This window comes from Pristis pectinata, chromosome 39 (assembly GCF_009764475.1).
Source record: "Pristis pectinata isolate sPriPec2 chromosome 39, sPriPec2.1.pri, whole genome shotgun sequence".
NCBI lineage: Eukaryota > Metazoa > Chordata > Chondrichthyes > Rhinopristiformes > Pristidae > Pristis > Pristis pectinata.
Window position 1 is genome coordinate 5,683,370 of NC_067442.1, and position 576,716 is coordinate 6,260,085.

The following is a 576,716-nucleotide window of genomic DNA, read 5'->3' on the forward strand; positions in this document are numbered from 1 at the left end:
ACAGAGGGCTGTGGAGGACAAGCCATTGGGTGTATTTAAGGCAGAGATTGATAGTTTCTTGATTGGTAAAGGGGTTAAGGGTTATGGGGAGAAGGCAGGAGAATGGGGTTGAGAAAAAAAAATCAGCCATGATTTCCAATGACAAAGTAGACTTGATGGGCCAAATGGCTTAATTCTGCTCCTATATCTTATGGGGAGGTTCTACAGTGTCATCAAAAATCGGCAAGTGGCAGCACTGGCGGCAAGCGATCTGACACTCATGGGCAGGTGTCTAAATCCACGAACTGGCCCATGATGTTTATTATCTCAATAGATGGCCTGAGGTCTGGTAAATCAAGGCCAAGATTATCACTGCATAGAAACAAAGGCCTAGGTTTATACAGGATTTTTCATACCACAGGTCATCCTGCAGCAATGCGTAGCCAGTGAAGTGTCCCCAGGTAAAACACAGGAACACACTGACCAACTTGCACACAATGGGATTACACAGCAATGTGATAATGATGCAGAGAGTCTGTTTCTAGTCACTTTAGCTGATGGATAAATTTGGCCAATGACCATCACGCCCTGGTCACAGGTAAAGACCATAAAGGAAAAAAAGACTGCCCCAAAGCAAGACAGGAGCGTGAACTCCACCCTGCTTCATGAAGTCAATGACCAGCTCCTTCGTTTCGCTGACATTTCGTGGGTGTATTTACAGTATTCAGTTTTTATTTCCCACTTTTTTAGCATTTCAAATTTTATTCACCACCACCTATTTATCCTCCCCAGACATATCTTTTGTTACTCATTAGCCTTTACCACCCTACTTAAGCTGGCCCCACCACCACCACTGCCATTCGATATCTCCTGGTCTCCACTCGAACACAGACCTCCCTTTTGACCTGTCTCTTCTACCCTTTCACTGGAACTTTTCTTCGTTCTGATGAAAGATCATTGATTTAAAATTACTTCTTTTTCCATGGATGCTGTCTGTCCTGCTGAGTACTTCCATCCTCTATCTTTGGTCATGGCGAAACCGATCTTGATTTCAATTCTACATTTCTGCCTGATCCTCATTACCCTCAATTCCCCTGCAATCCAAAAATCTATCTCAGCTTTAAATACAGTATTCGATATAATTGTCTTTCAAGTACGGAATGTAATAGTGTGATCCACTTAAGAAAATTAAGATAGTTAAATAATTTGATAGTGTAGACAGAGGGTGACAACATCGGATATGTAAAAATTGTGTATAATTTATGTTTAACATGCCTTTCTTGTGAATGCTGCTTATATGATGCTCTGTGCCTGTGATGCTACTGCAAGTAAGCTTTTCATTGCACCTGCGCATACATGTACTTGTGCATATGACAAAAAACTTGACTTTTTATGTAAGGAACCCGGACAAGTTGGAAGGAAGAATGTTAAAATTACAGTTAAGTTGTTCAGGACTGATGTCAGAAAGAACCTCTTTACCCACAGGGAGATTTCTCCCCCAACAAAAAGCTGGAGCTGGCAATGGAACCTTTCACAACTGAGATTGGTAGAATTCCATAACTCTGGAGGAGTGAGATTGCAAAGCCAAAGGACACACTGTTTGATCCTACACTGAAGTGTGGGTACAATAGACTGCCTGTTACAAAAACTGCCTATCTCAACTCATAGCTCAGCTCTCCTGCTGCTGAAATCATTGTCTAGGTCTTTATCATATCAGACTGCCTTTTGGTGCTCCCACTGAAGTCCTTGTGGGGGCAGAATCTCTGTGTATATTTGAGGCTGAGACAGATGGATTTCTAATCAGCAAGTTATGGGGAAAGGGCAGGAAAATTAAATTGGTAAATTGGTTTATTATTGTCACATACCGAGGTACAGTGAAAAACTTTGTTCAGCATGCCATCCTACAGATTATTTCATCACCTCAGTGCATTGACATTGAGGAATGTCAGTGCAATTGATGAGGAATGTCGGATCAGCTAGGATCCTATTGAAAGGCAGAGCAGGCCTGAGGGACTGTAAGACTTACTCCTCTTCCTACTTAGAGTCAGGGTCACAGAGCACAGAAACAGGCCCTTTGGCCCAACTAGTCCATGATGACCAAGACTCCTACCACCACATTTGGCCCATGTCCTTCTAAACCTTTCCTATCCACATACCTGTCCAAATGTCTTTTACACATTGTAACTGTACCTGCCTCTCTGCAACTCCCTCTGGCAGCTTGTTGCATATACCAACCACCCTCAGTATGAAAAAATTGCCCCTCAGATCCCCTTTTAACCTAACCTTAAACCTATGTCTTCTGGTTTTGGACTTCCCTATCCTGGGCAAAAGACTGTGATGATCCACCTTACCTGTACCCGTGATCTTATAAACCAAAATAAGATCATCCCTCAGCCTCGTTTGCTGCAAGGTTTTGAATTCCACATCTTGGCCTGAGGTTTCGTCTGTCGTCTACTACCCTTAAAAATGGCCCCCACCCCCTGCCCAGTGTGCCATGAGCCGCGTTGGCTTGGCTGCATCTCTGAGGCTTCTGAGAGAAATCGCCCAACACAAACACTGCCAGTTGTTGTTCTTCCTCACTGCCTCTTAACAAGTCACTGAGTGCCTGCAATTGTACAAAAGGGAATTGTTTTTTTCCAACATTTTTATGCCTCTGTGCAAATACTCACTTTCATGCCAGGTTGCATGTTGTTTTATGCCATGGAAATGCACTCCCGAGGAATGAGGATGGTTGCTGCATGTTGGACTTTTCAAACCCACAGATAACAAGGGTTCACTTCACTTGTCAGAATGCCCCAAAAATCACCCAGAGAAGCAACATCCATCAATAAGCCCACGGAAGAAGGAAAACACATTGTTTCTAAGAGAAAAGAACGGAAAACCACGAAGGATGTGGTTGAGATCATTGTTAGACTAAACCCAGGAGCATGGTGCATGCTTTGTCTGCACAGTGCTGGTGCAAAGGATTTACAAGAACTGAGAAGTCAAGGCACATTGAACAGGCAGTAGTTATTTGGGAGTGAAGACAGAAAGGTGCAGGGTGGACTTCATAGTCTTTGAGATTACGTTATGGAATAGTTCAACAGAACTCCTCCCTGAAAGTGGCCGCACAAGTCGATAGGGCGGTGAAGAAGGTGTGTGACACGCTTGCCTTTATTAGTCAAGGCACTGAATTCAGGAGTTGGGAAGTTATGTTGTAGCTGTATAAAACTCTGGTTAGATTGTATCTGGAGTATTGCGTTCAGTTCTGGTCGCCCCATTGTAGGAAAGATGTAGAGGCTTTGAAGCAGGTGCAGAAGAGGTTCACCAGGACGCTGCCTGGATTAGAGGGCATGTGCTATAAGGAGAGGTTGGACAAACTTGAGTTGTTTTCTCTGGAGTGGCAGAGGCTGAGGGGAAACCTGAGAGAAGTTTATAAGATTATGAGAGGCATAGATAGACAGCTGGTACCTTTTTTCCTCCCAGTGTTGAAATGTCTAATACTAGAGGGTGTGCAGTTAAGGTGGAAGGGGGAAAGTTCAAAGGAGATGTGTGGGGCAAATTGCCCCATGAGTGGTGGGTGCCTGGGATGTGCTGCAAGGGGTGGTGGTGGAGGCAAATATAGTAGAGGTCTTTAAGAGGCTTATAGATAGGCATATGATTATTCAGAGAAAGGAGGGATATGGACCACGTGCAGGCAGAAGGGATTAGACATCATTAGCTTAATTTGTTCAGCACAACATCCTGGGCCAAAGGGCCTGATCCTATGTTCTATGTTCTAATAAGCACAGAGAAAACATTCCTACTTGTGGGAAAGCCAACAGATAGTCACAAATACAGGATGACCATTCTATCTTATTCTTGAAAATAGTTATAAGTAATATGCTAACTCTATTTGAGGAGTTTAAGGTAGTTACTGAAATGAAAGGATGGATGGATGGAGAGAAACAATCTCCTCTGCTTCTGGGAGTCCTGATTAAGGAGAAAGAGCCTTAAAATTGTAGGTAGGTCTTCAGGAATGATGTCAGGAACCACATCCTCACCCGGGGGAAATCTCTCTCCTGAAAAACTGGGGACATCAAACATAGAATATAGAACGTAGAACAGTGCAGCACCCGAACAGGCCTTTCAGTCCATGATGTCTGCGCTGATCATGATGCCAAATTAAACTAATTCCATCTGCCTACACATTCCTTGCTTGTTCATGTGCCTGTCTCAATGCCTCTTAAACATTGCTTTTGTACCTGCTTGTAACACCTCCCATGGCAGCCCGTTCCAGGTATCTACCACTCTGGAAAAAAATTTGCCCCACACATCTCCTTCAAACATTCCTTCTCTCACCTTAAACCATTTCCATCCTGGAAAAAAAGACCCTATCTACCACATCTATGCCTCTCATAAACATCTATTAGGTTACCCCTCATCCACCGATGCTCCAGAGTAAACAATCCAAGTTTGTCCAACCTCTCCTTATCTAATCCAGGCAACATCCTGGTGAACCTATTCTGCACCTTCTCCAAAGCCTCCACACCTTTTCTGTAATGCGAGGGCCAGAACTGCATACAATACTGCCATGTGGCCTAACCAAAGTTTTATACAGCTGCAATGTAACTTGCCAACTTTAATACTCAATACCTCAACTGATGAAGCATGCCGTATGCCTTCTTTGCCATCCTATCCACGTGTTGTCATTTTCAGGGAGCTATGGACTTGCACCCCAAGATCCCTCTGTCCAGCAGTGCTCCTAAAGGTCCTGCTAATCTTGAATTTGTCTTGAGAAGACGGTAGTAATCTACCTTCTTAAACTGCTGCAGTCTTTCTGCCAGAAGACCTTCCAACAAATGCTGTTGAGTCAGGAGTACCAGGATTTACACCAAGTGATGAGAAAGGATTGACTACATTTTCTTAATTCTGGAGGGTTTATGGAGGGGGAACAGACAGAAGTTGTTCTTCTTGGTGCTACTGGAGTAGTCAAAGCAAGCAACTTCAGTGCATTTCATAGATAGTAGGCATCACAGTCATAATGTGCTGGTGGTGAAGGGAAATAATCAAAGGGTTGGCCTGGATGTCTGATGGTTTTGGCCTGGATGGTGTTCAATTTCAGGAGTAGTATGGGAGCTGTGGAAAAGTGGAGAGTATTCCATTACATCCCTGACACATGCAGTGTAGCTGCTGGAAAAGCTTTAGGGTGTTAAGAGGGTGTTACTCCCCACAGGCTTCAAAGCCATTGACCAGTACTTTGAGCCACATTATTTATGTGGCTTGACCACTGGTCATTGTTGATCCTTAGGCTGTTGGAAGTGGAACAGAGAGACCTAGGGGTACAAGTACACAGTTCTTCGAAAGTGACGACACAGGTAGACAGGTGAAGAAGGCATTTGGCATGCTTGCCTTCATTGGTCAGGGCACTAAGTACAACAGTTGGGACACCATGTTACAGCTGTACAAAAAGTCGGTGAGACCACACTTGTGTTCAGTTTTGGTTGCCTAGCTATAGGAAGGATGATCATTAAGCTGGAAAGGTTACAAAAGAGATTCACAAGGGTTTTAACAGGATTGAAGGGCTTGAGTTACAAGGAGAGCCTGGATAGGCTGGGGCTTTTTTCCTTGGAGTGTAGGAGGCTGAGGGGTGACCTTATACAGGTATACGAAATGGTGAAGGGCATAGAAAAGGTTGATGGTAAGTCTTTTTCTCAGGGTAGGGGAAGCTAAAACCAGAGGACATCAGTTTAAAGTGAGAGGGAAAAGATTTAAAGGGGACCCAAGGGGCAAGTTTTTCCATGCAGAAGGTGGTGAGTTCATGGAGATATGGGCCAAACGCAGGCAAATGGGATTAGCTCAGGTGGGCAAATTGGTCGGTATGGACGAGTTGGGCTGAAGGGCCTGTTTCCATGCTGTATAACTTAATGACTAACTTAGCAATGATAATGCCATTGAATATCACAGGCAGATTGCTAGTATGTCTTTTATTAGAGATGGTCATTGCCTGGCACTTCCATGGGGAAAATAGTCCAAAATTCCACCCAGATGTTGAAAACTTTCAACGACAGCCTCTCCAGCTCTGTGGAGTGAAGGATTTCAAAGATTCAGGGCTCTTTGATAGAAAATGTTTCTCCTCATCTTAATCTTAAAAATGTGAATTATTTTAAAATGATGCATCCTGTTTCTAGATTCCCTCAGAAGGCAGAACATCCTCTTAGCATCCATCCTGTCAAGAATTCTCAGAACCTTGTGTTTCAATAAAATCACCTGTCGTTCTTCTGAACGTCAGTGAGAATAGGCCCATCGTGCTGAACTATTCCTTCTATGACAACTGCGTTGGAATCACCAAGTGGTAACGGCAAGCAAGGAAATATTTTGGCTCATTTATTTGGTGCTAGTTCTTTACAAGAGCTGACTTCCTCTTTTCCAATAACTCCAGCTCTTGACCCTTCCGACAATGGTCCCTTCATGATTTCAAATACCTGTCAGACTCCCCTCTCACCTCAGCTCTTGGTTCAGTCTGGGGAACGTTCTCCAAACTGCCCTCAAGGCAAATGCAAGAAAACCAAAAATGTATACAGAAAATGCATATCGTCAAAGATCCCCATCATCCAGACCGTGCCATCTTTTCACAGCTCCCATCGGGCAGGAGGTACAGAAGCCTTAAGTCCCACACCACCAGGTTCAAGAACAGCTACTTCCCTTCAACCATTTGGTTCTTGAACCAACTGGCAAAACCTTAATCACCACGTTAGTTTGGCAACACAGTTACTACTCTGATCACTTTGCACTAAAATGGACTTTGTTTATTTTCTTGTAAAAATTGTGTATAATTTATGCTTAATGTTTTTCTTGTGAATGCTGCTTATATGATGCTATGTGCCTGTGATGCTGCTGCAAGATTTTCATTGCACCTGTGCATACAGGTACTTGCGCATATGACATTAATCTCAACTTTCAGTTCTGCCCACGTGGTCTTACCAAGCAAGCACTGTACAGAAAGAGCGAGACTTCTACTCTGATGGCCCAGCAATAAAGACCTACAATCCATTTGCTTTTCTAATTACTTGCTGTTGCTGCACACCAGCTTTTCTAGGTTTGACGTAACAATGAAGTTTCCAGAGCACCTCAGACTTCCTGCCCACCCTAATAATGTTCCCTCTTCATGGAAACTCCGTGATGGCGTGAGATCCATTTTAAGAGGGTATTTCCACTGAGCGCAGCAGATTCCAGGACTTGTTGTTCCTTGCTCTCAGTGAGCAGGGGATCACACAGGCACTTCAGCTCGAGTCTGAGCAGGAGGAAAGCTGTCAGGGATACGCATGACAGCACAGAGGAGGGATATAAGTCCAACAGTCAGAGGTTTGGGTTCAGCTCTCACGATTGCAGCACCTCCGAAGATGCAGCTTTTTATCTGGCTGTTTGTCTTTGCCTTGATCACAACTTCTGCCTTTCCAGGAGGTAAGACCGCCAACCTTTAGTAATTTCTCATTTAATCCCACGCTTAGGAAGAAAAAAAAATGGTGTCTATTCAGCTGCAAAGTTTTAAAACTGAAATTTCTGTTCATCTGTGGGACGTGGGCATCATTAGGAAAGTGAGAAATCATTTCCCCTTCCCTTGGTGTATTTGCAGGGCTCATTTAGCCCCAGTGGAAAGCAGTCAAATGTGCACACCTGGGCAAAGTGGGATAGGCTGTAGATCTTTCCCCAAGGACATTTATGAATCAGTTGGCTGTTATGGGAATCCAACAGCCTCAGGATCACCTTCTGGCACTTTATTTTTTTTAACTGAGAGGCTCAGTAAATTGAATTCAATTTACCAATTTGCTATCCCTCTATATTGGGCTTCCCCTTTTCCTATCTTCAGTCCTGAAGAAGGGTCCTGACCTGAAATGTTGACTGCCTGCTTTTCTCCACGGATGCTGCCTGGCCTGCTGAGTTCCTCCAGCATCGTCGTGTTTTTTATCCAGATTCCAGCACCTGCAGTCCTTTATTTCTCTGTTATCGCAGGAGTTAAGCTCAACATCCACAGATCCCTGAAAGTTGCCTCACAGGTGGATAGGGTAGTTAAGAAAGCTTATGGGATGTTAGCTTTCATAAGTCGTGGGATCGAGTTTAAGAGCCGCGAGGTAATGATGCAGCTCTATTAAACTCTGGTTAGACCACATTTAAAGAGTACTGTGTCCAGTTCTGGTCGCCTCATTATAGGAAGGATGTGGAAGCGTTGGAAAGGGTGCAGAGGAAATTTACCAGGATGCTGCCTGAATTAGAGAGTATGCATTATGAGGAGAGGCTAGGGCTTTACTCTTTGGAGAGAAGGAGAATGAGAGGAGACATGATAGAGGTGTATAAAATATTAAGAGGAATAGATAGAGTGGACAGCTAGTGCCTCTTTCTCAGGGCACCAATGCTCAATACAAGAGGGCATGGCTTTAAAGTAATGGGTGGGAAGTTCAAGGGAGATATCAGAGGAAGGTTTTTTGCCCAGAGAGTGGTTGGGGTGTGGAATGCGCAGCCTGGGGCAGTGGTGGAGTCGGGTACATTGGTCAAATTCAAGAGATTGCTAGATTGGAGGAATTTAAAATAGAGGGAATATGTGGGAGGAAGGGGTTAGATAGTCTTAGGTGAGGTTTAAAGGTTGGCACAACATGGTGGGCCGAAGGGCCTGTATTGTGCTGTACTGTTCTATGTTCTAACTTCTCTGAGTTACTCATCCAGTGACGATGAACTAGTAACGAAGATTTATATTTGTTTAGTGATTTTCATGAGTTCAGGGCATTACAACCAATGAAATAGTTTTTGTAAACCAAGTCACTGAAGCAATGCAGGAAGTATCAGAACCAACTTATGTCAAGTAAGTTCCCACAGCAGCAATGTGGCAATGAACTGGCACTGTGGGACAAATATTAGATGAAACACTGGGGAGAACTCCCCTGCTCTTCTTTCCAGTGGCAATTGTGGGATCTGTCGTGGTCACCCAGGGGGAAATGGCGTCTCTTACCAATATCTGAAATTGACATTCCCTCAGACTGTCAGATAGCTTCTCCTGGTCCAACCATGTAGATGCCACGGCCAAGAAAGCACACCTGTACTTCTACTTCCTCAGGAGGGCAAAGATATTTGGCATATCTCCATTGACCCCTCACCAATTTTTATAGATGCACCATAGAAAGCATCCTATCCGGTTCGGCAACTGCTCTGCCTGAGACCACAAGAAACTGCAGAGTTGTGGACACATCTCAGTGCCTCATGAAAACAGCCTCCCCTCCATGGACTCTTTCGACACTTTTTGCTGCCTTGGTAAAGTGGCCAACATAATCAAAGACCCCTCATGCCCCAGACACTCCCTCTTCTCCCCCCTCCCACCAGGCAGAAGATACAAAAGCCTGAAAGCACGTACCACCAGACTCAAGGACAGCTTCTACCCTGCTATTATAAGACTATTGAATGGACCCCTCGTACGATAAGATGGACTCTTGATCTCACAATCTACCTCGTCGTGGCCCTTGCACCTTATTGTCTGCCTGCACTGCATTTTCTCTGTAACTATACCACTCTATTCTGCATTCAGTTATTTATTTTCCCTTGTACTACCTCGATGTACTGATGTAATGAAATGATGTGTATGAATGGCGTGCAAAACAAAGTTTTTCAGTCCATGTGACAATAATAAATCAATTTACCCTCAGTTGCACCCCTCAAACAATACAGCACTTCCTCAGTACTTTCCCTCTGACACTGCAGTGCTCCCTCTGTACTGCCCCTAAAGTGTGGCACTCTCTCATTGCTGTTCTTCTAATACTGCACCAACCTTTTTAGTACAACACCACTGATATGAGCACTCCCTCAGTACCACCCCCTCTGAAAGTGCTACGTCCCCTCAGTTTTGTACCACTGACGGTGAAGCTACCCTTCATACTGGTCCTGTTCGTGCATGCTCCCTCTTTGCCCAGTGACACCATGGCACTCTCTCAGTTCTGCGTCTCCCAAGTCCCTCAGTATTGCACCTGTGAGTGTGACATACCCTCAGTACTGCAGCCCTAACAGTGCAGCATTGCCTGAGAAATGGTGGAAGCAGGTGCTCTCACAACATTTAAGAATTGTCACTACATGCACATGAACCACCAGGGTAGAGTAGTTTACAGATCAAGTGCTGGTCAGTAGGGAAAATACAGATGAGTACTCGATGGTCGGCATATACAGTGGGCTGAAGGGCCTGTTTCTGCTATTTCTGTGGTGTATGAGGATGATTCTGTTCCCTTTCAACTGATTTCTGACAAGTGTGGCACTCCCTCAAGGCAAGACTGAAATGTTCCTTTCATTTTTGTAGTTTCTAGATTGGAGGCCAAATCCAAAACATTTGACTTGGAGCTCTCTCTGAACCCTGTCTGTCTGCCCAGACACTGTCATCTGGCCTGGTCCACAAACCTTGAAAATTCGTTTTGCAGATTCAAATTGAGTTGCAGGAAGCAGAGAATGCTGACAAGTCAGCGAATTCTGCTTAATTATAATAACTCACCTTCCTGTCGTAAGGGGTTCTGTGGGACTAAAGCTTTTTCCTGGACAGAGGAGTCTTAGCCAAGACAGGTAGTGAGGGGCTTTGACAAAATAGGGGAGGTGAATCTGCCTTCAGTGACAGGCAAAGACCAAAGCCACATGGATTTACAACAAATGGCAACAGATCCAGAGGAAATGCTTTTTATACAGCAAACGAGTTTCCACAATGTACTTACTGCCCAAGGTGGGAGTCAAAACAGATTCAGAGTACATTCAAAGAGAACTAGCTATAAACAGTGTTAGGATAGAGCTTGCAGGGCTACGGAGGGAAAGCTCATAACTGATTACTGTAGGTAGCCCATTCAAAGAGACAGCACAAGCATAAAATGCTAAATATCTCCTACAAATGGGGTACAATCCTTAAAGGCTGACCTCGTGTAGAGTTTCAAACTACTTAATCTGATTTTGTTACAGGCCCAAGAATTATCTAGATAAAGGACCACAAACTCAGCACCTACCTGGGGTCAAACCTGGCACGTTGGGCACTCTGTGGTAAACTGAGACCTTTCAGCTTTTGATAATGAATTCCAAAGGCTCTCCTAGAACAAAGGACTGATGAATGAAACCATGAAGATCAGGGAAATTCTTACGTCCACCTCCCCAAACAATGACATAGGGATACATTTCCACCACAAAAGACCACCCCACTCCCCCAACCCTTTCACCAGTGTGACAACACAATCAAAAAGAAAGAAGTATGGCAAGGAACAGATTTTGAAGTTTTACAAATAAATCTCGTGTTTCAGATGCGGCAGAACAGGAGAACAAGAAAAAGACCAGCAGGGGGGAGTCCATGAATGATGAGAACGGCTGCGTTTGTAAAGGTAAAGACACATTATGTAATACTTAATGACACAGAAAGAAAGCAAACGTGGAAGCAGTTAAACCAGGGATTATCAAAATAGATAGCAAACCAGGGTAACAAACAATCTGCTGGAAGAACTCAGTGGGAGTTTAAGGAATTGCAGGGTCCTAATGCAGGGTTCCAACCTGAAATGTTAACAATTCCTTTCCTCCCCAAGATGTTGCCTTGCCCGCTGAGTTCTTCCAGCAGATTGCTTGTTGCTGCAGATTCCAGCATCTGCAGTCTCTTGTGTCTCCAATATCTAACCAGGTACTGGTTAAACATTGGAACTGTCAAAATAAGGTCAAACAGGGGAACTGTCAAACCAGAGGTAGATAGGCAAATAGGGGAACTATCAAAACTCTGACAAGGTGTAGACAGACACACACACACACACACACTCAAACCAGGCACAGGCAAACAAAAAAAACAAAGGAGGGACAGGACAAACCAGGGATTAGATAAGCATCGGAGCTATCAAACTAGCCATGCAGCAAACATGGGAATAATGGAACCAGGGCTGAGGTACCCACCAGGTGCACTCAAAATGGATAAACATGGAGAACGTCATACGGCATGGAAACAGGGCTGTTGGCCACCAAGTCCAGGCCGACCATCAAACACCCATAATCACGTTTTATTCGCCCCACATTTCCATCAACTCCCTGCAGATTCTCACCTACACGAGTCTGAAACTAGAGGGAATGGGTTTAAGGTGATGGGGAAAGATTTATAGGGTCCTGAGGGGCAAGGTTTTCCACATTGGTGGGTATATGGAACAAGCTAAGTGTTAGAGACAGGTACAATTACAACAATTAGATGACATTTAAACAGGTATGTGGATAGGAAAGGTTTAGAGGAATATGGTCGTAACACAGGCAAATGGGACTAGCTCAGATAGACACTTTGGTCAGCATGGAGGAGTTGGGTTGAGTGGCCTGTTTCAGTGCTGTATAACTTTATACATTAGGGCAATTTACAACCACCAACTAGGCTGCCAATCCACATGCTTTTGGAATGTGTGAGAAATAGAACCATAAAACACTACAAGCACAGAAAACAGGCCACTCGGCCCTTCTAGCCTGTGCCAAAACTTTATTCCACTAGTCCCATTGACCTGCACCCAGTCCATAACCCTCCAGACCTCTCCCATCCATGTATCTATCCAATTTATTCTTAAAACTTAAGAATGAGCCCACATTTACCACGTCAGGTGGCAGCTTGTTCCACACTCCTACCACTTTCTGAGTGAAGAAGTTCCCCCTAATCTTCCCCCAAAACCTTTCCCCTTTCACCATAAAGCCATGTCCTCTCACACTTATCTCTCCTAATCTAGGTGGAAAGAGCCTACTCACATTTACTTTGTCTATACCCCTCATAATTTTGTAAACCTCTATCAAATCTCCCCTCATTCTTCTACGCTCCAAGGAATAAAGTCCTAACCTGTTCAATCTTTCCCTGTAACTCAACTCCTGAAGACCCAGCAACATTCTAGTAAATCTTCTCTGCACTCTTTCAATCTTACTGATATCCTTCCTATAGTTAGGTGAACAGAACTGCACACAATACTCCAAATTTGGCCTCACCAATGTCTTATACAACCTCACCATAACATCCCAACTCCTATACTCAATACTTTGATTTATGAATGCCAGGATGCCAAAAGCTTTCTTTACAACCCTGTCTACCTGAAAGCTGAAGAACCTGGAAGAAACCCATGTGGTCACTGGGAGAACATGCAAACTCCACACAGACAGGAAGGTTAGATTGAACCTAGGTTGCTGGAGTTATAAGGCAGCAGCTCTATGAGGGATAGGGCAGACATGGGAACAGTCAAGCCAGGGGCAGGCAAACAAAGGATTCGTCAAAACAGGTATTGGCTAAACAAGGGAACAGTCAAATTAGAGACAAGGCAAACCGAGGATGGAAAAGTACAGAAACTGTTAAACCAAAGAAAGAGGAAACACAGCAGACTAATATCCCACTGCGATGCAGGTGTGTGGTCACTGGTTTTTTCTTCACCACTTCAATATTTCCCCATCACTGCATCACTTATTAATGGAAATAATCTGGTTCCATGCAGACGTTCATTTTGAGCCTGGATTGAAGTTACAGCAACTCCAGGATGGAATTGGGAAAAAGTGTGACTGTCAGACGGCTAAAGGGGTCATCAAGAAGAAATGGAGTGCAGGTAACTTAGAAAATCATGATCACACTCTGGAAATCAGTGGAGACACAACAAGGGTGAGCAGGAGGGATTTCTGATTTTGGACTTAAAGTTTCCAAAGTTCTCTATGTCTGGAATTATCTTCACTGTGATCGGTATTGTTTTACTATTGTCACAGGCACCTACAAATGAATGAGCTCCCATATTATTATTAAAGTCAACAAGTCCAACGTATGAATGACAGAACTATTGGTTTGGTTACAGTAAACAATTAACCTAACAGCACTTCTTTAGGATGGGGGAAGAAACTGGCATACCTGCTTTAAATCTACACGGTCACGGAGAGGCTGGTGGGAGAGTTCGGGGTCGGGGAGGGGGAGAAACATTGGAAGAAGTTGAGGGGAATGAGAGAGGAAAAGTGGGATTGGTGTAGGTTGGTGCTTGGTGTTGATCGGCACATCCATGCTGTTCGACCCTATATCTCTTGTGATCTCTGGAGTGGTCAACCAAATGAGGTAGTTTCCATTGGGTTTTCAGGGGAAATAGAACAGGGTCAAATGCACCCTCACGAGTTTCTTCTACATTCTGAGTCTGGATACATCTAGTGTAACAGATTGGACTAGATACAGGACCACTGCCATTTTATCTACAAATTAAATGGTGATATCATGGGGACAAACAAATAACAAAACTCTCTCATGCCGGTTAGCTTAATATCTGTCGGGGGGAAAAAGTTAGAAGCTATTGTGAAAGATATTCTAGTGGCATACGAAGCAATAACTGAAATCAATCAGGCAAAGTCAACACAGTTTTGTGAAAGTATAATCAAGTTTGAAAAAATTATTGGAGTTATAAAGTCAAGTTCTTTGAAAAAATAACATCTGGTGTGAATAAAGGGAAACAGGTGGATGTACAAGATTTCCAGATAAGATGTCGTTTTAAAAAGTTACTGCCTGAAGTGAAAGCTCATGGTATAGGAGGTAACGAATGTATTGGAATGGAGAGAACATTGGCTGGCCTGACAGAAAACAAGGTACATAAATGTATTTTTTCTGGTTGGCAAGATATAATGAGCGGTGTGTCAGAGAGATTGGTATGGAACTTCAGTTTTTCATAATTCACATAAATGAGAAAATAGAACTTATGGTTGTTAAATTATCTGGGGACCCGAAAGGCAGGAAAGTAGGTTGTGAAGAGGCTACAAAGATATATAACTTGGTCGAGTGTGTAGGCAAGGACCTAGCAAATACAGTATGATGTGGGAAAATGTGAAATTGTCCATTTTGCTAGGAACACTAACAAAAAAAAATTCTAATTGGCAAATGATTATAGAACTCTGAAAAACAAAGGAGTTTGGGTTCCTAGTATAAGAGTCACGTAAGGCTAATATGCAGGAGAAGCAAGTAGTTAGGAAAGCTAACAGAATGGTGTTTTTTGTGGCTAGGGCAACTGAATACAAACGTAGGGAGGTTATATTTTGGATATGTACGAAGCCACATCTGGGCATCGTGCACAGCATTCATGTCATTGTTTAAGGAAGTATGTTCATGTGTTGGAAACCGTCAGAGGTTTACTCAACTAATACCTGGAATGAATGGTTTGCCTTATGAGTAAAGCTTGGACAGACGAGTGTTGTACCTATTGGACTTTAGAAGAGAGGTGATTTTAGTGAAACATGCGAAATCCTGAGGGGTTTTGACAGGGTGGGTGTGGAGAGGATGTTTCTTCTTGTTGGAGAATCCAGAGCTAGGTGTCCTTGTTTTAAGAGGTCAACCATTTAAGATGGAGATGAGGTGAATTTCTTTGAATTTCATTCAAACTCTCTTCCTCAAAGGGCAATGGATACAGAGTCTGAATATTTTTAAGGCAGGGGTAGATAGTATTTGATAAACAAGGGGGTGAAAGTTTACCGTGGGTGGATGAGAATGCAGAGTTGAGGTTACAATCACATTGGCCATGATTTTATTAAGAGGTGAAGCAAGTTTGGTGGGCTGGGTGGCCTATTCCTGCACTTAATTTATGAGCAAGGTTTTGCATTTATGCTGTGCTTTTTCTCCTCTGTAGCTCATCCCAAAGCATTTGATAATAAATGATGCACAATTGCTGTAATGCAAGAAACACCAAAGCTAATTTCCACACAGCAAGATCCCATAAAGAGCAAGTGAAAAGGATCAGATGATTTAGTTATGATGTAAACCAAGAGTCAAATATTGCCCAGGTTACCATAGAATCATAGAACAGTACATTTCTACCCATTACTTTAAAGCCATGCGCTATTGTATTGAGCATTGGTGCCCCGGGAAAGAGGTGCTGGCTGTCTACTGTATCTATTCCTCTTAATATTTTGTACACCTCTATCATGTCTCCTCTTATCCTCCTTCTCTCCAAAGAGTAAAGCCCTAGCTCCCTTATCAGTTATCAGGGAAAACTTCCCTGCTCTTCTTTGAGCCACTGGGGAGGGATCTTTTACCACAGACAGATCCTCAGGACAACCTGAAGGAGGCCTTCTGATAGCACAACAGTTGGTGTTTAATGAGAGTTTTGGAGCTCAACATTTCAAGAAATAAATGCTAATTATATGGGGTTTAAATTTGAGAATGATCAGTCCCACTTGCTGCACTTTACTCTTTCACTGAATATTTACACTGGCTTTCTTTATTACAGCCGCTGCTGGGAGGAAGCGAAGCAGGCCCAATTACATTCCGAGGACACATTACTGTCTGAAGCCAGGGAGGGCCATATGGAGAGGGGAAAGACGTTTCTACTGCATACAGACACGATTCCAGCTCAAGAACTGTAAACCCTGCAATCCTGTCACATTTATCCCAACCCCACTTTAAACAGAATTCATGCCCCTGTGCCTCACACCCCTCCCACCTGGTCAAAGAATTAAACAAGGAGCTTCAGCCACTGGCTAAATTATCCCTGTTGAAAGCATCAATATTGCTGGAAATTCACTCTACTCGCGCCAGGAGAGTCCTCCTGGTATCAGCCATGCCCCAACTCAAACTCAAGGGTCCAAGGCTCCGCTCCAGTACTTAACTGCCATAATCCAAGCATTAGTGTGGAGTGCTGTACTGGCAAAAGCACTAAGTTTTGGATGAGACAATAAACCGAGGTCCCGTTTGCCCTCCAAAGGTGATGTGAAATGTCCCATGGCCAGTTTGGAGGAAGGAGATTGTCCCTAGTATCACAGACCAACATTCACCTTTTAAATGTCACTGAAACAAAACAGAAAATGTTGGAAGAACTCAGCCAATCAAACAGCATCTGTGGAAAGAGAAACCAGCCAGGTTTCGGGTCAGGAACACTTCCACTTTCCGCAGATGCTGTTTGATTAGTTCGAGTTCTTCTAGCATTTTCTGTTTTTATTTTAGATTCCAGCATCTGCAGTTTTATTTGTTTGACATTATTGAAAGAGAGCTTACCACTTCAGTTATTGCACTGCTACTTGTGAGATCTTAATGCATATATTTTGACTGAGATGCTATCTTCCAGCTATGATCCCACCACAATTCTCTCGGAGTAACCAACACCCTCTTGTGTTTAAAGTAAGGGAAGTGTAATACAAGGCATAGGAGCAGGTCTTCCAGCTCTTTGAGCCTGCTCCACCATTCATCATGGCCGATCTTCTATCTCAAGAACCATTTTCCAGCACTATCCCCATATCCCATGAGCATCTAATGTCTAGAACTCTAACACAATTTGAATAATCACAACAATTCAGCTTCTATAGCATTCCGACATAGAAAAATCTAAAGGTTTACTACCATCTGAGTGAAGAATTCTCTCCTCCTTTCAGTCTTAAGCAGCCCATCCCTTATTCTCAAACTGTGCCTTCCAGTCCAAGACTCTTCAATCAGGGGAAACATCCTCTCTGCATCAAGCCTAATCGTGCCCTTTAAGAATCTGGCAAATTTTAATGAGATTTCCTATCATCCTTCTAAAACCAGGAATACAGTGCCAGTCTACTCAACCTCCCCTAAAACTGTCCTGAAGCTAGTCTACTGAACGTTCAGTGCACTCCCTCTACGCAAGTACATCCTTTCTTAGGTAAGGATACCAAAATTGCACACAAATGCCTTGTGCAGTCTCTTCAAGATCCTAAACATTTGCCATTAGTTTTTTTTCTGCTTTCTATATGCTTATGAAGGAAGTGTTATCCACAGAATCACAGATGATTATTTCCCATCTATTCAATGCTTCACCATTCACTGTGACTCTATTTCAGAATATGTACAGCAGTATTAATTGGAATCGTAGAGTCATACAGCATAGAAACAAACCCTTGATTCCACCATGTCCACGACAACCATTTACACTCATCCATTTTCCCTCCTGCATCCAATTACGTCCCCACCGCCACCTTATTCCACTGACACCCACCTACACAAGAGCAATTTACAGTCGTCAATTAACCGATCAACTGGCACATCGTTGGCAAGTGGGAAGAACCCGAAGCATCCAAGGGGAATGCACAGTCACAGGTAGAGCTTACAAACTCCACAAGTCAGGATTGAACACGGATCACTGCACCTGACAGGCATTAGTGCTAACCGCTGCTCCATTGTGCCACCCAGGATCCAAGTTTTGAATTCACCCAAGAATTTCCTCCCAGAGCTCCTATCCAAAAAAACTAATTTACAAAGACTGTCACAGCAATGTCTTACTGATTCACAGGGAGATAGGCATGTGGAGTGCAACAGATGGGGCCAGATTTATCACCTGGGCAATAAATATTGACTAGGCAGTACAAAAAGATGGAAGTAGTTCTTAGCTCCTATCACTGATTTCTTTTCCACTCATATAGTCCATCTCATACTCAAAACACCAACTTTTGTAACCCATTCCTATTTATCTGCAAGATGGTGATGGTGAGATGACATCTTAAATTGCGTAAGGCTTTCTCTAACAATATATCCTTGGAAACTGAATGTGTGTTCCTTGTTTCCTTGTGCTGAAAATATTAATGTATCCACAGCCGCTCAAATGCCATTATTAATTAAAAGATACTTTGATTAATAAGTTGCAAAATGTGAAATCGTTAATGGATTGTTTGTTCATGATGTTTACAGCATGACATATGACCATCTGACGTATTGGGTCCATGCTAATTGAAAAATGGCTTTCCAATCTAATCCCAACTGCCAGCACTTGCTCCCTAGACATGCAGCTGGAGGTCCTGCAAATGCACACACCTACTTTATAAACATGAAAGCCAGAGCGCTCGTGGAGAAAGTGGAGGGATTGAGGGGAAGACAGAGGTTAGGTGAAGCAAGTATGAAAGAAAGGACAGGCAGAGCCAGGTAATGAAGTCTCTTTGGGCTGAAGTGTATTTATTTCAATGTAAGGAGTATAATGGGTAAGGCAGATGGATTCGGAGCCTTGATTAGTGCATAGAACTGCAATGTTGTGGCTATTACAGAGACTTGGTTGAGAGAAGGGCAGGACTGACAGCACAACGTTCCAGCGCAATAGTGGCAGATGTAAAAGAGTTGGAGAAGTTGCAGGGAGAATGTCACAGCTGTGCTTAGAGAGGACATCATGGAGGGCTCATCCAGTGAGGTAATAGGGGGAGAGCGCAGGAATAAGAAAAGTGCAATCACTATGATTGGGCTGTCCTAATAGGCCTCCCAATAGCCAGCAGGAGATAGAGGAAAAGGTATGTTGGCAGATTATGGAAAGATGTGAAAACAACAGGATTGTTGCAATGGGTGACTTTGATTTCCCCAACATTGACTTGGACCTCCTTATTTCCAGAGGCTTAGGTGGGGCAGAATTTGATAGGTACATCCAGGAGGGCTTCTTGACACAGTATGTCAATAGTCCAAACAGGGAAAGGGCCATATTAGACCTTGTATTGGGAAATGAGCCTGACCAGGTGATTAGTGTTTCAGATTGTTACAGATAAGCACAAAGCTGAGGTTTAGGGGAAAGTGCTAAATTGGGGGAAGGCTAATTATAACAGTATTCGGCAGGAGGTGGGGAGAATAGATTAGGAGCGACTGTTATTGGGCAAATCCACATCTGGCATGTTGGAGTCATTTAACAGCCAGATGGTCAGAATTCAGGACCAACATGTTCCTGTGAGGAAGAAAGACAAGGATGGCAACCTTGGATGATGAGAAATATTGTAAATTTAGTCAAAAAGGAAGCATATGTAAGGTTTAGGAAGTTGAAATTGGAAAGGGCCCTTGAGAAATATAAAGGAAGCAAGAGTGGACTCAAGCAGGGAATCAGGACTGTTAGAAGGGCCATGAAATGTCCTTGGCAAGTAGGATTAAGGAAAATCCAAAGGCACTTTACATATACATTAAAAACAAGATAGTAGCTAATGAGTAGGACCACTCCAAGACAAAGGAAGGAATTTATGCCTGGAGCCAGGAAGTGGGTAAAATAGTAAATGAGTACTTTGAATTGGCATTCACCAAGAAGGACATAGGAGATAATGTGATCAGGGAGGAGTATGCTGATATTCTTGGGCATGTTGATATCAAGAAGGAGGTGGCGTTGGGTCTTTTGAGGGACACTAGGGTGAGTAAGTCCCCAGGGCCTGATGGGATCTATTCCAGGTTATTGAGAGAGGCAAGAGAGGAGATTGCTGGGGCCTTGACAGAGATCTTTGTATCAGATAAGTTCCCAGAAGACTGGAGACATTGTTTCAGAAAGGCAACAGGGACAAACCAGGCAAGTACAGGCCATGGAGCCTTCCATCAGTGGTAAGAAAATTAACAGAGAAGGTCTTAGGGATGGGGTTTACACATATTTGGAAAAGCATGGACTTTTTAGGGGATAGTCAGCATGGCTTTTTGTGGGAGAAGTCATGTCTTACAAACTTGATTTACTGAGGAGGTGGTGAAGATGATTGATGAGGCTACGGCAGTTGTCCACTTGGACTTTAATAAGCATTTGACAAAATCCCTCATGGTAGGCTGATCCAGAAGATTTAGGCACACAGCATCCACAATGATTTGGTAGACTGGTTTTAAAATTGCCTTGGCCATAGAAGACAGAAGATAGTTGTGCAGGGGTGTTATTCTGACCAGTGACCAGTGGTGTTCCACAGCGCTTGGGGCCTCTGTTGTTTGTGATCTATACAAATGAACTGCATGAAAATGTAGTTGGGCTGATTAGTAACTTTGCAGATGACCCAAAAATTGGCAGAGTTGTCGATACTGAAGAAGGATGCAGCAGGATACAGATCAATTGGAAATATGGGTGGAGAAATGTCAGATGGAGTTTGATCTGGACAAGTCTGAGGTGTTGCACTTTGGGAAGTCAAATGTAAGAGGACAGTATACAGTAAATGGCAGGACCCTTTGCAGCATTGAAGGACAGAGATCTTGGGTTGCAAGTCCATAGCTCCCTGAATGTGCTAATACAAGAGATAGGGTGGTAAAGAAGGCGTTCAGTATCCTGGTCTTCATCAGTCAGGCATGGAGTATAAAAGTTGGAAAGTCACACTGCAACTTTGGTTGGGCCACATTTGGAGTATTGTGTGCAGTTCTTGTCACCGCTTTACAGGAAGGATGTGGATTCTTTGGAAAGGGTGCAGAAGAGGTATATTGGTATTGGTTTATCATTGTCACGTACCGAGGTACAGTGAAAAACTTGTCCTGCATACTGATCATACAGGTCAATTCATTACACAATGCAGTTACATTGGGTTAGTACAGAGTGCATTGAGGTATTACAGGTAAAAACAATAATAGTACAGAGCAAAATGTCACAGCTACAGGGAAAGTGCAGTGCAATAAGGTGCAAGGTCACAACAAGATAGATCGTGAGGTCACAGTCCATCTCATCGTATAAAGGAACCGTTCAATAGTCTTATCACAATGGGGTAGAAGCTGTCCTTAAGTCTGGTGGTACGTGCCCTCAGGCTCCTGTATCTTCTACCCGATGGAAGAGGAGAGAAGAGAAAATGGCCCGGGTGGGTGGGGTCTTTGATTATGCTGGCTGCTTCACCAATGCAGCGAGAGTCCAAGGAGGGGAGGCTGGTGTCTGTGATGCGCTGGGCTGTGTCCACAATTCTCTGCAGCTTTGTGCAGTCCTGGGCAGAGCAGTTGCCATACCAAGCCGTGATACATCCAGATAGGAAGCTTTCTATGGTGCATCGATAAAAGTTGGTGAGAGTCAAAGGGGACAAACCCAATGTTGCCAAGTTTAGGAAGTATTAATTTTAAGTAGAGTTTGAACAAAGTTGAATTTTTTTTCCTCTTAGAGGGTTGGAGACTGAGGGATAACCTGATGAAAGTATATATGGGGTAGGTAGTCAGAGTCTTTTCTCCAGGGTGGAAATGTCAAAAACTAGAAAACATAGATTTAATGTGAGAAGAGAAAAGTTTATTTGCCAGACAAGTTTTTCTTCATTCAGAGAGTGGTAGGTGCCTAGAATGTGCTGCCAGGAAAGGTGGTGGAAGCAGCAACGTTTAAAGAGGCATTTAGACAGACACATGAACAGGCAAGGAACGGAGAGATAGGGACCATGTGCAGACAGATGAGATTGGTTCAAATTGGCATCATGGTCGGCACAGACATAGCGGGCTAGATGGTCTGTTCCTGTGCTGTACTCTTCTATTTTCTATGTTCTCATCCATCTTACTTTCAACCAACGAGTTCCAGACCTTAACCACCCTCCTCTTCACCACCCACCTGACTCATCTCATCTTTAATCCTTTGGCAAATTACCCCAAATCTGTCCCTTGCTTTCTGAACCTGCTACTCACGAAAACAGCCCCCTCTCCACCATTTACACTGCTCCATCTGGTCTCCTTATAAACACCTCTCACACCCCCTTCCCCAAACACAGGGCGTCCTGTTCCACCCCCTGCCCCTCCATAGCTCCACACTTCTGGATTCAATGCCCCTCCGACCTCACCAACACAACCGCCCTTCCATTGGACCCCACGATTCAATGCCCCCTGGTCCACACTCCCCGAATCCATTGTCCCCTACTCGGATCAAACCCCCACCCCAATGATACAAGGTCACCAGCCCACCCCAAACCAACACCCATCCCTATTGGACCGAAACCCCCAATCCAAGCCCACCCCCCGACCAACCCACCTATTTAAACTTCCCTGCTGAACCCCCCATCCCTGTCTAACGCCCGCTTCCTGCTGACCCCACCGTCCAACGCCAGCTCCCTGCTGACCCCCGTCCAATGCCCGCTCCCTGCTGACCCCACCATCCAATGCCCGCTCCCTGCTGAAACCCGCCCCCCCCACCGGCTCCGTCCAATGCCCGCTCCCTGCTGAACCCCCCGATCCAACGTTCCCTCCCCCCTCAGATCTGACCCCAACCTGACTCAATGCCCCCCACTTCTTCTGAATTCCCCCCAACCACCCATCCAACAGACCCCACTGCAACACCCCACAAAAACTCCCTCTTCACCGGAACCGCCCCCCAACCGTTCCAACCCCCCTTCACCGCTATCCGCCAGGGCCAACCCCACCCCAACTTCACCGGAACCCCCCACATCCAATGTCCTCCCACCACCCACCGAGCCAAACCCCACTTCACTGACCCCACCGATTCAAACCCCCTTCAACGACCCCACCGCTCCAACCCCACCACCGAACCCACCGATCCAACCCCCTTCACCTACCCCACTGATCAAACCCCTCCCCTACACCACCGATCCAACCTCCCCTTCACCTACCCCACCGATCCAACTCCACCTTCACCGACCCCTCGATCCAACCCCCGCCTTCACCGACCCCACCGATTCAAACCGCCCCCCACCGACCCCACCCCACCTTCACCTACCCCACCGATCCAACCCCAGCTTCACCTACCCCAACGGTCCAACCCCCGCTTCACCTACCCTACCCCCGCTTCAGCTACCCCAATGATCCAACCCCCTTCACCTACCCCACCCCCCCTTCACTGACCCCACCGACCCAACCCCCTTCACCTACCCCACCCCCCTTCACCTACCCCACCGATCCAACCCCCCCTTCACCTCCCACTGATCCAACCCCACCGACCCCTCGATCCAACCCCCACTTCACCTACCGCACCGATCCAATCCCCCCTTCACCTACCCCACCGATCCAATCTCCCCTTCACCTACCCCACCCCCCTTCACCGACCCCACTGATCCTACCCCGCTTCACCGACCCCACCGACCCAACCCCGCTTCACCGACCCCACCCCCCTTCACCGACCCCACCGACCCAACCCCACTTCACCGACCCCACCCCCTTCACCGACCCCACATCCAATCCCCCTTCACCTACCCCACCCCCCTTCACTGACCCCACCCCCCTTCACCGACCCCACCCCCACTTCACCGACCCCACCAATGCAACCCCCCTTCACCTACCCCACGCCCCTTCATCGACCCCACCGATCCAACCCCCCTTCACCAACCCCACATCCAATCCCCCCTTCACCGACCCCACCCCCTTCACCGACCCCACGGACTCCACCCCCACTTCACCGACCCCACCCCCTTCACCGACCCCACGGACCCCACCCCCACTTCACCGACCCCACCAATGCAACCCCCCTTCACCGACCCCACCCCCACTTCACCGACCCCACCGATCCAACCCACCTTCACCGACCCTTCGATCCAACCCTCCCACATCGATGCCCCCCTTCACCCCGATCGAACCCCCCCCCACTTCATCGGACCACCCAGATCCAACCCCCCCCCACCTCCCCGCTCGGACTCCACGGTCCCACCCCCGCTCCCCATTTACCTCAGGGCGCGGCTCCCCGCCAACGCGGCGGGGACGTCAGTCCGATCGGGCGCCTCGAACTCCCCGGCGCGGGAAGCCGCGGTGACGGCACCGGACGGCGGCACGCATGCGCTCCTCCGGTCCGGCTACCCAGCCGTTGCGCCTGCGTGGCTCGGAGGGCGGGGCCGGGGAGACCGGTGGCCCTCGCGCTCGGGCGGGAGGAGCTTTTCGCGCCCTTTTCTCCCCCGCGGCTCGAGGGCGCTCAACGGCGGCCGCTGCGTTCCGATTGGACCGGCTTCGGTCACGTGAGGGACGCCGGCCGTATATATACTGGCGGCGGGGAGCTAGAGAGTCTCTGGGGTGTCCGAGCTCATGGAAGGTTGCGTCTGGGAGGCAGGGATGGTGGGGTGAGGTGGGGTGGGGTGGGGTGAGGTGAGATCCCTGTGGGCTTGGACGTGGTAAGATAAGATTTCTTTATTAGTCTCATGTACATCGAAACACACAGTGAAATGCATCTTTTGCGTGGAGTGTTCTGGCGGCAGAAGGTGCCGGATAAATGTCCCCTTGAGACCGGGAAGATGCTGCTGGTCCTTCTCAGACCATCCCAGTCCCATTAATTCCCATCAGTGGATGAGTCCCCCCGGGCTTTAGATCGGATCACTGACGTTAATATTGGTCTGAGGCCATTCAGGCCATCTACCTCATCCTTCTAGTTATTTGTCTCTCCCAGTTGTGAGGAACAAATATTAACCAGAAACATTCGCTTAGGTTCTCCTTCTACAGATGTTGCCTGACTTGCTGTAACATTTTGTTTTTTTTTTAAATAGTGCTGTTTCTGATGTTGGTGTTGGACAAGCCCATGATGATCATCGTCTCCATAAATAAATTTAGGTACTGATGTCTTGGCTAGAAGGAACATTAACTATACCAGAGCCCTGTTTGTGTTCTTAGATTGGAAATGTCATGGTTGCTATTCTAAGACCTTGTCTATTTGTGAAATCCCTTAAGAATTTGTATTGCTAGTGGGCTATCCATTATTTCCTGTTTTCTTCCTGGTGCTGTGGACTCTAATTCATGCATGTGCTTGAGAGAAACACAATCTCCAAAGTTTCTTCCTTTAGCCACAGCTTTACTAGTTTAAAAACAAAATGTTGGAAATACTCACCAGGTCATCCTGCATCTGGAAAGAGAAACAGTATGAATCTAGTGATTCGGATGAGGATTGGATGCTTAAACTTTGTAGAAAGAAAGCCTGCATTGTAATTTGAATATGTATTAAAATATTTAATACAGATTTTATTTTAAATATTATCGGTTTAGTCAAGAGCCAATGGAATCGGTTGTTGAGGAGAGTTTATTTTTGGGGGAGTTACTGCTAATTTTTGGGGGAGTTACTTCCATGGTATGTGGCTTCCACTCTAGGCCAGAGTACAGGAGATATTTAAGAATCTGAGGGGCAACTTTTTAACTCGGTGTGGTTAGTATATGAAATGGGCTGCCAGAGGAAGTGGTTGAGGCAGGTACATCACAACATTTAGAAGGCACAGACTGGTACACAGATAGGAAAGGTTTAGAGGGATATGGGCCAAACGTGGACACATAGGACAAGCTTAGATGGGAATCTTGATTGGAGTGGACCAGTTAGGCTGAAGTCTGTTTCTCTGCAGTATGACACAAAATGTTGAAATACCCAGCAGGTCATTCTGCATCTGCATGGAGAAACAGTTGATGTATTAGTTTGAAGTCTTTTTGTCAGAACTGGGAAGGAGACAAAAAGCTTGTTAAATAGATAGGGTAGACAGAATCTTTTCCCCAGGGTAGAAATGTCAAACACCAGAGGATGTGCTTTTAAGGTTAGAGGGGGGAAGTTTAATGGTGATGTGAGGGGCAAGTTTTTTACACGGTGCCTGGAATGAGTAACCAGGGTAGTACTGGAAGCAGACAGTTCAGTGGAGTTTAAGTGGCTTTTAGATAGACACATGAATATGGAGGGCTATGGATTTAGTATAAATTGGCATCAAGGTTGGCACAACATAGTGGGCTGAATGGGCTGTCCAGTACTGTGCTGTTCTATGTTTAAACTGCAGTGAAGGGAGATGTCTTTGACGGGAAGAGCTAGGGTGACAAATGGGGATAAATTGTCAACAAGGATATCTGGTTGTAGAATGAATGGGAGCAGTTAGAGAGTGAGGACATGGACAAAATATGTAGGAGTTGCAAAATGCAGTGTAGGAAAGACATGCCCGGCGTTTCCAACTGGGCACATCTTCCAGTCCCAGAGGAAAGAAAGTGGTGGTGGGGTGGGGGAAGACACAACAAACAAGCTGAGCCAATATTACTGATGAGTGACTGATACGGGCAGAAATCAACTTGCCTGACGTTGCAGAATTCAATACAGGCACTCCCTGGGTTATGTAGGAGTCTTATTACTGCAAACTGTGTACATTAGTGTTGTGAGAAAGGTTCTTTTGGTATCTTAAAGATAAAGGTCTGGACACAGTCTTTGTAATTTAAAAAATGGTTTATTAACAATGACAAACGTGGGGACAGAATGAATGGGAACAGATACGCAGTCGCACGCTCTCAAGCAGGAGATCATGAATGTGGAAGAAAACTGCTACAGATGGTGAGGTACGTACAGACACACACAATAACTGGGTACAAATGATCAAGGAATAAACAATACAATGTTTGGACACCCTGATTCTGGACAAACATTGGCTCTTTGGTCTCGGGAGTCCTTAATTGACTGCCCTGAAGTAGTGCACAGCTTACCTCAACATCCTTGGAGAGACAAAGAAAGAAAAACCAAACATGCAGCACTTTTATGCTGCTGGGGGGCTGGGTAGCCCAGCAAGGACAAAGGTGTTTTAAATGTGTCAATAGTAGATGTGCCCAGGAACAAAGGTGCTCGCACAGACCAATCCAAGTGGTCCAGCAAGACCAAGGTGTTTACCTAATGCGGCAGAGCCGGACCCCTGATAGCCAGTGGTATGGCTTCTGACCTGATAGGCAATGCTATCATCCGACCCTGGGGGTCAGTAGTGTTGTCACTGTCATCTGACCCCTGGCCTTTCATACTACAATGTCAAATTTGCCATCAATCAGAAACAAACAATCAAACAACTTCTGGTTTGTGAGGGGAAAAATAATTTTGTCCTTTTTAGGCTGCAGTGATTTTTCTTTCAAAAGGATGAACGGTAGCCAAACTGACGTTGGAGAATTTGTGTAAAGTCAGGTCTTCTGTAACCTGGAGACTACCTGTATTAATCTTAGTGGGCTGGATTGTCACCAGACAGAAGATGAGTTGTTCCTCAAGCTTGCCTTGGGCCTCATTGTAACAGTACAGGAGGCCACAGACAGATTGGAGAAAGAGTGGGATGGAGAATTAAGCTGGAGGAATAGAGAAAGGAATGCTGATGAATAAAATGGAAATAATAATGATTTTCTTCTCTGAAAGAATAGTCTTCTTGGTCATTCTTCATGCTTGTTGTTTTTCATTAAATCACAAATCTCACTTCAGTTAGTGTTATTCTAATTGTCAGGCAGGCAGAAACACCAACACTATCTCCAGAAATGCTGTCTGACTGGCGGAGAGTTTCCTTTGTATTTCAGGTTCCCCATGTATACAACAAATAGTTACTTGCTTATTGCTTCCAAAGAAAACTGATAAGGTTAATGTGGCTATTGTGTTTTTTTCTGCTGAATCACTGAATCCTTGTTTTAACTAGTATATGAAGAATTCTTTTCTTTTTCAATCTTTTTTATTAGTTTTCAAATTAATACAGATTAATATATAGCATCAATATTTATACATGTAAAACAAAGAGATCAGGATAACAATCAGCATATAATCATAAAGAACAATAAAATATAAAAAATCTGTAGATCCAATGATCTGTTAGTAAATTAATATAATATAAAAGAAAGGAAAGAAAGATTTATTACATAAATTAAAAAAAACCAAATCAATAAAAAAATTATAAACAATATAAACTAAACAAAAAAAACTTCTTAAAAAAACAAACAAAAAAAAAAGAAAATTGGGCTAAAATTTCTCAGTAGAAACAGAGCAATATTATGACATCAAGTCCGTTCCTCCAAGTTGGAAAGTTATTGAAAGGGGATCTACATCATGTGAAAATATTGAATAAATGGACTCCAAATTTCTTCAAATTTAAGCGAAGGATCAATAGTACCACTCCTAATTTTTTCCAGATTTAAACATGATATAGTTTGAGAAAACCATTGAAAAGTAGTAGGGAGTATTGGATCCTTCCATTTAAGCAAAATGGATCGTTTGGCCATTAATGTAACAAAAGCAATCATACGGTTAGCGGAAGGAGATAAATGGCCAGACTCTATCCTTGGTAATCCAAAAATTGCAGTGATAGGGTGAGGTTGTAAATCAATCTTCAATACGTTTGAAATAATGTTAAAAATGTCTTTCCAATATTTTTCCAGAAGAAGACGGGACCAAAACATATGTGTCAAAGAAGCCACATTTGATTTACATCTATCACATATAGGATTTATATGGTTATAAAAACGAGCTAACTTATCTTTGGACATATGGGTCCTGTGGACTACCTTAAACTGTATCAACGAGTGTCTGGCACACATTGAAGATGTATTAACTAAATGAAGAATTTTCTTCCATTTCTCTGTAGGTATAGATGTCTGGAGTTCACCTTCCCATTCATTCTTAATTTTGTCTAATGATTCTAGATGTATTTTCATAATTAAATCATAAATTATTGCTATCAAGCACTTCTGATAAGGATTAGACCTAAAATTTTTTCCGTAGTTTCAATTTTGTAAGGTGTCGGAAAAGAGAGTATAGTAGTTTTTAAAAAAATTTCTAATCTGCAAATATCGTAAAAAGTGTGATCTAGGCAAATTATATTTATTAGACAATTGTTCAAAAGATGAAAAACAGTTATCAATGAATAGATCCCGAAAACATACTATTTCCTTCCTTTTCCATATGGAAAAAGCTGAGTCAACTCTGGATGGATGAAAGAAAAAATTAGATTGAATGGGACTTGACAAATTAAATTTATTCAATCCAAAAAATTTACAAAATTGAAACCATATTCGTATTGTATGTTTAACAATTGGGTTAGTCGTATGTTTACTTAACTTGGTAAGTGCAAAAGGTAGTATGAAGAATTAAAATGTTTTTCTAATAGAGGTGAACTCTTGCTTCTCAAGACCCACCACTGCCCTGCCTTTGGTTTGGTCCTGAGAGTGACCATTAGCTGTCGCAGATGTAAACACTTTCCTTTGGACTGTCCAATGGGTGCGGTAGAGATCAGTGAGGTACTCGTGAAGAACAAGTGGAATAATAATGCTCCTGGTGGTCATTGATCAGGGTACCTTGGTGCCAGAACCAAGTAAACCATAAAAACACCTTTTCAACACACAAAATGCTGGAGGAACTCAGCAGATCAGGCAGCATCTACGGAGGGAAATAAACAGTCAACATTTCGGGTGGAGACCCTTCATCAGGACTGGACAGGAAGAGGGTGAAAGCCAGAATAAAATGGGAGGGGGAAGAGCACAAGCTGGCAGGTGAGGTGGGGTAGGTAGTAGATGGGTGGGGGAAGGGGGTATGAAAGAGAATGATGTGAGAAGCTGGGAGGTGATAGGTAGAAGAAGCAGAGGGCTGAAGGACAGTAGACCATGGAAAAAGGAAAGGAAGTCACCTTTTCTTCTGCTTCTTTGGGACTGGATTTCAATCCAGTTGGTATTAATAAAATATTTTTTCACCGTTACTCAATTTTGCAAAGTGTCGGTTCCACAGATATCTTCTACCAGTAACTTTATGATATTAAATACTGACAATGGCAGCAATAGATGATTAACATATTTTGCTCTTCACAGGATTGGGTATACCGAATGCGTGGCAAGGTGGAGGAGAGGATGTATGAATCTAGTGATTCAGATGAGGATTGGACGCTTTAAGCTTTGTACAAAAAGCCCACATCATAATTTGAATATGTATTAAAATATTTAATGCAGTTTTTCTTTTAAATATTATCAGTTTAGTCAAGAGCCAATGAAATCTGTTGTTGAGGAGAGTTAATTACAATTTTTGGAGAGATGTGAAGATTCATAAATTGCCTGTACATAATTTTCCTATTGCACTACTGTGCAAATTTCCTTTCCCTAGTTTTTAGTTCCATGGTATGTTGCTTCCACTTTTGGTCAGAGTACAGGAGATATTTAAGAATCTGAGGGGCAACTTTTTCACTCAGGGTGGTCAGTATATGGAATGGGCTGCCAGAGGAAGTGTTGAGGCAGGTACATCAACAGCATTTAGTAGGCACAGACTGGTACATGGATAGGAAAGGTTTAGAGGGATATGGGCCAAACATGAACAAATGGGACAAGCTTAGATGGGAATCTTGTTTGGAGTCGACCAGTTAGGCTGAAGAGTCTGTTTCTGTGCTGCATGACTCTATTTCCAGAACTCTTTCGTTGAAATAAAATCTGTGCTTTTCTAAATAAGCGTTGATGTATCACTTTTCCTTTCCAAGGTGTAAGGATCTTAAGGCCTCCTCTAAGAATGAAAATACCAAGAAAACCAAGGAAAAGCACTTCATAAAGGTACAAACAGAAATTATTCCCGGGATAAAATTCAAGAGACATCAAACTGTTAAATATTCACAGTAGTCCAATCAGCCCAACACAAACCTATTATTCTGTCAGACCCGAATTGATCCATTCAATGCATCAACAAATTTCTGTCTGTCTTAGATTTCTAGCAATTAATATCATATTCCATAAAATGGTCATCTTTATCACCATTGCTTTTTATGCAAGGTGGAACAGACTCTTGAGGGGCCAGCAAGCAGTGCATTCCCCTATTCCTGTTGTCAAAACACTGAGTTATTTGAGGACTGAACAGCATTAGAATTGTTCTCCTTAAAGGAAGTAAGATGGCCGATTTGAACAATCATAGTTCATTTTTTTGGATTTTCCTTCTGTTATACCTGTTTACAGCCTTCAAAATGAGTGCTATTGTTATTGTGTAGTCATTATGAAGGTTGTAAACAGATAAAGTCAACAAAGATTATTGTGTTCAGAGAAGGAAAATTGTTATTCCCCATTTCTTATGCACATTAGCTGGAATTTAATGTTTTACATGTCATTGTGAAATGTTACCACTTTCCACCTGCTCTAAGGATTGGATGTAATGAGAGAAGATCAGATAAACAAGTATTGAGAACATGTCAAATCTCCTCCTGTCATTTTCCAAAAGTCACTGATTTATGAGCAGATAAATTTCTTTAATCTGTGCTGGTATAATGGGCAGTTCTGTTGGCACTTTCTAAACAACTCCCTCATGTGTTCGACCCTTCATTGTTGAATGTCTGTCCTGCATTCTGGTATTACAGGTGCATATTACATAATTGGCGATCATTGGGAAAACTTGGCTAATTATAATTCATCCTGAGAAGTTATTGCATCTGAATTCCTGCATTTGCTGACATCAAATTCCATTTAAGAATACATGAAGCACTGGAGCCTGCTGAAATGTAGCACTTCATCTAAAACTGGGGAACGACTGCTTTTATTGGTTGGTTAGGTGCACTGTCTGAAGGAGAGGTTTCAAATGCAGCAGCTGCTGGCAGAGGGTATTCATGGGTAAGTTATCTTCATAGTTATTGACAGAAAATGCCTGGCAGGTTTGGTAGCAGTTGCTGATGAAGGATTATCGACCTGAAGTGTGAGGTGTTTTACTTCCTCCACAAAGGCTGCCGGAATTGCTGATTCTCTTCTGTATTTTCTGCTTTTATTTCAGATTTTCAGTAGCTGAATATTTTTATTTAAGCATGGTTATCAGGTTTCTTATAAAGAAATGTTCAGGACTAACTGAAATTAATTTCCAAAAGTTAGTCATAATCATATGTTCCCATTCCCATTTGGTTGTCAGTGTAAATAGACTGAAGATATTTGGTCTCTGCTGTGCTATGATGTCTCTTTCCCTCTCACCTGACACATTCACAAATTGAGACTAGGTGGTGAGGTGTGTTGAGTCCTGATGAAGGGTCTTATCTGAAACGTTGACTGTTCATTTCCCTCCATAGATGCTGCCTGACCTGCTGAGTTCCTCCAGCACTTTTTGTGTATTGCTCCAGATTTCAGCATCTGCAGAATTTCTTGTCTGTGTTTTATTACAAGACTGGGTGGTAACCACCAAAACTTCTCAAATGTCTACGCCCTCTCTAATTGCATGCTAGTGCAGTGGTTAGTGTAATGCTATTACAGCACCTGCAACCCAGGTTAGATTCCGGCCGCTGTCTGTAAGGAGTTTGTACGTTCTCCCTATGACTGTGTGGGTTTACTCCGGGTACTCCGGTTTCCTTCCACATTCTAAAGACATACGGGTTAGGAAGTTGTGGACATGCTATGTTGGCGCTGGAAGTGTGGTGACACTTGCGGGCTTCCCCCAGAACATTCTACGCAAAAGAGGCATTTCACTGTGTTTCAATGTACATGTGACTAATAAAGATATCTTATCAAAATGTACTCTTGTATCCCTTGTATTCCTCAAGGGATTCACTTATTCCCAGCTCACATATGCCTCCTTTTTCCTGACCAGAACCTCAATATCCCTTGTCAACCATGGTTCACTAATCCTACCTGCCTTGCCCTTCACTCTAACAGGAACATACTATCCCTGAACTCTCCCCATCTCACTTTTCAAAAAAAAAACTCCCCACATTTCCAGATGTCCCTTTACCTCCAAACAGCCTCTCCCACTGAACCTCTGCAAGTTCCTAAAGCCATCAAAATTAGCCTTTCCCCAGTTTTGGACTTTTAACTGCTGGACCAGTACGATCTCTTTCCATAACTATTTTAAAACTAATACAATTATGGTCACTGGTCCCAAATCCAAGGCACTTGCCCAGCCATCTTCCCACAAGTAGAACCTAGAACAGCACAGGAACAGGCTGTTTGGCCCACAATGTTGTGCTGAACTAATTAAATTAAACCAACTAAACTAATCCCTTCTGCCTACACAATGTCCATATCCTTCCATTTCCTGCACATTCATGTGCCTAAAAAAAAAGCCTCTTGAACATTTCTATCATGTCTGCCTCCACCACCCCTGCAGTGCATTCCAGGCACCCACCGTTCTGTGTAGTTTTAAAAAAAAACTTGGCCCACACATCTCCTTTGAACTTGCCCCCTCTCACCTTAAATGCATGCCCCCTGGTATTAGACATTTCAACCCTGGGAAAAAGATACCGGCTGTCTACTCTATGCCTCTCATAATCTTTTAAACCTCCATCAGATCTCTTCTCAGCCTCTGCCGCTCCAGAGAAAACAACCCAATCCATCTATATTTGCTTGAGAAAACTTTCCTGGACTCAACAAATTCCACACCATCCAAGCCCTTTGCACTATAGCAGTCCCAGTCAATATTAAGGAAGTTTAAAATCACCTACTATTAAAACCCTATTATTTTTTTTCAGCTACAGGCAAGCCTGCATATTTGCTCCTCTGACTTTGACTGATATTGTGGGGCCTGTAGTAAAAAATCACGTCAAAGTGATCACCCCCTCTTTCGTTTCTGAGTTCCATCCATATAGCCTTGCTGGACAATCCTCCAGAAATATCACAGCAGTACTTCGAGTGGATGTTCCCCCTAATCATAAATGCAACCCCTTCTCTTGCCTTCATCTTTATCACACTTATAACATCTCTACCTTGAAACATTCAGCTACCAGTCCTGCCCATCCCTCAACCATATTTCTGTAACAGCTGTGATATTCCAGTCCCAAGTACCTACCACACCGAGTTCATCTGCCATCCCTATCAGACTTCTTGCATTAAAATAAACACAGTTTAGTAATATCAGACCACCCTCACTCCCTGCCTGTCCTGTCTACTGAACTTGCTCACATTAACTTGTATTTTTGCCTCAACTTCCTCATCTGCTGCACTACTGCTTTGGATTCCACCCCTTTGCCAGACTAGTTTAAACCCTCCTGAGTAGCAGTAACAAATCTCCCTGCCAGGATATTGGTCCCCTTCCAGGTCAGGTGCAACCTGTCCCTCTTGTACAAGTCACCTCTGCCCCAGAAGAGATCCCAATGGTCCAAGAACTGAGTCCCTCCTATTCCTACCCTCATTAGCATGTGGCACTGGGAGTAATCCAGAGATTACAGCCCTTGAGGTCCTACTTCTTAACCTTCTGCCTAACTCCCTATGTTCATTCTAGAGGACCTCATCCTTTTCTCTACCTATGTCATTGGTACAATGTACACACTGGTGCTTGCCCTCCCCCTTGAGAAGATTTCTTTATTAGGCATGTGAACATCAAAACACACAGTGAAATGAATCTTTTGTGTAGTGTTCTGGAGGCAGCCCACCAGTGTTGCCATGCTTATGGTGCCAACATAGCATGCCCACAACCCGTACATTTTTGGAACGTGGGAGAAAACTGGAGCACCCAGAGGAAACCCACGCAGACACTGGGAGAATTTACAAAATCCTTACAAACAGTGACCGGAATTGAACCTGGGTTGCTGGCGCTATGATAATGTTACTCTAACCGCTATGCTACTGTGCTGTATGATGAGGGCTAGAGAATGTCCTGCAACTGCTCAGACATCCTTGACCCTAGCATCCTGAGGCAACACACCATCCTGGAGTCTTGTTCGTAGCCACAGAATATCTTGTCTGTCCCCCCAACTACTTAGTCTCCTATCACTACAGCTCTTCTTGTCTCCGCCCTCTCTGCTGTGAATCAGACTCTGTTGTTGTGCCTCAGACTGGTTGTTTTGCTGCTCTTCTCCGAAAGGCCATACCCCCAAAATTATTCAAAACGAGATGCTTGTTAATGAGGTGAACCCTGCATTGCTTTCCCCCTCTAACTTTCCTGGTCATTGCCCGACTACCTGGTGCTTGTTCCTCCAGTGTGACCACCTCACTAAAACTCCTGTCTATGATGTGCTCACAATATTGTGGATACTCCTGACTGAGTGAGTGATCTGCAGCTGGACACACTTCCCACAGGTATAGTCACCAAAGACACTGGGAGCTTCCCTGATCTCCCATGTCCTGCAGGAGGTGCAAACAACTGCTCTGAATGTCATTGTGAAACCACAAGACTACAGAGGAAGTAACAGATCATGCCTTGCCCACTGTTCAGTGTCCTTGCTGAAGCTGTGAGCCTCATCACTTGCACCTCAAACACAGCATTTCCACCTCAACAACAGCCACTCTCTCAATGACCACTCTGCTATAGCTAATTTCTTTTTAAATTCTCTGGGGTCTGCTCGCTACACCTGTTGGGACCAAAAAGCTTGCCTGAAACCAACTAAACACCACCACGGAGAACAGTGACAAGGCAGCATGTTAACAAAATGTTCCCCACAGCTGATAATTTTCAATGCTGAAAGAAAAACTACACAGCCTGCTGAGACCAAACTAGTCTTCCAACTTAACATTATTTTAACACTGCTAAACTCTAGCCTTGAGGGAAGCCCCATTGGAAGTGGAGAACCAGCTGGAGGCAAAGTCTCTCAAAAGAATTCCTCTCCCCAATCAGCTGAGAGAAATATTGAACTCTTGTGCCCTTAAATCCCTCTCTTCCCACTCCACTGATTCTCACTTTACTCCTCAGATTGGCATCCATCCTTCTCACCCATTCCCTGAGCTGATTCAGCACCCCCTCTCCTTCCTGCTTTGCTGCCCCTCTTTCAGACCAATATCTTCAACCCGTAATTTAAAGATGCATTGAACATTTGTGGCCAGTAAGAAATCCTTAGAGCTGTGATGTTACAGTATTTAAAGGACCTATTACAGCCTGACATAATATTGTAAAATGGCACAGAACCTTCATGTTCTTGTAGTTTATTTGCCACATGAGCTCGTTCTCAGGAAGTTTTTTATTGGAGTGGTTTAAGTCCCAGGAGTCTCAGCAGCAGAGAGAAGGAGCCAGATCACTTTAAAAGCTCATTGGCTGGTAAGAACTTCCTTTTTGTTTAAAAAAGATGGTAGGCATTATTAAGTAAGAGCTAGAATTAAATGAAAGGGAGGCAGGCTCCAGTGGAGTGGCCATTTTAGAGCAGCCAGTTTAAGAGTAGCTGTGTGTGAGTCCTAAATGCTGCATTTGTGGTCAGAGTGCTCAGGGTTTGGCTATGAGGCTTCAGTAAAGAGGTGGAGCAGAGGTAAGGTCTTTCAACTTTAATCTTCAGACTTGGTGCAATCAGATGGCAGTAGTATGCTCATGCAGGACGTGAGATTGGGGAGACTTCCAGTGCCCCCAGTGACGACACCTGTGGGAAGTGTGCCCAGATGAAGCTCCTGACTGACGGTGTCAAGGAGCTGGAGTTGGACACGCTCAGGATCATTGAGAGCACTGTAGATTGGAGTTCTAGTGAGGTGGTCGCACCTGAGGTGCAAGCTGAATAACCACCAGGAAAGGTAGAGAGAGTAGGCAGTGCAGGATTGCCTGTGGCTGTTCCCCTCAAACAAGTATACTGTTTTGAATACTGTTGGGCAATCTCCATTCAGGAGAAAGCAACGGAAGCAGCCAGGTTTGTGGCACCAAGACTGGCTCTGAGGCACAGCAGGAAAGGGTGAAGTCAGACAGGACTACAGTGATAGGAGGCTCGACTGGTGGGGGGTGTCACATGGAGATTCTGTATCTGCAAGAGGGACTCCAGGATGTGGTTGCCTCCCTGGTGCCAGGGTTGAGGATGTCTGAGTGGTTGCAGAACATTCTCAAGAGGGAGGGTGAGCAGCCAGAAGTCATTGTGCACATTGGCACAAATGACATGGGTAGAACAAGGGATGAGGTCCAGCACAGTGAATAAGTGAATACAGGGAGTTAGGAAAGAGGCTAAAAAGCAGGACCCTGAGGGTAGTGATCTCGGGATTACTCCCAGTGCTAGTGAGGGTCAGAATAGGCAGATGAATGTGTGGCTGGTGCAAGGATTCAGATTTTTGGATCATTGGGATCTTTTCTGGAGCAGAGGTGACCTGTACAAGAGAGATGGGTTGTATCTGAACTGGAGGGGGAACCAATATCCTGGTGGGCAGATTTTCCAGTGCTACTAGGGAGGGTTTAACTATATTGGCAGAGGGGTAGGATCCAAAGCAGCAGTGAGGCTGGAATTCAATGACAATATGACAACGGGCAGCAGCATGGCAGGGAACGAGGAAAAATGTTGGATTAAATTGCATTGTATTTCAATGCTAAAAGCCAGAAGGGCAAGAAGGATTAACTCGGGGCATGCAGAGCTATCTGGGACTGGGATATTATAGCCATTACAGAAACGTGCAAAGGAGGGACAGGACTATAGGTGCTATAGGTGGGTTTTTTAGTTGAGTCTTTCAAGAAGTAGTGAAGAAGGTTGATGAGGACAGGCTGGTAAACATGGTCCACGTGGACTTCAGTAAGGCCTTAAATAAGGTTCTGTTGGTAGGCTGCTCTAGAATGTTGTATTGCATGGGATCCAGTGAGAGCTTGGTAATTGGATATACAATTGGCTTGATGGCAGGAAGCAGAGGGTGATGGTGGCAGTTTGTTTCTTGGACTGGAGTTCCGTTACTTGTGGTGTGCTTTGGGTTAGTGCGACACCCACTGCTATTTGTCATTGCTGTCAACGATTTGGATGAGAATGTACAAGGCATGGTTGGTAAGTTTGCAGCTGACAGTAAAATAGATGGTGCAGTAGACAGTAAACATGTTTGTCAATTACAGGGAGATCTTGATCAGCAGGGTAAGTTGACTGAGGAATGACAAATGGAGTTTAATTCAGATACGTGATGTATTACATTTTAGGAAGACAAATCAATGAATTTTAACAGTGAACAGAGGGATCTAGGAATACAGATATATCGTTCCCTAAAAGTGGTGTTACAGGAAGACAAGGTGGCTTTTGGCACCTGTCTTTCATCAGTCAGGGCATCAAGTTGGAATGTTATGTTGCAGTTGTGTGTTGGTGAGGTCGCATTTGGAAAATTGCGTTCAGTTTCGGTCACCCTACTATAGGAAAGATGCCATTAATCTGGAAAGGCACAGAAAAAATTTATAAACATTAGCAGGACTCAAGGGACTGAGTTATAGAGACGTTGGGACTTTATTTATTAGAGCATAGGAGAATAAGGGGTAAATATTAGAGGTGTATAAAATTGCAAGGGGCATAGATAGGATGCAATCTTTTTCTCAGGGTTGGGGAATCAAGAACTGGAGGGCTTAGGTTTAAGTTGAGAAGGTAGCAATCGAGCAGGCATCTGAGGGGTGATCTTTTCACCTGGAGGGTGGTCCATATATGGAAATGAGCTGCCAGAGGAAGTGGTTGAGGCAGGTACACTATCAACATTTAAAAAGCACATGGACAGGAAAGATGTAGGGGGATATGGGCCAAACATGGGCAAATTGGACTAGATTAGATGGGCATCTTGTTGGCATGGACTGGCTGGACTGATGGGCCTTTTCCTGTGATATGACTCTTTTGATGTAAAAGTAAAATCACAAGAAACTGGTATAATTAATTGATACCAATGAACCAGAAACTAAAATTTTGTTATTTTTCTTTATATCGTCCTTTCATCAAAGTATCTTTCTATAGATTAGTAAGGCAAACAAGAACATTGAATACATTGCACAGGATGAATCTAAGTCAAACTGGATGACGTAAGGAAAGCTTGATGTGACTAATCAGGATTGCAAGGTGGTAAATGATAGGCAACATTCCATCTTAAGTCATTGATCTAGAAGGAATCGACAATCTAAGAGATGCCTCCTTTGGCTAAACTGACTTTTTTCCTAGGGCCACCCCATGACCCAAAGCCACCATTACAAACCTCATGCTCAATTACTGTCATCTAGTGATTCTTAAGCTGCTGAATAATCAGGCTGTCATGTGTTGATCTGTAGCTGTGATAAGGGGAGCACAGATCTTGATGTTAAAATAGGAAGGATCTCCATGAAACAATTATTCTGAAGAAAATATAACTCATAACCGCATCTCACCACTCCCACTGCTGTCTTTGCCTCCCTGTAAATAATACAAACAGCATCTTTTTTCTAAACTGCAAGTTTTTTTTCCATGTTATGCACTCTGGTCAACATATTTAAGGTTGTTCAGCCATGGCTGAAGATATCTCTTGCTGTTCAACGCACTGTACATTCTATATTCACTTTACAATGTTAAGTGACTGTTGTCCACCTTGTATTTGATTGTTGTGTTTCAGGTTTGAACTGTGCCAGAAGGGAGAACCAGAACCACGTCGTCTTCTGGCACTGTGGGAAAAATTTATTACAGGACCTGCAAGCCAGTTCTTCCTCACTGTGAGTTGCTGATCTGGTGTGGTATGACTATGCCAAGGAACTGGGAATCACTTGGATCACAATGTGGATGTCAAATCAAGAACCAAAATGTGAGGATTCTGACAAATCAGGGTACTTCAGCTAAACTTCAATTTGTGTTCTGTGAATACATGTCAGGTTTTTAAAGTGACCTGTAACATTATTTTCAAAACTGAAGGAGTAGCAGCATGGATATGTTATTGGCAAAGAGATAAAAAGCAAAGAATAGTGCTGAATAAGTTTGTTTCATACTTTGTGGATGAATTAATGTTATTATAAAGCATAAATGGAGTAGCTCAGGCTGAATCGCAGCATTTACAAAGACAGTAAGCTCCATTGCCCTGCTGTGGTCATTAGCAATTTCTGTCTGTTTGGCTTGTGCTTTTACTTAACTTTAACTTTCTCCCATTTTAACAAATTGGTTACCACAACCAGGTTAGAAAAGTCCTTGGGTGATTTCAAAGGCAGATTCCATCACCCTTGAATCTTTTTTGGAAATGTGCTGCTGTATTGGTAACTCCTTCCTCCCCACAATTTTGCACCAGATGAGTCTCCGGATTCTTAGAATTATGATCTCTAGGCAGTCATCCACACTAAAGCAATTTCTAATTTGACCTTGGAATCAGAATTTTGATTCTTTGCTAGAAGTGGTCAATTTTGTTGTTGTTCTTCTCCAGCAGTACACCGAGTGCCCCAAGATGAGTCATCTGTGCCCTCACTGCAAGTTACATTTACCACAGCAGATAACCTTTCAAAGGCACCGTGAAGCATCCAGGTGAACATGAACTGGGCAAACTTCTTTCTCCGATGTAAACCATGATTTGCAATGCAAAAGTGGGCAGAGTCCATTCACACCATCTGACAGAAGGAGGGCAATTGTAAAGTCAGGTGGTCTTCAAGTATGCATAGGAGAAGTTGCATCAATGTGTGAACTGTGAGGAAAGTTTTACACAGGCAGGAAACCTCCATGTACAACAGTGGATCTACACTGACCATATAAATGCATAGACTGGGCAGATTTTCCTTGGGTGCAGAGCATTACCAGCGGATCCACGTGGAGAGAAGCAATATAAATGCAGACTGTGGGAAGAGTTTCACACAGGTAAATCACTTCCAGTGATGACATCAGACCACACTGGAGAGCAACCATATAAATGCAGAGATTGTGGGCAGAGTTTTTCGCAAGCAGGGCATCTCTGCTTACACCAGCGGATCCACACCAGAGATGTGCCAGAAATGTTCAGACTATGGGAAGGGTTTCAAATGGGCAGAGCACCTCCATTGACACCAGTGGATCCAAACTGGAGAGAAGCCAAAAATTCACATACTGTGGGAAGTTTCACACTGGTAGATCACATCCAGTGACACTGGTAGACCCAGACCAGAGAGAGGCAATATACTGTAAGTGCACAGAGTTTGGACAGTCTTATTATAAACAAGGCACCTTCAGTGGACCTATACTGAAGAAAGGCTGTATAAATGCATTGACTGAAGAGTTTAACACATGCCAGGACTCTCCAACCCCAGTGCTCCTGACACTAATTGCACAAACTAATCAGCTTTATCTTCAGTGGAAAGCTCACACTTGCTTTGAAACATGTCTCTCTGGGAATGTCTAAGGATTCAGTTTGCAAAGCTCATGTTAGAGAATGTGTTGAACAATAACAGAATGGTAACTAATCCCTAATTTTATTTATTTTAGATAATTGTTTTTTTAAATAAACTCAAGTCACTAGTTTACAAATGATACGAATTGCCACTTCCTATACTCTGTTTTATGATCTAATTGTGTGGAGAAATATGGAAATAAGGGACAGGTTCTATGGTCTCTCTCTGAATTGGAGATTTGGGGCAATTAACATTGCCACTGGTACAACACACATTTCTGAGACTGCATCTTCCACTGGGATATTCTGACTGTAGGGTCAGTGCTTTCACGATGCAGTCTGGTTATCACAAAACTCCACTAATCTGGCACACTTAGGATTTTGGTGCCATAAAAGTAGACTTTGTCATATTGGATGTTGTTCTTATTCCTCAACATGTATTTAAGTTAATTAACAGCATGTCATGCCCTGACATTTCAGTTAACTCAGTATGTTTTAGGGGAGTACAGGAAACAACCAGGTGAAGTTGCATGGGAGTGTTGCCAACAAAACCTTGCAAGTTTCAAGGGAGCACAGGAACTAGGGCCTCAGTGAGCGCAGTGAATCCAGGAACTGGGGTCCAGGAAAGTTTCCAGGGAGCACTGTAACACAAGCCCCAGCAAGTGGTCGTGGAGTGCACGAAGTTGCTTCTCCGTGAGGTGCAATTGCAAAATTGCCTGGTGAGCCAAATGTTGAACCATCAGGATTTCCAAATGGTCATGTTTCTCCTGGTTGAGGAGTCTAGAATCACTGCCTCATTAAGGGGTAGGCTGATTAGGAATGAGATGAGAAACCTCTTCAGGGGTAATGGATGGACCCATTTGGCTGACCTTGTATTTCTGCCTTCATCTGTTTGTCTTTCTATCTACTGATCTCTACCATTGTTCTCCACTTTTCTTTCTACATCTGACTGTCCCTTTGTGTCTTTCCCCACTCTCAATACACAGAAATTCTATTCTGCTGTTCAATGTTAGAAGAAATGTGGAAATTTGAAGTAGGGAGAGGTGTGCCACTTGGTATTTTGCAGGGTATATACAGGTTCAACAGATAAGTAACAATTATGCCTGCCACTGGCCATTCCCTTTCCTCTTCACTACCTTCTGGGAGAAAATAGAGCTTAAGTCCAGGCAACCAGACTCAAAACTTTCCCTCTGAACCAAGCATCCCTTTCACATAACCTTCCCAGTGGTGCTGCCATGTCCTCAGACTCTTAATTCTACCTCTCTCAGTTACTCTTATTGTCACTTTAGCAGTTTTTTTGTACTACTTCAGATTGCACTAGTATCATGTGTTCTACACTTGCTGTATTGTTATATTTATTACCATTGGACAGTTTACTCTGAGCATCACACAAGCAAGGAATTACATTGCACTCTGGGATACATGACAAGCTATTCTGAATTTTTTAATCATAAACATAACTGAAGCAAATCTTTAAAACCAACAAAAGGGTGATTTTAATTGGGGTAATAGTATAGTTTAAGGAAAATACCTGCCCTTTTATATTTTCCCTTCCCACCATTCAGGGACTTACTTTTTCCAGGTGAAGTAGTGATTTGCTTAAACTTCCGCCAATTTAAGTGCAGTGAATACTTGCAATGTGGTCTAGTTAACACTGTAGAAACTAAGCACTTTACAGAACACCTGTGTTCAGTGTGTAGAGGTGACTTTGGCTCCTTTTGCCTATCACTTTGATTCCCATTCTGACCAGTCTTTCAACCACCTACAATTCCAATGAAGCCTACAAAAGCTAGTGGATCAGACTGTCCAAGCACAGTACAGCCCTTGAATTTGTTGTTGAATTAAGCAATTTCAGATAGACAGCCTTGCCAGTTTGTCTTGCGCTAGATAGCTTGTGTAACTTTTTCCAGTTCTGTTGAAAGATTATTGATCTGAAACATTAAATCTGTTTCTTTCTCCACATGATGCTGCCTGACTAGCTGAGTATTTCTAGCATTTTTAGTCATTTTTGTTCTATCTTTTAATCATCATTCAGAACCTAGTTTGTTTAAAATACCATATCATCAACTTTATGGATTTAATACTTGTTCTGTCCCAGGCTGTGTGCTTCCAACATAGCACCACAGTTTCACTGTCAAAACTGGTGCTCTAACTTTCACATTCAAGTTAAGTTCTTTCAGCATAATCTTGCCTTTCAACACTTAATACATTGTACTTGCCTTATCTTTCTCTATCAATTGTTACACCATTCCACTTCACCAACAATATTTAAACATTAAGAAACCCCATTTTAAAGAATTAAACATTTGAATGTTTTACAATGTTCAAACTACCTTGTATTTCACTGACTTACTGGAAATTGGTTCATACTTTGAGGAAACACCTTCCAGAAGATGGGTAGTGATAGGTTGCATGGCATATTGTGAAAGATTGATTGATTACAAACTTTGCTTATCCTGTTGAGATTCATTTCAGGAAAATCAGTTGTCCTAACTTGCTGTTTCCTGCTAGATTACTGTTCTGAGCAGGTAAAATGGGTCCTACGTACCAGACTAGACATGACCTTTCCATTGAAATGCCATTATTGTTGACTTGAATCCAAGCAGATCACAATACCCTGTATTTGATTTGATGGATGACAGATCATGGGGTGAACATAAACTTATGAAGCAAAGAACTGCAGATGCCGAAAATCCAAAAACAAAATGCTGGAAACACCCAGCAGGTGAGGTGGCATTTGTAGAAAAAGAAAGTTATTGTTTCAGATCCAAGACCCTTGAAACAAAGAGGAAAGGTTGTGGGTGATGACAAAGCTACAGCCATCAAGGTAAGGACAACTATTTATTATAACTCAAAATACCTGGAGGGTGATTCCATTAGAGGTGGCAACATCGGAAGGAAAAAACAACAAGAGACTGTCACGGTAGTAGTAAATAATATCTGTATCCCTTTTACCACTGAGAAGTGCCCTGTTGAAGGTTGCAGCAAGATTTATAACATTATGGGAGTGCTGTGCAACCATCTTAAGATACCACCAAATCCAGTCCATGAAGGCAACCTGTATACAATGTGGTCAGATCAGCGAACTTCACTCGATGGCCTGCCATGTAGGTAAATGTAAAGGTTCATTGAACCAGGACAGTGTAAAACCCTTTGCGTGTACTATCTGCAGAGAGGCATTTCAGATGAAGTGTGGTCTCAGCATGAGCATCATCGTCATGTTGCGGTAAGAAATGCAAAAAGAGCTGAGGCACTCTTGGAGAAGAAAAAAGGCAGGAAAGAGCTCTGGACAGAGGAAGAGGTTAAACTCCTCTGAGTTGGAGGAGGGATTTAAAGGGACACATTTTATCAATGTCAAGATTGCGAAAATCTTGACTACTAAGACGAATAAACAGATTTGACAAAAGACATCTACTAATAAGAAATCAGGTAGCCACCAGAGTGTCCAGTAGTGAAGTGAATCCATCTGCAGTGGTGGATGTTGATATGGATTTAGAGGAAGATCAGGTTGCTGACTCACTGGTGAAGGCAAAGTTAAAGGCCAGTGTGACTAACATCAGGCAGATATCCCAAGATATGGATGAGAACCTAAACCAGGCAGAACATCTTCTCAGGAATAGGATAAATAAGACTAATTTTGCCACGGGAGTCAGTCTGGTGGAGAGCATTACCTTGTAAGGCACTTCAACAGAGTAAGAGTACATCATGAAGTAGATAGTAGGAGGACTGATGAGAAATCAACAAACTCCAGAAATAAAGAGACAGACCGCCCAGAAGGTGGCCAAAAAGACTGTAAGCACCTCCGGTGTCAATTGATGGGGGCACCAGTGCAGAGCGAATGCCCCCTGAAGATTGAGTAAGTCTACCAGTGCTTCCAGGAGAAGCTGTGTACTGCAAATAATAGAGCAGATCTCAGGAAATTAAAAGACCATAATGCTGACTTCGATGAAGAGAACCTCCTCAGAAAGATCGAGGGGACTGAGGTGAAAAAAGCTCTTAACAGAATAAAGGAGGATAGTGCTGCAGGTCCTGATGGAATTAAAAAGAGGGACATTAAAGAACTAGTGGCCAATGAGGAAGATTTACTGCCACATCTTTTTACACTGTGGCTTAGATCGGGGACCATACCCGAATGTCTCAAGCAGAGTAGAACAGTGTTAATCCCTAAGACGGACAATAAAGACCTTCTGAAGAACCTAGACAACTGGAGACCTATTACAATAGGCCCAATGGTTCTTGGGTTGTTCACTAAAATATTAGCCACATGACTGAGTGAGTCCATCAAGAGTAGTCATAGACAGAAGGGATTCCTGTTAAATACTTCAGATTGTAATGAAAATATTACAATCCTCAAAAATATTATAAGGGGAGCAAAGAAAGGTGGCAAGGAACTCTGTTCTTTTTGTGGACCTGGCGAAGGCATTTGATTCAATAGGACACATTCATTATGAAATATTTGCAGAGTGGGCGTGCCAAAGATCTTTATCAACCTGGCAATAGATCTGTATAACAACACGTCAACGGTTGAAGTTGGTGCGAAGAATACTAGTAAAATTGACATTAGGAGGGGGGTGAAGCAGGGCGATCCCCTATCTCCAATTATCTTTAAGATCTTTATTAGGCAGTGGAGTTGAAATTATAACCAGAAGATCTAGATGCATGGTGCTTGCGTTTGACGTGGCCATCTTAAGTAACTCCTACGAGGGTATGGTTAGGAACATCAACATACTGAGTGACTTTTACAGAGGTACTGGTCTGGAGGTCAACGTAAAGAAGACTAAGGGCTTTCACTTCATCAGCATGAGGAAGGCATTTGTGTACAACTGTAAAGAACAATGGCAGTTCGGACGAGAATTGATTATCTATATACCATCTGGAGAAGTTGAAAAATGCTTAGGGGCGAAGGTGGATCCAATGGTGTGGGATCTTAATAGAAGACTCGAGGTCTAAATTAGGAACATGGTTTGATAAGTTAAAAAGAACAAAACTAAAACCCATGCAAAAGGCCGAACTGCTAAAGACCTACATTGTACCAAGAATCTATTTCCACCTTATTTTGACAGAGGCCTCCCAGAACATGCTGAGGGAGCTGGACTGACTAATAAAGACTGTCAAAGAAATACTCCACCTCCATGATACAACAGATGGGATTTTATATTCCAGAACAAGAGACTGAGGTCTGTGCATGCCCAAGCTGGAAGTACAAGTACCACTGGCGATTATCAGGAAATGCCAGTCCTTAGAACCATCAGAAGACATCACGATCAAGCATTTGTTCGAGATGGCCTGACAGGACAATGTTGCCACGATTAATAAATTTAAAAATCTGTCAGTGATACAAGATATAGTTAGTGCTCAAGGTATGTCTAGGCAAACTAGAGTAACTGAAAGACCATCAGACAGCTTCTACGAACAACTAAAGCCGAATATGGGCAAAAAAAACAGAAATTGTGCTAGACAAGAGAAATTTAATATCGACTGGCGGTCAGTCAAATTCGAGAGACGGGCAGCGCAAAGTTACCAGGGATCGGGAGTGAAGGAGTTTAAGAATGAAGTGATCTCAAATATGTGGCTGAGAAGACATCAGACCTGGAAGGGGTACCAGGTCATCAATGCCATATTAAGGTGTGGACAGTACCCCATGAGGTGTACACACAGTTATGGCATTGCTGATGCTGTGAAAACCTACCAGAGATGTGGATTTGCAAATGGAAACCCTTGCACGTATCTCAGGAAGATGTCTGGCAGTTAAACAGATGTGAATTAAAATAAGATAGTCAAAAAACTGAAGTCCAAGGCGGTTCAACACCACTCTGATTTCTTTACAGAACCTCACTTAAGGGATGGGGATGGCACACTATGGAAGCCAGATGTTGTACTTGTGAAAGGAAACAAGGCAGTCGTAGTTGATATCACCATAAGATACAAAGATAATAATGCTATCACGAAAGCCAGGACAGAAAAAAGGAAAATATCGTCATTTAATAGCACAAATTAAGGAGTTGACAAACGCACAGATTGTGGAGTTCTGTTTTGTAATCAGAGCTTGCGGTTTGTGGGCCAAAGAAAATGATGCCCTTTTAAAGTTCTCAGGCATTAACAAATTTAAGACATTTGCACATAATATCTGTAGCTTAACCATCAGATTAACAATAGATTTGTTACGGATATTTATGGACTTTTGACCCTAGAAGCTGCGAACAACTTGGCCTAAGTGACTGCCATTCCATCTAGCTTTCTGTTCCCTTATGAGGGTGGGACCTGGTCTCGTTCCAGATTATATTGGGTGGACGCGACACCTAAAACCGTGAAAAATACACTAGATCAATCTTATGGATTGATGTGTTTCAAGTAATTTTCACAGAAACACAATTACTTCAGTTTAAGAAAGGGGTGGATTGGTAGAACAACAGGACAAGAACAAATTAACTAATATGGTAGTCGGAGTAGCAGTTAGAAATAAGATGTGTAATGTGTTGCTGATTACAAGGTTGTGGGAATGTATAGCCTGGCCTGCTGTGTACTAATAGAAAAAACTGAGCCAAAATAAAAATGGGCAGAAATGGCCAGTTCTGATACAGGCAGAAAGCACAAGTTTCCTGAAGTTGGGAAGATTCAAGAGCTTACAATGTTAGATTTGATGCCATGACTATGAAAGCCACATCTTTTGTTGACATGGAGTTTCCTTTTAAATCCAAGGGAGCTGTAGACCTTGTTGATTTACTCCTTTGCGTTCAAACTGAGAAAATGCTGACACAGAGATGATAGTGATTTATTCCAGTGCCTGTTCTCTCAGTGTGATTTACTGCATTGTGGCCAGCTCAGTCTGTGATGATGCTTCCAAATAACTCCTAGTGATGGACATTAAAGTCCCCGCTCAAAGGACACTCAGTGCTGTTGCTACTTTGTGCTTCTTCAAAGTGCTCATCAGCTGATGGAAGGTAGGAGATGGTAATCAGGAGAAGGTTTCCTTGTTGATGATTGACTTGGTACCATGAGACTTCCTGGGGCTTGGAGTCAATGTTGAGGACTGCAAGGGCTACTCTCCCATTTGTAGACACTTTGCTGTCACTTCTGGTGGATCTACCCCGCTGATGCTACAGGACGTACTCAGACGCGGTGGGTGAGTCTGGTACATTGTCTGCAAGAGATTAATCTGTGAATATAACTAAGTTAGGAAGTTGCTTGACACTGAGAGAGCTCTCCCAATTTAGATACTAGTCCCCAATGTTTATGAAGTGGACTTTGCAAGGTCAACTGAGCTACACTGAACACAATGCCAAATTAAACTAATTCTCCTCTGCCTGTACATGATCCATATCCCTCTATTCCTTGCATATTCATGTCTATCTAACAGCCTCTTAAATGCCATTATCATATCAGCTTCACCACTTCCTCTGGCAGCACCTTCCAGGTACCCACCACTCTTTAATAAAATAAAAACTTGCTCCACATCTCCTTTAAACTTTCACCCTCTCACCTTGCATGCATGTCCTCTAGTACTTGATATTTCTACCCTGGGGGGGAAAAAAGATTCTGTCTACCCTATCTATGCCTCTCATAATCTTAAATTACTAGAGACACCAGGATGGTATGTTACCTCCTGGGTGCCAGGATAAAGGATGTCTCTAAGTTAAGGGTCTATGATTGATGGTGCCATGAGGCTTGGAGTCAATGTTGAGGACTGCAAGTGCTATTCTCCCATTGTAGACACTTTGCTGTCACCTCTGGAGGATCTATTCTGTTGATGTAACAGGACCAAGGGTAATGATCTCCAGATTACTTCCGGTGCCATGTGCAAGTGAGGTCAGAAATAGAAAAATAGGCCAGATGAAATTTATGGTTGAGGAGCCGGTGCAGGGGGCAGCGATTCAGGCTCTTGGAGTGGCAACCTGTACAAGTGGGAAGAGTTGCAATTGAACCAGTGAGGGACCAATATCCTTGCAGGGAAGTTTGCTGGTGCTACATGGGAGGTTTTAAACTAGATTGGCAGAGAGGTGGGACTCTGAGCAAGAGCAAGTCAGAGGATAAAGCAGTAGTCTGTGAGAGCATGTTTAGTAATCAGGATAGCCAGGGACATTGTAAAGGGAGGGAAAGGAATACTCAGTTAAAGTGCATTTATTTCAATGCATGAAGCTTAACAGGCAAGGTGGATGAACTCAGAGCTTGGATTGGCTCTGAGGACTGGGATGTTATAGCCATAACAGAAACATGGCTGAGAGAAGGGCAGGACTGGCAGCTCAATGTTCCAAGATACAGATGCTACAGGTGTGACAGTAGTACTGTGAGGATGGGGTGTTGCCTTTTTGATAAGGGAGAACATAACAGCAGTGCTTAGAGACAACATTCTTGGAGGACAGTCCAGTGAGGCCATGCGGGTTTAATTTCAGAACAAGAAGGGGAATGTCACTCGAGTGGGGCTGTATTATATACTCAATAGTCAGTGGCAATTTAAGGAGCAGATGTGAAGAGAAGTTGCTCATAGTTGTAAGAATAACAGGGTTGTATTAGTGAGAGATTTTAATTTCCCCTGTATTGACTGGGCCACACATCATTAAGGGCCTGGATAGGGTGGAATTTGTGAAATGTGACCAGGAAGCTTTAAATCAATATATAGAGCGACCTACTCAGGAGGGTGCAATACTGGATGACTTGGAGAACAAGGCAGGGCAAGTAACTGAGGTGGCATCAGGGAGCACTTTGGCTCTCGTGACCATAATTCTATTAGTTTTAAGATAGTGATGGAAGAGGATAGGACAGGTCCGTGGGTTAGGGTCCTAAACTGCAACAGGGCTAATTTTGAGGGAATCAGGTAGGATCGAGTACAGGTAGATTGGGAGAGCTTGTTTGAAGGGAAAGGAACGAATGGCAAGTAGGAGGCTTTAAAGAGTGAGATATCAAGGGTCCAGGGACAGTGTTCCTGTTAGGGTGAACCTGGCAAGTTTAGGGAACCATGACTGAGATATTAAGGCTCTGGTCAAGAAAAAGAAGGAAGCATACATTGGGTTGAGGAGGTCAGCGACGAGTGAATCCCATGAGTAAAAAAAGTTAAGAATACACAAGGGAAATAAGGAGGGCAAAGAGAGGGTGTGAGATGGATCTGGCAGATAAGGTTAAGGAAAATCCCAAGAGATTCTGTAGATATATTAAGTGGCTAGGGAGAGAGTAGGTCCCCTTAGATCAGCAGGGCTGTCTGTCTCGAGCCGCAGGAGATGGGTGGGAGTTTTAACATTGCTCAAGAGATGAGGGAAACAAATGGCGATGTTTTGTATAACATTCATATCACCAGGGAGGAGGTATTTGCAGCCTTACAGTATATTAAGGCAGATAAATCCCCAGGGTCTGACAGAGTACATCCTCTGACTTTGTGGGAGGATGGAGAAGGAATTGCAGAGGCCCTTGTGGAGATATTTGCTTCATCATTAACCAGTGGTGAAGTTTCCAAAGATTGAAAGGTGGCAAATTTTGTTCTGTTGTTCAAGAAAGGTAGCAAGGACAAGCCAGGGAACTACAGGCCGGCCAGCCTGACATCAGCAGTGGGGAAGTTACTGGATCTACCAGCATTTGGATGGACAGAGGCTGAGTAGGAGGAGCCAGCACAGCTTTGTGCATGCGCAGTAGTGTTTGATGAATCTTTTAGAGTTCTTTGAAGAGGTAACCAAAAGGGTGGATGAGGGTAGGGTAGTGGATGTTGTCTATTTAGACTTTAGGAAGGCCTATGACAAGGTCCCACATTGTCAGGCTGGTCTGGAAGATTAGGTCCCATGAAATCCAGGGAGAGCTAGTTAGGTGGATTCAAAATTGGATCGGAGGTAGGAAGCAGAGGGTGGTGGTTGAAGGTTATTTCTCAGAACAGAGATCAGTGACTAGTGTTATTCATCTAAATGATTTGAATGTGGCTTGATCAGCATGTTTGCAGATGACACAAAATTAGGTGGTGCTGTTGACAGTGAGAAGATTATCGTAGATTACAGGGGGATCTTGATCAGTAAGTGAAGTGGGCAGAGGAGAAGCAAATGGATTTCAATTCAGGTGTGAGGTGATGCACTAGGGAGTGTAATGGAACAGAGGGACCAGAGTACAAGTGCATAGTTCATTGAAAGTGGGGTCATGGGTAGACTGGGTGGTGGAAAAGGGTGCTTAGCATGCTGGCCTTCATCAGTCAGGGCCTTGAGTATAGGCGTTGGGACATTATGTTGCCTGAGTTATAGGGAGGGATTGGCCAGGCTTGGTCTTTACTCTTGGAACAGAGGAAAATGAAGGGCAACCTTATAGAAGTGTTTGAAATTATGAGAGGCATCGATAAGGTGGATGGTAAGTCTTTTCCTCAGGGTAGGAGAGTCCAAAACTAGGGGCACAGATTTGGGGTGAGAGGGGAAAGATTTAAAAAGGGACCTGAGGGGCAACTTTTTCCACAGAGGATGGTGAGTATATGGAACGAGCTGCCAGAGGAAGTGGTTGAGGCAGGTACAATTGCATAATTTAAGCAGCACTTGGAGAGTACATGGAGGGGTGGGGCTTAGAGGGATATGGGCTGAACAGAGGAAATTGGGACTAGCTGGGTGCACAATGTGGTCGGTGTGGGTCGCAGGGCCTGAATCTGTGGTGGGTTGCTCCATGACTATTAGGTCTCCCCTTGGCATCTTACAGTCCAGAGAAGAAAACCAAAGTTAGTCCAACCTCCCCTTATAGCACATACCCTCTAATCCAGCATCCTGGTGAACCTCTTCTGCACCCCTTCCAAAGCCTCCACATCCTTCCTTAATGGGGTGTGTAGAATTGTACACAATACTGAGTGTGCCCTAACCAATGTTTTATATGGCTGATTTTTGTTTTGTAGTTTCTATCAAATTCCAGATTTTTAAACTGAGTTTCACTCCTGACATACTCAGCAGTGAGTTGGAGGAGCAGGAGGATTTTAAAACATCTGTTACAGGTGAGAAATTGCCAGCTTCATTCCCAACAGACTTGGCAGCAAATAAGTGAGGCAGGCTCTAGCGGAGCAGCCATTTTGATAGGAGCTGCTTTGAGACTGAAGTGCAGGCTTTGGTGCTCACTGAGCATTGGTAAGCAGCAATAAGGCAAGGTTTCAATCTCAAGGGTGGTAATCTCAGGTTTACTCAATGCCACATGCTAGCAAGGCAAGAAATAAGAGGAACAGTTAAATACATGGTTAAGGGGCTGGAGCAGGAGGGAGGGCTTCAAGTAGGTGAAACATTGGGCTCTCTACTAAGGAAGGTAGGACCTGTACAAGGAGGAAGGATTGCACCTAAACTGGAGAGGCACCAATGTCTTTGTAGGGAGGTTTGCTAATGCTGCAGGAGTGGCAAGGGTATGGGAACCAGAGCAATGGTGGAGGGATTGAGGGGAAGGTAGTGGTTAGGACAAGTAAGCCAGAAAGGGAAAGTAGACAGTGCCAGGTAAATGAACACAGTGGGACTGATGGGCTAAAGTGTTCATTTCAGTGCAAAGATTATTATGGGTAAGGCAGATGACAGAGCCTGGATGAGTGCTGAGAAATCAGTGACCTTTGACTCACCAACTTTTATCGATACACCATAGAAAGCATCCTATCTGGATGCATTACTGCTTGGTACGGCAACTGCTCTGCCCAGGACCGCAAGAAACTGCACAAGAGTTGGGGACACAGCCCAGCACATCAGAGACATCAGCCTCCCCTCCTTGGGCTCTGTCTTTACCTCTCGCTGCCTTGGTGTAACAGCCAGCATAACCAAAGGCCCCACCCACCTGGGTCATTCTCTATTCTCTCCTCTTCCATCGGGTAGAAGATACAGGAGCTTGAGGGCACATATCACCAGACTTAAGGACAGCTTCTACCCCACTGTGATAAGACTTTTGAACTGTTCCCTTATACAATGAGATGGACTCTGACCTCATGATCTACCTTGTTGTGACCTTGCACCTTATTGCACTGCACTTTCTCTGTAGCTGTGACACTTTACTCTGTACTGTTATTGTTTTTACCTGTACTACATCAATGCACCCTGTACTAACCCAATGTAACTGCACTGTGTAATGAATTGATCTGTACGATCGGTATGCAAGACAAGTTTTTCCACTGTACCTCAGTATAAGTGACAATAATAAACCAATACCAAATGTGATGTTGTGGCCATTAGAGACTTGGTTGAGAAAGACAAAACTGGCAGCTCCAGAGTTTTGATGTGATAGAGAGGAAATTATAGGAAGTGGAGGAGTTGCAGGGAAAATGTCAAGGCTGCACTTAAGAGTACATCCTGGAAGACTCATCTAGTGAGTCAATGAGTAGAGCTCAAAAGCAAAGGTGCAATCGCTCTGATGGGTTTCTACTACAAGCTTCCCAACAGCCAGTGACAGATATATGAACAGACATGTAGATAGATGATGGAAAGATGTAAAACAACAGGGTTGTCATAATGGGTGAGTTTCACTTTCCCAATATTGGCTAGGACTTTGTTTTTGCAAGAGGATTAGATAGGGGTAAATTCAAGACTAGTTCTCGGAACAGTATGTAGATTGTCCATCTAGAGGGGCCATACTAGACCTTGTATTGGGAAACAAGCCTGGTCAAGTGATTGGGGTTTCAGAGGGAGAACATTTAGGGAACAGTGATCATAACTCAAGTTTTAAGATTGTTATTAATTAGGATAGGTCAGGAATACCTTCACTGGGAAAAGACAAGTTACAACATTATTAGGCAGGAGTTAGGGGGAGTAGATTGGGAGAAGCCAAAAGAAAACCTCAGAATTCAGGACTGGCACATTCCAGTAAGGAGGAAAGATGAGGATGGCAAGAGCTGGAAACCTTGGATGATGAGGGATGTTATAAATTTAGTCAAACAGAAAAAGGAAGCATATGTAAGGTTTAGGAAGCTGAAATCAGACAGAGCCGTCAAGGAATATAAAGGAAATGGGAAAGAACTCAAGGAGGGTATTAGGAGGGCCAAAAGGGACCATGAAATGTGTTTGGCAAGTAGGATTAAGAAAAATTTAAACATGCATTAAAAACAAGAGGGCAGTTAGAGAGGGAATCAGATAAAGGAGGGAATTTATGCCTTGTGGCAGAGGCACTAAAAGTGTACTTTGCATTGGTATTCACCAACGACATGGAGGAATATAGTGAGATCTGTGTGGGGTATGCTAATAATCTAGGGCATTTTGAGATCAAGCAGAAGGCAGTGATGGGTCTTTTGAAGAACATTGAGGTGGATAAGTCCCCAGGGCTTGATGGGTTCTATCCCAGGTTATTGAGAGCGGCAAGAAGAGATTGCTGGGCCTTGACAAAGATCCTCGTATCCTCTCTAGTGACAGCTGAGGTCCCAGATCAGTGGAGAGTAGCCAAAGTTGTTCCTTAAGAGGGGCAATAGGGATAATCCAGGAAATTATAGACCGGTAAACCTCTCAGCAGTGGTAGGGAAGCTACTGGAGAGGATTCTTAGGGATAGGATTTAGTCATATTTGGAAAAGTATGACCTTATTAGGGATAGTCATCATGGCTTTGTGCAGGGCAGGTCATATCTCACAAACTTGAATGAGTTTTGTTTTGAGGTGACAAAAGACGAGTGAGGGAAGGGCAGTGGTTGTTGTCTACACAGTCTATAGCAAGGCATTTGACAAGGGCCCTCATGGTAGACTGATCCAGATTAAGATGCATGGGATCCATGGTGACTTGCTAGATTGGATTCAGAATTAGCTTGGTCACATTCTGACTGACAGTCTGTGGTCAGTGGAGTTCTACTGAGATCAGTATTGGGACTTCTTTTGTTTGATGTATGTAAATTACTTGAACGAAAATGTAGATGGGCTAATTAGTAAGGTTCCAGGTGACATAAAAACTGGTGGAGTTGTGGATGGTGAAGAAGGTCAAAGGATACAGCAGGATATAGTTGTAGATATAGGCAGAAAAATGGTAGGTGGGGCTTAACCCAGGCAAGTGCAAGGTGTTGCATTTTGGAAAGTCAAATGCATGGGGAATGTACACAGTAAATGGCAGGACCCTTAAGAGCATTGACGTACAGAGGGATCATGGGGTGCAAGTCTGAAAGTGCTTCCTGAAAGTGGCAACACAAGTGGATAGGGTAGTAAAGGAGTATGGCATGCTTGCCTTCATAGGTCAGGACATCAAGTATAGGAGTCAGGAAGTCATGTTACAGCTGTATAAAGCTTTGGTTTGGAGTATTGCGTTCAGTTCTGTTTGCCCCATCACAGGAAGGATGTGGAAGCTTTGGAGAGAGTGCCGAGGAGGCTCACCAGGATGCTGCCCGGAATAGAGAGTATTAGCTATAAGGAAAGGTTGGACAAACTTGGATTGTTTTCCCTGAAGTGTCGGAGGCTGAGGGAAACTGAAAGAAGTTTATAAAATTATGAGAGGCATAGATAAGGGACAGACAGTCTCTCCCAGGGTAGGAATGTCACAAACTAGAGGACATAGGTTTTCGATGAGAGGGGGAGGTCTAAGGGAGAAGTGTGGGGGCAAGTTATTTTTGTTTTAATACAGAGTGCTAGGTCCTGGAATGTGCTGACAGGGGTAGTGGTGGAAACAGACATAAAAGTGGCATCTGGACAGACATGAACATGAAGGGAATGCAGGGAGATGGGATTGGTTTCATTTGACATCATGGTCAGCACAGACATCGTGGGCTGAAGGGCTTGTTCCTGCACTGTACTATGAAATTGGGGCTCTGGGTTGCTTGTCTGGTAATTTAACTCCTCCAGCACCAACAGTCTAGATACAGTGCTAGATATTCACTTCGTCAGCTAGCATTTGAAAGATGTATTGATGCAGGGACCCACTCAGACTTTCTCCTTCAAACCAAAACCGACTTGTCAGATGATACATTTTTGTCCCTATCTCAGATTTCCAGTCATTAGTATCATACTCTTCGGAATTATTATCATCGCCACCATTTACATGTTTATCGGGGCAACTCAGTGTTTTATTTTTGAGACTTAAATATCATGTTTGATTACTTTTGCTGTCTATTCAAGGAGCTGGGGAGTGATGGCTTTTATCTGTTGGTTAGTTTAGTATCCTAGGTTAACTAAGTTATTACAAAAATTGGCATAGTGGCACAGCTCAAAGCTGCAGCCTCACAGCACCAGAGACCTGGATTCAATCCTGATCTCTTGTGTGTCTCTGTGGAGTTTGTACATTCTTCATGTGACTGCATGGGTTTTTCCTGGGTGCTCTGGTTTCCACCACGTCCCAAAGATGTGCGGGTCAGTAGGTTAAACGGCCCCTGGAAATTGTCCCTAGTGTGTAGGTGAACGGTAGAATCTGGAGGAAGTTGATAATATGTAGGGAGAATGGGATTAATGGAGGTTTAGTGTAAATGGGGGGTTGACAGTTGGTGCAGACTTTGAGCCAAAGGGCCTGTTACTATGAGGCATCTCTCTGACTATGACTAATGGAAAGGAAGAATAAACAAACTTTTACTTATCCTTATACTATTGGAGCATCACATCTTGCATTGGGGAATCAAGAAGCCTCATCATAGATTGTATCCTACTCAGAAGAGAATAAAAGAAGGTTTGAGACGCTTCACAGAGAACTGTCTCAGCTACAGAAGACACAGCTTTGGTTTAACAAATCAAAATCATCCACAAGAGCCTTGGTTTGTGAAACCAAAGTTCACGGTAAATTTAAAAAATATCTTGGCATGTAGAATTACACAATAAAATTTAACATCTCAATTATTTAATAATGTGACTACTGCGTTCAAGTTAGATCAAGGTAGTGAATGTGTTGGTCACAGCTACACTAACCTTTCATGGCAATGTGGCTCCCAACAACCTGCAAGGATTGTAGCTGCAGTTGTCCCACGAGGTGAAGCTGTCTGATAACAGTCTCATGCTGCTGAAAGTTTTCATTCTTTCAATTTCTGATGATAAAGGATCTTTAGAAACAGAAGTAATTCCTTTTGTTCAACATCTGCTAAACTCATTTGCAAGAATACCAAAATTTCAGTTCATGATCCTTTGGATTCATTATAATGTTGCATATTTAGGAATGATTTCTGGCTTTGCAAGGAAAGCAAATAGACTGAAAACAGAAGGTACCGATAGCTTGGGGAATAGAAGTCTACACCAAAGAAAAGGGACATTACAATGACTATTATCTGGGTATGTGCAAAGTAACTGATCCATTTCCTCAGGGCAGAAATAATTTACTGGGAATATCAAAAACACAACATGTTTGATAATGACCAAAAGCCAACTGCCATAGTTGCTCTGCTTTGCATCTGAGAGAGCAGATTTAATTAAAAGGTACAAACATCATGCAGACAAATGTTAGCAGGACAATTTTCTCCCACAAAGGTGTAAAATATGAGAGGGGACCATTCAATGCTGACCAATAAAGGGAATTTATAAAGTCAGGTCATCCTCCTCCACACCACTAACACCACATAGGAGAAAGCAGACACTTGATAAATGTGGGGAGAGTTTCACATATCTGGGGAATTTTCATCAACATCAGCTGGTCAACATGGGAGAGAGGCCATATAAATGCACTGGCTCTATCAACAATGGCAAATGGAAGTTAATCCTGGAAGTGCATGGTGATACACTGTGGGACCACTGATAAGGATAGGACATAATGAATGGTAGATCCCCAGGGAGCACTGAGGAATAGAGGGACCTCAGTGTACAGGTCCAGGGATCCCTGAAGGTGGCAGCACAGGTAGACTCTATCAACAATGGCAAATGGAAGTTGTCTTTATGATAACATTTTTGTGAATAAGAATTGAATAAGAGGAAAAATTTCCATGTTTTTCACACTCACTATGACACCTGGAGAATTGGAGCTTTGTTGTTACCAAACGGCTGATCCTTTCACTCTGTGACTGTATCTTCTGACTGGAATTTCAAAATGTTCCCTCTGACAAACTTCAGCCTCTGCAGATTGCTTGGAATCTAGTCCCACCGAGCCGTCACTGCCCTTTATGCTGAATGTGTGACATTGCTGGGATGATGCTGTCTTGAAGTTCAGTTATCACTTCATTGGAAAAGGTACCTATCACACAATGTACTGAGTTAAAACATATAGTGACTGAAAAGTGAACCACTTATTTTTGCTGCAAGTCAAAGAACCACCGCTGTGGACTTATTGCACTGATGACTTTGCCCAGACTTCTGAATTCACAGGTGAATTCCATTTTATTACCAAGAGATTCCTTGATCAGTAAAATCCTGTCTTTGGAGTTTACAGTGTCCAAGGAAGTGGTGTCAGAATTTTAAGCACAAGCCAGATTTGAAAATGAAAATGTTTAAGTGTGAATTGCATGATTTGTTTATCATACACCCAAGAGACCAGAATATTCTTTAATCTTATTTTATTTACAATATCTTGTTCCATGCTGAACTCTTAACACTTTACTTGGACAATGTTATTTGAAATGTAGATTAATTGAAGAAATGCTTGTTTCCCTTCCTTCCATATACATTATGCCAGTTTCCTGAGCAAATACTGATGCAAAAAAACTGTTTAAGATCTCATGAGACAAGATGTGTGAAGGGAGATGAAACAACTGAATCAGCAGGTACCCCACTGGATCAGTCTCTACTGAGACTGTTATCATTGATTAAAGAGGGAAGAGTTTTCTTTTACCTGCTGCCGCAACACACCCTCATAACAAAAATAACTGCATCCCATCCACATTCCGTGTGGGAATTTCACAATACAGTGAGCAGCTCTCAATCTTCTACTGAAGGGAAGAGATTTTTTTTGCAGAAATTACGGTTCATGTAATTTTAGTTTTCTTTCAATTGGCATCTGTATGGAAAGTTCCCCAGGTACACCCTGTTCACAAAAAAAGGTCAGACTTAATCCCACTAATTACCATCAATCAGTTCACTTTCAATCAATAATAAAAAAAGTGTCACCCATAGTGCTATCAAGCAGAACTTACACAGCAATAACTTAATAACCTGCTCCTGATTTCTCAGTTTGGATTTTGTCGGGAGCATTTGGCTGCAGACCTCATCACAGCTTTTTCCCCAGTCAGAGGCCAAAGATTTGATATCCAAAGTTGTTTACAGTGATTGTCCTTGACAAGAAGGAAGCATTTGACCCAGTGCAGCAACAAGGAGTCCCTGTAAAACTGATATCAACGAGTAAAAGCTTCAGTGAAGACACAAGGGACTGCAGATGCTGGAATTTGGAGCAACAAACAATCTGCTAGTGGAATCCTGAACCAGGGTTCCTTCCAGCCCCACGGATGCTGCTCAACCCACTGAGTTCCTCCAGCAGTTTGTTTGTTGGTGCAAAGACTGCAGCAGTTAGTGTTATATGTCAGATACAGAAAAATAGTTGTTGCTGCTGGAGGTGGATCATTGCACCCTATGGCATTATTGCAGGAGTTCCTCAGGGCACTGTGTAGGGCCAACCATCATCTGCTATTTTATCAATGACCTGCCTTCCACCAGAAGAACACAAGTGGGGATGTTCACTGATAACTGCACAATGTTCAATTGCATTCACAGTTCCTTGGTGGATGAGCCAAACTGAACCAGCATGGAGCAAGACCAAGACAACATTTAGATATAGTATGATATGTGGCAAGGAAAATCCAGGCAATCATCTTCTCTATTGAGGAAAAGTATAACCACCTGCTCTGGAAACTTAATGGAATCACTGTCAACAAGTCTCTCACCATCAAAATCGTGAGGCTGACCAGAAACTCAACCAAAGCAGCTACATAAATATTAGAGCTGCAAGTGTCAGATCAGAGTCTGGATATCCTACATCCTGACACCCTGATGCACCTCAGCAACACAACATTCTCCCCACTTGCCTGGATCAGTGCAGCTCCAACAGCTCTGAAGAAGGTTAACATCAGCCAGGACAAAGTGGACTACTTGATTGGCATCCACCGATCATGCCATTAATTTATTCCCTCCGCCACTGGCACACAGCAGGGTCAGGGAATATATTGTTTACAAAATCCAGTGCACAGACTGCATCAACTCCACTTCCCAGCTACTGTGCAATGCCATCTCCCCTCCCCGGCACAACTGCAAAACCCCCATTTGTCCACAATGGGACAGAGAACAGAAGTAATTCTACTGCAGTAGAAATCAGGTTGTTTAATGGGTGTTTAATGGGCCAATGTATTAGTTATTAATATGCAAAACATTGCCTGTGGTTGCATGCAATGTAACATGCACAGAATTATCACCCATGCAATGAAGGATCTTTGCACAGAGAAATGCAGCGGGCACTTTAGGGGCTGAGGGAAACTGTCTAGAACCCAAGCAGGGAGTGTAACCAGGCTCTTCAATGAAAGGTCCCGCAAACAGGAGCGCCCAATCCGCCCTGCCCGAGCAAGGACGTGTACACACAAACACACACACGGACAGGACAACAGCGGGTGTCCGGACAACTGGGTGCAACTGGGAGCATCCAACCAGGGCTGGACACCTGATCCCGGGATTCAACCCGCCGCCAGTTCCCTCCACCCATCACTCCTCCCCCCACCCTCCCCTCCTCCCCCCCCTCCCTCCCTCCCCTCCTCCCCCCCCTCCCTCCCTCCCCTCCTCCCCCCCTCCCTCCCCCCATCCCCTCCCTCCCCCCCCTCCCCCCCTCCCCTCCCCCTCCTCTCCCCCCTCCCCTCCCCCTCCATCCCCCCCTCCTCTCCCCCCTCCCCTCCCCCTCCATCCCCCCCTCCCTCCCCCTCCATCCCCCCTCCCTCCCCCTCCATCCCCCCCCTCCCCCATCCCCCCTCCCTCCCCCTCCCCCCCCCCCTCCCCCTCCTCTCCCCCCTCCCCTCCCCCTCCATCCCCCCCTCCCTCCCCCTCCATCCCCCCCCTCCCCCATCCCCCCCTCCCTCCCCCTCCCACCCCTCCCCTCCCCCCTCCCACCCCTCCCTCCCTCCCCTCCCTCCATCCCCCCTCCCCCCCTCCATCCCCCCCTCCCCCCCCTCCATCCCCCCCTCCCCTCCCTCCCCCTCCCCCCCTCCCACCCCTCCCTCCATCCCCCCCTCTCCCCCCCTCCCACCCCTCCCTCCATCCCCCCTCCCTTCCCTCCCTCCCCCTCCCCCCTCCCACCCCTCCCCTCCCCCCCTCTCCCCCCCCTCCCCCCTCTCCCCTCCCCTCCCCCCCTCTCCCCTCCCCCCTCCCCTCCCCCCCTCCCCCCCCTCCCCTCCCCCCCTCTCCCCTCCCCCCTCCCCTCCCCCCCCTCTCCCCTCCCCCCTCCCCTCCCCCCCTCCCCCCCCTCTCCCCCTCCCCTCCCCCCCCTCTCCCCTCCCCTCTCCCCCCTCCCCTCCCCCCCCTCTCCCCCCTCCCCTCCCCCCCCTCTCCCCTCCCCCCTCCCCCCCCTCTCCCCTCCCCCCCCTCTCCCCCCTCCCCTCCCCCCCCTCTCCCCTCCCCCCTCCCCCCCCTCTCCCCTCCCCCCCTCCCCCCCCTCTCCCCTCCCCCCCCTCTCCCCTCCCCCCCTCCCCCCCCTCTCCCCTCCCCCCCTCCCCCCCCCCCCTCTCCCCCCCTCTCCCCCCTCTCCCCCCCTCCCTCCCCCCCTCTCCCCTCCCCCCTCTCCCCCCCCTCTCCCCTCCCCCCTCTCCCCTCCCCTCTCCCCTCCCCCCTCTCCCCTCCCCCCTCTCCCTCCCCTCCCCTCCCCCCCTCTCCCCTCCCCCCCCTCTCCCCTCTCCCTCCCCCCTCCCCCCTCTCCCCTCCCCCCTCTCCCTCCCCTCCCCCCTCTCCCTCCCCCTCCCCCCCCTCTCCCCTCCCCCCCTCTCCCTCCCCTCCCTCCCCCTCTCCCCCCCTCCCCACCCTCCCCCTCTCCCTCCCCCTCCCCCCCTCCTCCCCTCTCCCCCCTCCCCCCCTCTCCTCTCCCTCCCCTCTCCTCCCCCTCCTCTCCTCTCCCCCTCTCCTCCTCTCCCTCCTCTCCCTCCTCTCCCCCCCTCTCCCTCCTCTCCCCCCCCCTCCCTCCTCTCCTCCCCTCTCCCTCCTCCTCCCCTCTCCCTCCCTCCTCCCTCTCCCCTCCCTCCCCCTCCTCCCTCCCCCCTCCCCTCTTCCCCTCCCTCCCCCCTCCCCTCTTCCCCTCCCTCCCCCCTCCCCTCTTCCCCTCCCCTCTCCCCTCTTCCCCTCCCCTCTTCCCCTCCCCCGATGCAGCGCAGCCCCTCGCCCCACACTCGCCTCAGGACGATGCGGTACAACCCCCAGCACCGAGCCGAGGAAGGATTCCCGCCGCCCGGAGCCTCCAGCCGCTATTTCAAAAATCCAACCGCCCCTGCCGTCACCGCGCATGCGCGCCTCTCCTCCCTCGCCACCATGCCGGGCAGTGCGCCTGCGCCACTCTCAGCCGCCCGCCCGCCGTTCTTGGCGGGAAAGCGGCGACGGCGGGAGACCCGCGAGGCTTTTGGCGCCTTTTTTTTCCACCGAGCTCGAGCTCCCCACGCGCGGGGACGGACGCCGCTGCCTGATTGGAGCAGCCCCGCTCACGTGAGGGGGGCGGTCTATAAATAGCGGCGGGCGGGTGGAGGGAGTGGCTGAGGGAAGTCCTCCTCCTCCTCGGGGTGCAGGGGACCGGAGCTGGTGATCCAGAGCGTCAGTGAGGGAGAGGGGTGGCCAGTCACCTCACAAACCGGAGGGCGAGCCTGGAGGGAGGAGCGGCTCCCCGTTCAGTCCCGGGAGAGACTCCAACTCCGCCGCCCTGGGATCGGACTGTGCGCCGCCCCGGCAGCCGGTGGAGCGGGAAATAATAGGACCTGAGGGGGAGTGTTTGGGAGGGCAGAGTCCCCGGGACGGAAGAGGGAGCGGGAAGGGTCAGTGGGGGGAATCGGGTGTCCGAGCTCAGGAAGGGAGGCCGAGGCGCTGCTGGAGGAGGCGAGGCCATGTCTGGGAGGCAGGGATCGGAGGTGAGACCCCCTTGGAGCTTGGACACCGAAAGCGGGCAGAAGGTGCCTGATAAATGTCCCCTTGAAACGGGGACGATGCTGCTGGTCCTTCTCAGACCATCCCAGTCCCATTAATTCCCGTCAGTGGATGAGTTCCCCCGGGCTTTGGATCGGATCACTGACATTAATATTGGTCTGTGAGGCCATTCAGACCATCTACCTCATCCTTCCAGTTGCCTGTCTCCGTCTGGTGACTTTCTCCAGTTGTGAGGGAAGAATATTAACCAGAATCGTTCCCTTAGTTTCTGCTTCCACAGATTGTGCCTGACTTTCTGACCATCTAACAATTTTTTCCCCCAATAGTGGGTTTGCAGTAGTCACTGTGTGCTGCTCCTGACACTAGTGTTGGACAAGCCCATGATGATCATTGTCTCCGACTTAAATTTAGACACTGATGTCTGTTGGTGGAAGGAACATTTATTATACCGGAGCTCTGTTTTTTAGACTGCAAATGTGTTATTCTAAGTGATTCTATTCATGACACTCCTGCAGAAGGAATTCTATTGCCAGAGGCCATTCATTTGTATCCAGTGTTCTCCTTAGTTGGGCACAGTCATCTCTCTAATTTGTGTGCAGTTGGAGAAAAAATAGAATCTAAAGTTGCCTCCTTTAAGTGCATCCTTCTGACTTGATACTGGAGATGGATGGTTCTCTACTGAAGACAACTTAAAGCTCGTCTCGTTATCTGAACTGTCTTTCACTCAATTATTTCCTTAAGACCTTGCCTAAAGGACTGACGACTAATTTTTAATTACAAGACATGTGAATTGTGTAAAGTGAACTGGTGGTTGGGTTTGTCCAGCTTTTTTTCTAGTGTGCTGTGGTTCAGATGCCATCTGGACGGCAGCAGCGTTACTGGAATATTGAAGAAATTATAGTGAAAATATAGTTTCCCTGTCCTGTAACCAGATATGAATACAAATGTACTTTAAGGACGTTAAGCCACTCAAGCTTTCAAGCCTTCTCCATCATTCAACAAGATGATGGACGATTTGCACCTGAAGAGTATTTCTCTCCCCTATTGTGGTCTAGTTTAATTCCTTTAAATTTGGAAATGATTTAATCTAGGCTGAATGAATGGCTGATCTTCCAAAACCCTTGGATATAAAGTCCAAGGTTTCACCACCCACTGAATGAAGAAGATTCTCCTCACTTCCAACCCAAGAGCCTACCCTTTAATTTGAAGTTGTGATCCCTTGTCCTGGTTTTCTCCATTTCAGGAACTATCCTTCCACACAAAATAAGTTCTAAGCTGTTTTTGAACTGTAGTTTATGGAGATTACTTATTTTAATACCTTGCTGTCTTGACCCATGTCTATCTTTGCAGGATGCAGACAAGTTTAAAGACATCGATGGTTACTTTTCCAAAGAAGAATGGGCAGAGCTGAGTGACTGGGAGAAGCTCCGTTATAAGAATGTGAAGCGGAACTATGAAGCCATGCTTGTCATTGGTTTGTAGAAAATATTACTTTCCTTTTATTTTGCTCTTAGCTGTTTTCTGATGACACATGTTGACATGATTTTTCCCGTATGACAACTGAGTAGACATGTTCTTTGAGGCATGTTGGTTCGTACATTCCATTTCAGTCTACTGATATGTTTTAAGAATGTGTACAAGGACATTTAACGTCCCTGTTCTGTGATAACATAAACTCTATTAGCTTCCTCATGAAGTCCTTGCAATCACAGTGGCCTGTTTACAACCAAGTTTATTCACTCTGTTATCAAGAAGGAGCTGATAATAGCAGAGAAAGAAAAAGCTATGGAGCAACATAGCCACCGCTGTGTTACTGAAAACTTGAGCCCAGAATAATCCAAGCTTTAGTCATGCTGTTAATTCACTGGCATGTGCCTAATGTTGGAAAATTGTCCCAGTATTATCCTGTCCACACCAGAAGGACAAATACAATTGGCTACTTACTGCTCCATCAATCAAGTTACCGACAGGTCTATCAAATCATTACTACTCACCAATAACATGTTCAGTTTTGCCAGGACCACTTGTCTATGATCTGCATTTCCACCTCGGTTCTGCGGGCGTGAGTTTTGACTGCTTTTGACAGGAAAACAACTGTTTTGCAAGTAAGAATGAAGTCAATATGGTTTAAGAAGCAGACTCTAGTGGATATCAGAACTCAAATCCAGGAAGATGCTTGTGGTCATTGAAGATGAAATGCCTGAACTCCAAGAGATGGTATAGTACCTCCTGAGGGTAGGGTCTTATTCTGTACATTTTCAACTTTAACAGCATCCTCCTTCCATAGCAGGCTTGGAAGTTGGGATGTTTGCCATGATTGCAAAAAAAGTTCAGTGGAACTTGGAATGACGTAGAGTGAAGGTGTCTTTGCCTATATGCACTCAGCTATAGATAGCATTATGCATGCCCTATGAAAGGTCACTTCTTTTCTGTCTGTCCACTAACTTCAACTGCAAGCCAACTGAGAGGGATTGTAGGAAGGCCTTCTGAAAGTTGGTTGGCCAAATGCTCCATTCTACATCTGCATGATGACATTCAAGCCATGATTTAAGCAAACTTGTCCACCACACAAACCAAATCCCAGCATAGATTGGGATCAAGGAAGGTTGCATCATCACTCGTCCTTTCCTGATGATCTTGCCTGGCTTCTGCCAGGCTTTCACTGGTGCAGCACTAATCTATAGAATGAACCTGAAGTTGCCAATCTTTGTTGCTTCCATTCTAGAAACAAGGTCACTGCAATCTCAGTCAAGAGGCAGCAGCATGCAGTTGATGCTTGCGTTTACACACTGGGAATCGAAGTTCTGAGTTGTTCACACACGCACTGAAATATACAAGAGAATTGGCCAACATTAAACCTCCTTAAGAAAGGTCCTCTGAACACTACAGCAGCAAAGAATGTCCACAAAGAGATGCTGAAAAATGTGAATATATTTCCATATGTCTGGAGAGATCTCATGGCAAAGACAGGCAGTGATTTCTTTTGTCTGAAGAAATGAGTAATTATAGATCAAAATTCCAACCTGTCACTTAGTGCATGGTGTATTATGCAGCAGTAATTCCTGCTCTTTTGTATCACCCGGAGGCATGTACTACTTGTAATAGGCTCCTGAACCTGCCGTAGATGTTTAATCAATGCTTCCTCTGAAAATTCTTGCAAATTCCTTAACAGAATCAAGTAAACCACTGCCGGTGTTTTGTCCCAGATTAATAACCAACATTAAAGGTTGAGATCTTGTGGAGAAACAGAAAATGCTTTAAGGTTGTATACAAAGCTGCCTTGTGAAAATCTAACAGGCTCATTGACTCGTGGCAGTCGCTGGTCTGTGACTGTTCAAGATGGTGGAGCACAATTTGCGAAGGCACTGAGTACCTGATGTAAAATATCCAGTTCAGCAACCCTATCAGGCACCCATGCCCTTTCAGCAGCAGGAACTGCAGATTCCTCTTGGATCTCATCTGTATCCTCAAAATGCACAGAACCAGAATGAAGGAAGCTGTTATTCCCTACATGAGAGTCAGACAAAAAGCCTTATATCAAAGTGAAAAATGGAATATTCCTAAAGCTCCCCGGATGAGGGCAACTGCAATGCTCGAGGCTTGATGCTCTCCAGACTAAATCATACTGCTTGATTGCGAGTGCTCTCACCACCCTAAACAGGCACTGCCCCTGCAGTTTATACTTGAGAGCTTCAAGTTCCTGGGAGTGAACATCACCAACAGCCTGTCCTGTTCAAATCACGTAGATGCCACGGCCAAGAAAGTTCACCAGTGCCTCTAATTCCTCAGGACGCTAAAGAAATTTGGTTTGTCCCCTTTGACTCTCAGCAACCTTTACCGATGCACCATGGAGAGCATCCTAGCTGGATGTATCACGGCTTGGTATGGCAACTGCTCTGCCCAGGACCACAAGAAGCTGCAGAGAGTTATGGACACAGCCCAGCGCATCACGGACACCAGCCTCCCTTCCTTGGGCTCTCTCTTTACCTCTCATTGTCTTCGTGTAGCAGCCAGCATAATCAAAGACCCCACCCACCTGGGACATTCTCTCTCCTCTTCCATCGGGTAGAAGATACAGGAGCTTGAAGGCACGTACCACCAGACTTAAAGACAGCTTCTACCCCACTGTGATAAGACTACAGAACGGGTCCCTTATACAATGAGATGAACTATGACCTCACGATCTACCTTGTTGTGACCTTGCACCTTATTACTCTGTACTGTTATTGTTTTTACCTGTACTACCTCAATGCACTCTGTACTAACTCAATGTAACAGCACTGTGTAATGAATTGACTTGTACGATGGGTTTGTAAGACAAGCTTTTGACTGTACCTCAGTACAAGTGACAATAATATACCAGTACTGTTTCCAAAATGCATTGGAATCTTTCTGGCAAGACTTCTCCAGCAGCATATGCTAAACCTGTAACCTGTGACCTCTGCACCATAAAGGACAGGGGTGCCAGGTGGATGGATGCACTACACTCTCCAAGTTCTGCTCTACCATACATAGAGCAATTTGGAAAGCATGGTAAATGGCTAGCCTGCTGGTGATGCCCTCACCCTCTAAATTAATAAATTAATGTATGTGAAAACATGTGATTAGAATTAAATGGTGCCACACACACACCAGCACCACCACCAGAAAACTGGACTGTGTCCAAGAGTCAAAATCCTGCCTAATATGTTAATCTTCCGAAAAGTCAAGTGTGGTCACTTATAAGATTTCTGTTGTCACTGTGGATGAAATGAACACACCAACAGTCTTGGGATTAGTCCAAAATTCCTTGAACAGTTTTGCTTGTTTTATTCATTTGCTCAGGGAGAGAATTTCCTAACCAATGCTACAACAATATTTCCATTATCAGACACAATGTTCTTGGCCCTCCGCTCATCTCTGGGGCAGCTGGACAGTAAAGACACCCATGTTAGACTATTGTTTATTGACCACAGCTTTGCGTTGAATACTATAATTCCGTGCAAACTCGTCTCCAGAATCCTAGATCTGGGACTCAATCCCAGACCTGAATCATTGACTTCCTGACCAACAGAGAGCAATCAATAAGATAAAGCAGCAACACCTCTGCCTCCATTATTATCCACAATGCGGCTGCTCACAAGGCTGCGTCCTCAGGGCCCTACTTTACTCCCTATACACTCACAACTGCATGGCTAGATTCTGCTCTAACTCCATCTACAAGTTTGTAGATGACACCACTACAGTGGGCTGAATCTCAAATAACAATGAGTCGGCATATAGGAAGGAGATCGAGAGCCTGGTGGCATGGTGTCATGACAACGACCTTCCCTTCGATGTCAGCAAAACGGAAGAGCTGGTCGTTGACTGCAGGAAGTAAGGGTTGCACATCCTCCTATTTACATCAATGGCACTGATGTTGACAGCTTCAAGTTCCTTGGAGTGAACATCACCAATAGCCTGCCCTGGTCCAACCACATAGAAGCCATGGCCAAGAAAACGCACCACTGCATCTACTTCCTCAGGAGGCTAAAAAAATTTGGCATGTCCCCTTTGACCCTCACCAATTTTTATAGATGCAACACAGAAAACATCCTTTCTGGGTACATCACGCCCTGGTGTGGCAGCTGCTGTACCTGAGGCCGCAAGAAACTGCAGAGAGTTGTGGACACATCTCAGCACATCACGGAATCCACCATCCCCTCTCTGGATTCAGTCTACACTTCTTGCTGCTTCGGTAAAGTAGCCAACGTAATCAAAGACCCTTCCCACCCCCCCTCTCCCATCAGGCAGAAAATATGAAAGCATGTACCACCAGACTCAAGGACAGCTTTTATCCCTCTGTTAAAAGATTATTGAATGGTCCCCTAGTACGATGAGATGAACTCTTCCCGTTGCAATCTATCTCATCATGGCCTTGCACCTTGTGTTCTGTCTGCATTGCACTTACTCTGTAACTGTAATACTCTTCCTGCATTTTGTTACTGTTTTCCCTTGTACTAAATGCACTGTTGTCATGAAACGATCTATATGGATGGCATGCAAAACAAAGTTTTTCACTGTACCTCGGTACATGTGACAATAATAAACCAATTTACCAGTTTTATCAGTGATTTCAAATTGGACTTTACAACGCAAAGCAAAGCCCATTCAGATGGTGTATGCGGCTAGCTCAAAACGATATTCAGTGGTCCCCATTTACGATTCTTTCTCTAACATTACAACTGGTTCTCAGTCACAGCTCTGAATACAGAAAGTAGCCAGAGGCCAATGGTCCGATTGATGAAGAGAAGGATTGCCCTGGTTGGCACATTTTCCTTTTCTCTTAAGCATTGTATGCACATTGTTCAATCCATTTACCCAAACATTGCACAGAATGTCAATGTCTGTACAGGCAGCAAGAATTAGTCATTATTTTAAACCAGGAAGAATGGAAAGCAGGATTCTGATCTCTTTCATTTATTGAGGAGACTCCTCAGTCATAATCTCACTCATATTCTTCATGCTTGTTATTTTTCATGATATGATGTCTTGGTTCAATGCATTTTATTGTAATTGCCAAGAAGACATAAGACCACTCTGATGAAATGCCAACGACCTGAAATGCCAACATTCCTTACTCTGTCCAGAAATGCTGTCTGACTAGTGAAGTCTTTCCGGCATTATTTCAGATTCCCAGCACTTGCAACATGTTGTTATTTGTTTATTCTCTTCACGGAAATCTGATGGGGTCAGTGTGGCTATTCCCCTGTTCTTCCGCAGTACCACTATACTTCGTTTAAAGTACTAAAGGAAGAATAAAGACAATAGATCTTCATCTAATGGAGGTGAACTCTCGGTTCTCAAGACTTATCATTGCCTTGCCTTTCACTATGTGAAGCTCTTTCCTTTGTCCTTTCCAATGGGCGCAGTAGGGATCAGTGAGAAGCTGATGCAGGGAAAGTGGGAGAATAAGGCCCTTAGTGGTCATTCTTCAGGGTACCATGAAACGTGAACCCAAGAAAAACATAATAACTTTTTTATCTGCTTCCTTGGGACTGTATTTCAATCCAGTTGCCCTTGATGAAAGAAAAAGATCTACTGTTTTTTCTTGATAATATTGCAAAGTGTTGCTTCCACAGATATCTTGCACTAGTAAGTTTAGTGAAATTAAATACTGGCATTGTCATCAATAGATGATGAACGTGTTTTACTTTTCACAGGATTAGATGTACCAAAGCCGGAATTCATGGGTAGACGAAGCAGAGGGCGTCAACCCCATTTGTATGAATCTAGCGATTCCGATGAGGACTGGATGCCCAAGCTTCTTACAAAAAATCCACAACGTAATTTGAATGTTTTATTTATTGAAATATTCAATGTAGTGTTTACAAAAATGATTCAAAACGTTTGATCCGGAGCCCGTGGAACTTATTGTCAGAGAGAATTCATTCTAATTTTTAGAGAAATGGGAAGGCTTGTAAATTGAATATATTTTCCCTACTGCAATACTTAAATGGTGCAACTTTACTTTTCCCAATTTTTACCTTCATGATATGTTGCTTTTACTTTAGGCTCAAATACAAAAGTCAAAGTTGAGTTTATTGTCATATGCACTAGTAAATGTATGCTCAGGTGGAAGGAATCACAGGCATCACAGGCACATAGTGTCATATAAGCAGCATTCACAGGAAAAAACATAAATCTTATGCAATTTTTACAAGAAAGAACACAATTAGAACAAAAACACAGTCCATTTTCGCACAAAGTGGTCATAGTGTTGCTAAACTGTAGTAATTAGGGTATGCACGAGATATTTCCTGAACTGCCAACCAGTTGTAATAAAATCTGTGATTTTCTAAACCAGAACTGATATATCATTTTCTTGTTTCTAAGGGATGAGAACCTTTAGACCTCCTTTTAAAAATGAAAATAGCAAGAAGGCTAAGAGAAAGACTGCCGTAAAGGTATGAACAGAAAATAGTCTCCGAATATAAAACATCCTGCTCTTGAGTATTTACAGAATAGTTATCTTTATCACCATTTCTTTTTCTACAAGAAGGAACTGATTGAATTTTTAGAGACTTCATAATCACTGCTGTTGAAGTAATGTGCCATAGCAAAAATATTACGATATTCACAGAAGGTCAATTGTAATGCCAAATTTGTGAGGTACATCAGCTGGAGTTTAAAGTTAATTTTGATTTCATTGTGGAATGTTACTTTGCACCTTCTATAAGGATTGGATAAGGAAGATCATCGGACAACAAATGTTAAGAAGACATGTCAAATCTCCTCTCATTTTCCAAAAGTCTCTGATTCTAAAGAAGATAGGCTTCTTGTTGTCTGTGATGCCTTTATGGCAGGTCTGTTGGTAATTTCTAAACAACTTCTTCATGTGTTGGACATTTCACTGTTAAATGTCTGTCCGGCGTTCTTGCATTAGAAATACATTTTCCTTTAATTGGTGATTAGTTGGTGATCATCAGAATTTTGGCTAATTATACATCAAAAAGAACACTAATATTTATTGTATTTACTTGTTGTTATCTGCTGATATCATCAAACATCATTTCAGCGTATGGCATGACAGATGGGGGCTTACAGAAATGTAGCACCACGTCCAACCCTGGTCAGTCATTGCTTTTATTCTTTGGTTCGTTGGGTACTTCAGTTAATAAAACAGTGGATGAACCAATAGAAAGGAAGAATAAACAAAACTTTGTTGTGCCATTGTGAAGCATTGTTTGAACATCACACTTTGCACCAAACTGTCTCGTCACAGGTCACAGCTCATTCGGACAAGGACAAAAGTGAAGATTTGAAAGGAGTCACTGAGCAACCTGGCTTTATGAAGGAAGATACAGTTTTAGTTAAAAGAATCAAAATAACAGCAGATAACTTGGTTTGTGATGGAACTCAAAGAAGAGGCCAAAAAGGTAATTGCACTTTCTGTAAGTGATTCTTGTGTATTAAGGTAAATAACGAAGATAAGATGATGGCCATCTGAGTACCACCATAGTCATTTGTGTTAGATCTCAATAATGTATTGCATATTATGTAACTGTCTTCAGTTTTTACTATTCAAACTGACGAATCAATAATGGGACATAATGGACGGCTCATCCAATGGGTAGAAATCAAAAATAAGAAAGGTGCAATAAGAAAGGTGCAATCACTCTGGGGTTATACGATAGATTCCCCCAATAGCCACGGGACATTGAAGAACAGATATGCAGGCAGATGATGGAAAAATGTAAAACAAAACAACAGGATTGTTGTCATGGGTGACTTCAACTTCCCCAGTATAGACTGGGACCTCCTTAGTGCAAGTGGTTTAATTGGGGCAACATTTGTCAGGTGCATCCAAGAGGGCTTCTTAAATCAGTATGTAGATAGTCCAATGAGAGGCGGGGCCATACTGGACATGCGTGTTGGGAAATCAGACTGGCTAGATAAGTGACTTTTCAGTGGGAGAACATTTAGGGAACAGTAACCACAACTCCTTAAGTTTTAAGATAGCTATAAATAAGGATAAGTATGGACCTTGCAGGGGAGTATTACAATTGGAGCACGGAAATTAGAAGAGTATTAAGCAGGAACTAGGGAGAGTTTATTGGGAACAGTTGTTTTTGGGCAAGTCTACATCTGACCTGAGGAGGGTGTTTAAAGACCAACTGCACAGAGTATAGGACAGGTATGTTCCAGTAAGAAGGATGGCGAGATGAAGGAACTTTGGATGTCGAGAGATGTGGTGAATTTAGTCAAGATAAAGGAAGCATATCCAAGGTTTAGGAATTTAAAATCAAACAGAGCCTTCAAGGATTTTAAAGAAGCTAGAAGGGAACTCAAGAAGGGAATTAGGAGAGCCAGGACGGGCCACGAGAAGTCTTTGGGAAATAAGATTAAAGAGGATTCCATGGCATTCTATACATACATCAAAAGCAAGAGGATAACTAGAGGGAGGGTAGGACCACTCAAGGATAAAGGAAGGAACATGTGCTTGGAGGCGGAGGATGTGGTCGAGGTCCTAAATGAGTACTTTCCGTTGGTATATACCATGGAGAAAGACGTGGAGGATAGTGCGATCAGTGTGGGGCGTGCTAATATGCTCGGGCTCTTTGAGATGAAGAAAGAGTGTTGGGTCTCTTAAAGTATATTAAGGTGGATAACTCCTCAGGGCCTGATGGGATATACTACCCCAGGTTCCTGAGAGGCAAGAGATGAGATTGTTTGGGCCGTGACCAAGATCTTCGTGTCCACTCTAGCTCCAGGTGAGGTCTCGGAGGTAAGTTCCTAATGCTGTTCCATTATTCAAGAAGGTAAATAGAGATAATCCTGGAAACTATAGACCAGTGAGTCTCACGTCAATGGGAGAGAAGCTATTAGAGGGGACTTATAGGATAGGATTTATGAGTATTTGGAATAGCATGGCCTTATTATTGAAAATCAGCATAGCTTGTGTGGGGGCAAGTCATGTCTTAATAACGATTGAGTTTTTTGAGGAGGTAATGAAGGTGATTTTTGAAGGTAGAGCTGTGGATGTTGTAAAGCATTTGACAAGGTCCCTCATGGGAGGCTAACCCAGAAGATTAAGATGCATGGGATCCACAGTAACTTGGCCGTTTGGGTTCAGAATTGGCGAGGGTATCGAAGTCTATGCCTCGTGATGTTCCACAGGGATCCATACTGGGATCTCTGCTGTTCGTTATAGAAATAAATGAGCTAAATGAAAATGTGAATGGGTGGGTTATTAAGTTCACAGATGATACAAAGATTGGTGGTGTTGTTGGTAGTGTAGAAGATTGCCAAAGGATACAGCAGGATATAGATCAATTGCAGATACAGGCAGAGAAATGGCATATGGAGTTAAATCCTGCCAAATGTGCAGTGATTTGGAAGATCAAATGTAAAGGGACAGTACACTGTCAATGGTAGGACCCTTAACAGCATTGATATACACAGGGACCTTGTGGTCCAAGTCCACTGCTACCTGAAATTGGCTGCACAGGGTTGATCGAATGGTAAAGAAGGCATACTAGCCTTTATGAGTCAAGGCATTGAGCTCAAGAGTTCGGAAGTTGCTTTATATAAAACTGGTTAGGTCACATCTGGAGTATTGCATTCAGTTCTGGTTGCCCCATTATAGGAAGGATGTGGAGGCTTTGGAGAAAGTACAGAAGATCCAGGATGCCTCCTGGATTAGAGGGCATGTGCTATGAGGAGAGGTTGGATAAACTTGGTTTGTTTTGTCTGGAGTGGCAGCGGCTGAGGGGGGACCTGATAGAAGATAATGAGAGGTATAGATTAGAATAGATAGCCGGTATCTTTTGCCCAGCATCAAAATGTCCAATACTAGAGGGCATGCATTTAAGGTGAGAGGGGATAAGTTCAAAAGAGATGTGTGGGGCAAGTTTTTTTTCACGCAGAGAGTGGTTGGTGCTGAAATGTGCAGCCATCGGTGGTCCCTGGAATGACAGAGGCTTTTAAGAGGCTCTTAACAGGCACATGAATGTTCAGGGAATGGAGTGACATGGACTTTGTATGGGCAGAAGGGATTAGTTTAGATAGACGTTTAATTAGTTCAGCACAGCATTGTGAGCCGGAGGCCTGTTGCTGTGCTGTACTGTTCTATGTTCTATTAATAGAATTCATTTAATTTTTGCTCTTCTTTTTTTACTAATTCCAGCTGTCTCGACCAGAAAGACGTTGGGATCAACAAGTGACAAATCAACCAAAGAGACCGAGAAGAGAAGATATAATTTAAGAAATAGAGAGAGGAAAAATTACACTGAAGAACGGGAGCTTTGCGATGATGATTACCTTTGTATGTCCAAAGTATTGATTTATTTCTTTAAGGCAACCATAATTTATTGGGACTATTGTAGTGATGATACAGTGCACTGGTCGGCCAGAGCAATGATGGAACAATGCAACGTGCCAGAATTTTTGGGAAAAGAGTGCAGTCTTGTGTTTGCTCACAGACTATGATTTGTCTTTAACATTAAAGACAAGTAATCACACGATTATCCCTTGATGATTCTTCTGGAATATAGTAAGACATTGCAATCTGACCTTAATTACTTGTAAACTCAGAGTGCCCGTTTTTAAAGAAGAATGGTTGCATGTCTGGTTTGGGCAATGCATTTTGCTGCATATAATTAGACACTGTAAACAGCTGTGTGGAAGTGAGAGTGTGGTTTCTTTGAGTATTGCTAAAGTACAATTATGACAGTATAACCAATTTTAATCATATGAACATTTAAACAAAACATCATGGGGCATTGCAGTGAGGAAGAATGAAGTGAGGTCTGCATCTTTTTGGCTACTGGCTTCTCTATATTATTTTGCAGATTTCTGATGGGTTATTTTGCCACCTACTGTTGTATCATCAGCATGCTGGGAAAAATTACATCTGTGCCTTCCTCTAAACTATTAACTTCAACTGAACCTTGTGGCACCCAAAGGAACAGGATGAAATAATTTCACTGTACCTCGGTACATGTGACAATAATAAACCAATTTACCAAATACTACCATGGGTTTATTATTGTCACTTGTACTGAGGTACAATGAAAAACTTGTCTTGCATACCTTCCATACAGATCAATTCATTACACAGTGCACAGTGCCATTGTTAACCAATTGTTGTACCGTTTCATCCAATTTCCAAATCATAGCAATCTGGTCTTAATATGCGTATAAATGATTTGATTTAAAGCTTGTTTCTGATTTAATTTCATCATTATTATCTCATTGCACATTTCTATCATTTAATTATCGTTCCCCAAAGGATTCCTTATTGTGATGTCTAACATAACCTGCGGAGGGAGAAACACAAGTAATGTTTCAGGTGGTACTCCCAAGATCAGAACTTAAGCTTGAAATGTTAATGCAGTTTTACTTTTCACAGGTATTGACTGATTTGCTGAGCGTTTCCAGAATTTTCAGCTTTCATTTAAGATTTCCAGCACCTGTAGTTATGTGATTTTCATCTTGGGTAACCAGTTTCCTGTTGGGTTTCAATTGCAAACTGATTCCCCAACTAATTCAGCATTCTTTCCCTTTTTATAAGAAGATTAAAGTTGGCCACAATTATTTGATTACCTTTCATAAAGTGCTACATTTCTTCCTGCTTTGCTGTCCCTGACCTCCATCACTCTTATTCTACTTCATGATTTCTACTTCATATTTCTTATTCTACTTCAAGGCAATTTCCCTTATGTAAATATATCAGGACTAAGCCTAACTCATCGGTAAAGTATCGCTCTGTTACGCACTTTTCTGCATCGAACACTTCATCAAATTTCATCATTCTTTGCTTGGTCTTAATTCATCCACCTTGTTACAAATGCTTCTTAAGTTCAAATTATGTAATTTTGCTTTAACCCTTTTAAAACTCTTTTGTTGACGTTTGCCCTATTTGCCACGGCATTGTTACCTCGAAAAAATTCTCTGCACTTCATCCTGCCTATCAGTACACAATTATGCTCGATAGTCATGATTTTTCCCCTCAACTGTTTAAGTGAACACTCGGCTGTATTCAACTGGCCTTTGGAATTAAACAGTCCCATATTAACCCAGGTTAATAATGGTGACCCACTGTTGACCTAATGAAATGACTCTTTACATGTCTGCCATTGTTAATCTGTCACACAGGAATGCCTACCCATACAGGTCATAACAATGGAAAAGATAACTTTTCCCAGGTGGACAGCAGTTGGGTCAGTATATTATATTTTGAAAAACATACAGTAAAATCAAATCTATTGTGGATCATATGGCCTTTCTCAGCACTAGCTCCCACCACCTACAGGAACAGCAACATCTTGATTAGTTCTTAATTTTGTATTTGTGTTTTAGTTTGTGAAGCCTGCGAGACATTTTTTATTGAAGAATGCCCAGTGCATGGCCCACCAATCTTTATGAAGGACACTGTTGTGGATTCCAATCAACCAGACAGAGCACGTTTAACTCTTCCAGAGGGTCTCAGCATAGCCACGTCAAAAATTCAGAAAGCTGGTCTTGGTGTCTGGAATGAAGGGAAGGTTATTCCCAGGGGCATTCATTTTGGACCCTATGAAGGAGAGGTTTCAAATGAAGATGCAGCTGCTGTCAGTGGGTATTCATGGGTGGTAAGTGACTCTCATAGTTATCGGCAAGAAATGCTCAACAGGTTAGGTGGCATCTGCTGATGAACCTGAAGTGTGAGCTGTTTTACTTCCTCCACAAATGCTGTTTGACTTGCTGAGTTTCTCCTTTATTTCAGATTTTCAGTAGCTGAGTTTTTTTTGCCATCCCGGGAACTTTCCACTGCCCCCGCCATAGGTGCAACACCTGCCCCTACACCACCTCTGTCACCTCCAACCAGGGACCAAACAGTCCTTTCAGTTGAGACAGAGATTCACCCGCACCTCCCTTAATATCATCTACTGCATTTGGTGCTCCAAATGTGGCCTCTACATTGGCGAGACCAAATGCAGACTAGGTGACCGTTTCGCAGAACACCTGAGCTCCGTCCGTAACCGCGATCTGTATCTACCCGTTGCCAGTCACTACATCTGCCCCTCCCACTCCATCACAGATATGTCAGTCTTCGACCTCCTCCACTGTCAGGAGAATTCCAGGGGCAAACTGGAGGAACAGCACCTCATTTTCCATCTTGGAACATTGCAGCCTGACGGCATGAACATTGAATTCTCTCACTCTAAGTAATCCCCTCCCTCCTCCCACCGCCTCCCCAACACCCACCTCCAACCATGCCCCTCCTTTTCCTAGACGATCTTTCTATTTTCCACACTTTTTTCTCCATGAAAAAATACCCTTTGACCCATCGCCCGGTGGATCTGGTCTCCCTTCTTCCCCGCATCTGCCTATCACTATCTCTTACATGCATCTGCCTATCTCTATCTCTTACCTGCATCCACCTTTCACCACCTTGTGCCCATGCCTCCTCTCCTCTTTTGTCCACCTATCACTTCTCTGCTTTTACCTCCTACATACTGGGCTTTCCCTTTTCCTATCCTCAGTTCTGAAGAAGGGTCCTGACCCGAAACGTTGACCACCTGCTTTTTTCCATGTATGCTTCCCCGGCCTGCTGAGTTCCTCCACCACCATCATGTTTTTCATTTAGATTCCAGCATCTGCAGTGTTTCTCTAGAAAAAGTTCGAGACCAACTGAAATTATTTTCTGAAATAACACACAAAAACTGGAGGAACTTGTGTCTGGCAGTATCTCTGGAGAGAAATGGATAAGCTATGGACTTCAGATTCATCTGAATTAGAGAACCAACTGGAGACAAAGTCTCTCACAAGAAGTCCTCTCCTCCGTCAGCTGAGAAAAAAATATTGAACTCTGCGCCCTTAATCTCTCTCTTCTCCTGTTCCAGAGATTCTCACTTCAGTGCTTAAACTGACATCCCTCTGTCTCACCCGTTCCCTGAGCTAAATCAATACTCCACCTTCTTCCTGCTTTTGTTAACCTCCCTTTCACCCTGATTTCTGCACTCCTGGTTTGAGAATGTATTGAACTTTTGTGACCAATAAGAAATCATCAGAGCTGTGACTTTATGGTATTTAGAGAATCTTTTACAAGCTGGCGAAGCTTCTTGAAATTGTACAGAACCCATTATATATTGTTGTAGTTCTTTTGCCACATGATTTCAATCCCAGGAATTTTGTTGACTGGAGTGCTCTGATATCAAAGTATAAACTCATTAAACAGGTTAAGTGATAATTAGTTGAAGCCATAGAAGCAGAGGCTGTGTAAACTTTATGTTTACTTTCGTTATTAATCTGGTCTTTTTACAAAAATATCTTTCTGTAGATCAGTAAGGCAAACAACAATGTTGAATACATTGATGCACAGGATGAATCTAAATCAAACTGGATGAGGTAAGGAAAGATTGATGCAATTGCAAGATAATAATGGGGAAGTGATGCTCCATTTTCAGAGATTATTCCAGAAGAATCATCACTCTATCTCAGAGATGTGTTCTTTGGCTAAAGTAACCTTTCTCCTTCGACCATCCCATGACCCACAACACAGCTCCTATCTCAAACCTCATGCTCCTCGGCTGACACCTGATACTGCAAAACTTTGCTTCAAATAATCAACCTGCCATGTTAGATGTGTGACTGGGATACTGAGACCACAGTTTCAAATCAGGTCTTGATGTTAAAATCTGTGAGACCTTCATGAAACACACTACACATCACACTGCATCACACCTGCTCCGTCTTTACCTCCCTGTAAATAACACAGCCAGTATATTCTAAACTGTGTGAGATTTCTTCATTGTATGCCCTCTCTGGACATCTGATTTAAAGTTGAACATCTAAAAAACTGTTGACGCTCCGTTGGAAATCTAAAATAAAAACAGGAAGTGCTGAAAATATTCAGGAGGACAGGCCACATCTGTGGGAGGAGAAACTGAGTTAAAGTTTCCTGTCACACAATAGACTTTACTAACATACCTTACATTCTGTGTTCACTTTACAATTTCAAATGACTTTTGCCCACTTTATATTTGCTTGTTGTGTTCCAGGTTCGTGAACTGTGCCAGGAAGGAGGAGGAACAGAACCTCGTCGCCTTCCAGCACTGTGGAAGCATTTACTACAGGACCTGCAAGGCAGTTCCTCCTCACTGCGAGTTGCTGGTCTGGTATGGCGATGACTATGCCAAGGAGTTGGGAATCACTTGGACCTCCATGTGGATGGCAAATCAAGAACCAAAGTGTGAGCATTCTGACCAAATCGGGGAACTTCAGGCAAACTTTAATTTGTTTGTAATATTTGTAAAAATATTACGGGTGTTTAAAAGTGGTATGTTAGAACATTATCAAAAACAGAGCAGCAGTAGTTCTGAAGATGAGAAATTTGCTAAAAGGTAAAGTGCAGAGAATTGTGCTGAATGAGGTAATCGATGTGAACAACATGTAGATTTTGTGGATGCATTGATTTCATTCAAAAACAACCTTGGAGCAACTCTGACTGAATCACTGAGCATTTACACAGATTCAGTGAGCTCCTTTGCCCTGCTGTAGTTTTCAGCAACTCCCAGCTTGTGATTTTATTTCCTTCGCCTATTCTAACAGACTGGTTATCACACTGGTTAGAGGAATTCTTAAAAGATTATTTCTTTCAGGATATCAGAGACAGATTACATCACCCTTCGATGTTGAAGAGAAACTTCAAGTGATTGATAAACCCCTGCTCCCCGCTATCTTTCACCAGACAAGTCTGCAAATTCTTTCAATTAATATCTCTGGGCAGCTCCAGTAACACTGAAGCAATTACTAATTGCACTTCTAAATCAAATCTTGTATTCTTTGCTGAAAGTTATTTTCTGTGTTTCCTTCTCCAGCACAACACCAAGTGACCAAGAGTGACTGTCATCCTTGCCCTCACTGCAGCATTGCATTTACCACAGCAGATTTTCTTAAACGGCATATACAAAGGCATCCTGAAGCATCCAGACCAACGTCAGCTGCACAACCTTCTTCCTGCAATGTAAACCAAGATAGATGGAGTCCAGAGACCAAGAGTGGGCAGAGTCCATTCACATCATCAGATGGAAGGAGGGCATTTGCCAAATACGATGATCTCCAAGAGCACACAAAGGAGAGATGGCACGAATACACAGACTGTGGGAAGAGTTTCACAGACTCAGGCATCCTCTATCAACACCAGAGGACTCACACCGGAGAGAGGCCGTATAAATGTTCAGACTGTGGGAAGAGTTTCACCCAGGCAGGGAATCTCCACCGACACCAGCGGACCCACACCGGAGAGAGGCCGTATAAATGTTCAGACTGTGGGAAGAGTTTCACCCGGGCATGGAATCTCCACGGACACCAGCGGACCCACACCGGAGAGAGGCCGTATAAATGTTCAGACTGTGGGAAGAGTTTTACCCAGGCAGGGAATCTCCACGGACACCGGCGGACCCACACCGGAGAGAGGCCGTATAAATGTTCAGACTGTGGGAAGAGTTTTACCCGGGCACGGAATCTCCACGGACACCAGCGGACCCACACCGGAGAGAGGCCGTATAAATGTTCAGACTGTGGGAAGAGTTTCACCCAGGCAGGGCATTGCCACAGACACCAGCGGACCCACACCGGAGAGAGGCCGCATAAGTGTTCAGACTGTGGGCAGAGCTTTGCTTATCACCACCAGCAGAAATCTCACACTTGCCTTGAAACCTGTCACCTGTGCGGGAATGCCTTTAAGGATTCAGCAGCTTTCACAGTTCATGTGAGACGATGTGTTGAACAATAAAGGTAATCAATTCCCAATTTTATTAAATTTCACTAATTCTTTCTTTCTGAACGGCCGTGAATAACTTGTTTTCTCAAACTGTATTAATGTTAGCACGCTGTATTTTCCGCTTTTGGTGATATATTTGTGTGGCAAGTCTGGAATACAATGGATAAGTCCCCTGGTTTCCCACTCCCTGCATGAATTGGAGATGGGGTGACGTTATCATTTCCACATGTCCCACCTTCTATCTCGGGACGGCATCTTCCGACTGGGATAAACTGCCCCACTGGGATATTCTCACTGTGCGGGGTCGCTGTGATCGGCGCTGTTGTGATGGAGTCTGGTTCTCACTGCGTTCATACACACAGCGACTGAGAGATCCACCACTTTTATTGTTGCCACAAGTCAGGAGAACTGTTCTGTGCTGTGGACTCATTGCCCCGGTTACTTTGATCAAACCACTGGTCCCTGAAGGTTTCACTTGATTCCTGTGAGATTTCTTGAACCGGTGATCAATAAAATGCTGATAGTGGAGTTTGCAACATTTAAGCAAGTGTACCCAGTATAAGCAGAGGTTGAGTTTGAACCTTGAGAGGTTGGAGGTGTTGATCCTTGTAATTTATTTAACCTGAGTTCGAGAGGCGAAACGTGTTTTAATTTGTATCATACTGAATTGTATTTAAAATATTTCTGAGCAGTGATTGGCCAGCTCCCACGTTGTGCGGGTAATATCTGTTAATGTTACTCTAATGTTGTTAAACACATTGTGATTGAAATAAATGTGAGTGAACAGTATTTTTAGTGGCGGTTGCATAAAACCCTGGGTCCCTTCGTGTATTGTTTCAGCTGTTTTTGCTGGAGGGAAGTGCATCCTGCTCACAGGTCGCTGGGTGATCCAAACCTTTCCAGCGCACCGCACTCCATCCTTGCCCATTGCAGTCCGTGCACGCATGTGTTCAGTGTCCATGCTCTTATTTGTTCTGCCGGCAGTCGTCAAACTTCCCCGGCGCTACACCAATGCGCAACCGGCAACCTGCCGGTGTCCCAGATCCATGTCCGGTGCGCTTGCTCCATGTTCGCTGGTCATCCGGCAGCCACGAAGTTCCCCATGGTGGGCGACGGGAATCCGGCGAGTGCAGGAGGGAGTACGAGGGTAGCGTCGGGAAGTGCGGACAATTCGTTTAAGCTGCCTTCAAGATGAGGAAGGAATTCCTATGGTAGGTTGGAAGAGAAAATATAAATAATAAAAGTTTTATAAAAATAGAAGTTGAAGCATTTTGCACTGAGGATTCCCACTCTCAGTTAGGGTATCGCGAGTTTGACGGAGTGTTTCTGACGCCTGCTACCCACCACCTGCTGTATGTGTGTAATGCTCCTCAAGTTCCGTTTCAAATCTTTCCTTTCTCACCTTAAAATCATGATCTCTAGTTTTAGACTCCACAACACTGGGAAAATGACTGACCACACTCACCTTATCTTTGCCCCTCACTACATTACAAACCTTTATAAGGTCATCCCTCGTTCCCTGTAGTGTAGCGGTTAGCGTAATGCTATTACAATGCCAGCAACCTGGGTTCAGTTCCGCTGCTGTCTGTAAGGAGCTTTTACGCTCTCCCCATGTCTGCATGGGTCTCCTCTGGGTTCTCCGGTTTCCTCCCACATTCTAAAGACCTACAGGTTGGGAGCTGTGGGCATGCTATGTTGGTGCCGGAAGAGTGGCGACACGCAGACTGCCCCGCCTCCCCAGCACATTGTCAGTAACGCAAAAAGATGCATTTCACTATGTGTTTCAATAGTAAATAAATAACGAAAATCTATCTAAAATAGCCCCAGTCTATATAGTCTCTCCTCATAACTCAAGCCCTCCAGTCCCGGTAACATCCTTGTGAATCTTTTCCGCACCCTTTCCAGCCTAATGACATCTTCCTATAGCTAGTCAAGCATAACTGCGCAAAATACTCTGTGTGGTCTCACCAATGTTTTGTACAGCTGTAACAGGACGTCCCAACTATTGTACTCCATAGAACCATAGAACACTACAGCACAGAAAACAGTCCATTCGGCCCTTCTAGTCTGTGCCAAAACTTTATTCCGTTAGTCCCATTGACCTTCACCCAGTCCATCACCCTCCGGACCTCTCCCATCCATGTATCTATCCAATTTATTCTTAAAACTTAAGAATAAGCCCGTATTTACCACGTCAGGTGGCAGCCCATTCCACACTCCCACTACTCTGAGTGAAGAAGTTCCCCCCAAACCTTTCCCCTTTCACCCGAAAGCCATATCCTCTCACACTTCTCTCCTAATCTAGGTGGAAAGAGCCTACTCGCATTTACTCTGTCTATACACCTCAATTTTGTAAACCTCTATCAAATCTCCACTCATTCTTCTACGCTCCAAGGAATAAAGTCCTAACCTGTTCACTTTCCCTGTAACTCAACTCCTGAAGACCCAGCAACATTCTAGTAAATCTTCTCTGCACTCTTTCAATCTTACTGATATCCTTCCTATAGTTAGTGACCAGAACTGCACACAATACTCCAAATTTGGCCTCACCAATGTCTTACACAACCTCACCATAACATCCCAACTCCTACACTCAATACTTTGACTTATGAATGCCAGGATGCCAAAAGCTTTCTTTGCAACTCTGTCTACCTGTGACGCCACTTGCAGGAAATTCTGTATCTGAACTCCCAGATCCCTTTGTTCCTCCGGACTCCTCAGTGCCCTACCATTTACTGTGTATGTCCTACCTTGATTTGTCCATCGAAAATGCAACACCTGACACTTGTCTGCGTTAAATTCCATCTGCCATTTTCTGGCCCATTTTTCCAGTTGGTCCAGATCCCTCTGCAAGCTTTGAAAGCCTTCCTTGCTGTCCACAACGCCCTCACTTTTAGTGTCATCAGCAAACTTGCTGATCCAATTCACCACATTGTCATCTAGATCATTGATATAGACAACAAACAACAATGGTCCCAGCACAGATCCCTGAGGCACACCACTAGTCACAGGCCTCCAGTCCGAGAAACAATCATCCACTACCACTCTGTCTTCTCCCACACAGCCAGTTTCTAATCCAGTTTACAACCTCTCCATGGATACCTAGTGTCTGAACTTTCTGAACTAATCTCCCATGTGGGACTTTGTGAAAGGCATCACTAAAGTCCATGTAGACAACATCCACAGCCTTTCCATCATCTACCTTCTTGGTAACCTCCTCGAAAAACTACAAGATTCGTTAAACACGATCTACCACGCACAAAGCCATACTGACTATCATTAAGCAGCCCTTGGCTGTCCAAATACTTGTATATCCAATCTCTTAGAACACGTTCCAATAATTTACCTGCTACTGACGTCAGGCTCACCGGCCTGTAATTACCTGGTTTACTTTTAGAGCCTTTTTAAAACAACAGGACATGAGCTACCCTCTAGTCCTCTGGCACCACACCAGTGGCTTAAGGACATTTTAAATATATCTGCCAGGGCCCCTGAAATTTCTACACTAGTCTCTCTCAAGGTCCGAGGAAATATCTTGTCAGGCCTGGGGGATTTATCTACCTTTATTTGCTGTAAGGCAGCAAGCACCTCCTCCTCTTTAATCTCTCTGTTACATGACACTACTGCTTGTTTCCCTTCCATATACACTATGCCAGTTTCCTGAATAAATACTGATGCAAAAAAACTGTTTAAGATCTCCCCCATCTCCTGCGGCTCCACACATAGATGACCACTCTGATCTTCTAGGGGACCAATTTTGTCCCTTACTATCCTTTTAATATACTTGTGAAACCCTTTGGGTTTAAATTCACGTTATTTGCCAAAGCTACCTCATGTCTTTTTGCCTTCCTGATTTCCTTTTTTTAGTATTGTCTTACATTTTCTATACTCTTCAAGTACCTCATTTGTTCCTAGTTGCCTATACCTCTTTCTTAACCAGATCGCTAATATCCCTTGAAAACCAACATTACCTATGCTTGTTAACTTTGCCTTTAATCCTCGCAGGAACATGCAAACTCTACACTCTCAAAATTTCGTCTTTGAAGACCTTCCACTTACTGAACACATCCTTGCCAGAAAACAACTTACCCCAATCCACTTCTCATTTCCACAAAATTGGCCTTTCTCCAATTTAGAATCTCAACTCAAGGACCAGACCTATCCTTATCCATAATTAACTTGAAACTAATGACATTATGGTCACTGGACCCAAAATGTTCATCGACACATACTTCTGTCACCTCACCTGTCTGGTTCCCTAATAGGAGATCAAGTATTGTATTCTCTCTCGTTGGTACCTCTATATATTGATCTAGAAAAAGTTCCTGAACACATTTGACAAATTCCAAGCTATTCAGCCCTTTCACAGTGTGGGAGACCCAGTCAATATGTGGAAAGTTAAAATCCCCTATTATTACAACTGTTTCTCACATCAGTCTGCTATCTCACTACAGATTTGTTCCTCCAATTCTGACTATTGGGTGGTCTATAACACAACCCTATTAGTGTGGCCACATCTTTCCTGTTCCTCAGCTCCACCCATATGGCCTCCGTAGACGAGCTCTCTAGGCTGTCCTGTCTACGCACAGCTGTGATATTTTCCCTGACTGGTAATGCCACTCCTCCCCCTTTCGTCCCTCCCCCTCTATCACATCTGAAACAATGGAACCCCGGAACATTCAGCTGCCAGTCCTGCCCCTCCTGCAACCAAGTCTCACTAATAGCAATAATGGCGTAATCCCACGTGCCAATCCATGACCTAAGCTCATCTGCCTTACCTACAATATTCCGTATTGAAATAGATGCACCTGAGAACATTTCTATCCCGTACAAACCTTTTCCCTGACCGATGAAGGCAAGTGTACCAAACGCCTCCTTCACTATTCTGTCTCCCTGTTTTGATGACATTAGACAGGAACTTGCAAAGGTTCATTGGGAGAGGCTGCTTGCAGGTGAAGGAACATCTGGCAAGCCTTGAACCTGCCAGATCTCCATTTACCAGCAAACAACCTTTCCAAATCAACCTTTGCAAGTTCCTATCTAATACCATCAAAACTCTATGAATAAAATTAGCCTTGTCCCAATTTAGGATTAATTTATGGACCACTTCTATCTGTTTCCGTCACTATTTTAAAACCAGTGGAATCATGGTCACTAATCTCAAAGTGCTCCACCAATGACATTCATTTCCCAACAGAAGGTCACATTTTACCCCGTCTCTAGTCAGACCATCTGCATATTGCATGCGAAAACTTTCCTGGACACTTTTGCCCCATCCAAATTATGACCCATCCAACCTCTCCATACTATGGCAGTCCCAGTTAATATCAGGGAAGTTAAAGTCACCTACCATTACAACCCTATTATTCCTACAGGTATCTGATCTCCCTACATATTTGCCCTCTACATATTCCCACTGATTATGGGAGGTGAGGGGGGAGCTGTAGTACAATCCCAACAAAGTGATCACCGCCTTCTTACTTGGAAGTTCCACCCACATCGCCTGTTGACCCTTACCTAAGTCAAGCTGACTTAGGTGAGTTGAATAACCACACAAGTCCTAGTTAATTCAAAACTCGCATTTTATTGTATCAACAGAAACATGTTGACCCAGGAAAATTATGTTGACCCCACGTCAACAGTTCCCGAATGTTATTGTTTTTTTTGTACCAGTACTTACCCAAACTACTGTTCACTTATACCACCAAAATAGGGGATCTCCCATTGACCAAATGATTGATCCTTCTCCCTGCCCCAGGCAAGGGGCTCTTCCTTGCGATAGTTAGTCTCAGGAGTTGTCATTGCTTTACACCCAAAATCCTTCGTAATTATTCTTTTATCATCAGTTCTTCACTGTTATACTTTGATTCTGTTGTTTCTGACATCGGGTTAGGCTGTGTCAACCTTTCATTGGTTCTGGACCAAGACTACAGGTAGTATTACTTCATTGCTCTTCTTCCAGATAAGGACTTACCTCTGATGTCATTCCCTCACTTTCCCCTGAGTCAGGCCATTTTAAACCAGTTACAGCAAAATACTTGATAATTGGAAATGATTTCTGATTTAGCAGATTATCTGCAGGGGTCTCGTTGTGTCCACTTACGATTACTTTAATCAACAGTAGTTCATTCACAAAACAATTCACAAAATGGTGGTTACAAGAACAGTCTCACAAAATGGCTGCCTCCGTTTCTTCTCCCACATGGCAAAACAAAAATATCTGCTTTGTCTACTTCCACTGTCCTTGACTTTTCTCAGCTAGTTGCTTTGGAGATTTTTAATTCCTTCCAGCCAAGAGGCTGGATGATTCCCCCCGGGAATATCCTCTCCAAGTACAGCCTTGATGGTCTCCCTCATCAAAAACCCAACTTCTCCCTCCATTCTTAACTCCACCTTTATCACACCTGCAGCATCTGTCCCCCAGAATACTGAGCTGCCAGCCTTGCCCATACTTCAATCATATTTCTGTAATGACTGTAATATCTTCATTTCGTTAAAATAAATTAACTTTAGTCTATCAGACATACATTGCTCCCTGTCTTACCTGTTGTGAAACCGATTCAGGGTCTGAAAAGGCAAGGACTCTGAACACACCGGCAGTAAATGATTTATTTACAAAAGACGAGCATTGGAAAATGGTAACAGGAATAACACACAAATACTGTTTATAGCGAGCATGGGAAAATCACAGCCCGGCTAAAATACACACACGCACACAACAAACTACATACATACAATCAAGGAAAAACAATTTGATACCTGCCACCCCTTGACTCATTGCAGGCACAGCTCTATGCTACTTGGGACACTAACTAAAACGCTCACAACCCTTTAACAGTGCACATCTTACCAACAATTTCTCCAGCACCGTTCCACAGTACTCAGCCTGAAGTGAAGCAGGGTGTTCCCTCAAAGATCGCAAAGAGGAAGAGCCAAGCACATATGGTGCTCTTGAAAGTGCTGGAGGGCTGGGGTGTCCAGCCCTGGTAATTTACAGATGCCAATGGCTCGGTGCCAGCAAGGACGAATCGATTACAAAGGCCAATGGCCCAAGGCCAACTACAAAGGTACTTAAAGGGACCAATAGTCGGGTGTGTGCTGATGGGTGGGGTGGGGTGGGGGCCAAACCTTGATTGGCAGTGGTGTGTCTTCCCACAAGGTAATGGGCAGTCCTGTCATGTGACAGCCACGACCCTCCACAATACAATCCACCCCCCGGAGGACACACCACTTGCCAATCATGGTAACAACTATTTCTAAGCCTGAAGCTATATGTCAGCATACAGCACTAATGAAAGGCAGACGTGCTCTTGATAATCTGGCAAGCACAACATAATTCACAGACAGCTACAACAACAAGAATGAGAGCAGTTGCGCAGAGGATGACAGTTGCCCACCATCCCCACCAGAGACCCAAACCACCACCAGCTGCACCATGAGATGTCGTGCTGGACACTCGCTTTTTGAATTTTAGCCACCGAGTCCCGAATGTGAGCGGCCAAGTGGGTGATGTTCCTTGACTTATCAGGGCTAAATGTGCAGCACTCCTGACCAATCACTGCACAGGTACCACCATCAGCAGTGAGTAGATAATCCAGGGCGATTCGATTCTGTAGGGCGACCATTCTGACGGCCATCAGTTCTGTCGCCTTCTGCATAAGGGCTTCTTTGGTGTGTTGCAGTGCCACTGGCATTTCGTTGGCCAGCGTCTCGAGCACGATGTTCATGCCGATGACCTCACGGAACAATTGGGCCGTGCCAGACGTGGGAAAGGTTATCATCCATAACGGCCCTCTTGTCCCGGTGGCAGCTGTATGCCAGGTGCTCCCCAAGGTCGACTAGGCCGTGGATGTAGGGCACCACAAAAGCTGAAAAGCAGCAACCGTACCAGCTCACAGGGAGCCACGGATAGGCACGGTGGCCTCAAATCCAGTGGGTCCCATTCAAAGTCCAGGGAGCCCCCAGTTTAGTGGCACCATCGGCAGTGGTCACTGGGGCACCTGGATACCAGTCTCGCTCGCAGTTACTGTGACTGCCCGAAAGGGTAGAACCATGCTTATTCAGGAGCCTGCACCAGCAGTCCTTGGGTCTGCTCATTGGCTGTGGAATGACCCTGAGAGTCGGGACTCGGGTGGAGGTCAAATTGTAGGGAGGGAAATACCAGTTCCTGAAACACCCACCCCACTGGGGATCGCTGGAAGAGACGTTATGTAGTGGTGAGGGGGGTGGTGGGGGGCGGCCGTTCGCCCCCCCCCCCAAACAGATATGCCAAAACCCACAGGAGCGAAAAGTCTATGCACACAGTTCTTCTGAAAGTAATCCAGCAGGATCGGTGTAAGTGGCAGAGCTTTGGTCAGAGATTTGGTCCAGAAACCGAGCTGGACTCTGCGCCCTTGGATCTTCTGCCAGAGGCTCCATTCGTCGACAATCTCACTGGCCGAGACCTGTAATTCTAAAGGGACACCTGCCTGGCGGGGAGCAAGTGGCAGTACTTGTTCAACAGCTTGCTTTTCTGTTTCAAAAGCAGCCTGTTGTTCGGGTCTCCATAAGAATATGCCTTTCTTACGGGAGATTAAACCGTGGCAGATAGTGGGGCTATGAATATCTAAATCCACCACTGCATACCAAGGCTTGTCCGGGCGCCCTGCAATGTCCTCCACTAGGATGACTATGTCGGGCACGGTGGCAGCGAGAGAGGGGGCAGACTTGTTGAGGGGTCTGCAGTCCATTGTCATGCGCCACGTTCCATTCCTTTTGCGGACGGGCCAGACAGGGCTGTTGAAGGGAAAGGCTGCGGGTCTAATGACGCCCTCCCGCAGTAGGGCTTGGACGGCCTCAGTGATATATTGGTGTCCCCCCCCCCCCGGTGCTCTGTACTGTCGGCTACAGTCGACCTTGGGGGCGGGGGGGGTGGCGGGGAGGAACAACAACTGCTTCTTGTTTGGCTACCCCAACTATTACAGTAGCCCCTGTGACCCCGAACTTAAACTTGCCCCTGTTAGTATGGAGGGACTGTCCCTCTAAGACATTGATTCCAAGAACGCACTCAGGCGAAGCCGTTATCAAAACTGTTACGGGTCGAGGAGGTTGGTTCCCAATGGCCATGCGGATCATGACTTCCCTCGGAGGTAAAAGGGAACTCCCTAACCCCTCTATTTGCATCTGTGTCCCTTTCCACGGCGGGGTTGCCCGGGATGATGGTGTGTTGGGCACCCGTGTCGACGAGTGCCATCCACCTCTTTATGTTGTCCCTTCCCCAATGTACAGGTGTATATGGACTCAGGTCTCCTGGGCGGGCGAGGGCAATGGAATAAATGCGCCGGGGGCCCTGGCCTTCATCCTGTGGAAGTGGGGTGGAGGTCTGCCACCCTGTGGGTGAAGGTTCCTGCTGGTGGAGATGGGACATTTCCTGTCTCAGCAGGTCCCGGAGGGCAGGAGAGGCTCTTTTGAGTGGGGGAGGGACAGAGGCAGTGTCGGCGGGGGCAGCCCATGTGGTCCGGATGTTGGGGGCGCCCCCTGTGTCGGGCTTGATCCCAGGGTGGTTGTGGGTTTTCCCCTGGCCGGATGTCCCCCTGCAACGTTCTTTCTAGATCGCGTAAATGGCAGAGTTCGGGATCCCATCTATGTTGATGTGGTCCACCCCTGCGCGCAGCGGGTCCAAGTATAGCCAAATGATGTTCACCAGCACCCACTCCAGAATGACCCTAGTGCCCTCACTTACCGTGTTCCATTGCGGACGCCCCTGTAAGTCCCACTTGAGAAGGGTAGGGTACCGGACCCTCACGGCAGTCACTACCTGATCCCACAGGGAAGCGCCGTCCCAGATCCCTTCCTGTAGCTCCCATAGGGCATTGTTGACACTCTGCTGGTCGGACAAGCTCCCCAGGGATCTCGCTTCCTGGTGAGAGGGGATCAGGTTGGGGCCCCCTCATCCCACAGTCGAAGCAGCCATGCGGCCAGGTGATCGCCAGGCCGCTGGCGGTACCGATCCGCTGGGTCAGCTCTTTGGCTGAGAAATCCCGGGTCTCCGTGGTCTCAGGGTGACCACGAGCACGTTCCCCTGCAGCCTTCTCATCCTAACCCCACTCCCCTCTGTGGCGGACCTGGGACCGGGTGGTGACAGGTCGAGCATGCAGGGGTTCAGGTACGTAGGGGGAGGGCGTGTGTGATGGGACCCAGGCTCCTCGGGCACATGTCCTCATCATTATCCATCCATATATCCCCATCCCCCAGCCATGCATCCAGCTTGTCGCTGCACTGGACCAAGGTTCAGATTTTGAGCGGGTCCGGCTGCCAGCCAGAGCGGAGGGCAGCCTGCGCCTGCTGCATTTGGATCAGCCTGCCAGTGACCTCGGTACCCCTGGCCTCGAGGTTGTTGGCTCAGGTCTGGGCAGCCTGGACTGCTTCCTGCAGCATACAGCAGCGCTGCTGGAGCAGCTTGTCTCTTTGGCGACACATATCTTGTATCTGGCCAGTAATCCTGACCTGGCGTCTCAGGAGGGACGCAAACAACCAGAAGGCACCCCTTTGACTCCCCTTAGTCTTGGGGAACCCCGACTTCTTAAGGAGGGAGACTACGTGGTGCCCCATGTTCTCACCATACGGGTCTAACTGCTCGGCCCAGTCCACTTGTTTACCGTGGTCCGCCAGCATGCTGGCCAAGCTCCCAAATCCCTCCCTGTCGTCGGTCCACCCGGGAATCCTATCCTCGGTGCCTGCATTGGCTTTCTTGCCCCTGTTCCAGAACATCCCTCCCCGTGTCTGTGTTCAGCCAAGACCTTTGAGACACTGCTCACAGCGCCAAATGTTGTGAAACAGATTCGGGGTGGCAGACGGCAAGGACTCTGAACACAGTCTGGCTGTAAATGATTTATTTACAAAAGACGAGCATTGATTGGAAAATGGTAACAGGAATAACACACAAACACTGTTTATAGCGAGCATGGGAAAATCACAACCCGGCTAAAATACACACACGCACACAACAAACTACATACATACAATCAAGGAAAACAATACGATACCCGCCACCCCTTGACTCGGTGCAGGCACGGCTGTTTGTCTTCGAGGGATCACCCTGCTTCAGTCCAGGCCGAGTACCGTGGAACGGCCCTGGAAAAAAATCGTTGGTGAAGTGTGCACTGTTAAAGGGTTGGGAGCATTTTAGTTAGTGTCCCTGGTAGCATCGAGCCGCGCCTGCACGGAGTCAAGGGGTGGCGGATATCGTATTGCTTTTCCTTGATTGTATGTACCTAGTCTGTTGTTCGTGTGTGTGTGTGTGTGTGTGTGTGTGTGTATTTTACCCCCGGTGCAATTTTCGCACTCTCGCTATAAACTATGCGCGTATGTTTGTGTCATTCCCATTCCCATTTTCCAATGCTCGTCTTTTGTAAATAAATCATTTACTGCCAGACTGTGTTCAGAATCCTTGCCTTCTGAGACCCCGAATCTGTTTCACAACATAATCCTACCAGTGTCAAGGAACCACACCTCATCCAGCACAAGGCTGCCTTCAGAGTCGATGTTGAGTTCAGCAGTTTCAGATCACCAGCCTTTCTGTTCTGTATCAGAACTGGCCAGTTGATGTAACTTTCTCCCGTTCTGATGACAGATGATCGATCTGAAATGTTAATTGTTCTTTTCTCCACGAGATGCTGCCCGGCCTGTTGAGTTTTTCAGGATTTTGTGTTATTATTTCACAAGCTAAAGTATCACAATTAAAGACCATTTTAATGCAAATCTTGTACATTATATTGTCTACTTTACTGCCTGTGCCGTGAGCTAGCAAGTATGTAAATCGGCTAATGCAGATGATTGCATAGCCGCACACAGGATTCAGAACAGAATTCTTTAGATTTCTGGGACAATGGGCTAATTCTGAGGGAGCTTGAATAGTCAGATGCGCTGAACCTCAATGGAACTAGTACCCATATCTTTGCAGACAGGTACATGTGTGTAGAGAGTCAGTCGAGTTTATTGTCAAATGCACAATTCATGGATGTACAGCTGGAATTAAAAACTTACTTGGAGCGGCATCACAGTTACATAGCATCATATTAGCACCATTCTCAAGAAAAACATAAATTAAACAATTTTTACAAGAAAGAACACAATTAAAACAAAAGAAAGTTCATTTTGATGCAAAGTGATCAAAGTGATCATCGTGTTGCTGAACTCTAGCGATCAGAGTTGGTTGAAGAACTGAACAGTTGGTTCAAGAACTGAATGAACCGTAGAACCATAGAACAATACAGCAAAATACAGGCCCTTCTGCCCACCATGCTGTGCCGACCTTCAAACCACACCTAAGACTATCTAACCCCTTCCTACCAAATATCCCTCTATTTTAAATGGTTGAAGGGGAGTAGCTGTTCCTGAAACTGTGGTGTGGGGACTTCAGGTTCCTGTACCTCCTGCCCGATGGGAGCTGCGAGAAGACGGCACAGCCCGGGTGGTGGAGGTGAAATATTTCATTAAAAGGTTTAAGAGAATTAGCTGTTCCTGAACCTGGTGTTGTGGGACTTCAGGCCTTTGCACCTCCTATCCGGTGGTGTTTGCGAAAAGACGGCACGGCCCGGATGGTGGGGGGATCTTTGACGACGGACGTTGCCTTCTTGAGGCAGCGCCTCCTGTAGATACCACCGACGGTGGGGAGGGATGTGCCCGTGATGTATTGAGGCTGAGTCCACTACTCCCTGCATCTTCTTACGTTCCTGTGCGTTCGAATCGCCGTCCCAGACCGTGATGCAACCGGTCAGGATACTGAGTAGGTCCTCTGACCGAATACTGTCTATATTGTGTTAGAAATGCCTTTTGTGGCTGAAAGGTTTTTTGTTGTAATCTTGGATAATTGTTGTAAACCATGTATTAATTATTTAAATGTTACCAATGTTCATTTGTTATCATCCATTTAAACGCAGTTTCCAATCTTCCAGAGCCAGTTCACACCTGATATCCTCATAGTTCACTGCTCTGTGTTAAGACACTGATTTCAGATGGAAATAAGTTTCTTTCAATCTTTATGTAAAATTCTATCTCACTGTGAGCACTCTTCCCTAAAGGCTCCTTATCTTCCAGATTATTAATCTTTTTCATTGCACAATGCTGTATTAAAAATGGCCTATTCTCTAATTGTTTCCTCACCGTACTGATCTGCTTGCTTTGGTAACGTGGCCTTTCAGATACATCAACGCCTGCTTTGCCCGATCTTTAGTTTCTCATCAGTGTTCTGGCCCCATTTTTTATGTGTCTAGGTACATACATCACAATCATCATTTTCATGGATTTATTACCACAATCCATTTTGACTGATTCCAACATAACAGCACAGTATTACAGTTGTCACGAACCAGCAACAAAAGAAACACACTGAGCATGATTTAGTGTTAAAAACTATTTTATTAATCACTACTTATGATAATAAGTAAAATAAAAGTAAAATTGTTAGTATGTTAGAATTCAAAAATGTTAAACCTTGAACGTTAACCCCAAAACTAAACTCTTCGTGTGTGTGTGTGTGGGGCAAAGTCCAAAACTCCCAGTTCCGGAATGGTTCTTAAAGTTCAGTTCCGCAAGCCATAAGGTGAAACATGAGCAAGGGCTTCTTCAACAACCACCGTTGTCTGAAGATAAGACGTAGATGTAGAAAAACAGAGAGAGAGTACATACGAAATCCAAATGTTCCATGATGGAACCCAAACGACACTTCAGTGTTTACTCGGTAGTGACTTCCTCACCCCGAAAGCATCCGAACCGTGGTCGTCCACACACAAATACCTGTTTCCCTCTACAGGTCAGCAACAAAGTGAACTCCACCGGATTACTTCCAACTTCCATACATGGATTTCAGTGGCAAACACAGTTATTGTTTCTCATCCATCGATAGAGAAAACAAGCAGGCTGGTGTCTCTCTCCCTTCTCTCTCTCTCTCCTTTTTCTGACTTCTTCAACAACGTCATTACGTCCTTTATCTTCTATTGACGTAAGCACGCCCCACACACACATACACACACACTCTCTATCTTAAAGGGACTTTCACTGAGTCCGTAACACAGTCCAAATTAATGCCCTTTCACATTCTGCAAGTTTTAAACATAACAGTTTCAGCACATTCTTTGCAGTTGGAATTCATTTGTTACTTAACCGACCACCTCACTGTGAAATAAAACAGTTTGTTGACTCACAGAAGCAGTCAGACAGCTTCCACAGAGTGGAGGTACTGCAGAGAGGAGCCTGTCAGACTTGTCTACCTCATTACTTTAATACTGTTGATAAAAGTTGTAAAAATAAACTGCTGGAGGGACTCAGCGAGTCAAGCAGCATCACTGGAGGCAAAGGGATGGTCAATATTTCGGGTCAAGACTCTGCATCAGAACTGAGTGCAGACTGGTCACTTTCTGTCACCAGTGAGGATGCAAAGATCATCGCCAAAGGTGCAGCAATCTCTTCCCTCGCTTCCCGTAATAACCTTGGATGTATCCTGTCCGGCCTCGGTGACTTATCTATCCTAAAGTCTTTCAAAAGGCGCGGATTCACCTGGACTGGAAGGTAAGTGACTGCTTGTGAACACACTTTGAAGACCTGGAGCGGATTCATCTGGCCTGGGAGGTAATCTGTTGTTCCCATACAGGTGTGGAACGGGAGTGGACTGCCCCAGCAGGTAAGTGGGGACGTCTAGGGGGGGACTCGGCGTCAGGACTTGGCCTCCGCATGACGGGCCCCGCGTCGCATCAGGTCTCAGTGGTGGGGACTCCGTGGGGTCGGCTTTTCACCCTGCGAAGGCTTCCACGTGGACGGCCCTTCCTCGACCTCGCTGGTCGTTCCTGGAGGTGAAAAGATCTCCAACCCTGCAAGAAGATTTAAAAGAATATTATTAGTCATAATTAGTGACATAGAATTTAAATTTAAAAGAGTAGAGCGATTATAGTAAAAGTAACGAGTAGATCTGCAATGATTAGATTTTGTTGTTCTAATTGTGTGCTTTCTTGTTAATAAAATGTTTATGTTTTTCTTGTGAAAGTTGGTCGTATGTGCCTCTGATGCTGCTGCAAGTAAGTTTTTCATTGCACCTGTGCACACATGGACTTGTGCAGATGACAATAAACTCGACTTTGACTTTGAGTTCCAGTATTTGGTGCTACTAAAAACATTCTCCACAATCAACAAGGACATATTCTCATTGACACACCCACCTGGAATTGGGATATTAAGTAAAATAACTATCATAATATTCCATTGATCATTCTGCCTCGGTGGATACGTCAGCTTCCGACTCATCCACCGTGGATTTAAGGGTCATCTATTTTCTGCACCAAATTGGGAAATGCAGTTTAACCGAAATGAATCCAACAGTGTTCGTTGGAAATCAAATAGTGAAGGTGTGAGAAGGGGTCGATCAAAAGGCAGATATAGGAAATTAAGGGACACTGAGTCCTTGAAAGTGAGGTGTTCTACCTGGCGTCCCGTCTCTGTCTAAGGGCCGAGATCGCCACCCTGTGGACGGCGTCCAACGCGGAGAAGGATGCACTGGGGGACCTGAGGTTCATTGAACCCGAGACGCAGAGGTGAGGTTGTAGATCTGGATCTTGCAACATTTAGTCCTTACCTTTCTTTAATTCATTGGGACGTGGCAGGGGATCCGTGAGACGCTCCGGTTGATGAAAGGTCATCTTGTGATGGACTTGTGGGAAGAGAAGACTCGGTCAGCTCTTTTTACAGCACTCTCCTTTCCGGATCTGGATAGCAAGGACCTTCACAGAGCATTGTATGTGTGTAGCTGGCAACAAAATGGCAGATCCTGTGGGGAAACTGGATGGAATGTGTGGGGTTGCGGGAAGTATGGAAAAGGCTGTCACCAACGTGATTGGTCACGTTTAACTAATTGTCCTAAGCCTCTCCTGGGAATTAACTTTGATTTTTGACCCATGTAGTTGCAACATCAGGCAACTGGGTGCCAGCGCGTCACCATCAAGCTGAAATTGATAAATTGGTTTATTATCGTCACATGTCCCGAGGTACAGTGAAAAACTTTGCATGCCATCCCTGCAAATTATTTCATTAGATCAGCATATTGAGGTAGTACAAGGGAAGAGCAATGACAGAATGCAGAATAAAGTGCTACAGTTACAGAGAAAGTGTGTTGCAAGCAGACAATAATTGATAGAAATGGGGCCTTTTCCCGAGCTGCACATGAAATTTAACACTAGATCTGGCACGCACCTAACCCGTGACACTGCGTTCCTTCCAGGGCATGCACTGTTGCGATGCCATTTTTGGATGAAGTTACAGAGAGCAGACTTTGGTCAGGTATTTTACAATCGACGAAGGAATTTAACAGAATGTGGTGTCAGGAGGCAAAGAGCAGAATGAGTTGATGCTGGCTTCAACGCAGAAATCAGAAGCTGGCGGTGGAAGATGAGCGGGGTGTTTCTGTTTGATAGAATAACTGGTATTGCTATTGGTTGTTTGTCACTTGTACCGAGGTACAGTGAAAAATTTGTCTTGCATACCGTTCGTACAGACCAATTAATTACACAGTGCGGATACATTGAGTTAGTACAGAGCGCATTGAGGTAGTAGAGGGTGAAAACAATAACAGAATACAGAGTAAAGTGTCACAGCTACAGAGGAAGTGCAGTGCAGGTAGGCAATAAGGTGCAAGGTCATAACAACGTAGATTGTGAAGTCAAGAGTCCATCTCATTGTATAAGGGAACCGTTCAATTGTCTTATAATAGCGGGATAGAAGCTGTCCTGAAACCTGGCGGTAAGTGTTTTCAGGTTTTTGTATCTTCTGCCCAACAGGAGGGAGGAAAAGAGAGAATGTCCGGGGTGGGAGGCGAGGGGGAGGAAGGGAAAGCATTAGAAGGGTGAGAATTTCCTTGCAGTTTTCCCTCTCTGCTGTTGCAACATCAGCAGAAATTCCAAACATCATCTCGGCTGATTGTCCTTTTCTCGCTAAGTTATGAGTGAATCAAGAGAATCCCTGGCAAAAATATTTCATTAAAAGCTTGCAGAACACGGAAGTCATAGGGAGTTTACTCAGGGAAGAAGACCCTCTGGCTCATGAGGTTAACGCCAACATTCAACGACCCATTTATACTAATCCTACATTAATCCCATTAAAAAAAAACTCCCATATTTCCATCAACTGCCCACAGTTTTACCACTCATCTACATACTGGGGGCAATTGATAGCGTCCAATTGACTACCCAACTGCACTAAGTGTGATTTTGGAGCGAAGTGGAGCACCCAGAGGAAATCCACGTGGTTTACGGGGAGAAGGTGCAAACTCCACACAGACACTGTCCGAGGTCTCTGGCACTGCGAGGCAGTGGTCTCCTAGCACGCAAATGCAGGCGAAGTAAAAAAGATCAATTAACTGTCAGGAGATAAACTGATGGTAAAAGTCCAACAGCGTTGGCATGAATAGAAATTCACCTAACGGTGCATTAAAACAACACCGGGGATGGCAGGATAGGTCGTGTATTATACTTGCAAAATGTGGGAGGTGGTGGATCAGGGGGGTGGCTGAGAATAGTGTTTGCAGTAAGAATGGATAACTGGAGGAACTGCAAGAGTTGCTGGGCTGCAGTCTGAGCTCCGGATATCGGACGGTGCCCGGTACGATAGGATGGACTCTGGATCTTCAATAAAGAATGTCTCGCGTGCTTCACAAAATAAAACACAAAGTACAAAATTAAGAACGAGTCAGGTTGTTGCTCTTCCTGTAGGTGGTGGGAACTAGTCCAATCTACCTCGTTTTAACCTTGCACCTTATTGTCTGCCTGCACTGCACTTTCTCTGTAACTGTAACACTTTATTCTGCATTCTGTTATTGTTTTCCCTTGTACTAACTCAATGCACTGTTGTAATGAAATGATCTGTATGGATGGCATGCAAAACAAAGTTTTTCACTGTACCTCGGTACATGCGACAATAGTAAGCCAATTTACCATTCACGATGCTAAATCAGAAGCTAATTGCCTGTAATTACCACGTTTCTCCTCAGGGCGGCACCTCTACCTCACAGTTCCAGAGACTCCGGGTTTAATCCCGACCTCAGTTTGCACGTTTTCTCTCGGTGGTCCGGTTTCCTCCCACATCCGGACGACATGCATTGGTTGCTGTAAACTGTACCTGGTGTCGGTGGGATAACATGAGATTAGTTAATGGGGGGATGAAGGAGAAAATGGAATTGATGGAGATGGGGGGGGGGGGGGGGGGGTGGTATGGTCGTTGGAGTAGGCACCGTGGACCTCAGGGCCTTTTCCCAAGCTGCACGTGAAATTTAACACTAGATCTGGCACGCACCTAACCCGTGACAATGCGTTCCTTCCAGGGTGCACACTGTAGCGATGCCATCTTTGTAACATTTTTGGGTGAAGTTACAGAGAGCAGACTTTGGTCAGGTATTCTACAATCGACGAAGGATCTTCACAGAATGTGGTGTCAGGAGCCAAGGAGCAGAATGAGTTCATGCTGGCTTCAACACAGGAATCAGAAGCCGGCGGTGGAAGATGAGCGGGGTGTTTCTTTTTGATGGAATGACTGATATTGGTTTATTATTGTCACTTGTACCGAGGTAAGGTGAAAATCTTGTCTTGCATACCGTCCGTACAGATCAATTCAATACACAGTGTATTGAGGTAGTACAGGGTAAAAACAATAACAGAATACAGAGTAAAGTGTCACAGCTACAGGGAAGTGCATTGCAGGTAGCTAATAAGGTACAAAGTCATCACAAGTCAGATTGTGAGTCCATCTCATCATATAAGGGAACCGTTTAATAGTCTTATTACCGTGGGATAGAAGCTGTCCTTGAGACTGCTGGTACGTGCCCTCAGCCTCCTGTATGTTCTGCCTGATGAGAGAGGGGAGAAGCGAGAATGACCAGGGTGGGTGGGGTCTTTGATTATGCTGGCTGCTTCACCAAGACAGCGAGAGGTATAGACAAACGAGTCCATGGAGGGGAGGCTGGTTTTCGTTATGCGCTGGGCTGTGTCCACAATGCTCTGCAGTTTCTTGCGGTCCTGGGCAGAGCATTTACCATACCAAGCTGTGATGCATCCAGATAGGATGCTTTCTATGTTGCATCTATAAAAGTTGGCGATTGTCAAAGGGGACATGTCAAATTTCTTTAGCTTCCTGGTGAGCTTCCTTGGCCATGGCACCCACGTGGTTGGACCAGGACAGGCTATTGGTGCTCTAAGCTCCCCTCGTTCTCCTACCTCACCCCAAATCGCACCTTCCAAGTAATAAGTGAGTTCTCTATGCTAATACACAATTTCACTTTTATCTCTGTTGAAATTCATTGGCCAATTATTTCCCAATGCTGCGGGTTAATGATGTCCTCTTGTACCTTGATACCTCCTCAGCATGAATTATCCCCTCCAAATAAAGCATGGTCCGTAAATTTAGAAATTACTCATTGATGCACATTGTAAGCAGCAGTTGGTGCTGAGGTCAAGAAGCCTGATACAACAGGGACGTTTAAAAGACTCTTTGATAGGCACATGGATGTAAGAAAAATGAAGGGTTACGGGCTGTGCAGGAGGGAAGGGTTAGATGGATCAGGAAATATGTATTTATATAGGTTGGCACAACATTGTGGGCCGAAGGGCCCGTACTGTGCAGTATTGTTCTATGTTTTCCCCGAAGCGAAGGAGGCTGAGGGGTGACTTTATAAAGTAATTAGGGTCACAGATAAGTTCAAAGCTCACAGTCCTTTTCCCAGGGCAGGAGAGTCTAAAACCTAGAGGGCATGTGTTTAAGATGAGAGGGGAAGGATTTACAGCAGACCAGAGGGGCAAGTTTTTCACACAGAGGGTGGTGAGTGCGTGGAACGAGCTGCCAGAGGAAGTGGTAGAAGCGGGTACAGTTACGATGCTTAAGTGACATTTGGGCAGGTCCATGGATGGTAAATGTTCAGGGGGATAAGGGGGCAAACCTCGGCAAATGGGACAGGCTCAGATAGGCGCCTTGGTCGACATGGATGAGTTGGGCCAAAGGGCCTGTATCCGTTAGGTATAACTTCCAACTTCTCCAACGAATCGTGTAATTTTTATAAAATCTCAGTCCATCACGTTGCCATAGCATTAATTGATTAAATAAACTAAATACAAATCCAACTAACTTAACAATAAAGCATCATGTGGTTATTTGATAAATGTCTGGCTGGAATGCCACTGTTCATGATTCCTCTAAAATGATACAATGGGCCCTTTATAACAGTGTACACCTGCAGTATCCACAAGACTATGATCCTGGTCCACAAAACCTTACTGTCAGCCTTTCGTTTCCTATCCTGTATTATTTTCCATGCTGTAACGTAATATGCGGCTGTAATGATATGTGGCTACGTAGATCTTCCTCTGCCGTGGCCAACTCTGACAAGGGGATCAAATTTCACAATTTGATATTTTTTCCCCCATATTTTTGAAATTTAAAAAAAACCTTGGTTCGGCAGCACTTGGAGTATTGCATGCAGTTCTGCTCATCCCATTACAGGAAGGGTGTGGAGGCTTTGGAGAGGGTTCAGGAGATGTTCACCGAGATGCTGCCTGGATTAGAGGGCATGAGTTATAAGGAAAGGTTGGACAGACGGGTTGTTTTCTCTGGAGCGGCAGAGGCTGAGGGGAGACCTGATAAAAGTTTATAAGATTATAAGAGGCATAGATAGGATAGACAGAATCTTTTACCCAGGGTAGAAATGTCAAATACTGGAGGGCGTGCATTTAAGGTGAGAGGGGTTAAATTCAAAGGAGATGTGTGGGGCCAGTTTATTCCCATAAAGACTGGACGGTGCCTGGAGTAGAAGTAGTGCTGGGAGCAGATACGATAGTGGCGTTAACAAGATGTTAGGCAGACCCCTGAATGTGCAGGGAATGGAGGGATATAGATCAGGTGCAGGCAAAGGGATCTAGTTTAATTCGGCATCGTGTTGGGAGCAGCAAGTCTGAAGGGCCTGTTCCTGTGCTGCGTTCTATAATGCCAAGTATGATGAGAACATGAAACAAAGTGGGGAAGTGAGTTGTGCTGAGCTGTGTCCACAACTCTCTGCGGTTTCTCGTAGTCTCGGGCAGAGCAGTTGCCGTGCCGAGCCGTGATACATCCCGACAGGGTGCGAGACAAAGATCTGGCAAATGCGACGTGAGAAAAATATGAATTTGCCCATTTTGACAAGATAAAAAAAGTAAACATACCTAAACGGTGAGAGACTGTGGAGTGCTGGCGTGCATGCAGATCCAGGTGTCCCAGTGAATGATTTGGTATTGGTATTGGTATTGGTTTATTATTGTCACTTGTACAGAGGTACAGCGAAAAGCTTGTCTTACAACCCGATCGTACAGGTCAATTCATTACAGAGTGCAGTTACATTGAGTTAGTACAAAGTGAATTGATGTAGTACAGGTAAAAACAATAACAATACAGAATGAAGTGTCACAGCTACAGAGAAAGTGCAGTGCAATAAGGTGAGAGGTGACAACAAGGTAGATCGTGAGGTCAGAGTCCATCTCATTGTATAAGGGAACCGTTCAATAGTCTTATCACAGTGGGGTAGAAGCTGGATTCTACAGTGGATTCACAGTGGGGTAGAAGAATGATTTGCAAATGTCACAGCAAATACTGAGGAAAACTGACAGAATGATATTGTTTATCGCTGGTAGAATTGAACACAAACGTTATGCTTCCAATATACGGAGCTTCTGATACCACAGTTCTTGCTGCATTCAGGAAGAGTGTCAGTGCAATTGGCACAGCTCAGCGAAGTTTTGTCGGACCATTACCTAGAATGGGCGGATAGTCTAACGGGGCAAGGCTGGTATCCGCTGGAGTTCAGGGAAGTGACTGAAAGACGATATCCTGATGGATCTTGAAATGGTAGACGTTGAGAGATTTCCTTGTAGGAGAACCTATAACTGGGGGGGGGGGGGGGGGGGTGTCACCGTCACTGCAAAACTCTGCCTCAAAGGGGGCCGGAAGTAGAGTCTTTGGACATTCTGAAGAAAGTCGCAGGTGGATTCCTAATGAGATGTCACTGAGGGAAAGTGGGAAAGCAGAGGTGAAACTAAAATCAGATCACCCATGATCTAACTGAATGCCAGAGGAGGCCGATGTTGCTACTCCTGATCCTAATTCGTATGTGGTTGTAAATAGGCCAATACAAACAAAAGCCGCTGGAGGAACTCGGCAGGTCAAGCAGCGTCTGTGGAGACAATGGGATGGTCAACATTTCAGTCTGAGACCCCGACATTTCAGATCGAGACCTTGCATCTGGACCGATTGTGTAGAAGGGGGGATGGCTGGTATTGGTGGAGATAGCCTGTAATCTCATAGCCAGGAACACCAGAAGACACGAAATCGGTGGTATAGAAGGCAATGAAGATGGTTGCCTAAAATTAGATCAAGTAGGAAGGTGTGCAAGGAGAGAGCTGGTGGCATTTAACTCGGACAGGTACGAAATGATGCACGTTGGGAAGTTTAACCCAAGCCAGGACATACAGAGTGAATGGCGGGGCCCTGGGTAGTGTTGTAGAATACACAGTGAATAGCGGGGCCCTGGGGAGTGTTGTAGAATACACAGTGAATGGCGGGGCTCTGGCGGGTGTTGTAGAATACACAGTGAACGGTGGGGCTCTGGGGGGGGGGGGATGTTGTAGAATACACAGTGAATGGCGGGGCCCTGGGGAGTGTTGTAGAATACACAGTGAACGGCGGGGCCCTGGGGGGTGTTGTAGAATACACAGTGAACGGCGGGGCCCTGGGGAGTGTTGTAGAATACACAGTGAACGGTGGGGCTCTGGGGGGTGTTGTAGAATACACAGTAAACGGTAGGGGCGTTGGGGAGTGTGGTAGAATACACAGTAAATGGCGGGGCCCTGGGGAATGCAAAATGGTGCCAGAGTGTCGCGACTCTTTGCAAGCTGCTCTCTACAGATCTACTCATTACCCTTACTATAATCATTCTACACTTTTAAATTTAAACTCTATGTCACTAACTATTACTAATAACGTCCTTTTAAATCTTCTTACAGGGCTGGCGATCTTCCGACCTCCAGGAACCACAACGAAGCGGACCCATCTCCCGGACCTCACCGGAGTGCCCGACGCCGAGAACCGACCTGTGCGGGACGAGTCCCGAGGCCCGAACCGATGAGATCGACTATCGAGGCCCGACCCAAAGCGAGGCACTACGAGCCGGGGCACGACACCAGGCCCCCCCCCCCCGGCTGGTAAACCAGACCCAACGGAGCAGCCGGGGCCGAGTCCATAGAACCATAGAACCATAGAACCATACAGCACAAAACAGGCCCTTCGGCCCACCATGTTGTGCCGTCCATCAAACCACCCTCACACTACCTAACCCCTTCCTCCCGCATATCCCCTCATCCCACACTCCTCTATATGCCTATACAACAAGCTCTTGAACCTGTTCAATGTATCTGCCTCCACCACCACCCCAGGCAGTGCATTCCATGCACCAACCACTCTCTGGGTGAAAAACCTCCCCCTGACATCTCCCCTGAACCTCCCACCCATAACCTTAAAGCCATGACCTCTCGTCTTGAGCATTGATGCCCTGGGAAGGAGGCGCTGACTGTCTACTCTATCTATTCCTCTCAGTATTTATATACCTCTATCATGTCTCCCCTCATCCTAGCACCTTAAGCCTCTCCTCATATTCAATACTCTCTAATCCAGACAGCATCCTGGTAAATCTCATCTGCAACCTCTCCAACGTCTTCACATCCTTCCTATAATGAGGCGACCAGAACTGAACACAGTACTCTAAGTGTGGCCTAACTAGAGTTTTGTAAATGTGCATCATCACCTCGCGGCTCTTAAACTCAATCCTGCGATTTATGAAAGCCAACATCCCATTGGCCTTCTTAACAGCTCTTTCCACCTGTGAGTCAACTTTCAATGAACTGTGAAGATGAATCCCCACATCCCTCTGCTCCTCCACACTGCCAAGTACCTTGCCATTCACCCAGTACTCTGCCCTGGAGTTTGTCCTTCCAAAGTGTACCACCTCACACTTCTCCGGATTGAACTCCATCTGCCACTTGTCAGCCCAGCTCTGCATCCTATCAATATCCCTCTGTAAGCTCCGACAGCCCTCCACACTATCCACAACACCGCCTATCTCAGTGTCGTCCGCAAACTTACTAACCCAGCCCTCCACCCCCTCATCTAAGTCATCTATAAATATCACAAAAACTAGAGGTCCCAGAACCGATCCCTGCGGGACACCACTAGTCACTGCCTTCCAATCCGAGGGCACTCCTTCCACCACAACCCTCTGCTTTCTACATGCAAGCCAATTCCTAATCCACACAGCCAAGCTTCCTTGGATCCCTTGGCCTCTGACCTTCTGAAGAAGCCTACCATGAGGAACCTTATCAAACGCCTTACTAAAATCCATGTAAACCACATCCACCGCACTGCTCTCATCAATCTTCCTGGTCACCTTCTCAAAGAACTCTTATCAGGCTTGTGAGGCAAGATCTTCCCTTCACAAAGCCATGATGGCTGTCCCTAATCAGTCCATGATTCTCTCGGTGTTCATAAATCCTGTCTTCTAAGGATTCTTCCTTTCTAACAGCTTACCCACCACAGACGTGAGACTCACCGGTCTATAATTCCCTGGCCTATCCCTATTACCTTTTTTGAACAAGGGGACAACATTCGGAACCTTCCAATCCTCTGGCACCATCCCCGTGGACAACGAGGACTCAAAGATCCTTACCAGCCGTTCAACAATCTCCTCCCTAGCCTCTCGAAGCAGCCTGGGGAAAATCCCGTCAGGCCCCGGAGATTTATCTGTCTTAATATTATTTAACAACTTCAACACATCCTCTCTCTTGATATATACAACCTCGAGAACACTACCCCTACCAGCACTCCCTTCCGCGTCATCAAGACCGCTCTCCCTGGTGAATACCGAAGAGAAGTACTCTTTGAGAACTTCTCCCACTTCCGCCGCCTCCAGGCAAATTCTCCCACCTTTGTTCTTAATCGGACCTACCTTTACCCTAGCCATCCTCCGACCTTTCACGTACTTGAAAAAGGCCTTGGGATTTTCCTTAACCCTACTAGCCAAAGCCTTTTCATGTCCCTTTCTAGCTCTCCTCAGTCCTTTCTTAAGTTCCTTCCTCGCTACTCTATATTCCTCACGGGCCCTGTCTGAACCTTGCTGCTTATACCTCATGTATACTACCTTCCTCTCCCTAACAAGTCGTTCCACCTTTCTCGTCACCCACGGTTCCTTCACCCTGCCATTCCTTCTCTGCCTCACCGGGACATATTTATCCCTAACATCCTGCATAAGATACCTGAACATCAATACACAATAGGAGCAGAAGTAGAACATTCGGCCCTTCGAGTCTGCACCGCCATTTTGAGATCATGGTTGATCCTCAACAATCAATATCCTGTTCCTGCCTTGTCCCCATATCCCTTGATTCCCCTATCTATAAGAAACCTATCTAGCTCCTTATTTAAAGTGCCCAGAGAATTGGCCTCCACTGCCCTCTGAGGCAGTGCATTCCACAAATTCACAACCCTCTGGGAGAAGAAGTTTTTCCTCACTTCTGTCCTAAATGGCCTAGCCCTTATTCTTAAATCATGCCCCCTGGTCCTGGACTTCCCCAACATCTGGAACATATTTCCTGTCTCTATCTTGTCCAATCCCTTAATAATCCTGTATGTTTCAATCAGATCCCCCTCAATCTTCTCAATTCCAGCTTGTACAATCCCAGTCTCTCCAACCTCTCAGCATAAGACAATCCCGACATCCCCGGAATTAACCTCGTAAACCTACGCTGCACGCCCTCTATAGCCAGGATATCCTTCCTTAACCCTGGAGACCAAAACTGTACACAATACTCCAGGAGTGGTCTCACCAGGGCCCTGTACAAATGCAAAAGAATCTCTTTGCTTTTGTACTCAATTCCCCTTGTAATACAGGCCAACATTTCATTAGCCTTCATCACTGCCTGCTGCACTTGCTCATTCACTTTCAGTGACTGATGAACAAGGACTCCTAGATCCCTTTGTATTTCCCCCTTACCTAACCCCACACCATTCAGATAATAACCCGCCTTCCTGTTCCTGCTCCCAAAGTGGAGAACCTCACACTTATCCACATTAAACTTCATCTGCCAAGTATCTGCCCACTTACCCAACCTATACAAATCACCTTGAATTCTCCTAACTTCCTCTACACATGTCGCACTACCACCCAACTTTGTATCATCAGCAAACTTGCTAATGTTATTCACAATGCCTTCATCTAAATCACCAACATAGATCGTAAACAGCTGCCGTCCCAGCACCGAGCCCTGCGGCACCCCACTAGTCACAGCCTGCCATTCTGAGAAACATCCATTCACCCCTACCCTTTGTTTCCTATCCGCCAACCAGTTTTCTATCCATGTTAATATCTGCCCCCCAATTCCATGAGCCCTAATTTTACCCACCAATCTCCTGTGCGGCACCTTATCAAATGCCTTCTGAAAGTCGAGGTATACAACATCCACTGAATCTCCCTCGTCTATTTTCCTGGTTACATCCTCAAAAAACTCCAGAGATTAGTCAAGCAAATCCATGTTGACTCGACACAATCCTATCATTGCTATCCAAATATGCCGCTATTTCATCCTTAATAATGGACTCTAGCATCTTCCTCACCACAGATGTTAGGCTAACTGGACGATAGTTCCCCGTTTCCTCCCTCCCTCCTTTCTTAAAAAGTGGGATAACATTAGCCATTCTCCAATCCTCAGGAACTGACCCCGAATCTAAGGAACATCGGAAAATGATCACCAATGCATCCACAATTTCTAGAGCCACCTCCTTTAGTACCTTGGGATGCAGACCATCTGGACCTGGGGATTTGTCAGTCTTCAGCCCCATTAGTCTACCCATCACCATTTCTTTCCTAATGTCAATCCACTTTAGTTCCTCTGTCACCCTCTGCCTTTTGTCCATCCTTACCTCTGGGAGATTTCTTACGTCTTCCCCCGTGAAGACAGATCCAAAGTACATATTAAATTCGACTGCCATCTCCCTGTTTCCTGCAATAATTTCACCTGATTCGGCCTTCAAGGGCCCAACATTGTTCCTAACTAACTTCTTTCCCTTCACATACCTAAAAAAGCTTTTGCTATCCTCCTTAATATTCCTGGCTAGCTTGCCTTCATACCTCATTTTTTTCTTCCCGAATTACCTTTTTAGTTAAATTCTGCTGCATCTTAAAAATTTCCCAATCTTCTATCTTCCCACTCAGCTTGGCACTGCCATACTTCTTCCTTTTTAACACAATGCTATCTCTGAATTCCTTCGTCAGCCACGGTGGCCCCTTCCGCCTCTTTGAGTCTTTCCTTCTCTGGGGAATAAACTGATCCTGCACCTTGTGCATTATTCCCAAGAATACCTGCCATTACTGTTCCACTGACAATTCTGCTAGGATGCCAGCCCAGTCAACTTTAGCCAGCTCCTCCCTCATGGCTCCATAGTCTCCTTTGTTCAACTGCAAAATTGACCCTTCTGATTTGCCCTTTTCCCTCTCCAATTGCAGATAAAAACTTATCATGTTATGGTTAATACCTCCCAATGGCTACTTTACTTCGAGTTCTCTTATCAAATCCTGCTCATTACACAGCACTAAATCCAGAATAGCCCTCTCCCTGGTCGGCTCTCGTACCATCTGCTCCAAGAATGCATCCCGAAGGCACTCTATAAACTCCCTTTCCTGGGGTCCAGTACCAGCCTGATTTTCCCAGTCCACTTGCATAATGGAATCCCCCATAACTACTGTGACATTACCCTTGCCACATGCCAACATTAACTCACTATTCAGCTTGCACCCAATATCCATGCCACCGTTCGGAGGCCTGTAGATAACACCCATTAGGGTCTTTTTGCCCTTAAAGTTCCTCAGCTCTATCCACACTGACTCTACTTCTCCTGATTCAATGTCCCCCCTTGCAAGGGACTGAATCTCATTCCTCACCAACAGGGCCACCCCACCCCCTCTGCCCACCTTCCTGTCCTTACGATAGCATGTATACCCTTGAAAATTCATTTCCCAGGTCTGATCTCCCTGAAGCCATGTCTCCGTTATCCCAACAACATCATACTTACCCATTCGTATCTGAGCTTCAAGCTCGACTACCTTATTCCTGACACCCGGTGCATTCAGACATAGGATTTTTAACCCATTTCTCCTCTCTCCATTCGTATTAATGTTCCGAAATTGTGCAGTTCCTACCTGTCTTCTACCCTCCATCTCGCTATCCTCTCTCTCATTCTGGATCCCCTCCCCCTGAAAATTTAGTTTAAACCCCCCCGAGCAGCATTAGCAAACCTTCCTGCAAGGATGTCAGTACCCCTCCAGTTCAGGTGTAAACCGTCCCGTTGGAACAGATCCCATCTTCCCTGGAACAAATCCCAATTATCCATAAACCTGAAGCCCTCCCTCTCGCACCATCCCCTCAGCCACGTATTAATCTGCCTAATCTTCCTATTCCTCTCCTCACTCGCATGTGGCACAGGTAGCAATCCTGAGATTGTTACCCTGGATGTCCTGCCCCTTAACTTAGCACCTAACTCCCTGAACTCTTTAAGCAGGACACCCTCTCTTTTCCTTCCCACGTCGTTAGCCCCTACATGGATCACAACATCTGGGTTCACGCCCTCCCTCCTGAGAATAAACTGAACCCAATTGGAGATATCCCGGACCCTGGCACCAGGGAGGCAACAGACCATCCGGAATTCCCGATCATCCCCACAGAATATCCCATCTATCCCCCTGACTATAGAATCCCCTATCACTACCGATCTCCTCTCTTCCTTCTTCCCCTTCTGAGTTGAGGGTCCACTCTCGGTGCCAGAGACCAGACCTCCGCAACTAGGTCCTGGTAGGTCATCCCCACATCTCCATGGTACATTTTCCTTCAAAAAGGACATCCCAATTTACACTCTCAAGTTCTCTCCTTATAGCCTCATAGTTCGCCCTTCCCCAATTAAAAATCCTCTTCTCCTCTCTGCACCTGTCCCTGTCCATGCCAATTTTAAAGGTTATGGAGCAATGTTCACTGTCCCCCAAATGCTCACCCACCAATAGATCCATCACCTGTCCAGGTTCATTTCCTAAAACTAGATCTAACATGGCATTCCCTCTAGTTGGCCTGTCGACATACTGCGTCAGGAATCCCTCCTGGACACATTTAACAAATTCCGTCCCATCTAAACCTTTGGCACTAAGCAGGTTCCAGTCTATATTTGGGAAGTTGAAGTCTCCCATTATAACAACCCTGTTATTTTTGCTTCTCTCCAAACACTGCCTGCCAATATGCTCCTCTATATCTCTACTGCTACCGGCTGGCCTATAGAATACTCCTAGTAGAGTAACTGCTCCTTTCTTGTTCCTTAATTCCACCCATACGGACTCTCTAATGATCCTTCTACAACATCCATCTTTTTCACAGCCGTAACAGTGTCCCTGACCAGTATCGCCACCCCTCCTCCTCTTCTACCCCCATCCCTCTTAAAACACCTAAAAGCAGGAATGTTCAATATCCACTCCTCTCCTGACGTCAGCCACGTCTCAGTAATAGCCACGATATCATAGTCCCCCATACTTATCCAAACCCTCAGTTCATCCCCCTAATACCTGACACTTCTTGCATTTAAGTAAACAGACTTCAGTCCATCTACCTTACTACTTTTATAGCCCTCCCGATGCAGAGGCCCTCCTAGACGACCCCACTTACCTCATTCCTCTTCAGGACACTGAAACCTGTGTGGAAGCAAGAACTTACCTCACAAGACCGCCGAATCCACTCCAGGTCTTCCAAGCTTACCTCCCAGTCCAGGTAGCCCACTCCAGGTCTTCCAAGCTTTCCTCCCAGTCCAGGTGGATCCATTCCAGGTCGTCCAAGTCTGTTCACTGGCAGTCATTTACCTTCCAGTCCAGGTTAATCGGCTCTAGGTTTTCAAAGTCTAGCAAGGAGAAGTTACTTACCATCCAGTCCAGGGGAATCCACTCCAGGTCTTACAGGTCTGACCCTAAACAATAACTTACCTGGTGGCTCCACTTCAGGATTGAGGAGTCGCCGATGCGTATCTCGGAAATGTGGCAAAAGGGCTGGGCTGCAGGCGAGGCTGAAACAACGTGAATACAAGGCGCTCCTCCCCAGCATACTGCTAGCTAATGTCCAGTCCATTGAGAACAAAGTTGATGAACTAAGGGCAAGACTGACCTACCAAAGAGAACTGAGAGACTGCTGTGTGTTCTGTCTCACTGAAACGTGGCTCACACCTGCCTCACCTGACTGTGCTATTCAACCTGAGCGCTCCTCAATTCATCGAATGAACCGTACAGCGTCCTCAGGCAAAGTTAAAAGGCGGAGGTGTCTGCTTCTTAATCAATACATGGTGCTCGGATGTGACGGTCCTGGTGAACTCCTGCTCACCCGGCCTGGAATATCTAACGGTGAAGTGTCGACCATTCTATCTGCTAAGGGATTTCACTTCAGCTATCTTGATGGCAGTTTACATCCCACCACAGACAGAAATGAAGCCTGCAATCAATGAGCTATACTCCGTGGTCAATAACCTTGAGACAAGATACCCTGAGGCCCTCTTCATTATCGCAGGTGACTTCAATCAGGCCAACCTCAAGAGTGTGTTACCAAAGTACTATCAGCACATCTCCTGCTCCACCAGGGGCGCCAACACCCTTGACAACTGCTACACAACCATCAAAGATGCCTTCCGAGCCACACCTCGTCCTCACTTTGGGAAATCAGACCACCAGGCGATGCTCCTTCTCCCTGCATACAAACAGAAACTTAAACGGGAGGATCCAGTACGGAGAGTCGTGCAGTACTGGTCTGAGGAAGCAGATGAGCTCCTACATGACTGCTTTGAGACAGTGGACTGGTCCATGTTCGAAGACTCAGCTGCCAGCCTTGATGAGTATGCCACCACCATCACAGATTTTATCAGCAAGTGTGTGGAGGACTGTGTACCAAGGAGGATAGTACGGGTGTTCCCAAACAGGAAACCATAGATGAACCGGGAGGCCCCCTCCCTACTGAAGGAGAGGACTGCGGCACACAAATCTGGTGATCCTGATCTGTACAAGAAATCAAGATATGACCTCCAGAAAGCTATCAGGGATGTCAAGAGACAATACTGACTCAAAATAGAGTCCCAGACCAGCCGTCAGTTATGGCAGGGCTTACATGCCATAGCAGGCTACAAGACGAAGACGGGCTGCCTAGTTAACAGCAACGCATCCTTTCCTGATGGGCTTAACGCATTCTATGCGCGTTTTGAACAGAAGGGGAGTGGATTGTCACCACCCACCCTGACAGACTCCAATGCAACTGAACCTGTGGTCACCGTTGAGGACGTAAGATCAGTCTTCAGGAGTGTGAACACGAGGAAAGCATCTGGCCCAGATGGTGTCCCTGGCCATGTGCTCAGATCTTGTGCTGATCAACTGGCAGAAGTATTTGAGGACATATTTAACCTCTCCCTGCTTCAATTTCAGGTTCCCCTATGTTTTAAGAAGACCACTCTCATACCGGTACCGAAGAAAAACAAGGTATCGTGCCTCAATGACTACCGACCAATGGCTCTGACATCCACCATCATGAAGTGCTTTGAGAGGATGGTCATGGCTCGCATCAACTCCAGCCTCCCAGACAACCTTGACCCACTGCAATTCGCTTATTGCCGAAACAGGTCTACAGCGGACGCCATCTCCTTGGCCCAACACTCAGCTCTGGAGCATCTGGTCAGTAAAGACACTTCCGTTAGACTATTATTTATTGACTACAGCTCTACCTTCAATACAATAGTCCCAAACAAACTTGTCACCAAACTCCGAGACCTAGGATTCAACACCTCCCTCTGTAACTGGATCCTTGACTTTCTAACCAACAGTGCAATCAGTGAGGATAGGCAACAACACCTCCGGCACGATTATTCTCAACACCGGTGCCTCACGAGGCTGCGTCCTCAGCCCTCTACTCAACTCCCTATATACTCATGACTGTGTGGCCGGATTCAGTTCTAACTCCATCTACAAGTTTACAGATGATACCACCGTTGTAGGCCGTATCTCAAACAACGATGAGTCAGAGTACAGGAAGGAGATAGAGAGCTTAGTGGAATGGTGTCATGACAACAACCTTTCCCTCAATGTCAACAAAAGAAAAGAGCTGGTTATTGACTTTAGGACAGGGGACGGTGGACATGCACCTGTCTACATCAACGGTGCTGAGGTTGAGAGGGTTGAGAGCTTTAAGTTCCTGGGAGTGAACATCACGAACAGCCTGCCCTGGTCAAATCACTTAGATGCCACGGCCAAAAAAGCTCACCGACGCCTCTACTTCCTCAGGAGGCTAAATAAATTTAGTTTGTCCCCTTTGACTCTCACCAACTTTTATCGATGCACCATAGAAAGCATCACGGCTTGGTATGGCAACTGCTCTGCCCAGGATCGCAACAAACTGAAGAGACTTGTGGACACAGCCCAGCGCAACACCGACACCAGCCTCCCCTTCTTGGACTCTTGCTGTCTAGGTGAAGCAGCCAGCATAATCAAAGACCCCACCCACCCGGATCATTCTCTCTTCTCTCCTCTTCCATCAGGCATAAGATACAGGAGCCTGAGAGCATGTACCAGCAGACTTAGGGACAGCTTCTACCCCACTGTGATAAGACTATTGAACGGTTCCCTTATACGATGAGATGGACTATGACCTCACGATCTACCTTGTTGTGACCTTGCACCTTATTGCACTGCACTTTCTCTGTAGCTGTGATACTTTACTCTGTACTCTGTACTGTTATTGTTTCTACCTGTACTTCATCAATGCACTCTGTACTAATCCAATGTAACTACACTGCGTAATGAATTGACCTGTATGATTAGTATGCAAGACAAGTTTTTCACTGTACAACAGTAAACCTATACCAAGAATGGTGGGGCCCTGGGGAGTGTTGTAGAACAGAGAGACCTTGGGGTACAAGTACATAGTTTCTGAAAGTGGCGACACATTTAGACAGGGCGGAGAAGAAGGCATACGAGGAATTGAGTATTAAATGTAAAAGCTATACAAACCGTTGGCTCGACCGCACTTGGAATATTGTATGCAGTTCTAGTCGCCACGGGGATGACCTTGTAGCGGTTCATAAAATCATGAGGGTTTAGATAGAGTAGACGGTCACAGTTCTTTTCCCGGTGTTGGGGACTCTAAAACTAGAGGGCGTCGGTTTAAGGTGAGAGGGGTAGGACTTAAAAGGTGATCTGAGGGACAAGTTTTTCACACAGTGGTTGGTGGGTATTTGCAACGAGCTCCCAGAGGAGGTGGTAGAGGCAGGTACAATTACGACGTTGAAGAGACGTGGACAAGTACATAGATGGGAAAGGTTTAGAGAGATAGGGTCTAAATGCGGGCAAATGGGATTGGCGCGGATATGCACCTTGGTCAGCATGGACGAGTTGGGCCGAAGGCCTCATCCGATGCAGTAACTCTATGAATGTGTCTATGAATCTTAAATCTATGATATGAGTTTTCTGGGGTAGAAGATCTGTCCAGCACGACTGAACGACAGATCCACGCCACCTTCTCAAATTACCGAAGAGAAAAGGAGAATAACTCGGTTGAGCAGAAAGCAATGCACGAGTTCGGTCATGGGTGGGTTTGTTTTGGAGACCGAGATTAATTCGCGTTGACGGAATACAGGATCATTGGATGACGTGGGAGTGCGCCTGGGCAGTTCCAACGCCCCACATTGGAGGTGTGAATTGTACACGGCCACTGGAACTTCAAGCCAGTTCACCGCGGAACAGGCAGCGGAACAGACAGATTTCTGCTTGTCGTATGATCGCTTTTGTCACATTAATGGCAAAGCGATCCATTTTGTTCAAACGGAAGGATCTAATGCCTCCCACTACTTTTCAGTGGTTTTCTCAAACTATAACATGTTTAAACTCAGAAAAAAATAGGAGTGGTACTGTTGATCCTTCGCTTAACTTTGAGGAAGTTTGGAATCCATTTATTCAATATTTCCATATGATGTAAGCAGACCTTTTTAAGATCCCCTTCAATAACCCTTGAATGCAGAGGAGTGGAGTTGACATAGTAATGTTTCCTTTTATTTTTAATTGATGAAATATCAGTCCAGTTTTTTTTGAAGTTTTTGGTTTTTTTGGTTTATTATCATTATTTTTTTTGATTTGGGCGTTCTTTCATATAATTAAATTTCATTTATATTCAATCCTGTATTTGTTCATTTAATAAGAGAACGGGAGGTCTAGATTACTTTTTTTTAAAACTCCTTGTGATTATGTATATATGTTGGCGGAATATAGTCTTAATGGTAGGACTCTTGGCAGTGTGGAGGATCAGAGGGATCTTGGGGTCTGAGTCCATAGGACGCTCAAAGGGGCTGCGCAGGTTGACTCTGTGGTTAAGAAGACATACGGTGTATTGTCCTTCATCAATCGGGGAAATTAATTTAGGAGTCGAGAGGTAATGTTGCAGCTGTATAGGACCCTGGTCGGACCCCACTTGGAGCACTGTGCTCAGTTCTGGTTGCCTCACTGCAGGAAGGATGTGGAAGCCATAGAGAGGGTACAGAGGAGATTTACAAGGATGCTGCCTGGGATGCGGAGCATGCCTTATGAAAGCAGGTTGAGGGAACTCGGTCTTTTCTCCTTGGAGAGACGGAGGATGGGTGGGGGTGACCTGATTGAGGTGTATAAGATGATGAGAGGTATTGATAGGGTAGGTAGTCAGAGGCTTTCCCCAGGGCTGAATTGGTGAACACAAGAGGACATAGGTTTAAGGTGCTGGGGAGTAGATATAGAGGAGATGTCAGGGGTAAGTTGTTTACTCAGAGAGTGGTGAGTGCGTGGAATGGGTTGCGGGAAATGGTGGTGGAGGCTGATACGATAGGATCTTTCAAGAGACTGTTAGATAGGTATATGGAGCTGAGTAAAATAGAGGGCTATGGGTAAGCCTAGTAATTTCTAATCTAGGGACATGTTCGGCACAGCTGTGTGGGCCGAAGGGCCTGAATTGTGCTGTAATTGTTCTATGTTCTAACTGTTATGATTGCTATCCTGATCTCTTAGCACCATATGTATAATTACTAATGTTACACATTCTATTTTGTACTAATATGAAAATTAATGAAAATATTGAAAAAGAAAAAGGAACAGACAGCTCGAATCTTCTTGCGTCTGGCTTCAACGGAGAGGAAAATGAGTCACGGTGCACACGGGGCCGACTGTTCAATATCACTTGTTACAAGGCTTTGTAGCAAATTTAGCTGTACCTGCGCCTCCGGATACGAATCTCTCACGGACCAAGAGGAAGATGTGGTAATAATCGCAAGAACATCTCATTTCCCTTGGTTGTTGTGGTTATCTGTTTTTATATATTTTGCAACGGTGGAAACTTCAGAAGAGGAACTCATACATAGAATGTGTTCAAAATTGTTCTCGGCTGAGGTCCTGCACGACAGAAGAGTTGGGACCGCACATATTTATTCCCGCTGTCAATGGGATTCGCTTTATAGAAACATAGAAAACACAATTCAGGACATTCGTGTGTCGAACGTGTTCCTGCCTTAGAGACCCACAGCCCTCTATTTTTCCCAGCTCAATGTACCTATCCAAAAGACTCTTAAAAGACACTAGAGTATCCGCCACCACCACCGTTGCCGGCAGCCCATTCCACGCACTATTATGTGATAAAAACACATTGTTGGGAATATCCAGCGGTCGGGCAGCACCTGTGGAGAGAGGAACACAAAAGTCGAAGACGTTACATCAGATGGTTCTCATGTTCTGATGGAAGGCCACAGACCGCAAACATTAACGCTGTTTTTATCTCTGCCATTGCGACCTGAGCTTGTGAAATCGCTGGCATTTTCCATGTTTTTATTATTTCAGATTCTTTGGCACCTTCGTTTTCACGTGTGGCTTTTATTTTGCTTTTAGGAACATTGTCTCTCTCATTTTATAATTCGCGTCATTGGAAGAACGGGGGAAAGAAATGCAACAAGCATGTACGATTCATTCTCCGGACACTGCATTGTAATGTATAAAATTCCCCCACCGTGTAACACATTGAGCACAATCCTTATAATCTACGCATAGTTAATCGTAGGCACATTATCTTGAGCTAAGAATTAAACCCCTCAGCTCTACTTGGCTATATTATACCTGTGATTAAACCTTACAAGAAACTCTTCCAGTTTATTTCATTTAAACCTGCTTATGTCCCCTTGTGTACTGATCCAGAGCTCTCAATCAAACGCCGCCATTCACCTTTCAGTAGGGAGTTCCGCCCTGACACGGCTCTCTACAAAATGTTCCATTCTCCTGAATTTCCCATTACATTTCCTGGTGGCAAATCGTATTTCAGACGCCTATCTGCTCAGCATTTACGCCTTGTAGACATGGAAACATCATTTCTACATCTATTTGGAATATTTTCGTTATCTGGAGTGCGTACATTAGATTATTTCTTCGACGAAAAACATGATGACGCTGGAGGAACTCAGCAGGCCAGGCAGCATCCGTGGAGAAAAGCAGGCGGTCAATGTTTCGGGTCAGAACCCTTCTTCAGGACTGAAGATAGGAAAAGGGGAAGCCCGATATATAGGAGGGAAAAGCAGAGCAGTGATAGGTGGACAAAAGAGGGGAGGCGGGGTTGGCACAAGGTAGATGCAGGTAAGAGATGGTGATGGGCAGGTGTGGGGGAGGAGGGGAGAGCAGATCCACTGGGGGATGGGTAAAAGGTAAGAATAGAAAGGAAAAAAGGCGAGCAAAAGGAAGAAGAGAAGAAGCCTTGTGGTGGTGGTGGTGGGGGGGGGGGGTGGTGTTATGGGGAAGGGAGCTGGGGATTACCTAAAGTGGGAGAATTCAATATTCATGCATTGGTCGCGGTTATGGACAGAGCGCAGGTGTTCTGCGAGACAGTCACCTAGTCTGCGTTTGGTCTCACCAATGTAGAGGAGGCCACACTTGGAGCACCGAATGCAGTAGATGATATTAAGGGAGGTGAAGGTGAATCTCTGTCTCACCTGAAAGGACTATTTTGGTCCCTGGATGGAGGGGGTATTGGAGCAGGTATTGCGCCTATGGCAGGAGCAGTGGAAAGTTCCCGGGGTGGGAGCGGCATGGGTGGGGGGTGGGGTGGAGGAGTGAACGAGGGAGTGGCGGAGAGAGCGGTCCCTGCGAAAGGCAGAAAGGGATGGGGAGGGGAAGATACGCTTGGTGGCGGGGTCCCGTTGGAGATGGAGGAAGTGGCAGTGAATGATGTGTTGGATACGTAGGCTGGTCGGATGAAATATGAGGACAAGGGGGACCCTATCCCTGTTGGGTCTGGGAGGGGTGCGGGTGAGAGCGGAGATGCGGGAAATGGCAGAGATAGGAGTGCGAGCTCTCTCGACCACGGTCGGGGAGAAGCCCAGGTTAGAAAAGAAGTTGGACATCTCGGATATCTTGGAGTGGATATCCTGCTCATGGGAGCAGATGCGGTGGGGACGGAGAAACTGAGAAATCTCTCTAGCATTACTGCTCTTTGTTTCTCTAGATGATTTATTAGACTTTCCTTTTGAGAAGGCCTGGCCTGAATTTTTTTTTTGGTTTTATATCAGGTTTTTGGATCTGCTCTGCCCCAGGCGCCTCCATATCCCTCCAGTGACATGCAGGTCAGAACTATGACACTGTGAGGCCGAACCTGGAGCACTGTGTTCAGTTTTGGTCGCTCTGCTATAGGAAAGATGTGATTAAACTGGAGTGCAGTAAAGGTTTACAAGGATTTTGCCAGGACTTGAGGGATTGAGTTATAGGGAGAGGTTGGACAGGCTGGGACTTTATTTCTTACAGCGTAGGATAATGACATCTTATAGAGGTGTATAAAATCATGAGGGGCAGAGACAGAGTGAATGCACCCAGTCTTTTTCCCAGGGTTGGGGAATCAAGAACTAGGGCACAGGTTTAAGTGAGGGGGAGAGATTTAAGAGGAATTTGAAGAGCATTTTATCTCACAAAGGGTAGCATCTATGTGGAATCAGCTGCCAGAGGAAGTGGTTGAGGCAGGTATAATAACAAGTTTTAAAAGACAGTTGGACGGGTACATGGATTGGTTATGGGCCAAACGCTTTCAAATGGGGCTAGCTTGGATGGGGTAACTTGGTCGGCATGGACCAGTTGGGCCGAAGGGCCTATTTCTGTGCTGTACGACTCTATGACTATGACTGGTAGAATACAAGCAGAAAATGCTGGGGGAACTCAGCGGGTCAGGCAGTATCTACGATAGAGAAAGGGGTATATCCTGGTGGTGATTTTGTTTCATTTTCACGGGTTTGCAGTTCTGTTGGTACAACTTTGATTATTGTAGTTCTATTGGCATTGGTATTGGAATTGGTTTTTTATTGTCACTTGTACCGAGGTACAGTGAAAAACTTGTCTTGCATATCGTTCGTACAGGTCAATTCATTACACAGTGCATTGAGGTAGTACAAGGTAAAATCAACAGCAGAATACAGAGTAAAGTCACAGCTACAGGGAAGTGCATTGCAGGTAGACAATAAGGTGTAAGGTCATAACAAGGTTGGTTCTGAGGTCAAGAGTCCATCTCATCTTATAAGGGAACCGTTCAATAGTCTTATCCCAATGGGATAGAAGCTGTCCTTGAGCCTTGTGGTATGTGCCCTCAGGCTGCTGTATGTTCTGCCTGATGGGAGAGGAGAGAAGAGAGAATGACTCGGTTGGGTGGGGTCTTTGATCTTGCTGGCTGCTTCACCAAGTCAGAGAGAGGTATGGACAGAGTCCATGGGGGGAAGGCTGGTTTCCGTGATGTGCTGAGCTGTGTCCACAACTCTCTGCAGTTTCTTTCAGTCTCAGGCAGAGCAGTTGCCCATTGCCACCTGGGGAAAAGGTACTGGCTGTTCACTCTATCTATGCTCCTCATAATCTTATACACCTCTATCAAGCCGACTGTCATCCTGTGTCTCTCCAGTGAGAAAAGCCCCAACTTGCTCAACCTTTCCCCATGAGACATGTTCTGTAACCTCTCTAAAGCTTCAATTTCCTTCCTATAATGAGGTGACTAGAACTGAATACAATACTCCCAAGTGCGGTCTGACCAGAGTTCTATTGAGCTACGACATTACCTCGCGGCTCTTGAACTCAATCCCCTGACTAATGAAGGTCAACACTCCATACGCCTTCTTAACAACCTTATCGGCCTAAGCGGCAATCTTGAGGGATCTATGTACGTGGACCCCAAGATCTCTCTGTTCCTCCACACTGCTAAGCATCCTGCGATTAACCTTGTACTCCGCCTTCAAGTTCGATTTTGCGAAGTGTATCACTTCACAGTCGTCCGGATTGAACTCCAACTGCCACATCTCTACCCAGCTCTGCATCCTGTCTATATCCTGTTGTAACCTACAACAACCTTCTACACTATCCACAACACCTTCAACTTTCGTGTCATCTGCAAACTTACTAACCCATCCTTCCACTTCCTCATACGTCATTCATAAACGTCACAAAGAGCAGGGCTCCCAGAACAGATCCCTGCGGAACACTACTAGTCACCGACCTCCAGGCAGAATACTCTCCATCTACTACGACCCTCTGCCTTCTGTGGGCGAGCCAATTCCGAATCCACGCAGCCAAGTCGCCATGGATCCTATGCCTCATGACGTCCTGGATGAATCTACCATGGGGAACCTTGTCAAATGCCTTACTAAAGTCCATATACACCACATCCACCGCTCTGCCTTCATCTATTTGATTTGTCACCTCCTCGAAAAACTCAGTTACGCTTGTGAGGCACGACCTGCCCCTCGGAACTATCCCTAATAAGACTATGCTTCTCTAAATGCTCGTAAGTCCTGTCCCTAAATCCCATTTTAACCAATCTCTCATTATAACTGAAGCCCTCTAGTCCCAGCAGCATACGTGTGAAACTTTTCTGCATCCTCTCTGGCCTAATCGCATCCTTCCTACAGTATGGCGATCAGAAATACGCACAATATTCCAAATTATAGTCATAGAGTCACACAGCATGGAACCAGGACCGTGGGCACAACTCGACCATACTGACTGTGTTGCCCAGCGAGCTAGTCCCACCTGCCCGCGTTTGGCCCATAGCCCTCTAAACCTCTCCTATCCATGGAATTATGGCTTTTAAACATTGCTAATGTGCCCGCCTCAACAGCTATTTCTGGCAGCTCATTCCAAATATGTACCAAGAAGCTGCCCCTGATGTCCCTTTTAAATCTCTCGCCTCTGATCTTTAAACCATGCCGTCTTGTTTTTATCTCCCTGGGAAAACATACTCTGTGCTTTCACCCTGTCTATGCCCCTCATGATCGTATACACCTTTATCAGGTCACCCCTCAATCTCCTACATTCCAGGGAATGAAGTCCTAGTCTACATAACCTCTCCTTGTAACTCAGGCCTTCAAGTCCAGGCAACATCCTTGTAAATCTCTTCTACACTCTTTCCAGTTTAATAACATCTTTCCTGTAACAGGGTGACCAAAACTGTACAGGATACTCCAAGTGCGGCCTCACCAACGCAACTGCAACACAACTTCCCCAATGCCCTGACTGAAGGCCAGAGTGCCAAACACCTTGTTCACCACCCTATCTACCAGTGACGCTGCTTGCAGGAACTAGGCACTTGTACCCATAGGTTCCTCTATTCCTGAAGATTCAGTAGCCCTCTCCCCCATTGGTGTACAACAGTAAAGCTTTGACGATCAGACGGACCTGTGTGTCAAGTGATTCATTGTTAGAAAACAAAACGGATGCGTAAGATGCAGAATACAGCAGTTTCTGACAACGGGAAATTCGGAGGAATGTTTGAAATACCCAGAAGGTCAGGCAGCATCTGTGGAGAGAGCAAAACTGAGTTAATTTTCCAAGCTGACGACCTTTCATCTGAATTGGCTGTTTCTGATATCAATTGGAAAGACTGGTTCTCTGAGGTAAGAAACTGAAAAATATACAATGCATAATGTGTTGTTAGGCTCTACCTTAAGGGAGTCAGGTCGGCTTGTCTGTGTCCACAAAGGAGACACCAGGATGGTATGTTGTCTCCCTGGTGCTGAGGTCAAGGTCATCTCGGAGTAGCTGCAAGACATTCTGGGGGGGGGGCGGTGAACAGTCAGTGGGTGTGGTACAACGACATGGTATGAGAAGGGATGAGGTCTTGCACCATGAGTTTAGGGAACAAGGTCGCTGTTTAAAGAGCAGGACCTCGAAGATGGTAATCTCCGCATTTCTTCCGGTGTCACGGGCTAGTGTACAGGGATAGAAGAAAGGTCAGGTGAAGGTGTGACTGATGAGATCGTGCAGGAGTATGTGATTTAGGTTGATGGATCAGTGGGACCCATTCTGGGGAATATGGGACCTTTTCAAGGCATGGGTTCCATTTAAACCGGAATGGGACCAACATCCTTGAGGCGAGCTGTTGGGGAAGGTTTAAACTGAGTTGACAGGGGAATGGGAGTCAGAGTAGATGTTCAGATGGGAACCAAGAGGAGAAAATGAGATCAGAAGTCCATCGGGCCGAGGAAGCGAGTAAGTGCACAGTAGGGGGAAACGAAGCTAGATTGTATCTATTTTAATGCAAGGAGTCTAATTAGTAAGGTAGATGAACTCAAAACATTAAGTAACAAGGGAGACTACGATATTGTTGCCATCACTAAGCCGTGTTTGAAAGATGGGCAAGACTTGCATCTCATTGTCCCGGGGTATGGAATCTCGTCAAATGAGGCCCCGTGGGTAGAAATTAGAAACCAAAATGTGGTCACAGGTTTCCATGAGATGCATTACAGATCCCCCAACCGTCAACTGTTCAGCAAGGTCTTCCAGAGGAGCAGCTATGCAGGCAAATAGCCGAGAGATGTAACAAGTTGAGTTATAGTACCAGAGGACTTCAGTTTCTGAAATATTAACTGGCATTGCCTTAGAAAAACGTGTTCGGATGGGGTGGAATTATTGAGTTGTGTCCAGGAGAGTTGTTTTACACAGCGTGTAAATAGACCGGCGAGGGAAGGAGAATTACTGGACTTGGGGGATGTAACCGGTCAAGTGGAAGGAGATAGTGACGATAACTCCGTATCTTTCAAAGCGGTTTTGGAAAAGGATAAGGATGGACCAGGAAAAAACAATTTCACTAAAGTAAGACAGAAAGGTAAACTAAGGTCATCTACCAGTTAATTCTACATCTGCACAGTGTTCAGAGACAACGTGCTCCCGTCAGAGTGAAATCCAAGGGTAAAAAGGTCAAGGAACCTCCGATGTGGAAGGATGTGTAAGACTGGATAAAACAAAAAAGGAAGGAAGCGTAACGCCAGGTATAGAGAACTAAGGAAAGGGGAGGCTTTTTCATCTGCATTCCCAAAGTAATCGGAGGCGTATCGAAGAGGTCCGTGAAATTCCTTGTGTCATAAAGAGAAGGTTCACGATGTGACGGCAGGCTTAAGGATCTGTAAATCCCCAGGGTCAGATGAGAATTATCCCAGGGATCTATTGGAGGCAAGAGAAGAGATTGTTGGGGCTCTGGCTCAGATTTTAAACCTTTACTGGGTCCAAGGGTGAGATACCGGATGACTGGAGGCCGGCAAAGCCCCTTATACGATGAGATGGACTCTGATCTCATCATCTACCTTGTTGTGACCTTGCACCTTATTGCACTGCACTTTTTCTGTAGCTGTGACACTTTGTACTGTTATTGCTTTTACCTGTACTACCTCAATGCACTCTGTACTAACCCAATGTAACTGCACTGTGTAATGAATTGACCTGTACGGTCAGTATGCAAGACAAGTGTTTCACTGTACCTCGGTACAAGTGACAATAATAAACCAATACCAATACCCCTTCTCAAGAATATCCTGGTAATAACAGACCTGTGAGCCAAACATCACTATCAGGGAAGTTATTGGGAAAAAATCTGAGGGACAGGATTCATGATCACTTGGAAAGGCAGGGACAAATCAGAGGTAGCCAGCACGGCTTTCTCAAGGGCAGAACCTGTGTGGCCAATCTGATTGATTTTCCTGATGCTGTAGCAAAGTATACCGATGACGCCAGTCCAGTAGATATTGTTTCCATGGATCTAGCGAGGCCTTTGAAAAAGTCCCCATGGTCGAGAAGGTGAAGGCCATGATATACAAGGCAAGATGGCAAATTGGATCCAGAAAATTGCCTTGGCAACAGGAGAGTATAGAAGAGGGTTGATTTTGTGACTGTATGCCTGTGACTGGTGGTGTTACACCGGGATCGGTGGTGGGACCCTTGAATGATTTGGATGTGGGAAAACACGATCAGCAAGTTCACAGATGCTAGGAAGATTGGCAGGGATGTTGACAGTGTGGGGGTTGTCTTGGGAATGATATCAATGCGTTGGTAAAATGGGCTGAGAAATGACAGATGGAGTTTAATCCTGATAAATGTGAGGTGATGCACTTTGGGACTACGAGTGAGGCTAGGACATACAATGCGAATGATGGAGTTATTGGTAGTAGTGAGAAGCAGAGGGAAGTCCAAAGAATCTTGAAGGTGGCAGCGCAGGTAGATAACGTGGTTAAGAAGGTGGATGGGATAGGGGCCTTCACGAGTCGGGGTGCTGAATACAAGAGCAGGGAAGTTATGCTCCAACCTTATAAATCACTGGACAGACCTCAACTGGACTGCTGTGTGCAGTTTCGGTCACCACACTATAGAATAAACTAACATGACATCGATGGGGAGGGTGCAGGGGATGTTGCCTGGGACGGAGTATTTCAGTTATGAGGAGAGACTGAAGAGGCCGGGTGTGTTTTCCCTTGAACGGAGGGGGTTAAGAGAAGACATGACTGAGGTATATAAAATTATGAGGGGTATAGATCAGGTAGACTATAGGAAACTTTTCCACATAGATAAAGCCAGAAAACATGGATTTAGTGAAAGGGATATAAGACTTCAGAGGGATCTGAAGGGGGTCTTTCTTCACCCAACTGAGTGCTGAGTACCTGGTCTACACTGCCTGAGCATTTACGATGTGACAAAGTTTAAATTGTGTCCGGACGAGCACTAGAATCGCCGAGGCATAGAGCGCTACGGGCCAACGGCTGGAAGATGGAATTAATATGGATGGGTGCCCAATAGCTAGCACGGGCGTGGTGGGATGAACGTCTTGTTGTTGTGCTCTGTGACTCTATGACACGACATGTTTCTAACCGTGAGCCTAAATGTCCCAGTGACCCATCTGGTCTCACCCTATCAGAGATATTCCCTGCGTTCCAGCCATCCCTGCACCATCTCCTCTGCCACTTAAAACTAACTAGTTTTCTCTTTCCCATTTCTAACCGGTATCCTTTCCTATCCAAGTAACTGTCCAAATGCCTTTTAAACGTTGTAATAGTATCTGCCCCGACTACCTCGTCTGGAAGCTCGTTCCACATATTCACCGCACTCCATTTGAAAACAATGCCCTTCCTCCCGAGTCTCCCCTCCAAACTTAAACCAGTGCCTTCTAGGTACAGACTTCTGGGAGGAAAGGATTCTGATTATTCACTGAAGGTTTAAAAAAAAAACTGCAGGTGCTGGAAATCTAAAACAAAACCGGAAAATGTTGGAAATAGAGAAACAAAGGACTGCAGATGCTAGGATCCAGGTGAAAGACACGACGATGCTGGAGAAACTCAGCAGGCCAGGCAGCATCCGTGGAGAAAAGCAGACGGTCAACGTTTCGGGTCAGGACCCTTCCTCAGGACACAAATGCTGGAAATATTCAGCAAGTCAGGCTGCATATAGAACATAGAACATTACAGAACAGTACAGGCCCTTCGGCCCACGTTATTATGCCGATATTGTATCCTGCTCTAAGATCTATCTAACCCTTCCCTCCCATATAGCCCTCAATTTTTCTGTCATTCATGTGGCTATCTAAGAGTCTCTTAAATGTCCCTAATGTATCTGCCCCCACAACCTCTGCCGGCAGTGCTTTCCAAGCACCCACCACTCTCTGTGTAAAAAACCTACCTCTGACATCCCCCTTATACCTCCCTCCAATCACCTTAAAATTATGTCCCCTCGTGTTGGCCATTTTCGCCCTGGGAAAAACTCTCTGACTGTCCACTCGATCTATGCCTCTTATCATCTTCTACACCTCTATCAAGTCATCTCTCATCCTCCTCCTCTCCAAAGAGAAAAGCCCTAGCTCACTCACCTATCCTCATAAGACATACTCTCCAGTCCAGGCAGCATCCTGGTAAATCTCCTCTGCACCCTCTCTAAAACTTTCACATCCTTCCTATAATGAGGAGACCAGAACCGAACACAACACTCCACGTATGGTCTAACCAGAGATCTATAGAGCTGCAACATTACTTCGCGGCTCTTGAACTCAATACTCCGACTAATGAGGCCAACACACCATACGCCTTCTTAACAACCCTATCGACCTGCGCGGCAACCTTGAAGGATCTATGGACCTGGACCCCAAGATCTCTCTGTTCCTCCACACGGCTAAGAGTCCTGCCATTAACCTTGTATTCTGCCTTCAAATTCGATCTTCCAAGGTGCATAACTTCACACTTTCCCGGGTTGAACTCCATCTGCCACTTCTCAGCCCAGCTCTGCATCCTGTCAATCTCCTGTTGTGAACTGTAGCAATCTGCTACACTTATCCACAACACCACTAACCTTCGTGTCATCAGCAAACTTACTAACCCAACCCACCTTTCCACATCTGTTTCAATAACAGTTCTAACAAAGGATCTCCGACATGAAACGTTGACACTCTTGACTCTATTCCTCTTTCTACAGATGCTGAGTATTTCCAACATTTTCGATGTTTGTTTTGACTATATATCCATCTACGTCCCTCCTGATTTTATAAACCTCTATAAGGTCACCCCTCCGTCTCCTACGCACAGTGTCAACAACCCCAAGCCTACCCAATCTCTCCTTATAAACACAGCCCTCCATTCCAGGAACATCCTGGTGAATCTTTTCTGCGCTCTCTCTATTGCTTCCACGTCGGAATGGCAGTAGGCGATTTCCAGCTTTTAATACATATTTTCTCATTCCCACATTTCTTTCGTGTGTTCTTCACGGTGATGCCCATGGATATTGTTCAAAAAAATGTCTGTTTGCGAGATCTTTGCATTGATAGACTGCTTCTATTTTTTAACGTTCGGAACGGCGGTTTTCATTACCAAATGCCTATCTCCAAGGTCAATGCATGAACAAAGGAGACAATTCTACTCGGCGTGTTCTCACACGTTTATTTATTGCAGCATATTATAATGGAATACATTTGTTTTCCCAAGTTCATAAATAGCAAATGCCTAAATGACTTAAAAAGCCTCAAGTCTGTCCATACCATAGTAGTAACAGATCACTTGGCTCGGCACTTTCCGTTCAATCCCACACCCTTGTATAATATTTATGGGTAAACTGGTGACCACCTCTCTCTCCCAGCAGTGTTCTCGTAAGAACGAATTTCTGACCAGCGCAGTACTGCAGGACTACTGGATAACAGCTTCTATCCCGATGTAAGTAGGCCATTGAACGGTTCCCTAGTACGATAAGGTGGACTCCTGATCTCACATTCTACCTCGTCGTGGCCCTTGCACCTTATTGTCTGCCTGAACTGCACTTTCTCTGTAACTGTGACGCTATATTTTGCATTCTGTTATTGTTTTTCCCTTGTACTACCTCGGTGCACTGATGTGGTAAAATGATCTGTATGGATGGCATGCGAAACAAGGTTTTTCACTGTACCTCGGTACATGTGACGGTAATAACACAATAACCAATTATCAAATGTCAGTTAAGTATATCTGGACAAGACTTTCAAGCCGAAGGTCTTGTCTCCTACCGAGGGTGTTAAGGAGAATGCACAAGGTGGTGAGGAGAACTGCAACTAAAATCAATTTCCCAATGCAAATCTCCACCGCGATATAGCCTAAGGTCACACTGGACCATATTCGGCCGTACCAGGAGTGGCGTGACGTTTGAAGGACCTAAACTCATTTGACCATCTCATTTAGATCTTCAGCACTGAGGTATACTTTCACCACCCCACCAGCAGCTTCCACCAAACAGATGAGATTAATACTATAGACGCAATTCCAAGAACCCGATCGTTGAGCATCTGGCATACCAGGTGATGTTTCCTGCTCTTCCCTTGAATTTTTCCGGGGGTTGGGGGCGGTGCGGTTCCCTCGTTCCCCTGACATCTACCGGGGCCCCGGTTGCCGCACTTCCCTGAAATTCGCCAGGGCCCCGGTTGCCGCACTTCCCTGAAATTCACCAGGACCCCAGTTGCCGCACTTCCATGAAATTCAGCAGGGCCCCAATTTCTAAGCACCATTGAAACATACTGGGTTGAGTGGAAACTATAATACTGCGTTAAAAAATAAACGCGTGTCGGGAATACTCCGGAGAACCAGGCAGCCCAGCACCACCAAAGTCCAGGAGTGCCGGATTATCGGAGTTCCATTCCTGCCAGACAGAAGGAACAGGATGACATCATAGTGCCCAGGGAAATTCTACCAACTTATCACCGCCCATTATTCTCCGGCTATCATTTTATTTTCCGTTGCGACCGCTTCCAATCGTCGCATGTCAGGCAGTTGTAATGGATATTTTCAGAACTCTGCATTTGAAGAGGAAGCGTGATAAGGGGATTAAATTTCACGCTGGGTTTAGCTACAACAAATAGAGAAACGATCCCTCATATAATGGCTGAGAGAATCAACGGGAGGATTGTCGGGTTAAGAAACAGGTTGTCACTTCCGAAGGCAATTGGACAAGGTTGGAAGTAGCGAGTTTTCGTGGGAAAGTGCCGATGTCCAGTGATTGATGGAACTCTGAATTGAATCTTCAGCATGGTAGACCCCTCCGCTCCGCCTTTCCCACGGGGACGTTCCTGCACTTCAATCATAGGCGCTTAACTTACTTAGCAGACCGACAAGGCCAGCGGGAGTGTGCCAAGCTCTGTGACCCCACTGCGCCTCCGGGGACCCACCAGGAGTGGTCCACGGTTGAGAAGGGGGCCTAATATTGTTTTCGCAAACGCGCCAACCCGGTTGTTATGCAGCGAGGGAATGATCTGTGTTGACAGGAGCAGGACAGCACCAGAGGTAAGGACAACGCTGACCTCCCTTTGGAAAGCAGCAGAGAGGACCGACAAAAAGCAGCCAATGAACTGCTTTCAAACGTGCGCACATTGGAGGGAAAATGTCCAATAAATGATCAATAAAATACTTCAATCGCGTTGTTGAGGGCGGCTTTGCAACTGCAGCTCTCGGAATGAACATCCGGGAAGATTTCTTTGTGTCTGCCTGAGGGGACAGTGAAGCAGCGTTAAACCCCACATGGAAATATCTCGGATAAGCGATTAAGCCGAAATCTCATTTGTGTCCGGCTACAATTGGCTTGCTTTGACCTCCGCGTAGATGGTGTTCTCTGCAGATGGCGTGGCTCTCGTCTGGGTTTCGGTCACCGCATTCAGGTTAATCGTTGCGTAGGCGACCTGATTATCCTCCGCCTCCTCCTCCGCCTCTGACCCCGCCTCCGCCTCCACCTCCACCCCCGCCTCCGCCTGCAGAAGAGGAGGTGGATTCAATATTCTCTACCTCCGCCATGTGAAGATAAATATTTAAATCAAATACTTTTGTTAGCGGGTGTGTTATGAGCGCCTCCAGTTGCTACTTACATAGGCAGTGTGCAATTTCAGCACCAGACTCTTTCGGACTTGAACTAGCAACGGGATACTATTCAATTACAAAGCTTCACTAAATAGAACAGGCCATCCCATCCACGGATCAGTTCGTTAAATTTTGTTTGTCCCCTCTGTCCCCCGTCTCCCCGATTTCTCCCCATTTCTACCCTCTTTATCTTCCCCCTTTCCCACTCTCCGTTATCGCATCACTTGCGGATCTCTCTCATTGCTCTTCTCGCTCTCTGTCCCGCTCACCCTCTGTCCCCACCCTCGCCCTCCTTTCCCCATTCCCTCTCCTCGTTTCTCTGGTTCCTCTCGTCCTCTCTCCCCTCCCTCTATGCCCCCCAGCTCTCATTACTCCCTCCCTCTGTCTCCCCTTCTCACCCCTTCCTTCCTCTCCCCCTCACATCCCCTCGCACTTCTCTATGTACCCGCTTTCTCCTTCCCCGTCTCTCCCCCGCCCCCCCCCATATTACTAATGGTCATGGTCTGATTTCTCTGTAAGTTTGGGGGGGGGGGACATGGATAGAACGTACTAAAAAACTAAAGAGAGAGTAAGGGGAGGAGGAGAAGGGGAGAAGGGATCTGCTCTGACCAAATTAAATTATATTTACAGCGTGGTAACAGGCCCTTCCGGCCCAACCAGTCCGCGCCGTCCATTTTAAACCCAAATTAACCTACCTGTACATCTTTGCAACGTGTGAGGAAACCGGAGCACCCGGAGGAAACCCACGCAGAGACGGGGACAACGTACAAACTCCTTACAGACAGCGACGGGAATCGAACACCGATCGCTAGTGCTGTAATAGTGTTGCACTAACCTCTACGCTACCGTGCTGCCCCGGTTGGTCGGTAACGCCGACCAATAGGAGACATTTTTTAAGGTAAGCATTAATAATTTAAAATGTACTCGGTAATGCCCTGAAATCTTTTGTAAAAATATGAAATTACGTAAATGACCCTTGGTTAAGTTGGTCATTAGCCGATTAGCCGTCTGTGTGTGTGTGTGTGTGTGTGTGTGTGTCTGCGTGTTTGTGTGTGTGTGAGAGATAAATTGTGTGAGTGTATGTGTGAGAGAGTGCGTGTGTGAGTGAATGTGTCTGTGAATGTGTGTGCGTGAGACAGAGAGTGTGTGTGAGAGAATGTGTGTTTGTATGTTTGTGAGTGTGTGTGAGTGTGTGCGGGTGTGTGTGTGAGTGTGTGCGGGTGTGTGTGTGAGTGTGTGCGTGAGAGAGAGGAGAGAGAGGGGGGGAGGGATAGAGACAGCGAGTAAGAGAGGGAGGGAAAAGGGAGAGTAAGAGCAAAAGGAGAGAGGAGGACTGGCGAGGGAGAGGGATAGAGAGGTGGATAGAGAGGGAGGGAGGAGAGAAAGAGGAGGGACAAGAAGCAGGAAGGGGAAAGAGCGGGAGAAAGATAGAACAGTGGAGGGATAGAGTGAGGCGAGGGAGAAAGAGAGGAGAAAAAGAGGTAAGAGACAGAGGGAGAAGAGGAGAGAAAATGTCGTCCAGAGTCTTCATTGACCAACCATTAAAATATTCTGGTTGTGAACTTGTACACGAGTTTTATTAGCGGGGAAGACAAGCTATTGCTCAGCGTAATCTTGCTAAGTATATTACAGACTCCCAAGAATTTTACTGGCACCTTTATTCAATAGTATATCTTCCGCCCAACTTTCTTCAACATTCTGCTTGCATCATTGTTGTATCACCTAAATGTTTTACTGGTATCAGTGTATAATTGAAGAAAAAAATCTTACCTGAATCGTGACTGAATCTATATTTATAAAAAAAGAAAGTAGGTGTAAGAAGCATTGATCATTGTAATGGAAGTTAGTAACAAGCCAAGTAAAGTTCTGAATATTGCAGCTCGCCAAAATATAAACAGAAAAGCCGAACGTATTCCGAATCAAAACTGCAGATGTTGGAATTCTGAGGTAAAACCTGAACATGCAGGAAACACTCAGGAGGACAAGGCAGCTGCTGCGGGGCGAGAAATCGGAAGCGTTAACTGTTTCTATTTCCACAGATGTTGTCTGACTTGCTCAGTGTTTACAGTATTTTCTATCATGTACACCCCCCCCCCCCCCGCAGACACACACACACAATAAATGTGATATATTGATATATATACTGGACGAAAAAGAACTCAGAAGCAGTGAAGCCATACATCAAACACTGCACATATCCCTGAGAATTCACACTTGGAATATTGTGCATAATTCTGGTTTTCGTACTAGGAAGCGGAAACGCTGAAGTCTGCAAACCAAAGCAAATGATACCAGAATTGGTCCTGCGCTCGTTGGGGTTAGAACAGCGTATTTTCTGTTCTCACACAGAAAACACTGGGCTGAACTTATGGGAATCGTTAAATGTACCGCAAGACAAAATGTTCTCTCTTCCATCGGGCAGAAGATACAGGAGCCCGAGGGCACGGACCCCCAGGCTCAAGGGCAGCTTCTACCCCACTGGGATAAGACTATTGAACGGTTCCCTTATACGATGAGATGGACTCTTGACCTCATAATCCATCTTATTGTGACCTTGCACCTTATTGCCTACCTGCACTGCACTTCCTCTGTAGCTGTGACACTTTACCCTGTACTGTTATTGTTTTTACCTGTACTACCTCAATGCACTCTGTACTAACTCAATGTAACTGCACTGTGTAATGAATTGACCTGACCAATCGGTAGGAACGAAGTTTTTCATTGTACCTCAGTACAAGTGACAATAATAAACCAATACCAATACCAATATCTGCATGAATCTTTACCCTGAAAATGCAAAATCTATCTGGAAACCTTAGACCAGTGAGTCTCACGTCAGTTGTAGGGAAGTGATTGATGAGGATTCTTAGAGATAGGATTTATGAGCATTTGGAAAATTATGGACTGATTAGGGATAGTCAGCATGCCTTGTGCGGGGCAGGTCTCACTAACTTAACTGAATTTTTCGAGGAGATGACGAGGGTGATTGATGAAAGTAGAGGTGTGGATGTTGAGTACATAGATTTAAATAAAGCATTCGACAAGGTCCCTCATGGGAGGCTTATCCAAAAGATTAAGATGCATGGGACTTGGCAGTTTGGAGTCAGAGTTTATTTTCCCATAGAAGACAGGGCAGTTTTCTATGGGACTCATTTTATCTGGAGGTCTGTGACTAGCGGTATTCTGCAGGGATTCGTACTGGGACCTCTGCTGGCAACAACCAGTGCACTGACTTACCTAACATGTTTCTCTTCCCTTAGTTCCTATGGTTTCTATTTGCACTGTGATAAGTAATTAAAAGAACTGACGCCGATTGCATCAGCGACTTGCGGTTGGCTGTTATCTTGTTCTGCAGAAAAGCTGGCTCTCAAAACACAACCCTACTGCTTATGTGCTACGATGCAAAACACCAAGGCTGTCAGGAAATCGTTTATCAAGAACAGTTGCTGTAGATACAAGAGTAGGTTCATATTTGTCTTTCAGCTGGTTGAATGCCAGCTTTTCTGCAGAACAAGATAACAGCGAGAGAGAGAGCGACAGAGAGAGCGAGCGAGCGAGAGAGAGAGAGCGAAGCAGACAGACAGACACATAGATAGAGAGATGGGGGGGGGGAGAGAGAGAGAGAGCAGCGTTCTTTTCTTATGGGACCCAGACCTCATTGTGTCTAATTAACTGATCATTATGTAAATTTGTCTTAGACTTCCTACCTCCCGAAAGTAGTCAATTACAGTAAATTGGAGTTAAAGTTAGCGGCAGGAACGGTAAATGGACTCCAGGGTCTTGGCCAACACACTACTTAATGAAATATCCCAGTGGAACGATGGGCTTGGCTAGTTGGAAAGTAGAAGTGATCACTCGAATGTTATCTCGATCTCTGTATAAAAATCCTGGGCAATAATTTCTCACTGCCATCGTTTTACCGGAGTTGAATTTTGCTTCATAAACTGCCTTTTTTGTGTGAATTGTTCCGCACTTTTTTTAATTCTATCAGATCTTACATCCCAGAAGGTCAGGACTGGCAGCTTAATGTCCCAGGATACAGATGATAGAGGCGTGACAGACGTACATGTATGACAGGCGGGAGAGTTGCCTTGTTGATAACACAAGTGCTTAGAGAAGATATTCCTCGTGAGGCCACATAGGTAGAACTTTGAAAATGGAAGAGGAGCAGATATGTAGATGGATTGCAGATAGTTGTAAGAGTGATAGGGTGGTATCAGTCGGAGATATGAACTTCCCTAAAATTGACTGTTCCACCCCTAGTGCAAAGGGCTTGAACAGGGTCGAATTTGTTAAAATTGTCCAATAATTTTTCCTCAGTCAATATATAGAGGGCCCCACTAGAGACAACACAATACTGGACCCCCTCTTAGGGAGCTAGGTGGTGCTAATTACTGAAGTATCAGTCGGGGAACATTTTGGGTCCAGTGACCATAAATTTATTGGTTGTAAAATAGTTATGGAGAAGTATAGGAGGAGTCCACAGGTTAAGGTCCTAAACTGAATCAGGGCCAATTTTGGAGGCATTAGGCGGGGTCTTGCAGAGGTCGATAGCGTGAGACTGCTGGTAAGGAACCACCGGCAAGTTGGAGGCTTTGAAATGAGTCCAGGGGCAGCATGTTGCTGCTGGGGTGAAGAGCAGGGCAGGCAGGTTCTGGGAACCCTGGCTAATTAGAGATATTGAGGCTCTGGGCAGTTAAAAAAAGAAGGCGTATGTTTGCTTTAGGCAAGCGGGAATGAGCGAATCTTTTGGTAACTGTAAGAATTGTAGAAGTACACTTAAGAGGGACATCAGGAGGGTAAAATGAGGGCGTGAGATGGACCTGTCAGGCAGGGTTAAGGAAAATCCCAAGAGATTCTGTTGCTATATTGAGAGTAAACGGGTGACCAGGGAACGAATATGTTCCCGCTGCAGCAGCCAGGACTTCCCGGTCTCCACCCACTTCAATTCCACATCCCACTCCCATACTGACATGTCTATCCACGGCCCTGTCTACTGCCATGTTGAGGCCAGGCGCAGGTTGAAGGAACAACACCTCATATTCCGCCTTGGGAGTCTCCAACCTGATGGCCTCAACATCGATTTCTCTAATGTCTGGTAACCCCTGCCCTTCGTTTTCTTCCCCCCTTTCGTTTGTCTCCCCTTATTCCCATGGCTCCCTTCCCCCGCCCTGATGACCCGCCAATCTCCTCTTCTACCCTCCTCATCCTTTACTCCATGGTCGATTGTCCTCTCCTACCGGATTCCTCCTCCTCCTTAAGCCCTTTGCCTCCTCTACCTATCAACTCTCAGCTTATTCCATCTTCTCCCCCTCCCCCACGCACCTACTATCCCCTTTCCACCTACCCCCTGCCTGCGTCCCCTCCCCCCACCTTCTTATTCTGGCTTCTGCCGCCTTCCTCTCCGGGTCATGATGAAGTGTCTAGGCCCAAAGCGTTGACTGCTTATTTCCCTTCACGGATGCTGCCTGACCTGCTGAGTTCCTCCAGCACTTTTTGTGTAAATGTTCCCTTAAAGGTCAGCATGGCCGACTATGTTTGGAGCCACAGGAGGTGGGAAAGATATTTAATGGATGTTTGCCATCATTTTTTACGGTGGAGAAAATGGAGATACTGGTGGCCTTGATGTTAAAGAAATTTGCGTCGGTGTCTTAGACCACATTCTAATTACCAGCGAGGAGATACTGGCGGTCTTGAAGTGCATTAAGTTGGATACATCCTTAGGGCCTGACCCAATGGATCCTCGGACCTTGTGGGAAGTGTTCCAAACTATGAGGAGCATAGATAGGGTGGACAAACAATATCTTTTCCCCATTATTGAGCGATCCAATACCAGAGGGCATGCATTTAAGGTGAGGGGGGTAGGTTCAGAAGAGACGTGAGGGGTAAGTTGTTTACTCAGAGATTGTCAAAATTCTCAAGATTTACTTTATTGTCATTTATCCGAGTATTTACATACACACAAAAAACCAAAATACTGTTTCTCACCAGCTCATATCAGTGCAACAAAAAGAACAGTGATAAATATCTAAAATAGTCTATAAAACATCTCTAAAACAAAACTAAAAACATATCAACACCACATATTCATACCTGTTAAAGTGCGTTTATGTATTAATAAGTGCTTATTCAGTTCGAGATGAAGTTCAACGTATCAGGTAACTAACTATCAAACTGTTTTTGTATTGATATGAGTATGTACGTGTGTGTGGAGGGAGAGCTTGTCAGTGGAAATGGAAGGGACACAGTCCATTTATGATCCTGACTGCTTGTGGGAAAAAGCTGTTCAGCATCCTACTAGATCTAAAGAAGATACTCCTATACCTCTTACCCAACGGCAGGAGGGAAAGCAGGTTGTGAGAAAGGTGATGAAAGTCCTTAATAATGGCCGTAACTCTGCGAACGCAGCGTTGCTGATAGATCTCCATCAAAAAGGGGAGAGGGCACCAATGATCCTGGTGAGTGGTGGATGCCTGGATTGCGTTGCCTGATAGGGTGGTGGAGGCAAATTCATTAGGGGCTTTTATGAGGGGCTTGGATGGGCACATAAATGAGAGGAAAATGGAGGGATATGGGCATTCTGTAGGTAGGAGGGATTAGCTATGTCAGCACAACATTGTAGGCCGAAGGGCCTGTTTTGTGCTGTACTGTTCTATGTTCCATGTTGTAAGGGAAGCAAAGGTAAACCAGGGAACTAGGCCTGACATCGGTGTTGGGTAACTTACTGGAGAGGTTTCTGAGGGACAGGATCTATCCGACATTTGGATAGGCAAGGTCTAATTAGAGATAGTCAGAGTTTTTCAAAGAGAACTAACTCGGTCAAATATGAAGTGTTGCATTTTGGGAGATCAAATGTAAAGGGACAGTGTGTTGTTAATGGCAAGACCTTCAACAGTGTTGATGTGCAGAGGGATTTTGGGTCCACGTCCACAGCTCCCTGGAAGTGGCTACACAGGTTGCTAGGGTGGTAAAGAAGGTGTACGGCTTTCTTGCTTTTATTAGTGGCGGAACTGAGTTCAAGAGTCAGGAAGTTGTGTTGCAGCTTTATAAAACACTAGTTAGGCCGCATCTTGAGTGTTGCATTCAATTGCAGTCGCCCTATTACAGGAAGGATGTCGAGACTTTGGACAGGGTGCAGAAAAGGTTCACCATGATACTGCCTGGATTAGGGGGTATGTGCTACAAGGAGAGGTTGGAAAAGCTTGTTTTTCTGGAGAGATGGAGGCTGCGGAGAGATCTGATAGAGGTTTATAACATTATGAAAGGCATAGATAGCGTAAACAGTCAGTATCTTTTTCCCAGGGTGAAACGTTTAATTCCAGAGGGCATGCATTTAAAGTGAGAAGGGGTAAGTTCATAGGACATGTGTACAGAGAGCGGTTAGTGCCTGCAATGTGCTGCCAGGGCTGGTGGTGGAGGCAGATACGATAGAGGCGTTCAAGGGGCTCTTAGAGAGGCACATGGCTGTGCAGTAAACAGAGCGATATGGAGAAGGGATTAATTTAGTTGGAATAAACAGAAGGGATTAATTTAGTTGGGCATTTGATTACTTGTTTAATTAGTTCGGCACAACATCGTGGGCCGAAAGGCCTGTTCCTGTGCTGTACTGTTCTATTGTCTATATTCTATGTTAGACAGATGAAAGTAGGGCAGTGGAGGTTGTCTATATGGCCTTTATCAAGGAATTTGACAAGGTCCCACATGACAGGCTACCCTGGAGGTTAGATCCAGGGAGAGATAGCCAATTGGATTCGTAATTACTCGATGGTAGGAAGCAGAGGGTGGTGGTCGAAGGTCGTTTCTCGGACTGGAGGCCTGTGACGAGTGGTGTGGCACAGGGATCGGTGCTGGGACTCTGGTTGTTCGTTATTTATATAAACGATTGGGCTGTGAACGCATAAGGCATGGTTAGTAAGTCTGAGGATGATACTCAGGTTGTATCGTGGACAGTGAAGAAGGTTATCGAACGTTACGGGGGGGGGTCTTCATCAGCTACGTAAGTGGGTTAAGACTGGCAAATGACGTACAATTCGGATAAGTGTGAAGTGTGCACTTTGGGATGTCAAACCAGGATCTGACTTATACAGTGAGTGTTCGGGCCTTGGGGAATGTTGTGGAACAGAGTGACCTAGCAGTACAAGTACATAGGTTCCCTGAAAGCGAAATCACAGGTTGACGGGGTGACGAAAAAGGCGTTCGGCACGCTGGCCTTCATCAATCGGGGCACTGAGTATAGGGGTTGGGACGTAATGTTGCACTTGTACAAGACTTTGGGGAGACCGCCAAATTGTAGGAAGGACGTCATTAAACTGGAAAGAGCGCAGAGAAGATTTACCATCATGTTGCCAGCGCTTGAGGGCCTTGGTTGTAGGGAAAGGTTGTGCAGGCTAGGACTTCATTCCTTGTAACATAAGAGGATTGAGGGGTGACCTTATAGAGGTCTATAAAATCATGAGGGGTATAGATAGGGTGAACGCACACAGTCTTTTTCCAGGGAAGGGGAAGTGAAAACTAGAGGGCATAGGTTTAAGGTCAGAGGAGAAAGATTTAAAAGGGACCTGAGGAGCAACTTCTTCACGCAGAGGGTGGTGGGTAGATGGAACAGGTTGCCAGAGAAAGTCGTTGAGATAGGTACAGTAGTACATTTAAAAGACATTTGCATGTGGATAGGAGAGGTTTAGAGGGATATGGACCAAATGTGGGTCGCACAGAATCGTCACCGTTTACTTGGATAAGTAAACGGTTGCAACGTCCCCATGTTATCTGGTACAGAGCAGTCCTTCTGTTGGGATGTGGGTCGTGGGGAGTCTGCAATTAGTACTGCGTTAGAACATAGAATAGTACAGCACAGAACAGACCCTTCGGCCCACAACCTTGTGCCAACGTAGCTAATCCCTCTTACCTACAGAATGCCCATATCCCTCCTTTTTCCTCTCATTCATGTGCCCATCCAAGCCGCTCTTAAAAGCCCCCAATGAAATTGCCTCCACCACCCTATCAGGCAACGCATTCCACGCATCCTCCACTCAAGAGTAAAAAAAAACTTACCCCGCACGTCTCTTCTGAACCTACCCCCTTTCATCTTGAATGCACGCCCTCTGGTATTGGATTGCTCAATAATGGGAAAAAAGATATTGCTTGTCCACCCTATCTATGCCCCTCATAATTTGATTCACTTCCAACAGATCACCCCTCAGCCTCCGCCGCTCCAGAGAATAGAGCCCAAGTTTGTAACCCTCTCCTGATAGCACATGCCCTCTAATCCAGGCAGCATCCCAGTAAACCTCCTCTGCACCCTTTATCTGAAGCCTCGACATGGTTCCTACATGAGGTGATCGGAATTGCACGCTATACTCTAAATGTAGCCTAACCGGAACGCTGCATTATTAAACTTGCTTCCCATTCGCTATCAGGAGGTGAACTTCCAAGCGAAGAAATGTAGATCAATTAACTATGGCATCATACCCGAGTGTTTGAACACTTACCTGTCGATACGCATTTATTCCTGATGAAGAAACCGATGAGGACAATGACCAGCATGATGCCTAGCGTTCCCAGTAGAACGGAAACTATCAGGGATGCTGGAGATGAATGGTTCGAAGCTATAAAGTGATAATCACAGATTACAATCGGCCTTCCACTTCCCGAAATCACAGAGTCACAGAGTCACACAGCACACAAACAGGTCCCGCCCTCCCGCCACGTCCGCTCCTGCCTATGCTGACCCCATTGGTATCCATTAGGTCCGTAGCCTGCTCTGTCATGGTCATTCAAATGCTTGTCTAGATTCCTTTTAAACGTTGTGGAGATACCTGCCTCCGTCACCTCCTAGGGCGGTGGGTCCCATATTCCAACCACTGTCTTTTGTGAAAGTGTTTCCCCCTCAGATCCTATCTCAGTCTCTCAACTTGCCTTGGAAATCCCCATCCGATTGGGGTGGGGGAATCGATTCTCACTATCGACCCCATCCATCCACTTCATAATGTTGTATGCATCTATCAGGTCGCCCCTCAGCCTCCTCGGCTCCTGGAGATGCGAACCCAGTCCATCCAATCTCTCCTGAATACTGAAATGCTCCAATCCAGGCAACATCCCAGTGTATCTCCTCTGCGTCGCCTCCAGTGTAATAAATTCCTTCCCATTGTAGGACAACCAGAGGTGCATGCAGTACTCCAGTTGTGGCCTGGCTGATGTTTCATAAAGTTGTAACCTGCAGTCTTCATTTGAGTACCAAGTGCACAGGGCGCTGCCCACCAACTCCGCGTGATATTGCCTTATTTTGGTATATCTGTCACGGTAAATCGCCTTGTTTCACATGGGGATTTAAACATTAAAGCGAACATGGAACATGGAGCAGCAATGGAATAGGCTCTACGGCCCATGGTGTATGACCATCTGACCATGATGCTCATCTAGATTAATGTCAACTGCCTGTACATGGTCTGCATCCGTCCATGCCCGTCAAAATGCCGCTTAAATGTTATTGTCTTATCTACTTCCACAACTTCCCGTGGCAGCATGTCCCAGGCACCTACCACACTGTGTAAAAAAAACTTGCCTCATAAATCTCCCTTTAAAATTTCCCTCTCTCGCCTTAAAGCGAGTATTTGACATTCCCACACTGGGAAAAAGACTTTGTCTCTCTGCCCTATCTATGCCCCTCATAATTTTATATCTTCTATCAGCCCCCGACGCTCCAGAGAAAACAATCCAAGTTTCTCCACCCTCCCCTTATAACTGATACTCTCCAATCTAAGCTACATTCTGGTGAACCTCCTCTGCACTGCCCCCAAAGCCTCCACCTCCTTCCTGTACTGCGGCGACCAGTACTGCACACAGCACCCCAAAGAAGGCCGAACCAAAGTTTGAAACAGCTCAAAACGGCTTTCCAAATTTTAAACTCAGCACCCCTACCTATGAAGCCATGTACGTCATACTCCTTATTTATCACCCTAACTACTTGTGTTGACTCCTTTCAAGGAGCTAATGATTTTCACCCCACGACCCCTCTGTACATCAATGTTCCCAAGGGTCCTGCCATTACATTTGACCTCCCAACGTGCAACACCTCACACTTGTCCGGATTAAACGCTTCCATCTGCCATTTTTCTGTCCACATTTCGATCTGGTATATATCTTGATTCATTCTTTGACAACCTTTCTTACTGTCCATAACTTCATCAATTTTCCCGTCGTCTGCAAACTTATTAATAAGCCCACGTACATTTCCCTCCATATCATTGATATCCGACGCTTGTAATTACAGGCTGTGCATTCGATAGGAGTCATGCACCAACTCGAAACATAGCTATTCCAGAGCCGGTGGGCTTTTACTGTGAGCGACGATGTCCCTACTCAGTGCCATGACTGATAAAGGCAAGCACCCCAAACGCCTTCTTGACCATCCTGTCTCCCTGTATCCCCACTTTCAGTGAACTATGTACCTGTAGCTCCGTCTCCCTTGTCTGTGGCACTGTCCAGGACCCTGCTAGGTCCTGTGTACCTCCTGTCCTGGCGTGAGACTTGACGCCAGTTCATCCAGATCCTGTTTTAACCTTCGATAACCCTCTTCACTGTCCAATACATCACGATTTCGGTATCCTCCGCAGACTCACTGACCACGTCACTTGCATTCTTATCCAAATTGTTGATATAGGTGACAAGCAAAGCGGGTCCCAGCACCGATCACTGCGATACACCACTGGTCACAGGCCTCCAGTCTGAGAAACACCACTCCACTACCGCCCTCTGACTCCTACCACCAAGACAATTTTATAACCAATTGGCCAGCTCAGGCTGGATCTCGTGTCATCTAACCCTCCTGACTAGCTTACCATACCGCGCCTTGTCAAAGGCCTTGCTAAAATCCATGTGGACAACGTCTTCCCTCATCTATCCTCGTGGCGACGTCTTCAAAAAACACAGTCAAATTCCTTAGACACGATTTCCCACGCACAAGGCCACGCTGACTCCTCTTAATCAGTCTTGCCTTTCCAGAGACTGGTCGATCCCGTCTCTCAGAATCCCTTCCAGTAACTTTCCCACCACTGATGTCAGGCTCACCGGCCTGTAGTTCCCTGGCTTGTCCTTGCAGCCCTTCTTAAATAAAGCACAACTTTAGCCACCCTCCAGTCTTCTGGTACCTCACCCGGAGCTAGCAAGGAGGCAAAATTAAAATGCAAAATTTGGATCTAATAAATGTAGGGGCAGTCTCAATGACTAAAATGGCTTACCGTTTCCCTTATGTTCTAACCTTCTATGTGACAGTCATTCAAAGATTTAAAAAAAATTGCGAAAAGCAAAAAAAAAGCCCCACCAATTTCTCTCTTCGGTTTCCCATAATGTCGTAGGATCCACGATCAGGCCCCGGCCATTTATCTACCTTTATCCACTTAAGACATACAGCACCTCCTTTTTCGTGAGGTGAACATGTTGCAAGATATGTTGCTGCCTTCCCTGAATCCTCTAGCTGCCTTGACCTTCTCCACCGGAAATATGGTCGACATATATTCATTTAAATCGGCGCCCATCTCCTGTGGTTCTCCACATAGACCACCATGCTGATCCTTAAGGGATCCTAGTCTCTCTTTACCCTTCAGCGCTTAATATACTTACAGAATCTCTCAGGATTCCCATTTACCTTGTCTGACAAAACTATCTCCTCTCCTATTTTTGCCCTCCTGATTTCTCTCTTAAGTCTATTCCAACGTCCCTTTTACTTCCCAAGGGATGCGCTTGATCCCAGCTGCGTATACTTGATGTATACCCTCATTTTATTTCCTCACCAGAGTGTCCTTGCCCACCGGTCTCTGAAAGCAAACATGCAAATGAGGGAAGCAGTGAAAGAAAGCATCCTATCTGGATGCATCACGGCTTGGTACGGCAACTGCTCTGCCCAGGACCGCAAGAAACTGCAAAGAGTTGTGGACACAGCCCAGCGCGTCACGGACACCAGCCTCCCCTCTGTGGATTCTGTCTCCACCTCTCGCTGCCTTGGTGAAACAGCCAGCGTAATCAAAGACACCACCCACCCTGGTCATTCTCTCTTCTCCCCTCTCCCATCAGGCAGAAGATACAGGAGCCTGATGGCACGTACCACCAGGCTCAAGGACAGCTTCTACCCCACTGTGATAAGACTACTGAACGGTTCACTTATATGAGATGACCTCACAATCTACCTTGTTATTACCTTGAACCTTATTGTCTACCTGCAATGCAGTCCCCCGTAGCTGTGACACTTTACTCTGTACTCTGTTATTGTTTTTACCTGTACTACCTCAAGGCACTCTGTACTGACTCTATGTATCTTCACTGTGTAATGAATTGATCTGTACGATCAGTTTGCAAGACAAGATTTTCACTCTACCTCGTACAAGTGACAATAATAAACCAATCCCAATACCAATGGCAGTTAGGAAAGCAAGTGGTTTGCTGGATTTCATTGCAAAAGGGTCAGCGTACAGGAGCAAAGATGTTTTGCCACAGTTATACTGTACATGTCCTTGGTGAAACCACAGGTGGACTGGTTTGTGTAGTGTAGGTCTCCCTATGTAAGGGGGGGGGGGATATATTTGTCATGGAAGGAATGCAGTGAAATTTCTCCTGACCAATTCCTGAAATGGCGTATCGGGAGGTTGAGGAGCTATTAGACCAGTTTGCACTGGAGTTTATAAGAATGAGAAACATATGGAAGAGTGATGGAGCTCGTCAGACTGGTTGTAGGCAGGATGATTCCCTTGGTTGATGGGGTTGGGGTGTTTGGAACGAGTGGCCGCATCCTCAGCTTACAAAACAAGTGATTTAGGACTGAGATTACATAAAATGCTTTTAGTCAGAGTATGGCGAAGCTGTAGAAGTAACTAACCACAAGGCTGCAGGCGATTAGTTGTTGACAATTTTCAAGAAAAAAGATAGAAACATTTCTGGACAGCAGTATGCACCAGTGGATATGAGCAGAGCGCAGGTACAGTATATTGTATTTAGGCGGAGGATCATCCATGATCCTAATAAATGGAAGGGGAAAACTCAATAGCTAAAATGGCCACCCTTTTCTCTTAGTTCTAACCTTCTACGTGTCCGTCATTCAGAAGTAAACAGGACGTCTGCATGTCAAGCGAAAAATGTTTCATTTGTTTTGCAATCGCCTGTACACCGCAACCGGACTTGGCTACAGGGAAACAAAAAGCCACAACTTAAGTTTGCAGCAAGTTACTTTTTTAAGAGCTGAGTCATGGGTGCTAAGAATTTAAACACTTTTCAAAAGCCAAGACACAAATGCAGATAGAACATACAACAGAGAACAATTACAGCACAATTCAGGACCTTCGGCCCACAAAGCTGTGCGGAACATGTGTCTACCCTAGATCTTGGACATTTGGAAATCTGAAACAGAACCAGGTAATTTCCATATAGGGAGGACCCAAAGAAAGAATGCCCCAGGTTTCCAAACTCCAAGTATGAAAGGTTATCGGACTAAATGGAGTCATATAGCAATATAGCACGGATACAAGCCCTACGGGCCAACGAGTCAATGTTATCCACCCAGCTGGTCCCAATTTTCTGCGTTAGGCCCGGGCATCGCCCCTCCATGTACTACCCAAGTTCTTTTTAAATGACAATATTTTACCGGCCTCACCCACTTCCTCTGGCAGCTCGTTCCGTACACTCATCACATTCTGCGTGAAAAAGATACCCCTCTATATCTATGCCCCCCTAGTTTTGGACACCCCTATCCAGGGGAAAAGTTTATTATCCAGGGTAGTATCCACCTTATCTGTGCCTCTCATAATTTTAAACACTTCTGCAAGGTCGCCCCCCATTCTTCTACGTTTCAACGAATAAAGACATAGCCTGGCCAACCTCTCCCTATAACTCAGGCCCTCCAGTCCTGGCAACATCCTCGTAATTCTTTTCTGCACTCTTTCCAGTTTAACCACGTATTTCCTATAACAGGGTGACCAAGTGCGGCCTCACCAAGGACTTGTACAACTGCAACATAATGTCCAACTTCCAGACTCAATGAAAGCCAGCGTGCTAAACGCCTTTATCATCAGTATTTCTACCTGTGATGGGGCTTTCAACAAGCTATGCACTTCTAGGTCCCTCTGTTCCACTACAGTGCCTCGTGCCCCACCATTACCAGTCTACGTCCTATGCTGGTTTGTCTTTCCAAAATGCATCACCTCACACTGATATGTATTAAAATCCATTTGCCACTCCTCGGCCGACTTCCCTAACTGATATATCCCCCTGTCATCTCTCTAACCTTCTTCACTATCACCAACACCTCCGATCTGATTTCATGTCAAATCGCCAATCCAACTCCACAAGCCGGCCTCCCATTCCCGTTTAGTCCGCAAGGGTGACCGTGAACTTTCATTTACCTGTTTATTTCAATTCCCCATTTCCATTCCACACTCCCCTCTCTGCCTTTTCCATCTGATGATGTTCTAATGACTTACGCTCAATGAAAAACATTCCAGCTTCTACGCATTGTACAGCTCTCTCAATGAACACAACAGTTTCAGATAACCAGCCATTTCCAGATGCATCAGAATTCAAGGTACTGATGTGCTGGGTGGGTTGGGCAGGTTTTCTATGGTGGGTCCATAATTTTTCATGATCTCTCTGTCTCTCTCGTTCTCCCGCTCTCTCGCTCACTCTGTGTTGTATCTGAGTGTGAGTGACTGAGTGTGTGCGCCTAAATGTGTGTACTGTGAATATGTGGATGCATGAGATAGTGTGACGAGGTGAATGTTTGTGTGTGTGGATATGATTGTGTGTGTGTGTGTGTGTGTGTGTGTGTGTGTGTGGGCGTTTGTGTACCTGTGAGAGAGAATGAAGGGGGAAAAAGATCTATATATCTATTTATCTATCTATCTATCTATCTATCTGTTTGTCTGTCTGTCTGTCTATATATATAACTAGATAGATGATAGATAGAGGGATAAAGTAAAGAGATAGAGAGAGAACGGGAAAGAGAGAGAGAATGAGAAGAATAAATTAGGGGAGGACGAAAGAGAAACTTCGGGGATGGCTGTCGACGACCTAAGGGCATGAACTTTACTTCTGTCTCCACAGACTCTGCCTGTCCAGCTGTGTGCTTCCAGTACGTTTTTGTTTCAGCTTTCGTCCATCTGCAGCATTTTTCTTTTACATTCTCTGACCAGTTCTGGCCTAACTCTTTCTTCGCTCTCCATAGATACCGGACTTCCCCAGTGGCCGGCCCCTATAATACACCCAATTACTCACCCCCTATCAATCACTCCTATCACCAAAACCTATCAATCACCCCTGTCACCCACACCTAGCACCCAATTATCCACCCCATCAATCACTCATCACCCAGACCTATCAGTCACCCCTATTACCTACCGCTATCTCCACTGCTTTTACCAACCCCTGTCACCCACACCATCACCGTATCTCCGAACCCAATCAGCCCCACCACACCCCCAATATTTCTGGGCATCCAACACTGTGCTCAGTATCTCACAGTTCCGGCACGCTCTGCATATGTTTCTCTGTTCTCCCACCATTTACATCTTATCCAGGCAGACTACCTGTGGTAAACAAGCATCTTCACCATAGTAATCCGAGGCCTGCATTTCCTCTTGTTCTGAGCCTGCCTCACGCACGCCCTTCGCTCTCCCAGATCCACCTCCTTTCCCACCAAGTCGAACGTGCTTGTCTTCCATGTTGTTCTGCTTGTGACAAAGGCCCATCGATCAGAAACATGACACTGTTTCTGTCCCCAAAGATGCCGCCTGATCTACTCTGATGGTTGAAGCCGGCAGGAAATATCTCGCGAAATTTGACTTCAGCATTACACTGAGCTGTTTGGGTATTTAGCGTGTAATAACGAGTATAAGAACGTAACAATATCATGAATTGAAGCAGGGACTATCATGATCTCAGCCCCTCGCATCTGCTCTACCATTTAATGAGATCATGATTGGACTTTCATTGGGGCTTCGAACACCAAATCCCTTTATACTTCTAATGTGCAAACTTTATCGGAATAAAACCAGCACTAACCATTGAGTTTGGACACACCACTTCGCTCGCAGACCCATCAACCTTGCAACGTTGTCTGAACAAACATCTGCAATTCTGGGGAGCTGCTCACCGTATTAGTCATGTAGAATCAAACATTGCACACAACGTGGCAGACTCCTCCGTCACTATCCCTGGGTACGGCCTGTTTCATTGGTATGCCGCAGCCAACAGAGAGGCAGTCTCATACACAGATGGGATGAGGTAGTCCTGGGAATCCTCAACAGTGACTGACGTATCAGGTCAAACATGAGAAGGATTACCTCATCCTGATTCATCTATCGTCCTCCCTCAGCTGGCGATTCAGTGGGTGCTCTTAACATGTTGAACAAACTTGGACAGAGAGTAGCAAGGTCACAGAAGGTACTCTGGGTGGGGACTTCCATGGCCATCATCGAGTGTGGCTTGACAGCACCACCACAGACTGTACTAGTTGAGTCATCGAATCATACACCATAGAAAGAGGTCACTCGGCCCACCAAATAGTAAATAAGACGCGCTGCATACTTGCCTTCTTAGATCAGAGTGTAAAGGTTGGGAAGTTATGTTCCAGCTGTATAAAACTTTGGTTAGGCCACAGTTAGAGTATTTTGTGCAGTTCTGGTCGCCCCCATTACAGAGGGCACAGAAGAGGTTCACCAGGATGTTGCCTGGATTAGAGAGCATGAACTATAAGGAGAGGGTGGACAAATTTAGACTGTTTTCTCTGCAGTGTTGGAGGCTGAGGGATTCAGGTATATCAAATTATGAAAGGCATAGATAGGGTAGACCCTGCATTACCTAGCGTGGAAATGTGAAATACTAGTGGGAATAGCTTTGAGGCGGGGAGGCGGGAGGAGTTTAAAGGAGATTTTGGGGGCATGTTTTATACACAGAGAATGGTAGGTGCCTGGAACGGGCTGCCGGCGGAGGTGGTGGATGACACAACAGTATTGAAGAGCAAATGAACAGGCAGGGAACGGAGGGATATAGACCATGTGCAGGGAGATGGGATTGGTTTAAACTGGCTTTATGGTCGGCACGGATACAGTGGGCCGAAGGGCCTGTTTATGCGCTCTACTAATTCTATGTATGTTCTAAGCATGCACGGACCATCACACATCCATTTACACTCATCCGACTTTATTACCCCCCCCTTGCACTTTCACACCAACTCCCCTTAGATTCTACACTCTCCTACTCACCAGCGGTAATCAGCAGCGGCCAGTTAACCTGCTAACCCGCACGCTTTTGGGGGATGTGGAAGAAAACCCGCGCGGTCACAGGGAGAATGTCCATACTCCACAGACAGCACCGGAGGTCAGGATCGAACCCGGGTCACTGAAGCTGTGAAGCAGGAGCTCCACGAACTGCGCAGCTCTGTGGGTCTACAACCGTATTAAATACAGAGTCTCAGAACAGATCTGGTAGCGCAAAACTGGGTATTTGCGAGGCGCCGCGGACTATCAGCACTAACGGAACGTTTACCACCACGATCTGTCATGTCAAGGCCGAGTATATATCTCAGCCTGTAATAAACATCAAACCAAAAGAATCAACCTTGGCTCAACGAGTTCAGAATGAGCAAACCGGGAGCACAGGCGGGCGCACCTAAAATGCTATGTGAAGCTCCAATGCATGAGAGTCATAGGGTTATACACCACAGAAGCAGGACTTTCGGCCCATCATGTCCACGTCGACTGTCAAATACCTATCTAAACTAATCCCATTCGCCAGCAGTTGATTCGTAGTTTTTTAAACCTTGGAGATTCGAGTGCTCCTCACGATATTTCTTAAATGTTGTGAGAGTCTCTGCCTCCACCATCCCCTCAGGCAGTGGGTTCCAGATTTCAACTCCCCCCCCTCCCGGGATGAAGAACAGCCTCCGTGAGATCCGCTCTACAGCTCTTACCTCTTACCCTAAACCCATTCTCTCTGATTATAGACTCCGTGGAAAAGTTCCCTACTATTCACCCCGGGAGTTTAAAAGCGACGCGGGGGGCGTTTTTTTACATGGAGAGTGGTGGGTGCCTGGGGTAGTCTTTGAGGCAGGCAGTCTGATGGAGTTTAAGAGGCTTTTGGATAGACACGTGAATATGGAGGGAATGGGGGGGATACGGATGAATCACAAGAGGAGGACATTTAGTATAAATTGGCATCATGATCGCACAACATCGTGGGCCGAATGGTCTGTCCAATGCTGCACGGTTCGATATTCTATGTATAAAGTCATATACCTCTATATATGAGGTCCTGCCTCAGACTCTTCCGCTCTAAGGAAATCAAACCCAGCATCTCCTCAAAACTGAAACGTTCCATCCCAGCCCAAATCCTGGTGAATCTCCTCTGCACACTCTCCAATGCAATCACATTCCTGCCACAGTGTCGCGAAGAGAACTGTACACAGTACTCCGGTTGTGTCGTAGCCAATGTTTTATAAAGATGCACCACAACCATGTTCTTAAACGCTGTGTCCGGCTATCGAAGGCAAGCATCTAGAAGTCTCCTTCACCACCTTATCTGCCTGTGCTTCCACCTTCATAGATCCCTGGACATGTATACCAAGGTCCCTCTGTTCCTTAATGCTCCCAAAGACCCAGGTTTCATGGTGTATGTGCTGCCCAAAGTGACCTCCCGACTTGCTTCACCTCACACTCATCAGGATTAAATACCAGGTAACACCACTTCGCCCAATTTATCAACTGAGCAATTTCATTCTATAGCCTCAGATAACCCCTTGCAGTATCAACAACACCAATATTGTGTCATCTCCAAACTTACCAATCACATCTCCAATATGATATCCAAATAATTAATGTGCATGACAAAGAGTAGGGGTCCCAGCACCGATCCCCATGATAGGCCTCCAATCCCAGAAACAACCCTCCACCATCGCCCTATGTCTGTTATTACCAAACTAGTTTTGGATCTAATTTGCCAACCTGCCTTCGATATCATGGACTCTAACATTTTCGATTGGCCTTGGTTGAGGAACCTTTTCAAAGGTCTTACTGAACTCCCCAACCACACAGCTGTAATTAATATTTACAGCTCTAATTAATATTTTTGTGACTTCTTTAAAAAAAACAATAAAGTTATTCAGTCAAGATCTCCCACCAATAGAGCCAGACTGACCATCCATATTCAGACTCTAGCTTTTCAAGTATAGATTAATCCCGTCCCTCAGATTTTTTCCAGTGACTTCTCTATCACTAATATTAAACTCACTGGCCTGTAATTATTTATCCTGTTTACACTCCTGAATAAAGGAACCATATTTGCTATCCTTCAGGTATAAGGTGTGTAGGCGGTAACCATTGCAGGTATAAATACCTTCCCTTTCCTCGTATAGCAGTCCGGCATACAGCTCATCACGCCTTAGGGATTTATCGACCTTTATTCCCGTTAAAACATCTAACGCCTCCTCATTTTTAATGTCACCGTGCTATAGAATGTACCCCTCCCCTGGAAATTTGCACTGCAATGCCTTGTCCTTAGTAAATACAGATGCGGTTTATAAAGGTTTATAAAGTAACCTTCATAAATATATATATTAAGAGTGAGAGGGAGAAAGAGAGAGGTTTATAAAATTACGAGGGACATAGATAGGGTGGATGTTGACAGTCTTTTTTCAGGTTAGGGGAGGATCAAACTGAAGGGCATATGTTGAAGGTGAAAGGAAAAAGTTTTAAAGCCGATCTGCGGGGCAAATTGTTCACACAGAGGGTGGTGGGTAAATGCGATGAACATCCAGAGAAAGTGGTGGGAGCGGGAAAAATTACAACGTTTAAAAGCAATTGGACAGGTATCATGCATTGGAAAGGTTCCGAGGAATGTGGGTCAAACTCAGGCAAATGGAATTAGCTCAGATAGGCAATTTGGACCATCATGGACGAATTGGGCCGAAGGGCCTGTTTCCGTGCTGTATGACACTACAAATGTTTATTAAGATCTGATCCACTTCTTATGGCTTCACGAACAGATTTCCCTTTAGCCCTTAGCGGTCCCTACGATTTCTCTAATTACCCTCTTACCCTTAAGTTTTTTTTTGGAATGCTCTGGGAATTCCTTTAATCTTGCCCAGCAGTGATACTTCGTGGCCCCTTTTCGACCTCCTTATCTTCCTTATTTTTCAAGAATATCCCCTGAAACATTCTATACCCCTGAAGGGTCCTTGCCTGTTTTCAGTAATGTATCCCTGACATCGAATGTTGCCCTTTTACCATTAAGGGAACACGTTCGCTCACAGACTCTCTTATTTCACTCTTTAAAGCCGGACCACTTGCAGGATGTTGATTTCCCCGCACGCAGCTGCTCCCCAGTGTAATGTTGACAGGGCTACATCATGCTCAAACGAAATACGCAGCATTCAGTAGTCAAAGCTAAGCGAACACAACACCAAGGAAGCTGTCATATGGTGGTTGTAGTGGATAATTAAATATCCAATGGGAGGAACAGAGTCCCAGAACGTCCCAGCCCTCAATAATGGTGTGTTAGCATGTGAGCGCAAAGGACATATGGTAAATAGCCCAATAGTGCCTGTTCTCAAAAAGCAGGAGACATCCAATCCGTCGAATAACCGCCAAATCAGTCAACTCTCAATCACCAGCAAGCGATACAGGCCGCCATCGACAGCGCTAACAATACTTAGTCACCGACAACCTACTCATTCACACACTACGTTTTTTTTTTGTCGCGAAGACCGCTCGTCCTTGGTGCAAACATGAATTAAAGTGCTAAATTGTGAAGATGGGACGAGAGTGACTGCCCTTGATATTGAGCCAGAACTTGAGCGAATGTAACATCAAGCAACTTGGTTAAAGTGAAGTTAGTGGAGGAAAATACTCCAGAGGTTGGAGGGATAGGTAGCATGACAGAGGTCCTTAAGATTGTTGGAGGTCAATCATCCCAGCCCAGGATATCACTTCAGTGGTTCCTCAGGGTAGTGTCCAAGGCCCAGCTATCTTCAGCCATTTCATTAATGATCTTCATTCCACCCATCATTGGGTTAGAAGTGGGAATGATTGCACACCGTTCATTTCCATTGACAACTCCTCAGCTAACGAAACAGTCTAAGCCTGAGTAACCCTCTTAGAGTCATAGCGTCAGAGAGCAATGCAGCACAGATACAGGCCTTTCGGCCCAATCAGTCCATGCCGACCACTGTGCCCACTCAACTAGTCCCAGTTTCCTGCGTTCGGCCCATATCCTTCCAAGCCCCACCCCTCCATGTACCTATCCAAGTGCTTCTTAAATGATACTGTTGTACCTGCCTCACCCACTTCCTCTGGCAGCTCGTTCCATGTACTCACCACCCTCTGGATGAGGAAGTTGCCCCTCAGGTCACTTTTAAATCTTTCTGCTCTCACACTAAACCAATGGTACCGAGTTCTGGACTCCCTACCCTGGGGTAAAGACTGTTACCGTCCACCTTATCTATGCCTCTCATAATTTTAAACACTTCTATAAAGTCTCCCCTCATTCTCCTACGTTCCACGAATAAAGACCCAGCCTGGACAACCTCTCCCTATAACTCAGGCAACGACACAAGGACACGAAAGACTGCAATGCGTCAAAGTGAAGACAACACTCTGACAGGAAGGTTGGGATGGGAATTAAATACAATTTTTGCAGGAAACCGTTTAAAATCACGGAATAGAACACAGTGGGAAATGGGTCGGGGTTTTGTCAGATTTAAAATCATCGTGACCTTTGCTTAAATCTTTCATTATGTTTAACTATGTCATTGTGGAAAAGGCAAGTTGACAACAAGACCTCCACGAGATTGTTGTGCATAGTGAGTTGGATTATCCATTCTTCAAACCAAAGCTAACACTTTCCCCGGACAAAAGAACACACCAAAAATCGGAGCAGGAGAGGGAACCAGGATGCCCGGCCATTCAATATGAGAAAGGTTGATCGATGCTGGCCTCAGTTCTTCTTCATTCACACACGTACCCATTCTCCACCCTTAATGACCCGCCCTTCACCCTCAGCGGATGAGAATTCCAGCGATTCACCACCCTCTTGAAGGAAGAATTTCTACACACCTCAGTTTGAAATGACTGGATCAACCCCAACCCTTCACACCCAAACCGGGCCCGTTGTCTTTCACTGATCGCCGCAGACAGATTCTACTTTAGCAGTGATGCCCTTGAAGTAACTAGATGTGATCCAGTAGCAACACAATTAGACCGGAAAAAACACTTTAACATATCTTGCTATTATGGTCTCTTTCCTTGTCCACTTCCCCTGACACATAATGAGATCTGACACCATTTCTTCATCTAACAGATGTTATCTGGAAACACCCAACTAAATCAGAAAAACATGGTTGAAACAAAGTGATCAAAAACACGTATTTTCAGAAGGTTGGTGGTTGCATTTATAGAAAAACCTTATCTGACTACAATAAAACATATCACGAGGTATGCATGCACAGGCGCAAGTCATGTCTATCCCACTGAATTTCGACTCTGAATTCAGAGCCACGTTCTCGGTTCTTTACTCTCTTAGGCTGCAGGGAATTGGGTTGAAAGAACGAGTGGTGAACGAGTCGGTAGAACTAATTGCAGGCAACTGGCGGAGGTGTACTCAAAGAGCATTGGACGAGGTCAGGTTTCCTCCTTCTCCTCCAACCGTGGCCAAAGGGGCGCGTATTTGGTGAATAGTCCCTCTCTGCTGATAACTTCTGTTCTGTCCTTTGATTATGAGCAAATAGAATCATTTTGCGTGTGCAGCTAAGCTAGGCAAACATACAGTGTGCCAATTTTAGAAACGCTTGTGTAATCCACCAAAAAAAAGACGACAGACATGAAAAGTAGATATAAACAAGAGTTTATATACAAATGGCTTTCAATCCAGATAAAGGTGAGGTATTGCATTTTGGGAAATCAAACCAGGGAAGGACTTGTACAGTGAATGTTAGGGCCCTGGGGAGAGTTATGGACCAGAGGGACCTAGGAGTACAAGTGCATAGTTCGCTGAAAGCGGCGTCACAGGTAGACAGGGTGGTGAAGAAGGCGTTTGGCACGCTGGGCTTCATCAGTCAGGGCGTTGAGTATGGGAGTTGGGAAGTTATGTTGCAGTTATATAAGACTTTGGTGAGGCCGCACTTGGTGTACTGTGGACAGTTTTGGTCACCCTGTTACAGGAAAGAGGTTACTAAACTAGAAAGCGTGCAGAAAAAGATTTATCAGGATGTTGCCTGGACTTGGGGGCCTGAGTTACAAGGAGAGGTTGCGTAGACTGGAACGTAAGAGATTGAGGGGTGACCTGCTAGAGGTGTATAAGATCATGGGTGGCATAGGTAGGGTCAAAGCACATAGTCTTTTTCCCAGGGAGGGGGTGCTAAAAACAAGAGGGCGTATGTTGAAGATCAGAGGCGAGAGATTTAAAAGGGACATCAGGGGCAGCTTCTTCACATAGCGGGTGGCCCACAGAGCAGGATGGAATTCCAGTCAACCCAAACTTGCCAAGCAAGTTGTTATCTTTAGTCATGGCTCTCTCACCCTCAAATACCTGAATGAGCACCTGAATTTGGAACGAACTGCCAGAAATAGTGGTTGAGAAGGGCACATCAGCGACATTTAAAAGCCATCTAGATAGGTCCATGGGTTGGAGATGTTTAGAGGGCTTTAGGCCAAACGCGGGCAGGTGGAACTAGCTCGCTGGGCAACACAGTCGGCGTGGATGAGTTGGGCCGAAGGCCCTGTTTCCGTGCCCCATGACTCCATGACTCTACAAGGGTAAAATTTCACCCTATGTCCCTGTGTGAACAGCAGGAGTAGGTCACTATTCAGGATAAGGAAGGCGGATCTATGCCGGCCTCAGTTCTTCTTAATTCACACACCTATCTATCAACACGTTAAATACTTCCAATGACACGGCCTTTGCCACTCTCACGGGCAGAGAATTCCAGAGATTCACCACCGTCTGAGACGAGGCATTTCTACCCACCAGAATTTTAAATGATTGGCCACACACCCCCACCCCGCCCATCCCGTCCCTCCTTTTTCACTGACCCCCGCAGACAAATTCTACTCCTCATTTGAAAATTGAAGCTGATCTGATCGAGTAACAATACAATTAGAGAAAAGAAATACTTCAACATATCTTCCCCTCCTGGTCTCTTACACTGTCCATTTACTCTGACACATAATCAGACTTGACACCATTGCTTCACTGAACACCATCTATAAATACCCAGCAAAACAGAGAAAAATAATTTTCTTGGAACAAGTTGCTCAAAAGCACGTATTTCTTTGTGGTGAGTGGATGCATTTAGAGCTGAGCTTTCATTGGCTACAATAAAACATGGTGTGCACGCACACGAACAAGTCACGTGTATCCCATTGCATAGCAACTCAGAATTCAGTGCCAGGTTATCGGTATTTAACTCTCTTCGGGCTGCAGGGAATTGGGTGATGAACGGGTCGGAAGTAGTAATCTCAGACAATCAGCAGTAGTGTATTAAAGGAACGAGGGAAAATGTCAGGTTTCTCCCTTCTAGAACATAGAACGTACAGCACAGGAACAGGCCCTTCAGCCCACGATGTTGTGTCGAACTAATTAAATTAGCAATCAAATGCCCTACTAAACTAATCCCTTCTGCCTACTCAATGTCCATATTCCTCTATATCTTACACATTTATGTGCCTATCAAAGAGCGTCTTCAACACAACTATTGTATCTGCTTCCACCACCACTCCTGGCAGCGCATTCCAGGTACCCACCACTCTGCATGGAAAAAACTTGTCCCGCACATCTGCTCTGAATTTACCCCTTCTAATATTAAATGCACGCCCTCTGGTACTAGACATTTCAACCCTAGGAAAAAGATACTGACTGTCCACCCGATCTATGCCCCTCATAATCTTATAAACCTCTATGGGATCTTCCCTCAGCCACCCCCGCTCCAGAGAAAAGAAACTCTCCTTACAGTGCATGTCCTCTAATCCAGGCAGAATCCTGATAAACCTCTTCTGCACCCTTTCTAAAGCTTCCTGTAACGATGCAATCAGAACTGAATGCAATATTCCAGATACGGCCTAACCAGAGTCTTATAAAACAGTGTAGCCACTTTCAGCGAGCGATGGACTAGCATCCCAAGATCCTTCTGCACATCAACACTGTTAAGGGTCTTGTCATTAACAATGCACTGCCCATTTACATTTGATCCCCCAAAATGCAACACTTGACATTTGGCCGGGTTAAACTCCATCTGCCACTTCTCCTCCCATATCTATATCCTGCTGTATCCTTTGGCAATCTTCAACACTATCCATAACACCACAAATCTTCGTATGGTCTCCAAACATTCTCAGCCAACCATTTACGATTTCATCCAGGTGACAAACAGCAGAGGTCCCAGTACGGATCCTTGAGGAATACCACGAGTCACAGGCCTCCAACCAGAATATGTCCCATCGACCACTACCCTCTGTCTTCGATGGGCAAGCCAATTCTGAATCTAAACAGGCAATTCACAGTGGATCCCCTGCATCTTATTATTCTGGATGAGTCTCCCATGAGGGACCTTGTCAAACGCCTTACAAAAATCCATGTAGACAACATCTACAGCTCTACCTTGTCAATCACCTTCTCGAAAAACACAATCAAGTTAGTAAGAGACGATTTGTCCGGAACAAAGCCATGCTGACAGTCCCTAATTAGGCCGTGGTTTTCTAAATGCTCCCAAATCCTACCGCTAAGAATCCTCTCCAGTAACTTCTCTACCACTGATGTGAGATTTAACGGTCTATAGTTTGCAGGATTATGCTTATTTCCCTTCATGAATAATGCAACAACATTAGCTGGGACCTCGCTTGTGGCTAGAGAGGACACGAAGACCTTGGTCAAGGTGCCAGCAATCTCATTTCCTGCCTCTCTCAATAACATCGTGTATATCGCACCAGGCCCTGGAGACTTATCCACCTTAATGTTGTTTAGGTGCCCCAACACTACTTCCTTCGTTATCTCAAAATGCCCGAGGGTTAGCACGCCACACACTGATTCCCTGTCCTCTACGTCCTTCTCCTTGGTAAATACTGATGGAAAGTTCTAATTTAGGACCAGGCCCACACCCTCCAGCTCCAAACACATGTGCCTTCCTTTATCCTAAGTGGTCGTACCCTCTCCCTAGTTGTCCTCTTGCTCTTGATGCCTGTATAGAATGCCTTGGGATTCTCTTTAATGCTACTTGCCATGGACTTTTCATGGTTCCTCCTGGCTCTCTTAATTCCCTTCTTGAGTTCTTTCCTGCTTCTTTATAATCCTCAAGAGCTCAGTTTGATATTAAATTTCCTAAACCTTACATACGCTTCCGTTTTCTTCTTGACTAAATTCACCACCTCTCTCATCATCCAAGGTTCCCTTACATTGCCAATCTTGTGTTTCCATCTTTCTGGAACATACCTGTCCCATACTCTGTGCAGTTGGTCTTTAAATACCCTCCACATGTTAGGTGTCGACTTGCCCAGAAACAGCTGTTCCCAATTAATTCTCCCTAGTTCCTACCTAATGTAATTTGCTCTGCTCCAATTTAATGCTCTCCAGAAAGGTCCATATTTATCCTTATCTGTAGCTATCTCAAAACTTAAGGAGTTGTGGTCACTTCTCCCCAACTCTCCTCCCATTGAAACGTCAGTCACCTGGCCAGGTTCGTTACCCAACACCGGGTCCCGTGTGGTCCCCCCCACCCTTGTTGGACTATCTACATATTGATCTAAGAAACCCTTCTGGATGCAACTAACAAATTCTGCCCTATCCAAAGCTCTTGCACTCAGGAGGTCCCAGACTATATTAGGGAAATTGATGTCACCCACTGCAACAACCCGGTTGTTTTTACACTTTCCTTAATATGCCTGCATACCTGTTCCTCGATGTCCCGGTGGCCATTAGGGACATGCGGGATTGGGGGAGGGGTTTGGAGTGGAGGATAAGAAAACATTTTCTCCTCCAACAGCCCCCAATAATAATTGTCCGTGGACAAGGGCCGGGTATCTGGTGAATTGTCCCTCTCTGCTGACGTTATATTCTTTCTTTTTCAATATTTTTATTAGTTTTCAAATTAATACAGATTAATACATATAACATCGGTTGTTATACACGTAATATACAAAGATATCGGGAGGACAATCATGACCTATATAGTCAGAAAGAATAAAAAAATATATATTCTAGGCCCCACGTTTCTTGGTAAACGAATATATTACAAAAATAAAGTCAAAAGGAGAAAGAAAATAATATTTATTATATAAAAGAAAACCCCAAATCGAAAATAAATGTAAGTAATAAAACGAACAAAATTAAAAAAAACAAAAGAATAAAAAAACTGGACTGTTATTTCTCGATGAAAAAAGAGCATTATTATGTCGTCAACTCCGCTCCTCTAACTTCAGCGATTATTGAAAAGGGATCTATCTCATATGAAAATATTGAATAAATGGACTCCAAACTTCCTCAAATTTAAGCGAAGAATCAACAGTGCCACTCGTAATTTTTTCTGTTTAAACATAACATAGTTTTAGAAAACCATTGAAAAGTAGTGAGAGGTATTGGATCCTTCCATTTAAACAAGATGGATTGCTTGGCCATTAATGTAACAAATGTACGACAAGCAGCAGCAGCAGATAGGTGGCCAGATTCCATCACTGGTAATCCAAAAATTGCAGTGATTGGGTGAGGTTGCAAATCAATAATCAATACGGTTGAAATAATGTTAAAAATGTCCTTCCAATATTTTTCCAAAAGAGGACAGGACCAAAACATATGTGTCTGGGAAGCCACCTCCGAATTACATTTGTCACAGACAGGATTCATTAGTTTCTATTTTAGGAGCATCACTCCCTTTTGCACTTACTAAATTAAGTAATCTTATGACTAACCCAATTGTTAAACATACAATACGAATATGGTTTCAATTCCATAAATTATTTGGATTGAATAAATTTAACTTATCAAGCCCCATTCAATTTAATTTTTTCTTTCAACCATCCAGAATCGATTTAGCTTTTTCTTTATGGAAAATGAAGGGAATAATATGTTTTCGTGATCTATTCAGTGATAACTTTTTTATCTTTTGAACAGTTGTTTAATAAATACAATTTGCCTAAATCACACTTTTTTCGACACAGAGATTAGAATTTGTTTAGAAGACACTATGCCTTCTTTTCCGACTCCATATAAAATTGAAATTACAGAAAATCGGCTTCAATTTCTATAAGAAAGGCCTGATAGCAATAATTTATGATCTAATTAGGAAAACACGTCCAGAGACACTTGATAAAATTAAGGATGAATGGGAAAGAGAACTCCAGATACTTTTACCCACAGAGACATGGAAGAAAATTCTTCAACTAGTTAATACATCTTCAATGTGTGCCAGACACTCTTTGATACAATTTAAGGTAGTTCACAGGACACATATGTCGAAGGACAATTTAGCCCGTTTTTATCACCATATAAATCCTTTCTGTGACAACTTCTATTCTGCTCTTTGACTGTGAGCAAGTAGAGTCATTTTCCGTGTGCATGTCACCCATGCAAACCTACAACGTGCCAATTTTAGAAAGGCCTGTACATTCTACAGGGAGCAGGAAGCAAACAGGGAACGATGTAATCAAGGGTAAAGTATTACCTGATGCCGTCGATCTATGTGTCACCGGCGTGGTCGATGAATCTGTTGGAGAAAGGAACATGAAGTTCACAGGAGGGATAAAAGGTACAACCACAATTTACAACCAATCCCCCGTCCCTCTTTTCCCGGGCGACACAATGGTGCAGCTAACAAATCTGCAAATCACAAATGCAGTTCAATCTTGACGACCGGTGCTGTCTGTGTGTGGAGATTGCATCTTCTCCTTGTATCCGCATCGGTTTACCCAAGATACTTCGTATTTATCCCTCCTTCTAAAATAGTGTGTGGTTAGGTCGGTAAATTAGTAAATTACCCCTCGTGGGTAGGAGACCGGTATAGTCTGGGGGGCGGGGGGAGGGGGGGGGGGTGGGTGTTAAAATGAATGCGGGGAGAATATAAAAATATTGTAGGGTTAAGTATAGATGCATCGTTGATGGGCGAAGGGGGTGTTTGCGGATTATGAGTATGATTTCTAGGATTACGGAGGTTATATCCGCCTCAGTATCGGCGCTACTGCAATTATTACTGCCTTATTTTAAGAATTCAACATGATCCCGTGAATGCTAAACTTCGGAATTGCTGGGAAATAATGGGAATATTAATTTAACCCGCCTGTTATTGGGATCAGAAAAAAAAGTGCCATGAGTCACCCCCAAACAGAACAACCAAGTTTAAGATGTAATTGTGCGTCTTTGAAGATAATAATCTAGATGTGGTAGAATCATTTTCATCGCAGTAGTATTTATAAACAGTTATCATCGATTTGTTCTTCATGTTCACAATATATTGGCTACTCACAAAACTCGCTGAACTGAATACTATTGCCTAAAGTCAGATTTAGCCCGAGTGAATGCAGGCTATTACTAACGACTAATCCTCGCTGACTCTAAACGTGAGCTGATGCATTTGGTAAAGTCAGATATGGGTAGGACATATATAGCAAATGGTCGGGCCCTGAGGAATGTTGATGAACAGAGACATAGGGGTCCATGTCCATAGTTCCCAGGTAGCTAGGATGGTGAAGCAGACATGAGGCATGCGCGCCTTCATAGCTTTGGGCATAGAACATATGAGCTGGGGAGTTATATTGCAACTTTACCAAACACTGGTTAGATGGCAATCGGAGTATCGTGTGCAGTTCGAACAGCTCAGTACAGGAAAGATGTGATTGAACTGAAGGTGCAGCGGAGATTCACCAGGATATTACGTGGATTGGAGGACTTTTGTTATAGGGAGTGACTGAATAGGCTGGACTTATTTTCCCTGGAGTGAAGGAGGTCAAAAGGTGCCCAAGGTTTATACGATTATGAGAGGAACGTATAGGATAAATAGTCAAAATATTTCCTGGAGCGGGGGCGGAGTGTGGTCAAAAACACAAGGGCATAGATTTAAGTTCAGAGTAAAGAGTTTTAATTGGAATGTTTAAGGGGGAATCTTTTGCTGAGCGGAGAGTAGTTTATATCTGGAACGCGTTGCCATAAGAGCTGGAATCAGATATAATTACTAGGAGGTCGAAGAGGCATTTGGACAGGCACTTATATTGGCAAGACATAGAAGGACAAGGTCCTAATGTAGTGTAGACGGGCAAACAGGTCGGCAAGAACATAGACCTTTCACACTACAATGAGAGAGAGAGAGAGAGAGAGAGAGAGAGAGAGAGAGAGAGAGAGAGAGAGAGAGAGAGAGAGAGAGAGAGAGAGAGAGAGAGAGAAGCAGACAGACAGACAGACAGAGAGATGAAGGGAGGGGGAGATGTTGTCAGTGGAAGGTCGTCAAACTCCGAACATTTTGCTTTTGCAAAGAAAAGTAAAAGTAATTAATATATGAAAAGAGAACACGCCTTGTGTAAATACTGGCGCTGAAACGAACGTATCCTGGGATCTGTTAAAACAAAGGATTCATTCGGGACATACAGGTGGGAGGCAGGCTACGAGGAAGCAGCAGCAAATTCTATTAAATATTAAATAATATCTGAAGAAACCAACTTCACGTTTTATGTAGAGGGGTTAATACATTTGTGTTGAAGTGGATATGAGCATATTTGAATTTCAAAAGTACTCCCGCTTCACGAAGTGAAAGAGCAATGAAAATTTGGATGTTGCACTTCGGACACAACACAATAGAGTCGCGGAAAATACGTGACACAGCCTGGCTCCTTCCGTCCATCGTCCTTCACACCACCCCCTCACCGGCTCACCACGCTCCTTCTTGATTATACTGTTATCCTCCCTCTCCACACTCAGTCCCAATTCGGGGTCTCGTCCCGAAACGTCAACAATTCGTTACCCCTGCATCACAGATGCTGCTCGACCCGATGAGTCCTCCAGCAGTTTTCTTTTATTTAACAGAGACGGAATCCTTTCAGCTCAGTTTATTTGTGTCGAAAAAGAGTTAGCCGGCCTGAACACACCTTGCTGCACACGTATGTATCTCTGGTAGTCACGGCCCTTCGAGTGCACATCGAGAACTCTGAAACTATGGGGAGGGTGTCTGCCTCTATCAGGCTTTCAGGCAGTCCGCTCTCGGTCGAGACACTTTCCTCATATTTCCTCGAATCTTTCTGATGACTAATTTAAATCTGTGGCCACTCTTTTTGACCCCACTCCCGAGGCAGATAGGACCTTCCTAATCTGGAGGATCTTTCAACACCTTCTCTCGTCCTTCTCGGATCCAAGACAAAAACTACCCTGCAGCTGAACCAAACTTTCGATCCGGCCAACACCCTCTGATTTCTCGTGTGCAATTCCTCCAGGAGTTGCGAGGATCACTTCCTGCACTACTGACGGATGTAGGTTATCAGGCACTGGGGATCTTTAGCACCATTAATTCCACCCCCCCCCCCCGAGATGTCATTACCAAAAGTGATTTCCCCCACTTCCTTCTGTTATCTAGAGAGTTGGATCCCCTCCATATCAGAGAGGTTAATTGAGTCTTTCATTAGGAAGGAAGGACTAAAGCAAGTGTTTAATTTCCTGCCATGTCGTCCCTCCCAAATTGTAATTTCCTCGTGGAGCACCTGCATTTGCCTTCACTAATTAGTTGCAATCTTCACGTCATGTATGTATTTTTTCATGGTGAGCCTATTTTGTTATTCCAGAGATCTTCCCCTTGTATTCTACTTTTCTCTTTATTTAATGTATTTGTCTTCTTTCATTGCATTCTAATCAGTCCAAATCCAAGGCCATGCTACTTTTCTGGCAATTAGACGTATCTTCTCCCTGGATTTAATAATATTTCCTATTTCACTTTGCAAACCATGATTGAACCATTTCCAGGTCCATTTTCGTTTTGATAGACATAATAAATAGCTGTTGGAACACATATATCGATTCGTTATGCATTATCTATTGCCAATCTATCAACCTTAATTAGTATAGATTTCTGAGTCTATCACAGCCGTCTCTCTTCCAATGCATCTGTGGTTTCTTTTGCTCAGCTTCGACAGGTTTATTTCGGACTCGGCTCCTCTTTCGCTATATTTTTGTAAGTTTCTGCCATGTTATGGTCATCTGACGCTGAAGGATCCTAACGCGATTATTAATGGTTACTTCCTCTTTGCACAATGCCAGTCGAGGAGAACCAGATCTGTTAGTCAACGTTTTGGTCTAAAAGTCCTCACGTACACGGTCCATAACACCATAAGATATGGGAGCAGAATTAGGTAATTCGGTCATCAAGTCTGCTCCGCCATTCCATCATGAATGATTTTTTAACCCCACTCTCCCGCCTTCTCGCCGTAACACAACTGGGCGGCATGGTAGTGTAGCGGTTAGCGTAACACTATTACAGCGCCAGCGATCTGAGTTCAACTCCCGCCGCTGTCTGGAAGGTGTTTGTACGTTCTCCCAGTGACTGCGTGGGTCTCCTCTGAGTGCTACGGTTGCCTTGCACATTCTAAAGACGTACGAGTTAGTAGGTTAACGTGGGTGTCATTGGGCGGCGTGGGCTTTTGGATCGGAAGGGCCTGTCACCTAGGGGTATCAATAAAGTTTTAATATGTTAATATCTGCCTTAAATACACCCAATGACGTGGTCTCCACAGCCCTTTGTAGCAACGAATTCCACACATTCACCATCCCCTGGCGGAAGAAATTCCTCCCAATCTCAGTTTTAAAGGGACGTCCCTGTATTCCGAGGCGCTGCGCTCGGATCCTGAACTCTCCTGTGAATGGACACATCCTCTACCCGTCCGCTCTATCCGGGTCAAGTATTAGTTGGATTCAATGAGACCGAACCCCTCATCCTTCTGAACTTCATCAAATAGAGGTCCAGGGACACATAATTCCTTCAGCCTCAACGATCTGCTCTCTCCAGGTGATAACACTTGCAAAAGGCTTACAGGGAGAGATTGAACAGGTTGCGACTTTATTCCTTGCGTAGAAGAATGAGGAGAGAGTTGATAGAGGTTTATAAAATTATGAGGGGTATAGACAGAGTAAATGCGAGCAGGCTCTTTCCACCTAGATTAGGAGAGACAAGTGCGAGAGGACATGGCTTTAGGGTGAAAGGGGAAAGGTTTAGGGGGAACATTAGGGGGAACTTCTTCACAGAGAGTGGTGGGAGTGTGGAACGGGCTGCCATCTGACGTGGTAAATATGGGCTCACTGTTAAGTTTTAAGAATAAATTGGATAGATACCTGGACGGGAGAGGTCTGGAGGTTTATGGACTGGGTGCAGGTCAATGGGACTAGCAGAATTAAGTTTCGGCATAGAATAGAAGGGCCAAATGGCCTGTTTTTGTGCTGTATTGTTCTATGGTTTTAAATGGATCATCTGTTGAATTTGTGCTTTTATACTCTCCGACTGGTTGTTCTTCTTAAGCATAATGGAAAATGAACGGTTACCGCCCACTCTATTCAATTTCAATTCAAAGTCAGTCTGCTTTCAATTTGAGAAGCACCGGGGACCGAGTTGACACTGATCCTTGCAAGGGGGAGATTTAGAATCACAACCTCAGAGTCGTACCGATCTAAGAGTGTATACTCATCGTACATTCCGGAAGTTGCTACCTTCTATCCTTTGGCGATTCAAGCACTCTCCCGTAAGTTTCTTCGCTGATGTGGGAGTATCTCTCTCCACCACCCGCTCAGTTAGTGCTTTCCAGATTCCAGCCACCCTCTAGGTGAAAAGGTCTTCTTCAGGTCTGGTTTGAACTTACTGCTCTTTACTATAAGACTATGCCCGGTGGTTTCAGACCCCTCTGTCGAGCGACGTTCGTTCATTATGTCCACCCTTTCTGTACGCCTCGTAATAGTGCACACCCAAATCAGCTGAAAACCCACCCTGCTCCATTCCGAGGAAAACAACCCAGTCTCTCCCGTCTCTCCTCATTACTGAAACGCTGCATCCCAGGCAACATCTCCTCTGCACCCTCTGCAGTGCTGCAACGCCGAGAACTGTACACAAGTACAGCCCTGTGTTCTAACAAATGTTTTGTAATGCTTTACAATAATCTTCCTGCTCCTTATTTTCTATCCCGCAGCAGATGAAGACCAGCTTCGAGAAAGGTGCTGTAACGGTTAGCGTAACGATATTACAACGCCAGCGACCCGGGTTCAATTCCAGCCGCTGTCTGTAAGGAGTTTGTACGTTCTCCCCGTATCTGCGTGGGTTTCCTCCGGGTGCTCCAGTTTCCTCCCACATTCCAAAGACGTACGGGTTAGGAAGTTGTGGGCGTGCTACTTTGGCGCCGGAAGCGTGGCGACACTTGCGGGCTGCACCCAGAACACTCGAGTAATATGACTAATGAAAGAAATCCTATCTTATAACTATGGTATCCACCTGTGTTTCCACCTCCAACAATATTTGGACATGTACACCAAGGTCACTCATTACTCAATATTTCCCAGTGGTACTAATCTTCACAAAATGTATCATCTCATTCTTATCAGAATTCAGTAGTTCATAACTGAGGGTAGAGGGAGCTAATGGGAATGTGAAGAGATCAAAATGGGTTCAACGTAGAATTGCCGTAAATGAATACTTGATGCTCGGCGCAGCCTCGGTCGGCCGCAAGGGCTCATGTCACGTTGCATCACTCTGTGAAAAGACCTTATCTGCCATTACTGTGCCAATCTCAGCAAGGCATCCGTCCCTTTCTGTGGCTGGTACACCGTCCTGTCTATCAACAAGAGCATCAATTATCGTGTCATAAGTTAACCTACGAACTATACCTCCTACATCTGTATCCAAATACCGAACGAAGGGTCACAGCACCCATCTCCGGTGTACGTCATTGGTCATAGACTTCCAATCATCAAATCAATTCTCCACCATCACCCTCTGCTTTCTGTTGCCAAGCCAAATTTAGATCCAATTTTCCAACTTGCTTCAGATCTCTAGCAGTCTGATCTTTGGGACAGTTTCCTGTGCAGAAAATTGCCAAAGTCCTTGCTGATGTTTTTGTAGACTGAATCAGCTGCCCTGCCTCGTTAATATCCCTCTTTGGACATCGATGGAAATAGTTAAGAAAGCTGACTGCTAAATTCTAGGTCAGTCCTTTCCCTCAGAATTTCTTTTCCCAACAAATTGCTACTTTGGATTCAAAGGCTCGTAATAACCTGGATACCCCTTCAAACCCTCCTCAATAAAGGGATCATAGATGTTGCCCTCCATTCTTTTGGTTCATCAACAGTAGGCAGCCACTATTCAAACAATTGCGCCAGTGCCCCAGCAATTTTACCCATTCCTTGCAGGAGCAGCTGAGGATACACCTCACAGACACTGGGGAGTATTTAATACGCCTTTCCTTTCAATGGCAACGTTTCTAAAATCCCAAGTTGCCCACTCGGAGTTCTACAACTACTATGACTTTCTATAGAGTGGAATATCCTTTTAAAACGTCAACTCCGTCCTCTGACTCCAGGCACAAATTGACGCGTTGGTCGCCAATGGGCCTCAATCCTTTTTTTTTTGTTACACACTTCCCTTCTTTCCAGTGGGATCGCTCATATTGTTCATGACAAATGATCAATAAATGCCTGTTGTTGACACTTGGTAATGCATTAAAAGGCAACTTTTAGGAAAGTGTCTCTGGTTATGCAGAATGGAAATGATGAAAATTTTGTAAATTACGATGGGGTTTAGCAAGCCACCGACGATGAGGAAGAAGTGGGGATATAGCTTGTGTTCGATGTCTTTATAATGAACAAAATGTGTCGTTAAAGAGTTAACCACTCACCGTAGGAACTTGGGTGATTTATTGCCTTTGTCTGGTTTTTACTAGGAACCTCAGTACTGTAATAAACTCCAGCATCTTCGTTTCCCTCTGTGAACTGGAGAGAGTAATTCCCATTCTTCAAATCATCACAGTCAACCACTTCTATTTTACTGAACTGCGAGGAATTACATTGCTTGTTAATTTCACTGATGGTGCATATTAGCGTTTTGTTTGCTTTTGAGACATGTTTAAATTTCCATATATCTTCTTTGCTCTTGATTTTGGAACAGGGCAGCAGAATCAGACTCGATCCATTCGTAAAGACCACTTGTGTCTCTTCTTTCTTGTCTTCATTCTGCGACGTACCTGAACAGTGAACGAAAGATTGTATTAATCAACAGTGCAGGAAACTGGGTAAAAGATAACACCAGTGCCCAAGAACTCTGGTTCTATCCCAAATGAATGTGGACCAGTCCCATTTCAAACTTGGTTTCCATTCTCACCTTGTGATCTTGTTCTGACCTCGCCAAGGAAACCTGCAATATCTAATTTCTCAACATTACTAGATTGCTCCAGTCCCTAATCTTCGGACAATGGATCGACATAGATTGAAACACAACCCCTCACCTTAATCTTACCGAACATGAACGTATAGAACTCACCGGGACCAACAGCTCAGCAAGATCGCAGTTTCTACGTGGTAGAAAACTGAGACTTCAGGTTTGGGAAGCTGGTGGCTGGTACACCGTCCTATCAACAAGGGCATCAATTATCGTGTCATGTTATCATACGAACTATACCTCCTACATCTGTATCCAAATACCGAACGAAGGGTCACAGCACCCATCTCCGGTGTACGTCATTGTTCATAGACTTCCAATCATCAAATCAATTCTCCACCATCACCCTTTGCTTTCTGTTGCCAAGCCAAATTTAGATCCAATTTTCCAACTTGCTTCAGATCTCTAGCAATCTGATCTTTGGGACAGTTTCCTGTGCAGAAAATTGCCAAAGTCCTTGCTGATGCTTATGTAGACTGCACCAGCTGCGCTGCCTCATCAGTATCCCTCTTTGGATATCGATGCAAATAGTTAGGAAAGCTGACTGCTAAATTCTAGGTCAATCCTTTCCCTCAGAATTTCTTTTCCCAACAAATTGCTGCGTTGGATTCAAAGGCTCGTAATAACCTGGATACCCCTTCAAACCCTCCTAAATAAAGGCACCACAGATGTTGCCCTCCATTCCTTTGGTTCATCAACGGTAGGCAGCCACTATTCAAACAATTGCGCCAGTGCCCCAGCAATTTTACCCATTCCTTGCCAGAGCAGCTGAGGATACACCTCACAGACACTGGGGAGTATTTAATACGCCTTTCCTTTCAATGGCAACGTTTTTAAAATCCCAAGTTGCTCACTCGGAGTTCTACAACTACTATGACTTTCTATAGAGTGGAATATCCTTTTGACAAGTCAACTCCGTCCTCTGACTCCAGGCACAAATTGACGCGTTGGTCGCCAATGGGCCTCAATCCTTTTTTTTTTTGTTACACACTTCCCTTCTTTCCAGTGGGATCGCTCATATTGTTCATGACAAATGATCAATAAATGCCTGTTGTTGACACTTGGTAATGCATTAAAAGGCAACTTTTAGGAAAGTGTCTCTGGTTATGCAGAATGGAAATGATGAAAATTTTGTAAATTACGATGGGGTTTAGCAAGCCACCGACGATGAGGAAGAAGTGGGAAAATAGCTTGTGTTCGATGTCTTTATAATGCAATAAAGGTGTCGTTAAAGAGTTAACCACTCACCGTAGAAACTTATGAGATATATTTCCTTTGTCTGGTTTTTATTAGGAACCTCAGTACAGTAATAAACTCCAGCATCTTCGTTTCCCTCTGTGAACTGGAGAGAGTAATTCCCATTCTTCAAATCATCACGGTCAACCACTTCTATTTTACTGAACTGCGAGGAGTTACATTGCTTGTTAATTTCACTGATGGTGCATATTAGCGTTTTGTTTCCTTTTGAGACATGTTTAAATTTCCATATATCTTCTTTGCTCTTGATTTTGGAACAGGGCAGCAGAATCAGACTCGATCCATTCGTAAAGACCACTTGTGTCTCTTCTTTCTTGTCTTCATTCTGCGACGTACCTGAACAGTGAACGAAAGATTGTATTAATCAACAGTGCAGGAAACTGGGTAAAAGATAACACCAGTGCCCAAGAACTCTGGTTCTATCCCAAATGAATGTGGACCAGTCCCATTTCAAACTTGGTTTCCATTCTCACCTTGTGATCTTGTTCTGACCTCGCCAAGGAAACCTGCAATATCTAATTTCTCAACATTACTAGATTGCTCCAGTCCCTAATCTTCGGACAATGGATCGACATAGATTGAAACACAACTCCTCACCTTAGTCTTACCGAGCATGAACGTATAGAACTCACCGGGACCAACAGCTCAGCAAGATCGCAGTTTCTACGTGGTAGAAAACTAGGACTTCAGGTTTGGGTAGCTCATGCTCTTCCTAAGTCAACACCGCCATTGTTCAGCGGTTCTTTCTGGCTGCCACCTTTGTCATCGGGGCGCAAGTATGATTTCAGTCCACCACTCCAGGTCAGAGCAGAGGATCCCAGATGCAGAACGGTTAGCACTGATGTCTGTGTTTGGACACGAAATAGGCTCTTGCCTGAATTCCAGCTAGAGAGTCACCAGCGAGCGCCTCCTTACACTCTCTGGAATGCACAAGGCCTGAGCTCAACCAGTCTCCGGTACTGAGATCTCCAAGCCACTCACAGGTACTCAGCAGTTATGTTGCATTCTCAAGCAAGGCACACGATGTAGCTGAATGCCCGTTGACCGAACACAGTGGCGATCTCCAGGAGCTCACCGTGAATGCTATTTCTTGGATTTATATACAGGGCAAACAATAAATCCGATGCCGAACATTCACAACCCTTCTGTCTTTATTAAACCTGAATATTAAAGTTTAGTCGTGCTAGAGGCTAATATGGAAATATTTTGTTCTAAACAATGTGTATAAGAACCTAAATTTTGTGGCTTTAAGGGGGGTACATAGGGGGAGCCTCTTCACCTTTGTATACTCTGGTTAACCTTGGCTGTCGGCAAAATTCCCTAAAGAAACACCAGTATTCAGCTTATCTTACTTAGAAATGTATAGAACCTGCTGACGAACAGATGCTGGCATAGATATCCATCTTTAGAGACTGACGGCGAAGCCCTGTCATAATGGGATTGGCCTGTGTTCAAGAGGCAATCCGCCTCTGTTGTCCTTCATGAGACAGGCCGTGTTATGGAAAGTTGGGCTGATTGATTTGAATGGAGCTTCCCGTCCTGAAGATCAGGCGGAAAAAGGAAAGATAATTTTAAAGTATGTCATGCTGTTGCTTCTGATGTTTTTCTCGGTGCATCAATTGGTTTGAATTAAGGTTGCATTTTTGATTAAAAATAATATCATTCTTCTTAAAATTTATCAATAAGTTTTAATAGAGCAATCTCACCGAAATAGAGAAAATAGGAAAGATAGAGACGCAGAAAAGGAGCAGGAGTAGGCCCTTCAGCCCTTCGAGTCTGCTCCATCATTCAATACGTTGAAGGATGAGCCTTTATCTCAACAGAACATTCCCGCTCTTTCCCAGTATCCCTGGGAGAGGGATCCTGTCCAGTGATTAACCGACCTCATAATGGTGTTGCTATTGGTTTATTAATCAATCTACCTCACATTGGTGCTGTTATTGGTTTATTATTGCTACTTGTACGGAGGTACAGTGAAAAGCTTGTCTTGCATACCGATCGTACAGGTCAATTCATTACACAGTGCAGTTACATTGTGTTAGTACAGAGTGCATAAAGGTCACAAGAAGATAAATCGTGAGGTCGGAGTCCATCTCATTGTATAAGGGAACCGTTCAAGAGGCTCAGCATAGTGGGAGAAGCTGTCCTTAAGCCTGGTGGTACGTGCCATCAGGCTCCTGTATCTTCTACCTCATGGAAGAGAGAATAGCCCGGGGGGGGGGATGGGGTCTTTGATTATGCTGGCTGCTTCGCCAAGGCAGCGAGAGGTAAAGACAAGGAGTCCAAGGAGGGGAGGCTGGTTTCCGTGATGCGCTGGGCTGTGTCCACAACTCTCTGCAGTTTCTTGCGATCCTGGATAGAGCAGCTGCCGTACCAAGCCCTGATGCATCCAGGTAAGATGCTTGCTATGGTGCATCGATAAAAGTTGGTAAGTGTCAAAGGGGACATACCGAATTTCTTTAGCTTCCTGAGGCAGTAGAGGTTCTGGTAAGCTTTCTTGGCTGAGGAATCCACGTGATTTGACCAGGACAGGCTATTGGTGATGTTCACTCCCAGGAACTTGAAGCTCTTAGCCCTCTGGACCTCAGAACCGTTGATCTAAACAAGTGCCTGTTAACCGCCCCCTTTCCTGAAGTCAATGACCAACTCTCTTGTTTTGTTGACATTGAGGGAGACATTCTTTAACAGATTCAGTTACATTGTCTCCGCAGCCTTCAGTCGTAGAGAATCGCAGACGTTCAGCACTCTTTGAGTGAGGACACTCCCCCTCGTCTGAATCGTAACTGGAGACTGAGACTCGTGTATTTATTTTCCACTAACAGTGGGATCTTGGGTTCCAGGTCCATAGATCTATCAAGGTTGCCGTGCAGGTCGCCAGGGTCGTTAAGAAGGCGTATGGAGTGTTGGCCTTCAGTAGTCGGGGTATTGTTCAAGAGCAGAGAGATGATGTTGCAGCTCTATAGAACTCTGGTCAGACCACACTTGGAGTATTGTGTTCAGTTCTGGTCACCTCATTATAGGAAGGATGTGGAAGCTTCAGAGAGAGTTCTGAGGAGATTTGCCAGATGTGGCCTGGTTTGGAGAACATGTCTTGTGAGGATAGGTTGAGCACGCTAGGGCTTTTCTCTTTGGAGAGAAGGAGGGTGGGAAGTGACTTGATAGAGGTGTACAAGATGATAAGAGGCATAGATCGAGTGGACAGTCAGAGACCTTTTCCCAGGGCGACAATGGCTAACACGAGGGGGCATAATTTTAAGGTGATTGGAAGCAGGTATAACGGGGATTTCGGGGTAAATTGTCTTTGCACAGAGAGTGGTGGGTGCGTGGAACGCACTGCCGGCAGAGATGGTGGAGGCAGATACATTAGGGACATTGAAGAGACTCTTAGATAGACACATGAACGATTGAGAAATGTGGGGGGTGGGTGGGGCTATGTGGGAGGGAAGGGTTAGATAGATCTTAGCGCAGGATAAAATGTCGGCACAACATTGTGGGCCGAAGGGCCTGTACTGTGCTGTAGTGTTCTATGTTCTATCCCTCCCCTCCACCAATACACACACGTACACACGGCAGCACCTCCATCAACAGTGCCACCAAGCCAAGGAATACATTGTCCGTGCCTGCAGTCTATCTGACCATATCAGAATATTGAGAGCGAGATCCCCTCTCTTTTTAACTTCTATGTTGACCTAATTATTCTTCATGCTGCATCCCTGCCATCTGAGGAATCATTCTGGTGCATCTGGGTGGCACTCTCTCGAAAGCAATTATATATTTGTTTCGATAAGGAGACTAAAGCTGTACACAGTACTCGAGGTTCGGCTTGATAAATTCCCTGTACAATCTCAGCAATAAGTGCATGCGCCGGGACTCAAAATCTCTCGTCTTTTGTATTTTGCCTGAGTTCTGCAGCTACCTGTTTTCCGCAACAACATCTTTTTAAGTTGTGGGGTTACATTTGCTTCTCTACAATCCGAGCAATCTTTTGTTAGCTGAAGAACTTTGAAAGTTGAAAGCAATGTGTCCGTTATTTCGATCGCCCCATCATTTAATGCTCTGCGATATGGGTTATCTGTTTCTCAGTATTTACTGACTTTCAGAACCTTTCATTTCTCCAGCACTATTATTTGACCAATCACAGGACATGCACGGTAGTATAGTGGTTAGCGTAACGCTTTACAGCTACCCGGGTTCAATTCCGGCCACTGTCTGTAAGGAGTTTGTACGTTCTCCCCGTGTCTGCGTGGGTTTCCTCCGGGTGCTCCGGTTTCCTCCCACATTCCAAAGACGTACTGGTTAGGGAGTTGTGGGTGTGCTATGTTGGCGACGGAAGGTGGCGACACTTGCCGGCTGCCCCCAGAACACTCTACGCAAAAGATGCATTTCACTGTGTGTTGTGATGTACATGTGGCTAATGAAGAAAACTTACCCTATCTTATCCCATTCACTGTTTCTTTTATTTGGACTCTCGATCCCCCTTCATTTCTGGGAAGTTTCTGGTCTTCTCTTCCCTCAACACGCATCTGGAACATTTGTTTTACTCGTCTGACATTTCCCTCTTGTCCATTAAAAATGTTTCCGCTTGTGAGGCAGCTACTTTTCGAGATTAATTTTCTTTCTACAGATGGGGAAACCGCTTCTCTGTTCACTTTTACGTTCCTTGCATGTTTACTCTCATGCTCAACCTGTCTCTTAAATAATCCAAGCAACACTCTGGTGAATATCTTCTGCACTTTCCTGCGCAATAGCATTCTCCCAAGAGTGTGGCAACGAGCACTGCACAGAGTACTCCAAGTGTGGCTTGATCTGTGTTTTTGTAGAACAATTCTTCTTCACCACCCTGTAGACCTATGTTGTTACTTCCAGGGCATTATGCATTTGGACATCTTGGTCTCTCTATTGGGAGGTAGGTTTGTAACTGTGCAAGAAGATGGTGCTCAGTTCTGGTCGCCTTGCTACAAGAAAGATCTCATTAAGCTGGAAAGGGAGCAGGAAATTCACCAGAAAATGTTGCCGGGACCGGAGGACTTGAGGACTGTTTACCCTGCAGCTTCGGAGGCTCAGGAGGTGCCCGTATAAAGGAATATAAAATCACGAGGAGTAGAGATAAAGAAAATGGTCACAATATTTTTCACCAGCGTTTTAGTTCTAAAACTAGAGGGCATGTGTTTAGAATGAAAGGACAAATGTTTAAGGGGAAAGAGTATTGTGGGTCTGTAGAACGAGCTGCCAGAGAAGTGGTTGAGGTGGGTAAAATTACACCGTTTGAAAGACATTGCAACATGTTCATGGATAGGAAAGGTTTAGAGGGATATGCGCCATGCGCAGGAAAATATCATTAGTCAGGGTAGGCACCTTGGTCAGCATGGACGAGTTGGGCCGGCGGGCTTGTTTCTGTGCTGTTTAGTTCTATGCACACCCCCCACCCCCCGGCGACTCCTCAGTAGTTGCCAATTTCATTTGGCCAGTGATGGACTATTTTGAGATGGTGACGAAGGTGATTGACGAGGGTAGAGCATAGACTTTAGTAAGGCATTTTAGAAAGTCCTTCATGGTAGCCTGATCCAGAATATAAAGATGCATGGGATCCACGGTGACTTGTTCGGTCGCTTGGATTCAGAATTGGCTTGGCCATAGAAGACAGAGGGTGGTGATGGAGGAGAGAAGCTGATAGTATGTTGGTTAGTGGTCACTATCCCAGCAGGCTGTTTGACATCAGGAGATCTCATTATTCTGAATAGCTACGGGAGGATTGGTAACTGTTCTTGTTCATTGTTTTTGTTATAAAATGGCATGGCTTGATAAAAAATTATTGTTAAAAGAGAGAACATTTAAAATCCTCCACATTCGCAAACGGCCCTGACTAAGGAAAAAGATCGATTCTGTATACCCTCTGTTATATTCTAATAGACCCTGATATTCTCCCCTGCTGAGCGAGTAATCCGGACGCAAGGAGAAGAGCTATTGGCTTAAAAGATTACATTAATCTTCTAGCCCTCTCATTCTCTATCTATCTATATCTGGCTCCACGATGCCGGAGAATAAATTCCTCACCCCCTCCTTCATATTCGTCCCTTCTAAAGCCATTGGTGTGAGTTTCTACTGCCCCGTATCCTCCAGAGGAATGAAAGAACTACCGAGTTATTTAGAAGCTTGACAGTGATTTCCGTCTTGCCTGACTGCACAGGACGCAGCTCAGCAGCTGAAAGTTTTGCAGTGAGACACAAAGTGCAGCAGATGGTTAACTGATCAACGGCAAAAGAAATAAAAAAATGAAAGTCCGTAAGTGTGTGTATTTGTGTGTGTGTGTGAGAGAGTAAGAGTGAGAGAGAGGGAGAGTGGTTGAGAGAGATATAGATGGATAGGTAGAGAGAGAATGAGAGAGATCAAGAGAGGGAGAGAGAGCGAGAGAGAGAGCGAGAGTGGTGGAGAGAGATATAAATAGACAGAGAGAGCATGATAGAGCGAAAGAGGGAGAGAGGGAGCGAGAGAGAAAGAATGAGAGGGAGGGAGAGTGGTGGAGAGAGATATAGATGGATAGGTGGAGAGACATGTGGATACAGAGAGAATGAGAGAGCGAGAGAGGGAAAGAGATAGAGAGACAGAGAGAGAGAGACAGAGAGAGAGAGAGAGAGAGAGAGGGAGAGAGAGAGAGGGGGGAACAGAGGCACCAACGAAGTCTAGCTCACACATATATCTGCTTTAAACAACAGCTTTGCCACATTGCCAGCGCACTATAGGTCAAGTTGCTACCTACGTCCTGGTCTTCCCTCAAATAGTACAAAAGGATTCTTAACGCCAACAAAGCAATCGGGGACAGCTTAAGACGCATCTGAATCGGACAACTGGGAGAAAGCAGCGGTTCTTCATTTCTGCACTGGGCTATCAACCGATACCTTCGTACTAAAGTATCAGGACTTGCATCAGAAATCAGAACCTCCAACGCCTGACTAGGAATCAGTGTGTGACGGAAGGAGCACAGTTCCTTTTTAGTTTTTTCTTTAAATGTTACAGATTTCCCTGGATTCAGATCGGTTTGCACAACGTGTGGCCTCCTCCAAAGTGAAATAAACCATTTCTGTTCAGACTTGGTCAATAGTTGCATTATACTTACCCCCCCCCCCCCCCCACACTCATGGCCTGCAATTCAAGCCCTCGCGTCACACTCGACCCGACGCCAACCGGAGCTCCGGCGACCGTGTACAAGTTGAGAAAAGTAGTGTCGCCGCGGCACTGAACCCGTCAGGGTCTGTCCCGCTTCATGATCATTTCAACAACTAAAATAATGAAGGCCACTTCCACGCAGAATGTCTGGTTGCTTGCGTCGTGGAGCCATTAATAAGAACGTTGCTGTATCGTGAAATTTTGGAGGAAATAGAACAAGGTACCAGCTGATGAAATGACCGTGACTTGCCCTCTTTCGGTGGGCGATTCTACTCACGTCACTCACTCAGTTAACAGTGGAGTGAAACGTAATTTCAAGGTGGAATTAAGTATTTGTGACGCACATGCACCAAATCCCAAATGAATGCAACGAACTACCAGTGGATGGATCATGGGTCCATGTTGGGGTTCTGAGACTGCTCGAGCAGGTTGAGGTAAATGGGCAAGTATGGAGAGACAGAAGGCAGGTTTTCAGACAACAACCCGCAAAAGAATTAGTGTACTTCGATCACTTACCAGTGTGGATAAAGATGAGTAGAAGGCCGATAACACAGATAAAACTCTTCATTTTCCGTGCCGAAAGTGAGCTCCGTGCAGCGCAACTCTTCATAGTTGGTGTTGAGCAGGAGAAATGGGCGAGCGAGGCAATGCGCAGTACCTCATGAAGTGCTCGCTTCCTTCTCCACAGGTTTGGTCACGTGGCTATTTCTTGGTTGCTGCTCATTGGCTGCCTGAAATTTGGGAGTTCTTCTTCTGTAATCAGAAATTAGAATGTACAGCGAAAAGAAGACCAGAAAATAAGCCACAGAAGCAGAAGAAGGGCAATCGGCCCTTCGTGTTTGTTCCGCTATTCATTACGATCATTTAAAAGAGATTTTAACCTGATTAGCACTTTCTTTGACTGACCCCATGTTTCCTGATTCCTATGATACCTCTTTCTGCTTTGTCACGTACCATCAACAAGACACCGAGCCATGTATAAGTGTTAAAATTGTTTTACTAATAACTACTGGGGATAATAAGAAAAATAGAAGTAAAAATGTTAGAATGTTAGAAGTAAAAATGTTAGATATAAAACATTAACCCCAAAAACTCTAAACTCGACGTGTGTGTGTGGCAAATTCCCAAACTCCAGGAATAGTTCTCAAAGTTCAGTTCAGGAAGCCATAAGGTGAAACGTGAGCAAAGGCTTCTTCAACAACCACCGTTGACTGAAGAGAAGATGTAGAGAGAAAACAGAGTAATTACGAAATCCAGATGTTGCACGATGGAACCCATAAGACACCTCAGTCACTGATGATATTCACTGCTTTGTTCCGAAGTATCTGCCACCCCGAAAAGCATTCGAGATGTGGCCGTCCACACAAATACCTGTTTCCTTCTGCAGGTTAAAGACAAAGTGGACTCCACTGGATCATTCCAAAAATCCATACGTGGATTGTACTGACAGACACAGCTATTGTTTTTCATCCATCGATACAGAGACCAGCAGGCAGGCGCCTCTCCACCCCCACCCCCTCTCTGACTGACTGCTCCAAAAACGTCATCACGTCCTTTTGCTCCTGTTGTTGTCGTAAGCACGCCACACACACACACACACACACACACACACACACACACACACACACACACACACACACACACACACACACACACACTACTGTGCTATGTCTTAAAGGGACATTCACCTATAGTAACTTAACCCGTGACAGATTGAATAGATTCAGTGGTTGGGTGTCCACAACCTGTGCGGTGGATATCGCCTAAGTGTCAAGAACGAAGCCACAGGTGTTTCTGCTCCTCTCCGTCCTGAAAGACCGGCTCGTTTATTCAACTCCGTGACCTCTTGTTCTACATTCCCCAGCTTTTGGATGACATCTGTCCCGTCAAACCCCGTGAGATGATTTTATATTTCAATGAGATTTGTATTAGTATTGGTTTATTATTGTCACTTGTACCGAGGTACAATGAAAAGCTTGTCTTACAAACTGATCGTACAGGTCAGTTCATTATATAGTGCAGTTACATTGAGTTAGTACAAAGTGAATTGATGCAGTACAGGTAAAAACAATAACAATACAGAATGAAGTGTCATAGCTACAGAGAAAGTGCAGTGCAATAAGGTGCGAGGTCACAACAAGGTAAATCGTGAGGTCATAGTCCATCTCATTGTATAAGGGAACTGTTCAATGGTCTTCTCACAGTGGGGTAGAAGCTGTCCTTAAGTCTGGTGGTACGTGCCCTCAGGCTCCTGTATCTTCTACTCGATGGAAGAAGAGAGAAGAGAGAATGACCCGGGTGGGTGGGGTCTTTGATTATGCTGGCTGCTACGCCTCTTAATGATCTCAGTGCCCGGGTTAATCACAGCCTGACAGTGACGAACGCGGAGGTAAAAGGACAAAAGCATTGCCGAGTCCTCCAGCACATTTTGAAAACCTCAGTCTAATGAAGCCTAACTGCAGCAGGTTTGACAAGGCGGTTAAGATTCCTGGGGCATAAAGCGGGGACACAACCATCACTTACTTGCCTCCACACCGCTACGATCCTTTTCAATCTAACTAAAAGTTTCTCCTGCGCTCCTGGGAGGGGGAAGACTCAATGCCACCGTGATGTTTCTAGTAAATTCAATCATGTTAATGGCAAGACCCTTAACAGAGTTGATGTTAAAGTACATAGCTGCCTGAAAGTGGACGCACAAGTTGATAGGGCGGTAAAGAAGATGCGGGGCATACGTGGTTTTATTAGTCGAGGCATTGAGTTCTAGGATCGGGAAGTTCTGTTGCAGCTTTATAAAACTCTGGTTAGACTGCATCTGGAGTATTGCATTCGATTCTGGTCGCCCCGTTACAGGAATGATGTGGCGGCTTTGGAGAGGGTGCACAAGAAGTTCACCAGTACGCTGCCTGGGTTAGAGGGCATCTGCTGGAAGAAGAGGTTCGACAAACCTGGATTGTTTCCCTGGTGCGGGAAAGGCTGTGGGGAGACCTGGTCGAACTGTACTGGATTATGAGAAGCACAGAAAGTGTAAGCAGCCGGTATCTTTTTCTCCAGGATCGAAATACCTAACAGTAGAGGGCATGAATTTGAGGTGAGAGGTAGTGTTCAAAGTCGATGTGTGGACAAAGATTTTTACATAGAGAGCGGTGGGTGCCTGGAATTTGATGCCGGGGTGGAGGTTGAGGCAGATACGATAGAGGCGTTTAGGAGGCTCTTGCATAGGCAGAAGGGATTGGTTTAGTTCGTTGTTTAATTTGTTCTTTGATTAGTTCAGCACAACATCGTGGGCCGAAGGGCCTGTTCCTGTTCTGTATTCTCTGTTCTGTCTTCTAACTGAACAGAAGAACTGGTATATTTCCTGCACCTCTGCCTCTGGAATCAGGTTTCATACCTTTCAGGACCGTGGCACAATTTTGAGAAGTGGCACTCATGCAGAGCGGGAACAAACCGATCTTCTTTTGACATCTCTGCCGAGTCACACAATGCAACGTAGTTCAAGTGCTTCCATGCAAGGAAAAGACCCTCTTGGGCTGAGTGAAGTTCTGCTACTTTTCATCGACCCCGCTTCGACCCCCAGGTTCTCAATATCCAACATGTTCCGTCTTGCTCCTTTTCCAATTCACCATCAAGGTGGGCTGGTTGGCTTTGTTGTCTTCAGCCCACGCTTCTCTACAACTAAGGAATTACTTCTAACTCATCTCAGTCATGATAAACGTCCTTAACGCGACACGTTAACCTTGGCGAAGCAAAAATCTGCAGATGCTGTAAATCTGAAATGAAATCAGAAAACGAAAAAAGAAACTGAACGTCCGGCAGCTTCTGTGGAGGGAGTTGAATTGAAATTGATTTGAAATGTTTGCCTCTTCAGGTTTATTCTTCTGCTCTTTCCAAGGAGGCTGACTAACTTGATGGGAATTTTCAGCATTGGCTTTATGTAGGCGAATCTTTCTTTAATTTGAACCGCCCTTGCAGGCTGTGTCCTTGCTGAAGGCTGTAGCCTATGACCAGTACAGAAAGAGTAGGTGGCATGCACATAATCCTGCTGTCTCTTTTACACCCCACGCAAATAGCTGCCCTTGACGGTGAACAAAGTCTCTGCACGTTATGAGCATAAATAAAATAAAGTAAGATTCGATATCTTTATTGGTCACATGTACATAGAAGCATATAGTGAAATGCATTGCGTAGAGTGTTCTGGGGCACTCCTAAAAAAACTTTACATGCACAGACAACGTGTCAGACTTCTCTGAAAGGAACTGAAAGGAGGAATTAGAGTTTTGCAAACTAAAATACCCGTTTTTACTCAACAGCAAGAAAATTTCAGCGTTAGCAGGAGTCTCATTCTCAGAGCAAGGCGGAAGTCGTTTCAGACCATATTGAGTAAGGTTCCTTTATTCACACGGAGCTCAGCCGAAGACTGTTCTGATTGCGTCCGTCCGTGTGTTTCGGTATGTTTGGTGGAGTTCGGTGTTGGATCATCAGGGGTCACTCATTCAATATAACGGGTAATATGTTCAGGACCGAGACGAGGAGAAATCTCTTCACTCTGCTGAAGGTCAATCTTTGGAATTCTCTACCCGGTGAAATATGGATGTTTCGTGACTGGGTTAATTGCAAACAAAGATAAATAACCTTCTAGATATTACTGGATATGGAGTGGGACGGGAAATTGTGAAGGTGAAAGATCAGTCATGACCTTGATGAATGGGGAAGCATGTTCGAGGGAGCAGAGAGCTTTCGCCTGTTGCCAATCCTTGTTCTTCTTTGACTCCCGGAGTCTTCCTGCCTCTTACGTTTCTACACATCTTATGCTTTCTACGACGAGAATCAGTGGGGTGATATTTGGCTGGAGCAGTGTCTAAAGTTCTCCCGATTTGTGCGTCTGGGACGAAAGAGGTAGAATAGCAGGTGGTCGACTGAGTGGTTGTGCCGATGTTGGTTTGTAAGTATCTGTTCTGTATGTATCTGTACATTTGACGGAACTGTGGTTTGGGACGGCCCGTGTGACTGGTCGCAGGAATTTTAGAACTTGAAAGTTTCCAACAAACGAGCAACACTTCACCAGCCGGGTGGCGCCAGTTCCTTGGGATCTGAGACCAACAAATTAAATTAAATTTTTAAATTTTATTTGCAGCGTGGTAACAGGCCCTTCTGGCCCAACGAGTCCGCGGCGCCCATTTTATACCCAAATTAACCTACCCGTACGTCTTTGGAATGTGGGAGGAAACCGGAGCACCCGGAGGAAACCCACGCAGACACGGGGAGAACGTACAAACTCCTTACAGACAGCGACGGGAATCGAACCCCGAACGCTGGAGTTGTAATAGCGTCGCACTAACCGCTACGTTACCGTGCCACCCACGTTCAAACAGAACCTGAGCCAAAATAATGGGAGACGGGACCTGCCGGTTCTGATCCAGGCAGAAAGAAAGAGCGAGTTACCTAAAATTGAGGAAGTCGATATTGGTACCGGATGGCTGCATTCTTCGTCTTTTTCTTACACACGTGTAGCCTTTCTTGGCGATTATGTCCAACAGCGTTGCTGCTAACAGTTTTCCTGTACAACTACTAACATCTCCTGTACAGCTTTGGTCACCCTGTTGTAGGAAAGATGTTATGGAACTAGAAAGAGTGCAGAAAAGATTTACCAGGATGTTGCCTGGACTTGGGGGCCTGATATACAAGGAGAGGTTGCGTAGACTAGGAATGTAGGAGATTGAGGGGAGAAATAATAGATCCTGGAGCGTAGTAGATTGAGGGGTGACCTGATAGGGGCGTGTAAGAATATGAGGGGCATATACAGGGTGAAAGCACATAGTCTTTATCCCAGGGAGCAGGTGCTAAAAACAAGAGGGCATAGGCTTAAGATCAAGGCGAGAGATTGAAAAGGGACATCAGGGGCAGGTTCTTCACGCAAAGGGTGGTGCGTATTTGGAATGAGCCGCCATGGTTGAGGTGGGCATATTTTTAACGTTTAAAAGCCATCTAGATAAGTACACGGATAGGAGAGGTTTAGAGAGCTTTGGGCCAAACGCCAGGAGATTGGACTAAGTCGCTGGGCATGGACGAATTGGACCGAAGGGCCTGTTTCCATGCTATAAGACTCTATGACTCTAGAGATATACCCTCGCCATCTCCTCTTTTCTTTGTTACTGAAAATTACCTTGCTTTGGTCGCCCCCATCACCCCAGTATTTACTAATGTTATTGGTCCAGAATGATGAATTATTTCTCATTTCACAGACACTGCCTGACCTGCTGATTGTTTCGAGCATCTTCTGTTTTTTTTTTTCACTTTTGACCTTAATCATTAACTATTTATCTCTTCGCAGGCGCTGTCTGATTGCTTCGTATTCCTGGAGTTTATAACAAATGCGTTGCACATTTCTGGTATCTCCAGCTTTCCTTGTGTTTTCTTGCTTTGCATCCACTTCCAGGTGCACGGTGGTCTGGAACCGGAAGATTTTAACGGGGTCATTATTCTTCCAAAACGTCGTCAGTCCTTCTGTGATCATCTTCAATGAGACCCCCTCCACCTCGCCACTACCACTTCAGTCTCCAAATCTGTGTAACACTCACCTCTCCACCCCACCGCTCTTGATGGGTTTCGTACCTCCTGGTTAAAAAAATCCTGTTCTTGCATTTCATGAGTTAAGTTCTATTTGTTCTATTGCCCTCGATCTTTCTCCGGGGAGTTGATTGCCGTTTCCACGCATCTATCCTTCTACCACCGTCAGACTGTTTATGCGTGAATTACGCACTCATGTCATTGTAATCGCCCCTTTGATTAACCGGCATTTCTACATGTCCCACTAATTAGCACCCAAATACTATCTCCTGTTTCTAACTAAGATGATTACCCAGAGAAGGTCAAATACCAGTGAACGGGAATACAGGGAAGGCCGCTGTTTAACTTCTTGTGTACAAACTGGCTCAGCGTATCTCCAGTTAGTCTCATACATGAACTTTTCAAATTCCTGTCTATCTTTCCTTGGAATACTACAAATGAAACAGTGTCCCCTACTATACCTAGCGGCGTATTTCCAACCTCAAGGACCACATAGCTCAGAGAATCATACGGCACAGAAACGGGCTATTTCCGCTCACCACGTCCATGGCTATCTATGCTGATCCCAGCAGCCTGCATGAACCTGTATCCCTCTACGCCTGTACAATACAAATACGTTATGAACTGGAGGAGGAGGCGAGAAACATTCAAAGGAAATCTATGAGAGATATATTTTTCGCAGAGAGGTAGAACGAACTGCCAGAAAAGTGAGATAGAAGCAGATAGAATTATAACGGCGCTGGAAGAGTGGCGACACTTGTGGGCTGCCTCTATAACACTCTACACTAAAGACACATTTCACGGTCGGTTTCGATGTACATGTGACTAATAAAAAGAGATTAACTTCTTTCTTCTTATATGAGCCCCAACTGGAGACGGTGACTGGTGTGATATAGATTCGACTAATACCACTCCCCCCCCACCCCCCCCCCCCACCCCCCACACACACACATGCACAATGGCATGCAAAAGTTTGGCACCTCGGTCAAAATTTCTGAATAGCTAAGCGAGTAAAAGATGACCTGATTTCCAAAAAGGCATAAAGATGACACATTTCTTTAATATTTTAAGCAAGATGACTTTTTTATTTCCATGTTTTACAGTTTCAAAATAACAAAAAAAGGAAAAGGGCTTGAAGGAAAAGTTTGGGCTCCCTGCATGGTCAGTACTTAGTAACACCCTCTTTGGCAAGTATCACAGCTTGTAAATGCTTTCTGTAGCCAACTTTCAATTCTTGTGAGGGATTTTCTCCCATTCTTCCTTGCAAAAGGCTTGTAGTTCTGTGAGATTCTTGGGCCGTCTTTCATGCACTACTCTTTTGAGGTTTATCCACAGATTCTCAATGATGTTTAGGTCAGGGGACTCTGAAGGTCATGACAAAACCTTCAGGTGCCTCTTGAGGTAGTCCATTGTGGATTTTGAAATGTGTTTAGGATCGTTATCCTATTGTCGAAGCCATCTTCTTTTCATCTCCAGCTTTTCTTTTACAGACGGTGTGATGTTTGCTTCCAGAATTTGCTGGTATTTAATTGAATTTATTCTTCCCTCTACCAGTGAAATAATCCCCGTGCCACTGGCTGCAACACAAGCCCAAAGCATGATCGATCCACCCCCGTGCTTAACAATTGGAGAGGTGTTCTTTTCATGAAATTCTGCACCTTTTTTTCTCCAAACATACCTTTGCTCATTGCGTTCAGGAAGTTCTATTTTAACTTCATCAGTCCACAGGACCTGTTTCCAAAATGCATAAGGATTGTTTAGATGTTCCTTTGCAAACTTCTGACGCTGAATTTTGTAGTGAGGACGCAGGAAAGTTTGAAGATAAAAGTGATGCAGAATTTCATGAAAAAAACACCTCTCCATCTGTTAAGCACGGGGGTGGATCGATCATGCTTTGGGCTTGTGTTGCAGCCAGTGGCACAGGGAACATTTCACTGGTAGAGGGAAGAATAAATTCAATTAAATACCAGGAAATTTTGGAAGCAAACATCACACCGTCTGTAAAAAAACTGAAGATGAAAAGAAGATGGCTTCTACAACAGGATAATTATTCTAAACACACCTCAAAATCCAAAATGGACTACCTAAAGAGGCATAATCTGATGGTTTTGCCATGGACTCACAGTCCCCTGACCTAAAAATCATCTAAAATCTGTGGATAGATCTCAAAACCGCAGTGCATGCAAGACGGCCCAAGAATCTCACAGAACTAGAAGACTTCTGCAACGAAGAATGGGCGAAAAGTCCCTTAAACAAGAATTGAAAGACTCTTAGCTAGCTGCAGAAAGCATTTACAAGCTGTGATAATTGCCAAAGGGCGTGTTACTAAGTACTAAACATGCCGGGTGCCCAAACCTTTGCTTCGGGCCCTTTTCCTTTTTTGTTATTTTGAAACTGTAAACGATGGAAATAAAAAAAAGTAATCTTGTTTAAACTATTAAATAAATGTGTCATCTTTAACTTTATTTCTTTTGGAAATCAGGTCATCTTTTACTCGTTTAGCTATTCACTGTAACAGAAATTTTGTCCAGGGGTGCCCAAACTTTTGCATGTCACTGTGTGTGTGTATATATCACACACACACACACACACACACACACACACACACACACACACACACACACACACACACACACACACACACACACACACACACACACAAACACACACACACACACACAAAGGTGACCTGATCATTCCGCATGCAGCAGTCCTGCCATCTCAGCAATCAATCTGGTGAATCTCCGTGGCACTCCCTCCACATCAAGTATATTCGTTCTTAGATAAAGAGAATAAAATTTCACACAATACTGTAGATGGAGTCATTGAGTAAAACAGCACGGAAACAGGACCTACGGCCCAACTCATCCTGTCGATCAGGATGCCCACCAAGCCAAATGTGCACGTGTTCCATTCGCCTACGTTTGGCCCATATCCCTCTAAACCCCTCCCATCCTTGTACATATCCACACGTCTTTTCAATGTTGTTATTGTACCTGACTCAACCACTTTCTTTGGCAGCTCACTCCATATACACCTCGCGCTCTGCGTGAAGAAGTTGCCGCTCAGGTACCTTTTAAATCTTTCACCTCTCACCTGTGCCGTCGAGATTTCAAATCCTCTTCCCTGAGGAAAAAGACTACGTGCGTTCACTCTACCTATGGCTTTCGTGATTTTGTACTCCTCTGTGAGGTCAACCCTCAAACTCCTGCGCTCCAAGGAATAAAGTCCCTGCTGTCCAACCTCTCCCTATAACTCAGAACCTCGAGTCCTGACAGCATCCTCGTAAGACTTGTCTGGATTCTTTCCTGTTTAATAACGTCATTCCTATAACAGGAGAATCAAAACTATACACAGTACTCCAAGTGTGGCCTAACCAACGTCTTGTAGAACTGCGTCCCAACTCGTCCGAAATTACGTCCAACTCTTATACTCAATGCCCTGACTGATAAAAGCCATCGTGCCAAATGCCTTCTTCGCCACCCTGTTTACCTATGACGCCGCTTCCAGGGAACTATGTATTTGTACACCTGGATTCTTCTGTTCCACAACTCTCCCCAGGGCCCGACGATTCGTTATATAAGGCCGTATTGACTTCTTAAAATGCAACACCTGGCACTGATCTGAATTGAAAGCCATTTGCAAATCCTCGCCGATTTACCCAGCTAATCATGGCCACCCCCCTCATTTGTAATTTTGATAACCTTCTTCAGATAACTTTCTTTTCGATAAATTCTCTCTATAATTTTAGGAAGGCTTGCTCCAGTACAAAGAAACCCTGCTTGCTTTAGTATTTTCTCTGCTACTGACGTCAGGCTAACAGGAATGTACTTTCCTATTTTACCTGACCCGATCATTTTCAATTCGCGAGATTACATTTAGCGCATTGCACTCCGCAAGAAGTCACAGGGACAACCTACAATCTCCACGCAACTAGGACCAGAGGGCAGGGTTGGCTACAACCGGGTGATTGTTCCTTTTTATCCTTTTCCAGCCACGCCCCTGATCTCTTTTTCTCCCTGTCCATTTTAAATATGAAATATCTTTGGATGTCCCGTTGCCGGCCTTGGACAATCTGCACCCATGTGTTCATGATGGAAATTCAATTGTATTTGTTTTTATAAGCATTTTTGGATTTCCCCGCCGGATTGCTTTTAATTTAGTTCAAAGTCCTACCCCTCCCCTCTCTTATTGTTCAGTTCACTAGCCGACCGTCAGCGTGGTTTTTACGCTGTTAACATAACGCGAACGTTTTGAGAAGAGACGTACGTTTGCCCTCACTTTGCTGCAGCTTAAAGCAATCTGATCCCTCAGGGGCAGGGCTGCGGGGTCCACTGGCTGAGGCCTCAATCAACCTTGCCGGATGCCTCGTAAGTATTCGGGTCAGAACTTTAGGCCATGTGCATCCGGACCCAGTGCCGGCGGATAGACTGGTTCTGAGGTCCGCGATTATAGTCTCAGGCCAAATGGGTCCATTGAAACGGACAACAACGACGGGATTTCCCCGAATGCAATTTTCCGAAATTCACAGTACGGGTGTGCAGCTTAAGCCTCTTACCAACTTGGACTAACTGTCTATCTGGGAATGTTTTTAATCGCTCTTTTCATATTGCACAGCACTGAAGGTGAAAGTCACACTTTGCCTTAATCCGCACCAGGGCAGACACGGCAGCGTAGCGGTTAGCGTAACGCTATTACAGCGCCAGCGACCCGGGTTCAATTCTGGCCGCTCTCTTCAAGGACCCACATTCCAAAGACGTACGGGTTAGGAAGTTGCGGGCGTGCTATATTGGCGCCGGAAGCGTGGCGACATTTGTGGGCTGCCCCAGAACACACTACGCAAAAGATGCATTTCACTGTGTTTCGATGTATATGTGACTAATAAAGAAATCTTATCTTATTCCGAGATGCAACGCCTATATTAAACCGGATGCTAGATTTTCTTATTGACTGCGTGAGAGCTTTGGAAGTCACATCAACTGCTTAGAACCACACCAGAAGGCAATGTTAACAAAATCAACAATTGGATAAGAAAGGAAGAAAATGCTTAGATATTCAACAGGCCAGGTAGCACATGTGAGGGGAAATAGTGAAAGCTTAAGGTTGTTGGCCTTTCATCAGCTGTTAAAACTTTTAGAAGTCGCTTGAACAATTATTTGATTTATATATATATATATATTGAAAGAGAAAACAGACTACAGGCAATTAAGTGGGGGAATGATATTCATGGGATCTTTCTGAGCTGGCATGGACTTGATGGGCTGAATGGCTACTATATAGGAAGAAATTATGAAATATGTAAATATTATAATGTCCTATTTATTTATACCTTCTCAAATGTAGGTCAGCCAAGTAGTTCACACGTTCACATTTGTAACATATGCAACTCCTTTTACACCTTTACCGATTTGCAAATTCCTGTATGATCTAAAACTACAGCTCAGAGTTCTTGGAGCAACGGAAAAGCTCGCAGTGAGAAACAGGGTGCAGCAGATGATTCCCTGAGCAACTGAAAAAGAACTTAATCATTTGGGAGACCTTCTCTCTCTCTCTCTCTCTCTCTCCCCCTCTCTCTTTCACACACTCGCCCCCCACTTTCTCTGTCAGTGATAAGACACAGCTGTATCGACTCCGACTAGGTCACATAAAAACGCAATATTTCCCTGACACAATATCATCGACTTTCTCAGCACGCTCTACGTCAAGAAGTCGCCTCCTTTAATAAATATCCTGAATAGCTGATGTGTTTTGACAGACGAATGACGTCCCGCAACGTTCACAGTTGGAAAATTTTTATTTGAATTGTATATGTTATCACTGAATGAGAAAACCCTGCTTTTCCTTCCAACAAGTACTGCCCAAAGTTCTTCAACACCAACAAAGCAAATGGGGGTAGTTCCAAGCGCATCTGAATGAAAACAGGTGCGCTTGGAACTTCTGTACTGGGCTATCAACTGACATCTTTGTACTTAGATATCGGGATTTGGATTTGAACTCACAATCTTCAAATTCTGACCAAGTAGCCAATGAGCCGACCGAGTACGATTCCTTTTCAGTTTTGATTAAAGTGTTACAGATTCGGTCAGACTGACATTGGACTACGCAGTGTGCACTCTTCTGTCCAGAATTTGTCAGCACTTGAATTATACTTTCCCCCACCCTCTCATATCCTGCAGTTCCAGCCCTAGTAACACGGAGCAGAGCTCCGGCGACCGTGCAAGTTCCAGAAAGCAGAGTCTCTGCGGCTCTGAACCTCTCCGACTCTGCGCCGCTTCAAGGCTCATTTCACACAGTAAAAATGATGAAGGCCATTTCCTCGCAAAATGAGTGGTCGTTTTCTTTGGGGAACTGTTGCCAAGATCGCAGTTGTTTTGTTGAAGTTTGACAGCTCTGGGACTCAGGGGCCGGTTGACGCAATGGCCGTGACTTGCGCTCTTTCACAGGCCGCTTCTGCACACGCAGTAAGTCAACAGTGAATCCATGGCTCAGTTAAAAAAAATTTCGAGGTGGAACTAAATACTTGTGCCGCACATTCCCCAATCCCGTAAAAACTGCAAACAAGGTTCATCCTTGATCTATAGTTGGGATTCATCCTTGTTCATAGTTGTCATAGCAGGAGATTTTAACTTTCCACATATTGACTGGGACTCTGTTGTGGAACAGATTCGAGAATCTCGAGGGACAAGGACTCTGGACACAGTCCTTGGAGTTAAAATGATTTATTTATAAAAGACAACCGCGTGACAGGATAAACGGGAACAACACACACACTTACACGCACACTAGTGATCGCGAACGTGGGGGAATCGCCACAAAGGTAAGATGCACACACGCACACACAACAAACAGGGTACAAACGATCAAGCAGGAAACAATACGATGCCTGCCACCCCTCGACTCAAGTGCAGGCACGGCTCTACGCTGCTGGGAATCTACTTAGGACGCTCCTAACCCTTATGGAAGTGCACAATCTTACCAATGGTCTCTTCAGCGTTGTTTCACGATTCCTCGGAGCAATCAAGAGAGAGAAACCCACGCACATGTGGCACTCTTTTTAGTGCTGGAGGGCTGGGTGGTCCAGCTCAGGTAGTTCAAACAAGCCAATGGCCCAAGACCAGGTACACAGGTGTGTACGGAGGCCAATAGTCAAGTGTGGACTAATGGGTGGGTGGAGACAGACTTTGATTGACAATGATGTGACTTTCGACCAGGTGTTCAGTGGTGTCACGTGACAGCAATGACTCTTCACAATACAGTCCACCGCTCGAAGGTCACACTACTCGCCAATCATGGGAATAACCAATACTAAGCTTAGAAATATGAGTCAGTGTGCAGTACTAATGAAAGGCAGACGTGATCGTAATAATATGGCAAGCACAGCACAAGATACAGATGGCTATGACAATTAGGAGAGCCGTGGCCCAGTGGATAACAGTTGCCCACCATCCCCCCAGAGACTAAAAGGGCCACCAGTTTCCCCATGAGGTGTCGTGCTGGAGGAGCTGGTCCCTTGCTTTTTGAATTTTGGCCACCGAGTCCCGCATGTGAGCAGCCAAGTGAGTGATGTTTATGGACTCATCAGGGATAAAGGTGCAGCACTCCTTACCAATCACTGCACAGGTACCACCAACTGCTGCGAGTAGGTAATCCAGGGCCATTCGATTGCCGTCCGTTGCCGTCCGCATCAGACCATCTACGGTATGGTGCAGTGCCACTGCCATTTCGTTGGCCAGCGTCTCCAGCACGATGACCTCACGGGCAATCGGGCCGTGCCATACGTGGGAAAGGCTACCATCCAGAACCTTTCCGCCTCTGTGATGGCCCTCTTGTCTCTATGGCCGCTGTATCCTGGGAGCTCCCCAAGGTCGTCGAGGGCGTGAATATAGGGCACCACAAACGCCGGAAAGCAGCAGCCATACCAGCTCGTGGGGAGCCACGGGTAGGCACGGTAGCCGCAAATCCAGTGGGTGCCGTTTAAAGTCCAGGGAGTCCCCTGCTTAGCGGCACCATCGGCAGTGGTCACTGAGGCACCTGGGTACCAGTTTCGCTGGCAATCACTGTGGCCAACTGAAAGGGTGAACTGTGCTCATTCGGGAGTCTGCAGCAACATGCCCTATGCTTACTCAGCTTCTGTGGAGTGAATTTGAGGGTCGGGACTCGGATGGAGGTCAAATTGTAGGGAGGGAAATAACAGTTCCTGAAAGAGCCATCCCATCGGGGATCTCTGGGAGGGATGTCCTGTCCTGGTGAGGGGAGTCTTGGGGGACTGCCATCCGCACCCCCAAACAGATATACGTAACGCGACAGGTGCGAAAAGTCTATGTAAACAGTTCATTTGAAGATCATCCAGGGGAATCGGTGTAAGTGGCGGAAGCAAATCCAGCAGTCTGATTTATTGGAGATGCTGGCGAATTCAAAGGCGACTCTGAGGAAGATGTTAGCAGACGACCCGATGCCGATTATCGGGGTGAGTAGAAGAAATGACTGGAGTCGTGCCATTCTCCTGTAGGGGGTGGGAGGGGTGTTGAGGAACAGACTCATTCCCGGCGCGTCAGGTGTTGGATATGAAGACAGGATAGGTTAGTGTGAGCCGTTATCGCGAGCCAATGGGTGTCTCCGGGACCACGCGCAACGACTTCTATCTTCTGAGGGGGGCCCTGTTGCTGTCGGACACACACTCTCCCTGAATCTTCGGTCTCGGTGGGTCCGGGGACTTGCAAGTCGGGAGGCGGGGAGTGTGCCAGATGGCGGGATAGTGGGGACCCCCCCTTGGCCAGTGGGCCGTGTATGTAGTTGGTCGACGGGTTGCAGCAGCACACTCAACAACCCCTGCAGTGTGCGGGAAGGCGTTAGCGTGCGTACTTTCTCTTTAGCAGGCCATTCATTCTTTCGATCAGGCCCGATGCCTGTGGATGGTAGGGTGTATGGAACAGCCACGAGATCCCCGCCGCCCAGCAAAGGGTGAGCCCTGATCGGATTCTACCTCCCATGGGCCTGCACAGATGGAGGAGAGGTACTGCAATCCTCTGATGGTGCTGTTCTGGTGGGCCCTCTCACAGGGCACCGCCACCAGGACACCGGAGTATGTGTCCACCATCGTCAGAGCGTACTTCTCTTTATTTTGGCGTTAGAACGGTCCGATATAGTCTATCTGCCACACGCAACCCGCTCCCGTACCCCGGTGAATCTGACCCGGTGGCCCTGCTGGCCAACCTTGGGGCTTCACTTGTCGGCATATGGGGCAGTTAGTGACAGTGGTCTTGAATTGATGCACTGTGAAAGCGACTCTGAACTGCTCTGCCCAACGCCGTGTACCGTCGGCCCCTAGGTGACAGCTCCTGCGGTGTGCCCAAGCAGCTAACGCGCTGAGGTCGGGTTCCTCCGGGGAGGCGGTAGCGCAGCATATTTGGGCATCCTGGTCCACAGCGGCATTATATACGGCCTCCTGTGTATTTTCGTGGGTATGAGCATCCACGTGGTGGACTGAAATCTGTCTGTGGGAAGCCTGATCCCAGATAAACCGCCTGTGTCTCTGTCCCCAGAGGGCGAGTCCATGAATTTACCACCCCATTTAGTGCCACCGGGCTATCCACACCGCCATACCGTTGGCCACTGCCCAATAGTCGGTATAAATGTGGACTGGCCCGGTGGTGTTCTGCAGGGTGAGTGCTACTGCCGCCTGTTCGGCAAGTTGGTTAGATCCACCCGCTCCCTCTTTGGTCAAGGTTTTCCCCGTGGTGGGGTGAAGTGCCACCGCCTTTCAATATCGCTTCCCCACTTTCCAGCGGCTGGAACCATCTGTGAACCAGGTGTGCAATTTTTGTTCGGGATCGAGGGAGTCGAAGTATTGGCCCCAGGACACGGGGGAGGACTGGATCTCAGGTATGTCTGGGGGTGGGTCCTGGCACTGTGGAAAGGACATGACCTGTTCGTGGAGGCAGCTGACCCCTTCCGGACCGGGTTCGGCCCGGTCCGCGATACATCACCAACTTCACTATCGAGGACCTCTGGGCCCGGACCTCTTTGTGGGTGGAGTCAGGGGACTTGACCTAACACATTATGGGCAGGTGGGGGCGAAGGACCACAGAGTCGGTGCAGGTTTGGTGCTTGGTGGCGAGGAGCGCCAGGGAACAGTCAAGCAGCTGGCGCTCGAACCTTCTGCCAGAGGCTCCATTAAGAAATGGACACGCTGGCGGAGATCTGTAACTCGAAGGGGACCCCTTCCTGGCGGGGAGCAAGTAGCAGGGCTTGCTCCACTGCTTGCTTCGCTGTCTCAAAGGCAGCCTTTTGTTCGGGTCCCCATGAAAAAAGTGGCCTTGTTCCGAGAGTCCCAATAGAGGGGTCTAAGGAGCAAGGTGAGGTGGGAATATATGCTGCCGCCAATAGCCTAGGAGGCCCACGAAGCTCTGGGTTTCCGTTTTGTTGGAGAGGACGGCAACGTTTAAAATCTTTTTTCGGACAGCCTCAGGATTGCGTCGTTGGCCTGCGTGCTACTGAATTCCGAGAAACAGTACATTCTGAGTGGGGCCTTGCACTTTTTCCGTATTAATGGCCCAACCCAGTTCTCTGAGGGAGGAGATTAGCATATCAAGAGCCTCTGACGAATGGAGGGTTGCGAATGTTGTCCCCTTGTTCAAAAAGGTAATAGGGATAGGCCAGGGAATTATAGACCGGTGAGTCTCACGTCTGTGGTGGGTAAGCTGTTAGAAAGGATTCTAAGGGATAGGATTTATGAACACCGAGAGAATCATGGACTGATTAGGGACAGCCAGCATGGCTTTGTGAAGGGAAGATCTTGCCTCACAAGCCTGATAGAGTTCTTTGAGGAGGTGACCAGGAAGAGTGATGAGGGAAGTGCGGTGGATGTGGTTTACATGGATTTTTGTAAGGCGTTTGATAAGGTTCCTCATGGTAGGCTTCTTCAGAAGGCCAGAGGCCAAGGGATCCAGGGAAGCTTGGCTGTGTGGATTAGGAATTGGCTTGCATGTAGAAAGCAGAGGGTTGTGGTGGAAGGAGTGCCCTCGGATTGGAGGGAAGTGACTAGTGGTGTCCCGCAGGGATCGGTTCTGGGACCTCTAGTTTTTGTGATATTTATACATGACTTAGATGAGGGGGTGGAGGGCTGGGTTAGTAAGTTTGCGGACGACACTAAGATCGGCGGTGTTGTGGATAGCGTGGAGGGCTGTCGGAGCTTACAGAGGGATATTGATAGGATGCAGAGCTGGGCTGACAAGTGGCAGATGGAGTTCAATCCGGAGAAGTGTGAGGTGGTACACTTTGGAAGGACAAACTCCAGGGCAGAGTACTGGGTGAATGGCAAGGTACTTGGCAGTGTGGAGGAGCAGAGGGATCTGAGGGTTCATATTCACAGTTCATTGAAAGCTGCCTCACAGGTGGAAAGAGCAGTTAAGAAGGCCAATGGGATGTTGGCTTTCATAAATCGCAGGACTGAGTTTAAGAGCCGCAAGGTGATGATGCAGCTTTACAAAACTCTAGTTAGGCCACACTTAGAGTACTGTGTTCAGTTCTGGTCGCCTCATTATAGGAAGGATGTGGAGGCGTTGGAGAGGGTGCAGAAGAGATTTACCAGGATGCTTCCTGGATTAGAGAGTATTGAATATGAGGAGAGGCTTAAGGTGCTAGGGCTTTATTCACTGGAAAGGAGGAGGATGAGAGGAGACATGATAGAGGTATATAAAATATTGAGAGAAATAGATAGAGTAGACAGTCAGCGCCTCCTTCCCAGGGCACCAATGCTCAGGACGAGAGGGCATGGCTTTAAGGTTATGGGTGGGAGGTTCAGGGGAGATGTCAGGGGGAGGTTTTCACCCAGAGAGTGGTTGGTGCATGGAATGCACTGCCTGGGGTGGTGGTGGAGGCAGATACATTGGACAGGTTCAAGAGCTTGTTGGAAAGGCATATGTAGGAATGTGAGATGGAGGGATATGCGGGAGGAAGGGGTTAGGTAGTGTGAGGGTGGTTTGATGGACGGCACAACATGGTGGGCCGAACGGCCTGTTTTGTGCTCTATGGTTCTATGGTTCTCTGAGCCAATGGTCTCAGACGGACCTTGTAGGAGGATGTCGTCGATGTAATGGGCGGTTGACACACCTGGGGGAAATTGAACGGCTTGCAAATCTCGGGAGATTAAAGCGTGGCATATTGTCGGGCTATGAATGTATCCTCGGGGTAGACGTTGGAAAGTGTATTGTCTCCCGTCCCAAGTGAATGCAAATTGACCCCGGGTGGTGTGATGGAGGTGGATGGTAAAGAATGCATTGACCAAATCCACAACTGCATACCACGGTTTGTCTGGGCGCCCTGTAACATCCTTGACCAGAGTGACTATGTCGGGTACTGCGGCAGCGGGGGGAGGGGGGCAGACTTGTTAAGGTGTCTGTAGTCCATCGTCATGCGCCACGTCCCATTCTTTTTGCGGACGGGCCAGACGGGGTTGTTGAAGGGGGAGGCCGCGGGTAGGATGACTCCCTCCCGCAGAGGGGATTGGACGGACTCAGTAATGTTTTGGTGTCCCCCGACACCCTGTACTGTCGACTGCAGATGACTTTGTTGGGGGGCGGGACAACGAACGGTTCCCACTTGGCTGCCCTGACTACCACGGTAGCCTGCGCGACTCCGAAAGTGAACTTGCCCCGGTTGGTGTGTAGGGTCTGTCCCTTTAAGACATTGATCCCCGTATGCACTCAGGCGAGGTTTCTATTAAGACAGTTACAGGTCGAGGAGGTTGGTTCCCGATGGCCATGCGGGCTTTTGACTTCCCTCGCGGGCAAAAGGGAACCCCCCAACCCCCTATCTGCATCTGTGCCCCCGTCCACGCGGCGGTGTTACCCGGGACGATGGTGTGTTGGGCACCCGTGTCGTCGAGTGCCATCCAGCTTTGTACGTTTCCCTTTCCCCAGTGTATCTCTGCAGGTATATGTGGCCTCAGGTCCCCCAGGCGGGGGAGGGTGATGGGGCTAATGCGCTGGGGATCCTGGCCTTCATCCTGTGGGAGGGGGTGGAAGTCTGCCACTCCGTGGGTGAGGGTTCCTGCAGGCGGATGTGGGACATTTCCTTTCGCAGCAGGTCCCGTAGCTGAGCCCTGAGGGCAGGGGAGACTTTTTCAAGTGGGGGAGGGGCGGAGTCAGTGTCATTGTCTGCGGGGGCAACTCACGTGGCCCGGCGGTTGGGGACACCCCCTGTGTCGGGCTTGGTCCGGGGTGGCTGTGGATCTTCCCCCAGCTGGACTTCCCCCAACAGAGTTCTTTCCACTGCGCGTGGAGAGAGGAGGTTTGGACCCCATCTACGCCGGCGCAGTCACCCCCTGCGCTCAACACGTCCAGGTATAACTGTTTGCGCTTGAGACGAAGGGTCGTGTTTCCAGCCCTCGTCTCTGCTCTGCGGACCTGGGTGGGCGCCCCCGCTGCATGTACTCCAGCCCTTCCAGGAGAGTGATGGTGTCCTGTACGGTCTTCCCACTAGCAGGTCTCATGAGGGGCAGGGCCACTGGCCTCAAATCGGCACGCCCGGTGGCGACCAGTTATCTCGCTAGCGCGCTGGTCTCCCTGGTGTTCTCTAAAAGCACGAGGTCGCCGGCCCTCTCATAAATGCCGGTCACCAGCGCCCATTCCCTAATGATCCTGGTGCCCTCACTGACCGTGCCCCACAGTGGTTGCCCGTATAAATACCATTCGAGGACGGTAAGGTACCGGACCCTCACGGCAGTCACTACCCGATCCCACAGGGTAGCGCCATCCCCGATCACTTCCTGTGGTGCCGGTAGGGCATTGTTAATACTCTGTTGGTCAGACAAGCTCCACAGGGCGCTGTCTTCCTGGTAGAGGCTCACGTTGGGGTCCCCCTCATCCCACAGTCGAAGCAGCCACGCGGCAAGCTGTTCGTCTGACCGTTGGCCGTACCGATCCGCCAGTTAGGCAAGCTCCTTGAAGGGGAAATCCCGGGTTCCCGTAGTCTCAGAGGGACAGTGGGCACTCTCCTCTGTGGGGGCCCCATCCTGACTCCCCTCCCTTCTGTGGGGGACCTGGGACAGCGTGGTGACGGGTCAAGCATGCAGGTGTTCGGGTGCGTAGGGGGGAGGGCGGGTGTGATGAGACCCAGACTCCTCGGGTACCCCCTCTCATCCATGTATCCCCATCCCCCAGCCATGCGTCCAGCTTGTCGCCGCACCAGACCAGGGCTCGGATTTTGAATGGATCTGGCTGACAGCCAGTACGGCGAGCTGACAGCGCCTACTGTAGCTGAATCAGCCTGCAGCTGACCTCAGCGCCTCTGGCCTCGAGGTCGTTGTCTCGGGTGTGTGCAGTCTGAACTGCCTCCTGCAGCGTACACCACCGCTGCTGGAGCATCTCTATCTCCCTATCTTTCTGGAGACATGTATTCTGTATCTGGCTAGTATTCCCGACCTGGCGTCTCAGGAGGGACGGACGCAGCCAGAAGACACCCCTTTGACTCCCCTGGGCCCTGCGAATCCCCGACCTTTGGAGGAGGGTGACGACGTAGTGACCCAGTTTCTCATCACGGGGGTCTAATTGCTCAGCCCAGTCCATTTGTTTGCCGTGATCTGGCAGCATGCTGGCCAAGCTCCCAAATCATTCACTCTCATCTGTCCACCTGGGAATCCTATCCTCATTGCCTGCTCTGGCCTTCTTTCCCCTGTTCCAAAACATCCTTCCCCGCGTCTGTGTCCAGCCAAGATCTTCGAGACCCTGCTCGCAGCGCCAAATGTTGTGTAACAGATTCAAGGTCTCGAGGTACAAGGACTCTGGACACAGTCTTTTTTATTTATACAAGACAAACACGGAACAGGGTAAACGGGAACGACACATATATACATACAGGCGCACTCGTGATCGCGAACATGGGGGAATCGTCACAAAGGTAAGATGCACACACGCACACACAACAAACTGGGTACAAACGATCAAGGAAGAAACAATACGATGCCTGCCACCCCTCGACTCAGTGCAAGCACCGCTCTACGCTACTGGGAATCTATTTAGGACGCTCCTAACCCTGTGGAAGTGCACGCTCTTACCAATGGTCTCTTCAGCGTTCTTTCACGATTCCTCGGAGCAATCAAGTGAGAGAGAACCACGTACATGTGGCAATCTTTATGGTGCTGGAGGGCTGGGTGGTCCAGCCCAGGTCGTTCAAACAAGCCAATGGCCCAAGGCTAGGTAGACGAGTGTGTACAGAGGCCAATGGCCAAGTGTGGACTAATGTGTGGGTGGAGCCAGACCTTGATTGACAATGATGTGACTTTCGACCAGGTGTTCAGTGGTGTCACGTGACAGCCATGACTCTTCACAATACGGACTCCCACACTGTGAAAGGGTTGGATGGCTTGGAGTTTGTCAAATGTGTTCATGGAAGTTTTCCAATTCAATATATAGAGGTACCAACGAGAGGGAATGTGATACTTGATCTCCTATTACAGAACCAAATAGGCCAGGTAACAGAGGTATGTGAAGGTGAACATTTTGGGTCCAGTGACCATAATGTCATTAGTTTCAAGTCATTTTTTGATAAGGAAAGGTCTGGTCCTCGAGTTGAGGTTCTAGATTGGAGAAAGGCCAATTTTGTGGAAATGAGAAGGATCTAGGAAGAGTGGGTTGGGATAAGTGTTGTCTGGCAAGGATGTGTTCGGTAAGTGGAAGGCCTTCAAGGCGAAGTTTTGAAAATGCAGAGTTTGCATGTTCCTGCCAGGATTAAAGGCAAGGTTAACAGGCTTGTGGAACGTTGGTTTTCAAGGGATATTGGCGTTTTCGTTAAGAAAAAAAGAGATGTATAGCAGGTATAGGCAAGTAGGAACAAATGAAGTACTTGAAGAATATAGAAGGTGTAAGAAAATACTACGGAAAGAAGTCAGGAAGGTAAAAAGAAGAAATGACGTTCCTTTGGCAGATAATGTGAAGGTAGACTCGAAGTGTTTCTACAAATATATTAGGAGTAAAAGGATAGTAAGGGACAAAATTGGTCCCCTAGAAAGATCAGGAGATGGGCGAGATCTTAAACATTTTTTGTTTGCATCAGTATTTACTCAGGAAACTGGCATAGTGTATATGGAAGGAAGGGAAACACGCAGCAGCGTCATGGAACATATAGAAATTAAAGAGGTGGAGGTTCTTGGTGCCTTATAGCGAATAAAGGTAGATAAATCCCCCGGGCCTGACAAGATATTTTCTCGCACCTTGAGAGAGACTAGTGTAGAAATTGCAGGGGCCTGGCAGATATATTTAAAATGTCCATAGCCACTGGTGCTGTGCCGGAGGACTGGAGGGTAGCTCATGTTGTTCCGTTGTTTAAAAAAGGCCCTAAAAGTAAACCAGGTAATTACAGACCGGTGAGCCTGACGTCAGTCGTAGGTAAAGTATTGGAAGGTGTTCTGAGAGATCGGATGTACAAGTATTTGGACAGCCAATGGATAATTAAGGATAGTCAGCATGGCTTTGGGCGTGGTAGATCGTGTTTAACGAATCTTGTAGAGGTTTTCGAGGAGGTTACCAAGAAAGTAGATGAAGGAAAGGCTGTGAATGTTGTCTACATGGACTTCAGTGAGGCCTTTGACAGGGTCCCACATGGGAGGTGAGTTCAGAAGGTTCAGACACTAGGTATCCATAGAAAGGTTGTAAACTTGATTCGAAACTGGCTGTGTGGGAGAAGACAGAGAGGTAGTGGATGATTGTTTCTCAGACTGGAGGCCTGTGATTAGTGGTGTGCCTCAAGTATCTGTGCTAGAACCATTGTTGTTTGATGTCTATATCAATGATCTAGACGATAATGTGATGAATTGGATCAGCATGTTTGTTGATGACACTAAGATTGGAGGCGTTGTGAGCAGCGAGTAAGGCTTTCAAAGCTTGCAAAGGGATCTGGACCAACTGGGCCAGAAAATGGCAGATGGAATTTAATGCAGACAAGTGTGAAGTGTTGCATTTTGGAAGGATAAATCAAGGTAGGACATACACAGTAGATGGCAGGTCACTGAGTAGTGCGGAGGAACAAAGGGATCTGGGAGTTCAGATACATAATTCCCTGAAAGTGGCGTCACAGATAGACAGGATTCTAAAGAAGGTTTGACATCCTGGCATTCATAAATCAAAGTATTGAGTGTAGGAGTTGGGATGTTATGCTGAGGGTGTATAAGACATTGGTGAGGCCAAATTTGGAGTATTGTGTGCAGTTCTGGTCACCTAACTATAGGAAGGATATCAGTAAGATTGAAAGAGTGCAGAGAAGATTTACTAGAATGTTGCTGGGTCTTCAGGAGTTGAGTTACAGGGAAAGATTGAACAGGTTAGGAAGTTCATTCCTTGGAGCGTAGAAGAATGAGGGGAGAGTTTGATAGAGGTTTACAAAGTTGAGGTGTATAGACAGAGTAAATGTGAGCAGGCTCTTTCCACCTAGATTAGGAGAGATACGTACGAGAGGACATGGCTTTTGGGTGAAAGGGGAAAGGGTTTAGGGGAAACATTAGGGGGAACTTCTTCACTCAGAAAGTGGCGACAGTGTTGAACGGCTTGCCACCTGATGTGGTAAATGAGGGCTCACTTAAGTTTTAAGAAAAAAATTGGATAGATACATGGACGGGAGAGGTCTGGAGGGGTTATGACTGGGCGCAGGTAAATAGGACTAGAGGAATAAAGTTTCTGCACAAACTAGAAGGGCAGAATGGCCTGTTTTCTGTGCTGTAATGTTTTATGGTTCTATGGTTTTATAGTTCTATTCTGACAAGAGGCAGCGGTCAATGAGGCAAATGCGAACGGGTGGTCCCAAAGATACAACAGAGCCAGAGAATAGGATATTCAGACTATAACTGAAAATAGAATCGGTTTGCACCAATATCACACGTGTGTGTATAAAGATAAGTAGATACAAAAGATTCGCCTATGCATGCCTTGAGCGTGATCTAAAGGCACTGAAGCTGGTTATAGTTGATGCTGAGCTGGGGAAATAAGCGGGCCGGGCTGTTCACAAGGAAACAGGAAAGTTCTCCTTTCGTTCGCTCAATATTGGTCACGTGGGCAAAAGACACGCAGACGCTGGAATCTGGAGCAAACCACGAACTACTGGAGGAACTCCCGCGGTCCGGGCAGCGTCCGTGGACGGAAATGGACAGTCGACTTTTCGGATCGAGACCCTTCATGTGGACTGAAAGGAGAGACAGCCGGTAGAAAGAGGTGAGGGAAAGGGGTGGAGCAAGAGCTGGCAGGTGGATCCAGGTGAGGAGGGTAGAGTGGAAATAGCGACAGAGACTGGGAGGTGATAGGTAGTTGTGACAAAGGGCTGTAGGTTATGGCATCTGATAGGAAAGTAAGGTGGGGCATGTAGTCTAATAAGGGATAGGCAGATGGAAACAGGTAAGGGTGAGAATCTAGAGAATGTGTGCGTGATATGCAGTTAGGGTGGGGGCGAGAGAAGGAAACAGGGTGATGGGGTCTGGGGTTAGGTGGGTGTAGGAGGAAGTGGGGACATCAGGACGAATGATAAAAGGGAAAGAGGGGGAGCAGTTTACCTGAAATTGGAGAATTCAATGTTCACACCATCGGGTTGTAGACACCCGAGGCGGCATGTGACGCACTGTTGCTCTACTTTGCCCTTCGCCTCACCCTGGCAGTGGAGGAGGCGGGGGACAGACACGTCTCTGTGTGAATGGAGGTGGAAGTAAAACGACTAACCACCGGGATCTCGGGACGACCTTGGTGGCCCGAGACCAGGCGGTGAGCAAATCGGTTGCCTGGTCTGCGCTTGTAGAGGAGGCCGCATGGAGAACAACAAATACAGAGAAACGAGGTTAGAGAAGATGAATGTCAATCACTGGCTCACCTGGAAGGTCTCTGAATGATGTTGAGGGAGGAGGATGGGAACAGCTGTTACAACTCCTGTGATTGCAGGGGAAAGTTCCTGGCAATGGGGACATGATGCGTAGGGAGAGATGAGCTAACCAGAAAGTCACGGAGAGTCTTGTCCCTGCGGAAAGCCGAAAGGGATGGGGAGGGAAGATGTGGCTGGTGATGCGATCACGCTGCAGCTGGCGGAAGTGACGAAGAACGGTATATCGAAAGCGTGGGCCGGTTGGGGTGAAAGGTAAGAGCCAAGGGAAATCCTTTCTTGCTTTGGAGACACAGGATACTGCAGATTCTGAAATCTGGGGCAACAAACAATCTGCTGGAGGAACTCAGCGGATCTAGTAGCATCTGTGGGAGGAAAGAAATTGTCGACGTTCGGAGTCGAAACCACGGAGCTGATGCAGAGTGCAGAGAGAAGGTGGCAGGAGGTGCAGTGTAGGTCGCCTTCTCCCTCTGTCCCTTTTCTCTTTCCTCCCGGTCTACCCCGACCTTCCTGCACCCACCCCACACCCAGTTCTCTAAACTCTCCATCTGCCCATCACCCACAGCTCCCACTGCGTCCCCTCCGTCTACTATTCCCCTCTGCCCACACCACCTCCCTTATTGGGTTCCATGCTCCAACTTCCTTGCTTATCAGATTTCATCATCTTCAGTCGTTTGTTGACTCCACCCATCACCTCCGAGCTCCTGTCCCTATCTCTACCCTTTTCCATTCTCCATATTCATGGTTCTACCTCTCGCTTGCCAGCTCTTCTCCTCTCATCTTTATCCTGGCTATGTCCCCTCTTATCTTGCAGTCCAGCTGAAGGTTCTCGACCCTTTCCTTCCACAGACGTTGCCTGACCAGCTGAGTTCCTCCAGTAATTTGTGTTTTGCTGATGTTTCTTAGAAGTTGTTGAATCAGTTCACACTGGAAGACATTGGCCTCCGGCCTGTACAGCGAGGAGAGCAGAGCATAAAATCAGCAACAGAAGCAGGAGAAGGCCACTCGCCTGTTCATGTTCGTTCCACCGTTGTCTAATCTATCTATCTATCTATCTATCTATCTATCTATCTATCTATCTATCTATCTATCTATCTATCTATCTATCTATCTATCTATCTATCTATCTATCTATCTATCTATCTATCTGTCTGTCTGTCTGTCTGTCTGTCTGTCTGTCTGTCTGTCTGTCTGTCTGTCTGTCTGTCTGTCTGTCTGTCTGTCTGTCTGTCTGTCTGTCCTGTCTATCTAATTATATATATATTATTCCTGTTTCCCATGATGTCCCTCTCTGCTTGAATATACTCAGTGTCTGGTGTCTGGTGTCCAGACGCGCTTCGGCAGACATATCCTGAGTTTCCCTGACGAGAATACAGATATTTCTACACCCCTCATGCCTGACTGGTCCACACCTTATTTTAAACCTGTGCTTCGACGCACCCCAGCCTCAGAGAGACATCAACCCCGTCAAGCCACGTCATGTTCTTTTACGTTTCAATAAGACTGCTTCTCAATAGTTTATAAAAACACAATAAGCCAGTTACGAACGTCAACGCGAAGCAACACAGACACTACTGAGCCCTCTAAAGCGTTTTGAAAATTAAGAGGCCGATGAAGCTTAACTGCAGAAGGTGTTAGAAAGCGGCGGGGGTGGGGGGATGTCTGAGGAAGGGGACGGAGACCCAGAAATTACCCCCTTCACTCCATCGCTCTCCAAACATTTCCCATCGGTACGAATGTCTCGCACAACATTGAATACTTTCTCCTCGCCTGGGTGGGTGAGGGCCCATAACCATGGTGATGTTCTCAGTAATGGAACAGGATAGCGTTTCTATTCCCTGCACCGCGCCAATAGAAACGGCATCTACGCCCTTCAATATTGTGGCAGAAAGTGGAACGTTGCCCTTCATGCAGAGTGGGAGTAAACCGATCTTGTTCGACATCTCTCCCGAGTCACACACCGCCAACGTTCGTGTTACCAGACAAGAAATACTCCCTTTTGCACTGACTGAACGTATGCTACTTTGCATCATTTCCACCTTGCACCTTGTAAAAGACCTAAACCACCGTGTCCTCTATTTCCCCTTTTCCCATTCCCTTTCTGTAATGTAAGCAACAAACAAGCTGTTGGAGGAACTCGGCGGGTCAAATAGCTTCAGTGGAGGGAAGTGGAGAGTCCACGTTTCAGGTCGAGACATTTCATCTGGACCGAAAGAGTGGAGGGAAGACAGCCAGTGTAACGGGCTGAGGAGAAGTGATTTTGCAAAAGCTGGAAAGCGATAGGTGAATTCAGATGAGGAGGGGAGATGATATGTAAGTGGAGGAGGGAAAGGTGCAAATAGCGTCAGACGCTGGGAGGTGATAGGTGGAGGCAAAAAAGAAATTTGTTTCTCTCCACAGAGGCTGCCTGACCCACTGAGTACCTTCAGCAGTTTGTTTGTTGCTCCAGATTCCAGCAGCTGCGGTCTCTTGTGTCTCCGTGACTGAAGTGTGATATCCATAGTTCCTCTAACGTGGCAACACAGGTAGACAGAATGATTAAGAGGGATTTTCTTTCTTCCTTTTTCATACTTCTGATTAATTTTCAAATTAATAGAAATTTATATATACATATATAACATTAGTAATTATACATATGATGCAAAGAGATCAGAATAACAATCATAACAGTTAATATACATAACGACGAGGAATAAAAAACGTAATGTAGATCTCCCGCTCTCTTATTAAGTGAACATAATACAAAAGTAAAACTGAAAAGAGATTTAATCATATGAGAAAAGAACCCCCAATTCACAAAAAAAAAACAATTAATAATAAACCAAAAGAAACCAAAAACTTCAAAAAAACTGGACTGATACTTCTACAATTAAAAAAAAACATAATTATGCCATCAACTCAGCTCCTCTGTATTCGAGGGTTATTGAGAAGGATCTGAAAAAGGTCAGCTTATATCATATGGAAATATTGAATAAATGGTCTCCAAACTTCCTCAAATTTAAGCGAAGAATCACAGTACCACTCCTAATTTTTTCTAAGTTTAAACATGCCATAGTTTGAGAAAACCACTGAAAAGTGGTGGGAGGTATTGGATCCTTCCGTTTGAACAAAATGGATCGCTTAGCCATTAATGTGACAAATGCAATCATACGACGAGTAGAAGCAGATAAATGGCGAGAGTCCATCATTGGTAACCCAAAAATTGCAGTAATAGGATGAGGTTGTAAATCAATGTTCAATGCAGATGAAATAATGTTAAAAATATCTTTGAAATATTTTTCCAAAAGGGGACAGGACCAAAACATATATGTCAGGGGAGCCACCTTCGATTTACATCTGTCACATATAGGATTTATATGGTGATAAAAACGGGCTAATTTGTCCTTGGACGTATGTGTCCAGTGAACCACCTTAAACTGTATCAAAGAGTGTCTCGCACACAAAGAAGATATATTAAATAATTGAAGAACTTTCTTCCATATCTCTCTAGGTAAAGGTATCTGGAGTTCTCTTTCCCATTCATTCTTAATTTTATCAAGTTCCTATAAACGTATTTTCATAATCCGATCATAAATTATTGCTATCAGGCCCTTCTGATAAGGATTAAAACCTAATTTTTTCCCCGTATTTTCAATTTTATATGGTGTCGGAAAAGAAGGTAAAGTAACTTTTAAAAATTTTCTAATCTGTAAATATCGAAAATGATGTGATCTAGGCAGATTGTATTAGATCAAAAGATAAAAAAACAGTTATCAATGAATAAATCCCGAAACATTATTCTCTACATTCTCCATAAGGAAAAGGCTGAGTCAATTCTAGATGATTGAAAGTAAAAATTAGATTGAATAGGACTTGATAAATTAAATTTATTCAATCCAAAAGAATTACGAAATTGAAACCATATCCGTATTGTATGTTTAACTATTGGATTAGTCATTTGTTTACTCAATTCAATAAGTGCAAAAGGGAATGAAGCTCCCAAAATAGAAACTAATGAGAATCCTTGCACTGATTCACACTCATGGTGTACCCAAGAGGGACAATGAATTGCATCTATATCTTCTGCCCAGAAAATTAAGTTTCTAATATTATTGCCCAGTAGTAAAATCTAAAATTAGGCAAAACCATACCACGATCCTTTTTAAAATCTTTGAAAATATTTCTTACTTAACCTTGGTTTTTATTCTGCCATATACATGAAAGAATTTTGGAATCAATAGTGTCGAAAAAGGATTTCGAAATAAAAGTTGGAATCGCCTGAAATAAATACAGATATTTTGGTAAAATATTCATCTTAACTGCATGAATTCGGCCAATCAATGACAAAGAGAATGGGGACCATTTAGTAAATAATTGTTTAACGTAATTAATTAAAGATAAAGAGGTCACTTTAAATAAGTCCTTGTGTTTCTTGGTAATTTTAACACCCAGGTACGAAAAGTAATCAGTCCCTAATCTAAATGGTAATTGCCTATAAATTGGGACCTGCTTGTTTAATGGGAAAAGTTCACTCTTATTATGATTTAATCTATAACCAGGGAAAAAACTAAACTGAGCAAGGTAGTGATAATGCTGCAGGGATAGATTTCTACATGTTAGAAATGGGAAATATGTTGTTAAGCTGCAAAGAGCGCAGAACAGATTTACAGGGATGTTGCCAACACTCGAAGGACTGGGTACAGGGAGAGGTTAGCCATGCTACGACTTTAATCCTTCGAGCGGAGGAGACTGAAAGGTTCTTTAATGCAGGTTCATAAAATAGTGAGGAACCTAGACGGAGTAAATGTGTGCAGCCATTTCCCCCCAGGGTTGAACTATCAAGGTGAGAGAGGGAATATTTAATCGGAATCTGAGGGAGCAACTGTTTCCACACAGTAGGTGGTACGTATACGGCATGAAACGCCAGAACTGATTGAAACAGGTACAATCACAGCATGTGGACAGGTACATGGATCGGAAATGTTTAGAGGGATATGGACCAACGCGGGCAAATAGGACTAGCTTAGATGGGCATCTTGGTCAGGATGGACGAGTTGGGCCGAAGGTCCTGTTTCCATGCTGTAGACCTCCATGACGCTCTCTATTTTCTCTGATAAATGGTCATTAATCTGACACATTAAATCTATTGGAGCAAAGACCTGGAGATACTGGAAATCTGAAAGAAAATCATAATAATAATAAGCAGCGGGTCAGACAGCCACAGTGGAGAAAGCTGAGGTGTCACTGACTTGAAATGTTTGTTTCTTCAGGTTAATTCTGCTTCACCTTCCTCGGAGGCTGACTAACCTGATGAGAACTTTCAACACTGTCTGTGTATCTTTCAGTTTTTCTTCCACGATTCTTGCTCTAAGTTGCACCGCTCTATCAGTCTGGGTCCTTGATGCCATCTCCAACCTTTGACCAGGTGGCAGGCGCAAAAGCACCCATCTGGGGTAATGCACCAGATGCAATGCACTGAGCTCTTAGATGTGCTGTGATTCCTGGTAATCTTCGGCAGGTCAATGTGAGGTATTCCGTGTTGTCTCTTTGCACTCTGCAAATTACTGTCTTTCAAATTCAACAAACCCTATGCACTTTCTGAGAACCGGAGAACGACTAACTCCCCAAAAGTTCTGCATCTACATGTCAGATTTGCTTGCAAGGAACCGAAAGGATGAACTTAAGCGGGGCAAACCAAATGCTCGGTTTTACCCAACAGGTAAAAGTACGAAGTGTCACCAGGAGTTCGCATTCTCAGAATAAGGCAGAAGCAATTTTGGACTAAATTCAGCGGAGTTCCTTTACTCAGTCGGTGAGAATAATCTTCCTCCGAAGATCGTGGTGATTGCGTATGTATGCAAGTATCTGTAGAACATAGATGATAGAATAGTCCAGCAATCGTCAGATCCTTCGGCCCACGATGTTGTGCAGAAATAATTCAACCAAAATTAATCTATTCCCGGTCCCCCGCACATTGACCACATCCTTTCCTACATGTGCCTATCTAAGAGTCTCTTAAGCACTCCTATACTCTTCCTCTACACCACCACGGTGCATTGCAGCACCCGCCAGTCTCTGCATAAAGAACTTACCTCACACATATCCTTTGAACTTTCCCCCTCTCACTTTAACTAACTATTCTCCAGTACCAGACATTACAATCCTGAGAAAAAGATACTGGCTCTCTACTCTATCTCTGCCTCGCATAATTTTATAAAATCCGATCAAATCCCCCCTCAGCCGCCGGCGCTCGGGAGAAAACAGTCCCAGTTTGTCCAAACTCTCCTTGTAGCACGCCCTGCAAACCAGGCGGCTCCTGGTCAACCTCTTCTGCACCCTCTCCAAAGCCTCCACGTATTTCCCATAATAAGGCGACCAGAATTGAACGCCATAATCTAAATGTGGCCTAACCAGAGTTTTATAAATCTGTGACATAATTTGTTGATTCTTGAATGAAAGCAAGCATCCCATACGCATTCTTTACCACCCTGCCAATCTGTGCGGCCACGTTCAGGGAGCTATGTACCTGTACCCCAAGATCCCTTTGTTAATCAATTCTATGAAGGGTCCTGCCGTTATTTGATGGAATTCAGTGTTGGATTATCAGGTGTCACAAATTCAGAATAAGGGTTAAGGTGTTCAGGACTGGAACGAGGAGAAATTTATTCATTCAGAGCATGTTCAAAATTTGGGATTCTCTACTCGGCGGCATTGATTGTGTTAATTGATTGTGCCAATTGATTGTGTTAATTCAAAATAGTTGTCTGGAAATTACGGGATATTTGATGGGACAGGAATTGACGGTGCGGTAGAGGATGATCGGCGGAGAGTTTGCGAGGGACGAGAGAGCGGTCTGTTCCTGGTTCTTAAGTCATTTAAGTCTTGGAGTCTGCTTCGCTGAACTCCAACTTTCCAATTCTCTCTCTCTCTCTCTCTCTCTCTCTCTTTCTATCTCTCTCTCTCTCTCTCTCTCTCTCTCTCTCACACACACACACACACACACACACAGACACAGAGAGAGAGAGAGAGAGAGAGAGAGAGAGAGAGAGAGAGAGATCTTATGCTCTCTCTGGCGACAGTCAATGGAATGATATTTTGTTCGACAGTGTCACAAAACGGACGGTGACAATTCTCCCGAGGTTTTGCGCCTTGAGTGTGGCAGGTGTTCGAATGAGTGAATGAAGAGATGGCGTGACCCACTGGTGGGGGCGCTAATGGGTTGCATAAATGGGTTACGTGTACATTTATGTGTATGTATTTCTTCATGGATTTCACGGTTACAGAAGCTAGTGGGTTTCGTTGGGAATTTGAAACCTTCCACAAAAAGAGCAGTACTCCACCCGCAGGGCTGCGCCAATTACTCAGGACCCGAGAGCAACAGGTCAACGTTTCAAACGGAAACTAAGCCAAAATTAATGGTAGGTGGGTACGGCCGGTTCCGATCCTAACAGAAGGAAAGTACGGGTCACTGAAAGACTTCGATAGGCTGGCTGGTTTGGCTTTTTCTACTCGTGTAGCCAAGCTTGCCGGGATTGATCCACAGCCTTGCTATTAACATTATGTAACACAAACAAAGAAGTATCAGGGTCTCGACCGGAAACGTAAACTGTCCATTTCCCTCTACAGAAGCTGCCTGACCTTGGTGTACACCCTGGGTATATTCACCCCTGACAATAAACCTAAGCTTGAAACTTGACCCCCTGAGTTCCTCCAGAAGTTTGTTTTCCCTTTGCTCCAGATTCCAACATCTGCAGCCTCTGACGTCTCAATGTGCTTCTTTCTGACACTCTAATCGCAACATTTACACATATGGTCCCATATTATCAAGGATATACTCCGTGTTCTACCTCTCTCTCTCTCCTTCTCTCTCTCCCCCTCTCTCTCCCCCCTCTCTTTCTCTTTCTCTCGCCTACTCTGGTCCTGAAAACTAACTGTGTTTCTTTTCCCAGTTTTGTCAAATGGACCCGAATCGTTGTCCGTTTCTTTTTCCACGAGCTCTGCCGGACCTGCTGAGCATTTACAGTATTCCCTATTTTCTTTAATTTAGTACTGAACCATTGACTGTTTTTCTCTTCACATATGTTGTCTGATTGCTACAAATCCTCAAAGTCGTACTTCCCATATCTACAGGCTCCCTTCTTTGTTTTTTCTTCTTGTCTTTTCTCCTCTTCAAGGGACACGGTTGCCTGTGTCACGAACCAGCAACAAAAGAAACACACTGAGCATGATTCAGTGTTAAAAACTATTTTATTAATCACTACTTATGATAATACGTAAAATAAAAGTTAAAAAAAATGTTAGTATGTTAGAATTCAAGAATGTTAAACCTCGAACGTTAACCCCAAAACTAAACTCTTCGTGTGTGTGTGTGACAAAGTCCAAAACTCCCAGTTCCTGAATGGTTCTTAAAGTTCAGTTCCACAAGCCATAAGGTGAAACATGAGCAAGGGCTTCTTCAACAACCACCGTTGTCTGAAGATAAGATGTAGATGTAGAAAAACATAGAGAGAGTACATACGAAATCCAAATGTTCCACGATGGAACCCAAACGACACTTCAGTGTTTACTCGGTAGTGACTTCCTCACCCCGAAAAGCATCCGAACCGTGGTCGTCCACACACAAATACCTGTTTCCTTCTACAGGTCAGCAACAAAGTGAACTCCACCGGATTACTTCCAACTTCCATACATGGATTTCAGTAGCAAACACAGTTATTGTTTCTCATCCATCGATAGAGAAAACAAGCAGGCTGGTGTCTCTCTCCCTTCTCTCTCTCTCTTCTTCTTCTTCTTCTGACTTCTTCAACAACGTCATTACGTCCTTTATCTTCTATTGACGTAAGCACGCCCCACACACACATACACACACACTCTCTATCTTAAAGGGACTTTCACTGAGTCCATAACACCTCCCACCTAAAAAAAAAAATTTCCCAAGAAAATTTTAACCGCGCATAGTTAGTAATGTTAATAATTATCATGCTACACAACTACAGACTATCAAATTAGTACAGATACATGTTTCCCATTTAACATCGGGAAAGACAATCAGCAATCACATTATCTTTGCCTTTAATGTGAGTTATCATGAGATCAAACTCTTGCAAAATTAAACTCCAGTTTAACAGCCTTCTGTTCTTGTTTTTGACTCGGCTCAGAAACACCAATGGGTTATGATCTGTATACACAGTCAATGGTTTCTGAGCGGTGCAAACATACACACTGAAATGTTGCAAGGCTAAAACAAGCGACAGTAATTCTTTCTCTATGGTGGAATAATTCTTTTGATGCTCATTAAATTTCTTTGAAAAGTAAGCTACAGGATGGTCAATATCATCATGGTCACCCTTCTGCAACAACACAGCTCCTGCAGCTTCATCACTGGCATCTACTGCTAATGAAAATGGCTTTTCAAAGTCAGGTGTTCTGAGCACAGGATGGTAGCATAAAATGGCTTTCAGCTTCTCAAATGCTTCTTGACAAGAATCTGTCCAAACAAACTTTACTCCCTTCTTCAGAAGATTAGTTAGGGGAAGAGCAATATCAGCAAAATTTTTACAAAATTTTCGATAATATCCAACCATTCCCAAAAATCTTCTAACAGTCCTCGTACCTGTGGGAATAGGGAACTCAGATATTGCTTGAACTTTTGCCTGAACAGGAGCTTGCTTGCCTTGACCTACAACATAACCAAGATACGTCACAGTGGCATGGCCAAATTCACTTTTAGCCAAGTTAACTGTAAGGTTAGCCTTGGAAAGTCTTTCAAACAACCTTTCTAACGCAGAGATGTGATCCTCCCAAGTATCATTCCCAGTCACTAAGTCGTCAATGTAGGCATCTGTATGTTTTAACCCATGAATCACTGAATTAATCATTCTTAGAAATGTTGCCGGAGCATTTTTCATTCCAAATGGCAAAACATTGTATTCATACAATCCAGAAGGGGTTACAAAGGCTGAAATCTCCCTTCCTCTATCTGTTAATGGAACACACCAGTACCCTTTTAATAGGTCAATCTTTGTAAGAAATTTTGCCTTTCCCACTCTGTCTATGCAATCATCCACCCTAGGAATAGGGTAAGCATCTGACTTTGTTACAGCATTCACTTTCCTGTAATCTGTGCAAAATCTAACAGTTCCATCAGGTTTAGGTACAATAACACAGGGCGAACTCCAATTTGAACTAGAATGTCTAATAATATCATTTTCCAACATGTATTTTATTTCCTGATCAACAAGTTTACTTTTTTTCACATTCATTCGATATGGGTGTTGTTTGATTGGTTTTGCATCCCCAACATCAACATCATGGGTAATTATCGATGTTCTGTTTGGAACATCTGGGAACAGATTTTTAAATTTTAAAATTAATTCTCTCATCTGTTGTTTTTGTGAAACTTGTAAATGGTCCAACTTCGTTTCAAGGTTCTCCAGGATATTTTGGTTTTTTAGTTTCGATGGAACAATATTTGGTCTAAATTGGCCTTCCTCAACATCAACATCAGGCATTCTAGAAACAACCTTTTCACCATCCACCAAGGCCACAACTGAATCCCTCTCATAATAAGGTTTTAGCATGTTTACATGACAGAGTTGTGTTTTCTTGCGTCTATCTGGTGTTTTGATTATATATGTTAGATCAGTCACTCGAGATTCAATAACATAGGGTCCAGAAAAGCGAGCTTGCAAGGGATTATTTTGGCTAGGGAAAAATACCAATACCTTTTGCCCCACTGCGAATGTCCTAGGCCGAGCACGTCTATCAAAATATGTCTTCATTCTTATCTGGCTTGTTTTCAGATTCTCTCTCGCTAGCTGGAAGACTCTCTCCAACCGAGTTTTAAATGTTTGGACATAGTCCAACAGACTCAAGTGCACTTCCTCATTAACCCATTGCTCTCTTAACAACTCCAAAGGTCCTCTCACCCTATGTCCAAACACAAGCTCAAACGGACTAAATCCTATTGACTCCTGGATCGATTCTCTAACGGCAAACAAAAGTAAATGGATACCTTCGTCCCAATCCTTGGTGTTTTCAAAGCAATAAGTCTTCAGCATATTTTTGAGAGTAGAATGAAATCTCTCCAGAGCTCCTTGAGATTCTGGGTGATATGCAGATGATACAATCTGCTTTGCTCCCAGCTCATAGACTATTTGTTGAAAGATTTTTGACATAAAATTACTACCTTGATCAGATTGGATTTCTTTTGGCAAACCAAACAAGGTAAAAAATTTTACAAGAGCCTTTGACACCGTCTTGGCCTTAATATTTCTAAGGGGTATTGCCTCTGGAAATCTAGAAGTGGCACACATGATGGTTAACAAATACTGATTTCCAGTCTTAGACTTTGGTAAGGGGCCAACACAGTCCACAATCACCTTCGAAAAGGGTTCACCAAAAGCAGGAATTGGTTTCAAAGGAGCCACAGGGGGTTTTTGATTTGGTTTACCTACCATCTGACATGTGTGGCAGGTTCGACAAAACATCACCACATCTTTTCTCAAACCAGGCCAATAGAATTGTTTCAAGATCTTCCCTACAGTTTTATTCACACCAAAATGACCACCCAAAGGCATACTATGGGCCAGGTTTAAAATCTCATCCCTATAAACTTTTGGAACAACAACCTGATGAATAACTTCCCATTCCTCAGTAACAGGAACATGAGGAGGTCTCCATTTCCTCATTAACACTCCATTTTTGACATAGTATCCAGTTGGCACTTTTTCAATCTCCTCACATGAGAGTGCTTTTTCTTTCAATTCTGTCAACTCAGGGTCCTTTGTCTGTTCCACCATAAAATCCTTCCTCGACAAAGACCAATCTTTAAATTCAGGCTCACTGTAAGGATGTTGATCCTCCAGTGAAGACAGAAAAGTCTCAGATAAGGCATCAAAATTTTCTTCCTGTTTAGGACTGTCACAAGGAACTACATCAGACTGCACCGGACTGTCTGTCTTGGCTAATTCTTTAGCTCTAGCTCGAGTCACCGCACATGATGGGTAAACATCTGGATCATCCTCAGACTCATCAATCCTTGGTTTGGTTGTTAACCGTACCACAGGATCACTTTCTCCATTTGCAAGGTCATTTCCCAATAACAAAGAAACTCCTTCCACTGGCAAACTAGGTCTTATCCCTATCTCAACTGGTCCTTCTACGAACTTTGACTTTAAAATCACCCTGTGAAAAGGGACAGACATGGTCTCACCTGTAACGCCTCGTACTAGATTTACTTCACCAGTGTCACTTTCTTCACCAAAATTTAAAACACTGTCCAGCAAGAGAGATTGACTAGCCCCAGTATCTCTAAGAATTTTCACTGGCACCTGGGGTGACTCATCATTCAGTGAAACAAAACCCTCTGATACATACGAACGGAATTCTTTTCTCACCTCCTCCAACTTTTCCGCTTTTCCCTCTTGCAAGGACTGATCTTTAACAGCATCTCCTGAACCTTTTTGATTTTTAATTGCCTGAAAGCAAGCATTGGGCCCAGCTTCCTTCTTTTTCTTCAAAAGGGCACAATTAGATATCACGTGGCCAGGTTTCCTACAGTAATAACAAGTACGCTCAACAGGTTTCTCCAGCCCTGGCTTCTTTTCATCTTTTCCTTTTTGATTACCTCCCAATTTAATCTCTGGTTTACCTGGATTGTCTTTGTAACTCTTTGGAAAGGTCTTAAGTTGTCCCCATTTGGATTTATGGGTTAAAGCATAATCATCTGCCAACCTAGCAGTTTCTTGTAAAGTTTCCACTGCCTTTTCATTTAAATATGTTGTTAATTCAGCTGGAACACATCTTTTAAAGTCTTCCACCAGTATCAATTCTGTCAATTTATCGTAATCCCCATCTACATTTTTAGCCAGGCACCATCGTTCAAAACATATTCTCTTTCCATTGGCAAATTCCATATAAGTCTGATCTGCAGATTTCCTCAAGTCTCTGAATTTTTGTCTATAAGCCTCAGGGACCAATTCATAGGCCTTCAATATAGCTTGTTTTACCTTGGTATAATCAGCTGCATCCTCAACAGACAAAGCAGAATAAGCTTTTTGAGCTTTACCTTTAATCACACTCTGTACCATAAGAGCCCATCCTTTCCTTGGCCAGTTTGAACTCACAGCAACCTTTTCAAAATGTTGGAAATACTGATCAACCTGATCTTCTTCAAATGGAGGGACTAATCGAACCTCCCTGCTGGCTGAAAAACCATCATCAGAATCAGATTCCGAACTCCTACGCTTCATTTGTAACTCATGCTGCCTCTGTTTCTCCTTCTCCTCACTATCCAGCTCCATCCTCTTCAATTCCATCTGCTTCATTGCTAGATCAGCCTCTATCTTCATCTGAGTTAGCTTTTGTTCAGTCTCTAATTTCTTTTGTTCGGCCTCGAATCTCTTTTCCTCTCGTTCGGACTCTAATTTATTTTGTTCTCGTTCGGCCTCTAATCTCTTTTGCTCTCGTTCAGCCTCTATCTTTAACTGGGTTTGTTCTCGTTCAGCCTCTATCTTTAACTGGGTTTGCTCTCGTTCAGCCTCTATCTTTGCCAGCTGCACCTGTGCCTCAGAAATTGCTATTTCACTGCCAGGAAACTGTTTTAACACTTCCTTCTCAAACACCTTCTTTTCCACATAATGGCCAGCTATCAATCTCTGAATATCTGCCTTTCTCATAGACTGCTTTACTTCTGTAAGGTTTAGCCTTGTAGCAATCTTTATCAAATCATCCTTTTTCGCCACCTCCAATCCCTTTTGGGTTGGTGACTCCAAAAATGCCTTAATATCCATTGCTGCTGGTTTCCACACACACAAGCCAATTAAAAAAAATTTATCAGACCTCCCTCAAAAATCTTTGGATTGAATCCCGAACAAATCTCGTCAATCTGGGGTACAATCCCAGACGAATCTCGTTAACCTTGGGAACTATCCCGGACGAGCCCCCAATTTTGTCACGAACCAGCAACAAAAGAAACACACTGAGCATGATTCAGTGTTAAAAACTATTTTATTAATCACTACTTATGATAATACGTAAAATAAAAGTTAAAAAAAATGTTAGTATGTTAGAATTCAAGAATGTTAAACCTCGAACGTTAACCCCAAAACTAAACTCTTCGTGTGTGTGTGTGACAAAGTCCAAAACTCCCAGTTCCTGAATGGTTCTTAAAGTTCAGTTCCACAAGCCATAAGGTGAAACATGAGCAAGGGCTTCTTCAACAACCACCGTTGTCTGAAGATAAGATGTAGATGTAGAAAAACATAGAGAGAGTACATACGAAATCCAAATGTTCCACGATGGAACCCAAACGACACTTCAGTGTTTACTCGGTAGTGACTTCCTCACCCCGAAAAGCATCCGAACCGTGGTCGTCCACACACAAATACCTGTTTCCTTCTACAGGTCAGCAACAAAGTGAACTCCACCGGATTACTTCCAACTTCCATACATGGATTTCAGTAGCAAACACAGTTATTGTTTCTCATCCATCGATAGAGAAAACAAGCAGGCTGGTGTCTCTCTCCCTTCTCTCTCTCTCTTCTTCTTCTTCTTCTGACTTCTTCAACAACGTCATTACGTCCTTTATCTTCTATTGACGTAAGCACGCCCCACACACACATACACACACACTCTCTATCTTAAAGGGACTTTCACTGAGTCCATAACACCTGTAACTGTGAGCTTTCTATTTCCTTCTTAATGAACCATTATTCTTCTTAAACCTCCTCACACACTCTGTGTATGCATTCAATGACCAACCTCTCGACTTTTCCATGTTCAGTCTCGGAACTTGGGGAAAAAACCACCTCTCCACCCCTCCGCCACACCGTTCTTTAAGAGTTTCTGTTTTCCTGAATTACAAGGTTCTGTTCAATCCAATTCACGAGAGAAGTTTTCGCCTATTCTTTTGTCCCTGATTCTGCTTCAGGTGTTGTTCGTTTACTTTTTTCATATATTTCTATTTCTCTTTTTTACATACTTCTATTTCCATCGACTTTTCACTCATCAATTGAATACTCCCTTCATCGAGGTCATACACAGTATTGGTACACACCCCACTGTGGTGAATCGAAGTTCCCTCAGCCGTTTTGAACTCGTATGGTCACCCATTAACCCGGATGGTTGTTTTACCACCCCTGCCCACGATTAAGGCAGGTTACAGCAAAGATCAAAATATCACGGAAAAGAAGGAGACTATTCAGCCGTTGTATAGATACCAGCTCAGTGTGTCTCAATGCCGTGAGTTCCACCCCCACATTCTTGGAAATTCTTTCCTTTCCGATTCCTGTCTGTCGCCTTTTGAAATTCAACCATTAGATCTGTGTGAATCACTGCATCTGGCAGCACATTTCTGACCCAAATAACTACATAAAATATTTTCCTCACATCGAACATGCCTCCCACACACATCTTCCTCTGTCAGTTCATCGGGTTTGTCAACTGGATTTCCTGCGAGAAATGATAAGCAATTCGCCACCATCAACGAATTCCTTTCCCTTTTTCTCACGCATGCGTTTCATTTGCCTCCAGATTCATTTTGCAAACCCTTCCTCCGACACCCACTTCCCCCCCCTCACCACCCCACCGCACGCTAAAACGTCAGTCAATTTGCCACACCTCTTCCAAACTCAGCAAGCTTTTCCGCAACGGCAGCGGAGAATCTTCCTGCAAAGATATTGGTCCAAGCCCTGTTGAGGTGCCACTCCTCCGATTGGATCAGCTTTCACCACCATCTGACTGTGTGCTGAAGTCCGGGGAATGTAAGGTCCTCGTCCCTGCACGATCTGTTCACTTGTGTATGAATGTGTACTCAGCCACCCTTACATTTTGTTGTAATCTTCGATCAATATCTTATTTTACCGACTTTTCAAACAAAACATGTGGTATTACCGAATTAGCACAACCAACGTAAAGTTAAAGCATACTAGGTATTCTATCTTTGATCTTTTGCAGTATTAAGTGTACTTCGAGACTGGGGGTTGTGTCAAGAGGCTGTTAATAGTGTGGGAGTCGGCTTAAGTATGCATCGAAGTAGTTTACTGGCACTGCAGCCTTCTTTGTTAAGAGGTGGGCTACGGACGCGATGTTCTCTTTGGTGTTCCCAGATCGGTACACTTGAGGAGTAGGGGGAGTGGAGGTGGGTTTGGCGGTGGTGTTTGTGCGGCTGGAGTTGGCAACTGAACGCTGGACCTACACAATACAAAATTACAATGGATGTAATTGTTTTCTGCTGAGGATTGCAAGCTGGCCACTCCTGAGTACTGCTCCTCGCGTCCATAATAAGCTCCATTGGAGCAGAGCAGGCGACCAAAAGGAGACGTCAGAGAGGGAGTGAGGTGTTCGAGCGGAATGGGATATTAAAGTGACAGGCGGCTGCAGGCTGTCGACTGTGAAAGAGTCCTATTTCCCCCTCCGAGGGTGGGTTCCTGCATTTTCCACTTTTATTTCAAATTTCGAAGATGTAGAGTCTGTATTTGAGAAACAAAGGACTGCAGATGCTGGAATCGAGATGAAAAACTAGGATGATGTTGGAGGAACTCCGCAGGCCAGGCAGCATCCGTGGAGTAAAACAGGCTGTCGACGTTTCGGGTCAGGACAGTTCTCCCACTTTAAGTAATCCCCACGCCCCTTCGCCCACCACACTCTCCTACCATGCCTCTTCCTTTCTTCTCTTTCCTCGCCTCTCTCTCTTTTTTCCACCCCCTCTCTTCTTACCATTGACCCATTCCCCAGTGGATCTGCTCTCCCCTCCTCCCCCCGTATCTGCCCAAGGTCTCTTACCTTCATCTGCATATCAGCACCTTGTGCCCACCCCGCCTCCCCTCTTTTGTCCACCTATCACTGCTCTGCTTTTCCCTCTTATATATTGGGCTTCCCCTTTCCCCCCTTCAGTCGTGAAGAAGGATCCTGACCCGAAACGTTTTCAGCCTGCTTTTCTCAACGGATGCTGCCGGGCTTGCTGAATTCCTCCAGCAATATCGTGTTTTTCATACAGTCTGTATTTAGGTGGTTTTATAGGGCTTCCCGCAATAAGACGGTATACTTGCATCCAAGTGTTCAGTTTGATTAAAGTCAGTTTACTTTTACCTTAACTTTTATCATTCTTTGGGGAGGCTCCGGGGATTTCTTGGCACAATACGCACCTACTGGCCCAGTAGATTTAGAGTGCGGAGACTTACGTTGTGTTAATTGCAGAGAATCCACCGAGAGAAACACCAGGTAACATCAGTTAATAGCTATTTATTGATTGCTGCCATAGTACAAATAACACAGTAAAAAAAGCACACAAATAACATAGTAACAAATTAATCAATCAGCTGCACAAGTTAACATTCAGTCAAATAAAGAACTTCACTCATATTTCTCCAAGCGGCCTTTTTCTCCCGTTGATTTCAATGGGCTCAACATACATGTATCAGTTTATACCAGTATAGGTGCAGTGCGGATATCTCCCAGCCAATGAATTGGGAATATGAGGAGGGTCTCAGCCGGACTTCATGGTGAACTTCAGCGGACAGCGCTGACATCCTGAGCTCCTTTTTGAGGAAATAATTCCGCTTTAGAATGGAGAATAGTGCGGTGTCTCGAGGGAAGATTTGGCCCACTGCAATCGTAGGTAGTTTTCTGCAGTTTTTCCAGATATAAGTTACATGACTCTATGAGTTATAGGGAGAGGTTGGGCAGGCTGGGACTTAATTCTTGGAGTATAGGAGATTGTGGGGTCACCTTATAGAGGTGTATAAAATCATGAGGGGCATAGATAAGGTGAATGTACCCACCTTCCCCCAAGGTATAGGGAAACAAAACCCATAGTTTTATGGTGAGAGGGGAAAGATTTAAAAGGGACCTGAGGGGCAACCTCTTCACACGAAGCGTTGTGCGTCTATGGAACGAGCTGGCAGAGGAAGTACCTGAGGCAGGTACAATAACAATATTTGAAAAATACTTGGACAGGTACATGGATGGGGCAGGTTTGGAGGGATATGGGCCAAACGCGGGCAAATGGTACTAGCGTAGATGGACATCTCAGTTGGCATGAACAGCATGGTCCGAAGGCCCAATTTCCGTGCTGTGGGACTTTGACACTCAATTTGTTTCATGTAAGAGTTTACAACTCAGTATCTTCCTTTTGAATGGTATCTTTCGTGCAGTAAAACTACTTCTCTAAACAAGAAGAAAAAATAGAAAATTATCAAGTAATAAATGGCACAGGACCACACAATGAGCTATCTTGCAACATTAGTTGGCCAGAGAGGACCGTTTGTAAGCAGAAGGAGGTCCGGTCAGCAAAGCGGACCCGCTTAAAAGGCGATGGCCAAAAGTTCTGGTGTTCAGAAGTTAATAAGTCTGGAAGAGTTATCAAGGTAGCAGGACGCTTGCCATGGATGATATGAAAATGCATCTGCGAGATTTAAAATAGATGTCTTGGCATGTCAGGAGCCGATGAAGATTGTGCTTTTCGTTCGGTGCTATTAGCATTGGTATATCAACAGAATTCCCAGAGTAGAGGCCTGAGCATTCAATTGAAATGTGGAGCCGGTGGGGGATGAAACATCTTCCGAATATAAAAAGAATTGAATTCGCATTTCCTGGAAGCATGTGAACACCTGCTCTGCAAGAGATAAAATAGTTAGTGGCGTGGTTGCTTTGGGGGTGCGGTGGTCTATTGGGTGAAAACTTCGTGTGGGAGTTGGGTGTTGTTGGATGGGGAGAAGTCTACATCTGAAGGTCGGAGCGCGGAAGTAATGCACATCATTGAATTACACAGTTGTAAGGCCAAATTTTCTTTTATTGTTGCCTGTGACTGACCCCGTGCCCAGTTTAGAGATCGGGAACTTTTAATGAGCTTCGAGTTACAAATGGCCCAGAACAAGAAGAGAGGCAGATTTCACATGTTGAAAGATTTAAATGGATCCCATTCCGGTACTTTCGCTTTCTGTTGTAGATGTGTAATTAGTACTTTAAATATGAATACACATTTGAAAAGTTGGTCAAACGCGTTTATAGTCCAGCCCGTCACTAATAGTCCACGATATCCCTAAGATAATCGAACTAATATATTGCAGCGGTTCAACAAGGACGCTCAGTAACATTTTGATGGCAATTAGAGATGGGCAACTAGATGTTGTCTCAGCCTGCGAAGCGCACACCCATTCAATAGTATATACAGTATACGAATAGATATAAATTGCTATCAATGTAAACTGAAAAGGAGACAGGTAGTTGGACACATCGATATTGGCATACATAGTACAAACATACATACCCGCATATATTGACAGTCAGATGGACAGATAAGTAAGGATACACATGAATATACAGATAAAAAAACAGATAGAAAGGTAGAGAAGTTGGGATCAATAGATGAATGGGTAGACAGAGTGATAGATAGATAGAGTGATAGATAGTGATAGATAGATAGAGTGATAGATAGAGTGATAGATAGATAGATAGATAGATAGATAGATAGATAGATAGATAGATAGATAGATAGATAGATAGATAGATAGATAGATAGATAGATAGATAGATAGATAGATAGATAGATAGATAGATAGATAGGAATGTAGACATATAGATAGACAGGCAGACAGATAGATAGATACAGTAGACAGATAGACAGATACTATAGATAGACAAATAGATAGATAGATACTGTGGTCAGACAGACAGACAGACAGATAGATAGATGGATGATAGACAGACAGACAGAACGATAGATAGATAGATAGATAGATAGATAGATAGATAGATAGATAGATAGATAGATAGATAGATAGATAGATAGATAGATAGATAGATAGATAGATAGATAGATAGATAGATATAGATAGATAGATAGATAGATAGATAGATAGATAGATAGATAGATAGATAGATAAAAAACTACCTTATCCGTTAATTTGATTGTAAAGCGGTTCCTCCTCCATGTTCAAACCCTGTGAAGATGCGACAGAATTTCAGCTTCTCTAATTATCAGTAGATTCAAAAATGAAAACAGAAAAGGTTTTCTTCGCGAATTACATCAAGTTCTGGTCACCCTGTTATACCAAAGACCCATGAAGCTGGAACGAATGCAAAGAAGTTTGACGAGAACGTTGCCAGGACTCCAGGGCCTGAGCGACAGGGGGAGCTTGAGCAGGCGAGGACTTTATTCCTTGGAACGAAGGAGACGGAAGGCCATAGCCAAACCCTTTTCCCCAGGGAGAGGGAATCAAAAACTAGATAAGATGTCTTTATTGGTCACACGTACATCGAAACACACAGTGAAATGCATCTTTTGCGGAAAGTGTTCTGGGGGCAGCCCGCAAGTGTCCCCACGCTTCCGGCTCCAACATGGCATGCCCAGAACTTCCAAACCCGTTAGTCTTTGGAATGTGGGAGGAAGCTGGATCACCCGGAGAAAACCCGCGCAATCAAGGACAGAACATACAAACTCCTTACAGACAGCGGCTGGAATTGAACCTGGGTCACTGGCGCTGTAAAGCGTCACCCTAACAGCTATAACACCGACCCTGCCAGGTTAACTCCTGTTTTCAATACTACCGTTGCTTTTAATTAACAGGTCTTCACGCCTGACCGTAGACTCTCTGCCGGAGAACAAATCCCCAATACACAATTCCTCGCCCTGTTTTACTCCGCAAGATTTACAATCTGCGGACGTTTTGCATCTACTGTGGAATTATATGCTGAGGTATAGAAGGGGATGCTGCGCTGCAATAGGTGTAATATCTTGTTGCAATGATCGTTGTTCATCTTTGGACACCTAGTCCTTCACCTTGAGCGATGCACATAGATTTCGCACGATTTCTTCTCATTTCCCTTTTTTTTTCTTAATTGTAACAGCTGCCCACAATTGCGAGTTCAAGAAACCTAAGTGATACGTTTCTGAAAGCCATTGAATTGATTTCGAAACGGAGTGTACTTTCACTCACAGAAAAAAAGCAATACCTCTGCTGTTAACATTCATTTGGATAATATTATTCCCCCATGGAATATGCACAAAGATATCAAGACATTGATTTTATGGCCGAATAATTGAATTGGAGGGAATTTCCTAACCTAACATAATAATAATACAAAAATAACATTAAAAATTTTGAACACATTTGCTACAGATGCTACCTATACTACTGTTCAAAGCATTTAACTAAAGTGACTAAAAGGTACTCTGTTAATACTAAATACAAATCCTGAACGAAAATACTGGTCAGTTGAAAATTATGTACTTGCCTTCCGAACAGATCACTCCTGCATCTTTTTGATGACCGCAGTTGTTAATTCCCCATCCTGCGAAGAAGCACTTCGACAGGGACGATTCAGTTCCTTTACACGAAACATCGTCCATCCAAATGATCCCGCTCCCCTGCCCGAACTTTGCTCTGGAGAGTGCTGCTACGGGAGATCCGCAACCAAGCTGTTTGCAAACAACCTTGGAGTCTTCCATATCCCAGCCGTTATCGCAAACCGTCCCCCACAGTCCGTTGTATTTCACCTCTACTCTTCCCGAACAACGAAAGCTGCCATCAGCTAGCCTTATATCAAATTCTGAAATGAGAAAGCAAGCAAATATTTACCCTGATTTTCTAGAAAAATATCTTGACCGTCAGTTCTATTCCTTGGTTTGACTAAAGCATCTCTATGAATGGTGTGATCCAACCGTTTAAAATGTACCTATGTTATCTGACGTTTAACCTCTCATTTCCACTGTAAATCTATTTAAGTAACTTATAGTTGCTCCTGGTGATCAAAATCAAAATCCAAAAAACAAATTCAAACTCCACAGTCCACGCCCATTTCGTACTCTGCATGAATTGCAACCTGCCGATGTTTTGCATGTTTTATATAATTATAAGCCAGGATACAGTGGAGTGAGTGCTCTGCGCCACGTGTTATTTCTTGTTGCAATGATCCCGTTTATCCCGTTCATAAGGTCACTCTGACTCTCCTACGCTCCAAGGAGTGAATTTGTCACCTGCCCAACCTCTCCGTCTATCTCAAGGCCTCGAGTCATGGCAACATTCCGGTAAGTCTTACTTGCACTCTTTCCATATTAATGACTTATTTCCGATAACAAAGTAACTAATACTGCACACAATACTCCAGGTATTTTGCGGTTAGGATAAATTATCTGTGCAATGCATCTTCCAACTTACGCGCATGTACAAAAATAATCAGAAGCTTGGAAATGGAGGTAATGTCCTCAGAATATACAATAGTTTCAGGTTGGCCATTCGACACTTCGGAATTACCCTCAGTTTCCAGATGGCCCTGTTGCAGCATTCTCCATGGAACCCTCCATGACTTTCGCACCAACAGATATATCTACCTCCTCTTTAACCATTGTTCAAAAATGCCACAAGTTCAACAGCATGTCGGTGAAGAAATTACTTCTGATCTCGGTTCCAAATTGTTTCCTCCGTATTCCAAGAATGTAGCCACTGTTTGTGGTTCAGCTCACCCCATCCCTCCTCTCCCCGAGACCTCGGGGAAATTCGCCTTGTATCTTGTCTGTTCGAACGTGTTAATGTTATAGGTTACTACGAGAATCTGCTCTGATACTTTGAACCTTAGGTGAAAGTAAGACTCATCGATTCATCCTCTCGGTTCATGGCCCGGTCTTCTCTCAGAGAAGAAGACCAAAAAAATCTACAGGTTTCAAGATTCGACCTCACCAGGATGCTGTACAACTGCAGAAAGACGTTCTTCTTCTTGTACTCAGATCCACTCTCAACGAAGTCCAACATACACCTTGCAATCGGAACAGCGACTGGTGCGCAAGGACCACCAAGGTCATCACATAGATAATAACCCATGTTCAAAAACAAACTTCTGGATGAAATCCACACATCAGGCAGCATCAGTGGGGCAAAGGGATGGTCTACCTTTCCGGTAAAGATACAGAATTAGAACCAACAATGCAGAGCGGAGATAGCCAGCAAAAGGAGGTGAGTGGGAAGAGAGAGGCAGGGTGTGGAAAGTGTTGAAATCAATTCAGAAGGTAGATGATGGGCACGTGGAGTCATGTGGGGGAGGAGATGGTTGGAGTTAGGAGACAGCGGTTTGAAGGTGAGATTTAGAGACAGATAAGGAGAGAAAGAGAGAGAGGAAGGGTGAGATGGAGATCTGATCAGTAGGGAAGCTGGTAGGTGGAATCTGATAAGAAGGGATGATGGACTGATGGAAACAGTTGCTGAAGGAGGATAAGAGATCCAGTGGCGATAGTGCGTGTGATAGACTGATGCAACCGGGTAGGTTGGGGCAGGAAGCTGGGTGACGGGATTGGAGTTGAGTAGGAGAAGCGGTGTACATGAGAAGAAGAGAGAATGGAGCGCATATAATGCGAATTAAATGAGATTGTAAAGTACAATATTAATACCATTGGAGTTAGACTATCCAGGTGGATATGTTCTGCTGGTTTGCATTTGGTCAGAACCCGGCAGCGGAGAACGTTGAGGATGTACAGTTTGGCGTGGAAATGGAAAAGAGAGTTAAACTGTCATGCAACCGGGAGGTCAGGATGGCCACTGCGGTTGGAAAGCAGGTGTTCCGTAATACGGTTGCCTCCTCTAGGCTTGGTCTCACCGATGCAGACAAGGTCACATCAAACGCGCCACCTGTAGTAAACGAGATTGGAGGAGGTACCCCGGAATCTTGGACAGATCCGAGAAGGGCTGTTCAGGTCCCTAGTTGGAGGGAGAGGGAGGAGATGTCGGGACAAAGGTTGCACTTACCATCATTGTAGGGGAGTTTAGAAGGTTTGATTGAAAGCAATGTTTCAGCTTCGATTGTTGTTTCCATCGAATACTCTGTAGTCTGGAAAGTTGGCATAATTCCTAGAGAAGAAGAACGGGTCAATATAAGAATAAAAGGAATATGTTCCATGTCAAGACGTGCAGAAAAGGACACACCCTTTCAAGTTTGCTGTATGGACAGTAAAGGATTACTCGGGACTCACCGGTGGGCCGCGGGATACCGGAGACTCAGTTGCATATTGGTGTGTTGATTACCATTATTAAGGCAAAAAGGAACAAGGAGCGAATACTACTGAACCACAAATAAGATCAGAAGTCTGAACTGCAAATACGTCACGATTTATGTTTTGTTCTTTATTTTGCGAGTTGCATCCACGAATATCTCCAGTAGATTTGTCACACGGGATTTCCCTTCCACAAACTCATCATAACGTTGTCCAAACCCGATAACGCTTGCTAAGAAGCGTTTTCCTGACGACTGGCTCAGGTTTTCCTGGTCGGAAATTCCATGTTTACGCTGCTTCTCTTTTCTTAAGTACGAAGGTTACATTTGCTACCCTCCAATTTGAAGACCTTTCGAAGTGGGCCACACATGTTTCGCAACAATAAGTTCTGGCATGTAGTTCATTAGGTACTGGGAACTTGCCAGCTATTAGCTCCATTCGTTTCTCGCCCCTTGTGTCATTAATGATGGTGATTTCCTTTAGATTCTACTACTCTCTGCGAGATTGGTTTTCCTCGATATCTAGGAGCGTACTGGCATTATCTTCTGCGAATCCAGAACCAAAGTATACATATACTTGGTCTGTCTTTCTTTCGAATTATATCTTCCCCGCGGTGAACCTACATTTGTCTTAGCTAAATTCTTTTCTTTAACTCATCACATATTCCTAAACGCTTTTATTGTCAGTTTTCTACTACTTGCCGGTTCTCTCTGATACTCTCTCGTCCCACTCTTCACCAATCCTATTGTCCTCCTGAGGTGGATTTCAAAATGCTGCCAATCTTCTCACCTGCTACTTTTCTAGTAACTATAGATAATTCCGAATTGGATCAAAAGTTACCCCACTTCCTTGGCAGGCCGCTGTGGAATAGTTTCTTGGTGTATTCTTTTTCCTGTCAGACAGGAAAACTAATTCCTGTTGAAATACATTTTTTTATTCTTCACGGATAATCTCCTGCAAAATCGCCATCAATCTACGGTGTAAGATTTCCCAACCTAACACAGACAACTCTCGCCTCCTGCATTCGCAGTTGCCGGCTTTCAGATCGTGTCGCTCGTTTCTGATTCTACAAATTACTATCTCACTCTACATCTTGAACAAGGATTCCATCACATCTGTCGCCTTTTCCTAAAGGACGACAGTAACATGGCTCACTTCTCTCTCTTCGTTTCCACTCCAGAGTATCCTGTTCTCTTGTGAGTTCGTTGGCGTATTCACGAGTTAAAAACGGACACACACCAGAAATTCCACCGCCACAGTACTATTGCCAACCTGTTTTGACAAATCAATTGTTTTGGACTGAAAGCAACTGAGATCTTATTTCCACGCATGAGAAATGTTCGTAATGTGACTGCACTTTTCACAGCTCGACTACATTTAATTTTCGAGAAACGAAGTTCGAATTTCTGTCCCTTTCTTTGTTCCTGGCCACGACATCTCAGTAGGTGAAATCCAAACGCTAACAGGGCAAGTGTATCACCTAAGATATCTTTATTAGTCAGATGTATATCCAAACACACAGTGAAATGTATCTTTTGCCTTGGGTGTTCTGGAGGCTGCCCAACAAGGCATGCCCACAACTTGCAAACCTTTACTTCTTTGCAATGTGGGAGGAAGCCGGAGCACCTGGTGGAAACCCGCGCAGTCAAGGGGAGAACATACAAGCTACAAATTTCCACGCTCTAGAATTGAACCCTGGTCGCTGGCGCTGTAAACCGTCACGCTAACCGCTGCACTGCCGTGCCTTCCAGGTTAACCCCTGTTTTCAATACTCCCGTTGCTTTTAATTAACAGGCCGTCACGTCTGACCGTAGTGTCTCTGCCGGAGAACAAATTCCCGATACACGAAAGCTCTCCCGGTTTTACTCCACAAGAGTTACAATCTGCCGACGCTTTGCATCTCCTGTGGAAGTATATGCCAGGTAATAGAAGGAGCTGCTGCGCAGGAGTGGTTGTAAATCTTGTTGCAATGATCGTTGTTAATCTACGGACACCTAGTCCTTGACCTTTAGCTATTCACATAGATTTCGCACTATGTCTCCTCATTTCCACTTTTTTTCTAAATTGTAGCAGATGCCCACAATTGCGCGTTCAAAAAACCTTTTTTTCAGAAAAATACTTTTCTGAAAGCCATTAAATGGATTTATAAAGGGAGGTGTACTTGCACTCAAAGAAAAGAAATACGGCTGGTGTTAAGATTTATTTCGAATATTTAATTCTCCCATGGAATATGCACAAAGATATCAAGATATTCATTTTATTGTAGAATAATTGAAATGGCGAGAAGTTATAAACCGAAAACAATAATAATAATAATAGAAAAATGACATTAAAAATTTCAAAAATAGCACGTTTGCTACAAATGATACCAATACTACTGTTGAAAGCATTTCTCGAAAGTCATGTAAAAGTACTCTGTCAATACCAAATATAAAACTTGAACGAAAATGCTGGTCAGTTGAAAATTATGTACTTGCCTTCCGAGCAGATCACACCCGCATCTTCATGGTGACCGCAGTTGGTAATCCCCCATCCTGCGAAGAGGCACTTTGACAGGGACGATTCAGTTCCTTTACACGAAACATCGTCCATCCAAATGTTCCCGCTCCCCTGCCCGAACTTTGCGCCGGGAATTGCTGCTGCGGGAGATCCACAACCAAGCTGTTTGCAAACAAACCTTGGAGTCTTCCATATCCCAGCCGTCGTCGCAAACCGTCCCCCACTGTCCATTGTATTTCACCTCCACTCTTCCCGAACAACGATCGCTGCCTTCAGCAAGCCTGATATCAACTTCTGAAAGGAGAGAGCAAACAAAGAATGACTCTGATGTTCGACAAAAATATCTTGACTGTTAGTTCTATTCCTTTTTTCTGCCCGAGGCATCTCTATGAATGGTGTTGTCCAACCGAAAAAAAGTACCTCTTCAATCTTACATAGAACCTCTCATTTACACTGTCAATCTATTAAAGTAACTTATAGTTTCCGCAGCATGATGAATTTCAAACTCCAAAGAACAAATTTCAAATCCACAATTCTACGCACATTTCTCTCTCCGCATAAATTGCAACCTGCCGATGTTTTGCATGTGTTATAGAATTACAAGCCACTGAAGAGTGGAGTGAGTGCGCTGCGCCACGTGCGATTTATTTTTTCAATGATTTCGTTCCACCCATGACAGCTGATCTTTAACGTCCAGTTATGTGCACAGATTTCACGAGATTTCTTATCACTACTTTGCTTTTACTGAATTCTGGCAACTTCCCACAATTGCACAGTTGGAAGAGACCTGAGAGATGCTTGCAAAAAACTGTAACTTAAGGTCTGTAAACAAGTGGAACTGCAATCGAGGATAAAAATATTACTGGCATTGTTATCCTTTCCTTGGACTTTTAACATTCACATGGAATGTGCACATGCAAATGAGTGCATTAATTAACCATCAATGTCTCCATTTATAAAACAGAAAGCACCTTTCACGATCATATTAACAGATATGCGTGCTTTATTACACCACAGTCAGTATTGCCTTAGCTGTGGATCGGGGACTGTGGAAGAGTTCTGGAATATCCACTCCCATCGGAAATCCAATGGGACAGAACACGATGAATGAAGTAACTCACCGTTATTTTCAGCCGATGATGTAACGGTGGGATTTAAGTACCTACTTCGTCCAGGACGGGCATGTATTCTGGAAATCTCACGACAAGATATCGACGGTGCTTGGATTTCATTAATACAATTCAAATTGGTTACACCTACTCTTTTCACACTAAATATAAATATGAAAGAAAATTCTCCTCATTTCTAACATCATGTACTTGCCTTCCGTACAGATCACGCCTGCATCTTCTCCGTGACCGCAGTTGTTAATCCCCCATCCTGCGAAGGAGCATTTCCAAAGTGAAGCTTCACGTCCATTGCACGTGACGTCGTCCATCCAAATGTTTCCACTCCCTTGTCCGAACTTTGCTCCGGAGTGTGCTGCTGCGGGAGGTCCGCAACCAAGCTGTTTGCAAACAACCTTGGAGTCTTCCATATCCCAGCCGTCGTCGCAAACCGTCCCCCACTGTCCATTGTATTTCACCTCCACTCTTCCCGAACAACGATCGCTGCCGTCAGCGAGCCTTATATCAACTTCTGAAACACGAGCGCAAGCAAAGATTTAATCTGATTTCGAGAAAAATGTCTTGACCGTCATTTCTATTCCTGGATTCTGACTAAGGCATCTGTATGAATGATGTGATCCAACCTTTAACAATGTTCCTCTGTTATCTGACGTTTAACCTCTCATTTCCACTGTAAATCTCGTCAAGTAACTTATAATTGCCCCTGGAAGATCAAAGTCAAAACCCAAAGAACAAATTCCAACTCCACAATTCCACGCTCAATTCTTACTCCGCATGAATTGCAACCTGCCGATGTTTTGCATGTGTTATAGAATTACAAGGCAAGATAAAATGTACTGAGTGCGCTGCGCCACGTGAGATTTCTTTTATCAATGATTTCGTTCACCTATGACACCCGATCTTTAACGTCCAGTTATGTGTATAGATTTCACGAGATTTCTTATCACTACTTTCCTTTTACTGAATTCTGGCAACTTCCCACAATTGCACAGTTGGAAGAGACCTGAGAGATGCTTGCAAAAAACTGTAACTTGAGGTCTGTACACAAGTGGAACTGCAATCGAGGATAAAAATATTACTGGTATTGTTATCCTTTCCTTGGACTTTTAACTTTCACATGGAATGTGCACATGCAAATGAGTGCATTAGTTAACCATCAATGTCTCCATTTATAAAACAGAAAGCACCTTTCACGATCATATTAACAGATATGCGTGCTTTATTACACCACAGTCAGTATTGCCTTAGCTGTGGATCGGGGACTGTGGAAGAGTTCTGGAATATCCACTCCCATCGGAAATCCAATGGGACAGAACACGATGAATGAAGTAACTCACCGTTATTTTCAGCTGATGATGTAACGGTGGGATTTAAGTACCTACTTCGTCCAGGACGGGCATGTATTCTGGAAATCTCACGACAAGATATCGACGGTGCTTGGATTTCATTAGTACAATTCAAATTGGTTACACCTACTCTTTTCACACTAAATATAAATATGAAAGAAAATTCTCCTCATTTCTAACATCATGTACTTGCCTTCCGTACAGTTCACGCCTGCATCTTCTCCGTGACCGCAGTGTTAATATCCCCCATCCTGCGAAGGAGCATTCCCAAAGTGAAGCTTCACGTCCATTGCACGTGACGTCGTCCATCCAAATGTTTCCACTCCCCTTGTCCGAACTTTGCTCCGGAGAGTGCTGCTGCGGAAGATCCGCAACCAAGCTGTTTGCAAACAACCATGGCGTCTTCCATATCCCAGCCGTCGTCGCAACCGTCCCCCATTGTCCATTGTATTTCACCTCCACTCTTCCCGAACAACGAAAGCTGCCATCAGCTAGCCTTATATCAACTTCTGAATGAGAAAGCAAGCAAATATTTACCGTGATTTTCTAGAAAAATATCTTGACCGTCAGTTCTATTCCTGGTTTGACTAAAGCATCTCTATGAATGGTGTGATCCAACCGTTTAAAATGTACCTATGTTATCTGACGTTTAACCTCTCATTTCCACTGTAAATCTATTAAGTAACTTATAGTTGCTCCTGGTGATCAAAATCAAAATCCAAAAAACAAATTCAAACTCCACAGTCCACGCCCATTTCGTACTCTGCATGAATTGCAACCTGCCGATGTTTTGCATGTTTTATATAATTATAAGCCAGGATACAGTGGAGTGAGTGCTCTGCGCCACGTGTTATTTCTTGTTGCAATGATCCGTTTATCCCGTTCATAAGGTCACTCTGACTCTCCTACGCTCCAAGGAGTGAATTTGTCACCTGCCCAACCTCTCCGTCTATGTCAAGGCCTCGAGTCATGGCAACATTCCGGTAAATCTTACTTGCACTCGTTTCCATATTAATGACTTATTTCCGATAACAAGTAAACTAATACTGCACACAATACTCCAGGTATTTTGCGGTTAGGATAAATTATCTGTGCAATGTATCTTCCAACTTACGCGCATGTAACAAAAATAATCAGAAGCTTGGAAATGGAGGTAATGTCTCATGAATATACAAATAGTTTCAGGTTGGCCATTCGACACTTCGGAATTACCCTCAGTTTCCAGATGGCCCTGTTGCAGCATTCTCCATGGAACCCTCCATGACTTTCGCACCAACAGATATATCTACCTTCCTCTTTAACCATTGTTCAAAAATGCCACAAGTTTCAACAGCATGTCCGTGAAGAAATTACTTCTGATCTCGGTTTCCAAATTGTTTCCTCCGTATTCCAAGAATGTAGCCACTGTTTGTGGTTCAGCTCACCCCATCCCTCCTCTCCCCGAGACATCGGGGAAATTCGCCTTGTATCTTGTCTGTTCGAACGTGTTAATGTTATAGGTTACTACGAGAATCTGCTCTGATACTTTGAACCTTAGGTGAAAGTAAGACTCATCGATTCATCCTCTCGTTCATGGCCCGGTCTTCTCTCAGAGAAGAAGACCAAAAAAATCTACAGGTTTCAAGATTCGACCTCACCAGGATGCTGTACAACTGCAGAAAGACGTTCTTCTTCTTGTACTCAGATCCACTCTCAACGAAGTCCAACATACACCTTGCAATCGGAACAGCGACTGGTGCGCAAGGACCACCAAGGTCATCACATAGATAATAACCCATGTTCAAAAACAAACTTCTGGATGAAATCCACACATCAGGCAGCATCAGTGGGGCAAAGGGATGGTCTACCTTTCCGGTAAAGATACAGAATTAGAACCAACAATGCAGAGCGGAGATAGCCAGCAAAAGGAGGTGAGTGGGAAGAGAGAGGCAGGGAGTGGAAAGTGTTGAAATCAATTCAGAAGGTAGATGATGGGCACGTGGAGTCATGTGGGGGAGGAGATGGTTGGAGTTAGGAGACAGCGGTTTGAAGGTGAGATTTAGAGACAGATAAGGAGAGAAAGAGAGAGAGGAAGGGTGAGATGGAGATCTGATCAGTAGGGAAGCTGGTAGGTGGAATCTGATAAGAAGGGATGATGGACTGATGGAAACAGTTGCTGAAGGAGGATAAGAGATCCAGTGGCTATAGTGCGTGTGATAGACTGACGCAACCGGGTAGGTTGGGGCAGGAAGCTGGGTGACGGGATTGGAGTTGAGTAGGAGAAGCGGTGTACATGAGAAGAAGAGAGAATGGAGCGCATATAATGCGAATTAAATGAGATTGTAAAGTACAATATTAATACCATTGGAGTTAGACTATCCAGGTGGATATGTTCTGCTGGTTTGCATTTGGTCAGAACCCGGCAGCGGAGAACGTTGAGGATGTACAGTTTGGCGTGGAAATGGAAAAGAGAGTTAAACTGTCATGCAACCGGGAGGTCAGGATGGCCACTGCGGTTGGAAAGCAGGTGTTCCGTAATACGGTTGCCTCCTCTAGGCTTGGTCTCACCGATGCAGACAAGGTCACATCAAACGCGCCACCTGTAGTAAACGAGATTGGAGGAGGTACCCCGGAATCTTGGACAGATCCGAGAAGGGCTGTTCAGGTCCCTAGTTGGAGGGAGAGGGAGGAGATGTAGGGACAAAGGTTGCACTTACCATCATTGTAGGGGAGTTTAGAAGGTTTGATTGAAAGCAATGTTTCAGCTTCGATTGTTGTTTCCATCGAATACTCTGTAGTCTGGAAAGTTGGCATAATTCCTAGAGAAGAAGAACGGGTCAATATAAGAATAAAAGGAATATGTTCCATGTCAATACGTGCAGAAAAAGGACACACCCTTTCAAGTTTGCTGTATGGACAGTAAAGGATTAACTCGGGACTCACCGGTGGGCCGCGGGATACAGGAGACTCAGTTGCATATTGGTGTGTTGATTACCATTATTAAGGCAAAAAGGAACAAGGAGCGAATACTACTGAACCACAAATAAGATCAGAAGTCTGAACTGCAAATACGTCACGATTTATGTTTGTTCTTTATTTTGCGAGTTGCATCCACGAATATCTCCAGTAGATTTGTCACACGGGATTTCCCTTCCACAAACTCATCATAACGTTGTCCAAACCCGATAACGCTTGCTAAGAAGCGTTTTCCTGACGACTGGCTCAGGTTTTCCTGGTCGGAAATTCCATGTTTACGCTGCTTCTCTTTTCTTAAGTACGAAGGTTACATTTGCTACCCTCCAATTTGAAGACCTTTCGAAGTGGGCCACACATGTTTCGCAACAATAAGTTCTGGCATGTAGTTCATTAGGTACTGGGAACTTGCCAGCTATTAGCTCCATTCGTTTCTCGCCCCTTGTGTCATTAATGATGGTGATTTCCTTTAGATTCTACTACTCTCTGCGAGATTGGTTTTCCTCGATATCTAGGAGCGTACTGGCATTATCTTCTGCGAATCCAGAACCAAAGTATACATATACTTGGTCTGTCTTTCTTTCGAATTATATCTTCCCCGCGGTGAACCTACATTTGTCTTAGCTAAATTCTTTTCTTTAACTCATCACATATTCCTAAACGCTTTTATTGTCAGTTTTCTACTACTTGCCGGTTCTCTCTGATACTCTCTCGTCCCACTCTTCACCAATCCTATTGTCCTCCTGAGGTGGATTTCAAAATGCTGCCAATCTTCTCACCTGCTACTTTTCTAGTAACTATAGATAATTCCGAATTGGATCAAAAGTTACCCCACTTCCTTGGCAGGCCGCTGTGGAATAGTTTCTTGGTGTATTCTTTTTCCTGTCAGACAGGAAAACTAATTCCTGTTGAAATACATTTTTTTATTCTTCACGGATAATCTCCTGCAAAATCGCCATCAATCTACGGTGTAAGATTTCCCAACCTAACACAGACAACTCTCGCCTCCTGCATTCGCAGTTGCCGGCTTTCAGATCGTGTCGCTCGTTTCTGATTCTACAAATTACTATCTCACTCTACATCTTGAACAAGGATTCCATCACATCTGTCGCCTTTTCCTAAAGGACGACAGTAACATGGCTCACTTCTCTCTCTTCGTTTCCACTCCAGAGTATCCTGTTCTCTTGTGAGTTCGTTGGCGTATTCACGAGTTAAAAACGGACACACACCAGAAATTCCACCGCCACAGTACTATTGCCAACCTGTTTTGACAAATCAATTGTTTTGCACTGAAAGCAACTGAGATCTTATTTCCACGCATGAGAAATGTTCGTAATGTGACTGCACTTTTCACAGCTCGACTACATTTAATTTTCGAGAAACGAAGTTCGAATTTCTGTCCCTTTCTTTGTTCCTGGCCACGACATCTCAGTAGGTGAAATCCAAACGCTAACAGGGCAAGTGTATCACCTAAGATATCTTTATTAGTCAGATGTATATCCAAACACACAGTGAAATGTATCTTTTGCCTTGGGTGTTCTGGAGGCTGCCCAACAAGGCATGCCCACAACTTGCAAACCTTTACTTCTTTGCAATGTGGGAGGAAGCCGGAGCACCTGGTGGAAACCCGCGCAGTCAAGGGGAGAACATACAAGCTACAAATTTCCACGCTCTAGAATTGAACCCTGGTCGCTGGCGCTGTAAACCGTCACGCTAACCGCTGCACTGCCGTGCCTTCCAGGTTAACCCCTGTTTTCAATACTCCCGTTGCTTTTAATTAACAGGCCGTCACGTCTGACCGTAGTGTCTCTGCCGGAGAACAAATTCCCGATACACGAAAGCTCTCCCGGTTTTACTCCACAAGAGTTACAATCTGCCGACGCTTTGCATCTCCTGTGGAAGTATATGCCAGGTAATAGAAGGAGCTGCTGCGCAGGAGTGGTTGTAAATCTTGTTGCAATGATCGTTGTTAATCTACGGACACCTAGTCCTTGACCTTTAGCTATTCACATAGATTTCGCACTATGTCTCCTCATTTCCACTTTTTCTCTAAATTGTAGCAGATGCCCACAATTGCGCGTTCAAAAAACCTTTTTTTCAGAAAAATACTTTTCTGAAAGCCATTAAATGGATTTATAAAGGGAGGTGTACTTGCACTCAAAGAAAAGAAATACGGCTGGTGTTAAGATTTATTTCGAATATTTAATTCTCCCATGGAATATGCACAAAGATATCAAGATATTCATTTTATTGTAGAATAATTGAAATGGCGAGAAGTTATAAACCGAAAACAATAATAATAATAATAGAAAAATGACATTAAAAATTTCAAAAATAGCACGTTTGCTACAAATGATACCAATACTACTGTTGAAAGCATTTCTCGAAAGTCATGTAAAAGTACTCTGTCAATACCAAATATAAAACTTGAACGAAAATGCTGGTCAGTTGAAAATTATGTACTTGCCTTCCGAGCAGATCACACCCGCATCTTCATGGTGACCGCAGTTGGTAATCCCCCATCCTGCGAAGAGGCACTTTGACAGGGACGATTCAGTTCCTTTACACGAAACATCGTCCATCCAAATGTTCCCGCTCCCCTGCCCGAACTTTGCGCCGGGAATTGCTGCTGCGGGAGATCCACAACCAAGCTGTTTGCAAACAACCTTGGAGTCTTCCATATCCCAGCCGTCGTCGCAAACCGTCCCCCACTGTCCATTGTATTTCACCTCCACTCTTCCCGAACAACGATCGCTGCCTTCAGCAAGCCTGATATCAACTTCTGAAAGGAGAGAGCAAACAAAGAATGACTCTGATGTTCGACAAAAATATCTTGACTGTTAGTTCTATTCCTTTTTTCTGCCCGAGGCATCTCTATGAATGGTGTTGTCCAACCGAAAAAAAGTACCTCTTCAATCTTACATAGAACCTCTCATTTACACTGTCAATCTATTAAAGTAACTTATAGTTTCCGCAGCATGATGAATTTCAAACTCCAAAGAACAAATTTCAAATCCACAATTCTACGCACATTTCTCTCTCCGCATAAATTGCAACCTGCCGATGTTTTGCATGTGTTATAGAATTACAAGCCACTGAAGAGTGGAGTGAGTGCGCTGCGCCACGTGCGATTTATTTTTTCAATGATTTCGTTCCCCCATGACAGCTGATCTTTAACGTCCAGTTATGTGCACAGATTTCACGAGATTTCTTATCACTACTTTGCTTTTACTGAATTCTGGCAACTTCCCACAATTGCACAGTTGGAAGAGACCTGAGAGATGCTTGCAAAAAACTGTAACTTAAGGTCTGTAAACAAGTGGAACTGCAATCGAGGATAAAAATATTACTGGCATTGTTATCCTTTCCTTGGACTTTTAACATTCACATGGAATGTGCACATGCAAATGAGTGCATTAATTAACCATCAATGTCTCCATTTATAAAACAGAAAGCACCTTTCACGATCATATTAACAGATATGCGTGCTTTATTACACCACAGTCAGTATTGCCTTAGCTGTGGATCGGGGACTGTAGAAGAGTTCTGGAATATCCACTCCCATCGGAAATCCAATGGGACAGAACACGATGAATGAAGTAACTCACCGTTATTTTCAGCCGATGATGTAACGGTGGGATTTAAGTACCTACTTCGTCCAGGACGGGCATGTATTCTGGAAATCTCACGACAAGATATCGACGGTGCTTGGATTTCATTAATACAATTCAAATTGGTTACACCTACTCTTTTCACACTAAATATAAATATGAAAGAAAATTCTCCTCATTTCTAACATCATGTACTTGCCTTCCGTACAGTTCACGCCTGCATCTTCTCCGTGACCGCAGTTGTTAATCCCCCATCCTGCGAAGGAGCATTTCCAAAGTGAAGCTTCACGTCCATTGCACGTGACGTCGTCCATCCAAATGTTTCCACTCCCTTGTCCGAACTTTGCTCCGGAGTGTGCTGCTGCGGGAGGTCCGCAACCAAGCTGTTTGCAAACAACCTTGGAGTCTTCCATATCCCAGCCGTCGTCGCAAACCGTCCCCCACTGTCCATTGTATTTCACCTCCACTCTTCCCGAACAACGATCGCTGCCGTCAGCGAGCCTTATATCAACTTCTGAAACACGAGCGCAAGCAAAGATTTAATCTGATTTTCGAGAAAAATGTCTTGACCGTCATTTCTATTCCTGGATTCTGACTAAGGCATCTGTATGAATGATGTGATCCAACCTTTAACAATTCTCCTCTGTTATCTGACGTTTAACCTCTCATTTCCACTGTAAATCTCGTCAAGTAACTTATAATTGCCCCTGGAAGATCAAAGTCAAAACCCAAAGAACAAATTCCAACTCCCCAATTACACGCTCAATTCTTACTCCGCATGAATTGCAACCTGCCGATGTTTTCCATGTGTTATAGAATTACAAGGCAAGATAAAATGTACTGAGTGCGCTGCGCCACGTGAGATTTCTTTTATCAATGATTTCGTTCACCTATGACACCCGATCTTTAACGTCCAGTTATGTGTATAGATTTCACGAGATTTCTTATCACTACTTTCCTTTTACTGAATTCTGGCAACTTCCCACAATTGCACAGTTGGAAGAGACCTGAGAGATGCTTGCAAAAAAACTGTAACTTGAGGTCTGTACACAAGTGGAACTGCAATCGAGGATAAAAATATTACTGGTATTGTTATCCTTTCCTTGGACTTTTAACTTTCACATGGAATGTGCACATGTAAATGAGTGCAGTAGTTAACCATCAATGTCTCCATTTATAAAACAGAAAGCACCTTTCACGAACATATTAACAGATCTGCGTGCTTTATTACACCACAATCAGTATTGCCTTAGCTGTGGATCGGGGACTGTGGAAGAGTTCTGGAATATCCACATCCATCGGAAATCCAATGGGACAGAACACGATGAATGAAGTAACTCACCGTTATTTTCAGCTGATGATGTAACGGTGGGATTTAAGTACCTACTTCGTCCAGGACGGGCATGCATTCTGGATATCTCACGACAAGATATCGACGGTGCTTGGATTTCATTAATACAATTCAAATTGGTTACACCTACTCTTTTCACACTAAATATAAATATGAAGAAAAATTCTCCTCATTTGGAACATCATGTACTTGCCTTCCGTACAGTTCACGCCTGCATCTTCTCCGTGACCGCAGTTGTTAATCCCCCATCCTGCGAAGGAGCATTCCCAAAGTGAAGCTTCACGTCCATTGCACGTGACGTCGTCCATCCAAATGTTTCCACTCCCTTGTCCGAACTTTGCTCCGGAGAGTGCTGCTGCGGAAGATCCGCAACCAAGCTGTTTGCAAACAACCATGGCGTCTTCCATATCCCAGCCGTCGTCGCAAACCGTCCCCCATTGTCCATTGTATTTCACCTCCACTCTTCCCGAACAACGATCGCTGCCGTCAGCAAGCCTTATATCAACTTCTGAAACAAGAGAGCAAGCAAAGATTTAATCTGATTTTCGAGAGAAATGTCTTGACCGTCAGTTCTATTCCTTGTTTCTGACTAAGGCTTCTGTATGAATGATGTGATCCAACCGTTAACAATGCTCTTCCTTCATCTGACGTTTAACCTCTCATTTCCACTGTAAATGTAGTCAAGTAACTTCTAATTGCCCCTGGATGATCAAAATCAAAACCCAAAGAACAAATTCCAACTCCACAATTCCACGCTCAATTCTTAATCTGCATGAATTGCAAGCTGCCGATGTTTTTCATGTTTTATAGAATTATAAGCCAGGATACAGTGGAGTGACTGCGCTGCGCCACCTGCTATTTCTTGTTGCAATGATCCCCTTCACCCCGTTCATAAGGTCACGATGACTCTCCTACGCTCCACTGAGTAAAGTTCTCGCCTGTCCAACCTCTTCGTCCATCTCAAGGCCTCGAGTCATGGCAACATTCTGGTAAATCTTATTTTCACTCTTTCCATACAATGACTTATTTCCGATAACCAATACTGTGCACAATACTCCAGGTATTTTGCGGAACGGATTAATTATCTGTGCGATGCAACTTCCAACTTATGTGCATGTAATTAACAAATCTGAAGCTTGGAAATGGAGGTAATGTCTGATGAACATAGGAAAAGTTTCAGGAATGGATAGTAGACCCGTCGGAGTTACCCTAACTTTAGTGATGGTCCTGTTGCAGCATTCTCCATGTATCCCTCGATGCCTTTCGCATCAACCGATATAACTACCTCCTCTTTAACCATCGTTGAAAAATGCCACAGTTTCACCAGCGCCTCGGTCAAGAAATTACTCCTGATCTCGCTTCCAAATGGCTTCGTCTGTATTCCAGTGTTTGTGGTTCAGCTCACCCCATCCTTCCCCTCTACTCCCCTAGACCTCGGGAACATTCTCCTCGGAACTAGTCTGTCCGAACGTGGTAAAGTACTGCGTTTCTACGAGATCTCCTCTGATACTTTGAACCTTTGGTAAAAGTAGGCCTTATCCATTCGTTCTCGGTCCATGGCCGGATCCTCTCTGGAGAAGAAGACCAAAACATCGACAGGGCTGAAGGTTCGATCTCAGCAGGATATTCTACAACTGCAGAAAGACGTTCTTGCACCTGTACTCAGATGCTTTCTCAGTGAAGTTAACATACTCCTGCATTGCTAACAGCGACTGGTGTACAAGGACACCCAAGGTCAACATATAGATAATAACCCATGTTCAAACATAAACACCTGGATGAAATCAGTACGTCAAGGCAGCATCAGTGGGAGCAAAGGGATGGGCTACGTTTCCGGTCAAGATAATGCATTAGGACCAAGAATGCCGAGTGAAGATAGGCAGCTGAAGGAAATGAGTGGGAAGGCAGAGGCAGAGAGTGGAAAGAGATGGAATCAATTCAGAAGGTAGATGATGGGCATGTGGAGTCATGTGGGGGAGGAGATGGATGGAGTTGGGAGACAGCGGTTTGAAGGTGAGATTTAGAGACAGATAAGGAGAGAAAGAGAGATAGGAAGGGTGAGATGGAGATCTGATCAGTAGGGAAGCTGGTAGGTGGAATCAGATAAGAAGGGATGATGGACTGATGGAAACAGTTGCTGAAGGAGGATAAGAGATCCAGTGGCTATAGTGCGTGTGATAGACTGATGCAACCGGGTAGGTTGGGGCAGGAAGCTGGGTGACGGGATTGGAGTTGTGTAGGAGAATAGGTGTACATGAGAAGAAGAGAGAATGGAGCGCATATAATGAGAATTGAATGAGATTGTAAAGTACAATATTAATACCATTGGAGTTGGACTATCCAGGTGGATATGTTCTGCTGGTTTGCATTTGGTCAGAACCCGGCAGCGGAGAACGTTGAGGATGTACAGTTTGGCGTGGAAATGGAAAAGAGACTTAAACTGTCATGCAACCGGGAGGTCAGGATGGCCACTGCTGTTGGAGAGCAGGTGTTCCGTAATACGGTTGCACCCTCTAGGTTTGGTGTCACCGATGCAGACAAGGTCACATCGAATGTGCCACCTGTAGTAAACGAGTTTGGAGGAGGTGCACCGGAATCTTGGACAGACCCCAGAAGGGCTGTTCACGTCCCTAGTTGGAGGGAGAGGGAGGAGATGTAGGGAAAAGTGTTGCACTTACCATCATTGTAGGGGAGTTTAGAAGGTTTGATTGAAAGCAATGTTTCAGCTTCGATTGTTGTTTCCATCCAATACTCTGTAGTCTGGAAAGCTGGCATAATTCCTAGAGAAGAAGAACGGATCAATATAAGAATAAAAGGAATATGTTCTATGTCAATACGTGCCGAAAATGACACACCCCTTTCAAGTTTCCTGTATGGACAGTAAAGGATTAACTCGGGACTCACCGGTGGGCCGCGGGATACAGGAGACTCGGTTGCATATTGGTGTGTTGATTACCATGATTAAGGCAAAAAGGAACAAGGAGCGAATATTACTGAACCACAAATAAGATAAGAAGTCTGAATTGCAAATACGTCACGCTTTCTGTTTGTTCTTTATTTTGCGAGTTGCATCCACGAAAATCTCCAGTAGATTTGTCACACGGGATTTCCCTTCCACAAACTCATCATAACGTTGTCCAAACCCGATAACGCTTGCTAAGAAGCGTTTTCCTGACGACTGACTCAGGTTTCCTGGTCGGAAATTCCGTTTGCGCTGCTTCTCTTTTCTTAAGTACGAAGTTTACATTTGCTACCCTCCAATTTGAAGACCTTTCGAAGTGGGCCACACATGTTTCGCAACAATAAGTTCTGGTTATGTAGTTTATTAGGTACTGGGAACTTGCCAGCTATTAGCTCCATTCGTTTCTCGCCCCTTGTGTCATTAATGATGGTGATTTCCTTTAGATTCTACTACTCTCTGCGAGATTGGTTTTCCTCGATATCTAGGAGCGTACTGGCATTATCTTCTGCGAATCCAGAACCAAAGTATACATATACTTGGTCTGTCTTTCTTTCGAATTATATCTTCCCCGCGGTGAACCTACATTTGTCTTAGCTAAACTCTTTTCTTTAACTCATCATATATTCCTAAACGCTTTTATTGTCAGTTTTCTACTACTTGCCGGTTCTCTCTGATACTCTCTCGTCCCACTCTTCACCAATCCTATTGTCCTCCTGAGGTGGATTTCAAAATGCTGCCAATCTTCTCACCTGCTACTTTTCTAGTAACTATAGATAATTCCGAATTGGATCAAAAGTTACACCACTTCCTTGGCAGGCCGCTGTGGAATAGTTTCTTGGTGTATTCTTTTTCCTGTCAGACAGGAAAACTAATTCCTGTTGAAATACATTTTTTTTATTCTCCACGGATAATCTCCTGCAAAATCGCCATCAATCTACGGTGTAAGATTTCCCAACCTAACTCAGCCATCTCTCGCCTCCTGAATTCGCAGTTTCCGGCGTTCAGGTCGTGTCGCTCGTTTCTGATTCTACAAATTACTATCTCACTCTACATCTTGAACAAGGATTCCATCACATCTGTCGCCTTTTCCTAAAGGACGACAGTAACATGGCTCACTTCTCTCTCTTCGTTTCCACTCCAGAGTATCCTGTTCTCTTGGTAGTTCGTTGGCGTATTCACGAGTTAAGAACGGACACACCAGAAATTCCACCGCCACAGTACTATTGCCAACCTGTTTTGACAAATCAATTGTTTTGGACTGAAAGCAACTGAGATCTTATTTCCACGCATGAGAAATGTTCGTAATGTGACTGCACTTTTCACAGCTCGACTACATTTAATTTTCGAGAAAAGAAGTTCGAATTTCTGTCCCTTTCTTTGTTCCTGGCCACGACATCTCAGTAGTTGAAATCCAAACGCTAACAGGGAAAGTGTATCACCTAAGATATCTTTATTAGTCAGATGTATATCCAAACACACAGTGAAATGTATCTTTTGCCTTGGGTGTTCTGGAGGCTGCCCGCAAATGCCGGCACGCTTCCAACGCCAAGAAGGCATGCACACAACTTGCAAACCCTTACTTCCTTGCAATGTTGCAGGAAGCCGGAGCACCCGGTGGAAACCCGCGCAGTCAATGGGAGAACATACAAGCTACATATTTCCACGGTCCAGAATTGAACACTGGTCGCTGGCACTGTAAACCGCTACACTGCCGTGTCTCCCCGCATAACCCCTGTTTTGAATACGACCGTTGCTTTTAATTAACAGGCCGTCAAGTCTGACCGTAGTCTCTCTGCCGGAGAACAAATTCCCGATACGCAAAAGCTCTCCCGGTTTTACTCCACAAGAGTTACAATCTGCGGACGCTTTGCATCTCCTGTGGAAGTATATTCCAGGTAATAGAAGGAGCTGCTGCGCAGGAGTAATTGTAAATCTTGTTGAAATGATCGTTGTTAATCTCAGAACACCTAGTCCTTGACCTTTAGCTATGCACATAGATTTCGCACGATTTCTCCTCATTTCCACTTTTTTTCTAAATTGTAGCAGATGCCCACAATTGCGGGTTCAACAAACCTGAGTGATATGTTTCTGAAAGCCATTAAATTGATTTATAAAGGGAGGTGTACTTTCACTCAGAGCAAAGAAATACCGCTGCTCTTAACATTAATTTGGAATATTTAATTCTCCCATGGAATATGCACAAAGATATCAAGATATCAATTTATGACAGAATAATTGAAATGGCGAGAAATTATAAACGTAAAGCAATAATAATTATACAAAAACAACATTAAAAATTTGAAGAAATAGCACATTTGCTACAAATTCCTTTACTACTGTTCAAAGAATTTGTCTAAAGTGATGTAAACCTACTCTGTTAATACCAGATACAAATCTTGAAGGAAAACCCTGGTCAGTTGAAAATTATGTACTTGCCTTCCGAACAGATCACTCCTGCATCTTCATGGTGACCGCAGTTATTAATCCCCCATCCTGCGAAGAAGCACTTCGACAGGGACGATTCAGATCCTTTACAAGAAACATCGTCCATCCAAATTATCCCGCTCCCCTGCCCGAACTTTCCTCCGGAGAGTGCTGCTGCGGAAGATCCGCAACCAAGCTGTTTGCAAACAACCTTGGAATCTTCCATATCCCAGCCGTCGTCGCAAACCGTCCCCCATTGTCCATTGTATTTCACCTCCACTCTTCCAGAACAAAGATCGCTGCCGTCAGCGAGCCTTATATCAACTTCTGAAATAAGAGAGCAAGCAAAGATTTAATCTGATTTTCGAGAAAAATGTCTTGACCGTCAGTTATATTCCTTGATTCTGACTGACATCTGTATGAATGATGTGATCCAACCGTTAACAATGCTGCTCTGTTATCTGACGTTTAACCTCTCATTTCCACTGTAAATCTCGTCAAGTAACTTATAATTGCCCCAGAAGATCAAACTCAAAATTCAAAGAAATTCCAACTCCACAATTCCGCACTCAATTCTTAATCTGCATGAATTTCAAACTGCCGATGTTTTGCATGTTTTATAGAATCATAAGCCAGGATACAGTGGAGTGACTGCGCTGCGCCACCTGCTATTTCTTGTTGCAATGATCCCCTTCACCCCGTTCATAAGGTCACGATGACTCTCCTACGCTCCACTGAGTAAAGTTCTCGCCTACCAAACCTCTCCGTCCATCTCAAGGCCTCGAGTCATGGCAACGTTCTGGTAAATCTTATTTGCACTCTTTCCATATAATGATTTATTTCTGATAACGAAGTAACCAATACTGTGCACAATACTCCAGGTATTTTGCGGAACGGAAAAAATATCTGCGCGATGCAACTTCCAACTTATGTGCATGTAACAAACAAATATGAAGCTTGGAAATGGAGGTAATGTTTCATGAACATAGGAAAAGTTCCAGGAATGGCTAGTCGACCCTTCGGAGTTACCCTAACGTTAGTGATGGCCCTATTGCAGCATTCTCCATGTATCCCTCTATGCTGTTCGCACCAACAGATATAACTATCTCCTCTTTAACCGTCGTTGAAAAATGCCACACTTTCACCAGCGCCTCGGTCAAGAAATTACTCCTGATCTCGCTTCCAAATGGCTTCGTCAGTAATCCAAGAATGTAACCAGTGTTTGTGGTTCAGCTCACTCCATCGTTCTCCTCTACTCCCCTAGACCTCGGGAACTAGTCTGTACGAACGAGGTAATGTTCGGCGTTTATACTATATTCTCTCTGGTACTTTGAACCTTTGGTGAAAGTCGGCCTTATCCATTCGTTCCCGGTACATGGCCGGGTCCTCTCTCCGAGAACAAGACAAAAAGCCGATAGTTAGATCTCAGCAGGATGTTCTACAACTGCAAAAAGACGTTCTTGCACCTGTACTCAGATCCTCTCGCAATGAAGTTAACATACTCCTGCATTCCTAACAGCGACTGGTTCACAAGGACACCTAAGGTCATCATGTAGATAATAACCCACGTTCAAAACTAAACTGCTGCATGAAATCAGCACGTCAGCCAGCATCAGTGGCGGCAAAGTGATGGTCTACTTTTCCGGTCAAGATAATGCGTTAGGACCAACAAATGTCGATTGGGGACTGTAAGCTGGAGGAAATGAGTGGGAAGGGAGAGGCAGAGAGTGGAAAGAGCTGGAATGAATTCAGAAGATAGATGATGGGCATGTGGAGCCATGTGGGGGAGGAGATGAATGGAGATGGGCGAGAGCGGCTTAAAGGTGAGAGATAGAGAGAGATGAGGAGAGAAAGAGAGAGAGGAAGGGTCAGATGTAGATCTGATCAGTAGGGAAGCTGGTAAGTGGAACCTGATAAGAAGTAATGATAGACAGATGGAAACAGCAGGGGAAGGAGGATATAGTGCGTGTGATAGACTGATGCAACCGGGTAGGTTGGGCCAGGAAACTGGGTGACGGGAATGGAGTTGTGTAGGAAAAGCGGTGTGCATGAGAAGAAAAGAGAATGGAGCACATATAATGTGGATTAAATGAGATTGTAAAGTGCAGTATTAATACCATTGGAGCTAGACTATCCAGGTGGATATGTTCTTCGGGTTTGCATTTGGTCAGACTCCGGCAGCGGAGAACGTTAAGGATAGGCAGTAAGGAGTGGGAACGGAAAGGGGAGTTGAATTCTCATGTAACCAGGAGGACAGGATGGACACCGCTGATGAACAGCAATCGTTTCGCAATAAGGTAGCCTCTTCTAGGCTTGGTTTCACCGATGCAGACAAGGTCACATCGAAAGAACCACCTGCAGTAAACGAGATTGGAGGAGGTGCACTGGAATCTTGGAGAGACCCGAGAAGGGCTGTTCATGTCCCCAGTTGGAGGGAGAGGGAGGAGATGTAGGAACATGTGTTGCACTTACCATCATTGTAGGGGAGTGTAGAAGATTTGATTGAAAACAATGTTTCAGCTTCGGTTGTTGCTTCCATCGAATTCTCTGTAGTCTGGGAAGTTGACATGTTTTCTAAAGAGAAGAAGAACGGGTCAAGATAAGAATAAAAAGAACATGTTCGACATCGATGCGTGCAGAAAAAGGACACTACCCATTAAAACTTGCTGTATGGACAAGGAAAGGATTAACTCGGGACCCACCGGTGGGTCGCGGGATACAGGAGATTCAGTTGCATATTGGTGCGTTGATTAACATAATTAAGGCAAAAAGGAACAAGGAGCGAATATTACTGAACCACAAAAAAATATCGGGAGTCTGAATTCCAAATACATCACGTTTAGATTGTCCTTTATTTTGCGAGTTCCATCCTCAAAAACCTGTACGTCTTTACAATGTGGAAGGAAGCCGGAGCACCCGGTTGCAACCCGCGCAGTCAAGGGGAGAACATACCAACTACAAAGGGACACGGGCTGGAGTTGAACACGGGTCGCTGGCACTGTAAAGCTAACGGCTACACTGCCGTGCCTCCCAGGTTAACCCCTGTTTTCAATACGACCGTTCTTATTAATTAACAGGCCGTCACGCCTGACCGTAGTCAGTCTGCCGAAGAACAAATAACCAATAACAAAACACTGCCCCGTTTTATTCCACAGGATTTACAATCTGCGGACGTTTTGTATCTACTGTGCAATTATATGCCAGGTAATAGAAGGAGCTGCTGCGCAGGAGTAGGTGTAATATCTTGTTGCAATGATCGTTGTTAATCTGAGAACACCTAGCCCTTGACCTTTAGCTATTCACATAGATTTCGCACGATTTCTCCTCATTTCCTCTTTTATTCTAAATTGTAGCAGATGCCCACAATTGCGCGTTCAACAAACCTGAGTGATACGTTTTTGAAAGCCATGAAATGGATTTATAAACGGAGGTGTACATTCACTCAGAGAAAAGAAATACCGCTGCTGTTAACATTTATTTGCAATATTTAATTCTCCCATGGAATATGCACAAAGATATCAAGATATTCATTTTATTGCAGAATAATTGAAATGGCGAGAGGTTATAAACCGAAAACAATAACAATAATCCAAAAATAACATTAAAAATTTGAAAAATAGCACGTTGGCCAAAAATGATACCAATACCACTGTTCAAAGCATTTCTCTAAAGTGATGTAAAAGTTCTCCGTCAATACCAAATAGAAAACTTGAAGGAAAATCCTGGTCAGTTGAAAATTATGTACTTACCTTCCGAACAGATCACAGCTGCATCTTCATGGTGACCGCAGTTGTTAATCCCCCATCCTCCGAAGAAGCACATTGACAGGGACGATTCAGTTCCTTTACACGAAACATCGTCCATCCAAATGTTCCCGCTCCCCTGCCCGAACTTTGCGCCGGGAAGTGCTGCTGCGGAAGATCCGCAACCAAGCTGTTTGCAAACAACCTTGGAATCTTCCATATCCCAGCCGTCGTCGCAAACCGTCCCCCAATGTCCATTGTATTTCACCTCCACTCTTCCCGAACAACGATCGCTGCCATCAGCGAGCCTGATATCAACTTCTGAAATGAGAGACAAGCAAAGAATTGCTCTGTGTTCGAGAAAAATATCTTGACTGCCAGTTCTATTCCTTTTTTCCGACCAAGGCATCTTTGTCAATGTTGTGATCCAACCGATAACAATGTACCTCTTCAATCTTACGTGTAACCTCTCATTTCCATTGTCAATCTATTTAAGTACCTTATAGCTTCCGCAGAAAGATCGAAATCAAAATCCAAAGAACAAATTCCAAATGCGGAATTCCACGCTCATTTCTTACTCCGCATGAATTGCAACCTGCCGAAGTTTTGCATATGTTATGGAATTACAAGCCAGGATAAAATAGAGTGAGTGCTCTGCTCCACGTAAGATTTCTTTTATCAATGATTTCGTTCACCTATGACACCAGATCTTTAACGTTCAGTTATGTGTATGGATTTCACGAGATTTTTTTTATCATTACTATCCTTTTACTGAATTCTGGCAACTTCCCACAATTGCACAGTTGGAAGAGACCTGAGAGGTGATTGCAAAAAACTGTAAATTGAGGTCTGTACACAAGTGGAACTGCAAACAAGGATAAAAAAAATACTGGCATTGATATCCTTTACTTGGACTTTTAACTTTCACATGGAATGTGCACATGCAAATGAGTGCATTAACAATCAATTTCTCCATTTATAAAACAGAAAGCACGAACATATTAACAGCTCTGCGTGCTTTATTACACCACAATCAGTATTGCCTTAGCTGTGGATCGGGGACTGAGGAAGAGTTTTGGAATATCCACATCCATCGGAAATTCATTGGGACAGAACACGATGAATGAAGTAACTCACCGTTATTTTCACCTGATGATGTAACGCTGGGATATAAATACCTACTTCGTCCAGGACGGGCATGCATTCTGGATATCTCACGACAAGATATCGACGGTGCTTGGATTTCATTCATACAATTCAAATTGGTTACACTTACTCTTTTGACACTAAATGTAAATATGAAGGAAAATTCTCCTCATTTGGAACATCGTGTACTTGCCTTCCGTACAGTTCACGCCTGCATCTTCTCCGTGACCGCAGTTGTTAATCCCCCATCCTGGGAAAGAACATTCCAAAAGTGAATCTTCACGTCCAGTGCACGTGACATCGTCCATCCAAATGTTTCCATTCCCTTCCCCGAACTTTGCTCCGGAGAGTGCTGCTGCGGAAGATCCGCAACCAAGCTGTTTGCAAACAACCTTGGAGTCTTCAATGTCCCAGCCGTCGTCACAAATCGTTCCCCACTGTCCATTGTATTTCACCTCCACTCTTCCCGAACAACGATCGCTGCCATCAGCGAGCCTGATATCAACTTCTGAATTAAGAGAGCAAGCAAAGATTTAATCTGATTTTCGACAAAAATGTCTTGACCGTCAGTTCTATTCCTTGATTCTGACTAAGGCATCTGTATGAATGATGTGATCCAACCTTTAACAATGCTCCTCTGTTATCTGACATTTAACCTCTCATTTCCACCGTAAATCTAGTCAAGTAACTTATAATTGCCCCTGGAAGATCAAAATCAAAACGCAAAGAACAAATTCCAACTCAACAGTTCCACGCTCAATTCTTACACTGCATGAATTGCAAGCTGCCGATGATTTGCATTTTTATAGAATTATAACCCAGGATACAGTGGAATGAGTGCGCTGCGCCACCTGCTATTTCTTGCTGCAATGATCCCCTTCACCCCGTTCATAAGGTCACGATAGCTCTCCTGTGCTCCAAGGAGGAAAGTTGTCGCCTGCCCAAACTCTCCGTCCATCTCAAGGCCTCGAGTCATAGCAACATTCTGGTAAATCTTATTTTCACTCTTTCCATATAATGACTTATTTTCCAGAACAAAAGCAACCAATACTGTACATAATGCTGGACGTATTAAATTATCTCGGTGATGCAACTTCCAGATTATTTGCATGTAACAAACAAATCAGAAGTTTTGAAATGGAGTCAATGCCTCATGAACATGCAAATCGTTCCAGGAATGGCCAGTCGACCCTTCGGAATTGCCCTAACTATAGGGAAAGTCCTGTTCCAGCATTATACATGTATCCCTCGATGCCTTTCGCACCAACAGATATATCTACCTCCTCTTAAACCATCATTGAAAAATGACACCAGTTCACCATCGCCTCGGTGAAGAAATTGCTGCTGATCTCGCTTCCAAATTGCTTCCTTTGTTACCCAGGAATATTACCACTGTTCGTGGTTCAGCTCACCCCATCCTTCCCTTCCCCTAGACGTCGGGAACATTGTTCTTGTATCTATTCTGTCTGAACATGTTAATTCTATAGGTTTCTACGAGATCACTCCTTATGCTTTGAATCTTTGGTGAAAGGAGGCCTCATCCATTCGTTCTTTCGGTCCATGCCCGGGTCCTCTCCCCGAGAAGAAGACCAACAAATAGACAGGGCTGAAAATTCGACCGGATCAGGATGTTCTACAACTGAAGAAAGACGTTCTTGCACCTGTACTCAGATCCTCTCTCAATGAAGGCTAACAAATACTCCTGCATTCCTAACAGCGAATGGTGCACAAGGACAACCAAGGTCATCATATGGATAATAACCCACTTTCAAAAATAAACAGCTGGATGAAATCAGCACATCAGGCAGCATCGGTGAGGGCGAAGGCATGGTCTACGTTTCCCGTCAAGATCCTGCATTTGGACCAAGAATGCACCGTGGAGATAGCCAGCAGAAGGAGGTGAGTGGGAAGAGAGAGGCTGTGGGTGGGAAGACTTGTAATCAATTCAGAAAGTAGCTGATGGGCATGTGGAGTCATATGGGGGAGGAGATGGATGGAGTCGGGAGACAGCAGCTTGAAATTGATAGGTAGAGAGACATAAGGATAGAAAGACAGAGATGACGGGGCAGATGGAGATCTGATAAGTAGGGATGGTGGTAAGTGGAACCTGATAAGATAGACAGTTGGATACAGCTGGGGAAGGAGGTTAGGAGATCCAGTTGGAAAAGTACGTGAGATAGACTGATGGAACCGGGTAGGTTGGGGCAGGAAACTGTGTGACGGGAATGGAGTCGTGTATGAGAAGCGGTGTGCATGAGAATGAGGGCGAATGGAGCGCATATAATGTGGATTAAGTGAGATTGGGAAGTACAATATTGATACCACTGGAGTTAGACTATCCAGCTGGATATGTTCTTCTGGTTTCCATTTGTTCAGACTCCGGCAGCGGAGACGGTTGAGGATGGACAGCTTGGCATGGAAATGGAAAGCGGGGTTGAATGTCATGCAAGCGCGGGGTCCTGATGTCCACTGCGGATGCAGAGCAGGTGTTCCGCAATACGGTCGCATCCTCTAGGCTTGGTCTCACCGATGCAGACAAGGTCAGATCGAAAGCGCCACCTGCATTAAACGAGTTTGGAGCGGGTGCACGGGAAACTCGGACAGACCCGAGAAGGGCTGTTCATGTCCCTAGAAGGAGAGAGAGGGAGGAGTTGTAGGGACATGTGTTGCACTTACCATCATTGTAGGGGAGTGTAGACGACTTGATTGAAAACAATGTTTCAGTTGCGGTTGTTGCTTCCTTCGAATACTCTGCCGTCTGGGAAGTTGACATGTTTTCTAAAGAGAAGAAGAACGGGTCAATATAAGAACAAAAAGAACATGTTCTCTATCAATACGTGCAGAAAAGGGACACTACCCATTAAAATTTCTGTATGCATAAGGAAAGGATTAACTCGGGACCCACCGGTGGGCGGCGGGATACAGGATACTCAGTTGGATATTGGTGCGTTGATTCCCATAATCAGGGCAAAAAGTAACAAGCAGAGGATATTACTGAACCACATAAAAATATCAGGAGTCTGAATTCCAAATACGTCACGTTTAGTTTGTCCTTTATTTTGCGAGTTCCATCCTCAAAAACCGGTACGTCTTTGCAATGTGGGAGGAAACCGGAGAACCCGGTGGAAACCCGCGCACTCAAGGGGGGAACATCCAATCTACAAACAGACACGGGCTGGAATTGAACCCGCATCGATGGCGCTGTAAATCTAACGGCTACATTGCCGTGCCTCCCAGGTTAACCCCTGTTTTCAATACGACCGTTGTTTTTAATTAACAGGCCGTCACGCCTGACAGGAGTCTGTCTGCCGGAGAACAAATCCCCAATACACAAATGCTGCCCCGTTTTACTCCACAAGATTTACAATCTGCCGACGTATTGCATCTACTGTGGAAGTATATGCTTGGTAATAGAAGGAGCTGCTGCTCAGGAGTAGGTATAATATCTTGTTGCAATGATCGTTGTTAATCTGAGAACACCTAGTCCTTGACCTTCAGCTATTCACATAGATTTCGCACGATTTCTCCTCATTTCCACCTTTTTTCTATATTGTAGCAGATGCCCACAATTGCCCGTTCAACAAACCTGAGTGATACGTTTCTGAAAGCCATTAAATGGGTTTATAAACGGAGGTGTACATTCACTCAGTGAACAGAAATACCGCTGTTGTTAACATTTATTCGGAATATTTATTCTCCCACGCAATATGCACAAATATATCAATATATTCATTTTATGGCAGAATAATTAAAATGACGAGAACTTATAAACGGAAAACAACAATAATAATAGAAAAATAACATTAAAAAATTGAAAAATAGCACGTTTGCTACAAATCATACCAATACTACTGTTCAAAGCATTTTTCTAAAGTGATGTAAAAGTGCTCTGTCAATACCAAATAGAACACTTGAACGAAAATCCTGATCAGTTGAAAATTATGTACGTGCCTTGCGAACAGATCACTCCTGCATCTTCATGGTGACCGCAGTTGTTAATCCCCCATCCTGCGAAGAAGCACTTTGACAAGGACGATTCCGTTCCTTCACACGAAACATCGTCCATCCAGACGTGCCCACACCCCTGTCCGAAATTTGCTCCGGAGATTGCTGCTGAGGGAGATCCGCAACCAAGCTGTTTGCAAACAACCTTGGAGTCTTCCATATCCCAGCCGTCGTCGCAAACTGTTCCCCACTGTCCATTGTATTTCACCTCCACTCTTCCAGAACAACGGTCGCTGCCTTCAGCGAGCCTGATATCGACTTCTGAAATGAGAGAGCAAGCAAAGATCTACCCTGATTTTCGAGAAAAAGTTCTTGAACCTCAGTTCCTTCCCCTTTTTCTAAATAAGACATCTGCATGAATGATCTGATCCAACCGTTAACTATGCTCCTCTGTTATCTGACGTTTAACCTCTCCCTTCCACTGTAAGTCTATTCAAGTAACTTATAGTTGCCCGTGGAAGATCAAAATCATAATCCAGAAAAGATATTCCAAATCCACAATTACAAGCCAATTTCTTACTCTGCATAAATTGCAACCTGCCGATGTTTTGCATGTTTTATAGAATTATAAGCCAGGATACAGTGGAGTGAGTGCGCTGCGCCACCTGCGATTTCTTGTTGCAATGATCTCCTTCACCCCGTTCATAAGGTCACGCTGACTCTCCAACGCTCCACGGTGTAAATTTGTCGCCTGCCCAACCTTCCAGTCTATCTCAAGGCCTGGAGTCATGGCAACTTTCTGGTAAATCTTCTGTGCACTCTTTCCATATAATGACGTATTTCCCGTAACAAAAGGAAACAGTACTGTACACAATACTCCAGCTATTCCGCTGAATGGAGGAAATAATTTGTGCGATGCACCTTCCAACTTATGTGAACGTAACAAACAAATCTGAAGCTTTGAAATGGAAGCCATGCCTCATGAACATACAAATAGTTTCAGGAATGGTCAGTCGACCCTTCGGAATTACCTTAACTTTAGTGATGGTCTTGTTGCAGCATTGTGCATGTGTCCCTCTATGTCTTTCGCACCAACAGATAGAAAGACAGAGATGACGGGGCAGGTGGAGATCTGATCAGTATGGATGGTGGTAAGTGGAGCCTGATAAGAAGTAATGATAGACAGATAGAAACAGCTGGGGAAGGAGGTTAGGAGCTCCAGTGGGAAAAGTGAGTGTGATCGACTCATGGAACCGGCTAGGTTGATGCAGGAAACTGCGTGACGGGAATGGAGTCGTTTAAGGGAAGCGGTGTGCATGAGAAAAAGCGGGAATGGAGCGCGTATAATGTGGATTAAATGAGATTGTTAAGTACACTATCCATACCACTGGAGTTAGACTATCCAGGTGGATATGTTCGTCTGCTTTGCATTTGGTCAGACTCCGGCAGCGGAGACGGTTGAGGATAGACAGGTTGGCATGGAAATGGAAAGGGGAGTTGAATGTCATGAAAGCGCTGGGGGGGGGGGTGTGGATGGGTAGGGGGTGGTGGTCACGATGGCCACTGCGGATACAGAATAGGTGTACCGCAATACGGTCGCCTCCTCTAGGCTTGGTCTCACAGATGGAACCAAGGTCACATCGAAAGCCCCGACTGCAGCAAACGAGTTTGGAGGAGGTGCACGGGAATCTTGGACAAACCCTAGAATGGCTGTTCAGGTCCCTAGTTGGAAGGAGAGCGAAATGCTGTCGGGACAAGTCTTACACTTACCGTAATTGTCAGGGAGTGTGGAAGATCTCATTGAAAGCAATGTTTCAGCTAGGGTTGTTGCTTCCATCGAATACTCTTCAGGCTGGAGAGTTGACATATTTTCTAAGACAAGATGAACGGCTCAATAGAGAGATTAAAAGAACATGTTCTATGTCAATACGTGCAGAAAAGGGAGAGTACGCATTAACATTTACTGTATGGACAAGGGAAGGCTTCACTCAGAACCGACAGGTGGGACGCAGACCATAAGAGACATTAGTGGCAACTTGGTGAGTTGATTACCATATTTAAGGCAAGAAGGAACAAGCAGCGATCATTACTGAACGACAAAAAATATATGAAGTCTGAAGTCTAAATACGTCACGTTTACTCTTTCTCCTTTATTTCTCGAGTTGCATTCTTAATAATATCCAGTAGATCATAGTACGGGACTTCCCTTCCACAATCTTCTTGAAAATGCACAAACGCGATAACGCTTGCCAAGAAGCATTTTCCTCATGACTGTCTCAGGTTCTCTTGACGGAATGCCATGTTTGCGCTGCCTCTCTTCTCTTAAATACTCAGGTTACATTTGCTGCCCTGCAATCTAAAGACCTTTCGAAGTGGGCCACAAAGGTTTCGCAACAATAAGTACTGGCATGTGGAATATTAGGTCCTGGGAATTTGACAGCTATTAGCTCCATTAGTTTGTCGCCCATTATGTCATTAATGATGGCGATTTCCTTTAGATTCTTCTGCTCTCTGCGACATTGGTTCACCTTGATATCTCGGTGCATTCTGGCGTCATCCTTTGCGGAGTCAGAACCAAAGTATTCATATACTTGGTCTGTCTTGTCTTTGTTCCGAATACTTTCTCCACTGTGAACCTACATCTGTCTTAGCTAAATTCTTTTCTTGAACTCATCACATATCCCTACACGCTTTCATAGTCAGTTTTCGACTACTTGCCTGTTTCCTCTGATTCTCTCACCTCTCTCTCTTCATCAATCCTATTGTCCTCCTATGGTTCATTCCAAAATTCTGCATTCTTCACGCCTGCTGCTTTTCTAGTAACTATAGATGTTTGAAATTGAATGAAATGTAACCTAATTTATTTCCTGCCCCACAGGAAAACTAATATCTTTTGTAATACATTTATGTATTCGTTCCCGATTATCTCCTGCATAATCAATATCAACTCATTATGTCAGATTTACCAATCTAACACAAGCAAATCCGGCATCCTGCATTCGCAGTGTCCTGCGATAAGATCGGGTCGCTCGTTACTGATTCTACAATTTACAATCACACTCTACATCTTGAATAAGTAAACCATCACATTTGGCACCTCTTCCGAAAGGACGACAGTAAGAGTGTTCATGGTTCAACGCTGCTTTCAATGCTACCGATCCTTTTATTGCACAAGCCGTCACGTCTGACCGTAATCTCTCTGCCGGAGTATAAATCCCCAGAACACATTTTCTCGCTCCGTTGAGTAAAACGCTCGATTTATAATGGTCTGATTCAACCGTTAGGTATGTACAAATGTAGTCTGTCATTTAACCTCTCATTTACACTGTCAATCTGTTTAAGTAACTTAGAGCTTCCCCTGAAAGATCAAAATCGAAATCCAAAGAACAAATTCCAAATCCACAATTCTGCACCCATTGCTTACTCCGCGTGCATTGCAACCTGCCAATGTTTTGCATGTGTTATAGAATCACAAGGCAGGATAAAGTGGAGTGAGAGCGCTGCGCCACGTGCCATCTCTTGTTGCAATGATCCCGTTCACCTGTGACACCTGCTCTTTAACCTCCAGTTATGTGCACAGATTTCACGGGATTTCTTATCGCTACTTTCCTTTTACTGAATTCTGGCAACTTCCCACAATTGCACTGTTGGAATAGACCTGAGAGAGACTCATGCAAAAATCTGTAACTTGATGTCTCTGCACATCTGGAACTGCAATCATGGATAAAAATATTATCGGCATTGTTATCCTTTACTTGGACTATTTAAATTTCACATGGAATGTGTACATGCATATCAGTTCATCCATTAAACATCAATATCTGCATTTATTAAACAGGAAGCAGCTTTCACGAACATATTAACAGATCTGCGTGCTTTATCACACCTCAGTAAGTGTTGCCTTCCCTGTGGATCATGGACCATGAATAATTCTGGAACATCCACTTCCATCGTAGAACCAATGGGGCAGAACACGATGAATGAATTAACTCATCGTTACCTTCACCTGATAATACAACGGTGGGATTTACGTACCTACTTCGTCCAGGACGCGCGTGCTCTATGGTAAATCTCACAAGGTATCGACGGTGCTTGGTGTCAATTTCTGCAAATCAGATTTCATAAAACCTACACTGTGCACACCAAATATAAATATGAACGAAAATTCTCCACATTTATAACATAATAGACTTGCCTTCAGCACATTTCACGCCTGCATCTTCTTGGTGACCGCAGTTGTTAATCCCCCAACCTCGAAAAGAGCATTCCGAAAGTGAAGCTTCACGTCCAGTGCACTTGACATCGTCCATCCAAATGTTTCCACTCCCTTGCCCGAACGTTGCTCCGGACAGTGCTGCTGCGGGAGATCCGCAACCAAGCTGTTTGCAAACAACCTTGGAGTCTTCCATATCCCAGTCGTCGTCGCAAACCGTCCCCCACTGTCCATTGTATTTCACTTCCACTCTTCCCGAACAACGACCATTGCCATCAGCCAGCCTTATACTAACCTCTGAAATGAGAGAACAAACAAAAATTTGCTCTGATTTTCAAGAAAATTATATGGACCGTCAGTCCTATTACTTGATTCTGACTAAGGCATCTCTATGAATTGTGTGATCGAACCGTTAACTATTTACCTCTGTTATCTGACGTCTAACCTCTCTTTCCACTGTCAATCTATTTAGGTAACCTATTGCGTCCCCTGAAAGATCAAAATGAAAACCCAAAGAACAAATATCAAATCCACAATTCTGCGCACATTTCTTGCGCCGCATGAATTGCAACCTGCCGATGTTTTGCATGTGTTACAGAATGACAAGCCAGTGAACAGTGGAGTGAGTGCGCTGCGTCACCTGCGATTTCCTGTTTGAATGATTTCGTTCACCTATGACACCTGATCTTTAACGTCCTGTGATTCGCATAGATTTCACGAGATTTCTTATCACTACTTTTGCTTTACTGAATTCTGGCAACTTCCCACAATTGCACAGTTGGAATAGCCCTGAGACATGCTTGCAAAAATCTGTAAATTGATGTCTGTACACAAGTGGAACTGCAATCAAGGATAAAAGTATCTCTGGCATTGTTATCCTTTACTTGGACTATTTAACATTCACATGGAATTTGCACATGCGTATGAGAACATTCATTAACCATCAATTTCTCCATTTATAAAACAGGAAGCAGCTTTCAGGAAAATGTTAACTGATCTGTGTGCTTTATTACACCTCAATCAGTGCTGCCTTCGCTGTGGATCGGGGACCGTGGAAGAGTTCTGGAATATCCACATCCATCGGAGATCCAATGTGACAGACACGATGAATGAAATAACTCACCGTTACTTTCACCTGATGATATAACAGTGGGATTTAAGTACCTGCTTCGTCCAGGACGGGCATGTTCTCTGGAAATCTCACGACAAGATATCGACCGTGCTTAGATTTCATTAATACAATTCAAATTGGTTACACCTACTCTGTTCACACCAAACATCAATACGTACGAAAATTCTCCTCATTTGCAACATCATGTACTTGCCTTCCGTACAGTTCACGCCTGCGTCTTCTCCGTGATCGCAGTTGTTAATCCCCCATCCTGGGAAGGAGCAATTCCAAAGTGAAGCCTCACGTCCATTGCACTTGACATCGTCCATCCAAATGTTTCCAGTCCCTTGCCCGAACTTTGCTCCGGAGAGTGCTGCTGCGGGAGGTCCGCAACCAAGCTGTTTGCAAACAACCTTGGAGTCTTGCATATCCCAGCCGTCGTCGCAAACCGTTCCCCACTGTCCATTGTATTTCACCTCCACTCTTCCCGAACAACGATCGCTGCCTTCAGCGAGCCTGATATCAACTTCTGAAATGAGAGAGCAAGCATACATTTACTTCGATTTCGAGAAAAATGTCTTGACCGTCAGATCTATTTCTTGTTTCTGACTAAGGCATCTGTATGAATGGTGTGATCCAACCGTTAACAATGTTCCTCTGTTATCTGACTTTTAACCTCTCACTTCCACCGTAAATCTGTTGAAGTAACTTACAGTTGCACTTGCAGTTCAAAATCAAATTCCAAAGAAGAAATCCCAAATCCACAATTCCACGCACATTCCTTACTCTGCATCAATTGCAACCTGCCGTTGTTTTCCATGGTTCATAGAATTATAAGCCAGGAGACAGTGGACTGAGTGCGCAGCCCCACGTGCTAATCCTTGTTGCAATAATCCCGTTAACACCGTTAATAAACTCACGCTGAATCTCCAACGCTCCAAGGAGTAAAGTTGTCGCCTGCCCAACCTCTCCATCTATCTCAAGGCCTCGAGTCATGGCAACATTCTGGTAAATCTTATTTGCACTCTTTCCATATAATGACGTATTTCCCATTACAAAAAGAACTAGTACTGTACATAATACTCCAGGTATTTCGCTGAATGGATGAAAATATAGTGCGATGCAACTCCCAACTTACGTACATGTAACAAACAAACCTGAAGCTTTGAAATGGAGGCAATGGCTCATGAACATACAAATAGTTTCAGGAATGGCCAGTAGACCCTCCGGAATTACCCTAACTTTAGTGATGGTCTTGATGCAGCATTCTCCATGTGTCCCTCGATGCCTTTCGCACCAACAGATAGACCTAGCTCTTCTTTAACCATCGTTGGAAAATGCTACATGTTTACCAGCGCCTCGGTGAAGAACTTCCTCCTGATCTCGATTCCAAATAGCTTCCTCTGTATTCCAAGAATGTAACCAATGTTTGTGCTTGAGCTCACCCCATCCTTCCACTCCGCTAGACCTCGCGAAACTTGTATCTATTCTGTCCGAACATGTTAATTCTATAGGTTTGTCGGAGATCCCCACTTCTGCTTTGAACCTTTGGTGAAAGGAGGCCTCATCCATTCGTCCTCTCGGTCCATGGCCGGGTCCTCTCTCCGAGAAGAAGACGAAGAAATATTGAGGGCTGAAGATTCGAGCAAAGTAGGATGTTCTACAACTGACGAAAGATGTTCTTGCACCTGCACTCAGATCCTGTCTCAATGAAGGCCAAGATACTCCTGCATTCCTAACAGCGACTGGTGCACAAGGACACCCAAGGTCATCATATAGATAATAACCCAGGTTCAACAATAAACTGCTGAATGAAATGAGCACATCAGGCAGCATCAGTGGCGGCAAAGGGTTGGTCTCCGTTTCCGGTCAACATACTGCATTAGGACGAAGAATGTCGAGCGAAGATAGGCAGCTGAAGGAAATGAGTGTGAAAGCAGAGGCAGAGAGTGGAAAGCGATGGGATCAATTCAGAAGGTTGATGATGGGCATGTGGAGTCATGTGGGGGAGGAGATGGATGGAGTATTGAGACAGCGGCTTGAAGGTGAGAGTTAGAGACAGATAAGGATAGAAGGAGAGAGACGAAGGGTGAGATGGAGATCTGATCAGTAGGGAAGCTGGTAAGTGTAAGCTGATAAGAGGGGATGATGGACAGATGGGAAGAGCCGGGGAAGGAGGATAGCAGATCCAGTGGGTATAGTGCGTGTGATAGACTAATGGGACTGGATAGGTTGTGGCAGGAAACTGGGTGACGGGAATGGAGTTATGCAGGAGAAGCGGTGTGCATGAGAAGAAGAGAGAATGGAACGCATATAATGCGGATTAAATGGGATTGTAAAGCACAGTATTAATACCATTGGAGATAGACTATCCAGAAGGATATGTTCTAGAGTTTGCATTTGGTCAGAACACAGCAGAGGAGAACGTTGAGGATATACAGTTTGGCGTGGAAATGGAGAGGAGAGTCAACTGTCATGCAACCGGGAGGACAGAATGGCCACCTCGGATGGAGAGCAGGTGTTCCGCAATACGGTCGCTTCCTCTAGGCTTGGTCTCACTGATGCAGACACGGTCAGCTCGAAAGCGCCACCTGCAGGAAACGAGTTTGGAGCAGGTGCACGGGAATCTCGGACAGACCCGAGAAGGGCTGTTCATGTCCCTAAAAGGAGGGAGAGGGAGGAGATGTAGGGACATGTGTTGCACTTACCATCATTGTAGGGGAGTGTAGAAGATTTGATTGAAAACAATGTTTCAGTTGCGGTTGTTGCTTCCTTCGAATACTCTGCCGTCTGGGAAGTTGACATGTTTTCTACAGAGAAGAAGAACGGGTCAATATAAGAACAAAAAGAACATGTTCTCTATCAATACGTGCAGAAAAGGGACACTACCCATTAAAATTTCTGTATACACAAGGAAAGGATTAACTCGGGACCCACCGGTGGGCGGCGGGATACAGGATACTCAGTTGCATATTGGTGCGTTGATTTCCATAATCACGGCAAAAAGGAACAAGGAGCGGATATTACTGAACCACATAAAAATATCAGGAGTCTGAATTCCAAATACGTCACGTTTAGTTTGTCCTTTATTTTGCGAGTTCCATCCTCAAAAACCCGTACGTCTTTGCAATGTGGGAGGAAACCGGAGAACCCGGTGGAAACCCGCGCACTCAAGGGGGGAACATCCAATCTACAAACAGACACGGGCTGGAATTGAACACGCATCGCTGGCGCTGTAAAGCTAACGGCTACACTGCCGTGCCTCGTAGGTTAACCCCTGTTTTCAATACGATCGTTGTTTTTAATTAACAGGCCGTCACGCCTGACCGTAGTCTGTCTGCCGGAGAACAAATGCCCGATACACAAAACCCTGCCCCTTTTTACTCCACAAGATTTACAATCTGCCGACGTATTGCATCTACTGTGGAAGTATATGCCAGGTAATAGAAGGAGCTGCTGCGCAGGAGTAGGTGTAATATCTTGTTGCAATGATCGTTGTTAATCTGAGAACACCTGGTCCTTGACATTTAGCTATTCACATAGATTTCGCACGATTTCTCCTCATTTCCACTTTTTTCTTTTTTGTAGCATGCCCACAATTGCGCGTTGAACAAACCTGAGTGATACGTTTCTGAAAGCCATTAAATGGGTTTATAAATGGAGGTGTACTTTCACTCAGAGAAAAGAAATACCGCTGCTGTTAACATTTATTTGCAATATTTAATTCTGCCATTGAATATGCACAAAGATGTCAAGACATTCATTCAATGGCAGAATAATTAAAATGACGAGAAGTTATCAACGGAAAACAACAATAATAATAGAAAAATAACATTAAAAATTTGAAAAATAGCACGTTTGCTACAAATGATACCAATACTACTGTTCAAAGCATTTCTCTGAAGTGATGTAAAAGTGCTATGTCAATTCCAAATAGAAAACCTGAATGAAAATCCTGATCAGTTGAAAATTATGAACTTGCCTTGCGAACAGATCACTCCTGCATCTTCATGGTGACCGCAGTTGTGAATCCCCCATCCTGCGAAGAAGCATTTTGACAGGGACGATTCAGTTCCTTTACACGAAACATCGTCCATCCAGATGTGCCCCCTCCCCTGTCCGAAATTTGCTCCGGAGATTGCTGCTGAGGTGGATCCGCAACCAAGCTGTTTGCAAACAACCTTGGAGTCTTCCATATCCCAGCCGTCGTCGCAAACCGTCCCCCACTGTCCATTATATTTCACCTCCACTCTTCCAGAACAACGGTCGCTGCCTTCAGTGAGCCTGATTTCGACTTCTGAAATGAGAGAGCAAGCAAATATTTACTCTGATTTTCGAGAAAAAGTTCTTGACCCTCAGTTCTTTTCCCTGTTTCTAAATAAGACATCTGTATGAATGATCTGATCCAACCGTTACCAATGTCTCTCTGTTCTCTGACGCTTAACCTCTCCCTTCCACTGTAAATCTGTTCAAGTAACTTATAGTTGCCCCTGGAAGATCAAAATCAAAATCCAGAAAAGATATTCCAAATCCACAATTACACGCAAATTTCTTACTCTGCATAAATTGCAAGCTGCCGATGTTTTGCATGTTTTATAGAATTATAAGGCAGGATAGAATGGGTTGATTGCTCTGTCCCACGTGCTACTCCTTGTTGCAATGATCCCGTTCACCCCGTTCATAAGGTCACGCTGACTCTCCAACGCTCCACGGTGTAAATTTGTCGCCTGCCCAACCTTCCCGTCTATCTCAAGGCCTGGAGTCATGGCAACATTCTGGTAAATCTTCTGTGCACTCTTTCCATATAATGACGTATTACCCGTAACAAAAGGAACAGTACTGTACACAATACTCCAGCTATTTCGCCGAATGGATGAAGTTATCTGTGCGATGCAACTTCCAATTTATGTGAACGTAACAAACAAATCTGAAGCTTTGAAATGGAAGCAATACCTCATGAACATACAAATAGTTTCAGGAATGGTCAGTTGACCCTTCGGAATTACTCTAACTTTAGTGATGGTCCTGTTGCAGCATTGTGCATGTGTCCCTCGATGTCTTTCGCACCAACAGATAGAAAGACAGAGATGACGGGGCAGGTGGAGATCTGATCAGTAGGGATGGTGGTAAGTGGAGCCTGATAAGAAGTAATGATAGAAAGATGGAAACAGCTGGGGAAGGAGGTTAGGAGCTCCAGTGGGAAAAGTGAGTGTGATCGACTCAGGGAACCGGCTAGGTTGATGCAGGAAACTGCGTGACGGGAATGGAGTCGTTTAAGGGAAGCGGTGTGCATGAGAAAAAGCGGGAATGGAGCGCGTATAATGTGGATTAAATGAGATTGTTAAGTACACTATCCATACCACTGGAGTTAGACTATCCAGGTGGATATGTTCGTCTGCTTTGCATTTGGTTAGACTCCGGCAGCGGAGACGGTTGAGGATAGACAGGTTGGCATGGAAATGGAAAGGGGAGTTGAATGTCATGAAAGCGCGGGGGGTGGGGGTGTGGAGGGGTAGGGGGTGGTGGTCACGATGGCCACTGCGGATACAGAACAGGTGTACCGCAATACGGTCGCCTCCTCTAGGCTTGGTCTCACCGATGGAAACAAGGTCACATCGAAAGCCCCGACTGCAGCAAACGAGTTTGGAGGAGGTGCACGGGAATCTCGGACAAACCCTAGAATGGCTGTTCAAGTCCCTAGTTGGAAGGAGAGCGAAATGTTGTCGGGACAAGTCTTACACTTACCGTAATTGTCAGGGAGTGTGGAAGATCTCATTGAAAGCAATGTTTCAGCTAGGGTTGTTGCTTCCATCGAATACTCTTCAGGCTGGAGAGTTGACATATTTTCTAAAGACAAGATGAACGGCTCAATAGAGAGATTAAAAGAACATGTTCTATGTCAATACGTGCAGAAAAGGGAGAGTACGCATTAACATTTACTGTATGGACAAGGGAAGGCTTCACTCAGAACCGACAGGTGGGACGCAGACCATAAGAGACATTAGTGGCAACTTGGTGAGTTGATTACCATATTTAAGGCAAGAAGGAACAAGCAGCGATCATTACTGAACGACAAAAAATATATGAAGTCTGAAGTCTAAATACGTCACGTTTACTCTTTCTCCTTTATTTCTCGAGTTGCATTCTTAATAATATCCAGTAGATCATAGTACGGGACTTCCCTTCCACAATCTTCTTGAAAATGCACAAACGCGATAACGCTTGCCAAGAAGCATTTTCCTCATGACTGTCTCAGGTTCTCTTGACGGAATGCCATGTTTGCGCTGCCTCTCTTCTCTTAAATACTCAGGTTACATTTGCTGCCCTGCAATCTGAAGACCTTTTGAAGTGGGCCACAAAGGTTTCGCAACAATAAGTACTGGCATGTGGAATATTAGGTCCTGGGAATTTGACAGCTATTAGCTCCATTAGTTTGTCGCCCATTATGTCATTAATGATGGCGATTTCCTTTAGATTCTTCTGCTCTCTGCGACATTGGTTCACCTTGATATCTCGGTGCATTCTGGCGTCATCCTTTGCGGAGTCAGAACCAAAGTATTCATATACTTGGTCTGTCTTGTCTTTGTTCCGAATACTTTCTCCACTGTGAACCTACATCTGTCTTAGCTAAATTCTTTTCTTGAACTCATCACATATCCCTACACGCTTTCATAGTCAGTTTTCGACTACTTGCCTGTTTCCTCTGATTCTCTCACCTCTCTCTCTTCATCAATCCTATTGTCCTCCTATGGTTCATTCCAAAATTCTGCATTCTTCACGCCTGCTGCTTTTCTAGTAACTATAGATGTTTGAAATTGAATGAAATGTAACCTAATTTATTTCCTGCCCCACAGGAAAACTAATATCTTTTGTAATACATTTATGTATTCGTTCCCGATTATCTCCTGCATAATCAATATCAACTCATTATGTCAGATTTACCAATCTAACACAAGCAACTCCGGCATCCTGCATTCGCAGTTTCCTGCGATCAGATCGGGTCGCTCGTTAATGATTCTACAATTTACAATCACACTCTACATCTTGAATAAGTAAACCATCACATTTGGCACCTCTTCCGAAAGGACGACAGTAAGAGTGTTCATGGTTCAACGCTGCTTTCAATGCTACCGATCCTTTTATTGCACAAGCCGTCACGTCTGACCGTAATCTCTCTGCCGGTGTATAAATCCCCAGAACACATTTTCTCGCTCCGTTGAGTAAAACGCTCGATTTATAATGGTCTGATCCAACCGTTAGGTATGTACAAATGTAGTCTGTCATTTAACCTCTCATTTACACTGTCAATCTGTTTAAGTAACTTAGAGCTTCCCCTGAAAGATCAAAATCGAAATCCAAAGAACAAATTCCAAATCCACAATTCTGCACCCATTGCTTACTCCGCGTGCATTGCAACCTGCCAATGTTTTGCATGTGTTATAGAATCACAAGGCAGGATAAAGTGGAGTGAGAGCGCTGCGCCACGTGCCATCTCTTGTTGCAATGATCCCGTTCACCTGTGACACCTGCTCTTTAACCTCCAGTTATGTGCACAGATTTCACGGGATTTCTTATCGCTACTTTCCTTTTACTGAATTCTGGCAACTTCCCACAATTGCACTGTTGGAATAGACCTGAGAGAGACTCATGCAAAAATCTGTAACTTGATGTCTCTGCACATCTGGAACTGCAATCATGGATAAAAATATTATCGGCATTGTTATCCTTTACTTGGACTATTTAAATTTCACATGGAATGTGTACATGCATATCAGTTCATCCATTAAACATCAATATCTGCATTTATTAAACAGGAAGCAGCTTTCACGAACATATTAACAGATCTGCGTGCTTTATCACACCTCAGTAAGTGTTGCCTTCCCTGTGGATCATGGACCATGAATAATTCTGGAACATCCACTTCCATCGTAGAACCAATGGGGCAGAACACGATGAATGAATTAACTCATCGTTACCTTCACCTGATAATACAACGGTGGGATTTACGTACCTACTTCGTCCAGGACGCGCGTGCTCTATGGTAAATCTCACAAGGTATCGACGGTGCTTGGTGTCAATTTCTGCAAATCAGATTTCATAAAACCTACACTGTGCACACCAAATATAAATATGAACGAAAATTCTCCACATTTATAACATAATAGACTTGCCTTCAGCACATTTCACGCCTGCATCTTCTTGGTGACCGCAGTTGTTAATCCCCCAACCTCGAAAAGAGCATTCCGAAAGTGAAGCTTCACGTCCAGTGCACTTGACATCGTCCATCCAAATGTTTCCACTCCCTTGCCCGAACGTTGCTCCGGACAGTGCTGCTGCGGGAGATCCGCAACCAAGCTGTTTGCAAACAACCTTGGAGTCTTCCATATCCCAGTCGTCGTCGCAAACCGTCCCCCACTGTCCATTGTATTTCACTTCCACTCTTCCCGAACAACGACCATTGCCATCAGCCAGCCTTATACTAACCTCTGAAATGAGAGAATAAACAAAAATTTGCTCTGATTTTCAAGAAAATTATATGGACCGTCAGTCCTATTACTTGATTCTGACTAAGGCATCTCTATGAATTGTGTGATCGAACCGTTAACTATTTACCTCTGTTATCTGACGTCTAACCTCTCTTTCCACTGTCAATCTATTCACGTCACTTGCAGTTGCCCCTGGAAGATCCAGATCAAAATCCAGAATACAAATTTCAAATCCATAATTCCACGTCCATTTCTTACTCTGTATGAATTGCAATCTGCCGATGTTTTTCATGGTTTGTAGAATTATAAGCCAGGATATAGTGGAGTGAGTGCGCTGCGTCACGTGCTATTGCTCGCTGCAATGATCCCGTTCAGCCCGTTCATATGGTCACGCTGAATCTCCAACGCTCTAAGGAGTAAACTTGTCGCCTGCCCAACCGCTCCGTCTATCTCAATGCCGCTAGTCATGGCAACATTCTGGTATATCTTATTTGTACTCTTTCCATATAATGACTTATTTCCCGTTACAAAAGTAACCAATACTGTGCATAACACTCCAGGTATTTCGCTGAATGGATGTAAGTATATGTGCGATGCAACTTCCAACTTTACTGCCTGTAACAAACAAATCTGAAGTTTGGAAATGGAGGCAATGCCTCATGAACATAAAAATAGTTCCAGGTATGGCTAGTCGGCCCTTCGGAATTACCCTTACTTTAGTGATGGTCCTGTTGCAGCATTGGCCATGTATTTCTCGATGCCTTTCGCAACAACAGATATATCTACCTACTCTGTAACCATCCTTATGTATCCCTCGATGCCTTTCGCATCAATAGATATATCTACCTCTTCTTTAACCATCCTTGAAAAAAGACACCAGTTCAACAGCGCCTCGGTGAAGAAATTACTCGTGATCTCTCTTCAAATGTCTTCCTCTGTATTCCAAGAATGTAACCAATGTTTGTGGTTCAGCTCACCATATCCTTCCCCTCTACTCCCCTAGACGACGGGAACATGTCCTTGTACGTATTCTGTCCGAACATGTTAATTCTATAGGTTTCTCAGAGATCCCCTCTTATGCTTTGATCCTTTGGTGAAAGGAGGCCTCATGCATTCGTCCTCTCGGTCCATGGCCAGGTCCTCTCTCCGAGAAGAAGACGAAGCAATAGACAGGGCTGAAGATTCGAACGGTGCAGGATGTTCTACAACTGAAGAAAGACGGTCTTGCACCTGCACTCAGATCCTGTCTCAATGAAAGCCTAACAGCGACTGGTGCACAAGGACACCCAAGGTCATCATATAGATAATAACCCACGTTCAAAAATAAACTGCTGAATGAAATCAGCACATCAGTCAGCATCAGTGGCGGCAAAGGGATGGTCTACGTTTCCGGTCAACATACTGCATTAGGAAAAAGAATGTCGAGCGAAGATAGGCAGACGAAGGAAATGAGTGTGAAGGCATAGGCAGAGAGTGGAAAGAGTTGGAATTAATTCAGAAGGTATCTGAAGGGCATGTCGAGTCATGTGGGGGAGGAGATGGATGGAGATGGGAGACAGTGGCTTGAAGGTGAGAGTTAGAGACAGATAAGGAGAGAAGGAGAGAGACGAAGGGTGAGATGGAGATCTGATCAGTAGTGAAGCTGGTAAGTGTAAGCTGATAAGAGGGGATGATGGAGAGATGGAAACAGCCGGGGAAGGAGGATAGGAGATCCAGTGGGTATAGTCCGTGTGATAGAATAATGGGACTGGATAGGTTGGGGCAGGAAACTGGGTGACGGGATTGGAGTTGTGTAGGAGAAGCGGTGTGCATGAGAAGAAGAGAGAATGGAGCGCATGTATTGCGGATTAAATGAGATTGTAAAGTACAGAATTAATACAATTGGGAATAGACTATCTAGGTGGATATGTTCTGCTGGCTTGCATTTGGTCAGAACACGGCAGTGGAGAACGTTGAGGATATACAGTTTGGCGGGGAAATGGAAAGGAGAGTTAAACTGTAATGCAACCGGGAGGACAGGATGGCCACCGCGGTTGGAGAGCAGGTGTTCCGCAATACGGTCGCATCCTCTGGGCTTGGTCTCACTGATGCAGACAAGGTAACATCGAATGCGCCACCTGCAGTAAACTGGTTTGGAGGAGGTGCACGGGAATCTCGGACAGACCCGAGAAGGGCTGTTCATGTCCCTAGAAGGAGGGAGAGGGAGGAGATGTAGGGACATGTGTTGCACTTACCATCATTGTAGGGGAGTGTAGAAGATTTGATTGAAAACAATGTTTCAGTTGCGGTTGTTGCTTCCTTCGAATACTCTGCAGTCTGGGAAGTTGACATGTTTTCTACAGAGAAGAAGAACGGGGTCAATATAAGAACAAAAAGAACATGTTCTCAATCAATACGTGCAGAAAAGGGACACTACCCATGAAAATTGCTGTATGCACAAGGAAAGGATTAACTCGGGACCCACCGGTGGGCCGCGGGATACAGGATACTCAGTTGCATATTGGTGCGTTGATTACCATAAGTACGGCAAAACGGAACAAGGAGCGGGTATTACTGAACCACAAAAAATATCAGGAGTCGGAATTCCAAATTCGTCACGTTTAGTTTGTCCTTTATTTTGCGAGTTCCATCCTCAAAAACCCGTACGTCTTCGCAATGTGGGAGGAAGCCGGAGCACCCAGTGGAAACCCGCGCAGTCAAGGGGAGAACATACAAACTTCAAACAGACACGGGCTGGATTGAACCCGGGTCGCTGGCGTTGTAAATCTAACCGCAACACTGCGGTGCCTCGCAGGTTAACCCCTGTTTTCAATACGACCGTTGTTTTTAATTAACAGGCCGTCACGCCACACCGTAGTTTGTCTGCCGGAGAACAAATCCCCGATACACAAAACCCTGCCCCGTTTTACTCCACAAGATTTACAACCTGCTGAAATTTTGTATCTACTGTGGAAGTATATGCCAAGTAATAGAAGGAGCTGCTGCTCAGGAGTAGGTGTAATAGCTTGTTGGAAAGATCGTTGTTAATCTGAGAACACCTAGTCCTTGACCTTTAGCTATTCAGATAGATTTCGCACCATTTCTCCTCATTTCCACTTTTATTCTAAATTGTAGCAGATGCCCACAATTGCGCGTTCACAAACCTGAGTGATAAGTTTATGAAAGCCATGAAATGGATTTATAAACGGAGGTGTACATTCAGTCAGAGAAAAGAAATACCGCTGCTGTTAACATTTATTTGGAATATTTAAATTTCCCATGGAATATGCACAAAGATTTCAAGATACTCATTTTATTGTAGAATAATTGAAATGGCGAGGTTATAGACCGAAACAAACAACAATAATAATACAAAAATAACATTAAAATTTTGAAAAATAGCACGTTGGCTACAAATGATACCATTACTACTGTTCAAAGCATTTCTCTAAAGTGATGGATAAGTACTCTGTCAATACCGAATAGAAAATTTGAAGTAAAATCCTGGTCAGTTGAAAATTATGTACTTGCCTTCGGAACAGATCACAGCTGCATCTTCATGGTGATCGCAGTTGTTAATCCCCCATCCTGAGAAGAAGCACTTTGACAGGGCGGATTCAGTTCCTTTACACGAAACATCGTCCATCCAAATGTTCCCGCTCCCCTGCCCGAAATTTGCTCCGGGAAGTGCTGCTGCGGGAGATCCGCAACCAAGCTGTTTGCAAACAACCTTGGAATCTTCCATATCCCAGCCGTCGTCGCAAACCGTTCCCCACAGTCCATTGTATTTCACCTCCACTCTTCCCGAGCAACGATCGCTGCCATCAGCGAGCCTGATATCAACATCTGAAATGAGACAGCAAACAAAGATTTAATCTGATTTTCGAGAAAAATGTCTTGACCGTCAGTTCTATTCCTTGATTCTGACTAAGGCATCTGTATGAATGATGTGATCCAACCTTTAACAATGCTCCTCTGTTATCTGACGTTTAACCTCTCATTTCCACTGTAAATGTAGTCAAGTAACTTATAATTGCCCCTGGAAGATCAAAGTCAAAACCCAAAGAACAAATTCCAACTCCACAATTCCACGCTCAATTCTTACTCGGCATGAATTGCAACCTGCCGATGTTTTGCATGTGTTATAGAATTACAAGCCAGGATAAAATGTACTGAGTGCGCTGCGCCACGTGAGATTTCTTTTATCAATGATTTCGTTCACCTATGACACCTGATCTTTAACGTCCAGTTATGTGTATAGATTTCACGAGATTTCTTATCACTACTTTCCTTTTACTGAATTCTGGCAACTTCCCACAATTGCACAGTTGGAAGAGACCTGAGAGATGCTTGTAAAAGACTGTAACTTGAGGTCTGTACACAAGTGGAACTGCAATCGAGGTTAAAAATAACACTGTTATTGTTGTCCTTTCCTTGGACTTTTAACTTTCACATGGAATGTGCACATGCAAATGAGTGCATTAGTTAACCATCAATGTCTCCATTTATAAAACAGAAAGCACCTTTCACGAACATATTAACAGATCTGCGTGCTTTATTACACCACAATCAGTATTGCCTTAGCTGTGGATCGGGGACTGTGGAAGAGTTCTGGAATATCCACATCCATCGGAAATCCAATGGGACAGAACACGATGAATGAAGTAACTCACCGTTATTTTCAGATGATGATGTAACGGTGGGATTTAAGTACCTACTTCGTCCAGGACGGGCATGCATTCTGGATATCTCACGACAAGATATCGACGGTGCTTGGATTTCATTAATACAATTCAAATTGGTTACACCTACTCTTTTCACACTAAATATAAATATGAAGAAAAATTCTCCTCATTTGGAACATCATGTACTTGCCTTCCGTACAGTTCACGCCTGCATCTTCTCCGTGACCGCAGTTGTTAATCCCCCATCCTGCGAAGGAGCATTCCCAAAGTGAAGCTTCACGTCCATTGCACGTGACGTCGTCCATCCAAATGTTTCCACTCCCTTGCCCGAACTTTGCTCCGGAGAGTGCTGCTGCGGAAGATCCGCAACCAAGCTGTTTGCAAACAACCTTGGCGTCTTCCATATCCCAGCCGTCGTCGCAAACCGTCCCCCACTGTCCATTGTATTTCACCTCCACTCTTCCCGAACAACGGTCGCTGCCGTCAGCGAGCCTTATATCAACTTCTGAAACACGAGCGCAAGCAAAGATTTAATCTGATTTTCGAGAAAAATGTCTTGACCGTCAGTTCTATTCCTTGATTCTGACTAAGGCATCTGTATGAATGATGTGATCCAACCTTTAACAATGCTCCTCTGTTATCTGACGTTTAACCTCTCATTTCCACTGTAAATGTAGTCAAGTAACTTATAATTGCCCCTGGAAGATCAAAGTCAAAACCCAAAGAACAAATTCCAACTCCACAATTCCACGCTCAATTCTTACTCGGCATGAATTGCAACCTGCCGATGTTTTGCATGTGTTATAGAATTACAAGCCAGGATAAAATGTACTGAGTGCGCTGCGCCACGTGAGATTTCTTTTATCAATGATTTCGTTCACCTATGACACCTGATCTTTAACGTCCAGTTATGTGTATAGATTTCACGAGATTTCTTATCACTACTTTCCTTTTACTGAATTCTGGCAACTTCCCACAATTGCACAGTTGGAAGAGACCTGAGAGATGCTTGTAAAAGACTGTAACTTGAGGTCTGTACACAAGTGGAACTGCAATCGAGGTTAAAAATAACACTGTTATTGTTGTCCTTTCCTTGGACTTTTAACTTTCACATGGAATGTGCACATGCAAATGAGTGCATTAGTTAACCATCAATGTCTCCATTTATAAAACAGAAAGCACCTTTCACGAACATATTAACAGATCTGCGTGCTTTATTACACCACAATCAGTATTGCCTTAGCTGTGGATCGGGGACTGTGGAAGAGTTCTGGAATATCCACATCCATCGGAAATCCAATGGGACAGAACACGATGAATGAAGTAACTCACCGTTATTTTCAGATGATGATGTAACGGTGGGATTTAAGTACCTACTTCGTCCAGGACGGGCATGCATTCTGGATATCTCACGACAAGATATCGACGGTGCTTGGATTTCATTAATACAATTCAAATTGGTTACACCTACTCTTTTCACACTAAATATAAATATGAAGAAAAATTCTCCTCATTTGGAACATCATGTACTTGCCTTCCGTACAGTTCACGCCTGCATCTTCTCCGTGACCGCAGTTGTTAATCCCCCATCCTGCGAAGGAGCATTCCCAAAGTGAAGCTTCACGTCCATTGCACGTGACGTCGTCCATCCAAATGTTTCCACTCCCTTGCCCGAACTTTGCTCCGGAGAGTGCTGCTGCGGAAGATCCGCAACCAAGCTGTTTGCAAACAACCTTGGCGTCTTCCATATCCCAGCCGTCGTCGCAAACCGTCCCCCACTGTCCATTGTATTTCACCTCCACTCTTCCCGAACAACGGTCGCTGCCGTCAGCGAGCCTTATATCAACTTCTGAAACACGAGCGCAAGCAAAGATTTAATCTGATTTTCGAGAAAAATGTCTTGACCGTCAGTTCTATTCCTTGATTCTGACTAAGGCATCTGTATGAATGATGTGATCCAACCTTTAACAATGCTCCTCTGTTATCTGACGTTTAACCTCTCATTTCCACTGTAAATGTAGTCAAGTAACTTATAATTGCCCCTGGAAGATCAAAGTCAAAACCCAAAGAACAAATTCCAACTCCACAATTCCACGCTCAATTCTTACTCGGCATGAATTGCAACCTGCCGATGTTTTGCATGTGTTATAGAATTACAAGCCAGGATAAAATGTACTGAGTGCGCTGCGCCACGTGAGATTTCTTTTATCAATGATTTCGTTCACCTATGACACCTGATCTTTAACGTCCAGTTATGTGTATAGATTTCACGAGATTTCTTATCACTACTTTCCTTTTACTGAATTCTGGCAACTTCCCACAATTGCACAGTTGGAAGAGACCTGAGAGATGCTTGTAAAAGACTGTAACTTGAGGTCTGTACACAAGTGGAACTGCAATCGAGGTTAAAAATAACACTGTTATTGTTGTCCTTTCCTTGGACTTTTAACTTTCACATGGAATGTGCACATGCAAATGAGTGCATTAGTTAACCATCAATGTCTCCATTTATAAAACAGAAAGCACCTTTCACGAACATATTAACAGATCTGCGTGCTTTATTACACCACAATCAGTATTGCCTTAGCTGTGGATCGGGGACTGTGGAAGAGTTCTGGAATATCCACATCCATCGGAAATCCAATGGGACAGAACACGATGAATGAAGTAACTCACCGTTATTTTCAGATGATGATGTAACGGTGGGATTTAAGTACCTACTTCGTCCAGGACGGGCATGCATTCTGGATATCTCACGACAAGATATCGACGGTGCTTGGATTTCATTAATACAATTCAAATTGGTTACACCTACTCTTTTCACACTAAATATAAATATGAAGAAAAATTCTCCTCATTTGGAACATCATGTACTTGCCTTCCGTACAGTTCACGCCTGCATCTTCTCCGTGACCGCAGTTGTTAATCCCCCATCCTGCGAAGGAGCATTCCCAAAGTGAAGCTTCACGTCCATTGCACGTGACGTCGTCCATCCAAATGTTTCCACTCCCTTGCCCGAACTTTGCTCCGGAGAGTGCTGCTGCGGAAGATCCGCAACCAAGCTGTTTGCAAACAACCTTGGCGTCTTCCATATCCCAGCCGTCGTCGCAAACCGTCCCCCACTGTCCATTGTATTTCACCTCCACTCTTCCCGAACAACGGTCGCTGCCGTCAGCGAGCCTTATATCAACTTCTGAAACACGAGCGCAAGCAAAGATTTAATCTGATTTTCGAGAAAAATGTCTTGACCGTCAGTTCTATTCCTTGATTCTGACTAAGGCATCTGTATGAATGATGTGATCCAACCTTTAACAATGCTCCTCTGTTATCTGACGTTTAACCTCTCATTTCCACTGTAAATGTAGTCAAGTAACTTATAATTGCCCCTGGAAGATCAAAGTCAAAACCCAAAGAACAAATTCCAACTCCACAATTCCACGCTCAATTCTTACTCGGCATGAATTGCAACCTGCCGATGTTTTGCATGTGTTATAGAATTACAAGCCAGGATAAAATGTACTGAGTGCGCTGCGCCACGTGAGATTTCTTTTATCAATGATTTCGTTCACCTATGACACCTGATCTTTAACGTCCAGTTATGTGTATAGATTTCACGAGATTTCTTATCACTACTTTCCTTTTACTGAATTCTGGCAACTTCCCACAATTGCACAGTTGGAAGAGACCTGAGAGATGCTTGTAAAAGACTGTAACTTGAGGTCTGTACACAAGTGGAACTGCAATCGAGGTTAAAAATAACACTGTTATTGTTGTCCTTTCCTTGGACTTTTAACTTTCACATGGAATGTGCACATGCAAATGAGTGCATTAGTTAACCATCAATGTCTCCATTTATAAAACAGAAAGCACCTTTCACGAACATATTAACAGATCTGCGTGCTTTATTACACCACAATCAGTATTGCCTTAGCTGTGGATCGGGGACTGTGGAAGAGTTCTGGAATATCCACATCCATCGGAAATCCAATGGGACAGAACACGATGAATGAAGTAACTCACCGTTATTTTCAGATGATGATGTAACGGTGGGATTTAAGTACCTACTTCGTCCAGGACGGGCATGCATTCTGGATATCTCACGACAAGATATCGACGGTGCTTGGATTTCATTAATACAATTCAAATTGGTTACACCTACTCTTTTCACACTAAATATAAATATGAAGAAAAATTCTCCTCATTTGGAACATCATGTACTTGCCTTCCGTACAGTTCACGCCTGCATCTTCTCCGTGACCGCAGTTGTTAATCCCCCATCCTGCGAAGGAGCATTCCCAAAGTGAAGCTTCACGTCCATTGCACGTGACGTCGTCCATCCAAATGTTTCCACTCCCTTGCCCGAACTTTGCTCCGGAGAGTGCTGCTGCGGAAGATCCGCAACCAAGCTGTTTGCAAACAACCTTGGCGTCTTCCATATCCCAGCCGTCGTCGCAAACCGTCCCCCACTGTCCATTGTATTTCACCTCCACTCTTCCCGAACAACGGTCGCTGCCGTCAGCGAGCCTTATATCAACTTCTGAAACACGAGCGCAAGCAAAGATTTAATCTGATTTTCGAGAAAAATGTCTTGACCGTCAGTTCTATTCCTTGATTCTGACTAAGGCATCTGTATGAATGATGTGATCCAACCTTTAACAATGCTCCTCTGTTATCTGACGTTTAACCTCTCATTTCCACTGTAAATGTAGTCAAGTAACTTATAATTGCCCCTGGAAGATCAAAGTCAAAACCCAAAGAACAAATTCCAACTCCACAATTCCACGCTCAATTCTTACTCGGCATGAATTGCAACCTGCCGATGTTTTGCATGTGTTATAGAATTACAAGCCAGGATAAAATGTACTGAGTGCGCTGCGCCACGTGAGATTTCTTTTATCAATGATTTCGTTCACCTATGACACCTGATCTTTAACGTCCAGTTATGTGTATAGATTTCACGAGATTTCTTATCACTACTTTCCTTTTACTGAATTCTGGCAACTTCCCACAATTGCACAGTTGGAAGAGACCTGAGAGATGCTTGTAAAAGACTGTAACTTGAGGTCTGTACACAAGTGGAACTGCAATCGAGGTTAAAAATAACACTGTTATTGTTGTCCTTTCCTTGGACTTTTAACTTTCACATGGAATGTGCACATGCAAATGAGTGCATTAGTTAACCATCAATGTCTCCATTTATAAAACAGAAAGCACCTTTCACGAACATATTAACAGATCTGCGTGCTTTATTACACCACAATCAGTATTGCCTTAGCTGTGGATCGGGGACTGTGGAAGAGTTCTGGAATATCCACATCCATCGGAAATCCAATGGGACAGAACACGATGAATGAAGTAACTCACCGTTATTTTCAGATGATGATGTAACGGTGGGATTTAAGTACCTACTTCGTCCAGGACGGGCATGCATTCTGGATATCTCACGACAAGATATCGACGGTGCTTGGATTTCATTAATACAATTCAAATTGATTACACCTACTCTTTTACTCTTTTCACACTAAATATAAATATGAAGAAACATTCTCCTCATTTGGAACATCATGTACTTGCCTTCCGTACAGTTCACGCCTGCATCTTCTCCGTGACCGCAGTTGTTAATCCCCCATCCTGCGAAGGAGCATTCCCAAAGTGAAGCTTCACGTCCATTGCACGTGACGTCGTCCATCCAAATGTTTCCACTCCCTTGTCCGAACTTTGCGGCGGAGAGTGCTGCTGCGGGAGGTCCGCAACCAAGCTGTTTGCAAACAACCTTGGAGTCTTCCATATCCCAGCCGTCGTCACAAACCGTTCCCCACTGTCCGTTGTATTTCACCTCCACTCTTCCCGAACAACGATCGCTGCCATCAGCGAGCCTTATATCAAACTCTGAAATGAGAGAGCAAGCGAACATTTACTCTGATTTTCCAGAAAATATCTTGACCGTACTCTCCCTTGTTTCTGACTAAGGCATATCTATGAATGGTGCGATCCAACAGTTAACAAATTCCCTCTGTTTTCTGACGTTTAACCTCTCATTTCCTCTGTCAAATATTTAAGTGATATATCTTCCGCTGAAAGATCAAAATGAACATCCACTGGATAAATTCCAAATCCACAATTCTGTGCCCATTTCTTCCTCCGTATGAATTACAACCTGCCGATGTTTTGCATGTGATATGGAATTGTTATCCAGGATACAGCGTAGTGAGTACTCTGCTCCATATCCTGTTTCTTTTTGCAATAATCCCGTTCACCTGTGACACCCGCTCTTTAATGTCCAGTTATGCACACAGAATTCACTGGTTTTCTCATCACTACTTCCTTTTCACTGATTTCTGGCAACTTCCCACAATTGCGCAGTTGGAGGAGACCTGAGAGAGACTCTTGCAAAAATCTGTAAATTGATGTCTATACACAAGTGGAATTGCAATCATGGATAAAAATATTATCGGCATTGTTATCCTTTATTTGGACTATTTAACTTTCACATGGAATGTGTACATGCATATCAGTTCATGCATTAAACATCAATATCATTTCTAAAACAGGAAGCAGCTTTCACGAACATATTAACAGATCTGCGTGCTTTATTACACCTCAATAAGTGTTGCTTTCTCTGTGGATCATGGACCATGGATAATTCTGAAACATTTACTTCCATCCGGGAACCAATGGGTCAGAACACGATGAATGAATTAATTCATCGAATACCTTCACCTGATGAAATAACGGAGGGATTTAAGTACCTACTTCGTCCAGGACGTGCGTGGACTGCGGTAAATCTCACAAGGTATCGACGGTGCTTGGAATTAATTACTGCAAATCAAATTCGATAAAACCTACTCTGTTCACACCAAATATGAATATGAACGAAAATTATCCGCATTTGTAACATCATATACTTGCCTTCAGCACATTTCACGCCTGCATCTTCTTGGTGACCGCAGTTGTTAATCCCCCAACCTCGGAAAGAGCATTCCGAAAGTGAAGCTTCACGTCCATTGCACTTGACATCGTCCATCCAAATGTTTCCAGTCCCTTGCCCGAACGTTGCTCCGGAGAGTGCTGCTGCGGGAGATCCGCAACCAATCTGTTTGCAAACAACCTTGGAGTCTTCCATATCCCAGTCGTCGTCGCAAACCGTCCCCCACTGACCATTGTATTTCACCTCCACTCTTCCCGAACAACGATTGTTGCCATCAGCGAGCCTGATATCAACTTCTGAAATGAGAGAGCAAGCAAATATTTACTCTGATTTTCTACAAAAATATCTTGACCGTCAGTATATTACTTGTTTCTGACTAAGGCATCTCTATGAATGGTGCGATCCAACTGTTAACGATTTACCTCTGTTATCTGACGTTTAGCCTCTCACTTCCACTGTCAATCTATTTAAGTAACTTACGGCGTCCCCTGAAAGATCAAAATGAAAATCCAAAGAACAAATACCAAATCCACAATTCTGTGCCTATTTCGTACTCCGTATGAATTGCAACCTGCCGATGTTATGCATGTGGTATAGAATTATAAGCAAGGATACAGCGGAGTGAGTGCGCTGCGGCACATGCTATTTTAGTTGCAATGATCCGTTCACCTGTGACACCTGTTCTTTAACGTCCAGTTATGCGCAAAGATTTCGCTAGATTTCTTATCACCACTTTCCTTTTACTGAATCCCGGCAACCTCCCACAATTGCAGTGTTGGAATAGACGGGAGAGTAGGCTTGCAAAAATCTGTAAATTGAGGTCTGTACACAAAGTAAATTGCAATCATGGATGAAAATATTATCGGCATTGTTATCCTTTACTGGGACTATTTAACTTTCACATGGAATATTCACATGCATATCAGTTCATGCATTAAACATCAATATCTCCATTTCTAAAACAGGAAGCACCTTCCACGAACATATTAACAGATATGCGAGCTCTATTACACCTCAATCAGTGTTATATTCCTTCTGATCCAGGACCGTGGAAGAATTCTGGAATATCCACATCTATCGGAGAATCAATGGGACAGAACACGATGAATAAATTAAATCACCGTTACCTTCAACTGATGATGTAACGGTGGGATTTAAGTACCTCCATCGTCCATGACTTCCGTGCACTCTGGAAAATCTCACGACACGGCTTCGACTGTGCGTGTTTTCATTACTACAAATAAAATTACTTAACCTACTTTGTTCACATCAAATATAAATATAAACTAAAATACTCCTCATTTGCAACATCATGTACTTGCCTTTCGTGCATTTCACGCCTGCATCTTCTCCGTGACCGCAGTTGTTAATGCCCCATCCTCGGAAGGAGCAATTCCAAAGTGAAGCTTCACGTCCATTGCACTTGACATCGTCCATCCAAATGTTTCCACTCCCTTGCCCGAACTTTGCTCCGGAAAGTGCTGCAGCGTGCGATCCGCAACCAAGCTGTTTGCAAACAACCTTGGAATCTTCCATATCCCAGTCGTCGTCGCAAACCGTCCCCCACTGTCCATTGTATTTCACCTCCACTCTTCCCGAACAACGATCGCTGCCATTAACTAGCCTTATATCAACCTCTGAAATCAGAGAGCAAGAAAACATTTACTTTGATGTAAAAGAAAAATATATTGACCGTCATTTCAATTCCTTTTTTCTGCCCGAGGCATCTCTATGAATGGTGTCATCTAACCGATCACAAAGTACCTCTTCAATCTCACATATAACCTCTCATTTCCATTGTCAAACTATTTAAGTAACCTATAACCTCCGCAGAAAGATCAATTTCAAAATCCAAAGAACAAATTTCAAATCCACAATTCTACGCACATTTCTTACTCCGCATGAACTGCAACCTGCCGATGGCTTGCATGTGTTATAGAATTACAAGCCAGTGAACAGTGGAGTGAGTGCGCTGCGCCACGTGCGATTTCTTTTATCAATGATTTCGTTCACCTATGACACCTGATCTTTAACGTTCAGTTATGTGCATAGATTTCACGAGATTTCTTATCACTACTTTCCTTTTACTGAATTCTGGCAACTTCCTACAATTGCACAGTTGGAAGAGACCTCAGAGAGATGCTTGCAAACATCTGTAAATTGATTTCTGTACACAAGTGGAACTGCAATCAAGGATAAAAATATTACTGGCATTGTTATCCTTTACTTGGACTATTTAACTATCACATGGATGGTGCACATGCATATGAGTGCATTCATTAACCATCAATTTCTCCATTTATAGAACAGGAAGCAGCTTTTACGAGCATATTAACAGATCTGCGAGCTTTATTACACATTAATCAGTATTGCCTTAGCTGTGAATCGGGGACCGTGGAAGAGTTCTGGAATATCCACTCCCATCGGAGATCCAATGTGACAGAACACGATGAATGAAGTAACTCACCGTTACTTTCACCTGACGATGTAAAGGTGGGATTTAAGTACCTACTTCGTGAAGGAAGGGCATGTTCTCTAGAAATCTCACGACAAGGTATCGACGGTGCTTCGATTTCATTAATACATTTCAAATTGGTTACACCTACTCTTTTCACACTAAATATAAATATGAAAGAAAATTCTCCTCGTTTCTAACATCATGTACTTGCCTTCCGTACAGTTCACGCCTGCATCTTCTCCGTGACCGCAGTTGTTAATCCCCCATCCTGGGAAGGAGCATTTCCAAAGTGAAGCTTCACGTCCATTGCACTTGACATCGTCCATCCAAATGTTTCCACTTCCTTGCCCGAACTTTGCTCCGGAGAGTGCTGCTGCGGGAGGTCCGCAACCAAGTTGTTTGCAAACAACCTTGGAGTCTTCCATATCCCAGCCATCGTCACAAACCGTCCCCCACTGTCCATTGTATTTCACCTCCACTCTTCCCGAACAACGATCTTTGCCATCAACCAGCCTTATATCAACTTCTGAAATGATAGAGCAAGCGAACATTTACTCTGATTTTCGAGAAAAATATCTTGACCGTACTCTCCCTTGTTTCTGACTAAGGCACCTCTATGAATGGTGCGATCCAACAGTTAACAAAGTCCCTCTGTTATCTGACGTTTAACCTCTCATTTCCACTGCCAAATATTTAAGTGACATAGCTTCCGCTGAAAGATTAAAATGAAAATCCACTGGATATATTCCAAATCCACAATTCTGCGCCCATTTCTTCCTCCGTATGAATTACAACCTGCCGATATTTTGCATGTGATATGGAATTGTAAGCCAGGATACAGCGGAGTGAGTGCGCTGCGCCATATCCTATTTCTTTTTGCAATGATCCCGTTCACCTGTGACACCTACTCTTTAATGTCCAATTATGCACATAGAATCACGGGATTTCTCATCCCTACTTTCCTTTCACTGAATTCTGGCAACTTCGCACAATTGCGCAGTTGGAAGAGACCTGAGAGAGACTCTTGCAAAAATCTGTGAATTGATGTCTGTACACAAGTGGAATTGCAATCATGGATAATATATTCTCGGCATTGTTATCTTTACTTGTACTATTTAACTTTCACATGGAATATGCACGTGCATATCAGTACATGCATTGAATATCAATATCTCCATTTCTAAAACAGGAAGCACTTTTCACGGACATATTAACAGATCTGCGTGCTTTATTACCCCTCAGTCACTGTTGCATTCCTTGTGGATCGGGGACCGTGGAAGAATTTCGGAATATCCACATCCATCGTAAATCCAATGGGACAGAACACGATGAGTGAATTAACTCACGGTTACCTGCACCTGGTGACATTGTTACGTACCAACAGCAATAGGAGCACAACGTGCCAGGTTTACTCGTGAAAATCTATTTATTAATAACGACTTGTAATAATAAGATAAAAGAGTACCTTAGATATTAGATATTGATCAAAATAAACAAAAGTTTGTGTGTGACTAGTTCCCAAATCACGCAGTCTCGGAATTATGATGTTAAATCGGTTCAGTTCAGCAAGTCACGAAGCAAAACGATGAGCAAAGGCTTCTTAAAACCATGTTAAAATGTAGAGTAAAACATAGGGTATAATGTAGAGTAGAATGTGGAGAGAATGTGCTTACTAATTCCACAAGTTCCACGATGGAATAAATACTACGCCACCATCCCCAAATTCTCTCCGTTACTTGGTTCAAAAATATCTGTCACACCGAGGGCACTCGATAAGTGGCCGTTCGCACATACACCTGATTCCTGATAGAGGTTAACGATAAAGCTCCAAAAATCCATGTATGGATTGTAAAGTGAGAGTCACAACGATTTTGTTTCAGACATAGATACAGAGACTGGCAGTCTTTACGACCAAAACTTTCGTCTCTCTCTCTCTCTCTCTCTCTCTCTCTCTCTCTCTCTCTCTCTCTCTCTCTCTCTCTCTCTCTCTCTCTCTCCGTCTTGCTCTCTCTCCCTCTCTACCTCTACCTCTCTCCCTCTCTTCTTTGGCTCTGTTCGAGAATCAGCTCACAGATATATCTGAAGCTCTCTGGAAATCTCAAGACAAAGTATCGACCGTGCGTGGATTTCATTAATACACATCAAATTAATTAAACCTACTCTGTTCAGACCAAATATAAACGTAAATTCTCCGCATTTGCACTTGCCTTCCATACAGTTCACGCCTGCGTCTTCTCCGTGACTGCAGTCGTTAATCCCCCATCCACGGAAGGAGCATTTCCAAAGTGAATCTTCACGTCCATTGCACGTGACATCGTCCATCCAAATGCTTCCACTCCCTTGCCCAAACTTTGCGCCGGAAAGTGCTGCTGCGGGAGATCCGCAACCAAGCTGTTTGCAAACAACCTTGGAGTCTTCCATATCCCAATCGTCGTCGCAAACCGTCCCCCACTGTCCATTGTATTTCACCTCCACTCTTCCCGAACAACGATCGTTGCCATCAACTAGCCTTAATTCAACTTCTGAAACGAGAGAGGAAGCAAATATTTACTCGGATTTTCGGAAAAATGTCTTGACCGTTAGTTCTATTCCGTTTCTGACTAAGGCATCTCTATGAATGGTGTGATCCAACCGTTAAGAATGTACCTCTGTTATCTGACGTTTAACCTCTCATTTACACTGTCAATCTACTTACGTAACTTCTTGCGTCCCCTGAAAGATCAAAATCAAAACCCAAAGTACAAATTCCAAATCCATAATTCTGCGCTCATTTCTGATTCCGCATGAATTGCAACCTGTCGATGTTTTGCATGTGTTGTAGAATTATAAGCCAGGATATAGTGGAGTTAAAGCGCTGCGCCTCGTGCCATTTCTTGTTGCAATGAACCCGTTCACCTGTGACACCTGCTCTTTAACGGCCAGTTATGCGCAAAGATTTCACGAGATTTTTATCGCTACTTTCCTTTTACTGAATTCTTTCAACCTCCCACAATTTCACTGTTGGAATACCCCGAGATATACGCTTGCAAAAATCTGTAAATTGATGACTGTACACAAGTGGAATTGCAATCATGGATAAAAATATCGGCATTGTTGTCCTTTACTTGGACCATTTAACATTCACATAGAATATGCACATGCATATCAGTACATGCTTAAACATCAACATTTCCATTCTTAAGACAGGATGCACCTTTCATGAACATTAACAGATCTGCGTGCTTTATTACGCCGCAATCAGTGTTGCATTCCCTGTGGATCGTGTCGGTGGAGGAATTCTGGAATATCCGCTTCCAATGGCGAACCAATGTGACAGAACACCATGAGTGAATTAACTCACTGTCACATTCACCTGATGATATAACGGCAGGTATTAAGTACCTTCTTCGTACAACACGTGCGTGCTCTCTGGAAAATCACACGACAAAATATCGACGGTGCTTGGATTTCATTAATACAAATGAAATTAATTAAAGCTGCTCTGTTCACACCAAAGATAAACATGAACGAAAATTCTCCTCTTTTGTAATATCATGTACTTGCCTTGCGTACATTTCACGCCTGCATCTTCTCCATGACCGCAGTTGTTAATCCCCCATCCTCGGAAGGAGCATTGCCAAAGGGAAGGTTCATTTCCTTTACACGAAACATCGTCCATCCAAATGTTCCCGCTCCCCTGTCCGAAGATTGCTCCTGAAAGTGCTGCTGTGGGAGATCCGCAACCAAGCTGTTCGCAAACAACCTTGGAGTCTTCCACATCCCAGCCGTCGTCGCAAACCGTCCCCCACTGTCCATTGTATTTCACCTCCACTCTTCCCGAACAACGATTGTTGCCATCAGTGAGCCTTATAGCAACCTCTGAAATGAGAGAGCAAGCAAAAGTTTACTCTGATTCTCAAGAAAAATGTCTTCACCGTCAGTTCTATTACTTGTTTCTGACCAAGGCATATCTTTGAATGGTGTGATCCAACCGTTGACAATGTACCTCTGTTATCTGACGTTGAACCTATCATTTCCACCGTAAATCTATTTAAGTAACTTACAGCTTCCCCTGAAATATCCAAATCAAAATCCAAAGAACAAATTTCAAATCCACAATTCCACGCCCATTTCTTACTCCGCATGAATTGCAACCTGCCGATGTTTTGCATGTGTTATAGAATTACAAGCCAGGATACAGTGGAGTGAGTGCGCTGCGCCACATCCTATTTCTTGTTGCAGTGATCCTGTTCACCTGTGACACCTGATCTTTAACGTCCAGTTATGCGCATAGATTTCACAGGATTTCTAATCGCTTCTTTGTTTTTACCGAATTCTGGCAACTTCCCACAATTGTTCAGTTGGAAAAGACTTGAGATAGATGCTTGCAAAAATCTGTACATTTATCTCTATACACAAGTGGAGTTGCAATCATGGATTAAAATATTATCGGCATTGTTATCCTTTACTTGGTCTATTTACCTTCCTCATGGAACATGCATATGCATATTAGTACATGCATTAAGCATCAATATCTCCATTTCTGAAACAGGAAGCAGCTTTCACAAACATAGTGATAGATCTATGTGCTTTATTATACCTCAATCAGTGTTGTCTCCGCTGTGGATCGGGGACCGTGGAAGAGTTCTGGAACATCCACTTCCATCGAAGAACCAATGGGACAGAGTAGGATGAATGAATTAACTCACCGTTACCTTCACCTGATGACATATCCGTGGGATTTAAGTACCTACTTCGTACACTATTTTGCGTACACTCTGGAAAATCTCACGACAACGTATCGACGGTGCTTGGATTTCATTTATACAAATCAAGTAAGTTAAACCTACTCTGTTCACACCAAATATAAACATGAACTAAAATTAGCCTCATTTGTAACATCATTGACTTGCCTTCCATGCATTTTACGCCTGCATCTTCTTGGTGACCGCAATTGTTAATACCCCATCCTCCGAAGAAGCAGTTCGACAGGGACGATTCAGTTCCATTACACGAAACATCGTCCATCCAAATGTTCCCGCTCCCCTGTCCGAACTTTGCTCCGGAAAGTGCTGCTACAGGAGATCCGCAACCAAGCTGTTTGCAAACAACCTTGGAGTCTTCCATATCCCATCCGTCGTCGCAAACCGTCCCCCATTGTCCATTGTATTTCACCTCCACTCTTCCCGAACAATGATCGCTGCCATCAACTAGCCTTATATCAAACTCTGAAACGTAAGGGAGAGAATAAATTACGTCTGAGACACTTGATGACCTTTGTTTGAGAACACTTTCTCTTTCCATTGTTTTTCCTTGCTTCTGGCCATTATACTGTATACCCTTGAATGGCGATTTCAAGGCATGAACAGGGCTGTTCTGTCATTTGACCTTTAACCTATTGTTTCCGTTGGATCTAGTGCTTTAGGTGACATGTCATCAAGCTTGCCTGTGGGTTCTCTGAACGAGAATTAATGCGTTGTGCTCGTGAATCCATTGCCTAGATCTGTGTTGTGCTTGTTTCGTTGTTGACGAGAAACAGATGACGTACAGACATGCCCAATGACCACATAGGACTGAACCCACGTAGATAGATCGTAATCATTACATATTGCCTTGTCACATTGTGCCATATTTATCCATATTACCAGTATCCCTTGAATCCCATGAATTTTAACTTCTTTAATATCTAAGCTCGGTGGGGTAATTTCAAAAGCCTTTCTAAAATCTCTGTGCACTACAGGAAATTAGGAACGCTCAAAGATCTTCGTTGTTGCCGCCTCAAACATTTCATGTTCTATCTTAGGTTCCCCGCCTGCTTGCAGAACACCACTTTCATTCCGGTACCTCAGAAAAAAACAAGGAAACGTGCCTTAATGACCACCGCCTGGTGGCTCTGACATTCACTACCATGAAGTGCTTCGAGAGGCTGGTCATGGCATGCATCAACTCCAGCCTCCCAGGCAACCTCAACCCACTGCAATTCATCAACAACCGAAACAGGTCACGGTGGACGCCATCTCCCTGGCCCTACACTCATCTGATAGTAAAGACTCCGACGTCAGTTGTCGTGGATTACCGAGATTCAAGAAAGGCCAGGAGGAGAGGAAGATTCCTCAAGAATTTAAACTTCTATTTGCAAACAAAAACTGTGACAGTCAGAGAGTCAATCTCCGATCGCGCTAGATTACCCACTGACTTCCAGATGAATACAGCGCGCAGTCCCCCTTTATAGTACAAGAGTACGTGATTCTAAGCATCCAAGCTCAAATAGCAGAAATTAAAAAAACAGAACCAAATGGCCAAAAAAACAGAACCAAATGGCCATACAAAGTAAAATTAGATGCCTAGCGGACAAGACGTCAGATCTCACCATTTCGAACGACATCACCCCATCACCATGTACGGTCAGCCCTTAGTTATCGACAGAACATTACCATATTCGGATACAACAGAACATTAGTTACCCAGAAGAATTTTCTCAATTAGCTTTTTAGCCATCTTGTTTAGAGCCATTTTGAAAAGCAGAACCAAAGTCATCTAGCCATGTGGTATCAATCAATTTAAGCAAATACCACTACAATTCGCTTACAGCCGAAACAGGTCCACGGTGGAAGCCATCTCCCTGGCCCAACACTCATCTCTGGAGCATCTGATAGTAAAGACTCCGACGTCAGACTGCATCACAGCCTGCAAAACTATAGTTCTAACGGACATATCTCCCAAATCCTGGACCTGGGACTCAACACCTCCATTTGCAACTGGATCCTTGACTTCCTCACAAACAGACAGCTATCAGTAAAGATAGGGAGCAACACATCTGCCACGATTATCTTTAACACTGTTGCACCACAAGCCTGCCTCCTCAGCCTCCTACTTTCATCCGAATTCACTCACGACTGTGTGTCCAGATTCTGATCTAACTTAATCAAGTTTCCAGCTGATACCACCGTTGTAGGCTGCATCTCAAATAACGATGAGTCAGAGTACAGGAAAGAAGGAGATCGAGAGCTTCCTGACGTGGTGTCATAGCAACAACCTTTCTCTCAATGTCAGTAAAGCAAAATAACGTCATTGACTTCAGGAAGGGGGCGGCACACATGCTCCTGTCTACATCAATGATGCTGAGGCTGACAGGGTTGAGATGTTCAAGTTCCTGGGAGTGAACATCACCAATAGCCTGTCTTGATCCAACCACGTAGACGCCACGGCCAAGAAAGCTGAGCAGCGTCCCTACCTTCTCAGGAGGCTAAAGAAACCCGGCTTTTCCACCGTTGACCCTCATAATTATTATAGATGCACTATGGAAAGCATCCTATACGGATAATCGCGGCTTATTACGGCAGTTGCTCTGCCTTGGACAGCAAGAAACTGCAGAAAGTTGTGGACACATCTCAGCACATCACGGTAACCCGCCTCCCCTCCATGGACTCTGTCTGCACTTTCTGCTGCCTCGGGAAGCAGCCTGCATAATCCAAGGCCCCGCCCATCCCGGATATTCTCTCTTCTCCCCTCTCCCATCGGGCAGAATATCCGGAATCCTGAAAACACGTACCACCAGGTTCAAGGACAGCTTCTATCCCGATGTTATAAAACTATTGAACGGTCTTGGATTAATATGTTTAAAAATTTCAAAGTGACATAACTGGGTAGAATTTCTTATAGACACAGGAACAGGCGCTTTTAATCTTCCGCATTCGCAAATAACTCTTGAAAAAAACTCATCAATATCTCCAGACTAGTATCTTGTTACTGATATTAATACTGATATTCTCCCCAACTGCAACTCGAAGGCGCTCTGAACACGAAGGAGAGCCGTTGCCTAAAATTAAATTCTAGGAATGTAGATAGAATATTCGACTGCCCTCTAATGCCAGCGAATTTATACCCCTCGAGCCCCTTCCTATCTTTCACTTCTGCATTTAACTGCTAAAGTCTCCACTGCCCCGTATTCGGTAGAGGTTGGAAGTGGCAACCGAGTTATTTACAGCCTTACAAGTGACGCCTGCCTTGCTTGACCACAAGGACACAGCTCAGCAACTGAAAAGTTTGCAGTGAAGAACATAGCGTAGCAGATTGTGAACTGTGCAACTGTTAAATAAATAATTTGGTAGACATCCGAGTCCTGAGACTGTGGTTCCTGCGATGTAGAGTCGACCTCACCCAGTGTTCAACAGCCCTCGCCTTGAGCATTTCCGTTCCATCGACGTGAGGCCAACAGGCGTGTGTTTTTTTTCCCGTACCTGTATTTTCCTTTTTTTTTAAATCGTTGGGTTACATTTGCCATATATTACTCTGCAAGATATCTTACGTTACCTTTAAAAATTCGGAAGATGAAACCGATATATACATTATTTCTATCGCCAACTTTGTTAACAGTCTGAGATGTAAATTATCATCTCCTGAATATTTATCCACTTTCAGACTCTTTCATTTCTCCGCCACATTTTTATTTCTCAACCTTAGCTCATTCATTGTTGCTTCTGATTGGACTCTTGGCTGCCTGATATTTTGGGGAAGGTACTGGTTAATTCTTCCCTCAAAAGAGACCGACAATTATTGTTTAACTGACTTGCCATTTCTTTGTTTCCCATGTTAAATTCTCCAGTTACTGTCTGAGAGGACATACTTTTCCCTTTGCTAATCCTTTTCTTTTGACATGCAAGTGAGCACTTTTTTTGTTCATTGCACGCTTCCTCCCCTACGTTCTTTTATTCTCTCCATATCCTTCCTTTTGCTCAGTTATAAAGCACTCCAAATCTTCAAGTATGCTGCTTTTTCTGTCAACGTTATATATTTATGTCTTGATATGATATTGTCCTCAACTTTTGTTTCTTTTGCAAGCCATGTTTTTATTTCATTTCCTTTCGTGTTTTTTTTTTGCTCTGGTAAAAAAAGGTATCAATGTTGTTATTCCTGCATTCGCTCTGTAAATATTAGCTGTTGCCTACCCACCGATTGCCCTCTTAATTTAGAGCCCCAATGCGGAATAGCCGACTAACACTTCAGAGAGAAGTAGGATGTAAGGGTCAAAGAGCCGTTCAGCAGCGAAACGGGCCAGTTCACCGACCACGTTCACGCCTACCTTTACCTCCATCTGTGCTGATCCATTTTGCCCACATTTGGACAATATCTTTTTCATGTATTCTCTATTTATTTTTTTGTGTAACTGCCTCTTAATTGCAGTAACGGTGTCTAATTCTAACACTTGCTTTGTCAGCGCGCTCCAGCAATCAATCATTCTGTACGTAAAATTAAACAAAAAATCTTTCCGAGAAAAACAAAGGATTTCAGATGCTGGCATCTAGATGAAAAACATTTCTCTCAAACTCAAACAACCTTGAGTGTGATTTCCGCCTTGCCTGACCACAGCACGCAGCACAGCAACTGAAAGGGTCGCAGTGAGGCACAGAGTGCAGCAGATGGTTAATAATACAACGGCTAAAGAAAGAAATGATCTGGTAGATATTGTTTGTCGTACAATGGTCTTCGTGATGTGGTGGTGTGCGTGTGCCCGCGCGCTTTTATTTGTGTTTCCTGATAAGGCAGAGGGGAAACGCCGCCACCGGTGATATATGTGTGTGATATTTGCCTTAAACAACATCTTTGCCACATTCACACTTGCTGAGTGAAGAGGATTTCTCCTACAATAAATATCCTGAATATCTAGACGGTCTTCACAGCCTCAATATATCCCATAAAGTTCACAGTCAATGATTTATTTGCATCGTATTCGTTACAATTGAATTTTCGGGAATCAGGGACAAGAGGCTGTGGGTTTAAAGTAGGAAGAGAAAGAATTGATGGGAACCTGAGGAGCATTTTTTCACCCAGAGAGTGGTCAGTATATAGAACGAACTGTGATAGGAAATGGTTCAGGTAGCAACATTAACTATATTTAAAAGGCACTTGGACAGGCACATGGAAAGGAAAGGCTCAGATAGACATGGGCGAAACGCTGGGCTAACTTAGATGCGAATCTTGGTCGGCATGGACCAGCTGCGCCAGTTTCTGTCCTGTGTGACCCGATGGCGCTCTGCATGAGGAACTCTTTACAATCTTTCGACCGATCGTACAAAAGTTTCTTTAACTCCAGAAAAGCAATTGGAGATAGTCCAACGTGCTTCTGGAAGATAACTGTAACAACGCAGCGGTTCTTCACTTCTCTCCTGGGCTATCGAATGACACCTTTGCACTTAACCAACAGGATTTGGATTTGAACTCACAAACTTCAACTTCTGACCAAGTAACCATTCTGTGACTGACTGAGTACCATTCCTTTCTAGATTTCCGCCGAATGTTACAGATTCCCCCGGATTCAGATCGGTCGGCACAATGTGCTGCGTTTTTCAAAGTGAACGGAATCATTTCTGTTTAGACGTTCTCAATGTCTGAACTATAATTTACCCACCCTTTCGCGTCCTGCAGTTGAAATAGAATAAAAGCAAGTTTCTTTCTTAACCTGTAGTTCGGGTTCTGAGAGTAAGTAGTTGAGAAGGAGATACAAATAAAGAGCAATGGCAAAGAATGCATTGAGGGATTTTGAAATTGCAAATCACAATCCAAATTAATTTGTTTCTATAACTTACCGGCGTTGATAAAGGTGAGTAGAAGGGAGATACCAAAGATCAAACCCTTCATACTTAGTTCTCCACGCAAACGAAATGCAATGAAATTCTGGTAACTCTGAAGACAGGAGCGAGCGAGGCAGTGCAGTTGAGAAGAGGAAGTTCGACCTTCTCGCAGTTATGGTCATGTGGTTATTTGCATAGAATATAAAACAGTTAACACAGGAATAGGCTTTTTGCCCCATGATGTTGTGCAGAACTAATTAAACTAGTAATTAAATGCTCAACTAAACCAATCCCTTCTGTCCATCTCCCTCCATTATCTGCACATTTTTGTGCCTCTCCAATAGTCTCCTAAGCGCATCGATCGCATCTGCCTCCATCACCACCTCTGGCAGTGCATTCCGGGCACCCACAACGCTGTGCAAATAACTTGCCCCGCACATCTACTTTGAACTTACCCCCCTCACCTTAAATGCATGCGCTCAAGTATTAGATATTTGGACCATGGGAAAAAGATACCATCTGCCTACTGTATTTTGTGCCTTTCATAATCTCATAAACCTCCATCATGTCTCCCCCCGGCCTCCGACACGAAAAGAACCCAAATTTGTCCAAACTCTCCTCATAGCACATGCCCTCTAATCCAAACATCAACCTGGTAAACCATTTATCCACCATCTTCAAAGCCGCCACGTCTTTCCTATAATGGGGCGACCAGAATTGTCGACCATACTCCAGATGCGCCATAACCAGAGTTTCATAAAGCTGCAACATTACTTTCCGACTCTTGAACTCAATGACTCGAAGGCAAACATGCCATACGTCTTCTTTTCCACCTTATCAACCTGTGCAGCCACTTCTAAGGAGCTATGGACTTGGTCCCCAAGATCCCTCTGCATATCAACACTGTTAAGGGTCTTGTCGTCAACAGTATGTTGTCCCTTTACATTTAACCTCCCAAAGTGCAGCACATCACATTTGGCAGTATTAAACTCCATATTCTGTTTTCCGCACTTATCTGCAACAGGTCTAGATCTGGCTGCATTCATTGGCAGTCTCCTGTGCTCTCCACAACACCATAAATTTTTGTATCGTCTACAAACTTACCAACCCACCCATTCACACCTTCATTCAGCTCATTCAATGATATTACAAACAGCAGAGTTCGCAGTACAGATCCCTGCGGAACACCACTCGTCACGGACCTCGAGCCAGATTAAGTCCCCTCGACCACTACCTTCTGTATTCCATAGGCAAGACAATTCTGATTCCAAACTGGCAAATCACCGTAGATCACATGCATCTTAATCTCCTGGATGAGCCTACCATGAGGGGCCTTGTCAAACGCCTTACTAAAATCCGCGTAGAGAACATCTACAGCTCAACATCTGCAGCTCAATCTTCAGGTCGCGAGGTAAGGATGCAGCTCTACAAAACTCTGGTGAGACTTCACCTAGGGTACTGTGTCCAGTTCTGGTCGCCTCATTATAGGAAGGATATGGATGCTTTGGAAAGGGTGCAGAGGAGATTTACCAGGATGCTGCCTGGTTTAGAGTGTATGCATTATGAGGAGAGACTAAGGGAGCTAGGGCTTTACTCTTTGGAGAGAAGGAGGATGAGAGGAGACATGATAGAGGTGTACAAAATATTAAGAGGAATAGATAGAATAAACAGACAGCTCCTCTTTCCCCTGGCACCAATGCTCAAAACAAGAGGGCATGGCTTTAAAATGATGTGTGAGAAGTTCAAGGGAGATTCAGAGAAAGGTTTTTTATCCAGAGGGTGGTTGGGGCATCGGCGGTGGAAGCAGGTACATTGGTCAAATTAAATAGACTGCTAGATATGGAGGAATTTAAAATAGAGGAATATGTAGGAGGAAGGAGTTAGATACTCTTAGGTGAGGATTAAAGGTCGGCAGAACTTCGTGGACTGAAGGGCCTGTGTTGTGCTGTACTGTTCTATAGTTCTATGGTTTTAACGTTCATCAGTATACTTCGTCTGGGGTATACCCCATCAGGCTCTGAGGACATATATATTTTAATGTTCTTTCAGAGACCCACCATTACCTCTTTCTTTATCTCAAAAAGCCTGAGCATATTAGCACGTCCCACACTGATCTCACTATCCTCCACATCTTTCTCCTTGGTAAATCTGACGCAAAGTCCTCATTTAGGCCTCCACTTTCAAACATATATTCCCTCCTTTATCTTTGAATGGTCCTACCATTTCCTTGATTTTCCTCTTAATCCTCCTTGCCAAAGATGTTTCATCATCCCTCCTGACTCTCCTAATTACCCTTTTGAGATATTTTCTAGCTTTTCTTTCATCCTGAAGGTCTCCATTTCGTTTTAGCTTGTTAACCTTACATACGCTTCCCTTTCCTACTTGATTGTTCGCTTTTACATTTATAAATTATTTCTTGGAATTTGCTTCTCCTGACATAAGAATTTGGTCTGTACATGAGAGGAGCAGATTTATGAAAATAAGCAAAATAAGTAGGACTAGGTCATTGTCGAACCTTCTTTTATTGTCTTTACATTTTGCCTGATTAACACTTCTCTCTAATGACCACATAATTCCTGATTTCTGTGATACTTTTTTCTGTTTGAATTCGTAGATCGCCTTTGTGTCAATATATCTTCTGTGAGTATTTCCTTAGTTTCACTGGCCAGTTTATTGATATTTATTAGAGAAACAAAGGACTGCAGATGCTACAATCGACATGAAAAACACGATGGTGCTGGAGGAACTCAGCAGGCCAGGCAGCAGCTGTGGAGAGAAACAGTCAGTCAACGTTTCGGGTCAGGACCCTTCTTCTGGACTGAAGATAGGAAAAGGGGAAACCCTATATAGAGGGAAAAGCAGAGCAGTGAATATGTGGACAAAAGAGGGGAGACGGGACCGGCACAAGGTAGTGATAGGTAGATGCAGGCAGGAGATAGTGATAGGCAGGTACCGGCATGAGGGGAGAGCGGATCCACCGGGGGATGGGTCAAAGGTAAGGTGAGGAAGGGAAAAGGGGGGAAGAGAAAAGTGAGATAGGCTAGGAAAGTGAAGAAGCATGTTGGAGGGAGTTTTCGGGAAGGAGTAGGGATTACTTCAAGTGGGAAAATTGAAAGTTCGTGACCTGGGCAGTTATTCCCCTCTTAGCTTTGAATGAACAGTCCCGTACTTGAAACTTGTAATCAATGGTCTCCGTTCTGTCTAACCAACCCCTGCAAATTCTGCTGATTACAGCTGAAAGAAATCCCGAAATGGTTTCGCATCAACGAGTTTCATCTGGTCACACGGAACTGAAAGGAGAACTTTAAGTTTTGCAAGCCAATATGTTCCGTGTTTCTCAACCAGAGAAAGAATGTCGAGTGTCAGCGGGGGAGGGGAGGTGTGCCACAGCCTCTAACTAAGGCTAATGTCACTTAGGACTAAATTTGGCCGATTTCATTCACTGAGGCTGCAGGCATTTTCTACCCGGAGAGCTGAGGTGACTCAGTTATTGAATTGTTGTTTCTGAAGGAAGAGGCAAGTATCTGGGTACCTGCTGCACAAATAGAGGGGAGCAAGGGGGAGGGGACATTTTTTTACTCAATAGGACCAATATATGATCATAGGGGTAAACTTTGAAATTCTCCACCGGGGGGAGCGGCGCCTGAATGCTCAATGATTGGGTTCATTCTATTGGTTCCATTAAATAACTTTCAAGATGTTACCGGATATGGAATGGTATAGGAAAATGAGTCCACCGTGATATTCATGAATGGCCGAGCAGGTCTGAAGGACCAGACCCCCTTCTTTTGCTCTTAATTCTTGTTCTTATTTCAGCCTCGGTTTACTTAGAACCCTTCCACTCAGTTTCCATTTTCTCAAATCAAACACCGACCTCATTTATCCCATAGTTTGCACTCAGCGGAGTGATATGTCCTCCGCGCAGTATAGCAAAGCAAATGGTGTTACCTCTCCCGTCCGAGTGTTTGACAGAAGCGCGGCAGGTAATTGGCTGAGTGGGCGGAGGTTGCACTGGCGCCGGCGGGCTGTGTGTATATATTGCGTGCATATATATGTGTGTGCATATGTCTATGGGCTTCGTGGTCGGAGCAGCCGGTGCAACTTGCCGGAAGGAATTTCAAACCTTCCGCCAGCAGTACTTCACATGCAGGACAGAGCAATTGCCCAAAAGCTGAGGACAACGTCGACGTTTCACAGAGAAACTGAGCCAAAACGAAGACAAGCAGAAACGGCCAGTTCTGCCACAGAGCGAAAGGAAGGCTGACATAACTAAAGTTGGGGGATTCGATACTTGGTCCGGGAGGCTGCACCATTTGTCTATTTCTACCAGCTGAGTCTGCTTGCTGGGAATGTTCCATAGGCTTGATATTAGTTACACCTTACACAGCTAAAGAAGTAGATTGTTTCCATTTGGTTCTCTAACCACTACAGTTATATATTTAATCTCACCCTATCAGGGATATTCCCTATGTTCTACTCATCCTTCTCCCGCTGTGTCTGCTACCGAAAACTAAATTCTTCTTAAACTTATTTCACCCATTTTCAAAGCCTATGATGACCACACTTGACACTTTCCGTCTATAAACCTATGTAGCAATCTATGTCTCACCTTCTCCTTACACACCACCCCCCCCCCCATACACGTCCAGACACTAATTTCTCACATTCCTCTTCCACCCCCCCCCCCCACCCCAATACACGTACAGACACTATATTCAAAGGATTCTTAACTTCTGGTCAGCAGAATTCGGTTCAAAAGAGCTATTGCGGCTTGTCGATTGCTCCTGCTTGTACCTGGTCCATGTTGATTGACTTTTGTCATGACTCACTCTTCTGACTCCATCTGACCCTGCATGGATCAATACAACGCCCCCATTTCACTTTTGCTAGCTGCCCCTATTTCTCACTCTACTCAGAGCAACAGGTCTCTATTACTGACCTCTGAACAGGTTTAGTTGGTTCCTTCACCAACATTGTTACACACCCGGTCAATTAGCACCTCTGAACTTTAACACCGTTCGGTTTCAGACTTACTCCAACTCCAGTCTGATGACCTTCATTCAGGAACGAGAACGCATATAAACTAAAGCTGCAATGGTTGAGGAAGAGGGTGTATGAAAGGGAACAAGAGAAACCTTGTGATTCTATGGAGGGCAGGAGCGATAGTGTAGCTGAAGTGGTAGTGCTATGAGAAAAAAGAAGGTGATATATTTATGTCTGCATGTTTACATTGGAGGAGACAAATTAAGCTGGATATACCCGAGGGGAAAAGATTGGGAAAATATCAACTCTGTAAATATACGATACAAGAATGGAATGGCTGAATCTGTTTTTACCTCAAGACTGCAACGTGTCAAGCCGGGGTAGTTAGCGCTATTCCTCGCATCTATATTCAGCCGCATTGGAACAAAGTGGGATTCGGCTGAGAGAGGTGCCAGAGTGGGAGTTGGTGTTGGAGTGCGATGGAGCATTCGAGCAGTAGGTGACTGGAAGCTGACGATTGCTGCTGCGGACAAGGTCTGGCAAAGAGTCATTTCTATGCTTTGGTGTTCCCTCATCGAATGCAGTGCCGCATTTGTAAACTTCTCCTTCATCTGGAAGTTTCTTTTCGACCTTGAACTACGCGACTACTCGCTGTTTGCTCAGAAGGAATGCACGCATAAATTCCAGATTTTATTGGGTGGTTTAAAATGCGACAATTTAAACAAGACGGAAAGATTCGGATCCATTATTGTACGGGGACAAATGCAGTAAATGTAACATCTGCTTTCGGGTTGAATTCTTCTCCAGAGATAGTTTAGCGTTACACATGTTTCCGAAACCGATCGGCAGCTACTTTAAAACGTCTCACTATAAAATACAGTGATTCGCATTCAGCATTTCTGTTGGGTTCTCATCGACCTGAAACATTGTTCTGCTCTCGGTTGGCAGTCGAGACCCTTCGTCAAGACTGGAAAGAAAGAGGGGAGACGGCCGGTGTAAAAAGGCGGGTGGTGTTGAGGGGCGGATCAAGAGCTGAAGGAGTGACAGGTGGATCCAGGTGAGGAGGGTATGGGCAGGTGAGGGAGGTGGAGATTGGGAATGATGTATGAAGCTCGGAGGTGATAGGTGCAAGTAACCAATAACTGCAAAAGGTGGAATCTGAAAGGAGAGGACAGTGGGGCATGGAATAAAGGGAAAGATGTGAGGAGGGGAATCGGAGGGAGGAGTGTGTGGGTGATGGGAAGATCTAGATGGTGCGGGAGGAGAAAGCAGATGGGATGATAGGGCGGTTGAGATAACAAGGAGGAGAGGGGAACAGAAGGGAAGGGTTACCGGAAGATAGCGAGATCGATGTCCATGCTGTAAGGTTGGAGACGACCAAGGCCGAAAATGAGGTGCTGTTCCTCTAATCTGAATCTAGCCTCAACTTGGCAGTCGAAGAAGTCGTGGACAGACATGTCGGTGTGGGAATAGGAAGTGGAATTAAAATGGTTGGCCACCCGGAGATCCCGGCTGGTTAAGTGGACGAAAGGAACGTGAGATGAGATATCTTTGTTCGTCAAATATATATCGAAACACACATTGAAGTGCATCTTTTGTTCAGTGTTCTGGGAGCAGGCCGCAAGTGTCGCCACGCTTCCCGCGTCAACATAGCACGCCCACAACTTCCTAACCCGTACGTCGTTGGAATGTGGGATGAAACTGGAAAGCCCGGAGGAAACCCACGCAGACACAAGGGGAGAACGTACGAACTCCTTACAGACAGTGACCGCAATTGAACCCGGGTCGCTGGCGCTGTAATAGCGTTACGCTAAGCGCTACACTGCCCTGTTTGCCCTTAAAAGCTCAGCTCTGAGGCCACAACGCAGAGTACTAACCACTGTACGATCACGGCTAGCTACTCAGAACGTGCTTGACGAAGTGATCCCCCGACGGTCCGAGCTCTCCCTGGAGTTTTTCAGTTTTTCCTTTCACCATGTGCGTTTCCACCGGGTGCTCCTGTGTCGTACCACATGCTAAAGAAGAGCACGTTGTCAGGCCAAATGCCCAATGCAAAGTGGCCCGTGTTGTAAGTGGATGGTAGAATTGTGAAGTGATTGTGGTGCGAATGTATGACAGCGTAAATTAGAAGTATATAACATCACGAGAGGCATAGGTGGTGCAGTCAAAATCTTTATTTCACCCATGGGGTTATGAAAAACAAGAGGATAAATTGGTTTACTATTGTCACATGCACCGAAGTACAGTGAAAAACGTGTCTTGTACACCGGTCTATACACAAATAAAATGCTGGAGGAACTCAGCGGGTCAGGCAGCATCTATGCAGGGAACTAAAGAGTCGATATTTCGGCGGAGACCCTTGCATACCGTCCATACAGATCAATTCATTGCAACAGTGCAACAAGGGATAAACAATAGAATGAAGAATAAGGTGTTACAGTTACAGAAAAAGTCCTGTGCAGGCAGACAATAAGGTGCTCTATCACAACAAGGGATATTGTGAGGGCAAGAATCCATCTTATCGTAGTGGCTATTGCAATTCGCCTATCGCCAAAACAGGTCTACATCGGTTGCCATCTCCCTGGCCCTTCACTCAGCTCTGGAGCATTTGGACAGTAAGGACACTTACGTTGGACTATTGTTTATTGACTACAACACTGCCTTCAATACAGTAATACCAAGCAAGCTTGTCACCAAACTCCGAGGCCTAGGACTCAACACCTCCCTCTCTAACTGGATCCTTGACTTTGTAACAAACAGACCGCAATCAGCGAGCATAGGCAGCAATTCCTCCGGCACGATTATTCTTAATACTGGTGCACCACAGGGCTACATCCTCAGCCCCCTACTCTACTCCCTATACATTCATGAATGTGTGACCAGATTCTGCTCCAACTGCATCTACAAGTTTGCAGATGATACTACCGTTGGAGGCCGTATCTCAAACAGTGATGAATCGGAGTACAGGAAGGAGATAGACAGCTTAGTGAGTTGGTGTTATGAAAACAACCTTTCCCTCAATGTCAACAAAACTAAAGAGCTCGTCATTGACTTCAGGAAAGGGGGCGGTGTACATACACCTGTCGACATCAATGGTGCTGAGTTCGAGAGGGTTGATAGCTTCATGTTCCTGAGAGTGAACATCACCAACATCCTGTCCTGGATAAACCACGTAGATGCCATGGCCAAAAAAGCTCACCAGCGCCTCTACTTCCTCAGGAGGCTAAAAAAAATTTGGTTTGTCCCCTTTGACTCTCACCAAATTTTACCGATGCAACATAGAAAGCATCCTATCAGGACGTATCACGGCTTGGTATGGCAACTGCTCTGCCCAAGATCGCAAGAGGCTGCAGAGAGTTGTGGACACAGCCCAGCGCATCACGGACACCAGTATCCCCTCCCTGGACTCTGTCTTTACCTCTCGTTGTCTTGGTGAAGCAGCCAGCATAAGCAAAGACCCCACCCACCTGGGACATCCTCTCTTCTGTCCTCTTCCATCGGGTAGAAGATACAGGAGCCTGAGGGCACGTACCACCAGACTTAAGAACAGCTTCTACCCCACAGTGATAAGACTAGTGAACAGTTCCCTTATACAATGAGATGGACTATGACCTCATGACATCACGATCTACCTTATTGTGACCTTGCACCTTATTGCACTGCACTTTATCTGTAGCTGTGACACTTTATTCTGTACTGTTATTGTTTTATTTTTACCTGTACTACATCAGTGAACTCTGTACTAACTTGATGTAACTGCACTGTGTAATGAATTGACCTGTACGATCGGTTTGTAAGACAAGGTTTTCACTGTACCTCGGTACAAGTGACAATAATAAACCAATACCAATACCAACAGCGGGATAGAAGCTGTCCTTGAGCCTGGTGGTACGTGCTTTCAGGCTTTTGTATCTTCTGCCTGATGGGAGGGGGGAGAAGAGGGAATGTTCGTCTGTTGATTATGCTGAATATGTTGGCTGCTTTACAGAGGCAGCGAGATGTGGACTGAGTCCACTCGTTTAAGGAGAGATGAAGGAGTTTCAAATGACGGATGGTGACAGATCCATCTGCCGTCTACCAGCCCTTGATCCACCCCTTCCCTCCACCTTTTTATACTGGCTAGCTAGCTTCCCTCTCCCATTCAGCTCAGATGAAGGGTCTCGACCCGAGACGTCGACTGTCCACTTCCCTCCGTAGATGCTGCCTGACCTACTGAGTTCCTCCAGCACTTTGTGCGTTGACACAATCCTCGTTTGTTTTTTCGAATGTGGAACAGAGAAGACATGTGGTCCTTTGTCTCTCCAGCTTCCCCTGTACCTCTCCCTATCTCCCTCTCTCCCTCCCTCCATCGCTTCCATGACGCCCTCCCTCCCTCTCCACCTTTCCTTCGCCCTCTTCTTTTCTTTTCCCTCTCCCTCTCTCCTTCTATGCCTCAGTCTCCGACAATGTGTTAAAGTAATGTTGAGGATAGTAAAGGGAAATCACAGAAGGTGCCAGGAAAAACACTTCTACCATCAGTCCTATCCTTGGGTTCCCCACTCCACAGGATAGGGTACCATCCGTATCCCGTCCAACCTCCTCCTCCGCAGCCCCGCACCACCGTCCCACCCTCTCGTCTGATTCACCCAAATTCACAAAGCAGCCCACACCGGTCCACCTGCTGCCCAACCCACCCTCTCCATCCCCCCCCCCCCCATTCACATCCCACTCTATCCAGACCCACACACCCACCACGCCCCTAGCCAAGGTAGCTACTACCGCTGGCTATGGTTTGGAAGCCGTTCACGGGATTTGGTCAGCATGGTCGATTTGGGCGAAGGGTCGGTATAACACTACAATACCGGGAATGGGTATGTTGTCTTTTTAGGGAAAGTTGGATTGACTACTCGTGTATGTTGCAGTTCTAATAGATTGATCGGCAACTTGATCGAAGTACGTAAGGCCCTGGGGATTATTGACAGGCTGGGTGAGGAGAAGGTTTCCTTCTGTGGGAGAATCTAAAATTAAACTAAGGACTACAATAAAAATAGGGAGTCACCTATTTAATGCGTTTCATATTTCATATGGCACAGATGGAGTTTATTCGGCCCACCGTGTCTATGCTGCCCCCATAACATTCCTATGCCTCTCTTCGTAGCCTGTGTCCAATTCTCTCTAATATGCCCATTCAGACCACATCTCTGATTTCTCCGCTACACACAACAGAGGATAATGGACGTACCACCGCGACGTGGAAGAAAACAAGAACTCCCGGCAGAAACTAGGGCAAGTCACAGGGAGTATGTAGAAATTCGACGCAGGCAGCACTTGAGATCAGCCTCAAAACCCAGATTTCTGAAACTTCGCTGCAGCAGCAATAACTGCTGTGTCTGTGCACGGCCAGTGATGAGGCAAAATATTTTCTCTCGGGCCGTCATTGGGAAAGGGGGATCTTTGAAAATATGCAAGGGCGTGGGATGCAGATACCTGATCAGGAAGAGGGTGAATTGTTACTGTGGTTAACGGGAATGCAGGAGTAAAAAATCCGATCAACGTTGATCTTTCGAATTTCTGGATCAGGTTAGAGGAGCGGTTAGCGTAACGCTACTACTGCACCAGAGACCCAGGATCAATTCCGGCCGCTGTCTGTAAAGAGTTTGTACGTTCTCCCCGTGTCTGCGTGGGTTTCCTCGGGGTGCTCCGGTTTCCTCCCACGTTCCAAAGATGTATGGGTTAGGAAGTTGTGGGCATGCGACTTTGGCGCCGGAAGCGTGGCGACAGTTGTGGGCTGCCCACTCGACGCAAAAGGTGCATTTAACTGTGTGTCTCGGTGTACATGGGACGAATAAAGATATCTTGTCATATGTGCTTTTAATTGGCACGTTTGTATTTTCGTACGCGTGGTTGTACCTGCATGTGGACTACGTGAGAAAATTAGGCAACAATGGGAGACACAGAACTGAGAGCTATTGTGTGAAAAAGGAGAGAATGAAAAATAATACAGGCACAGCGGTAGAGACGCAGAAAAATAAACACGAATTGGAGATGGTGGGGACGGAGGCAGACTGAGGAGTTAATGATGAGTGGCTGATAATGCTGAGCGTGGTCGTGTCCTGTCGTGTCACGGGAAGTGTGATTCTGAAGCCTGGACGAATCAGCCAGAGAATAAACGTTGCAATTGTGGGGATCACACCAACCAGACCAAAGTTTGATGATTCATTCCTGGGATGCGGATGCAGCTGTAAAGCCTTGCTTTATTGTATATGTTTGGATGGCAGTGGAAAGTTGTCGACGGACCTTTTAAGGAACTTGGTGTAACGTTTCATGGAAGATAGAACATTGCAGCACAGTACAGGCCCTTCGGCCCACGACGATGTGCCGACATATCATCCTGCTCTGAGATCCATCTAATTCCTCCCTCCCACATAGCCCTCCATTTCCCTGTGATTCTTACAAAGCATGGGTTAGACTGCACGTGGAGTACTGTTTACAATTCTGGTCGCCACACCACAGGAAGGGCATAGTAGCGATAGAAAGATTCACGAGGATGTTGTCTGCAATGCAGGGCAGTAGTTATAGGGAGAGATTGGACAGGCTAGGTATGTTCTCGCTGGAACTTAGGAGCTAAGGGGGTGACCTTGCAGAGGTTTATAAAATCGTGAAGTGCACTGATAGGATTGATGGAGTCTTTTGCACAGGGCAGACGAGTCTAGTTCTGGAGGCACGGGTTTAAGTTGAGCAAGGATAAATTGAAAGGAGATGTAATGATGTTTTTCACACGGAGGGAAGTGATGGTCTGGAACGAGCTGCCAGAGGAGGTGGTGGAGTCTGATGTAATTAATATGTTTAAAAAGCATTAGATAGATGCTAAGGTGGCACAGATACATTTAAGAGTCTCAAAAAATGTCACTAGTGTATCTGATGTCCCCAATGTTTCAGAATTTCATTCCAAACGATATCGAACTCTACTGTTATTTGCGCAACAATATTAACTCGGTATGAGCAGGGCAAACAGTGGTTTCACCCTGCAAGTCTGAAGGACTCTTCGTGAAGAGGGATTCCTCTTTGCGATACTCAGCGCCAATTAGGCACCAGCTCTGTCCACGTTACGGGAGAGCAGTGTAACCTTTAACCGGAGGTAACCCTGAGACTTAGTCAACTCGAAAGCGTGCCGGCGATAGCGGGTATTAATCCATGCCAAACTAATTTCTTGCAGTTTCGGCGAGACTAACCTCTTTGGCTGATAGTTTGTACCTTTCCCCAACGCAGAGAGATCAATCGTTGCATAAAATACCTGATTATCCCATACCTAAAGGGCAAGAAATTGAATTCAGTGCTCAGGATATCAGCAAAACAAGCGAGGTTTTGCAACTGACTTATCATTAGATTAATAATTGTACTTTAGCAAAGCCATTGGCGCAGCTCAAGCACCGCGAAATTCAGACAGCGTCTGGGTATCAGGAAATCGGAAAATTGCACAAAACAAGGGGTAGCAATTGGGGGAAGGTATTTGGAATTCATGCCTTCATAGGCCGAGGCATTGAGAATAAGAATTTGGAAGTCGCGTCCCAGATGTACAAAACATTGATTGGACTGCACTTGGAGTATTGTGTACAATTCTGGTCGCCACACCGCAAGAAGGGTATAGTAGCGATAGAAAGATACACCAGGATGTTGAATAGAATGGAGAGCTTTAGTTGTAAGGAGAGATTGGACAGGCTAAGTTTGTTCCACTGGAACGGAAGAGTTTAGAGGTGACCCTACAGAGGTTTAAAGTGCATCGATACGATTGATAGGGTATTTTGCACAGCGGAGAGAAGTCTAGCTGAAGAGGACGGGGTTTAAGTTGAGACGGGATAAATTTAATTGAGATGTGTGGATGTTTTTCACACAGAGGGTACTGATGGTCTGGAACGAACTACCAGAAAAGATGTTGGAGTGGGTTGCAATTACAAAGTTTCAAAAGCATTTAGACAGATACTTAGGTGGGGTAGGCGGTGAGGGGTATGTATCTCATCTGTCAGATGGGATTAACATTAGTCATCCAGTGGCCAGAGAGGGCAGAAGATTTTCTAGCAAGGCCCCAGTTATTTCCCACAGAGCAGTGTGGGATACATCTCACAGGCCGTGGGGAGTGTTCTATCTTTAAGCCTAATAAATCTAATGCGTCCTCTTTATTTAATGGCAACATTTCTAAAATCTCACCTCGCCCACCTCCAACTATAACGTCCTTTACTTAGGGAGACGTATCCTTTTGAGACCTCACGTCCATCCTGTTGCTCCTGGCACAGATTGACTCTTTGGTCGCGAAGGGCCCTACTCTTTCTTTGGTTACACTCGAGATTTATTTACAGCGGAATGTCTCATATTGTCCATAAGGTCCTGTCGACTGGATGTTGACATTAAATAATACACGGAAACGCAACTTTTAAGGCGGCAACACAGGGGAAGTGAACATTCCATTTATTACGGTATTCTTTTAAGACCCATTTACCTGTAAACAAAATGCGGGAGAATTCTTCGTGCTCGACCTTTTAATAAAACTCTCGAAATCCTGTATAACAGAGTTAATCATTCAGCCTTGATAGTCATAAGTTCGATTTGCTTTGTCGAGGCGTTGTTACCAACCGCAGTGCGGTAGTAAACCCCATCGTCTTCACATATCACAATGATCCGAACAGAGTAATTTTTGTTCTTCAAACCATTACGATCGTTCAATTTTAAGAGAAAGATAACGTGTACAATTTCCGAAGCCAATAGATATTAAGTGTTGGTTTCAGTCATTGTACACGTTATCTTTCTCTTAGTTTCTGTGAGCGGGTGAAATATCCATCTAACTGATGTTACTCTATCAGAATTGAGGTTGGAACAAGGCAGCGAAACCATTTGCAACGACCAATTGCGGCTGCTCCATCTCACATCCCTTCTTCGATGATCCTGGAGAAGGAGCAAAGGGAATTATTAAACAACAGTAGAGGTGGCTGGTTATGATTCCACCATTACGGCATCAGATCTGTCTCAAGTAAATCTGAACTGTCCATTGAAAACCTAGCCTCCTAGTTGACCTCGGACCTCGTCAGCAAAACCTACAACATCCATTCTCTCAACGTCACTGGGTTCCTCCATATTGAGATTGTAGCAACTTCTCAGCAATGTGACAGGATCTTCGTGGGGAGATTCGACTACTAGCCCGGGACTTCAGTTCTTGCCACCTCATACTCCTTTCGATACAACTTCTCCCGTGTTCACCGGTCGTTTCTGGCCATCTCTGCACCAAGCACGTCTGAGCCCAGCACGCCAGAGCAGAGCGTAATCTGAAAATTGATCTGAATATTGTCTGGTTTTCGACGCCAACCTGTTTCTTATCAGAGCTGGTGATCTGCGGGACTCCACCTGCCTAGCCATTAACAAGCGATTCCCGTCACACCCTGGAATGGAGGAGGACAGAGTTCAAGCAGCGGCATTTGGCGTTTCTGAGGCAGTCGTCAAGTAGAAAAAGGAATCTGACGCCGAACCTTCATACACTCCTCCATTAACCATTCATATAAGGTGATATCCATGTGCAACGAGCTGCCCGGGGATGCGGTTGAGACAGGTGCAATAAAATATTTTCAAAGACAGTTGCACAGGTACGTGGGTTGGAAAGGTTTGGAAGGTTATGGGCCCAATGCTGGCAAATGGGACTAGCTTGGATAGGACATCATGGTCGGCATGGACAAGATGGGCCGAAGGGCCTGTTTCCGTGCTGTATGACTCTGTCACTCTCTGTGATTCTATAACCTTGAAATTTTACCATTCAAATGCAGTCATCTTTGGAGCTAACATTCATATCTTTTCTTCGCCGCAGTGCGTGCAAGATCCTAATGTTGTTGCTGTGACGATAGTAGAGCAGGAAAGTTGGATCACGCCTGCATACTCTTATCCAATCTGCATGTGGGCACCCTCTCCAAAGGAAACTCCACCGTTCAGCTCATTCCATCTGAGAATGTACTGGATTGATGTTCATCAACTGTAAGTCCAGAGGTCGTTGACTACAATTGCTGGCACATCTATCACAGAGCCCCCTGTTGGAGTACAACGTCGAAGCCCTGGTTTGGTCCTTCTCAGCCTGTGTGAAACCGTGAAACCCGCCTTCTGGTCTTTCACTAGACAGGACCTGTTAATGATTGCTGACCTGACTTACTTTGATGTGGATTCCAGACGTGAAGTTTAGGAGGAAAAGTGAAAGTTATTTTAACGTGTTCCATCTTGTTGTTTCGCTGTTTTCCACACTGTGTCAACGGGCTTTTACAATCATCTTTCGATTTTAATTGAAACAACATTGTTGTTGTTAAAATAGTCTGGTGAATTTTAATTTACCAATCTCATTGAAGCATAGTAAATAGTAAAGGTAGAAACATAGAAATCGAACAGGAGAAGCCGATTCGAACCTGGGAGTCTGTTCCATCACTGCATAAAATCGAGGCTAATCGTTTATCTGAATGCGACATTCCCATTCTCTCGCGGTACCCCTGGATATGCACTGTGTCCAGATATCTATCTACCTCATCCTTCAATATATTCCGTGACCTTGCCTCCAGCGTCTTCTGTATGAGGAAATTCCAGACCTTGATCAGGCACGGTAGTGTAGCGGTTAGCGTAACGTTATTGCAGAGCCAGCGACCCGGGTTCAGTTCAGGCCGCGGTCTGTAAGGAGTTTATACGTTCTACCCGTGACTGTGCAGGTTTCCACCGGGTGTTCCGGTTTCCGCCCACATTTCAAAGATGTACGGGTTAGGAAGTTGTGGACATGCTATGTTGGTGGCGGATGCGTGGCGACACGCGGGCTGACCCCAGAAAACTCCACGCCAAAGATACATTTCACTGTGTGTTTCGAAGTACATGTGACTAATAAAGATATCTTACCTTATTTTTTTCTTATATGAGCCCTAACTGCAGACAGTGAATAGTGTGATATAGATTCGACTGATACCACTCCCCCAAACATATTCACACACACACACACACACACACACACACACACACACACACACACACACACACACACACACACACACCGGCGCGCGCGCGCGCGCGTACAACACACCACGAGCGTCATCACCGAGACGTGTGAAACATTCTCGGGCCTCCAGTCCTTATGGCCTTGTCAGAATTTTGCGCTGGTGAAGACTCCCTCTCTTTATCCGACTCTCCAAGGCGACCTAATCGTACCGCATGCAGCAGTCCTGCCATCTAAGAATTCAATCTTGTAATCTCCATAGCACTCCCTCGACGTCAAGTATATTCTTTCTTAGATAAAGATAATAAAACTTCACACAATACGGTAGATGGAGTCATTGAATAAAACAGCACGGCAACAGGACCTCCGACCCAACTCGTCCCTGTCGATCATGATGCCCACCAAGCCAAATGGGCACGTGTTCCGTTCGCCCACGTTTGGTCCAAATCCCTCTAAACCCCTCTTATCTATGTACTTATCCAAATGTCTTTTCAATGTTGTTATCGCACCTGCCTCAACCACTTTCACTGATAGCTCATCCATATACATCCCACGCTCTACGTGATGAAGTTGCCTTTCATGACCCTTTTAAATCTTTCACCTCTCACCGATGCCGTCCAGATTTCAAATCCTCTTCCCTGAGGAAAACGACTCCGTGAGTTCACCCGATTTATGGACCCCATGATTTTTTACGACTCTGTAAGATCACCCGTCAGTCTCCTGTGCTCCAAGGAATGAAGTCCTTGCCTGCCCAACCTCTCCCTATAACTCAGACCCTCGGGTCCTGACAGCATCACGTAAAACTTCTCTGGATTCTTTCCAGTTTAATAATGTTGTTCCTATAACAGGATAATCAAAACTGTGCACAATAATCCAAGTGCGGCCTAACCATCATCTTGTACAACTGCGTAACAATTCGCCCCAAATTACCGCCCAACTCGTACACTCAATGCCCTGACTGATGAAGGCCAGCCTGCCAAATTCCTTCTTCGCCACCCTGTTTACCTGCGACGCCGCTTTCAGGGAACTATGTATTTGTACACCTGGATCCTTCTGTTCCACAGCTCTCCCCAGGGCCCGACCATTCATTGCATCAGGCCAGTTTGACTTCCCAAATGCAACACTGTTCTGAACTGAAAGCCATTTGCCAATCCTCGGCCCACTTACCCAGCAGATCAGGACCACCACTCCTCCCTTGTAATTTTGATGGCCTTCTTCAGATAATTTTCTTTTCGATAAATGGTCCCTAAAATTTCAGCAAGACTTCCTCCAGTGCAAAATAAAATAGCTTGCTTGAGTATTTTCTCTCCTACTGACGTCAGGCTAACAGGTATGTACTTTCCTCTTTTACCTGACCCGATCTTTTTCAAATAGTGAGATTACATTTAGCACATTGCACTGTGCATGACGTCACAGGTAGGTCCCACAATTTCCACACAACCGGAACCAGATGTCAGGGTTGGCTGCAACAGCATTGTTGTTCTTTTTTATCCTCTTCCAGCCACGCCCCTGATGTCTTCTTTTCCTCCCTGTCCATTTTGAATATGAAATATCTTTGGATATCCCATTGGTGGCCTTGGAAAATCTGCACCCACTGATTCATGATGGAAATTCAATTGTTTTTGTTTTTTAGAGCATTATGGTATTTCCCCGCCGGATTGCCTGAGATGAAAGACCTACCGATCCCACCACCACCCCCCACTCCGCCTTATTGTTCAGTTCACTACCCGACAGTCAGCGTGGTTTATACGCTGTTAACATACGCAAAAGTTTTGTGAAGAGACGAACGTTTGCCCTCACTTTGCTGCAGCTTAAAGCAATCTGAGCTCTCAGGATCAGGGCTGTGGGGACCACTGGCTGAGGCCTCAATCAACCTCGCCAGCTGCCTCGTCAGTATTCGGGTCAGAACTTTAGGCCATGTGCATCCGGACCCAGTGCAGGCGTATATTCTGCTGCTGAGGGCCAAGATTATATTCGCAGGCCAAATGGGTCCATTGAGACGGACAAGAGCGACAGGATTTCCCCGAAATGTAATCTCCCGAATTTTCCTCTGCTTTTCAGCGCTTGGATCCCGCCCACATCCCGCTCATAGTCCGGGTGCGCAGTTTAAACCTCTTACGGGCTTGGACCAACTGTCTACCTGCGAATATTTTCAATCGCTCTTAGTAGATTGAAGATTAAAGTCAAGCTTTGCCTTAATCCCTATCAGGGCAGGCACGGTAGTCTAGCGGATAGCGTAACGCCACTACAGCGCCAGCAACCCTGGTTCAATTCCGGCCGTTGTTTGTAAGATGTTTGTTCGTTCTCCGTGTCTGCGTGGGTTTCCTTCGGCTGCTCCGGTTTCCTCCCACATTCCATAGATGAACGGCTCAGGAAGTTGTGGACATGCTATGTTGGTGCCGGAAGCGTGGCGATGCTTGCGGACTGCCCACCAGAACACTCTGCGCAGAAGATGTATTTCACTGTGTGTTTTGATGTACATGTGACTAATAAAGATATCTTGTCTTATTCCGAGATGCAAACGGCTATATTTAACCAGCTGCTAGATTCTCTTATTTATTGAGTGAAAGCTTTGAAAGTCACATCAACTGCTTGGAGCCCTACTGGAAATTCCTTTTCAATAATCTTTGAATTGAAAGGAGCGGAGTTGCAGTCCAGTTTTTTTTCTTTTGAAACTTTTCTTAGTTTATTTCGTTTTATTACTTACAATTTATTTTGATTTGGCTTTTTTTATATATAAATCTTTTTCTTTCTCCTTTTGATTTTTTTGGTAATATATTAGTTTACCAAGAAACGTGGGGTCTAGAATATAGTTTTTTTAAATTCTTCATGACTATGTATGTCATGATCGTCCTCCCGATCTCTATGTATTACATGTATAATTATCGATGTTATAGTTATTAATCTGTATTAATTTGAAAATTAATAATAAAAAGATTGAAAAAGAACCAGACCGGAAGGCAATTCTAACAAAGTCAACAAGTGGAACAGCCAGGAAGAAAATGCTTCACATATTCAGCAGATCGGGTAGCACATGTGAGGGGGAATAGTTAAGGTTTAGGTTTGTTGGCCTTTCATCAGCTGTTTCACCTTTTGGAAGTCACTTGAACTTATGCTAAAGAAATTAATCATTTAGGAGACCTTCTCTCTGTCTCTGTCTCTGTCTCTGTCTCTCTCCCTCTCTCTCTCTCTGTCTCAGTGATAAGACACAGTTGGATCGACGCCTGCTAGGTCACATAAAAATGCAATATTTCCCTCACGATATCATCCACATTCTCAGCATTCTCTATGTCAAGAAGTCGCCTCCTTTAATAAATATCCTGAATAGCCGATGTGTTCTGACAGTTGAATGACTTCGCACAACGTTCACAGCTAGAGAAATAGTATCTGTTTCCTTCCAACAAGTACTGCACAAAGGTCTTCAACACCAACAAAGAAAATGGGGGTAGTTCCAAGCGCACCTGAATGAAGACAGGTGTGATTGGAACTTCTGTACCGCGCTATCAACTGTCAACTTTCTACTTAGGTATTGGGATTTGGATTTGAACTCACAATCGTCAAAATCTGACCAAGCAGCAAATGAGCAGACAGAGTACGATTCCATTTCAGTTTTCATTAATGTGTTACAAATTCCGTCAGGCTGAGATTGGACTACTCAGTGTGAGCACTTCAGTCAAGAATTTGTCACCACTTGAAATATAATTTCCCCCACAATCTCATACCCTGCAGTTCCAGCCCTCGTAACTCTGAGCAGAGCTCCGGCGACCGTGCAAGTTCCAGAAAGCAGAGTCTCCGCGGCTCTAAATCTCTCCGGGTCTGCGCCACTTCAAGGATCATTTCACACAGTGAAGATGATGGTCATTTCTGCACAAAATGAGTAGTTGTTACCTTTGGGGAACCGTGACCAGGATCGGAAATGGACAGTCGACGGTTCGGGTCGAGACCCTTCATCCTGACTGACAGGGGAGACAGCCGGTATAAAGAGGTGCGGGAAAGGGGTGGAGCAAGAGCTGACAGGCGATAGGTGGATCCATGTGAGGAGAGTAGAGTGGAAATAGCGACAGAGACTAGGAGGTGATAGGTAGAGGCGACAAAGAGCTGGAGGTTATAGCGTCTGATAGGAAAGGAAAGAGGGGTGAGTAGTCTAATAAGGGATAGGCAGATGGAAACAGGAAGGGGTGGGAACCCAGAGAATATCCGGGTAATATGCGGATAGAGTAGGGGGAGGGAAACAAAGAGGGTGCTGGGGGCAGGGGTGTGGTTCGTGTAGGAGGAACTGGGTACATCAGGATAAATGATAAAAGAGAAAGAGGGGCAGCAGTTCAGCTGAAATTGGAGAATTCAATATTCGTACTATCGGGTTGTAGACACCCGAGGCGGGATATGAGGCACTGTTGCACCACTTAGGCTCACCATGGCAGTGGAGGAGGCGGGGAACAGACACGTCTCTGTGTGAATGGAGAGGGTTAGTAAAATGACTAACCACCGGAATCTGGGGATGACCTTGGTGGACCGAGCCCAGACGCTCAGCAAATCGGTCACCTAGTCTGCTCTGGTAGAGGAAGATGCATTGAGAACACCAAATGCAGGGAAAAGAGATTGGAGAAGATGAATGTCAATCACTGGCTCACCTGGAAGGTCTCTGGATGGCGTTGAGGGAGTAGGATGGGAACAGCTGTTACAACTCCTATGATTGCAGGAGAAAATGCCTAGCGATGGGGACATCATGAGTGGGGAGATATGAGCTAAGAAGGAAGTCACGGAGAGTCTGGTCCCTGCGGAAAGCCGGAAGGGATGGAGGGGGAAGATGTGGCGATCACGCTGTCCCTGGCTGAAATGACGAAGAACGATATTTCGGATGCGTTGGCCGGTGGGGGTGAAAGGTAAGGGCCAAGGGAAGTCTTTTTCTTGTTGTGCAGACACAGGAGGCTGCGGATGCTGGAATCTGGAGCAACAAACAATCTGCTGGAGGAACTCAGCGGGTCCAGTAGCATCTGTTGGAAGGAAAGAAACTGTAGACGTTCGGAGTCGAAACCGCGGAGAGACTGGGGGGGGGGGGGAGGGCTCCATTAAACACACTGCGGTCAAACCCCGTTTCCTGTTAAAAAAAAGGGACATCTTAGATGTCCTGAAGTGGAAGGTCTCATCTGGAGAACAGATGCGGCGGAGATGGAGAAAATGAGTGAAGGGAATGGAGTCCTCACAAGAGAGAAGGTGACAGGAGATGTAGTGTACGTCTCCCTCCCCCCTCCGTCCCTTTTCTCTTACCTCCCGGTCTGCCCAGTCCCTCCTGCACCCAACCCACACCCAGACCACCATCACCATGTTTCTTTCCGTTCCTCCAACCTCTCCATCTGCCCATGACCCGCACACCTCCCACTGCGTCCCATCCTCTACTCTTTCCCTCTGCACACAACACCTCCCTTATTTGGTTCCATGCTCCACCTCCCTTTCCGATCAGATTCCATCATCTGCAGCCGTTTGTTGACTCCACCCATCACCTCCGGGTCCCTGTCCCTCTCTCCATCCTTTTCCTTTCTCCATATTCGTGGTTCTACCTCTCGCTTGCCAGCTCTTCCTCTCTGCTCTTTATCCTGTCTATCTCCCCTTATCTTCCAATCCAGATGAAGGTTTTCGACCATTTCCCTCCACAGATGTTGCCTGAGCTGCTTTGTTCCTCCAGCTGTTCGTGTTTTGCTGATGCTTCTAAGAAGTTGTTGAATCACTTTCCACTAGAAAACATCAGACTTTTGCTGGACAGCAAATAGAGTGGGGCAGAAAATCAGCGACAGAAGCAGGAGAAGGCAATTCCCCCGTTGTCTAATCTATCTATCTATCTATCTATCTATCTATCTATCTATCTATCTATCTATCTATCTATCTATCTATCTATCTATCTATCTATCTATCTATCTATCTATCTATCTATCTATCTATCTATCTATCTATCTATCTATCTATCTATCTATCTATCTATCTATCTATCTATCTATCATCTATCTATCTATCTATCTATCTATCTATCTATCTATCTATTCTATCTATCTATCTATCTATCTATCTATCTATCTATCTATCTATCTATCTATCTATCTATCTATCTATCTACCCCTGTCTATCTATCTATCTATCTATCTATCTATCTATCTATCTATCTATCTATCTATCTATCTATCTATCTATCTATCTATCTATCTATCTATCTATCTATCTATCCCTATCTATCTATCTATCTATCTATCTATCTATCTATCTATCTATCTATCTATCTATCTATCTATCTACCCCTGTCTATCTATCTATCTATCTATCTATCTATCTATCTATCTATCTATCTATCTATCTATCCCTATCTATCTATCTATCTATCTATCTATCTATCTATCTATCTATCTATCTATCTATCTATCTATCTATCTATCTATCTTTCTATCTATCTATCTATCTATCTATCTATCTATCTATCTATCTATCTATCTATCTATCTATCTATCTATCTATCTATCTATCTATCTATCTATCTATCTATCTATCTATCTATAGATAGCACATGCTTGCACAGACCCATTTTTCCCTGTTTCCCATGATCTCCCTCTCTGCTTGGATATACCCAGTGGTTGGGTGTTCAGAGCGCTTCGGCAGACATTTCCTGAGTTTCCCTGACGAGAGTACAAATCGTTCTACTCCTCTCAGCCTGAGTGGTCAACACCTTATTTCAAGCCTATGGTTCGACACACCCCAGCCTCAGAGAGACATCGACCCCGTTAAGCCACATCAGCTTCTTTTACGTTTCAATGAGATCGCCTCTTGTTCTTATCGTGAAATCCAATCCCAGATAAAACATAATAAACCAGTTACGGATGTGAACGCGAAGCAACACAGACACTGCTGAGCCCTCCAACGCGTTTTGAAAATTAAGAGGCTGATGAAGCTCAACTGCAGGAGGTGTGACAAGGCGGTGGATGATGCCTGAGGAAGAGAACGGAGACTCAGAAATTATTCCCTTCACTCCATCGCTCTCTAAATATTTTCCATCGATAAAAATGTCTCGCATAACATTTCATATGCTCTCCTCGCCTGGGTGGGTGCGAGCCCATTACCATGTTGATGCTCTCAGTAATTGAAAAGAATAGCGTTTCTATTCCCTGCACCCCACCAAAAGAAACGGCATCCACGTCCTCCACTATTGTGGGAGAAAGTTGAACATTGCCCTTCATACAAAGTGGGAATAAACCGATCTTGTTCGACATCTCTCTTGAGTCACACGCCGCGAACACGTTCGTGCGACCAGACAAGAAAGACTCCCTTTTCCATTGACTGAACCTTGACTACTTTGCATCACTTCCACCTTGCACTTTGTAAAAGACCCAAAACACTACGCCCCCGATTGCTCCTTTTCTTCATTCCCTTTCTGTAATTTAAGCAACAAACGGGCTATCGGAGGACCCACTGAGTTCATACAGCAGTTTGTTTTCCCTTTGCTCCAGATTCCAATATCTGCAGCCTCTGGCGTCTCGATGTGCTTCTTTGTGACACTCTAACTGCTACATTTCCACACATGGTCCCATACTAACAAAGATATTCTAATATTCTAACCCTCTCTCTCTCTCTCTCGTTTTCTCTTCTCCTGAAAAATAACTGCGTTTCTTTCTCCCTAGTTTTGAAAAATATGGACCTGAAACGTTGTCCGTTTCTCTTTCCACGAGCTCTGACTGACCTGCTGAGCGTTGACAGTATTTTCTATTTTCTTTAATTTCGTCCTGAACCATTGACAGTTTTTCACTTCGCAGATGTTGTCTGATCGCTTCAAATTCTCAAAGTCGTCTTTTCAATATCTGCAGACTCCCCTCCTTGTGTTTTTTTTTCTTCTTCTTGTCTTTTCTCCTCTTCAAGGAACACGACTGTCTGGAACTGTGAGCTTTCCTTTTCCTTCTTAATAAACCATTATTCTTCTTAAATCTCCTCACACACTCTGTGTATGCATTCAATGACCAACCTTTCCATTCTTCCATGTTCAGTCTCGAAACTTGTGAAACAATCCACCTCTCCACCCCTCCTCCCCACTGTTTTTGTTGAGATTCTGTTTTCCCGAATTGCAATGATCTGTTCAATCCACTTCACGAGAGAGGTTCCCGCCTATTCTTTTGTCCCTGATACTGCTTCAGGTGTTGTTCGTTTACTTTTGTTTTTAGATACTAATATCTCTCTTTTTCACAAACTACTATTTCCATCCGACTTTTCACACATCAGTGGAACACTCCCTTCATCAAGATCGTCCCTTTTCCTTAACCAGTATTGGTCCACACCCCACTGTGTTGAATCGAAGCTCACTCACCCGTTTTGAACTCATATGATCACCCTACAACCCGGAAGATTGATTTACCATCCTTGCCCATGCTTAAGGCAGGTTTCAGCAAGATCAAAATATCACGGAAAAAAGGAGACTATTCAGCCGTTGTATAGATACCGGCTCAGTGTAACTCAATATCGCGAGTTCCACACCCACGTCCTTGGAAATTCTTTCCTTTCGGATTTCTATCCGTCGCCATTTGAAATTCATCCATTGAATCTGTGTGAATGACTGCATCTGGGAGCACATTTCTGACCCAAAGCACGAGATAAAAATATTTTCCTCTCATTTAGCATGCCTCCCACACACATATTCCTGCTGACAGTTCATTGGGTTTATCAACTGGATTTCATGTGCGAAATAATACGCAATTAGCCACCATCATCGAATTCCTTCCCCTTCTTCTCAAGCCTGCGTTTCATTTGCCTCGAGATTCATTTTGCAAAGCCTTACTCCGACATCCACTCCCCCATCACCACCCACCGCATGCTAAAACTTCAGTCAATATGCCACACCTATTCCAAACTCAGCAAGCTCTTCCGCAAGGCAGCGGAGAATATGCCTGCAAGGATATTGGTCCAAGCCATGTTTAGGTGACACTCCACAGATTAGATCAGCTCCCACCACCCTCTCAGGGTGTTCTGAAAGTCCGACGAACGTAAGGTCCTCATCTCTACACTATCTGTTCACTTGTGTGTCGGTGTGTCCTCACCTACCCTTACATTTTGTTTAATCTTCGGTCAATATCTTATTTCACCGACTTTCCAAAACAAAACATGTGGTCTTAGCGAATTAGCACAATCAACGTAAATTTAAAGCACACAAGGAATTCTATCTTTGATCTATTGCAGTATTAAGCGTACTTCGAGACTGGGAGTGGTGTCAAGGGGCTGTTCATAGTGTAGGAGTCGGCTTAAGTATGCATCAAAGTTGTTTACTGGTACTGAGGACTTCTCCGTTCGGAGGTGGGCTACGGACGTGATGTTCTCTTCAGTGTTCCCAGATCCGTTCAATTAAGGAGCAGGGGGCCTGGAGTTTGGTTTGGCGGTGGTGTTAGTGCAGCTGGAGTTGGGAACTGAACCTCTACAATACAAAATTAGAATGGATGTAATAGTTTTCTCCTGCGGATTTCAAGCTGGCCACGCCTGAGTGCTGTTCCTCACGCCCATAATAAGCTCCATTGGAGCAGCACAGGCGACCAATAAGAGACGTCAGAGTGGGAGTGAGGTGTTCGATCAGAATGGAGTATAAAAGTGACAGGCGACTGCAGGCTCAGGTTAATTACCGTCGACTGTGAAGGAGCTCTATTTTCCTCTCCGCGGTTGGGGTCCTGCATTTACGGTTTTTATTTCAAATTTCTAACATGCGCAATCTGTATTTGAGACTCAAAGGACTGCAGATGCTGGAATCTCGAAGAAAAAAGCATGATGATGCTGGATGAACTCAGCAGGCCAGGTAGCATCTGTAGAGAAAAGCAGGCGGTCGACGGTTCGGGTCAGGACCGTTCTCCCACTTTAAGTAATCGCCAACACCTTCGTCTACCACACCCCTCTACCATGCCTCTTCTGCCCTTTCCAAGCCTATCCTCTTTTTTCTACCACCTGTCTCCTTACCATTGGCCCATCTCCCGGTGGATCTGCTCTCCCCTCTTCCCCCCGCACCTGCCCATCACTATCTCTTACCTGCATCTACCTATCACCACCTTGTGTCCACCCCGCCTCACCTCCTTTGTCCACCTGTCACTACTCTGTTTTTCCCTCCTGTATATTGGACTTCCCCTTTCCCAATCCTCAGTCCTGAAGCAGGGTCCGGACCCGAAACGTTGACCGCCTGCTTTTCTCCACGGATGCTGCCTGGCCTGCTGAGTTCCTCCAGCATCATCGTGTTTTTCATGCAGTCTGTATTTAGGTGGTTTTATCGAGCTTCCTGCAATAAAATGGTATACTTGCGTGTAGTTGTTCAGTTTGATTCAAGTCAGTTTACTTTTACCCTAATTTTTATCATTCTTTGGGGAGGCTCTGGGGATTTCTTGGTGCAATACACACCTACGAGCCAGATAGATTTGCAATGCAGAGACTCGCGTTGTTTTAGTTGCAGAGAAACAACCGAGAGAAACACCAGGTAACAGCAGTTTATTGTTATTTCTTGATTTACGCCATAGTACAAATAACACAGTAACAAATAACATACAAATAACATAGTAACAAATAAATCAATAAGCTGAGTAAGTTAACATTCAGTCAAATAAAGAACTTCAGTCATATTTCTCCAAGCGGCCTTTTCTCCCGTTGATTTCAAAAGGGCTCAACATACATGTATCAGTTTATACCAAGACAGGTGCATTACCTACATTTCCCAGCCAATAAATTGGGAATATGAGGAGGGGCTCCGCCGGACTTCATGGTGAACTTCAGCAGAAAGCGCTGAAATCCTGAGCTCCTTTTTGAGGAAATGATTCCGCTTTAGAAGGTGGAATAGTGCGGTGTCTCGAGGGAAGATTTGACCAACTGAAGTGGGAGGTAATTTTCTGCAATTTTTCCAGATAGAAGTTACTTCACTCTATGAGTTATAGGGAGAGGTTTTGCAGGCTTGGACTTAATTCTTAGAGCATAGGAGATTGCGGGGTGACCTTAGGTGTATAAAATCAAGAGGGGCATAGATAGGGTGAATGTACCCACCATCCCCAAGGTATAGGGAATCAAAACCTAGAGAGCATAGTTTCATGGCGAGAGGGGAAAGATTTAAAAGGGACCTGAGGGGCAACCTCTTCACACGCAGCGTTGTGCGTCTATGGAACGAGCTGGCAGAGGAAGTACTTGAGGCAGGTACAATAACAATATTTGAAAAATACTCGGACAGGTACATGGATGGGGAAGGTTCAGAGGAATATGGGCCAAACGCGGGAAAATGGCACTAGCTTAGATGGGCATCTTAGGCGGTATGAGCAAGTTGGTTCGAAGGTCCTGTTTCCGTGTTGTAGGACTCTGAGACACATTTATTTGCATGTAAGAATTGATAACTAAGTATCTTCCTTTAATATTGTATCTTCGTGCAGTAAAACCACTTCTCTGAATAAGAACAAAGAACAGAAAATTGTCAAGTAATAAACGGCGCAGGGCCACACAATGAACCATCATGCCAAATTAGTTGGCCAGAGAGGGCCGTTTCTAAACAGAAGGAGGTCCGGTCAACAAAGCGGACCCGCTTAAAAGGCGATGGTCAAAAGTTCTGGTGTTCAGAAGTTGATGAGTCTGGAGGAGTTATACAGGTAGAAGGAGTGCTTGCCATGGAAAGGATGAAAATGTATCTGCGATAATTAAAATAGATGTTTTGGCATGTCAGGAGCCGATTAAGATCGTGCATTTTGTTCGGTGCTATGAGCATTAGTATATCACACGGAATTCCCAGAGAAGATGCTTGAGCATTCAATTGAAATATGTGGATCCGGTGGGGAGTGAAACATCTTCCGAATATAAAAGAATTGGGTTCGTATTTTCTGGAATGTGAGCACCTGGCCTGCAAGAGATAGAATATTTAGTGACGCGCTTTTCTTGAGGGTGCGGTGGTGCAGTGGGTGAAATCTTCGTGTGGGAATTGCGTGTTGTTGGATGGGGAAATGTCTACGTCTGAAGGTCGGATCGCGGCAGTAATGTACATGACTGAATTACACAGTTGTAAGGCCAACGTTTATTTTATTGTTGTCTGTGACTGGTCCCATGTCCAGTTTAGAGTTCAGGAACTTTTGATGAGCTTGGAGTTACAAATGGCCCAAAACAAGAAGGGAGGCAGATTTCACAGTTTGAAGGATTTATATGGACCCCATTCTGGTACATTCACTTTCTGTTGTAGATGTGTAATTAGTACTTTAAATATGAATGCACAGTTGAAAAGTTGGGCAACCGCGCTTATAATCTATAACGATCACTAATAATCCACGATATCGCTGAGATAATAGAACTGATATATTGCAACGGTTCAACAAGGAGGCTCATTACCATATGGATGGCAATTAGAGATGGGCAACTAGATGTTGTCTCAGCCTGCGAAGCGCACACCCATTCAATAGTATATACCGTATATAAATAGAAATAAATTGCTATCAATATAAACTGAAAAGGAGACAGATAGTTGGACACATCGATATTGGCATACATAATACAAATATACATACCCGAATGTATTGACAGTCAGAGGGACAGTTAAGTAAGGAGACAAACGAATGTACAGATAAAAAGATAGCTAGAAAGTCAGAGAAGTTGGGATCAGTAGATGAATGGGTAGATAGATAGATAGATAGATAGATAGATAGATAGATAGATAGATAGATAGATAGATAGATAGATAGATAGATAGATAGATAGATAGATAGATAGATAGATAGATAGATAGATAGATAGATAGATAGATAGATAGATAGATAGATAGATAGATAGATAGATAGATAGATAGATAGATAGATAGATAGATAGATAGATAGATAGATAGATAGATAGATAGATAGATAGATAGATAGATAGATAGATAGATTAAAACTACCTTCTCAGTTAATTTGACCGTAACCCTATTCCTCCTCCATGTTCAAAACCTGTGAAGATGAGACAAGATTTCAGTGTCTCTAATTATCAGTAAATTCAAATATATAGACAAGGTTTTCTTCGCGAATTACATCAAGTTCTGGTCACCCTGTTATACCAAAGACCCATGAAGCTGGAACGAATGCAAAGAATATTGACGAGAACGTTGCCAGGACTCCAGGGCCTGAGCGACAGGGGAGCTTGAGCAGGCCAGGACTTTATTCCTTGGAACGAAGGAGACGGAAGTGCATAGCTAAGCAGAATTCATACAGTTTTCCCCCAGGGAAAGGGAATCAAAAACTAGGTAAGAATTCTTTATTGATCACATGTACATCGAAACACACAGTGAAATGCATCTTTTGTGGAGAGGGTTCTGGGGGCAGCCTGCAAGTGTCGCCACGTTTCCGGCGCCAACACAGCACGCCCACAACCTCCTAACCCGTACGTCTTTGGAATGTGGGGGGAAACCGGAGCATCCGGAGGAAACCCATACAGACACGGGGAGCTCCTGCAAAATTCCTTACAGACAGCGGCTGGAATTGAACCCGGTCCCATTCAATGTACAAGAGTTACGGAAGGTAAAGGGTAAGATTTAAAAGTGACCTGAGGGGCAACATCTTCATGCAGACGATGGTGGGTCAATGGACCGATCTCCCAGCAAACGTAATAGATGCAGGAAAAATAATAGCACGGAAAGGACATTTGGATGAGTACATGGATTGCGAAGATTTAGAGAGAAAAGGCCAAATGGGACTAGCTTAGGTGGGCACATTGGTCAGCATGCAAGAGTTGGGCCGAAGGGCCTGTTCCCGTTCTATATTGCTCTATGCTCTATGCCAAAATATAAATTGGTATTACCTGCTCCGTTTTCTTCGAATGAAGGGGTACGTTGACGTGGCGTACTTCTGAAAATGTAAAGTGGGATAAATATGTCGTGACAACTCTGAAATACGACCTCACACATACAGTAATTGACGTAAGCCCCCTTGCTAATTTTCATAAAGCCTCGCAAGTTGTCGATACTCCCAGCCGCAGGTAAATTGTAGAACAGGGTATCAGTGAAGAAATAACGGCGTTTGTCGGAAAGCTGCTGCAATATTCATGGAAAATTTAAACGTCGTAGAGACTGGACACATAACATGGGGAAGGAAAGTATTGAGGCAGATTTCATCCAATTATTTTGGGAGGCTTATTAGAGCATTGTGTTGAGATACCAGCCAGTTGCAGGCTATTTCTGATTTGAATAGTTATCCATATTTTGAATTGAATATTCAAATTATTGAAATTCATAAATGAGCTCATTGTAATGGACGGAAACCGATGATCGTAGATAAGTGAAATTACAAATTCAGGCCAACGATAGGAAACTGGATCAGAAACTAGTATCCTAAACTAAGAGTAGAATGATACTACTTGATAGGGTGCACCGAGAAAATGGAGCAAAGTACAAGGCAGTAGAACAGTAGTGCAGGCATGTCAGGAGATATTACATAAAATATGGCAAAGGTATACTCCAGAGAGAAGGAAAGGCGAGATAACTGGGGTGCCAGGTGTAGAAAGGGCGTGACGGGAAAGAAAGAGAAAGAGGCGGTAGAAGATGGAACAATTGGGGAAATTCCAATGAATCTGGTGGAGGAACGTTCTCCGGAAGAGCAGCCCTTCCTATTCTGGCCCTTTGTCGCTTATTGGGAAGTATTGCAAGTGAACAAGGAGGCAAATGTTGCAGATTGCTAATGCCTAATCACTGTGGCGTCCCTGCGACCAGTGCTGCGGTTTCATCTGTTTTCAATTAATATTAACTCCTGGCAATGCACTGTAAACACAACCGTTGATGTAACGAAGAGATGTGTGCCAGTAAGATCTCATTAAACGGAAGAGATATTGTGAAACTAATTGAGATCAAAGGCCATCGGCAAGGATGCAGATTTGAGCCTGACTTCGTGAGCAACGATTCAATATTGAACAGAACAGCTTTGAATCCTTCTTTTATTCTGAATTAATAGGAAATGTTTTCATGCATGGCCACATGTTACCTTTCACAAGAATTTTGAATGCACAGGGAACATTAAACCATGTATCAATTACTCGTTGATAAATTAGACGTTCAAATATCTAGTTATACAGGATAAAAGTAGGAATGCCGGTGGAGAAAAAAATGACATGAATTAGGCCTCAGGAACCATAATTGGATTAACAAAGAGACGTGGAAATGAGTGGATAGAAACCTGTATTGACAGATATACCGGCGGATGCATGTTGTTGTTAACTGTGTGGTGTTTGCATGAATAAATAATTGGTAGGTATTGGAAAGGCTACAAGTGAGGAAGGAAAGCGAAACGTGAAAATGGAAGATAGAATAATTTACAAAAATCTGCATCAAACCGGGAGGGGAATCTTTCCCAGAAAAAGCTCCCCTTTCTCCTCTGGCATTTTGATTTCACCCAGCGGCAAGAACTGGGAGTTGACAAACAAGCAACTGATCCACAATTGAAGAAAGAATAATTGCTGATGGCTTCAGTGCGGTCGAAATGCAGGAGTGTAAATATCTACGGAAGTATTCGCAGCGAAAACCTTGAGCAACGCCCAGATTCAGTTAAAAGTTCTGCAGTATTTTTTTCAGACTTACGTTAAGAAAAACAAAATTACCTTCTGATTTGCTTTTTTTCTTGATGAGCAAAATAGTGAGAACCAGGAAGAGAACAAGCACGGTCGAAGTGATTGAAACCCGGGCGATGATGGAGCCGCTTCTTGACTCTATGAAATCATGGAGTGAATACACATAGAAAGGGAAAATATACATACAGGAAGAACAGTATCACTTTCCAAGGCCTGGAATGGATTTGCTGGATGAGGACTCGTTACCTAACTGCGCTCCTTTCTTCCAGTGAATGGTGTCCGCCCATTTTCACCACCGCAGCGTGTTGCATCAGAGAGCCTCACAATTCACTGACTTCAGGATGTTAGAAGGGTGAGGGCGATGCCACTGAGAGTATGGTTTTTTAGGCCAGATAGCATGCGTGCCAGGAGAAGCGCATTGCTTTCGAGGCGGGTGCTAAAATGATCTATTGATATGTCTGCCATAACGGCCGGTGTATTGTGCAAGCAAGACGTGTCATAGTGATATGAACAGGAGGCCTTGCGTGTGAAATTCACTCTTGATGCGTCACGGTTTGTTACGGCAACCTCTTTGCTCAGGACAGCAAGAAACTGCAGAGAGTTGTGAACACAGGCCAACACGTCACGGACACCAAGCTCCCCTCCATAGAGTCCAAGGGGAGCGTATAGGTCTCGCTGCTTTGGCGAAGAGCCAAAATAATCATAGACCCCCAGCCACTCGGTTCATTCTCTCTTCTCTCTTCTTCCATCAAGACAGCTTCTAACCCACTGTGATAAGTATTGAACAGTTCATTTCTACGATGAGATAGACTCTGACCTCATGATCTACCTTGTTCTGACCTTGCAACTTAAAGCGCTATACTTTCTGTAGATGTGACACTTTACTCTGTACTGTTATTGTTTTTACCTGTACTACCTCACTGCATTCTGTATTAACTCAAAGTAACTGCACAGTGTAATGAATTGACCTGTACGATCGGTATGCAAGACAAGTTTTCACTGTACCTTGGTACAAGTGACAATAATAATCCAATACCAGTACCAGTGTTACTCGCACTAAAGAGACACTGCAGTCGCAGCGTTGTCTAAATGTGTTGCTCAATGCCAGGAACCAGTGCCCGAAAAACTGAACATCGCGCTGGAGCAGATTCACGTGAAGCGCCAAGGTCACTGAACACAGCTTGAAATGTCACTCATACATTACCCAAAAGACCACATGCCGAGCACCCGGTTGTCAGAAACTCCAAGGGAATCCCACAGGTTTGCTACATCCATAGACCCCCGTTTCACAGGTCGTCCGTCACTCAAGCGCATTCACGAATACCTTCCCCAATCCCCGCTGGAAAATATGGAACATAAGTCACAGGCCAACAAGCAGTGAACAACACTTTTTCACACAGGAACGAAAACATCAATTAAAATACGGCAGGAAAATTACCACAGGTACTGCCTCTAAATAGATATCATTCTCCATATTATATTCATTTTCTTTCGCTTTCAGATGAACCCGAAATGAAGAGATATGGTGTGGATAGAAAAGGACATTTCAGTGTCACTACGCGATAATGCTGTCCTCAAAATTTACTATGGCTGAATATCGAACTTCCGATACTGGAGGTGGGGGAGACAATCTATGATTTAACTTTTGACGTGGCCTGATCACAGTTATTTCAGTTCGTCTCGGCAAAGGGATGACAATATATATATGATCCTAGTGGTATCACACCTGAACCATGCTGCACACGGCTGTTTCGCCTATGATATGTTTCTGATTTGCAATGGGGCAGAATAAATTTACCAGATGGAATGTGAGGTGGGGTTCTCGTGCGAGATCGGATTTTAAAGAAATGGGCTTCTGAGAACGTAAGAGTACACGAAATGAGATTCGGGGATGGACCACTTGGAACCTCGAAACTCCTCTGACATTTAATGAGGATATCTAGATCAACAGCATTATCCCCTGTTTCATCGAATATCCAGATATACGTCCACTTCGGTCGTGAGTCAAAGAGTCATCGAGTCACAGAGTCACAAAATAATACAGCACTGAAGCAAGCCCTTGGACCCAACTCGTCCACGCTGACCAAAATATAAGGTAGTCCTATTGTCCACGTTTGACCCATATCCCTTTAAACTTGCCTTATTCATGTATCTGTCCAAGTGTCTTTCAAACGTTGTTATTTTACCTGCCTCAAACACTTCCTCTGAAAACTCGTTCCATATACGCACCACCCTCTGTGTGAAGAAGTTGCCCCTCAGGTGCCTTTTAAAACACTCCCCTCTCACCTTGAGCCTATTCCCTCTAGTTTTTGAATCCATTTCACTGGGAAGAATTACCGATGCCCCTCGTGATCTTATACGCTTCTCTAAAGTTACCCTCAGTCTACTACGCTCCAAGGAGTAATGTTCTCACCTGCCCAACCTCTCCGTCTATCTCAAGGCCTCGACTCATGGCAACATTCGGGAAAATCATATCCGTATTAATTAATTATTTCCGACAACCTAGTAACAAATACTGTACAAAATACTCCAGGTATTTCGCTGAACGAATTAAATTATCTGAGCAATTAAACTTACAACTTATGCACACGTAACAAAAAAAATGAATGTTGGAAATAGAGACAATGTTTCATGAATATACAAATAGTTTCAGGAATGGCCATTCGACCCTTCGGAATTACCCTATTTTTCGTGATGGCCCTGTTGCAGCATTCCCCATCAACCTTTCGCATCAACAGCTATATCTAGTGTACCTCCTCTTTAACTATTATTGAAAAATGCCACAGGTTGACCAGCGCCTCGGTGAAGAAATTGTTCCTGAGCTCGGTTCCAAATGGCTTCTTCTGTATTTCAAGAATGTAACCACTGTTTGTGGTTCAGCTCACCCCATCCCTCCCCTCGCCTGGACCTCGCGAACTTTCTCCTGTATCTAGTCTGTCCGAACGTGTTAATGTTCTAAATTTCTACGAGATCCCCTCTGATACTTCGAACCTTTGGTGAAAGTAGACCTCATCCATTCGTCCTCTCGGTCTATGGCCGGGTCCTCGCTCAGCGAAGAAGACAAAAAAATCGACAGGGCAGAGAATTCGATCTCACCAGTACGTTGTAAAACTGCATAAAGATATTATTTGTCCTGTACTCAGCTAGTCTATCAATGAAGGACAACATTCACCTGAAATTCCTAACAGCGACGGGTGCACAAGGACACCCAAGGTCATCATATACTGTAGATAATATCACATGTTCAAAAACAAACTGCTGGATGAAATCGGCACATCAGGAAGTATCAGTGGGGGCAAAGGGATGGCCTACGTTTCCAGTCAAGATACTGCATTAGGACCAAGAATGTAGAGCGGAGATAGCCAGCTGAGGGAGGTGAGAGGGAAGAGAAGGGCACGAAATGGAAGGAGTTGGAATCAGTTGAGTTGGGATATGATGGGCATGTGGAGTCATGTGGGGGAGGAGAGGAGTGGAGCTGGGAGACAGAGGCTTGTAGTTGACAGGTGGAGACAGATAAGGAGAGAGATAGAGAGAGCGAGAGAATAAGGGGCAGATGAAGATCAGTTAAGAAGGGAATTTGGTAAGTAGAACCGGATAAGAAGGGATGATGGACAAATGGAAACATCTGGGGAGGAAGGATAGGAGATCCAGTTGGTATAGTGCGTGGGGTAAACTGATGGAACCGGGTAGGTTGGGGTAGGAGTCTGGGTAACGGGAAGGGAGAGGGAGGAAATGTAAGGACAAGTGTTACACTTACTATCATTGTAGGGGAGTGTAGAAGATTTGATTGAAATCAATGTTTCAGCTACGGTTGTTGCTTCCATCGAATGCTCTGCAGTCTGGAAAGTTGATATATTCCCTAAAGAGAAGAAAAACGGATCAATATAAGAATAAAAAGAACATGTTCTATGTCAATACATACAGAAAAGGGACACAACCCAATAAAATTTGCTTTATGGACAAGGAGAGGATTAACTCGGTACCCACAGGTGGCCCGCGGGCTACAGGAGACATCAGTTGCATATTGGTGTGTGGATTACCACATGTAAGGCAAGAAGGAACAAGGAGCGAATATTACTGAACCTCAAAAGTATCAAAAGTCAGCAGTTCAAATACGTCACGTTTACTGATTCACTTTTGCTTTGCGAGTTCCATCCTCGGAAATCTACATTAGATCTGCTGCACAGGATTTCCCTTCCACAACCTCATCTTGACATTGTCCATACCCGATAACGCTTGCCAAGAATAATTTTCCTCACGACTGGCTCAGGTTCACTTGTCGGTAATGCCATGTTTAAGCTACCTCTCTTTTCTCAAATACTGTTACATTTGTTACCCTCCAATCTGTAGACCTTTAGAAGCGGACCACAAATGTTTCGCAACAATAAATTCTGGCATGTAGATTATTAAGTGCTGGATATTTGCCAGCCATTAGCTCCATTAGGTTCTCGCCCATTATGTCATTATGGATGGTGATTTCCTTTAGATTCTTCTGCTCTCTGCGACACTGGTTAACCTCGATATCTTGGAGCTTACTAGCGTCATCCTCTACAGACACAGAACCAAAGTATACATATACTTGGTCTGTCATGTCTTTGTTCCGAATTATATTTCCCCGCGGTGAACCTACTTTTGACTTAGCTAAATTCTTTTCTAAAACTCATAACATATTCCTAAAGGCTTTCATAGTCATTATTTCTACTACTTGCCTGTTTCCTCTGATACTCTATCCTCCCACTCTTCATCAATCGTATTGTCCTCCTTTGGTGCATTCCCAAATGCAGCCAATCTTCACGACTGCTGCTTTTCTAGTACCTATAGATATTTCGAAATTGGATCAAATGTTACCGAATTTCCTTGGCAGGTCACCGAGAACAGTTTTCTGGCTTTTTTTTTTCCTGCCCGACTGGAAAACTAATATCTTTTATAATACATTTATGTATTCTTTCCCGATTATCTCCTGCATAATCACTATCAATCCATCATGTAAGATTCCCAATCTAACAGAACCAACTCCCGCCTCCTGCATTCGCAGTTTCCTGCCTTCTGATCGGGACGCTCGTTTCTGAATCTGCAATTTACAATCTCACTCTACATCCTGAACAATGATTCCAACACATTTGTCGCCACTTCCTCAAGGACGACAGTAAGATTGTTCATGTTTGACATCTCTCTACGTTACCACTCCAGAGTAACCTGTTCTCTTGGAAGTTCCTTGGCGTATTCACCATATAAAAACGTACACACACCAGGAATTCCACCGCCACAATACTATTGCAACTTGTTTTGACTTATCAATTGAGATGATAATTGTACGCAAGAGAAATGTCCGTAATGTAACTACTCTTGGCACAGCACGACTACATTTAATTTGAAAGCCAAGAATCTCGAATTTCTGTTCCTTTCTTTGATCCTGACCAAGACATCTCAGTCAACGGTGTAATCCAAACGCTAACAGGGGAAGCTTATCACCTATAATATCTTAATTAGTCACACTTACATCGAAACACACCTTTAAATCCATCCTTTGCTTGTGAGTGTTCTGGGGGCAACCCGCAAGTGTCGACGCGCTTCCAGCGCCAACATAGCATGCCGACACATTCCAAAACCGGACGTCTTTGTAATGTGGGAGGAAACCGGAGTAACCGGAGGGAACCCGCGCAGTCAAGGCGAGAACAAACAAACTCCGTATAGACAGCGGTTGGAATTGAACCCGGGTCGCTGGCGCTGTAAAGCTCACGCTAACCGCTACATTCCCGTGCCTGCCAGGTTAATCCTTGTTTTCAATACTACCGTTGCTTTTAATTAACAGGCAGTCACGCCTGATCGTATTCTCTCTGCCGGAGAACAGATCCCCATTACACGATACCTCACCCCGTTTTACTCCGCAAGATTTACAATCTGCGGACGTTTTGTATCTACTGCGGAATAATATCCCAGGATATATAAAGAGTTTCTGTGCTGTAGTAGGTGTAATATCTTGTTGCATTGGTCGTTGTTCATCTCTGGACACCTGGTTCTTCATCTTTAGCTATGCACATAGCTTTCGCACGATTTCTTCTCATTATCCTTTCTTTTCTAAATTGTAGCAGCTGCCTACAATTTCGCGTTCAAGAAACCTGTGTAATTCGCTTCTGAAAGCCATTGAATTGATATCGAAAAGGAAGTGTATTTTCACTCACAGATAACTGCTCAGAAGAGAAGGAAGGAGAAGAGGAAGGCAGTAGTGATAGGGGTCTCGATAGTCAGAGAAACAGATAGTAGGTTCTGTGGCAGTGAGAATCAATCCCGGATGGTATGTTGCCTCCCATTTCCATGATCGGGGATGTCTCTGATCTGGTCCACAGGATTCTTGAGCAAGAGGGAGAACAGCCAGAAGTCGTGGTTCATGTTGGTACTAACGACATAGGTAGGAAGGAGGATGAGGTCCTGAAAAGTGAGTTTTGGGAGCGAGGCAGAATGTTGAAGTTCAGGACCTCAAGGGTAGCAATCTCGGGATTGCTGCCAGTGCCACGTGATTATGAAGGTAGGAATAGGAGGAGATGGCAAATAAATGCGTGGCTGAGAAGTTGCTGCAGGAGGGAGAATTTTAGATTTTTGGATTATTGGGATGATCCGAAAAACCTTGCAGCAAGCATTGCTAGGGTGGTTCAGGCGGGTTTAAACTAGTTTGCGAGGGGGATGAGAACCGGAGGAGTAGGTCAGAGGAAGAAGGGGATGGGGAAAAGTCAGATCTAACAGGTAGAGAAGCTTTGACGAAGGAGAAGCAGAGTACAGGGTATAAAAGTAGTAAGGTGGATGGGCTAAAGTGCATTTACGTAAATTCAAGAAGCATCAGGAATAAGGGAGATGAACTGAGACCTTGGATAAATATATGGGACTACGATATTGTGGCTATCACAGAGACATTAGGGCAGGAATGGATATTGAATATTCCTGGTTTTCAGTGTTTTAAAAGGGACAGGGAGGGGGAAGAAGAGGAGGGGCAAGAAGAGGAGGAGGGTGGCGATACTGGTCAGGGACACTGTTACAGTGGCAGAAAGGGTGGATAATGTAGAAGGATCCTCTCTAGAGTCAATATGGGTGGATGTTAGGAACAAGAAAGGGACAGTTACTCTACTGGGAGTATTCTATAGGCCCCCTGGTAGCAGTAGCGATACTGAGGAGCAGATTGGGAGGCAGATGTTGGAAAGATGCGAAAATAACATGGTTATTATAGTGGGAGACTTCAACTTTTCAAATATTGATTGGCACCTGCTTAGTGCCAAATGTTTAGACGGGGAGGGGTTTGTTAAATGTGTCCAGAACAGATTCCTGTCACAGTATGTTGACAGGCCGACTAGAGGGAATGCCATATTTGATCTCGTTTTAACTAATGGACCGGGTCAGGTGACAGATCTATCGGTAGTTGAGTACTTGGGGGACAGTGACCACTGCTCCATAACCTTCTAGTCATGGCAGGGATGGGAGCAAAGAGGATGGGAAGATATTTAATTGGGGAAAGGCGAATTATGGGGCTACAAGGCGAGAACTTGAGATTGTAAATTGGGGTGACATTTTTGAGGGGAAATGTACTGAAGAGAAGTGGTCGATGTTCAGGGGTCTCCTGCAGAATGTTATGGATAAATTTGTCCCGGTGAGGCAGAGACAGAATGGCAGGGTGAAGGAACCATGGGTGACAAGGGATGTGGAACAATTAGTTAGGAAGAAGAAGGCAGCATACGTAAGGTGTAAGAGGCAAGGATCAGACAGGAATCGAGAGGAATATAGAGAAGTAAGGAAGGAACTTAAGAAGGGACTGAGGAGAGCGAGAAGGGGACATGAAAAGGCTTTGGCGAGTAGGGTTAAGGAGCTTGCCAAGGCTTTTTACTGGTACGTGAAAAGCAGAAGGATGGCTAGTGTTAAGGTAGGTCCGATTAAAGACAGTGGGAAGATGCGCCTGGAAGCTGTGGAAGTGGGTGAGATTTTCAATGAATATTTCTCTTCAGTATTCACCAAGGAGAGAGGTCTTGATGACGCTAAGGACAGTGTTAGTAAGGGTAATATTCTAGAGTATGTAGATATCAAGAGAGAGGATGTGTTGGATCTGTTAGAAAATATTAGAACAGATAAGTACCCGGGTCTGACGGAGTATTCCCCAGGCTGCTTCGTGAGGCGAGGGAAGAGATTGCTGAAACGTTGGCTTGTATCATTTAGTCCTCGTTGACCAGGGGATGGTACCGAATGATTGTAGGGTGGCGAATGTTGTCCCCTTGTTCAAAAAAGATAGTAGGGATTGTCCACGGGATTACAGACAAGTGAACGTCTGCGGTGAGCAAGCTGTTGGAAAGGATTCTTAGAGACGGGATCTATGAGCATTTAGAGAATCATGGACTGATTAGGGTCAGCCAGCATGGATTTGTGAAGAGAAGATCTTGCCTCACAAACCTGATAGGGTTCGTTGAGGAGGTGACCAGGAAGATTGATGAAGGTAGTGCAGTAGATGTGGTCTACATGGATTTTAGTAAGGCGTTTGACAAGGTTCCCCAATGTAGGCTTCTTCAGAAGGTCAGAGGCCAAGGGATCCAGGGAGGCTTGGCGTGTGGATTCAGAATTGGCTTGCCTATAGAAAGCAGAGGGTTGTGGTGGAGGGAGTGCATTCAGATTGGAGGGCTGTGACTAGTGGTGTCTCTCAGGGTCGGTTCTGGAGCCTCTACTTCTTGTTATATTTATTAATGACTTGGATGAGGGGGTGGAAGGGTGGGTCATCAAGTTTGCAGATGACACAAAGATCGGTGATTCCCTGGATAGTGTGGAGGGTTGTCGAAGTTTACAGAGGGATATTGATAGGATACAGAGTTGGGCTGACAAGTGGCAGATATAGTTAAATCCGGTGAAATGTGAGGTGGTACACTTTGGAAGGACAAACTCCAAGGCGGAATACAAGGCAAGATTCTAGGCAGTGTAGAAGAGCAGAGGGATAGAACCATAGAACCACAGAACACTACAGCACAGAAAAACTGGCAATTCGACCCTTCTAGTCTGTGCCGAAACGTTATTCCGCTGGTCCCACTTACCAGCACCCAGTCCATAACCCTCCAGACCTCTCGTAACCATGTATCTATCCAATTTATTCTTAGAGCTTAAGAGTGAGCCCGCATTTACTACATCAGATGGCAGCCCGTTCCACACTCCCACCACTCTCTGAGTGAAGAAGTTCCCCCTAATGTTCCCCTAAACCTTTCCCCTTTCACCCTAAAGCAATGTCCTCTCGTACTTATCTCTCCTAATCTAGGTGGAAAGAGCTCACTCGTATTAACTCTGTCTGTGCCCCTCATAATTTTGTAAACCTCTATCAAATCTCCCCTCATTCTTCTTCGCTCCAAGGAATAAAGACCTAACCTGTTCAATCTTTCCTGTAACTCAACTCCTGAAGACCCGGCAACATTTTAGTAAATCTCCTCTGCACTCTTTCAATCTTGCTGACATCTTTCCTATAGTTAGGTGACCAGAATTGCACACAATACTCCAAATTTGGCCTCACCAGTGACCTATACAACCTCACCATAACATCCCAACTCTTATACTCAATATTTGATTTATGAATACCAGGATGCCAAAAGCATTTTTTACAATCTTGTCTACCTGTGACGCCACTTGCAGGGCATTATGTACCTGAACACCCAGATCCCTTTGGAGTCTGGGGGTTCATATCCACATATCACTGCAAGTCGATAGGGTAGTTATGAAAGCTTATGGTATGTTAGCTTTCATAAGTCGTGCGTCGAGTTTAAGAGCAGAGAAGTAATGATGCAGCTTTACAAAACTCTGGTTAGACCACACTTGGAGTACTGTGTCCAGTTCTGGTCGCCTCATGAAAGGAAGGATGTGGAGGCGTTGGAAAGGGTACAGAGGAGATTTACCAGGATGCTGCATGGATTAGAGTGCATGGATTATGAGGAAACCCTAAAGGAGAAAGGGTTTTATTCATTGGAGAGAAAGAAGGTGAGGGGAGACATGATAAGAGGTATACAAAATATTAAGAGGAATAGATATAGTGGAGAGCCAGCGCCTCTTTCCCAGGGCACCAATGCTCAATACAAGAGGGCATGGCTTTAAGGTAATGGGTGGGAAGTTCAAGGGAGACGTCAGAGGGAGGTTTTTAACCCAGAGAGTGGTTGGTGCATGGAGTACGCTGCCGGGGGTGGTGGTGGAGGTTGATACGTTGGGTAAGTCCAAGAGATTGTTAGATAAGCACATGGATGAATTTAAGATGGAGGTATATATGGGAGGAAGGGGTGAGATAGTATTAGGAATGGTTTGAAGGTCGGCACAACATGGTGGGCTGAAGGGCCAGTATTGTGCTGGATTGTTCTATGGTTCTATGGTTGTTCCGATACCTCTGTTGTTAACATTTACTTCAAATATTTAATTCTCCCATGAAATATCCACAAAGATATCAATTTTATGGCAGAATAATTGAAACGGAGCGAATGTATAAACCTAACATAATAATACAAAAGTAACATTAAAAATTTAAAAAATAGCACATTTGCTACAAATGTTACCTATACTACAGTTCAAAGCATTTAACTAAACTGATGTAAATGTACCCTGTTTATACCAAATACAAAACTTCAACGAAAATCCTGGTCAATTGAAAATTATGTACTTGCCTTCCGAGCAGATCACTCCTGCATCTTCTTGGTGACCGCAGTTGTTAATCCCCCATCCTGCGAAGAAGCAGATGGACAGGGACGATTCAGTTCCTTTACAGGAAACATTGTCCATCCAAATGTTCCCGTTCCCCTGCCCGAACTTTGCTCCGGAGATTGCTGCTGCGGGAGATCCGCAACCAAGCTGTGTGCAAACAACCTTGGAGTCTTCCATATCCCAGACGTTATCGCAAACCGTCCCCCACTGTCCATTGTATTTCACCTCCACTCTTCCCGAACAACGATCGCTGCCATCAGCTAGCCTTATATCACCTTCTGAAATGAGAGAACAAGCAAAGATTTACCATGATTTTAGAGAAAAATGTCTTGACCGTCAGTTCTATTCCTTGTTTCTGACTGAGGCAACTCTATGAATGGGGTATCCAACAGTCAACAATGTACCTCTGTTATCTGACGTTTAAGCTCTCATTTCCACTGTAACTCTATTTCAGTAAGTCATTGTTGCGCCGGAAGATCGAAATCAAAATCCAAAGAACAAATTCGAAATCCACAATTCCACGCCTATTTTATACTCTGCATGAATTTCAACCTAACCATGTTTTGCATGTTTTACAGAGTTATAAGGCAGGATACAGTGGAGTGAGTTCTCTGGGCCACGTGCTATTTCTTGTTGCAATGATCTCGTTCACTGCGTTCATAAGGTTACGCTGACCCACCTACGTTCCGAGGAGTAAAGTTCTCGCCTGCCCAACCTCTCCGTCCATCTCAAGGCCTCGAATCATGGCAACATTCTGGTAAATCTTATTTGCACTCTTTTCATATTAATGACTTATTTTCGATAACAAAGTAACCAATACTGTACACAATACTCCAGCTATTTCGCTGAACGGATAAAGTATCTGTGCGATGCAACTTCAAACATATGTGAATGTAACAAAAAAATTAGAAGCTTGCAAATGGAGGCAATGTCTCATGAATACACAAATAGTTTTAGAAATGTCCATTCGACCCTTTGGAATAACCCTAACTTTCGTGATGGCCATGTTGCACCATCCTCTTTCGATGACTTCCGCACCAACAGATATATCAACCTCCTCTTTAACCATTGTTGAAAAATGCCACAGATTCCCCAGCGCCTCAGTGAAGAAATTACTCCTGATCTCCGTTCCAAATGGCTTCCTCTGTATTCCAAGAACGTAACCACTGTTTGTAGTTCAGCTCACCCCATCCCTCCCCTCCCTAGACCGCGGGATCATTCTCCTTGTATCTAGTCTGTCCGAACGTGTTAATGTTTCAGGTTTCTACGAGGTCCACTCTGATACTTTGAACATTTGGTGAAAGTAGGCCTCGTCGATTCGTCCTCTCGGTCCATGGCCGGGTCCTCTCTCCGAGAAGAATTGACAGGACTGAAGTTTCCATCTCACCAGGATGTTGTACAACTGCAGAAATACGTTCTTGCTCCTGTACTCAGACCCTCTCTCAACGAAGTGCAACATACACCTTGCATTCCTAACAGCGACCGGTGCACAAGGACACCCAAGATCATCATATAGATAATAACTCATGTTCAAAAACAAACTGCTGGATGAAATCCGCACATCAAGCAGCATCAGTGGGGCAACCGGATGGGCTTCGTTTCCGGTAAAGATACTGCATTAAGAACAAGAATGTAGAGGAGAGATAGACAGCAGAAGGAAGTGAGTGGGAAGAGAGAGGCAGAGAGTGGAAAGAGTTGGAATCAATTCAGAAGATAGAGAATGAGCATGTGGAATCATGTGGGGGAGGAGATGGATAGAGTTGGAAGACAGTGGTTGAAGGTGATATGTAGAGACAGATAAGGAGATAAAGAGAGAGATGAAGGGGCAATGGAGATCTGATCAGCAGGGAAGTTGGTAAGTGGAACCGGATAAGAAGGGATGATGGACAGATGGAAACAAGTTGGGGAAGAAGGATAGGAGCTCAGTGGGTATAGTGCGTGTGATAGACTGATGGAACCGGGTAGGTTGGAACAGGAAACTGGATGACGGGAAAGGAATCGTGTAAGATAGGCGGTGTGCGTGAGAAGAAGAGAGAATGGAGCGCTTTTAATGCTGATTAAATGAGATTGGAAAGTTAAATGGTAATACCATTGGAGTTAGCCCATCCAGCAGGATATGTTCTTGTGGTTTGCATTTGATCAGACTCCGGCAGCGGAGAAGGCTTAGGATAGACAGTTTGGCGTGGAAATGAAAAGGGGAGTTGAATTGTCATTCAACCGGGAGGTCAGAATGGCCAGTGCGGATGGAAGCAGGTGTTCCGCAATTCTGTCGCCTCATCTAGGCTTGGTCTCACCGATGCAGACAAGATCACACCGAAAGCGCCGACTGTTTTAAACCAGTTTGGAGGAGGTCCACGGGAATCTTGGACAGACCCGAGAGGGTTGTTCAGGTCCATAACTGGATGGAGAGGGAGGAGATGTAGGGACAAGCGTTGAACTTATCATAATTGTAGGGAAGTGTAGAAGATTTGATTAAAGCAATGTTTCAGCTACGGTTCTTGCTTCCATCGAATACTCTGCAGTCTGGAAGTTGACATATTTCCTAAAGAGAAGAAGAACGGATCAATATAAGAATAAAATGAACATGTTCTATGTCAATACGTGCAGAAAAGGGAAACTTCCCATTAAAATTTGCTGTATGGACAAGGAAAGGATTAACTCGGGACCCACAGGTAGGCCGCGGCCCACAGGTGACATCAGTATCATATTGGTGTGTTGATTACCATATTTAAGGCAAGAAGGAACAAGGAGCGAATATCACAGAACCTCTAAAAATATCATAAGACTGAGTCCAATTACGTCACGTTTACTTTCACCTTTATTTTGCTAGTTCCATCCTCAAAGATCTCCAGTAGATCTGTGAACGGGGATTTCCCTTTCACAAACTCATCTTGACTTTGTCCAAACCCGATAACGCTTCCCAAGAAGCAAGTTCCTGACGACTGACTCAGGTTTACTGCTCCGTAATGCCATATTTACGCTGCCTCTCTTTTCTACAATACTAAGATTACATTTGCTACCCTCATATCTGAAGACCTTTCGAAGTGGGCCTCAAATGTTCCACAACAATAAATTCTGGCATGTTGATTATTAAGTCCTGGGAATTTGCCTGCCATTAGCTCCATTAGTTTCTCGCCCATTATGTCTTTAATGATGGCGATTTCCTTTAGATTCTTCTGCTCTCTGCAACATTGGTTCCCCTCGATATATAGGAGCGTACTGGCGTCATCCTCTGCAGAGACAGAAACGAAGTATACATATACTTGGTCTGTCATGTCTTTGTTCCGAATTATATTTACTCTGCGGTGAACCTTCAATTGTCTTAGCTGAATTCTTTTATTGAACTCATCACATGTTCCTAAACGCTTTCATAGTCAGTTTTCTACTATTTGCCGGTTCCCACTGCTAATCCATCCTCCATCAATCCTATTGTCCTCCTTTGGTGGATTCCAAAATGCTGCCAATCTTCACGCCTGCTGCTTTTCTAGTAACTGTGGATATTTCCAAATTGGATCAAATGTTACTTAATTTCCTTGGCAGGTAGCTGTGGAACAGTTTCCTGTTGTATTTTTTTCCTGCTCGACAGGAACACTAATACCTGTTGTAATAAATTAATGCATTCGGTCCCGATTATTTCTGCATAATCATCAATTAATTTTCCCAATCTAACACAGCCAACTCTCGCCTCCTGCCTTCGCAATTTCCGGCGTTCAGATCAGGACACTCTTTTCTGATTCTGCAATTTACAATCTCACTCTACATCTTGAACAAGGATTTCATCACACTTGTCGCCTCTTACTAAAGGACGGCAGTAAGATTTTTAATGGTTTACTTCTCTTTCTAAGTTACCACGCCAGAGTAGCCTGTTCTCTAGTAAGTTCGTAGACGCATTCACCATATGAAAACGTACACAGGGCAGAAATTTCACCGCCAGTTTACTGTTGCAAACTTGTTTTGACAAAGCAATTGTTTTGGACTGAAATCAACTGAGATGATAATTGTACGCATAAGACATGTTGTAATATGACTGCACTTGTAACAGCACGACTACATTTAATTTTCCAGAAAAAAACTCGAAATTCAGTCCCTTTCTTTGTTCCTGATCACGACTTCTCAATGAAATGTGTAATCCAACCGCTAACAGTGGAAATGTATCACCTAAGATGTCTTTATTAGTCACATGTACATCGAAATACACAGTGAATTACATCTTTTGCCGATGGTGTTCTGGGGGCAGCTCCAAGTGTCGCCAAGCTTCCAGAGCCGACATAGCATGCCCACATCTTCCAAACCCGTACGTCTTTCCAATGTGGGAGGAAGCCGGATCACCCCGAGGAAACCCTCGCAGTCAAGGACAGAAGATACAAACTCCTTTCAGACAGCGGCAGGAATTGAACCCGTGTACTGGAGCCGTACAGTGTCAGGCTAACAGCTACACTATCATACCTACCAGGTTAACCCCTGCTTTCAATACTACCGTTGCTTTTAATTAACAGACGGTCACGGCTGACCGTAGACTCTCTGCCAGAGAACAAATCCCCAATACACAATTCCTCGCCCCGTTTTATTCGGCAAGATTTGAATCTACTGTGGAATTATATGCCAGGACATAGAAGGAGATGCTGCGCTGCAGTAGGTGTAATATCTTGTTGAAATGATAGTTGTTCATGTCTGGACAACGTTCCTTCACCTTTAGCGATGCACATAGATTTCGCACAATTTCTTCTCATTTCGCTTTTTTTCTAAATTGTAGCAGCTGCCCACAATTGCGCGTTCAAGAATCCTAAGTGATACCTTTCCGAAACCCATTGAATTGATTTCGAAACCGAAGTGTACTTTCACTCGCAGATAAAGCAATTCCCTCTGGTGTTAACATTTATTTGGAATATTTAATTCTCCCATGGAATATGCACAAAGATATCAAGATATCAGTTTTATGGCAGAATAATTGAAGTGGAGACAATTTCCTCATCGAACATAATAATAATACAAAAATAACATTGAAAATTTAAAAGATAACACATTTTCTACCAACGTTACCTATACTACTGTTCAAAGCACTTAACTAAAGTGTCGTAAACGTGCTCTGTTAATACCAAATACAAAACCTGAACGAAAATCCTGGTCAATTGAAAATTATGTACTTGCCTTCCGAGCAGATCACTCCTGCATCTTCTTGGTGACCACAGTTGTTAATCCCCCATCCTTCGATGAAGCAGTTCGACAGAGACGCTTCAGTTCCTTTACACGAAACATCGTCCATCCAAATGTTCCCGCTCCCCTGCCCGAACTTTGCTCTGGAGAGTGCTGCTGCGGGAGATCCGCAACCAAGCTGTTTGCAAACAACCTTGGAGTCTTCCATATCCCAACCGTCGTCGCAAACCATCCCCCACTGTACATTGTATTTCACCTACACTCTTCCCGAACAACGATCGCTGCCATCATCTAGCCTTATATCAACTTCTGAAATGAGAGAGCAAGCAAAGATTTACCCTGATTTTCGAGAAAAACATCTTGACCGTCAGCTCCAATGCTTGTTTCTGCCCGAGGCATCTCTATGAATGGTGTGATCCAACCGTTAACAATGCTCCTCTGTTATCTTACGTTTAACCTCTCATTTCCACTGTAAATCTATTTAAGTAACTTATAGTTGCCCCTGGAGATCAAAATCAAAATCCATAATACAAATTCCAATTCCATAATTCCACGCCCATTTCTTACTCCGCATGAATTGCAACCTGCCGATGTTTTGCATGTTTTATAGAATTATAAGCCAGGATACAGTGGAGTGAGTGCGCGGCCCCACCTGCTATTCCTTGTTGCAATCATCCCGTTCACCCCGTTCATAAGGTCACGCTGACTCTCCAACGTTCCAAGGAGTAAAGCTGTCGCCTGCCCAACCTCTCCGTCTATCTCAAGGCCTCGAGTCATGGCGACATTCTGGTAAATCTTATTTGCACTCTTACCATATAATGACTTATCTCCCATAACAAAGTAACCAATACTGTGCACAATACTCCAGCTATTTCACGGAAATGATAAATTATCTGTGCAATGCAACTTACAACTTATGCGCCTGAAACCAAAAAAAAATCAGAAGCTTGGAATAGGAGGCAATGTCTCGTGAATATACAAATAATTTCGGGAGTGGCCATTCGACCCGTCGGAATTACCCTTACTCTCTAGGTGGCCCTGTTGCAGCATTCTCCATGTATCCCTCGATGCCTTTCGCACCAACAGATATACCTACCTCCTCTTTAACCATTGTTGAAAAATGCCACAGGTTCAACAGCGCTTCGCTGAAGAAATTACTTCTGATCTCAGTTCCAAATGGCTTCCTCTGTATTCCAAGAATGTAACCACTGTTTTTGGTTTGCTCACCCCATCCCTCCCCTCCCCTAGACCTCGGGAATATTCGCCTTGTCTCTAGTCTGTCTGAACTTGTTAATGTTATTGGTTTCTACGAGATCCCCTCCGATACTTTGAAATTTTGGTGAAAGTTGGCCTCATTGATTCGTCATTACGGACAATTGCGTGATCCTTTCTCAGAGAAGAAGACCAAGAATTCGATAGGGCTGAAGTTTCAATCTCACCTGGAGGTTGTAGAACCGCAGAAAGACGTTGTTGCTCCTGGACTCAGATCCTTGCCAACATACACCTTGCATTCCTAACAGCGACTGATGCACAATTACACCCATGGTCCATCATAAAGATAATAGCCCATGTTCAAAAACACACTGCTGGATGAAATCAGCACATCAGGCAACATCAGTGGCAGCAAACGACGTTCTACGTTTCCAGGCAAGATACTGCATTAAGTACAAGAGTGTAGAGCGGAGATAGCCAGCAGGAGGAGGCGAGTGGGAAGAGAGAGGCAGGGAGTGGAAAGAAATGGAATCTATTCATAACTTAGCTGATAGGCATGTGGGGGATGGAGATGGGTGGAGTTGGGAGACAGCGGCTTGACGGTGATATGTGGAGACCGATAAGGAGATAAAGAGAGAGATGAAGGGTCAGATGGAGATTTGATCAGTAGGGAAGTTCTTTAAGTGGAACTGGATAAGAAGGGATGATGGACAGATGGAAACAGCTGGGGAAGAAGTATAGGAGGTCAGTGGGTATAGTGCGTGTGATAGACTGATGGAACGGGGTAGATTGGGGCAGGAAACCGGGTGACGGGAATGGAGTCGTGCAACGGAAGCGGTGTACATGAGACGAATAGTGAATAGAGCTCATATAATGCGGATTAAAAGAGATTGGAAAGTAAAATATTAATAACATTGGAGTAAGACTACTCAGGTGGATATGTTCTTCTGATTTGCATTTGGTCAGACTGCGGCAGCGGATAATGTTGAGGATAGACAGTTTGATGTGGAATTGGAAAGGGGCGTTGATTTGTCATTCAACTGGGAGGTCAGGATGGCCACTGCGGATGGAGAGCAGGTGTTCCGCTCTACGGGCGCCTCCTCTAGACTTGGTCTCACAGATGCAGACAAAGTCACACCGAAAGCGCCGACTGCAGTAAACCAGTTTGCAAAAGGTCCACGGGAATCTTGGACAGACCCGAGAATAGCTGTTCAGGTCCATAACTGGATGGAGGGGGAGGAGTTGTAGGTACAAGTGTTGCACTTACCATAATTGTAGAGGAGTGTAGAAGATTTGATTGAAAGCAATGTTGCAGCTCTGGTTGTTGCTTCCATCGAATATTCTGCAATCTGGAACGTTGACTTATTTCCTAAAGAGAAGAAGAACGGATCAATATAAGAATAAAATGAACATGTTCTATGTCAATACGTGCAGAAAAGGGACACATCCCATTAAAATTTACAGTATGGACAAGGAAAGGATTAACTCGGGACCCACAGGTAGGCCGCGGCCCACAGGTGACATCAGTTGCATATTGGTGTGTTGATTACCATATTTAAGGCAAGAAGGAACAAGAAGCGAATGTTACTGAACCTCAAAAAAATCAAAGGTCTGAGACCAAATACGTCACGTTTACTGTTTCACCTTTCTTTTGCTAGTTCCATCCTCAAAGATCTCCAGTAGAGCTGTGAACGGGGATTTCCCTTTCACAAACTCATCTTGACATTGTCCAAACCCGATAATGCTTGCCAAGAAGCGAGTTCCTCACGAATAACTCAGGTTTACTGCTCGGTAATGACATGTTTACGCTGCCTCTCTTTTCTGCAATACTAAGATTACATTTGCTACCCTCAAATCTGAAGACCTTTCGAAGTGGGCCTCAAATGTTCCACAACAATAAGTTCTGGCATGTAGATTATTACGTCCTGGGAATTTGCCAGCCATTAGCTCCATTAGTTTCTCGCCCATTATGTCATTATTGATGGCGATTTCCTTTAGATTCTTCTGCTCTCTGCAACATTGGTCCCCCTCGATATCTAGGAGCGTACTGGCGTCATCTTCTGCGGAGACAGAACCAAAGTATACATATACTTGGACTGTCATGTCTTTGTTCCGAATTATATTTACTCCGCGGTGAACCTTCAGTTGTCTTAGCTGAATTCTTTTATTGAACTCATCAGACGTTCCTAAACGCTTTCATAGTCAGTTTTCTACTACTTGCCGGTTCCCACTGCTAATCCATCCTCCATCAATCCTATTGTCCTCCTTTGGTGGATTCCAAAATGCTGCCAATCTTCACGCCTGCTTTTCTAGTAACTATGGATATTTCCAAATTGGGTCAAATGTTACTTAATTTCCTTGGCAGGTCGCTGTGGAAAAGTTTCCTGGTGTATTTTCTTTCCTGCTCGACAGGAACACTAATACCTGTTGTAATAAATTAATGCATTCGTTTCCGATTATTTCTGCATAATCACCATCAATCCAACATGTAAGTTTCCCAATCTAACACAGCCAACTCTCGCCTCCTGCATTCGCAGTTTCCGGCGTTCAGATCGGGAGGCTCGTTTCTGATTCTCCAATTCGGATTTCAGTCCCTTTCTTTGTTGCTGCCCACGACATCTCAGTGAAATGTGTAATCCAACCACTAACATTGGAAGTGTATCACCAAAGACATCTTCATTAGTCACATGTACATGGAAATACACAGTGAAATGCATCTTTTGTCGAGTGTGTTCTGAGGGCAGTCTAACTGCGCAGGATTTACAATCTGCGGACGTTTTGCATCTACAGTGGAATTGTATGCCAGGATATGGAAGGAGATGCTGAGCTGCAGTAGGTGTAATATCTTGTTGCAATGATCGTTGTTCATCTCTGGACACCTGGTCCTTCATCTTTAGCTGTGTACATATATTTCGCGCGATCTCTTCTCATTTCCCTTTTTTGCTAAATTGTAGCCCACAATTGTGCGTTCAAGAAACCTAAGTGATACGTTCCTGAAAGACATTGAATTGATGTCGAAACGGAAGTGTACGTTCACTCACAGATAAAAGCAATACCTCTGGTGTTAACATTTATTTGGAATATTTAATTATCGCATGGATATCCATGGGTGCATGGGTATCCATGGAAAGGTTGTAAATTGGATTAGAAATTGGCTGAGTGGGAGAAGGCAGACAGTGGTTTTGGATGGTTGTTTCTCAGACTGGAGGCCTGTGACTAGTGGTGTGCCTCAGGGATCTGTGTTGGGGCCATTGCTGTTTGTTTTATATATTAATGATCCAGAAGATAATGTGGTAAATTGGATTAGTAAATTTGCAGATGACACTAAGATTGGAGATGTAGTGGAGAACCAGGAAGGCTTTAAAAGCTTGCAGAGGGATCTGTACCAAATGGAAAAATGGTCCACAAAATGGCAGATGGAATTTAATGCAGACAAGTGTGAGGCGTTGCATTTTGGAAGGACAAATCAAGGGAGGACGTACACAGTAAATGGTAGGGCACTGAGGAGTGCGGAGGAACAAAGGGATCTGGGAGTTCAGATACATAATTTCCTGAAAGTAGAGTCACAAGTAGATAGGGTCGTAAAAAAAGGCTTTTGGCATCCCGGCATTTATAAATCAAAGTATTGAGTATACGAGTTGGTATGTTTCGTCAGGTTGTATAAGTCATTGGTGAGACCAAATTTAGTATATTGTGTGCAGTTCTGGTCCCCGAAGTACAGGAAGGATGTCAGTAAGATTGAAAGAGTGCAGAGGAGATTTACAAGAATGTTGCCGGGTCTTCAGCAGGAGTTGAGGTACAGGGAAAGACTGAGCATGTTAGGACTTTATTACTTGGAGCGGAGAAGAATGAGGGGAGATATGATAGAGGTTTACAAAATGATGAGGGGCATAGACAGAGTTAATGCAAGTAGGCTCTTTCCACCTAGATTAGGAGAGATAAGTACGAGAGGACATGGCTTTAGCGTGAAAGGGGAAAGATTTAAGGGGAGCATTAGAGGGAACTTCTTCATGCAAAGAGTGGTGGGAGTGTGGAGTGGGCTGCCATTTGATGTGGTAAATGCGGGATCGCTCTTAACTTTTAAGAGTATATTGGATAGAAACATCGACGACAGAGGTCTGATGGGGTATGGGCTTGGGGCAGGTAAATGGGACTAGCAGAGTAATGTTTCGGCACAGACTAGAAGGGCAGAATGGCCTGTTTTCTGTGCTGTAGTGTTCTATGGTTCTATGGAATATGCACAGAGATATCAAGACATCAATCTTTTGGCAAAATAATTGAAACGGAGAGAATTTATAAACCTAAAATAATAACATAAAAATGATATTAAAAATTAAAAAATAGCACCTTTCATACAAATGTTACCTATACTACCGTTCAAAGCTTTTTACTAAGTAGATGCAAACGTACTCTGTTAATACCAAATACAAAACGTCAACGAAAATCCTGGTCAGTTGAAAATTCTATACTTGCCTTCCCAACAGATCACTCCTGCATCTTCTTGGTGACCGCAGTTGTTAATCCCCCATCCTGCGAAGAAGCAATTGGACAGAGTCGCTTCAGTTCCTTGACACGAAACATCGTCCATCCAAATGTTCCCACTCCCCTGCCCGAACTGTGCTCCGGAGATTGCTGCTGCGGGAGATCCGCAACCAATCTGTTTGCAAACAACTTTGGAATCGTCCATATCCCAGCCGTCGTCGCAAACCGTCCCCCACTGTCCATTGTATTTCACCTCCACTCTTCCCGAACAGCGATCGCTGCCATCAGCGAGCCTTATATGAACATCTGAAATGAGAAAACAAGCAAAGATTTACCCTGATTTTCGAGAAAAATGTTTTGACAGTCAGTTCTATTCCTTGTTTCTGACTAGGGTGTCTCTATGAATGGTGCGATCCAACCGTTAACAATGTCCCTCTGTTAGCTGACGTTTAACCTCTCATTTCCACTGTAAATCTACTTAAGTAACTTAAAGTTGGCCCTGGAGGGTCAAAATCAAAATCCAATCAACAAATTCCAAATCCACAATTCCACGCCCATTTCTTACTCTGCATGAATTGCAAGCTCCCGGTGTTTTGCATGTTTTATAAAATTATAAGCCAGGATACAATGGAGTGAGTGCGCGGCCCCACCTGCTATTCCTTGTTGCAATGATCCCGTTCACCCAGTTCATAAGTTCACGCTGACTCTCCTACGCTCCAAGGTGTAAAGTCGCTCCTGCCGAACCTCTCCGTCTCTCTCAAGGCCTCGAGTAATGGCAACATTCTGGTAAATCTTATTTGCACTCTTACTATATAATGACTTATTTCCGATAACAAAGTAACCAATACTGTGCACAATACCCCAGGTATTTCGCTGAACTAATTAAGTTATCAGTGCAATGCAACGTCCGACTGATGCGAATGTAACAAAATTATCAGAAGCTTGGAAATGGAGGCGATGTCTCATGAATATACAAATAGTTTCAGGAATGGCCAATCGAAGCCTCGGAATTACCCTCACCTCCCAGATGGCCCTATTGCAGCATTCTCCATGTATCCCTCGATGTCTTTCGCACCAACAGATATATCTACATCCTTTTTAAACATTGTTGAAAAGTCCCACATGTTCAGCAGCGCCTCGCTGAAGAAATTACTCCTGATCTCGTTCCAAATGGCTTCCTCTGTATTCCAAGAATGTAACCACTGTTTTTGGTTCAGTTCATCCCATTCCTCCGCTCCCCAAGATCTCGAGAACATTCTCCTTGTATCTAGTCTATCCGAACGTATTAATGTTATAGGTATATCCGACATCTCTTTGATACTTTGAACCTTTGGTGAAAGTTGGCCTCATCGATTCGTCCTTTTGGAACATTGCGTGATCCTTTCTCAGAGAAGAAGACCAAAAATTCGATAGGGCTGAAGATTCAATCTAACCAGGAGGTTGTTCAACTGCTGAAAGATGTTGTTGCTCCTGTACTGAGATCCTCTCTCAATGGCCAACATGCACCTTGCATTCCTAACAGGGACTGGTGCACAAGGACACCCAAGGTCATCTTATAGATAATAACCCATGTTCAAAAACACACTGCTGGATGAAATCGGCACATCAGGCAACATCAGTAGGAGCAAGTGATGTTCTACGTTTCCAGTCAAGATACTGCATTAAAACCAAGAATGAAGAGCGGAGATGGCCAGCAGAAGGACGCGAGTGGGAAGAGAGAGGCAGGCCGTGAAAAGAGTTGGAATCTATTCATAAGGTAGATGATGCGCATGTGCAGCCATGTGGGGATGGAGATGGGTGGATTTGGGAGAGAGAGGCTTGAAGGTGATATGTAGCAACCGATAAGGAGATAAAGAGAGAGATAAAGGGGCAGATGGGGAGATCAGTAGGGAAGGTGGTAAGTGGAACCGGATGAGAAGGGTTGATGGACAGATGGAAACAAGTTGGGGAAGAAGGATAGGAGCTCAGTGAGTATGAGCGTGTGATAGACTGATGGAACCGGGTGGGTGAGGCAGGAAATCGGATGACTGGAAAGGACACGTGTAAGAGAAGCGGTGTGCATGAGACAAAAGAGAATGGAGCTCATATAATGCGGATTAAATGAGATTGGAAAGTAAAATATTAATACCATTGGAGTTAGACTATTCAGGAGCATATGTTCTTGTGGTTTGCATTTGGTCAGACTCCGGCAGCGGATAATGTTGAGGATAGACAATTTGGCGTGGAAATGAAAAGGGGAGTTGAATTGTCATTCAACCGGGAGGTCAGGATGGCCATTGCGGATGGAGAGCAGGTGTTCCGCAATTCGGTCGCCTCCTCTAGGCTTGGTCTCACCGAGGCAGACAAGGTCACATCGGAAGTGCCGACTGCAGTAAACCAGTTTGCAAGAGGTTCACGGGAATCTTGGACAGACCCTCGGAGGGCTGTTCAAGTCCATAACTGGATGGAGAGGGAGGAGATGTCGGGACAAGTGTTGCACTTACCATAATTGTAGGGCAATGTTTCAGCTGCGGTTGTTGTTTCCATCGAATACTCCGCAGTCTGGAAATTTGACATATTTCCTAAAGAGAAGAAGAACGGATCAATATAAGAATAAAAAGAACATGTGCTAAGGCAATACGAGCAGAAAAGGTACAGAACCCATTAACATTTGCTATATGGACAAGGAAAGGATTAACTCGGGATCCACAGGTGGGCCGCGGGCCCCAGGTAACATCAGTTGCATATTGGTGTGTGGATTACCATATTTAAGGCAACAAGGAACAAGGAGCGAATATTACTGAACCTCAAAAAATATCAAAAGTCTGAAGTCCACATACGTCACGTTTACTTTTTCACCTTTATTTTTCGAGTTCCATCCTCAAAGATCTCCAGTAGATCTGTGAACGGGGATTTCCCTTTCACAAACTCATCTTGACATTGTGCAAACCCGATAACGCTTACCAAGAAACAAGTTCCTGACGACTGACTCAGGTTTACTGCTCCGTAATGCCATGTTTGCGCTGCCTCTCTTTTCTTAAATACTAAAGTTACATTTGCTACCCTCCAATCTGAAGGCCTTTCGAAGTGGGCCACAAGTGTTTCTCAACAATAAGTTCTGGCATGTAGATTATTACGTCCTGGGAATCTGCCAGCCATTAGTTTCTCGCCCATTATGCCTTTAATGATGACGGGTTCCTTTAGATTCTTCTGCTCTCTGCGACACTGGTTCCCCTCGATATCTAGGAGCATACTGGCGTCATGCTCTGCGGAGACAGAACCTAAGTATACATATACTTGGTCTATCATGTCTTTTTTCCGAATTGTATTTACCCCGCGGTGAACCTACAGTAGTCTCAGCTAAATCCTTTCTTGAACTCATCACATATTCCTAAACGCTTTCATAGTCAGTTTCTACCACTTGCCGGTTTCCTCTGATATTCCATCCTCCCACTCGTCATCAATCCTATTGTCCTCCTTTGGTGGATTCCAAAATGCTGGCAATCCTCACGCCTGCTGCTTTTCTAGTAACTACAGATATTTCCAAATTGGATCAAATGTTGCTTAATTTCCTTGGCAGGTGACTGTGGAACAAAATCCTGGTGTATTTATTTCCTGCCCGACTGGAAAACTAATACCTTTTGTAATAAATTTATCTGTTCTTTTCCGATTATCTCCTTGACAATCACCATCAATCCATCATGTAAGATTCCCAATCTATCACAGCCAACTCTCGCCCCCTCCATTTGCAGTTTCCTGCGTAACATCGGGACGCTCGTTTCAGTAGGCACGGTAGAGTAATGGTTAGCGCGACGCTATTACAGCGCCAGCGATGGGGGTTCGAATCCCGTCGCTGTCTGTAAGGAGTTTGTACGTTCTTCCGTGTCAGCGTGGGTTTCTGCCGGGTACTCCCGTTTCCTCCCACATTCCAAAAACGTACGGGTAGGTTAATTTGGGGTTTAAAATGGGCATCGCGGACTCGTTGAGCCGGAAGGGCCTGTTACCACGCTGTAAAGAAAATAAAATTTAAAAAAAACAATAAAACTAAAGAAATATATTCTGCAATTAAATTCTCACTCTACATCTTGAACAAGGATTCCATCACATTTGTCGCCAATTCCTAAAGGACGACAGTAAGAATTTTCATGGTTCACTTCTCTCTCTACGTTCCTACGGCAGAGTAACCTGTTCTCTTCCATGAACGTTGGCGTATTTACCATATAAAAACGTACACACACCAGGCATTTCACCGCCACAGTACTATTGCCAACTTGTTTTGCCAAATCGGTTGTTTTGGGCTGAAATCAACTGAGATGATAATTGTAGCATGAGAAATGTTTGTAATGTGACTGCACTTGTCACAGCACTACTACATTTAATTTTCGAGAAAATAAGCTCGAATTTCAGTCCCTTTCTTTGTTCCTGGCCATGACATTTCAGTGAAAGCTGTAATCCAACCGCTCACAGTGGAAGTGTATCAACTAAGATATCTTTATTAGTCACATGTACGTCGAAATACACAGTGAAATGCATCTTTTGCCTAGGGTGTTCTGGGGGCAGCCCGCCAGTGTCTCCATGCTTCCAGCGCCCATATAGCATGCCCACAACTTCCAAACCCGTACGTCTTTGGATTGTTGGAGGAAACCAGAACACCCGGAGGGAACTCGCGCAGTCAAGGACAGAACATACAAACTCCTTACGGACAGCGGCTGGAATTTACCGTAGTCTGACCGTAGTCTCTCTGCCAGAGAACAAATCCCCAATACACAATTCCTCGCCCAGTTGTACTCCACAAGATTTACAATCAGCGGACGTTTTGCATCTACTGTGCAATTATATGCCAGGATATAGAAGGAGCTGCTGGGCTGGAGTAGGTGTAATATCTTGTTGCAATGATCGTTGTTCAGCTCTGGACACCTGGTCCTTCACCTTTAGCTATGCACATAGTTTTCGCACGATTTCTTCTCATTCCCCTTTTATTCTAAATTGTAGCAGCTGCCCACAATTGCGCGTTTAAGAAACCGAAGTGATACGCTTCTGAAAGCCATAGAATTGATTTCGAAACGGAAGTGTGCTTTCACCTACAGCCAAAAGAAATACCTCTGGAGTGAACATTTATTTGGAATATTTAACTCTCCCATGGAATATGCACAAAGATATCAAGATATCGATTTTATGGCAGTGTAATTGAAATGGAGAGAATTTATAAACCTAACATAATAATACTATAAAAATAACATTTAAAATATTAAAAATAGCACATTTGCTACAAATGTTACCTATACTACTGTTTAAAGCATTTAATTAATATTATGTAAACGTACTATGTTAATACCAAATACAATACCCGAACGAAAATCCTGGTCAGTTGAAAATTATGTACTTGCCTTTCGAACAGATCACTCCTGCATCTTCTTGGTGACCGCAGTTGTTAATCCCCCATCCTTCGAAGAAGCAGTCCGACAGGGAAGATTCAGTTCCTATACACGAAACATCGTCCATCCAAATGTTCCCGCTCCCCTGCCCGAACTTTCCTCCGGAGTGTGTTGCTGCCGGCGATCCGCAACCAAGCTGTTTGCAAACCACCTTGGCGTCTTCCATGTCCCAGTTGTCGTCGCAAACTGTCCCCCACTGTCCATTGTATTTCACCTCCACTCTTCCCGAACAACGATCGCTGCCATCAGCGAGCCTTATATCAACTTCTGAAATGAGAGAGCAAGCAAAGAATGACTCTGATGTTCGATAAAGATGTCTTGACTGTCAATTCTCTTCCTTGTTTCTGACCAAGGCATCCCTATGAATGCGGTGATCCAACCGTTAAAAATGTACCTCTGTTATCTGACGTTTATCCTCTCATTTCTACTGTAAATCCAGTATTTAAGTAACTTATATCTTCCCCTGAAAGATCAGAATCAAAATCCAAAGAACAAATTCCAAATGCACAATTCCATGCCTATTTCTTACTCCGCATTCATTGCAACCTTCCGATGTTTTGTATGTGTTATAGAAGTAAAACTTAGTATACAGTGGACTGAGTGCGCTGCGCCACGTGTTATTTCTTGTTGAAATGATGCTGTTCTGCTGTGGCACCTTGTTTGACGTCCAGTTATGCGCATAGATTTCGTGGGATTTCATATATCTACTTTCCTTCTTTTCTGAATTTTGGAAACTTTCCACAATTGCACTTGGAAAAGACCTGAGATATACGCTTGCAAAAATCTGTAAATTCATGTCTGTACAGAAGTGGAATTGCAATCATTGATAAAAATATTATGGGCACTGTTATCCTTTACTTGGACTATTTAACTTTCACATGGAATATGCACATGCATATTAATAGATGCATTATACATCAATATCTCCTTTTCTAAAACAGGAAGCAGCTTTCACGAACATATTAACTGATATGCGTGCTTTATTAGACGTCAACCAATGTTGCCTTCCTTGTGGATCGGGGACCGTGGAAGAATTCTGGAATATCAACATCCATCGGAGAACCAATGGGACAGAACACGATGACTGAATTACCTCACCGTTACTTTCACGTGATAATATAACGGTTGGTATCAAGAACCTACTTCGTCCAGGACTGCGTGATCTCTGGAAAATCTCACGAAAGGGTATCGACGGTGCTTGGATTTCATTAATACAAATGAAATTATTTAATGCTGCTCCGTTCATACCAAATATAAACATGAACGAAAGTTCTTCTTATTTGTAACATCATGTACTTGCCTACATACAGTTCACGCCTGCATCTTCTTGGTGACCGCAGTTGTTAATCCCCCTTTCTGGGAAGGAGCATTTCCAAAGGGAATGTTCAGTTCCATTCCATTGGACGTCGTCCAAGCAAATGTTTCCCCTCCCTTGCCTGAACTTTGCTCCGGAGGCTGCTACTCCGCGGAGATCGGCAACGAAGCTGTTTTCATACAACCTTGGAGTCTTCCAAGTCCCAGTCGTCGTCGCAAACCGCCCCCCATTGTCCATTGTATTTCACCTCCACTCTTACCGAACAAACGATGGCTACCATCAACTAACTTTTCTGAACCTCTGCATCTTAAGGGAAAGTATAAATTCCGTCTGAGACACTCCATGACCTTTGTTTGAGAACAACTGGTATTTCCATTGTTTTCCTTGCTTCTGGCCATGATGTACCGTGAACGACGAATTCAAGGCATGAACAGCGCCTTCCTGTCATTTGACCGTTAACCTTTCGTTTCCGTTGCATCTGTTGTTTCAGGTGACATGTCTTCAAGCTTGCCTGTGGTTTCTCTGAACGAGTATTAATGCGTTGTACTCGTGAATCCATTGACTAGATCTGTGTTGTTTTTGTTTAGTTGTTGAAAAGAAACAGGTGACGTACAGACATACTGAATGACTGCATGGGACTGAACCCACGTAGATATATCGGGAACATTCCATAGTGCCTTGTCACATTGTGCCATATTTATCTATATTACCAGTATCCCTTGAATCCCATGGAATTTTAACTTCTTTACTATCTAAGCTCAGTGGGATCCTTTCAAATGCCTTGAGAAAATCTTTGTACACTACATCAAATGTGGAACGCTCAAAGATCTTCGCTGTTGCCTCCTCAAAGATTTCATGTTCAATCTGAGGTTTCCCACCTGCTTGGAGAAAACCATTATCATTCTGGTCATTAAGAAAAACAATGTAACGTGCCTTAATGACAACAGCCTGGTGGCTCTGACATTCACCATCATGAAGTGATTCGAGAGGCTAGTCATTGCACGCATCAACTCCAGCCTCCCAAGCTACCTCAACCCACTGAAATTCGCCTACAGCCGAAACAGGTCACGGTGGACGCCACCTCCCTGGCCCTACACTCATCTCTGGAGCATTTGATAGTAAAGACTCCGACGTCAGATGTCGTTGGTTACCGAGATTCAAGAAACGCCAGGAGGCGCGGAGGATTCCTCAAGAACTTAAACTTTTATTTGCAAACAAAGGCTGTGACAGTCATAGAGTCAATCACCGATCGCGCTAGATTGCCCACTGACTTCTCGATGAATAAAGCGCGCAGTCCCCCTTTATAGCACAAGAGTATGTGATTCTAAGCATCCAAGCTCAAATAGCAGAAATTTAAATTTAAAAACTAAATAGACAAAAAACAGAACCAAATGGCTGCACGAAGTAAAATTAGATGCCTGGCGGACAAGACGTCAGATCTCACCATGTCGAACGACATCACCCCATCACCATATACGGTCAGCCCTTAGTTACCGACAGAACATTACTATATTCGGATAGAATAGAACATTAGTTACCCAGAAGAATATTCTCAATTAGCTTTTTAGCCATCTTGTATAGAGCCATTTTGAAAAGCAGAACCAAAGTTATCTAGCCATTTTGTATCAATCAATTTCAGCATATACCAAGCAATATAACCATGCTTTCCATATACTGTCCAATAAACTCCTATATTCCCTCCTTTGAGACCTAAAGGTCTCATATAGAGAACTCAAAGGGCACGGCGCCTCAAGGACACCAATTATCCCTTTAACCAGGTATCACACACTTTTCATGCACGGACCTCATGAATTCACCCTCTATTTTCTGGGCCAGAGGGCCAAAAACACGTCCCTCCGTAACAGAGACAGGGGAAAAAAGACTCCGAGGCCCTCAACAGGCTATTTCCAACTCAATCATAGTTGTCTTCTGCAATGTTGTCATGGTCATTCGACACGCCGCCTTGGTTCAGATCATAGAAGTATGTTGTCACAATTTCCTTCTCCGGCGGGTTCAACTCAGCCTGTGCTAGAAGCATTGGAAATTGTTTCGCTGTGGCCCGCACTAAAAGAGACTAAAAACCGGAAGAAAGCAACAGAAAATGATGGCAAAAATAAGCAATACAATTCCCACGACTACTGCAATTTTGATCAACCAGCCCCCACCCCCCCCCCCAACCGCCTAGCTTACTCTCCGGCCAATCAAAGAACTGATGTCCAAACCCCGCATCCCGCCCAACCTCCCCCCCCCCAAAACCCTCAGTCCATCTATCGCCTATCAATCACCACCAGCATGTATCTCTTTACTCTTACAGCCTTTATCATATCCACATAATCAATCACTAAATGTTTGAATGGTCCTTCGTGTACGGGTATATGACCTATAGGTGTCGTAATTCCTTTCCCAACGTTGTTTTGTGCTCACGCCTCACATTGCGACAAGATGTGATCTACCAAAGCCTGTAAATAAGGTGACCAGAAACCATTCTTTTTTATCTTTCTTATCCCTCCCCCCCCCCCCCCCCCTGCACAATGGTCCTGCCCATGTGCCTCGGAAATGAGCGTGGTCAACAAGGGGGTGGGTGCTATTAACAAACCGTCATCCGTACTCCATAAGCCTTCTTGGTTACGCTTGGCTCCTATTTGTCTCCACACTGTTTGTTCTGCTAGAGTTGCCTTACCTTGTATTTCAATTATGTTCTCCATTACGGTTTCTGGACTCAGACTCACCTGAGGTGCAATAACAGCCAAGCGACATCCAGAGGCTCTCCTGGCTGCTTCATCCTCAGCCTGATTACCCTTTGTCACCATGTCATTTCCCTTCTTATGCGCCTGGCACTTCATAACAGCCAACGCTCTAGGTTTCATCATATCTGTTATCAAACCTATAATTTGTTGACAATGCTGTCTAGGGTCTCCATTGTTTTTCTTGAACGCTCTTTGTTTCCATACTGCTCCAAACAAATGACATACTCCATGAGCATATACTGAATCCGTATAGATATCAACTTTCTCACCCCCCATCATCTCACATGCTGCTCTCAGAGCCTTAATTTCCGCTAAATGGGCTGAGCAGGGTTGCGGACAAGTTTCCAACCTAATTGTCTTAAATTGAGACTGATCCTGTTGCACCACTGAGAACCCTGCGTGGTTCCCATCGTGGTCCCTGTAGCAGGAGCCATCCACAAACAATATCTTTATGCCTACATCATCCAATGGTTCTACCTGTAAGTCCGCTCTTAATTTGGCAAATATCATCGTTTCTCTTACACACTCATGAGGCTCTCCTTCATAACCCAGCGGAACATAATCGGCTATGTTACTTGTGGTACACATTTGTATGGTTATGTCTGGAAACGTCAATAACATTCGATATGCAACTATCCTGGCTGGTGTCAGTACAAACTTTCCCTTTTCCAATAATTCTGCTACCTTATGATGCGTGTACAGAATTACTGGATATACCATGGTCACAGATGATGCTTTCTCATAAGCATAGTGCGATTCTGCCAGTCCTTGGTAACAAGGCGGATTCCCTTGGTCCACCTCATCCAATCTCGCACTGTAGTATGCTATCGGCTGTTTTGTTCTCCCTGTGCCCGTGTCCTGTGTCAGCACTGCTGCAGCATAACCTTCCTGTTTGTTAGACACATAGAGGTGAAAGACCCTTTCATAATTGGGCAAAGCTAGTGCTGGGGCCGACTTCAATTCCTGCTTAAGAGTGTTGAGGGCTATTTCTGCCTCCTCATTCCACTGCAAAACGCTCCTCGTCTGTTTGTCCAGCTTCCTTCATCACTTTCCTCAATGGCGCCACAATTTCAGCATATTCTCCAATCCAGTATGAACTGTATCCTGCCAGTCCCAAAAATGTCATCATCTGTCCTACCGTCCGAGGTTTAGGAGCCTTAGTTATCGCCGCAATTTGATCTGGCCCTATCAACTTTGCTCGCTTAGATATTAATCTACCCAAATATTCTACCTGCCGTTTACAAGATTGCAATTACTTTCTGAATACTTTCTGACCCCCGTATGCCAATTTTTCCAATAAGGCCAAAGTATCCCACTGGCACTGTTCCTCGCTCTCAGAACAAACCAACAAGTAATCTACATACTGTATCAGTGTGCTCTCCAATGATATGCCCTCTATATCTGCCTTCAACACCTGGTTAAAGATATGTGCCGAATGCTTAAATCCCTGCGGCATCCTAGTATAAGTATACTGGTTACCTCTATAAGTAAAAGCAAATAAATACTGACATTGCTTTGCCAGGGAAATGCTGAAAAAAAGCCGAACACAAATCAATTACCGAAAAACAAACTGCCTCCGGTGGAACATTAGTCAATAACTTATGTGGGTTTGTGACTACAGCTGGCCAATCTTCCACTACCTCATTCACTGCTCGTAGGTCGTGCACCAGTCTCCATTTGGTCTTGTCTGTTTTCAAAACAGGTAGCAACGGGGTATTACAGGGACAACTAGTCTCTTCAAGCACTCTTATCTCAAGCAGTCCTTGTATTGTTGGCGCTATTCTGCTTCTGGTCTCAAGGGATATTGTCATCTTTCAGGTGGAATCTCTCCCTGTTTAAATTCTATTTCGACTGGGCTCGCTGATATTACTCTTCCTACGTATGTATTGTGTTGTGACCATAAAATGGCTGGTAATGTCTCCAGACTTTTGACCCTCTGTTGACCCTCTTTTTCTACTGGCAATGTCCTATGTCGTTGAGGGCTCACTTCGATCTCTTTGGGGTTTCCTACCATTTGTATATCTACTACTACTCTGATATAGTCATTGTTCCCAGACTTACAGACCCCTGATGTCACTATCTGCCAGTCAATAATTGTTCCCGCTTGCTTCATCATGGGTCCCAAATCCTTGGACTGGTATCCCTCATTTACTAACAACGTTACATGAGGTGCAGCTCCTGGCACCCTGTACCATTTTTCTAAAAATGCATTTCGCTCTATTTCTAAGGCTGTTCCCTGTTTCCCTATTATTATTGCCTCACTTCTTAAGTGCTGTTGAGTATCTACTTCATTACTCCATTGTCTCTCTATCTCTTTACACTGAGTTTCATCAAAAATCACTGTACAATGCAACTCAGTCCTGGGCGGCTTGGCCCTAGGTAATATTGCCAGAGCGTCCTTTTTCCATTTTCTCCAAGTTTCCCAGACTTAGTCTTCTATATCTCCTATCCAATACACATTTGCTCCTCTAGCTTCTTGCCCCACCAGTTGAGTGCTTATTTTTCCCACGCTCAACCCATCTGGGGTGCATTCCAATTTCAATCCCAGTTTTAGCAATGCATCTCTGCCTATCAGATTGATTGGAGTTCCTTTGGACACTAGGATCGGCAAGACTATTTCATTGTTTCCCATCCTTAACCTCATTGGAGCTGTAAATTGTGTTAACTGTGCTTTTCCCGAGAACCCTACAGTTTTAATAAATTTTCCTGACATGGGAAGGTGGAAGGCGTATCGTGGCTGCACGCAATTGTACGCAGCTCCAGTATCTATCATCATTGGTGTTAATTGCCCTTCTAAGATAATCTGAACAAGAGGCTGTTCTTCCGCCTCCCGTGCTATCATTGGGTACTTTTCATTCCCAACCGGGTTACTGGGCACCCCTAGCACCTTCCATAGGGGCTAACAGGTCCAGATGGACCTGCTGGTGCTGGTCCTTCATTGAACTGTTGCTCCTTACACATTGGTTCCTGCTGAAACATGGAAGGCCAGGGGTTGTACGGGCAGTCTCTCCTGATGTGCCCTGGCTGATTACATCCCCAACACAATCCTCTTGTCCCCCTTTCTACTTGTTTGCTCACCGGTCCTTTCTGCCCATTACCTCTCTGCCCCCCACCTTGGGAGCTCCAGTCCTGTCCGGGCTGTTGCCTAAATTTGTTTTGCCCCTGATATGGCATTTGAGGAAAAGCTCCCCCAAAGACGTTTATTATTGGCATGGGGCTTTCTGGTCCTTGTCTGGCAGTAGAACAGGCTCCTCCATAAGTTGGCACTTTGTTCATTTCGGTGGTCACACCCTGATCAGTTGTTATGTGCAACTTCTTGGCTCTCTCTCTCTCTCTCTCTCTCTCTCTCTCTCTCTCTCTCTCTCTCTCTCTCTCTCTCTCTCTCTCTCTCTCTCTCTCTCTCTCTCTCTCTTTCTTTTTAAGCTCCTCGAGATGCATCTGTGTCAGCTTTCTCTGCATTAGCTCCTGTTGCTCAGCCAGCCTTTTTCTGTCTTTTCGATACTTTTCTACTGCATGGACTACGTGGTCCCTGAATTATTGGTGGGACATTGACGTCAGTCCTACCACTTCCTCAAGTCTAGACTTGACTTGGGGGGCATTGAATCCACAATAGCTGCCCGAAACATCTTGTTCATCAACTGATTGCCTTCCACCTCTTGCTCTGTTTCCAGTCTCCACTTTTCAACTGGTTTTTCCAGATAAGTTGCTGGGTTTTCAGTATCACCCAGTGGGTCCCCCTTCAGAGCTTTGGGGTCCATGTTGGGTGGGTAACAGTTTCTGAGGGCCCACCACACCCTCTGTCTCACTGCATCAATCCGGTCACCATCGAATTTTGGATTGCCGGCCACATTCTTAAGGCCAGCCATCTCCATCAGTTCTCTCAGTTTCGAGGCTCCCACTACCTTCACCAGTAGCGCTTTTAAGTCTCCTATTGCCAACAATCGTCCTGTGGTCTCGTCGTCAAAGGCTCTAATCCACTCTCCCGCTCCCTCATGTATGCTGGGTAGTGCATTTTTTAACCTTTGCTGCTCCTGTCCCCCAAGGAATATACTGTGTCTGTTCTTTTCCTTTCAGTAATATTGGAAACATTCTCCTTCCTCCTTCCCCCGAATGCTGGTTTATCGGTTCATAATCTTCCTCCTCATCCACCCCTGATCCCTCTATTTCTATTTCTTCCCATTCCAATCCTCTCGAGGTTCCTTCTCTTTCCCGCCTCTCTATTTCCTCCTGCTCTTTCCGCGGTCCTTTCTTTCTCCGATTCGGCTCAACGTACATCTTATACCCTTGAAGAGGATTTTCGGAGAAAAATCCTTCTGTAACCTTGTTTCCCGCAGTTTTTTAGCCTCTTCCTGCACTTCTAACTTCTCTATCTCCTCCTTTTCCTCTTGGAGCATTCTTCTTTCTGTCTCCCTCCTTTCTCTAAGGTCTCCCTTATTCTGTTCATCTTCACTAAATTCTACCTCCCCTTCTACTTCAAACGTTCACTTCACTGGTGGGCACTGTTTCGTGTTCCCTTTGCCCGGATAGGGAGGGTTTTTTCTGCCTCTTACAGGTCTGGATACAGACTTACATCAAAAGTTCCCTATTTTGACCATTTCGTTAACAATTATTTTGTTTTCTTCTCCCACTTTTCTGAGATTCCTTCAATATCGCTTTTAGATACTGGAAATTTCCTACGTAATATTTCAACTGCAGTTCCTTGTTCCGTCATGTTGTTTTCACAAGGCCTTTCTCAGAGTTTCACAACTTACTAACCTAATGATTTGTTATTAGTGTTACCACTTTCCTTATACTACTTCTACGTCTTACCTTGCAATTTTGCTGTCCAGTTTGCCGGCTCTTGTATTATTTAGCTCTATCCAATTTATCAGAGTACTCTTAACTTTTTTTCTGCCCGTGCAGACCCTCGTCTCCTACGAGGCGGTATTCACAGAGCCTTCCCTTCCCGTTCAGACCCTCGCTCCAGCGAGGCAGTCTCCACAGGGGTTACTCTTACCCTGTCCATCCTCGTCGCCCCCCCTCCACAAGGCGGTATTCACAGGGGCCCTGCCCGTCCTCTCCCCCCCCCCCAAGACTTACCAACACCACGCAAAATTCTCACTTCACTCACTCTCGATCGTCATATATATACCCACCCCACTGCGCAGTTTCCTGACCAATCCTCCGAGCCCCATTTAATTTTACCAGATTCTTTGAATCAGAGAGAATCTTTGACAATCGTTTAACACTTCTGAGTCCCGGAGACCTCCCAGATCCAGCAGAATTCTTGGTCCGGATTATCAGCGAAAACGCTTACCTTCTTTTTCCTCGGGTGGCCACCCTTTATTCTGCTGGTTTCGTGGTAGTCCCCGAGGGAGTGGGAAGCGTCCTTGATTTGTTAGCCTTTTCTTATGGGTCTCTTTCCAATCCTGACGACTACGCCAGATTCTATCTTGGATTACCGAGATTCAAGAAAGGACAGGAGGCGCGGAGGATTCCTCAAGAATTTAAACTTTTATGTGCAAACAAAAGCTGTGACAGTCAGAGAGTCAATCACCGATCGTGCTAGATTGCCCACTGACTGCCCGATGAATACAGCGCGCAGTTCCCCTTTATAGCACAAGAGTACGTGATTCTAAGCATCCATGCTCAAATAGCAGAAATTTTAAAACAGAACCAAATGGCCAAAAAACAGAACCAAATGGCCGCACAAAGTAAAATTAGATGCCTAGCGGTCAAGATGTCAGATCTTACCATGTCGAACGACATCACCCCATCACCATATACGGTCAGCCCTTATTTATCGACAGAACATTACTATATTCGGATACATTAGAACATTAGTTACCCAGAAGAACATTCTCAATTAGCTTTTTAGCCATCTTGTTTCGAGCCATTTTGAAAAGCAGAACCAAAGTTATCTATCCATATTTTATCAATCAATTTAAGCAAATACCAAGCAATATAAGCATGCTTTCCATATACTTTCGGTTAAAACTCCTATACAGACTGCAGCTCAGCCTTCAAAACAATAATTCTAAGCAAACATATCTCCCAACTCCTGGACCTGGGACTCAACACCTCTATTTGGAACTGGATCCATAACTTTCTGACCAACAGACAGCTATCACTAAAGATAGGCAGCAACACATCCACCACGATTATCCTGAACATTCTTGCCCCACATGCCTGCCTCCTCAGCCTCCAACTTTCATCCCAATGCACTCACGACTGTATGGTCAGATGCTGCTATAACTCAATCTACAAGTTTGCAGATGACACCACCGTCGTAGGCAATATCTAAAATAACGATAAGGTGGAGAACAGGAAGGAAGGAGGAGGCCGAGTGCCATGGTGTCATGACAACAACCTTTCCATCAATGTCAGTAAAACAAAATAACTGCTCATTGACTACAGGAAGGGGGCGGCGCACATGATCCTGTTTGCATCAATGATGCTGAAGCCGACAGGGTTGAGAGGTTCAAATTCCTAGGAATGATCATCACCAATAGCCTGTCCTGAATCAACACTTCTCTGGAGCATCTGGAGAGTAAAGACACCTACGTTAGTCTATTGTTTATTGACTACAGCTCTGTCTTCAATACAATAATCCCAAGCGAACTCAGAGACCTGGGACTCAACATTCCCTCTGTAACTGGATCTTTGACTTTCTAACCAACATCTCAATCAGTGAGGATAGGCAGCAAAACCTTCGGCACGAGTATTCTCAACAATGGTGCCCCACAAGACTGCCCCATATGCTACTCCCTATTGTTACGAACCAGCAACAAAACAAACACACCGAGTCATGTATCAGTGTTCAAAACTACTTTATTAATAACTACTGAGGATAATGTAAAATGTTAGAATGTTAGAAGTAAAAATGTTGGACCTTAAACATTAAATCTAAAAACTAAACTGGAAGTGTGTGTGTGGCAAATTCCCAAACTCCAAGACCAGGAACAATTTTTAAAGTTCAATTCAGCAAGCCGTAAGGTGAAACATGAGCAAAGGCTTCTTCAACAACCACCGTTAGTGAAGACCAGACATAGATGTGTAGAGAAAATAGAAAGTAATTATGAAATCCAAATGTTCCACGATGGAACCCACACGACACCTCAGTGTCTACTCAGCAGCGACTACTCCATCGCATCTGCCTCACCCCGAAAGGCACTCGAATCGTGGCCGTCCACACAAATATCTGTTTCCCTCCACAGGTTAACGACAAAGTGGACCATCGGATTACTCCAAAAATCCATACGTGGATTGTAGTGACAGACACAGTTATTGTTTCTCATCCATCGAAAGAGAAACTAGCAGGCTGGTTTCTCTCTCTCTCTCTCTCTCTCTCTCTCTCTCTCTCTCTCTCTCTCTCTCTCTCTCTCTCTCTCTCTCTCTCTCTCTCTCTCACTCTCTCTCTCTCTCTTCTCCTCTCATCTTCTCTCATCTCCTTTGACTGACGCCGACTGCCTGCTCCACCAACGTCATTACGTCCTTCTCTTCTGTGTCGTCATCACGCAGACACACACACACACACACACACACACACACACACACACACACACACACACAATCACACACACCTCTATCTTAAAGGGACATTCACCAATAGTAACCTTGTCCAGAACACAATACACTCAAGACTGTGTGGCCAGATCCTGCTCTAACACCACCTTCAAGTTTGCAGGTTATACCACCGTTGTATTGGATCCTTGTCTTTCTAACCAACAGACAGCAATCAGTGAGGACAGGTAGCAATACCTCCAACACGATTATTCTCAACACTGGTGCCCCACAAGGCTGCGTCCACTGCCCTCTACTCTACACCTTATACACTCATGACTGTGCAGCCAGATTCTGCTCTAACTTTATCTACAAGTTTGCAGATCATACCACCGTTGTAGGCTGTATCTCAAACAGCTATAAGTTGGAGTACAGGAAGGAGATAGAGGGCATAATGGAATGGTGTCATGACAAGAACATTTCCCACAATTTCAACAAAACCAAATACTTGACTTTAGGAAAGGGGGCGGTGGACATGCACCTGTCTACATCAACGGTGCTGAGGTTGAGAGGGTTGAGAGCTTCAAGTTCCTGGGAGCGAACATCACCCACAGCCTGTCCAGGTCAAATCATGTAGATACCACGGACAAGAAATCTCACCAGCACTTCTGCTTCCTAAATAGGCTAACGAAATTCGGTTTGTCCCCTTTCACACTCACCAACTTTTATCGATGCACCATAGAAAGCATCCTATCTGGATGCATCACGGCTTGGTACGGCAACTCTCTGCCCAGGACCACAAGAAACTGCTGAGAGTTGTGGACACAGCCCAGCGCGTCACGGACAGCAGCCTCCCCTCCTTGAACTTTGTCTTTACCTCTCGCTGTCTTGGTGAAGCAGCCAGCATAATCAAAGACCCCACCCACCGCGGTCATTCTCTCTTCTCTCCTCTTCCATCAGGTAGAAGATACAGGAGCCTGAGGTCACGTACTACTAGACTTTCAGGACAGCTTCTACCCCACTGTGATAAGTTCTGCACTGTTATTGATTTTACCTGTACTACATCAATGCCCTTTGTACTAACCCAATGTAACTAAACTGTGTAATGAATTGACCTGTACGATCGGTATGCAAGACAAGTTTTTCACTGTACCTCGGTACAACTGACAATAATAAACCAATACCAATACCACGTAGACGCCACGGCCAAGAAAGCTCAGCTGCGTCCCTTCTTCTTCAGGAGGCTAAAGAAATCCGGCTTGTCCCCGTTGATCCTCGCCATTTTTTATTGATCCACCATAGAAAGCATCCTATCCTGATCATCGCGGCTTGGCACGGCAACTGCTCTTCCCGAGACTCCAAGAAACTGCAGCTAGTTGTGGACACATAACTGAAACCCACCTCCCCTCCACGGACTCTGTCTACACTTCATGCTGCCTCGGTAAAGCAGCCAACATAATCAAAGACCCCACCAACCACAGATATTCTCTCTTCTTCTCCCTCCCGTCGAGCAGAAGATACAGAATCCTGAAAACACATACCACCAGGTTCAAGGACAGCTTCAATCTCGCTGTTATAAAACTATTGAACGCTCTGGGATTAATATGTTTAATAATTTCAAAATTACATATCTCGATAGAATTTCTGACAGTCATAGGAACAGGCGCTTGTACTATTCCGCATTCGCAAATAACTCTTGAAAAACTGATCAATATTTCCGTACTAGTATCTTGTAATTAATACTGATATTCTCCTCCACTGCAATTCTAAGGCAACCTGCACGCGAACGAGAACCGTTGCTGAAAAAGTTATATTAAACTTCTGGGAATTTAAATCAGAATATACCACTGCCCTCCAATGCCAGCGAATATTTTCTCCTCGACCTCCTTCCTATCTTTCACTTCTGCATCTAGCTGCTAAAGTCTCCACTGCCCCATATTCTGTAGAGGTTGAAAGTTGGACCGAGTTATTTATAGCCTGACAAGTGACGTCTGCCTTGCTTGACCACAACGACACAGCTCAGCAACTGAAATGTTTGCAGTGAAGCACATAGTGCAACAGATTGTTAACTGTGCAACTATTAAATAAATAAATTCTTTGGTAGACATTTGAGTTCTGAGAATGTGGTTCTTGCGATGTGGAGTCGACCTCATCCAGTACTCCACAGCCTTCGACTTGAGCATTTCCATACTATCGATGTAAGGCTAACAGGCGTGTAGTTTTTTTTCTCCGAACCGATATTCTCTTTTATTAATCGTTGGGTTACATTTGCCATATATTACACTACAAGATGTCTTATGTTACCTTTAGGAATTCGGTAGACGAAACCAACATTATTTCTATCGTCACCTTTGTTAACACTCTGGGATGTAGATTATCAGCTCCTGAATATTTAACCACTTTCATTTGGCACCACTTTTTTTTCTCTCAACCTTAGCTCATTCATTGTTGCTTCTGATTGGACTCTTGGTTGCCTGGTATTTTGGGGAAGTTATTGGTTAACTCCTCCCTCAAGAAAGACCTACAATTTTTGTTTAACTGACATGCCATTCCTTTGTTTCCCACGATAAATTCTCCAGTTGCTGTCTGAGAGGGCATACTTTCCCTTTGCTAATCCTTTTCGCTTTACATGCAAGTGAGCACTTTGTTTGTTCCTTGTAAGCTTCCTCCCCTACGTTCTTTTATTCTCTCCATATCCTTCCTTTTGCTCACTTATAAAGCACTCCAAATCTTCAAGTATGCTGCTTTTTCTGTCAAGGTTACATGTTTATCTCTTGATATGATATTGTCCTCAACTTTTGTTTTCTTTTGCAAGCCATGTTTTTATTTCCTTTCCTTTTCTGTTTTGTTTTTTTGCCCTGGTAAAGAAAGTATCAATGTTGTTGTTCCTGCATTCGCTCCGTAAATATTAGCTGTTGCCTACCCACCGACAGGACTCTTAATTTAGCACCCCAATGCGGAACAACAGAGAGCGGTAGAGTGGCAGGGTCAAAGAACCGTTCAGCACCGAAACGGGCCAGTTGACTGACCACGTTTACGCCGACGTTTACCTCTATCTGCGCTGATACATCTTGCCCACATTTGGACAATATCTTTTTCATGTATTCTCTCTTTAATTCTTTGTGTAAGTGCCTCTTAAACGCAGTAACGGTGTCTTATTCTAGCACTTGCTTTGCCAGCGCGCTCCAGCAATCAATCATTCTCCATGTAAAATTTTTAAAAAAACTTTCCGAGAAAAACAAAGGACTGCAGATGCTAGAACCGAGATGAAAAACTTTTCTATCAAACTCAAACAACCTTGAATGTGATTTCCGCCTTGCCTGACCACACAGGACGCAGATCAACAACTGAAAGGCTTGCAGTGAGGCACAGAGTGCCGCAGATGGTTAATAATACAACGGCTAAAGAAAGAAATGATCTGGTAGATATTGTTTGTCGTACAATGGTGGTCGTGATGTGGTGGTGTGCATGTGCCCGCGCGCTTTTATTTGTGTGTTTCCTGATAGGGCAGAGGGGAACCGCCGCCACCTGTGACATATGTGTGTGATATTTGCCTTAAACAACATCTTTGCCACATTCACACTTACTGAGTCAAGAGGATGTCTCCTACAATAAATATCTTTAATATCTAGAGGGTCTTCACAGCCTCAATATACCCCATAAAGTTCACAGTCAATGATTTCTTTATATCGTATTGGTTACAATTGAATTTTCGGGAATCAGGGACAAGAGGCTATGGGTTAAAGGTGGGAGGAGAGAGATTTGATGGGAACCTGAGGAGCATTTTTTTCACCCAGAGAGTGGTCAGTATATGGAACGAGCTGTGATAGGAAATGGTTGAGGCGGCTACATTAACAAATTAAAAAGGCACTTGGACAGGCACATGACAAGGAAAGGCTGAGATGGATATGGGCCAAACGTGGTGCTAACTTTGATGGGAATCTTGGTCGGCATGGACCAGTTGGGCCAGTTTCTGTCCTGTGTGACCCGATGGCGCTCTGCATAAGGAACTCTTTGCAATCCTTCGACCGATCGTACAAACGTTTCTTTAATTCCACAGAAAAGCAACTAGTGATTCTCTAACGCGCTTCTGGAAAATAACTGTAACAACGCAGCGGTTCTTCACTTCTCTCCTGGGCTATCGAATGACACCTTTGCACTTAAGTTACAGGATTTTGATTTAAACTCACAAACTTCAACTTCTGTGACCGACTGAGTACCATTCCTTTCTAGAATTCCGCCGAATGTTACAGATTCCCCCGGATTCAGATGGTAGGCACAATGTGCTGCGTTTTTCAAAGTGAACTGAACCATTTCTGTTCAGACGTTGTCAATGCCTGAACTATAATTTACCCACCCTTGCGCGTCCTGCAGTTGAAATAGAATAAAAGCAAGTTTCTTTCTTAACCTGTAGTTCGGGTTCTGAGAGTAAACAGTTGAGAAGGAGATACAAATAAAGAGCAAAGGCAAAGAATGCATTGAGGGATTTTCAAATTGCAACTCACAGGCGAAATTAATTTGTTTCTATAACTTACCGGCGTTGATAAAGGTGAGTAGAAGGGAGATACCAAAGATCAAACCCTTCATACTTAGTTCTCCGCGCAAACGAAATGCAATGAAATTCTGGTAACTCTGAAGACAGGAGCGAGCGAGACAGTGCAGTTGAGAAGAGGAAGTTCGAGCTTCTCGCAGTTATGGTCATGTGGTTATTTGCATAGAATATAAAACAGTTAACACAGGAATAGGCTTTTTGCCCCATGATGTTGTGCAGAACTAATTAAACTAGTAATTAAATGCTCAACTAAACCAATCCCTTCTGTCCATCTCCCTCCATTATCTGCACATTCTCGTGCCTCTCTAATAGTCTCTTAAGCGCATCGATCGCATCTGCCTCCATCACCACCCCTGGCAGAACATTCCGGGCACCCACAACGCTGTGCAAATAACTTGCCCCGCACATCTCCTTTGAACTTACCCCCCTCACCTTAAATGCATGGGCTCAAGTATTAGATATTTGGACCATGGGAAAAAGATACCAGCTGCCAACTGTATTTATGCCTCTCATAATGTTAGAAACCTCCATCAGGACGGCCTCCCACCTCCAGCCTCCGACGAGAAAATAACTTAATTTTGTCCAGCCCCTCCTCAAAGCACATGCCCTCTAATCCAAGCAGCATCCTGGTGAACCATTTCTCCACCCGCTTCAAAACCGCCACGTCCTTCCTGTAATGAGGCGACCAGAATTGAATGCAATACGCCAGATGCCCACTAATCAGGGTTTCATAAATCTGCAACATACGTTTCCGACTCTTAAACTCAATGACTCGAAGGCAAACATGCCATACGCCTTCTTTGCCACTTTATCAACTTGTGCAGCCACTTCCAAGGAGCTATGGACTTGGTCCCCAAGATCCCTCTGCATATCAACACTGTTAAGGGTCTTGTCGTCAACAGTATATTGTCCTTTTACATTTGACCTCCCAAGGTACACCTCACATTTGGCCGAATTAAACTCCATCTGCCATTTTTCCGCTATTATCTGCAACAGATCTATATCTCTCCGCAGCCATTGGCAGCTTCCTGCGCTCTCCACAACACCATAAATCTTTGTATCGTCTACAAACTTACCAAGCCACCTATTCACATTTTTATTGAGGTTTAAAGATATCACAAACAGCAGAAGTCACAATACAGATCCCTGCGGAACATCACTAGTCACGGACTTCGAGCCAGATTAAGTCCCCTCGACCACTCTCCTCTTGTCTTGCAAAGGCAAGAAAATTCTGAATCCAAACGGGCAAATCACCGTGGATCCCATGTCTCTTAATCTTCTGGATGAGCCTACCATGAGGGGCCTTGTCAAACGCCTTACTAAAATCCATGTAAACAACATCTATTGCTCAACATCTACAGCTCAATCTACAGCTCGGGAGGTAATGATGTAGTTCTACAAAACTCTGGTTAAACCACACTTACAGTACTGTGTCCATTTCTGGGCGCCTCATAATAGGAAGGATGCGGATGCGTTGGAAAGGGTGCAGAGGAGATTTACCAGGATGCTGTCTGCTTTTGAAAGTATGCATTATGAGGAGAGACTAAAGGAATTAGAGCTTTACTCTTTGGAGAGAAGGAGGATGAGAGGAGACATGATAGAGCTGTACAAAATATGAAGAGGAATATATAGAGTAGACAGCCAGCGCCTCTTTCCCATGGAACCAATGATCAATACAAGGGGGCATGGCTTTAAAGTAATGAGTGGGAAGTTCAAGGGATATATCAGAGGAAGGTTTATTTACACAGAGACTGATTGAGGCATGGAATGCGCTGCCTGGTGTAGTGGTGGAGGAAGGTGCATTGGTCAAATTCAAGAGATTGCTAGATAATCATATGGAAGAATTTAAAATATATAAAAAATATAAAAAATATGAGGGATGTGTGGGAGGAAGGAGTTAGTTAGTCTTAGGAGAGGTTTAAATGCCGGCACAACATTGTGGACTGATGGCCTGTATTGTGCTGTACTGTTCTATGGTTCTATGGTTTAACCTTCATCAATATACTTCGCCTGGTGTATATTCCATCAGGACCTGAAGACTTCTCCTTCTTAATGTTCTTTAAAAGATCCACCATCACTCCTTTCTTTATCTCAAAAAGCCTGAGCGTATTAGCACACGCCACACTGATCTCACTATCCTCCACATCCTCCTTGGTAAATCTGACGCAAAGTCCTCATTTAGGCCTCTCCCACGTCTCCACCTTCAACATGTATTCCCACCTCGATCTCTGAATGGTCCTACACTCTCTTAGTCATCCTCTTTTCCAAAGACGTTTCATCACCCCTTCTGGCTCTCCTAATTCCCCTTTTGAGTTCTTTTCTAGCTTATTTTTACAATCTTGAAGGGCTCCATTTCATTTTAGCTTGTTAACCTTGCATAAGCTTCCTTTTTCTACTTGACTGTTCGCTTTTCTATTTATAAATTATTTCTTGGAATTTGCTTCTCTTGTCATAAGAATTTGGTCTGTACACGAGAGGAGCAGATTTATGAAAATAAACAAAATAAGTAGGACTAGATCATTCGGCCTTCGTGTCCAACCTTGTTTTATTATCTTTACCTTTTTCCTGATTATGATTTCTCTGTAATGACCACATAATTCCTGATTTCTGTGATACTTTTTTCTGTTTGAATATGTAGATCGCCCTTGTGTCAAAATATCTTCTATGGGTATTTCCTTGGTTTCATTGGCCAGCTTATTGATATTTATTAGAGAATCGAAGGATTGGAGATGCTAGAATCTACATGAAAAACATAATGGTGCTGGAGGAACTCAGCAGACCAGGCAGCAGCTGCGGAGAGAAGCAGACAGTCAACGTTTCGGGTCAGGATCCTTCTCTAGAACTGAAGATAAGTAAAGGGTAAGCCCTATATAATGGGAAAAGCGGAGTAGCGAATAGGTGGACAAAAGAGGGGAGGCGGGGTGAGCACAGGGTAGTGATAGGTTAATGCAGGTGGGAGATAGTGATAGGCAGGTACGGGAAGGAGGGGAGTGCAGATCCACCGGGGGATGGGTCAAAGGTCAGGAGAGAAAGGGAAAATGGTGGATAGAGAAAAGTGAGGTAGGCCAGGAAAGGGAAGAAGAGAAACATGGTGGGGTTGTTGTGGGGAAAGGGGGTAGGGATTACTTTAAGTGGGAGATTTCAAAGTTCATGCCTTAGATTATTATTCCTCTCTTAGTTTTGATTGGCCAATCCTTTACTTTAAGTTTGTAATCAATGGTCTACACACGCCAGCCTCAGGGAGATACCTATCCCGATAAACCTTGTAAGATACGTTGACGTTTCAATGAGATCGCCTGTCATTTTTCTCGTGATACCCACTCCTCGGGTTATTATCAACATCGCAATGACGTCCACGGAGCGAAACAACACAAACATTGCCGTGCCCTTCAATATATTTTTAAAACATCGATCTGATGAGTCATAACGCCATAGAGCTATACAGTACGGGAAAAAAGGCCCTTCGGCCCAGCTCGTCCGTACCGACCTAGTTGCCAAACTGAACTAGTCTATGTTTGGCCCAGATCCCTCTGATATTCTCATATCTATCCGGCTGTGCAAATCACTTTGAAATATTGTAATTGTGCCCGCCTCTACCACTTCCTCCAGCAGATCGTCCTGTACACTCATCGCCCTCTGCGTAAAAAAGTTGACCCTCAGGTTCCATTTAAATATTTCCCCCTCTTACTTTAAACGTATGTCCGCTTGTTTTGGACTCCTCTACCCTGGTGAAAAGACTTTGGTTATTTACCTTATCAGTGCCCCTCATTGTTTAATAAATCTCTCTAAGGTCACCCCTCCGCCTCCTACGCTCCAAGCAAAGAAGTCCCAGGCTATCCAACTTCTCCTTAAAACCCAATCCATACAGTCTTGGTAACAAAATCGTATATATTTTTTGCACTTTTTCCAGTTTAATGACATCTTTCTGATGCCTGGACGCAGGACTCCAAATGTGGCCTTACTACCGTCTTGTACAGCTGTAATCCGACGTCGTAACTCCTGTCCTCAATATTCCGACCGATGGCCAGCGTGCCAAACGCCTGCTTCACACCCTGTCTACCTGTGTCGCCACGTTCGAGGAACTGTGTGTCTGCAGCCCTCAGTCTTTTTGTTCTACCACACTCGCCTGGACCATGCCGTTTACAGCATCTTGCCTTAATTTGTCTTATCAAAATGAAACATACAAGCTGAAGCGAGGTCGCGGCTGGTGTTAGATGGCTTCGAACGATGTCTGGGGCAGAGAGCGGAGACCAAACAATTGTCGCCTCTCCTCCATCCCGCTCTTAACCTTTTAGTTTTGCAAATATTTAAGAGAACATTGCATACCTTCAGCTGATCTGGCTGGTTGTAGGACGAAATTCACGGCGATGCTCTCAAAAATGAAACAGAAGGACTGGCATATTTCCAGAACACTCGCCACTCGTCTCAGCAGAAACGCCCTCCGCTACTGTGGCAAGAAAGGCGAACGATGCCATTCGTACAGAGCGAGAACAAGTTGAACTTCAACTTCTCGATAACGGTACGTAATAGCTACCAGCAAGTGCAAGCACGGCCAGGCAATAGGTGCGCCAGCCACCACAACCCCACGCCCCACCCCCCAATTCACATCCCAATATAACTGAGGTAATTACCAGCATTCCTGCATTAGCAGAAACTAAGCGTCTGTGTCTTGGAACGGATTGCATCACTCCATGCTGGGAATGACGTTGGGGCACAACGAGAAGGCCGTCAACCAGCTGTTTTTTGATCCAGCTGTTTTTTAATCTGGAGCCCAGACAAAACAAACCACTGGAGGAACTCAGCAAGTCGAGCGGCATCTGTGGAGGCAGAGGGACGGTCGAATGAGAGTGTCCAGGGCAGGGAGCTAGTATTAAAGGGGTGAGGCAGGAGCTGACAGGCTTTAGGTGGAACCAAGTGAGAAGGGAAATGATGGGCAGCTGGAGTGGGTGTGGGCGGGGAGATGGGTGAAGTTGGGACACAGTTTCAGTTCGGTGAGCGGTAAAGACAGATAGGGAGAGGGGAAAGGAGGCAAATGGAGCGGGATGAGGGAGGGAGGGTGAAGATGGAGATAAGAGGCTGGAAGGTGTTAAGTAGAGGCACAGAGGCTAGAGATGCTGGACTCTGTTAAGTGAGGGACGTGATAAGTGGAACACCATAGGGTAGTGACGATGAGCGGATGCAACCAGTGGGGAAGGAGCAGGTTAACGGAGTGGATGATAGACAGATGGAACCAGGTGGGGGAGCAAAACGTTGGAGGTGGTGGTGTGGGAAGAACCTGGTTAAATCAGAAGAAGAGAGAAATGAGCATTTGAAGAGAATAAAGGAAAACGATAGTAACTGATATTTTCTTTGCAGCAGTTTTATTTATTTCGTTACATGTGGATATGGTGCACGACTATACTAACGATACTGCCTGACCGGCTGAGTTCTTCAAAGTTTCTCCTCAGTTCTTTCACACTCGACGATCTGCAGTCGCTTTTATCTGCGTAACTATCTCTGCAACTTAAAACACGTTTGATTTTTAATTTCTCTCAGGTCTGAGATAAAAGTTATTCACCTGAGGCGTTAAATCAATTGAAGCAAAATCTGCAGCTCTTTAAATAAAAAGCAGAAAACTAATGTTCAGGGAGTGAGACATCCTCTGTGTAGATAGATGAAAGGACATTGTCTGTATACGTTAGTTTTGTTTCACTGTCCATAGAGGTTGGCCAACTCAGTGAGTATTCCCAGCACTGTCAACCACTTTATCCTTTATATAGATGGGTATTACTTTAAGTTGAGGGTCTTTTCAGAATGGGTCCTTATTGCTCCCTGCAGCCTGTGAAGAGTTTTGCCAGCGCAGATGCCACTCTCAAAAACACTGAGTTGGTGCAATCCCAGCTCCAGTTGCAATGCATTCATTTCTAAAACCTGTCCACATCCACGGTCAATTTATTCCGTTCTGTCTAACCAACGCCTGCAAATAATGCTGATTGTAGCTGAAGTACGACCCGAATTGGTTTCGCCTCAGTGAGTTTCATCTGTTCAAGCGGAACTGAAAGGAGAACTTTAAGATTTGCAAGCCAATATGTTCAGTGCTTCTCAACCAGACAAAAGAACGTCGGGTGTCGGAAGGAGGGGAGGGGGGAAGTGTGCCACATCCTCCAAATAAGGCTAATGTCACTTAGGACTAAAATTTGTCCGAGTTGGTTCACTCAGACTGCAGGCATTTTCTACCCGGAGAGCTGAGGTCACTCATACAGAATTGTTGTCTCTGACAGAAGAAGCAAGTATCGGAGTACCTGCTGAACAAATGGACGGGAGCGGGAGGGAGGCGATTTTTTTACTCAAGAGGACCAATATATGACCATATGGCCAATATTTGCAATTCTCTACCGGGGGGATTAGCGCATGGATGCTCAGTCATTGGGTTCATTCTGTTGGTTTCATTAAGTAGCTTTCTAGATATTACGGGATATGGAATGGTATAGGAAAATGAGTCCGCCATGATAATCTTGAATGACCGAGCAGGTCTGAGGGACCAGACCGCATTCTTCTGCACCTAGTTCTTAAATTCTTATTTCAGTCTCGGCTTACTTAGAATCCTTCCACTCAGTTTCCAGATTTTCACATGAAACACGGACCTCATGTATCCCATAAGTCGCACTCAGCGGAGTGATATTTCCTCCGTGCAGTGTAGCAAAACAAATGGTGTTACATCTCCCGTCCGAGTGATTGACAGAAGCACGGCACGTAATTGGCTGAGGGGGCAAAGAGACGGAGATGGAGCTGGCGCCGGCGGGCTGTGTGTATATATTGCGTGCATATATATGTGTGTGCATATGTCTACTGGCTTCGTGGTCGGAGCAGCAGGTGCAACTCGCCGGCAGGAATTTCTAGCCTTCCGCCAGCGGTACTTCAGATGCAGGACAGAGCAATTGCCCAAAAGCTGAGGACAACGTCGACGTTTCACAGAGAAACTGAGCCAAAACGAAGACATGCCGAAACGGCCAGTTCTGCCACAGAGAGAAAGGAAGGTTGACCTAAATAAAGTTGGAGAATTCGATATTTAGTCCGGGAGGCTGCACCATTTGTCAATTTCTACCAGCTGAGTCTGCTTGCTGGGAATGTCCCATAGCCTTGATATTAGTTACACCCTACACAGCTAAAGAAGTAGATTGTTTTCATTTGGTTCTGCAAGCACTACAGTTAGATATTTAATCTCAACCTATCAGGGATATTCCTTTGTTCAATTCATCCCTCTCCCGCTGTGTCTGCTACTGAAAACTAACCCGTTTCCACTCTTCCCCAGCTTTGACAACGTATATTGGACATGAGACGGTAATCATTTCTCTCCCGCAGATACTGATGACAGAAATTCTTGTTTTGATTTTGACCTGAATTATTAGCTCCTCGCAGATACTGTCTTCCTCGGTAAATAGTTCTACACAATTGTAATTGGGTTTGATGCTTCGAATATCTCAAGTTTTATTTCTACGGTGTATCCTGTCTGGTATCCTAATCGCGATTCCTGGGGGGTGTACAGCGGTCAATTTGCAGCTTCCTTTTAAAAGGATCAATATTCTTCTTCAACTCATCAGCCCCATTTTCAAAGCCTATAATGATCACACTTGACACTCTTCCATTTTCAGTCTCTAAACCTATGTAGCAACCTATGTCTCACCTCCCCCTGTCCTCCGCCCCCCACCCCATTCTTAACTTCTGCTGAGAAAAGGAGCGATACCGGCTTACCGATTGCTCCTGATTGTACCTGGTTCATGTTGATTGACTTCTATCATGCAGTCACTCTTCTGACTCCATCTGACCCTGCATGGATCAATACAACGCCCCCATTTCATTTTTGCCAGCTGCCCCTATTTCTCACTCCACTCAGAGCAAGAGGTCTCTGTTATTGACATCTGCACGGGTTTAGTTGTTTTCTTAACCAGTATTATTCCACACAACGTCAATTTGCACCTCTGAAGGCTGACACTGTTTGATGTCACACTTTCTCCAACACTTGTCTGATGACCTTCCTCAGGGAAGAAAAACGCACGGAAACCAAAGCTGCAATGGTTGAGGAGGTTGGTGAAAGTAAGGGAACAAAGCAGAAACCTTGTGATTGGACAGTCGGCAGGAGCGATAGTGTAGCTGAAGTGGTAGTGCTATGAGAAGAAAGAGGGTGATAAGTTTATGTCTGCATGTGTACATTGGAAGTGCCAAATTAAATTGGATATATCCGAGGGGGAGAGTTTGGGAATATACCAACTCTGTAAATATACGATAACAGAATAGAATGTCTGAAACTGTAAGCTTTCCTCTCACTTTCAGCCCATATGAACGGTCTCGACCCGAAACGTCGGCAGTCCACTTCCCTCCGTAGATGCTCCCTGACATGTTGAGTTCCTCCAGCAGTTTGTGCGTTCACCCAATCTTTGTTTGTTTCTTCGGATGTGGAATAGAGAAGACATATTGAACCCCTTCTCTCCAACCACCCCTGTACCTTTTCCTATCTCCCTAACCCTCCCTCCATCGCTTCCACGTCGCCCTCGCTCCCTCTTACCTATCTCTACACACCTCTCTTTCGCCCTCTTCTTTTCTTTTCCCTCTCCCTCCTCCTCCTATGCCTCTCACTCTCCCACACCATGTTAAAGTAATGCCGACGATAGTAAGGGGAAATTACAGGAAGTGCCAGGAGAAATACCTCTCTCATCAGTCCCATCCTTGGATACCACGCTGGACAGGATATGGCCCCATCCGTATCCCGTCCAACCTCCTCCTCCGTCTCCCCGCACCACCTTCCCACCGTCTCCTCTGATTCACCCAAATTCACAAAGGAGCCCACACCGGTCCGCTTGCTGCCCAACCCACCCTCTCAATCCCCCCCCCCCCCCCCCCATTTACATCCCACTCAATCCAGACCCACACTCACCCACCACGTCCCTAGCCAAGGTAGCTACTACCGCTGGCTATGGTTTGGAAGCCGTTCAAGGGACTTGGTCAGCATGGTGGATTTGGGAGAAGGGTCGGTATAACTCTATATACCTGGAATGGGTATGCTGTCTTTTTAGGGAAGGTTGGCTTGACTAAGCGTGTATGTTGCAGTACTAAAAGTTTGATCGGCGACAAGATGGAAGTACGTAAGGCCCTGGGGATTATTGACAGGCTGGGTGAGGAGAAGGTTTCCTTCTGTGGGAGAATCTAAAACTAAACTAAGGACTACGATAAAAATAGGGAGTCACCTATTTAATGCGTTTCATATTTCATATGGAACAGATGGAGTTTATTCGGCCCACCGTGTCTATGCTGCCCCCATAACATTCCTATGCCTCTCTTCGTAGCCTGTGTCCAATTCTCTCTAATATGCCCATTCAGACCACCTCTCTGATTTCTCCGCGACACACAACAGAGGATAATGGACGTACCACCACGACGTGGAAGAAAACAAGAACTCCCGGCAGAAACTCGGGCAAGTCACAGGGAGTATGTAGAAATTTGACGCAGGCAGCACTTGAGATCAGCCTCAAAACCCAGATTTCTGAAACTTTGCAGCAGCATCAATAACTGCTGTGTCGGTGCACAGCCAGTGATGAAGCAAACTATCTTCTCTCGGGGCGTCATTGAGAGAAAGGGGATCTTTGATAACATGCAGGGGCGTGCGAGACAGATACCTAATCGGGAAAAGGGTGAATTGTTACTGTGGTTAACGGGAATGTGGGAGTAAAAATCAGATCAACGTTGATCTTTCGAAATTCTGGAGCAGGTTACTGCTATTACTGCACCGGAGACCCAGGATCAATTCCGGCCGCTGTCTGTAAAGTGTTTGTACGTTCTCCCCGTGGCTGCGTGGGTTTCCTCGGGTTGCTCCGATTTCCTCCTACATTCCAAAGACGTAATGGTTAGGAAGTTGTGGGCATGCGACTTTGGCGCCGGAAGCGTGGCGATACTTGTGGGCTGACCCCAGAACACCCGACGCAAAAGATGCATTTAACTGTGTGTCTCGCTGTACATGAGATGAAAAAAGGTATCTTGTCTGATGTGCTTTTAATTGGCACGTTTGTACTTTCGTACGCGTGGTCGTTCGTGCATGTGGACTACGTGAGAAAATTAGCCATCAATGGGAGACACAGAACTGAGAGATATTGGGTGAAAAAGGAACTGAGAGACTGAAAAATAATACAGGTACAGCGGTAGAGACGCAGAAAAAACACAAATGAGAGATGGTGGGGACGGAGGCAGACTCAGGTGGTAATGATGAGTGGCTGATAATGCTGAGCGTGGTCGTGTTCTGTGCGTGTCACCGGAAGTGTGATTCTGAAGCCTGGACTAATCAGCCAGAGAGTACAAGTTAGAATTGTGGTGATCACACACACCAGACCAACGTTTGATGATTAAAGCTGTAAGCCTTGCTTTATTGCATATGTTTGCACGGCATTGGAAAGTTGTCGACGGGCCTTTTAAGGAACTTGATATAACCTTTCATGGAAGATAGAACATTGCAGCACAGTACAGGCCCTTCGGCTCACGATGATGTGCCGACATGTTATTCTGCTCTGAGTTCCATCTAATTCCTCCCTCCCACATAGCCCTCCATTTCTCTGTCATTCGTACAAAGCATTGATTAGACTGCACTTGGAGTATTGTTTACAATTCTGGTCGCCACACCACAGTAAGGGCATAGTAGCGATGGAAAGATTCACCAGGGTGTTGTCTGCAATGCAGGGCTGTACTTACAAGGAGAGGTTGGACAGGCTCGGGTTGTTCTCGCTGGAACTTACGAGCTGAGGTGGTGACCTTGCAGAGGTTTATAAAATCGTGAAGTGCATTGATAGGATTGATGGAGTCTTTTGCACAGGGCAGACGAGTCTAGTTCTGGAGCCACGGGTTTCAGTTAGCAAAGGATCGACTGAAAGGAGATGTATGGATGTTTCTCACACGGAGGGTAGTGATAGTCTGGAACGAGCTGCCAGAGGAGGAGGTGGCGTCTGATGTAATTAATATGTTTAAAAAGCATTAGATAGATACTAAGGTGGCACAGAGACATTTAAGAGTCTCAAAAAATGTCACTAGTGTATCTGATGTCCCCAATGTTTCAGAATTTCATTCCAAACGATATCGAACTCTACTGTTATTTGCGCAACAATATTAACTCTGTATGAGCAGGGCAGATAGAGGTTTCACCCTGCAAGTCTGAAACTCTTCGTGAAGAGGGATTCATCTTTGCGATACTCAGCGCCCATTATTCACCAGCTCCGTCCACGTTACGGGAGAGCAGTGTAACTTTTAACCGGAGGTAAGCCTGAGACTTGGTCAACTCGAAAGCGTGCCGGCGATAGCGGGTATTAATCCATGCCAAACTAATTTCTTCCAGTTTCGGCGAGACTAACCTCTTTTGCTGATATTTTGTTTCCTTTCACCGACGCAGCTCGATCAATCGTTGCATAATCCACCTGATTATCCGATACGTAAAGCGCAATAAATTGAATTAAGTGCTCAGCATATCAGCAGAACAGGCGAGGTTTTGCAACTGAATTACCATTAAATTAATAATTGGAATTCAGCAAAGCCATTGGAGCAGCTCAGGCACCGCGGTGTTCAGACAGCGTCAGGGTATCAGGAAATCGGGAAATTGCACAAAACAAGGGGTAGTTATTGGGGGAAGGCATTTGGAATGCATACCTTCTTAGGCCGAGGCATTGAGAATAAGAATTGGGAAGTCATGTCCCAGACGTACAAAACATTCATTGGACTGCACTTGGACTATTGTGTGCAATTCTGTTCTCCACACCGCAAGAAGGATATAGTAGCGATAGAAAGATTCACCAAGATGTTGTATAGAATGGAGGGCTGTAGTCATAAGGAGAGATTGGACAGGTTGCGTTTGTTCCAACTGGAACGGAGGAGTTGAGAGGTGACCTTACAGAGGTTTAAAGTGCATTGATACGATTGATAGGGTATTTTGCACAGTGCAGAGGAGTCTAGCTCAAGAGGCGCGGATTTAAGTTGAGAGGGGATAAATTTAATAGAGATGTGTGGATGTTTTTCACACAGAGGGTACTGATGGTCTGGGATGGTGGAGTCTGTTGTAATTACAAAGTTCCAAAAGCATTTAGACAGAGGTGGGGTAGGCGGAGGGGGGTATGTGCCTCATGTGTCAGATGGGATTAACATCAGTCATCCAATAGCCATAGAGGACAGACAATTTTCTAACAAGGCCCCAGTACTTTCCCACAGATCAGTGTGGGATACATCTCACAGGCCCTGGAAAGTGTTCTATCTTTGAGCTTAATAAATTTAACGCGTCCTCTTTTTTCAGTGGCGACCTTTCTAAAATCTCACCTGGCCCACTTCCAACTATAACGTCCGTTCCTTAACGGGACGTATCCTTTTGAGACTTCACGTCCGTCCTGTGGCTCCTGGCACAGATTGACTCTTTGGTCGCGAAGGGCCCTACTCTTTCTTTGGTTACACTCGAGATTTCGTTACAGCCGGATGTCTCATATTGTCAATAAGGATCGGTCGACTGGATGTTGACATTAACTGATGCACGGAAACGCAACTTTTTAGGCGGCAACACAGAGAAAGTGAACATTCCATTAATTATGGTATTCTTTAAAGACCCAATTACCTGTAAACAAAATGCGGGAGAATTCTTCATGCTCGACCTTTAGTAAAGCTCTCTAAATCCTGTACAACAGAGTTAAGCATTCACCCTTGATCGTTAGAAGTTCGATTTGATTTGTCGAGGCGTTGTTACCAACCGCAGTGCGGTGGTAAACCCAATCGTCTTCACATGTCTCTGTGATCCTAACAGAGTAATTCTGTTCTTCGAACTATTACGATCATTCAACTTTAAGGGAAAGATAACGTGTCCAATTTCCGAAGCCAATAGATAGTGAGTGTTGGTTTCAATAATTGTACACGTTATCTTTCTCTTAGTTTCTGTGACCGGCTGAAATATCTATTTAACTGATGTAACCCTTTCGGAATTGAGGTTGGAACAAGGCAGCGAAACAAGACCCATTTGCAAGGGCCACTTGCGGCTGCTCCATCTCACCTCCCTTCTTCAATCAGCCTGGAGAAGGAGCAAAGGGAATTATTAAACAACGGTACAGGAGGCTGTTTAAGATGGCACCATTACCCCATCGGATCTGTCTCAAGTACATCTGAGCTGTCCATTGAAAACCTGGCCTCATATTTGACCTCGCACTTCGTCAGCAAAACTTACAACATCCATTTTCTCAACGTCACTCTTTTTTTCCATATTGAGATTGTAACAACTTCTCAGCAATTTGACAGGATCTTCGTGGGGAGATTCGACTATTATCCCGGGTCTTCAGTTCTTTACACCTCATACTCCTTTCAATCACACCTCCCGTGTTCACCGGTCGTTTCCGGCCATCTCTGCACCAAGCACGACTGAGCCACGCACGCCAGGGCAGAGGGTCGTCTGAATATTGAGCGGAATATTGTCGGGTTTTCGACGCCAACCAGTTTCATGTCAGAGCTGGTGATCTGCGGGACTCCACTTGGCGAGCCATCAACAAGCCATTCCCGTCACACCCTGGAATGCAGGAGGACAGATTTCAAGCAGCGGCATTTGGCGTTTCTGAGGCAGTCGTCAGGAAGAAAAAGGAAATTGACGCCAAACCTTCATACACTCCTCCATTAACCATTCATATAAGGTGGTATCCATGGGCAACGAGCTGCCGGAGGATGGGATTGAAACTGGTGCAATAACATGGACGTGGATTGGAAAGGTTGAGAAGGTTATGGGCCAAATGCTGGCAAATGGGACTAGCTTGGATGGGACATCTTGGTCGGCATGGACAAGATGGGCCGAAGGGCCTGTGTCCGTGCTGTATGTCTCTGTGATTTTCTGTGATTCTATAACCTTGAAATTTTACCATTCAAATGCAGTCGTGTTTGGAGCTAAACTTCATATCTTTTCCTCGCCACAGTGCGTGCAAGGTCATAATGTTGTGACTGTGATGATAGTAGAGCAGGAAAATGTGGTCACGCCTGCATACTCTTGTCCAATCTGGATATGGGCACCCTCTCCAATGGAAACACCAGCGTTCAGCTCATACCATCTGAGAATGTCCTGGTTTAATGGTCTCCAACTCTTAATACAGAGCTGGTTGACTGACTGATGCTGACACATCTATCACTGTGCCCCCTGTTGGAGAACAACGTCGAAGCCCTGATTTGGTCCTTCTCAGCCTGTGTGAAACCGTGAAACCCGCCTTCTGGTCTGACACTAGACAGGACCTGTAGAAAATTGCTGACCTGACTTACTTGGATGTCGATTCCAGACCTGAAGGTTAGAAGGGAAAGTGAAAGTTATTTTAACGTGTTCCATCTTGTTGTTTCGCTGTTTTCCACGCTGTGTCAACGTGCTTTTACAGTCATCTATCGATTTTAATTGAAACAGCATTGTTGTTGTTATAATTGGCTGGTGAATTTTAATTTACCAATCTCATTGAAGCATAGTAAATAAGAAAGGTAGAAATATAGAAATCGAACAGGAGAAGGCGATTCGAACCTGGGAGTCTGCTCCATCACTGCATATGATCGAGGCAAATCGTTGATGTGAATGTGACATTCCCATTCTCTCACCGTACCCTTGACTATCCTCTGATTCCAGATATCTATCTACCTCATTCTTTAGTATATTCCGTGACCTTGCATCCAACGCCTTCCGTATGACAGAATTCCAGACCTTGATCAGGCACAGTAGTGTAGCGGTTAGCGTAACGTTATTGCAGCGCCAGCGACCCGGGTTCAATTCCGGCCGCTGTCTGTAAGGAGTTTATATATTCTTCCCGTGACGGCGTGGGTTTCCTCCGGGTGCTCCAGTTTCCGCCCATATTCCAAAATTGTACGGGTTAGGAAGTTGTGTGCGTGCTATGTTGGCGCCGGAAGCGTGGCGACAATTGAGGGCTGCCCCCCAGAACACTCTAGGCAAAAGATGCATTTCACTGTGTGTTTCGATCTACACGTGACTAATAAAGGGATCTTACCTGATTATATGAGCCTCAACTGCAGACAGTGACTAGTGTGAACACACACACACACACACACACACACACTCACACACACACACACACACACACACACACACACACACACACACACACACTCACACACACACACACACTCACACACACACACACAGTACAACACACCACAAGCGTCATCACCAAGACGTGTGAAACAAATTTCGGGGCCTCCAGTCCTCATGGCCTTTTCAGAATTTTGCGCTGGTCGAAGAGACTCCCTCTCGTTCTTCCACTCCCGAAGGCGGCCTCATCGTACCGCATGCAGCAGTCCTGCCATCTAAGAATTTCATCTGGTAAATCTCCGTGGCACTCCCTCCACATCAGGTAATTCTTTCTTAGATAAAGAGAATAAAACTTCACACAATACGGTAGATGGAGTCATTGAATAAAACAGCACGGCAACGGGACCTCCGACCCAACTCGTCCCTGTCGATTATGATGCCCACCAAGCCAAATGGGCACGTGTTCCGTTCGCCCACGTTTGGCAGAAGTCCCTATAAACCCATCCCATCCATGTACTTATGCAAATGTCTTTTCAATGTTGTTATTGTACCTGCCTCAACCGCTTTCTCTGACAGCTCATGCATATATACCCCACGCCCTGCGTGATGAAGTTACCTTTCAGGACCCTTTTAAATCTTTCACCTCTCACCGATGCCGTCCAGATTTCGAATCCTCTTCCCTGAGGAAAACGCCGCCGTGAGTTTACCCGATTTATGGACCCCGTGATTTTGTACGCCTCTGTAAGATCACCCGTCAATCTCCTGTGCTCCAAGGAATAAAGTCCTTGCCTGCCCAACCTCTCCCTTTTACTCAGATCCTCGGGTCCTGACAGCATCACGTAAAACTTCTCTGGATTCTTTCCAGTTTAATAATACCTTTCCTATAACAGGATGATCAAAACTATACACAGTACTCCAAGTGCGGTCCAACCAACATCTTGTACAACTGCGTCACAACTCGCCCCAAATTACGTCCCAACTCGTACACTCAATGCCCTGACCGATGAAGGCCAGCGGCCAAATGCTTTCTTCGCCATCCTGTTTACCTTTGATGCAGCTTTCAGGGAACAATGTATCTGTACACCTGGATCCCTCTGTTCCACAACTCTCCCCAGGGCCCGACCATTCATCGTATAAGACCAGTTTGACTTCCCAAACTGCATCACCTCGCACGGATCTGAACTGAAAGCCATTTGCCAATCCTCGACCCACTTACCCAGCTGATCAGGACCACCCTCCCCCCCTCCCCCTTGTAAATTTGATAGCCTGAGATGAAAGACCTACCAACCACATCCCCCCCCCACCCCGCCTTATTGTTCAGTTCACTAGCCGACTGTCAGCGTGCTTTATACGCTGTTAACATACGCAAAGGTTTTGAGAAGAGACGAACGTTTGCCTGAGCTCTCATGGTCAGGGCTGTGGGGACCACTGGCTGAGGCCGCAATCAACCTCGCCAGCTGCCTCGTAAGTATTCCGGTCGGAACATAAGGCCATGTGCATCCGGACCCAGTGCAGGCGTATATTCTGCTTCTGAGGGCCAAGATTATATTCGCAGGCCAAATGGGTCCATTGAGACGGACACGAGCGACGGGAATTCCCCGAAATGAAATCTCCAGAACGTTCCTCTGCTTTTCAGCGCTTTGAACCCGCCCACACCCCACTCACAGTCCGGGTGCTCAGTTTAAACCTCTGACAGGCTTGGACCAACTGTCCACCTGCGAATATTTTCAATCGCTCTTTTTAGATTGAAGATGAATGTCGAGCTTTGTCTTAATCCCTATCAGGGCAGGCACGGTAGTGTAGCGGTCAGTGTGACGCTACTACAGCGCCAGCGACCCTGGTTCAATTCCGGCCGCTGTCTGTACGGAGTTTGTACCTTCTCCCCGTGTCTGCATGGGGTTCTTCCGGCTGCTCCGCTTTCCTCCCACATTCCATGGTTCTACGGGATAGGAAGTTGTGGGCATGCTACGTTGGTGCCGGAAGCGTGGCGACACTTACGGGCTGCCCACCAGAACACTCTGCGCAAAAGATGCATTTCACTGTGTGTTTCCATGTACATGTGACTAATGAAGATATCTTGCCTTATTCCGAGGTGCAAACGGCTATATTAAACCGGCTGCTAGATCCTCTTATTTATTGAGTGAAAGCTTTCAAAGTCACACCAACTGCTTAGATACTTACCGGAAATTCCTTTTCAATAATCTTTGAATTCAGAGGAGTGGAGTTGACGAAATAATGCTCTTTGTTCATCGAGAAATGGCAGTCCAGTTTTTTTTCTTTTGAATTTTTTTTAGTTTGTTTCGTTTTATTACTTACAATTTCTTTTGGTTTGGGTTTTTTTTACATAGTAAATCTTTTTCTTTCTCCTTTTGATCTTTTCTGTAATACATTCGTTTCCCAGGACACGTGGGGCCTAGAATATATTTTTTATTCTTCATGACTATATATGTCATGTTTGTCCTCCCGATCTATTTGTATTACATGTATAATTATCGATGTTATATATATTAATCCGTATTAATTTGAAAATTAATAATAAAAAGATTGAAAAAGAACCAGACCGGAAGGCAATTCTAACAAAGTCAACAAGTGGAACAGCCAGGAAGAAAATGCTTCACATATTCAGCGGATCAGGTAGCACATGTGAGGGGGAATAGTTAAGGTTTAGGTTTGTTGGCCTTTCGTCAGCTGTTTAACCTTTTAGAAGTCACTTGAACTTATGCTACAGAAATTAATCATTTAGGAGACCTTCTGTCTCTCTCTGTCTCTCTCTCTCCGTCTCTCGCTCTCTCTCGCTCTCTCTCTCTCTCTCTCTTCGCTTTCTCTGCACCTGAAAAATAACGGCGTTTCTCTCTCTCCAGTTCTGAGAAACGTGGACCTGAAACGTTGTCCGTTTCTCTTTCCACGAGCTCTGCCTGACCTGCTGAGCGTTGAGTGTTGTCTGATCGCTTCAAATGCTCAAAGTCGTCTTTCCAATATCTGCAGGCTCCCCTCCTTGTTTTGTTTTTTCTTCTTGTCTTTTCTCCTCTTCAAGGAACATGACTGTCTGGAACTGTGAGCTTTCCTTTTCCTTGTTAATAAACCATTATTCTTCTTACATCTCACACACTCTGTGTATTCATTCAATGACCAACCTCTCCACTCTTCCATGTTCAGTCTCGAAACTTGTGAAACAATCCACCTCTCCACCCCTCCTCCCCACTGTTCTTGTTGAGATTCTGTTTTTCCTGAATTACAAGGTTATGTTCAATCTACTTCACGAGAGAGGTTCTCGCCTATTCTTTTGTCCCTGATTCTCCTTCATGTGTTGTTTGTTTACTTTTGTGTTCAGATATTTATGTCTCTCTTTTCTACAAACTTCTATGTCCATCCGACTTTTCGCACATCAGTGGAACACTCCCTTCGTCGATATAGTCCCTTTACCTTAACCAGTATTGGTCCACGCCCCACTGTGTTGAATCGAAGCTCACTCACCCGTTTTGAACTCATATGATCACCCTACACCCTTTGAAGATTGATTTACCACCCTTGGCCATGCTTTAGGCAGGTTTCAGCAAAGATCAAAATATCACGGAAAAAAGGAGACTATTCAGCCGTTGTATATATACCGGCTCAGTGTAACTCGATATCGCGAGTTCCACACCCACGTCCTTGGAAATTCTTTCCTTTCGGATTTCTATCCGTCGCCATTTGAAATTCATCCATTGAATCTGTGTAAATGACTGCATCTGGAAGCACATTTCTGACCCAAACCACTAGATTAAAATATTTTCCTCACATCTAGCATTCCACCCACACACATCTTCCTGCTGTCAGTTCATCGGGTTTATCATCTGGATTTCCTGCGAGAAATAATAAGCAATTAGCCACCATCAGCGAATTCCTTTCCCTTTTTCTCAAGCCTGCGTTTCTTTTATCTCCAGATTCACTTTGCAAAGCATACTCAGACATGCACTCCCCCATCACCTCTCCCCCCCCCCCCCCCCCCGCACGCTAAAACTTCAGTCACTATGCCACACCTCTTCCAAACTCAGCAAGCTCTTCCGCAACGGCTGCGGCGAATCTTCCTGCAAGGCTATTGGTCCAAGCCCTATTGAGGTGCCACTCCTTCGATTGGATCAGCTCCCACCACCCTCTCAAGGTGTGCTGAAAGTTCGACGAATGTAAGGTCTTTGTCCCTGCACGATCTGTTCACTTGTGTATAAGTTTGTCCTCACCTTCTCTTACATTTTGTTGCAATCTTCAATCAGTATCTTTTTTCACCGACTTACTAAACAAAACATGTGGTCTTACCGAATTAGGACAATCGACGTAAAGTTAAAGCATACCAGGAATTCTGTCTTTGATCTATTGCAGTATTAAGTGCACTTCGAGAATGGAAATGGTGTCAAGGTGCTGTTCATAGTGTGGGAATCAGCTTAAGTATGCATCGAAGTAGTTTACTGCTACTGCAGCCTTACCTGTCCGGAGTTGGGCTACGGAGGAGATGTACTACTTGGTGTTCCCAGATCGGTACATTTGAGGAATAGGGGGAGTGGATGTGCGCTTGGGGTGGTATTCGTGTGGATGGAGTTGGGAAATGAACCTATACAATACAAAACTGGAATGGATGTAATTTTTTTCTCACGAGGATTGCAAGCTGGCTACGCCTGAGTGCTGTTCCTGGCGCTCATAATAAGCTCCATTGGAGCAGCACAGGCGACCAATAAGAGACGTCAGAGTGGGCGTGAGGTGTTGGAGCGGAATGGGGTATTAAAGTGACAGGCAGCTGCAGGCCGTCGAATGTGTAAGAGCTTTATTCCCCTCTCCACGGATAGGTTCCTGCATTTTCCGTTTTTATTTCTGAGACACAAGGGACTGCAGATGAAGGAATCTAGATGAAAAAGAAACACGGTGATGCTGGAGGAACTCAGAAGGCCAGGCGGCATCCGTGGAGAACAGCAGGCGGTCAACAGAACGGGTCAGGACCGTTCTCCCACTTTAGGTAATCCCCAACACCTTCCTCACAGCACCCCTCTACCATGCCTCTTCTTTTCTTCCCTTTACAGGCCTATCTCATTTTACTATTCGCCCTCTCTTTACCTTTGACCCATCCCCCGGTAGATCTGCCCTCTCCTCCTCCCACGCACCTGCCCATCACTATTTCTTACCTGCATCTACCTATCATCACCTCGCCCACCCCGTCTCCCCTCCTTTGCCCACCTATCACTGCTCTGCTTTTCCTTCCTGCATATTGGGCTTCCCCTTTCCCTATCTTCGTCCTGAAGAAGGGTCCTGACCCGAAACGTTGACAGCCTGCTTTTCTCCTCGAATGCTGCCTGGCCAGCTGAGTTCCTCCAGAATCATCGTGTTTTTCATACAGTCTGTATTTTGATGGTTTTATCGAGCTTCCTGCAATAAGATGGTACACTTGCGTACAGGTGTTCAGTTTGATACAAGTCAATTCACTTTTACCTTAATTTTTATCATTCTTTGGGGAGGCTCTGGGGACCTCTTGGTGCAATACACACCTACGGGCCCGGTAGATTTAGAGTGCAGAGAATCGCATTGTTTTAGTTACAGAGAAACAACCGAGAGAAACACCAGGTAACATCAGTTTTTTGTACAAATAACACAGTAACAAATAGAACACAAATAACATAGTAACAAATAAATCAATCAGCTGCACAAGTTAACATTCAGTCAAATAAAGAACAATTATATTTCTCCAAGCCTCCTTTTTCTCCTATTTATTTGAATGGGCTCACCATACATGTATCTGTTTATACCAGTATAGGTGCAGTGCGGATATTTCCCAGCCAATGAATTGGGAATATGAGGAGGGACTCCTCCGGACTTCATGGTGAACTTCAACGGACAGCGCTGTGATCCTGAGCTCCTTGTTGAGGAAATGATTCCGCTTGAGATTGGGGAATAGTGCGGTGTCTCGAGGGACTTTTTGACCCACTGCAATCGTAGGTAATTTTCTGCAGTTTTCCAGATATAAATTACATGACTCTATGAGTTATAGGGAGAAGTTTGGCAGGCTAGGACTTAATTCGATGACCTGTTACTTTATATTTCTAATCCGGACTAATCTATACCCGCAGTACTATCACTACTAGATCAGTTTAGTGTTTTTTTCCGGCTATAGATTAAATCTTAATAAGAGCGAAGTGTTTCCATTGAGTATGCAAACCACAATTTATAGCGAATTACCTTTTTAGATTGGTAACGGACTATTTTATGTATTTCGGTGTTAAAATTACCAAGAAACATAAGAACTTATTTAAAGCTAATCTGTTGTCTTTAATTGACCATTTAAATAATTATTTACTGTGGTCTCCCCTGTATTTATCATTGGTAGGCTGAATTAATGCGATTAAGATGAATATTTAAACAAACTTTTTATATTTATTTCAAGCGATTCCAACTTTTGTTCCGAAATCTTTTTTTGACACTATTGATTTTAAATTTTTTCATATATTTGGCAAAATAAAAATCCAAGGTTAAGTAAGAAATATTTACAAAAACTGAAAAAGGATGGTGGTATGGCCTTGCCTCACTTTAGATTATATTATTGGGCAATTAATACCAGATATTTAATTTTTTGGATACAAGATTTAGATGTAATTCAATGTCCCAAATGGGTACACTTTGAACACCCATGAGTACTTGAATTTTCATTAGTTTCTATTTTAGGAGCTTCACTCCTTTTTGCACTTACCAAATTAAGTAAACATATGACTAACCCAATTGTTAAACATACAATACGAATATGGTTTCAATTTCGTATATTTTTTGGATTGAATAAATTTAACTTGTCAAGTTCCATTCAATCTAATTTTTTTCTTTCATCCATCCAGAGTTGACTCAGCTTTGACCATATGGGAAAAGGAAGGGAATAGTATGTTTTCGGGATCGATTCATTGATAACTGTTTTTCATCTTTTGAACAATAGCCTGACAAATGCAATTTGCCTCGATCACTCTTTTTTCGATATTTGCAGATTAGAAATTTATTAAAAGCTACCATACCCTCTTTTCCGACACCTTAGAAAACTGAAACTACAGGAAAATATTTAGTTCTTAATTTATATCAAAAGGGCTCGGTAGCAATAATCCATGATTTCATTATGAAAATACGTCCAGAATCACTGGGCAAAATTAAGAATGAATGGGAAATTGAACTCCAGACATCTCTTCCTGCAGAGACTTGGAAGCAAATTCTTCATTTAGTTAATACTTCTTCAATGTGTGTCAGACACTCGTTGATACAGTTCACAGGACCCATATGTCAAAAGATAAGCTCGGTCGTTTTTATAACCATCGAAATTGTGATAGATGTAAATCGAATGTGCCTTCTTTGACACATATGTTTTGGTCCTGTCTTCTTTTGGAATAATATTGGGAAGACATTTTTAACATTATTTCAAATGTATTGAAGATTGATTTACAACCTCATTCCATCACTGCAATTTTTAGATTACCAAGGGTAGAGTCTGGCCATCTATCTGCCTCCACTAACCGTATGATTGTTTTTGTTACATTAATAGCCAAACGATCCATTTTGCTTAAATGGAAGGATCCAATACCCCCTACTACTTTTCAATGGTTCTCTCAAACTATATCATGTTTAAACTTGGACAAAATTAGGAGTGGTACTGTTGATCCTTCGCTTACATTTGAAGGTATTTGGAGTCCATTTATTCAATATTTTCACATGATGTAGATCCCCTTTCAATAACTTTCCAATTTAGAGGAACGGAGTTGATGACATAATATAGCTCTGTTTCTACTGAGAAGTTTTAGTCCAGTCTTTTTTTTTTAGTTTCTTTTTGTTAATTTTTCTGTTTTGTTTAGTTTATATTGTTCATAATTTTCTTATTGATTTGTTTTTTTCTCTTCTTTAATTTATATAATGAATCTTTTTCTTTCCTTTCTTTCATATTCTATTCATTTAGTAAGAGATCGTTGGATCTACAGATCTTTTTATATATCTTATTGTTCTTTATGATTATCTATGCCATTATTGTCATCCAGATCTCTTTGTATTATATGTAAAAACATTCATGCTATACATTAATCTGTATTAATCTGAAAACTAATAAAACTATTGAAAACGAAGAAAGGACTTAATTCTTAGAGCATAGGAGATTGTAGGGTGACTTTACAGAGGTGTATAAAATCATGACGGGCATAGATATGGTGAATATACCCACTTTACCCCAAGGTATAGGGAATCAAAACCTAGAGGGCATAATTTTATGGAAAGAGGAGAAAGATTTAAAAGGGACCTGAGAGGTAACTTCTTCACAAGAAGAGTTGTGCGTACATGGAACGAGCTGGCAAGGAAGTCGATGAGGCAGGTACAAGAACAATATTTGAAAACGCTTGGACAGGTACATGGATGGTACAGCTTTACAGGGATGTGAGCCAAAAGCGGGCAAATGGCACGAGCTTAGATGGGCATCTTAGTCGGCATGAACTGGTTGGTCCGAAGGCCTTGTTTCCGTGTTGTAGGACTCTGAGACTCAATTTGTTGCATGTAAGAGTTTATAACTAATTATCTTCCTTTGGCATGGTATCTTTCGTGCATTAAAAGCACATCTCTAAAAAAGAAAGAATACAACATTGTCAAGTAATAAACGGCACAGGGCCACACAATGAAATGTCATGCCAAAATAGTTGGCCAGAGAAGGACGTTTGTAAACAGAAGGAGGTCTGGTCAGCAAAGTGGACTCGTTTAAAAGTCGCTGGTCAAAAGTTCTGGTGTTCAGAAGTTGATGAGTCTGGAGGAGTTATCCAGATAGCAGGAAGCTTGCCATGGAAGGGATGAAAATGCATCTACGATATTTAAAATCGATGTTTTGGCATGTCAGGAGCCGATGAAGATTGTGCTTCTTTTCGGTGCTATTGGCATTGGTATATCAACAGAATTCGCAGAAAAAGAGGCCTGAGCATTCAATTGAAATATTTGGATCCGGTGGGGGATGAAACATCTTCCGAATATAGAAGAATTGGATTCGCATTTCCTGAAAGCATGTGAACACCTGGTCTGCGAGAGATACAATAGTTAGTGGCGTGGTTGCTTTGGGGGGTGATGTGGTGTATTGGTTGAAATCTTCGTGAGGGACGTGGGTGTTGTTGGATGGAGAAAAGCCTACGTCTGAAGGTCGGAGTGCGGAAGTAATGCACATCATTGAATTACACAGTTGTCAGGCCAACGTTTATTTATTGTTGTCTATGACTGGCCCCATGCCTAGTTTATTGTTCAGGAACTTTTGGTGAACTTGGAGTTACAAATGGCCGAAAACAGGAAAAGTGGCAGATTTCACAGGTTGAAGGATTTCAATAGACCCTATTCCGGAACTTCCGCTTTCTGTTGAAGATTTCTAATTAGCACTTTAAATATGAATAAACAGTTGAAAAGTTGGTCAACCGCTTTTATAGTCTCGCCCTGTCACTAATAATCCATGATATCCCTGAGATAATCATGGACTGATTAATGACAACCAGCATGGCTTTCTTAAAGGAAGATCTTGTCTCACAAGCATGATGGGGTTCTTTGAGGAGGTGACCAGGAAGATTGATGAGGGCAGTGCAGTAGAGGTGGTCTACATGGATTTTAGTGAGGCGTTTGACAAGTTTCCACATGGTTGGCTTGTTCAGAAAGTCAGAGGCCAAGGGATCGAGGGAGTCTTGGCCGTGTGGATTCAGAATTGGTTTGCCTGTAGGAAGCCGAGGGTTGTGGTGGAGAGACTGCATTCGGATTGGAGGACTATGACCAGTGGTTTCCCACAAGAATCGGTTCTGGGACCGCTACTTTTCGTGATATTTATTAATGACTTGGTGAGGGAGTGGAAGGGTGGATGAACAAGTTTGCAGACGACACAAATGTCGGTGGTGTTGTGGATAGTGTGGTGGGTTGTCGAAGCTTACCAAGGGATATTGATAGAATGCAGAGCTGGGCTGACAAGTGGCAGACGGAGTTCAATCCGGAGAAGTATGAGGTGGTGCACTTTGAAAGGACAAACTCCAAGGCGGAGTACAAGGTTAATGACAAGATTATGAGGAGTGTGGAGGAGCATAAGAATCTGGGGGTTCAAATCCTCAGATCACTATTATTCGCCTCACAAGTGGATAGGGTAGTTAAGAAAGCTTATGTTATGTTGGTGTTCGTAAATCGTGGGATTAGGTTTAAGAACTGGCAGGTAATGATACAGCTGTACAAAACTCTGGTTAGACCACACTTGGACTACTGTGTCCAATTCTGGTCGCCTCATTATAGGAAGGAATTGGAAGCGTTGGAAAGGGTGCAGAAGAGAATTAGCCGTATTTTGCCTGCATTGGAGAGTATGGATTATGCGGAGAGACAAAGGGAGCTAGGGTTTAACATTGGAGATGGATATATAGATGGATAGATAGATAGATAGATAGATAGATAGATAGATAGATAGATAGATAGATAGATAGATAGATAGATAGATAGATAGATAGATAGATAGATAGATAGATAGATAGATAGATAGATAGATAGATAGATAGATAGATAGATAGATAGATAGATAGATAGATAGATAGATAGATAGATAGATAGATAGATAGATAGATAGATAGATAGATAGATAGATAGATAGATAGATAGATAGATAGATAGATAGATAGATAGATAGATAGATAGATAGATAGATAGATAGATAGATAGATAGATAGATAGATAGATAGATAGATAGATGATAGGTAAAAACTACCTTCTCAGTTAATTTGGCTGTAAACCGGTTCCTCCTCCATGTTCAAACCCTGTGAAGATGCGACAGATTTCATTTTCTAGAATTATCAGTAAAATCAAAAGTAAAATAAAACTTTTCTTTGCGTATTACATCAAGTTCTGGTCACCCTGTTATGCCAGAGAACCATGAAGCTGTAACGAATGCAAAGAATATTGACGAGAACGTTGCCAGGACTCCAGGGCCTGAGTGACAGGGAGAGTGTGAGCAGGCCAGGACTTTATTGCTTGGAACTAAGGAGACGGAAGGGCATAGCTAAGCAGAATTCATACAGTTTTCCCCCAGGTAAACTGATTCGAAAACTAGGTAAAATATCTTTATTGGTCACATAAACATAGAAACATAGAAAACCTACAGCACAATTCAGGCCCTTCGGATCACAAAGCTGTGCCCGAACATGTCCCTACCTCAGAAATTACTAGGCTTACTCATAGCCCTCTACTTTTCTCAGCTCCATGTACCTATCCAAAAGTCTCTTAAAGGACCCTATCGTATCCGCCTCCACCGCCATTGCCGGCAGCCCGTTCCACGCACTCACCACCTTCTGAGTAAAAATACTTACCCCTGATATCTCCTCTATACCTATTCCCCAGCACCTTAAACTTATGTCCTCTTGTGGCAACCATTTCAGCCCTGGGGAAAAGCCTCTGACTATCTACCCGATCAATGCCTCTCATCATCTTATATACCTCTATCAGGTCTCCCCTCATTCTCCGTCTCTCCAAGGAGAAAAGGTCGAGTTTGCTCAACCTGCTTTCATAAGGCATGCTCCTCAATCCAGTCAGTATCCTTGTAAATGTACATCGAAACACACAGTGAATTGCATCTTTTTCATAGAATGTTCTTCGGACAGTCCGCAAGTGTCGCCACTCTTCCGGCGCCAACATAGCATGTCCACAACTTCCTAACCCGTGCGACTTTGCAATGTGGGAGGAAACCGGAGCATCCGGAGGAAACCCACGCAGACACGGGGAGATTGTACAATCTCCTCACAGACAGCGACTGGAATTGAACCCCGTCCCTGGCAATATAATAGCGTTACGGAAGGCGAAGGGTTAGATTTTAAATATACCTAAGGGGCAACTTCATCATTCAGAAGGTGGTGGATCGATGGAACGATCTGCCATCAAAAGTAGTAGATGCAGGAAGAATAATAGCACTGAAATGGCATTTGGATGAGTACATGGATAGGAAAGATTTAGAGAGAAAAGGCCGAATGGGACTAGCTTAGGTGGGCACATTTGTCAGAATGGAAGTGTTGGGCCGAAAGGCCTGTTTCCCTTCTATGTTGTTCTATGACTCTATGACAAAATATAAATTGGAATTACCTGCTCAGTTTTCTTCCATTCAATGGGTATGTTGACGTAGCGTCCTTCTGAAAATGTTAAAGTGGGATAAATATGTTATGACAACTCTGAAATACGACCTCACACATGCAGTAAATGACGTAAGCCCCCTTGCTAATTTTCATGAAGCCTCGCCAGTTGCCGATACTCCCAGCCGCAGGTAAATTGTAGAACAGGCTATTCGTGAAGAAATAACGGCATTTGTCGGAAAGCTGCTGCAATATTCATGGAAAATTTAAAAGCCATAGAGACTGGACACATAACGTGGGGATGGAAACTATTGAGGCAGATTTCATCCAATATTTTCGGGAGGCTTATTGGAGCATTGTTTTGAGATACCAGTCTGTTGCAGGCTATTTCTGATTTGAATAATTATTCATAGTTTGAATTGAATATTCAATGATGGAAATTCATAAATGAATTTATTGTAATGCATGGAAACCGATGATTTGTGATGAGTGCAATTACAAATTCAGGCCAACGATAAGAAACTGGGTCATAAACTAGTATCCTCAACTTAAGTAAAGACATGGAAAGAGTATAATGATCCTACTTGAGAGGGTGCACCGAGAAAATGGAGCAAAGTACAAGACAGTAGAACAGTAGTGCAGGCATGTCAAGAGATATTTCATAAGACATGGCAAAGGTATACTCCAGAGAGAAGGAAAGGCGAGATAACTGGGGTGCCAGGTGTAGAAAGGGCGTAACGGGAAAGAAAGAGAAAGAGCCGGTAGAAGATGGAACAACGGAGGAAATTCGAATTAACCTGGTGGAGGAACGTTCTCCGGAAGAACAGCCCTTCCTACTCTTGCCCTTTGTTGCTCATTGGGAAGTATTGCAAGTGGACATGTAGGCAAGTGTTGTAGATTGCTAATGCGTAATCACTGTAGCGCCCCTGCAACCAGTGCTGTGGTTTCATCCGTGTACAAATAATATTAACTTCTGGCAATGCACTGTAAACACAGCCGTTGATATAACGAAGAGATGTGTGTCAGCAAGATCTCATTAAACGGCAGAGATATTGTGAAACTAATTGAGATCAAAGGCCATCGGCAAAGATGCATATTGGAGACTGACTTCGTGAGCAACGATTCAATATTGAACAGAACAGCTTTGAATCCTTCTTTTATTATGAATTAAGAGGAAATGTTCTCATGCATGGCCACATGTTACCTTTCACAAGAATTTTGAATGTACAGGGAACATTAAAACATGTATAAATTACAGGTTGATCAATGAGACGTTCAAACATCTAGTTATACAGGATAGAAGTAGGAATACCGATGGAGAAAAAGAAGTGACATGAATTCGGCCTCAAAAACCATAATTGGATTAACAAAGAGACGTGGAAATGAGCGGATAGAAAGCTGTACTGACCTAAATAACGGCAGATGCATATTGTTGTTAAATACGTGCTGTTTGCATGGAAAAATAAATGGTAGGTATTGGAAAGGCTACAAGTGAGGAAGGAAGGCCAAACGTGAAAATGGAAGATAGAATAATTGCAAAAATCTGCATGAAACCGCGAGGGGAATCTGTCCCGGAAAAGCAACACTCTCTCATCTGGAGTTTTGATTTCACCCAGCGGCAAGAGCTGGAAGTTGACACACACGCAACTGATCCACAATTTAAAAAAATCATTCCTGATGACTTCAGTGTCTACGGAAGAATTAACAGCGCAAACCTTGAGCAACGCACAGATTCAGTTAAAAGGTCTGTAGCATTTTTCAGATTAATGTTTTTTTTAAAAAAAAACAAAAATTACCTTCTGATTTGCAATTATTCTTGATGAGCAAAATAGTGAGAACCAGGAAAAGAACAAGCACGGTCGAAGTGATTGAAATACGGGCGGTGATGGAGCCGCTACTTGACTCTGTGAAAACATGGAATGAATACACATGGAAAGAGAACATCTACATACAGGAAGTACCGGATCACATTCCAAGGCCTGCAATGTATTTGCTGGATGAGGACTCGTAACATAACTGCGCTAGTTTCTTGCAGTGAATGGGGTCTGCCCATTTACACGACCGCGGCATGTTGCATGGGAGAGCCTCACAATTCATTGACTTTTGAATGTTTCAAGTGTGAGGGCGATGAATTCTTTAGGCCAGATCGCATTGATTCCAGAAGAAGCACTTTACTTTCGAGGCGGGTGCTAAAATGATCTATTGATATGTCTGCCATAACGGCTGGTGTATTGTGGAAACAAAACGTGTCATATTGATCTGAACAGGAGGCCTTGGATGTGAGATTCACTCTTGACGCATCACGGCTTGGTACGGCAACTGCTCTTCCCAAGACGGCAGAATACTGCAGAGAGTTGTTGGCAAAGCCCAGTGCGTCACGGCAAGCAGCCACCCCTCCTTCGACTCTGAGTATACCTCTCGCTGCCTTGGCAAAGCAGCCAGCATAATCAAAGACGCCACTCACCCTGGTCATTCTCTCTTATCTCCTTTTCCAACAGGACAGCTTCTACCCCACTGTGATAAGACGATTGAATTGTTTCCTGAAACGATGATATGGACTCTGACCTCACGATCTACCTTGTTGTGACCTTGCAACTTATTGCACTGCACTTTTTCTGCAGCTGTGACACTTTCCTCTGTACTGTTATTGTTTTTACCTGTACTACCTCAATGCACTCTGTATTAACAATGAATCTCTTTCACTGGGAAGAATTATCTATGCACCTCGTGATCTTATACACTTCTACAAGGTCACCCTCAGTCTCCTACGCTCCAAGGAGTAAAGTTGTCGCCTGCGCAACCTCCCCATCGATATCAAGGCTTTGAGTCATGGTTACATTCTGGTAAATCTTATTTGCACTCTTTCCATATAATGACTTATTTCCGATAACAAAGCAACCAATAGTGTACACAATACTCCAGGTATTTCGCTGAACGGATTAAATTATCAGTGCAATGCATCTTCCAATTTATGCGCATGTAACAAAAAAATCTGAAGTTTGGAAATGGAGGCAGTGTCTCATGAATATGCAAATACTTCCAGGAATGGCCATTCTGCACTTCGGAATTACCCTAACTTTTTTGATGGCCCTGTTGCAGCATTCTCCAAGCCTTTAGCACCAACAGATATATCTACCTCCTCTTTAACCATTGTTGAAAAAGACCACAGTTTCAAAAAAGCCTCGGTGAAGAAATTACTCCTGATCTCGGTTCAAAATGGCTTCCTTTGCATTCCCAGATTATTACCATTGTTTGTGGTTCAGCTCACCCCATCCCTCCCCTCCCTTAGACCTCAGGAACATTCTCCTTGTATCCAGTCTGTCCAAACGTGTTGATGTTATAGGTTTCGACGAGATCCCCTCTGATACTTTGGTGAAAATAAGCATCGATTCGTCCTCTCTGTCCATGGCCGGGTCCTCTCTCCGAGAAGAAAACCAAAAAATGACACGGCTGAAGATTCGGTCTGACCAGGACGTTATACAACTGCAGAAAGACGTTCTTGCTCCTGTACACCTTGCATTCGTATCAGCGACGGGTGCACAAGGACACCCAAGGGCATCATATACAGTAGATAACCCATGTTCAAAAACAAAATGCTGCATTAAATCAGCACATCAAGTAGCATCAGTGGGGGTAAAGGGAAGGTCCACGTTTCCGGTCAAGATACTGCATTAAGACCAAGAATGTAGAGCGGAGATAGCCAGTAGAAAGAGGTGAGAGGGAAGAGGGAGGCAGGGCGTGGAAGGCGATAGTTGGAATTAGGTGAGTATGTAGATGATGGGCAGGTGGTGTCAGGTGGAGGAGGAGATAGGTGGAGTTGAGAGACAGCGGCTTGTAGGTGATAGGTACAGACCGATGAGCGAGGTAGAGAGCGAGGGAAGAAGGCGCAGATGGAGATCTGATAAGTATGGGATGGGACAAGTGTAACGGGATACGAAGGGATGATGGACAGATGGGAACAGCCGTGGAAGGAGGATAAAAGGTCCAGTAGGTACAGTGTGTGTGATAGACTGATGAAGCTGGGTGTGGTGGGGCAGGAAACTGGGTGACGGGAATGGAGTAGTGTAAGAGAAGCGGTGTTCATGAGAAGAAGAGAGAATGGTGCGCATATAATGAGGATTATATGAGATTTAGGAAATACAATATTAATGCCATTGGAGTTAGACTATCCAGGTGGATATGTTCTTCTGGTTTGCATTTGGTCAGACTCCAGCAGCGTAGAAGGTCGAGGATAGAATGTCAGGCGTTGAAATGGAAAGTGGAGTTGAACTGTCATGCAACCTGGAGGTCAGGATGGCCACTGCGGATGGAGAGCAGGTGTTCCGCAAAACGGTCGCCTCGTCTAGGCTTGGTCTCACCGATGTAGACAGGTCACATCGAAAGTGCCGAGTGCAGTAAACGAGTTCGGAGGAGGTGCACTGGAATCTTGGACAGACCCGAGAAGGGCTGTTCAGGTCCCTAGCTGGAGGGAGAGGGATAGATCTAGGGACATGTGTTGCACTTACCATAAATGTAGGGGAAAGTAGAAGGCGTCAGGGGGCGGAGTGTGGGTCACAATGAGCGAACCGAGAGTTTCGTAGAGAGTGGTCCCGCCGGAAAGCACAAAGGAGTGAGGGGGCAAGAGATGACTCGTGATGCGTTTGCTTTGGAGCTGGTGGATATGCGGTATAGTGAAAGGTGGTGACAAAAGGGAACCCTGTGTCTGTGCTGTCTGTGGGGGGTAGGGCGGTATTGGTTGCGGGTGTGCGGTGCGGGGCCGACGTCCGGAAAATTCAGGAAATGCAAATGCGGCCTCCCTCAACCACAGGAGAGGGGAAGACACGTTTTCTTTTCAGGAAATGATTTCAATAGTGCAAGGCAGGGTTGTTTTCTTTACTCTGTCTTCCAAAGAAACTCCATTTCCCTTCACTAATAACTGGCCGTTCCTTAAGTGTAAGATTTTAGTTGGATCGTACACTTTTGTGGACCAATTCTCTTCTGACCCATGCCTGACAATGCCTGCGTGATTCTGCTACTTTAACAGTTCTCTAACCAGATGGAACCTGTCACAAGAAAGCAGGAAAGCGCGATTTGATTGAAATCAATGTTTCACCTGCGGGTTTTGCTTCTGTCGGATACTCTGCAGTCTGAAAAGTTGACATATTTCCTAAAAAAAAGAAGGATCAATATAAGAATAAAAAGACCGTGTTCTATATCAATACGTGCAGAAAAAGGAGACAACCCATTAAAGTTTGCTCTATGGGCAAGTAAAGGATTAATTCGGGACCCACAGCTGGGACGCAGGCTGCAGATGACATCAGTTGCATATCGGTGCGTTTATTACACTACTGAAGGAAAGAAGGGACAAGAAGCGAATATTACTGAACCACAAATATTTCAGAAGTCTGAACTCGAAGTACGTTTAGTACACTGTTTCTCCTTTACTTCTGGAGTTCCATCATCAGAAAACTGCAGTAGATTTGTCACACAGGATTTTCCTTTCACAAACTTATCTTGACATTCTACAAACACGATAACGCTTGTCAAGAAGAATTTTCGTCACGACTTACTCATGTTTACTAGTCGGTAATGACATGTTTACGGTGTCTCTCTTTTCTTAAGTACTAAGGTTACATTTGTTATCCTCCAATAATGTTCTAGGTCACAAATGCTCCACAACAATAAATTCTGGAATGCAGATTATTAAGTCCTGGGAATTTGCCAGCTATTAGCTCCATTAGTTTCTCGCCCATTGTGTCATTAGGTATGGTGATTTGATAGAATCACATAACAGTAAAGCACAATACAGGCCCTTCGGCTCACAATGTTGTGCCGACTTTAAACCTCACCTACGACTATCTAACCCCTTCCTCCCACATATCCCTCTATTTTAAATTCCTCCATATGCTCATCTAGCAATCTCTTGAATTTGGCCAATGTACTTACCTCCACCACCGCTCCAGGCAGCGCATTCCATACTCCAACCACTCTCTGGGTAAAATATCTTCCTCTGATATTCCCCTTGAACTTCCCACCCATTACTCTAAAGCCACGCGCTCTTGCATTGAGCATTGGTGCACTGGGAAAGACGCGCTGGCTGTCTACTCTATCTATTGCTATTAACATTTTATTCACCTCTATCATGTCTCCTCTCATCATCCTTCTCTCTAAAGAATAAAGCCCTAGCTTCCTTAGTCTCTCCTCATAATGCATACTCTCCAAACCAAGCAGGATCCTGGTAAATCTCCTCTGCACCCTTTACAACGCTTCCACATCCTTCCAATAATGAGGCGATCAGAATTGGACACAGTACTCTAAGTGTGGTCAAACCAGAGTTTTGTAGAGCTGCATCATTACCTCGCGGCTATTAAACTCGATCCATCAACTTATGAATGATAACATCCCATAAGCTTTCTTAATCACCGTGTCCACTTGTGAGGCAACTTTCAGGGATCGTGGATATGAACCCCCAGATCCCTCTTCTCCTCCACACTCCTCAGAATCCTGCCATTAACGTTCGAGTTTGTCCTTTCAAAGTGCACCACCTCAATCTTCTCCGGATTGAACTCCATATGCCAGTTGTCAGCCCAGCTCTCCAACCTATCAATATCCCTTGGTAAGCTTCGATAACCCACCACAGTATCCACAACACCACCGTATGCAAACTTGCTAATCTACCCTTCCACCCCCTCATCCAAGTCATTAATAAATATCACGCAAAGTAGAGGTCCCAGAACCGATCCCTGTGGGACACCACTTGTCACAGCCCTCCAATCGGAATGGACTCCCTCCACCACTGCCCTCGTCTTTCGACAGGCAAGACAATTCTGAATCCACACGCAAGCCTCCCTGGATCCCATGTCCTCTGACCTCCTGAAGAAGCCTACCATGTGGAACCTTGTTGAATGCCTTACTAAAATCCATGTAGACCACATCTACTGCACTACCCTCATCAATCTGTCTGGTCACTCCCTTAAAGAACCCTATCAGGCTTGTGAGACATGATCTTCCCTTCACAAAGCTATGCTGTCTGTCCTTGATCAGACCATGATTCCTTAAATTCCCGTAGGTCCTATCTCTAAGAATAATTACCAGCTGCTTTCCCACGACAGATATAGACTATCCCTACTACCTTTTTTGAATAAGGGGCCAACATTTTCCACCCTTCAATCCTCCGGTACCATTCCCGTGGACAACAAGGACTCAAAGATCCCAGCCAACGGTTCCGCAATCTCCTCCTTCGCTTCGCGGAGCAGCCTGGGGAATATTCCGTCAGGCCCCGGGGACCTTTCTGTCCTAATCTTTTCTAACAGCTCCAACACATCCTCTCTCTTGACATCAACATTATTTAGAACATTAACCTTACCAACACTGTCCTCAGCGTCATCAAGACCCCTCTACTTGGTGAACACTGAAGAGAATTATTCATTGAGGACCTGACCCACTTCCACAACTTACAGGCACATCTTCCCACCTTTGTATCTAATCGGACCTACCTTTACTCTCGTCATCCTCTGCTCCTCCCATCAGTGAATAATGCCTTGGGGTTTTCCTTAACCCGACAAGCCAAGGCCTTTTCAAGTCCCCTTTTTGCTCTCCTCAGCCCCTTCTTAAGTACCTTCCTTGATACCCTATAATCCTCATGAGCCCTATCTGATCCTTGCTGCCTATTCCTTATGTATGCTGCCTTCTTCCTCCTAACTAGATGTTTCACCTTTCTTGTCACCGATGGTTCCTCCACCCTGCCATTCCTTCTCTGTCTTACTGGGACAAATTTATCCCTAACATCCTGCTAGAGATCCCTGAACAACGACCACACCTCCAAAGGACATTTCCCTTCAAAAATGTCATCCCAATTTACACTCGCAAGTTCTAGCCTTACGGGCTCATAATTTGCCTTTCCCTAATTAAATATTTCCTGCCCTCTTTGCTCCTATCCTTGTCCATGGCAATGCTAAAGGTTATGGAGTTGTGATCACTGTCCCCCAAATGCTCACCCACTGATAGATATGTCACCTGACCCGGTTCATTGCCTAATGCGAGATCTGATATGGTATTCCCTCTAGTCGGCCTGTCAACATACTGTGACAGGAATGTGTCCTGCACAAACTTAACATTCTCTGCCCTGTCGAAAACGTTGGCACTAAGCAGTTTCCAATCAATATCTGGGAAGTTGAAGTCTCCCATCATAACAACACTGTTATTCTTGCACTTTTCCAAAATCTGCCTTCTAATCTGCTCCTTATTATCCTTGCTGCTACCAGGAGGCCTAGAGAATGCTCTCAGTAGAGTAACTTCTCCTTTCTTGCTCCTAACTTCCACTCATACTGACTCTAGAGAGGATCCTTCTACATTATCCACCCTTTCTGCAGCTGTAATAGCACATTGACCAGTAACGCCGCCCCTTCTCCTCTTGTCCTCCCCCTCCCCCTTCTTAAAACACTGAAATCCGGGAATATTCAATATCCATTCCTGCCCTGGTGACAGCCATGTCTCTGCAAGAGCCACAATATCATAGTTCCATGTATTTATCCAAGATCTCGTTTCATCACCCTTATTCCTGATAATTCTTTCATTTGTGTAAATGCACTTTAGTCCATCCGCCTTCCTACTTTTATACCTATACTCTGATTCTCCTTCCTCAAACCTCTCTGTATGTTACATCTGACTTTACTCCTTGCTTCGTCCATCCCCCTTGCAAACTAGTTTACATCCTCCCGAAACACTCTCGTAAATCTGCCTGCAGGGATATTGGTCCCCCTCGAGTTCAGGTGTAACCTATCCACTCTGTACACGTCCTACCTTCCCCAGAAAAGATCCCAATGATCCAAAAATCTAAAATCTTTCCTCCTGCAACAACTCCTCAGCCACGCACTTCCCTCAGATTCTTCTGCTGTCTGGAACATTGGTTCTCCTCGATATCTAGGAGAGTACTGGCGTCATTGTCTGCGGAGAAAGAACCAAAGTATACATATCCTTCGCCTGTCATGACTCTGTTCCGAATTATATTTTCCCCGCGGTGAACCTACAATTGACTGAGCTAAATTATTTTCTTTAACTTACCATATATTCCTAAAAGCTTTTATAGTCAGTTTTCTACTACTTGCCGGTTTCCTCAGATACTCCATCCTCCCACTCTTCATCAATCGTATTGTCCTCCTTTGGTGGATTCCAAAATGCTGCCAATTCTCACGCCTGCTGCTTTTCTAGTAACTATAGATATTTCCAAATTGGATCAAATGTTACCCTATTTCCTTGGCAGGCCGCTGTGGAATAGATTCCTGGTGTATTTTGTTTCCCTGCCCGACAGGAAAACTAATACCTGTTGTAATACATTTATCTATTCTTTCCCGAATATCTCCTGCGTAATAACCATCAAACCATCATGTAAGATTCTCAATCTAACACAGCCAACTCTCGCCTCCTGCATTCGCAATTTCCTGCGATCAGATCGGATCGCTGTTTTCTGATTCTACAAATTACAATCTCACTCTACACCTTGAACAAGGATTCCATCACATTTGTCTCCTCTTCCCAAACGTCGACAGTAAGATTGTTAATGGTTCCCTGCTCTCACCACGTTACCACTAACCTGTTCTATTGTAAGTTCGTTGGCGTATTCACCATATAAAAACGTACACCCACCAGGAACTCCACCGCCACAGTACTATTGCAAACTTATTTTAATAAATCAATTGCTTTGGACTAAAATCAACTGAGATGATAATTGTACTCATGAGAAATGTTCGTAATGTGACTGCACTTTTCACCGCATAACTACATTTAATTTCGAGAAAAGAAGCTAGAATTTCAGTCCCTTCCTTTGTTCCTGGCCATGACATCTCAGTGAAAGGTGTAATCCAACCTTTTATACGGGAAGTGTATCACCTAAGGTATCTTTCATTGACACATGTACATCCAAACACACACAGTGAAATACATCATTTGTGTAGAGTGTTCTGGGGGCAGCCTGCAAGTGTCACTATGCATCCGGAGCCAACATAGTATGCCCACAATTTCCTAAACCGTACCTCTTTGGAATGTGGGACGAAACCGGAGCACCCGGAGGAAACCCATGCAGACACAGGGAGAAAGTACAAACTCCTTACAGACAACGGCTGGAATTGAACCCGGGTCGCTGGCACTGTAAATCGTCACGCTAACCGCTGTTGTAATGATCGTTGTTCATCTCTAGAAACCTGGTCCTTAACCTTTAGCTATGCACATAGATTTCTCACAATTTCTTCTCATTTCCCTTTTATTCTAAATTGTAGCAGCTGCCCACAATTGCGCGTTCAACAAACCTGAGTGGTCCGTTTCTGAAAGCCATTAAATTGATTTCGAAACCGAAGTGTGCTTTTAATCACAAATAAAAACAATACCTCCGGTGTTTAAATTTATTTGGAATATTTAATTCTCCCACGGAATATGCACAAAGGTATCAAGATATCAATTTTATGGCAAAATAACTGAAATGGCGAGAATTTATAAACCTAAAGTAATAACCCAAAAATGAAAATAAAATTTTTAAAAATGGCACATTTCCTACAAATGTTACCTATACTACTGTTCAAAGCATTTAACTAAAATTATGTAAACGTACAATGTTAATACCAAATACAAAACTTGAACGAAAATCCTGATCAGTTAAAAATTATTTACTTGCCTTCCGAACAGATCACTCCTGCATCTTCCTCGTGAACACAGTTGTTGATCCCCCATCCTGGGAAGGAGCATTCCCAAAGGGAAGGTTCACTTCCATTGCACGTGACATCGTCCATCCAAATGCTTCCACTCCCATTTCCGAACGTTGCTCCGGTGAGTGCTGCAGCGGGAGATCCGCAACCAAGCTGTTTGCAAACAACCTTGGAGTCTTCCATATCCCAGCCGTCGTCGCAAACCGTCCCCCACTCTCCGTTGTATTTCACCTCCACTCTTCCAGAACAACGATTGCTGCCATCAGCGAGCCTTATAGCAACCTCTGAAATGAGGGAGTAAGCAACAGTTTACTCCGATCTTCGAGACAAATGTCTTGATCTCCAGTTGTGTTCCTTGTTTCTGACCAAGGCATCTCTATGAATGGTGTGATCCAACCGATCGCAGTGTACCTCTGTAATCTGATATATAACCTCTAATTTACACTGTAAATATATTTAAGTAACTTTTAACGTCCGCTGAAAAATCAAAATCCAAAGAACAAATTTCAAATCCACAATTCTGCGCCCATTTCTTACTCCACATGAATTGCAACCTGCCGATGTTTTTCAAGTGTTACAGAACGAAATGTCAGTCTACAGTGCAGTGAGTGCTCTGCACCACGTGCTATTTCTTGTCTGAATAAATTTCGTTCACCAATGACACCTGCTCATTAACGTCCAGTTATGCGCATGAATTTCACTGGATTTCTCGTACTACTTTGATTTACTGAATTCTGGCAACTTCCCACAATTTAACAGCTGGAAGAGACCTGAGAGATACGCTTGCAAAAATACGTAAATTGGTGTCTGTACATAAGTGGAATTGCAATCAAGGATAAAAATATTATCGGCATTGTTATCCTTTACTTGGACCATTTAAATTTCACATGGTATGTGCACATGCATATCAGTACATGCATTAAACATCAATATCTCCATTTATAAAACAGGAAGCAGCTTTCACGAACATATTAACAGATCTGCGTGCTGAATTACACCTCAGCAAGTATTGCCTTCCCTGTGGATCGGGTACCGTGGAGAATTCTAGAACATCCACTTACAACGGAGAACCAATGGGACAGAACGCGATGAATGAAGTAATTCACCGTTACTCTCACGTGATGATATAACGGTGAGATTTCAGTACCTACTACGTCCAGGACATGCGTGTTCTCTGGAAAATCTCACGACAAGGTATCGACGATGCTTGAATTTCATTAACACAAATCAAATTAGTTAAACCTACTCTGTTCACAATAAATATAAATATGAACGAAAATTCTCATGTGTAAAATCATGTACTTGCCTTCCGTACAGTTCACGCCTGCATCTTCTCCGTGACCGCAGTTGTGATTCCCCCATCCTGGGAAGGGGCATTCCCAAAGTGAAGCTTCACGTCCATTGCACGTGACATCGTCCATCCAAATGTTTCCACTCCCTTGCCCGAACTTTGCTCCGGAGAGAGCTGCAGCAGGAGATCCGCAACCAAGCTGTTTGCAAACAACCTTGGAGTCTTCCATATCCCAGCCGTCATCGCAAACCGTCCCCCACTGTCCATTGTATTTTACCTCCACTCTTCCCGAACAACGATCGCTGCCATCAACCAGCCTTATGTCAACTTCTGAAATGAGAGATCAAGCAAAAATGTAACCTGAGTTTCGAGAAATATGTCCTGACCGTCAGTTCTATACCTTGTTTCTGACCAAGGCGTCTCCATGATGGTGTGATCCAACCGAAAACAATGTACTTCTGTTATCTGACGTATAACCTCTCGTTTCCACTATAAATTCATTTAAGTGACTTACAGCTTCCCCTGAAATATCCAAGTTAAAATCCAAAGAACAAATTCCAAATCCAGAATATCACGCCCATTTCTTACTCCACATTAATTTCAACTTGCCGATGTTTTGCATGTGTTATAAAATTACACTCCAGGATACAGCGGAGTGAGAGCGCTGCGCCACGTGCTATTTCTTGTTGCAATGATCCCGTTCACCTCTGACACCTGCTCCTCAACGTCCAGTTATGCGCATGGATTTCACCGGAATTCTTATCTTTACTTTCCTTTTACTGAATTCTGGCACTTCCCACAGTAGCACTGTTGGAATACAGCTGAGAGAGAGGCATGAAAAAATATGTATATTGATGTCTGTACACAAGTGGAATCGCAATCATGGATAAAAATATTATTGGTATTGTTATGCTTTACTTGGACTCCTTAACTTTCACATGGGATATGCAAATGCATGTCAGTACATTCATTATACATTATACCTCCCTTTCTAAAATAGGAAGCACCTTTCACGAACATATAAACAGATTAGCATGGTCTATTACACGTCAATCAGTGTTGCCTTCCCTGTAGATCCGGGACCGTAGATAAATTCTGGAACATCCACATCCATCGGAGAACCAATGGGACAGAACACGATGACATAATTAACTCACAGTTACCTTCACGTCATGACATAACAGTGAGTATTAGTTACCTCCTTCTTCCAGGACGTGCTGGTTCTCTGGAAAATCTCACAACGTGGTATTGACGGTGTTTGAATTTCATTAATACAAATGAAATGTTTTAAACCTACTCTGTTCACTCCAAATACAAACAAGAACGAAAATTCTCCTCGGATTTTAACATCATGTACTTGCCTCCCATACATTTCACGCCTGCATCTTCTTGGTGACCGCAGTTGTTTGTCCCCCATCCTCGGAAGGAGCACTTCCATAGTGAAGCTTCACGTCCATTGCACGTGACATCGTCCATCCAAATGTTTCCACTCCCTTGCCCGAACTTTGCCTCGGAGAGAGCTGCAGCGGGAGATCCGCAACCAAGCTGTTTGCAAACAACTTTGGAGTCTTCCATATCCCAGCTGTCGTCGCAAACCGTCCCCCACTCTCCGTTGTATTTCACCTCCACTCTTCCCGAACAACGATTGTTGCCATTAACTAGCCTTATATCAACCTCTGAAATGAGAGAGCAAGCAAACATTTACTGTGATTTTCGAGAAAAATGTCTTGACCGTCAGTTCTATTCCTTGTTTCTGACCAAGGCGTCTCCATGAATGGTGTCATCCAACCGTTAACAATGTACCTCTGTTATTTGACATTTAACCTCTCATTTCCACTGTAAATCTCTTTAAGTACCATAGCTTCGGATACGTACCAGCAACCATAGAAACACCGATTCATGTACAAGCGTTAAACACTATTTAATTAATAACTACTTGTAATAAGAAGAAAAGTAAAAACGTTAGATATCAAACATAATCCCCAAAACTAAACACAAGGTGGGTGTGTGGCAAGTCCCCAACCCCAAGTCTAGGAATAGTTCTCAAAGTACAGTTCAGTAAGTCATCAGGTGAAATGTGAGCAGAGGCTTTTGCAAAAACTACCGTTGACTGAAGAGAAAACGTAAAGAGAATGTAGAGAGAATTTACGAAATCTACGATGGAACCCAGACGATACGTCAGTCTACGAATATATCCATTGATTTGTTCCAAAGTATCTGCTATCCCGAAGGCATTTGATATGTGGCTGCCCACAGAAGTATCTGCTTTCCACTAAAGATGAATGACAAAGTGGACTCCACTTGATTGCTCCAAAAATCTATACATGGATGTCAGTGACAGACACAGCTATGGTTCTTCATCCATTGATACAGAGACCAGCAGTCAGTGTCTCTCTCTCTCTCTCTTGTTTCTCTCTCCGACCCACTGAGCAAAACAGCCAGCACGTTGTTATAATCTTGCTGTCCTGATGACGCCACACACACAGTACTACTCTACACTCCAGGTGCCTTAAAGGGATATTCACCAAGTAGCAATTTGCTCATAACACTTCCCCTGAAGAATCAAAATCAAAATCGAAAGAACAAATTCCAAATCCACAATTCCACGCCCATTTCTTACTCCGCATGAATTGCAACCTGCCGATGTTTTGCATGTGTTATAGAATTACAAGGCAGGATAAAGTGGAGTGAGAGCGCTGCGCCACGTGCCATCTCTTGTTGCAATGATCCCGTTCACCTGTGACACCTGCTCTTTAACGTCCGGTTATGCACATGGATTTCGCGGGATTTCTCATCGCCACTTTGCTTTTACTGAATTCTGGCAACTTCCCACAATTGCACTGTTGGAATACCCTGAGAGACACCCTTGCAAAAATCTGTAAATTAATGTCTGTACATAAGTGGAATTGCAATCATGGATAAAAATATTATCGGCATTGTTATCCTTTACTTGGACTATTTTCACATGGAATGTGCACATGGATATCAGTTCATGCATTAAACATCAATATCTCCATTTATAAAACAGGAAGCAGCTTTCAAGAAAATATTAACAGATCTGCGTGTTGTATTACACCTCACCAAGTGTTGCCTACCCTGTGCATCGGGGACGGTGGAAGAATTCTGGAACATCCATATCCATCGGACAACCAATGGGACAGAATACGATGAGTGAATTAACTCACCCCTACATTCGCGTGATGATATAATGAAAGGTATTAAGTACCTACTTCGTCCAGGACGTACGTGCTCTCTGGAAAATCTCACGACGGTGCTTGGATTTCAATGAAACAAACGAAATTATATAAACCTACTCTGTTCACACTAAATATATACATGAACGAAAATTCTGCTCATTTGTAACATCATGTACTTGCCTTCTGTACATTTCACGCCGGCATCTTCTTGGTGACCGCAGTTGTTAATCCCCCATCCTAGGAAGGAGCATTCCCAAAGGGAAGTTTCATTTCCATTGCAGGTGACATCGTCCATCCAAATGTTCCCGCTCCCTTGCCCGAACCCTGCTCCGGTAACAGCTGCTGCGGAAGATCCACAACCAAGCTGTTCGCAAACAACCTTGGAGTCCTCCATATCCCAGTTGTCGTCGCAAACCGTCCCCCACTGACCATTGTATTTCACCTCCATTCTTCCAGAACAACGATTGCTGCCATCAGCGAGCCTTATAGCAACCTCTGAAATGAGGGAGTAAGCAAAAATTTACTCCGATGTTCGAGAAAAATGTCTTGATCGCCAGTTCTGTTCTCTGTTTCTGACCAAGGCATCTCTATGAATGGAGTGATCCAACGGATAACAGTGTACCTCTGTAATTTGACATTTCACCTCTTATTTCCACTGTAAAGCTACTTAAGTAACTCAGAGCTTCCGCTGAAAAATCAAAATCAATATCCAAAGAACAAATTCCAAATCCACAATTCTGCGCCCATATCTTAATCCACATGAATTGCAACCTGCTGATGATTTTCAAGTGTGATAGAATTACAAGTCAGGGTACAGTGTACTGAGTCCACTGCGCCACATGCTATTTATTTTTGCATGATCCCGTTCAGCTGTGACACCTGCTCTTTAACGTCCAGTTATGCGCACAAATTTCATGGGATTTCTTATCGCTACTTTCCTTTTACTGAATTCTGGCAACTTCCCACAACTGCACACTTGGAAGAGAACTGAGACAGACGCTTGCAAAAATCTGTAAATTGACGTCTGTACACAAATTGAATTGCAATCATGGATAAAAATATTATCTGCATTGTTATACTCTCCTTGGACTATTTAACTTCCACATGGTATATGCAAATGGATATCAGCACATGTACCATACATCAATATCTCCATTCCTAAAACAGGAATCACCTTTCACGAACGTATTATCAGATCTGCGTGCTTTATTACACCTCAATCAGCGTTGCCTTCCCTGTGGGTTGGGCACCGTGTAAGAGTTTTGGAATATCCACATCCATCGGAAAACCAATGGGACAGAACACGACGACAGAATTAACTCACAGTTACCTTCAGTTGATGACATAATTGTAGGTATTAAGTACTTACTTCGTCCAGAACGTGTGAACGCTCTGGAAAATCTCACGGCGTGGTATTGACGGTGTTTGAATTTCATTGATACAAATGCAATGATTTAAACCTACTCTGTTCACACCAAATACAAACACGAACGAAAATTCTCCTCATAGTTTAACATCGTGTACTTGCCTTCCATACACTTCACGCCTGCATCTTCTTGGTGACCGCAGTTGTTAATCCCCCATCCTGGAAAGGAGCATTCCCAAAGGGAAGGTTCACGTCCATTGCATGTGACATCGTCCATCCAGATGTTTCCACTCCCTTGCCCGAACTTTCCTCCTGAAACTACTGCTGCAGGAGATCCGCAGCCAAGCTGCTTGCAAACAACCTTGCAGTCTTCGACATCCCAGCCGTCGTCGCAAACCGTCCCCCACTGTCCATTGTATTTCACCTCCACTCTTCCCGAACAACGATCGCTGCCGTCAACTAGCCTTATATCAACCTCTGAAACGTAAGGGAGAGAATAAATTACGTCTGAGAAACTTGATGAGCTTTGTTTGAGTTCACTTTCTCTTTCCATTGTTTTCCTTGCTTTTGGCCATTATATACCCGTTAATGGCGGTTTCAAGGCATGAACAGAGCCGTTAACCTATCGTTACCGTTGTATGTGGTGCTTTAGGTGACATTTCGTCAAGCTTATCTCTGGTTTCTCTGAACGAGAATTAATGCGTTGTGCTCGTAAATCCATTGCTGGATCTGTGTTAATTTTGCTTAGTTGTTGACGAGAAACAGATGACGTACAGACATACCCAATGACCGCATAGGACTGAACCAACGTAGGTAGATCGTAATCCTTAAATATTGCCTTGTCACATTATGCCATATTCATACACCTTCCCAGTATCCCTTGAATCAAATGCAATTTTAACTTCTTTGCTAGGTAAGTTCGGTGGGGTAATTTCAAATGCCTTGCTAAAATCTCTGTACACTACATCAAATGTGGAAAGCTCAAAGATCTTCGATGTTGCCTCCTCAAACATTTCATGTTCAATCTGAGGTTCCCCGCCTGCTTGCAGAAGACCACTATCATTCCATTACCTAAGAAAACAAAAGATAACGTGCCTTGATGACTACCGCCTGGTGGCTCTGACATTCACCATCATGAAGTGCTTCGAGAGGCTGGTCATGGCATGCATCAACTCCAGCCTCCCAGGCAACCTTAACCCACTGCAATTTGCCGACAGCCGAAACAGGTCCATGGCGGATGCCATCTCCTTGGCACTACACTCATCTCTGGAGCATCTGATAGTAAAACCTCCGATGTCAGACTGCATCTCAGCCTTCAAAACTATAATTCTATTAAACATATCTCCCAACTCCTGGACCTGGGACTCAACACTTCCATTTGCAACTGGATCCTTGACTTACTGACCAAGGGACAGCTAGCAGTAGAGATAGCCAGCAACACATTCGCCACTATTATCCTTAAAACTGTTGCCCACAAGCCTGTCTCCTCAGCCTCCGACTTGCCTCCCAGTGCACTCACGACTGTGTGGCCAGATTCTGCTCTAGCGAAATCTACAAGTTTGTAGCTGATGCCACCGTTGTGGGCCGTATCTCAAAACATGATGAGTGTTACGGACTCAGTGAAAGTCCCTTTATGATAGAGAGTGTGTGTATGTGTGTGTGGGGCGTGCTTACGTCAATAGAAGATAAAGGACGTAATGACGTTGTTGAAGAAGTAAGAAGAAGAAGAAGGAGAGAGAGAGAGAAGGGAGAGAGACACCAGCCTGCTTGTTTTCTCTATCGATGGATGAGAAACAATAACTGTGTTTGCCATAGAAATCCATGTATGGAAGTTGGAAGTAATCCGGTGGAGTTCACTTTGTTGCTGACCTGTAGAAGGAAACAGGTATTTGTATCTGGACGACCACGGTTCGGATGCTTTTCGGGGTGAGGAAGTCACTACCGAGTAAACACTGGAGTGTCGTTTGGGTTCCATCGTGGAACATTTGAATTTCGTATGTACTCTCTCTATGTTTTTCTACATCTACATCTTATCTTCAGACAACGGTGGTTGTTGAAGAAGCCCTTGCTCATGTTTCACCTTATGGCTTGCGGAACTGAACTTTAAGAACCATTCCGGAACTGGGAGTTTTGGACTTTGTCACACACACACACGAAGAGTTTAGTTTTGGGGTTAACGTTCGAGGTTTAACATTCTTGAATTCTAACATACTAACATTTTTACTTTTATTTTACGTATTATCATAAGTAGTGATTAATAAAATAGTTTTTATTACTAAATCATGCTCAGTGTGTTTCTTTTGCTGCTGGTTCGTGACAAAATTGGGGGCTCGTCCGGGATAGTTCCCAAGGTTAACGAGATTCGCCCGGGATAGTTCCCAAGGTTAACGAGTGTCGTCTGGGATTGTACCCCAGATTGACGAGATTTGTTCGGGATTCAATCCAAAGATTTTTGAGGGAGGTCTCATAAATTCTTTTTAATTGGCTTGTGTGTGTGGAAACCAGCAGCAATGGATATTAAGGTATTTTTGGAGTCACCAACCCAAAAAGGATTGGAGGTGGCGAAAAAGGATGATTTGATAAAGATTGCTACAAGTTTAAACCTTACAGAAGTAAAGCAGTCTATGAGAAAGGCAGATATTCAGAGACTGATAGCTGGCCATTATGTGGAAAAGAAGGTGTTTGAGAAGGAAGTGTTAAAACAGTTTCCTGGCAGTGAAATAGCAATTTCTGAGGCACAGGTGCAGCTGGCAAAGATAGAAGCTGAACGAGAGCAAACCCAGTTAAAGATAGAGGCTGAACGAGAGCAAAAGAAATTAGAAGCTGAACGAGAGCAAAAGAGATTAGAGGCCGAGCGAGAGAAATTAGAGGCCGAACAAAAGAAATTAGAGGCTGAACAAAAGATAACTCAGATGAAGATAGAGGCTGATCTAGCAATGAAGCAGATGTAATTGAAGAGGATGGAGCTGGATAGTGAGGAAAAGGAGAAACAGAGGCAGCATGAGTTACAAATGAAGCGTAGGAGTTCGGAATCTGATTCTGATGATGGTTTTTCAGCCAGCAGGGAGGTTCGATTAGTCCCTCCGTTTGAAGAAGATCAGGTTGATCAGTATTTCCAACATTTTGAAAAGGTTGCTGTGAGTTCAAACTGGCCAAGGAAAGGATGGGCTCTTATGGTACAGAGTGTGATTAAAGGTAAAGCTCAAAAAGCTTATTCTGCTTTGTTTGTTGAGGATGCAGCTGATTATACCAAGGTAAAACAAGCTATTTTGAAGGCCTATGAATTGGTCCCTGAGGCTTATAGACAAAAACTCAGAGACTTGAGGAAATCTGCAGATCAGACTTATATGGAATTTGCCAATGGAAAGAGAATATGTTTTGAACGATGGTGCCTGGCTAAAAATGTAGTTGGGGATTTTGATAAATTGAAAGAATTGATACTAGTGGAAGACTTTAAAAGATGTGTTCCAGCTGAATTAACAACATATTTAAATGAAAAGGCAGTGGAAACTTTACAAGAAACTGCTAGGTTGGCAGATGATTATGCTTTAACCCATAAATCCAAATGGGGACAACCTAAAACCTTTCAAAAGAGTTACAAAGACAATCCAGGTAAACCAGAGATTAAATTGGGAGGTAATCAAAAAGGAAAAGATGAAAAGAAGCCAGGGCTGGAGAAATCTGTTGAGCGTACTTGTTATTACTGTAGGAAACCTGGCCACGTGATATCTAATTGTGCCCTTTTGAAGAAAAAGAAGGAAGCTGGGCCCAATGCTTGCTTTCAGGCAATTAAAAATCAAAAAGGTTCAGGAGATGCTGTTAAAGATCAGTCTTTGCAAGAGGGAAAAGCGGAAAAGTTGGAGGAGGTGAGAAAAGAATTCCGTTCGTATGTATCAGAGGGTTTTGTTTCACTGAATGATGAGTCACCCCAGGTGCCAGTGAAAATTCTTAGAGATACTGGGGCTAGTCAATCTCTCTTGCTGGACAGTGTATTAAATTTTGGTGAGGAAAGTGACACTGGTGAAGTAAATCTAGTACGAGGCGTTACAGGTGAGACCATGTCTGTCCCTTTTCACAGGGTGATTTTAAAGTCAAAGTTCGTAGAAGGACCAGTCGAGATAGGGATAATACCTAGTTTGCCAGTGGAAGGAGTTTCTTTGTTATTGGGAAATGACCTTGCAGATGGAGAAAGTGATCCTGTGGTACGGTTAACAACCAAACCAAGGATTGATGAGTCTGAGAATGATCCAGATGTTTACCCATCATGTGCGGTGACTCGAGCTAGAGCTAAAGAATTAGCCAAGACAGACAGTCCGGTGCAGTCTGATGTAGTTCCTTGTGACAGTCCTAAACAGGAAGAAAATTATGATGCCTTATCTGAGACTTTTCTGTCTTCACTGATCAACATCCTTATAGTGAGCCTGAATTTAAAGATTTGTCTTTGTCGAGGAAGGAGTTTATGTTGGAACAGACAAAGGATCCTGAGTTGACAGAATTGAAAGAAAAAGCACTCTCATGTGAGGAGATTGAAAAAGTGCCAACTGGATACTATGTCAAAAATGGAGTGTTAATGAGGAAATGGAGACCTCCTCATGTTCCTGTTACTGAGGAATGGGAAGTTATTCATAAGGTTGTTGTTCCAAAAGTTTATAGAGATGAGATTTTAAACCTGGCCCATAGTATGCCTTTGGGTGGTCATTTTGGGGTGAATAAAACTGTAGGGAAGATCTTGAAACAATTCTATTGGCCTGGTTTGAGAAAAGATGTGGTGATGTTTTGTCGAACCTGCCACACATGTCAGATGGTGGGTAAACCAAATCAAAAACCCCCTGTGGCTCCATTGAAACCAATTCCTGCTTTTGGGGAGCCCTTTTCGAAGGTGATTGTGGACTGTGTTGGCCCATTACCAAAGTCTAAGACTGGAAATCAGTATTTGTTAACCATCATGTGTGCCACTTCTAGATTTCCAGAGGCAATACCCCTTAGAAATATTAAGGCCAAGACGGTGTCAAAGGCTCTTGAAATTTTTTTTACCTTGTTTGGTTTGCCAAAAGAAATCCAATCTGATCAAGGTAGTAATTTTATGTCAAAAAGTTTTCAACAAATAGTCTATGAGCTGGGAGCAAAGCAGATTGTATCATCTGCATATCACCCAGAATCTCAAGGAGCTCTGGAGAGATTTCATTCTACTCTCAAAAATATGCTGAAGAATTATTGCTTTGAAAACACCAAGGATTGGGACGAAGGTATCCATTTACTTTTGTTTTCCGTTAGAGAATCGATCCAGGAGTCAATAGGATTTAGTCCGTTTGAGCTTGTGTTTGGACATAGGGTGAGAGGACCTTTGGAGTTGTTAAGAGAGCAGTGGGTTAATGAGGAAGTTCACTTGAGTCTGTTGGACTATGTCCAAAAATTTAAAACTCGGTTGGAGAGAGTCTGCCAGCTAGCGAGAGAGAATTTGAAAACAAGCCAGATAAGAATGAAGACATATTTTGATAGACGTGCTCGGCCTAGGACATTCGCAGTGGGGCAAAAGGTGTTGGTATTTTTTCCCTAGCCAAAATAATCCCTTGCAATCTCGTTTTTCTGGACCCTATGTTATTGAATCTCGAGTGACTGATCTAACATATATAATCAAAACACCAGATAGACGCAAGAAAACACAACTCTGTCATGTAAACATGCTAAAACCTTATTATGAGAGGGATTCAGTTGTGACCTTGGTGGATGGTGTAAAGGTTGTTTCTAGAATGCCTGATGTTGATGTTGAGGAAGGCCAATTTAGACCAAATATTGTTCCATCGAAACTAAAAAACCAAAATATCATGGAGAACCGTGAAACGAAGTTGGACCATTTACAAGTTTCACAAAAACAACAGATGAGAGAATTAATTTTAAAATTTAAAAATTTGTTCCCAGATGTTCCAAACAGAACATCGATAATTACCCATGATGTGGATGTTGGGGATGCAAAACCAATCAAACAACACCCATATCGAATGAATGTGGAAAAAAGTAAACTTGTTGATCAGGAAATAAAGTACATCTTGGAAAATGATATTATTAGACATTCAACTTCAAATTGGAGTTCGCCCTGTGTTATTGTACCTAAACCTGATGGAACTGTTAGATTTTGCACAGATTACAGGAAAGTGAATGCTGTAACAAAGTCAGATGCTTACCCTATTCCTAGGGTGGATGATTGCATAGACAGAGTGGGAAAGGCAAAATTTCTTACAAACATTGACCTATTAAAAGGGTACTGGTGTGTTCCATTAACAGATAGAGGACGAGAGATATCAGCCTTTGTAACCCCTTCTGGATTGTATGAATACAATGTTTTGCCATTTGGAATGAAAAATGCTCCGGCAACATTTCAAAGAATGATTAATTCAGTGATTCATGGGTTAAAACATACAGATGCCTACATTGACGACTTAGTGACTGGGAATGATACTTGGGAAGATCACATCTCTGCTTTAGAAAGGTTGTTTGAAAGACTTTCCAAGGCTAACCTTACAGTTAACTTGGCTAAAAGTGAATTTGGCCATGCCACTGTGACGTATCTTGGTTATGTTGTAGGTCAAGGCAAGCAAGCTCCTGTTCAGGCAAAAGTTCAAGCAATATCTGAGTTCCCTATTCCCACAGGTACAAGGACTGTTAGAAGATTTTTGGGAATGGTTGGATATTATCGAAAATTTTGTAAAAATTTTGCTGATATTGCTCTTCCCCTAACTAATCTTCTGAAGAAGGGAGTAAAGTTTGTTTGGACAGATTCTTGTCAAGAAGCATTTAAGAAGCTGAAAGCCATTTTATGCTACCATCCTGTGCTCAGAACACCTGACTTTGAAAAGCCATTTTCATTAGCAGTAGATGCCAGTGATGAAGCTGCAGGAGCTGTGTTGTTGCAGAAGGGTGACCTTGATGATATTGACCATCCTGTAGCTTACTTTTCAAAGAAATTTAATGAGCATCAAAAGAATTATTCCACCATAGAGAAAGAATTACTGTCGCTTGTTTTAGCCTTGCAACATTTCAGTGTATATGTTTGCACCGCTCAGAAACCATTGACTGTGTATACAGATCATAACCCATTGGTGTTTCTGAGCCGAGTCAAAAACAAGAACAGAAGGCTGTTAAACTGGAGTTTAATTTTGCAAGAGTTTGATCTCATGATAACTCACATTAAAGGCAAAGATAATGTGATTGCTGATTGTCTTTCCCGATGTTAAATGGGAAACATGTATCTGTACTAATCTGATAGTCTGTAGTTGTGTAGCATGATAATTATTAACATTACTAACTGTATGCGCAGTTAAAGTTTTCTTGGGAAAATTTTTTTTTAGGTGGGAGGTGTTACGGACTCAGTGAAAGTCCCTTTAAGATAGAGATTGTGTGTATGTGTGTGTGGGGCGTGCTTACGTCAATAGAAGATAAAGGACGTAATGACGTTGTTGAAGAAGTAAGAAGAAGAAGAAGGAGAGAGAGAGAGAAGGGAGAGAGACACCAGCCTGCTTGTTTTCTCTATCGATGGATGAGAAACAATAACTGTGTTTGCCATAGAAATCCATGTATGGAAGTTGGAAGTAATCCGGTGGAGTTCACTTTGTTGCTGACCTGTAGAAGGAAACAGGTATTTGTGTGTGGACGACCACGGTTCGGATGCTTTTCGGGGTGAGGAAGTCACTACCGAGTAAACACTGGAGTGTCGTTTGGGTTCCATCGTGGAACATTTGAATTTCGTATGTACTCTCTCTATGTTTTTCTACATCTACATCTTATCTTCAGACAACGGTGGTTGTTGAAGAAGCCCTTGCTCATGTTTCACCTTATGGCTTGCGGAACTGAACTTTAAGAACCATTCCGGAACTGGGAGTTTTGGACTTTGTCACACACACACACGAAGAGTTTAGTTTTGGGGTTAACATTCGAGGTTTAACATTCTTGAATTCTAACATACTAACATTTTTACTTTTATTTTACGTATTATCATAAGTAGTGATTAATAAAATAGTTTTTATTACTAAATCATGCTCAGTGTGTTTCTTTTGTTGCTGGTTTGTGACATGAGTCAGAGTACAGGAAGGAGCTAGCGAGCTTAGTGACGTAGTGCCATGGCAACAACCTTCCCCTCAATGTCAGCAAAACAAAATAACTGGTTATTGACTTCAGGAAGGGGGCGGCGCACATGCTCCTGTCTACATCAATGATGCAGAGGCTGACAGGGTTGAGAGGTTCAAGTTCCTGGGAGTGAACATCACCAATAGCCTGTTCTGATCCAACCACGGAGACACCACAGCTATGATGGCAGAATATAGTATTATAATGGCAGAATACAGTATTATGATGGAAGAATATCGTATACGATGGCAGAATATAGTGTTATAATGGAAGAAAATAGTATTAGTGATAGGACTCTTGGCAGTGTGGAGGATCAGAGGGATCTTGCGGTCCGAGTCCATAGAACGATCAAAGTGGCTGCGCATTTTGACGCTGTGGTTCAGAAGACAAATGGTGTATTGTCCTTCATTAATCGGGGAATTGAATTTAGGAGCAGTGAGGTATTGTTACGGCTATATAGGGCTCTGGTCAGACCCCACTGAGCATTATGCTCAGTTCTGGTCGCCTCACTACAGGAAGGATGTGGTAGCCATAGAAAGATAGAGCAGAGAAGATTTACAAGGATGATGCCTGGAATGCGGAGCATGCCGTATGAAAGCAGGTTGAGGGAACTTGGTCTTTTCGCCTTGGAACGACGTAGGATGAGGGGGGGGGACCTGATAGAGGTGTATAAGATGATGAGAGGGATTGATCGGGTTGATAGTCAGAGGCCTTTCCCTAGGGCTGAAATGGTGGCCACAAAGAGGACATAGGTTTAAGGTGGTGGGGAGTAGGTACAGAGGAGATGTCAGGGGTAAGTTATTTACTCAGAGAGTGGTGAGTGCGTGGAATTGGCTGCCGGAAACGGTGGTGGAGGTGGATACGATAGGGTCTTTTAAGAGACTGTTGGATATGTACATGAAGTGAGAAAAATGATGGATAAGCCTAGTAATTTCTAGGGTAGGCACATGTTCGGCACAGCTTTGTGGGCCAAAGGGCCTGAATTGTGCTGTAGTTTTTCTATGTTTCTATGTTTCTAAGAAAGCTGAGAAGTGACCCTGCATCCTCAGGAGGTTAAAGAAATACGGCTTGTCCCCATTGACCCTCACTATTTTTTATAGATACACCATAGAAAGTATCCTATCCGGATAATCGCTGCTTTGGACGGCCACTGTTCTGCCCGAGACTGCAAGAAACTGCAGAGTTGTGGACATAGCTCGGCACATCACTGAAACCCGCCTCCCATCCATGGACTCTTTCTACACTTCCCGCTGCCTCGAAAAAGCAGCCTGTATAATCAAAGGCCCCTCCCACCCCTGAGATTCTCTATTCTCCCCTCTCCCATCGGGCAGAAGATACAGAATCCAGAAAGCACGTACCATCAGCTTCAAGGGCAGCTTCTATCAAGCTGTTATAAAGCTATTGAATGGTCTGGGATTAATATGTTTAATAATTTTAAAATGACATAGCTCGATAGAATTTCTTACAGACACAGGAACAGGAGCTTTTACTCTTCCGCATTCGCAAATAACTCTTGAAAAAAAAAATCATCAATATTTCCGTACTAGTATCTTGTAATTAATATTGATATTCTCCCCTACTGCAACTCGAAGGCACCTTGCACACGAAGGAAAGCCGTTGCCTAAAAAGTTACATTGAAATTCTAGGAATGTACATCAGAATTATTCGACTGCCCTCCAATGCCAACAAATATATGCCCCTCGAGGCCCTTCCTATCTTTCACTTCTGCATCTAACTGCTAAAGTCTCCACTGCCCCGTATTCTGCAGAAGTAACAACCGAGTTATTTACAGCCTTGCAAGTGACGTCTGCCTTGCTTGACCACAAGGACACAGCTCAGCAACTGAAAGGTTTGCGGTGAAGCACACAGCGCAGCAGAGTGTTAACTGTGCAACTGTTAAATAAATTATTTGGTAGACGCCTGAGTTCTGTGATTGTGGGTCTTGCGACGTGGAGTCGACTTCACCCAGTATTCTACAGCCCTCGACTTGAGCATTTCCATACCATCGATGTGAGGCTAACAGGCGTATAGTTTTATTTTCCCCGAACCTATATTCTCTTTTCTTTAATCGTTGGGTTATATTTGCCATATATTACTCTGCAAGATATCTTACGTTACCTTTAGAAATTCGGAAGAAGAAACCAACATGCTCATTAATTCTATCTCCACCTTTGTTAACACACTGAGATGTAAATTATCAGCTACTGAGTATTTATCCACTTTTAGACTCCTTCATTTCGCCACCACTTCTTTTTCCCCCCAACCTTCTCTCATTTATTGTTGCTTCAGTTTGGATTCTTGGTTGCCTGGTATTTTGGGGAAGTTATTTGTTATTTTTTAATTTTTTTGTTTACTGCATGGTAACAGGCCCTTCCGGCCCAACGAGTCCGCGCCGCCCAGTTTAAAACCATATTAACCTACCCGTACGTCTTTGGAATGTGGGTGGAAACCAGAGCACCCGGAGGAAACCCACACAGACACGGGAGAACGTACAAACTCCTCACAGACAGTGGCCGGAATTGAAGCCGGGTCGCTGTCAAGCGTTACGCTAACCACTCTTCCCTCAAGAAAGACCAACAATTTTTGATCAACTCTCTTGCCATTTCTTTATTTCCCATGATAAATTCTCCAGTTACTGTCTGAGAGGGCATACTTTTCCCTTTGCTAATCCGTTTCTTTTTAATGCAACGGAGCTCTTTTATGTTCCTTGCACGCTTCCTCCCCTACGTTCTTTTATTCTCCCCATATCTTTCCTTTTTCTCAGTTATAAAGCATTCCAAATCTCCAAACATGCTGCTTTTTATGTCAACGTTATATGTTTATGTCTTGATATGATATTGTCCTCAACTTTTGTTTCTTTTGCAAGCCACGTTTTTATTTCCTTGCCTTTTGTGTTTTTGCTCTGGTAAAGAAAGTATCAATGTTGTTATTCCTGCATTCGCTGCTTAAGTGTTAGCTGTTGCCTACCCACCGACAGGCCTCTTAATTTAGCGCCCCAATGCGGAATAGCCGACTAAGACTTCAGAGAGCAGTGGAGTGTTAGGGTCCAAGAGACGTTCAGCACCGAAATGGGCATGTTCGCCCACCACGTTCAAGCTGACTTTTACCGCTATCTGCGCTGATCCATTTTGTCCACATTTGGACAATATCTTTATTATGTATTCTCTCTTTAATTCTTTGTGTAAATCCCTCTTAAACGTAGTAACGGTGTCTAATTCTAGCACTTGCTTTGCCAGCGCGCTGCAGCAATCAATCATTCTCCATGTAAAATGAACAAAACTTTCCGAGAGAAACAAAGGACTGCAGCTGCTGGAATCTAGATGAAAAACTTTTCTGTCAAACTCAGCACCCTTGAACGTGATTTCCGCCTTGCCTGACCACACAGCACGCAGCTCAACAACTGACAGGCTCGCAGTGAGGCACAGAGTGCAACAAATGGTTAACAATGCAACGGCTAAAGTAAGAAATGATCTGGCAGATATTGTTTGTCGTACAATGGTGGTCGTGATGTGGTGGTGTGCATGTGCCCGCGTGCTTTTATTTGTGTGTTTCCTGATAGGGCAGAGGGGAACCGCCGCCACCCGTGACATATGTGTGTGATATTTGTCTTAACATCGTTGCTACATTCACATCACTTCTGAGTCAAGAGGATATCTGCTACAATAAATATCCTGAATATCCAGAGGGTCTTTTCAGACTCAATATGGGTCTTTACAGCCTCAATATGTCCCATAAAATTCACAGTCAATGATTTATTTGCATCGTATTCGTTACAATTGAATTTTGGGAAATCAGGCTGTGGGTTTAAGGTGGGAGGGGAGAGAATTGAGACGAACCTGAGGTGCATTTTTTTCACCCAGAGAGTGGTCAGTATATGGAATGAGCTGCGATAGGAAATGGTTGAAGTAGCTACATTAACAATATTTAAAAGGCACTTGGACAGGTACATGGTAAGGGAAGGCTTGGATGGATATGGGCCAAACGCGAGGCTAACGTAGATTGGGATCTTAGTCGGCATCGACCAGTTGGGCCAGTTCCTGCCCTGCATGACCCTATGACATTCTGCATGAGGAAGTCCTTACAATACATCTACCGAGTGATACAAAAGTTTCTTTAACGTCATGAAAGCAATTAGCGACAGTTTAACGCGCTTGTGGAAGACAACTGTAATAATGCAACGGTTCTTCACTTATCTCCTGGGCTATCGAATGACACCTTTGCACTTAAGTATCAGGATTTGGGTTCGAATTCACAAACTTCGACTTCTGAACAAGTAACCATTCTGTGACCGACTGAGTACCATTCCTTTCGAGAGTTTTCCGCCGAATGTTATAGATTCCCCCGGAGTAAGATCGTTCGGCACAATGTGCTGCGATTTTCAAAGTGAACTGAACCATTTCTGTTTAGACGTTCTCAATGCCTGAACAATAATTTACCCACCCGAGCGCGTCCTGCAATTTAAATAGAGTAAAATCAAGTTTCTTTCTTGATCTGTAGTTAGGGTTCTGCGAGTACACCACTGAGAAGGAGATACAAATAAACAGAAAAGGCAAAGAATGCATTGAGGGATTTTCAAATTGCAACTCACAATCGAAATTAATTTGTTTCTATAACTTACCAGCGTTGATAAAGGTGAGTAAAACGGAGATACTAAAGATCAAACGCTTCATACTTTGTGCTCCGTGCAAATGAAATACGGTCAAACTCTGGTAACTCTGGAGACATGAGCGAGCCGAGGCAGTGCACTTGGGAAGAGGAAGTTCGAGCTTCTCTCTGTTACGGTCATGTGGTTATTTACATAAAATATGAAACAGTCAGCACAGGAACAAACCTCTCGTCCCACGATGTTGTGCGGAACTAATTAAATTAGTAATTAAATGCTCAACTAAACCAATCCCTTCTCTCCATCTCCCTCCATTCTCTGCACATTCTCGTGCCTATCTAATAATCTCTTAAACGCATCGATTGCATCTGCCTCCATCAGCAGCCCTGGTAGTGCATTCCAGGCACCCACCACTCTATGAAAATAACTTTCCCTGCACATCTCCTTTGATCTTACCACCACCCCACCCCCCCCCCCCCCACCCCCAACCTTAAATGCATGCGCTCAAGTATTAGACGTTTCGACCACGGGAAAAAATATACCAGCTGCCAACTGTATTTATGCCTCTCATAATCTTACAAACCTCCATCAGGACTGCCCCCCACCCTCCAGCCTCTGACGGGAAAATAACCCAATTTATGTCCAAACCTTCTCATAGCACATGCCCTCTAATCCAAGAAGCATCTTGGTGAACTATTTCTCCACTCTCTTAAAAGCCACCACGTCCTTCCTGCAATGAGGCGACCAGAATTGAATGCAATATTCCAGATGCGCCCTAACCAGGGTTTCATCAAGCTGCAACATAACTTTCCGACTCTTAAACTCAATGATTCTAAGGCAAACATGACATACGCCTTCTTTACCACACGATCAACCTGTGCAGCCACTTTCAAGCAGCTATGGACTTGGTCCCCAAGATCCCTCTGCACATCTACACTGTTAACGGTCTTGTCGTCAACAGTATATTGTCCTTTTACATTTGACCTCCCAAAGTACAACACCTCACATTTAGCCGAATTAAACTCCATCTGCCATTTTCCCCCATATCTGCAACAGATCTATATCTCGCCGCAGCCATTGGCGATTTCCTGCGCTCTCCACAACACCATAAATCTTTGTATCGTCTACAAACTTACCAAGCCACCTATTCACTTTTTCATTCAGATTTAAAGATATCACAAACAGCAGAGGTCCCAATACAGATCCCTGCGGAACATCACTAGTCACGGACTTCGAGCCAGATTAAGTCCCCTCGATCACTATCCTCTTGTCTTGCATGGGCAAGAAAATTCTGAATCCAAACGGGCAAATCACCGTGGATCCCATGTCTCTTACTGGATGAGCCTACCATGAGGGGCCTTGTCAAACGCCTTACGAAAATCCATGTAGACAACATCTATTGCTCAACATCTACAGAATCTACAGCTCGCGAGGTAATGATGCAGTTCTACAAAACTCTGGTTGGACCACACATGGAGTACAGTGTCCAGTTCTGGACTCCTCATTATAGAAAGGATGCGGATGCGTTGGAAAGGATGCAGAGGATATTTACCAGGATGCTGTCTGGTTTTGAGAGTACGCATCATGAGGAGAGACTAAAGGAACTAGAGCTTTAATCTTTGGAGAGAAGGAGGATGAGAGGAGACATGATAGAGGTATGCAAGATATTGAGGAATCGATAAAGTGGACAGCCAGCGCCTATATCCCAAAGCACCAATGCCCAATTCAAGGGGCATGGCTTTAAAGTAATGAGTGGGAAGTTCAAGGTCGATATCAGAGGAAGGTTTATTTACTCAGAGACTGGTTGGGGCATGGAATGCGCTGCCTGGGGTGGTGGTGAAGGCAGGTACATTGGTCAAATTCAAGTGATTGCTAGATAAGCATATGGAAGAATTTAAAATAGAGAGATGTGTGGTAGGAAGGAGTTAGGTAGTCTTATGAGAGGTTTAAAGGTCGGCACAACTGTGGACTGAAGGGCTTATATTGTGCTGAACCTTTCTTTAGTTCTATGGTTTAACCTTCATCAATATACTTCGCCTGGTGTATATCCCATCGGACCCTGAAGACTTCTCCTTCTTAATGTTCTTTAAGAGATCCACCATTACCTCTTTCTTTATCTCAAAAAGCCTGAGCGTATTAGCACACCCCACACTGATCTCACTATCTTCCACATTTTCCTTGGTAAATCTGACGCAAAGTCCTCATCTAGGCCTCCTCCACGTCCTCCACCTTCAACATATATTCCCACCTCGATCTCTCAATGGTCCTACCCTCTCCTTAGTCATCCTCTTTGCCAAAGACGTTTCGTCACCCCTCCTGCTTTCCTAATTCCCCTTTTAAGTTCTTCTCTAGCTTTCTGATAATCCGGAAGGGCTCCATTTCATTTTAGCTTGTTAACCTTGCATACGCTTCCTTTTTCTACTTGACTGTTCGCTTTTCTATTTATGAATTATTTCTTGGAATTTGCTTCTCCTGACATTAGAATTTGGTCTCTACATGAGAGGAGCAGATATATAAAAATAATCAAAATAAGTGGGACGAGGTCATTCGGCCCTTCGTGTCCAACCTTCTTTTATTATCTTTACATTTTGCCTGATTAACATTTCTCTGTAATGACCACATAATTCCTGATTTCTGTGATAATTTTTTCTATTTGAATATTCAGATCACCCTTGTGTCAAAATATCTGCTATGGGTATTTCCTTGGTTTCATTGGCCAGCTTATTGATATTTGTTGGAGAAACAAACGACTGAAGATGCTAGAATCTACATGAAAAACATAATGGTGCTGGAGGAACTCATCAGACCAAGCAGCAGCTGCGGAGAGAAGCAGGCGGTCAACATTTGGGGTCAGGACCCTCTTCAGAACTGAAGATAGGAAAAGGGGAAGCCCTATATAGAGGGAAAAGCAAAGTAGCGAATAGGTGGACAAAAGAGGGGAGGCGGGGTGGCACAGGGTGGTGATAGGTAGATGCAGGTAAGAGATAGTGATAGGCAGGTACGGGGAGGAAGGGTGAGCAGATCCACCGGGGGATGGGTCAACGGTCAGGAGAGAAAGGGAAAATAGGGGATAGAGAAAGGTGAGATAGGCCAGGAAGGGGAAGAAGTGTAACATGGTGGGGGTGTTGTGGGGAAAGGGGGTAGGGATTACTTTAAGTGGGAGAATTCAAAGTTCATGCTTTAGACAGTTATTCCCCTCTTAGTTTTGAATGGCCAATCCTTTACTTTAAGTTTGTAATCAATGGCCTCCACACGCCAGCCTCAGGGAGATAGCTATCCCGATAAACCTTGTAAGATACATTGACCGTTCAATGAGATCGCCTCTCATTTTTCTCGTGATACCCACTCCTCGGGTTATTATCAACATCATAATGACGTCCACGGGCGCCAAACAATACAAACATTGCCATGCCAGTTAATATGTTTTCAAAACATCAATCCGATAGAGTCATAACGCCGTAGAGCTATACAGCACGGGAAAAAAGGCCCTTCTGCCCATCTCGTCCGTACCGACCAAGTTGCCAAACTGAACTAGTTTATGTTTGGCCCAGATCCCTTTGAATATCTCATTTCTATCCGGCTGTACAAATGCCTTTGAAATATTGTAATTGTGTCCGACTCTACCACTTCTTACGGCAGAATCGTTCTGTATACTCATCGCCCTCTGCGTAAAAAAGTTGACCCTCAGGTTCCATTTAAATATTTCCCCTCCTACTTTAAACGTAGGTCCGCTTCTTTTTGACTCTTCTACCCTGCTGAAATGACTTTGGTTATTTACCTAATCAGTGCCCCTCATCGTTTAGTAAATCTCTATAATGTCACCCCTCCGCCCCCTACGCTCCAAGGAAAGAAGTCCCAGGCTATCCAACCTCTCCTTAAAACCCAATCCATACAGTCCCGGCAACAAAATCGTATATATTTTTTGCACCTTCTCCAGTTTAATGACTTCTTTCTGATGCCTGGACGCAGGACTCCAAATGTGGCCTTACTACCGTCTTGTACAGCTGTAATCCGACGTCGTAACTCCTGTCCTCAATATTCCAACCGAAGAAGGCCAGCATGCCAAACGCTTGCTTCATCACCCTGTCTATCTGTGTCGCCACTTCCAAGGAACTGTGTGTCTGCACCCCGCAGTCTCTGTGTTCTACCACATTCGCCAGGACCCTGCCGTTTACAGCATCTTCCCTTAGTTTGTCTTATCGAAATGAAACATCCAAGCTGAAGCGAGGTCGCAGCTGGAGTTACATGCCTTCGAACGATGTCTGGGGCAGAGGGCGGAGACCAAACAATTGTCGCCTCTCCTCCGTCCCGCTCTAAACCTTTTCGTTTTGCACATGTTTAAGAGAACATTGCATACCTTCAGCTGATCTGGGTGGTTGTATGACAAAATTCACGGCGATGCTCTCAAAAATAAAACAGAAGGACTGGTATATTTCCAGCACACTTGCCACTCGTCTCAACGGACACGCCCTCCGCTACTGTGGCAAGAAAGGCGAACGGTGCCATTCATATAGAGCGAGAACTAGTTGAACTTCAACATCTCGATCACGGTACGTAATATCTACCACCAAGTGCAACCGCTGCCAGGCAACAGGTGCGCCAGCCACCAAACCCCATGCCCCACCACCAAATTCACATCCCAATATAATTATCAGCATTCCTGCATTAGCAGAAACTCAGCGCCTGTGTCTTGGAACTGACTGCATCTTTCCATTCTGGGAATGACGTTGGGGCAAAACGATAAGGCCGTCAACCAGCTGTTTTGTGATCCAGAGGAGACTGCAGATGCTGTAATCTGGAGCACAGACAAAACAAACCGTTGGAGGAACTCAGCAAGTCGAGCAGCATCTGTGGAGGCAGAGGGACGGTCGAATGAGAGTGTCCAGGGGAGGTAGCTAGTATTAAAGGGGTGAGGCAGGAGCTGACAGGCTTTAGGTGGAACCAAGTGAGAAGGGAAATGATGGGCAGCTGGAGTGGGTGTGGGCGGGGAGATGGGTGAAGTTGGGACACAGTTTCTGTTCGGTGAGCGTTGAAGACAGATAGGGAGATGGGAAAGGAGGCAAATGGAGCGGGTTGAGGGAGGGAGGGTGGAGATGGAGATAGAGGCTGGAAGGTGTTAAGTAGAGGCACAGAGGCTAGAGATGCTGGACTCTGTTGAGGGACGTGATAAGTGGAACACCATAGGGGAGGGACGATGAGCGGATGCAACCAGTGGGGAAGGAGCAGGTTAACGGAGTGGATGATAGACAGATGGAACCAGGTCGGGGAGCAATACGATGGAGGCGGCGGTGTGGGGGACAACCTGGTTAGATCAGAAGCAGAGAGAAATGAGCATTTGAAGAGAATTAAGGAAAACGATAGTAACTGATAATTTTCTTTGCAGCATTTTTATTTATTTTGTTACCTATGGATATGGTGCACGACTATACTAACGATACTGCCTGACCGGCTGAGTTCTTCAAAGGTTCTCCTCAGTTCTTTCACACTCGACGATCTGCAGTCGTTTTTATCTGCGTAACTATCTCTGCAACTTAGAACACGTTTGATTTTTAATTTCTCTCAGGTCTGAGATAAAAGTTATTCACCTGAGGCGTTAAATAGATTGAAGCAAAATCTGCAGCTCCTTAAATAAAAAGCAGAAAACTAATGTTCAGGGAGTGAGACATCCTCTGTGTAGATAGATGAAGGGCCATTGTCTCTATACGTTAGTTATGTTTCACTGTCCATAGAGACTGGCCAACTCGGAGAGTATTCCTAGCCCTGTCAATCACTTTGGTCTTTCTACAGATGGGCATTACTTTAGGTTCAGCGTCCTTTTAGAATGGGTCCTTACTGCGCCCTGCAGCCTGTGAAGAGTGTGGTCAGCGCAGATGCCACTCTCAAAAACACTGAGTTGGTGCAATGCCTGCTCCAGTTGCAATGCATTCATTTCTAGAACCTGTCCACCTCCACGGTCAAGTTATTCCGTTCTGTCTAACCAACCCCTGCAAATTCTGCCGATTGTAGTTGACGTAAGTCCCGAAATGGTTTCGCGTGTGTGAGTTTCATTTGTTCACGCGGAACTGAAAGGGGAACTTTAAGCTTTGCAAGTCAATATGCTCAGTGTTTCTCAACCAGAGAAAGAACGTCGAGTTGAGGAAGTGAAGGGTTAAGAATTGCAACCATTCCTATAACTGGCAAAAAATATATATATATGCATTTATATTTCTTTAGCAAGGACTAGCAAGCTGCTGACCCACTAGTTAGGTTGGAATGTTAAGTATGTTAATTGCCTTTGTTTCGGGTAACGAACCATTCCGATATGTCAGACGGTGGCGATACTGAGTGTAATTAACATCGAGGTGAAGACTTGGTCTGAACAATGAAGGGTGATACCTGCCTTTGAAATCCTTGATTATAACTCAATTATAATAAGACAAAAGGTGTGATAGCTGTCTCGGGATCTCTATAGCTTGACCGAAACTCGCGGCGCCGTTTGCATGGGATGTGCGTGACAATTCCTGTATAAAAGTCTGTCTGCCCTTTGTTCGGGAAAAACTCGGGAAGCGACTCTTAGTGAGTGCTGAAGAGAATTCTCCTAGCGGTGCACTGCTAATAAAGGTATTTGTTCGAATCGACCTTGTGGCACTGTGTTATTTACAGCGGACAGAAAGGGAAAATTGATTTCGGGACGACAGAGTGTCAGCGGGGGAGGGGGGAAGTGTGCCACATCCTCCAACTAAGGCCAATGTCATTTAGGACTAAATTTGGCCAATTTGGTTCACTCAGACTGCAGGCATTTTCTACCCGGAGAGCTGAGGTGACTCCGTTATTGAATTGTTGTCTCTGACCGAAGAGGCAGATATCGGGGTACCTGCTGCACAAATGGAGGGGAGCGGGTGGGAGGCGATTTTTTTAATCAAACGACCGATATATGACCATATGGCCAATCTTTGGAATTTTCTACCGGGGGGAGCAGCGCATGGATCCTCAGTCATTGGGTTCATTCTGTTGGTTTCATTAAGTAGCTTTCTAGATATTACGGGATATGGAATGGTATAGGAAAATGAGTCCGCTATGATACTCATGAATGGCCGAGCAGGTCTGAGGGACCAGACCGCCTTCTTCTGCACCTTGTTCTTAAGTTCTTATTTCAGTCTCGGCCTACTTATAATCCTTCCACTCAGTTTCCAGATTTTCAAATCAAACACGAAGCTCATTTATCCCACAGGTTGCACTCAGCGGAGTTATATTTCCTCCGTGCAGTGTGGCAAAACAAATGATGTTACTTCTCTCGTCCGAGTGATTGACAGAAGCGCGGCACGTAATTGGCTGAGTGGGTGAAGCGACAGAGGTGGCGCTGGCGCCGGCGGGCTGTGTGTATATATTGCGTGCATATATATGTGTGTGCATATGTCTATTGGCTTCGTGGTCGGAGCAGCAGGTGCAACTCGCCGGCAGGAATTTCTAGCCTTCTGCCAGCGGTACTTCAGATGCAGGACAGTGCAATTCTCCAAAAGCTGAGGACAACGTCGACGTTTCACAGAGAAACTGAGCCAAAACGAAGACAGGCAGAAACGGCCAGTTCTGCCACAGATAGAAAGGAATGCTGAGCTAACTAAATTTGGAGAATTCGATATTTAGTCCGGGAGGCTGCACCATTTGTCTATTTCTACCAACTGAGTCTGCTTGCTGGGAATATCCCATAGCCTTGATATTAGTTACACCTTACATATCTAAGAAATAGATTGTTTCCATTTGGTTCTCTACCCACTGCAATTATATATTTAATCTCAGCCTATCAGGGATATTCCCTTTGGTCTACTCATCCCTCTCCCGTTGTGTCTGCTACTGAAAACTAAACTCTTTCTTCTCTTCCTCAGCTTTGACAACGTATATTGGACATGAGACGGTAATCATTTCTCTTCCCGCAGATACTGATGACAGAATTTCCTGTTTTGATTTTGACTTGAATTATTAACTCCTCGCAGATACTGTCTCCCTCGGTAAATAGTTCCACGCAATTGTAATTGGGTTTGATGCTTCGAATATCTCAAGTTTTATTTCTATGGTGTATCCTGTCTGGTATCCTAATCGCGATTCCTGGGGGGTGTACAGTCGTCAATTTGCAGCTTCCTTTTAAAAGGATCAATATTCTTCTTAAACTCATCAGCCCCATTTTCAAAGCCTATAATGATCACACTTGACACTCTTCCATTTTCAGTCTCTAAACCTATGTAGCAATCTATGTCTAACCTCCCCCTGTCCTCCGCCCCCCACCCCATACTCGTACAGACACTATTTTGATGGGATTCTTAACTTCTGCTGAGCAAAGGAGCGATACCGGCTTACCGATTGCTCCTGATTGTACCTGGTTCATGTTCTTTGACTTCTATCATGCACTCACTCTTCTGACTCCATCTGGCCCTGCATGGATCAATACAACGCCCCCATTTCATTTTTGCCAGCTGCCCCTATTTCTCACTCCACTCAGAGCAAGAGGTCTCTGTTATTGACCTCTGCACGGGTTTAGTTGTTTCCTTAACCAGTATTATTCCACACACCGTCAATTTGCACCTCTGAACGCTGACACTGTTTGATGTCACACTTTCTCCAACACTTGTCTGATGACCTTCCTTAAGGAAGGAGAACGCACGGAAACCAAAGTTGCAATGGTTGAGGAGGTGGGTGAAAGAAAGTGAACAAAGCAGAAACCTTGTGATTCGATAGCCGGCAAGAGCGATAGTGTTGCTGAAATGGTAGTGCGACGAGAAGAAAGAGGGTGATAAATTTATGTCTGCATCTGTACATTGGAGCAGCAAGTTAAATTGGATATATCCGAGGGGGAGAGATTGGGAAAATATCAACTCTGTAAATATACGATACAAGAATGGAATGGCTGAATCTGTTTTCTCCTCAAGACTGCAAGGTGTCAAGTCGGGGTAGATGGCGCTATTCCTCACATCTATAATAAGCTTCATTGGAACAAAGTGGGAGGCGGCTGAGAGAGGTGCCAGAGTGGGAGTTGCAGTTGGAGTGCGATGGAGCATTCGAGCAGTTGGTGACTGGAAGCTGACGGTTGCTGCTGCGGACCTGGTCTGGCAAAGAGTTATTTCTTGATTTGTGGAATCCCTCACCGGAAGCAGTGCCGCATTTGGAAATTCTCATCTGGAAGTTTCTTTTCGACCTTGAACGACGTGACAACTCGCTTTTTGCTCAGAGGGAATGCACGCATAAATTCTAGATTTTATACGGTAGTTTAAAATGCGACAATTTAAACAAGGCGGAAAGATTCCGAACTGTTATTCGACGGGGGGAAATGCAGTAAATGTAACATCTGCTTTCGGGTTGACTTTTTCTCCAGAGACAGTTTCGTGTTACACATGTTTCCGAAACCGATCGGCAACTACTCTAAAACATCTCACAATAAAATGAAAATACAGTGATTCTCATTCACCATTTCCATTGGGTTCTCATCGACCTGAAACATTGTTCTGCTTTCGGTTGGCTGTCGAGACCCTTCATCAAGACTGGAATGAAAGAGGGGAGACGGCCGGTGTGAAAAGGTGGGGGGTGCTGAGGGGTGGATCAAGAGCTGAAGGAGTGTCAGGTGGATCCAGGTGAGGAGGGTGATGGGCAGGTGAGGGAGGTGGAGATTGGAAATGATGTGAGAAGCTCGGTGATAGGTGCGTAACCAAGAGCTGAAGAAAGTGGAATCTGAAATGAGAGGACAGTGGGGCATGGAATAAAGGGAAAGATGTGAGGAGGGGAATCGGAGGGAGGAGTGTGTGAGTGACGAGCAGATCTAGAGGGCGACGGAGGAGAATGAGAAAGGATGATGGGGGGGTGGGATAAGAAGGAGGAGAGGGGAACAGAAGGGAAGTGTTACCGGAAGATAGTGAAATCGATGTCCATATTGTCAGGTTGGAGACGACCAAGGCCGAATATGAGGCGCTGTTCCTCTAATCTGCATCTAGCCTCAACTTGGCAGCTGAAGAAATCATGGACAGAAGTCGGTGTGGGAATAGGAAGTGGAATTAAAATGGTTGACCACCCGGAGATCCCGGCTGGTTAAGTGGACGAAACGAACGTGAGATGAAATATCTTTGTTCATTACATGTACATCGAAACACACATTGAAATGCATCTTTTGTGCAGAGTGTTCTGGGGGCAGCCCGCAAGTGTCGCCACGCTTCCGGTGTCAACACAACATGCCCACAACTTCCTAACCCGTACGTCGTTAGAATGTGGGATGGAACCGGAACGCCCGGAGAAAACCTACGCAGACACACGGGGAGAACGTACAAACCCCTTACAGACAGTGGCGGGAATAGAACCCGGGTCGCTGGCGCCGTAATAGCGTTACGCTTCCCGCTACACTACCCTGCCTGCCCTTAAAAGCTCAGCTCTGCGGCCACAACGCAGAGTACTAACCACTGTACGATCACGGCTAGCTGCTCAGAACGTGCTTGACGAATTGATCCGCCGACGGTCCGAGCTCTCCCTGGAGGTTTCCAGTTTTTCCTGTCACCATGTGCATTTCCACTGGGTGCTCCTGGGTCGTACCACATGCTGAAGAAGAGCACGTTGTCAGGCCAAATGCCCAATGCAAAGTGGCCCGCGTTGTAAGTGGATGGTAGAATTGTGAAGTGAACGTGAAGCGAATGTATGACAACGTAAATTAGAAGTATATAACATCACGAGAGGCATAGGTGGTGCAGTCAAAATCTTTATTTCTCCCATGGGATATGAAAAACAAGAGGGTAAATTGGTAAGTTGGTTTACTATTGTCACATGCACCGAAGTACAATGAAAAACATGTCTTGCTCGCCGGTCTATACACAAAAAAAATGCTGGAGGAACTCAGCAGGTCAGACAGCACATATGCAGGGAAATAAAGAGTCCATATTTCTGCGGAGACTTTGCATACCGTCCATACTGATCATTTCATTGCAACAGTGCATTGAGGTAGTACAAGGGATAAACAATAACAGAATGAAGAATAAAGTGTAACAGTTACAGAGAAAGTGTAGTGCAGCCAGACAATAAGGTGCTCTGTCACAACGAGGTAGATTGTGAGGACAAGATTCCATCTTAACGTACTGGGGGACCTTTCAATATTCTTATAACAGAGCTGTCCTTGAGCCTGGTGGAACGTGCTTTCAGGCTTTTGTATCTTCTGCCTGATGGGAGGGGGAGAAGAGGGAATGTTCGGCGCGGATGGGAGATTTGATTGTGCTGATTATGCTGGCTGCTTTACAGAGGCAGCGAGAAGTGTGGGAAGAGTCCACTGGCTTAAGGAGAGATGAAGGAGTTTCAAATGACGGATGGTGACAGATCCATCTGCCGTCTCCCAGCACTTGCTCCACCCCTTCCCTCCACCATTTCACACTGGATAACTTCCCTCTCCCTTTCAGTCCAGATGAACGGTCTCGACCCGAAACGTCGACAGTCCACTTCCCTCCGTAGATGCTGCCTGACCTGCTGAGTTCCTCCAGCAGTTTGTGCGTTCCCCCGTCTCTCCAACTCCCCCTGTACCTCTCCCTATCTCCCGAACCCTCCCTCCATCTCTTCCATGACGCCCTCCCTCCCTCTTACCTATCTCTACACACCTCTCTTTCGCCCTATTCTTTTCTTTTCCCTCTCCCTCCCTCCCTCCTCCTTCTATGCCTCTCACTCTCCCACACCGTGTTAAAGTAATGCTGAGGATAGTAAAGGGAAATTACAGCAAGTGCCAAGATAATCACCCCTCCCATCCTTGGATTCCCCGCTCCACCGGATATGGTCCCATCCGTATTCCGTCCAACCTCCTCCTCCGTTGCCCCGCACAACCGTCCCACCCACTCCACTGACTCACCCCCATTCACAACGCAGCCCACACCGGCCAGTGGCTGCGCAACCCACCCTCTCCACGCCCCCATTCATAACCCACTCTATGCAGACCCACACTCACCCACCACGCCCCTCGCGAAAGCGGCTACTCTAACGCTGTCTATGGTTTGGATGCAGTTCAAGGGACTTGGTCCGCATGGTCGATTTGGGAGAAGTGTCGGTATAACACTACAATACCTGGAATGGGTATGCTGTCTTTTTCGGGAAGGTTGGATTGACTACTCTTGTATGCTGAAGTTTTAAAAGATTGATCGTTGACTTGATCGAAGTATGAAAGGCCCAGGGGATTCTCCACAGAGTGGGTGAGGAGAAGGTTTCCTTCTGTGGGAGAATATAAAACTAAACTAATGACTACGATAAAAATAGGGAGTCACCTATTTAATGCGTTTCATGTTTCATATTTAACAGATGGAGATTATTCGGCCCACCGAGTCTATGCTGCCCCCATAGCATTCCTATCCCTCTCTTCGTAGCCTGTGTCCAATTCTCTCTCATATGCCCATTCAGACCACATCTCTGATTTCTCCGCTACACACATCAGAGGCCAATGGAGGTACCACCGCGACGTGGAAGAAAACGGGAACTCTCGGCAGAAACTCGGGCAAGTCACAGGGAGTATGTAGAAATTCGACGCAGGCAGCACTTGAGATCAGCCTCAAAACCCAGATTTCTGAAACTTTGCTGCAGCAGCAATAACTGCTGTGTCTGTGCACAGGCAGTGATCAGGCAAAATATCTTCTCTCGGGCGTCATTGGGAGAAGGGGGATCTTTGAAAATATGCAAGGGCGTGCGGGACAGATACCTGATCAGTAGGAGGGTGAATTGTTACTGTGGTTAACGGGAATGCGGGAGAAAAAGTCAGATCAACGTTGATCTTTCGAAATTCTGGAGCAGCTTAGTTCAGCGGTTAGCGTAACGCTATTACTGCACCAGAGACCCAGTATCAATTCCGGCCGCTGTCTGTAAAGAGTTTGTACGTTCTCCCCGTGTCTGCGTGTGTTTCCTCCGGGTGCTCCGGTTTCCTCCCACATTCCAAAGACGTACGGGTTAGGAAGTTGCGGGCATGCGACTTTTGCCCCGGAAGCGTGGCGACACTTGTGGGCTGCCCCCAGAACACTCGACGCAAAAGATGCATTTAACTGTGTGTCTCGCTGTACATGAGACGAATAAAGATATCTTGTCTTAAGTGCTTTTCATTGGCACGTTTGTATTTTCGTACGCGTGGTTGTACGTGCATGTGGACTACGTGAGAAAATTAGGCATCAATGGGAGACACAGAACTGAGAGCTATTGTGTGAAAAAGGAGAGATTGAAAAATAATACAGGTACAGCGGTAGAGACGCAGAAAAAAAATCGCGAATGAGAGATGGTGGGGACGGAGGCAGACTGAGGAGTTAATGATGAGTGGCTGATAATACTGAGCGTGGTCATGTTCTGTGCGTGTCACGGGAAGTGTGACTCTGAAGCCTGGACGAATCAGCCAGAGAAGAAAAGTTACAATTGTGGGGATCACACACACCAGACCAAAGTTTGATGATTCATTCCTGGCATGCGGATGCAGCTGCAAAGCCAAACTTTATTGCATAAGTTTGGATGTCATTGGAGAGTTGTCGACGGACCTTTTAAGGAACTTGATGTAACGTTTCATGGAAGATAGAACATTGCAGTACAGTACAGGCCCTTCGGCACACGATGTTGTGCCGACATATTATCCTGCTCTGAGATCCGTCTAATTCTTCCCTCCCACATAGCCCTCCATTTCTCTGTCATTCGTACAAAGCATTGATTAGACGGCACTTGGCGTATTGTTTACTATTCTGGTCGCCACATCACAGGAAGGGCATAGTAGCGATAGAAAGATTCACCAGGATGTTGTCTGGAATGCAGGGCTGTAGTTACAAGGAGAGATTGGACAGGCTAGGTTTGTTCTCGCTGGAACTTAAGGAGCTGAGGGGGTGACCTTGCAGAGGTTTATAAAATCGTGAAGTGCACTGATAGGATTGATAGAGTCTTTTGCACAGGGCAGCTCTGGAGGCACGGGTTTCAGTTGAGCAAGGATAAATTCAGAGGAGATGTAAGGATATTTTTCACACGGAGGGTAGTGATGGCCTGGAACAAGCTGCCAGAGGAGGTGGTGACGTCTGATCTAATTAATATGTCTACAAAGAATGAGATAGACACTAAGGTGGTGGAGAGACATTTAGGAGTCTCTTAAATGTCTCTCATGTATCTAATGTCCCCAATGTTTCAGAATTTCATTCCAAACGATATCGGAACTCTACTGTTATTTGCGCAACAATATTAACTCGTATGAGCAGGGCAGAGAGAGGTTTCACCCTGCAAGTGTGAAGTGGTCTTCCTGAAGAGGGTTTCCTCTTTGCAATACTCAGCGTCCATTAGGCACCGGCTCTGTCAACGTTACAGGAAAGCAGTGTAACCTTTAACCGGAGGTAATCCTGAGATTTGGTCAACTCGAAAGCGTACAGGCGATAGCGGTATTTAATCCATGCCAAACTAATTTCTTGCAGCTTCGGCGAGACTAACCTCTTTTGCTGATATTTTGTTCCTTTCCCCGACGCAGAGAGATCAATCGTTGCATAAACTAACTGATTATCCCATACCTAAAGGGCAAGAAATTGAATTCAGTGCTCAGGATATCAGCAAAACATGCGAGGTTTTGCAACTGACTTATCATTAGATTAATAATTGTACTTTAGCAAAGCCATTGGCGCAGCTCAAGCACCGCGAAGTTCAGACAGCGTCTGGGTATCAGCAAATCTGGAAATTGCACAAAACAAGGGGTAGCAATTGGGGGAAGGTATTTGGAATGCATGCCTTCATAGGCCGAGGCATTGAGAATAAGAATTGGGAAGTCGCGTCCCAGATGTACAAAACATTGATTGGAATGCACTTGGAGTATTGTGTACAATTCTGGTCGCCACACCGCAAGAAGTATATAGTAAAGATAGAAAGATACACCAGGATGTTGGATAGAATGGAGGGCTTTAGTTATAAAGAGAGATTGGACATTCTAAGTTTGCTCCACTGGAACGGAGGAGTTTAGAGGTGACCTTACAGAGGTTTAAAGTGCATTGATACGATTGATAGGGTATTTTGCACAGTGCAGAGGAGTCTAGCTGAAGAGGACGGGGTTTAAGTTGAGACGGGATAAATTTAATTGAGATGTGTGGATGTTTTTCACACAGAGGGTACTGATGGTCTTGAACGAACTACCAGAAGAGATGGTGGAGTCTGTTGCAATTACGAAGTTTCAAAAGCACTTAGACAGTTACTTAGGTTGGGTAGGCGGTGAGGGGTATGTATCTCATCTGTCAGATGGGATTAACATGTTATCCAGTGGCCAGAGAGGGCAGTAATTTCCCACAGAGCAGTGTGGGATACATCTCACAGGCCTTGGGGGGTGTTCTATCTTTAAGCCTAATAAATCTAAGGCGTCCTCCTTTTTAATGGCAACCTTTCTAAAATCTCACCTCGTCCACCTCCAACTATAACGTCCTTTTCTTAGGGAGACGTATCCTTTTGAGACCTCACGTCCGTCCTGTTGCTTCTGGCACAGATTGACTCTTTGGTCGCCAAGGGCCCTACTCTTTCTTTGGTTAAACTCGAGATTTATTTACAGCGGAGTGTCTCATATTGTCCATAAAGACCGGTCGACTGGATGTTGACATTAACTAATGCACGGAAACGCAACTTCTTAGGCGGCAACACAGAAGAAGTGAACATTCCATTAGTTAAGGTATTTAAAGACCCATTTAGCTGGAAACAAAATGCGGGAGAATTCTTCGTCGTCGACCTTTTAATAAAGCTCTCGAAATCCTGTATAACACAGTTAATCATTCAGCCTTGATAGTTATAAATTCGATTTGCTTTGTCGAGGTGTTGTTACCAACCGCAGTGCGATGGTAATCCCCATCGTCTTCACGTGTCTCCTTGATCCTAACAGAGTAATTCTTCTTCCTCGAACCGTTGCGATGATTCAATTTTAAGAGAAAGATAACGTGTACAATTTCTGAAGCCAATAGATATTAAGTGTTGGTTTCAGTCATTGTACACGTTATCTTTCTCTTAGTTTCTGTGACCGGGTGAAATGTCCATTTAACTGATGTAACTCTTTCGGAATGACAGTTGGAACAAGGCAGCGAAACAAGACCCATTTGCAAAGACCACTTGCGGCTGCTCCATCTCACCTCCCTTCTTCGATGAGCCTGGAGAAGGAGCAAAGGGAATTATTAAACAACAGTAGAGGTGGCTGGTTATGATTCCACCATTACGGAATCAGATCTGTCTCAAGTAAATCTGAACTGTCCATTGAAAACCTGGCCTCCTAGTTGACCTCGGACCTCGTCAGCAGAACTTACAACATCCATTCTCTCGACGACACTGGGTTGCTACATATTGAGACTGTAGTAAATTCTCCGCAATGTGATAGGATCTTCGTGGGGAGATTCGACTACTAGCCCGGGACTTCAGTTCTTGCCATCTCATTCTCCTTTCGATACAACTTCTCCCGTGTTCACCGGTCGTTTCTGGCCATCCCTGCACTAAGAACGACTGAGCCCAGCACGCCAGGGCAGAGCGTAGTCTGAAGATTGATCGGAATATTGTCTGGTTTTCGACGCCAACCAGTTTCTTGTCAGAGCTGGTGATCTGCGGGACTCCACTTGGCGAGCCATCAACAAGCCATTCCCGTCACACCCTGGAATTCAGGAGGACAAGAGTTCGAGCAGCGGCATTTGGCGTTTCTGAGGCAGTCGTCAGGAAGAGAAAGGAATCTGACGCCAAACCTTCATACACTCCTCCATTAGCCATTCATATAATGTGGTATCCATCTGCAACGAGCTGCCGGAGGATGTGGTTGAGACAGGTGCAATGACATCTTTTAAAAGACAGTTGGACAGGTACGTGGATTGGAAAGGTTTAAAAGGTTATGGGCCAAATGCTGGTACTGGGACTAGCTTGGATGGGACATCTTGGTCGGCATGGAGAAGATGGGCCGAAGGGCTTGTTTCCGTGCTGTATGTCTCTGTGATTCTCTGTGATTCTATAACCTTGAAATTTTACCATTTAAATGCAGTCGTGTTTGGAGCTAAAATTCATATCTTTTGCTCACCGCAGTGCTTGCAAGATCATAATGTTGTTGCTGTGATGATAGTAGAGCAGGAAAGTTGGGTCACGCCTACATACTCTTGTCCAGTCTGGATGTGGGCACCCTCTCCAATGGAAACTCCAGCGTTCAGCTCATACCATCTGAGAATGTCCTGGATTAATGTTCACCAACTCTTAATCCAGAGCTCGTTGACTGACTGATGCTGGCACATCTATCACAGTGCCCCCTGTTGGAGTACAACGTCGAAGCCCTGGTTTGGTCCTTCTCAGCCTGTGTGAAACCTTGAAACAAACCTTCTGGTCTGACGCTAGACAGGACCTGTAGATGATTGCTGACCTGATTTACGTTGATGTGGATTCCAGACATGAAGGTTAGGAGGGAAACTGAAAGTTATTTTAACGTGTTCCATCTTGTTGTTTCGCTGTTTTCCACACTGTGTCAACGTGCGTTTACAGTCATCTTTCGGTTTTAACTGAAACAACATTGTTGTTCTTAAAATAGTCTGGTGAATTTTAATTTACCAATCTCAATGAAGCATAGTAAATAAGAAAGGTAGAAACATATAAATCGAACAAGAGAAGGCTATTCGAACCTGGGAGTCTGCTCCATCTCTGCATATGATCGAGGCAAATCGTTTAACTCAGTGTGACATTCCCATTCTCTCTCTGTACCCTTGGGTATCCTCTGTGTCCAAATATCTGTCTTCCTCATTCTTCAATATATTCCGTGACCTTGCCGCCAGCACCTTCTGTATGACAGAATTCCAGACCTTGATCAGGCACGGTAGTGCAGCGGTTAGTGTAACGCTATTGCAGCGCCAGCGACCCGGGTTCAATTCCGCCGGCTGTCTGTAAAGAGTTTATACATTCTTCCCGTGACTGAATATCTTTCCTCCGGGTGTTCCGGTTTCCATCCGTATTCCAAAATTGTACGAGTTAGGATGTTGTGTGCATGCTATGTTGGCGCGGATGCGTGGCAACACGAGGGCTGCCCCCAGAACACTCTACGCAAAAGATTCCTTTCACTGTGTGTTTCGACCTACATGTGACTAATAAGGAGATTTTACCTTATTTCTTCTTATATGAGCCCCAAATGCAGACAGTGACTAGTGTGATATTGATTCGACTGATACCACTCCCCCACACATATTCACACTCACACACACATACAAACAAACACGTACAACACTCTACGAGCGTCATCACCAAGACGTGTAAAACATTCTCCTGGCCTCCAGTCCTCATGGCCTTGTCAGAATTTTGCGCTGGTCGAAGAGACTCCTTCTCTTTCTCCGACTCTCCAAGGCGACCTAATCGTACCGCATGCAGCAGTCCTGCCGTCTAAGAATTTAATCTGGTAAATCTTCGTGGATATCCTCGACATCAAGTATATTCTCTCTTAGATAAAGAGAATAAAACTTCAAACAATACGGTAGATGGAGTCATTGAATAAAACAGCACTGAAACAGGACCTCCGACCCATCTCGTCCCTGTCGATCATGATGCCCACCAAGCCAAATGGGCACGTGTTCCGTTCTCCCACGTTTGGCCCAAATCCCTCTAAACTCCTCTTATACATGTACTTATCCAAATGTCTTTTCAATGTTGTTATCGTACCTGCCTCAACCACTTTCACTGATAGCTCATCCATATACATCCCACGGTCTACGTGATGAAGTTGCCTTTCAGGACCCTTTTAAATCTTTCACCTCTCACCGATGCCGTCCAGATTTCAAATCCTCTTCCCTGAAGAAAACGACACCGTGTGTTCACTCTATTTATGGACCCTATGATTTTGCACGACTCTGTAAGATCACCCGTCAGTCTCCTGTGCTCCAAGGAATGAAGTCCCAGCCTGCCCAACCTTTCCCTATAACTCAGACCCTCGGGTCCTGACAGCATCACGTAAAACTTCTTTCGATTCTTTCCAGTTTAATAACGTCGTTCCTATAACAGGATGATCAAAACTGTACACAATAATCCAAGTGCGGCCTAACCAACATCTTGTACAACTGCGTCACGACTCGCCCCAAATTACGGCCCAACTCGTACACTCAATGCCCTGACTGATGAAGGGCAGCCTGCCAAATGCCTTTTTCGCCACCCTGTTTACCTGTGACGCCGCTTTAGAGGGAACTATGTATTTGTACACCTGGATCCCTCTGTTCCACAGCTCTCCCCAGGGCCCGACCATTCATCGTATAAGACCAGTTTGACTTCCCAAAATGCAACACCTCGCACTGATCTGAACTGAAAGCCATTTGCCAATCCTCGGCCCACTTACCCAACTGATCAGGACCACCATTCCCCTCTTGTAATCTTGATAGCCTTCTTCAGATAACTTTCTTTTCGATAAATGCTCCCTAAAATTTCAGCAAGACTTGCTCCAGAGCGAAAAAACAACAGCATTCTTGAGTATTTTCTCTCCTACTGATGTCGGGCTAACAGGTATGTTTTTTTTCCTATTTTACCTGATCCGATCTTTTTCGAATAGCGGGATTACATTTAGCACATTGCACTCTGCATGAAGTCACAGGGAGAACCAACAATCTCCACACAACCGGGACCAGATGTCAGGGTTGGCTGCAACCGCATTGTTCTTCTTTTTAATACTCTTCCAGCCACGCCCCTGATCATTCCTTTTCCTCCCTGTCCATTTTAAGTATGAAATATATTTGGATATGCAGTTGGTGGCCTTGAAAATCTGCGCCAATGAATTCATGATGGAAATTCAACTGCTTTTGCTTTTTAAAGCATTATTGGATTTTTCCTGCGGATTTCTTGAGTTTAAAGACCTACCGACACCCACCCCGCCCCCCCCCCGACTTATTGTTCAGTTCACTACCCGACTGTCAGCGTGGTTTATCCGCTGTTAACATACGCAAAGGTTTTGAGAAGAGACGAACGTTTGCCTGAGCTCTCAGGGTCAGGGCTGCAGGGACCACTGTCTGAGGCCTCAATCAACCCCGCCAGCCGCCTCGTAGGTACTCTGGTCAGAACCTTAGGCCATGTGCATCCGGATCGAGTGCAGATAAATACTCTGGTTCTGAGGGCCAAGATTATATTCGCAGGCCAAATGGGTCCATTGAGACGGACAACAGTGACGGAATTTCCCCGATATGAAATCTCCCGAACTTTCCTCTGCTTTTAAGCGCTTGGATCCCGCCCACACCCCGCTCACAGACCGGGTGCGCAGCTTAAACCTCTTACGGGCTTGGACCAACTGTCTACCTGCGAATATTTTCAATCGCTCTTTTTAGATTGAAGATGTAAGTCAAGCTTTGCCTTAATCCCTATCAGGGCAGGCACGGTAGTCTAGCGGATAGCGTAACGCCATAACAGCGCTAGCGACCCTGGTTCAATTCCGGCCACTGTCTGTAAGGAGTTTCTACCTTCTCCCCGTGTCTGCGTGGGGTTCCTCCGGCTGGTCCGGTTTCCTCCCACATTCCATAGATGTACGGGTTAGGAAGTTGTGGGCATGCTATGTTTGCGCCGGAAGCTTGGCGACACTTGCGGGCTGCCCCCAGAACACTACGCAAAAGATGCATTTCACTGTGTGTTTTGATGTACATGAGACTAATAAAGATATCTTGCCTTATTCCGATGTGCAAACGGCTATTTTGAACAGGCTGCTAAATCGTCTTATTTATTGAGTGAAAACTTTGAAAGTCACATCAACTGCTTAGAACCGTACCGGAAATTCCTTTTCAATAATCTTTGAATTTAGAAGAACGGAGTTGACGACATAATGCTCTTTGTTCATCGAGAAATACCAGTCCAGTTTTTTTTCTTTTGAGTTGTTTTCAGTTTGTTTCGTTTTATTACTTACAATTTCTTTTGATTTGTGTTTTTTATATAATAAATCTTTTTCTTTCTCCTTTTGATCTTTTTTTTGTAATATATTCGTTTACCAAGAAACGTGGGGACTAGAATATATTTTTTATTCTTCATGACTATATACGTCATGATTGTCCTCCCGATCTCTTTGTATTACATGTATAATTATCGATGTTATATTTATTAATCTGTATTAATTTCAAAATCATTAATAAAAATATTGAAAAAGAACCAGACCGGAAGGCAATTCTAACGAAATCAACAAGTGGAAAATCCAGGAAGAAAATGCTTCACATATTCTGCAGATCAGGTAGTACATGTGAGGGGGAATAGTTAGGTTTGTTGGCCTTTCATCAGCTGTTTAACCTTTAAGAAGTCACTTGAACTTATGCTAATCATTTGGGAGACCTTCTCTCTCTCTCTCTCTCTCTCTCTCTCTCTCTCTCTCTCTTCTCTCTCTCGCTCTCTCTCTCTCTCTCATTCTGTCTCTGGCACTCTCTCTCTCTCTCTCTCTCTCTCTCTCTCTCTCTCTCTCTCTCTCTCTCTCTCTCTCTCTCTCTTTCTCTCTGTCTCTATCTCAGTGATAAGACACAGGTGGATCGAGTCCTGCTAGGTCACATAAAAATGCAATATTTCCCTCACACGATATCATCCACTTTCTCAGCACTCTCTATGTCAAGAAGTCGACGCCTTTAATAAATATCCTGAATAGCCGATGTGTTTTGACAGATGAATAACGTCCCACAACGTTCACAGTTGGAGAAATAGTATCTGTTATCGCTGAATGATAAAACCCTGCTTTTCCTTCCAACAAGTACTGCACAAAGATCTTCACCACCAACATAGCAAATGGGGACAGATCCAAGCGCACCTGTACTGCATTATCAACTGCCAACTTTGCACTTAGGTATTTGGATTTGGATTTGAAATCAAAATCGTCAAATGCTGACCAAGCAGCCAATGAGCCGACCGAGTACGATGCCTTTTCACTTTTCATTCATCTGTTACAGATTCCGTCAGGCTGAGATTGGACTATTCAGTGTGCGCCCTTCTGTCAAGAATTTGTCACCACTTGAATTATACTTTACCCCACCCTCTCATATCGTGCAGTTCCAGCCCCCGCAACTCGGAGCAGAGCTCCGGCGACCGTGCAAGTTCCAGAAAGCAGAGTCTCCGCGGCTCTGAACCTCTCCGGATCTGCGCCTCTTCAAGGCTCATTTCACACAGTGAAAATGATGAAGGTCATTTCTAAGCAAAATGAGCAGTTGTTTCCTTTGGGGAACCGTAACCAGGATCGGAAATGGACAGTCGACGTTTCGGGTCGAGACCCTTCATCCTGACTGACAGGGGAGACAGCCGGTATAAAGAGGTGATGGAAAGGGGTGGAGCAAGAGCTGGCAGGCGATAGGTGGATCCAGGTGAGGAGGGTAGGGTGGAAATAGCGACAGAGACTAGGAGGTGATAGGTAGAGGCGACAAAGAGCTTTAGGTTATGGCATCTGATAGGAAAGGAAGGGGGGTGTGTAGTCTAATAAGGGATAGGCAGATGGAAACAGGAAGGGGTGGGAACCCGGAGAGTGTGCGTGTAATATGCGGATAGAGTAGGGGGAAGGAAACGGGGTGCTGGGGGCAGGGGTGAGGTTCGTGTAGGAGGAACTTTGTGCATCAGGATAAATGATAAAAGAGAAAGAGGGGCAGCAGTTAAACTGAAATTGGAGAATTCAATATTCGGACCATCGGGTTGTAGACACCCCAGGCGGGATATGAGGCACTGTTGCACCACTTAGCCCTTAGGCTCACCATGGCAGTGAAGGAGGCGGGGGACAGACAGGTCTCTGTGTGAATGGAGAGGGGAAGTAAAACGACTAACCACCGGAATCGGTGATGACCTTGGTGGACCGAGCCCAGGCGCTCAGCAAATCGGTCACCTGGTCTGCGCTTGTAGAGGAAGCAACATGGAGAACACCAAATGCAGGTAAAAGAGATTGGAGAAGATGAATGTCAATCACTGGCTCACCTAGATGGTCTCTGTATGGTGTTGAGGGAGGACGATTGGAACAGCTGTTACAACTCCTATGTTTGCAGGAGAAAATGCCTGGCGATGTGGACATGATGCGTGGGGAGATATGAGCTAAGCAGGAAGTCACGGAGAGTCTGGTCCCTGCGGAAAGCCAGAAGTGACGGAGAGGGAAGATGTGGCTAACGATGCGATCACGCTGTAGCTGGCGAAATGACAAACAACGATATGTCGGATGCTTTGGCCGGTAGGGGTGAACGATAAGGGCCAAGGGAAGTCTTTTCCTGTTCTGCAGACACAGGAGGCTGCAGATGCTGGAATCTGGAGCAACAAACAATCTGCTGGAGAAACTCAGCCGGTCGAGTAGCACCTGTTGGAAGGAAAGAAATTGTAGACGTTCGGAGTCGAAGCCGCGGAGAGACTGCGGGGGAGGGCTCCATTAACCACAGTGCGGGGAAACCGCGTTTCCTGTAAAAAAAAGGGACATCTCAGATGTCCTGAAGTGGAAGGTCTCATCTGGAGAACCAATGCGGCAGAGATGGAGAAAAAGAATGAAGGAAATGGCGTCCTCACAAGAGCGAAGGTGACAGGAGATGCAGTGTACGTCTCCCTCCCCCCTCCGTCCCTTTGCTCTTACCTCCCGGTCTGCCCAGTCCCTCCTGCACCCACCCCACACCCAGACCACCATCACCATGTTTCTTTCCGTTCCTCCAACCTCTCCATCTTCCCATAACCCGCACACCTCCCACTGCATCCCCTCCTCTACTCTTTCCCTCTGCACACAACACCTCCCTTATTTGGTTCCATGCTCCACCTCCCTTTCCGATCAGATTCCATCATCTGCAGCCGTTTGTTGACTCCACCCATCACCTCCGGGTCCCTGTCCCTCTCTCCATCCTTTTCCTTTCTCCATATTCGTGGTTCTACCTCTCGCTTGCCAGCTCTTCCTCTCTGCTCTTTATCCTGTCTATCTCCCCTTATCTTCCAATCCAGATGAAGGTTTTCGACCATTTCCCTCCACAGATGTTGCCTGAGCTGCTTTGTTCCTCCAGCAGTTTGTGTTTTGCTGCTGTTTCTAAGAAGTTGTTGAATCACTTTCCACCAGAAAACATTGGACTTTTGCCTGGACAGCATAGAGAGAGAAGCAGAAAATCACCGACGGAAGCAGGAGAAGGCGATTCAGCCGTTTATGTTCGTTCCCCCGTTGTCTAATCTATCTATCTATCTATCTATCTATCTATCTATCTATCTATCTATCTATCTATCTATCTATCTATCTATCTATCTATCTATCTATCTATCTATCTATCTATCTATCTATCTATCTATCTATCTATCTATCTATCTATCTATCTATCTATCTATCTATCTATCTATCTATCTATCTATCTATCTATCTACCTACCTACCTAAACACCCTTGCCTACCTATCTATCTATCTATCTATCTGTCAATCTATCGACACCCAGCTCTCTATCTAATCTATCTATCTATCTATCTATCTATCTATCTATCTATCTATCTATCTATCTATCTATCTATCTATCTATCTCTATCTATCTATCTATCTATCTATCTATCTATCTATCTATCTATCTATCTCTATCTATCTATCTATCTATCTATCTATCTATCTATCTATCTATCTATCTATCTATGTCTATCTATCTATCTATCTATCTATCTATCTATCTATCTATCTATCTATCTATCTATCTATCGATCGATCCACCTACCTACATACCTCTATCTATCTGTCTATCTATCTACCAACCTACCAACTTACCTACCTACCCCTGCCTGCCTATCTACCTAGCTCTCTATCTATCTATGTGTATCTTCTATCTACCTATCTACCTCTATCTATCTATCTATCTATCTATCTATCTATCTATCTATCTATCTATCTATCTATCTATCTATCTATCTATCTATCTATCTATCAATCATCTATAAATATAATAAGGTAATATATAACCTAATTAGAACAGTCTTGCACAGACCCATTATTCTTGTTTCCCATGATGTCCCTCTCTGCTTGGATATATGCAGTGGCTGGGTGTCCAGAGCGCTTCGGCCGACATTTCCTGAGTTTCCCTGACGAGAATACAAATCGTTCTACTCCTCTCATGCCTGAGTGGTCAACAGCTTATTTCAAGCCGACGGTTCAACACACTCCAGCCTCAGAGAGCCATCGACCCCTTTAAGCCAAGTCAGGTTCTTTTACGTTTCAATGAGATCGCTTCTTGTTCTTTTCGTGAAACCCAATCCCAGATAAAACATAATAAACCAGTTACTGACGTGAACGCGAAGCAACACAGACACTGCTGAGCCCTCCAACGCGTTTTGAAAATTAAGAGGCGGATGAATCTTAACTGCAGAAGGTGTGAGAAGACGGTGGATGATGTCTGAGGAAGAGGACGGAGACTCAGAAATGACTCCCTTCACTCCAACGCTCTCCAAATATTTTCCATCGATAAAAATGTTTCGCATAATGTTTCATACGCTCTCCTCCCCTGGGTGGGTGCCAGCCCATTACCATGGTGATGTTCTCAGTAATTGAACAGAATAGCGTTTTATTCCCTGCACCCTGCCAATAGAAACGGCATCCACGCCCTCCACTGTTGTGGCAGAAAGTTCAACATTACGCTTCATACAGATTGGGAATAAACCGATCTTGTTCGACATCTTTCTTGAGTCACACGCCGCCAGCACGTTCGTGCGACCAGAAAAGAAAGACTCCCTTTTCCATTGACTGAATCTTTATTACTTTGCATCACTTCCACCTTGCACTTTGTAGAAGAAACAAAGCACTACGCCCCCTATTGCTCCTCTTCCCATTACATTTCTGTAATTTAAGCAACAAAGGCGCTGTTGGACCCACTGAGTTCCCCCAACAGTTTTTTCCCTTTGCTCCAGATTCCAACATCTGCAGCCTCTGGCGTCTCGATGTGCTTCTTTGTGACATTCTAACTGCTCCATTTACACACATCGTCCCATACTAACAAAGATATATTCCGTATTCCACTCCCTCCCTCCCTCTCTCTCTCTCTCTCTCTCTCTCTCTCTCTCTCTTGCTCTCTGTCTCTCTGTCTCTCTCTCTCTCTCTCTCTCTCTCTCTCTCTCTCTCTCAATTTCTCTGCTCCTGAAAAATAACTGCGTTTCTCTCTCTCCAGTTTTGACAAATATGGACCTGAAACGTTGCCCGTTTCTCTTTCCACGAGCTCTGCCTGCCCTCCTGAGCGTTTGCAGTATTTTCTATGTTCTTTAATTTAGTCCTGAACCATTGACAGTTCTTCTCTTCGCGGATGTTGTCTGATCGCTTCAAATTCTCAAAGTCGTCTTTCCAATATCTGCAGGCTCCCCTCCTTGTATTGTTTTTTCTTCTTGTCTTTTCTCCTCTTCAAGGAACACGACTGTCTGGAACTGTGAGCTTTCCTTTTCCTTCTTAATGAACGATTATTCTTCTCAAATCTCCTCACACACTCTGTGAATGCATTCAATAACCACCTTCTCCACTCTTCCAGTTTCAGTCTCGAAACTTGTGAAGCAACCCACCTCTCCACCCCTCTTCCACACCGTTCTTGATGAGGTATCGAGATCGTCCCTTTAGCTTAACCAGTATTTGTCCACACCCCACTGTGTTGAATCGAAGCTCACTCACCCGTTTTGAACTCATATGATCACCCTACAACCCGGAAGACTGATTTACCACTCCTGCTCATGCTTAAGGCAGGTTTCAGCAAAGATCAAAATATCACTTAAATAAGGAGACTATTCAGCCGTTGTATAGATACCCGGCTCAGTGTAACTCAATATCGCGAGTTCCACACCCACGTCCTTGGAAATTCTTTCCTTTCAGATTCCTATCCGTCGCCATTTGAAATTCATCCATTGGATCTGTGTAAATGATTGCATCTGGGAGCACATTTCTGACCCAAACCACTAGATAAGAATATTTTCCTCACATCTAGCATTCCTCCCACACACATCTTCCTGCTGTCAGTTCATCGGGTTTATCAACTGGATTTCCTGCGCAAAATAATAAGCAATTAGCCACCATAAGCGAATACCTTTCCCTTTTTTTCAAGCCTGCGTTTCATTTGTCTCTAGATTCATGTTGCAAAACCTTACTCCGACATCCACTCCCCCATCAACCCCCACCGCACGCTAAAACTTCAGTCAATATGCCACACCTCTCCCAAAGTCAGCAAGCTCTTCCGCAAGAGCTATCTATCTATCTATCTATCTATCTATCTATCTATCTATCTATCTATCTATCTATGTCTATCTATCTATCTATCTATCTATCTATCTATCTATCTATCTATCTATCTATCTATCTATCTATCTATCGATCGATCCACCTACCTACATACCTCTATCTATCTGTCTATCTATCTACCAACCTACCAACTTACCTACCTACCCCTGCCTGCCTATCTACCTAGCTCTCTATCTATCTATGTGTATCTTCTATCTACCTATCTACCTCTATCTATCTATCTATCTATCTATCTATCTATCTATCTATCTATCTATCTATCTATCTATCTATCTATCTATCTATCTATCTATCAATCATCTATAAATATAATAAGGTAATATATAACCTAATTAGAACAGTCTTGCACAGACCCATTATTCTTGTTTCCCATGATGTCCCTCTCTGCTTGGATATATGCAGTGGCTGGGTGTCCAGAGCGCTTCGGCCGACATTTCCTGAGTTTCCCTGACGAGAATACAAATCGTTCTACTCCTCTCATGCCTGAGTGGTCAACAGCTTATTTCAAGCCGACGGTTCAACACACTCCAGCCTCAGAGAGCCATCGACCCCTTTAAGCCAAGTCAGGTTCTTTTACGTTTCAATGAGATCGCTTCTTGTTCTTTTCGTGAAACCCAATCCCAGATAAAACATAATAAACCAGTTACTGACGTGAACGCGAAGCAACACAGACACTGCTGAGCCCTCCAACGCGTTTTGAAAATTAAGAGGCGGATGAATCTTAACTGCAGAAGGTGTGAGAAGACGGTGGATGATGTCTGAGGAAGAGGACGGAGACTCAGAAATGACTCCCTTCACTCCAACGCTCTCCAAATATTTTCCATCGATAAAAATGTTTCGCATAATGTTTCATACGCTCTCCTCCCCTGGGTGGGTGCCAGCCCATTACCATGGTGATGTTCTCAGTAATTGAACAGAATAGCGTTTTATTCCCTGCACCCTGCCAATAGAAACGGCATCCACGCCCTCCACTGTTGTGGCAGAAAGTTCAACATTACGCTTCATACAGATTGGGAATAAACCGATCTTGTTCGACATCTTTCTTGAGTCACACGCCGCCAGCACGTTCGTGCGACCAGAAAAGAAAGACTCCCTTTTCCATTGACTGAATCTTTATTACTTTGCATCACTTCCACCTTGCACTTTGTAGAAGAAACAAAGCACTACGCCCCCTATTGCTCCTCTTCCCATTACATTTCTGTAATTTAAGCAACAAAGGCGCTGTTGGACCCACTGAGTTCCCCCAACAGTTTTTTCCCTTTGCTCCAGATTCCAACATCTGCAGCCTCTGGCGTTTCGATGTGCTTCTTTGTGACATTCTAACTGCTCCATTTACACACATCGTCCCATACTAACAAAGATATATTCCGTATTCCACTCCCTCCCTCCCTCTCTCTCTCTCTCTCTCTCTCTCTCTCTTGCTCTCTGTCTCTCTGTCTCTCTCTCTCTCTCTCTCTCTCTCTCTCTCTCTCTCTCTCAATTTCTCTGCTCCTGAAAAATAACTGCGTTTCTCTCTCTCCAGTTTTGACAAATATGGACCTGAAACGTTGCCCGTTTCTCTTTCCACGAGCTCTGCCTGCCCTCCTGAGCGTTTGCAGTATTTTCTATGTTCTTTAATTTAGTCCTGAACCATTGACAGTTCTTCTCTTCGCGGATGTTGTCTGATCGCTTCAAATTCTCAAAGTCGTCTTTCCAATATCTGCAGGCTCCCCTCCTTGTATTGTTTTTTCTTCTTGTCTTTTCTCCTCTTCAAGGAACACGACTGTCTGGAACTGTGAGCTTTCCTTTTCCTTCTTAATGAACGATTATTCTTCTCAAATCTCCTCACACACTCTGTGAATGCATTCAATAACCACCTTCTCCACTCTTCCAGTTTCAGTCTCGAAACTTGTGAAGCAACCCACCTCTCCACCCCTCTTCCACACCGTTCTTGATGAGGTATCGAGATCGTCCCTTTAGCTTAACCAGTATTTGTCCACACCCCACTGTGTTGAATCGAAGCTCACTCACCCGTTTTGAACTCATATGATCACCCTACAACCCGGAAGACTGATTTACCACTCCTGCTCATGCTTAAGGCAGGTTTCAGCAAAGATCAAAATATCACTTAAATAAGGAGACTATTCAGCCGTTGTATAGATACCCGGCTCAGTGTAACTCAATATCGCGAGTTCCACACCCACGTCCTTGGAAATTCTTTCCTTTCAGATTCCTATCCGTCGCCATTTGAAATTCATCCATTGGATCTGTGTAAATGATTGCATCTGGGAGCACATTTCTGACCCAAACCACTAGATAAGAATATTTTCCTCACATCTAGCATTCCTCCCACACACATCTTCCTGCTGTCAGTTCATCGGGTTTATCAACTGGATTTCCTGCGCAAAATAATAAGCAATTAGCCACCATAAGCGAATACCTTTCCCTTTTTTTCAAGCCTGCGTTTCATTTGTCTCTAGATTCATGTTGCAAAACCTTACTCCGACATCCACTCCCCCATCAACCCCCACCGCACGCTAAAACTTCAGTCAATATGCCACACCTCTTCCAAACTCAGCAAGCTCTTCCGCAAGGCAGCGGAGAATATGCCTGCAAGGATATTGGTCCAAGCCATGTTGAGGTGCCACTCCTCCGATTGGATCAGCTCCCACCACCCTCTCACGATGTGCTGAAAGTCCGACGACTGTAAGGTCCTCCTCTCTGCACGATCTGTTCACTTGCGTGTCAGTGTGTCCTCACCTACCCTTACATTTTGTTGTAATCTTCGATCAATATCTTATTTCACCGACTTTCCAAAGAAAACATGTGGACTTACCCAATTAGCACAATCAACGTAAAGTTAAAGCACACAAGGAATTCTGTCTTTGATCTATTGCAGTATTAAGCGTACTTCGAGACTGGGAGAGGTGTCAAGAGGCTGTTCGTAGTGTGTGAGTCGGCTTAAGTATGCATCGAAGTAGTTTACTGGCACTGCAGCCTTCTCTGTTCGGAGGTGGGCTACGGACGCGATGTTCTCTTCAGTGTTACCAGATCGGTACATTTGAGGAGTAGGGGGAGTGGAGGTCGGTTTGGCTGTGGTGTTCGTGCGGCTGGAGTTGGGAACTGAACCTATACAATACAACATTAGAATGGATGTAATAGTTTTCTCCCGAGGATTGCAAGCTGGCCACGCCTGAGTGCTGTTCCTCGCGCCCATAATAAGCTCCATTGGAGCAGCACAGGCGACCAACAAGAGATGTCAGAGTGGGAGTGAGGTGTTCGAGAGGAATGGGATATTAAAGTGACAGGCATCTGCAGGCTGTCGAATGTGAAAGAGCTTTGTTTCCCTCTCGGCGGGTGGGTTCCTGCATTTTCCGTTTTTATTTCAAATTTCTAACATGCGCAGTATGTATTTGAGAAACAAAGGACTGCAGATGCTGGAATCTAGATGAAAAAAGCACGATAATGCTGGAGGAACTCAGCAGTCCAGGCAGCATCTGTAGAGAAAAGCAGGCGGTCGACGGTTCGGGTCAGGACCGTTCTCCCACTATAAGTAATCGCCAACACCTTCCTGTCCCACACCCCTCTACCATGCCTCTTCTGCCCTTTCCAGGCCTATCCTCTTTTTTCTACCCCCTCTCTCCTTACCATTGACCCATCTCCCGGTGGATCTGCTCTCCCCTCTTCCCCCCGCACCTGCCCATCACTATCTCTTACCTGCATCTACCTATCACCACCTTGTGTCCACCCCGCCTCACCTCCTTTGTCCACCTGTCACTACCCTGTTTTTCCCTCCTGTATATTGGACTTCCCCTTTCCAAATCCTCAGTCCTGAAGCAGGGTCCGGACCCGAAACGTTGACAGACTACTTTTCTCCACGGATGCTGCCTGCCCTGCTCAGTTCCTCCAGCATCATCGTGTTTTCATGCAGTCTGCATTTAGATGGTTTTATCGAGCTTCCTGCAATAAGGTGGTATACTTGCGTCTAGGTGTTCAGTTTGATTCAAGTCAGTTTATTTTTACCTTAATTTTTAACATTCTTTGGGGAGGCTCTGGGGATCTCTTGGTGTAATACACATCTACGAGCCCGGTAGATTTACAGTGCAGAGACTCGCGTTGTTTTAGTTGCAGAGAAACAACCGAGAGAAACACCAGGTAACATCAGTTTATTGCTATTTCTTGATTTACGCCATAGTACAAATAACACAGTAACGAATAACATACAAATAACATAGTAACAAATAAATCAATAAGCTGCATAAGTTAACATTCTGTCAAATAAAGAACTTCACTCATATTTCTCCAAGGGTCCTTTTACTCCCGTTGATTTCAAATGGGCTCAACATACATGTATCAGTTTATACCAGGACAGGTGCATTGCCTACATTTCCCAGCCAATGAATTGGGAATATGAGGAGGGGCTCCGCCGGACTTCGTGGTGAAATTCAGCGGAAAGTGCTGTGATCCTGGGGAAATGATTCCGCTTTAGAATGGGTAATAATGCGGTGTCTCGAGGGAAGATTTGACCTACTGCAGTGGGAGGTAATTTTCTACAGTTTTTCCAGATATACGTTACATACGTTACATATGGGTTATAGGGAGAGTTTGGGCAGGCTTGGACTTAATTATTAGAGCATAGGAGACTGTGGGGTGAACTTATAGAGGTGTATAAAATCAAGCGGGGCATAGATAGGGTGAATGTACGCACCTTCCCCAAGGTATAGGGAATCAAAACCTAGAGAGCATAGTTTCATGGCGAGAGGGGAAAGATTTAAAAAGGACCTGAGGGGCAACCTCTTCACACAAAGCGTTGTGCGTCTATGGAACGAGCTGGCAGAGGAAGTACTTGAGGCAGGTACAATAACAATATTTGTAAAATACTCGGACAGGTACATGGATGGGGAAGGTTCAGAGGAATATGGGCCAAACGCGGGAAAATGGCACTAGCTTATATGGGCATCTGAGGCGGTATGAGCAAGTTAGTCCGAAGGTCCTGTGTCCGTGTTGTAGGACTCTGAGACACATTTATTTGCATGTAAGAATTGATAACTAAGTATCTTCCTTTTGTATTGGATCTTCCGTGCAGTAAAACCACTTCTCTGAATAAGAATTAAGAACAGAAAATTGTCAAGTAATGAATGGCGCAGGGCCACACAATGAACCATCATGACAAATTATTTGGCCAGAGAAGGCCGTTTCTAAACAGAAGGAGGTCCGGTCAGCAAAGCGGATCCGCTTAAAAGGTTCTGGTGTTCAGAAGTTGATGAGTCTGGAGGAGTTATCCAGGTATAAGGAGTGCTTGCCATGGAAGGGATGAAAATGCATCTGCGATATTTAAAATAGATGTTTTGGCATGTCAGGAGCTGATTAAGATTGTGCTTTTCGTTCGGTGCTATTAGCATTAGCATATCACACGGAATTCCCAGAGAAGATGCTTGAGCATTCAATTGAAATACGTGGATCCGGTGGGGGAAGAAACATCTTCCGAATATAAAAGAATTGGGTTCGCATTTTCTGGAATGTGAGCACCTGGTCTGCAAGAGATAGAATATTTAGTGACGCGGCTGCTTTGGGGATGCGGTGGTGCAATGGGTGAAATCTTCGTGTGGGAGTTGCGTGTTGTTTGATGGGGAAATGCCTACGTCTGACGGTCTGATCGCGGAAGTAATGCACATCATTGAATTACACATTTGTAAGGCCAACGTTTATTTTATTGTTGTCTGTGACTGGCCCCATGCCCAGTTTAGAGTTCGGGAACTTTTGATGAGCTTGGAGTTACAAATGGCCCTAAACAAGAAGGGAGGCAGATTTCACAGTTTGAAGGTTTTAAATGGACCCCATTCCGGTACTTACACTTTCTGTTGTAGATGTGTAATTAGTACTTTAAATATGGATGCACAGTTGAAAAGCTGGGCAACCGCGCTTATAATCTATAACGATCACTGATAATCCACGATATCGCTGAGATAACAGAACTGATACATTGCAGCGGTTCAACAAGGAGGCTTATTACCATCTGGATTGCAATTAGAGATGGGCAACTAGATGTTGTCTCAGCCTGCGAAACACACACCCATTCAATAGTATATACCGTATATAAATAGATATAAATTGCTATCAATATAAACTGTAAAGGAGACAGATATTTGGACACATCGGTAATGGTATACATACTACAAACATACATACCCGCATGTATTGACAGTCAGATGGACAGGTAAGTAAGGAGACAAACGGATATGCAGATAAAAAGATAGCTAGAAAGGCAGAGAAGTTGGGATCAGTAGATGAATGGGTAGATAGATAGATAGATAGACAGACAGACAGACAGACAGACAGACAGACAGACAGATAGACAGATAGACAGATAGATAGATAGATAGATAGATAGATAGATAGATAGATAGATAGATAGATAGATAGATAGATAGATAGATAGATAGATAGATAGATAGATAGATAGATAGATAGATAGATAGATAGATAGATAGATAGATAGATAGATAGATAGATAGATAGATAGATAGATAGATAGATAGATAGATAGATAGATAGATAGATAGATAGATAGATAGATAGATAGATAGATGGATGGATTAAAACTACCTTCTCAGTTAATTTCACTGTAAATATGTTCCTCCTCCATGTTCAAAACCTGTGAAGATGAGACAAGATTTCAGTGTCTCTAATTATCAGTAAATTCAAATATATAGACAAGGTTTTCTTCGCGAATTACATCAAGTTCTGGTCACCCTGTTATACCAAAGACCCATGAAGCTGGAACGAATGCAAAGAAGTTTGACGAGAACGTTGCCAGGACTCCAGGGCCTGAGCGACAGGGGGAGCTTGAGCAGGCGAGGACTTTATTCCTTGGAACGAAGGAGACGGAAGTGCATAGCTAAGCAGAATTCATACAGTTTTCCCCCAGGGAGGAGGAAATCAAAAATTAGATACGGATTCTTTATTGATCACATGTACATTGAAACACACAGTGAAATACATCTTTTGTGGAGAGGGTTCTGGGGGCAGCCCGCAAGTGTCGTCACGCTTCCGGCGCCAACACAGCACGCCCACAACTTCCTAACCTGTACGTCTTTGGAATGTGGGAGGAAACCGGAGCATCCGGAGGAAACCCATGTAGACACGGGGAGATCGTACAAACTCCTTACAGACAGCGGCTGGAATTGAACCCGGTCCCATTCAATGTACTACCGTTATGGAAGGTAAAGGGTAAGATTTAAAAGTGACCTGAGGGGCAACATCTTCATGCAGACGGTGGTGGATCAATGGACCGATCTGGCAGCAAACGTAATAGATGCAGGAAAAATAATACCACGGAAAGGACATTTGGATGAGTACATGGATAGGAAAGACCAAATGGGACTAGCTTAGGTGGGCACATTGGACAACATACAAGAGTTGGGCCGAAGGGTCTGTTTCCGTTCTATATTGCTCTATGACTCTATGACAAAATATTAATTGGAATTACCTGCTCAGTTTTCTTCCATTGAAGGGGTACGTTGACGTGGCGTACTTCTGAAAATGTAAAGTGGGATAAACATGACAACTCTGAAATACGACCTCACACATAGAGTAATCGATGTAAGACTCCTTGCTAATTTTCATGAAGGCTCGCCAGTTGTCGATACTCCCAGCCGCAGGTAAATTGTAGAACAGGGTATCAGTGAAGATATAACGGCGTTTGTCGGAAAGCTGCTGCAATATTCATGGAAAATTTAAACGTCATAGGGACTGGACACATGGGCACATGGGGGAGGAAAGTGTTGAGGCAGATTTCATCCAATTATTTCGGGCGGCTTATTAGATCATTGTGTTGAGATACCAGCCTGTTGCAGGCTACTTCAGATTTGAATAATTATTCATATTTTGATTTGAATATTCAATGATTGAAATACATAAATGAGCTCATTGTAATGGACGGAAACCGATGATCGTAGATAAGTGAAATTACAAATTCAGGCCAACGATAAGAAACTGGGTCAGAAACTAGTATCCTAAACTTAAGTAAGACATGGAAAGTGTATATTGATACTACTTGATGGGGTGCACCGAGAAAATGGAGCAAAGTACAAGGCAGTAGAACAGTAGTGCAGGCATGTCAGGAGATATTTCATAAGACATGGCAAAGGTATACTCCAGAGAGAAGGAAAGGCGAGATAACTGGGGTGCCATGTGTCGAAAGGGCGTGACGGGAAAGAAAGAGAAAGAGGCGGTAGAAGATGGAACAAGTGGGGAAATTCCAATGAATCTGGTGGAGGGTTAGCCCTTCCTATTCTGGCCCTTTGTCGCTCATTGGGAAGTATTGCAAGTGGACATGTAAGCAAGTGTTGCAGATTGCTAATGCGTAATCACTGTGGCGTCCCTGCGACCAGTGCTGCGGTTTCATCTGTTTACAATTAATATTAACTCCTGGCAATGCACTGTAAACACAACCGTTGATATAACGAAGAGATGTGTGCCAGTAAGATCTCATTGAACGGCAGAGATATTGTGAAACTAGTTGAGATCAAAGGCCATCGGCAAGGATGCAGATTTGAGCCTGAGCAACGATTCAATATTGAACAGAACAGCTTGGAATCCTTCTTTTATTTTGAATTAAGAGGAAACGTTCTCATGCATGGCATGGTCAAGAATTTTGAATGCACAGGGAACATTAAATCATGTATAAATTACTCGTTGATCAATTCGAAGTTCAAACATCTAGTTATACAGGATAAAAGTAGGAATGCCGATGGAGAAAAAAAGTGATATGAATTCGGCCTCAAGAACCATAATTGGATTAACAAAGAGACGTAGAAATGAGTGGATAGAAATCTGTATTGACAGATATACCGGCTGATGCATGTTGTTGTTAACTGTGTGGTGTTTACATGAATAAATAATTGGTAGGTGTTGGAAAGGCTACAAGTGAGGAAGGAAAGCGAAACGTGAAAATGGAAGATAGAATAATTGCAAAAATCCGCATCAAACCTGGAGGAGAATCTTTCCCAGAAAAAAACTACCCTTTCTCCTCTGGCGGTTTGATTTCACCCAGCGGCAAGAGCTGGGAGTTGACACACACGCAACTGATCCACAATTGAAGTAAAAATCATTCCTGATAGCTTCAGTGCGGTAGAAATACAGGAGTGTAAATATCAACGGAAGAATTAGCATGGCAGACCTTGAGCAACGCCCAGATTCAGTTAAAAGGTCCGTAGTATTTTTCAGATTCATGTTAAAAAAATTACCTTCTGATTTGCATTTTTTCTTGATGAGCAAAATAGTGAGAACCAGGACAAGAACAAGCACGATCGAAGTGATTGAAATCAGGGCGATGATGGAGCCGCTTCTTGACTCTATGAAAACATGGAAAGAATACACATAGAAAGGGAAAATATACATACAGGAAGAACAGTATCACATTCCAAGGCCTGGAATGGATTTGCTGGTTGAGAACTCGTTACCAAACTGCGCTCGTTTCTTTCAATGAATGGTGTCTGCCCATTTTGACCACCGTAGCGTGTTGCATCGGAGAGCCTCACAATTCATTGAATTCAGGATGTTAGAAGGGTGAGGGCAATGCCACTTAGAATATGGTTTTTTAGGCCAAATAGCATGTGTGCCAGGAGAAGCGCATTGCTTTCGAGGCGGGTGCTAAAATGATCTATTGATATGGCTGCCATAACGGCCGGTGTATTGTAGAAGCAACACAAGTCATATGGATCTGAGCAGGAGGCCTAATGTATGGAAATCACTCTTGACGCGTCACGGCTTGTTACGGCAACCTCTCTGCTCAGGACAGCAAGAAACTGCAGAGAGTTGTGAACACAGCCCAACACGTCACGGACACCAGGCTCCCCTCCTTAAGAGTCCAAGGGGAGTGTATACCTCTCTCTGCTTTGGCGAAGCAGCCAGAATAATTAAAGACCCGCAGCCACCCGGTTCATTCTCTCTTCTCTTCTCTTCCATCACGACAGCTTCTAACCCACTGTGATAAGTATTGAACGGTTCCTTTCTACGATGAGATGGACTCTGACCTCACGATCTATCTTGTTGTGAACTTGCAACTTATTGCACTGCACTTTCTGTAGATGTGACCCATTACTCTGTACTGTTATTGTTTTTACCTGTACTACCTCAATGCACTCTGTATTAACTCAATGTAACTGCACAGCGCAATGAATTAACCTGTACGATCGGTATGCAAGACAAATTTTTCACTGTACCTTGGTACAAGTGACAATAATAAACCAATACCAATACCAATGTCACTCGCACTAAAGAGACACTGCAGTCGCAGCGTTGTCTAAATGTGTTGTTCGATGCCAGGAACCAGGGCGCAAAAAACTGAACATCGCGCTGGAGCAGAATCACGTGAAGCGCCAAGGTCACTGAACACAGCTTGAAATGTCACTCAGATATTGCCCAAAAGGCCACATGCCAAGCACCGGGTTGTCAGAAACTCCAAGGGAATCCCACAGGTTTGCTACAACCATAGGCCCCCGTTTCACAGGTCGCCCGTCACTCAAGCGCATTCACGAATACCTGCCCCAATCCCCGCTGGAAAATATGGAACAATTTCACAGGCCAACAAGCAGTGAACAACACTTTTTCACACAGGAAAGAAAACATCAATTGAAATACGGCAGGAAAATTACCACAGGTACTGCCTCTAAATAGATATCATTCTCCATATTATATTCATTTTCTTTCGCTTTCAGATGAACCCGAAATGAAGAGATATGGTGTGGATAAAAAAGGACATTTCAGTGTCAATACGCGATAATGTTGTCCTCAAAATTTACTATGGCTGAATATCGAACTTCCGATACTGGAGGTGGGGGAGACAATCCATGATTTAACTTTTGACGTGGCCTGATCACAGTTATTTCAGTTCGTCTCGGCAAAGGGATGACAATATATATATGATCCTAGTGGTTTTACACCTGAACCATGCTGCACACGGCTGTTTCGCCAATGATATGCTTCTGATTTGCAATGGGGCAGAATAAATTTACCAGATGGTTTGTGAGGTGGGGTTCTCGTGCGAGATCGGATTTTAAAGAAATGGGCTTCTGACAACGTAAGAGTACACGAAATGAGAGTCGGGGATGGACCACTTGGAACCTCGAAACTCCTCTGACATATAATGAGGATATCTAGATCAACAGCATTACCCCTTGTTTCATCGAATATCCAGATATACGTCCACTTCGGTCTTGAGTCAGAGAGTCATCGAGTCACAAAATAACACAGCAGCGAAGCAGGCCCTTGGACCCAACTCGCCCACACTGACCAAAATATAAGGTAGTCCTATTGTCCACGTTTGACCCATATCCCTTTAAACTTGCTTTATTCATTTATCTGTCCAAATGTCTTTCCGACGCTGTTATTTCACCTGTCTCAAACACTTCCTCTGAAAACTCGTTCCATATACTCACCACCCTCTGTGTGAAGAAGTTGCCCCTCAGGTGCCTTTTAAAACACTCCCCTCTCACCTTGAGCCTATGCCCTCTAGTTTTTGAATCCATTTCACTGGGAAGAATTACCGATGCCCCTCGTGAACTTATACGCGTCTATAAAGTCACACCCAGTCTCCTACGCTCCAAGGAGTAAAGTTCTCACCTGCCCAACCTCTCTGTCTATCTCAAGGACTCGACTCATGGCAACATTCTGGAAAATCATATGCGTATTAATGAATTCTTCCGACAACCTAGTAACCTATACTGCACACAATACTCCAGGTATTTCGCTGAACTAACTAAATTGTCTGTGAAATGCAACTTACAACTTATACATATGTAACAAAAACAATGAATGTTGGAAATGGAGACAATGTCTCATGAATATACAAATAGTTTCAGGAATGGCCATTCGAACTTCGGAATTACCCAAATATTCGTGATGGCCCTGTTGCAGCATTCCCCATGTATCCCTCGATGCCTTTCGCATCAACAGCTATATCTAGTGTACCTCCGTTTTAACAATTATTGAGAAATGCCACAGGTTCACCGAGGCCTCTGTGAAGAAATTGTTCCTGAGCTCGGTTCCAAATGGCTTTTTCTGTATTTCAAGAATGTAACCACTGTTTGTGGTTCAGCTCACTCCATCCCTCCCCTCGCCTGGACCTCGCGAACTTCCTCCTGTATCTAGTCTGTCCGAACGTGTTAATGTTCTAGATTTCTACGAGATCCCCTCTGATACTTTGAACCTTTGGTGAAAGTAGACCTCATCCATTCGTCCTCTCGGTTTATGGCCGGGTCCTCGCTCAGCGAAGCAGACCAAAAGATCGACAGGGCTGAGAGTTCGATGTCACCAGTACGTTGTAAAACTGCATAAAGATGTTGTTGCTCCTGTACTCAGATCGTCTCTCAATGAAGGACAACATTCAACTTGCATTCCTGACAGCGCCTGGGGCACAAGGACACCCAAGGTCATCATATACTGTAGATAATACCACATGTTCAAAACCAAACTGCTGGATGAAATCGGCACATCAGTAAGTATCAGTTGGGGCAAAGGGATGGCCTACGTTTCCTGTCAAGATACTGCATTAGGACCAGAATGTAGAGCGGAGATAGCCAGCTGAGGGAGGTGAGAGGGAAGAGAAGGGCAGGAAATGGAAGGAGTTGGAATCAGTTGAGTTGGTTGATGATGGGCATGTGGAGTCAGGAGGGGGAAGAGATGAGTGGAGTTAGGAGACAGAGGCTTGTAGTTGACAGGTAGACAGATAAGGAGAGAGAAAGAGAGAATAAGAGGCAGATGAAGATCAGTTAAGAAGGGAAGTTATTAAGTGGAACCGGATAATAAGGGATGATGGACAGATGGATACAGCTGCAGAGGGAGGATAGGAGATCCAGTGGGTATGGTGCGTGTGATAAACTAATGGAACCGGGTAGGTTGGGAAAGGAGACTGGGTGACGGGAAGGGAGGGAGGAGATGTAGGGACATGTGTTGCACTACCATCATTGTAGGGGAGTCTAGAAGATTTGATTGAAAGCAATGTTTCAGCTACGGTTGTTGCTTCCATCCAATACTCTGCAGTCTGGAAAGTTGATATATTCCCTAAAGAGTAGAAGAACGGATCAATATAAGAATAAAAAGAACATATTCTAAGGCAATACGAGCAGAAAAGGGACACAACCGAATAAAATTTGCTTTATGGACAAGGAGAGGATTAACTCGGGACCCACAGGTGGCCCTCGGGCTACAGGTGACATCAATTTCATATTGGTCTGTTGATTACCATATTTATGGCAAGAAGGAACAAGGAGCGAATATTACTGAACCTCAAACAATATCAAAAGTGTGATCCAAATACGTCACTTTTACTGATTCACTTTTATTTTGCGAGTTCCATCCTCGGAAATCTACATTAGATCTGCTGCAGGGGATTTCCCTTCCACAAACACATTTTGACATTGTCCAAACCCGATAACGCTTGCCAAGAATCATTTTCCTCACGACTGACTCAGGTTCACTAGTCGGTCTGCCAAGTTTACACTACCTCTCTTTTCTTAAATACTAAGGTTACATTTGCTACCCTCCAATCCGAAGACCTTTCGAAGTGGGTCACAAATATTTCACAAAAATAGGTTCTGGCATATCGATTATTAAGTCCTGGGAATTTGCCAGCCATTTGCTCCATTACTTTCCCGCCCATTATGTCATTAAGGATGGTGATTTTCTTCAGATTCTTCTGCTCTCTGGAACATTGGTTAACCTCGATATCTTGGAGCGTACTAGCGTCATCCTCTACAGAGACACAACCAAAGTATACATATACTTGGTCTTTCATGTCTTTGTTCCGAATTATATTTTCCTCGCAATGAACCTACATTTGTCTCAGCTAAATACTTTTCTAAAACTCATAACATATTCCTAAACGCTTTCATAGTGAGTTTTCTACTACTTGTCGATTTCCTCTGATACTCTATCCTCCTACTCTTCATCAATCTTATTGTCCTCCTTTGGTGCATTCCAAAATGCTGCCAATCTTCATGGCTGCTGCTTTTCTAGTAACTATGGATATTTCCAAATTGGATCAAATGTTGCCGAATTTCCTTGGCAGGTCGCCGTGGAACAGTTTTCTGGTGTATTTTTTTCCTGCCCGACTGGAAAACTAATACCTTTTGTAATACATTTATGTATTCTTCCCGATTATCTCCTGCATAATCACCATCAATCCATCATGTAAGATGACCCAATCTAGCATAGCCAACTCTCGCCTTCTGCCTTCGCATTTTCCGGCTTTCAGATCGGGACGCTCGTTTCTGATTCTGCAATTTACAACATCACTCTACATCTTGAACAAGGATTCCATCACATTTGTCGCCTCTTCCGAAATGACGACAGTAAGGATGTTCATGGTTCACTTCTCTCTCTACCTTAGCACTCCAAAGTAACCTGTTCTCTTGGAAGGTCGTTGGCGTATTCACCATATAAAAAACGTACATACACGAGGGTTTCCACCGCCACAGTACTATTGCCAACTTGTTTTGACAAATCAGTTGTTTTGGACTGAAATCAACTGAGATGATAGTTGCACGCATGAGAAATGTTCGTAATGTGACTGCACTTGTCAAAGCAAGGCTACATTTAATTTTCAAGAAAAGAAGCTTGAATATCAGTCTTTTTCTTTATTGCTGGCCACGACATCTTACTGGAAGGGGAGGTGTATTTCCTAAGCTATCTTTATTAGTCACATGTACATCGAAACAGACAATGAAATGCATCTTTTGCCTGGGGTGTTCTGGGGCAGACGGCAACTGTCGCCATGCTTCCGACACCAACATAGCATGCCCACAACTTCCAAACCTGTACGTATTTGGAATGTGGGAGGAAGCCACCAGCACCCGGAGGAAACCCGCTCAGTCAAGGGGAGATCATAAAAAATCCTTACAGACCAGGAATTGAACCTAGGTCGCTGACGCTGTAATACGTTACGTTAACCTCTGCACTACAGTGACTGCCCGGGTAACCCATGTTTTCAATACAACTGTTGCTTTTAATTAACAGGACGTCACGCCTGACAGTAGTCTCTCTGCCAGAGAACAAATCCCCAATACAAAATTCCTCGCCCCGTTTAACTCCGCAAGATTTACAATCTGCGGACGTTTTGCATCTACTGTGGATGTATATGCCAGGATATAGAAGGAGCTGCTACGCTGGAGTAGCTGTAATATCTTGTTGCAATGGTCGTTGTTCATCTCTGGACACCTGGTCCTTCACCTTCGGCGATGCACATAGATTTCGCACAATTTCTTCTCATTTCCCTTTTTTTCTAAATTGTAGCAGCTGCCCACAATTGCGCGTTCAAGAAACCTGTGTTACGTTTCTGAAAGCCATTGAATTGATTTCGAAACGGAAGTGTACTTTCACTCACTGAGAAATGCAATACCTCTGCTGTTAATATTTATTTGGAATACTTAATTCTCCCATGGAATATGCATAAAGATATCAAGATATCAATTTTCTGGCAGAATAATTGAAATGGAGAGAATTTATAAACCTAACATAATAATACTACAAAAGTAACATTAAAAATTTTTAAAAAGCACATTTGCTACAAATGCTACCTATACTCCTTTTCAAAGCTTGAACGAAAATCCTGTCAATTTAAAACTATGTACTTGCCTTCCGAACAGATCAGTCCTGCATCTTCCTCGTGAACACAGTTGTTAATCCCCCATCCTGGGATGGAGCATTCCCAAAGGGAAGATTCACTTCCATTGCACGTGACATTGTGCATCCAAATGTTTCCACTCCCTTGCCCGAACTGTTCTCCTGAAAGTGCTGCTGTAGGAGATCCGCAGTCAAGCTGTTTGCAAACAACCTTGGAGTCTTCCATATCCCAGCCGTCGTCGCAAACCGTCCCCCACTGTCCATTGTATTTCACCTCCACTCTTCCCGAACATCGATCGCTGCCATTAGCGAGCCTGATATCAACCCCTGCAATGAGAGAGCAACCAAAGATTTACTCTGATTTTCCAGAACAATATCTTGACCGTCAGTTCTATTCCTTGTTTCTGACTGTCATCTCTATGAATGGTATGATCCAACCATTAAGAATGTATATCTGTTATCAGACGTTTAACCTTATATTTCCACTTTAAATTTATTTAACTACTTATAATTGCCCGTGGAAGATCAAAATCAAAATCCAAAGAACAAATTCCAAATCCACAATTCCACGCCCATTTCTTACTCTGCATGAATTGCAATCTGCAGATATTTTGCATGTTTTATGGAATTATAAGCCAGGATACAGTGGAGTGAGTGCGCTGCGACTCGTGCTATTTCTTTTTGCAACGATCCTGTTCACCACGTTCATAAGGTAACCATGACTCTCCAACACTCCAAGGAGTAAAGTCGTCGCATGACCAACCTTTGCCTCTATCTCAAGGCCTCGAGTCATAGCAACATTCTGGTAGATCTTATTTGCACTCTTTACATATAATTCCTTATTTTGTCTGTTACGGACTCAGTGAAAGTCCCTTTAAGATAGTGTGTGTGTGTGTGTGTGTGTGTGTGTGTGTGTGTGTGTGTGTGTGTGTGTGTGTGTGTGTGTATGTGTGTGGGGCGTGCTTACGTCAACAGAAGATAAAGGACGTAATGACGTTGTTGAAGAAGTAAGAAGAAGAAGGAGAGAGAGAGAAGGGAGAGAGACACCAGCCTGCTTGTTTTCTCTATCGATGGATGAGAAACAATAACTGTGTTTGCCATAGAAATCCATGTATGGAAGTTGGAAGTAATCCGGTGGAGTTCACTTTGTTGCTGACCTGTAGAGGGAAACAGGTATTTGTGTGTGGACGACCACGGTTCGGATGCTTTCGGGGTGAGGAAGTCACTACCGAGTAAACACTGAAGTGTCGTTTGGGTTCCATCGTGGAACATTTGGATTTCGTATGTACTCTCTCTATGTTTTTCTACATCTACATCTTATCTTCAGACAACGGTGGTTGTTGAAGAAGCCCTTGCTCATGTTTCACCTTATGGCTTGCGGAACTGAACTTTAAGAACCATTCCGGAACTGGGAGTTTTGGACTTTGTCACACACACACACGAAGAGTTTAGTTTTGGGGTTAACGTTCGAGGTTTAACATTTTTGAATTCTAACATACTAACATTTTTACTTTTATTTTACGTATTATCATAAGTAGTGATTAATAAAATAGTTTTTAACACTAAATCATGCTCAGTGTGTTTCTTTTGTTGCTGGTTCGTGACATGTCTAACAAAGTAACCAATACTATACACAATACTCCAGGTTTTTCGTTGAACGGACTAAATTATCTGTGCGATGCAACTTCAAATTTATGTGCATGTAATAAAAAATCTGAAGCTTGGAAATGGAGGCAATGTCTCATGAACATACAAATAGTTTCAAGAATGGCCATTCGACCTTTCGCAATTAACCTAACTTTCGTGATAGCCCTGTTGCAGCATTCTCCATGTATTCCTCCATGCCTTTCGCAGCAACAGATATGTCTTTCTCCTCTTTAACCATTATTGAAAAATGCCACAGATGGAAACAGCTGGAGGAAGAGGATATAAGATCCAGTAGGTATAGTGCGTGTGATAGACTGATGCAACCGGGTAGGTTGGGCAGGAAACTGAGTGACGGGTATGGAGTCGTGAAAGAGAAGCGGTGTGTATGAGAAGAAGGACGATGGAGCGCATATAATGCGGATTAAATGAGATTTTAAAGTAGAATATTAATATTATTGGAGTTAGAATATCCAGCAGGATATGTTCTTCTGGTTTGCATTTGGTCAGACTGCAGCAGCGGGGAAGGTTAAGTAGAGACAGATTGGCGTGTAAATGGAAAGGGGAGTTGAATTTTCATGCAATCGGTGGGTCAGGATGACCACTGCGGATGGAGAGCAGGTGTTCCGCAAAACGGTCGCCTCCTCTAGGCTTGGTCTCACCGATGCAGACACGGTCACATCGAAAGCGCCGACTGCAGTAACGAGTTCGGAGGAGGTTCACGGAAATGTTGGACAGACCTGAGAAGGGTTGTTCAGGTCGCTAGTTGGAAGGAGAGCGAAGGGATGTGGGGACAAGTGTTACACTTACCTTCAGTGGAGGGGAGTGTAGAAGATTTGATTGAAAGCAATATTTCAGCTGCGGTTGTTGCTTCCATCGAATACTCTGCAGTCTGGAAAGTGGATATATTCCCTAAAGAGAAGAAGAACGGATCAATATAAGAAGAAAAAGAACATGTTCTATGTCAATACGAGCAGAAAAGGGACACTACCCATTAAAACTTGCTGCATGAACAAGGAAAGGATTAGCTCGGGACCCACCGGTGAGCAGCCAGTGACAGGAGACTCAGTTGGACGTTGGTGTGTTGATTACCATAATTAAGGCAAAAAGGAACAAGGAGCGAATATTACTGAACCACAACAAATATCAGAAGTCTGAATTCCAAAAACGTCACGTTTACTGTTTTTCTTTTATTTTGCGAGTTCCATCCTCAAAAATCTCCAGTACATTTGTCACACAGGATTTCCCTTCCACAAACTCATCATAACATTCTCCAAACCCGATAATGCTTGCCAAGAAACATTGTCTTCACGACTGACTCGGGTTTACTGGTCGGAAATGCCATGTTTACGCTGCCTCTCTTTTCTTAAACACTATGGTTACATCTCCTACCCTCCAATCTGAAGGCTTTCCGAAGTGGGACACAAAGGTTTCGCAACAATAAGTTCTGGCATGTAGATTATTACATCCTGGGAATTTGCCAGCCATTAACTCCATTAGTTTCTCGCCCGTTATGTCATTAATGATGTCGACTTCCTTTAGATTCTTCTGCTCTCTGGAACAGTGGGTCCCCTTGATATCTCGAAGCGTCCTGCCGTCATCCTTTGCGGAGACAGAACTAAAGTCTACATAGACTTGGTCTGTCTTGTCTTTGTTCCGAATTATATTTTCTCGGCGGCGAACCTACATTTGTCTGAGCTAAGTTCATTTCTTGAACTCATCCCATATTCGTAAACGATTTTATAGTCAGTTTTCTATACTTGTCGGTTTCCGCTGATACTCTATACTCCCACACTTCACCAATCCTATCATCCTCCTTTGGTGGATTCCAAAATACTGCCAACCTTCACGACTGTTGCTTTTCTACTAACTATAGATATTTCCAAATTGGTTCAAACGTTACCTAATTTCCTTGGCAGGCCTCTGTGGAACAGTTTTCTGCTGTATTTTTTTCCTGTCCGACAGTAAAACTCATAGCTGTGTAATACACTTATGTATTCGTTCCCGATTGTCTCCTGCATAATCACCATCAATCCATAATGTCAGATTTCCCAATCTAACACAACCAGCTCCCGCCTCCTGCATTCACAGTTTCCGGCTTTCAGATCGAGACGCTTGTTTCTGATTCTACAAATTACAATCTCACTAACATCTTGAACAAGGATTCCATCACATTTGTCTTCTCTTCCTAGAGGACGACAATAACATGGTTCACTTCACTCTCGATGTTAGCACTCCAGAGTACCTTGTTCTCTTGTACGTTCGTTGACGTATTCACCATATAAAAACGGACACACACCAGGAATTCCACCGCCACAGTACCATTGCCAACTTGTTTTGATAAATCAATTGTTTTGGACTGAAATCAACAGAGATGATAATTGTACGCGTGAGAAGTATTCGTAATGTCACTGCACTTGTCAAAGCACGGCTACATTTAATTTTCGAGAAAAGAAGCTCGAATTTCAGTACCTCTCTTTGTTCCTGGCCACGACATCTCAGTGAAACGTGTGATCCAAACGCTAACAGGGGAAATGTATCATCTAAGTTATCTTTATTAGTCACATGTACATCGAAACACACAGTGAAATGCATATTTTGCCTAGGGTGTTCTGCGGGCAGCCCACAAGTATTGCCACGCTTCCCGCGCCAATATAGCGTGCCCACAACTTCCAAACCCGTACGTCTATGGAATGTGAGAGGAAGCCGGAGCACCGGGAGGAAACCGGCGCAGTCAAGCGGAGAACATACAATCTCCTTACAGACATCGGCTGGAATTGAACCGGATTATCTGGCGCTTTAAATCGTCACGCTAACAACTACACTACCGTACCTGCCAGGTTCACCCCTGTTTTAAATACTACCGTTGCTTTTATTTCACAGACCGTCACGCCTCACCGTAAACTCTCTGCCGGAGAACAAATCCACAAACCACAATTTCTCGCTCCTGGAAGTAAAACTCAAGATTTACACTGGTGTGATCCAGCCGTTGAAAATGTACCCCTGAAGTCTGACATTTCACCTCTCATTACCACTACCAATCTGGTTAAGTAACTGATTGCTTCCCCCAAAAGATCAAAATCGAAATCCAAAGAACAAATTCCAAATCCACAATACTGCACCCATTTCTTACTCCAAGTGCATTGCAACCTGCCAATGTTTTGCATGTGTTATAGATTTACAAGCCAGGATGAAGTGGAGTGAGAGCGCTGCGCCACGTGCCATCCCCTGTTGCAATGATCCCGTTCACCTGTGACACCTGCTTTTTAACGTCCAGTTATGTGCATAGATTTCACGGGATGTCTTATCACTACTTTCCTTTTACTGAATTCTGGCAACTTCCCACAATTCCACTTTTGGAATAGACCTGAGAGAGACGCTTGCAAACATCTGTAAATTGACGTCACTACACAACTTGAACTGCAATCATGGATAAAAATATTCTCGGCATTGTTATCCTTTACTTGGACTACTTAACTTTCACATGGAATGTGGACATGCATATCAGTACATGCATTAAACATCAATATCTCCATTTATAAAACAGGAAGCAGCTTTCACGAACATATTAACAACTCTACGTGGTTTAGTACTCCACAGTAAGTGTTACCTTCCCTGTGGATTGGGAACCGTGGAGAATTCTGGAACATCCACTTCCATCGGAGAACCAATGGGGCAGAACACGATGAATGAATTAACTCACTGTTACTTTCAACTGATGATATAACGATGGTATTTAAGTACCAACTTCGTCCAGGACGGGCATGCTCTCTGTAAAATCTCACGACAAGGTATCGACGGTGCTTATATTTCATTCATGCAAATCAAATTCGTTAAAACTCGTCTGTTCATACCAAATATAAATATGAAAGAAATTTCTCCTCATTTGGAACATCATATACTTGCCTTCCGTACATTTAACGCCTGCATCTTCTCCGTGACCGCAGTTGTTAATACCCCATCCTGGGAAGGAGCATTCCCAAAGTGAAGCTTCACGTCCATTGCACTTGACATCGTCCATCCAAATGTTCCCGCTCCCCTGTCCGAACTTTGCTCCGGAGATTACTGCTGTGGGAGATCCGCAACCAAGCTGTTTGCAAACAATCTTGGAGTCTTCCATATCCCAGCCGTCGTCGCAAACCGTCCCCCACTGTCCATTGTATTTCACCTCCACTCTTCCCGAACAACGATCGCTGCCATCAACTAGCCTTATATCAACCTCTGAAATGAGAGAGCAAGCAAACATTTACTCCGATTTTCGAGACAAATATCTTGACCGTCAGTTCTATTCTATGTTTCTGACTAAGGCATCTCTATGAATGGTGTGATCCAACCGTTAAGAATGTACCTCTGTTATCTGACGTGTAACCTCTCATTTCCACTGTCAATCTATTTAAGTAACATAGCTTCCTCTGAAAGATCAAAATCAACATCAAAAGAACAAATACCACATCCACAATTCTGCGCCCATTTCTTACTCCGTATGAATTGCAACCTGCCGATCTCTTGCATGTGTTATAGAATTATAAGCCAGGATACAGCGGAGTGAGTGCGATGTGCCACATCCTATTTTAGTTGCAATGCTCCCGTTGACCTTTGACACCTCTTCTTTAACGTCCAGTTATGCGCATAGATTTCACTAGATTTCTTATCGCCACTTTCCTTTTACTGAATCCCGGAAACCTCCCTTAATTGCACTGCTGGAATAGACCTGAGATATACACTGCAAAGATCTGTAAATTGATGTCTGTACGCAAGTGGAATTGCAAACATGGATAAAAATATTATCGGCATTGTTATCCTTTACTTGGACTATTTAACCTTCACATGGAATATTCAAATGCATATCAGTACATGTATCAACCATCAATATCTCCATTTCTAAAACAGGAAGCAGATTTCACGAACATATTAACAGATCTGCGTGCGTTATTACACCTCAATTAGTGTTGTTTTCCCTCCGATCGAGAACCGTGGGAGAATTATGGAATATCCATATCGATCGGAGAATCAATGGAACAGAACACGATGAATAAATTAAATCACCGTTACCTTCAACTGATGATATAGCGGTGGCATTTAAGTACCTGCATCGTCCAGGACGTTCGTGCTCTCTGGAAAATCTCACGACAAGCTATCGACGGTGCTTGTTTTCATTAATACAAATAAAATTACTTAACCTACTCTGTTTTCACCAAATATAAATATAAACGAAAATTCTGCTCATTGGTAACATCATGTACTTGCCTTTCTTGCATTTCACGCCTGCATCTTCTCCGTGACCGCAGTTGTTAATGCCCCATCCTCGGAAGGAGCATTCCCAAAGTGAAGCTTCACGTCCATTGCACGTGACATCGTCCATCCAAATGTTTCCACTCCCTTGCCCGAACTTTGCACCGGAAAGTGCTGCAGCGGACAATCCGCAACCAAGCTGTTTGCAAACAACCTTGGAGTCTTCCATATCCCAGCCGTCGTCGCAAACCGTCCCCCATTGTCCATTGTATTTCACCTCCACTCTTCCCGAACAACGATTGCTGCCATCAACCAGCCTTATATCAACGTCTGAAATGAGAGAGGGAGCAAACATTTAATCTGATGTTCGAGAAAAATATCTTGACCGTCAGTGCTATTCATTTTTTCTCACCAAGGCATCCCTATGAATGGTGTGATCCAACCGATAGCAATGTGCCTCTGCAATCTGTCATGAAACCTCTCATTTCCACTGTAACTCTCTTTAAGTAACTTATGGCTTCCGCCGAAAGATCAAAATCCAAAGAACAAATTGCCAATCCACAATTCCACGCCCATTTCTTACTCCACATGAATTGCAACCTCAATCAGTGTTGCCTTCGCTGTGGATCGGGGACTGTGGAAGAGTTCTTGAATATCCACATCCATCGGAGATCCAATGGGACAGAACACGATAACAGATGTTTTGCATCTGTTATAGAATTACAAGCTAGGATACAGTGGAGTGAGTGCGCTGCGCAGGGTGCGATTTCTTGTTTCAATGAAATCGTTCGCCTATGACACCTGATCTTTAACGTCTAGTTATGCACATGGATTTCACGGAATTTGTTATCATTACTTTCGTTTTACTGAATTCTGGTAACTTCCCACAATGGCACAGTTGGAAGAGACCTGAGAGAGATGCTTGCAAAAATCTGTAAATTGATGTCTGTCGACAAGTGGAACTGCAATCATGGATAAAAAATATTGCTGGCATTGTTATCCTTTACTTGGACTATTTAACATTGACATGGAATATGGACATGCATATCAAGACATTTATCAACCATCAATTTCTCCATTTATAAAACAGGAAGCATCTTTAACAAGCATATGAACAGATCTGCGTGCTTTATTACACCTCAATCAGTGTTGCCATCGCTGTGCATCGGGATCCGAGGAAGAGTTCTGGAATATCCACATCCATCGGAGATCCAAAGGGACAGAACACGATGAATGAAGTAACTCACCGTTACTTTCACCTGATGATATAATGGTGGGATTTAAGTACCTACTTCGTCCAGGACGGGAATGCTTTCTGGAAAATCTCACGACAAGATATCGACGATACTTGAATTTCATTAATACAAATCAAATTCGTTAAACCTACTCTGTTCAGACCAAGTATAAATACGAACGAAAATTGTCCTCATTTGTAAAATCATGTACTTGCCTTCGGTACAGTTCACGCCTGCATCTTCTCCGTGACCGCAGTTGTTAATCCCCCATCCTGGGAAGGAGCAATTCCAAAGTGAAGCTTCACGTCCATTGCACATTACATCGTCCATCCAAATGTTTCCACTCCCTTTCCCGAACTTTGCTCCGGAGAGTGCTGCAGCGGGAGATCCGCAACCAAGCTGTTTGCAAACAACCTTGGCGTCTTCCATATCCCAGCCGTCGTCGCAAACCGTCCCCCACTGTCCATTGTATTTCACCTCCACTCTTCCCGAACAACGATTGCTGCCATCAACTAGCCTTATGTCAAACTCTGAAATGAGAGAGTGAGCAAAGATTTACTCTGGTTTTCGAGAAAAATATCTTGAACACCTGTTCTATCCCTTGTTTCCGACGAAGGCATCTCTATGAATGGTATGATCCAACCGTTAACTATGTACCTCTGTTGACTGACGTTTAACCTCTCATTTCCACTGTCAATCTATTTAAGTAACTTATAGCTTCCGTTGAAAGATCAAAATCCAAATCCAAAGAACAAATTCCAAATCCACAATTCTGCGCCTATTTCTTATTCCGTATGAATTGCAACCTGCCGATGTTTTGCACGTGATATGGAATTATAAGCCAGGATACAGCGGAGTGAGTGCGCTGCGCCACATCCTATTTCTTTTTGAAATGCTACCGTTCACCTGTGACACCTGCCCTTTAACGTCCAGTTATGCGCATAGATTTCACGGGATATCTTATCGCTTCTTTGCTTTTACTGAATTCTGGCAACTTCCCACAATTGCACAGTTGGAAGAGACCTGAGAGAGACGCTTGCAAAGATCTGTAAATTGATGTCCCCACACAACTGGAATTGCAATCATGGATTAAATATTCTCGGCATTGTTATACTTTACTTGGACTATTTAGCTTTCACATGGAATATGCACATGCATATCAGTAGATGAATTGAAAATCAATATCTCCATTTCTAAAACAGGAAGAACCTTTCACGAACATATTAACAGATCTGCTTGCTTAATTACACCTCAATCAGTATTGCTTTCCTTGTGGATTGGGGACCGTGGAAGAATTCTGGAATATCCACATCCATCGTAGATCCAATGGGACAGAACACGATGAATGAATTAACTCACCGTTGCCTTCACCTATTGACATTGTTACGTACCAACAACAATAGAAACACGACGAGCCAGGTTTACATGTTAATATCTATTTGTTAATAACTACTTGTACTAGTAAGATGAAAGAAAGTTAGATATTAGCTATTGATCAAAATTAACTAAAGCGTGTGTGTGGCTACTTCCCAAACTACCCAGTCTAGGAATAGTTCTGAAAGTTTTATGATGGTAAATCGGTTCAGTTCAACAAGCCACGAAGCAAAACGATGAGCAAAGGCTTCTGAAAACCACGGTAAAATGTAGAGTAAAACGTAGAGTAGAATGTATAGTAGAATGTAAAGAGAAAGTGCTTATGAATTCCACAAGTTCCACTATGGAACCAAGACGACGCCACAATCGCCAAATTATCTCCGTTACTTGGTTCAGAAATATCTGTCACACCGAGGGCACTCGATACGTGGCCGTCCACAGATACACCTGATTCCTGATAGAGGTTAACGACAAAGTGGACTCCACAGATTGCTCCAAAAATCCATGTATGGATTGTAATGTGACAGTCACAACGATTGTGCTTCACCCATAGATACAGAAACTGGCAGTCTCTACGACCAGTCTCTTCCGTCTCTCTCTCGCTCGCTCACTCGCTCTCTCTCTCTCTCTACCTCTCTACCTCTTTCCCTCTATCGCTCTCTCCTGTGGCTGTGTTCTAGAATCAGCTCACAGATATATCTGCAGTTGCCAGCACTTCAGTAAATCCTCCGGACACCTGCAGCATTACAGTTATAGCAGTCAGAGAAGCTCCCCGCTCCCACTCACAGTAGTCACACAAAGCCACACACACTACCATTCAGGCGTCTTAAAGCGACACTCATCAAGTAGCAACCTGGGCTTGTAACAATATAACGGTGGGTTTTAAGTACCGACTTCGTCCACGAGGTGAGTGCACTCTGAAAATCTCGACAAAGTAACGACGGTGCTTGGATTTCATTAATGTAAATTAAATTAGTTAAACCTACTCTGTTCAGACCAAACATAAACGTGAACGGAAATTCTCCGCATTTGTAACATCATGTACTTGCCTTCTGTACATTTCACGCCTGCGTCTTCTCCGTGACCGCAGTTGTTAATCCCCCATCCTCGGAAGGAGCACTTCCATAGTGAAGCTTCACGTCCATTGCACTTGACATCGTCCATCCAAATGTTTCCACTCCCTTTCCCGAACTTTGCTCCGGAGAGTGCTGCTGCGGGTGGTCCGCAACCAAGCTGTTTGCAAACAACCTTGGAGTCTTCCATATCCCAGTCGTCGTCGCAAACCGTCCCCCATTGTCCATTGTATTTCACCTCCACTCTTCCCGAACAACGATCGTTGCCATCAAATAGCCTTATATCAACTTCTGAAACGAGAGAGGAAGAAAATATTTACTCTGATTTTCGGAAAAATGTCTTGACCGTCAGTTCTATCCTGTTTCTGACTAAGGCATCTCTTTGAATGGTGTGATCCAACCGTTAACAATGTACCTCTGTTATCTGACGTTTAAGCTCTCATTTCCACTGTCAATCTACTTAAGTAACTTATTGCGTCCCCTGAAATATCAAAATCAAAATCCAAAGAACAAATTCCAAATCCACAATTCTGCGCCCATTTCTGAATCCCCATGAATTGCCACCTGCCGATGTTTTGCATGTGTTATAGAATTATAAACCAGGATACAGTGGAGTAAGAGCGCTGATCCACGTGCCGTTTCTTGTTGCAATGATCCTGTTCACCTGTGACACCTGCTCTTTAACGTCCAGTTATGCGCATAGATTTCACGAGTTTTCTTATCGCTACTTTCCTTTTACTGAATTCTAAAAACCTCCCACAATTGCACTGCTGGAATAGCCCTGAGAGATACGCTTGCAAAAATCCGTATATTGATGTCTGTACACAAGTGGATTTGCAATCATGGATAAAAATATTATCGGCATTATTGTCCTTTACTTGGACCATTTAACTTTCACATGGAATATAACTTTCACATGCATATCAGTACATGCATTAAACATCAATATCTCCATTACTAAGACAGGATGCACCGTTGACGAACACATTAACAGATCTGCGTGTTTAATTACGCCTCAATCAGTGTTGCATTCCCTGTGGATCGTGACCGTGGAGGAATTCTGGAATATCCGCTTCCATCGGCGAACCAATGTGACAGAACACGATGAGTAAATTAACTCACCGTCACATTCACCTGATGATATAACGGCAGGTATTAAGCACCTACCTCGTCCAGGACGTGCGTGTTCTCTGGAAAATCTCAAGACAAGGTATCCACGGTGCTTTGATATCACTAATGCAAATCAAATTAGTTAAACCTGCTCTGTTCAAACCTGATATAAACATGAAAGAAAATTCTCCTAATTTGTAATATCATGTACTTGCCTTCCGTACATTTCACGCCTGCATCTTCTCCATGACCGCAGTTGTTAATGCCCCATTCTCGGAAGGAGCATTCCCAAAGGGAAGGTTCATTTCCTTTACACGAAACATCGTCCATCCAAATGTTCCCGCTCCCCTGCCCGAAATTTGCTCCTGAAACTGCTGCTGTGGGAGATCCGCAACCGAGCTGTTTGCAAACAACCTTTGAGTCTTCCCTGTCCCAGTTGTCGTCGCAAACTGTCCCCCACTGTCCATTGTATTTCACCTCCACTCTTCCCGAACAACGATTGCTGCCATCAACTAGCCTTATAGCAACCTCTGAAATGAGAGAGCAAGCAAAGGTTTACTCTAATTTTCGAGAAAAATGTCTTGACCGTCAATTCTATTCCTTGTTTCTGACCAAGGCATATCTTTGAATGGTGTGATCCAACCGTTGACAATGCACCTCTGTTATCTGACGTGTAACCTCTCATTTCCACTAAAATCTATTTAAGTAACTTACAGCTTCCCCTGAAATATCCAAGTCAATCCAAAGAACAAATTCCAAATGCACAATTCTGCGCCCATTTCTTACTCCGCATGACTTGCAACCTGTTGATGTTTAGCATGAGTTATAGAATTACAAGTCAGGATACAGTGAAGTGAGTGCACTGCGACACATCCTATTTCTTGTTGCAGTGATCCCGTTCACCTGTGATACCTGCTCTTTAACGTCCAGTTATGCGCATGGATTTCATGGGATTTCTTATCGCTCCTTTGTTTTTACTGAATTCTGGCAACTTCCCACAATTGGTTAGTTGGAAGAGGCCTGAGAGGGATGCTTGCAAAAATCTCTCAATTGATGTCTCTGCACAAGTGGAATTGCAATCATGGATTAAAATATTATCGGCATTGTTATCCTTTACTTGGACTATTTACCTTCCACATGGAATATGCATATGCCTATCAGTATATGAATTAAACATCAATATCTCCATTTCTTAAACAGGAAGCACCTTTCAGGAACATGTTAACATATTGCGTGCTTTGTTACACCTCAATCAGTGTTGCCCTCCCGTGGAGGAATTCTGGAACATCCACTTCCATCGAACAACCAATGGAACAGAACACGATGAATGTATTAACTCACCGTTACCTTCACCTGATAATGTAACGGTGGGATTTAAGTCCCTACTTCGTATACGACGTGAGTGCTCTCTGGAAAATCTCACGACAACATATTGACGGTGCTTGCGTTTCACTTATACAAATGAAATTGGTTGAACCTACTCTGTTGACACCAAATATAAACTTGAACGAAAATTCTCATTTGTAACATCATATACTTGCCTTCCATACATTTTACGCCTGCATCTTCTTGGTGACGGCAATTGCTAATACCCCATCCTGTGAAGAAGCAGTTCGACAGGGACGATTCAGTTCCATTACACGAAACATCGTCCATCCAAATGTTCCCGCTCCCCTGTCCGAACTTTGCTCCGGAGATTACTGCTGTGGGAGATCCGCAACCAAGCTGTTTGCAAACAACCTTGGAGTCTTCCATATCCCAGCCGTCGTCGCAAACCGTCCCCCACTGTCCATTGTATTTCACCTCCACTCTTCCCGAACAACGATTGCTGCCATCAACTAGCCTTATGTCAAACTCTGAAACGTAAGGCAGAGAATAAATTACGTCTGAGACACTTGATGACCTTTGTTTGAGAACACTTTCTCTTTCCATTGTTTTCTTTGCTTCTGGCCATTATACTGCATACCCTTGAATGGCGATTTCAAGACATGAACAGGGCCGTCCTGTCGTTTGACAGTCAACCCATTGTTTCCGTTGGATCTGGTGCTTTAGGTGACATGTCATCAAGCTTGCCTGTGGTTTCTCTGAACGAGAATTAATGTGTTGTGCTCGTGAATCCACTTCCTAGATCTGTGTTGTTTTTGTTTAGTTGTTGACGAGAAACAGATAACGTACAGACATACCCAATGACCGCATAGTACTGAACCCACGTAGAAAGATCGTAATCATTACATATTACCTTGTCACATTGTGCTATATTTATCCATTTTACCATATTCCCTTGAATTCCAAGGAATTTTACTTTCTTTACTATCTAAGCTCGGTGGGGTCATTTCAAATGCCTTGCTAAAATCTCTGCACACTACATCAAATGTGGAACGCTCAAAGATCTTCGTTGTTGCCTCCTCAAACATTTCACGTTCAAACTGAGGCTCCCCGCCTATCATTCCGGTACCTAAGAAAAAGCAATAGAACGTGCCTTAAAGACCACCGCCTGGTGGCTCTGACATTCACTATCATGAAGTGCTTCGAGAGGCTGGTCATGGCATGCATCAACTCCAGCATCCCAGGCAACCTCAACCCACGGCAATTCGCCTACAGCCAAAACAGGTCCACGGCGGAAGCCATCTCTCTGTCCCTACACTCATCTCTGGAGCATCTCATAGTAAAGACTCCGACGTCAGACTGCGCCTGAGCCTTCAAAACTATAGTTCTAACGAACATATCTCCCAACTCCTGGACCTGGGACTCAACACTTCCATTTGAAACTGGATCCTTGACTTCCTGACCAACAGAGAGCTATCATTAAAGATAGGCAGCAACATATCTGCCACGATAATCCTTAACACTGTTACACCACAAGCCTGCCTTCTCAGCCTCATACTTTCATCCCAACACACTCACTACTCTGTAGCTAGATTCTGCTCTAACTCAATCTATAAATTTGCAGCTGATACCACAGTTGTAGGCCGTATCTCAAATAACGATGACTCAGAGTACAGGAAAGAAGGAGATCGAGAGCTTACTGACGTGGTGTCATAGCAACAACCTTTCTCTTAATGTCAGCAAAACAAAATAAGGTCATTGACTTCCGGAAGGGGGCGTGCGTATGCTCCTGTCTACATCAATGATGCAGAAGCTGACAGGTTTGAGATGTTCAAGTTCCTGGGAGTGAACATCACCAATAGTCTGTCCTGATCCAACCACGTAGACGCCACGGCCAAGAAAGCTGAGCAGAGTCCCTACATCCTCAGGAGGCTAAAGAAATCTGGCTAGTACCCATTGACCCTCATAATTTTTATAGATGCACCATGGAAAGCATCTTATCCGGATATTCGCGGCTTTGTACGGCAATTCCTCTGCTCGGGACAGCAAGAAACTGCAGAAAGTTGTGGACACAGCTTAGCACATCACAGAGAACCGCCTCCCCTCCATGCACTCTTGTCTACACTTCCCGCTGCCTCGGTAAAGCAGCCGGCATAACCCAAGCCTGTATGTCCCACCCCGGTTTTTCTCTCTTCTCCCCCACCCATCGGGGAGATACGGAATCCTTAAAACTTGTACCACCAGATTCAAGGACAGCTTCTATCCCGATGTTATAAACCTATTGAAAGGTCTTGGAATAATATGTTTAATAATTTGAAAATGACATAGCTTGGTAGAATTTCTTACAGACACAGGAACAGGCGCTTTTAATCTTCCGCATTCGCAAATAACTCTTGAAAAAAAACATCAACATATCCAGACTAGTATCTTGTAATTAATACTGATATTCTCCCCTACTGCAACTCGAAGGCGCTCTGCACACGAAGTAGAGCCGTTGCCTAAAATGAAATTCTAGGAATGTAAATAGAATATTCGACTGTCTTCCAATGCCAGCGAATATATACCACTCGAGCCCCTTCCTATCTTTCACTTCTGCATTTAACTGCTAAAGTCTCCACTGCCCCGTATTCGGTAGAGGTTGGAAGTGGCAACCGAGTTATTTACAGCCTTGCAAGTGACGCCTGCCTTGCTTGACCACAAGGACACAGCTCAGCAACTGAAAAGTTTGCAGTGAAGAACATAGCGTAGCAGACTGTGAACTGTGCAACTGTTAAATAAATTATTTGGAAGACATCTGAGTCCTGAGACGGTGGTTGCTGCGATGTAGAGTCGACCTCACCCAGTATTCAACAGCCCTCGCCTTGAGCATTTCCGTTCCATCGACGTGAGGTTAGCAGGCGTGTGTTTTTATCCCCCGGACCTATATTCTCTTTTTTTTTAAATCGTTGAGTTACATTTGCCATATATTACTCTGCAAGATACCTTACGTTATCTTTAGAAATTCGGAGAACGAAACCAACATATACATTATTTCTATCGCCACCTTTGTGAATATTCTGAGATGTAAATTATCATCTCCTGAATATTTATCCACTTTCAGACTCTTTCATTTCTCTGCCACTTTTTTTTGTTCTCAACCTTAGCTCATACATTGTTGCTCCTGATTGGACTCTTGGTTGCCTGGTATTTTGGGGGAAGTTACTGGTTAATTCTTCCCTCAAGAGAGACCGACAATTTTTGTTTAACTGACTTGCCACTTCTTTGTTTCCCATGATAAATTCTCCAGTTGCTGTCTGTGTGTGGATTTTCCCTTTGCTAATCCTTTTCTTTTTACATGCAAGTGAGCACTTTTTTGTTCATTGCACGCTTCCTCCCCTACGTTCTTTTATTCTCTCCATATCCTTCCTTTTGCTCAGTAATAAAGCATTCCAAATCTTTAAGTATGCCGCTTTTCCTGTCAACGTTATATGTTTATCTCTTGATATGATATTGTCCTCAACTTTTGTTTTCTTTTGCAAGCCATGTTTTTAGTTCCTTTCCTTTTGTGTGTGTGTGTTTCTTTTTTTGCTCTGGTAAAGAAGGTATCAATGTTGTTATTCCTGCATTCGCTCCGTAAATATTAGCTGTTGCCTACCCACCGACAGGCCCCTTAATTTAGCACCCCAATACGGAACAGCTCACTAACACTTCAGAGAGCGGTAGATTGTCAGGGTGAAAGAGCCGTTCAGCACCGAAACGAGCCCGTTCGACCACGTTCGCTCGGACCTTTACCTCCATCTGCGCTGATCCATCTTGCCCACATTTGGACAATATCTTTTTTTATGTATTAATTCTTTGTGTAAATGCCTCTTAAACGTAGTAAAAGTGTCTAATTCTAACACTTGCTTTGTCAGCGCTCTCCAGCAATCAATCATTCTCTATGTAAAATCTAAAAAAAAAATCTTTCCGAGAAAAGCAAAGGACTGCAGATGCTGGAATCTAGATGAAAAAATTTTCTCTCAAACTCAAACAACCTTGAGTGTGATTTCCGCCTTGCCTGACCACACAGGACGCAGCTCAGCAACTGAAAGGGTCGCAGTGAGGCACAGAGTGCAGCAAGTGGTTAATAATACAACGGCTAAAGAAAGAAATGATCTGGCATATATTGTTTGTCGTACAATGGTGGTCGTGATGTGGTGGTGTGCGTGTGCCCGCGTGCTTTTATTTGTGTGTTTCGTGATAGAACAGAGGGTAACCGCCGCCACCTGTGACATATGCGTGATATTTGCCTTAAACATCATCTTTGCCACATTCACACTTGCTGAATGAAGAGGATTTCTCCTACAATAAATATCCTGGATATCCAGGGGGTCTTCACAGCCTCAATATATCCCATAAAGTTCACAGTTAATGATTTCTTTGTATTGTATTCGTTACAATTGAATTTTCGGGAATCATGGACAAGAGGCTATGGGTTTAAGGTGGGAGAAGAGAGATCTGATGGGAACCTGAGGAGCATTTTTTCATCCAGAGAGTGGTCAGTATATGGAACGAGCTGTGATAGGAAATGGTTGAGCTAGCTACATGAACAATTTTTAAAAGGCACTTGGACAGGCACATGGAAAGGAAAGGCTTAGATAGATATGGGCCAAATGCGGGGCTAACTTAGATGGGAATCTTGGTCGGCCTTGACCAGCTGGGCCAGTTTCTGTCCTGTGTGACCCGATGGCGCTCTGCATAGCGAACTCTTTGCAATCTTTCGACCGAATCATACAAAACTTTCTTTAACCCCAGAAAAGCAATTGGTGATAGTCTAACGCGCTTCTGGAAGATAATTGTAACAACGCAACTGTTCTTCACTTCTCTCCCGGACTATCGAATGACACCTTTGCACTTAAGTATCAGGATTTGGATTTGAACTCACAAACTTCAACTTCTGACCAAGTAACCATTCTGTGACCGACTGAGTACCATTCCTTTCTAGTTTTCCGCCGAATATTATAGATTCCTCCGGAATCAGATCGTTGGCACAATGTGTTGCGTTTTTCAAAGTGAACTGTACCATTTCTGTTCAGACGTTGTCAATGCCTGAACTATAATTTACCCACCCTAGCGCGTCCTGCAGTTGAAATAGACTAAAAGCAAGTTTCTTTCTTAACCTGTAGTTCGGGTTCTGAGAGTAAACAGTTGAGAAGGAGATACAAGTAAAGAGCAATGGCAAAAAATGGCATTAAGGGATTTTCAAATTGCAACTCACAATCGAAATTACTTTGTTTCTATAACTTACCGGCGTTGATAAAGGTGAGTAGAAGGGAGAAACCAAAGATCAAACGCTTCATACTTTGTGCTCCGCGCAAATGAAATACAGTGAAACTCTGGTAACTCTGGAGACATGAGCGACCGAGGCAGTGCACAAGGGAACAGGACGTTTGAGCTTCTTTCTCTCAGCTTTGGTCACGTGATTATTTGCATAGAATATAAAACAGTACAGCACAGGAACAGGCCTCTCGTCCTACGATGTTGTGGCGAACTAATTAAACTAGTAATTAAATGCCCAACTAAACCAATCCCTTCTGTCCATCTCCCTCCAGTCTCTGCACGTTCTCATGCCTCCCTAATGCGTTTTCGAGATGCCGGCCATTGGGAGCCCGATGGTGTGGGCTGGTAGAGTAAAATGAGCATCTAACTTTTGAGACTAAGGAGTTGGACGCTGTACGCCACGAAGAGCAAGTGAGGAGCCGCAAGGTGTCTTTTAATCACATTTTACACGCGGGGTCGCCATTGGCGGTCATCGCCTAACATAAAGCAGCATTGCTCGCCCGTAACAGATTTGACGCGTTCAAGATCTCTTCCGACTGTGGATTCACCGTCTCGACACCTCGTTGATCCCGTCTCTGGGCCGGACAGCTCTCATGCTTCAGTGGAGTTCCCGTGACCCCTCCGGCGATCAGTGCCGGCGATTGTCTTGCGTTCCAAGTGCTCCGACTAGCCACCCCAGCACTGGATACCTGAAACACATCAGTTAATGGGAAAACGCACATTCCAGTATTGCGGCTATAGCAGACCAGATACAACATATTGCACCGAACACAATGTGCCATTGTGAGTACCTCTCCGGGGTCATTATTTGTCCGGGACAAGACACATCGGCACTGCAACCCATCGAAACGGCTGGGTGGTACAAAGTATTGTACTGTACCCATCGAGATGACTAGGTCACAGAAGCTGCCGCCAACACTGCCCTCGTCGAGGTTCATACTAGATCTTAAGTCACTTTGGTTGCCACGCAGGGTGGCTTGGGTGTTTCCAGCGGGACCTGCGAGGAGACGTGACTCACTGTGGACCAGAAGCTGGAAGAGATCCACAGCTACCAGTAACTAGCTCAGATTTTACCTGACACAGTAGTGTAACAGTTAGCGTAACGCTATTACAGCGCCAGCGACCCGAGTTCAATTCCGGTCGCTGTCTGTAAGGAGTTTGAACGTTCTCCCCGTAACTGCGTGGGTTTCCTCCGGGTGCTCTGATTTCCTCCCACACTCCAAAGACGTAAGCGTTAGGAAGTAGAGGGCGTGCTATGTAGGCGCCAGAAGCGTGGCGACACTTATGGGCTACCCCCAGAACACTCTACGCAAAAAGATATATTTCACTGTGCGTTTCGATGTACATGTGACATCGAAAAGACAGAACACCGAACACTACAGCACAGTACAGGCCCTTCGGCCCACAATGCTGTGCCGACATTTTATCCTGCTCTAATACCTAGCTGACCCTTCCTTCCCACATAGTTCCCAATTTCTCTATCATTCATTTGTCTTATCATATCTTAGTGACTATGAATGACAGAGCCACGAAGAGAGTCATAGTTACTCCAACCATAGTTACTTCACTGCGTTAAGTAAACTTCACTCTGTTACACGTCATACTTAGAGACTCGGCTTCCGGAAACAGAAAACTCGCAGCAACTATGAGCAATTGTAAACCAATAGGTCAGCTTTTGCTTTCCCCTGGAACCGCCGGATATCAAGCGATCGAATTCCAGCTCGTCTTGTGTTCCGCGCGTGCGCGTTGGAACCTGGAAGACTGTGACCAGTTGGGAGGGGAGTGGCCGGACCCTGATGCATCTGTTCTGCGCCCCGATTCTGGGCTCACCATTCAACTCAGCCTAGGAGCACTGACGTAGAGACGAGAGGGTCAGAATGCAGCATGTTCACCCATAACATTTCACCCGGGGCTAGTGGGCGCTGGATCTGCGGCCCCTCTCGTTTGAAGTGGGCTGCCGATCCCATAGGAAGAGATTAGTGCGGTGGAGTGTTGCATAACCTTATTTTACATTGTTTTAACTTTCCAGGAAATATTTGTTAGCTGCGATTGATGTAAACACTTCATCTTTCCACGTTTATACTTCCCTGTATTTTGGCAGCGTCTGTGTGAAAAGTTTCGAAACGCCTGCCATAAACATTTACAAAACTGTCCAGAAGCCTTTTGCAGAGAAAAGCTATCAGAGGCCATCAGAGTGTCCGGCTGTCGGTGGACATTACGAAGTAGGGGCTCGCCGTGGTGCTCCTGTCAAAAGATGTTTGCCGCTGAATACTCACTAGACCCCATGTGATTAAGTTGGAGGCAGTGCAGAAAATATTAGATAGAACATTAGAGCACAGTACAGGCCCTTCGGCACACACTGTTGTGCCGACATTTTATCCTTCTCTAAGATCTATCTAACCTTTCCCTCCCATATAGCTCTCCTCTGACATCCACCATCATGAAGTGCTTTGAGAGGTTGGTCATGGCACGCATCAGCTTCAGCCTACCAGACAAGCTGGACCCATTGCAATTTGCCTGCCGGCGAAACAGGTCTACAGAGGATGCCATCTCCCTGACCCTACACTCAGCTCTGGAGCATCTGCACAGTAAAGACACATACGTTAGACTATTGTTTATTGACTACAGCTCTGCCTTCAATACAATAATTCCAAGCAAGCTTGTCACCAGACTCCAAGACCTAGGACTCAACACCTCCCTCTGTAACTGGATCCTTGACTTTCTGACAGACAGACCGCAATCAGTGAGGATAGGCAGCAATACATCCGGCAAGATTATTCCCAACACTGGTGCACAACAAGGCTGCGTCCTCAGCCCCCTACTCTCCTCCCTATACACTCATGACTGCGTGGCCAGATTCTGCTCTAACTCCATCGACAAGTTTGCAGATGATACCACCGTTGTAGGTCGTATCTCCAACAGCGATGAGTCAGAGTACAGGAAGGAGATAGAGAGTTTAGTGGAATGGTCATGACAACAACCTTTCCCTCAATGTCAACAAAACAAAAGAGCTGGTCATTGACTTCAGGAAAAGGGGCGGTGTATATTCACCTGTCTACATCAATGGTTCTGAGGTCGAGAGGGTTGAGAGCTTCAAGTTCCTGGGTTTGAACATCACCAACAGCCTGTCCTGGTTAAATCACGTAGATGCCACAGCCAAGAAAGCTCACCAGCTCCTCAACTTCCTCAGGAGGCTAAAGAAATTTGGTTTGTCCCCTTGGACTCTCACTAACTTTTACCGATGTACCATTGAAAGCATCCTATCTGGATGTATCACGGCCCAGGACCGCAAGAAGCTGCAGAGAGTTGTGGACACAGCCCAGTGCATCACTGACACCAGCCTTCCCTCCTTGGACTCTGTCTTTACCTCTCGTTGTCTTGGTGTAGCAGTCAGCATAATCAAAGACCCCACCTACCCGGAAATTCTCTCTTTTCTCCTCTTCCATCAGGTAGAAGATACAGGTGCCTGAGGGCACGTACCACCAGACTTAAGGACAGCTTCTACCCCACTGTGATAAGACTATTGAACGGTTGCCTTATACAATGAGATGGACTATGACCTCACGATCTACCTTGTTGTGACCTTGCACCTTATTGCACCGAACTTTCTCTGTAGCTGTGACACTTTACTCTGTACTATTACTGTTTTTTTTACTGTACTACATCAATGCACTTTGTACTAACTCAATGTAACTGCACTGTGTAATGAATTGACCTGTACGATCAGTTTGTAAGACAAGCTTTTCACTGTACCTCGGCACATGTTACAATAATAAACCAATATCAATTTCTCTATCATTCATTTGCCTATCCAAGAGTCTCTTAAATATCCCTAATGTATCTGCCCCCACAACCTCTGCCGGCAGTGCGTTCCACGCACCCACCACTCTCTGTGTAAAGAACATACCTTTGACATCCCGCTTATACCTTCCTCCAATCACCTTAAAATTATGTCCCATCTTGTTCGCCATTGTCGCCCTGGAAAAAAGTCTCTGACTGTCCATTCGTTCTATGCCTCTTATCATCTTGTAGATCTATCATAATCTATTCATAAGGTTTTGCTAGGATGAGAGGCGTGGATAGGGTAGATAGCAAATACGCGTTTCCCATGGCAGGAACGTTTATAACCAGAGGGAATGGGTTTAAGGTCAAAGGAGGAAGTTTAAAGGGGAATTGAGGAACAAATGTTTTACAGGCATAGTGGTTTGTATCTGCGGTGAGCTGCCAGATGAAGTGGTGGGGGCAGGATGTCGAACAATAATTTAGAAGCATCCGGACAGGTACTTGAGTGAGCAGAGTATGGGAGGTGGGGTGATATGGATTTAGCAAGTGAGGTTAGTTTAGATAGGCATAACGGTCGGTAGAGACAAGCCGAAGGGCCTATTCCTTTACTGTACAACTCAATGGCTGTTTAACTCATTGCACGGCTCCGCGATCTGGAGTACCAGGACGTTTGGATTCCGGCATCAGTACTGGGGTGGTGTGAAAGATCGTGTGGCGTGAGTTCGGGAACCGGACAACTCGAGCACGACAGGGATCACCTTGCAGGAAATAATGAAATGTTCGGAACATCGTTGACCGCGCCCAGACGCATGACTGAGAGTTGCAGTGACATTACTTTCCACAGGTCTGATATTAGGCACTTAAAACTTTGCTTGGACTCAAATGGATCAGATGGAATGTTGGCACACCAATAGAAACCAAACACAACATAATCAGACTGGTTGAGGTTATTGTCAAAACTAACCACTGGAAAATCCAGTGAGCAGAATCGTGTGGCTGGGAACCTGAAGTGTTCGTCCACTGGAAGATAAACTCCGGAATAATGCGGTCGCCCTGAGCGCCGGTTGATTCTTGTTTCGTTTTTTTGATTCTGTCTTCATTTATTGATCCCTTTTAAAAACCTGACAGATTAGCAGGTTTTGACTGCAGAGAGAGCTCCTCCCGCAGATTGGGCCCATTGTCATTCTGATTCTTTGACTTTGTGGATATGTTGAAGTGGCAGGAGGAAGGTTGGATTTAATTCAAATTTTTGCACCAGCGGCATAATTATACCAGATGTACTGGCTCAAACTTGAGTCAGATTATGTAGTCAAGTGCTGGTAGACACAGCGGGATCTCCCTGCGGATCTGACGGTTATTACAGTAGTGAGGAAGCACAAGAGATAGCTAGATAGATAGATAGATAGATAGATAGATAGATAGATAGATAGATAGATAGATAGATAGATAGATAGATAGATAGATAGATAGATAGATAGATAGATAGATAGATAGATAGATAGATAGATAGATAGATAGATAGATAGATAGATAGATAGATAGATAGATAGATAGATAGATAGATAGATAGATAGATAGATAGATAGATAGATAGATAGATAGATAGATAGATAGATAGATAGATAGATAGATAGATAGATAGATAGATAGATAGATAGATAGATAGATAGATAGATAGATAGATAGATAGATAGATAGATAGATAGATAAAGAGTGGGGAGGACATATGGGTGGGCAAGGCGGAGGAAGTGAATGGCAGGATATGGGTTAATTTTCACAACGAAATGCCCAGCACGTCAGGCGGCACCTGGGAGAGAAACCCCGGTAACTTTTCAAATGGATGATCTTTCAATAATGCTGTTTTTTGTTATCTCCTACAGACGACAACAAAGCTGAGGATTGCTACCTATCAGCAATGATACGTCAGGGTGCGAATATAAAGAATATAAAAATCTTGGGCAGCTGGAAATCTGAAAGCAGAGATCGCTGGAGTTACTGAGCAGTTCAGACAGCAGCTGTGGAAATATCCCAAACCTTTCTGTCATCCGTTAAAAGAAGTTTATATTTCAGTTCAGACCTGAAATTAAATGTTAACTCCATTTCTCTTTCCACAGAATGAGGCACAATCTGGAGCAACAAACAAGCTGAAGGGTTCGAGCAACCTCTGTGAGAGGGAAGGAACTGTGGACATTTCGGGACGAAACCATGCATCAGGTGTTCTACCCACGTTTTGATGAAAGGTAATGGAATATAAAATTCGTTTCTCTCTCCTCAAATGTTGCCTGTCCTATCCAATACTTTCGGTACTTAATCAGTTCGCTGACATTTTACAACTGTAATAACATGTAACTGAGAAAACATTTACCTGAGACGAATTTTGACCTGTTACAAATAGAAAAAAAGTTACTGACTGAATTGAACGTCAGAATATAAGATAATCACATTTAGATGTTGCATGTTGTTTAAGCACAAACATATAAAACTTAAAATGTATTTGATACATAACTGGTAGAAAAGGAAGGCAAAAACAAGCAGGCAGTGGTAAAATCTGCGTGATAATGCAAAAACACATTACTTTGCACATTTGTGTTTTCCATTAGACAGAAGTCTATGAAGGCATTGATCAAGGTACAAACAACATTTACGGAGATAAAAGCAGAAACGTCATGAATGATAGAACAGTTTGGGATATTTAATCTAGAGTACAAAAGACTAAATGAGGCTTTATGGAGGCTTATTTGAGAGAGTGGATGCTGTCGGCTGTGCATAATTCTAAAGCTGACCATCCATATAAGAAGGCAAGCAAACATCACAGTTACCCGGAAAACAATGAAAACAGTTGTTCCAGGCTGAGTAGAATGGACTAATTGAAGCGGAAGTTGAATAAGTACCGCAAGGAAGTTACTGTACGATATAATTATATTGGCTATTATTTTGGTTGGAAGGGGACTCATATGATTCTCGTAAACACGGGCGCCGATATGCCGGCTGACTGGTCTCTTTCTGTGAATTCTACGTGCTATTATCAATAAGGCTTGTAACACATCTTGCGTTGCTTTTTCCTTTATAATGCAAAAAAACATAATTAGCAGGCTTCCATTGCAGTGCGTCTGATGCTGTCGATCGACATCATTCACAAAGGCAACGGGAAGTAAATTCTACTGCTGTTTTCATATAATGTAATTGCCCGCAGAGTGCCTGCAGGATGTATTACCAAATGCCACCGTTTAAAACTGTTCGAGTGCACAGCCTGTTTGGTGCGTGTGTCAGGGAAGGATAGAGACTGAACATACTCTCAGCCGCAGCCAACAGCAGGAGAATTTCACGCTCGTTAATCACTCAGTTGGACCTCAGCTCTTTGGTGTTGCAAGGGCTCAGTTCACCTGATGCAGTGTTTGAGATAGTGAGCCGTTTTCTGCTTACGTGCGAAAGCAAAGAACTAACTGATAAGCAGCTGTGTCAAAAGAAGTGGAGCAAGCACACTGGTTATTTCCACATTTCTCTCTCCGTCAACAAGATAAACAAAACTCTGGAGATACGAGGAATATTAACTGTGAGGACGACCTGAAATCGGTGAAACACTCTTGACTCTGATGTTACCCCGAAGACACTACTTCTCTCTTTTGAAACCAGTGGCAAACTCTGCTCGGGTCTATCACCGGCAGGCAGTTCGATGTCTCTGTTCTAGTCAAAGGCCCGGTGTTGTAATTATAGATGCTTACACCTGGAATACAGGAGCTGGACTACATAAGCCTTAGAACCTTGACTTCAGGGTAACAATCCACCTCATCGTGTATCCTGTTTATTTTTTGTGTGATCTATTCCAACCGACTTAAATTAAAGTCATCCCTGTTGGGATCGTTGATAGCACCACTTGCTATTTTCCTTCCATGCAGTCGCATCTGGCAGAAACGATTTTATAAAATTGAGGGCGGAGATGACGGTGGTGGGGAGGGGTGGTACGCAAGATTAATCTCAATAGTCACCATTGGCCTCCAGTAGAGGGGAAATTGCAGATGCCTTTGCGGAGATGTTTGCTCCACGTTAGCCACTGGTGAAGTTACAGAAGACTATAAAGTGGCTAATGTCCCGCTGTTTAAGAAGGGTAGCAAGGACAAGCTACAGGCTGGTCAGTCTGACATCAGTGGTGGGGATGTCACTGGAAGGAATTTTGAGGGACATTTCTACCAGCATTTGGATCTACAGAGTCTGATTAGGAAAAGTCAGCGTGGCTTTGTGCGTGGGAAGTCGTGTTTGGCGAATCTTTCGGAGTTTTATGAAGAGGTAACCAAAAGGGTAGATGAGGGTAAGCCAGTGGATGATGTTTATTTCGACGTTAGCAACGCCTTTAACAAGGTCCAGCATGGTATACTGGTCTGAAAGGTTAGGTCACATGGAATACTAGTTATTTAGGTGGATTCAAAATTGGCTTGAAGGTAGGAAGCAGAGGGTGGTGGTTGAAGCTTGTTTCTGACATTGAGGCTGGTGACTTGTGGTGTGCTGCAAGGATCTGTGTTGGGACGTTTGTTATTCGTTATTTATATGAATGATTTGGATGCAAATGATCAGTAAGTTTGCGGATGACACGAAATTTAAGGGGTGTTGTTGACAGTGAAGTAGGTTGTCAAGGTTGCAGGGGGATCTCGATCAGTTATAGAAGTGGGCCGGGGAGTAGAAAATGGATTCTAATACAGATAAGTGTGAAGTGCTGCATTTTGGAAAGTCAAACCAGCGTAGGGCTGGTACTATGAGCGACAGGGTACTAGAGAGTGTAATGGAAGAGAGAGAGCGAAGAGTGCATAGTTCGTTGAAAGCCGCTTCACAGGTAGACAGGGTGGTGAAAAGGTCGTTCAGCACGCCGGCCTTCATGAGTCAGGGCATTGAGAATAGGAGTTGAGATATTATGTTGCAGTTGTATAAGTCGCTGATGAGGCTGCACTTGGAACACTGTGTACAGTTTTGGACACCCTGTTACAGGAAAGACTTGGTTAAACTGGAAAGAGTGCAGAGAAGATTTACGAGGATGTTGCCAGGACTTGAGGTCCTGACTTATAGGGAGTCGTTGGCCAGACTCGGTCTTCTTTCGCTTAGAACATAGGGGAGTGATGTGCGACCTTATAGAATTGTTTAAAATTATGAGAGTCGGAGATAAGGTGGACAGTAACAGTCGTTTACTTAGTCTAGGGGAGTCCAAAACTAGGGGAAATACGTTTAGGGTGAGATGGGAAAGCTTTAAAACGGAGTTGAGGGATACCTTTCTCACGCAGAGTTGTGGTGTGTATATGCCAGAGGAAGTGGTTGAGTCAGGTACCAAACTATCATTTCAGAACCTGTTGGATAGGTACATGGAGGGGTGTGGTTTATCACAGGAACAGTGATTCCATGAGGAGAATGAGCTGCCAGAAGAGGTGATTGAGTGACCTGTAAAACTATCATTTAAGAAGCATTTCGATTGGCACATGGAGGGGCTCGGCTTAGTGCAGGTACAGTGGGTCTATACGCAGAAGGCTGGTAATCTCAGGTGCAGTGGAAGATTGGTACACTCTCTAAATGCAGTTTGAATATCTGGAGATGCCGGGAAGGAGGAGAGGTCTCATTAACCATTCTCTGTTCCAGACCCTGAGAGTGGAAACCTGACGGAATTTACGGGATCAGATAATGATCAGGAAATCGCACTTCCTCCTGTCACTTCTCCAATGTACGTCAGCAGCAGCTCGGACATGTTCGGCATGGACTAGTTGGGCCGAAGGGCCTGTATCTGTGCTGCATTGTTTTGTGACTCTGCGACCCCTGTTTGAACACCCGGAAACATCTGGATGAATTCCTGTATCGAGTGTTACAGGGCAAGACTGATCTGCCTTATTATTTGGTCCAACAATATGTTTTAAGCCCCACTTTGAAACAATTATTAAATGTTAACGTCCTCCTTATTTCCGTGTCTAAAAGCAATTGCCCTAATCACCACTCTATCGCAATGTGCAAAATTACTGTGAATCTGTTTTGAGATTTGAGGAGATCATGGTAATCTCTGGGGAATGCGTTAGCGTGACGAACAAGTTTCGTAAAGGGTTCGTGTTGCGTTCAGGAATTACGTAGATCAATAGCATCAAATCCTACAAATTAAACTACGGTGTAGAATTATGACTGCTCATCTGGATATGTACATGTGAAAAATTACTCAAGCAGCTCAACCATATCCAGGACACAGCAGCCACACGGAAGTGTAGCTGTTAGCGTAACGCTATTACAGCGCCTACGACCCTGGTTCAATTCCGGCCGCTGTCTGTAAGGAGTTTGTACGTTCTCCCCGTGTCTACGTGGGTTTCTTTCGGGTTCTCCGGTTTCCTCCCACATTCCAAAGACGTACGAATTAGGAAGTTGCAGGCATGCTATGTTGGCGCTGAAAGCATGGCGACACATGCGGGCTGCCCCCAGAACACTCTACGCAAAAGATGTACAGTATTTTACTGTATGTTTCGATGTATATGTGACTAATAAAAAATAAAGATATCTTAACTGTCTCAGAGTCTTGCTTGTTGGACAATATCAAACAATGTCGCGCTAATGCCACGGATTGTTTACGCCCTGAATGAAAAGCATTGCTCCTAGTCCAACCATCTTATGTTAATTGGTATTGGTGTTGGTTTATTATTGTCACTTGTGCCGAGGTACAATGAAAAGCTTGTCTTGCAAACCGATCGTACAGATCAATTCATTACACAGTGCATTGAGGTAGTACAAGGTAAAAACAACAACAGAATACAGAGTAAAGTGTCACAGTTACAGGAAAGTTCATTGCAGGTAGACAATTGAACTTGAAGTTGAAGCCGAACAGAATTGTAGCTCTTGCTGCCCTGAATGGAGCATTGCGAACTGATGAAAACGATAATCATAAACGGGAAAGGGCAAGAAATTTTCCAAAGGTGGACAGTGTGACGAGAGTAACTACAAAGGACAGGATGACCAGAAGAGGGAAGAACATAGCTAAATGACTGGCAGAAGATATTTTGGATTTCTGGCGATTTATAAGCCATGTTATGAACAGCTTACATGGAACATAGAACATTACAGCACAGTACAGGCCCTTTGGCCCACGATGTGCCGACATTTTATCCTGTCTCAGATCTAACTAACCCTTCTGTCCCATATAGACCTCCAGTTTTCTATAATTCATGGTGTTATCTAAGAATCTCTTAAATGTCCCTAATGGATATGCCTCTCCAACACCTCTGCAGGCAGTGCGTTCCACGCACCCGTCACTCTCTGTGTAAAAAAAAATTACCTCTGACATCCCCCTTATACCTTCCTCCAATCACCTTAAATTATGTCCCCTTGTGTTAGCCATTGTCGCCCTGGGAAAACGTCTCTGACTGCTCACTCGATCTATGCCTCTTATCATCTTGTACACCGCTATCACGTCACCTCTCATCCTCCTTCTCTCCAAAGAGAAAAGCCCTAGCTCACTCAACTTATCCTCATAAGACATGCTCTCCAAATCAGGCAACATCCTGACAAATCTCCTCTGCACCCTCCCTAAATCTTCCACGTCTTTCCTATAGTGAGGCGACCAGAACTGAACACAATTCTCCAAGTGTGGTCTAACCAGAGTTCTACAGAGCTGCATCGTTACCTGGCGGCTCTTGAACTCAGTACCCCGACTAATGAAGGCCAACACACCATAACAACCCTATCGACCTGCGCGGCAACCTTAAGGAATCGATGAACGTGGACCCCAAGATCTGCTAAGATTCCTGCTATTAACCTTGTATTGTGACTTCAAATTCCGTCTTCCAAAGTGTATCACTTCACACTTTTCCGGGTTGAACTCCATCTGCCACTTATCAGCCCAACTCTGATCCTGGATAATGAGAAGAGAAAAAAGTGCAGATTTTACATCCCTGGCGGTTGCTTGTGAATGTTCGGTGAAATTCAATGCGTGTGTTGAGGGAGAGGGAAGAGTGACCCGTGGCGTCCTGTAGGAAAATGTTCTTTCATAATGGCGATAGAATGGAGTATGGATGTCACACCTGCTGATGGAATCAGGTTGGAAGTGAGGGAGAATGATGCATTGAACGTGATTGGAAGGTGAGGTAAAAGGGAATTATTTTTCCGTGCGGGATGAAGAGTCGGAAGCGGGATATGGACAATAATTCTTGGACCACTTTTCCCGTTGTTGCGCAGAGAATATCACAGGAAGGAAACAAGACATCTTGGAAGCACTGGCCTCACGTCCCGCCATCATTAAAACATTCGAGGGAAGTGGAGAAATGTCATAAATGGAAACCTTTCTTTCAACAAAGACCAGCGTCTGAGGATATCAGCCTCCAAACAACGCTGTGCTCAATCAAAGTTGTGCTTTAGGAACCTCCGCTTCAAACATCGCAGCTGAATTCCAATGACAGGTGTCAATGCACTCGAGTCAGGGATAGAGTTGGGGATAGGGTTAGGGCACATACCAAGTTGCTGCTTGGGAAAAATAGCAATCTGGCTTGTTATGACAGTCTGTAGATTTCAAATGAATTCTAATAGACGGCCTGCCATCCACGTATTTTGCAAGGACATTTCCTGTGCACACTTTATGATTCATTGATGCAACTGAAATATGTTGGTTCAACAGGGCCTGAAAATAGGATTTGAGCTTGGGTGAACCCACACTGAACTAAATTTAATTTCCACGATGCATGTGTGGTTCATAAATGTAAGTCTTCTTATGTAATACTGCAACTTCCACAAATTTTACATAACCCTTTTATGTACCAGGAAAATGATGATGTAAACACGTTTCACAAGGAGGCAGAACCCTCCGAACTACGTTTGTTTGCCAAGAGACGCAACTGAATACCAGCGGATGGCAATAGAGAGACAACCTGCAACTGAGTAGATTAATTGACATAAATGCCCTAAGTTATCACCGCCGGAATTTTTCTGGCGTTTACACGCCGAATCGCCGTCAAGGCTAATATTCATTGCCAATCCCCCGTTGACTTTCAGAATATGGCGATGAGCTGCTTCTTGAACTGTTGTGGTGGCGCAATGGAAGATGCCCTCACAACCTAGAATCGGGGGACTGCCATGATATTAATTGAGCTATTACGCTATCGATTCCATTCAAAATCTTAAGTGGACAATAGGATCAAGTGTGATGGGTACCTTCAAGGCGTCAGGGTCCAGTCGTTCTAAGTGCTAGAGGATCCGGTTTCCAAGGCTTATTTAGGGAAGGAGAGGCAACAGGGAATGTAGAACACACCCATTAGGTTTAGAGCATCTGATCTTGTGGCAGACGGAGAACATTGAAGGTAATATACAGGGATTAACCAACAAGTCAAGCAGCACCATTGTCTTGCGGTAGTGTAGCCGTTAGCGTAACACTATTACAGCGCCAGCGACCCGGGTTCAATTCCGGCCTCTGTCTGCAAGCAGTTTGTACGTTCTCCCCGTGTCTGCGTGGGTTTCCTCCAGGTGCTCCGGTTTCCTCCCAAATTGCAAAGACATACGGATTAGGAAGTTCAGGGCATGCGATGTTGGCGCTGGAAGCGTGGCGACACTTGCAGTGGTGTAGCCGTTAGCGTAACACTTAGCCGTGACGCTTGCAGGCTGCCCCCAGAACACTCCACGCAAAAGATAAATTTCACTGTGTGCTTCGATGTATAGAATATATAGAAAGTAGAGGCTATACTTTTTTTTATTCATAGTCTGCTCTGTGCTTAAGATGGCTGCTGATCTCCTTAGGATGGCCGCTGGACCTCGTTCTTCTTCAGCTCGAGCGCGGGAAACTCTTAGTGCGGGAAACATATAGCTCATTAAAGAAATAGTTAGCCCATTCCTAGGGAGACACTTTGATTTAGTGTAGCTCATTAAACAGATGGTTATCCCATTCCTAGGAAGGCACTGTTGATCTATTGTGCAGCTAATGGTCGTTAGGGCTAGTACGACTAATGATTTTGTAGCAGTTCGGTAGCTGATAGTTTTCATAACTGATAATCCAGGTGCAAGCGAGTCTTAGAACTCATAATAGAGACACATTGAAATGTTTTATAACTGTTAGCCTTGTAGCGAATAAGCCTAGTATTGTTTTATAACTGATAGTTCTGTAGCCTAGTACCAGTACTCCCAATGCCCGTAGATAATTGGGGCACACTGCGATTGTCAGGAAATGACTGTGGCGAAAGACAAATGGTTCTGAGCCAGGAGACAACTGTGGAAGGAGGCAAATGGTAAAGGATGAAACTGTGAAGATAAGAGAGAACATGATGGATTGTAACAATGTAATTGAGCTAAGAAAAAAAGTATAAAAAAGGCCCTCGAGCTTTGCTCGGGGGCAGTCAGAGAGGGCAGTAGTCAGAGGGTGACTGGTAACTGACTGTATGACTGTCACAACTTTTCTTTGCAAATAGAAGTTTAACTTCTTGAGTAATCTTCTGTTTCTCCTGGTTATCTATTTATTGCGGGTAACCACAACAGATGTACATGTGACTAATAAAGAAATCTTACCTTATATGAGATAAAATCCTCCATGAGAGTGGAAATTAACCTACCTGGCCCGTGTTTCTAGCACTGTTGCGGTGCAAAAGCTGTGCAGAGTCCATAGCTCAACGGTTAAGACACTGTTTGTGTGTCCCTTTCAGTCTAAGTTGTCGATGAGGAGGATTAAGAACAGCAAAGATAGTAAGTAGATCCATATTTGTGTAATCATTTCAAGCATGCTCAGATCGTCCTACGTGGCTCGGTAGAAGAAGAACGAATGGACTGTCAGGAGAAGCTGCGAGAGCATACGATCCCCTTCTTGCCATGGAAGTCATTGTGGAACGATGGGGATTCGGGATATTAGAATGTGGATCAGCTGCGATAAAATCAATACCTTGATTACTGCGATAACATCAATACCTTCAATGCCTTCGCCGCTGGTCCAATCACGGCTGATCAAGTGTTGGGCAAACCTATGATTCCAGGGATGACAGGTTGACGCTGCTCCCAGCAATTTACCTCCCGCGTCTGTGATTCGGTGCCAAGTCCCTTTCAGGAGACTGGCGCATTTGGGTGACGCATGGCGGCATTGCTGTGAAAGAGGGCAAGCTGAGAGATTCGGGAAGATACACAAAAAGAGTGCTGGAGGAACTCAGCAGGTCGGGCAGCCTCCGTGGAGGGAAATAAACAGTCGACGTTTGGGACCGAGAGCCTCCATCAGGACTGGAAAGGAAGAGGGCAGAAGCCAGAATAAGAAGGTGGGGGGAGGGTGGAGGATTACACGCAGGCAGCGGATAAGGTGAGTCCGGGTGAGAAGGGCAAGGTAGTGGATGGGGAGGGGGTGAAGATAACTATGAGGCTAGAGGTAGACGAGGCAAAGGGCTGAAGAAGGAGGAATCCGGTAGGAGAGGACAGTGGACCATCCTCTGTGGACCATCCAAAGGATCCAACGGGCAGTGGACCATCCAAAGGATGGGGGGGAGAGGAGATGGGCAGGTCGTCAACGTGGGGGAAGAGAGGCACAGGAATAAGAGGAGACAAAGGAGTCAGGGGGGATGAAAGGGTGGGGTTACCGGAAGTTAGAGAAATCGATGTTGAGGCCATCAGGTTGGAGACTCCCAAGGCGGAAAACGAGGTGTTGTTCCTCCAACCTGCGCCTGGCCTCAACGTGGCAGTAGAGGAGGCCATGGATGGACATGTCAGTATGGGCAAGGTATGTGGAATAGAAGTGAGCGGCCACCGAGAGGTCTTGGCTTTTTCGGCGGACGGGGCGAAGGTGCTCTGCGAAGCCGTCACCAATCTGCGTCGGAGGCCGCACCAGGAGCACCGGACGCAATAAATGATAAATGTTCCCAGGTCAGCATCGTGCACGCCAGCTTCCGGCACCGTGTTTCTCCTTCACGGTGTACAGGCTGACGTTGTTCTCTCAACCCAGTCCCCTCCCCGCCGCTTCACCAAGTCTGATGTCCACGATTTCTCAATTCCGATGCACGACCGTCGACACCTGGGGTGAATTCTGATGCTATCTGCGCCTATTGGTCGATCATTTCCAGGATTCTCCGTTTCCATTTTCGCCTTACTTGCATCAGTTTTGTTTTAAGTGGCAACGCCCACTCAGGTTACTTCGCCTCTGGCGACGCCTGCTGTCGAAGAATAGCGTGGCTATCGCTGGCTTCACAGCGAAACCATGTAAATAAGCAGGTAACAACAAGCTGGATGACTGCGTACACCAGAAATAACGCGCTCACTTCACTTCCAATGTCCTCTTGAAGCTTCCTCTTGCCCGCATTTTAATTCTCTTCACCGGCATAAGACTATTGAACGGTCCCCTAGTACGATAAGATGGACTCTTGACTTCACAATGTACCTTGTCATGGCCCTTGCACCTTATTGTCTGCCTGCACTGCACTTTCTCTGTAACTCTAACACTGTATTCTGCATTCTGTCATTGTTTTCCCTTGTACTACCAAAATGCACTGGTGTAATGAAATGATCTGTATGGATGGCATACAAAATAAATTTTTTCGTTGTATTTCTGTACATGTGACAGTAATAAACCAATTTACCAATTTACAATTCCCATACCAACATTTCTGTCTTCGGCCTCCTCCGCTGCCAGGATGAGGCTAAAGCATCAGCGCCTTCTATTCTGCCTGTGTTGTCTACATGCCGGCGGCATGAACGTTGACCAATCCAGAATTGAGTCCCAGACGAGCCTTCATTTGTGGATGGGCTTACCTGCTATAACGGGCTGCAAAACGAAGTCGGGCGGCATAGATGAGCTTAACTCATTCTATGCACGTTTTGAGCGGAAGGAGATTGGAATGTCTCCACCCGCCCCGAAAGCCTCCAATGTACCTGAACCCACAGTCACTGTTGCAGACGAAATTTCGGTCTTCCGGAGGTTGAACCCGCGGAAGGCATCAGGCCTGGGTGGAGTCCCTGGTCGTGTCTTCAGATCATACGCATATCAGCTGGCGAGGGTATTTGCAGACATTTTAACCTCTCACTGCTTCAATCCGAGATTCGCACCTGCTGTAAGAAGACCACTATCATCCTGCTATCTGAGAAAAAAACAAGGTAACGTGGCTACCTACCAGTGGCTCTGACATCTACCATCATCCACATCTCTTGCAGGATGTTAGGGATAAATTTGTCCCGGTGAGGCAGAGAAAGAATGGCAGGGTGAAGGAACCATGGGTGACAAGAGAGGTGGAATAACTAGTTAGGAAGAAGAAGGCAGCATACATAAGGTGTAAGCAACAAGGATCAGATAGGGCTCGTGGAGAATATAGCGTAGCAAGGAAAGAACTGAAGAAGGGGCTGAGGAGAGCAAGAAGGAGATATGAGAAGGCTTTCGTGAGTAGGGTTAAGGAGAATCCCAAGGCTTTTTTCTTGCATGTGAAGAGCAGAAGGATGACGAGAGGAAAGGTAGGTCCGATTAGAGGCAAAGGTGGGAAGATGTGCCTGTAAGCTGTGGAAGTGGGTTAGGTTCTCAATGAATACTTCTCTTCAGTGTCCACCAAGGAGAGGGGTCTTGATGATGCTGAGGACAGTGTTGGTAAGGTTAATGTTCGAGAGCGTGCAGACATCAAGAGAGAGGATGTGTTGGAGCTGTTAGAAAATATTAGGACAGATATGTCCCCGGGGCCTGACGGAATATTCCCCAGGCTGCTTCGCGAGCCGAGGGAGGAGATTGCTGAACCGTTGGCTCGAATCTTTGTGTCCTCGTTGTCCACGGGGATGGTACCGGAGGATTGGAGGGTGCCAAATGTTGTCCCCTTATTCAAAAAAGGTAGTAGGGATAGTCTATGGAATTACAGACCAGTGAGCCTTACATCTGTGGTGGACAAGCTGTTAGAAAGGATTCTTAGAGATAGGATCTATGAGCATTTAGAGAATCATAGACTGTTTAGGGACAACCAGCATGGATCTGTGAAGGGAAGATCTTGCCTCACAAGCCTGATAGGGTTCTTTGAGGAGGCGACCATGAAGATTGATGAGGGTAGTGCAGTAGATGTGATCTACATGGATTTTAGTAAGGCGTTTGACAAAGTTTCACATGGCAGGCTTCTTCAGAAGGTTAGAAGCCAAGGGATCCAGGGAGGCTTGGCCGTGTGGATTCAGAATTGGCTTGCCTGTGGAAAGCAGAGGGTTGTGCAGAGGGAGTGCATTCGGTTTGGAGGGCTGTGACTAGTGGTGTGCCACAAGGATCTGTTCTGGGACCTCTACTTTGCATGATATTTATTAATGACTTGTATTAGGGGGTGGAAGGGTGGGTTAGCAAGTTTGCAGACGACGCAAAGGTCGGTGGTGTTGTGGATAGTGTGGAGGGCTGCGAAGCTTACAGAGGGATATTAATAGGATGCAGAGCTGGGCTGAGAAGTAGCAGATCCGTAGTTCAATTAGAGAAGTGTGAGGTGGTGCACTTTGCAAGGACAAACTGCAAGTACGAGGTTAATGGCAGGATTCTGGGGAGTGTGGAGGAACAGAGGGATCTGCGGGTTCATATCCACAGATCACTGAAAGTTGCCTCACATGTGGATAGGGTAGTTAAGAAAGCTTATGGGATGTTAGCATTCATAAGTCGTGGGATCGAGTTTAAGAGCCGCGAGGTAATGATGTAGCTCTACAAAACTCTGGTTAGACCACACTTGGAGTACTGTGTACACTTCTACTCGCCTCATTATAGGAAGGATTTGGAAGAGTTGGAAAGGGTGCTGAGGAGATTTACCAGGATGCTGCCTGGATTGGAGTGTATAGATTATGAGGAGAGATTAAGGGAGCTAGGGATTTATTCATTGGAGAGAAGGAGGATGATGGGAGACCTGATAAAGGTATACAAAATATTAAGAGGAATAGATAGAGTGGACAGCCAGTTCATATTTCCCAGCCTACCAATGCTCAATACAAGAGGTCATGGCTTTAAGGTAATGGGTGGGAAGTTCAAGGGAGATATCAGAGAGAGGTTTTTCACCCAGAGAGTGGTTTGTGCATGGAAGGCGCTGCATGGGGTGTTGGTGGAGGCTGATTCGTTGGTAAAGTTCAAGAGATTGTTAGATAAGCATATGGAGGAATTTAAAATAGGCGGATATGTGAGAAGAAGGGGTTAGTTAGTCTAAGGCGTGGTTTAAAGATCGGGATAACATGGTGGGCCGAAGGGCCTGTATTGTGCTCTTTTGTTCCATTCTTCTATGGTTCCATGTTCAATGAAGTGCTTTGAGAGGCTGGTCATGGCACGCATTAACTCCAGCCTCCCAGACAACCTTGACCCACTGCAATTCGACTACCGCCGAAACAGGTGCATGGCGGACGCCATATGCTTGGCACTACACTCTGGAGAATCTGGACAGAAACGACACCTACGTCAGAATATTGTTTATTGATTACAGATCCGCCTTCAATACTGCAATTCCAAGCAAACTCATCTTCAAAGTCCTGAACCTGGGACTCAACAACTTCCTCTGCAATCCTTATCAATGATTCCTGCACCGCTCGCCTTTGTGTTACCGCTCACCCTTCTAGTACACTCCCCATTCACCCTCAGCAACAACACCCCCCCCCCCCCCCACTCCCAACCTGGCTCCACCTGCCTCACTTTGTCTGACATCATTGTGCTCAGTTCTGGTCGCCTCACTACAGGAAAGATGTGGAAACCATAGAGACGGTGCAGAGGAGATTTACAAGGATGCTGCCTGGAATGTGGAGCATGCCTTATGAAAGAAGGTTGAGGGAACTCGGTCTTTTCTCCTTGGAGAGACGATGAGGGGGGACCTGATAGAGGTGTATAAGATGATGAGAGGTATTGATAGGGTAGATAGTCAGCAGCTTTTCCCCAGGGCTGAATTGGCGGCCACAAGAGGACATAGGTTTAAGGTGCTGGGGAGTAGATATCGAGGAGATGTCAGGGGTAAGTTTTTTTACTCAGAGAGTGGTGAGTGGTGGAGGCTGATACGATAGGGTCTTTCAAGAGACTGTTAGGTATATGGAGCTGAGTAAAATATGGGTAAGCCTCTGCTATGGGTAAGCCTAGTAATATCTAGGGTAGGGATATGTTCGGCACAGCTGTAAATGTGCTGTAATTGTTCTATGTTCTATGTTCTATCATAGGTTAGTCCGTATCTCAGACGATACCTTCATGTACCCACGATGGGTGATGTCAATATCTTGCCACTGCCGCTTGTCTGCTTGTCTAAAACTGAACTGTGCACAAAGTCCTTTCCTCCGTCACCCTGGGCACTGTGGGTGCCACCGTGACGGCTCACGGGCAGTCAACTGGAGAAGGGATCACTTCCTTCGGATTCCGGGCAATGACAAGGCATTCTGAAAAGTTGGGAGTGGATCCCGATCAACCTCCATAATGCCCCGGGGTGAATCGCGCTCGAATTTTCTGCTGACACTCGGATGGTCCATAACACAGTCCCACTATCTCTCGAACTCATATTTATTCATTGACATCTTGCCTGTATCTCAGTTTTCTCAAAAATGCCGCTTCCCAAACAGATGTTATCCTCGTGATATTTTATTGGAAAAATGTTCAGAAAAATCTACTTTAATACTTGCCTCCAAAGTATCATCGTAGTTTCTCATAGCAAAATGAAAACAGCTGGAGGCACTCAGCGGTTCAGTGAGCAACTGCAGAGGGACATTCGGGTCGCAACCCTTCATTTGGACCTCCAGACGAAGGGTCTCGCCCCTAAACGTCCAGAGTCCCTCCACGAATGCTTTGGAAGGCCCTGCAACGGTTCATATTCTTGACCCTGATACTTGGGATGGAACAGGATGTTCTGTGTTCATGTTTCGGCCGCAGAAGAGCCCACACATTTCCCTTACAATCACGCCTCCTACCAAGTAATAGATAGAATTTTGTTCCACCCACATTGAGCAGGTCCCGCACCCACCCACCATCACCCACCTCCCTACCCCAACGCCTCCCAGCCCACCGCGCCTTGTGCACGCATTCCCCGGAGATATGTTCATCCCACGTATCTCCAGCATGAAGAAGTGGTTTTGGAATACGATGCAATGTGGGGTTACGCTGACACAAATTCCTTCTTTGACTGCCTTTAAAACGTGCTACCCACGAAAATCTAGGCACGGTAGATGTACTATATGGCTCCAGGCGATGCTGACGCTTTGAAAACCGGTGTTCAAGCCGTTCAAGACTGTGGCTCTTCCAGCAGATGTGGTCATCCAGAGCCCAAGGGGCGTCATAGAATTCCCACTTTCTGCAGAACAGAAAACAGAAAGGACTGAATTCTTCTGCAGTAATTGAAATGTCATCCATATTTTAATCGACATGGCATGCATATGCCCGTGGTGCATATATTTAATGTTGAGTAAAATTATCTAGTTGGAATTTGGGATTATATTTTCTCATTGAGTTTTTTTTTGTAGATCCTTGCAATCGTCAACTGATTATTGGTTCTACAATCATTAGACTGGTCCTGATTGTTAGAACATAGAACATTATAGCACACTACAGGCCCCTCGGCCCACAATGTTGTGCGACGTTTTATCCTGCTGTAAGATCTAGATAACCCTTCGATATAGCCCCCTCCCCCATTTTCTATCATTCATGTGTCTATCTAAGAGTCTTTTAAATGTCCCTAATGTATCCTCCCCACACCCTCTGCCGGCAGTGCGTTCCACGCACCTACCACTCTCTGTTTAATACTTACCCCTGACATCCCCCCTATCTCTTGCTCCAATCACCGTAAAATTATGGCCCCTCGTGTTAGCCATTGTCGCCCTAGGAAAAAGTCTCTGACTGTCCACTGGATCTATGCCTCTTATCATCTTGTACACCTCTATCAAGTCCCCTCTCATCCTCCTTCTCTACAAGGAAAAAAGTCCTAGCTCGCTCACCCTAAACTCATAGTTCTTCCATGTATTCTAATTTGTTATTGTATCAAGTGCAAACGCAAATCAGAAGGTAAATAGTTCACATGATTGGTTGTAAATAGCCACATATCCAATAGGTTCTCTGGCAGTCATTCAACAGACGCCGTACTTTTCGACATTCTTGTCGGTACGTCCTTCTTTAGAAGTACTGTCGACCCTCTCTTCACCTTTCCCCATTGGAAGAGATTTTCCCCTTTCCTTCTGAGCCCTATCCTGCTCGCCAATCCTCAACTCTCCAAGATGCTGTGTCCTGAATCGTGTCAAACATCATGATGTTGCATTTGTCCACTTTCCAGGCAGTAATGATTGGTGATAATAGTACCCTGTTAGATCACAAAGCAATGGGTGTGATAGTGTTGATATATCTCGTTCCTGCAAGCTGCGGAAAAATTTCATTGCATGAGTATCTTTAAACTGACGCATTCTGCACAGGTTACGATTACCTCCTCAAAGCTCAGAAAAGATTTACAGTAATTTTGCAAATTTCCATAAAAATGTGATAGAGGTGATAATTGGTTTTAAACATGGAAATAGAGAGAGCGTTGACATGCGGAAATTAATTTTGATGCTTCTATTGAGCAAGACAATAATGACCAGGCTGCACTTCAATACAAGATCCTTCCCCAATTCTCTCGGGTAATTCAAAAGGATGTCGAATCAACACCACCGCCATGCTTATTGCAAAATCATTTCCACTTGCTAGAACGGGCAGACCGAACAGACACAATCAACTTTTGTCTTTCAAAGCCTTGAACAGACCAGACAACTAACCTCGGGGGTATCATGGGAGCAAATGCGCATCGCACATTTGAGGCAGTCGCCCACAGTTATCGCCGCATCCACGGAGTTTTATTCATCTCATCGACCAAATGGGAAATGTGGACATAACCGCCGTGGTGATTTGTAGCCCTTGCTCCATTTCCTTTGGTTTATCTGCTTATCAATTAGTTCCTTGTTTTCACACAGTGACCAGAAACTGACTGCATCGAGTTGTCTGAGACGTTGTAGCAGCGAAGAGGTCAACTCTAACTTGCTGGAAAACGACTAGGAAATTCTCATATAACAAAAGACAATGCTGAAAACACCAAGTAGGTCAGGCAGCATCAATGGAAAATGCAATGGGCTTTCCGTTTCCCGTCTAAGGTTCTTCATCAAAAATCGCGTACGAAACCAACAGCCAACTTCTATTCCTTACAAGGACAGGCAGCATCAATGGAGAAAAAAACAGAATTAACGTTTTTTACTGTATTACCTTTCACCAGACCGTGCACTTGCCTGCCTTGGATGTCCATCAGTCCATTCCATTAGCTCCAAAGGCTTATGCTGAGTTCTGTATACTCATGGCTTTCCAACTAATTTATTTTATCTGGCTTTAGAATTGCATCGTGCAATGAGAAATCGTCGATATGCATAACCTATCAAATAATTTAATATTTTGAAGGTCTCGGTTATGCTTCCTTTGACTGAAGAGGTGCAGACGTCGGTTTGTCTATCTGTCTGTCTCCATCTCTTTCTCACTCACTCCACCACACCCTCGTCCGTCTTCTCTCTCTCTTCGTCTCTATCTCTGTCCAGTTGTCAATCTCGGACTCTCTCTGTCCCTTTCTCTGTCTGTCCGTCAGTCAGTCTGTCTATCTATCTATCTATGTATCTATACATCTATCTTTGCATCTATCTACAGTATCTATCCGTCTGTCTTTCTGTCCGTCTGTCTACCTATCATCTATCTGTCTGTGCATCTATCTGTCTTTGCATCTATCAGTCCGTCTCTCCTGTCTCTCTATCTATCTATGAATTTGGGAATATTTCTTCAATCCGTCCTCACACCCATCGACATGCAGACACGCTCTTATCCCACCCATTGAACCCATTCTCATGCCCAACTTCCAGATGAGTACAATTCCCAATCTCTCCCAGCGCCACCCAGTCATGTCCACCTCACATCCCACCCGAAAAGGTGCGCACCTCACTTCCTCAACGTCTCACACTGCCACATCACGCGACCAAGGACACACACTTGCACATTCTATCCGCAGAGAACACGCGCCCCCACCCCTCCATATTCTACAGGCATGGACCATTCCAACTCGACTATCATTTTCAGATAAGGCGTCCGCTGGCTTCTTGGAGGTTTAAAGCTGAACCCCGTTCATTCACATGCAGAAGGGTGTTACGTCCTCATCGCGCCCCGTTATTTCTATTGCATTATCCCTGCCCTGTCGTTCTGTGGATCACGCATGTTTGCCCAAACCAAAAGCAAACTGGTCGTTAATTATATGGCTTTTATGATGTCAACCATCAGACTATTTCCATGACCTGAATTCTTACCCTTTACCATTCACTCCTGCACCATCTATAACCTGATCTGCTCGAGTTCCAGAACAGACAAGGCATCTGATTCCAACACCTCAAACTTCTTTCCGTAATATCTGTGGAGCAATCCCACCAATCGCAGGAAGTTCCTCAACAGCCATCCCCGCCGTTCCTACATTTTAGCAGGTCTGGAATTTCTGCCTGCGACACCGGCTGCTTCAGTGGACTTCCGCCCAGCAACTCCCGACCCCACCTACACCCCCTCCCACACCCCACCCCACCACCAAGGTCATCCGACGAAACCGCTCCATCCCTTGTCTCCAAATCACGCTTCTCTGGCCAATCCTTCAGACACGAGTCAGAATATTTTCTTAAATGGAACAGCGTTATTGATGAATTGGCTAGTTTCCAATCACACGCTTTGCATTGTTCTGTGATATGATTACGACATTAGACGGCTGTGTCCCTTTTACTGCAATATTTCATGCAGTTTTCATATCTCCATGTTCTCCTCCGACAAAAACGCAGAGAATAGTCCGCCGCTGTAGCGTGTTGCATAAAGCGAGGCAAATCCGCGTCGGACCTACCCACTCCCCTACCCGTTCCAGGACAATTTCGGAGTGGAGCTTCCCCTCCGTCTATCTCCGGCCATAGGGCTTCGGCGACACACGGTCAGCTTTCAAAATTGCAGCCAACCGGGCACCGGGAACATCATCAAATGTCCCTCTTAGGCAGGTTTGGATATCGGCTCAAGGAACTCGCGTCAGGATAACCTGTCGCATGTTCAGTGGATTGACTGGGATCCATGGGAGAAAGTGCCTGCTTGAGGAAACGAGAGCAACGCGTTTGAATTCAATCAATACACTTGGTTTACATGTCTTTTCTTTTTCAATCTTTTTATTAGTTTCAAATTAATACAGATTGATATATAGCATCAATATTTATACATGTAACACAAAGAGATCAGGATAACAATCATAGCATATATAATCATAAAGACCAATAAAACATTTTTAAAAATCTGTAGATCCAACGATCTCTTAGTAAATGAATATAATATAAAAGAAAGGAAAGAAAGAGATTTATTATATAATTTTTTAAAAACCCAAATCAATTAAAAAATTGTAAACAGTATAAACTAAACAAAAAAAATTTTCAAAAGAAAAACAAACAACAAAAAAGGGGAAAAAACGGGGCTAAGATTTCTCAGTAGAAACAGAGCAACATTATGTCGTCAAGTCCGTTCCTCCAAGTTGGAAAGTTATTGAAAGGGGAGCTACGTCATGTGAAAATATTGAATAAATGGACTCCAAATATCTTCAAATTTAAGCCAAGGATCAACAGTACCGCTCCTAATTTTTTCCAAGTTTAAACGTGATATAGTTTGAGAAAACCATTGAAAAGTAGTAGGGGGTATTGGATCCTTCCATTTAAGCAATGGATCGTTTGGCCATTAATGTAACAAAAGCAATCATACGGTAGTTTAAATGTCTTAATCCGTTGATGTGCTTGCATGCATGTTTAAATAGAAGCCAGAATATGGTTACGTGATGCTCCTGATGCCGAATGTTTTGCAATGGAGGAACATCTAGCTCCACATTATGAAGGAATTACACAGGCATTTGGCAAGTTACTGGGGAGGAAAGGCAATTTTTGCCACACTGCACACTTTGGGGGGCCACAGTTAAACACAACAGCGCTCCGCGCTATCGGCGCAGGAAACCCAAATAAAAAAAAGAGATTCAGATGGTGAATATCTGAAATAAAAAGAGAAAATGCTGGAACTGCTTATCAGGTTAGGATGAGTCTGTGGAGAGACATGAAGGGTTCATGTTCCCGCTGGAAGGTAAAAGAACGGGACTGGTAACTCTCCACTCCAGGGCGAGGCGGAGGGAAGGGTGGCGGAGTGAGGAAAGAAACGAAGAAGTAGGCATTGTTGTTTTGAGTAAAGAGTCGATTAATGAGGATGGATATCTGAGAAGGCTTCTCGAATGAGTCAGCTTAATAATGAGCAGGAAGCGGTCACATTGCTGGGAGTATTGCAACAGTCCTACAAACAGTGAGCAGGAAACTGTAGAGAAGGGATGTAATTATTAACACAGCACTGCACCAACAAGTTATTGTTGTATGAGCTAAGTTTAAAAGTTTTATTAAAAAATACCGAGCGGGAAGATTTATCACGCACTTTCAGACGTTTACACCGCCAGAATTGTCATTGTTTCTCCACCAGATCAGAGCCAGTTTCTCCTATTCTCTCCCACTCTACCAACGCCTGCAATTTCCTAAGTTGTTCATCGCCGAATTCCATCAGCTCTTGCCAAATACTTTCATCGTTAAAGCGTTTTTTTTTATTTCAGATGCCTCGAATCTGCTCTACTGTATTGCGTGTCAATGTGCATTAAGTATTGCCATTTCTTTCTGGAAATTTGATCCTTATATTCAACGGGTGCAATTATCACACTATAGGTCAGTGTCAGAGACCCAGAATTTGAAAATGGTCGGGCCGGAGGAAGCGCTTGCGCAGGTGCCTCTTCGCCTCCGCCTGTGCCATGGTCAATCCTATAAACGATTAAGTGGTGGAATAAACAGTAATCCCAAAAGACAAAGTCCACATAATAATCGGATGAATACAGTCTCGGCTCGAAATGTAGACCACTTCTTTGCTTCCAAAAATACTGCCTCATGCACTTTCAGGCGGTTCCACCATTGGTTATTTATTTTGCTACAGTATTCGCGCACGTCGCCAGCCGGAATTCTCCCTGTTCCCACTTCTTCATATCTAATTGGAGCTGCCGCTGTGGAATCCTGTCGCTTCCTCTCGGACACTAGCCCGGTGTTGTTTTTGAGACGGTGCTGCTCGCCTCACTCAGGCCGGGGTGTAAACTGGAAGACCTGCGAGTCCTGCTGTCCTGGCCCTTGGTGACCATGTAGTTTTGGGGGCTCAGTGTTCGGCCGCGTCCCGAACTTTGTGAGGGTCATCGTTCGTCATGCTGTGCAACTGATCCGCCGACTTTATTTTGCGTCCAGTGGTAGGTGTAAAGACGCAGTAGAACTTGTTTTGTTTGATTGCACTGGATTTCGGCATCTTGGGGGTTACATCCACACAATTGAGTTGGATTTGTCTTATGTTCTCCTAACCTGCAGTTTGGGGAATGGGAAAGAGGTTCCCAATGCCATGGCGGCAAGTGAAGAGGTGCTCACAAAATATAGTAGATATTCATCGCTGCTTCCCAGCGCTGTTGCAGCTAGAACTCTGAGTGATATGGGTGGATCTGCGGTGGTCATTGGGATGCCGGGGTTAGCCTGAGAATTAGGTTGAATTAGGTTGCCTGCACTTCCAGATGTCCGGGTTATATCTTCAAGTCGGCAGAACAAGCTGCGGATTTCTGAGCAACGGCTCAGCAATTTCCAAGAAATAGTTGGTTAGGGGAAGGAAACCCTGCATTCAGCTCAAAGAAGCGTGAACTTCCCGTTAGTTTGCAGAGTGCGTCTCTCGGTCAACCCTGCAAGGGGTTCAGGAGCAATGACAAGTATGGAGAATTTCGTCTTCGCCATCTCCCTTCTGTTCAACGTCCTGAACACAGGTACGTTTCAAAGAAGATGTATTCCGCTGTGTTATAAAAATTGTTTTCTCTAAGGGGAACGGAGGAGCAGTTTTTTTTTCACGGAAAGTGCTGGGTATGTGGAACGAGCTGCCAGACGAAGTGGTAGAGGCGGGTACAATTACAACGGTTAACAGGCATTTCGGCAGGTACCTAGATAGGAAAGGTTGAGAGGGAGATGGGGTAAATGCTGGGAAATGGTACGAGCTCAGGTCGTCACCGAGGTCGCCATGGGCGAGTTGAGTGGAGCGGCCTATTTCCGTGCTGTATGACCTTATGGCTCTCTTCATCCTGTGGAGCCACCCGATTCCATCTGTCTCATTCTTCCTCGGGGAATCTTTAAATAACAGCCACTGTTCCAAGTGGTTCGCGACTGGAGAAAATGCAGCATCAGCTTTTGAAACGAATGCCTTCCTTGTTGAGAACGAGCAGCATTAGGAGGCGGACTTACGGGGTGCGCAGCTGTCCATGAGGTCTGGGTGGGGCGAGTCGTCTAGCAGAGGCGATTTTTTATTCCAATTTTGACACAGCTTTGAGAAATGATTCTCCTTCCTTTGGACAAGACCACACGTTGCAGAGAGCGATCTGAGCCCCCGAGGGTCTGTAGTGTGAAACAGGCGGCTCCGTCGATATCCCACGCCCTTCTCGTCAGAAGTTGTTGGATCAAGTCCCAACATTGACGTTTAACTAGCAAAGCGTTTGTAGCCGTCCTAATGCAGAGCTGGGAGAGCGCTGCCTTTGAAGACATAGATAAGATAAGACATTTATTTATTAGTCGCATGTGTATGGAAATACGCAGTGAAATGTATCTTCTGCGTTATTGAGAATGTACTGGGGCCAGCCCGCAAGTGTCGCCACTCTCCCGGCACCAATATAGCATGCCCACAACTTCCTAACCTGTACACCTTTTGGAATGTGGGAGGAAACCGGAGTACCCGGAGGAAACCCAGGCAGACACGGGGAGAACGTGCAAGCTCCTTACAGCCAGCGGCGGGAATTGAACCCAGGTCGCTGGCACTGGAATAGCGTTACGCGAACTGCTAAGCTACCGTACCGCCCCTACTACCGTGCAGCCATGTCCTGTCAATTTTACAGTTGAGGAGTTAGAATGTATCAAATTATTCTCTGAGCGTTAATTAACCCTCGAATCTATTTATAAGAAAAGCCCGAGCTTTCGATTTATGATTACCCATTCGATAAACAATATCCACAATCAATACTGTCGATCACACTTCAAGATACATAGACAATAGAACATAGAAAATTCACAGCACAATTCAGGCTCTTTGTCCCACAATGTGCCGAACATGTCCCTACCTTAGAAATTACTGGGCTTACCCATAGCCCTCTATTTTGCTAAGCTCCATGTACCTATCCAAAAGTCTCTTAAAAGACCCTATCGTATCCGCCTCCACCACCGTTGCCGGCAGCCCATTCCACGCACTCACCACTCTCTGAGTAAAACATTTACCCCTGATATCTCCTCTGTACCTACTCCCCAGCACCTTAAACCTGTGTCCTCTTGTGGCAACCATTTCAGCCCTGGGAAAAAGCCTCTGACTATCCTCAAGGTCAATGCCTCTCATCATCTTATACACATCTGTCAGGTCCCTCCTCATCCGCCGTCTCTCCAATGTCATATGGGACCTCCTAGGGCTGTAATGGCTCTCCTGAAACTCTTGGAAATCGGGGTATTTTGGTGGAAGTAACATCTTGAATCAGTGAAGTAGTTCAAATCGCTATTACCTGGTGCTATTCGGGGCAATAGTGTAATATTATTTATTTTATAAAGCTGGACTCTTCCAATTAATGTTGGTGTGTTCTTCGAGCTCAGGAATCCACATTACCGGCGGCGTAAATCCAAGCCCAGTTATTGCCGTTTGTGTACATTCATTACATCAATATTTGAATTTTAAAAATTCATTTCGTTGGCATCATATTTTCTTCTTCCCACTCGAGAACGGGCACGGGCGCACGCGCGCGCGCTCACGCACAGCGAGACGCAAACACAACCGCGTGCACTTACACGCGTCACCTCACGCCATCTCAGCACAAGGTCTGGCCCTTTTTTTTGCACTTCTTTAGCCGTTGCTGAGTGAAACATCTGCTGCACGTTGTGACTCGGTCATTACACGACAGCTATTGCGCGACGCCCTCTGTGGTTAGATCGAGCGGAAATCACTGTCACACACGCAAATAACTGGGCGGCCCCTCCTTTCGCCGAGAAAGGACTGGGAAAAAAAGAGGGATTTAGATGAAGGAGGATGGGAAGACCGGGAATTGTCTCGGGATCAATATTTCCAGGTGGGGAGAAACCACGTGGTGCACCTTCCAAAATGTTCAATGTCATGTTTATACGCCAATAACTGGGCTTGGGATTACGGCGCACGTAATGTGGATTCACGCTTTGCTGGAACAAGATACCAACATTAATTGGAAGATACCAGCTGTATAAAATAAATGTTAGTTCCAAAACATAATTATTTGAACACTTTGAATGCAAAGTATTTAAATGCATTTTCAATGATTGCAAGTAATTATCTCCATTCATTTTCCATACTGTTATATGAAAATCATCTTTTATAATCGTGGGATACGATCCCACTAAAAAGCTGTTTAAAAGCACTTGGCTAATTGCCCTGCTTCACAGTTCGAGAGACTGGTGTTCTATACTGACTTCCAACTCCATAGGTGTCGGGGGTGCACCTTCTCCCCGTGACCGCCTGGATTTCCTCCGGGAACTCCGACTGGCATCCACATCCTAAAGTCATGCGGAGAGGTCAATTGGCCCCTACAAATTGTCACATTGTAGAGGTCACTGTCAAAGCGTTCGAATCAATCCGTTAGTACTAAGATAAGATCTCTTTATTAGTCACATGTACATCGAAACACACAGTGAAATGCATCTTTTGCGTAGATTGTGCTGGGGGCAGCCCGCAAGTGTCTCCGCGCTTCCGGCGCCAACGTAGCATGCCATAACTTCCTAACCCGTACATCTTTGGAATGTGGGAGGAAACCGGAGCACCCGGAGGAAACCCAGACAGACACACGGGGAGAACGTACAAACTCCTTACAGACAGCGGCCTGAATTGAACCCGGGTCGCTGACGCTGTAATAGCGTTCCTCTAACCGTTGCATCACCGCTAAGCCCCTAAGTTACCATAACTAATTTCAACGTTTGGCCTGACCAAGCGTTCATCACCAAATAAATTGAGACAGGGTGGGGTGGGGTAGTGGGGTAGATGGGCGTGGTTGTGGAGGAGAAAGTTAACGGTCTTAGACTCGACTCAGCAGCTCATCTCAGACGGTTGGGATCCTATTCGGACATGGCCAGGGTGAGGGATGATGCGGGGGATGGATTTCCGTATCAGACAATGCATGCTTTCATATGAGCAGACAGCTGGTTAATGGCATACACTGATCTTTCTCCAGCTATCCCCCAGGACGACATCGGTGATGATATCCTTCAGGTGATACTGTGGAACGGGTCCCAGCCTGCTCTGCTACCTTGTTCCCACCCCACACCTACCGAAGTTACAGAGGTGCAGTGGATATTTGAATCTTTCACAAGGTCCGGGCTGACGAGAATCTGTACAATCTTTCCAAATACCGGATGTAACCACACCCAGTTTCTGCATTTAACTCTGGCCAAGTCTGATGGTTTCAAGACAGGAAATTACTCTCTTCACCTGGATCCGACAGTAGAAGCTGCTGGAAGGTATACCTGTTACATATATCCCAAGGCGCTTGTCAGGCGAATGGATCTTGTGGTTCTAGCTGGTATGTGGATAAAAGCGGTATATTTTTAAAATATCTGTAAGAAAACATTGTCTGTATTGTCCTTGGCCTAATACTACCTTCCTCTCCATAAACAACACTGCGAGTTTTATGTCATCTGCGAACTTAACGATGTCACCCACTTTCATATTCGCAAGTAATGATGCCCGGTGAACTTTTGACGTCCCGAGCCGGCGATCTCTTCTCTGCAGCTCTTGTTTTGCCGTTGTTCGGTGACTCTGCCGTTTTAGAGAGGTACAGGGTGAATCTTCTTTCATTCTCCCCTGTCAGGGAGAATAATGCAACCTTGTTGCTCCGTTCGTAGTGATGAGTTGGAATTTAGCAAGCTTTGCAGCTCTACGCAGCTATCTCAAAGCGCTGATGTGGGACTCTGTACTTATACTGTGACATATACAACATAGAACACTACATCAGAGTACAGGCCATTCGGCCCACAATGTTGTGCCGACATTTTATCCTGCTCTATCATCTATCAAACCCTTCCCTCCCACATAGCCCCCCCCCCTATTTTTCTATGATTCATGTGTCTATCTAAGAAAGGAAATAAGTGCGCTTTGTCGTTTCTTGGAGATCGCAGATTAATCTGCATTTCGCATGATGCTTTTATTTACACTTGATGGTTGATGTCAATATCTCCACACTGCCACGTACAGATACTTGTACGTCTCACAAAGTCCTTTCCTCCGTTGTCCTGGGGATCCAGCCAATTCTATTCCCTTCAACCTTTGGGCCACGAAAAGGGGCTCTGGAGGTCTGGATGAATTCCGATCGTCGCAGCTTCCTCGGCCTTCACGCTGCCCCTCGATACACCGCGCTCCGTTTTGTTGAAAATTCTCGTTCACCTTCAGAAGGGAAAGACTTTTGACCTCTCACTTTCTGCAAATCAAATGCGTAACCATCGGTACTCACATTGTCCCAAGCTACACCTGAATCTTCATTGGCTTTGTGGAACAGTCCCTCTTCCAAACTTGCTCTTGTACCACTGCCCCGCTTTTCCTCCGTTGCATCGACGACTGCATTGGTGCCGTTTCTTGCACTCATCAATTTCTTCGCTTTCGCGACTAATTTCCACCAGAGCTCAAGTTAGCTTGGACTTCTCTCCCTTTTCTCGAACTCTCTGTCTTCATCTCGATAAAAAAAAAACACGGACTCCCGCAATTACCTAGACTACATCACATCCCACCCTGTCTCTTGTAAGGATGTCATCCATTTCTCCCAGTTTCTTCTCCGCCGCATCTGCTCTTGAGATGAATCCATTCATTTCAGGACATCAGAAATGTCCCTTTTCAGAAAACCAAGCTTCCCTTCGGTTGATGGAGCCCTTTATCACATTTCCTCTTTGTCTCAGACTTCTGATTTCACGCCACCTCGCTCCAGGCAGACCACAGTTAGGGATCCGTAGTCCTCGCCTTTCACCCCATAAGTCTCCGCATCCAGCTTAATCTCTTAAGTCAGCTCCACCGAGAGTCCACAAGGAGCCACATCGAGAAGAAGCGCAGACGGAGCCACCGGTTAGCTGAACACTGACCATCCCGAGCTCCCAGTCGCAAGTCATTTCAATTCCCCTTCCCATTCCCTCATCGACCTGCCAATCCTCGGCCTTCTCCACGGCCATCGTGAGGCCCACCGCAAACTGAAGGATCAGCACCTCATATTACTGCTGGATAGTCCACAGCGCGATGGTATGAACATTGAATTTTCCAATTTCAGGTAACACTTGCCTCCCCTCTGTTACTCCCCATCTCCTTCCCAACCTCCTCCGGTCTCCATTCACATGCCCCCCCCCCTCCAGCCCCATTACCCATTTCGTCCACCCCCTTCCGATTCTGTCCACCTATTACCCTCACATTTCACCCACCACCTCATCCCTTCCCCATCCGGTTCCATCTGCCACTCACCTCTCCCTAACGGTTCCCCTGTCCTTATTATCACCTTCCATAACTGGTAGCTTTTGTGTTCCCGCTTATCACCCTGCTAGCTGACACCACCTTCATTCTCACCTCCCCTCTCCTGGCTCCATCTGCCTCTTCTTTTTAGTCTGAGATTTCGGGTTAGTCCGCATCTTAGTTGATACTTCCAGATACCAACGTTGGTTGATATCAATAGCATGTCATTTCTATAACCTTGATCTTCTCACAATGTGCTTTGCCCCGTGGCCATGTGCATACCTGGTGTCATTGTTCCCTTCCTTCAGACTCTGGGCCATAAGTAGAGAGTGGACGCCACTATCGGAATTGTCTCAACCTCCATACTGCCCCGGGATAAGATGCGCTCTGTTTTGCTGCTGATTTGAGTTCACTTTAAGAAGGTCCACACTTGAGTCCCATTATTGCTCGGACAGATAGCGATTCATTAGCATCTTCTCTGTAACTTGAGTTCTCTCGATCTCCAAGACGCTATTCTCCAAACACATGTTAACCTCATGATATTGGGAGAAATATCCAGATGAAGCAATTTAAATTCCTGTCTCCAGAAAACAATCCGAGCCTCCTGTTGATCACTTTTTCTCCTTGAGGCCCACAAGAAGGGGGTTGGGTCGCGTTAACCTACTTCAGCTGTATCTTTGTTATAGCATAACGATCTCAACCTACAGTCAGAATTGTGTTCTTTTCTTAATCAAGGCTTCACGAAATTCCTCTGCTAATTAGATGTACTGTTTTCTGCACTGCCTATCCCCCAGCCATACAGATCCAGATCACGTCGTTAGACGTAAAGGCAGTCTGATGAAATCCGGTGTTATTTTTGTTTCTTACTGTTGTGCGGGAGAGTTGACTAAAAGATTGATTTAGTTTTCTGTTATTCAAGGATTTTACCTCACGGTTATCTTAAGATGGGATATTGTTGGTGGAAGGGATCGAACGCTTGTGTTAGTGACAGCCACTTTAAAAATAAACACTTATGCCACAATTCGGTCTTTTACCACGTTTATAGGACGTACTGCAGTCGTGTTCTGTGCAGTGAGTTGTTGAGATTATATGGAGAGATTGAGAGATAACCCCACGTCAGAAGTTGTGGGTTAAATCCCATGCCTCATGTTTAAGCAGAAGGGTGTCATTAAACACCCCAGTGCATACCAAGGGAACTGGTGTCTTAGAAACGATACCGTTCCTCGAGTCACTCACATGTCAAGTTAGACAGTCCCCGATTGCACCGTGCACGTTAAAGAAACCCATAACACTAATTAGAAAAATGACAGGGGTTCCTTTCGATTTAAGCTCATAGTTAAGCTCACAATCAATGTTGATAATCAATGCGCGCAACCAATAATTCCGACCACACCAAAAAAAACATTTCAGAAGGGACCTCCTCCGGAAGTAATGGCGCTCTTGGAATGCTAGGAATTCGGGGTATTTTAGAGCAAGAAATTTCTTGAGACAGAAGATGGTGCGATTGTTGAATTAATATCAGTGGCGCCATTATTTTCCATGCAGTTCAGACAATTGACATGGATGACATTATGCCTCTTTGTGACCAATTCCCAGAGCAGCGTGCCCTCAAACACACAGGCCATTACACGCCATCTTTGAACAATATTTCCCAAGTGAATATTTGTTCAGCCGTTGCTCAGTTAAACATCTGCTGTACTTTTTGACACCCTTGCCTTTCAGTTGCTGCACTGCGTCCTGTGTGGTTGGATAAAGCGCTTCTCATTGGCAAGGCTCTAAGTACCTCGCTGGTGGCCCCCTTTCCCCACAACAGACTGCGAAGTAAAGGGATTGAGATGGGAACTCTGAGATGAGGTTAATATCCACGGTCGGGTTGCTGAGTGGCGCCGAATACCTTGCGGCACCTTCCGAAGAGTTAAATGTAATATTTTTATCCCAGAAGCTGGACTTGTTTTATGGGTGCAGTTAAGGCAGATTCTCGCCAATGGACAAGACACTGTCATTAATAAGAATATATCAGGATATAAAATGCATGAGTTAGTTGTAAAAGATAATTATTTGTGCATTTGCAATGCAAACTATTATAAATACATTTCAATGATTACATGAAACTTACCCACTCATGTCTGTTCTGTTATGTGTAATGGCCTTCTTTTTTGCATTCCTTTCTGAACCTCCCATCCCTTACCTTAAACAAAGTACATTGAAATACAGCAATAGAGTACAGGAACAGATCCTTCGCTCCATGGACTCTGGTTCCATGCGCCTGTTAGACCACCCAAGCTTTTGGGGAAAGTTTATTACCATCTACACAATGTCCAAGGTAATATTGCGTACATCGACCAATTTTCCCTCAAGTCTCCTCCGCACCAAAGGAAAACAAACCCCATCCTATATTTTACCCTGCCCTTAACAGAAACGTTCCGCCTCAGGCAGCATCCTGGTGAATCTTTTCTGTAGCCCCTACAATGTAATAACATACCTTCTCGAGTCAGGCGACGAAAGCTGCACCCAACACTCCAGTTGTGGCCGTCAATTCTTATGAAGCTACAGCATGACATCAGCGGTCTATTATTCCATGCCCCTGTTAATCAAGGCGAATGTCCCAGATGCCTTGTTGACCACCTTATCGAGTTGCACTGCCAGCTTCAATGGTATTTGGATCTATACAGTAAGGTCCATTGGTTCCTCAATAATCTCTGGGCCCCACTATCCATTTCGTTTATTCTCGCTGTATCCTAATCACATTGCTTCACACAGTCGCGAATAAATTCCTTCTGCCGTGCCTCTTCCTGCCTGACCAACATGTCGATGTCGTCCTACACCCTATGACTTCCACTCGTTATCAACCACATGACCAATTTTCATTTCACCTGCGAATTTATTCATCATAACGCCCTCCTTCAGATCACACATAACGATGTCCAGTCAGGTTTTGTCGTCCCGAAAATGGGACTTCACCACTGCTCTTCGTTGACTGTCCAAGTATTACTTAGTGACTCCGCCAACTCAGACGGGAACAGGATACATTGCCGCAAGTCCACTGTGTCAGAGCGTCTGGAATTATCATTGCCCAATCCACACTTCCTTGTGCAATGTTAGGATTTCGCAAGTCTTCCCGCTCTCTGCAACCATCGGTGCATTCTTCAATGACGTCAAAGGCCCTCAATCTCTCCATATAATCTCAACAACCGTCACACCAATCGGGCATTGGGCGGGGATTCGATTTTCAATCGTTGATTTTTGTTTTGTCCATTTGCGGCAGTTTGACCGATTCTTCCACTCCCACAGTGTCCGTGAATCCGGCCGGCTCGATTCCTCACGGAAGCTCTGTGTATCTGAACAGTGGAATTGGCGACTGGTCTGAATATAACAATATGGTCTGGGACATTGAAGACAGTGAATACGAGATCATCTGGACACTGAACCACCAGCCCATCCAGCCAGATTCGCATCACAGCTTCGACTTTAGAACGTTAAACATCAGCAATTTTCAATGCGCCGATGTGGGACTCTATACCTGCACTCTCAAATCCAAGGATGGAAACACTTGCGCCTACAGTCATTTCTTGAAGACCTCAGGTTAGCCCTCAACTCACAAGATATTTTCAATATCTTCCCACTGTAACTTGTATAATCCTGTAATTTGCACAATATCCTTTCCTCCGGGGTTCTGGGGTCCAACCAGTTAGAGAACCTTCCATTTCCTTCAGCTTTCGCGCCATGACAAGGGACTTTGGGTGTCGGGACTCAATGCCGATCATCACAACTGTCTCAGTCTCCATAATGTGCCCTGGATAAAACCGCGCTCTATTTCCATGGTCTTAGTTCATCTTTAGAAGAGATTTTTTGACTCATCTCAATTCCTACAAATAAAAGATGTAATCATAGATCCTCGCGTGGACAGAGTACCACTGTCTCCTTGTTCGCTTTGTGGAACAGCCTCAGTTCCAAACCTTCTCTGGTAACACTCCCCAACTCTGTCTCTGTAACATCGTTGACTGTATTGATTCCGTTTCCTGTTCCCGTGTTGAACGCATCAACTTTATCACCTTCGCTGCTGACTTCCACCCCGCACTTAAATTCACATGCACCATTTCTGACACGCCTTTCCCTTTTCTAGGTCTCTCTGTCTCCATCTCAGGAGACAAACTGTCCACTGACATTTCCTATAAACACGCGGACTCCCACAGCTACCGATACTACACCTCTTCCTACTCTGTCTCCTGTAAGGATGACATCCCTTTCTCCCAGTTTCTCCCTCTCCACCACCCTCCGCATCCAGCACATCATCCGGAGCCATAAGCGTCAGCTGCAACGAAATTCCACCACTAGCCACATCTCCTCTCCACCCCTTGTCGCCTTCCGCAGAGACCACTCCCTTTGTGACTCCTTGGTCCGCTCATTCCTCCGCAAACACCCCTCCCTGACCCACAGCACTCTCCCTGCAACCGCATGAGGTGTAACGTTTGCTCTTACACCTCCTCCATCACCACCACCCACCAACCTGAACAGCCCTTCCAGGTCAGGAAAAGATTCACCTGTATCTCCTCCAATCTTATCCACCGCATTCGATGGTCCTGATGTGGCCTCCTCTATATCAGCGAGAGCAAGCGTGGACTAGCATCGCACCTGCTCTCTGTCTGCAGTAGGCACCCCGAGCTCCTAGTTGCATCCCATTTCAATTCCCCTTCCCATCCCCACACAGACCTCTCGATCCACTGACATAATTGAGGCATAATTGGGGAGTCTTCAACCCAATGGTATGAACATTGAATTTTCCAATTTCAAGTAACCCTCGTCTCCCGTTTAATTCCACTCCCCCTCCTTCAGATCGTCCTCTGGTCCCTTTATTTTAGCCTCATTTCCAAACCTCCTCCATCCCCATCGCCCATTTCGCCCTTTCCCGGCCCCGGTACTATCGACGTACTCCCCACACATTTTACCTTCTCCCCCAGCTGGTTCTGTTTTCATCTGCCCTTCACCTCTCCCCTACTGGTTCCCACCATCAACTTCCTTACTATCGAATACCAACACCAGTAACCTTTGTGATGGCGCTTTTCACCCTGCCAGCTGACTCTACCTTCGCCCTCACCTTCCCCTACCGGCTCTACCTGCCTCTTGTTTTTTTCTCGTGTGCCTCCAAACTCCATGCCTCTGTCTGCCAATTCCACTCCCTCCCCTACCTGGCTCGATCTGCCCGCCATACTTCACCCCTTATCCCTCGGTCCACCAATCACCTCTGGCCCCCGTCTGACTCCACCCCTTCTGCTCTTTCTACTGACAGTCTGCCCACTCCGCTGTTAGTCCCGATGCAGGGTCTCGACCCGAAACGCAAACAGTTCCTTTCTCTCCGCAGATGTAGCTCGACCGGCTGATCTTCCCCAGCATTTCGTTTGCTGCTCCTTGTTATCCAGGGATCCTTGGACTTGTCCTTGCCTTTTACCCTAATGAGAGCCCGTTATCTGTTCTCTCAATATTTGACTTCTGAATGACTCCCACTTGTTGGATGTCGAATCACCTGCGAGTGGCTACACCCAGTGGAGTTTTGCCTACTCCTCTTTATGATATTGAATTCGACCTTCCCCCAATTCAGGACCTTAACTTCGGTCCCATCCTTGTCCCATAATTACTTTAAACCTCAAAGAAAAATCAGGTCACCATTTACGAAATTTTGTCCCACTGACATTTCAACCACTTGCCGGACGAAATTCCCTGAGATTTCCGCAGAGAGTGGTGGGTGCCCGGAATGTGTTACCAGGGGTAGTAGTGGAAGCAGGCAGTTTGGTGGTGTTTTAGATATGAAATATGAAGGGAGTGGGGGATGTGATGATACACAGGAGGAGGACATTTAGTATAAATTGACATCAAGGTCGGAGCAACATCGTGGGCCGAATGACCTGCCCAGTTCTGTACTGCTCTATGTTCTGTTAGATCCAGCACTGCCACTTATTTATTCGGACTAGCTATGTACTGGCTCAAAGGGCTCTTCTGGACTCACGTCAGAATTTTCACCCATCAAAGACTCTCGCAGAGAAGTCATCCCAGTCGATTCTGGAGAAGCTGAGATCCCCTGCTACTGTTACTGTATCATTATCACGCTTCCCTGCGTTTTACTCATGTATCTGCTGCTTTATTTCTCGCTGAGTATCAGCAGGCTTGACGCACACTCCCGGAAAAGCAATGGCCACATGATTCAGAATCAGAATCAGATTCCGATTTATCAGTAACCGATATGACGTGAAATTTGTTGTTTTGCGGCAGCAGTACAGAGCGAAGATAAAAAGATTACTGTAAATTACAAAATAAATCAATAGTACAAAAAAAGGAATAACGAGGTAGTGTTCATGGGTTTATGAACCGTTCAGAAATCTGATGGCGGAGGGGAAGAAGCTGTTCTTGAATCGTTGAGCGTGGGTCTTCAGGCTCCTGTACCTCCTCCCTGAAGGTAGTAACGAGAAGAGGGCGTGTCCCGGGTGATGAGGGTCCTTAGTGATGGATGCAGCCTTCTTGAGGCAGCACCTCTTGATGTTCTGAGATGAAGATTTTATTTTGAAGTCTACCTATATGGCCTCATTGGATGAGCCATCTTGGACTCCTCGTCCATCACTGTAGCAATGGGCACCTTAATTAATATTGCTACGTCACTTCCTATTTTACACCCACCCCACAACCTGTCATCCCTGAAGATTCTCTACCCTGGATTGTTGAGTTGTCGGTATAGATTGTCTTTTAATCACGTCCCTGTGACAGTAACAATATTATATTCCCACATGCTAATCTCAGTTGAACTGCCTCATTTGTCAACGTCTTTGCATTAAAATACTTATAATCTAGCCTTGAACTCTTTGCATGCATCTCATTGAATATGAATGTTCTATCCACTGGACTGACTCGGTTTCCTTTCTATATGGGACTATACTTAGCCCGGACCACATCCGCCACTACTTCCATCAACATAGGAACATCTACTCTGTGTCCCCATTCTCCTGACAGATTAGTTTCAACCCTCCTTGACATCCAAGCAAACCAGGTGCAATCCGTCTAGCTCGCTCCAGTCCCACCTCCCCAAGTGATCCAGAGATCTAAACTCCTCCTCCCTGCACCGTTTCTGTAACCATACATTCATCTGACCTGCATGCAATTCCTATGCACTTGGCACCCGAAGTAATCCAGCAATTACAGCTTCGACCGTTCTGATTTTGAGTCTGCGCCCAGCACTCCGAATTCACATTTCAGGACATTATTCTTCTTTTACCTGCGTCGTAAATACCATTGTGAACAGCGAACTCTGGCTGTTGACTCACCGACTTTAGACCAAGATGGCTCATCCAATGAGGCCACATGGGTAAAACAAAATCTTCATCTCAGAACATCAAGAGAAGCTGCCTCAAGAAGGTAGCATCCATCACTAAAGACCCTCAACATCCAGACATGCCCTCTTCTCATTACAACCATCGGGAGGAGGTACAGGAGCCTGAATACCCACACTCTGACATCTCTGAACCTGGAACCAAGCAGGTATCGATTCATGCCTATAGCTGCAGAAGCGCCAGTTGATTCCCCCCACGACTGAATCTCCGACCACTCTTGCATTTGCACTTCTGTTCCTCCCTATTTGCACAGCTGAGCCACCTACTGTGCCATTATCTTGGATCTGGATGAACTCCTCAGAGATAGATTCACCCTGCATTTTTTCCAATACACAGAAGCAAGCTATAGAGAGAGATGTCCCTTGACTACCTGCCTGTCTACTTCCCTCTGCCTGGCGGTTACCCATTCTTTTCCTGGTTCCCATCCCTTAGGCTGCAGGGTGACAACCTCCAAAACGTGTCAACTGTGTAACTCTCAACGCCGCGGATGCTTCCAGTCGATGATTGCCCTTTGAAAGCTGGTACTCAAACTGGTCGAGTAGATGTGTAATTGCTGATGGCAGCAGTGGCAGATTTGCTCCGGGGTTAAGTAGAGTCTCATATAGAAAGTAAAATGAGTCAGTCCAGTGGACAGAACATTCATAGACACAATGAGGTCCTTGAGTAGAGTTCAAGACGAGATTACAAGCATTTTAATTCAAAGAAGCTGACAAATTAGGCAGTCACACCTGTAGATGTGTTCATCCAGGCCGCAAGGGGCATCTCTGAATTCCCACTTGCTGCAGTCCTGAACTCTCCTGTCATATATTGATCGAGTAATCGTGATCAAATCGCTTCGTTTTATCGATATGGGATGCAGATGCTCATTTTGTATCCATTTAATTGAGATAAGAAGATGCAATTGCAAACTGGGATTGTTTTTCATTGAAGTGTTGTATTTACAGGCCATTCCAAAAGAACTTTAGCCATCGTTCTTGCAGTCCTTGGAGTGGCCTTGGTTATTTCTGCTGCTGTTCTCATAGTTTGCTTCGGCAAGTGCAAAACGGAAGGTAAATATTTTATAAAATAGTCTCTAAACAGCCGCATATCCACACTGTGTTTTCCCAGTCATTTAGCTGATGGTCCTCGCCCTGTTGGGAATTCTCTATACTGCCTGTCGACATTAATCATGCACGTCATCCCTCTCCACCGCCATCGCCACCCTCCACATCATAAAAGCGTTTCAACTTGATACCAGTGTCTGGGGAAACAATGGCGTGTTGTTCTATATACTTTAGGAACTATTTTTGATTAGTCGTATTGCACAAGGATTAAACAGGTGACTTATGTCTCTCAACTCTTAAATTTAAGGAATAAAAACTACAATAACCATAATACTAAAGTTTGACCATTGATAGACTGGAGATATCGAACTGTCCACAGACAGAGTTGGTTTGTCAACCTACCAAAAACTGGTTTACGACATAGAACATAGAACAGTACCGCACAATACAGGCCCTTCGGCCCACAATGTTGTGCCGACCTTTAAACCTCACTTGACTAGTTAACCCTTTCTTCCCACATATCCCTCTACTTTAAATTCCTCCATATGCTTATCTAGTAATCTCTTGAATTTGACCAATGTACCTGCTTTCAACACCGCCCCAGGCAGAGAATTCCGTGCCCCAACCACTCTCTGGGTAAAACAAAACTTCCTCTGATATCTCCCCACCCATTTGAGCATTGGTGTCCTGGGAAAAAGGGGTTGGCTATCGACTCTATTTATTCTTCTCAATATTTTGTGCACCTCTATCATGTCTCCTCTCATCCTCCTTCTCTCCATAGCCCTAGCTCCCTAGTCTTTCCTCATAATGAACTCTCTGAACCAGGCAGCATCCTGGTAAATCTGCTGTGCACCCTTTCCAACGCTTCCACATCCTTCCTATAATGAGGCGACCAGAACTGTCCACGGGAGGCAAATATGTTTCATTCGCTTCAGGCAGTCGCCCACGGTCAACATTCACACTCCTGTCTCCGGCGATTTGTTCACCTTGCTGACGGAGGGAGGAAATGCGGAAATAACCACTGAAGTGTTCCGTGGCCCTTGCTCCACTCCAGTTAGCTCAGCTGCTTATCATTTGGTTCCTCAGTTCCGCACAGAAGCAGGAAAGGGGAACCGAAGCTCACACACAGACTTCACTGGGTTGGGTAAGGTCTCCCAGCACCGAAGAGCTGAGCTCTGACTTAAAAATGATCCCCACTTCTCTCTGCCGTCGATAAGCAAACCTCTTTCTCTACTTTAACCCCTTCGTGACACGGGCTGCTCGGTGCAGAACAGGTCTGATTTTTGCATTCTGCGGATAATTAGAATGTAAATACAGGACAACTTGCATCCAATGTGTTAAAGAGATAGCAATGAAAATGCATTTAGAGATTGCGGATTCATTGATAATATCACGGAGGATTCACAGCAAGGGAATCAGGCGACTAGTTATTCCCAGTCTTTTCAAGCACCACACGAACCTTCTTGCACCCAAGTTAGCATCAGCTAACTCAGTATCCCGATCGCTCGTGATCTTCATTCAGCTACCATTTCAAGGAATCCATTCTGTGCAACCAGTGTCTGGGAGTGAGCTCTCAATTTTGCATTGTTTTGTTGGTAAAGGTAGGTTCTGGTTATCCTCTTATATTAATGGTTAGCGTGAGAATTATCCACAACTGACAGTATCTGCTCCTTAAAACCAAATAATAATGTTTAAATTTTCTTAACGTCTCCTTTAGTGGTTTATTACTAAAGGTTCTACGTCGTTCTTTTATTAAGAATATTCCCACTTCTTCTTTTATCCCACTAGACGTTATTTATGTCATCTTTATATGTTATATCTAAATATGGAAATCAGAACTATGTGCAATGTTGTGTAATTAGCCAAAGTAAATGTCAAGCAGATGTTTCAACGCGTACTTTTTCTCCAGCAATGTGTCAGATTATGTAATGGTTGCCAATGTGCGCAGATTTAAGCCATGAGCACAGGAAACGTCTGTTCTTTTTTCTTATGTTGTGAAGTTCACTCAAAAGTTATTTATCTATTTATCTATCTATTTATTCATTTATCCGGTCTTATGTTTTGTTCTTTCTCGAACAGGTCAGAAGTCTGCTCAGGTAAGAGTTTTCTCAGATATATGCCACTACTGTGGCAAAAATGTAAGATTGGAGAGCTATCAACGGTGGAAGCCGAGGGATGTGGGAAAGACAGAGCGGTTCAAGACTCACTGTTAGAAATAAAATGGCAAATTCGTTTATTATTGTCACATGTACCGAGGTACAGTGCAAAAACTTTGTTTGGCATGCCATCCGTACAGATCGTTTCGAAACGTCAGTACACTGAGATAGTACAAGGGAAAAGCAATAGAAGAATGCAGGATATAGTGTTACAGTTACAGAGAAAGTGCAGAGCAGGCAAACAATACGGTGCAAGCCCAGGACAAGGTAGATCGTGAAGTCAATAGTCCATTCTTTTCATACCAGGGGACCGTTCAATAGTCTTACAACAGCGGGGTAGATGCTGTCTTTGAGCCTGGTGATACATAGAACAGAGAAAATAGAACAGTACAGCACAGAACAGGCCTTTCGGCCCACAATGTTGTGCCGACATAGCTAATCTCTCCTACCTACAGAATGCCCATATCCCTCCATCTTTCTCTCATTCATGTGCCCATCCAAGCCCCTATTAAAAGCCCCCAATGAGTTTGACTCCACCACTCTATCAGGCAACATATTCCAGGCATCCACCACTCTCTCAGTAAAAAAAAACTACCCTTCATGTCTCTTCTGAACCTACCCCCTCTCACCTTAAATGCATGCCCTCTGGTATTGGATCGCTCAATAATGGGAAACAAATATTGCTTGTCCAACCTATCTATGCCCCTCATAATTTTATACATTTCCAACAGATCTCCCCTCAGCCTCCGCCGCTCCAGAGAAAAGAAACCAAGTCTGCCCGGCCTCTCCTGATATCATATGCCCTCTAATCCAGGCAGCATATTAGTAAACCTCCTCTGTACCCTCTCTAAAGCCTCGACATCCTTCTTATAGTGAGCTAACCAGAACTGTGCGCAATGCTCTAAATGCGGCCTAACCAGAGTTCTATAGAGATGTATCATAACTTCTTGACTCCTATACTCAGTACCTCGATTAATGACAGAAAGCATTCCATAAGCCTTCTTCACCAACCTGTCTACCTGTGTAGACACTTTCAATTAGACATTCGGGTACTGAAAGTACGTGCGTTCATGTTTTTGCATCTTCTGCCCGATGGGAGAGGGGTGCAGAGAGTATGTCCGAAATGGGTGGGGTCTTTCATTATGTTGGCTGCTTTACCAAGGCAACGAGAAGTGTAGACAGAGTCTATGGAAGGGAGGCTGGTTTCCGTGATGTGAGTTTCCACAACTCTGCAATTTCAATGTAGGCAGACAATAAGTTCATCACGAGGTAGATTGTGAGGTCAGGGGGCCACCTAATCGTACAAGCGGTCCGTTCAATAAAACAGCGACAGACTTATAACAGTGAACCGCAAACAGTGAAATATGAACAGTCCCTGAATTTAGAAGTATCGCCCCAATTCTATCACTAGTCACAGAGAGTTACACCGCGGAAACAGGTCGTCCTGCTCACTGAGTCCGTACAGACCATCAACCATCCATTTCCACTAACCCTACACGAAGTCTTTTAATTCTCCCCACAATCCCATCAGCGTCTCCCACTCACTTACCCGAGAGGCAATTTAGTGCGGACAATTAACCAACCAAGCCTCACGTCTTTGGGATGTGGAAGAAAACCGGAGCCGGCGCGGTCACAAGGAGAACGTGCAAACTCCACTGCCTGGATTGGAGAGTATGCATTATGAGGAGAGACTAATGGAGCTAGAGCTTTACTCTTGGGAAACAAGGAGGATGAGAGGAGACATGATAGATGTGTACAAAATATTAAGAGGAATAGATAGAGTAGACAGCCAGCGCCTCTTTCCCAGGGCACCAATGCTCAATACAAGCGGGCATGGCTTTAAAGTAATGGGTGGGAAGTTCAAGGGAGATATCGGAGGAAGGTTTATTACCCAGAGAGTGGTTTGTGCATGGAATGCTCTGCCCCGGGGTGGTGGTAGAGGCGGGTACATTGGCAAATTCAAGAGATTTCTAGGTAAGCATATGAAGGAATTTAAAATAGAGGGATATGTGGGAGGAAGGGGTTAGATGGGTTTAAAGGTCGGAACAACATTGTGGGCCGAAGGGCCTGCATTGTGCCGTACTCTTCTATGATTTTATCCCTCCGCAGTTTCTCTGACGTATTTACATTGCGCGCATGCATTCGCAGTGATCGTGCTTTATGCACCAGTACTTGGATAGCTAATTCCTCCCAAATGTGATGCAGACAAGTGTGAGGTGATGCACTTCAGGAGGACAAACCAGGGTAAGAGTTACACAGTGAATGGTAGGCTTCTGAGGTGCGCGGTAGAACAAAGAGACCTGGGAATACAGATCGATATTTCCTTGAAAGTGGCGCCACAGGTAGATAGGATCGTAAAGAGACCTATTGGCACTTTGGTCTTCATAAATCAGGGAACTGAGTGCAGGAGTTGGGATGTTATGTTGAAGTTATACAAGACGTTGGTGAAGCCGAATTTGGAGCATTGTGTGCAGTTCTGGTCACCTACCTACAGGAAGGATATCAATAAGCTTGAAAGAGTGCAGAGAAAATTTACAAAGATGTTGCCGGAACTTGAGGACTTGAGTTGCAGGGAAAGATTGAATAGGTTACGACTCTATTCCCTGCAGCGCAGGAGAATGAGGAGAGATCATTCAAAATTATGAGGGGCATAGATAGAGTGAACGCATGCAGGCTTTTTCTCCTCAGGTTGGGTGAGACTAGAACTAGAGATCATAGGTTTAGGGTGAAAGGTGGAATATTTAAGGGCAATCTGAGGGGGAACTTCTTCACTCAGAGGGAGGTGCGAGTATGGAACGAGCTGCCAGCGGAAGTGGTAGACATGGGTTCAGCTGCAACATTTAAGAGAGGTTTGGATAGGTACATGGATGGACCTATCCATGTACCCCTCTAAAACTTTCCTATCCACATACCTTTCGAAATTCCTTTCAAACGCTGTAATTGTACCCGCCTCTGCTTCATGCTGTGGCAGCTCGTTCCATATACCCACCATCCTCTGTCTGAAAAGCTTGATCCTCGGGTGCCCTTTCCGTCTTTCCCCTCTCACCTTCAACGCCTGCCCTCTAGTTGGTGATTTCCTTAGCATGAGGAAAAGGCTGTGACCATTCGCCCTACCTATGCCCCTCGTGATTGTATAGAGTGACAAAGCATGGAAACAGGTCCTTCGGCCCAACTCATCCAATGCTGACTGTGTTGCCCAGCGAGCTAGTCCCACCTGCTCGCGTATGGCCCATAGTTCTCTAAACCTCGCCTATCCAGGTACTGTCTAAATGGCTTTTAACTGTGACTAATGTTCCCGCCTCAATCACTATATCTGGCAGCTCATCCAAATGCGAACCACCCTCTTGAGTGAAGAAGCTGTCCCTGGTGTCTCTTTGAAACCTGTCGCCTCTGATCTTAAACCTATGTTCTCTTTTTAACTCCCCCTTACTGCGAAATAAACTATGAGCTTTAACCCTATCTATGCCCCTCATGATCTTATATACCTCTACCTCATGTACCTCTGTAAAGTTTCCTTCACTCTCGCTTATAACTCAAGCCGTTCAGTCCCGGTAACATTTCTAGAATCTTTTCTGCGCCCTTTCCAATTTAATGACCTCCTTCCTTCATCTCGGCGAGCAGAACTGCACACTATACTCCAAGTGTGGTCTCACCAAAGTACTGTACAGTTACCATAGAACCATACAGCACAAAACAGGCCCTTAGGCCCACCATGTTGTGCCGTCCATCAAACCACCCTCACGCTATCTAACCCTTTCCTCCCGCATATCCCTCTATCTCACATTCCTCCATGTGCCTATCCAACAAACTCTTGAACCTGTCCAATGTATCTGCCTCCACCACCACCCCAGGTAATGCTTTCCATGCATCAACCACTCTCTAGGTGAAAAACCTCCCCCTGACATCTTCCCTGAACCTCCCACCCATAACCTTAAAGCCATGCCCTCTCGTCTTGAGCATTGGTGCCCCGGAAAGGAGGCGCTGGCTCTCTACTCTATCTATTCCTCTCAATATTTTATATACCTCTATCATGTCTCCTCTCATCCTCCTCCTTTCCAGTGAATAAAGCCCTAGCATCTTAAGCCTTTCCTCATATTCCATACGCTCTAATCCAGACAGCATCCTGGTAAATCTCCTCTGCACCGTCTCCAACGCCTCCACTTCCTTCTTATAATGCGGCGACCAAAACTGAACACAGTACTCTGTGTGGTCTAACTAGAGTTTTGTAAAGCTGCATCATCACTTCGCGGCTCTTAAACTCAATCCCACGATTTATGAAAGCTAACATCCCATAGGCCTTCTTAACTGCTCTATCCACATGTGAGGCAACTTTCAGTGAACTGTGAACATGAACCCCCAGATCCCTCTGCTCCTCTACACTGCCAAGTACCTTGCCATTTACCTTGTACTCTGCCCTGGTGTTTGTCCTGAGCTCCGACAGCCTTCCACAAGATGACTTCCCAACACGTGTACAGAATACCCTGCACGATGAAGGGGAGAACGTTGTCGCAACTGTCAGTATTCCTTTTGACGCCGTGTGGGGACTCAGTTAGGTGCCACAAACACACAGTGAAAAGCAAAGAAATTGCATTGCAGTAAGAAAGCAACACTTACGACCCTTGTGTTCATATCTCTCCATTGGCAATAGCTTGGTAAGTTGCAGAGACAAATTATTGGAACTGTGCAAAGGAGAATCGACGACATTCGTGGAGGGGGGGGCGGTGAATAGAAAAACAATAACTTCTTATGGCACAGCAGGATGCGAGACGTTACAGAAGAATCTGACTCTGTTCTCGGGTTTGGAAAACCCATGAAGGAAAAATATTCCCAGCTGAGAGAGTAACCAGGGGGACACAGCTGTACGGTGGCTGGCAAGGGAGCGAGAGACAAGAAGAAGAGAACTGTGTCTTACTTCGTGCGGTGATATGATGCGGAATGCGGCGTCTGAAAGGGCGACGCAAATAGATTCTGAGGCAAAATTCCAATGAGAATCGGTAGATCTTTGGAGGCCAGACTGAAATCGTCAGCGACTGCGGGTAGAGGTGGAGTCATGCCGTTCTCTGTTATTCCCCTATTGCCTATCCCCTAGTCGCTGCCTGAACCTCAGGAAGACTCTAACAATACGCACCGTGCTTGAACTGCTCAAATGTCTTTGCTAAATTGACATTATTACTCTAATAACAATAATAATTGTTAATATCAATCTCGTGCCCGAGACCGCAAGAAACAGCAGAGAGTTGTGGACACAGCTCAGCAGATCACCGTAACCAGCCTCCCCTCCGCGGACTCCGTCTACACTTCCCACTGCCTAGGAAAGCAGACAACATAATCAAAGACCCCCCCCCCCACCCTGGACATTCTCTCTTCTCCCACCCCCCACCCCCCCACAATCGGGCGAAGATACAAAAGCCTGAAAGCACATACTACCAGGCTCAAGGACAGCTTCTACCCCGCTGTTATAAGACCATTGAACGATCCCCTACTACGATAAAATGGATTCTTGACCTTACAATCTACCTCTTCGTGGCCCTTGCACCTTATTGTCTGCCTGCACTGCACTTTCTCCGTACCTGTAAGACTATATTCTGTATTCTGTTATCGTGTTCCCTTGTACTACCTCTATGCACTGTTGTGACGAAATTATCTGTATGGACAGTATGCAAAACAACGTTTTTCAGCGAGCCTCGGTACATGTGACAAGAATAAACCAATTTATCAATTTACCAATTCAGGGGAATGTTGGCAGACTCTGTTTTGCGGATGGCCTGAGTAAATGAATCCAAGTTTTTCCGTTTTAGGTGTTGGATATTGAGGACAACTACGTAACCCTTGATGTCGCTACTTTGGGGATCCCCGGTAATTATACCAGATCAGCAGCTGAAAAGTGTATCTACGCCAATATCGCAAGGAGTTAGTTGGGCATGGATTAACTCCCGACATTGTCTGCCGAGTCTTGAGAGCTATTCCGGACTTAAATTAACGCTGCCTTTCTTTTGTGTGAGCAGAGGCATTCCTTAATGGGAGCTGAGCGTCACAAAATGAGAAGATTGTTTATGTAGAATCCTTCGCACTTTCAAGGGGAATCCTTCCTCTTCCCGGTTCACCCCGAGGTGATATTATAGTATGCATACAGGAAGCGTTACAATATCATTTGCTTAAAGGTGCCCATCGCTGCTTTCTCAAGCAATGTTTCCAAGCATATGAAATAAAAAGAGCCTTTGCATCCGCATCAGCATTCTGGGAATTAATAATCAGGAGGCGGGGTTGTGTGCGAGTGATTACCAAAATAGTTGTTTGTTTTCCATAGTACAGTGCAGGACTGGAGAGGACATACGACCCACGATGTTGTGCCTATATTGATGCCGATTTATAGTAAATTCCCTCTTCCTATGTGTCATCCATATCCCTCCATTCCTTTCATATTCCTGTCCATCTAAAACTCCATCAAACTGGGAAAGTGGGCCAAGGAATGGCAGATGAAATTTAAGTGCGAAGTGATGCATTTTGGTAAGTGGAAGAAGGGCAGGATATACCCAGTGAGTGACAAGCCCCTGGACAATGTAGTAGAGCAAAGACAACAAAGGGGGCACAAGCACATAGTTACCTAAAGTTGCCGAAACGGGCAGACAAAGTGGCGAAGAAGGCATTTGGTGCGCTTGCCTTCATGGGTCGGGGCATAGAGTCCAAGAGTTGGGAAATCATGTTACAGCTGCTCAAGAGGTTGGTGAGCCGCACCTGGAATATTTTGTGCAGCTCTGGTTTCCATACGATAGGATGGGTGCGATTAAGCGAGAGATGATACAGCAAAGCTTCACAAGTTTGTTGCCGGGACCTGAGGGCTTGAGTTATAAGGTGGGAATAGTTTGGATGCGACTGTTTTCTCTGAGGCGCAGGGGATTGAGGTGTGACATAGAACATAGAACATATTAGCACAGAACAGGCCCTTCAGCCCACAATGTTGTGCCGACATTTTATCCTGCTCTAAGATCTATCCAACGCTTCCCTCCCACATGCCCTCCACCCCCCCCCCCCCCAAATTTCTATCATTCATGTGTCTAACTGAGTCTCTTAAATGTCCCTAATATGTCTGTCCCCACAACCTCTTCTGGCAGTGTGTTGCACGCACCCAACATTCTCTGTGTAAAATAATTACCCCTGACATCCCCTTTGTACTTTCCTCCAATCACCTAAAAATTACGCACCCTCGTGTTAGGCATTGTCGCCGTGGAAAAATTCTCTGACTGTCCACTTGATCTATGCCTCTTATCATCTTCTACACCTCTATCAAGTCACGTCTTGTCTTCCTTCTCTCCAAAGACAAAAGCCCTAGCTCACTCAACCTATCCTCATAAGACATGCTGTCCAATCCAGGCAACATCCTGGTGACCTTACAGAAGTTTTATAAAGTTATGAATGGCAGAAGTATGCTGGATGGTCACAGTCACTTCGCTGGAATAGGGAAGTCTAAAACTAGAGGGGAGAGATTTAAAGTAGACCTGAGGGGCAACATTTGCACCCAGAAGGTGTTAGGTATATGGAACAAGCTGCCAGTGGCAGAGGAAGGAACAATTACAACGAGTAAAAGATGTTTGGACTGTTACATGGATAAAATACGTTTGGAGGGATGTGGGCCAAACGCAGTCAAATTGTACAAGGTCAAGAAGGCATCTTGGTCAGCATGGAGTCGTTGGGTCGAAGGGCCTGTTTCCGTGCTGTATAACTCGCCACTTGCTGCTGATATATCTTTGCTGAACTCGGTTATCGATCTCTCTTGGTACATTACTCTCCGTACCGATCACTGCTCAGTTATACGTCTCCATCCACCCCTGCCGGTATTCCGGCTCTGCACCTCGCTTCATACACCTCTGTTGATAGCCGCCCGATCGCGCACTGCATTCAGATACAGTCCCCCTTATGCGCATCTTCTTGGTCCCACTCACTCTCTGTCCTTTGTTATTTATCTCGATCCCTCGTCCTTCTTAATCTCACTGGACCCATTTGCAACTCTGCCTTGATATTAAACCCCCGTTTAGTATCACTGCCCAGCACCGATAATTACATATTCCCAAACAGAATAAGACCCATTTATCTCGACTGTTTCCTGTTATCCGGCCGAACTTCAATCCGTGTCAATATGTGCCTAGCTTCAAGTTTCATTTCACTCCACTAAATTGGTAAGTTGGTTTATTATTGTCACATGTACCGAGGTACAGTGAAAAACTTTGTTTTGCATGCCATCCATACAGATCATTTCATCACATCAGTACATTGAGGTAGTACCAGGGAAAACAATAACAGAATGCATAATAAAGTGTTACAGTTGCAGAGAGAGTGCAGTGCAGGCAGACAATAAGATGCAAGAGCCACGAAAAGGTAGATTGTGATGTCAAGAGCCCATCTTATCGTACTAGAAAGCCGTTCAATAGTCTTATAACAGCGGGTTAGAAGCTGCCCTTGAGGCCGGTGGTACGTGCTTTCAGATCTTTATATCTTCTGCCCGATGGGAGGGGGAGAACAGAGAATGTCTGGCGTGGGTGGGGTCTTTGATTATGTTGGCTGCTTTACAGAGTCCACGGAGGGGAGGCTGGTTTCCGTGATGTGCTGAGCTGTGTCTACAACTCTCTGCAGTTTCTTGCGGGCCTGGGCATAGCAGTAGCGTACCAAGCCATGATGCATCCGGATAGGATGCTTTCGATGGTGCATCGATAAAAATTAGTGAGAGTCAAAGCGCACGTGCCAAATTTCTTTAGCCTCCTGAAGACGTAGAGGTACTGGTGAGCTTCCCACTGTAGCGTCTGCTTGGTTGGAACAGGACATGTCATTAGTGATGTTCACTCCGAGGAACTTGAAGCTCAACCCTCGCGACCTCAGCATCGTTGCCGTTGACAGGAGCATGTGCACCACCACCCTTTGTGAAGTCAATAACCAGCCCTTTTGTGTTGCTGACATTGAGGGAAAGATTGTCGTCGTGACACCCTCTGGTGGCGTCCCTGCAATAGTCACGTTACCTATCTCTCCCTATTCCTCTGTTGGTCTCTCCGTTCCCAGCAGTGTTTGGCTACCCACTTCTAAACATGAATTATTTCTGACTCTATTCAGTTACGAATCTCATGTTATGATTTCCTGTTACCACAAGAGAAGGTTCGGCGGTCTGTTTACATGTTTCCATGTCGGGCTCCTAATAAACACCGATGCACGTGACTGCATCTCCCTCCATGTTGCTGTACCTCCGCCTCAATCACCACACTCCGTTGGATCCTTTCCATCACACGCTGCTCTCCGCGCTCGTAGTCGCGCACGCTGCTCATTTATTCTTCTTGTTTGCTGCTGGTTTCTTACTGCATCAATCAAAACCCTCATCTAAACCTCTCATCTTCGCTTTATAACGAACTGTTCTTCTCTTCTCTGGAAACGATCTTCTGATTTTGCTGAGCTAACGAGTCCTATTATTACAAAAGCGCTTGGAGTCTATCACTGTTTTCCTTACTCGGCTCATCGTCGCCCTCTGCTGGTGCCTCCCCATATCACTCACTCTATTCCTGGACTCATACTATCTGCTTGTGCAGGTGTCTCTGTATCACAGAGTCACACAGCACGGAAACGGGCCCTTCAGTCCAAATGTCCCATGCCGACCAAGATTTCAATCAAAGCTATTCCCATTTGTCCGCGTATGTCCGATATCCCTCTAAACCTTTCCTATCCATGTACCTGTCGAAGTAAATTTTAAATCTTGTTAATGTACTTGTCTTAACCACTTCCTCTAGCAGCTCATTCCGGATACTAACAGCACTCTGAGTGTAAAAAGTTGCCCCTCATGTTCCTATTAAATCTCTCCTCTCTCACTTTGAACCTATGCCCTCTAGTTCTTGATTCCCCAACCCTGGGGAAAAGACTATGCCCCTCGTGATTTTCTACACCTCTGCAGGATCACCCCTGATTCTCCTACGCTCCAATGAAAACAGTCCCAACCTGTTTAACTTCTCCCCATAACTCAGTCCTTTGATTCCAGGTAACATCCTCGTAAATCTCCTCTGCACTCTTTCCAGCTTAAATGCATCTTTCCTGTTGCGGGGTGACCAAAACTGAACACAATTATCCAATAAGCCTTCACTAATGACTTGTACATCTGCAACATAACATCCCTACTTCTTTAATCAACTTCCTGAGTGATGAAGTCCAGCGTGCTGGAAGCCGCCTTCATCCCTTGATCCCTCTGTTCTACAACACTCCCCGGGGCCCCATCATTGGCCGTGAATATCTCACCATGATTTGGCTTCCCAAAATGCAACACCTCGCACTTATACGAATTAAACTCCATTTGCCGTTTCTCGGCCCACTTATCCAGCTGATGAACATCCCTTTCTAATTCCTGTTAACCATCTTCACTGTCAAAGACACCACCTCCTTTTAGTGTAATCTGCAAACTTATTAACCATGCCTTGTACATTCTCGTAATTTACATAGATGGTAAATAGCAGTGGGCCTAGCACCGACCCCTGGGGAATACCGCTAGTCACGGGCCTCCAGTCTGAGAAACACCCTTCCATCATCACCCACTGCTTCTTACCATCAAGCCTATTGTCTACTCAGTTATCAAACTCTCTCTGGATCCCATGTGATCTAACTTCCCACGGCAACCTACCAGGCATAATCTGATCAGTCCATATAGAGTGCGTCTAACGCCCTGACTCATCGACCTACTAGGTTTCTTCTTCAAAAAAAAAACAAGCAATTTCGTGAGACGTGACCTCTCAAGCACAAAGCCCTGATGACCATCCCTAAACCACCCCGGTCTTTCCAAATGCTTGCATATCTTAACCCTCAGAATCTCCCCTAGTAACTTGCCTACCACATCATTCGCTATTCCGTTACATCTCTCTCCACAACCTTCCCCCTCCACACCCAACCACTCCACTGTGGCACGGGGGATAAAATAGTGGGAAAGTCCTGCTGGAATGTTAGATGATGTTTAGACCACGGCTAGACCACTGTGTATAGTTCTGGACCATGGCAGAGGAGAAGGGCAGGGTATCAGGATGTGTCCATAGGAGATGTAATTGAGATGTATAAGATTCCGACGGTGCTTGGCTGTATGAACTCAGGAACATACACTGAAAGTTTAATGAGGAATCCTAGAATTGTTGAATAGTTACGTCATGGAACCCGTGGAGTCTATGTCTGGTACCAGAGACATACAGCACAGAAACAGGCCCTTCGGCCCAGCATGTCCATGCCAACCAACAGATATGCATCTCTAGTAATTTACTTTGGCCCGTCGCCTTCCATACCTTGGTGATTCAAGTGATACTTCCTAAATATTGTGAGGTCCCTGCATCCATCACCCCGTCTGGTAATGCCTTCCACATTCCAACCACGATCTGGGTGGAAACATTCTTCCTCAGATCCCCAACCCTGAACTTATGGCCGCTCCGGTTTAGACATCTTTGCTATGGGGAAGGAGTTTCTCCGTCATTCGCCAACATTATTTTGTACATTTTTCAGCCTCTTTCACGGCAAGAAAAGCAAACCCAGCCGATCCAGTCTCTCCTCCCATCCAAAAGGCTCTATCCCCTGAAAAATCCTGGTGAATTTCCTCTGCGCCCTCCCTAATGTAACCACCTCCTTCCTATAATGTGACGACCGGAATCTCCAGCCCTGGCCGAACCAATAGAGTTGTGTCATAACCTCTGTGCTACTTCATACGGCAACCTACCAGGCAGAATCTGATCAAGGGCCTTATAGAATTCCATATAGAGTGCGTTACTTCTTCAAATTGTGACCGACGCGAATAACTGTATTATGCTGATCAACTGGCAGAAGTATCTGCAGACATATTTAACCTCTCCCTGCTTCAATCTCAGGTTCACACCTGTTTTAAGAAAACCACTATCAGACCGGTACCTAAGAAAAACAAGGTAACATGCCCTAATGACAACCGACCCGTGGTTCTCACATCCACTATCATGCAGTGCTTCAAGAGGCTGGTTATGGAAGGCATTAACTGTAGCCTCCCAGAAAACCTCGACCCACTGAAATTCACCTATCGCCAAAACAGGTCTACAGCGGATGCCATCTCGTTGGCCCTACAATCATCTCTGGAGCATCTGGACAGTAAAGACACCTACTATTGCTTATTGACTACAACTCCGCCTTCAATACTACAATTCCAAGCAAATTGATCACCAAACTTCGAGACCTGGGACTCAACACCTCCCTCTGCAACTGGATCCTTGACTTTCTAACCAACAGAGCACAATCAGTGAGGATAGGCAGCAATACCTCCGGCATGATTATTCTCAATACTGGTACCCCACAAGGCTGCGTCCTCAGCTCTCTACTCTACTCCCGATAATACTCACGACTGTGTGGCTAGATTCTGCTCTAACTCCATCCAAAGGTTTGCAGATGATCCCACCGTAGTAGGCCGTAGCTCCAATAAAGATGAGTCGGAGTACAAGAAGGAGATAGGGAGCTTAGTGACGTGGTGTCATGACAACAACCTTTCCCTCGATGTCAGCAAACTAAGAGAGCTGGTCATTGGCTGCAGGAAAGGAGGAGGTGTACATGCACCTGTCTACATCAATGGTGCTGAGGTCGAGAGGGTTGAGAGCTTCAAGTTCCCAAGAGTGAACATCACCAATAACCTGTCCTGCCCAACCACGTAGACGCCACAGCAAAGAAAGCTCACCAGCGCCTCTACTTCCCCAGGAAGCTAAAGAAATTTGGCATGTCCCCTTTGACACTCATAAACTTTTATCGATGCACCATCGAAAACATCATATCTGGATGCATCATGGCTTGGTATGGCAACTGCTCTGCCCGGGACCACAAGAAACTGCAGAGAATTATGGACACAGCTCAACATATCACGGAAATCAGCCTCCTCTCCATGGACTCTGTTTATACCTCTCGCCGCCTTGGTGAAGCAGCCAGCATAATCAAAGACCCCCCCAACCAGGGTCATTCTCTCTTCTCCCCTCTCCCATCACGCAGAATATACAGAGGCCAGAGGGCTATTGAAAGTCCATTGAAAGTTTCCCTTATACGATGAGGTGAACTCCTGACCTCACAAACTACCCTGTTATGACCTTACACCTTAATGACTACCTGCACTGCACTTCCCTGTAGCTGTGACACTTTACTCTGTATTCTGTTATTGTTTTTTACCCTGTAATATTCAATGCACTGTGTAATGAATTGATCTGTATGAACGGTATGCAAGACAAGTTTTTCACTGTACCTCGGTACAAGTGACAATAATAAACCAATACCAATATACGCGCAATGTTCACAGAGAGATAATAATAAATCTGTCCTCCTGTTCCATTTGATGCTAACAACTTTGATTCGTGAGGATTTTGCTGCCTTCTGTGGCGCTTTGATCAATCAGCGACACGGAATCATGTGAACTGTTCATTATCGTGGCTTTAGAGTTATAGTCATACAGCACAAAACAGGGCCTTCCGCCCAACTGGTCGATGCCGACCAAGATTCCCAACTAAGCCAGTCCCACTTGCCGGCGTTTGACCCATATCCCTCGAAAGCTTTCCTATTTATGTACCTAAGTGTCTTTTTAATGTATCTCCCTCAACCACTTCCTCTGGCTGTTCTTTCCACATACGGACCACCCTCTGGGTGAAAATGTTGCCCCTCAGGTTCCCGTTAAATGTCACCTCTCTCACCTTAAACCTATGCCCTCTCGTTCTTGACTCTCCAACCCTGGGAGGATCACTGTGACCATCCACCCTATATATGCCCTTTGTGACTTTCTACAGCTCTATAAGGTCACCCCTGAGTCTCCTACACTCCATTGAAAGAGATCCCAGCCTGTCCAACCTCTCTCCATAACTCAGTCCTTTGAGTCCCGGCAAGGTCCTTTAAATCTCCTCTGCACGTTTTCCAGCTTAATGGCATTTCCTATAGTAGGGGTGACCAAAACTGAAAATATTCCGAATGTGTCCTCACCAACGTCTTGTACAACGTTTTGTCCTTTCTCTGCATTTCTATCTGCATGACCTTAAAACACGACCGTAGAGTTGGGCATCCTGAAGTTTCGCCCGGTGCTCACCGAAATATACGATAATTCCTTCATGTGTAACCTTGGAAATATATCCAGACATTTGGGGTATAGAGTCATAGAGTAATACAGCACGGAAACAGGCCCTTCGGCCCAACGTGCGTCCTGACCAAGTTGAATACTTGATCTAGTCCAACTTGCCTGCATTTGGCCCATATCCCATTAAGCCTGTCCCGTACAGATACCTGTCCAAATGTCTTTTAAATACTGTTATTGTACCTGCCTCAACCACTTCCTCTGGCAGCTCGTTCCACATACCACCCTCTGCGGGAAGAAGTTGCCCCCCCCCCCGATGTTCCCTTTAAATCTCTCCCCTCTCACCTTCAATCTGTGCCCTCTAGTTTTTGATTCCCTTTCCCCGGAGAAAAGACTGTGACCATCTACATTTCCTACGCCCCTCATGATTTTCGAAACCACTATGAGGTCACCCCTCAGTCTCCTACGCTCCAAGGAATAATCCCAGCCTGCCCGACCTCTTCCTATCACAGACCCTCGCATCCTTGCAACATTCTCGCATCTACAGGGTTTAAATTTGAAATGCGTTCAAAAGTTTTCTGAAAATTACTCAGCGAACCTGTTCCGGTTTTTGTTGACAGTAAGATCCCTTTGTCTTGTCTCGTTGATGCACTGATTTCAGCTTATCCCATCCCAACCCACTGAGGTATGGGTCTCTGTGGAACGTCCTCCAGGGTATATATTAGCTGTGCTTTTTGGTATCTCTACACCTGTACACAGCTCTCTCCACCTCAATCGCACGTCACGGACTCGCTCGAAGGATGGGAGACCTGGCGTTCCTGATGGTTCAGGATGTGTTTTACCATTCCCTGGCAATCGTCGGGGTGACCGGTACGTAAAGGGGGCAGAGTCGGTATGTGAGAAGGGACAAGTGGGGAAATCCTCCGTAAACATAATTTCCTGGGTATGTACGGCTTGATCTATACATAATGGTGGTTACGTGAGAGGAGTCTGAGTGAGTGTGAGTTTGGATGTGAGTGCATGTGTCTGCCGATAGTTGTGATCGTAAGTATATGTGTACATGTGTCTATTCTGTTTGTACTTTTGGGGTTGCATGGGCCAGCGGTGCAATTTCGTATGATGATGGTTGATAATGTATACTGGTATCAGTATGCAAATGTCAGTGTTTTTCTGTTTATGTATGTGGTCGATCTGTGTGTGTGTGTGTGTGTGTGTGTGTGTGTGTGTGTGTGTGTGTGTGTGTGTGTGTGTGTGTGTGTGTGTGTGTGTGTGTGTGTGTGTGTGTGTGTGTGGCTGTGTTCTTGTGTATGTATTCTTGTGTGTATGTGTCTGTGGTTTCGTATGTGTTCTTGTGAGTGTGTTTGTGTGTGGGGGGGGCGTGTATGTTTATGTGTTTGTTCGTAAACGTGTTCTTGTGCGTATGTTCTTGTGTATCTGTGTATTCTTCTGTCTATGCGCGTTCTTCTGTGTGTGCGTTGGTACGTGTGTTCTTGTGGGTGTATTCTTGAGGCGAGCCAGGAAGGGAATTTAGGGAGGATTGAGGAAACCATACAGCACAAAACAGACCCTTCGGCCCACCATGTTGTGCCGTCCATCAAACCACCGTCACACTATCTAACCCCTTCCTCCCGCATATCCCTCTATCTCACATTCCTCCATGTGTATATCCAACAAACTCTTCAACGTGTCCAATGTATCTGCCTCCACCACCACCCCAGGCAGTGCATTCCATGCACCAACCACTCTGTGGGTGAAAAACCTCCCCTTGACATCTCCCCTGAACCTACCACCCACAAATAAGGGCGACTTCAATGTATTTAAAGCAACGGGAACTCCGCAGTAGTAGAATGGGCGAATGGGATGCCAGGGCTGAGGAGCGATGGAAACTCGCTGACTGGGGAGTGACTGGGGCAGTGGGAGAGTTGCACAATGAGACGAATAAACAATACCCTGGTAGACAAATGCCGCGTCAAAAGCTCTGGTTTGCACAACGGCGTATAAGAATTTTGGCTGCTGCTGAACATGCTTTACAATGCATGTACAACAACACTGAGCTTGTATTTCTCTTGTCCAACTCGGTTTTGCACTAACTCTGCACTAAATTTGTATTTTGTATATACCTTTTTTGCACTATTTGTACTTGCACTATTTTTTGATTTTGTTTTTTTTTGTTTGCGTTTATTGTATGTCTTCTGATCTATGTATGTCCTCTGTTGTGTGAGTCTGGGGAAAACGACATTTCGTTTTTCCATGTGCTTTTATAGCGTGTGGGTGAATGACAATAACGTAACTTGAAATTGAACTAATGGGAAGTCATCAGAGATGGTGAGAACTGATTCGTGGGCGTTCACTGAGTGAGCGACAGTGTTCCAGACCGAGGGACTGAGTGAGGGAGAGAGTTTGGGTAATGAGAACTGATTGAGTGTGGGGAAGAGGTGGACAGTCAGAACTCGGAGTGATAGAGAGGGTTGGACAGGGAGAGCCTATTGAATGAAGGAGAGAGTGAGGCAGTGAGAGCTCATTGAGAGAGAGTATTCAGAAGGAGGAAAGGAGTTGGCAGTGAGAGTTCACTCAGTGAAAGAGGGGGTGGACGATTGGAGCTCGTCCACTGAGAGAGAGCTGGACAGTCAGAACTCTTCAATTGAGGGAGAACGCTGAGAGGTCGGGACGCTGAGTGAAGAAGAGGTTTTGGTCACCAGAAAGGCGCCTGTAGTTGGTGAAAGTAGAGACGGTGAGACAGTCAGAGAGAAGTGTTCCTGATCTCACTGATACACAGAGTAGGACGGCGTAAGCCCATTAATTAAAGGGTAGGTAATTGGACAGTAAACTTTCAATGTTTAATGTAGGGAGATGATCCAACTAACTGACTGAGTGGTGAACAAGTGATGACGATTGTGGCCGGGGACTTCTCCGTGATGCAGACAGTCGCGGGATGGAAGGAAATTGAGGAGCCCCGTGGATGACTGAAGACAGAGAGAGAGAGAGAGGGAGAGAGTAGCTTGAAAGGGGCTCGTTGTGTGAGTGGCCGATTTGGAAAGCGGTTTCTCTTTAGTTGATGGTGGTAGTTGAGTGGCCCAAGATAGTGGGCCAAGATGGAACAATAGCTTAAGAAGTTCTGACAAGAACTTGACAGCGCGAGATTGCTGAGTTGTGAAACAAACCTTTGTGTGGAACGGATGGAGTTAGACATCAGACGGCATGTGATGCCCACGACATCCAATGAGTTTTTGAACGATCGACATCTGGCCGATGACGGTGTAAGTTGGTCCATGGAAGTTCGAAGAGAGGTCTAGATGGTTACAGAGATCACGTGCATGCTGATGGACTGTTGTTCCGGCAGAAGGTATCTGGAACTAAGGGACATCATTGCAGCAAAGGGGTCGACCTTTTCGGAAGGAATTCAGCGGGAAATTTCTCTCACCCTCTCTCTCTCTCCCCGCCTTCTCTCTCTCTCTCTCTCTTTCTCTCTCTCTCTCTGTTTTTATCTGTCTCCCTCTCTGTCTGTCTCTCTGTTTTTCTCACTCTCTGTCTCTTCTTTTTCTATTGATTTATTTCATTATTTATCTCTATTCTGAAATATTATCTAATTTCTTACCAGAGATGTATCCGGTGCCTGCCGTTTTTTTCATTACCATATGCCTTTCACAATCGGTAATGGTATCCTCTCTCTCTCTCTCTCTCTCTCTCTCTCTCTCTCTCTCTCTCTCTCTCGCAATCTCTTTCTCTGTCTCTCTCGCACTCTATCTCTCTGTCTCTCACTCTCTCTTTCCCTCTATTAATGTCTCTCGTACGCGCGGTCTCTCTGGAATTCTCCCCCTCCCCGCCAGAGATCTGTGGAGATGGAGTCATTGGACAGATTAACAACACGGATTTGAACTGCGGGGGCGGAGGGGGGGGGGGGGATTTTGTTAGGGAGGAGAATAGGAGAGCGCGGGAACGTGACGTTGAGGTCAACCATGATCTTACTGAATGGTAGAATAGGCTAGAGAGGCCGAATGGCCTCCTCCTGCTCCTGCGTCTTGGATTTTCGTATTCTTAATTGGTTATTGTGAGTTTTTCCATTGACAAGAGATCTGTACAATACTCGCGGTGAATAGAGCTGAACAGTTGGCTGTTTGTGACTACTGGAGAGGATTAGATCTTTGCTCATCGGGCGAGCATTAGGAGGACAATGGGTGGCTGGACATGGAGAATAAGGGCACAAAGTAGGAAGTCCCTCTGAAAATTCATGGGATTGAGCAACGGGAACTCGTTAGTTACGCGTGGTAACTGGACACTGGGAGCTACTTGCAAACTTTCTGACGAACACACTGATGGATAGTCAGATTTGAACAGCAAGAAATGTTTTCGTTGAGTGGTGTGGGGAAGTGGACAAGATAAATTGATGAATGGTGGGTTATGTTAAAAGGGGAGAGAGAGTGGGACACCACTGATTTACGAGGTTAATTAATTGAGTAATTGGTGAATGGGAACTCAGTGAAGGGAGGTTTACTCAACTGGAGATCATTTAGAGAGAGTGTGAATTGGTCCTTATGACCTCGCTAACTGGGACAGTGTTAGACAACGAGAGTTGGTCAGATCCTTGGGGGAGTTTACACTTCGGTCATGGTGAATAGTGAGCTCATTCGCCGATCCCATGGTTGAAGCTTATAACAATGACAGTGGAAATTGGTGAATGGAACACCGAGTACTTAGGAGATGTTGGTCAATTAATCTTGCTAGTTGGTAAATGTTGGCCAAGTGGACCTTAATGCGTTCCGAAAAAAAAATCTCAAGCGAAGTGTCAGAGAATGGAATTTGGAATGTGTTTGGTGCTGTGTTCAAAGATGAGTTAATTGAAGTTCTAGGCGTGATGCATGTGGCGAACAGGAACACACCGCAATGAAAAGAGATGAACAATAGGGTGAGAGTCGCTGGGCGAGGAGTGTTTTGATGATGCACTGTCGGGGGGGATTGATACATGGTGAAAAGTAGTCACATCATTCTCTGAGGAAGAGAATTTGCAATCGTGAATTGGAACTGTGCTTCGGATCATGTAAACGGGCATATGGCCGATAGGAGATGGTGAGCGGCCGGTGCGATTAGAACAATGGAATCTGGGGAAAAATTGGGCAGTGGGAAGCCATGGATATCTGCAGATTAATGGAAAGAGGAGCCACAGAGTGGGAGAGCGATGAGGCGGATGGATTTTATTAAGTCAAAGAGCCAGATGGACAACATGAGTGATAAATGTCCACAACGGAGACTCGTTGGAGAAATGGGGCGAGATTTATATAATAGGCGCCCTCTGGTAGATCGGGTTACATTAAGTTAGGGCAACGTATAGAATAGGGACTCATTTACTGGTCAGTGTTGGACAGAGTGTTGAAGAGCTGGGCAGAATCGTGAGCCAGTCCCATTTGCCTGCATCTGGGCAATATCTCTTTAAACATTCCCTCTACATGTACCTTGTATTTTCAAACATTTTAATTATTCCTGACTCTACCACTTCCTCTTGCAGCTCATTCCATGTACCCATGGAATTTTTGCCCCTCAGGTCCCATTGAAATCTTTCCCCTCTCACCTTCAAGCAATGCCCTATCCTGGGAAAAAAGTCTGTGACCACATTATCTATGGCAGTAGTGAGTTTATAAACCTCTTTCAGGACACCCAGAAGTCTCCTACGCTCCAGGGAAAACAGTCCCAGCTAATCCAATTTCTCCTTATAACAAGAGCTCCAGTCCCGGCCCTATCCGGTGAATATTCTCTGCACCCTAACACTGAGTGACTGGGCGAATACGGATTGGTGAATGATTGGAATTGCTGATTAGTGAGCTAATTCTATTAAGTGACTAATTTCGTAGATCTCATTGCTGTACCCGGATGATCTATGGCAGCTCATTAACCGAGAGAGATTTGGAAATGTGGTCACTGGGGACGGAGGGTATTGTATGCTGGTTTGGACGGCCCAGTTAGTGCAGGACATGTGAACAATCGGATTCATTTGAGTGACTCGGGACCCGGCATTGGATTCGTCCGGATACATGGCAGATGGAAAATGTGAACTCTTTATAAGAAAAGATATCTTTATTAGTCACGTGTACAACGAAACACACAGTGAAATGCATCTTTTGCGTAGAGTGTTCTGGGGGCAGCCCGAAAATGTCGCCACTCTTCCGGCCCCAACATAACATGCCCACAACTTCCTAACCCGTACATCTTTGGAATGTGGGAGGAAAACCAGAGCACCTGGGGAAAACCGTCGCAGTCACGGGGAGAACGTACAAACTTCTTAAGACAGTGGCTGGAATTGAACCCAGGTGGCTGGCGCTGAAATAGCGTTACGCTGACCGCTAGAATCCCGTTGAAAATTGGTAGATTAATGGGTGAATGAAACGGCTGAGCAATGACATTTCTTTGAGTTGGTTGTATAATAGTTTTAGAGGGCGCTCTTGATGGCGGGGTGTACACCCAGATCACCGAACGATAGGTAATTCTGGCTGATTCACTTGTACAGTGCGGAGCTCAGTGGTACGCAGAGCTGGACAATCCTAAATCACTGAATATCGCAATGGGAGGTTATCGGAGCGAAATTTCTTCCAGTGTATGCAACAGATAATTGCAGTGGTAAATGTCAGGGAATTTAAGAGAGTTGACGTACAGAGAGACCTTGGGAGCTAATCCACTACTCCCTGAAAATGGAGATACAGGAAGACAGCAATATGCTTCCCTTCATCGGCAGAAGCATTGAGTGGAAGAGTTGGGACGTCATACTGGAGCTGTACAGAACATCGGTTGTACCCACTCGTCTGCAGGTCTGCTCTCCACATTACAGGAAGAGTTTGGTAGCAATAGAGAGAATGCAGAAGAAACTATCCGGAATGTTGCCTGGAATGGAGGGTTGTGGTTATAAGGAGAGATTGGATAGTCTGTGTTTATTCTCAGTGGAACGGGGGAGGCTGAAGAGTGACTTTATAGAGTGCTAGAGGGGTGTGGATGGGATTAGACAGTCATAATCTATCTCCAGGGCAGGGAAGACTAGAAGCCGAGGGTGTAATGTGAGAGGGGAGACATTTGAAGGAGATCTCAGCAGTAAGAGGATAGAACATATAACATAGAAAACCTACAGCATAATTCAGACCCTTGGGCGCACAAAGCTGTGCCGAACATGTCCGTACCTTAGAAATTACTAGGCTTACCCACAGCCCTCTATTTTTCTAAGCTCCATTTACCTATCCAACAGTCTCTTAAAAATCCCTATCGTATCCGCCTCCATCACGGTTGCCGGTAGCCCATTCCACGCACTCACCACTCTCTGAGTAAACAACTTACCCCTGACATCTCCTCTGTACCTACTCCCCAGCACCTTAAACCTGTGTCCTCTTGTGTCAACCATTTCAGCCCTGGGAAAAAGCCTCTGACTATCTACCCGATCAATGCCTCTCATCATCTATATACCTCTATCAGGTCCCCCCTCATCCTCCGTCTCTAGAAGGAGAGAAAGCCGATTTCACTCAACCTGCTTTCATAGGGCATGCTGGATAAGGATGGTGAATATCTGCAACGAGCCGCCAGAGGAGATGTTAGAATCAGAATCAGGTTTATTCTCACGGACGTACATGTGAAATTTGTAGTTTTGAGGCAGCAGTACGGTGCAAGGATATAGAAATTACTATGAATTACAAAACAAATAAATCGTGCAAAAAAGGAAGAGCGAGGTAGTGTCCATGGGTTGTGGGCCGTTCATAAATCTGATGGAGGAAGGGAAGAAGCTGTTCCAGAATCGTTGGTCTTCAGGTTCCTGTACCTCCTCCCCGATGGTCGTAACGAGACGATGGCTTGTCCACGATAGTGAGGATCCTTAGTGATGGATGCCGCCTTCTTGAGGCACCGGCAGATACAATTACAATGTTTATAAGACGTTTGGACAGGTACCTCGAAAGGAAAGAGGTAGAGAGATACCAGCCTAATGCGAGCAAGTGGGATTAGCGTAGACAGACGTCACGGTCGGCATGCACAAGGTGTTTTTGTGCTGTACTATTGCATAACTATGGGGAAAGACTGGTTGACAGTATTTACGATGAGTCTAAATGATCACTTGAATCCTTGGGCATAGATGTATATGGACCGAGTGTTGGGAGATGGCATTATTTACAGATGGCTGCGTGCCGTTCGGGTGAACGAGTTGGACCGAATGGCCTGTTTGCATGATGCACGGGTCTATGAGAACTGGAAATGTATGACAGGAGATGAACCAATAGCGAAGAAGTGTTCGGTAGTGGAAGTTTACTGAATGAGAACAAGACACAGGCACTTACTGCATGAGCTGGCGCGATTGGATTGTGGTTTGATTAATTCGGAAGAGACTGACTGTATGGTGGGTCGATCTAAACAATGGGAGTGCTCTATTCTTAATTCATTCGATGGATGTGGACTGAGCCAGTGTTTAATTGTCCATTCCTAGTTGCCCATGAGTAAGTGGTGGTTAGCTGCCTTCTTGAACCGCTGCAGTCTTTGAGGTGTGAGTACACCCACAATGCTGTGAAGGAGAGTTCCAGGAATTTGATCCAGCGCCGGTGAAGGAACGGCGATACATTTCCCAAGTCGAGATGCGGTGTGGCTTGGAGGGGAACCTCCATGGGGCGGTGTTACCCGTGCTTTTTCTGCCCTTGTCCTTCAATCTGGTAGAGGTGGGGGGTTTGGAAGGTGCTGTCTGAGGAGTCTTGGGAACTTGCTGCAGTGCGTCCTGCAGATGGTACAGACTGCTGCTACTGTGTGTCGGTGGTGGAGTGAGTGGATGATTGTGGACGGGGTGCCTATCAAACGGACTGCCATGTCCTGTATGGTGTCGCCTTTCCTGAGTGTTTTTGAAGCTGCACCCGTCGAGGCAAAGGGCCCGACTGAAACAAGGTGACTGAATCTCAGTGGTTAAGTAACTGGGAAATGAGTTCCAGAGTTGTACAGCACAGAACTAAACCCTTCACACTCCTGATTTGCCCCTTGAAGATGGTGGACAGGCTTCGGGGAGTCAGGAGGTGAGTCACTCGCCGCAGGATTCCTAGCCTCTGACCTGCTGTTGGAGCCACCTTGTGTATATGGCTACTCCAGTTCAGCAACCCCTGGGGTTTTGATAGTGGGGGCATCAGTGATGTTAGTGCCACTAAATGTCAGGCGGCGAGAGCTGGATTTTCTATCCCTGCATTAATGTTTGTCTCATAATGTTTGTTACTTCCCCAAGGGGTCAAGGAATAGAGCGGTTTTATTGATTGACAAAGAATTAGGCATCTGCAATGATCCCGGTACGACAACAAGCAGACATTACTTGTGATAGAATTGCTCAGTCTGTAACAGCTAACAGTCTCGGCAACAGCCATGGGACACAACGTGGTATCTTTCCGTTCTTGTTAACCCGTATTTTCTCCAGATGTTAGGGCAAGGTCAGCAAGAAGGATTCAACTTCGAGAACGCATGTTTTCCCGATTGTAACCCCTCATCTGTGAACTTGCTCTCTGTTTTAAAAGATTGTCAAATACTCCCTATTAATCAATACGTCCGCGCATTGATAAACTGGTTTCCCCTGCAACACACACTGATCAAGCGACCTATCAACACTTTTGGCTTTACTCAGGTGTTTCTGCTGTTGTTTGTTTGAACAATTATTTCGGGTAATCCCACCTTGATGGCACCCGCCCAAGTGACTCGATAATCTCACTAAGTCTAAGGGGACTGGCACCGGCGCCTCTTTTTCCCATAAAATGCATCCCAGCGAGTATTCCAGTCTCCCCAAGGGAAGCGTGACTTGTTTCACCTGACACAAACAGCTGCTCTTCTGCTCTTCGACTTCACCTGAAAACAATCTATTGGAGGTTTTAACTCCAGGTTTGCCTTCTCGTCGCCTCCGCTTCTGATTTTACAGAACCCCGCCCCCCGCCCGACCTAAATATGATCACTGACATTGGTTTCTGAAGTTAATTTTCCTGCAATATTGTCAATCTTTCTGACTATACTCCCACCAACTAATCTATCAACAACTTCCAAACTATTAACGACTTCTGCAACGTTCTGCAACATTAGATGATGCAAATACACAGAAAGATGGCAGAACAAATATATCGGGATGCAATTCAGGCGGAATGAGTTGGACATTGCCCATCCATTGACTGAATATATATGGGTGACTGAAACTCAGTGGTTAAGTAACTGGGAAATGAGTTCCAGAGTTGTACAGCACAGAACTAGGCTCTTCGGCCCACCACGTCTGTGCCAACCATTTTGCCCAATCCTATTGACGTTAATCCCATTTCCCCCCATTAGGACTGCAGCCTATTTAAGTATCTGTCTAAATGCCTCCAAAATGCAGTAATTGTATCGGACTCCACCTCCTCATCTGGCAGCGTGTACAAGATGTCAACCACTCCCTATGTAAAACTTACCCCTCAGGTCCCCGTTAAAACTCCTTCCTCTCGCCTGAAACTCTGCCCTCTTATTTTGATACCCCGAGTATGGGGAAATGATTTTGATTATTTACCCTATTTATGCCTCTCCTAATCCTCTATCAGGTCATCCCTCCTTCGCGCCAGAAAAAGAAACAAGCCTGTCTGATTCAATCTCTCCCCATAATAGGAGTCCTTCGATCCAAGCAACATCTTAGTAAACCTCCTCTGCACTCTCTCCAGCGCAGCCACAACGTAATGGCCTAATTCTATGTTGCATGGCCTAATAGGAACATAATTAGTCTGCCATCGAGTCTGCTCCATCCAGTCTGCTCCGCCATTCGATCATGGCTAATTTACTTTTCCCTCTCAGCCCCATTCTTCTGCCTTCTCCCCGTAACCTTTGACGCCCTCACTAATCAAAAACCTATCGAACTCCACTTTAAATATACCTGATGAGTTGGCCTCCACAGCCGTCTGTGGCAATGAATTCCACAGATACACTGGCTAAAGAAATTCCTCCTAATCTCTGTTCTAAAGGGATGTCCTTCTATTCTGAGGCTGTGCCCTCTAGTCCTCGACCCTCCCACTACTGGAAACATCCTCTCCACGCCCACTCTATCCAGGCCTTTTTATATTCTGTTGGTTTCAATGATTCCCCCCTCATTCTAAACTCCAGCGAGTTCAGGCCCGGAATCATCAAACGCTCCCCGTACGTTAACCCTTTCGTTCCCGGGGTCATTCTTGTAAACCTCCTCTGGACCCTCCCCAACGTCAGCACATCCTTACTTAGATATGCGGCCCACAAACTGCTCACAATACTCCAAATGTTGTCTGACCAACGCCTTATAAAGCCTCAGCATTACATCCTTGCTTTTATATTCTCATGGTCTTAATAGAAAAATGGGAATAAGATAAAAGGGCCTAAAATATTGAGAGGTATTAAAATAAATCTCGAAGTGATGTATCTCTGGTATACTTTAGTTTGCTTTTGGCGTCACCTTGGAAGAGGAGGAGGCCTAGGGCAGATAGATTGGTGTGAGAATGGGGAAAGGAGGTAAAGTACATTGCAACTGGGAGCTCAAGATAGCCGTTACTGGGTTCATTAGGCTTTGGAAAAGTTGTTGAACAATGCGAGCACATTCGCTGGCACACTTGAGTGACCGGATTCTGAGTGAGGTGGCGAGGTGAATTGAACTAAAGGCGCCGAATTCACGTGGGAAGCTGAAAAATTGGAGAATACCTGGGTGATGGGGAATGTTGGGCAAATTATACTTGGGTCGCGGGAATTGGACGAGAGCACTTAGGGTGAACTTCGCTCGGCTCAGCTGGTTGTGAGAATTCGCTAAGTTGAGAAAGTTGGACTGTGGAGCTAATTGAGAATCAACAGTGGTCGAAACAAAGAGTGGGTCGAAGAGTTTGTGGGATTATCGGAGTCACAGATAAGGTTAAAGCAGGACTTAGATCAACTGGAAAGTTGTTGCAGATAGAATTTAGTCCGGAAAAATGTGTGCGGTATGTAGGATTGGAAAAGCCATAGAGAGATACGGGCCATGCGGGAAATGGGACTGGTGGAGATAGACATCAAGGTCGGCATGGACCAAGTGGGCCAAAGGGGCTCATTTCTGTGTTGTCCACCTCTATGATTCTAAGACTCCTTCATTGAGTGGAAAAAAAAGTTGGACTGGGAATTCATTGAGTAAACTACCGTGATGGACAGGGCGTTGGACAATGTTGTGTGATGCAAGTTTAACCCCCATAAAGTCTCTGCAATCTCTTGAGTTTACGAGTCATGATCTCGCTGAAACGTTCAAAAGATGAGGCTTGGCGGGTAGTTGCAGAGCTGGTCTTTTCTCCGGCTGGGGTGTGTGGAACCAGGGCCAAGGTCTCAATGAGGAACCAGACACACAGTGCAGAGACGAAGAGAAAGTTCTTCATCCGGAGGGCGGTCAACCTTTGAGGTTCTCTACCAAATCGGCCGTGGAACCTCAGGCAGCTCGTTTATTCAAAACATAGTCATGGTTCCGTCGCTCACACCTACCCTCCGAACTGGCGTGAACTTTCTTTTCTGAGAAATTACTTCACAGCACCAGATGGACTCGTTCTATGACGGTATTTGCCGACTTTTAGCGTCCCCTTTGCAATCTCGGGTTCTTGAAATTCAAAATCCGACAATCTCCACACTCTGGATTCTTTCCCCTCCCATTCCACTCTCTGTGAGCCTATATCCCTCTACGCCTTTTCCGATCCAAGTACCTGTCCCAACGGCTTTTAGACGTTATAATTGTATCTGCCACTGCCACCACCTCCGGCAGCTCCTTCCAAACATTCACCGCCCTCTGTGTGAAAAAAGCTTACCCCTCAGATCTCATTTTTAATTCCTCCCTCTCATCAAACCGGTGCCGTCTGTTTATGGATCCCCTGTCCCTGGGCACAAAGAAAAAGATTCTAACGATCGATCCCATCGATAGATCTCATAATTTTATAAACCTCGATAAGTTTACCGCTCAGCCTCCTGCACACCAGTGGGAAATAACCCAGTCTATCCCATCTCTCCTGATAACCACAGCCTTAGGGTTAGAGAGAACGGAGGTTATGGAGAATGGAGATTCCAGGCAACGTACTGGGGAATCAGTTCTTATGTAACTTTGGGTGACACCCTCTCTCCTCAGTCCGCTGTCTCTTAGCAATGGGCCAATATATAGGGGCGGTTATTAATCACACTCTTGTTCCCCCCACCCCCACCCCCCAGCGAATCTCCTGACCATTTTGGTCCTGTGCCGAGGGAGCTGCGGTCTGGCCGGGTGTACGGTCCGGTACCTCGTATCCATGGCAGGGTCGGACCTGCTGGTCATTATCTTCTGCGTGATCCTGAACCACCTGGGCTCGCTCTACTTCCCCTACTCCCTCCTGACCCATTACCGTGTGTGCTGTTTCAATAGCATCATGAACGCCGCGGCCGTGGACTCCTCGGTCTGGCTTACGGTGGCCTTCACCTTCGACCGCTTCATCGCCATCTGCTGCCCGCGGTTCAAGCCCAGATACTGCACGGAAGAAACGGCGACCAGGGTGGTGACAACTTTGTGCACGGTGAGCTACCTCCGGAATATCCCACGCTATTTCACCTACGAACCCGTGTACGGCCCCGGCCCGTTCCCGGTCTGCAGGCTCCGTAATGTGTGCACAAAATCGCTTTGGGCCGTGTACATGTGGTCGGGTACGGTGCTAACCCCTCTGATACCATACGTGGGGATCCTGCTACTCAACGCGCTGACCGTCCGCCACATCCTGATGGCGAGCCGGGCCCGCAGGGGATTCCGCACCGCCGGAGCCGACGGGAAACAAGTTGACCCCGAGATGGAGAACCGAAGGAGGTCCATCGTTCTCCTCTTCGCCATCTCGGGCAGCTTCGTGGTCCTCTGGATCCCCAGGGTTGTGGACTTCGTGTTTCAGGAGATACTGTTGGAGGTGACGCCCAACGTCATCGTCGCCCAAGCCGGGGCCATGCTGATGTACCTGAACTCTTGCAGCAACACCTGCATTTACGCCCTCACCCAGGCCAAGTTCAGAGAGCAGATGAAGCAGATGGTCACTCGGCCCACCCAGCGACTTCTGAAGTTAATCTCAAACTCAATGTCCAACGGTGGACGCCCACCCTAGGTCTGACATCTACCCAGCAACGACTGGCTTACTTCAACCAATCGCTTTCTGTCTGGACATTGTGCCACGTATTAATAAAAGATATTCTTGGAAAGTGTTGGATGAGATTGTACAAGACATAAATTTGCAGATGACACTAAGATAGCTGTCGTTGTTCACTGTGAAGAAGGTTATCAGGATTTACAAGGGGATCTTGATGAGCTGGGTAAGTGGGCCGAGGAATGGCAAATGGAGTTAAATCCAGATAAGTGCGAGGCGTTGCATTTTGTATGTTGTAAGTTATAATTTGGTTTATTATTGTCACATGTACCGAGGTACAGTGAAAAACTTGTCTTGTATACCGTCCATGCAGATCAATTCATTACAACAGTGCACTGATGTAGTGCAAGTTAAAAACAATAACAGAATGAAGAATAAACTGTCACCGCTACAGAGAAAGTGCAGTGCAAGCAGACAATAAGGTGCAATGTCACAACGAGGTAGATTGTGAGGTTAAGAGCACATATTATCGTACTAGGAGCCATTCAATAGTCCTGGAACAGCTGGATAGAAGCTGTCCTTGAGCCTGGTGGTACGTACTTTCAGGATTTTGTATATTCCGCCCGATGGGGGGGGGGAGGAAGAGAGAATGTCCGGGGTGGATGAGGTCTTTGATTGTGCTGCTGCTTTACTGAGGTGCGCGACAAGGATAGACAGAGTCTACGGAGGGGAGGCTGGTGATCCTGATGTGCTGAGCTGTGTCCACAACTCTGCAGTATTTTATTGGGGTGGGGAAAGTATTGTAGGATCACATTTAGCACACTGGGTTAATGGACACATACACACCATCCTATACAGGCCGCACTGGGATGGCTGGTTATAGAGTCTTTTAGAGATCCGGTTCCTTCGGCCCGCAGGGTTTTCTCCAACCAACAAACACCTCGATGGAGGAATTTGTGTGTTAAACCTGTGAGCTGAATCTGGCTTTCACGTGGGGACTAGTCGGCTGATTAATTACGGCTCAGATCGGGAGAACACAAAGAACCTGTCTCGTACAGCATGGGTGAGTTTCCGGAACAAGTCGGTTTATTCATGCCCTGTTGCAGTGTATACTGGGGAGTGAGAGTGCGAGCTCAAATATACTCCACTGACCCACAAATCTCCGAGCAATTTAGGTATTCACGTTACAATAGTTACATGCGGATTTCACAATGTCATCTATAACACACTTTGCTGTAGTTGGTCTTTGTTTTATCACCGCAAGGGTTGCCTCGAACTGCCTGAAAAATGGGACTTTGACAGACAGCAGCTTCCCCCATTATCCCTTCAATGGGCGCTCTAGTTTATGGTCCTGTTCTTCTGTCGTAACTCAGCTTATCTCACGATCAGTTGTCCTGCGTTTAAGCTGTATTCCAAACCTCCAGCTGTTTATCTCTGCTCCAGCCTGCGACGTCCTGCAATCTAAACACTGCCCTGCTTTCAGTTAGTGGCCTATTTCATCCAAGTGACCTTTAAGCCGTCTCCACTATCGGGCTATTTTCCCATCATCCCTTTCCAATGTATATGACACTTAAGTTGACCATATTGCAAACTTTCCCAATTTTTTTAATAATTCCCGGAGATTTCTTCATCACGTCTATTTTATAACTAATCCTACCCCGTTTTATTCTCCAATATCTGTGTCATCCTGCACCAGATTCGACTACTCACCTGCATGCTTGAGTCTATTTACAGACAACCTATCAACCTGCAGGCCTTTGATATGTGAGAGGAAGCCGGTGGTGGGGATAGAACGCGGGTCACTGGAGCTGTGTGGCAGCGACTCTACCACACACGGAGTATTGTGTTCAGTTCAGGTCGCCTCATTATAGGAAGTTTCAGAGAGAGTGCAAAGGAGATTTACCAGGATGCTGCCTGGATTGGAGAGCATGTCTCATGAGGATAGCTTGAGTGAGCTAGAACTTTTCTCTTTGGAGCGAAGGAGGATGAGAGGTGACTTGATAGAGGTGTACAAGATGATAAGAGGCATTGATCGAGTGGACAGTCAGAGACTTTTTCCTAGGGCGACAATGGCTAACACGAGGGGACATAATTTTAAGGTGATTGGAGGAAGGTATAAGGGGGATGTCAGAGGTAGCTTTTTTTACACAGAGTGGTGGGTGCGTGGGACGCACTGCCGGCAGAGGTTGTGGGGGCAGATACATTAGGGACATTTAAGAGACTTTAGATAGCCACATGAATGATAGAAAAATAAGATATCTTCATTAGTCATATGTACATCGAAACACGCAGTGAGATGCATCTTTTGCGTCGAGTGTTCTGGGGGCAGCCCGCAAGTGTCGCCACGCTTCCGACCCCAACATAGCACGCCCACAAAACTTCCTAACCCGTACGTCTTTGGAATGTGGGAGGAAACCGGAGCACCCGGAGGAAACCCACGCAGACACGGGGAGACCGTACAAACTCTTTACAGATAGTGGCCGGAATTGAACCTGGGTCGCTGGCGCTGTAAAGCGTTACGCTAACCGCTACAGTGGGAGAGAAGGGCTAGATGGCTATTAGAGCAGGATAAAATGTCGGCACAACATCGTGGGCCGAAGGACCTGTACTGTGCTATAATGTTCTATGTTCTATGTTCTACCAGCAGCGACGTTCTGTTAGGATTTGCAGTTCTTGAAGGGCTATCGTATGCCTGCAGGAAGCGATCAATCAATATGCACTTCAAGGCGTCTAACGTCGGGCTTGTAACTGGAATCAAATCCCATCACACTTTGCCAGGTGTCCACGTATGCTCCTTTTAAAGCAGTCCGCGTCCGGCGGACTCACCTCCTTGATCATTCAATAATTTAGAGCATTGAGTATCGGTATTGGGAAGTTAAGTTGCAGTTATATAGGACGTTAATGAGGCGGCACTTGGAGTATTGTGTACAGTTCTGTTCATACTGTTATAGGAAAGATGTTACTAAACTAGAAAGATTGCGGAAAAGATTCACCAGGATATTGTCTGGACTTGGGGGCCTGAGTTACAAGGAGAGGTTGCGTAGACTAGGACTTTATTTCCTGGAACATAGGGGACTGAGGGGTGACCTGATAGAGGTGTATAAGATCATGAGGGGCATAGACAGGGTGAAAGAACATAATCTTTTTCCCAGAGAGGGGGTGCTAAAAACAAGAGGGCATACGCTTAAGATCAGAGGAGAGAGATTTAAAAGGGACATCGGGGCAGCTTCTTCACGCAAATGGTGGTGCGTATTTGGAACCAGCTACCGGAAATAGTTGCTGCGGCGGGCACATTAGCAACGTTTAAAAGCCATCAGGCTAAGTCCATGCATAGGAGAGGTTTAGAGGGCTATGAGCCAAACGCAGGCAGATGGGACTAGCTCGCTAGGCAACAAAGTCGACGTGGAAGAGGTGGGTCGAAGGGTCTGTTTCCATGCTGTATAACTCTGTGACTCTTGCCGGAAACAGTGTACATAAAAAATTCAAACCATGCAGAAATTACCATGTCTGACCATGATACACAAGTCATAGAGTCATAGAGCACTACACTAGATGCGTCCCATCTCGTCCATGCCAGCCTGGTTTTCTGTCTAGTCCCATCTACCTGCACCCGGACCATATCCCTCCAAACCCTCCCATCCCATCCATGTACCTATCCAAACTTCGCTTAGATGTTACAATTGAACACGCATCTACCACTTCCAGTGGCAGCTCGTTCCACACTCGCACCTCCCTCTGAGTGAAGTAGTTCCCCCTCAGATTCCCCTTAAATATTTCACCTTTCATCCAAAACCTATGACCTAGTCTCACCCAACCTGAAGGGGAAAAGCCTGCATGCATTCACCCTATATCTACCCTTCATAATTGTGTCTACCTCTATAAGATCTCTCCTTATTCTCCTGCGCTCCAGGGAATAAAGTTCTAACCTATTCAACCTATCGCTGTAACTCAGGTCCTCAAGACCCAGCAACATCCGTGTAAATTTTCTCTGCACTGTTTCAAGCGTATTGATATATTTCCTGTCCGTAAGTGACCAGAACTGCACACAATACTCTAAATTTAGTCTCACCAACGTCTTATACAACTTCAATATAACATCCCAACTCCTGTACTCAATGCCCTGATTTATGAAGGCCAAAGTGCCAAAAGTTCTCTTGAAGACCCTATCGACCTGTGCTGACACTTCCAAGGAATTGTGGATCTGTATTCCCAAGTTCCTTTGTTCTACCGCACACCTCAGTGCCCTACCATTCACTGTATGTCTTACCATGGTTTGTCCTCCCAAAGTGCATCACCTCACACTTGTCTGCATTAAATTCCATTTGCTCTTTCTCAGCCCATTTTCCCAGCTGGTCCAAATCATTTTGCAAGCTTTGATAGCCTTCCTCATTGTCCACTACGCCTCCAATCTTGGTTTCACCCGCAAATTTACTGATCCAGTTTACCACATTATCATCTAAGTCATTACCATGGATGATAAACAACAACGGACCCAGCACTGATCCCTGTGGCACACCACTAGTCACAGGCCTCCAATCAGAGAGACAACCATATACTACCACTCTCTGGCTTCTCTTGCTAAGCCAGCGTTGAATCCAATTGACTACTTCATCCTGAATGCCAAGCGACTTAACCTTCTGGAGCGGCCTCCCATGCGAGACTTTGTCAAAGTCCTTGCTAAGGTCCATGTAGACAATGTCCATCACCTTCCCTTCATCAACCTTCCTGGTAACCTCCTTGAAAAACTCAACTAGATTGGTTAGACATGACCTGCCACGCACAAAGCCATGTTGACTATCCTTAATCAGGCCCTGCCCATCCAAATAATTATATATCCTGTCCCTCCGAATAACTTCCAATAATTTACCCACCACTGACGTCAGGCTCACCGGCCTATAATTTCCTGTCTTATTCTAAGAGCCTTTCTTGAACAACAGAACAACATTAGCTATCCTCCAGTCCTCCGGCACCTCACCCGTGGCTAAGAATGCTTTAAATATCTCTGCCAGGGCCCCTGCACTTTCTGCACCAGCAGAAAGAAAATAAGTTTGTTAAACATTCCATAAAATCTTATATGTTCCAATCCAGTGCCTTCTCACTCCCAGGTACTAATCCTCTGGAGTGAGAGGTTGGGGAAGCTGATTGCAATTTATGAGAACCTGTCAGTTCTTGAGACGGTGGTTGTGGAGAAATCTAGAACTAAGCGTCACTTTTAAAGATAAGGGGTCACCGATTAAACCAGTGCACAGTGTCCTGAAAGTGGCAACACAGGTAGATAGCGTGCTGAAGAAGGTGTTTGGCTTGATTACCTTCATCGAATGAAACATTGAGTACAGGAGTTGGGACGTCACGTTACAGCTGTGCAGGGCGTCGGTGAGACGGCACTTGAACTATTGTGTGCCATTCTGGTCGCCCAGCTATAGGAAGGGTGCCATTAAGCTGCAGAGATGCAGAAGATATTCAGCAGGATGTTACGGGGACTGAAGGGCTTGAGTTATAAGGAGAGACTGGGCAGGCCGGGACTGCTTTCCCTGGAGCGAAGGAGGCTGAGGGGTGACCTTACAGAGGTTCATAAAATCATGAGGGGCATAGATAAGGTGGAGGGTCAGAGTCTCTACCGCAGAGCAGGGAAGTCCAAGACGAGGGGGCACAGATTTAAAGGGAAAGGGTAAAGATATAAAGGGGACCTGAGGGGCAACGTTTACACGCAGGGGGTGGTGGGCGTGTGGAACGAGGATTTTAAACCCTTAAATATTTCACCTTAGGGAAAGGGAGTCAAGAACTAGAGGGCATAGCTTTAATATCAGAGGGTAAATATTTAAAAGGGACCTGAGGGGCAAGTTTTTTTTTCACAGAAGATGGTGGATGTATGGAACGATCTACCAGAGGAAGTGCTTGAGGCGTGTACAATTACAAGGCTTGGAAGACATTTGGAGAGGTACGTGGATAGGAAAGGTCTGGAGGGATATGGGCCTGGCGCTGGCAAACGCCTGGGTCAGCAAGGATGAGTTGGGCCGAAGAGCCTGTTTCTGTGCTGTGTAACCCAGTGACTCTGAGACAGATGGGGTGCTATATTCTCTCTCTCTCTCTCTCTCTCTCTCTCTCTCTCTCTCTCTCTCTCTCTCTCTCTCTCTCTCTCTCTCTCTCTCTCTCTCTCTCTCTCTCTCTCTCTCTCTCGCTCTCGCTCTCTCTCTCTCTCTCTCTCTCTCTCTCTCTCTCTCTCTCTCTCTCTCTCTCTCTCGGTGGGCGGTGAGTCTTTGGAACTCCCTTGCTCAGTGCTTGGGACCTGTTGGAGAGGGAGGGAAAGAATTTTGATAGCGGGCGGGCTAAAGGTTGCAGGGGCAGGCGGGAATGTAGAATATGTAGTTACACAGCCACGATCTTGTTAAATCTCAGACCAGGTTGGATGGGCCGACCTGGCGGGCTCCTGCTCCAAATTCCATTGGAAATAAGCTGAGTTTGGCCTCAGGAAGAGCAGGCAAAGATGAAGGAAAGGAAGGATTATACGTTTACTCGTCATAGAGTCACAGAGTCATACAGCAAGGAAACTGGCCCTTCGGACAATCTCGTCCTTACCGAACAAAGTGCCTTCCTGAACTAGTCCCATTCGCCTGCGTGTGGCCCACATCCCTCTAAACCTTTCCTATTCACGTAACCGTCCAGGTGTCTTCTAACCATTGCAATTGTACTCACTCCTGCCACTTCCTCTGGCAGCTCGTCCCATGCACCCACCACCCTCGGATGTGAAAAGCTTACCTCTCCGCTCCCCTATAAATCTTTCTCCTCCCATCTTCAACCTGTGCCTTCTAGTCTTCGACTCCCCCTACCCTGGGGGGAAAAGACTGACAATTCACCTTATCCACGCCCCTCATGATTTTATTAACCTCCATAAGGTCACCCCTCAAGCCTCCTTCGCTCCAGGATAAACAGTCCCAGCCTGTCCAGCCTCTCCTTGTAACTCAAGTCCTCCAGGCCCGGTAACATCCTGGTGAATCTTTCTTGCGCCCTGTACATCTCAATCACACTCTTCCTGAAGTATAGTGACCAGAATTGCACAGAGAATGTGTTTTTTTTTTTATTTTCTCTCATCTTGTAATGTTTGTAAGCATTCATTGCCACTTTAATAGATTGAAGTCTTACACTGTCAGGCATTTAGGTTGCAGAGGATGAGGAAAGATCCGTCCGCATATAGGTGAGGAGCGGCTGCCGGCGTCAACGCTTGGCGCCAGACGGTCTCCCACAGGGGTTAAACCAAATGAGCAATTGCTAATTGAAACGACGATATTCAATAACCACATTTTGAGCTAATTGTAGTTACTACAGGCATAATTGTGGCAATGCGTCATCATATAGTAATGGACACGAATATGTGAGAAGTTGGCATTATAGAGTTATACAGATCGGAAACAGGCCCTTAGCCCCATCTCGTCCATACAGACTAAGATGTCTACCGAAGCTATGCTCATTTGCCCGCGTTGGGCCCATATCCCTCGAATAAACCTTTCCTATTGTTACGAACCAGCAACAAAAGAAACACGCTGAGTCATGATTCAGTGTTTAAAACTACTTTATTAATCACTACTTATGATAATAAGAAAAATAAAAGTAAAAATGTTAGAATGTTAGAAGTAAAAATGTTAAACCTTGAACATTAACCGCAAAACTAAATTCGTCGTGTGGGTGTGGCAAAGTCCCAAACTCCAAGTCCAGGAATGGTTCTTAAAGTTCAGTTCCGCAAGCCATAAGGTGAAAAATGAGCAAAGACTTCTTCAACAACCACCGTTCTCTGAAGATAAAACCTAGATGTAGAGAGAACATAGAGTAATTACGGAATCCAAATGTTCCACGATGGAACCCAAACAACACCTCAGTGTTTTATCGGCCGTGACTTCCTCACCCCGAAAAGCATCCAAATCGTGGCCGTCCACACAAATACCTGTTTCCCTCTACACGTCAGCAACAAAGTGAACTGCACCGGATTACTCCCAATTTCCATACGTGGATTGCAGTGACAGACACAGTTATTGTTTCTAACCCATCGATAGAGAAAACTAACAGTCTGGTGCCTCTCTCTCTCTCTCCTTTGACTGACCGACTACTTCTTCAACAACGTCAATACGTCCTTTAGCTTCTGTTGACGTAAGCACCACACACACACACACACACACACACACACACACACACCACTATGCTCTATCTTAAAGGAACATTCACCTAGTCCGTAACACTGTCCATGTACCTACTCAAATGTCTTTTAGATGTTGTAGTTGTATCCGCCTCTCGTGGGTTTATAAACTTTGTAAGGTCACCCCTCAGCCTCCTACGCTCCAGGGGGAAAAACCCCTGACCTATCCAGTAGTTCCTTGTCAGTGGAGCCCTCCAATCTCGGTAAAATATTTGTCAATCTTTTCTGCACCCTTTCCAGATTAAAGACGTCCTTCCTATCGCTGGGAGACCAGAATTTCACACAGTACTCCAAGTGTAGACTCACCAGCAACTTGTACAGCTGTAACGTGATGTCCGGACTCCTGTACTCAGTGCCCTGACCAATGAAGGACAGCGTGCCATACGGCTTCTTCACCACCCTGTCGCGGCTTTCAGGGAACTATGTAGCTGTGCCCCTCGGTCTCTCTGTTCCATAACACTCTCCAGGGCCCTACTATTTCATGTGTAACAACTGGCCTGTTTTAATTTCTCAAAATGCAACACCTTGCACTTGTACAAGTTAAATTGCATGATGTGAATACATTATCATCCAGTTGTGGTTATGTGAAGAGATGGAATTCGGCCAGCTTCGTTATTCCTTGAAAGAGATGAAATGTTGGTCGCCTTAGTACAGCCAAACGCCCCTAATCCGGCACGCTGCAGACGTTAGTGGTGTCGGATCAGGAGATATCCCGGACTATTGAATGTTATTCCGATGTTACCCAGAGAAATTTTATCTCAAATGATAGAAAACTGTACACGTTAGACAGCATCTTTGGATAATTAATTTTCCAGTGAACCAGGTAAGTTCGAGCGGAGTGCGAAATATACAAGTACTCCAGAGCAATGAAATAAAGTGCTGGAGGAACTCAACGGGTCAAGAAACATCTGAGGATGCAGAGGGATGGTCGGCGTGTCGGGTTGAGACCCTGCATCAGGACTGAGTGTGTAGAGGGGTGATAGCCAGTATAAGGAGGTGGAGGGGGAGGGGTGGGCGAAAGAGCTGGCACGCAACAGGTGGATCCATTTGAAGGGAGGTTGGTGGGTATATGGAACTAGGTAGGGGAGGGTAGAGCCACATACAAACACTCCAGACCCCTATTCCATCCGTAACCCTACCCACCCTCCCGAACCCTGGTGTTCCAGACTCCAACCCCCGCTCCCATCCCACCTCCCGCTTCCAAACTGGACCCCCGCCCCCACACATATACACCCCTCCGAAATCACATTCGGGCGTGAGTGAGCAGACACGGAATTATAAAGACTTCTGAATAATCGATGCCGGGTTATTGAGTTCCACTTTCGCTGGAGATATAAGATACCTTTATTAGTCACATGTACATCGAAACACACAGTGAAATGCATCTTTTGTGTAGATTGTTCTGAGGGCAGCCCGCAAGTGTCGCCACGCTTCCGGCGCCAACGTAGCACGCCCACAACTTCCTAACCTGTACACCTTTGGAATGCGGGAGGAAACCGGAGCAGCCCGGAGGAAACCCACGTAGACACGGGGAGAACGTCCAGACTCCTTACAGACAGCGGCGGGAATTGAACCCCGGTCGCTGACGCTATAATAGCTTTATGATAACCGCTACACTACCGTGTTTGCGAGTTATTGGCGAGGTGAATCCCGGTTTTTCCACCAATGCCCATGGGAAGTTAGTGATGGATTTGATTGTAAAGTGCCCCTCCCGTCGTAACGCAGGTGACGGAGACACGTGTTAAAGCTGCACTGTGTGCCCTGGCCTCAACCGCCTTCACATCTCCCTGAGCAGGGATCAGAACCACAAGGGGTATCAGGACTGAGAACAGCTGGCAGCACTACAGCATTGGATTAGGTCAATACCCGACGACACTCGGCCCTTCTTGTGGACTCCACAGCTAAAGAGAACGTGCAGGGTTGCGAACCCCGGAGTTAGGCACTGACCGAGATTCATTTAAATGCTGTGAATCTTTGGAATTATCTCCGAGATAGGATAGACGATGACAAAACTGAAGATGCAGAGAGTCGTAGACTCAGCCCAATACATCACAAGACATCTCTCCCCACCCTCGGTTGTAGCTACAGGAGGGGCTGCTTCAAGAAGGCAACGTCCGTCGTCAAAGATCCTCCCACCATCCGGTTTCGTGCCGTCTTCTTGCAGCTCCCATCGGGCAGGAGGTACAGAAGCCTGAAGTTCGCACACCACCAGGTTCAGGAACAGCGGTTTCCCTTCAAACACTCGGTTCTTGAACCAACCGGCACAAGCATAATAATTCCCTCAGTACAGCAACACTGGGACCACTTTGCACTACAATGGACTTTGTTTCTTGTGTTCTAATCGTGTTCTTTCTTGTAAAAAAAAAAGACTGTATACGTACAAATTATATTTCTTGTGCATGTTGCTACCTGATGCTTTGTGCCTGTCATGCTGCTGCAAGTAAGTTTTTCGTTGCACCTGTGCAGACATGGAATTGTGCACCTGACAATAAACTCGACTTTGACTTTGCCTTTGAATTGTTGAGTGACGTCATCAGATTTGGGGATGTGAAATGATTAACGAGACAAGGGCGAAGTGGGACGGAGGCGGATGAGCCATAATGTTATTACTAGGGGAATCTAAGAGACAAAATCTTCTACTCAAACTATAGTTTAATGTTCTCTCATGCATGAAAATAACGCTTGATATTCCATATGGACGTAATAGGCGAAGGGTTGTCTGGGTCACAGGGAGATAGAACAGGGAAACGGGGCACCAACCACTCATTTTAATCTCATTTTTTCAAAATTTTCCCTCCATTCCAATCAACTTCCCCCCCCCCAAAACGTAACACTCACGCCAATTAGGGGCAATTTAGAGTGGACAGTGAACTTATCAACCCTTACGACGTTGGGATGTGGGGGGAAACCGGAGCACCCGGACTGAAACACAGACGGTCTCAGGGAAAATGTGCAAACACCACACATACATACACACACACACACACACACACACACACACACACACACACACACGCACACACGCACACACACATCAACACACACACACACGCACGCACGCACACGTCACCGGCGGTCGGGATCGAACCCTGGTCTCTGGAGATGTGGCAGGCAGTGAATCTACCACTGTGTCGCCCAACTCTATGATTCTCAAAGGATCCCATGATGATGAGAAGAAGAACGGGGGCGTTTTCTCTGATAAACATTGTTTATTACTCAAACAACATTACTTCGGTAGGTCACCAATGACTCTTGCAAATTTCTACAGATGTACGGTGGAGCGCATTCTGACTGATTGCATCACCGCCTGTTATGGAGCTTCCGGTGTGCACGATCGCAAAAGGCTGCGCAGGGTTGCAGACTCTGCCAGCTCCATCATGGGCACAACCCTCCCCCCCATCGACGACATCTTCAAGAGGCGGTGCCTCAAGAAGGCGGCATCCATCACTGAGGATGCTCACCATCCTGGACATGCCTTCTTCTCGTTACTACCATTGGAGAGGGGGTACAGGAGCCTGAAGACCAACACTCAACGATTCAGGAACAGCTTCTCCACCTCCGCCATCAGATTCCTGAACGGTTCATGAACCCATGAACACTACCTCGTTATTCCTCTTTTTGCACTATTGATTTATTGTTGTAACGTAGTAATTTTGATATCTTGCACTGTAATGCTGCCGCAAAACAACAAATTTCATGACATGCGTCAGTAATAATAAACCGGATTCTGATTCCGGGAAATATCCTTTCCATATTGAAGAGTTAGGGCATGGGTTTCGAGATGTGCACCATTGAAGAGATGGGGCAGGGGTTTAGACGTGTGCACCATTGAAGAGTTAGGTCTGGGGTTTAGAGGTGTGCACCATTGAAGAGTTGGGGCAGGGTTTAGAGGAGTGCACCATTGAAGCGTTTGGGCGGGAGTTTAGAGGTGTGAACCGTTGAATAGCTGGGCCGGGTTTTAGAGGTGTGCACCATTGAAGAGTTGGGGCAGGGGTTTTGATGTGTGAACCATTGAAGAGTTGGGGCAGGGGTTTAGAGGCCTGCACCATTGAAGAGTTGGGGTAGAGGTTTAGAGGTGTGCACCATTGAAGAGTTGGGGCAGGGTTTAGAGGAGTGCACCATTGAAGCGTTTGGGCGGGAGTTTAGAGGTGTGAACCGTTGAATAGCTGGGCCGGGTTTTAGAGGTGTGCACCATTGAAGAGTTGGGGCAGGGGTTTTGATGTGTGAACCATTGAAGAGTTGGGGCAGGGGTTTAGAGGTGTGCATCATTGGGATTTCTTCTGGCGGCAGTGGTGACCTGTGCAAGAGGGAGAGGTTGCAGTGAACTGGAGGGGACCCGAATCCTGGCGGGAAGATTTGCACTGCTTTAAGGGAGGGTTTAAACTGGATTAGGACGGGGTGGGATCCAAAGCAAATTGGAGGAAAGTGGTATTGTGACTGGTTTATTTTTGTCACTTCTACCGAGGTACAGTGAAAAACCTGTCTTGCATTCCGTTCGTAGTAACCCAATGTAACAGTGCAGTTACATTGGGTTAGTACAGAGTGCATTGAGGTAGTACAGGTAAAACCTCGGCCGCAACTATTCAACGGTGCACATCTCTAAACCCCTGCCCTAGCTTTTCAATGATGCACATCTCTAAATCCCTGACCCAACTCTTCAGTGCTGCACACATTTAAACCCCTGCCCCAACTCTTCAATTGTGCACACCTCTAAACCCCGGCCCAGCTCTTCAATGGTGCATACCTTTAAACCCCTGCCCAAACTCTTCAATACTGCACACCTCCAAACCCCTGCCCGAACTCTTCAATGGTGCGCACGTCTAAACCTCTACCGAAACACTTCCATGGTGCACACCTCTAAACCCGGTGCCAGCCATTCAATGGTGCACGTCTAAACCACTTCCCCAACTATTCAACGGTGCACACCTGTAAACCACTGCCCCAACTCTTCAAAGCTGCACACGTCTAAACCCCGACCTCAACTCTTCAAAGCTGCACACATCTAAACCCCGGCCGCAGCTCTTCAATGGTGCACACGTCTAAACCCCTGCCCCAACTCTTCAATGGTGCACACGTCTAAACCCCTGCCTCAACTCCGCAATGCTGCACACTTTTAAAGCCGAAGGGCCTGTACTGTGCGGTAGTGTTCTATCTATCTATGCTTCTGCTCTGGGATGAGAAAACAAAATCACTGGGAGCCCTCTACGTTTCTACACAGGAGTTGCACAGATGTCATCTTGTTATCAACTTTGAGCTGATGTTATTAACTTTGAGCTGATGTTATAAACTTTGAGCTGATGTTATCAACATTGAGTTGATGTTATTACTTTTGAGCTGATGATATTGACTTTGAATTGATGTTATTAACTTTAAGCCGATGTTATTAACTTTGAGTTGATGTTATTAACTTCGAGCTGAAGTTACTAACTAACCTACCTCAGGACAGGACACTGTTTGTTTCACCGCCAGGTATGCAGGTTCCGATGTGCACGATCGCAAGAGGCTGCAGAGGGTTGTAGACTCAGCCAGCTCCATCACGGACACAACCCTCCCCACCATCGAAGGCATCTTCAAGAGGCGGTGCCTCAGGAAGGCGACATCCATCACTAAGGTTCCTCACCATCCGGGACATGCCCTCTTCTCGTTACTACCATTGGAGAGGGGGTACAGGAGCCTGAAGACCCACACTCAACGATTCAGGAATATCTTCTTCCCCTCCGCCATCAGATTCCTGAACGGTCCATGAACCCATCAACTACCTCGTTATACCTCTTTTTGCACTATGTATTTATTTTTCTAACGTAGTAATTTTTATATCTTGCACCGTACTGCTGTCGCAAAACAACAAATTTCACGACATGCTTCATTGATAATAAACTGGGTTCTGAATCCGAGAAATATCCTTTCCATATTGAAGAGTTGGGGCAGGGGTTTAGAGGTGAGCACCATTGAAGTGGGGGCAGGGGTTTAGAGGTGAGCACCATTGAAGTGGGGGCAGGGGTTTAGAGGTGAGCACTATTGAAGTGGGGGCAGGGGTTTAGAGGTGTGCACCTTTAAAGAGCTGGGGCAGGGGTTTAGAGGTGTGCACCGTTGGTATTTCTCCTGGCGGCAGGGGTGACCTGTGCAAGACGGAGACGTTGCACTGAACTGGAGGGGGACTCACATCCTGGCCGGCATATTAGCCAGTGATTTAAGGGAAGGTTTAAACTAGGTTGGGACTGGGTGGGATGCAAAGTAGGTGTGAGGAAGGTGTGAGGAAGTATTTTTGTCACGTACTGAGGTACAGTCAAAAACCTGTCTTGCATAACATTCGTTCAGGTCAATTGCAGTTACATTGAGTCAGTACCGAGCGCATTGAGGTAGTACAGGTAAAAACTAACAGGTGTCACAGTAAAAAGTGTCACAGTAAAAAGTGTCACAGGTACAGAGAAAGTGCCGTGCAATAAGGTGCAAGGTCACAACAAGGTAAATCATAAGGTCAGAGTCCATCTCATCATATTAGGGAACCGTTCAATAGTCTTATCACAGTGGGGTAGAAGCTGTCCTTGAGCCTGGTGGTATATTCTCTCAGGCTCCTCTATCTTCTGCCTGATGCAAGAGAAGGGAAGAGACAATGTCCAGGGTGGTTGGGGTCTTTGATTATGCTGGCTGCTACACCAAGACAGCGAGAGGTAAAGACAGAGTCCAAGGAGGAGAGACTGGTGTCCGTGATGTGGTGAGTTGTGTCCACAACTCTCTGCAGTTACTTGCGGTCCTGGGCAGATCAGTTGCAGTAGCAACCCTTAAAACATCCAGATAGGAGCTTTCTATAGTGCATCGATAAAGTTGGTGAGTGTCAAAGGGGACAAACCGAATTTCTTTAGCCTCCTGAGGCTGGCATTTGATACAGTATGCAATGGCGGTAAGTTCATGGGACTGGGATATTATCGGCATTGTAGAAACAAGGCCAAAGGAGGGACAGGACTGGCAGCTGAATGAGGAGATGTTGAGTGAGCTGGGAATTTTCTCGTTGGAGAGGATAAGGATGAGAGGTGACTTGATAGAGGTATACAGGATGATAAGAGGCACAGATCGAGTGGACAGTCCGAGAATTTTCCCAGGGCGACAATGGCTAACACGATGGGGTTTAATTCTCAGGTGATTGGAGGAAGGTATAAGGGGGATGTCAGGGGTAAGTTTGTTCGCACAGAGAGTGGTGGGTGCGTGGAACGCACTGCCGGCAGAGTCTGTGGGGACAGATACATCAGGGACATTAAAGAGACTCATATAGGCACATGAATGACAGAGAAATGGGAGGCTATGTGGGAGGGAAGGGTTAGATAGATCTTGGAGCAGGATAAAACGTCGGCACAACATTGTGGGCCGAAGTACCTGTACTGTGCTGTGCTGTACTGTTCTATCTACCTATACTTCTGCACTGGGAAGGCAGCACAAAATCACTGGGTGCCCCTCAGCGTTTCTACATAGGATTCGCACAGATATTATCTTGTTATCAACTTCGGGCTGATGTTATTAACTTTGAGCCGATGTTATCAACCTTGAGTTGACGTTATTAACTTTGAGCCGATGTTATTAACTTTGAGCTCATGTTATTAACTTTGAGCTACCTCAGCACGGCAACACTGCGACCACTTTACACTTCAATGGACTTTGTTTCTTGTGTTCTAATTGTGTTCTTTCTTGTAAAAGAAATTGTATATGTACAACTTATTTTTCTTGTCCATATCGCGTAATTGATGCTCTCTGCCTGCGATGCTGCTCAAGTAAGTTTTTCATTGCACCTGTGCGCACATGGACTTGTGCATATGACAATAAACTCGACTTTGACTTTGACTTTGACTTTCAATCGTTGAGTGTCGTGCTGTAATGTTCTATCTATCTATGCGTCTGCACTGCGATGAGAGCACAAAATGAATGGGTGCCCTCTAGCGTTTGTACATACGACTAGCCTAGATGTCATCTTGTGATCAGCTTTGTGCTGATGTTCTTAACTTTGAGCTGATGTTATTAACTTTGAGCTGACGTTATAAACTTTGAGTTGATGTTATTAACTGTGGGTTGATGTTATTACCTTTGAGCTACCTCAGTATAGCAAAACCGCGACCACTTTACACTTCAATGGACTTTGTTTCTTGTGTTCTAATTATTTCTTTCTTGTAAAGAAAAACGGTCTATGTACAACTTATTTTTCTTGTGCATATGGCGTATCTGATGCTTTGTGCCTGTGATGCTGCTGCAAGTAGGTTTTTCATTGCACCTGTGCACACACGGACTTGTGTATCTGGCAATAAACTCGACTTTGACTTTGACTTTGAATTGTTGAGAGACGTCATCGGATTTGGGGATGTGAAGAGAGTAAAGACACAAGGGCGAAGTAGGACGGAGGCGAATGAGCCATAATATTATTACTAGGTGTATTTAAGAGACCAAATGTTGTACTCCTGTTATATTTTAATGTTCTCTCATGCATGAAAATAATGCTTGATATTCGACATGGACGTGGTAGGCGAAGGGCCGTCTGAATCACAGGGAGATAGAACAGGGAAACAGGCCACCAACCACCCATTTTAATCACATTTTAAAAGCTTCTTTATATTCCAACCAACTGCCCCCGAAACGTACCACTCACTCTCACTAGCGCCAATTTACGGCGGCCAGTGCACCTATCAAGCCTATGTCGTTGGGATGTGGGGGAAATCCGGAGCACGCGGATTGAAACTCAGACTGACTCAGGGAGAACTTGCAAACACCACACACAGACACACACACACACAGACACACACAGACACACACACACACACACACATACACACACACACACACACACACACACACACACACACACACACACACACACACAAACGTCACCAGCGGTCGGGTCCGAACCCTTGTCTCTGGAGATGTGGCAGGCAGTGAATCTACAACTGTGTCGCCCAACTCTATGATTCTCAAAGGATCCCGTGATGATGAGAAGCAGAACGGGGGAGTTTTCTCTGATAACCATTGTTTATTACTCAAACAACATTACTTTGTTAGGTCACCAAGGACTCTTGCAAATTTCTACAGATGTATGGTGGAGAGCAGTCTGACTGTTTCCATTACCGCCTGGTGTGGAGGTTCCCATGTGCACGATCGTAAGAGGCTGCGCAGGGATGTAGACTCAGCCAGCTCCATCACGGGCACGACCGTCCCTACCATCGTAGACATCTTCAAGAGCCGGTGCCTCAAGAAGGCGGCAGTCATCAACGAGGACGCTCACCATCCGGGACATGCCCTCTTCTCGGTACTACGATTGGAGAGGGGGTTTAGAGATGTGCACCATTGAAGAGTTGGGGCAGGGGTACAGACGTGTGCACCATTGTAGAGTTTGGGCAGGTGCTTAGATGTGTTCACCATTGAAGAGTTGGGACAGGGATTCAGATCCGTGCAGCATTGAAGAATTCGAGCAGGTGTTTAGAGGTGTGCACCATTGAAGAGTTTGGGTAGGGGTTTAGACGTGTGCACAATTGAGGAGTTCGGGCAGGTGTACAGACCGGTGCACCATTGATGAGTTGGGGCAGGTGTTTAGAGGTTTCCAGAATTGAAGAGTTGGGGCAGGGGTTTACACGTGTGCACCTTTACAGAGCAGGGCCAGGGGTTTTGAGCTGTGCACTATTGGGATTTCTTCTGGCGGCAAGGGTGACCTGTGCCAGAGGGAGAGGTTGCACTGAACAGGAGGGAGACCCACATGCTGGCGGGCAGATTTGCCAGTGCTGGAAGGGAGGATTTAAACTAGATTGGGACGGGGTGGGATCCGAAGCAGATGTGAGGAAGGTGGTATTGTGATTGGTTTATTTTTGTCACTTGTACCGAGGTACAGTGAAAAACCTGTCTTGCATACTGTTCGTATAGGTCAATTCATTACACAGTGCACTTACATTGGGTTCGTACAGAGTGCATTGAGGTACTACAGGTAAAAACAGTAACATTACAGAGTAAAGTGTCACAGCTACAGAGACAGTGCAGTGCAATAAGGTGCAAGGTCACAACAAGCTAAATCGTGAGGTCAGAGTCCATCTCATCATCTTAGGGAACCGTTCAATAGTCTTATCACAGTGGGGTAGAAGCTGTCCTTGAGCCTGGTGGTATATTCTCTCAAGCTCCTGTCTGATGCAAGAGGAGGGGAGAGAAAATGTCCCAGGTGGCTGAGGTCTTTGATTATGCTGGCTGCTACACCAAGACAACGAGAGGTAAAGACAGAGTCCAAGGAGGGGAGGCTGGTGTCCGTGATGTGGTGAGTTTTGCCCACAACTCTCTGCAGTTAATTGCGGTCCTGGGCAGAGCAGTTGCAGTAGCAACCCGTAAAACACCCAGATAGGATGCTTTCTATGGTGCATCGATAAAAGTTGGTGAGTGTCAAAGGAAACAAACCGAATGTCCTTAGCCTCCTGAGGCTGGAATTTGATACAGTATGCAATGGCGGTAAGTTCATGGGACTGGGATATTATCGGCATTGTAGAAACAAGGCCAAAGGAGGGACAGGACTGACAGCTGAATGAGGAGATTCTGAGTTAGCTGGGAATTTTCTCGTTGGAGAGGAGGAGGATGAGAGGTGACTTTAAAGAGGTGTACAGGATGATAAGAAGCACAGATCGAGTGGACAGTCAGAGACTTTTTCCCAGGGCGACAATGGTTAACACTATGGGGCATAATTTTAAGGTGATTGGAGGAAGGTATAAGGGGGATGTCAGGGGTAAGTTTTTTCACACAGAGTGTGGTAGTTGCGTAGAACGCACTGCCGGCAGAGGTTGTGGGGGCAGATACATTAGGGACATTTAAGAGAGTCTTAGATAGGCACCTGAATGATAGAGAAATGGGGGGCTATGTGGGAGGGAAGGGTTAGATAGATCTTGGAGCAGGATGAAACGTAGGCACAACATTGTGGGCCGAAGGGCCTGTACTGTGCCGTAATGTTCTATCTATCTACGCTTCTGAACAGGGATGAGAGGACAAAGTCACTGGGTGCCCTCCAGCGTGTCTAGATAAGATAAGCACAGATGTCATCTTGTTATCAACTTTGAGCGGATGTTATTAACTTTGAGTTGATGTTATTAACTTTGAGCTACCTCAGCACGGCAACACTGCGACCACTTTACACTTCAATGAACTTTGTTTCTTGTGTTCTAATTATTTCTTACTTGTAAAAAAAAACTGTATATGTACAACTTATTTTTCTTGTGCATATCGCGTATCTGATACTTTGTGCCTGTGATTCTGCTGCAAGTAAGTTTTTCATTGCACCTGTGCACACATGGACTTGTGCAACTGACAATAAACTCGACTTTGACTTTGGCTTTGAATCGTTGAGTGACGTCATCGGATTTGGGGATGTGAAGGGAGTAACGAGACAAGGGCGACGTGGGACGGCGGCGAATGAGCCATAATGTTATTACTAGGGTATTTAAGAGACCAAATGTTGTACTCCGTGTATATTTTAATGTTCTCTCATGCATGAAAATACTGATTGATATTCGACATGGACGTGGTAGGCGAAGGGCTGTCTGGATCACAGGGAGTTAGAACAGGGAAACGGGCCACCAACCGCCCATTTTAATCACATTTTTAAAGGTTTCTCTATATTCCAACCAACTGTCCCCCCAAACGTACCACTCACTCTCATTTGGAGCAATTTACAGCGGCCAGTGCACCTATCAACCCTTACGTCGTTGGGATGCGGTGGGAATCGCGCCCACCCGGACTGAAACTCAGACGTTCTCAGGGAGAACGTGGAGACACCACACACACACACACACACACACACACACACACACACACACACACACACACACACACACACACACGGCACAGGCGTTCAGGATCGAAACCTGGTCTCTGGAGACGTTGCAGGCGGTGTATCTTCAACTTTGCCGCCCAACTCTATGATTCTCAAAGGATCCCATGATGATGAGAAGAAGAACGGGGGATTTTTCTCTGATAACCATTGTTTAGTACTCAAACAACACTTTTTTTGCTTTTTTCAGCACAATACCTTCCCTTCGGCCCACAATGTTGTGCTGACCTTTAAACCTCGCCTAAGACTATCTAACCCCTTCCTCCCACATATCCCCTTATTTTAAATTCCTTCATATGCATATCTAACCATCTCTTGAACTTGACCAACGTATCAGCCTCCACCACCACCCCCGGCAGCACATTCCATGCACCAACCATTCTCTGGGTGAAAAACCTCCCTCTGACATCTCCCTTGAACTTCCCACCCACTACCTTAAAGCCATGCCCTCTTGTATTGAGCATTGGTGCCCTGGGAAAGAGGCGCGGGCTGTCCACTCTATCTATTCCTCTTAGTATTTTTATACCTCTCTCATGTCTCTCCTCATCCTCCTTTTCTCCAAAGACTGAAGCCCTAGCTGCTTTAGTCTCTCTTCATAATCCATACTCTCTAATCCAGGCAGCATCCTGGTAAATCTCCTCTGCACCCTTTCCAACACCTCCATATCCTTCCTATAGTGAGGCGACCAGAAATGGACACAGTACTCCAAGAGTTTTGTAGGGCTGCATCATTACCTCGTGGCTCTTAAACTCGATCCCACGACTTATGAAAGCTAACACCCCATAAGCTTTCTTAACTACCCTATCCACCTGTCAGGAAACTTTTAGTGATCTGTGGATATGAACCCCCAGATCCCTCTGCTCCTCCACACTACCCAGTATCCTGCCATTAACCTGTACTCCGCTTTGGAGTTTGTCCTTCCAAAGTGTACCTCCTCACACTTCTCCGGATTGAACTCCGTCTTCCACTTCTCAGCCCAGCTCTGCAACGTATCAATGTCCCTCTGTGAGCTTCGCCAGCCCTCCGCACTATCCACAACACCACCGACCTTTGTGTCGTCTGCAAACTTGTTAACCCACCCTTCCATCCCCTCATCCAAGTCATTAATAAATATCACGAAAAGTAGAGGTCCCAGAACCGATCCCTGTGGGACACCAAAGACTTGCACATTTCTACCGATGTACAGTGGAGAGCATTATGTCTGGTTACATCATTGCCTGGTATGGAGGCTCCAATGCACAGGATCAAAAGGGGATGCAGAGGGTTGTAGACTCAGCCAGCTCCATCACGGGCACAACCTTCCCCACCATCGAGGACGTCTTCAAGAGGCGTTGCCTCACGAAGCCGGCATCCATCATTTAGGACCCTCGCCACCCGGGACGTGTCCTCTTCTCGTTACTACCATCGGAGAGGAGGTACAGGAGCCTGAAGACCCACATTGAACAATTCTGGAACACCTTCTTCCCCTCCGCCCTCAGATCTCTGAAAGGCCCACGAACCCATGAACACTACCTCGTTATTCCTCTTTTTGTACTATTGATTTATTTTTGTAACTTGTAGTAACTTTTATATCTTGCACCGTACTGCTGCCGCAAAACAACACAGTTCACGACACGTGTCAATGATAATAAACCTGATTCTGATTCTGAAAAATATCCTTTTCATTACCATGTTTCTGCACTGGGATGAGAACACAAAATCACTGGGTGCCCTCTAGCCTTTCTATAGAGGATTAGCACAGATGTCATCTTGTTATCAACTTTGAGCTGGTGTTATTAACTTTGAATTGATGTTACTAACTTTGAGTTGATGTTATTGACTTGGAGTCGATGTTATCAACTTTGAACTGATGTTATCAACTTTGAGTTGATGTTATTAACTTTGAGCTGATGTTATTAACTTTGAGTTGATATTCTTGACTTTGAGTTGAATCCATTCTGTAATAGATGCACTGCGGGCCTCCTGCTGTTGGTCTCCCAGCGTTAAACATCAGCCCCTCTCCGTCGCTCCGTGGCTGGATCTGATACCCTGCACCTTCTCTGAAATAAAATCCATTTAAAACCAGCCCGAGCCTGGGCCTGATTCTGTGACAC

The 576,716-nt window shown here is 44.8% G+C and overlaps 3 protein-coding genes and 1 pseudogene across 43 annotated transcripts; 1 reads left to right on the plus strand and 3 right to left on the minus strand.

Moving 5' to 3' along the window:
* Positions 1–129,729: 129,729 nt before the first annotated feature.
* On the minus strand, positions 129,730–176,482 carry LOC127587184 (uncharacterized). Its single transcript, XM_052045377.1, has 6 exons — positions 176,343–176,482; positions 166,867–167,211; positions 159,687–159,728; positions 139,498–139,614; positions 131,783–131,799; positions 129,730–129,906 (listed from the first exon to the last, which is right to left on the minus strand). The coding sequence occupies exons 1-6, from the start codon at positions 176,434–176,436 to the stop codon at positions 129,730–129,732; spliced, it is 792 nt and encodes a 263-aa protein (XP_051901337.1). The 5' UTR covers positions 176,437–176,482.
* A 41,999-nt stretch (positions 176,483–218,481) lies between these two features.
* LOC127587225 (deleted in malignant brain tumors 1 protein-like) lies at positions 218,482–333,091 on the minus strand. 41 transcript variants are annotated; one of them, XM_052045438.1, is made up of 27 exons: positions 290,736–290,866; positions 285,063–285,377; positions 283,714–284,028; positions 282,378–282,692; positions 280,382–280,696; positions 279,035–279,349; positions 277,694–278,008; positions 276,359–276,673; positions 275,007–275,321; positions 273,663–273,977; positions 272,319–272,633; positions 271,237–271,289; positions 257,849–258,110; positions 256,506–256,820; positions 254,081–254,182; positions 252,516–252,631; positions 247,226–247,424; positions 245,949–246,050; positions 243,489–243,803; positions 240,769–240,870; positions 238,284–238,598; positions 236,939–237,253; positions 235,596–235,910; positions 224,960–225,061; positions 222,459–222,773; positions 221,116–221,164; positions 218,482–219,832 (listed from the first exon to the last, which is right to left on the minus strand). In XM_052045438.1, the coding sequence occupies exons 1-26, from the start codon at positions 290,785–290,787 to the stop codon at positions 221,124–221,126; spliced, it is 6,171 nt and encodes a 2,056-aa protein (XP_051901398.1). In that variant the 5' UTR covers positions 290,788–290,866; the 3' UTR covers positions 218,482–219,832; positions 221,116–221,123. The 41 variants fall into 41 exon arrangements, with proteins under 41 accessions (XP_051901398.1, XP_051901400.1, XP_051901399.1 ...); XM_052045440.1 differs by having other exon boundaries at positions 218,482–219,837; XM_052045439.1 differs by lacking the exon at positions 224,960–225,061 and adding an exon at positions 232,873–232,974.
* Positions 333,092–335,402: 2,311 nt separating this feature from the next.
* On the minus strand, positions 335,403–478,505 carry LOC127587185 (deleted in malignant brain tumors 1 protein-like; annotated as a pseudogene).
* Positions 478,506–510,008: 31,503 nt separating this feature from the next.
* Positions 510,009–532,725, plus strand: LOC127587250 (uncharacterized). Its single transcript, XM_052045535.1, has 6 exons — positions 510,009–510,230; positions 513,681–514,028; positions 519,224–519,514; positions 524,250–524,354; positions 526,428–526,444; positions 532,303–532,725. Exons 1-6 carry the CDS (start codon positions 510,170–510,172, stop codon positions 532,417–532,419), a joined length of 939 nt encoding a protein of 312 aa, XP_051901495.1. The 5' UTR covers positions 510,009–510,169; the 3' UTR covers positions 532,420–532,725.
* The last annotated feature ends 43,991 nt before the right edge of the window (positions 532,726–576,716 follow it).

Bases quoted from the DNA above. Each gene is read 5' to 3' on its own strand.
- LOC127587184 (XM_052045377.1), bottom strand. From the start codon at position 176,436: ATGAAGAGTTGCGCTGCACGGAGCTCACTTTCGGCACGGAAAATGAAG. The intron at 167,212-176,342 runs GTAAGTGATCGA...TTCACTGTTCAG, and splicing joins ACTCATCTTTATCCACACTG to GTACGTCGCAGAATGAAGAC. The intron at 139,615-159,686 runs GTAATACTTTAC...ATCACTTTATAG, and splicing joins ACATAGATCGACGGCATCAG to CTTCGAACCATTCATCTCCA.
- LOC127587225 (XM_052045437.1), bottom strand. From the start codon at position 290,787: ATGAAGGGTTTGATCTTTGGTATCTCCCTTCTACTCACCTTTATCAAC. The intron at 279,350-280,381 runs GCAAGTACATGA...CTCTGATTTCAG, and splicing joins AGGCGTGAACTGTACGGAAG to AGGTTGATATAAGGCTAGTT. The intron at 271,290-272,318 runs GCAAGTACATGA...CTCGTGTTTCAG, and splicing joins AGGCGTGAACTGTACGGAAG to AAGTTGATATAAGGCTCGCT.
- LOC127587250 (XM_052045535.1), top strand. From the start codon at position 510,170: ATGACAAGTATGGAGAATTTCGTCTTCGCCATCTCCCTTCTGTTCAAC. The intron at 514,029-519,223 runs GTATGTGGATAA...CCACTCCCACAG, and splicing joins GGATCTTGTGGTTCTAGCTG to TGTCCGTGAATCCGGCCGGC. The intron at 519,515-524,249 runs GTTAGCCCTCAA...TTGTATTTACAG, and splicing joins TCATTTCTTGAAGACCTCAG to GCCATTCCAAAAGAACTTTA.